The sequence below is a fragment of the Heteronotia binoei genome, chromosome 3, assembly GCF_032191835.1.
Source record: "Heteronotia binoei isolate CCM8104 ecotype False Entrance Well chromosome 3, APGP_CSIRO_Hbin_v1, whole genome shotgun sequence".
Classification (NCBI taxonomy): domain Eukaryota; kingdom Metazoa; phylum Chordata; class Lepidosauria; order Squamata; family Gekkonidae; genus Heteronotia; species Heteronotia binoei.
This window is the reverse complement of record NC_083225.1, coordinates 42,159,344-42,690,195: the sequence shown is the minus strand read 5'-3', so window position 1 is coordinate 42,690,195 and position 530,852 is coordinate 42,159,344. Positions and strand designations below refer to the sequence as shown.

The following is a 530,852-nucleotide window of genomic DNA, read 5'->3' as shown; positions in this document are numbered from 1 at the left end:
TAATTATATATATATAGGACACACAATTAAGAGACCCACCAATTCACAGGGAACATTAGAAGATGGATTAGTTTGGTTAATTTGTGAAATCACATAGTTTTATTTCATTGTTGAGAAAGCATTCGACAGAGTTGCTTGTGATTTTATGAACGAAATACTGAAGGCCTTTAAATTCGGGCCAAATTTTTGTTAATGGATGGAGGTTAAGTCCTTTCTTTTTGTGTTGGAAGGGTACTGGTTTTGGTGATCCAAATCCTTTAGTTAACAGAGGGCACTTGGCTTTAACGCAGCAGTGCTTGGCCTGGACCTACCATGTGCTTGCAAGACTACAAAGTTACACAGAGCCAGGTTTCAAGTTGAAACAAAGTAATAACTATTTTATTCTAGAAATTCATACTTGATAGTGCAGGGTAGAGAGTTAGAGACAGGTCCTATGCCGTCTAACTAGGAAATAGATGCGGATGATAAGTAGGGTTGCCAAGTCCAATTCAAGAAAAATCTGGGGACTTTGGGGGCGGAGCCAGGAGACTTTGGGGGTGGAGCCAGGAGACATTAGGGTGGAGCCAGGAACAAGGGTATGACAAGCATAATTGAACTCCAAGGGAGTTCTGGCCATCACATTTAAAGGGACAGCACACCTTTTTAAATGCCTTTCTTCCATAGAAAATAATGAAGGATAGGGGCACCATCTTTTGGGGCTCATAGAATTGGACCCTCTGGTCCAATCGTTTTGAAACTTCGGGGGTATTTTGGGGAGAGGCACTAGATGCTATACTAAAAATTTGGTGCCTCTACCTCAAAAAATAGCCCCCCCAGAGCCCCCAATACCCGCAGATCAATTCCCCATTATTCCCTATGGGAATCGTTCTCCATAGGGAATAATAGAGTGCCCAGTAGACATTTTGCTCCCCCCCCTTGCTTTCTAAAGCAAAACACTCCCTCTCTTCATGGGGGCTGGAATGACAATCACAGGTCTAGGCTGTCCCAGGAAGGCAGCTGAGGCAAGGAACATAGCAGTGGCAAGGGTCCTGAGAGCATCCTTATCCCCCCAGCTCCAAATGGAAGGTAAAGCCCAGGCATTTAACACACACACCAGCGTGGATGCAGATGGCTCCACTCTCACCCAATCAAGCTGCCTAGTGGCAGCAAACTGAGATCATCCTTCCCCCCTCCCTTCTCAAATGAGAGGCAAAAGGAAAGGAAAGGTCCCCTGTGCAAGCACCAGTCATTTCCGACTCTAGAGTGACGTTGCTTTAATGTCACGGCTGGGGCCGAGTCAGGCAAAGTCCAGAGGCAGTCCGAGGTCTGTAGCCAGTAAGCAGGAGGGTCCGAGGCGCCAAATCCGAATCACTGTAGAAGTATCGCAGGTCTGAGGTCCAGAAGCCGAGGTCAGGGAGTCCAGAAGTCCAAAGCCAAAGTCAGGGAGTCAGGGACCAAAGTCAAGCCGGAGTGGATGCTAGAATGTCAGGGAGATGACTAGTTGCTTCCACAAAGCTTCCTCCCAAAGCCCACAGCTATATAGCCCTCTGCTGGCTGTTGCCCGTTTGGGCTAATTGCTGGCTCAGGGAGGCAGCCAGGATCCTGTTACCACTCAAGCATCCTTGCTCTTAGAAGGGCCAGAATCCTCTCAGAACTCAGGGCTCAGGGAGCGTCTTGCTTGTGAGCGTGCCGCCCTCCTCCGATCCCTGAGGTCCTGCCGGAGGCGGTCACGCACACGAGCCACCCGAGAGGGCGAGGCAGGGGGGCTGGGATCTTCTCCAGCAGGAGGCAGGGGCACTGGTGCAGGTGGCAGGGGCACAGTTTCCTCATGAGACTCAACTTCCTCTGAAGGGTCCCCAGCACCCATGACACTATCCCCCCCCCCAGGGCCCCCCTCCGTCGAGGGACCTGGAAGGTCGGGGTGGTCGTTGTGGAACTGGTGCACCAAGTCCGGGGCATGAAGATTGTCCTCGGGCTCCCAAGACCGGTCTTCTGGGCCGTATCCCTCCCAGTCCACCAGGTACTGGAGGCCTCCACGATGGTACCGGGAGTCCAGGATCTGGCGCACCTCATATTCTTCCTCGTCATCCACCAACACTGGTGGTGGCGGCGGTGGGGAAGGAGTCCGAGCTGGGTCAGGGGGTGCAGCCGGAACAAGGAGGGAGCGATGAAACACGGGGTGAATGCGGAGGTGGGGTGGCAACTGGAGCCTGAAGGCGACGGGGTTTATTTGTTCAACGACGGGGTAGGGTCCAATGAACCGTGCATCCAGCTTGTGAGACCGACCAGGCCGGCGCAGGTAGCGAGTTGAGAGCCACACCTGATCCCCCGGCTGCACTGGAGGGCCTTCTTGCCTCTTTCGGTCCGCAGCCCGTTTATATGCCTCCTTGGCTTGCTGTAGCTGCTCTCGGAGCAAGTCTTGGCTGGCACGGAGTTCTTGCAGGTAGGCATCGACGGCGGGGACATTCGTGGGTGGTAGGATCGCTGGGAAGAACCGAGGGTGGTACCCGTAGGTTGCAGCAAACGGGGTCATTTGGGTGGATGAATGGACCGCGTTGTTGTATGCAAACTCCGCTAGGGGCAATAGAGTGGTCCAGTCATCCTGCTGGTAACAGGTGTAACAGCGGAGATATTGCTCTAGCGTGGCATTGGTGCGCTCTGTCTGGCCATCTGTCTGTGGGTGGTAGGCCGAGGACAGGTGCACTCGAGTACCCAGGCTGGAATGGAGGGCTTGCCAGAACCGAGAGGAGAACTGAGGGCCCCGATCGGAGATCAGATGGGCTGGGAGTCCATGCAGACGAAAGATGTGTTGCAGGTAAAGCTGGGCCGTCTCCTGAGCTGTGGGGAGTTTCGGGCACGGAACAAAGTGGGCCATCTTGGTAAATAGGTCGACGACCACCCAGATACAAGTCTGACCCTTGGAGCGTGGAAGTTCCGTGATGAAGTCCATCGAGATGGTATCCCAGGGTCCTGAAGATGTGGGCAAGGGCTGCAGCAACCCTGAGGGTTTGGCTGGGATGTCTTTGGCCCGTCGGCAGATGTCACAGGAGCTGACATAGCGGGCAACATCAGCGCGAACTCGTGGCCACCAGAATTCCCTTGTCAGCAAGTGGGTGGTCTTATGCTGTCCAAAGTGCCCGGCGGGTAACGAGTCGTGGGTCAGGCGTAGCACTTCTGCCCGCAAGGGCCCAGGCGGCACATAGAGGCGTTCGCGGTGTAGCAAGAGGCCGCCTCGAGTCGTGAACTCCCCTGTTGGGTCATCTTGGAGGGCCTGGAGGTGTTGCTGGACCCAGGGATCATTGGCCTGGCTAGCCCGAATGTCCTCCACGAGTGCTGGTGAAGTGGAGGTGGCTGCAAATACTGAGGGCGGCAGGATTGGAGCAGCGGGCGCGGTCTCAGTTGAGGCAGGGGCGTATTCCGGTTTCCGGGAGAGCGCGTCTGCTTTCCGGTTCTGGGTATGGGGGATGTAGGAGATCCGGAAGTCAAAGCGAGAGAAGAATAGGGACCACCGGATCTGGCGCTGGTTGAGACGGCGGGTGGTCTGGAGGTGTTCCAAGTTCCGGTGATCGGTGAGCACTTGAACAGGGTGGCGAGCCCCTTCGAGGTAATGTCGCCAAACCTCAAACGCCGCCTTGATCGCGAGCAACTCCCTCTCCCAGATGGTATAGTTCCTCTCTGCAGCAGTGAGCTGCCGCGAGTAATAGGCGCAGGGCTGTAGTGGCTGGGACGGCTCCTCGCGCTGGGACAGCACTGCTCCCAGGGCCACGTTGGAGGCATCAGCTTCCACCGTAAAGGGAAGCTGGGGGTCGGGGTATCTCAGGAGTGGCCCGGTGGCAAAGCGAGTCTTCAGGGTGGAGAAGGCGTTATCGGCCTCTGGGGACCAGTGGAAGGGTTCTTTGGGGCGGAGTAGTTGAGTCAGGGGTGCGGTCAGGGATGCGTAGGCTGGGATGAATTGCCGATAGTAGTTGGCAAAACCGAGGAACCGCTGCAGGTCTTTGCGATTCTGAGGAGCCTGCCAGGTCAGGACCGCTTCTACTTTTTTCGGGTCCATGAGGATCCCCTGCGGTGACACGATGTGCCCAAGGAACTCGACGGAGCGCAGGTCGAAGTCGCACTTCTCCAGCTTGGCGTAGAGACCATGGGCTCGTAGGCGCTGCAGGACCTGGCGGACGTGCTCGGCGTGCTGGGCAGGATTGCGGGAGTAAATTAGGATGTCATCCAGGTATATGATCGCAAAGCGGTCGAGCAGGTCCCGGAATATGTCATTCATGAACCTCTGGAAGACAGCGGGGGCATTGGTCAGTCCGAAGGGCATTACCAGGTGCTCGTACTGCCCGTATCGGGTCCCAAACGCGGTCTTCCATTCGTCTCCGGGCCGTATGCGCACCAAATTGTACGCTCCACGGAGGTCCAGCTTGGTGTAGATTTGGGCCCCCTTTAGGCGATCCAAGAGTTCAGGGATCAGTGGTAGAGGGTACCGGTCGCGGATGGTGATCTTGTTCAGGGCCCGGTAGTCATTGCACAGCCGGAGCTCCCCACTTTTCTTCTTCACGAAGAGCACTGGAGCAGATAGGGGAGAGGTTGAGGGTCGGATGAATCCGCGTTTCAGGTTCTTGTCCAGGAAGTCTCGCAGAGCTGCCAACTCCGGCTCCGACATTGGGTACAGACGCCCCACCGGGAGTGGTGCCCCAGGTACCAAATCAATGGCACAGTCGTAGGGCCGGTGAGGGGGAAGCTGATCAGCTCCTGTCTCTTCGAAGACATCAGCAAAGTCCACATACTTCTGAGGGAGCTGAGGACCACCACTCGGGATGCCAGCTGCTAGAGTGGTGGGAGGAGTCAGATGGGGGCATGGGTCTCGGAAGCGTAGTTCCTGCTGGGCCCAGTCCACGATGGGGTTGTGCAGCTTCAGCCAGGAAAGGCCTAGAATCAGCGGGAAGCGAGGCATGCGGGCGACATCAAACCGCAGCTGTTCTTGGTGCTGCTGGACGTGGAAGGTGATGGGACAGGTCTCCTGGGTGACGGGGCCAGAACGGAGGAGGCGCCCGTCAATAGCCTCCACCAGCGACGGAATCCCTTTTGTCTGCACAGGGATCTGGTGCTGCTTCACAAAGGCAGCATCTATAAAACAGTGGGCCGCTCCCGAGTCCAGCATGGCATACACGAACAGCCAGCGTTCGTCAGGCAGACGGAGTTTGACTGGTAGCAGGAATGGCCCTGGGGTATCAGCCCGCTGTTCGGAGGACCCAGCTAGTCGCCCCAGGCTGGGGGGTCTACTTACGCCTGGGGCTGCCCTTTTGGCGGCGGTGGCAGCGAAGGTCCAGGTATCCGATGCTTAGCAGGGCAGCCAGAGGCATAGTGGCCTGCCGTGCCGCAGTAGAGGCACAGATTCTGCGTGCGGCGTCTTGTCTTTTCCTCTGGGGTCAGGCGGGGTCGAGCAGCTCCAAGCTGCATAGGCTCATCCTTGGTGCTGGTACTAGCTGGGGACGGGCGAGGAGCCAGGTAGCACGGCGCAGGGAGCTGGCGCCCTCTGGTCTTGGCTTGGCGGCGACTTTCCAGGCGGCCATCGATGCGGAGGCAGAGGGTGATAAGTTCTTGGAGCGTGGGTGGCTGCTCCACCCTGGCCAGTTCATCCAGGACCTCCTCTGCCAACCCCTCAGTAAACTGGTCCATCTGGGCAGCCTCATTCCACGCCAAGTCCTGGGTCAGGAGCTTGAATTCAGTGGCATATTGAGCCACCGAGGAGTTGCCTTGTTTCAGTGCCCTGATCTTCCGGTTGGCTGTGGCTGCTTGGACTGGGTTTGAGAAAGCAGCAGACAGGTGGGCCTCAAACCCCTGATAATCAGTCAGTAGGGGAGAGGACGCGACCAGTAAGGGTGTGGCCCATTTGGCCGCCTGCCCCTTTAACAGACTGATGACGAAACACACCTTGGTTTTGTCATTGAGGAAGTCCTGTGCTCTCAGTTCAAAGTACAGCCGACACTGTGCTAGGAAGGCAGGAAATTCTTCCACGGCACCCCCAAATCTGTCAGGTGGGGGAACTGGGCACTTGGCTGGAGCACTGGCCGCAGGTTGTTGCTGCAAGTGCACTACTGCCTGTGTTAGCTGCTGTACCTGGGCTTGGAGCGCAGCCAGTAGTTCTGTGGTTTCACTTGCTTCAGCATCCATCCTGTGGAGTGGGTGTTTGTCGGTGGAAGCAATCTGTCACGGCTGGGGCCGAGTCAGGCAAAGTCCAGAGGCAGTCCGAGGTCTGTAGCCAGTAAGCAGGAGGGTCCGAGGCGCCAAATCCGAATCACTGTAGAAGTATCGCAGGTCTGAGGTCCAGAAGCCGAGGTCAGGGAGTCCAGAAGTCCAAAGCCAAAGTCAGGGAGTCAGGGACCAAAGTCAAGCCGGAGTGGATGCTAGAATGTCAGGGAGATGACTAGTTGCTTCCACAAAGCTTCCTCCCAAAGCCCACAGCTATATAGCCCTCTGCTGGCTGTTGCCCGTTTGGGCTAATTGCTGGCTCAGGGAGGCAGCCAGGATCCTGTTACCACTCAAGCATCCTTGCTCTTAGAAGGGCCAGAATCCTCTCAGAACTCAGGGCTCAGGGAGCGTCTTGCTTGTGAGCGTGCCGCCCTCCTCCGATCCCTGAGGTCCTGCCGGAGGCGGTCACGCACACGAGCCACCCGAGAGGGCGAGGCAGGGGGGCTGGGATCTTCTCCAGCAGGAGGCAGGGGCACTGGTGCAGGTGGCAGGGGCACAGTTTCCTCATGAGACTCAACTTCCTCTGAAGGGTCCCCAGCACCCATGACATTTAACAAGGTTTTTCTTTTTACGGGGTGGTTTGCCATTGCCTTCCCTAGAGAGGCGAAAGCCAGGACATTTGTCCCCCCTCCTCCACCCTGAGAGCGTGGATTAAGATGGCAAGGCAGCAGCCTGAGAGCATCCTTCCTCCCCCACCCCCAAACAGGTGAAGCCAGGGCATTTAGCGTGCCCCCGGCCCTCCCCCGCCGCCGATCATTGATCCGCCCCAGGAGGCAAAGCCAGTTAAAAAATTTTTTAAAGAGCCAGAGAGAGCTTGAATGCAGACGGCTCCACTTTCCCCCAAGTAAGCTGGTCGACTGCAGCAGCCTAAGAGCATTCCCCCCCAGTCCTGAATGGGAGGCAAAGTCAATTTAAAAAGAAAAAAAGAAAAGCCCGGAGAGCAAGCTGGCAGCCCCGACCAGAATGAAGCAAAGGCTGGCCCACACACACACACACACATACAACCAACACCCCTTCCAGAAAGCACATAGCTGTTGAACTACTGGGAGGGGGCCAGAGCCCACAGCCCTCACCCCCCAGAGTATTTTAATCCTTGCTGAGTGCAGGCTTCCCTCAACCCCCCCCCCTCCGCCTCCCCCCAAGCAAATGGACATTTAAACCCCGAATCGCCAAACCTGCCCAGCAGCCGTAAGAGCCTGCCGCCGCCCTCAACCCACACCCCCCGGGGAGGGTGGGAAAAGGGGGTTGCAAAGCTCGGCCCTGTTGCGAGGAGGAGGAGGCGCGTTTGGCTGAGAAATAAACTCGCCTGCTGTTCAGCACTTTTTTTATTTCAGGGGTCTCTCCCGCGGTGGGCTTTTGCGAATGCCCCTTTCGGTGTTCGCAAGGGAGAGGGGGAGGCTTTAAAGAGAGAAATTTTCCAGGAGTTCAGCTAAAGTTAAAATAAAAGTGAGTAACATGAAACTCGATCCCAGAGCAGAGTGGAAAGCCTGTGTTGGCTCTCGGCATGTGTGACCTGCCCCTAACACAGGGAAGGCCCCACAGCAAGAGCAGCCCATAAAACTCGGGGCTTCAGTGGGCTCCCCTCCCTTCACCGGCCAGCTGACTGGGGGCGGGAAGCAGCCTGAGAAAACGGAAGAGCTCTGGCTGCTGCGATCGGGGCTGGGTGGGAAGGGCTGCCGTTCTCCCCTCCCCTCCCCCCGCTTTCCCTTTTATGGCCAGCAGGGGGAGGAGGCTCCAAATCGGGGGTCTCCAGGCCTACCGAGGGATTTGGGACCCCTAATGATAAGAGGCATCCTGCACCTCCATCTTGTGTGCCTGGAAGAGAGAGAGGAGGGAAGGAGACAGAAGGAAGTTGCATTTGCCTGAAGAGTGTTGATCTATACTTCAAAGGGAGTCAGTGACAGTAGAGAATACAGGAAGATTCGTAGCCTCTGCATATCTACCTGCAACTCTGTGGTCATTTGCTTCTGGCGGCTGAGACACTGGGACATCGCATTTGGTACTTCCAACACTTTGTGCCTGGCACGCTAGGGAATTATGCAGCTCAAATACTGTGTTGTGCAAAATAGCACTGAATCTAGTTGTCAATCAGAGCCCCTTCAGCAACCACCAGTTTTTCAAGACCTTTAGCCTCAGGCTCTCTTCTTCTGCAGAGAATGTCATGAGCTGAACTCCAGCATAAAGCAAGCAGTGCTCCATCTAAGCTGTGGAGTCTTGGAGCCAAAATTCTATTTGTGAGCTATCGGCATTAAAGCTGTTAGTGAGCCATTTGGCTGCTGCATAAATTAGTTTGCTCTGGGGCCATCCTTCCTGAGCTAAGACAAAAACGTGCTTGAAAAACTGTGAGCTATCTCACACTACTTCAGTTTAGAGGAAACATTGAAAGTAAGTTAAGCTGTGTTTTGAAAGAATGCTTCTTGTTTTTATGTATGTAACACAAATGTCTGTGTTACATACTCATTTGCATATCAGGCCACACCTCCTGACATCATCCAGGGCTTTTTTTTTTTGAACAGGAATGTACAGAAATGCAGTTCTGGCTGGCTTGGTATCGGGGTGTGTGTGTGGCCTAATATGCAAATGAGTTCCTGCTGGCTTTTTCTACAGAAAAGCCCTATGTGAAACAATTGTGATGTCAAGGGGTGTGACCTGATATGCGAATGAGTTCCTGCTGGGCTTTTTCTAGAAAAAAGCCCTAGACCTCACCATTGTTCCTGCAGGAGCTTATTTGCCTATTAGGACACACCTTTGACACCAAGCCAGCTGAAACAGTGTTCCTGTGCATTCGTGCTCAAAAAAAGCCTTGGTCTCGCCCATCAGTTAGCAAGCCATTCTACTTGCTCTCCAGGTATGTCTGGTATTTTCAGTCCAGCACTGTCTCCTGAATTTTGCAGCATTTGTGCTCTCATCTTTGCCTGTTCTTTGAGTGGTGAGGTCACATAAATTTTGCCATGGGAAATCAGTAAAAGTGTAAATTGTGCATTTCAGTGTGACAATTGCAGTTAGGCTCATTGAGGCTGTTGTCCCACATCTGTCTTCACAGCAGTGGGAATCTGCCAGATACTTTCCCTTGTGCATGGAACATGTTCCTAAAGTCAGGACCTGTTTGCTCTCCTGTCCACATCTTGAAAAGAAAGTCCCAGCTGTTGACAACAGTATCCCAGCTAAAATCAATCCACTCAATGTCCATTTATTTAGAAACTGTTCTGATTGTCTCATGAAATGTAGCAGAGGTGACTGATCCTCTGCTTGCTATTACATCAATACTCAATATTGAGGATGGCTGAATTGTTGCTTGGGAGCCACATGTGGCTCTTGCACACATATTGTGTGACTCTCAAAATCTCCACCATCCTGTCGGCCAGCTTGGAGAAGACATTTGTCTCTTTAAATCACTTCTCCAAGCCAAGTCAACAAGTGGCTTGGAGAATGCATTTAAAGTTAAAGTAGCTTTCTTACTACCTCTCCCTCCTTCTTCCCCCATTTATTTTCCTTCCTTCCTTCCTTCCTTCCTTCCTTCCTTCCTTCCTTCCTTCCTTCCTTCCTTCCTTCCTTCCTTCCTTCCTTCCTTCCTTCCTTCCTTCCTTCCTTCCTTCCTTCCTTCCTCCCTCCCTCCCTCCCTCCCTCCCTCCCTCCCTCCCAAACATCTGACGTTCATGTCTTGCGACTGTCAAATATCTGACATTTATTCTATGTGGTTCTTACATTAAGCAAGTTTGGCCACCCTTTCTCAATACCATCATTCTGGCTAATCTGGTTTGTGCTCACTTGGCAGCCACTACTTGTACTCAGACAAAGAAGGGAGAGTTCAATGTGGAGACCTATGGGTCCAGCTAGAGCATTTCTGTTACTGATTTTGATGTTAAGGACAGTACCAAGGGCTCAAGGATGTAATGTTCCAGAGGGAGAAGCTGAGGGGATATTACTTTGAACTTGTCCACCAGAACTTTTGAGATGTTGCATCCATTGCCCCCATTGCTTTGCATTAAAAGGGAACTGCCCATTGCAGTTAGGGTCAAGGATATTTGCTAGTCCTGGTGCTTGGAATAAACTCCACAGTCAGGCTGTTGTTCCAGTCCAACGTGTCAAACATGCTGATGTTGGCTGAGCACAAGAGCTGATTGTGGTTACCGTCTGGCAGTATGGAATGGGGGCTGATGGACATCCACGTTGAAAAGATATTTGGAGCGCCAATTGCCTCAGAAGTGTCTGGATTACGTATAATCCTCTCCTGAGTCAATTTCAAAGTCAGTTTCTAACCTATTACTCCATGAATTTAAGGATGACCGCCCTGACCTAAGATGTAAACATTACGACTCCTTTGAATTGGAAGGAGGCATTCAAGATTACAGAATGAAAAGACTATAGCTCAGGCTATTGTGTATGTGTGGGTTGTTTTTTTTTTGGTGGGTGGGGGAGAGGATTGTAAATTGGCTTGTTGGAACCTGTGCTCACTTTCTTAGTGTTACAGTAACCATCCTAAAGAATCCTGTAGCAGGTTTGTTTCCCTGTTTCATTTGCAAGCTGTACAAATCTGGGATGCTGTTTGGAGCTAGCCAATGATGCTTTAAATCAGGGGTGTCAAACATGAGACCTGGGGGCCAAATCAGGCCCCTGGAAGGTTCCTATCAGGCCCCCAAGCAACTAGCTGTTGTCTGCTTTATTTTCCCGCTTGCTTCCTTCTGCATCACAGCTTGCTTTGCAAGGCTTGCTTAATTGCATAAGAGCTACAGAGCGAAACTTCTGTTTTCTCCATTGGCTGAGGCTTCTCCTTTGGGAAGGAAGGGAGGAGAAATAACTTGATTTGCCAGGCTCTCTCAATTGCACAGCAGAGCTACTGAGCCAAGCCTCTTTTCCTTCTATTGGTTGAGGCTCCTCCCCCTCCAGGTCCCCTGGGAAAGGAAGGAAAGAGCCCGAACTTCCTTTGCTCAGTTCCCTGGATCCCATGGGAGAGATACAAAGAAAGCACCTTTAAGACCAACAAGTCTTAATGTTTTAAGCATGTTTTAAGTTTTTTTAAAAAAAGAAAATCTTTAATTATGTTTGTCGGTGTTCTTTATAAAGTTTATATCTCTGATACTTAATCTTAAATAGGTACACACATGGCCTATTCCCTGGACCTTCTGCATGCCAAAGTTTGTTTAAATTTATGCAGTTGCCCTATCACAGCTACTCAGTAGAGTCCAACAAGTGCCTTCCATTTAAATCCTCATGGTCAGCCCCATAGCCAGAAATTTTTGGGTGTGGGGGCCCATGGGATAACATTTTGGGTGGGGAGGCTGTGGAGTTTGGCTGCTTCTTCCAGCACCAGCTGCTGGGCCCCAGCTCTCTCTAGTTCTCCCGCTTTCTCTCTCTCCCCTCCCCTGCTCTCTCTGTTGCTTTCACTGCCTCCTCTTGCTCTTGCGCTTTCTCTCTCTCTCTCTGTCACTGCCTTTCATTCTCCCAATTTTTTTCTCTCCCCCGCCAAGCTCCACGCCCCCCCCCCCCCAATTTTATCCCATTGGTAAAACTTAGGGAATGCTTGATTTTTTTCCTTGTTCCAGATCAAGAGCCCTGTGCCGCCCCGCCCTTCTGTCCTGACTTGTGTACCAAGCGAGCCGTGCGTTTCCCACAAGCTGGGGCTACCAGTATGGAAACTGACAAGGGTGGCTCGGCGCAGGCACGAGGGGTGGGTGGGAGGACCAGCTGGGCTGGGAGCAGCGCGCAGGAAGGGAGGAAGGACACACTCTTTACCATGGAGCCCCACGCTTGTTGGGGGGAGGAGGAATCCAACATATTCCCCTGGCCCCGACATGTATGGCACTGCTGCTGCTCCTCTCGGGTGGGCCTGGCAGTGGCAGCATGTGCGGGGTAGGAGGCGAACGAGCGAGAAGGAAGTAAGGAATCACCTTGCTCACCAGCACCCTCCGGCATGTTCCTTGGCCGCTATGCTTGATGGGCTCAGATTGGTGGAACTCTAAGGGTCGGGCAGGGCCCCCCCACCCCTCCATAGGTACGGGTCTGCTCATGATTCAGGTTTTGCACATGCATTTTAGCATTAGTTCATTGAATAGGGTTGCCAGGTCCCCCTGGCCACTGACAGGGGATGAGAGGGTAACATTGCCAGAACCAGGTAGAGAAACTCCTGGAGATTTGGGGATGGAGCCTGGGGAGGATTGGGATCTCAGTGGGGTACAGTGCCATAGAATCCACAGTTCAACACAACCAGTTTCTCCAGGGAAACTAATCTCTGTGGTCTGGAGATGAGCTGTAATTCCAGGGGATCCCCAGGTCCCACCTAGAGGCTGGCATCCCAAGCAGAACTCAGGGAAAGGGTGAAAACCTGATGTTGGAACTGACAAGACTATTTTTTGAAACTGGCAAGCAGCTGTGAAGCCCTGTTTTCCATATTGCCGAGCCCTAAGAGATTCTCTGCTGTGTTATACGCCACTGTGAAAATTGGGAGTCAAATGATATCATAATATGGGGAACACACTGAGTGTACAGAACGCACAGTAGAATCCAGTGACACTGGCATTGCAAGTTATGATCCTCGGCAAAATGTATCTTTGTGTGCGCGGGAGCCTGTGCAAAGTCTGCTGCAGCTCTGCCACATTTTGCATAGAACTAATGGTCTGTGCTGCTGATGAGCTGTCACAAAGCCTTGTACTCATCAGCTGGAGGCATGGGAGAAAGAGAATACAAGGACTAGAAAAATATTTCCTTGAACATAACATTCAGAGTAGGGAACCTGAGGGCATTTGGCCACACAAGCCGAAGACCTACACACATTTATAGGGATCTCCAGGGGCAACTAGGCCAACCCCCTGCACAATGCAAAAAAAATCCATAAATACCCACCCACCCCCCAGTGACCCGTGTTCCATGTCCAGAAGATGGCCTTTAGAACTTGATTCTTCACCCTTTTGTATAATTATAGCATATATGAGCTACACTTTAGGCTTGGTTGTATCTTCTTTAGATTAGCTTCTTAAGCTCTGTATTTTCTTAAGGTTAGGAGAAATCATGGAAATGTTATTTATTTAATGTTCTGCCTCCCCCCCCCCCCCAGTGAGGACTTAAAATAGGTGGGAGCTAGGATCAGGATGTACTTTTGACCTATAGGGATGCCAGCCTCTCGATGGGACTTGGGGATTCCTTAGAATTACAACGCATCTCCAGACTACAGAGATGAGTTCCCCTGGTGAAAATGGGATGCTTTGGAGGTGAACTCTATGGCATTGTGTCCCACTGAGGTCCCTGTCCTCCCCAGGCTTCATCCCCAAATCTCCAGGAGTTTCCCAACCTAGATCTGGCAACCTTACACCACCCCACCATCATCCACTGATGACCTGAGGGGACCTGGAAACCCTACTTCTAGAAGGAAGAAGGTGGGAATACTCACAGCTTCCAACTGCAAATATAAAAGCCAGTTGTTAACTTTCTAACCACAAGCAGAACACCATGGATAGCAGAAGAAAAAGGTGCTAGTTCTCATGTCTGCAGTAATGGAGATCCTTTTTTTTTTTAATCATCATCACTAGTGAGTCCTATGGTGGATCCAAGAAGTAAAGGATTAACAATTTCCAGTCATTTTAGATCCAGGCAAAAAAATCAGGAACACTATTGACACTGTCGATTCCACAGTGCTCCTTCTTGTCCCACATTCCTTTGAACTATGCATTTTGAGGCACAGGATCCTGAGAATCAAGGCTTTTTTGTAGAAGAAGCCCAGCAGGAACTCATTCACATATTAGGCCACATCCCTGACATCATCATTGATCCACACAGGGCTTTTTTGGGGAGAAAAAGACCAGCAGGAGCTCATTTGCAGCGTAGGCAACACCCCCTGACATCATCATTGTTCCACACAGGGCTTTTTTGATAGAAAAAGACCAACGTATTTGCATATTAGGTCACACCCTCTGATGCCCAGCCAGCTGGAACTGTGTTCCTGCTCAAAAAAAGCACTGCTGAGAATAAACCTCAAGTCAGGCTTTGGATACATTTCTGACCAAGAACTAAAAGTAGTAGTCTCCTGTATGGTCCCTGCCAGTGGGTTTCCTGGTGCCTGTTTGCTTCTCTGCCAAAACTTATGTTCCCCCAAGCAAAAAAAGCCAGGCCCAACTTTTCTTCCCCTTGTTGGAGTTGGAGATGCTTCAGAAGAATTTAGCATTCACCTTAGCACCTTTTCAGAAAGGCTGGGAAACTCCCAGTGTTCTATGAATGACCTTGGCACAAGAGTGGAGGCCTCTGAATTACAGATTACAAGAAGAAGCAGTTGTAGTCTTTGATTGTGCATCCTTCTTTCTAGATTCTGTATTCTGAGTCTCCAAGCAGGTGCCAGGCTCTGAATATCTATATTGTAGTACAATTGTGCCCTCTTGTGTTTATTGATAAAATAGCATCTTATAAAGTTTGGGGTTTTTTTTTGCTTGATTAAGGGCCATATTCTGAGTCATGTGCATGTATTTATGCATACATCTGGCCTGTTCAAATATAAATCAAGAGGTCAAGGCGTGTGTCTGTGAGTTGGATCTAAAGTACTCTGAGCGGTGAGAAGCTTGTGAAACAGAAGTGTCCTGGTTTCTGTCCCCTCCTGAGCCCCTCTATTCCTGAGGCTCATGGACCCGAATTATAACTGAAAAGGGAACAGGTGGTTAGGTGGAGGGAGTCTGAAGTGGGAGGCAAGATCAGCACAAAATTAGCCCAACTCTGCCAATGGCAGAGCATCTGCTTGGCATGCAGAAGGGCCTACACACATTCCCCAGGATCGCCAGTAAAAAAGCTGAAGTAGTGGTTGATGTAAAAGACCTCTATCTGTGACACCAATTGGGCCAGTGGTCTGATTCAGTATCAGACAGCTTCATGTGCCTTTCCACTGGCATTACTTTAATTGCCATTTTGCCTGTTGAAGAATATCTTTGGATCTGGCCTGATTTCCCCGCCCTCCCCCCACATGAAAAGGTATGTGCAAGTGAGAGAAGCAAAACCCTTTGAATCTGGTTTGGATCTGTGCTTTCAGGTTTGTGTTTTCCAGGCCAAACTCCTGCAACGATCGCCAAGAAATCTTCACCTCCACCCCACTCCCAAATCTAGAAATTAATTTGCTTCATATGGACAGCATTATTTTTCCTATATAAGGGCTTTATTTCCCCTTGTTGGAGAAATACTGCAGAATCTAAAAAGACCACCACTGCCCGTGTTAACAAATCCCTGGACTCTTTGTGTCAATTAACATGGGTTTTAGCTGGCTGGACTGTAGCTTGATGGCTTTATTGTTTAAGTGGAAACAACACTTTCTCATGCACACTTATTTTAACTGTTAGGAATGTGTCTTCCTGGACATCACCTTTGGGGCTTTTTGCATGCTATGTTCATCTTCTATTAAATCAGCGCAATACATGAATGCTTCAGGATATTCAAGGCAACCCCCTGCTTCCCCAGTTTTTTTTCTGCATTGATTACAGAAATAGTCTGAAAGTTCCCATGCTTTCTCTAAGGAGCCTGTGATTTTCTGTCCTCCATCACAACCCTGTGAGGTAGGGTAGATGTGAGAGAGAGAGATTGACCCCAAATCATCCAGCGATCCACATGGTGGCATTGGAGGGATCTGAGCCTGGGTATCCTGATTCCTAGTCCAATTATCACTATATCACGCAGGATCGCTGCGCAAATTTGAAATGATGGCATATGGGTTGAGGTGACTCATTCTGTTGAATCCTACTACTCTTGTCTCTTAAGGGTTTGCTCTGGTGGAAGGATAAAGGTGCCCTGCTAGGGTTGCCAACCTCCAGGTGGCAGCTGGAGATCTCCCGCTATTACATTTAATCTTCAAATGACCAACACCAATGGGGAGGGACGGTGGCTCAGTGGTAGAGCATCTGCTTGGGAAGCAGAAGGTCCCAGGTTCAATCCCTGGCATCTCCAAAAAAGGGTCCAGGCAAATAGGTGTGAAAAGCCTCAGCTTGAGACCCTGGAGAGCCGCTGCCAGTCTGAGAAGACAATACTGACTTTGATGGACCAAGGGTCTGATTCAGTATAAGGCAGCTTCATATGTTCAACATCAGTTCCCCTGGAGAAAATGGCTGCTTTGGAGGGTGGAGTCTATGGCATTATACCCTGTTGAGGTCCTGCCCCTTCCCAAACTTCACTCTCCCCAGGCTCCACCCCCAAAATCTCCAGGTGTTTCCCAATCTAGAGCTGGCAACCCTATGCCTTGAATGAGTGGGAAAAGTTAGCTTCACTAGACCTTTGTGGTAGGGAATTGTAGGTAGGGAACTGCCCCTCATCTCCAGGGGCAGTTTTGTAGAAAAATATGTGGTGGAACTTGTTAGCATAACTCATTAGCATATGTTGCCCCCTCACCAGACAAAAGCAACCCGATGCAAGAAAAGAGAGCCCCAAGCAAGTGAGGCCTGGGGCTGTCCTTGCCCCCCCCCCCATTCAAAAAGCCAGCAAGCCACCCACTGCCCAAAATCACATAAGAAGTGAAGAAAGGGTAGCGCAGGCTTCTCCAGGGGTTAATGAGGGCTGCTGGGGGTGTGGCAAAGCTCCTGGTGGCTGACTGGCTGCCTGCTCTCCTAATCCAGGGATTGTTATGCAGCTGCATCTACTATACAATAGACAAGGTAGGTGGGGAGGAAGAGGGGGGCATCATAAAGGTTCAGAAGCTGAGCTTCTGTGAGCTTCTGCTGAATTCAAGACCTGCTCATCTCCACAGAACAACAAAAAGAGCCCTCTGCAATTATTGAGAGAATCACAAAACTTGCCAGGTGCTCTATGAAAGAGAGTATCCTAAATAAAGCAGAACTAATACCAAAATAATCCAATCCCAGAGATGAGATCCTGAAGCTACTGCTAACAAATACCTGGGATGAACACATTTTCTGTTCAAGTTCTTGTTGAAGTGGCCAGTGTCTGGAGGATGGTGAACTTGGGCAATATATTATTTCAAAGAAATGTTCATGGTCTTGAATCTGGAATCACTGAAGTCTGGGAAGTAAATGTATTTACAAGGAAGAATGCAAGAATCAAACTAGATACCATGACAAAGGAAATGTGGATGCTCTCATCCAGAAGAGTTAAAGCCCTCTTCAACAATTCTGGTTCCTGCAGAGGAATAATATAACTGACTTTATTGTAAATAAGTAAAATCCAGAGTTGGATAGGGTTACCAACCCCCAGGTGAGGCCTGGAAATCTGGAATTGCAATAGATGTCCAGGTTACAGAGATCAGTTCCACTAAAGAAAATGGTTGCTTTGCAGGGTACATTATATGGCAATATACCCTTCTGCGGTCCCTTCCCTGGATTCACCCCCAAAGCTCCAGAAATGTCCTAACCTGGAGTTGGCAACCCTAGGGTGTGTGTGAAACTTAGCTCTCCCAAGAAGGAACTGGCTGAAACCAAACACATCAGAATTTTGGAATGATGGGACAATCATGTGATATTCTGAGGACATAGAAAAATTACATTTTATGATCACCATTGGGGGGTAATGCAAACAACTCAGGGGAGGATGAAAAGAGAGACAAGATTCCATATGTGACTTGTGTTCCTGTTGCCATAGCTGATCAGGCAACTGGAAGGTAGGTGTGTGCTGACAGCAAATGAAATAAAAATTGTTTGGTTCTTGATTTGTGTGTGTGTGTGTGTGTTTCTACTGCTGTGGGGGCATACAGAACTCAAGGGGTGTGTTGTTAGCCAACAATGATGGCAAAGGATGATTAGCCAGAAGGAACATAAATTTTATTTCAGTACAGACCAGAAAGGAAAAGGAGGAGAAAACAAATCAGAAAAGAATAGAGATGTTGCAAGAACAGCAAGGACACGTCCTTTAAGTGATTAACAATAGGTGATGCAATAGAAATCTTTTGCGTTAATGTAAATGGACAATATTGCACACAGTAATTAAAGAACAGTCCTTGAAGTTAGAACACCCACATTTAATTCTCTTCCAGTTCCAACAGAATAATTTAAATTCAAAACAGTATTCCAAAGGGCTTGAGAAGCAGACCCTCTCAGTAGAGGAGAAATAGAGTGTAAATAGTGAGATACCCATTTATCACATGTATTACTCCTGTCTCCCTTCCATCATAGAACTTGGCTCCAGGAACCCTGAAAAGTGTTGGAAGGTGGGGAAGAGCCCCCAAGTTGGGCAATCAGGGCAAGAGGAATGTTACCTACCTTGCACATACATTTTTCTATCTACTTATTAACAGTGCAGCGGTGCAAAACAGAATCACTCTCAATGGGTTCAATGGGTTTAGAAGGATATAACACAGGTTAGCGTTGCATTGACAATGTGCTAAATAAACACATCTGTTATTCAATGTGGTTAAGTGAGTTCATCACAAAAGTGAGTTTATCACAATCATACAAATACTTGCTCTGTGAAAGAGAGTATCCTAAATAAAGCAGAACCATTGCCAAAATAATCCAATCCCAGGATTGCTCGATATGTCTTCAGAGCTGAGATCCAGAGTTCAGTTGTGCTTGTCACACCCTTGATCCTGACTCCACCCCCAATCTAAGAATTAGCAATAGGTCAAAGCACAGATCATAGAATACTTCTGGATGTTGGAAGGAGGGGAGGTGGCATGGTACAGCCTGGTCTCCTCACATCTCAGTCAGATGCTAAGCAGGGTTAGGCCCAGTTAGTACTTGCATGGGAGACCCTCCAAGCAGGGGATCCCTGAGTTTGGAGGCCCTCCCGCACTTCAGGGTTATCAGAAAGGGGGTGGGGAAGAAGAGATGTCTACTGGGCACTTCACTACAATTCTCATAGGGTATAATGGAGAATTGATCTGTGGGTATTGGGGGTGGCTGTTTTTTCAGATAGAGGCACCAAATTTTCAGCAAAGCATCCAGTGCCTCTCCTCAACCCCCCCCCCGCCCCACCCTCAAAGTTTCAAAAATTTTGGACCAGGAGATCCAATTCTGTGAGCCCCCAAAAGGTGCCTTTGTCTTTCATTATTTCCAAATAGAGGGAAGGCATTTAAAAGGCATGTGGTCCCTTTAAATGTGATAGCCAGAACTCCCGTTGGAGTTCAATCGTACTTGTCACACCCTTGATCCTGGCTCCACCCTCAACATCCTCAGGTATTTATTGAGTGGGACCTGGTAACCCTACTCTCACCTGCTTTGGAAAGTCCCTTGCTGGAGTCACCAGTGACTTGACTGCATTTTGCATGCAAACGGATGTTGGTTGGAATGCCTCATTGTATCCTACAGTGAATCCATTTTATTTGCTCTTGATAAGAAAAAAGAAGGGTACAACTAAGGCCATTTGTAGGATTCTGTTTCTGAAACAAAAATCTTGAAGCTGTCATGTGCACAGGTTTCTCCAGTACCTTCCCATCAGGCACTGACCAGACCTAGACCAGTATTGCTTCAGCAAGGCTGCTGCATCATGTCCCCTAGAGCATCACACTGATGTGTCAGTTTCCAATTTGCACTGGAACTCACATCATGGCAGCACCATGACCCTTGTTAACATGTCCCCACCCCCTAAACCAAGAGTGGCCAAACTTGCTTAACATAAGCACCATATAGAATAAACATCAGATGTTTGTGAGCCACAAGACATGAACACCAGGCCTTTGAGAGCTGGAAGGAGGGAAGGAAAAGAAAATAGATGTGGAAGGGAGGAGGGAGAGGTGGAAAGAAAGCAATTTTAACTCTACATGCCTTCTCCAAGCTGGCTGCCAGTGCGGTGGGGGCTTCGAGAGCCACACAATATATGAGAAAGAGCCACATGTGGCTCCCAAGCCACAGTTTGGCCACCCCTTTCTCTAAACATTCTGCACATTCTCAGCACTCAGCTAGCAATCCTGGGTAAAACTAAGCTCCACCTTCCCCCCTTTTAGTCCTTTAATTCCCCCCCCCTTGTCCCCCAGCTGAGCCAGAGTGTGGTTTTACACCCTGACTCAGCTGGGAGAGGTGGAAATTGCCAGGCTATGATGGGAAGGTACATTTCTGTAGTATCTGTGCTTGTGCACTGAAGGCAAAATGCGGAGGTGGGTGGCAGCAACAGTGCAGGACAGGGTGTGCAGATACTGTTGCTGCCTGTGCCACCATTGGTTTCTTCTGATTCCACGGCTGGAGTGCACATCTATGCCCCTGTGAGGAAGCAATCTGCCCTCACCTGGATAGGCCAGGCTAGCTTGATCGCATCAGATCTCCGAAGCTAAGCAGGGTCGACTCTGGCTAGTATTTGGATTGGAAACTTTCAAGGAATAGCAATGCTCCCTCTAAGCTATGGAATTAAGCAAAAATTCTACTTTGCGAGTGACTGGCATTAAACTTGTGAGCAAGCAATTTGGCTACTGTATAAATTAGCTTGCTCTGGGGCCATCCTTCCTAATGTGTGAGCTGGAGGCTAAAAAACTGTGAGCTAGCTCACACTAACTCAGATTAGAGGGAACACTGATCCTGACATGGAGGCAGGCCATCGAAACCACCTCTGAATGCCTCTCGCCTTGAAAACCCCACCGGGGGTTTCCATAAGCCAGCTGTTACTTGGTAGCAAAAGAACAAAACAAAAACTGGAAGCAACCGATGATGTGATGTGAAATGATTCACAGGGGCATCAGGGAACTTTCAGACCTTCATGGAAAATACTTTGAGCCATTCTTATAGAAAGGCTCAATTTGCAATGCGAGCTTCCTGTTTTTGCTAGGACTTGCAACACTCTTTTGACGATTAGCTTTTGAAGGTGTATGTTTTTATCCTCCACAAGGTGGCTTTAGCCCAGAAGTCAAGTCTCAAAAGGATTCTGATGGCAGCCCTCTCTGTCCTTCTCCAACTGGTCTCTGGTGCCTCTACATTTAATTAATGATGCCAGAATGATTTCTGGCCACATTGCTGCCTGCAGTTCTCCAGGGATATAGCTTCTCCTCTGTTATGAGTGAGGAAAGCAATAAATTCCTCATCAATTATTCAGGTGAGTTTGGAAACCTTTTAATATCTAATTTTGAAAGAAGGAAGCACAGCACAGAGGCAGCATCAATCCTCAAACTCCAGACGCTGCATCTTTGACACAGCAACATTAATGCATTAAGCCACTGTGGAAGTAAACAAAGTTGACTAGGCCTTTGACACCCTGGGTGGTTGCAAGAGAAAGGCATAGTGTAAGATTTACCATTGTACTTGCTTATGTGAGGCTGAGATTTCTCATTCAGTAGTTATCTTCACTCATATACTTCGTTTTCGTGATAGATATAAATTGCAGAATCATGCAGTCCTGTCCTCTTGCTCACATTGCTTGGAATACTAGATTTGCACAGTCAAGAAAGAAGAGAAGAAGAATCCTTCTGGATCACATCTATGGTTCATCTCATCCAGTGACCAACCAGATGCTCACGGAATCAGGACTTTAAGTCAGTAGCCCTTCTCCTCCATTGTTGGCCCCCAGCAGTTCATATTCACTGGCATACGGTCTCAGACCATGGAAGCTCCTTTCAGCGTTCATGGCTAACAGCCACTGATAGGATTATCCTCTGTGAGTATCCTTGTAATATTATCTAAGGCTTGTAGCAATCACCTCCGAAGAAAGTATGGAATCTTTTGATGTAAGCCACCCTGAACCCTGTTCCCAGGGAAAGGCAGCCTAGCAAATTGAATGAATGAAATTTGCCAATTTACCTGGACTGAGATTTATAAATGAGATGGTTGCTGGAAATCAAATATTTTCAGATTGCTGGGGTGGAATTGTTTCTAACAAGTTCTGCCGCTCCCTTAAATATCCTCAGAGAGTTATGCATCTAATGATCCTTTCAATTCCTGCCAGATTTTAAAATTGAGTTGGGGTTCAGTTTGGTAATGCAAGAAGACAGACAAAAGGGCAGACAGACAGATAGATAATGGTGCACACACACACACACTCACACAGTACACAATGGGGTTAACAATCCAGAGAACTATACATGTCACAGCAATTTGTTTCGTAACTGCCATTATAATGCTGGAGTCTGGTTGTGTGACAACAGACTTTATTATCAAACTGCCATTAAAGCAAGTGAGGCTTGCCACTGACCATCAGTTGGACTAGATAAAAGTCTTGGTGGATAAATCACCCCAGTATTGTGTTGTGGAAGCTGAGAAGAAAGTGCCCCAAGCAGTCCCGGCATCAAAACAGGGCTTCCTCAGTCAGTTGCCAGTTGCAGATGCCACCAATGAGGGAGGGAGTCTCCCTGCCTCCTCCCACCTCCCTCCCTGGCTCTGCCAATGAGAGAAGGAGTCTGCCTTCCCGGTCTCGCCCCCTTCCCCTGCAGCTTTCTCTTTGCAATTTGCTTGGTGCACAGAGTTCCTGCAGGCTCTGTGGTCCAGTCCTTTTCATGCCTTACCCTGGTAGCTCGTGCCAGGCAGCTGTTGATTCCTTCAGCAGCAGCACATAAAGAAGTGTTTGGGGAGCTTTATTTGTGTCAGGGGTGTGTGTTCAAAGGTGGTCATAAAAAGAGAGGGTGGAAAGGTGGCTGGAAACAGCTTCTGCCAGTAGGGAAGGAGTCTCACTCCCTCCCCTCCCTCCCCAGCTTTCCCTTTGCAGTTTGCTTGGGGCACAACGTGATTGGTCCTGCAGGTTCTGAAGCTCTTGGCCCAGTCCTTTTGATGCCTTATCCCAGTGGCTCCCAACCTTTTTGGCACCAGGGACCGGTTTCATGGAAGACAATTTTTCCACGGACTGGTGGTGGTGGGGGCGGTGCTGGAGGTTTTGCTGTTCCAGGCTGCCACCCTGCCTGCGCCCTGTCTTGGCACCGCCCCATGGGGGACTTTAAATGGAGGGGAGACTAGGGCTGCCTTTGCCACCTCCCTGCTAGGTGGCAGAAGGCCAATCTGCCTCTCCCTCTCACTTAAAGACCCCTGCCCGGGGCTGTGCTGCCTCTTTCGTCTGCCCGGGTCCCGGGTGGGTGGGGGCAGTGCGATGCCTCTGCCTTGCTCCGTGGCCCGGTTGCTAGCAGGCCATGGACCAGTACTGATCCACAGACCAGTGGTTGAAGACCCCTGCCTTATCCCACCCACTTGTGCCAACCATCAAGTCCATTCATCATCAGCATATAAAGTAGGATAGCTACTTTTGCCATTGGGGTGGGAGTATTCAACAGTGAATGGCAGGGCTTTTTTTGTAGCAGGAACTGCTTTGCATACTAGGCCACACACCCTTGATGTAGCCAATCCTCCAAGAGCTTACAGAGCTCTTAGTAGAGGGACTACTGTAAGCTCCAGGACGATTGGCTACATCAGGGTGTGTGGCCTAATATGCAAAGGAGTTCCTGCTACAAAAAAAGCCCTGGTGGTTGGAAAGAAGAGGTGGGTGGGTGGTGGCAGCAGCCTCTGCATTCTGCCTTTCACAAGGTCCATTGTAATTCTGGGAAATCTTCAGGCCCCACCTCGAGGCTGGCAACCCTGTAATGTGTTCCAGCCTGAGTGCCTGTAGCTATCCTTGTGTCCTCCTGTTATACAAAGCCAAACCAGAGCAGGGCTTTGGGGGCTTTTTTTTGTAGGGGGGGAGGTTGAGTTCAGTGGAAGATGGTGTGAATCAAAGGGGACATCAATCCAAGAAAATACACTCTGTTCTGTGAGCAAAGCCTATTTCTTGCTCAGAGGAAGAAACACACTGATGCATTGGTAGGGTGGGGGGATTCCCTACCAATTTAGCAGGGGGGGGGGATTTCATTTGGCACACTGCAACCCACAAAAGTGGAAGTGAGGACAAATAATATGGTGGGGAGATATTCATGCTTTTACAAGACTCTGCTCATCATGTATAAAGAATGGAAGGGGATATTTAGTTTTTTTAAAAATAGATTGCTTAACCTTCTTTGTACAACTATCCCTTTCCCCCCTCTAGAGTCAATAATTATGTAAACTGCACTTCAAATGTTTGTACTGTAAAAACCATTAGAATCAAGTAGATGTTTCAAAAAAGTGTTGTGAAAAGGAATGCGAGCTGAAAATGTATATTTTCTTTTTAAGTTGTTTGTCAAGAGAATAAATTGCTTTTCACGGCATTTTGTGATCTTTAAAGCCTGTCCAACAATAAAGAAATGTCAGATAAAACAGGTACTAGAGTTGCCCCCTCCAGTGCTAATAATTGGCACTTTAAAACACCAGAGGAAAAACACATCATCCCTCTAAGATGTTGTGTATCCAAACATGGAGAAAGATTGATAAGCGGTGGCAGTAGAGGAGAAAAGGACTGCATCAAAGGGGAAAAGGGGTCCAGTTATAGTCTTTTGCCCAGGACCCACAAAAATCTGTAACCAGCACTGGCCCCGAGAATCAGTGGTGTAAATGGCAAAAGCATGGTAGACTGCAGTCCTAGAAAGACACGATTCCAAAAATCTCCAGCCCAATTCTGCTTTACTCTGCTGTATAGAAAAGAGTGTACAACAGCTTGATAGCATAGCATTTTCTATCTATTGATACCATCTCAATTCCAGGTGCACTCTGCTGGCCATGCTCAATTGTGGCTCAAGCGTTCACTTCACACTAGAACATCCAGTGAAGTTAAAGGGACTCCAAAGCAGCCAATGTACTTTACAGCTTGGGTCCAGCCAGGGGTCATTTTGTAGAAAAAGAGGTGCTGGAGCTCATTGGCAAAACTCATTTGCATATGCCACACACCCCTGTCATCACTGGAAAGTGTACTAAATTATTAGCTCAGCATCTACCTTAAAACTTCTTGAATTATAATTGTCACCATAAAACATTATTCCCATCATACTTTTAAAATTACTTTCTCCTATGTGACCACAGCGGCATGATGAAGATTTCCATCGGTCTGCTTGGTATATTTTGGTTATTTTCCCATTTTTTGTGGGGGAAAAATAATAGAAAGTTTGTCAAATCTTAGAGTTCAGCAATATTCTCACGGGGGTTTGAACAACGGAGCCCAGAAGCAAGTATTGGGGGGAGGGGGGGAGAGAGAGAGAGAGAAAGAAAGAGGTCAATAAAATTTAGAGGTTCCGGAGCTTCATTCCTGTGAGCTGCCTGAAATGAGGCCTGGGTCTAGCACAGTGCTTCATTGAGTGGAAGAATCCCCACCTATGATGTGCAGCTTTCTTGACTCCTTCTTCTGCCACAGCTCAAAATGTTCCATAATGTAGCAGAATGTGGCCCTCCATTGCTTTGGCTGCTTTACTGCCTGATCGAAGATATACTTTGTCAGCAAAGCCTTCTTAGGATGGGCATATTACTTGCACTGATTCACACTGTAATGATGCATGATAAGCGTGCCTTTTAAGAACACTGTAGTCGTCTAATACTGAATAGCTCATTATAGTTGGGCTTGTTATAACCAAACAAGATTGCAGTTGTCTAAAACTACAAAATAATTTCTCCTTCGGTTCTGTCTATGCTGCCTTTGGACAATGAAAGTGTGGAGAAATTATAGATGTCAAGCAATGGACATAGGGGTTGGATCTTTTACAGCCTTTTATGCTGGGGAAGTGTCACCTTTTGACAGAGGAACATGCTACTATTAGCAGAAAAAATTCACAGAAGTTTTCTCTATTACTTTGGAAAAGCACAGGAGAGGAATCCATCCCTGTAGTAGTAAATCAATACTTACAAATTAAAAGGTACTGCTGAAACTCTTTCTTCTAATATTTCAAATAGGCTTCCTATCTAGCTCCTCTTACTGTATTACAAGATTGCTTTTCTTATTCCAAGAATTCTTAAAATACTCTATACTTGCACAGCACTTCAATGTTGGAAATGCTTTACAAACATCTTCTAATCAACTTTAGAAGGGATTCTGGCAGCATCCCAGAATCGTAGAAACTTTGAAAGGGAAATATTCAGGGAGGGAGAAGGGTTTGCCCATTACATTTGGCTTAAGTGGGTACAATTCCACCACTTGCCCAAGGAACTAATATTTTTTCCCCTTGATAAATGGCATAGTGACATTTGCAGCCTGAATTCCAGCTGTTGACGTCAAGAGGTGGTAGCGTTGAGAGCCAAGGAACCCCAGTGTTGGCACTGAGTTCAGAGCATCCCTAAAATGACAGAGGAATGCTTTGTCCAAGATGAAATATTAATTGTTTCATTATGGTTCTACAATCCCTGTCTTGATATAATGAAACTAATCTGACTTTTTGGTGACTGAAAAATTCATAAGGATTTCAGGCAGCTAGTTAAACCTTTGCTAATATTCCTCCTCAGGAATATAATTTTGTGTTCAACTCCTACCTTTCTTTGCTTTCAGAATAGTTGAAAGGATAGCAAAACGATATAAAACCATAAACGCAGGGCTTTTTTTTTTCTTTGCAGTTCCTGCTGGCTTGTTGTCAGAGATGTGGCCTAATATGCAAATAAGTTCATAATGGATTTTTTTCTACAAAAAAAGCCCTGCGTAAATGTGTGTCCTTTACCTCGAAACCCAATGCTTATAAAAAGTTTACAAAAACACCATGGCAGATTTAGTCACCTGGAAGCATCTGAGCTTTCGTGCTGAAGGTGGGAGCTGCAAGCTATTTGTTACAGAGAAGGGTTCAGTTTATTTAAACAGGATCATCCCAGAGTAAGCATTCAAGGGATGCATTCTTAATATGCTACAGTGCTTTAACCATATCTTCAAAAGCCTGAATTTATGTCTGTACAGTCAAAAGTTCTGAGCCTCAGCAAATTTCTTAAGCTGCAAAAAAAAAAAAGTAGTATATAAGAGCAAAGTTTTGTTAATACACTAGCTGCACATACTGCTGTCTCAGGTGTTTTCATTTTTATATATTTCATTCCCATCGTTGTTCATTGTTAGCATGATGGGGAGTGTGTGCAAAAAGGTACTGAAGTCGCACATTCCACCACTGTAGAATTTAAATATTAGGCTAGATATCCTGGTGAGAGTAGGAGAGATCTTGACCTCCCCCCACTTCCTTTGAAATCATTGCTTTGTCTTTGTCTGACTGGCAGGCGACTTACAGTCTGAATGGACTAAGGTGGTACCAGGTGAATCTGGGGCTTGGAATCCTTCATGTAGGCCCTCCATTTTAAGAAATAAATGGTAATAAAAGAGCAATAGTTGTCCTGGTTAGGACTAAGGGGCAGGAATTAAGGCAGGAAACAAGTTAACTGAAGTCTTTCCAACCATACTGATTTTTGAAGGCTTTGCCAGTTTCAGAATCCATGCTTGGAATTATGGTTCTTATTAATGAATGAATGTGCAGATGTGAGGATTTATGAAGCAGTTCAGTCTTTGAAAAATGGTGATCCCTGAAACGGGTCTCAGGCTGGTTGCCTATCAGTCAGATCCTGCAAGTTTCACAGAACTCCCTTTGGTCTGGTCATAGGATCCTTGGTTTGGCTAGCTGACTGGGGGAGAGGCATTACAGTGGCAAAGTCTGAACTAAATTTCTAATAGTACCTGGCTAAACCATAGGATTGTTGCAATCTTCCTTTCTGTATTTGGTCTCACATTTCTGTTGTTTTCACATGGTGCCTACCTAATGTGGCTTTTGATAAATCGGTACCCTTAACCTATGTAGCTCAGTCAGAATGGCTTTGAACTCCACCTCTCTGAGTTGAATAGAAATCTTTGTGCTGCATATTTTTTTATGTTTGATTTATAAAGAGACAATTGAATATAGAAACAAATACCCCTAAATTAGAAAAGACAAAAGAAAAGCTGTAAAAATCCCCATGCTAACTGTGAACAGGAAAGGGGAATCAAGATGTTCTTACCCAGGAAAAATGCCTTTCATCAAATAAAGTCTTTCTCCATTAAAGAAAGGGATTTGTTGGATCCATCCAACTCATGAGTTCTTGAGATTTATAACTGTGTTATCTTCCTAAATTATACAGAAAATGTCTAAATTGACTTCTGTAAAGAATATACATGATATAGTGGGGAGGATTCAAAGGAGTACTGTCACTCAAACCTGTTTTCATAAGCTTTGTTGATAGATTCACAAACTTTTCTGTCACTCACCGTTTGACTATAACTGATTCTGACACGTGTCATCTGTTCCTAAACTGTGACTGACAGCTTGACTTTTTGTAAAATTAACATCCAATCCCTTTTCTAACCAGGATGATTATAAAGAGAAGTGTACAAAAGTAGTAAATGGAATTTCACTGGTGACCCTTTTTCAAAGCCCTTCCAGATCAAATTCTGTAACTGGCTGGTATAATTTGTGTCTTTAAAACAGTTTACATTTTATAGGAATTCCTCAACAGCTGCAGCAGGTAAAATGCTGTCAGGGACTTCTCTAACAAACAAAATTTCACTTGAGACATATAGTTGATACAGTTTTGTTTCTCTAGCCTACACCTGGCTGATGGTGTCTTTATTACATGAAGTTCCAGAATGGATAATCTTTTCCTTAGACCACTGGGGCTCAAATTGTGTGTTGAGCCCAGAGGAGGGTTCTGAAGTATGCGTGTTGGAGGAGTGTGTGCGTTGGAGGAGAAGCCTTTAGAACAGGATTTCCCAAACTTTTCTTTCCCGTGGCCTGATTATTTTTACACTTCTCCTTCATGACCCACTAAAATTTGGGGGTGGAGCCAGGAGACTTTGGGGGTGGAGCCAAGAGACAGGAATTATGTCATTTCCTGTGGTGTCAAGGGCCAAGTGATGTCACTTCTGGGACACACTGAACCAAAACTCCACCTTTTCCTGTGATGTCACTTGCAGAATGTTCACCAGTGAGGCCCGGGCACTAGAAGCCCTCCCACTGTTGCTTTCCCCCCTCCCAGCACCAAGAATACAGACAGAGCATCACTTGCAGGGGAAAAAAGAAGGGGGGGGGGCAAAGAAAAAAAAGCCTTCCTCACCATCAGATGACCTCAGCCAGCAATAATTCTGCCCAGGGGTCATTTGGTAAAAAAAAAAAAAATAGCTACTGGAATGCCCACTCCCTGCCCCTCCTGACTGAAAAAAAAAACACACCCTTCTTTGCTGCCCAGGCCTCCTGGGGAAATCTCCCCAAAAGAACATACTGCAAGGCACAGGAAAGCTCATACCTTGAAGAACACTTCATGGGTCTAAAGTGCCAGTGGACGCCAGCTTTTCTCTCAAACACTGGGAGGGTGGGAGAAGGAAGGAGAGGCAGCCCAGCTCCTATCTGCACAACAGAGAGCCGGGGAAAGGAAGGAAGCCAAATAGAGCTCAGACTTTGCAGCCTGTGTCAGTCTTTAAGGCTAGCTTTTCTCTGCACAACAAAGAGACGGGAGAAGGAAGGAAGCCAAATGGAGAGCAGGCTTTGCAGCTTGTGTCAGTCTTCAAGGCTAGCTTTTCTCTGCACAACAGAGAGATGGGGGGAGGAAGGACGCAGAGCAGAGGTTGTGCTTTGCTGGAAACGGAGCTAGCTTTGGCTTTTCTTGTGACCCGGTAGTGAGGCTTCCATGGCCCGGTACCAGGTCACAGTCCTGCAAATAGGAAACACTGCTTTAGAGAATTCATTGGCAAATCTGGATTTGGCTCTAGATAACATGTGAAATGGGCATGAACCACAGCCTATTGTTCAATAATGTTATTGTGATATCCCCCAAGGTGGGGGGGGGGACATCATTGCGCTGGTCTTGATTCCACAGGAGCAGAAGAAACCAAGGTGAAGTTGAATACCCTCGCTTTATTTGTTACTGAATACATCCAGGCTGCTCCCAGTTGACATCACTGGGGCCTTTTGAACATATGAAGCTGCCTTATACTGAATCAGACCCTCGGTCCATCAAAATCAGTATTGTCTTCTCAGACTGACAGCGGCTCTCCAGGGTCTCAAGCTGAGGTTTTCAAGTCTACCTACCTGGACCATTTTTAGTTGGAGATGCTGGGGATTGCACCTGGGACCTTCTGCTTACCAAGCAGATGCTCTACGACTGAGCCACCATCCCTCCACCATCTCTTTAGGGGATCAGTCCCTGTAATAGCCATGAAACTTGCCACAGTGGATACATCCTTCCCCCACAGATCATCCTGTGACCCCCTTTTCTCTTTCCCCTTCTACTTCTGCTCCCAGGATCTCTGTTCCTTTGTGCTCTCTCTCCTTGTCTTGCCCCTCCATAAGTGTTGTCTATTCCCAGCTGTTTGCTTATGCTTAAACAGGCAAGCTCATAAAACATGGGGGCAAGTTTGGGAAGAGGATGTCCCTGGAGACCATAGGGGGACAGTTCCAGTACCCAGGGTTGTTGCTACAGCATGGTAGAAGAGTAGGTATTAATACCCTGCTTTTCTCTGCCTTATGGAGTTTCAAAATCGCTGACAATTGATCTTCCCTTCTTCTCCCCAAAACACGTGCCTTGTGAGGAAGGTGGGGCTGAGAGAGTTCTGAGAGAACTGTGACTGGCCCAAAGTAACCTAGCAGGCTTCACTTGGAGGACTGGAGAATCAAACCTTGCTCTTAACCATGCCAACACACCCTCTCCTCTTGCTGAAATAAGACCTGCAATTGCAGTTGGTGGAGATGATCACAGCTATGTATCTATAAATACTAATGATACAGATGATCACAGCTATGTATCTATAAATACTAATGATAAGAAATAAACAACTTCAGTATTTACTTTTGTGATATTCCTACATTTTATGTTAGAGAGGGAAGAGATATTATTTTGCAATCAAGTCCTGGAAAATACACGAAATTTTAGAATCTCAATGCCTCAGCAGCTTCCTCCATATGTTGTCACATGAAGTTTTGATTCTGACCCCTCACCATTGAAAATGAGTTTTGGCAATTCTCTAACATTTGATTATTAATGGCTTCAGAAAAGCATTAATAAAGCAGGACAGAAATAATGTTAATAAATAAATATTGCAGTACCCAGGGCTTTTTTGGTAGAAAAAGTCCAGCAGGAACTCATTTGCATATCAGGCCACACCCTCTGACATAATCATTGTTTTACATATGGCTTTTTTGTAAAAAAAAAGCAGCCCAGTGGGAACATCTGCATATTAGGCCACACCCCCTGACACCAAGCCAGCTGGAACTGTGTTCCTGTGTGTTCCTGCTCAAAAAGAGCCCTGGCGGTACCTATTTGAACCCAAAGTGCTCATGCTTCTGTTTCTCCTGGACCCAGACCTGAAATTCTGTTTCATTGCCCAGGTTCTAGCCTTGGACCCAAAACTACTTTTGATATTTTAATCCCTTTATCATATGTCACCCCTACAATTCTGCAGGTGTACAAAAAACCCACAGAATGTGGTACAAGGTTTTAAAATACACCTTCCTGAAAAACTGTAGTTTCTTTATAAACAAAAAACCCTAAATCAATATTTCTAGTAATTATGGCTGCAACCATATTCTTGAATATATGTGCTCAAATATTAAAACCAAGGAAGCAGCAGAGAAGAATTTCAAAGCTTCAGTTCTCTTCCTACTTCTTTTGTTCTTCCAGTACACACCAGAATAAATTACATTAAAAAGTGGGAGGTAATAATTAAACAAGTATTCTGGGTGCAAGATCTAGCTTTTCATGGTGTAGAATTTGTACTGCCTTGGTACAGGATTTTATTTTTATTTAATATGTGCTAAAAATAGTTCTGCCCATCCCCTTTTGCCTAAACCAGTCTTAACAGATGCTGAAAACAACAGTTGATGATCAATGATAGTTTGATCAACACAGCAACAATTTTTTCCAAGGATATATTTGAATTTGGGGCTGCACACAGCATGGATCTGAAGACAGTTGACTTCAAACATTTATCTCTGTGTCAGATTTTGTACCCAACTGACATGAGATTAGCGATTTTCTTTGAAAAATGCCTGCCTTTAAAGAATCCATCTCTTCAGACAAGTTGAAGTATGGAAGACTCTTACTGTGGAAATGAAGATGGGCTGATAGATGAGCTGAGAAATCTTAGTCTCAATTTTTTTGCTAGTATTTGAGCTTCAAAAATAATGAAAGGGCTGCTATCTCCATATTATGGAAAAGATGGCAGGCTGGGAATCTAAAACTAAAACAAGAATTGAACTTTTTAATAATGTGGTTAGCGTAGCTCTTTTCCCGTCTCCTATGTACATGAAACAAAAGGTTCAGGCTCAAAGAATCTATGGGCACAGCGACCTCCATGTATGTCTAGGAACTACTGAGCTTTACAGACTTCTCTGACAAAGGCATCCTTCACTTAATATCCCTTCTGTGTGTTATGAGCCATAAAGTTGCTTCAGACTTATGGTGACCGTATGAATTAATAACCTCCAAAATGTATTATCATTAATGACCTCACTCAGGACTTGCAAAAATTGCTTGCTTTATTGTGTCAATCCATCTCATATTGCATCTTCCTCTTTTTTCTTCTGCCTTCACTTTTCCTAGGATTATTGTCTTTTCTAGTTAGGCTGGACTTCTCAAAATGCAACCAAAGTATGATAACCTCAGTTCAGTCATTTTAGCTTCTAAGAAGAATTCAGGCTTGATTTGAACTAGAAACAGGTTTGCCAGGTCTGGGTTAGGAAATAACTGGAGGTTTTGGATGGGGTTTGGGGAGGTGGAGGGACTTCAGTGGCACAGAGTCCACCTTCTCTAGATGAAATCATCTCTATTGCCTGGGGAAGGGTTTCCATGGTATCTGTGAAATTCTCCTCCAATAAAGTAAAGGTAGTCCCCTGTGCAAGCACCAGTAGTTTCTGACTCTGGGGTGACATCACATCATGATATTTTCACGGCAGACTTTTTATGGGGTGGCTAGCCATTGCCTTCCCCAGTCATCAACACTTTGCCCCCAGCAAGCTGGGTACTCATTTTAGATAGATAAATTTATTGTCATTGTTCTCAAAAAAGGAAAATGAGAGCAACGAAATGAGGTGCTCTTCCACCAACATACCAACACATCAACACTAAAGAAAAAACATATACATAAACCATTTAAATACATCCAAAACAAATAACCATTCATAACCCGACATTTAGCCTACATCTAAAACAAATAACCATTCATAGCCCTGCATTTAGCCTAACCACAGCACTTGGATAGAAGCTGCCCTTAAATCTATTTGTCTTAGCCTTCAACACTCTATATCGTCTGCCCGATGGTAAGATCTCAAATAGCAAGTGGCCCGGATGTGAAGGGTCCTTTAAGATCGTTTGTATCTTCCTTTTACATCCCATATTATACAGATCCACCAATGAGGGGAGAGAGCATCCACAAATCTTCTGTGCTCTTAACCATCACTTTTTACTGACCTTGGAAGGATGGAAGGCTGAATCAACCTGGAGCCAGCTACCTGAACCCAGCTTCTGCTGGGATTGAACTCAGGTCATGAGCAGAGCTCGGACTGCAGTACTGCAGCTTTACCACTCTGCACCACAGGGTTCCTTTCTCCTCCAATACCACATCCCAAATGAATCAACTTTCTTGCTATCGGCTTTCTTTATTGTACAATTTTTACACCCATACATGGTAATGGGGAATACTATGGTATGAATTATCTTGATCTTGGATGTCAGTGACACATTCTTATACTTAAGGATCTTTTCTAGCTCCTTCATGGCCACTCTTCCAAGATGCAGTCTCCTTCTATTAATTAATTACCTCCAAAACATCTCATTAACAGCCTCGCTCAGGTCTTGCAAACTGAAGGCCATGGCGTTCTTGGCTGAGTCAATTCGTCTTATGTTGGACCTCTTTTCTTGCTGCCCTCAACTTTTCCTAGCATTATTGGCTCTTCCATTGAATCTTGTTTTCTTATGATGTTACTAAAGTTCAATAGCTTCGGTTTAGTCATTGTAGCTTGTAGGGCATCTTTTAAGAAGGTGCACTATATTTCTGGTGCAAGGCAGTTTTTAGTGCAAAGTAGTTTTTTATGTGAGTGACCTTAAAAGTGTTATTCTCCACCTGCACACTGAAATAGCTATTTCTGTCTAAGTGTACTGGTTGTGTTGATCTCACGTTATGACAGAGCCACAGGGAACATTTTATATTTCTCTGCCTGTCCTGTCCCAGATTAGAATGAAGGATGGACATTTGAAATTGTAAAGCAAAGCAATTTCTCTTGTCCTTGTCCTACGGGGTTGTTCCTTGTCTGAATGGAGGCAGTTACAAGTTACCAAACTAACTTGTAACATGGTTCCTAACTTGCCTGACTTCTGCAATCATGTCAAGGAAACCATATCTGTTCAGAAATGTTGGGCAAAAAAAACACTTGTCTCTTTAAACAAAACGGAGAAAGAAGAACACGAGGGTGGCTTATGTAACAAATGATGATGCAAATACATTTTCAGAATGTAATTGTTGTCCGTCCTTGACTACCTACTTTACAAAACGTAACAGAACACTCTGGTAGAAAGAAATCAAGATTTAGCATTGACAGTAGGGTGGGAAGAGAAAGGAGTTATAAGAAGGATCTTGGTGATGAAAAAAAAACTGTGTTCAACTTAGCTCTGACATTTTCATCTTTTAGGCTTTAACACTTTTGACTATACTTACAGCGAGCAAAGGTCAGGGGAAAAAATACTACAGTAGTTATTGCCAGTATCACTGGCTGGTATGTGAAACTGACAGAATATAGTGTTCCCTTCTTCTCTGAGAAGGGAACTTCCTGAGGCAGTGGCTGCCTGATCTGCCCCCTTTGGAGGAAAGGCCTTTGGAGACTTAGGGTACTGTGTATTAGTTTGAGCTGTCTCTGTGCAAGTGGAAGGGAGGCTGCCTTAAAATAGAGGCCACGTGAGGCTTGTTGTTTTAAGAAAGGAAAGAATATTTTTCATTGGTATAGAAATCCACGCTGTGATGGGACAGGCATTCTTACTAGGAGAGGCAGTGAGTACATGTTGTTGCCCTCATGGAGGCTGGAGAGAGGCAGAAAGGAGGGGCAGTTGGGAGGAAGAAAGTCCCTCTCATTAGCAATCTGGGTAACAAAGTGACAGTAGCAACAGGAAAGCTGGCAGAAGGATTTGACCTGTCTATCCCTAGGGTTGTCAGGTGTGTCAGGCCAGCTGGTGAGGATGGGAATGGGGGTTAACTTACAGGGAGTGGGGAGGGAAGAAACTGGAAATAAGTGTGATGTGATGTGCCTACGTCACCCAGAAGTGATGTAGGCACATCAGGGACACTGGGGTGATGCTCTGGTTTGTGGGCAAAACCTCTATGGTAGAATTAGCTTCTACTAAATCCTGATGTGAAACTGCATTAAATAATTTACAGGTGAATGAATCTAGAGAACATAGAACATCTAGGGTGGCTTTCTGCCTTTAACACTTGCTAGGTGACTTTGGCCCAGTCACACACTCATCAGCCTAACCTACCTGTCAGCGCTGCTGTAAGGATAAAACGAAGGAGAGCAAGGAAATATGAGATTGTTTGGATACCCATTGGGGAGAAAAGTGGGGTAAAATGAAGTAAAAAAGAAAATAAAGACAGCTGCTTAGAAGTAGGAGCTGGGGTTCTTCTGAAGTAAGTTAAACAATGAGAAGGTGGAACATGGAAGAAAGCTGAGAGTGGCTCTGTGCTTTGTGGAAGAGGCAGTGTAATGCTTTCCTTTTCAAAAGAGAAGGTTTGTTTCTTAGGGATCAGCTAAACTTTAGGCATGACCTGGTTAGACTCTCAGTACATGTATCATGTGCAGTACATCCAGGAAGTAACATTACCAAGTACTGTGAAGCTGATTTCTGCATGGTGTGTGTCTGTGTGTGGGGGGGAGGTGAAGAGGAGGAGGAGAAGATTGGATTTATACCCTTCCCTTCACTTGGAGTCTCAGAGTGGTTTACAATCTCCTTTCCCTTCCCCTCCCCACAGTGGACACCCTGTGACGTAAGTGGAGCTGAGAGAGCTCTTTCAAGAACTGCTCTTGAGTAGAACAGCTTTTTCAAAAACTGTGACTAAAACAGGGCTGCCAAGCCCCTGGTTCGGGTGGGGAATCCCCCGCCCAGGAGGTAACCTCCCCCTACATCGCTGGCGTGATGACGTCACCTGGAAGTGATTTCATCTAAATGGCGGCACCAGTGCAGGGTCTCTCTAGGCGTTTCTGGGAAAACTCTATAGTTTTCCCGGATGCTCTAGCCATTTGGGAGGGAAAACTCTATGGTACAATAGGCACCATAGAGTTTTAACCTCCCAAATGGCTAGAGTGTCTGGGAAAACCATAGAAGTTGCCTGGAAATGCCTAGAGCGGCCCCGCACAGGTGCCACCATTTTGATGACATCACTTCCTGGTGACATCATAGCGAAGTGCACACACAAAACACACAGGAATGTCCCCCGCTATGGGAAGCTGGGGACTTGGCAACCCTAGACTAAAAAGAAAAAAAAAACTGTGACTGACTCAGGGTCACTCAGCAGGTGCACTAAAACAAAGAAGTGGCTTTCCTGTTGCATCACTTTCCTGAGATGAATGGGGCTGTTTGCCCAGAAACAGAGTACACGTGAAACTTCAGCGTGGGGCAAACAGCTCCTTCCACGGGCCTTTCAGCTTCGGGTAAATGATGCAAGAGGACAGACTGAAGCCCCTCCCCCCACACACCATGCTTTGGAGTGAAACCAACCCAGCATTCCTGAGCATTATGTGTACTAGGAGTCACATGTAACATTTAGTTGAGCCACAGGAACAAGTTTTCAAGCCCAGAATCATAAAAAACCATGTGCCTGTGGCCAAGTTAGCTTAGGTCAGGAGTCCTCACCATGGTGCCTATTGTCACGACTCGGACCTTCAGGTAGAGACGGACGGCTGCTGATGTCCTGGCAGTCGGCCAGAGCGTTTGCAGCCGGCTGGGGCTCTTTCAAGGAGCAGCACAAACGTTATCTTTCAGTCCTAATTAGTCAACACCATAAATCAGTCCAGCCGAAGGGAGAAACAGAGCGCGTCGTCACAGGAATGCAGAGGGTCAAAAGCCAGAGGAAGCAAGCCGAATATAGTCAAAGTACCTAAGTCAGTCCACAGAGCAAAATCAGAGTCCAGTTCCAAGTCCAAGGTTCAAGCCGGGTCAGGAGCACACGGGTTCTCTCATACGGCAAGAGGGTGCGGGGCGAGGTCACGTCCGAGTAGGATCGTTCGTTGCCAGCACAGTTTGCCCTAAGGCCAGGGTTACAGATATACTGTGCTTGGCTTGTTAACTCGTTAGTACTCCGGGCTTAGATCTCTCCTCCCACGCATGCGTGCTTCTCTCCGTCTATTTCTAAACTCCTGCCGTCTCTTTTCACGGAGCCGGCTCACAGGTGGTGGAGATTCAGGAGGGGATGAGCTAGGGCCCGGTGTGGCCTGATCAGTTTCAGGTGGCTCCTGCTCTGAGTTAGCAGGGTCTGGGTCTGGGGCAGGCATGACACCTATGGGCACCATGACACCCATCAACACTTTTTCTGGCAGCGGTACCCACCAAACTTTTAAAGAAAGTGTTTGGGGCCAGATGGGGCTTTTGTCTGGAAAGGCTTTTAATTGGCCATTGGCGGTTTGTTCGGATGTGCAGATTTTTAAAAAACAAACAAACATCGGTTTGGCAGTAGCTATCATCATAGCACAAGGATCTTCTATGTGTGACTGAAGGTAAGCTGTGGCAGTCATTTTAAGGTTAGCTCCATCTAGGCTTCCCAACCCCCCCGCCCTGCCGGGAGACCCCTGGATTAGCAGCCTCCTCCCCCACTCTCCAAAAATGTGGAAGCGGGGTGGGGGTGGGGAAATGGTGTGGTGTCTCTTTCCCTGCCTGCCTCCCTCCCTCGCAGGCTTTAGGCTTCTCCCTTCCTCCGGGTCACAAAGACCTGCTATTCTCTCCAGTCCGGCCTCCCTTCGCAAGGTGCATGCTGGGACTCGTAGTCCTTGCATCCTCTCCGGCTGCCACAGGCGTCTCCCCGGGGAGTCTGGCCGGCAGGGGGGCAGAGCTCCGCCCCCAGAGGACCATGTGCGTTTCTACCTCCGGAGGCTTCAGTCTCTGATTGAAAGGCTTCCTCTTGGGATGGGGTGTCTGTGTTACTTTGAAGAAGTTGGCAGCAACTCATGAGTAGAGAGGCCAATCCCCCTTCAGTGTTGCCAGAAATGGGGGGGGGGGAGAGAGTCTGCTGAGTACTTCATTATTCTCTATGTGGAGATCGATTCCCATAGGGTATAATGGGGAATTGGTCTGGAGGCTTCAGGGGCTCTGGGGGCGCTGGTTTTTGAGGTAGAGGCACCACATTTTCAGTATAGTATCTAGTGACTCTCCCCAAAGTATCCCCCAAGTTTCAAAATGATTGGACCATGGGGTCCAATTCTATGAGCCCCAAAAGAAGGTGCCCCTATCCTTCATTATTTCCTATGGAAGGAAGACATTTAAAAAGGTGTGCGTTCCCTTTAAATATGATGGCCAGAACTCCCTTGGAGTTCAATTATGCTTGTCACTCCGCCCCGATGTCTCCTGGCTCCACCCCAGTCTTCTGGCTCCACCCCCAAAGTCCCCAGATATTTCTTGAATTGGATTTGGCAACCCTAGCTCCGCCTGTGGCAGCCATTTTATGTCAACCATTTTGTGTCTGTATCCACTCTGCTATGTCAGAATTCCAAAGGTGCCTGCAGGCTCAAAAAGGTAGAGGACCCCTGGCTTCTTTGCTTTTAGGTCACTGAATATAAGCTGCTGCAGCTATTTTGTGACTGGCTCTGCCTCCTGCGGCAACCATTTTATGCGGCTATTATGTGACTGCATCCACCATGTTGTGTGTCAGAATTTCAAAGGTGCCTGTGGGCTCAGAAAGGTTAAGGACAGTATTCCCTCTAAGCTGAGTTAGTGTGAGCTAGCTCACTGTTTTTTAGCCTCCAACTCACATATTTTTGTTTTAGCTCAGGAAAAATGGCCCCAGAGCAAACTAATTTATGCAGTAGTTCACAACTTTAATGCCAGCAGCTCATGAAGCCTAATTTTGCTCACAAGATTCCACAGCTTAGAGGGAGTATTGGTTAAGGACCCTGGCATCTTTGGTTTTGGGACACATTGCTGAGCATATTTGAAACAAGAAAACAATCAGCATATTAGCTTCTTGTAGAAAGAAAGAAATGATGCTTCAGCAAAATACAGATAAGGAAGAAAAGAAAAAGAAAAAAAAGTGTTTCCAAACATATACAGACAAAACAGATTTGGAAATATATTACAGGGAGAAAAAATACAGAAAATATATAAGCTATGCATTTTTTCCTGTTTTTGTTAAATCCCTAGGAAGTAAATGAATGTTGCCCGGCTTCTTCTGCAGCAATGACAAATCAGCTTTTAAGCACAAAAAAGCAAAATGCATTGGCTGAGGAAAGCAGCCTCAGAACTGAATTATGGCGTTTCTGCCTCCTTATTTCCTTACAGAGAATAGTTAATAATACTAAGGAATACAGCTTGTACTTGAACAGTGATTTTCACAGTGTCGCAAGTAAAATAACACCCAAAGAACACACAAACACCAATTTGTTTCATTCAGTGAAAGCCAAGAATGACAAAGAAGATCTTGATCCAGATTTATAAGCAGAAATGGAATTAATAGCACAGATCTTGGCAAGAATTGAATTTGATACAAGAATTCCACTACCATAGCAAAACACATTGGTTCCCAACAAAACTTTCATTGTTTATGATTTTATTAAAAGAGCCCAATGAGATTCAAGGGCGAATTCAATGTGTGTGTGTGTGTGTGTGTGTGTGTGTCCATTTCAAAGTCTGAATGAATTATACAAAAGTAAAAATTTCTTTTTTTTTAAAAAAATGAACCATATAATACTTTTGTACATGAAAAAAGGGTCCTGCAAATCAAGGCAGTTTCTAAATAATTTCCCACAAAGCCACCAGTATGGCCACATCTTGTGCCATACCTAGGGTTGCCAAGTCCAATTCAAGAAATATCTGGGGACTTTGGGGGTGGAGCCAGGAGAATTTGGGGGTGGAGCCACGAGACATTGGGGTGGAGCCAGGAGCAAGGTTGTGACAAGCATAATTGAACTCCAAAGGAAGTTCTGTCCATCACATTGAAAAGGACCACACACCTTTTCAATGCCTTCCCTCCTTGGAATTAATAAAAGATAGGGGCACCTTATTTGGGGGCTCATAGCATTGGACTTCGCGGTCAGATCTTTTTGAATCTTGGAGGGTCTTTTGAGGAGAGGCATCGGATGCTATGCTGAAAATCTGGTGCCTCTACCTCAAAAAACAGCCCCCCCCCCAGAGTACCAGATACCCGCTGATCAATTCTCCATTATTCCCTTTGGGAATCAGTTTCCATAGGGAATAATGAATGCCCAGCAGTCAGTTTCCTCCCCAGTCTGGTAAGTCACATGCTCTCTCTCGCTAGGGAGGCAGTCTTGCCTGGCTGGTTGCGATGCCTTGCTGGCCTTTTTTTCCACCGCATAATGTGCTTTTAAAATTATTTACCCAGACCTTGCGTATTTGAGGTGTGCGTGCCGTGCACACGAAAGCTCATACCTTGAATAGCACTTTGCTGGTCTTAAAGGAGCCGCTGGACTCTCTAACTTTACCCGGACCTTGCAAGCGTTAAGAAAGTGGACGGCTTCCTTCTCACTCAGGAAGAAAGCAAAGAGTGCAGGCAGGCGCGGGCTTCCTCATGCCGGTTTTAGCTTTTCTTCGGGGTCGAGTTGGAAAACGGCCTGTAATTGGCAGCCTCAGACGGGGGGGGGGGGGCTTGCATGGGGTTGTTGTTTTTCTGTTTTACCTTTCCTCCCTTTGACTTTCCTGATCGCTCCTTCCCAGCTACAGCCGCTCCTCGGAAGGAAGGGCAATTGGTATTTATTGTAAAAAAAAATCTCGCAAGTCCCTCCCAGAAGGCAGGATCAAAGGGGGGGGGAGAGGAGACCCTCTGCCGCTCTCCTCAGGCACTGGCAGCCTGTAGCTCGGGCCGCAGCCGCGGTGATGGGCCTGGGCCAGCAGCGCTTGTGGTGGCGGCGCTGCGCTGGTGTTGCTGCGGCGGCCCGGCGCTGTGAGGGGGAAGCATCGTCCCCCCTCCCGCTTCCGAATATTTGCAGACCGGGGGAGGAGGCTCAAAATCCAGTGTTCTCCCGCCAGGGCGGGAGATTTGGGACGCCTAGCCATACCAGAGGCAGAGGCATGGCTTTGCAGCTTGCTTAGGATTGCAAAATCTGGGTCAGGAAATTTCTGGAAATTTGTGGGTGGAGCCTGGCAAGGGCAGAATTTGGGGAGGGGAAGATGCTCAGCAGGGATTTAACGCCATAGAGTCTACCCTTTGAAGCTGCCATTTTCTCCAGAGGAGCTGATCTCTGTAGTCTGAAGAACTCCAGCCCTCATCTGGAGGTAGGCAGCTCGAATTCGGTGTTACACCTAGTGGAAGTATACCAGTCTTTCATTATGATCTCATCCTTTTTTGCCCACTTCGTAGGGCATTGCTGCTTTATGTATATGCATTAGAAAGTTGCACCTTGGGAGTATAAGCAAAATTCTGTTATGAAGGAGAGGTGGCTCAATGGAAGGGAAATGGCCTCAAGTTAATTCTCCAGTATCTTCACTGAAAAAAAAATCAGGTATCAGGTTGTTGCTAGGAGTTTGGAGGGTGGGGACATGGGGGGCGCCAGCATTATGTGCTGTGACATCACCAGAAGTGACATCACATTGCTGATGGAGTGACATGACATCACATTTTTTCTCTTGCTGACACTCAGAACTATGACAGACAATGAGGGTCACCAATGAGACACAGTGGGGTGTGGCCAGGAAGCATCTATGCTGATGGATACATTCAGCCTCAAAGTGACCATGTGGTTTTAAGTTTCTTTTGTTTCCCCATTTGGTCAATTTACAGGGGGAGTGGGATTTTTGTTGTTGTAGTTTTTGGCTTATTGGAAGAAGAAAGGCACCCTTGTGGTATTCAGAGAAACCATCATGTTGAACAGACGTGCTTTTGCCTTCTGGGAGAATCAGCATTCCAGGGTAGATACGTTTTGGCATATGGTCTGAAGAGAGGTGACCAGACAGATGGAAAAGGTCACTGAAATGATCTTAGTCTGAGAAAGAAAGCCTGAAACCATTATTTCTGCCTATCCCTTTAGCACCATAGAGATGCATTCTGGACCTAAGGTCAGAGGAATGCAGAGGGAAAAGAACCCGAGGTGGGGGATCCCAGGCATGAGCCTGGACCTCTATATTCCCTTACAATTGCTGAAGCCAACTTATGTCCCATATAATGTCTAATTTGACATTCTCAAATTTGAATCACTACAGTTTGAAGATGAATGATACCCCAAATTGCTTGCATTAGCCATATTGTATACATGGTCGTTGAACTAATCTTAAATGTTGGGGTATCTTGGAGTGCTTTTCTTTCATAAGAATCCATTTAAGGTTTATCTCCGAACTATATCCAAATTAGACTGGTTGCAGGGTTGACAGCTTTTTTTTTTTTTTTGACTCTAAGTAAATTTGATGGTAACTTGAGCTTAATGCTAATTCTCCTGCTAGCAGGGTGAACAAATTGTTCTCTATTTTTGTCCAAATTAGCGTCAACTGTTCTGGGTCTTTATGCCAATATTGTGATTGCACCAGGAGATGACATTATTGATAAACCTGAGAGTTCTGTAATTGGAATTGTCCACTTTCTGCTGATGTTTGTATTTTATTTAATGCAGTTTGGTGGCAAATTACTTTTCCCCAGAGGAATTCACAAAAATTGTGTCTGGTGGGCAAAAATATTGTAGTATGGAAACAAAATTCCGCATATCTTATTTTGAAGAGCAATGTTCATTTTAAGAACATTAACTTTATCTCACAGATTTCACTGAAGAGACCTATCTTTAAAAAAAAATCTTGGTGAAACTTTTCCTGTATAGTCTCTAGATTTAACATAGCCAAATTTTTCGGTTGGAGGAGTACTTTAAAATGCCTAAATATTTTATATGGTGTTGCTGCCATTTAAATTCTCATTTCTTTAGCAAATGCCAAACCTAGCAGAAGTGCTTCCTATTTAGACCAATTTCTTGCTTCCACTGATAATTTGCTGGAATAGATCCAGTACTCTTTGGACTGATTTTACTCATCTGAATAATAATAGATGTACACTGTCTGGATATAGCCACATTTAAAGACTAGTCCTCTGTACCACTAACTCATGGATCCATTCATGTTGCTTTCTAGGGCAATGTAAAAAAGAAGAGGGGGACAAAGAATATTCCTATATTTCACAGTACAGGTATACAGTTTCTGAGTAGGTGCTTGAGGCAGAGCAGTCCTGGTCTGACCTGAAGGCCCTATTCCACTGTGCCCTCCAAGGTTTTCCTCACACTTGAAGGGGTCTCTCTCTCTCTCTAACCCCTGTCACCACTTGGCCTTTGTAGAAATTGGCCTCTGGGAGGACCAGGACTCCCACCTTCCTTTCTCTGTTCTGAGGCCTTGCCTCTGTGTCTCCTACTATCAAGCATCTGACTATCATAGGGAATGACTTACTGCCTTGTGCACCACTGGAAGAGAAGCCACTTGCCAACTGCCTGCCCCATTCTTCCTCCTGGTACTACTTTTCAAATAGTGTGTCCAAGACAGTGGAGGTCTATGTGGTACAGAGAACCACTACCAGCATCAAAAGTGATAAAAAAGAAAATGTATTAAAAAGAAAATATCCACAAGCATACCTTCAGCCAGGGCTTTTCCCCCCGTGGGGGAATGTGGTGGAATGGAGTGCTGGAAACTCTTAGCGGAAACAAAATTCACAAAGAATGTTTAAAAATTCATGAATGGCACCCTTGTGTTTCTCCTTCATTTCCTTCTTGAGAGTTAGGGTTGCCAAGTCCAATTCAAGAAATATCTGGGGACTTTGGGGGAGGAGCCAGGAGACTTTGGGGGTGGAGCCAGGAGACATTGGGGCGGAGCCAAGAACAAGGGTGTGACAAGCATAATTGAACTCCAAGAGAGTTCTGGCCATCACATTTAAAGGGACAGCACACTTTTTAAAATGTCTTCCTTCTATAGGAAATAACAAAGAATAGGGGCACCTTCTTTTGGGGCTCATAGAATTGGACCCCCTGGTCCAATCGTTTTGAAACTTGGAGGGTACTTTGGGGAGAGGCACTAGATACTATATTGAAAATTTGGTGCCTCTACCTCAAAAAACAGCTCCCCCAGAGCCCCCAAAACCTCCAGATTAATTCCCCATTATACCCTATGAGAATTGATCTCCACATAGGGAATAATGAAGACGTTTCCCTCTCCTCCTCCCTCCCCCCCCCCCCTTTCTGGCAACTGAAGCGAGGGACTGGCCTTTCTACTCACGAGTTGCTGCCAGCTTCTTTACAGCAGCAGTCACACCATCCCAAAGTGGAGCCTTGCAATCAAGCCTCCGGAGGTGCAAAGGCACATGGTCCTTTGCAGGCGGGGCTTCTCTCCTCCCCCCCCCCCCCCAGCCAGCTGACTGGGCGCGGGAAGCAGCTTGCGAAAAGGAAGAACGGCTGCTGCAACGGGGCTGGGTGGGAAGGGAAGGGAGGAGGAGAAGCATCGGGCATTGGAGTCCGTCAAGACCCGCCTGCGTTCGGCAGCCACCTCCACCCGCTCGCTGGCGAGCCAGCCTCCCTTCTCAAGATTTCCCTTGCCAGGCTCAGCACCTCCTCCCCGGACGACGCAAATGCTCCTTGGCGCCATTCCCCCCTCCTCCCCCCGCTTCCAGAGTTATGGAAAGCGGGAAAAGAGGCTGAAAATCCAGTATTCTCCCGCCAGGGCGGGAGGCTTGGGAAGGCTATTGAGAGTTCTGGCACCTCTATTTCTAGAAGGAAAAACTCTGCCTTCAGCACAGCACCAGGTTGAGCAAGGGATTCAAAAGAAAAGAGTAAAATGCAATTCCTGTGCCCCCCTTTATATGCGCTGTAGCAGCTGTTAAACATAAGTAGGGTTGCCAAGTCCAATTCAAGAAATATCTGGGGACTTTGGGGGCGGAGCCAGGAGACTTTGGGGGTGGGGCCAGGAGACATTGGGGGCAGATCCAGGAACAAGGGTATGACAAGCATAATTGAACTCCAAGGGAGTTCTGGCCATCACATTTAAAGGGACAGCACACCTTTTTAAATGTCTTCCTTCCATAGGAAATAATGAAGGATAGGGGCACCTACTTTTGGGGCTCATAGAATTGGACCCCCTAGTCCAATCGTTTTGAAACTTGGGGGGTACTTTGGGGAGAGTCACTAGATACTATACTGAAAATGTGGTGCCTCTACCTCAAAAAACAGCTCTCCCAGAGCCCCTGAAACCTCCAGATCAATCCCCCATTATACCCTATGAGAATCGATCTCCACAGAGGGAATAATGAAGTGCTCAGCAGACGTTTCCCTCCCCTGCCCCCCATTTCTGGCGACTCTGAAGCGAGGGATTGGCCTCTCTACTCACGAGTTGCTGCCAACTTCTTCAAAGTAACACAGACACACCATCCCAAGAGGAAGCCTTTCAGCCAGAGACTGAAGCCTCCGGAGGTGGAAAGGCACATGGTCCTCTGGGGGCGGGGCTTCCCCCCGCCGGCCAGCTGACTGGGGGTGGGAAGGAGCCTGGGAAAGTGGAAGAACTCCCACTGGGACCTGGAGATTGGCAAGCCTAAACATAAGACAGGCTCCTTAGCTTAGAAGGTTACAGATATTGTACACGGTTTCCATTACCCTGAATCCTTTGCTCAGTTGTGTGGGGCCAGCACATGGCAATGGCTGCCTCCCACAGATCTCAGGTAAGAGTTCTGTCTGTCTCAATGGAATTAGCAACAAAGGGGCCCTCCTCCTCAGGAATTTTATCATATTGCTTTTTCCTCCCACTGACCGGGTCAGGCTGGGCAAATGAAGCTTTTCCGAAATAGGAATGAGCATGAACCAGGAAAATATTGAGGTTGGTAAAATGAGTACCTAGCTTGCTGGGAGGAAAGTGTAGATGAATGGGGAAGGCAATGGCAAGGAAAGGAAAGGTCCCCTGTGCAAGTACCAGTCGTTTCCAACTCTGGGGTGATGTTGCTTTCACAATGGGTGTTTTCGCACTCACGTTTTACTGGCGCCACGACCCTCCTGACGCCGGCGAATCTGCATGGATTTCGCACCAGAAGCGCCGGCGCACCCAGAAGCGCCGGCTACTTCCGTCGCTAAGCCAGCGCAAACGTTTTCCTGCATCTTTGCGATTTGCGTTTGCGCTGGCTTAGCGACGGAAGTAGCCGGCGCTTCTGGGTGCGCCGGCGCTTCTGGTGCGAAATCCATGCAGATTCGCCGGCGTCAGGAGGGTCGTGGCGCCAGTAAAACGTGAGTGCGAAAACGGCCAATGTTTTCACGGCAGACTATTTACGGAGTGGTTTGCCATTGCCTTCCCCAGTCAGCTACACTTTCCCCCCCAGCAAACTGGGTACTCATTTTACCACCTCAGAAGGATGGAAGGCTGAGTCAACCTGGAGCCGGCTACCTGAAAACCCAGCTTTCACCGGGGATCGAACTCAGGTCATGAGCAGAGCTTAGGACTGCACTCATGAGGCTGTTCCTCAGGCAATGGCAAACCATCCCATAAAAAGTCTGCCTGAGGAAATGAAAACGTTGTAAAAGCAACATCACCCCAGAGTCAGAAATGACTGGTGCTTGCACAGGGGGACTACCTCTACTTTTTTAACTGCAGAAGTCATTTTGGGGAAAAAAAATAGGTGGTGGAGCTCGTTCAGGGATTGTTATGCAGCTGCACATACTATTCAATGGACAAGGAGGTGGAACTCTCAGAAGGAGAAGGTAGAACTCTCAGAAAGGTTCAGGAGCTGTGCTCCTGTGAGCTCCCACTGAATCTGAGGCCTGGGTAACTGTTAGGTTAGTAGGTCATGGCATGCCTGGTTCATGAACCATGAACTTTCATTAGCTTTTTGACAGTAAATAAATTGATTAAGTTTTTCAGTCTGTGATGTGGTAGAATGCCCCCACCCCCACATTCTAGAGAAACCAAGCTCACAGGGGATCTCTGTCTGACTCTCCTCTACCTGCTATCCAGGTTTGGTGAGAATTGTGTTTACCGGGTCCAAATTACAGCCACCAAAAGAAGGGAAATGACAAGAGCAGGTTCAAAAGGTTCAGTAGTGTATAGAATGGATCTTGTGCAAGCTAGAGACACCAAACTCACATGGGATCTCTGACTGACTCTTCTTTACCTGCTATCCAAGTCTGGTGAGGATTGGATTCACAAAGTTCAAGTTATGGCTACCCCCAAAGAAACATCTGCTATTGTTTCAAATGGAGGACAAAAAACAGTAAGAAAAGCAAGGACAACAGAAGCCCAGCAGAACAGAATCAAAATCCCCAAGAATCTCTACAGTAGAAACAGAAGGCAGAGGGCATTTTTGCAAGTCCAGCAGAACCAGTGCCACTGTGGCACTGCAAACCCAACAGGACTAAGATCAAGTCAAGAAAGTGCTTTTGGAGGAAGTGTCAGGCACAGATTGAAAACTGCAAACACGCAGGCAACCTCACCCTGCCAACCTCTCCAAGCTGGGGGCAGATTGTATTTCTGGGGACCCAGTTACAGACCTCCAAAAAAGGTCTCTACAGTGCTGTCTCTGGAAAAGACAGCTGCAGTGACAGGACACTGTAGACCAGCTCAGGAACAAGCCAGTGACACCAAACTTACAGGGAAACATTGGGTAGACTCCCATCCCCAGTTAGACACTGGAAGCAAGGCAAGCCTCCCCACTACACTTGCAGCCCCCCCCCCCCCCAAAAAAAAATCTCCAAAGGCAAGTTCTGAAGGTCAGAAAGGTAGACATCCCCCTGAGTTCTGACAGGGGCTCCCCAAAGTAACCCCATGACAGCTTGGTAGGCACCTTAGCCTCACCACATGAACAAGGGAAGCACAGGAGTGGCTTTTGAAGCAAGCAGAGGAGCGGCTTTTGGAGCAAGGTCTTAGGATTTCTCCCAGTGCTACAAATTATGGTTTATGCATTATGTGTTAAAAGTCAATCCACTGCTTCTTTCAGATTCTTGAACACCTATGTGTGCAGTGATAGTGCAAGTGCAAGAGGCTGGGTGGCTCAGAGCCCCTGAGTCCACCTAACACCCAAACCCCAGCAGGGGAGAGAAATTTACAATCAATAGGGATTAAATCAGGGCTGGCCAAACTTGCTTAACTTAAGAGCCACATAGAATAAACATCAGATGTTTGAGAGCTGCAAGACATGAACATCAGATGTTTGAGAGCCACCAAGATGGAAGGAAGGAAGGTGGAAAGCAAGCAAATAAATGGAGGAGGGAGAGGTGGAAAGAAAGCAATTTTAAATACACTTTTTCAAGCTGCCAGCCAATGAGGTGGTGGAAGTTTTGAGAGTCACACAATATATGTGAAAGAGTCACAGTTTGGCCACCCCTGGACTAAATTAATGTGTTCCACAAATCTCCTTTTGAGCCCTGTGCCACAGAGTGGTAAGCTGCAGTACTATAGACCAAGATCTGCTCACGACCTGAGTTAGATCCTGGTGGAAGCTGGGTTCAGGTAGCCAGCTCAAGGTTGATTCTGCCTTCCATCCTTCCAGGGTCGGTAAGTTGAGTACCCAGCTTGTTGGGGGTAACGTGTGGATGACTGGGGAAGGCAATGGCAAACTACCCTGTAAGAAGTCTACCAAGGAAATGTCCTGATGTGACATCACAGGGAGACTTGCCCAGGGAGACTACCTTTATCTTTTTAGTTTCCTTTTAACAAGTTTCCTGCCTCTCTGTCTAACTGCCATCAGCCAACGGATGAGAGAATGTGGAGCTGAACTGATATGTAGCTTTCTGATCCCAAAGAACAGAATGGAAACTGTTACTGGTAGACAGCAGTGCCTGTTAAGCTTTGGAGGCTTATTGTTAAGATTATTGCTGTTTCTAAGACTAGAGAATTCCGCCTCCTGTTGCTTTGGAGTTTTAAACCGTTTAATTGAGCGGAGACAACTTGTTTAGAAATGTACCCATTCAGGCACTACCACAAGCAGCTCCAAAGTTCATGGAATGTTTGTGCCAGTTGCCCTTCCATGAACACCACTTTGCAAACCACAAATTGACCAAACTTTGTGATGAACTTTAGTTCATAAGTTGGTTCATGCCCATCTAGGCTTGCCAGTCCCCAGGTCCAGGTGAGGGATCCTCCAGTTTTTCAGGTTCCTCCCCACTAGCAGCCAGTTGGCCATCAGAGAGAAGACCCCCCCCCCTCCCAACATGTGCCTTTAGATCACAGGCAGGTTCAGAAGCTTGCAGCTACTTCTGTTTTGGAGCGGGTGTGTGTGCCTTTAAATCTCAGCAAGACTGAAGCTAAGGTGGAAGGGGAGCAGAAAGAGTTGCCTGTGTGTGAAAGAGGAAGCAAGAAAGCTCAGTCCCTCCGTTTTGTATTCCTTTCAGAAGCTGTTTGTGTAGTAAAAGGGATAGTAAAGGATTAGCTAGAACCTGAGTATGGGATAGGGGAAAACTCCACCCTCTAGACCTCTCTCTTCATAAACTTGTAGGCTTCCCAATCCCCAGGTCCCAGCGGGGGATCCCCCGTTTTTACAGGCTTCTCCCCGCCCCCCACAGTCACCATGTAGTTTTAAAGCTCCTGCAGATCTGTTTTTAAAATATGTGCCTTTAAGGCTGAACAGGAAGCAGGAAACAGGAAGGGCTTTGGAGAATGGCCCCTCCCTTTGTTTTGCTTTCGTTTTCAGATCAAGTAAAGTTCTGCAGGAACAAGACCCAGTAAGTATTTGTGTGTGAGAGAGAGGGAGAGGGCAGGGGATTCCCTGGTTTGGAGGCCCTCCCCCTGCTTTAGAAAGCATGGGGGGGGAGGGAAATGGCTACTGGGCACTCTATTATTCCCTACGGAGAACGATTCCCATAGGGAATAATGGGGAATTGATCCGTGGGTATTGGGGGATCTGGGGGGGCTATGTTTTGAGGTAGAGGCACCAAATTTTTAGTATAGCATCTAGTGCCTCTCCCCAAAATACACCCCCATGTTTCAAAATGATTGGACTGGGGGGTCCAATTCTATGAGCCCCAAAAGATGGTGCCCCTATCCTTCATTATTTCCTATGGAAGAAAGGCATTTTAAAAGGTGTGCTGTCCCTTTAAATATGATGGCCAGAACTTCCTTGGAGTTCAATTATGCTTGCCACACTCTTGTTCCTAGCTCCACCCCCAATGTCTCCTGGCTCCACCACCAAAGTCCCCAGATATTTCTTGAACTGGACTTGGCAACCCTAACTGGTTGAAATACAGCAGATTGTTACTTTCAGCAACTCAAGGTGAATAAAGAATGAAAATTTTATTTTGGCTGCTTTGTGAGTATGTGTGTGTTCGCTTTCATTTCAGTGGAAATGCAGCTGCCGTGGTAGCATTTGAATGCAAAAAGAAGGAGGAAGTAATGAAGACTGTATTCAGGTGAACTGTACTGCTGTATTTTTGTTTATTTATTTATTTTTAGGAATGGGAAAGTCTCTCGGCTCCACCCCCCAAAGTCCCCAGATATTTCCGGAGTTGGACCTGGCAACCTTATGCCCATCCCTATTCCTGAAGTCTTTCTAGCCTGCTAAATATCACCTGTTTAGCTGGAGGGGTATGTGTTTTTTATTATTTTTTATTTTATTCGATTTATATCCCGCCCTACCCCACCGAGGTGGGCTCAGGGCGGCTTACAACATAAAAACCAACAGAATCCATTTAAATACATTCATGATAGATTAATAATTATAATTATACAATAAAATATATAAAATACATAAAACACATAAAACTTACTACAATATGTACTATGCTAACCTTCCTTAAATCAGTTCTTCAATATTCCAGTATTAAATAATCTGGTGTTATAGATTGGAGTGTTCAGGCATTCTGATAGCAATTAATTATATGCCAGCCGGAAGAGGACTGTTTTGCAGGCCCTGCGGAACTGTTCAAGGCTCCGCAGGGCCCTCACCTCTTCCGGGAGCTGATTCCACCAACAGGGAGCTGCAATCGAGAAGGCCCTGTCTCTGGTCACTTTCAGACGGGCCTCCTTTGGCCCAGGGATTGTAAGGAGGTTTTGGGACCCCGATCTCAGCACTCTCTGGGGAACATGTGGGGAGAGACGGTCCCTAAGGTAGGCAGGTCCCAGGCCATAAAGGCTTTAAAGGTCATAACCAGCACCTTGTTCCGAACTCGATATGTTATCAGCAGCCAGTGCAGTCCCCGAAGCCCCGGCTGAATGTGCTCCCATCTAGGGAGCCCTAATAACAGCCGGGCAGCGGCATTCTGCACTAGCTGCAACTTCCGGGTTCGGCACAGGGGCAGCCCCATGTAGAGGGCATTGCAGTAGTCTAACCTCAAGGTGACCGTTGCATGGATCACTGTTGCCAGGTCGTCGTCCTCCAGGAAAGGAGCCAACTGCCTTGCCCGCCTAAGATGAAAAAATGCGGACTTGGCAGTGGCCGCTATCTGGGCCTCCATAGTTAAGGTAGGCTCCAATAGCACCCCCAGGCTCCTAACCCTGTGCGCCGCTGACAGAGGCACACCATCAAGGGCCGGTAAGGGAATCTCCCTCCCCGGACCACGGCGACCCAGGCAGAGGACCTCTGTCTTCGATGGATTTAACTTCAGCCCGCTCAGCCTGAGCCATCTAGATACAGCCTGCAATGCCAGGTCCAGGTTTTCTGGGACACAGGCAGGCCGGCCGTCCATAAGTAGATAGAGCTGGGTGTCATCTGCATACTGGTGACAACCCAGCCCATATCTCCGGGCAATCTGGGCAAGAGGGCGCATGTAGATGTTAAACAACATCGGGGAGAGAACTGCCCCCTGAGGGACTCCGCAGTCCAGCGGGTACCTCTGGGACAGTTCACCCCCAATCGCCACTCTTTGTCCCCGACCCGTGAGGAAAGAGGTAAGCCATTGTAAAGCCAACCCCTGAATCCCCACGTCGGCGAGACGGCAAGTCAGCACCCGATGGTCGACCGTATCGAACGCTGCCGATAGGTCTAACAACATCAGTACTGCCGAGCCGCCTCGGTCCAGATGCCGCTGGAGATCATCCACTAGGGCAACCAGCCCTGTCTCCGTCCCATGACCCGGGCGGAAGCCCGACTGATGGGCATCAAGGACGGAAGCATCCTCCAGGAAGCTCTGTAATTGCAACGCCACTGCCCTTTCAATAAGTTTACCCAAAAAGGGTAAATTCGAGACCGGCCGATAGTGTGCCAATTCGGCCGGATCCAGTGTTGGTTTTTTTAAAAGGGGGTGGACCACTGCCTCCTTAAGAGGTGTTGGAAATTGCCCTTCCATGAGGGATCTATTTATGATATCCCGTATAGGATACCTGAGCTCCCTCTATGTGTGTGACTTGACCATCTTGTGCTAACTAGGCCTACCATTTACAAGGCTTGGTGGGTAAAGGTGACAAGCAATTGACTCCCTGCCCCCAGCCTGTATTCTGCCAAGAGACAGAAAGACTTGAGTCTTGTTCAGTTCACACCTCCCCCCCAAAAAATCAGTTTCTTCACAGTGCCATTTACTCAGAGTTTTAAATTTGAAAAGCTCTTTGGGCTAAACAAGTAAGGCAACGGATTTTATCCAAAGCTTTCTATTCAGTCAATGAGAAAGCTGCTGTAACGGATACTTTGCACACTGATATCTGTTTACAAAACCCACTTGATACTGATGTACCAATTCAGGCAAATCTTTTGAAGCCAGAATATTAAAATAATCTTATGCATTTCTGTCATATAGAACTGGTAATAGCTAAGGAATCAATTGTTTGTAATACAAGATGGTATGCCTATCAAGGCTAGGCAGCATTGTTTTTTTCTGCTGACATATTTTCCAGCATGCTATATTTCTGTGTGTGTGTTTCAAAACCAGACCTTATCAATAAATGGTTGAAGCTGTTGGGAGTTTAACTCCCATCTGGAAACCCTGAGTCCAACTAGAAATTGTGTCATGTAGAACTGGTAATACTTGTGACACCAACTGTTTGCACACCTTGAGAAGATGATTACATACGCTTTAGGGAGGCTCACTTCTTCCTGGGGCTCTCCAACACAACAGGCCATAACAGATGAACTGTATCCATTTGCTTTGCCATATGCCAAATGGAGAATTCACAGACCTCAGTGTTAACAGATAAGCAACCCTGTCAGACTTCCCTCCTCATTTCTTTTGCTTTTCAGCAAAGCTTTTCATACAGTGTCTTTTTAACAGGGGTTAAGGAGCAAGAAAACCCATTACAACCTGCCTCCATTTTATATGGAAAGCTTCAATAATTCATGCAGTGGCTTTAAAATACAGCAAAGTGTTATAAAATTTGCTTCCACTTTAGGCTTCAGTAGAATTCCCATTGAAGCAGAAGTCAGCTATATTTAGCCTATGGCATACAATGTTGTTCCAGACCTACATATCTAAATTGCAGTGGTAATTTTGGACCCACATTATGCAAATATGGTATACTCTCACTCCAGTGAAAACAGTTTTCTCCCAAACCCTGAAAATGCTATCAAAATACTTTATCATCTTCACAATTTAACACTAGCATTGTCTGTATAACCTCCTTAGCATGGACCTCAAGGTAAAACTCTTGCTGGAAGGTTCTCTTGGAAGTCTGTCTCTTTGATAGATGCTCCAATTCTGACAACACCACAGCTGGCCAGCAGCAACCTGGTACAGTTTAGGGAAAGGCAGGTGACATGAGTTGCCTTCCAGGGTGCTTTTAAAAGCAACTGGAAAAGGACCAATGAAAGCAGCACTAGCTACCCTCCACAGGTCATCACGAATAATAATTATCGAATGGCAGCAGGTGTAGTATAGCCAGGAGATCCAAAAACTGTCTGGCAGCCTGAAACTCTAGCTCTTTTTGTGGCAAGCTAGGTTTATTTTTTGGACTGAGTTTATGAGAGAAAGGGCCAAAAGGAAAAGGAACAAGCTGTCAGAAATTCACACTCTTCAATATTCTGAGGCCAGTGGCTAACTGTTGGGAGCAGTATCTAGAAGTGAGCTTCCTAAATGCCAGTATCAGAACATACACACACACACCCAATGAGATGAAATTATTTTCTGGGTTTGCTGATAAGATACAATTTCTGACTTGAAATTTCTGCTTTTCCATCTGTGACCATTGTGTTTTACTTTCTTAACTCCCATGCAGGTTTAATTTACCATTAGTATTAGATCTCCAGTCCCATCATTCAAATATCAGAAGCCTTCAGGGAGAACCTAATAAGAAACTAAATGTTCTTTTTTCCGCTTTTTCTGGAATTACCTCTAGAATTTAAACAGGCTTCTTTAAAGGGGATTACCTGGCCAGCACTTCTACAAAAGGAACACTTAAAAATGCCTCAGTCGCTTGTATTTTTCTGCTCAATGGACAACTTCTAAAGTCATAACTTGTTGTGAGTCTGTGGTTGTGTCACTGCATCTTATCTAAGAATAACTAACAATCTCATTGAAGGCTTTCTTGTGCTTTTCCCAAGAGAACTGAAATGGGATTAAAGTGTGAGCTCTGAGGTTGAGAACAGGTAGAGTCCAATGGAGGGAGTGATAGGGGAAGAAAAATACCATCTCATACTGCTGTGCCTCATGGCTTTGGAACCAATTTCTTATTGCATCACAGCCTCCCCATGCCCCATACACACAAATACTAGTGGCAGGATAGATTCATACAGCATGTCCAGGTAATGATCTATTACTATGTTAGCAAGCCACCAGTCTCTAAGCATCCCAGCATGTATGTGGGAAGATGAGTGTCAGCCTCTTCTCCCCCACCCTTGCTCCTTATTGCAGCAGTAAAATCCCACTTGCCTTGGAAGTGAGGGGAAATGGCTTAAGCAGACACTTTGTCTCATAGGTCGTTTTCGTACTTACCGTATTTTTCAGACCATAAGACGCACCCCCCCCCCCAAAAAAAAAGTGGTGGGGAAAGTGTGTGTGTCTTATGGTCCAAAGGTACGTACCTTCCGGGGGGGGGGGCGATCTGCTGCCTCTTCCTCCGATCTGGCGCTTCCTCCGTGCCTGCCTGCCTGGCTCCATCTTCTTCAGGCAAGCGCTGGGATTGCTCCACGTGGCCCCACCGCAAACCCAGCTGCGGAGGGGGCAAGCGCCGGCTGCGGAGGGGGCAGCGTGCTTCCTCCTTGCCTGTGTGCCTAGCTTCAGCTGTGATGTTTAAAGCAAGCACTGGGATCGCTCCCTCTGCCCTCTGATCCCAGCTTGCTTTAAACATCACAGCTGAAGCTAGGCACACAGGCAAGGAGAAAGCACGCTGCCCTCTCCACAGCCGGTGCTCGCAAAGCACTGGGTTTGTGGAGGGGGCGGGTGCTTTCTCCTTGCCTGTGTGCCTAGCTTCAGCTGTGATGTTTAAAGCAAGCGCTGGGATCGCTCCCTCCCCCCTCCGATCCCAGCGCTTGCTTTAAACATCACAGCTGAAGCTAGGCACACAGGCAAGGAGGAAGCACGCTGCCCCCTCCGCAGCCGGCGCTTGCGAAGCCCTGGGTTTGCGGTGGGGCCACGTGCAGCGATCCCAGCGCTTGCCTGAAGAAGATTGAGCCAGGCAGGCAGGCGCGGGGGAAGCGCCGGATCGGAGGCAGAGGTAGCGGATCACCCCCCAGGAGGAAGGTGCGTCCTATCCTCCGGCGCGCCTTATGGTGCGAAAAATACGGTACCTTATTCCGGAGCGACGTCCCTCTTCACCGCGCAGTGTCTGCGCGGATTTCGCACTCCTTGCTCCGCAGAACCCAGAAGTCCCGCGGCTTTTGCGTCGCAAATGTAAACTGGTTTTTGGCAATTTACATTTGCGAACCAAAAGCCGCGGGACTTCCGGGTTCTGCGGAGCAAGTAGTGCGAAATCCGCGCAGACGCTGCGCGGTGAAGAGGGACGTCGCTCCAGAATAAGGTAAGTGCGAAAACAACCTTAGACAAACACTTTTGTCTCTCTGGTTCTTCTCAGAAGTATTGTTTAGTGTGGCTTGAACCATGTGTAGCATGCATTTTTGAAGAAGCAACAAACTTTCAGATAATATCTCAAGTGAGATGAGTTTCTGATGAGTGCTGCCAGCTGAACTGTAATGGTTCTAAAACTCTAGCATGCCATGCCCTCACTGTTTGGCATGAACACAAGACAGAAGACATAAAGCACACTGCCTGACAGTAAACTGCTGACCCTTCAGGTTTCTGGAGTATAGGTAGGAGCCCAGGAATAGCATAGCAATGGGATAACTTCAGAACTTATGACTGAAAGAACACATCCCTCTTTTTAAAGCCCTGATCGATTTTGGCAGCATAATTCCCAATGGGGGAATGCCCTAGCTACATATCCTTACTCCTGGGACCTCCACAGAATTTTGAAGGGAGATGCTAGCATGAAGGCAGAGAGGCTGTGACAAAGTACTTCCTTTGAAGAACAGCAGCCTGTGTGTTCTGGGCTACCTGACAGACATCAACCAGAGGTGTGGTCTGAGAAGGTGCTTTGCATTGAAGAACACACCACTGCAAACATGGAGGACATCTACTGTGCTTACATTGCATATGATCCTGGTAAGTCTTGTTGCATTTTATAAGTTGGGTAGTATTCTGAAGAGATTTACACTTCACAGGAAGTGTTTGTTTTAGTTTTTTAATGTAAAAAACACCTCTTTGACATCTGGGTTTTAAAATCAAAGACACTACAGCAGTAGTATAGTTTCAGTAGCTATCATATCTGGTGTCAGTGGATGTTCCACAGACTGACAGGTTGTTGAAGGCACTCAGCATGCACATTGTACTTTGCACTATGTCTATTACTTACTTTACAGGATTGTTTTGTTTTTAAAATGAAACTTAGGGGATCACAGCTGAGTCATTGACAACACCAACATATATGTTGACCACACCAACAGATAATTCTGCATGTTCTGATTTACCTATGAAACAAAGAACATTGCAGGCTTTATTTGGTGGATGACAGGCTAGAATTGCAGTGTTGGATGGGAATCAAGACAGGCAGAATATCAAGGGTTGATTTTTTTTGTATGGTATGCTGGAATGAAAGCTATTTGTTTTCTGTGGACAAAGAGAATTTTATAATGTTTTGGTGGCTGTTTTTTTTTTTAAAGCAAACCTCTGCTGATTACAGGATCCTTATGGTTTAACAAATGTTTTCAACAATTCCCTAGTTTATCTAATCACTAGTGGGGTTTTTTGGTTTTTCTTTTACTTGCATAGATGACCATCAGGAAAACTGGGAAGAAAACAATGTTGCTGCTGAAACAATGGTGAAGGAACGTATGTGTCGTTGTGTTAGCTAAATGGGCTTGTTATTGGGCATTGGCATGCCAGGTAACAAGCCTATTTGGCTACCAAACTGACTCATCAACTGTGAGTGATGTCTTCATTGTATCCACCAAACCAAATTTGTTTTAAATAATATCTTATTCAGTTGCTGCAAGAGCAACCAACTGATATGGAGTAATTTGCCTTAGCTTCAAGCACTACACTGTTTATCGTAAATATAGCATACATCTCCAAACATTTCAAACAATTTGAAGCTTCTTATTTCCAGTTTCCCTCCCTTTGAAGATAATGTGCACAATGCAGACTGTATATTGCTGTTTTCCTAAACCACTAGCCTGCACATCCCTTGATAATTTGAATTATGATTCAAAACAGTAAGGTATTCACAGGGAACAGTTTACAGATCCTTCCTTCTCCTCCTCACGGACTTCTGGATCTGCCCTTTGTGGCACCTTCTATGCTGAGCTGCTGCAGGGATTACAATTTGGAAAGAGTAATTTAGTGAACACAATTTGCAACCCATGCAGGAGGGCCAATATTGTGAGTGACTCTGTATTGCAATGACCTTTGTAAAGGTCCCTTATGGACAGTGTGAATACATGAATTTAGGGGGAATGAATTTAGGGGGAGGTGCTTGTGAGTTTCCTGCATTATGCAGGGGGTTGGACTAGATGATCCTAGAGGTCTCTTCCAACTCTATGATTCTGTGCTTTTAACCAAGGAAGCTTTTGACCATGCAAGACTTGGGTGCAGTTTCTTGGGAACTTGGGTTCTGTCCAATCAGTGGTGGGAGTGGGCCTCTTAAAGTAGTCCAAGGACGGATGGGGAAAGGTGAACAATGTCTTTTAAAAAACCTTACTGTACTGTATGTAGATGGGTGGATAGGCTGAGTACTTCCATAACCAGAGAGCCTTCATAGTTTGACACACATTGGTATATAGGTGGGCAGATGAGTGGGGCATCATTAAAAGTGGAGGAGGGTGGAGCCTACTCAGCTGTTGATGGATGGGAACAGGGATGGTTCCATAGCAAGTAAATTATCTGACTGGGGCCAACTGAGATTAGGTGGAATGCTGGGAAATGGAGGTGGGGGAGATTCTCCAGTTGTAGTGTTAGGAGTTTGGTTGTTACCAGCATGCTGCCAATCTTCCCAGCTGGAATTGCTGCCCTGTTCCCATAGCCTCTATAGCATTTTAAGAAGGGTGGCTTTGAATGCATTGTGAGACCTGCTTATGCCTTCAGGGCTTAAAAAATAGGCTAGTTTTACTCTTTTAAACTTTGAACAGCATTGGTTCATTCCCAGTGTTCCAGATATATAGACACCCTTCTGAATATAGAAATGTTTCCAAAATGGGAGCTTCTCATCTCCTGTGCCCACTATCCCACCTCCAGAAGGATGTCCAGCATGGCCTTCATCTATCTGTCCCTCCCAAAAACTTCCCTGCTTCTGGTGGTCATGATTCAATGCCAGTGAGCCAGTGTATTACTAGGATGCTATAAAACTTCTGTGTCCCTGTTCCAGATGCCTTTTTGCTGGACTGTTACAGAGCAACTTCAGAAACCAACTAGCAGTGGCCAAGCTGAGCAGTGACAGGTGTATTTAAAAGTGTACAATTAGTGAATGCGGACCGTTACAGAACTGATCTGTGCATCATGTTAAAGCCACAGGGAGTTCCAAATGAAACAAACATCCAGTGGTGAAATATCAGGGAACAAAGTTACTTATTGTTCCTATCACATTGCCCAGGCAAGCTCATTTTCTCAGGAGTTCTTTTTCAACTGGCACACACCTCTCATACAAAAATAGAAGTGGCTGACAGTCCAACAGCAAACTGTTGACACAGTTCATGAAGGCACTTGTGACTGGCAAGAGACATGGTATAATGGCCACTCTTTTCCCCTACTGAAATTGGAGTATGTATGTGGCTATCCTTGCATTTCAACTAATCTTTCAAGGCCTCCACAATACAGTTGCAAGGGACATAACAAAAACTGGCTAACCATTGTTCATCATTCTGCACAGAGTATAACAGTGTTTCCCTATCAGTTGTTGCTACGCACTTGTGCCCACCAGGAACGAGGGAATAGTCATGAGGCAAGCACTGGCAACTATACCCTCAGAAGTGCCCTCTTGCAGTACCTTGAGGACATACTAATTGGAAAATACTGCCTGGGTTTCTACGCAGAATGTCATTAATGTCAAGTCGAAGTTGATACAAAGATTACCTTTATTGATAGACAGATACTTTGGTAACAGGTTCTTGAGAGTAATGCTAAACACACATTGATACAATACTTTTAAGGCCTACTTCAAAGGGATTTCAAGGGATGGGGTTGCATTCATACATAAACTACCATAAATATCTACATTCCCATAATGTTATCAGGACTATGTCCTTGCTTTCCCCAGATGTCTTTTACTCCCTTACAGGAATGTATGGGAAGGTGCTGATTACTTGGTTTCAGTTCTCACTACTTCTACTTATAAGCCATAAAGCAAGGCATGGGGAAGGGAAAGAATAACAAGCTAACAAAGTTGGATCCTCCATGATACTTCACATACCAGGTTAGGCAGGACCCTTAAACAATCAATTATCACAAGATTTTCACCATGCTTGACAATTACATCGCATTATGAAAAGCAAGTGTACTGCTAATGATCAGCTATACCACCTCCAACAGTATGCGAACCATAGTTGTAATACTGAACATATTGAACAACACTCATCTGCTTTCAACTCACAAAGAACATTTTGACATTGTGAGATGTATGGCTGATGTAAAGATTCTCTTGGTATCATGTAACTTACTGGCCAGTCACTGCTCTCAATTGTTAAATATCAGTTAATTGCTACAAACAAGCTCAGTAAGTAACTACTGTTAACACCAATCAGTGCTTGCAATGACTATTGCCCAATCAACTACTTGTTAGCCTTGTTTCTATGATACTTGACGCCTGAAATCATTTGAATGCTCTATATCAGGGTATCGGTGTATCAGTATATCACAAAAGTTACAACTATTTTAAAAATTGAATGCTGTGGAAATGGACAGGGGAGGACGTAGTGCGGGTTGAAATGGACATATCACTTCAGATACAGTCCATAAAGTGATATACATGCTGTTTGAAACCTTTGACACCACATCACTTTACATGGAATCAGGGCAGCAACAATAGTAACCAGGTTAACATGATAATGTGAAAGGGATCACAGTAACTGTGAACTTTGCCTATACCTCTGGAATCCAAATTTTTGACGTATTTGTTTGTAAGCTTCCAGATCTAGTGAGTTGCTGTTGGAAATAGGAGTGCTAAACTTGGTCTGATCTGACTTGGATATACTTATTCAAATATAAGCAGCCAGCCTTACGCTCAACTGTACTAGCTGCCTAGGCCAGGATTCTTGTTTCCCTTGACAGCCGCATGACCTTTCAGTTTGCATGACATTTATTCCTCTATGATCTATGTTATGGTAGAAATTGCTTTGGCCCAATTTAACTAAATCCTCTTAAATAGGTTGTACCTCTAAGAGGCTACTGCAGGAATTGACCTATGGAGGTCAGGGAAGCAAGCAGCATCTTTTATGAGGCCAAATGTGAAAGAAAAGATACTTGGCCTGCAGAAATTCTGTCATGAACCTGTGAGAAAGAAAAGCTACTTGTTCCTTCCTGTATTCAAACTAAGCATTGTTACAGTTTCTGGACTTTATATTGATTGAACATTTTATCTTTGGATTTCATAATAAAGATGGCATGGTCTATTTTTTTTTGTTTATCAGTTCCACATGCACACTTTATCCTTTGTAGTATTCTTCAACTGACAGAATGATTTATTAACTGTCTTTGAGAAGTTCCATTTTACTAAACAAATGATAAATATTAAAATATGCTGGCTGACCCAGTATCAACATAAAAGCAAGCTAGGAGACATACAAGAATGGTTTGCTGAGGGGAAACATAAACAAAAGTGAACAGGAGGAGGTTTAAGGGCCTAAATACATGTCAGGGCCTCCTTGAGTATGACAATCAAATCTGTACTGCAAGTTCCATGCTGCTTGGACATTTATTATTATGAGTTTGGCCTTCTGTTGGAGTTGGGATGTGGTATGAGGAGAAAAAGCCATAGGAGGGCTCTGAGGAAAAACAGATACTCCTGAGGAAAAAAGGGAGACAGAAGCTATCTGGGTCTTGGCGCAGAGGACAATGAAGCCTGAGAAGAAGTCTCAAGAGAGCTGACGCCTCTAGAGATCTGCATCAGTAAGGACCCCCACAAACAGCAGCTTCACCACTGAAAGCCAGCAAAGGCTCAATGAGAGTCTGAGAGACTTGTAGAAGGCCTCAGAGAGACAATAAAAAACTTGATCACCTCTTGGTGGCCACAGGTAAGTTGTGTTGTCTATAGAATTGTCAGGTCTTACCTGTCTCTAGGTGTGGGGAGGAATTCCTCACATGTGCAAAGCGTGTGGCACAATGACATTACCTAGAAGTCTGCATTTAATATCTTTGTATCCTGTTTGATTCCCCATCCTTCTTTGTTGAATTAAATCCTACTTGTATTTTTACATTCTTGTGTGAATGGCTATTGGTAGGGTTGTCAACCTCTGGGTGGAACCTGGTTTCCAGACTACAGAGATCAGCTCCCTTGGAGAAAATGGCTGCTTTGGAGTTTGAACTCTAGGGCATTATACTCTAAAGTCCCTCCCTTATCCAAATCCCACCCTCCACAGGCTTGACCTGAAAATATCCATGAATTTCCCAACCTGGAAGTGGAATTCATAGTTATAGGCAACTGGAGGATATGGGAGTTGTTTTTGAACTTTACTTTTTTTGGCCCCCCACTCCCCCCCTTAGGAAGGGGATGCCTGTGAGCTGGAGGCGCTGCTTTTTTCTTTTCTGCATCCCCTTTCCATTAACTACCACAAGTCCACAATTTCTTACCTCAGCTGGCATTGGTGGGAGAAACTGGGATTATATTTAGGGATGGGCATGAATTGAGAAAATGTGATATGTTTCAGTTTGTGCTTCATGGAGTGCCTTGTATATGAGCCTCAGACTGTTGTGAACTTTTAGTCCCCCAATGATCTGGTTTGGTTTGTGTGGTAGAAGGCCCCTCCAGCATGCTAGAAACATCAGACTTGCAGGGATCTCCAGCTGACTCTCTACCTGCCCTACTTGGTGAGGATTGGATTTATGGGGCCCAAGTTGGAGTCCCCCCATCCTTCATTGTTTCCAATGGTGGAAAAACAGCCCCCCCCAAAAAAGAGCAAGGGCAATAAAAGCCCAGCAGAACACAATCAAAGTTCCAGAGAATCCCTGCAGTAGAAACTGAAGGTGGTGCCGGGTAGGGACTTTCTTGCAAGTGGATTAGAGCCAGTGCAATGTACAATATCACATAGTGTCCAGCAAAACCCTGTGTCAATGCAGCAATTCCAGCTCAACAGGACTGATGTCAAGCACAGAATCACAATTCAGACAAGGGCAAGCATTTTTGCAAGCCCAGCAGAACCAGTACCAGAACAAAGTGTCCAGCAGTACCAGTGCAACCACAGAGCACCCAGCAGAACCTAGTGCTAAAGCCTTCTGGGATTGCAAGTTTAAAAGGACAGATCTAAAAGCAGAGTCACAAATCCAAGCAAGGGTTTTTAGGGGGATTTTGCTGGTTCTGTGCAAAAAATGGAAAGTGAACACAAAGGAGCACTGGTTAAGGGGCGGAAGCCTTCTTGAAACTGGCAAGAAATTTGGAAAACGTTTTTGAATGGAGACTGTCTGGAAATGTATCAATTCACAAAACAGCACAAACCTCCATGACCTGCTTGAAACTTCAGTTTGTGAACCCAAAGCGGCCAAAATTCACTGTGAACTTCAGTTTGTGAGCCAGTTCATGCTCATTCCTAATTATATTATTATATTTCATTTTAGATATTTGCAGGGCTTTTTTTGAGCAGGAATGGACAGGAACACAGTTCCAGCTGGCTTAGCATCAGGGTATATGGCAAATGAGTTCCTGCTGGGCTTTTTCACAAAAAGCCCTGTGTGAAACAATGGTGATATCAGGGCGTGTGGCCTAATATGCAAATGAGCCCCTGCTGGGCTTTTTGTACAAAAAAAGCCCTGGATATTTGCACCAATGTTTTGCCCCCAGTGGGGCCTCAAAGCAGCTTACAACATTATTCTTTCCTCATCCATTTTATGTTCACTACAATCCTATGAAGTATGTTAGGCTGCAGACTTGCTAATTCTGAGTTGGAAGATCCTGGCAGATTTGTGGGTGGAGCTTGGGAGGGCAGGGTTTGGGGAAGTGCCTCAGCAGAGTATAATACCATAGACTCTGCTCTCTAAGGCAGCCATTTTCTCTATAGACTGGGATCAGTTGTAATTTTGGGATATCTTCAAGCCTCTCCTGCAGACCGACTACTGATTGTGAGAGAGTAACTGTGCCCCTCAAGTTTGCAGTTTTAAAAAAAATGTTAATAGTATGTACCATGTGATGCTGAACTACACACTTATATCGGTATTCTAAAAGGGAAAAATCAAATATTGTCACAGGAACCACCCCACCCTGACCCTTGCTGACCAAAAGCTATCACCCCTTCCATTATATGTGGTTGGGTATTGTACTTAAAGCTGCCAATCCCCAGGTGGGGGCAGGGGATTCCTCAGCTTGGAGTCCTCCCCCCACTTCAGGGTCACCGGAAAGCATGGGGGGGAGAGGGAAATGTCTGCTGGGCACTCCATTATTCCTTCTGGAGGCCGATTTCCATAGGGTATAGTGGAGAATTGATCGGCTGTTATCTGGGGCTCTGGAGGGGGGGGAGAGTGTTTTTTGAGCACCAAATATTCAGCATAGCATCCAATGCCTCTCCTCAAAACACCCACCAAGTTTGAAAAGGATTGGACCAGTTGGTTCAATTCTGTGAGCCCCAAAAGAAGGTGCCCCTATCCTTTTCAATATTTTTTATTCAGTTTATAATGAAAAAAGTCAGGGGTGGGGGGTTACAGAAAAAAGAAGGGAGGAGAAAAGAAGGATAAAATTAGCTGTCATGTTTTCTGCATCATAAATCTACAAAATGTTATTCCATTATTTACATGGTCAAGATTAGAAACCGTAAATTAATTCTTAGTAATCTACTAATTTATACTTATACTATCAGGGATACAGGGATAGAATATAATAAGTGACTTTTAAAAGTACACAAATTACACCAATACATTGAACTAATAATAAAAAGGTTTCTAAATATGTTTTACATCTTTTATGGACTTGCCCTTCAAAAGAGATGAAAGTGTGTCCATCTCCGCTGTCTTCAGAATCTTATCAATTAAGTCCTGCTTCTTTAATGCATCCTGATGTTTCCATTGTTGTGCAACCATAATTATTGCTGCTGTTATGATATGTATCATCAAATATCTGGTCTCCTTTGAATGTTCTGTTGGCAAAATATTCAATAAAAACACTTCTGGTTTAAATAGGACTTGTATTTTCAATATTTTTTGTAGCAGTTCATGAACCATTATCCAGTATTTCTTAATAATATTACAAGTGCACCACATATGGTAAAACATACCCACCTGGGAAATACATTTCCAACATTTATTAGGAACAGTGTTATAGGGGAGGGATGGTGGCTCAGTGGCAGAGCATCTGCTTGGGAAGCAGAAGGTCCCAGGTTCAATCCCCGGCATCTCCAAAAAAGGGTCCAGGCAAATAGGTGTGAAAAACCTCAGCTTGAGACCCTGGAGAGCCGCTGCCAGTCTGAGAAGACAATACTGACTTTGATGGACCAAGGGTCTGATTCAGTATAAGGCAGCTTCATATGTTCATATTTTGAAAGCTTATCAGGAGTTATATACCATCTATAGAACATTTTATATACATTTTCCTTATAGGTAACCACTCTAGTAATAATAATAATAATAATAATAATAATAATAATAATAATAATAATAATAATAATAATAAACTTTAATTTGTATCCCGCCCTCCCTGCCGAAGCAGGCTCAGGGTGGCTAACAAGACATGGTTTCCCATGATTTACATAAGACAATTTTAAAATACAATTGATACATACATTTAAAACAGTTACATAAGGTTAAAACTACATAAAAGTTAAGACTACCATAAATTAAGGTGCTATTCAGTAGTAAATTTTATATTGAATTTCCATAAAGCCTCTCATGCCACCATTTCAATTTTATAACCTAAGTTCTGCGCCCATTTAATCATACAGTCTTTAACCACCTCATCTTCCATCTTCATTTGAAGGAGCAGTGAATAAATTACTTTGATTAGATGCTGCTGTGGTCTAAGATTATTTTATCAAATCCATATTGTTCAGTAGCAAAACCCTTGTTTTTTTGTTTTGGGTATCTCAGTTCAGGTTGTAATCTTGTCCACCGATCTAAAGTAATGTTGTAGGATTTTATTTCCTCTTGGGTATCCTTCATTATTTCCATTGGAGGGAAGGCATTTAAAAGGTGTGCGGTCCCTTTAAATGTGATGGCCAGAACTCCCTTTGGAGTTCAATTATGCTTGCCACGAACTTGCTCCTGGCTCCACCCCAAAGTATCTTGGCTCCACCCAAAAGTCCCCAGATATTTCTTAAATTGGACTTGACAACTCTAATTGTGCTATAGCTTTTGAATCTAAACTAGCAAGATCGCAAAACCTAAAGTATGATGTGAATCCATTTTGACTGGTCATAGGCTGAACCAGACCTTTGGAACTCTGCTACTGAGTTCTAGCCTCTCCCAAAGATGTAGCCCTCTTCCAGAGCCAAGTGGAGCACAAATAATCTCATTGGACTTTGCCAAACTTTCTGGTCTGATAACAGATGGTGCTCCTTCCGTGGCTTGAGCAAAGGCTGGCATGGCAACATTTTTTCATTGCTCATCTTTGTGATCGAAAGGGGGGAAAATGCAGTTTCACTGAAACACAGATCAGGAAAACCATCTGGTAAAGAATTAGCTCTGAATGCCGAACTGACAGTCCTTGTAATTAACCCTACCCAGGATTTTTCTTTGTATACAATGTCTTCAACAAGACTTTTGAGTTCATAGAATCATAAAATCATAGAGTTGGAAGGGACCTCCAGGGTCACCTAGGCTAACTGCCTGCACAGTGCAGGAATTTCACAAATATCTTCCCCCTTCACATCTCCAGCGACCCCTCTTTCATGCCCAGAAGATGGCAAAAACCTCCAGGATTCTTTGCCAGACTGGCCTGGAGAAAAATTGCTGACTGGCTCCCAAAGTGGCAATCAGTATTTCCCTGGGTGTTTAAGAAAGGGCCATGAGATCTAAGCACTGATGCAACTCTTCCTGCCCTCCTTCTCATGTTCTGCCTAATTCACAGATTCAGCACGGCCATCTAGCCTCTGCTTAAAAACCTCCAAAGAAGGAAGCCTGTTCTAATGAGGATCTCTTAACTGTCAAGAAGTTCTTCCTAATGTTTAGCTGGAAACTCTTTTGATTTAATTTCAACCCACTGGTTCTGTTCTGACCTTCAGGGGCAACAGAAAACAATTCTGCGCCATCCTCTAGATGACAGCCCTTCAAGTACTTGAAGATGGTGATCATATCACCTCTCAGTCATCTCCTCTCCAGGCTAAACATACCCAGCTCCTTCAACCTTTCCTCATAGGACTTGGCCTCTGGACCCCTCACCATCTTTGTTGCCAGTTCTTACCAGCTGCTTTAAAGAATAACATATCCCATTCCCAAGCCGGGCCATTTTTAATAGATAACAATGGATATGTTCATGCCACCAAAGTTTAGATTAGGAAGGGGTAATGGCTCAGTGGTAGAGCATCTGCTTGGCATACAGAAGATTCCAGGTTCAGTATCCAGCATCTCCAGTTAAAAGGATCAGGTAGCAGATGATATGAAACCTGAGACTTTGGAGAGCTGCTGCCAATGTGAGTAGTCAATACTGATCTGAATGGACCAAGGGTCTGATTCAGTATAGGGCAGCTTTATGTATTTATGTATTCAGATTGTTTACAGCCCCCCCACCTTAACCTGACATCTGATGCTCTGCTTCACAAAATATGACTAGTCACTGAATTCATTAAACCACATCCATTTGAGGACAAAAACAAATGTTTAGGTCAAGGAAACATGACTCGAGGAGTCACTGTGCATTTAATGTAAGGGCTTCTTTGCTTATATTTGGGTATTATGTTCTCTTTTTGGTCAAAAACATCCACATGGTCCTTCACTCATGACCTTCTAGCAGTCTTATTTTATTATGGGGGTGGGGTAAGTCCTCCCCATTTTTTCTGAATTGTTTATTTGTGGCTATGGGACTTTTTATATGATGTTTTATTGTGCTGCTGCTAATTGCTCTCAAGTTTTTAAAACTTATTGTAGTCACTTCCCTTGGATGTATTGACTTTTGTATAACTCTAGTGGTAGCAGTGAAAGTTGGGATATGAATATTGTTAGTAAGTAAACATTCTTGGAAAGGAGGTTGTGCCTCCTTCTCCAAAGTTTAGGGAGAGAGACTCTTCTCCTTTCAGACCTCTTCCCACTCATCATTCGGCAATGAGGTTGCCAACCTCCTGGTGGCACCTGGAGATCTGCTCATGGCCGGTGCGTGGGAGTAGGCCAAGTAGGCGGCCACCTAGGGCGCCACTTGGCCTATGGGGCACCACCAGACACCCTCTCTCTCCACATGTAGTGTGTGTATTCCTTGGATCCTGCCTTCCCCAATGGAAAGCAGACTCCATGGAGCACAGACACTGCCCGGCCAGTTTTGCATTCCAGGTTATTTGAAGAAAATGGCTATTTGAGAAAGTGGACTCTATGGCATTAGACTCCATTGAAATCCCTCCCAAATATAGGGGGTGCCATTTTTTACTTTTGCCTCCCCCTCAAAAATATTCAGATCCGGCCCTGTACCACCAAGCACTGCTATGGGCTTCTCTGCTGCCCTCCTCCAGCTCATTTCCTCCTCCAGACTCCCATTTCCTAAAAAATTGAAATTTTCAAGTTTGCTGCTGTTCATTTACCCTATATTTTCTAAAATGAAGCATGCTAGTGGGTGACTGGCCTATAGGCTTGCCAATCCCCGGGTCCCAGCGGGGGTTCTTCCACTTTCCCAGGCTCCTTCCCGCCCCCAGTCAGCTGGCCAGTGGGGTGAAGCCCCGCCCCAGAGGACCATGTGCCTTTGCACCTCAGTCTCCGATAGAAAGGCTTCCTCTTGGGATGGTGTGTCTGTGTGTACTTTGAAGAAGTTGGCAGCAACTCGTGCGTAGAGTGGCCAGTCCCTCGCTTCAGAGTTGCCAGAAATGGGGTGGGGGAAGGGAAACAACTGAGCACTTAATTATTCCCTATGTGGAGATCGATTCTCATAGGGTATAATGGGGAATTGATCTGGAGGTTTCATGGGCTCTGGGGGAGCTGTTTTTTGAGGTAGAGGCACCAAATTTTCAGTATAGTATCTAGTGCCTCTCCCCAAAGTACCCCCCCAAGTGTCAAAACAATTGGACCAGGGGGTCCAATTCTATGAGCCCCAAAAGAAAGTGCCCCTATCCTTCATTATTTCCTATGGAAGGAAGACATTTAAAAAGGTGTGCTGTCCCTTTAAATGTGATGGCCAGCACTCCCTTGGAGTTCAATTATGCTTGTCACACCCTTGTTCCTAGCTCCGCCCCCAATGTCTCCTGGCTCCACCCCCAATGTCTCCTGGCTCCACCCCCAAAGTCCCCAGATATTTCTTGAATTGGACTTGGCAACCTTACTTGCCTAGGGTGCCAGAAAGCCTAGCACCAGCCCTGCAGTCCTGCTATTACAATTGATCCCCAAATGCCCAAGATCAATCCCCCTGAGGGAAATGACTGCTTTGGAGGATGGATTCTATGGCATTATGTCCTGCTGAAGTCCCTCCCCCCCAAACCCTGCCCTCCCTAGGCTCTACCCCAAAAATCTCCAGGTATTTCCCAACCCCAAGCTGGAAACTCTACTCAGCAGCCTTAGGGGCACTAAATTATATGTGTTGCCATGAATTGGGTCAGCCAGACTCCGATTCTTTCACAATTAGGTGGCAGCTGCTGGGAACTAAGTTCCCAAGAGTGCCAGAACCCAGTTCATATCAAGACTGAGGCATGGGGTGGGACTGCCCCCCATACCATTCTCCTGACCAAAAACAGCTTCAGGAGAATGATTTGATTGAAAGCGGGACTGCATGTGCAATAGTCAATGCTCAGAGCACATGAATCCCCTTGGGTCAGTTTCATGTCAAGAAAATGCACACAGAGAGGGACTGAAGTTCACCCTCTTCCTGCACTGTGGTTCCAATACATACTGGGCCCCAGCACATTCAGGAACTTTAGTTCCCAGCAGCTGCCATCTGTCTGTGAGAAGTTCAGGGGTTCCTCTAGCTTATTTTATGCAAAATATGTTTAGTTTGGTCTTTACAAGTTGATGTTCGTGTGGGCATCTCAACATACACTTTGGCAGAAAAAAAAATGAGTCAAACTGGTTCATTTTTATGAACATTGATGTATGAAGGAGTTGCGGATCTGATCTGAGGATCTTTCAGTTGTGGCATTTTGACTTTTTGTTTTAGAATTTCCATGGTGTGTTGTGAGTTTTCATGACTGTAAGCCATTTCAAGTGCAGAGGGAGCAGAGGACAAAAATATATTGAGTATATATAAAATTATGGAGGTTCTGGCTTCAGCACTTCTAAGAGTGCATTTTTAGTGAATACAGTGACATATAACACAAGTTATCTGTTTCCAGGACAATAATATATAATCACTGAAAATGTAGCATGAGAAGTAGGCCTCAAGTCAGAACAAAACATTATGGAATACACATGGCTGCCACTGAAAATGGCACATTTCCTTCCCCTTAATAATACAAAATATGTGGTGGTGAAATCATTGTAGAGCAAATTTCCATAACCCTAGAAACAATAACCTTTGTGTGGGGGGGCTTTCAGTACGATGGGGTCACACTTCATGTTACATGTTATTAGGGCAGAAAGAGAGATGAAACACAGGGCTTTTATTTATGGTGGTAGCCATGTTGTCATCCATAATATCTAGTGATAGCCTACATCAATTAAAATTTCCTGCAAAGGAAACCATTTAATGTTGCCTTTGGAAATACAGTCTAGTTTTATAGTCCTTTGCAGTTATACTTAACCTGTCTTTACATAAAAATAAAACTAATTATAGCTTTTTATACAAACATTACTCTTTCAGAGGAAGGAACATAGCACAAGTGTTATCCCTCATCTGGGAGCTTATTAAAATATTGATTAGTTATCTGCAAGTTAGATTGCCTTCTTCCAGACTTACTACCTGTTCAGCATGGTGACTGCACAGTTATTGATCTTAACAACCATATAAAGGCTCTTATTACCATGGTATCCAGCATCTGAGGAAAAACTCCATTGCAAAGAGGAAGAGACATTTTTCTCTCTGTTCTTCCAGGATGACAGAATGTGGCTTTGGATTGTGTGGGCTACTTTCAATATCAATATATTATTTTTAGTGACAGATCTAGGTCTAACCAGTTTCATTGGCAGGGGATGCTTCATTCTTGGTATCTAAGCCTGTCTAGCTAAATGAATCATCTTGGTGAAATTGTGATGTTTTCAGGCAAGGGCGTTCCCTATGTACCTCCAAAGCAACTGGGGTCAGCTGACCTGAATGTGACTCAGACTGAAATCTGGTAACTGATGAAAGTGCCCACAAGGTTCAACCAAGAGATCAGATGACCTATAGAAGCATTTTATGGGTGGACTTTGCACATGGTCAGGGGACAGAAGTTCAAGGGGTTTTTGTTGTTGTTGTTGTTTTAACAAATCCTTTTCCCATGTAGAAGCCAGTTTGGTGTAGTGGTTAAGTGTGTGGACTCTTATCTGGAAGAACCGGGTTTGATTCCCCACTCTTCCACCTGCACCTGCTGGAATGGCCTTGGGTTAGCCATAGCTATCTCAGGAGTTGTCCTTGAAAGGGCAGCTGCTGTGAGAGCCATCTCAGCCCCATTCACCTCACAGGGTGTCTGTTGTGGGGGGGGGGAGATAGGAGATTGTAAGCCCTCTGAGTCTCTGATTCAGAGAGAAGGGCAGGTATAAATCTGCAATTCTTCTTCTTATTCTAACTCTGGCTGCCTTTGAAGAAGATAAAAATTGGGCTCTTGTTTCAAGGCCTTTTGATGCGCAGAAAAAAGATTTAGGTTTGGTTCCCACTTGGAATGTTGTTACTTAATGATTGTAAGATTTGAATTAATAGAATTTTCACCTCAATTCAGACTCAGTACCTTTCAGTGAAATCAGGTCACACATTCATCTATCGGTTATCAAGTGCTGGGACATCAAATTATTTGCATGCAAATGTGAACCAGAAAATGATGATCTCCAAGAAAAAAAAATCACATCCACATTTAGCCTGTAAAATGAATGCGTGTAGTGGAATGTGCCCAATAAGGGCAGGTTCCACCCAAATCACATCCAGGAAACTAGATCTCTTTGCACCTGTAAAGCGTAAGAGGGATAGAAATGACCGCAAATGATTGGGGTAATCCTCATTATAGGCCATATGACATCTGAACTAGGTAACTTTCTTCTTTAGTGTCTCAGTGTCACTCCCCAGGGTACCCCAAGTTCGAGTACAATTTGAAGTAACCTAGGCGTAGCCTCAAAGGAGCCTATAAATTAGCTCCTGAAATAGGGTTGCCAGCCTCCAGGTGGGGCCTAGAGATTTCCTGCTTTTACAACTGATCTCCAGCTGGTAATGATCAGCTCCCCTGGAGACAATAGCTGTTTTGAAGGGTGAATTCTATGGTACTATACCATGTGGAGGCCCCTCCCTTCTCCAAACCCTGCCCCTTCCTGGCCTGGCTCCACCCCCAAAATCTCCAAGTATTTTCCAACACAGACCTGCCAACCCTATCCTGAAAGGAGAGAAAATCAGGGCCTAACTTCAAGGGTTGCTATGGTATTGCAGGGGAATTGACTGCCAATCGGTGTGGCAGCTGGCAACTCCTCACAGCTTTCAAGGCAAGAGATGATCAGAGGTGGTTTGCCATTGCCTGCTTCTTTGTAGTGTTTGACTTCCTTGGTGATCTTCCATCCAGGCAGAGTCATCTCTACATAGCTTCTGAGATTTGATGAGATTGGGCTAGCCTGGGCTGACTATGTCAGAGGCTGTGTGCTGTGTGAAAACCTCACAGGTTATAAAAAGGCATGCTGGGGCAGAAAAGCAATAGCACTTTCCTCTTAGGTGAGTAACTGTTTTCTGCCTCTAGCACAACTTGAGCTGTTGTAAGGCAGAGAATAAGCAAAATAAACTGTATATATTGCTGCATGTTCTGAGTGCTTGTATGTAGGATGTAGTCACTTAATAAAGATGCTGAATCACTATGCTGACTGAACTCACTACTTAACAATTAACATATCAGTAAAGGCTGTTAACTCTGTTGTTCAGAGTTGCATTGCAAGTATCATGAAGACAGAGACTAATCTATAACTTGCATAACTACATTTTGTGGTATGTAGTGTGAAGGTTTGACAATCAATTAGATAAAGATGATGAAATAATTACTTGGAGCTGCCAAATGTTGGAAATATCTTAATTTGAAGCCCTGGGTTGGATCCCACAGAGAATTTCTGCTAATGGAAAGGGGGAGAGGTAATTTTTGCTAGTTCCCTGTTTTTGCTGTTGATCTTTGCCCCCTCATGTTGTTCCTTGCTGAAGTCCTCTGCCCCCACAGGAGCATCATTTTGGGCTGATGATGAGATGAGGAAGATCTTATCCATTGATAAAAATCCTTTATTTCTGGAGATTCTTTGTAGGATCGAAGCCCCTGGTTACAGTACTTGATTTTTTTAAAAAGTCAGAGACCCTGTTTTGCATTGCAGTTAGAGTGATTGACCATGTTTGGTAAAACATAGGTTCACATTCCCCTTCTGCTGTAAAAGATCACCAAGTAATCTTGGGCCAGCCATTTCCAGGGCGTTTTTTGAGCAGGAACGCACAGGAGTGCAGTTTCAGCTGGCTTGGCATCAGGGGGTGTGGCCTAATATGCAAAAGAGCTCCTGCTGGGCTTTTTCTACCCTGACCATTCTACTTACTCTGCACTTATAATAAAGAATAAATAAAACAGATAAAATAGATAAAATATACATTGCTTTGAGCTTCCTGGAGAAGGTTAGACTAAAACATTCTGCCACAGCAGGGGCAATGATAGGAGCTTTTTGCATATTTATGTACTAGTAAACATTATGAAGACTAATTCTGCATTCAGCACTTCCCTCCCTTCTGTGTGGGGCTCCTCAAGGTGGCTCTTTTTTCCGGATCCTGCATTGGCATTTCTGGAGTGGGGCTATGTGTTCCCTGCTTGCTCCCTGCCCCGTGCATACTCGAGAGCCGAGAATGAGACCAGGACAAAGGCTAGTGAAGAATAGGTTAAAAAATTGCAGCAAAACAAATTTAAAAAGCAGCAAAACAAATAAAAACAGTACTGGAAAAATGCATATACTTAGTCACTTAAAAGATGGAATCAGGCAAACATGCTTAGGAAAGATAACTGCATTAAATATCATAGGATGGAGCAGGTATACTTCCTAGAAACTGTGGAGGAGGGGAGACAGAACATTATGTGTAAGTCTAGATCTTGATTTTACCAGGAGATATGTGTTAAGTTTATAACCCCCCTACTTTGAAACTCCCGGATCTTTCTGGTCTTTCTGATTCTGAGTTTTCCAGGAAGTTTCTCACGGGTGTCAACCCGCAGATTACAGGTTGGTGTGCAAGGTTCTTTACAGCTGCTTGTAAAATTTGCAAAGATATTTTATGTATTGAAGCAAAATGTTAATTGTTATTTTAAATAGTATGTATTGTCATTTTAAGTGACACTTGAATACTTTTAAAGTCATTTTAACTTCTGTTAACTGTTTTTTGATTTGTGCTGGTCATTGACCATATTAAAATTGAATTGATCTAAAACAACTAAACATGTTTAAAAAATAACATTTTGTTATTTGCCAACAAGGTATTTAAATAGATAGTGAGATGACTGAGGCTGGTTTTAGAAAACACACTATCCCCAAAGGCATTAGAAATCAAACTGGGTAGAATAGCATAGAGGTGATGAAGGCCTGGATTTAATAGCTTCTAATGATCCATGTACTTAAACACTTTGTGGGATCGCAGTGAAGGCTCGGCATCACACCCACTAAATAATGTGGTAGGATTACAAATGGAAAATTAAGCTTCATTTCACTGTACTTATTACCAAGTCTGCATCATATGAACTTCCGGTGCTTATCCCTCATACAATGTCTGAACACAAGAATTATATTGTATTGTTTTTACACCTCAGGAGCTGGGAACTTGAACTCGCCAGTGCCTTGCTGCTGTGCACAGTGCAAACCTTGTGTTCCGATCTACTTTGCCAAGTGCTATTTTTATTTTTTTTCTGTGGCTTATTATTGGCTTTGGCTTTAATACAATATTTCTCTTTTGGTTCTTGTGGGAAACTGCCTTCAGAGCCCTACTAGGGAGGGAAGGAAGTATGTAGAAACAAAATTAATAAATGTTGATGGTCTTGCGGAAATTGATCATAATGCAAGAAAACCTATATATACCCTTTTCATATTGATGGTTTTGCCTGCCTTTTATACATGAACAACAAAGAAAATGGGCTTGTGTCCTATGGGTTGGATCCTTACTAAATTTTCTATCAGGAAAATGGAATTTCCTTGCCTTCCCCCCTCTTTTCCCACTATAGCCCACAGATCTCCATGTTCCCTGCTTATTCCCTGCCCCTGCTGCTCCTAGGAGAGAAGGAACCCTGAATTGTATCCTGAAGGGACCCTGAATTGGAGCCTGACACATCTGCAACAGTAAAGCAGAATCAGTGGAAATTTTCTTTATTTTCATTAGTGGATTTGTTCATTGTCTTTATTGTGTTGATTTGTTTCCAGAGCATTTCTTTTATATAGGCAATAACATTCTCACAGCACAGAGATAAGCAAATATTTGATGTACCTTTTTGATGTACCTTGTTCACTCACACAGAGTGCATGCCACCTTCCCACAGGTTCAGGGTTGCAGGCAGGTCAGGCAGTCACATGTCATTATTCTTCTTGCATCTTTTAAAATATAGAGAGAGCTATGACCATTTCACATCCCAGGTCCTCTCTCACACACAGAGAGACATTACCAAACAGGTTAGCCCAGCACTCTTTTATACCCGTCTCTTACTCATACATGACGCACAGTTATTGAGGTTGGGGACTTAAACACTGTTTCCTTCACATGCTGCCATCATTTAGTCATATCCTAAGATATATGTAGACCTAAATATTTGCTTGTCTGTGTATGTGTTTCTTTCCCTGAGATAACAAGCCCACAGGGTTAAACAAAACAGGAGTTAACTTAATTATCCATGGTTTGAATACACCACTGAAGAAAGTCAGGTAGTGGTTACAAAGTTTATTTTCAACTGAACATTTTAACTCTTTTCTTATTTCAGCATTTGGGATCCTTTGTTACAAACTGACTCTTAAATCAGCAGATCTTCAGCACAGTTTCACTCAGCCAGACATTCTCCAACTCCCTTAACTGCTGTTTTTCAGCTGTCCATCTCACTAACATTCTTGTCAACTCCCATTGGTCACTCTTAGGAAAAGGCAGAACCTAACCTGTTGTCACAACCAGTAACAAATCTGTCTACACATCTATTTCCCAAGTGTGCCAATTATCTGCAGATACCTAAACTTGTGGATCAGGGCCACACTTACACTGAAAACCTGAAATCTTTTTAAAAAAAATACATGAGAGATTGCTAATTCCCTCCAAAGAAAAATAGTGTCGTGTGCACAGACAACACATTTACCTCAGAGGCCCACCTGCGGCTGCTGCTGCTGAGAGAGAGAGACAGAGAGAGAAAGAAAAAGGTGGATTGCCTTGGGGTGGGGAGAGAGAAAGAGAAAGAAAAAGGAGGATTGTCTGAGGGAAGGGGAGAACATAGAAGAGGAGTGAGACTGGGGGAGAGAAAGAGATGGGCAGATTAAGAAGGCGAAAAAAAGGGGGACATTGACTGAGAAGGGCTGGGGTAAGAAAGGGGCAGATTGACATACAAAGGTGAGGGGAGCAAGGGAGGGTAAAAGAGGATTGCTAGAGAAGGTGGTGAGATAGAAAGAGAGGATAAAACTTACATAGAAGGGGTGAATGAAGATTGTTAGTTAAGGGGTGGGGGCATAAAGACTGAGGAGGGAACTTTGACAAAGAAGGAGGGACACAAAATGCAACAAATGCAGAGGAATGTCTCTTTCTGGCAGTTTCTTGCACTTCCCCTTGTTAATGTATAATAGGGGTATCCTTATATCCTTTCATTCCCATAAGGTATCCTGTGAGGTAGGTTTGACTAATGGGTGCAAATGGCCTAAGGTCACCCAGTGGGCTTCCATGCCAGAGGAGGGATTTAAATCTGGGTCCCCCAGATGGGGCTGCCACCTCTAGGTTTAGCTATTCCTGGGGATTTGGGGACAGAACCTGTAAAGGGTGGAGTTTGGCAGTGGATGGACCTCAGTAGGGTATATTGCCATAGAGTCCACCCTCCAAAGCAATCATTTTCTGCAGGGAAACTGATACCTGTAATGTAAAATCAGCTGTAATTCTGAGAGATCTCCAGGCCCCACGTGGTGATTGGCAACCCTACTCCCAGATCCTAATCTGCTATTCTAACCAGTATACCACAATGACTCACATATACATCAGTTAATCATTATCAGTTAATCATTATCAGTTATCATTATCAAATTGAATATCGTTATCAAATTGAATAACAAACATGACTAATATATCAGTTAATCATTATCAAACTGAATAACAAACATGACTAATTTTAATTCCAGTATAAACTATAAGACAACTGAACTGACTCAAAATATTATTGTTTAGTTATTTTTTACTTCTCCTACTGCATAAGGTTTTAAAGGTAATAACCAGCATCTTGGGTTTGGCCCAAAAGCCAGTTTGGGAGCAGATTGGAAAGCTAAAATGGCTTGGGACCAATCCAAGCTGAGAAGTCCCATTGGCTCTGCCACCAGCTGGGCTGAGCCAAGTGTCACTCGTTGCCCTGCCAGCGCTGCTGGGGGCTCAGACCAAGTAGCTGGTGGGCACCAGCAGCCCTTCATGGCAGCCTGTGAACTTTCCTGTTATGCTTAAAGGTCAATCTGCTCCTGGGAGTTGGATGCAGTGAGCAAGAACTGAAAGGCTCCTTAAAAACAAGACTAAGGTCTGCCTAATTCTGGAACATTACCAGTATACAGATGACAGTAGCACCATCCATGGCGTAAAGGAAGGATATTTGACATTTGGTGACATAGATATGTCTCAGATGTTTGTTGCTTTGTTAATGGAGCCAGCATGCCTTTGGATGACCTGGGTCCAAATCCCAATTTAGTGTTGAAGCTGACTGGAAAGACCTGGGCTGGCCACTGCTTCTCATCAACCTTGTGGCTGTGTGGAAGACGCTCTGAGTTCCTTGGAGGCAAGAAGGGATCATAGAAATGTTGGGGACAGATCCAGCCTAAATAATGATTTTACAAATATCACAACTCCATCAACAGGCACTTTAAGATTCTCCTGTTTCCAAGGGACATTGCTGGATCCATCAGAGTGACTGGATCTAATTTAGGCATAAATTAGTTATATTAATTTTAATGTCATTTCTCCTTTTTGTTGTTCTTATGTGCTGCCAATTCTGTCTGAAATATGACACAGATATAGTAATATGATATTATTATTATAGAGTCATGAAGAAATATAATAATAAAGACAGGCAAGAATCTTTCAGGTGAGAGTATAGGTCTGGATGCCAAGTCATGACCAAGAGGCAAGGATTCCCATGGTGAAAGGGGTAGCCAAGGAATCTGGTGAGTCAAGAGCTAGTCACCAGTTGCCCCCCCCTGGAATAGCCCAGTCAAGCCCAATCTTGTCAAATCTTTGAAGCTAAGCAGGGTTGACTCTGGCAGGTACTTGGATGGGAGACCTCCTTGGAATACCAGTAGTCAGAAGGAAAGGAAAGATCCCCTGTGCAAGCACCAGTCGTTTCTGACTCTGGGGTGACATTGCTTTCACAACATTTTCACGGCAGACTTTTCACGGGGTGGTTTGCCATTGCCTTCCCCAGTCATCTACACTTTCCCTCCAGCAAGCTGGGTACTCATTTTACAGACCTCGGAAGGATGGAAGGCTGAGTCAACCTCAAGCCGGCTACCTGAAAACCCAGCTTCCACTGGGGATGGAACTCAGGTCGTGAGCAAAGCTTAGGACTGCAGTACTGCAGCTTTAACGCTCTGTGCCATGGACAGGGAAATAATCACACCCTGAGAAATAATCTCAATTGATATGAAAAAACCTTTTTCCAATTTTTTTTTAACAAATACATTTTATGTTGGATTCATATTGAAAACTAATGGCAGCTTTCCTCTTTCCACAAATTCCACTAAAACAGAGCTAGCCACCCCTGACAACATGATTGGATTGCCTCATATCAATTTAGCTATTTTTAAAAAGCTGGCTGAAACGTACAACATTCACTTAATTAGATTTACAGTTTATTGATCCTTCAACTATCCCTGTTCTTAAATCGTAGAAGTTTTGCTTAAAGAGCTCCTTCCAGAGGAAGTTAGGTCACTTTAGCTCCATTAGAATCAATGGATTGTTAGTTGGTATGGGCACAGACTGGTAAAAAGGTGGTTCATGTTGTTTTGTTGTTTGTGTGATTGCACAAGCCGAAAGAACCATGAACTTACCTGAATCACCATTTTCCCAAACTAGTTAATGGTTCATTTGTTTCATTTGGTTTGGGAAGTGGAAGAAAAGCCCTCTCACAAGTTTGATATGCCAAACTCACAGGGAGTCTTCTGCAGGCTCTCCTCCACCCATCCTCTAAGTTTGGATTTGGGATGTCCAAGTTGTAGCTCCCTAGAGCAGGTGCCCCCAGGAAAGCTCAGCTTCAGCTCTAGCTTCAGGTTTGGTCCCTGAAATCACAGCAAGGAACATCTTCCCAGCCAGGAGAGGTGTTTAAAAAATTGTCCCACTGTGTGAAGAGGAAAGGGGTCCCTCAAAGCCAATCACAGAGCTCCCATTCTGCTCAAAGGGAGCAGATTATATACCAGTATAATACCACACCCTAATTTAGCTGTTTTCACTTTGCAGCATGAAGAGAGAAGAGTTAGTTGTCATGAGAGCAGAAGAAGAATTCAGCCATACAGCAAACAAATTGTAACTAAATTTATCTTCTTCATTTCAACTCAATGTAAATTGAACTAATTTTTCTCTGAATTGTGGCTGGGTGTTTGTTTTCTCTTAACTGTAATATACTGGCTTGTTAAATTTATTTCTGTCAAGACTTTGACAAACTTGTGTTCATTGTAAACAATGATCCGATACAGATATCCAGTAAGGTTATCTATTGATAGGAAGGACTTGACCTTACTTCTCCTATGTATTCTTGGTAAAGTGTGACTGTATGGGTTCACTTTTGCTCACACCCTGCTCTGGAAAAAGCCACATTTAATTTGTGGGATTTTAATCATTTTGTTGTCGACTGACCATAGTGCTAGTAATTGGCAACAATTAAATAAACATGCATTCAAATAATCATGAACAATCAAGCAGTAGTTAGCTTGCCTTCTGCTCAGTTCTTGTCTCTGTTTTGTTTAAAATCTAATAATAATAGTAATATCCATTAATATATAATACTATTAATAAATCCATTAACAATCAATCCATTATTATATATTTTGTATCCATTCTAATTTCATTCCTGAACATATGTTCATTTTGTTATTTTTTAAAATTTAAAACATTTATTTGCTCTTTTTCTAGCCAGCATGTAGTAGTTAAGAGCAGCAAACTTTAACCTGGAGAGCTGGGTTTGATTCCCCACTCCTGCAAATGAAGCCTTTTGGATGACCTTGGGCCAGTCACAGTTCTCTCAAAACTCTCTCAGCCACTCCTACCTCACAAGATGCATGTTGTTGGGAGAGGAGAATAAGATGATTGCAAGCTGCTTTGAGATTCCTTAAGGAAGAGAAAAGTAGAGTATAAAAACCAACTCCTCCTCCTACCAAGCAGCTATCTGCCCTGCTTAGAGACATACAGCCTCTATGTGTCCTGCCTTGGTCAGAATACTTCCATCCTTCCTTCCTGTGTCTTGCCATTGACCTTGTCCCAGACACTAAGGAAAGTATGCGAAATGGGCATCTTAAATAAATACTGATTCCAAAGCATCGGTGAGGAGGTGTCCAGAGGAATGCCGAGGATGGGATTTTAGCTGTTCTTGTTTCAAATGAAGGAAAGGGTGGGAGAAAACAATGACCACTCCTGTAAGCACAAAAAACCAACCAACCTCCAAACAAACTCTAAAGCACAGCTTCCTCTTAAACATTTAATTCACACTATGTACTAACTCTCTCCCCCTCCCTCCCCCATTTTTAGGGCTTTTAAAAAAATGAGCAGGATGCTTTGCAATGTTAATTTTATTTTGTCACAGTAACTCACTGAAACGAGGTCTCTCTTATTTCCATTTTACAGATCAAGAACTGAGACCAGTTCTGGGAGTTATCGTGATGGGACTAGAGCTTGGAAAGCAGTTCTAGCTATGCTCCCTTGTCTGCTGGGTAACCAAGGACTGCCAGACCAAACAACTGGGATCTTTCACTGACTTGCCCATAAAGCTCGTGTGCTTTTTGAGAAAGGAACAGGGAATGTGGCTGTGTTGTATATTCTATGCTTGAGACCAACTTCAGTTTGTGTGGGGTGATTCCTCTCCTGGCATTTCCTCTAAAGGATCCCTCACGAAGCCTGGATTGGGGTAAGTACATTTTATTCTGTCTTGTCCCAGGTGGGGGTGAAGTGGGGGGAGGGAGCCCATTCCATCTTTGAGCCTTCAAGTTTGGTCCGTGAAAGAATCCACCCCCCCCCCCCTTCATTCCTTTAATCATGATAGTCAGCAGATGGATTTCTCACAAAGAAACTAAACAGAGTTTACTCCTCCTCCTTTCTAAACCCATCAGTTTCAGTGGATTTAGAAGACTGTAAATAAGCTTCAGGAATGAAACTGTGGACACCTGCCCTGGGGGTTATTCCTTTTCCCTCTGGTTAGCATGCAGGGAGGCACTTTCCCCTGGAGTATACGAATGGCAGGCTATGTCCAGTATTTTAAGCTGCAGCACGCTAGGTGAGAGAAATGGAGGGGGAGAAAGGGGAGGGGGATAGGCAGAGACTGCAGTGACACTGCCTTCCCTGGGCTGGTTTGAAGCATCTCACTGGTGACAGGCCTGGGAGCACGTGGCTACGTCATGGAAAGCCAGTCTCTCAATGCAAATCTCAACTCCTCCTACTCCCGTTGAATGCCTGTAACTCATATCCAAGGCTCAGGAGCAAAATCCAGTGTGTGTGTGTGTGTGTGAGAGAGAGAGAGAAGGGGGAGGATATCTCTTTTTTTCTTTCTTTCTAATGCACGCCAGTGTTGGAAGGAGCAGGCAGAGAGAGAGAACGAGAGGGAGAGAGAAAAGGAGAAAAAGAAGAGATCTGCCTCTCTCGTGTGCATGTTTCCCTGCATGCTAAGGGCTAAGATTTGCATCAGGCTGACTGGGAACTGCAGGTGCCACACTGTTACATACATCAGTGAGATGATTTGATGGTAAAACCAGCACTTTCAGAGTGGAGCGTCTGCCTTCATCCATCAGACTTGAGCTGGGTGTTAGTCTTGGTGGCGGGTACGGGCTGTGTGTTCTCTTTTCCAGGGGGCTGCACCATGGCAGTCTTTTGGTAGGATGCATCCTGTCTTGGCTTTGTTCTGCAGATCCACCCATCTTCCTAACAATCAAGTAACAGGCTATGGTTTCCTCTTGGAGGATCTTTCGTGCTTTACTGTTGCCTCGGGTTAGTTTTTGGCCTTGGTTGGAATTCCTTCGCCTTACATTTTGGTTGGCTTCCTTTTGAAAGGGGAGGACATTTTTTTTTAAAACAAAGAAAGGATCTATGTCTGTTTTTTTTCTTCCACAGTTCTGGGTGATAATCCAGCATCGGTCTGGAGTGGGGGGATAACCGTTCACCCTGGCTGAAAAACGCATCCATTGAGAAGTCTGAAAGAAATTAACCACGTGAGGGAAAGGGGGGGAAACCCTGGGAGATCAGGATTTTACCTTTTTCTTTTCTTTTTGTTCTTTTTTTGGTCTATGATAAAACTGGTGCCCCTCTTGAGGAGAACTGATCTCAATTTATTATTATGCAACAACCACAAGGATCTCATCTTTCTCAGGGTGTATAAGCGCTGGATTGCTTTTCGCCCAAATCAATGTGGTTTCTTTGGAACATTTTCAGCAAAGGATCGCATATGCTGCAGTGTCTTTGTGGCAAGAGTCTTAAGAAAAACAAGAACCCAACTGGTAAGCAATACCTTGCATCACACAGTTTTCTTTTTGTGTTACTCTGTCTGTTGCTTTCTGGAGGTTGGTCTGCAGTCCTCTGGAGGGGGGAAAGGGGGAAAGGGAACCAGGCCATGCACAGACATGCATGCAGTGCTGTATACAAATAAGCAAGGATCCGTTCGGCAAAGATTTGGCAAGTCTGCTGTCAGTCTGTTGTTTCCAGAAAGAGAGTGAACTTAGCTCATTGTTGACATTTTGAACAGTGAAATGCAAACGTACCAGTGTATCTAACCCTGTTGCCCCCCCCCCATTGTCTCCTACTTCTCCCCTCCCCACCATCCCTCACAGATGCAGTTTGTCTCAGGGCCTTGTTGTGAGCCTGTGGTTGGCGGGTGAACCTAATGGCTTTTTCAGTGTCCTGCGTGATACTTTTGGTTCAACTTGCAAATGTGGGTGGTACTTCCAAAGTCTAAAGAAAACCCTCAAACAGATCCCATTACAAATCCCGTGGTGTGTGCTATTCAGCAGATTTTGAGTCAACTGCCTTACCCCATTCTCCCCCCTCACTTGGTGACAGGGGCAAGGGAGAGACTTTTGTGAAGCTTGTGCTTGGAAGGGAACTAAGGGAAAGCCCACCTGTCCCAACAGCAGCGGAGGCATGTGTCAGCATGTACAGGTTCATTTTTTTGTGCCTGGCGGCTGGGGTGCTCAGTTCCTCTGAGTGTGATTGTCTCTCTTTCTCTCTGTTGTTTTAGTGCAATGATCATGCGCCTCAATTCAAGCAGGCTCCGACGGGGAAACTTGCAGTACATTACATAAGGAAATGCAAATGTTGGGGCTTTGGGCTGCCCCAGCCCCCTAGGGATCACTTCCTCCTCCAACCTGCCTGTCCCCCACCCCCTTTCTCTTGTGTCAGTGCTTGCACTGGGGGCAGTCCTAACAAACGGAGAAGGCTGTGGAGAGGGGGGAGGCCAGAGAGAACCCTTGAAGGAAGCACCGGCACAGTCAACCAGACCCAAGAATGTAGAGTTTGATAGTTGGGACCATCTGTGGCAGCTGGGTCTCTGCAGTCACTTGCGTACTTTGTAGGTGGAGAGCTTGGGAAGGTGTGTGATGAGCCCAGGGGGGGGGGGGAGACTATGTGTGTATATTTATATGTGTGTGTGTCTGAGTGTATGTGTGTGATGTTGTCAGCCCTGCAGTGGCAGCTTCTAAGCAGGAGGCTCCTGACGCTGGCACTGCAGTGTAGTAGATCATAGACTTCCGCTGACACCCCAACATCAACAAGCTGCAGCAGGGTTGGCATCTGGTGATTCTCATCTCTTTGGCAGCCGTGCACCCCCCCCCCCCCCCGCTCTCTTGCTTCTTGGTTCAGCATCCCGAGACAGAGCGGTTTGTCTGTCCTCTTTGGGGTTTTGGCTCCCCCAGCTTCACTGCTGCAGCAGACTGTACCTCCTTCCCGGAATACCAAAGAGCCTAGAATGCCCCAGCCCCACTAGAGGAGTAAGCAGGCAGGCAGGCTTCAGAAAGCTTCCAGTGGAGGTGGGGATGGGTTTGCTAATGAGATTGTATTGGTGCTGATCCTTCCGGAAGGCATCCTTTACTTTCCCACTTCCATTCACTGCAGTGTGAGAGAGACCCCACTCTTGCAGCTGGGAGAAGGTGAAGCAGATTCATGCAAAAGATCCCCCCCACACACACGCACTTGAAAACAAAGGCATTTTTAGAAAACTTTCTTCCTTGGCTAGTTTAACCTAGTGTTTTGATGCCTAGAGGCTGAAGGGAGGATTCCAAAGGTTAAAAGCTGATTCAAAAAAACCCTCTTTTGTCTCCTGTGACATTTTAAAAAAGATGTTGCAGTTTTGAGGGCTCAGGAAAATAAAAGAGCCACCTCCTTCCCCATCCGTAAAGCGAAAGAAATGCACCAGTAACGTGAATATCTGAAATCCCTTAGACCTTTCCAGGTACAGCCTAGAAAGAGAGAGAGACCTTCTTGGGACAGTTGTCCAGAGGACTTTATGACTCTTTCCAAGGAAGCTGCCATCCATGTCAGTTTTGTTTCTAGATTTTTCGTGTGTGTGTGTGTGTGTGGAGATTGTTTATGTTCTTTGGTACCCCAAAATGCTGCAGATTTAGTTTGATGGTCTGGATAACAATCAATATATACTGTTAGAGGCTTCGAGAGAGTATGCAGCATAAAGCAGTGCTATCAAAAATAACTCTGTCCTCTTCTGCACGTCATTATCTTTAGTTTGTTTCAGTCAGTTTGGAAGACTTTGTTGGTGCCTTGTTCTGAGAACAAAGTAAATTCTGGGTCTGGTGAGGCAAAGCATAGTTCAGGAAATGTTCTATAGGAGTGCATGTAGTTGGATAAAGATGAAGTGTTCGATAGGAGTGGGGGAAGGGAACAAATTAAGTGTGGCCAAGAACATCAGGTGTTCTGTTATCTTTCAGCCTCGCCAGCATATTAGCCATGCAGTAGGTTGAACTGGGGGGGGGGGGGGTTCTGGTTTATACTTTCAAGCATTGTGCTTTTCAAAACTTGCTGAGTTTCACATACAAACCATGCACACACATTCCTTCAGCTTCCAGCCTTTGGCTGCGGTGCTAAGGTCTCTTCTTCAGCCCTTAGCTAAAGCATTTAATCTATGCCGCAAGTAGTCTGTGGTCCTGAGGTACACGGCATCTATGAAATTAATCGATCAATTAACGTGAAATATAGGCAAGCCCCTCTAAACCATAAAACACCCCAGAGGAATAGTTTGAACATGATCTATCGTGCTTTGTTTGTTATGACTCAGAACCAAGATAAATAGGTTATAATTTTAAGGCGGGAAAGACTTGGCAATGCACACAGAAGCTACATGAGTGGATTCCTTAGTCAGCGGCTCATGTACTGTAGAGGGTCAGCAGCTGGATCCGGCTCTAAAGTTTTTCCTTTGACAATGTTTGTATGTGATCTTGTGAGTGACTCTTGAAGATAATGAACAATGCAGCAGGCATAGGGGGTTGCCCTTTAGGAGAAAATATTGAAAATTTTCCCATGTGTTTCTGGATAGGTTTTGTGTTGAGAATATATTAATTATGTTTAGAATTAAGCACCAAGAACTATATTTCATTCAGATTTATTTACATATGTCGCAGTTCGTTGGTTGTAGTGCTTAAGACTTAAAGTGGCTTCCTTCTTTTACAAAAAGCAACGTAGAAAGTAAGTCCCACAGAACTTCAAGGGGATTCCTTCTAAGTAAACAGGATGAAGTGCTTCCTATACAAACTCCAATGCAGCATTAAACCGAATGGAAAGAATATGCCTTTGAAACAGTGTGATGAGACTAACTAATCTTTTTATGTGTGTGTGTGGTGGTGGTGGTGGGGGGAAAGAGCCTATTAAATTAAACCCTAATAATGTCAATTAGATTTGTTAACAGGTCTTCTGAAAGAAGACAGTGCCACAACGTGCCATGAAGGAATATTTCATTAAATCATATTTTGCCTTGGTTTCATTGTCCAGGTATCTGGTATTCAACACACTCCACTTACATATTATAAATGAACCTGTAATACAGGTAGCACTAATTTTATAATCAGCCAATCCATTCTTAGTTTTTAAGTTTATGGTACGTCATATTAAATATATAGTTTTGTTCTGTTTGACTACCTAGACAAATGAATAGTCCTTGGTAACAGCTGGAGTATTTATCATGCTCTGAATGATGTGCCAGTTTGAAATATGATTGAAAATGTGTACAAAAAAAAAAAAAGCAAAATTGAATGCTTCTTCTTGTAGGTGGTAACATCAATGTGGTGACACTATCGAAGCCATTTATATGCTGATGTTTTCCAACTTTTTCAAATGATATAATCTTCCAGTCTCTTATTTTTCCTTCCTTTGCCTTGGTTACTTTTTGGGACTCCCTAATTTTTCTTTCTTGTATTCATTTCCACAAAGAAACATTTTGAAATGGACTTGCTTTTTCTTGTAGATTTAAAAATGAGCAAAGTAAATTTTAGCTTAAAAGTTTGCACAGTATGTCTTCATTAAAGTTGCTTTTCCTTGCTGCCTTGATTTTTTTCCTCACTAAATCACTGTTCAGTGATTTGGACTTTTTGCAAACTTGAGGGGAGGAGGATCTCACTCCTTTGTGGATCAGACCAATCCCAAGATCCTTTCTAATAATACAGTGGACACTGGACCACAATTTATGGATTGTTTGTGGCTGCACACAGTTCAAGAGTTGTGTCCCAGCATCCCCTACGGCCCTGCAAGGGCTCCTGGTAGTTGTGGACTACTGCATTAGTACCCCTGTAATAATGCCATTCCAAATGTCCCCTTGGTTTGCTTCAGCTATGGAAGCAGCACTGGGTTGAATGCATGATTGAATCAGACCTATATGAAGTCTGAAATAAGGAAAAAGGAGGACTTGTATATTTCTCATCACTGATTAAACTCAAATATTCCATCTGCTGGCTTTGCCAGCCAGGGATGGAGACAGAGGGAAAGCCTGGATCTTTTTAAGAAAGAGGAACTAATAATAATGACAAATAAACAAATTTGAGGAGTGATTCCTCACTTGAATGTTTTTGTGAAGAGTGAAATCCATGACAAGAGGGAGGACAAAAATCACTTTTGGGGGGATAGGTGGAACGAAACAGTAAAAAGTTTATTTTAAAAGGGATTTCATTTGAAATGCAAAACTGGCTACAGCTTCATAGAATCTCTGCAGTATGCTAGAAGTGAGAAATGTTATCTTCCATGTTCTGTAGGCCCAAGGGCTAATCTGGAAGGGAAAGGGCACTCACTGAATTTGCTGAAATATTTCATTTGATGCATGGAAAGTAAGAGTTTTTTTAAGAACCAACCTCTAGACAGCAAGGAACCTAGAAAGAGATCTCTGAGATCGTTCCATTTCTCTAGGCCAAAATCCAACTCCCAAGCCTAGACTTTCTGTTCTGGAGGAGGGCTCGGGCCAGCAGCCACTGTGTGCAGAATGTGGCTTATGAACTCAAGCACAGTTTCTGTTTAAGTCCAGTAAAGAGCATAGAAAGGCACAGAGATGGGTAGAAGTTTGCAAAAATATACCCTTTGCAATTTGGTTTCAATTTTACCCTCATGGTAATGGGCTCCTGAGTCCCAGAAGCCCTGCCCCTGGCTCTCCTTGGCTCCTGAGCCATAGTCAAATCTACCCATTCTTTTCCAGCCCTGGCCTGTTCCAAGGCTTTTTCTCTCAGGCTGCTCTAGTTCTGGGCCTTCCTCCCCAAGCAGACTTTGAGAGAGGACTCCCAATCTGGGGGTGGGGGGGGGGTAGTGTGTGTGGAATTGTCCTAGAATTACAACTAGGGCTCCAAGCTCTCAGAGGTTGGAGGTCCCCTACTCCCAGGTCCTATTGTCCACCACTGCTTTCAGCTTCCGGGTAGCTCTAGGAATTGCAATGAACACTGTGGTAAAAACTTCCTGTAAGTAAAAGTCTCCATGATTTCCAGGCATTTATTCATGTGCATGTGCGCGCACACACACATAGAGTACAGAAAATACCCCCCCACACACACACAAGAACTTCCCCCAGTTTTTCTCCTCAGATGCTGCTTCCCCTCACCCCACAATCCTTCTGCTGGGTGCCAGGCATTCCCTGGCAACTCAGATTATAACTAATCTCCAGATAAATTAGTTTCTCTGCAGAAAATGGGAGCATCAGAGGGTGAACTCTGTGGCATTGCTGAGATCCTACCCCTCCTCAAATTCGGCCCTCCCCAGTCTCCCCAATCCTGAGTTTCATGAACTCCATGAATTTCTTAACTCAAGCTGGCAACTCTAGCTTGAAAGGAAGACCAGCACCACAGTTTGCCATTATAGCTCCTCTTTAGAACCTCCTCACCAGCATCAGGGAAGGACTGAGAGGGGTGCATAGAGTTGCCAACTCCAGATTGGGAAATTTCTGGAAATTTGGGGGTGGAACTTTGGGAGAGCAGCATTTGGGAACAGGAGGAATAATGCCATAGAGTCCACCTTCCAAACTGTCATCTTCTCCAAAGGAGCTGATCTCTTTATTCTGGAGATAAACTGAAATTCCAGGAGATCTCTAGGCCCCATAGCATTGCCAGGTCTTACCGGGCTTCTGGGTCCATTCCAGGATATTCTAGAATGACATCATTCTGGGTGCATTGCACATAGACATTCTAGCATTTTGGCAAAAACTCTATGGTAACCGTAGAGTTTTTGGCTGAAACGTTAGAGCACCTATGTGCAATGTGCCCCTGATGACATCACTGCTGGGTGATGTCATTGCACTGATGATGTCAATGGGGGAGTTGGCTTTTTGGGGAGTGGGGTTTCCCCACTGGCCAACTGGCCAGCAACAGATTGCAGCCCCCAAAATCAGGGAAACCCACTCCCAGACCAGGGGACTGACAACCCCAATGCCCCACCTGGAGGCTGGCAACTCAATGTGAGAAATAGCTGTTATGCTCAAGTTGGGATTGTGGAGATGGATGAGAAGAGTTCATATATGGGCATGGAGGACAGATGTTTTCCTATCCATTCAATACACATTAAGATATTTCTAATGGTAAATGAAAGACACATTGAATTTTTTATAATTTTTTCCCTTCAAACAAAAATGGGTCACCTGAATTAAAAAAAATATAGGCTATTAGGTTTGGTTGGGGTTTCATTAAATTGGGCAAATTCCTCAGATGAAATCTGCATACCTCTTTTAGCTGGGACATGTCCTGCAGGAACAATGAATCCAGATCTGTGGATGGATTTGTTCCCAGATCGAGGTCCAAACCTGTCACTTCATATCGACTTTACACATGAACTTTCTTCCTGTAGATTTCCAGTACGGCCAGATATCCTGGAAACTCAATTTATATGAGCACTCAACTATACTTATATGGGAACATGTAGAGCGCTTTGAGTGTTAATGAGATTATACATATGCACAATTTTTTACAGCCAACTGTAGATTTAATTATATACAGGATTTCATATGAGCATGAGCAACAGTGCTTCATCACAAACTAGTAAAAAGTTATGAGTTAGTTTGGCCAACTGGCAGTGAGACAATGGTCTACTCCTTGAGTCTTGATTCAGATCTAGTTCAAGATCATTAACAAGTTATAATTGGATTTATCCAGCCAGAAAGTGTGGCATAGCTTTGGATGTACATGTGTGGATGATCACTTAATGAGTGAGATATATGGGGCAAATACAGAAGTGATTCTAGCCCTTATTCAAACCATCAGGTGTCTGTATTACAAAACATTCAGCATCATCTTAAGGTAGCTTCCATGGCCTTCTGGTACTCCCATGACCTTCTGGTACTCCAAGTTAGTATAAAGGGTAAACTTGCAGAAAGATACTTTGTTGGAGAAAAGAAACAATTGTCCTGTGGATATTGCAACATTTCTCTGGCTGTACTTAGAAAGGAATCTTGGCCAAGGGCTTACCAACCAATGATACAGCAGCCTTACCAATGCCTGGATGGGAGACCACTTGGAAACTCTTGTATAGCAAGGGAAGCAATAAATATTAAAAACTTCACTGAAGCCTTCATTTGACTCATGTCATCACTCTTACAAGCAGGGATTTTTTTGACAGAAAAAGCCCAGCAGGAACTCATTTGCATATTAGGCCCCACCCCCTGATGCAACCATGGTTCTACACAGAGCTTTTTTGTAGAAAAAGCTCAGCAGGAACTCATTTGCATATTAAGCCCCACCCCTGACGTAACCACTGTTCTACACTGAGCTTTTTTGTAGAAAAAGCCCAGCAGGAACTCTTTTGCATATTAGGCCACACACCCCTGACACCAAGGCAGCCGGAACTGCGTTCCTGAGCATTCCTGCTCAAAAAAAGCCCTGTTTACAAGCCTCTGTTTTTAATAAATGAGAGCTCTGGATGAGGTGCAGTGTCCACTGTGACACAGCAATCTCATAACTTTGAGCATTGCATGAGTATTGCGAGCCAGCTTTCCATGTTGCGCTGGTGCTGCTGTTGGAGTCTATGCTGTTTAGCAGGTAGCAGTGCCAGGCAGAGCTGTTACTTATCTGCTGAAAATAGATGAAATGAAGAAATAATGGAACTGGCACTGAGGATGAGTCTCCCAGTGTGCACTCTGCAAACCTTGAGGCAAGCCTGGTTGACATAAAGCTTTGCGCGATATACCAATAAGCTTTTACAGCTGGCTTGAAATGGACGGCATTGTAGGACTGCATTGGCAAACACTGTATATTTATTTATTTAGGAAATTTATATTCCGCCCTACCTCAGAAATGGGCTCAGAGCGGATTACAACATAATCAAACAATAAAACAATAGGATTAAAACTAATACACTCAGTACATTAAAACAGATAACCTCTTCATTACAGAGCAGGAGACAGAGTACTTCACAGTAGCTAGAGAACTGAATCGTCTATTTGCCTGGTATGTAAGGCTGTGATTGAGTTTATGGCAGTTGTATGTATGTGTGTGTACGTACATACATACATATCCCTCCCCCCTCCCCGCTGCCCCACGGATCTGTTGTGCTGCCTTTAGGCATACGTTCTCTCTTTTTGCTGGGTTTATATTTAGGGCTTCAGGAATGTAAGCTGTTGGGTGGAACAATGCAAGTACTTAATTTGTATGTTGGGAGGAGCTAGTTAGCTCATTGTAACCTGGGAAAAGCTAATTAGCTCACTGTAACCTGGTGGGTCGTGGAGCACAAGGGCTAGTCAACCCTGACTTGAAAGAAAAAAAGGTAAGGCTTTTAGAAGCCTCCATGTTTGCTGTAAATGACTGCCTTATTGCTGAAAAGTTTTAGCTGAAGAACCAATAGGCAACCAGCCCCAGTGGGGAAGATTGGCTTTCAGAACTTATCTTTATATTTAAGGTTTGGTTTTAACTATACCTACTACCAAGCCAAATTTACTGCACAACACTGCTTTCAAAACCCATGCTATTACCTTATACCCACATGCTCACTCTTGCTTCACTCATCTTTGGACCCTGGACCTTTAGCTTGGGAAATTAAAAGGAATTTTGGAAGTGGCGAATATCACATCCAATGGTGCAAATTTCCCTCTCTTACAATGAGCTGAAAGGCAATCGAGATGGTGACCAGCGTGCAGCTGCACCCTCTCTCTGTGCTAGAGTTTTGGTGTTTATTTCGCCTCTCTTACAATGAATACAGTTAAATTCAGGTGAGTAGCTGTGTTGGTCTGAAGCAGCAGAATAAAGTTTGAGTCCAGTGGCACCTTTAAGACCACCAAAGTTTTATTCAAGGAATGAGCCGTCACGTGCCCACACACTTCTTCGGATACAGTTGTTTTGCTCAAATTGATATGTGTGTGTTGAAGGGGGTGCTTTAAGAAAGGAGATACTAGAATTTGCCATTCTTTTTAACAACTGGATTACTTTTTAAAGTGGCATAGAAGTGAGTGATTCCAGTAGGTGTGGTTCCATTCATGTCTGCAACTCTGGGAAAAAGTGGTGCCTGGCAATGTCTTTCTTCCATTCAAGGATACAAGAAACTTCTCAGGATCTGGGCCTAGTTGTTACATAGAGAAGATGCATTCCAATTAAAGTCCAATTGACTGTGATTTTATTTAACATGAGAATCTGTAACAGCCCTAAGACACCTATGCAGAAATTATATATTCATGGTTCTTTCAATGAACTGTAGCTCCCCAGTGCCGGCAGCACTCATGCAGCCCCAGACCATGACATTGCTACAGAGGTTGAAGGGGTGGAGGATCAGACTGTCAGTGCTCAGACCATACACCACACGCGGCATCAAATTGGTCTGCAGGGCTGTCATCCCAGAAGGAAACCTCTTCTAAAGATGATGCACAAGAAAACCCGCAAACGGTTTGCTGTAGACAAGCAGACGAAGGACATGGATTTCTGGAACCATGCCTGTGGTCCGATGAGACCAAGATAAACTTATTTGGTTCAGATGGTGTCAAGTGTGTGTGGCGGCAATCAGGTGAGGAGTACAAAGACAAGTGCGTCTTGCCTACAGTCAAACATGGTGGTGGGAATGTCATGGTCTTGGGCTGCATGAGTGCTGCCGGCACTGGGGAGCTACAGTTCATTTAGAGAACCGTGAATGCCAACATGTACTGTGACATACTGAAGCAAAGCATGATCCCCTCCCTTTGGAGACTGGGCTGCAGGGCACTATTCCAACATGATAACAACCTCAAACACACCTCCAAAATGACCACTGCCTTGCTAAAAAAGCTGAGGGTAAAGGTGATGGACTGGCCAAGTATGTCTCCAGACCTAAACCCTATTGATCATCTGTGGGGCATCCAGAAACGGAAGGTGGAGATGCACAAGGTCTCTAACATCCACCAGCTACGTGACGTCATCATGGAGGAGTGGAAGAGGACTCCAGTGGCAACCCGTGAAGCTCTGGTGCACTCTATGCCCAAGAGGGTTAAAGCAGTGCTGGAAAATAATGGTGGCCACACAAAATATTGACACTTTGAGCCCCGTTTGGACATTATCACTTAGGGGTGTACTCACTTTTGTTGCCAGCAGTTTAGACATTAATGGCTGTGTGTTGCGTAATTTTGAGGGGACAGCACATTTCTACTGTTATACAAGCTGTAGACTCACTACTTTACATTGTAGCCAAGTGTCATTTCTTCAGTGTCGTCACATGAAAAGATATACTTAAATATTTACAAAATGTGAGGGGGTGTACTCACTTCTGTGACATACTGTGTATAGATATAGATATATATAAAATTTGGCCTTCCTTCTGAAAGCCACCCTATTGCATCTGTCCATACAGAGTGCCGGTATTATTAACTTAGTTGTGACTCCTGTTTACCATCTATCCAGTCAGTAGGATTATAATGTAATGTATATTTCACTATCTTTTAATTGTTTTTAGTATCTATTGGCTTTAATGTTTAGCAAATTTTGATGTTACCCACTGTGAGGCCACTTGTGGGAAGTGGGGGATAAAAAATCAACAAATAAAATAACACACAATATGCCTATTACATAGCAAACATATGTCAGGTATTGGAACAGCCCTCAAAGAACTCCAATAAAAATTGGATCTCACCTACTGAAATACTTGTCCTCCATGGAATATATTTTCTGAATTTATACAAATTAGTTTTTCCCTCGATCTAATTAAAAAGCAACTTCCCCTTGCTAATAGAAGAAATGCTTTCTTGCTCATAACTTGTTCTGTTGGATACATGCTCTATGTGCCCATCTCAGTGTTAGCTGATTTTTAGTACACGTACAAGTGAATCAATACTTTTCAGAGAATGATGGGCATTGGTGGGGCATAAGTAACACGCATGTTTAATTGTGACATTTGAATTTGTTTTGTTTTTAAAATCAGCTATCTAGGAAAATATTTGTTTAAAGCAATAAATAATTATTCTGATGTCTGTAGAAAAATCAGAACATGAACCTAATTCCTGAAAACAGATAGAAATTGATTACATTTCTAAGTGTGTGACCTTGCAAAAAGGCATGCCCTCCCAAATAGAATAAACAAAAGAAGAAAAAATTCCTACACACTTATGTTGGTCTCATTTGTTTGTCGTGATTCTGTTTCAGCACAACAGATGCCTCATTCATACATGCATGGGCACCTGTTGATCTCTCTGTACTTCTTTTTGTGTGTTTGATGACTGTCATTTGAACGTAGGAACTGATTCCAGTGAAAAGCATTGTGTTTGAGGTGATCTGTAAGTTATCTATGCAGTGCTCTACCTGTATGATGTATTTATCTCTACAAATAATGCATCTGAGCCCATGCAGAATACTACTTTTTAATGCTGTGACATAAGGAGATTCTGTGCTATCACAACATTCCTGATTGCCCTGGATATTATAAAACAAATAGATCCTGTTGTAGTGCAGGCAAAATCTCCAAGTATGGATGTGTACTTTTGGTTAGTGGAGCGCAACAATAATGCTTACCTGTACAGTAATGCTTACCTGAGAAAGTTCCTAAAGCTGATATGTCCATAATTTTCCATGCATAATATGTCAACTAGCATGTAGCAATATTGCTGTGTTATTATGGCAGGACTGGATTGGTTGGGCTGATGTATTGAGATTGTGCCTTAACTAAAAAAATGCTGAGGGATAAGCTAACCCCTTCACTCTGAATTTCTGGGATGCAATTCAGTTTTATTTTATTTAGATTCTTATTCTCTGCTTTTTTCCCCAGTGGGGACCCAAAGTGGTTTATAACACCATTTTCACATTCTCCACTTTATTCTCACAACAACCCCCAGGGAAGTTTTAGACAGCTTTTTATAGTGTATTTCAAGTTTCAGTATTGCCAGATAGTTACGTATCAGTGGGAGGGGTCTACCAGCTTGCCTGTTGTCCTTATATTTGCGGGCTCATGGGAAGGATGTTGATTCATTGTGATACTAGTTGGGGTTGTATAGGTAGTTGCGGTGCCTAGGACCTCAGTGGCTGAACTTCTAACTGTAGAAGTGATTGGGAATTTTTATGTGTAATTTGGCATCTGTCATTAAGAAAACGTTTCTGACAGTTTTGCCACTGGTGTAGAATCTGCGTGAAATGTGGCTGTCTGAAGGGTATCCAAGATGTCATGGACTTTCCTTTCCTGCAAATTAAATAGCATGGGATCCTTCACATAAATTGGTTCCAGTAGAATTTGATTGCTTCATGATCTCAAAAGTCAGAGCAATATGCAGATAACTGAATACAGGAACTGGTCATTGAAAGAAGTGTATATGAATGACAGAGGGGGGGGAAAACTCAGGAGAATTCCTTTGTGCTTATTCTTGTGACTTAATGATGGAGTAGCAATATACATACTGTCAGCTCATAATAAAGTTAGTTCACACTTCCTCATTTCTTGAAATACTGTCCAAGAAATAAGGGAAACAGACCTACTCACTCACTGTCATACTGTAATATGCAATGCAAGGTATATGCTCAATTCCCACAAAGCTTATACCTCACAAAAGGATGGAAGGATTTGCAAGCGTATTTTGTTGATAATTTATCTACTCAATTTATACCCCACTTTTCTCCCCAGTTGGTACCTTAAGTGTCGTACAACATTCAGCATTCTCTCCAGCTCCATTTTATCCTCACAATAACACTGTGGGCGTTTTCGCACAGACCTTAATCAGTAGCAACGCCCCTCTTCACCGCGCAGGATTGGCGCGGATTTCGCACTAATTGCCGCGGAGCACCTGGAAGAGCCGGAAAGTCCCGCGGCTTTTGCAGCGCAAACGGAAACCGCCAAAAACCAGTTTCCATTTGCGCCGCAAAAGCTGCGGGACTTTCCGGCTCTTCCGGGTGCTCCGCGGCAATTAGTGCGAAATCCGCGCCGATCCTGCGCAGTGAAGAGGGGCGTCGCTACTGATTAAGGTCTGTGCGAAAACGCCCTGTGAGATAGGTTAGGCTGAGGGTGTGTGACTGGACCAAGGGTCACCCAGAAAGCTTGCATGGCAATGTGCACACCCATTTTCATATCATTCATTTTGTACCAGTGCAACACGCACATTTACCTATACTGCCCCCCACTCCATTCACCAGTTCCATCCACTGTCTTTACACATTACTTTTATACTGCTACTGGTGGGAGTCTTACCACTCATTAAAATACAAAACTTCTGAGTATATATGCAATGGAAACTCCTTGAGAGCACTTTAACCACATTGAAGCCATCTTGTAATTTATATTATAGTTGTATTATAGAGAAATTTATTGTATAATGTTTTGAAGTTTTTAAAAGTTATTATATTTATATGTTGTAACCAGCCTGAGCCCTGCTTGCGGGGAGGGCAGAATAAAAATTGAATAAATAAAAAAATATGGTATTTCTGAGATTAAACAAACACAAATATATTTGAGAATCTCTGATCGCAGCAAGGTACCAGGACTTGTTTGACTGCTAATGGGTGAGATCAGATGAACATTTTGATCCATTGTCATTGCTCCTCCTGAACAGATTGAAAGTCCTCAATCAGATAGCAACATCTGGCTCCCATTCTGCAGCAGTCAGCTTCCCATGCTCACCCCAACTTTCCCAACACAGCAGCAAGTCCAGTACTTAGGGGATCCTACTGGTTTCACAGCGCTTCTGCAGCTGTCTGATCACTCTCTTGTGGGGTAAAGCCTTTTGGGACATCCAATCTTTCTCTTCCTGTTTTCCCACCATTTCTTTTTAACCTTTTAGCAATGAGCTCATAAGTGGTTATCCCCCCAGTGCTTGTTTAAAACTGCATATGTGAGTCTAGGAGTGAGTGAGCAAGGCGGGCAGGACGGCAGCAGGGCTGAGGCCACACTCAATGATGATGTCACTAGAGGAGGGGAGAGTGCTGGGCCCAGTGGGGTCTGGTAGGTAAAGTGGTCAGTTCTGCTCAGGTCCAGTAGCAGGGAAGGTAGGATGGTGAAGAGAGTTGAGGAAGCACATAGGACTGGAGTGGGAAGCTGACAAGAAGGTGGCAGTGGTAGCGTGCTCAGTGCTGTGGAGGAGCTGCCAGTGGCCTTGGTGATCAGCACAATGACTGACATCTGATCACAACTTGCACGGTACAAAAAAACCCTGGACCGAATTAGAGGTGCGGCCAGACCATTCCAAGTCACCGTCTGAACCCAGCCAATGTGATGATTGGCAGACCAGTGATATGGCAGACCAGTGAAAGAAATTAATGATAAAGTTCTGAGCTATATCAGAAATATTGGCACCACCGGTGTTACTTGATCAAGGAGTATTAAGAATGATGTAAAAAGACAGAATAATTTTATACAAAAAGGTATCACTAGATCTACTAATGAACTAGTTGGCTCCTGTGTAGATCCCCTTGCCTTCCCTTGGTCACCTACTCTGTCTTTAATACCAGCTTTTCATCTGCTGTCATACACAAGGGATAGTTGTCCCTTGGACAAGGGATATCAACTAGGTGCCATCTTCTCAATATTAATAATATGCTGGACATTTTTAATAGCTAATTTAATTATTGTTATAATCACTGCTTTTATTGTTTTTAACATTGTTGTTGTTACCCACCCTGAGTCCTTCTGTGAGGAAAAGGTGGACTATAAATCTGATAAATAACTGCACATGGAAGCCACCCATAGATAAGGAAGGGGTTGATACCTGCTCAGGTAACTCCTCAGGTTTGCATACAAAAAAAAAGGTGACTGTAAATTAGCCAGAAGAAAACAAACATTAAAAGTTCATCTGGTGAGGGATAACAATATTTGAGAAGAAACTGAAGATTGAAAAGGGGTGGAGGAGAGAATCAACCAGTTCAAGTCCCAGAGATCTAGTGCATCCTGGAATTGGCGGTTTTGTATACCACGGGATTTCCAGATTGTTACTTCTATTTGATTTTTCTTGGACCTTATCATTTGTGATTAACTTTGGCTGTATTATACCCTTTTGTGAGCTGGGGAGGGAATGAATTCTAGGTGGCAGCTGAGTGCTCTGATTGGCCCAGCTGGATGTAAATGCAGCTGAGCTGCAAATGGTGCAACATCACCAATGGGTGGGTGGTTCATGTTCCCATCCAAAAGTAGGAGGCGAGAGGTGATGTCAGGAGCCTAGAGAAATTTTTACCAACAGGCCATCTGGGAAATACCACAGTGTCAGAAGTGCTTATCTTGTGGTAGTACATCTGTCTGGAGGAAGGTGTGATGGTTGAGAAGTCAACAGGTGGAATTGCAGCATTCATCACCAAACTTAAGAGAGAAAAGAGACAGATCTGTTAGTAAGAGCCAAGAACGAAACAAAGGGGACAGCCACAAAGTCTGCTGGGAGCCCAATAGCCCCTGGTCTGAGGCTTCATTAATCCTAGGAGGAAAATCTTTCTATTAAAAGTTTATTTCTCCCCCACTCTCTCTCTCTCTCAGCTTGACTTCGCGAACGAAGATTTAGGAAGGGTGCAGTAGTCCACATCTGCTGCAGGCTCGCTGGTGGCTGACAAGACCAATGCGGGATAGGCAGATCCGGCCACAGTGGCTGCAGGGAAAAGTCTGATTTGGGGTTGATGCTGTAGCAGTGCGATTCTTCCTCAATCTCCTTTTGTCCTCAAGACCAGCTATGCGTGCGTTCTCAAAGGAAGAGACAGCATGGTGGATGGTGTGCCTCCATGCTTTGCGATCTGAGGCTAGGTCAGACCACTGGTGATGGTTGATGTGACAGGTGCCAAGGGATTTCTTCAAGGAGTCCTTGTACCTCTTCTTTGGTGCCCTTCTATTTCGATGGCCGGTGGAAAGTTAGCTATACAGAGCAATCTTGGGAAGGCAGTGGTTTTCCATCCTAGAAATATGCCCTGCCCAGCGCAGCTGCGTCTTCAACAGCAGTGCTTCGATGCTTGTAACCTCCGCCGTCTTGAGGACTTCAGTGTTGGTCACAAAGTCACTCCAGTGGATGTTGAGGATGGTGCGAAGGCAGCGCTGATGAAAGCACTCAAGGAGTCGCAGGTGATGACGGTATAAAACCCACGATTCGGAGCCGTAGATGAGGGTTGTCATCACAACCGCTTTGTAAACATTGATCTTTGTGCCTTTTTTCAGATGCTTGTTGCTCCACACTCTTTTGTGCAGTCGGCCAAATGCACGATTTGCCTTTGCCAGTCTGTTGTCAATCTCCTTGTCGATCTTGGCATCTGAGGAGATGATGCACCCCAGGTAGCTGAACTGCTGGACTGTCTTCAGAACTGATTCACCCACAGTGATGCAGGGAGGGCGATAATCTTCCTGGGGTGCAGGCTGGTGGAGAACTTCTGTCTTCTTCAGACTAACTTCTAGGCCGAATAGCTTGGCAGCCTCTGCAAAGCAGGACGTCATATGCTGCAGAGCTGATACCGAGTGGGAGACGAGTGCAGCATCATCAGCAAATAGTAGCTCTCGGATGAGTTTTTCCATTGTCTTGGAGTGAGCCTTTAGTCGCCTCAGGTTGAACAGGCTGCCATCAGTGCGATAGCGGATGTAGACACCATCGTCATCATCTAGATCTACTGCGGCTCTTTGAAGCATCATGCTAAAGAAGATTGTAAAGAGAGTTGGCGCGAGAACGCAGCCTTGCTTTACACCTGTGCCTATTGGGAAGGGCTCCGAGAGGTCGTTGCAGTGTCTGACTTGGCCTCGCTGGTCTTCATGTAGCTGGATAATCATGCTGAGGAACCTTGGGGGACATCCTAAACGTTCCCAGATTTGCCATAGGCCGTTCCTGCTAACGGTATCGAAAGCTTTGGTAAGGTCGACAAAAGTCACATATAGACCCTTGTTCTGTTCCCTGCATTTCTCTTGGAGCTGCCTGAGAACAAATACCATGTCGGTGGTGCTCCTGTTAGCTCTGAAGCCGCACTGGCTCTCTGGGAGGAGTTCTTCTGCGATGGTGGGCACCAGTCTGTTCAGGAGTATTCTAGCAAGGATTTTGCCTGCGATGGAGAGCAGGGTTATTCCCCAGTAGTTGGAGCAGTCTGACTTTTCTCCTTTGTTCTTGTGTAGAGTGATGATGATTGCATCGTGAAAGTCCTGTGGTAGTTTGCCTTGTTCCCAGCAGGTGACAAGTACTTTGTGAAGTGTGCTATGTAGTACTGTGCCCCCCTGCTTCCAGATCTCTGGTGGGATTCCATCAACTCCCGCTGCCTTGCCACTTTTCAGCTGCTTGATGGCTTTAACAGTCTATTCTAGGGTGGGGATCTCATCCAACTCTGTTTTCACTGGTTGAAGTGGGGTGAGGTGCATTGCTGAATCTTGAACTACGCGGTTGGCACTGAAGAGAGCCTGAAAATACTCTGACCACCGGTTCAGTATGGATGCCTTGTCTGTGAGGAGCACTTGGCCGTCTGCACTACGCAAGGGACTCTGAGCCTGATATGATGGGCCATATACGGTCTTCAGGGCTTCGTAGAACCCTCTTAAATCACCAGTGTCTGCACACAGCTGGGTTCTCTCTGCAAGCTTGGTCCACCACTCGTTCTTAATGTCTCGAAGCTTGCACTGGAGGTTGCTACATGCAGCGCGAAAGATTGCTTTTTTCCCGGGACAGGAGGGCTGAGCAAGATGTGCTTGGTAGGCAGATCTCTTTTTCGCTAGTAATTCTTGGATCTCTTGATTGTTCTCGTCAAATTTTTCCTTGTTTTTCCTTGTGGAGAACCCGAGGACTTCTTCAGAGATAGACAGGATGGTAGTTTTTAGGTGTTCCCAGAGTGCTTCTGGAGAAGGGTATAATCTCCCCCACTAGACATCCCTTAATGTAGCCACTGATAACGATGTCTGTAGAATTCCAAGGCAGTATCGGGGCCAGATGATTCCCTTTAACGTTTTAATAAGGAAGAGATCTCAGTATATGAAGCCTTTCAGTTACTGTTGCTAAGGACCAGGGTTGTGTTCAGATTTATCTTTGAGTCTATTAAGCAGATGTGAAAATATAAAATCCCCTGGTTACCAAGTCCATTGTTAGAAATACTAGCTGCTTCCTACAGTAGGATCTGAGTCATGGTCCAGAATGTCAAGGACTCGTGCTACCTACATTCCTTTTTTCATATTGTTCCTTTCCATTTCTCTGTATAAAGAATAGTTTGACATGCTAACTACTGTGACCAGAACTGATTTAGTGCAATGTTTGTATGGGTGTTTAGCTTCATAGTGGTGGTCCTACTAAGTGTTGGAAATTGTGTATACAGTCATATGGTTTTTGCATTTTGTTGCAACTCTTATGGTTACTGAGCCTTTGCTATTTAGTGCAGAGAGAACTTGCTCATCACAAGATTTGCAATCTGATGGCTAAGTCGCAAGCAGGTGTGAGAAATGACAGTGAGAGGGAGGTAAATTATTTTTTTCTAAAATATGCAGTGCTGCAGTGCTGGGAAGATTATAAGCATTGGCCACAATCCAACACACAAAGTTAAACCCATTGAAAAAGACAGGATTAAGCATCATAAACTCTGTGTTTGGTTGTGTCCGTACAACATTTATTGAGTATTAATAGTTTATTGTGTGGTAGGATTGGCTTGTCCGGTGCACTTAGCAACTTACAGTGAATTTTTGAAATTCCATTGGACTCAGATAGGGTTGCCAATCCCCAGTCGGGGGCAGGGGATTCCCTGGTTTGGAGGCCCTCCCCCTGCTTCAGGTTCATCAGAAAGGTGGGGGGGGGGAGAAATGTCTGATGGGTGCTCCATTATACCCTATGGAGACCAATTCCCATAGGAATTATAATGGAGAATTGATTCGTGGATATTGAGGGCTCTGGTGGCTGTTTTTTGAGGTAGAGGCACCAACCCTAGACTCAGAAGTCCTTGTTCTTTGTACTACAAGCTTAACTAACTGTGAAAAGAAGTTACGTATCTCTTCACTGTTCATGTAGCAATACAAAGAAGAAAAAAGAATAGGATAAAAAGCGGCACAACCATTAATTTGAACTGGAACACTCTATCCATCTTATTAAAAGTGCTTTGAAATAATAACTTAGAAATAATGGACACAATCCTACCCAAGTTCAGCACTTCCAATTTCAATGGCGATGACAAAGATATGCTTAATGCTACTACTGAAATCAGTGGGACTTTAAAGTGTTTTCCTTGGGATCATGACCTATATTGAATGTTACATTTATCACTTTTCAAATGCTGATGGTCTAAACACCACATTTTAAAAAAAAAAACTGGTATTGTGGAGTCAAAATAGAAGCTTGATCTAATGCAGTATTCTTAAATGTCAAGGACAGGTTGTTACATATAATAGATTTAAAATAAATGGAATGAAACACTGCTTATGGGACCAAAAATTTAATGATAGAAACTGGAATTAAAAACTTTAACTACCTACACATATGTTTAAATTTATTCCCCCTTCCAAATATTTTAATTTTGGGGGGAAAGCTGTGAGGAATTTGCATTGCGCTAGTTTAACATTTGCATGTGAAAAGTAGTCTTTTGGAAATTATTTGACTTAATCAATTTGTGAAGTTAAAATTAAAGAGGTCCCTCTTGACGTTAAAGTAGGTCCAAGGTTAAACACTTCAATCTTGTTGAAATTGCCTTTGTTATTATTAGACAGGAGACACAGGTGAGATACTATGCTATAAGAAAGAGATTCTTTGAAAGATATTCCAGGAAGATGGAGTTCCAAGGTAGAAGTGTATCCTGTTACTAGTTGTGCGATTTCAACTGTACAATATGGGAAAGAGTGCTTAGGAACTAGCTCACCTTGACATGGAAACAATGATCATAATTCAGTGGGAAATGTCTTGCAAGACCTGCTGAAATGACTAGAAACTGATCAGGAGTGTATTGAGACTCAGAAATACAGTAGAAGCTCTTGCTCATTCATTTCAGGAGGTCTTGCTAAGGAAATTTTTTCAGTGGTTTGGAGTAGACACTAATCTCTGCCCCACTCTGCACTCTTATTGGCATGGCACCTTCTTTCTTTTTCATTCTGGCAAGACTCTTCATGTCTGTTGAGTTCGATTTTTTCAAACAACTGCAAAAACACATTTTTGTGTTACAAATTTCATATAACTTTATATTCATATAACTTGTATGACTTTCCCTAAAGAATTGTGAGAACTGTAGTTTGGTGAGATTGTTGAAATAATCAAGAGAGGAGGAGATTGTTAAAGATATGTTTAGTGATTCTCCAGGACTTGTTTCCAGGAATGGATGGAGAGAATGAACAATACACAAATTGGCACCAGTAGTGAAATATGGCTTCCCTACAGTCTTGGCTCAGTAGCTCTGCTGTGCAACTGAGAGAGCCTGGCAAAGCAAGCTCTTCCTCTCTCCCCTTCCTCCCCAAGGGAGGAGCATCAGCCAATGGAGAAAATAGAGGCTACATCAGGAGGTGTGTGGCCTAATATGCAAAGGAGTTCCTACTACAAAAAAAAGCCCTGTGTATACTTACCTGATGGACCTCTGTAGGTCCTGTGTGATTGTGCAAGCCTGGTAAAGCAAGCAGTGATGCAAAAGGAAGCAAGAGAGGGGGGGGGAAGGAAGCAGACAACAACCAATTGCTTGGGGACCTGATTTGGCCACCGGGCTGCATGTTTGACACACCTGCTTTACTCATAAATGAATAATTATTATACATTACCTCTCCCCCAGTAATTGAAAAGGATATTAAAAGCTTCTGTTCTTGCAACATACCATTACATTTTAGACAATTGACAAGTTTTTATTATGAAGCTGATGTTAGATTAATTTATGAGTGTTATTGACATTGACGTATATAGGAAAAGGGGAACTCCAGCTAAGCCATAGGAAACTGAAGTATGATCCATTTAGTGGTGCTTTGCTCCTAGATTACCAGTGTACTAAACACGTGGTTGAAATGTGGAATGTGTACTTGGGACCAGTGTTAATAGATGTCTGCAGCTATGGAAGACAGGCAGTCTCAAGAAACAGCATGGTTCTAAGCCAGATGGAGCCCAGCTCTTGCTTAAAAATAGGCTATGGAAAATGAGTTAGAAGTCTACTATTATCAAAGAAGTTTGCACAGCTTGTGACTAATGATGTCAGCAGAAGTGAACCTTCACATAATAAGTACATCTATATCAGGGTGGAATTCTAGAAAGAGCTCATTTGCATATCAGGCCACACCCCCTGATGTAGCCAATCCTCCAAGATCTTACAAGGCTCTTTTTTGTAAGCTCTTGGGAAGATTGGCTGCATCAGGGGTGTGTGGCATAATATGAAAAGGAGTTCCTGCCAGAATTCCACCCCTGATCTATATTTAACTCAGTGTCGGATGCAATAATAATAATAAAATAAATATACGTTCTCATGGGGTCCATTTTGTATTTGCAAGTCACAATGTTTAACGCCTTCCAAACATATGTAGTCACAGCAAATGGATGTTAAAACCTCATATGTGATAGGGTTCTGGGGCACTTTTTTTTAATACACAGGAAAAATATTTTGTTTACTTAGTCTTATAGGCTGGAACTGATACAAGTGAGCCCATTTAAAGTAAGCCTCAGGCAAGGCTTCAGTAATGATAGTGAGCAGGCTTTATAATGCGGATAGTATTCTAGGGGTATTCTTTGTCCATCTTTCATCTAGTCCACTTTTAAGGACTGCAATGAGGTTACTGGATGCAATTATGTTCACGGCTCCCTCTTGGATTTGTGTTTACCTTTTTGGATTCTCTTTGGTGATTTATATTGTCTGATTACAGTGCCTCCTTGCTTTGTTCAAAGAAAATACTAATCAGTTCCATTTTGTTCCTGAAAAATCGAGTGGGGTTTCCCCCCCCCCTTTCAATTTCTCCCATCTCAGTGGTACAAATGCCACAAGGAGCCTTTCTTGCTATGTTTTGCTGCTAATGAAATTTAGAAAAATTGTATCCAACACTGAGTTAAACTAAGCCTTTCCTAATACTGTAGAAGAGTTCTGTGCTTTCTACTGTGGCTCTAATGAATTCCCTCTTCTTTTGCTGTAAATTAAACACAGCAATATCTTCAAGCCTTTAGGAAAAAAGAAAAGAAGAGAAAAGGCAGTGTTCTTTATTAGAAGAACCCATGCAAATGTCTTCTCCAGTTCAGAGAAGAAAGGCTAACTTAATTATCCCATTCTGTACATTGTGCTATGCTTATATAGGACACATTCACAGAGATCTGCTCTCTTTTGCTTCCTGGTTCCCCTTGGCTTCTCTACTAAATCAGGACTGTTAGCTGAGATAGAAACATAAAGGTCAGCTATGTTAAAAAATTCTGAAAGACATTGATTCAAGTTTTGCAAAATCCCTGAACAGAATCTTATTTTGCAGTGGAGGTATGGTCTTTAATTAGTTGTTTAATAATGTAATGTATAAGAAAATGGAGAATTAATGGCAGAAAACAAAGGACTCAAAAAATAAATGAATAATGTGCCATACTAAACAGCTTTTCTATAGTCCCCTTACTTATATGAGTGCAGCTCCACATTGCATAGGATATCTCAAAAGACTTGTCTTGCTCAAAGATTTCCTACAGATGACTCTAATATTGGGAACTGCGAAAACTCTCTGTGTTCCTGCATCCCATTTTAACAGTGAGCATGACTATACTCCTTCCACTGAACTAATGGGCATATTAGATACATTAGTGTTCTATGTGTGCATTTTGAAGCACATGCAACCTTCTGCATCTGGTTCAGATGCCTCTTGCCTGTGGCCATCCCTGCTTCTCTACACACCTACAGGGACCAATGTAGATTGTGCCTTGAACTGCATATTAGATCGGACATGAATATTTGGCTTTGTTTAACAGTGCAAACTGGTGGAGGTCTTTTTGCATTGTTTGAAATGTAATTGAATCAAAGATAGAAACCAGAAAAGCGATTTGTCTGGTTTTTCATATAAGGATTTATAACAAGAAATCCCCAATTGAGCCACAGGCCCTGTGGGCTGCTTGCAACCTGCATTTATGCTGTTGTTCCTTATCTTGTGCAAAACCAGGCCGGTAGGGGGTAGGTGTTTAATTGAATAGCTGGCCAGTAACACTACTAAGCTGGATAACAGCCGATAGACCTTGAGTTTGACAGGCCAAATTAAGAAATGGGGGGAAGCTGTTGTATTGAACCTTCTTTCCCTTATATTTGAGGTATATATGCTTTGAAATTATGAAGCGCTAGACTAGAATATGCAATTTTAGCATTACGTTGTTTACCTTTTGTATTAAAGGACTATTAAAGGGTTTAAAATGGGAGGCTAGTTTATACTTGACACCTGATTCTTTCTAAGACTCTCCATATGTCTTTTTTGTAAAGAAGGTTCTTAAAATGGACAACTAATGGATATTATTATAGTTTGTAGTTTTTAATTGTTTTAACTTCTGTTGTTATCCACCCTGAGCGCATTCAGGGGAAAGGGCAGAATACAAGTTAACATGAACAAACAAATAAATGAAATAGGAGCCTAATATACTGGTTGCTGACCATAATCATAAATAATAATAATGATATAGGAGCCTATTAGAAAGAGTTGATATAGTTAAGGTGATGTCTATGTTGGTAATTGTTCAAGCCATGAAAAAACTGAGTCCTTTGAGCTTGAGAACTTAATACAGCATCTCAGCTCCCTAATGGAAAAGAGAACATATGAAGCTATCAATTATATCTCAACACTGAAAGGATTAGAGAACATTTCTTTTACTTCTGCTAGAAGTATTCTTTGGTTGCCCATTTAAGCTTTTATTTTCTGTTATGGAACTTTGATTCAGGACTGAAGAGAGTAATGCCTCACTGCTTTTAAAGGTTGAAAGGATTCAGGGTTCATTGGTTTGGGCTTGACAGAGTTTATGGCCTCTTGGCACATTTCTCCCTGAAAGTCCCATGCCCACCAGGGCTTTTTTTGAGCAGGAGCACAGTTCTAGATGGCTTGTGGCCAGGGAGTATGGCATAATATGCAAATGAGTTCTTGGTAGGCCTTTTCTACAAAAAGCCCTGTGTGAAACAATGGTGACATCAGGGAGTGTGGCCTCATATGCAAATTAGTTCCTGCTGGGCTTTTTCTACCAAAAAAGCCCTGCCCATAACATAGTCACCAATGTCTTTGATTTTGTACTTATGCCTTTTTATTTACAATACTTGCAGTTCTAAAGAGGGAGGAGTGGCAAATATCACAAAAAGATAGACGTCGGCAGAGGATATATGATAGCTGCCTACAGGCCCTGGTTTTGAAAGGCAAGGCTTTTTCCCTGGGGGAACACGGTGGCATGCAGTTCCAGAACCTTTGCGGAAACAAAATTCTCTAAAAATGTGTAAAAGTTTATGAGGGACACCTGTGTGTTTCTCCTTCATTTGCCTCTTGAGAGTTCTGGCACCTCTTTTCCCAGAAACAAAACCCTGTTGAAAGCAAGGATCCGGATTCACCCGGAGCCCATTTTGCGGTGCCGCAGGGAGGGGTAAGAGTGAGGGCAGCCTTTTCTTGGGGGGAAGGGTTGGGTCAGGACCAAGTGCGGGAAGCAGGGGCCTGCCCCAGTTCAATTCTGGCCCTATTAGCTTTCTCTGGGGGATGGTCAGAGGGCAGGGGTGGTCATCAGCTGCTTGAGGTGCAGCACTGTCACCGTCTGCACTCTTTGGCTGTTGGATGACCTTTGTGCTCATGTTTTATTTCAACTGAAATTGCAATTCAAATGAGAATGTGTTGGCAGGGAGGAGTTTTGCCTGGGGTGCCTGCCTCGGTCCCCTCCCCTTGCTGCTGGAACTGCAAGGCATATTTCAAGTTAGTCTTGGGCACAGGATTAAGATTTAGACCAGTTGGACTCTTCCTTAAAGGCAACTTAATGGCCTTAATAATTACAATTTTTATGTGGTTTCTGCTGGAGTTCCTGAAAAGTAAGAAATGTCAGCAATTGTTAACCAGAGCATATATGGTCTTGCTGAAATGTCAATATCTCAGAGCATTTCCATGTTTTCGTTTTTTAAAAAGGCCAATAGTACATAGGGTTTTTATTTGTATTTATTTAGGGATTGTATTTATTTATTGTATTTTCCAAGCAATTTTGCTTGGCAAAAATGTGTGTTCCATTTAAGACATTCATAGCCTTTCAATTGCATGGTGAATTGTGATTGTATGATATCACTAGTACTTTGTGGGTGGTGTTTGTCATGGAAAGTCAAACAACTCATCCAGCTTTCTGAACTTCAAACTTACCATTTTGTGTATACTTAAAGTTGCTGAAGGATCTGCATTTTCCTGTATTCCCAATCCGGTTTTACAAGTGCACCCTAAATGCCTGATACAAGATGGTATGCTTCTTAGCTTTGAGTTCAAACTTTCTAATAAAAACTTAATAATTTATTCAAGTCTGTGTGCTTGATTGCTTAAACAGGCATCACTTGGATGTGTTTAATTATTTATGGACCTAGTGTGAATTTTCACATGACCTTCCATCATATGCCCTTCTAACTCAATTTCTCCCAGTATATTTGAGTCTTGGGAAGACAAATCACTAAATGCCCCATCACCGCATCATTTGGACTGGCTACTGCAGATGTAGTATTACAGTCTCATCAGTCCAATCCTATATGTACAGATTTTTTTGAGCTACTTATAGCACACTGAAGTCTATGGGCTTAAAAGATAGCCAGTTTGGTTTAGTGGTTAAGTGTGCAGACTCTTATCTGAGAGAACTGGGTTTAATTTCCCACTCCTCTACTTGCACCTTCTGGAATGGCCTTGAGTCAGCCATAGCTCTGGCAGAGGTTGTCCTTAAAAGGACAGCTGCTGTGAGAGTCCTCTCAGCCCCACCCACCTCACAAGGTATGAGTTGTGTAGAAGAAGAAGAAGAAGATATTGGATTTATATCCCGCCCTTCACTCCGAAGAGTCTCAGAGCGGCTCACAATCTCCTTTACCTTCCTCCCCCACAATAGACACCCTGTGAGGTGGGTGGGGCTGGAGAGGGCTCTCACAGCAGCTGCCCTTTCGAGGACAACCTCTGCCAGAGCTATGGCTGACCCAAGGCCATGCCAGCAGGTGCAATTGGAGAAGTGGGGAATCAAACCCGGTTCTCCCAGATAAGAGTCCGCACACTTAACCACTACACCAAACTGGCTCTGGCTCTTGTGGGGGAGGAAGATGAAGGAGATTTTGAGGTGCTCTGAGACTCTGAGATTCGGAGTGGAGGGTAGGATTTAAATCCAATATCATCATCATCTTCTAATTCTGTTTTGGATGGCACTCTGTGGCTGTGATCACACATGCAGTTTCAATGCATTTTCAATGCACGTTCCTACTGGATTTTATTGTGTGAACTGGCAGAATCCAGTTGGAAAGTGCATTGAAAGCGAATTGAAACTACGTTATTCAGCATGTGTGATCGCAGTCAGTGTGTGTGTGGTATATTAACAGTATATAGGAAACATATAGTAAAGAAAATATCAGAAATGTGACTAATATTGCTTACTGGTAATTTTAAAATAGGGCAGTGAGAATGTTAAAAAATTTCTAATGTTTTATCAGCAAACTGGAAGCTCAACTAAGGGTCCTGGGTAAATCACCAAATTTCAGTTTTTATCATTAACTTGTAAATGATTAGAATTACTATTAATGTCTAAACCATAGTTTGTCTATTTTTCATTATCCCAGTTTTTAATATTTTTGGTGTAATACAATAGGGATGGGCACAAACCAGAAAATGTGGTTTGGTTCATGATGTGCCCCATTTGCAATCCACAGACATTTCCCCAGAAAACACTTTCCTGGTGGCATCTTCTTGGGTAGGGGTGTATCTTGGACCCCGTAAATCCAATCCTCACCAAACACAGAGGACAGATAAAAGAGAGTGTGATGGAGATCCCCAGCAAGTTTGGTGTCTCTAGCTTGCACAGGATGCATTGTATAAACTCCTGAACCTTTTAAACCTATCCCTATTAAAATGACAGGCCAGGTAGAACTTGGAGGCCAGGTAGAACAGAGACAGATGGAGGTTCCCTGTGAGTTTGGTGTCTCTAGCATGTACAGGTTCTGTTCTATACACTCCTGTGCAAGCTAGCTGTTAGAGACATCAGAGTCTCAGGGGATCTCCCCTGAATGCTCCTCAAGATGCTCTCCAGGTTGATGCTTTGAAGTTTTGTAAAAGTTTTGATTGAGCAGGGACAGTCTGTTTGGGAATGTATCCACTCATGAACCAGCATGAATCTCCATGAACAGCTTGAAAGTTTGGGGAAAGTTCATGTTGGGTGCCCTGCCATGAACTTGGCTTTGCAAACAATAAACAGGGCAAAATTCATGATGTGTTTTGCTTAGTGGTTTGGTTTGTGCCCATCCCTGTATCACAGTATCCTTAGATCCAAGTGGGCAGCCATGTTGGTCTGAAGCAATAGAACAAAGCAGTAAACAAATTACATCTTTAAGACCAACTAAGTTTTATTCAGAATGCAAGCTTTTGTATGCTCTAAGCAGACTTCATCAGACAAAATTGGAATCCTTGTTTATCACCATAAGGCTTTGTTGAAATTAATTTTGCAGACAATTTTACATTGTTGTTCTGGATTTCATTTCACATTTTAAGGTGTCTCAAATATATTGCACTTCAAATATCAAATAGTTTGAAATAATTTGGGGAAGTATCTTTTTATCTTCTCAGACTGCCTGTATTTCACCATATTTTGTGGATGTATGGCTTCCCTTTTTGTGATTGTGAATGTTTCCCTTCTTCCTCATGGTAGATAATTTAATTGGAAGGTACGGAACATGATTTACTGAGGAAATACAAGCTGGTGTGCATTCTGGAGAATAAGGAAATTTGGGGTAGGTGCTGGGTCCTGGAACAATATCAAAAATTAGGAGATTTGATTATGATTCGGGCTTGTTTACTTATGCTGTAGTTGTATGCTGTAGTTCTCCACTGTGGGACCCAAGATGGCTGGCAGCAGCAAAAGATCACACAATATAAATAAACCAGTAAAACAAAAACCGTATCTTTGACTGATGTGGAATTAAGGATCTGGCTGATCTAAAGGCACAAATATAAATATATACAGTGAAAGCACAAACATAGAAATGAATTTCCACACATTTATACTGCTGTTCACATGTGTCAAATCATAGGCTTCCAATGTCCATCAATTTGATTCATGCTTTTACATTTCTGCAAAATGGTAAGCCTGATTAAGTTATCCAATTTAATTACGTTATGAGTCCATTCCTTCTTTTGGGTAGTTGATTGTTATTTCCAATGTCTGGCAAAAATCAAATAAGCTGCGATAATAATACTCAGAACAAGAGCCTGAGAACAAATTGGAATTACTGGTTTTAAGAAGATATGCTTCTGGTAAATATATTTATGCCTAGACCTAGGCTTTAGAGCTGTGTGCCATCAGTCTCTTTTTCTGTATTTCTTTATTTATATATTTCTTTAAATAAGCCTTCAGAAGCTGCTGTCTGCATCCTGGGTTGATGCCTAGATATTATTATAATGAAGTGACTTAAGGAGAACAGCTAAAACAGAATCCAGATAAAATGGAGGTGATGTTGGCAGGTAACACTGATGTTCTGGAAGGGATTGTATTGCCTCTTTTGGATGAAGTGAGCCTGATGCTGGGAATTTAAGAGTATTTCTAGATTCAGTTTAGCAGAGTTCCTCTTTTCAATTATATCAGGGGTGGATATTTTACTGCCTTCTGAACTCAGCTGACTTGGGCACACTAATCCATGCTGCTGTCATTTTAAGGCTGTACTACTGTTATGTGCTTTCTGCACATTTGTTGTTGTTCAGTCACGCAGTTGAGTCCAACTCTTTGTGACCCCATGAACAAAGTCACACCAGTCCCTCCTGTCTTTCACCATCCTCCAAAGTCTACACATAGCTATTATTAAAGGACAACTCAGAAACTAAAGGTTTTTAAATGCAGCAGCTCAGTTTCTAACAGGAACTTACTGATTTGAACACAGGACCCTTATTTGGGAACACCATCATAGGCCCAAATCTGTTTCTCAGTTCAGCTGGTGTTTACCTTTACAGCCCTTAATGGCCTAAGTCCTATATTATTGATGTATCATTGTTCCCTACTCCTTTAATAGCTATGTTCTGCCTAATATCATTTTCTAGATGTATTCTCATGCAGTCTATGACTCAGTAGGGTTGCCAAGTCCATCACATTTAAAGGGATGGCACACCTTTTCAATTCCTTCCTTCTATAGGAAATAATGAAGGATAGGGGCACCTTCTTTTGGGACTCGTTGGGCGTTTTCGCACTGACCTTCAAGTGGCGCGACCACCCTCTTCACACCGGAGGATCTGCCCGGATTTCGCACAAGAAGCGCCGGCGCACCCAAAAGAGCCGGCGACTTCCGTCGCGAAACCCGCTCAAACGTTTTCCTGCTTCTTGGCGGTTTCCATTTGAGCGGGTTTCGTGACGGAAGTCGCCGGCTCTTTTGGGTGCGCCGGCGCTTCTTGTGCGAAATCCGGGCAGATCCTCCGGTGTGAAGAGGGTGGTCGCGCCACTTGAAGGTCAGTGCGAAAATGCCCATAGAATTGAACCCCTTGATCCAAGCTTTTTGAAACTTGGGAGGTATTTTGGGGAGAGGCACTAGATGCTATACTGAAAATTTGGTGCATCTACCTCAAAAAACAGCCCCCCCAGAGCCCCAGATACCCGCAGATCATTCTCCATGGGCGTTTTCGCACTGACCTTCTAGTGGCGCGACCACCCTCTTCACACCGGAGGATCTGCCCGGATTTCGCACAAGAAGCGCCGGCGCACCCAAAAGAGCCGGCGACTTCCGTCGTGAAACCCGCTCAAACGTTTTCCTGCTTCTTGGCGGTTTCCGTTTGAGCGGGTTTCGCGACGGAAGTCGCCGGCTCTTTTGGGTGCGCCGGCGCTTCTTGTGCGAAATCCGGGCAGATCCTCCGGTGTGAAGAGGGTGGTCGCGCCACTAGAAGGTCAGTGCGAAAACGCCCCATGATTTTCTATGAGAATAAATCTCCATAGGGAATAACAGAGTTCCCAGCAGACATTTCCCTCCTCCCCACTTTCTAACGACCCTGAAGCGGGGGGAGGGCCTCCAAACCGGGGGATCCCCTGCCCCCACCTGGGGATTGGCAACCCTGTGACTCCCTAGTAACTCTGTCAGGAAGCCTTCAGGTCTTGCTCCATGTTAATTTCCAGGAGGTTGTTTAAGGTGGAAAGTTTTTAGGTGGGGTTTTGAGTTGCAGGCAGGCAGTGACTTCATTGGGTTTCTATGATGAGCATAAGCGTTTTGTTTGTTTTTGATTTTTGCATATGTTACTGTTTTACTTTGTTGGACTATCTTGAGTTGTCTTGAGAACCCCCTGGAATCCCCTCCTGAGAGAAAGTTTGGGATATAGATTTGTAGAACAAAGACAAAAGAAAAATAATAACAGAAGGGAAGCTGAGCTCATATAGGTAGCAGAAATTCCTTTGGCCAAAAATAACACAACACCTGGGGAAATAGCCACCAGTACCCCTCTCCTGATCTATTTTAGCAATTGGAATAAGAATGTATTGTGTTTGTCATTCAATACTGCAGGTTACGGCTGTTTCTCCCTGTTGTTGTATCTCAAGAGTTTTAGATAACAGGCTATTTTTACTGTGTTTAACTGATCCCTGGTACAGAAGGTTCATGCTGAGTACTTTTAAAAAAGGTTTTCTGCAGCTGTTTCTCTGGCTCCCAAGCCAATTATTCTGCAGCTTTAAGCATATGCATCTTGATTCATTGGCTCTGATGCACACATGGGGACTTTATGCAAGAAGCTCTGTGTGAGGCAAAGGCTGGATATTTTTCCAATTCTTTGATAGCTGCTGCACACTTCCTTCTGTTGCATGGAAGTGTTGCTTCTGCTCAGGCCTTAACTACTGCTTAACCATACTTTTCATTTGTGGCCCTCAGAATTGTGCACTGTCAGCATAAATGTGCGCTTTAGCGATGGCATACAGAGCATGTGATCTATCATTGAGCCATTCCTCTCTCTGCCACTGCAGCAATACAGCAATACAGTACAATGATAGATTTATCACTTATTTGCCATGAAATGACTGGGCAATGTGGAAATACCCCCTAGGGATGCTAATACTTTAGGCTCTTAACTGTTTATGTAACTATCAGCCACAGGCAATGATCTTATTAATAACACAATTTTGGTGCCATGGAAAAAATGCAGTTAAAGCACAATAATATAGTGAATTGTGTAGTATTATACTATAATAAAAAGCTATAGGAAAGAGGCCACTAGAAACTTCTGCAAAAAGAAGCACAAAAAGTTGAGTTGCTTTTTGCTAGCAAGAAGGTACAGTTTCTCTTAGAGCTGCCAGCTTCTAGGCGTGGCCTGGGGGTGGGGCTGAAATAGGGATGCCAGTCCCCAGGTGGGGGGCAGGGAATCCCCTGATTTTTCTGGCTCCCCCTGACATTGGCCAGCTGGCTGTTGGGGAAGCCCCACACCAATAGTTATTTGCAGCCCTGCTTGAAAACAGTGGGCACCCTGTGCACATGCCCTATGCACCTGAAGCCAAATTCATGGCTTGTAGTTGCAGGGCAGGTGCACACGGCACCCCCCCCCCCCAGCAATTTAAAGGGAACATTCCCTATAAATGTTTGGGAAAAGCAGGGGGCATGCACATGGGCGCATCGCATCCCTGACATGATGTCACTCTGTGTGACAGCCCCCAAGAATAGCCCCCAAATCCCCCCATCGGGGAGACGATGGCACCTGGCAACCCAGATGACATCAGTTCCCCTGGAGAAAATAGCAACGTGGAGGGTGGACTCTCTGACATCCATAGCCCTCTCCCCAGAAATCTCTAGGAATTTCCAGACCCAGAGCAGGCAACCCTAGCTTTTGTGTAGTCTATGTTCTTTTAGGCCACACTCTCCAATAATTTTATTTACTCCTTGTTAAAGCAGAGTCTTGAGAATTCACACTGATTTGGATCCTAAGCACCCTATCTATCTATCTATCTATCTATCTATCTATCTATCTATCTATCTATCTATCTATCTATCTATCTATCTATCTATCTATCTATCTATCTATCTATCTATCCATCCATCCATCCATCTATCTATCTATCTATTCATTCTTTTAAAAGCATACACTGCCTTTCTTCTTGGTTCAAGACAGCTTACGAAGATAAATAAAACTTCCCCAGCCAAAACCAAAGATAAAACAACAAGCTCTATATTCCATTCCCCTCTCCCTTTAAAAAAAAAAATGCCTCCAGTTAAAAAAAAACAAAACAAAAAACCCACCCCAGATGCCCTGGTAAACAGGCAAGGAAGTTGGTGAATCAGATGCAGCTGACAGAAGGCACTCCTAGGCCACCATGTCAGGCTGCTTTGCAAACAGGAAGGCAGGGTCTATGAGCATTCTTAACATACTCTGAAAAAGCCAGCGTTACTCCATCTAGGACAAGTGCTCAGGGTGTTGAACTCATTTGTTATGAGGGCCAAATCTGACATGAATGGGACCTTGTCGAGCTGGGTCATGTGTATCATAAAATGTAATGCCAGGTACCGGAGATATAAACTTTATAAAGGACACAGGCAAACACAATTAAAGATTTTTTAAAAAAAACTTAAACCATCTTAAAACATTAGCACTTGTTGGTCTTAAAGGTGCTTTCTTTGCATCTCTCCCATGGGATCCAGGGAACTGGGCAAAGGAAGCTCTGGCTCTTTCCTTTCTTTCCCAGGGGACTAGGAGGGGAAGGAGCCTCAGCCAATAGAAGGAAGAGAGGCTTGGCTCAGTAGCTTTGCTGTGTGATAAGAGAGCCTGGCAAAGCAAACTATTTCTCCCCTCCTTCCTCCCCAAAAGAGGAGCCTCAGCCAATGGAGAAAATAGAGGCTTTGCTGTGTAGCTCCTGTGCGATTGAGCAAGCTTGGCAAAGCAAGCTGTGATACAGAAGGAAGCAGGAGAGGGAGAAGGAAGCAGACAACAGCCAGTTGCTCAGGGGCCTGATAGGAGCCGTCCGGGAGCCTGATTAGATCCCCTGGACCACATGTTTGACACCCATTTGTTGAAATGGTTTGCTGGCTGAGTTGGTGTTAATGGGAAGACAGGCAGGGTGTGGTTTTACAACCCAGTCCTTTTGGCCTGTCTGGATGCATTATAATCACCCCTTTAGTGAGGAAAGGTTGGATGGTTTGTAATGCAAATATATAGTTCCAAACAAACCCAGCCAACTTTTCTGATTTACCAGAATGTCTTCAGTTTTAATATTTATGCCTGCAAAAGATTTTTGTGCAAGTGTAATTTGCATTAGCATTTTGAACATTATTTGGCCTAATAAAGGCTATTGCCTCATTTGTTGTGGTGGTCCCCTCCCTACCGTTCAAGCATGCTTGCCAAGGCTCTGATACCAGTGGGGGCAAAAGAATGCCAGAGAGCATAACCTATTGTAAAGTTATCCTTCCCAAGTGCCATTAAAAATGAATTTTGTCTGCAAAATATTTGCCAACATCCACGTAGCACCTGGAGATCTCCTGCTATTACATTTGGTCTCCAGATGACCAAGATCAGCTCTCCTGGAGAAAGTGGCTGCTTCTGAGGCAGACTCTATGGCATTATACCCTGCTGAGGTCCCTCACTTCCCCAAACCTGCCCTCCCCAGGCTCTACCACCAAAATCTCCAGGTATTTTTCAACACAGAGCTGGCAACCCTAACTACAAAAGAGCACTGCCATCCCCTCGTCCCACACCTCTCATTCATTTCTTGGGGATTATACAAGAGACCTTTCTGATATTCTTGTTTCTGAAATACTTGCCCCAAAGATGAAAACATTTCGTTTTGTTTTACTGCCTAACAATGGGCGTGGTCGCACTCTAAATAACGCGCTTTGCAACTGGATTTTTTTTACTGTGTAAGAATAGCAAAACCTACTTGCAAACATCAGGGCTAAAACCTTTTCCCTTCCAAATTTTGGATTCAGGTGTTCAGAATAACAGATTAATGGAGGTATGGCTTACCTTTTTTACATATAATCCTGACTCATTGTTTACTGCCAATAGCCATGGCCCTGAGTAACTACCTACTCTTTGCATAGCTCCGATTGTTAGGCATCTGACATAATGTTCCAGAGAAACATAGGAAACTCTTCTTTGTGTTTGATCAGCACAGAGTGTTCCTTTTCATTAGATAAAGAGGTCACAGAAATGCTGAAGAAACTATGGAAGCAGTGACACTAAATTTTCCAGCAAACACAGCCTCACTTTTGTAACTAAACTGGACGTGGTCTCCCTAGATATTGCTTTTGCTCTTTTTTTTATGCCCCAAAATAATCTTTGGCATAATGTCATCACTCAATAGAAGAGTGAAATTAGGATCTCGAGTGGTTGTTACGTTCTGTCCCTAGAGCCCAGCAGCCAGCTGCTACTGACCTAAAGTCAACAGCACACACACTGGTAGCCAAGGGATAGCGCTGCATTTTACGCCTTCTCTGCAGTTCTTCTGAATTGCTTCCATAATTTCTCCATTTAAGATTCAAATACAGCACTACAAATACATGTGGATGGCCCTGGAGGCTTTTGATTAAACACTTCACAATTATCTGGTGTGCACTAATTTTAAAATTGGACTACTCACTGGCGCCATTGAAGAATAGATAATGCTGTGTTATATGAAAGGGTTCCCAGGGAAATACCTGGAGATTTTTGGAAGTGGAGCATGAGGAGGGTGGGGTTTGGGGAGAGGAGGGACTACAGTTTGGTATAATGCCATAGAGTCAACTCTCCAAATCAGCCTTTTTCTCCAAAGGAACTGATCTCTATTGCGTGAGATAAGTTGGAATAGTAGGAGATCTCCAGGTGGCACCTGAAGGTTGGCAACCCTACAGACGTGAGTCTCCTGCCTGCTGTCAGCCTCATGTTGGTAACCCTATTCCAGAGTCAGCACACTTCTAACAAGAAAGGTCTCTCTCTAGCATAATTCTTTGGGTGGTAGGAATACACAGAGATTAGGACTTTAGAAGTTCAGTCTTGTATTCAGATAAGAGAGAGGACAATCCTTAAAATAGGGTTGCCAGGTTCAACTCAGGAAATACCTGGGGACTTTGGGGGTGGACTTGGGGGTGGGGTGGAGCCAGAAGACTTTCCATTTCCCTAAAAAAGAAAAAAGAAAAGAAATACAGCAGTGTCATTCCCCTGAATAGTCTTCATGGCTTCATCCTTTTTCTTTTCTTTTCTTTAGCCTTCGAAGGCTTCCTCAGCAGCTGCGGTTCCACCTGTCTGGTGTTTGAGCCACCCATCAATGGGCCATCTGTTTAATGGAGTTGTTTGAAAGAGAAGCTAATACTTTTCTCCTCCCAGGAAAAATTCAAGCCACAGTTTTGGTTTCTTGCCTGCCCAGGTGACCAGATGAGCCCAAGTTTTGAGAAAGGGGTAGCGTGCTGAAAAATCTGTACACCTCTCTCTTCTAGACAATATGTAAGTTAGGGCTGCCAGCTCCAGGTTGGGAAATACCTGGAGATTTTGGGGGCTGAAGCCTGGGGAAGGCATTTTTGAGAGAGGAGGGCTTCAATGGGGTATAATGTAATAGAGTTCACCTTCCAAAGCAGCCATTTGCCTACCCTGAATGCAATCCTTTGATGAAAAACTTTTAGAACTCTACTAGTGGGGTTGTATGCCTCAGACTCACATGCTATCCTGCTTGCAGTGTCCCTGTGAAAGAACAAGTGGATGAGTAAATTGAAGACCTTTGACTTCTCTAGGTGTAATAGTGCTCAGTTCTTCCAAATTCCCAGAGGTGGGAGTAGTGATCTACAAAACCTCCGCCAATGCAGGGGTTAAATGGAACAGGCAGAAAGGAGATGGGCATGAGGAGGGACACTGGGCACTCTACTTCCTCACTCCATGTACCATTCTGAATCATAAAAACATGATCAGTGGTCCATTCAGTCCAAGATCATAAGAATAGACCAGTGGTCCCTTTAGTCCAGTAACCTATTTCTTGCAATGGGCAACCAGTTGGTTTGGCCAACAAACAGGACATGGAGGCCAAGGCCTTATCCTGATGTCTCTTAGCACTGGTTTTCAGAGTTTTGTTGTCTCTAAATATGGAGGTTCCCTTTAGTCACCATGATTAGTAGCCATTGAAGGGCTTATCCTGAATGAATTTGTCAAAAGGCCTTTTAAAGCCATCCATTCTTGAGGGATTAGATAGATTCATGGAGGATAGCTTCCTCAATGCTTATGTTTTTAATGGAGAATTATTTTCCCTCTTGTGGGGAGGTGTTAACCCAATTCCAATTCCAATAACATTTAATGGCATAACACTTCACAACAATTCTACTGAAGTTTTCTCACTACCACCATCCTAAGTAAAAATCCTGTCAGAATTGGGCCTCGCTAAGTAAAAATCTTCTCAGGATCAGGTCTTGCCAACTCTCAATGGGAAAATAAGTCCCAGTCCTGCTTCAAGGCAGACACTTTGCAGAAACCTGTTAAGCCTCCCCCATTCTTTCTTTGCCTGACTTTTAATCAGAATTTTCCATCATTTTTGAATTGCTTTCTTCCCTGCAAGCTAACAGACCTTTTACACCTTTTGCTTTTCTGTTGGGATGCACTCTTTTAGTAAAAGCTTTTAAAAACTGCCAGAATTTTACACATCTCAGACTCTCCCAGAAGCCAGTGCAGCTTGTCCTTGTAAAAAAAGGACATGCTGCTAAGGGAAACCAGAGGAAAGGAAAAAGACCTCTGGCATCTTCAAGTTTGTCTCCTAGCCCTAGGAAGCCAAAGGTTAGTGATTACATAAGCAGGGCTCTTTTTGAGCAGGAACGCACAGGACCGCAGTTCTGGCTAGCTTAGTGCCAGGGTGTGTGGCTTAATATGCAAATGAGTTCCAGCTGGGCTTTTTCTACAAAAAAGCCCTGTACATAAGTACATGTTTAAGGGGTTTGCTTACATTTATATACCACTTCCCAGCCAAAAATTGGTCTCCAAAGCAGTTTACAATCATAAACCACAAAGAGATTAAAAAACCAAAAGCTAAATAACAAAATTAATGCAAACAGCAACAAAGGACTAGAACTCCATAATGTTAATTTTACCAAGACTCAGAGTGAATGGAAGTAATAATTGCCAACCATTAATCTTTCTCAATAGGGAATTGGGAAAGCTGATATTTTGGCTTATTTGAGAACCTAGTGTTATTGTTTTTCCTTCTCAAGTGCAATTCCCCACCCCCCACAAAAAATGGGGAACCTGGAATTGAAGGGAAATATTTTTACAAAGACATTTCAAGTACACTGAAAACTAAAATGTCTTATTTTGTGTTTATGTTACCAATGTTAGAAGTTATCATCCATTCCTAAGAAATATTTACAATTGGTAACTGTAAGCTAACAATCAAAGTAAGAAAGAAATGCTGGAACTGACATTTTTTCTAAATTATGGCGGATATGTTTACAGCTGAAATAAAATGAGGGCAGCTTACTGCCAGTTCCCAGTTCCTTATCTCAATATTTTTTTCTCTTTGCTACTTTCCTTTTTTCCCATAGTATCAAGCTTACTCGACATTCCCTTCCCCACCAGATGTTGTGTTCTGCTATATGTAATGCACAGGCCTGTTCAAGTTACATTTGTCTCTTCATTGGCTGCATTTTCTCTAGCAAATCATAACAATTCTACTGAAGTCATCCTAGGCTCCTTAGCTGTTTAAACTTTACTAGAAATGTTCTCCGCATGCTATTAACTGAAAAGGTGAGATTTGTTGCTTGGTATATTATTCGCTTGGTGTGAAAGCTTTTACATATTGATTTTAACTGCAGCATCTCACTTCACGCTTTGTATCAAAAACCACCAGTTGGCTATAATCACAGGGTACCTTGAACATACACTCAGGACTACTCAAGAGCTTTGTATGTATTTTTGACCAATGCACCATTCATAAAGAGTTGTAATGATATTTTTTATTGAAATGAAGATACAGCAATTTTGTTATGGAGTATAGGTAACAAATCATAGTAATCCTCGTCAGAGCACTGCATCCTTTCCCATAAGATTTCTAGTGTCTTTATTAACCTTTTATGCATCAGAATATAAAAAATGATTGCTCCCAAAAGAATCACAGTTGATATGGAAGTTGTATTGTAAATCAGTCATGGAGGTCTTGCAAAGCATATACATCCCTTTTGATCATTAACAAGTTAGGTTCTGATATTCAAAGAGTGAAGATGTGGAACTGCCTTTCAAGAACAGGCACAAAGGGTACTGATGAAAGAAGGTAACAGATTTTAAAGCAGATTTAGATGTGTTTATAGAAGAGGCATTTGAAGATTGTAAAGCTTTCTGATTTTATGTTTTCAAATTGTATCGGGAGCTGCTGTAGTGATCAGATATGGTTGTAAAGGGTGTCAACCATTCCATTAAATAAAGAAACAAACCCCAATTTATAGTACTTTGTTAGGTAGGTACTTACTGAGGGGAGGAGGGAATTTGGTCTCCGAGATTTTAAGCTGAAGCATTTGTCTATGTGTCCTTAGATTGATAAGGGCTGGCTCATGCTCATTAATTAGTGGATCATTTTCTCCATGTGATCCCTACTCCTTGTTGACTGTAAAATCTTGACCTCAGAGCAGCTTTTCGTTTCTAGTTTCAACTGTGTGCCAGGATCTGTTCCAGTTTTTTGGGGGGTCTTGCTCCTCTGCCCACCACTAGGCACCCTTACCACCCTCCTATGTGTCCCCCCACCTGCTTGTATTTTCTTTCCCCTGCCCACCACAACTGCCCACACTGTCTGTGCAACCTTTTCCCAAAGTGCTGGGAAGTGTGTGTGGCTGGGAGTGCTGCCCCCATGGCTGCCAGTAGTACTGCCACCATGACCACCCACACATATTTTCCTGGTGGGGGGGGGCAGCATGTAGGCGTGGTGATGGAGTGCCTGCAAGCAAGCAGGTGAGGAAAGGCACACAGCAGTGGACATGCATAAGACAGGGGGTTAGCAGCAGTGGGCCATGTGAGATGTCTTGGGCCCTGGCATATGCCCCATCTCAGTGTACGGTAAACCTCGTCCTGATCTGTGCCCTCAATTGATTTTCCAAGGACATTATGGGCCAAAAACCAGACAACCATAATTGGATTAGAGTGGCATATTCTGATATTTTGCACTTCTCATCACAAGATCATCATAATGAGGAATATTAGGTTATTTCTTACAACAAAATATAAGTAACTGATGCTTATATAAGAACAGTTATAGTTTCACTATAGAATGAGAAAGGAGTTTATGTTTAAGTTTAAATTATATCTTGTCTGTGCTGTTCAGATTGGGCAGACTGTATGATAGGTCAGCAACCCAAAGAGTCCCCTCTTAGAACTGAAGAGGGTGGCAGAGCATCTGTTTGGCTTGCAGATGGTCCCAGTTTCAATCCATGGCAGCTCCAGTTAAAAGGATCAGATCATAAGTGATGCAAAAGTTCTCAGCCTGAGGCCTGGAGAGCTGCTACCAGTCTGAGTAGATAATACTGACTTTGATGGAGCAGTGGTCTGACTCAGTATAAGGCAGTTTCATTTGCACCTGGTTAGAGTTTTTATTCTTATAGGAAAAACACAGGTTTTTTTTTTTTACAATGGTTTTGGTCAAGGCACTTATATAGGGTTGCCAAGTCCAATTCATGAAATATCTTGGGACTTTGGGGGTGGAGCCTGGAGACTTTGGGGGTGGCGCCAGGAGGGTGTGACAAGTATAATTGAACTCCAAAAGGAGTTCAGGCCATCACATTTAAAGGAACCGCATACCTTTTAAATGCCTTCCCTCCATTGAAAATAATGAAGGATAGGGGCACCTTCTTTGGGGGCTCATAGACTTGGACCCCCTGGTCCAATCTTTTTGAAACTTGGAGAGTGTTTTGAGGAGAGGCATTGGATATTATGTTGCAAATTTTGTGCCTCTACCTCAAAACACAGCCCCCCCCAAGAGCTCCAGATGCTCACAGATCAATTCTCCATTATACTCTATGGGAATCGGTCTCCTTAGGGAATAATGGAGTGCCCAGCAGACATTTCTCTCCCCTCAATTTCTGATGACCCTGAAGTGGGGGGAGGGCCTCCAAACTGGGGGATCCCCTGCCCCCACCTGGGGATTGGCAACCCTAAACTTATAGTATCAAAAAGGGAAAAGTCCTCAACCATACCTAGGGCTTGAACCCCTTAATGATTCCATCAGAAATCATTAGTTTCCCACTAAATATTATTTTCCTCTCCTTTCAGGTGATTATGTACGATGCAGGTATGAGGCTGACTGACCTGTTAGCAAACTCTTGTGTGGGTGAAGTTTCTAACAGAAAGGGGAATTTTAAACTGCGAATAAAGATGATTAATCTTTTCAGTTCCTCACTGCCACATCAGCCTACATGGCTGTTTAATTTCATTCTCGGGTTAGGCCTTTACATTTTTCTTGAGGGCTTTAATGATCATAAAGCAGAAGTAGTTTGATACACTATAATGGCTAACCATTTGTCTGAGGTAGCATCTCCCCGGTAAGGGGATTGCACGGAGAAATTTCATAGAGAGTTAGACTGTACTTGGACAGTTTTTGATGAACAATGGTTAGTTCCATAAATTCACTACTTTGGAAAAATGCCACATGATCATAGAATTTGCTGGCCACTGTGGGCTGTTTACTGTGGTGAAAATACATAGCAGGCTTACATGGATCAGCCATCAGCCACACAGAGGGATACTCAGTCCAGGAGAGTGTATATTGTGCAAGTGTTGTAGGTCTTCATTTTACGATTGCAAATTCCTCTTCCCCCCTTCCCTCAGTTCAAGTGATAGCTTTTCAGCTTACATGATTAGTTATCTTTGGTGTTACAGTTTAAGGATTGGCTAGTAAATACCTAAAGTGCCCTAATATAGTAGGCCATTTATTGAAATTATAGACACAATATCAGTAGCTAATTAGTATCAACTAGAAGCAGTTGTTATAGTAAACATAGCTACTATATTTATTTATTAAAACATTTAGATCCTGCCTTTCCTCATGCCACCAGGCAGCGTACAATAATAGTTTAAAATATTTTCAATTGGCAACCTCCCAAACTCTCCCCTCCCCCTTTAAAAAATGCCTACCACTTAAATCCGTCAAAAGCCCTGGCAAACAGAGCCATAATGGAAAAGGCCCAGGCTCTGGCCGATGACAGACAGGCCATGGAAAGTGATGGGATAGCTGATGACTCAAGTTGGGCACAGGGGCATATGATAGAGACAATGATAAATCCAACATTTTGACTGGTACAATGAAGACCTGACTCTAGATTTACAGATTATATATTCTTAGACTATGAATTCAACTATCCTGCTGGGGCATGAAATTTATTAGCCAGAGAAATGGACTCCTGACCTGACCTTCTCTCACTCAATTCTTTTTAATGTGGGCAACATACTCCCTCCATCATAACGTATTGTTCCATTCTTATGAGATTTTAGTTTTCTTGGGATTTCAGACCTGTGTGGCCTTATTCTGAAGAAATTCAAGATGGGAGTTTATGTTACCTTTTCATCATTTTGTTGGCAAGCTTGCTTTGACACAAATTTGGAACTTTTGGTTCAAGGCATTTAGTTCTGTTTTACTCAATTTCTAGTGAGATAGCTAAAAACCCCAAGGCATTCTTGGACCAGGGGTTTACATGGGATATTGTCTAGGGTTGCCAATCCCCAGTTGGGAGCAGGGGATCCCCTGGTTTGGAGGCCCTCCCCATGCTTCAGGGTTATCAGAAAGTGAGGGGTGGGATTTGAATGTCTGTTGGGCACTCCATTATACCCTATGGTTCCTGTAGGGTATAATGAAGAATTGCTCCATAGATATCTGAGATTCTGGAGGAGGGGCTTTTTTGAGGCAGAAGCTCCACATTTTCAGCATAGCATCTGGTGCCCCTCCTCCCCTCTCCCCCCAAGGAAAAAAAAATTGGACCAGGGGATCCAGTTCTATGAACCCCAAAAGAAGCCCCATCCTCCATTATTTCCATTGAAGGGAAAGCATTTGAAAGAAGCTCAGTCCCTTTAAATGTAATGTTGGAGTTCAGTTGTGCTTGTCACAACTTTGCTTCTGGCTCCATCCCCAAAGTTCCCAGATATTTCATGAGTCGGACCTGGCAATCCTAACTTTGTCAAAAAGATTTAGTCTGGGGTATTCTGCAGTTCAATAACACACTTTTGTTCTTCAGAGAGTCCAGTGGCTTTAGCCTTTAGGTACTCTGCTTCAGTACAGTAGGGTGAGCTAAACAATTTAAAATATTTTCTGCCTTTCTGTTTCTCTTATGTAAAGAAGAAAGAAAGGAGAGAGAGAAAAGCTATTATGGGTTATAGTGAGGGTTTTATATGTGCTTATAAGATTTCTCTGGATTCCTCGAAGAATCTCTTAAATCCTTTGGCTCCAAGTATAAGGGGGTAGCATTTGGTGAAACTATAGGAGAAATATATATTCACAGTTTAAATGATATAAACTACACATTGTTTATGTGCTTTTCATGTTTTGATTTTAAAGAGATATTTGATCAAAGCCTATTTGCATTAGAAATGATGATGAGTTATGTTGATTCAGTCAAGTGATTTAAAAAAAACCATGATTCACGGGCCCCATCAAATTAGCTGAAATCGTGACTTGTGAATATTGAATACAAAAAGTAGTCTTGGCAGTGGTTGTATCATGAGTTATATATGGATTGCAATATGTTGCTTGGTCAGGATCAGAATAGCGAGTGTGTTAACAAATGAGGCATTACACAACCACAAAGTAGAAAAGAGATCCATTGCCAGGTTATTTGCAAAACAAACAAATGGAGAGTGAAGTAGTATTCTACTGCCTCAGCTCTGTTTGCATGCAATACAGATGAGGAGAAGCTAATGGATGAGGATGTGTATCCCATTTACAGTAACTAATTCAGCTATAAGAATGTAAGAAAAGCTCTGCAGAATCAGACCAAGATTCACCATCCAATCACACGCTTCGGAAGGCCTACAGCAGGAGTGTAAGGCCCACAGCCTCCAGAGCAACTGCTCTACCCCCTCAGCAACTGGCAGTCAGTTTAGTGTACTGGTTAAGTGCGTGGACTGTTATCTGGAAGAACCTTCACTTGCAGCTGGTGGAATCACCTTGGGTTAGCCATAGCTATTGCAGAGCTGTCCTTGAAAGGGTTTCTTTTTGTGGGGGGGGGGGGGGGGAAGGTAAAGGAAATTGTAAGCCGCTCTGAGACTCTGAGATTCAGAGTATAGGGCAGGGTATAAATCCAATATCTTCTTCTAGTTGTTGACTCTGGACCCGGAGGGTCCATTCAGTCATCATACCTAATAATATGAGTTTTGAAGGGACCAAATGGCCATCATTATCAGCATCCACAATAGGAACCTACCTTGCCTGATCTGAGAACAAAACAATCAACCACTGACAGCATGATCTGAAGCAAATTTACTCAGAAGAAAGTGTTATTGAGTTTAGTGGAGCACTCGGAAATAAATTTGCCAATGTTTGCTGTGCAGCTTTCCTTATGTAGAGATGGACTGCATCTGTCATTGGATTTACACATCCCAGTGGTGAGTTTCCAGGACTTTCATATGTTTTTACAGGCCTCATCTTATGATACAGGAGTTTCTCTGACTGTGTTGGCAGCTACCAACGATCATATAAAACATGCTGAAAGAGTTCAGTTGACGACAATAAAGCCAAATTGAGTGTGCTGCATGAGAGAAACACATTATGATCAGGGATTTTTTTTTATCAGGAACTCCTTTGCATATTAGGCCACACACACCCTGATGTAGTCAATCCTCCAAGAGCTTACAGGACTCTTAGTACAGGGCCTACTGTAAACTCCAGAAGGATTGGCTACATCATGGGTGTGTAACCTAATATGCAAAGGAGTTCCTGCTACAAAAAAAGCCCTAGTTATGATCATGAGGTGAGTTCACCTTAATAATAGGATAAGGCTGTGGGGAAACTCACCCAAAGGACACCAATTCTTGTGTCATAAGTAACATACACATTAGCTGTTAGATCTTCAAATCAAGGGAGTTTTCAGATTCTAATTTGAAACAGACAATAATTTTAAATTATTCCCATCTAATTTTCTTCATAACAATGTAACATTTATATTTGTGATGAACAGGAAGCTTTCCTGCCACGGAAAAAGAATAACAGTCACTCAGCTGTTTCATCCCTGAGCCAATGGAGTGCTGATCCAGTATTCTCATAGGCTCAGAGGCGAGGATGGAATGTCGAAGTGGAACACAGAGGCCCTGGGGTTCGAATCTGCCTCAGGGAGAGTGGAGTAATAGTTTTAGGTCTGCCTCAACAAATGAACAGACTGCTTGAACGGTAGCTCTGCCTCATAGCATGGCAGAGTGGTTTAACTCTACCTCTGGGAGAGAAAAGAGGATCCAGTTGTTAGGCCTGCCTCTGATGATGGGCAGACCTTGTGCCTTTTAGTTTGACTCTTGAGAAAGGGCAAGCAAGTGTGGATAGAATCCTGTGGGCAAGAGGCAATCCAACCTAGTGGCAAGTCAGTAAAAACCTATTTCTTCCCGAAAGCATTAAGAAAAAATTCCAGACCACACTCTGAAACCATAACTAATTTATATGTATGTATCTCAGCCAGCTTTCTCCTTTGTCTACTTGGAGACCTGTGCTGCTGATCTCTTCTCTGAAACCAACCTGTAAATAAATAAATCTTTGTTTTTGTACATAAAACTCCTGGGTTCTACTTGCTCAACACAAAGCTTACCAGTGATTTCTGGGTTCTACTTGCTCACCACAAAACTTACCTCAAGGTAGCAAACCAAAATTTGCCTGTACACTTGCTACCCTAAGAACATTAGGGAAGATGTGAAATGTTTGCCCGCTCCAGAACCACTAATTTTGGAAGGGGTGTTGAAAGACCTGAGTCAGATTGAGGTGACAAGAGAGGAGGTCCTACAACTGATAGACGAATTAAAAACTAATAAGTCACCAGGTCCTGATGGCATACATCCAAGAGTTCTGAAAGAACTCAAAGTTGAGCTTGTGGATCTTCTGACAAAAATCTGTAATCTTTCATTGAAATCTGCCTCCATTCCTGAGGACTGGAAGGTAGCAAATGTCACCCCCATCTTTAAAAAGGGTTCCAGAGGAGATCCGGGAAATTACAGGCCAGTCAGTCTGACTTCAATACTGGGAAAGTTGGTAGAAACCATTATCAAGGAAAGAATGAGTAGGCACATTGATGAACACGGGTTATTGAGAAAGACTCAGCATGGGTTCTGTAAGGGAATATCTTGCCTCACTAACCTGTTACATTTCTTTGAGGGGGTGAACAAGCATGTGGACAAAGGGGACCCAATAGATGTTGTTTACCTTGACTTCCAGAAAGCTTTTGATAAAGTTCCTCATCAAAGGCTCCTTAGAAAGCTCGAGAGTCATGGAGTAAAAGGGCAGGTCCTCTTGTGGATCAAAAACTGGCTGATTAATAGGAAGCAGAGAGTGAGTATAAATGGGCAGTCTGCGCAGTGGAGGACGGTAAGCAGTGGAGTGCTGCAGGGCTCAGTACTGGGTCCCATGCTCTTTAACTTGTTCATAAATGATTTGGAGTTGGGAGTGAGCAGTGAAGTGGCCAAGTTTGCAGTTGACACTAAATTGTTCAGGGTGGTGAGAACCAGAGAGGATTGTGAGGCACTCCAAAGGGATCTGTTGAGGCTGGGTGAGTGGGTGTCAGCGTGGCAGATGAGGTTCAATGTGGCCAAGCGCAAAGTAATGCACATTGGGGCCAAGAATCCCAGCTACAAATACAAGTTGATGGGGTGTGAACTGGCAGAGACTGACCAAGAGAGAGATCTTGGCGTCGTGGTAGATAACTCACTGAAAATGTCAAGATAGTTTGCGATTGCAATAAAAAAGGCCAACGCCATGCTGGGAATTATTAGGAAGGGAATTGATAACAAATCAGCCAGTATCATAATGTCCCTGTATAAATCGATGGTGCGGTCTCATTTGGAGTACTGTGTGCAGTTCTGATCACCGCACCTCAAAAAGGATATTATAGCATTGGAGAAAGTCCAGAAAAGGACAACTAGAATGATTAAAGGGTTGGAACACTTTCCCTATGAAGAAAGGTTGAAACGCTTGGGGCTCTTTAGCTTGGAGAAACGTCGACTGCGGGGTGACATGATAGAGGTTTACAAGATTATGCATGGGATGGAGAAAGTAGAGAAAGAAGTACTTTTCTCCCTTTCTCACAATACAAGAACTCATAGGCATTTGATGAAATTGCTGAGCAGTTGGGTTAAAACGGATAAAAGGAAGTACTTCTTCACCCAAAGGGTGATTAACATGTGGAATTCACTGCCACAGGAGGTGGTGGCGGCTACAAGCACAGCCAGCTTCAAGAGGGGATTGGATAAAAATATGAAGCAGAGGTCCATCAGTGGCTATTAGCCACAGTGTGTGTGTGTGTGTGTGTGTGTGTGTGTGTGTGTGTGTATATATATATATATATATATATATATATATATATATATATATATATATATAATTTTTTTTTTTGGCCATTGTGTGACACAGAGTGTTGGATTGGATGGGCCATTGGCCTGATCCAACATGGCTTCTCTTATGTTCTTAACATATTGTGAGGGAAGGCTTATAATGTAAAACATACCAGGTTCCCCCAAATCATGAGAGGTTATGTGGGCCCCATCACTTAGTAGTAAAGGCCTGTCACAATATTCCTTCCTTAAAAATATTCATTTCAGAATGCTGGAAACATGTTAATGTATGTTTCAATCATGAAGTGCACAAATCTTTTCAAGATAGGCAACAAAGCTGTTTCAACAGCTAAAAATTCCTGATTATTTAATAAACTGTTGAAGTAAAACAAAACAAACTGCTAATTCCAGAATAGTAGCTATCAACATATCTAAGTGTGGATATTTAAATCTAGAGACTGGAGCCATGAATAGACAAACCATATCTTTCTACAAACTTGAAAAAAAGCCCCAGGTTTACTGAAAAATAAGAAATCTAAAGATAATAAATTGGGAAATTAAAATCTCCCAAAATAATAGAAGTAGCTACTGTACCTATGACAAAACAAATGCCCTTTCAATGGCTGCTCAGAGGCTGCTGTGGCTGTTTCCAGTTAACCACAAAGGCATCACCAGATTTTAAGGCTTGATTTCTCTAAGTAAAAGGTAGGAGGTGGGCAAGACCCATTCCAAAACTATGTTGGCGTTTGAAGGAGAACTCATCAGGGCCAGGCCCACCAGCAGCCACTGGGCTACTTGCTTACCACATAACTTGCATGACTCAACCAGGCCTGGCTGCTTGCTACATTTCAACACGAAAACAAGTGTGCTTAGAGTTTCAGGTTAGGATCTGGAAGACTGGTGTTCAAATCCCCACTCAGTTGAGAAAGCCATTGTGTGACCATGCACCAGTCATACATTCTCAGTGTAACTTACCTCACAGGAATGCTGCTATGAGAATAAAAATGGAAGGGAGGAGAACTGGTTTTAGGTATTCATCGGGAAGAAAAGTGGAGTATAAATTAAGTATATTAAATAAAGAACACTTTGCATATTACAAAGAGTACCTCTTCTAATAATGTGTTAGGGAACCCCAAAATTAGAATCTAAAAACGAACTATAAAATCCTGAAGTAACAAAATCCAAGATGGCTTCTTCAGTTAGCTTTCTGAATTTAGTAGCTAATTTAGCACAGGTGGTTATTGGTTGCATTAGAAAAACAATTTCTAAAGAGAAGATAGGATATTTATCTAGATTGCTGTCTACTGCTTATTCTACCAGTTAATTGAAAAGTCACCACATTTTCAAGTCTGCATAACAATGATTTTGTCAATAAAATGAAGTGCACATGGAGGAATTCACAAGTGTGCAGTCAAATGACATGTTACACTGAAATGCTGATGATGGTAAAACACACAACTGGAACTTTGTATGGGTGTAGGAGTCTCTCAGTAGAGATGGTTAAGTATGAACTGTACTCTACATTGCAGCCTCCTGTGAGGTGCTTTTCATTTACAGGAAACGTGTTAGAGTTTCATTCATTTGTATGTGACATTGTCCCATTTTTCCACGCAAGAGACCTCCCATGCTAGTATGCCAAATTATATGGCTGTTTTCCCCCCTTTCTTTTGATTATACCTGGAAGAGATTGCCAAAATACAAAGGGAGGATATCTCCCTTTTGCATCCCAACTGACACTGTCAAATCTGACAGTTCTAACTACTGTACATGCGTTATCTGTTAAGTACCATATCTTGCTGCTGCACCTTATATTCTGTGTATCTCTTCTGTATCTACTTTAATGACCCTATACTTGCTCTCTTTCTACAAAAATGTCCTCACTTCCAGGATTTCAGAATTAATAGTACAGGCTGGTGGCCTTTGAGGAATTGAGGGAGTGGGAAACAGTTTCTTCCCCACATTGATAATATCCTCTTCCATTATTATATGAACTCTCAGGAGCTTTGATAGCCTAATTTAACAACCTCTCCCCCATACAGTTCCTGTAAGTCTGCTGATGGAAATCCCTTCCATCAATAGAGACTGATGGTCACTTCATATATTATAATTTCAGATATGCACCCAGATAGATAACATGTGAACGAGATCAACACAGGTAATATGTATTATACAGGTATACTCATCCAAGACCTAAAATTGACTGCAGCTCCCTATTTAGAGCACTCCTAGAGAGCCTTGTGCTGTGCTGATTAACACCTACTGGTTATCCCTGGCCCACTTAGCCTCAACCAGGGCCAGGGTGTTTTCTGTGCTGGCCCCCATCTGGTGGAACATGCTCCCACCTGAGACCAGGGACCTGTAGAGCTTATTGCGGTTTCTCAGGGCCTGTAAAATTGAGCTGTTCTGCCGGGCTTTTGGCTGAGATGGTGGACTCCCGAGCATTTGGCCTCCCTGCGTAGAAGCTGCCTTAACCATCCGCCCCATGCAGAGACCTGACATGACATGACTTGGTGTGACTCCCTTACCATCTGCCCAGCTTGGGGTGTGTGTGTGTGTGTTCTGAATTATTATATTTATTTTGCCATATTTTAGTAGTTTGTCTGCTCTGTTTGTTATCATTGTATATTAACGGGTTTTTAATGTCTATGCAACTTGATATTACCCATCCTGAGCCCACTTTGGGAAGGGCAGGATATAAATCAAATAAATAAATAAATAATGAAAGAAATACTTCAAAAATCGAGAGGAAAGCTCTTTAGATACTCTTAAGTTCTAAAGGAAGTATTACTCCAAATATACTTAATTATGTTGGCTATGTCAAGGAGTATGGTGAATAGGAAGGTTTTCAGATTTGCTATTTAAGGCTGGTTAGGTTGAAAAAGAACCGTGTAAGCTTCCTATTACATTTTATGTACCTGTACATTTTGTTGTTCAATCGCACAGTCGAGTCCGACTCTTTGCGACCCCATGGACAAAGTCACGCCAGGACCTCCTGGGCAGATGGTAAGGGAGTCACATCAAGTCATTTCATGTCAGGTCTCTGCACGGGGCGGATGTGTTTGTTACATCAGTAACACTGTCCAGCCATCTCATCTTTTGCCGTCCCCTTCTTCTTTTGCCTTCTGTCTTTTCTAGCATCAGGATCTTCTCCAGGGAGTGCTCCCTTCTCATTTGGTGGCCAAAATATTTGAGCTTCAGATTCAGCATCTGACCTTCCAGTGAACAGTCTGGGTTGATTTCCCTTAGGACTGACTGATTTGATCTTCTTGCAGTCCAAGGGATTCTCAAGGGTCTTCTCCAGCACCACATCTCAAAAGCATCTATTCTTCTGCACTTGGACTTCCTTATGGTCCAGCTCTCACAGCCATACATTACTACTGGGAATACCATCGATTTGACTATATGGACTTTTGTTGGCAGGGTGATGTCTCTACTTTTTATTATACTGCCCAGGTTCGCCATAGCTGTCCTCCCAAGGAGCAAACGTCTTTTAATTTAATGGCTACAGTCACTATCTGCAATGATCTTGGATTGCAGAAATGTGAAGTCTGTCACTACTTCCATGTCTTCCCCTTCTATTTGCCAAGGTGTGATGGGGCCAGATGCCATGATCTTAGTTTTTTTGATGTTGAGTTTCAAGCCTACTTTTGTGCTCTCTTCTTTCACCCTCAACAAGAGGTTCTTTAGATCCTCCTCACTTTCTGCCATTAGAGTAGTGTCATCTGCATATCTGAGGTTGTTGATGTTTTCCCCAGCAATCTTAATTCCAACTTGTGCTTCATCCAGTTCAGCATTCTGCATGATGTACTCTGCATATAAATTAAATAAGCAGGGTGACAATATACATCCTTTTCCTATTCTAAGCCAATCAGTTGTTCCATATCCTGTTCTGACAGTTGCTTCTTGACCCTTATATAAGTTTCTCAGGAGACATGTGAGGTGGTCTGGTACTCCCATCTCTTTAAGGACACCCTACATGCACACCTGCTATTTTAATAGAAGTGAACGTAGCTTTAAACTAAAAGCTCTTTCTGCAATAGGTTGCTGTTCACTGATATAGAAAACAGTGTTAAAGACTTTGTTGAACATCATGTATGTTTTCTTTTCAAAGGCTTGCTCCTATGGGCAGAGGGATTCTAAACTTTACCACTGTATACATTGTAATATTCTACTAACTGGTAGAGATAGTTCTTAAATCCTAGTTAAATGAATGTAGTTTCTTTTTATATCTTATGCCCATCTTTAAGCCTCCTGCTAGCATATTTCTAATCAATAAAAGGCCCTGAAAAACCACTAAACTGCAGACTCTGTCACCAATTAGCCATTGACCTATCAGATTTGTTCCATTTCTGCTATTGATCTACCAGGGCTCAGTGGTACAGATTGTACAGCCATAATAGGTGGTATAGTGGTACAGCCAAAATAGGTTGCGGCTTAGTGGTATAGCATTGGAGGCTCCAGGTGAAAGAGCTCCATCTGAGACCCTGGAGAGCTGCTGACAATAAGAATTGACCCTGATAGACCAATAGCCTGACTCAGTATAAGGCAGTTTTATGTGTATGTAAATGTGCAAGCTGGGTTCTTCTCTACTTTTTGCCCTGATGTTTGTGCATTTATTCTATCAACTGGATTAATGGGTAAAACTGGTATAACTGCTTCAACCAAGATGTGTACACAGGTTGAAATTACCACCAGCAGCCACATGCTGATGGTCTCTCTCGGCTTGACTTCACAAACGAAGATTTAAGAAAGGTGCAATAGTCCACGTTTGCTGCAGGCTCGCTGGTGGCTGACAAGACCAATGCGGGACAGGCAGGTCCGGCCACAGTGGCTGCAGGGAAAAGTCTGATTTGGGGTTGGTGCTGTAGCAGTGCGATTCTTCCTCAATCTCCTTTTGTCCTCAAGACCAGCTATGCGTGCGTTCTCAAAGGAAGAGACAGCCTGGTGGATGGTGTGCCTCCATGCTTTGCAATCTGAGGCTAGGTCAGACCACTGGTGATGGTTGATGCGACAGGTGCCAAGGGATTTCTTCAAGGAGTCCTTGTACCTCTTCTTTGGTGCCCCTCTATTTCGATGGCCGGTGGAAAGTTCGCCATACAGGGCAATCTTGGGAAGGCGGTGGTTTTCCATCCTGGAAATATGCCCTGCCCAGCGCAGCTGCGTCTTCAACAGCAGTGCCTCGATGCTTGTAACCTCCGCCCGCTTGAGGACTTCAGTGTTGGTCACAGTTACTCCAGTGGATGTTGAGGATGGTGTGAAGGCAACGCTGATGAAAGCGCTCAAGGAGTCGCAGGTGATGACGGTATAAAACCCACAATTCAGAGCCGTAGATGAGGGTTGTCATCACAACAGCTTTGTAAACATTGATCTTTGTGCCTTTTTCGGATGCTTGGTGCTCCACACTCTTTTACGCAGTCGGCCAAATGCACGGTTTGCCTTTGCCAGCCTATTATCAATCTCCTTGTCGATCTTGGCATCTGAGGAGATGATGCACCCCAGGTAGCTGAACTGCTGGACTGTCTTCAAAACTGATTCACCCACAGTGATGCAAGGAGGGTGATAATCTTCCTGGGGTGCAGGCTGGTGGAGAACTTCTGTCTTCTTCAGACTAACTTCTAGGCCGAATAGCTTGGCAGCCTCTGCAAAGCAGGACGTCATATGCTGCAGAGCTGATGCCGAGTTGGAGACGATAGTAGTGATACTACTATCACAATGAACCTTGATTCTAGACCAGTACTGAGTGCTCGTCTTAGTTGGATTTCTGGACTCCACTCACACAAGAGATAATGTGATTTTTTTAACTATGTGAAGCCGGCACTTTGAAGACTATAAAGATGGAAAATATCTACTTTTTATAAAAGACTGGGGATGCTCCCTTTTTAACAGAAACATTTATTTCATCTCTTTCTTTTGCATTCCACAGTGAAGTTTTTTTTTTTTTTTGCAATACTGTGAAGAAAGTTGTGGCCAGAAGCCATATTTGCTGCTTGAGAGGGAAGAACAATGCCACTGAGATTTCTGAGCATCGCTTCTGTGAAATCTGCTTCTGCAAATACTGATAAGATAAATTCCTGTGACTAAATGTACAAGGGGAAACATGACACGATGGAGGCGATATTGAAAACCTGCTGGCATTAAAAAAAACAACAACACCATCCTCTGTTGGCATCCACATGCCAAATCAAGATAGTGAATTATGGATCTCATTTTGAAATTAAATGTGCCCTCATGGCCCTTTTAGTGACCCTAATCTCATTTTTATGAGAGTAATTTATAAATGTCATGATCCCTGAAAGAATGAAATTGCCTTGTCTGTGACTTGTTTATAGAAGGCGGAAATTGCAGACTGAGAACTATATATATTATTATTTATTAATCTCTTTTTTGTGTTAGATCCTGAATCTTTACAAAATAATTAAAACATGAGGCTGAAATCTGGCACATAAATATGTAGGTATTGAAAAAGTATTCCAGCATGTACCCAAATGATTTTTTTTAAAATTTCATGTATAGTCCATACATGCTTCATAGATCATGAAGTTGGAGAGTGTCCAAGATTGCTTAGTCAAAGCTTCTGCTTGAAGAACATCTACCTACTTGTTCCCTACTCTACTACTTGTATGACTCAGATTCCATTGTAGGACAGTCAGAACAGAAACTAGGGATAAGTGCCTGTATATGCTTCAAGCAAACAAGCCACATTGTTCTTTAGACTTGATAACTGGTTTCTTTTCAGAGTTAAAATTTGGATAGATTTATGCACAAGCACAGCAAACTGCCTTTGGATATGACACATTGTTAATACTCTGTTAATACAGATAGTACTCTGACTAGGGTTGTCACCTCGAGGTTAGAAAATTCTTGAAGATTTGGGGGTGGAGCTTGGGAAGAGAAGAATCTGGAGAGGGGAGAAAGCTGGGCAGAGATGCGATACCATAAAGCTTGCCTTCTGAAGCTGCCATTTTCTCCATGGATACTGATCTCTATAGTCTGGAGATCAGATGTACTTCTGGGAGAACTCCAGACCCCAACTGGAGGATTCAATTACTAAACTGGAGGATGGCAACTCTGACTCTCCTGATACCTGATTCTGTTAAACTAGAGATATCAGATTGAACCCGGGCCCTTCTGCTAATGAGCCATAGTATCTCCCAGATTAACTGGCATGCTTCTCTGCATCAATTCGTTATGTTTCTTTGAATATATAAGGGTCACCACTATGCTATTTACACATATATCAATTCTGCTCATATAGTACTTCAGCTGTACTCTTTGCAGAAGTGGAACTCTATGCAACTATGGTCCATAGTCATGCATAGTATAGTCAAGGCCTTACGGTGGCAACATCTTTCAACTGTTTTGTTAAAGAGAAGACAGTCAAAGTTAGGATCTTTTCTTAAAGAGAAGACATCCAAGTTAGGATGCCATGGCAGCTGGACAAGATTAGACTGTAATCCTGTTTTATTTTGAGAGTTTATCTCAATTGTTTCCTTCATATATAACGTTCATTATTGAACTAGAGTGTTGCTAAACACTAGACACTTGAATGGACCTTGAATAATTTTTAGTTGATCTTAAAGCTGTCACTGGCCTCAAAATGTGTTCTATTAGACTCTTGTGACTAAGTAATACAAAACAAGTGTGTTAAGATAATTATATTTTATTAGTTTTACCTTAACTGAAAGCATGAAGACTATAGTATATTAATTTGTTAAAGCTCTGTAATATTTTCTTAAAGCTATAACAAAAGTGCAGTGGTATAAAAATGAATATAAGATAGCCCTCGTACTCATAGCTTTACCAAAACAAAATCATGTGAAATTAGGTTTACATATAAACAAACAATGACAAGAACTTTATGCACATTTAATTGTACGTCATGCAACAAAACATTCCAGTGGAAAATGATAAATTAGCTTTGGGATGGATCCTGCCAGCTTTTTTGCTCAACCTCTATCAATACCCCTTCTTATTATAGCCCATGTTCCACATGACAGATTCTGTTCCATTCAGATCTTATGATCCCAGACATGTTTGATGGTCCCTTCCTCCCTTTTTCTCCAGTGGAAAAACTGGTTGACTCCAATCTTTTATACTTCCAATGAGAATTGCTGAGAAATGCTTCAATACAATAATCAAAGATACTATGTGCCATAATTAAATTTCTCGACACCACAAAGCACCATTGAGCCCTGCCTAAATCAGCCCAGGAAGAATAATAAAGTAACTGGATCAGTCATCATTTAAGGCTGGATGGAAAATTTTGTGTTTTGTTAAGCACTTTTCAGACTCCTGGGTATGTGTTTTGACCTTAGCAGCTTACAAAACGTTCAAATTAGGACTATTAGTTACTTAGCAATGTGGACTTTTTTCTCCACTGCATTCTCAGATAGGGTTGACAACTTTTAATCAGGCCCCTCTAAGCTGTCCCTTTAATAACAGTTTGATCTGGTGTGGTTATCAGGTAGTGCTACTGAGTTCCACACCATGAAAAGCTACAACTGTCCATTTATGCATATCCGTGGTGGAAAGTGCCATCAAGCCACAGTTGACTGATGATAAGCAACCCCATATGTTTTTCAAGGCAAGAGACAAACAGAAGTGGTTTCACTTTGTCTGCCTCTGCATAGCAACCATGGACTTCTTGGTGGTCTTCCATCCAAATACTAACCAAAGTTGACCCTGTTTAGCTACTAAGATTGGACGAGATCAGGCTAGTCCAAGCCCTCCAGCTCAGGCCTCTAAATATGAATCTTCTTTGAATGGGACAGAGAGGGAAAGTGGCATAGCCCAGTCCCAGCAGACCTCAGAAGCTAAGCAAACCACCTCTGCTTCTCACTTTGCCTTGTATACCTAAGGAGCTGAGTTCTGAGCTTTGTGATAGCCAATATTGTTTAAAGTAATAACTTGAATTTCAGTGCAATACAAAATTCTAGGCATGTTTGGGAAAGAAATTGCCTTCATTTTGGGTGGGAAAAGGTCTTGCAACTTTTAGCCTGCTGTTGCTGTCTGTAGTTTTGTTTTGTTTTTTAATTGCTGGCATCATTTTATTTAAATCTCTTGCTGGGATTGCTGTAAGTCACTTGTGACTTGGAGTCACTCGCATACATACTAGGATGGGACTTTTCTCCATTTGAGAACTTTGAACTGCAGCAGTTGAAGTGGCTTCTCTTACAAGGCAATCGAAACAAAGATATTATGATGGCCAAAGAGCGAGCAGACTTGCATAGTGGTGCACTAAAACAAAAGGAGGTTATTTACTAAAATACGTTATTTACCTCTGTCCTATAAAAAGCTTCAACTGCCCATCTTCACACATCAAGTCTCTATGAAATCATCTGGACATTTTTTTCTCCAGGTTGTTGGCAATCCTACCTTGTATGTAATTTTAATAATTTCCCCCCACTTCCTTCCAGTCTTTAGAACCTATTTGGTACAATGGCCTTTAGTAAGTTTTAAAACGTTCCTTTCCCCAGTGCCCTTTTTATACCTAAGGAGCTGAGTTCTGAGCTTTGTGATAGCCAATATTGTTTAAAGTAATAACTTGAGCCTCAATGCAATACAAAGTTCTTGGCATGTTTGGGAAAGAAATTGCCTTCATTTTGACTTCTGAATTGAACTCATGCTAGGGAGACGGGTGGGAAAAGGTCTTGCAACTTTTAGCCTGCTGTTGCTGTTTGTACTTTTTTAAAAAAATTGCTGCCATCATTTTATTTAAATCTAAACTTTGCCCCAGGCTGTTCTGATTTGTGCTCACACCTGTACACTATAAATAGCTTTCCTGTCGATATTTAGTATTCATGCAGATTGCAACCTCCTTTTCCTTTTGCACATTCAAACTTTTCTGTCAATCTTTCAATCTTTTTTTTTTCCCCTATTAGAGTGCATGGGGGAAGGGGACCTGACTTTCTGGCTCACTGTGGTTCATGTGCCAATCAGAACATATTCAGCTGCATTATTGTGAATGAATCAGTGCTTGCTGTTGAGAAAATGACCAGCAATTAATCAGTTCCACAAACATTCCCATCAGGGAGACATGATGGGCTTGTAACTGAGAAGAGAGTTTGCTTCTAAGACCCTCCCACCCCCAAAAAAGACTAGGGTGCTATCCTAAATAGCTGAACCTATAGGAAACCCTCTATCCTATATGTGCCATATCTTTGGGAAACCCTCTAAGTGCCTGCACACTTCGTATACAGCAAAAGGCCAAGATGTGGCATTTGTAGCATCGTATCTCTCAGACTGCTAGCTGTGTTATTTGGGTATGGGTCCACTATAGTGCCAAATTGTATGTGGAAAATATGATTGTCAGATTACGTACTTCTAGGCTGACACAATTTTTTGATGTTCAGTTTTCCTCTCTTTGATCTCCTAGTTTATGCCACAGAGAAACCGGGAGTGCCAATAGTTAATCTCAAATATACTTAAAAAATAGGTTTACAACCAAGCAAGCTGACTGGAGCCCACCAGTCACGGATGATCTCAGGCTTTTGCAGCTTATTTAGGCCCTGCTAGGCCACAATCCATAGGATGGTAAATTGTCTTCTTGTTAAATTGTGACACCTAGGGTTGTCAGCTCTGGGTTGGGAAATACCTGGAGATTGTAGGGAAGGAGGTTGAGGAGACGGGGGCTTGGCGAGGGGAGGGGCTTCAGTGAGGTATAATGCCATAGAGTTCACCTTCCAGAGGGAGCCAGTTTGATGTGAGAGCCAGTTTGGTGTAGTGGTTAAGTGCGCTGACTAATCTGGGAGAACCAGGTTTGATTCCCTACTCCTCCATAGGGTCCCCGGCCTCCCACTGGGAGCAGGTTTTCCCCTGATTTCAGGGCCTCCAACCTGCCAGCACACAACTGGCCAGCAGGGGAGCCCCGCCCCTGAAGAGCTCCATTGGTGCTCAACATGCCCGGCATGATGATGTCACCCAGAAGTGATGCCATTGTGCTGAGCATGTCACATGGGGATGTTCTAATATTTGGGTAAAAATCTCCGTGGTGCTATTGTTATAATGGTGTGTAACACTGAAATTACTGAAAGAAAGTAATATTCACCCAGGTAGTCAGAAGAGGCCTGTCCAACTTTCCTTTTGATGGAAAGTCATGACTATGATTGAGAGAAAGCAAGAGAGAGTGCTTCCTCATAGCCTAGGCTTCCCAAATCCCCCGCCTGGGCGGAGGACCCCCGATTTGGAGGCTCCTCCCCCCGCTTGGCAAAAATCCAGAAAGCGGGAGGAATGGCGGCCCTTCCCACGCAGCCTAGAACCCAGCAGCTTCTCCTCTCCCCTTCCCACCGATCCCCGATGCTTCTCCTCCTCCCTTCCCTTCTCACCTCCAATCGCAGCAGCTTCTCCTTGCCCCTCCCAGCTCCATCGCAGCAGCCGGAGCTTTCCCAGGCTGCTTCCTGCCCCGCCCCAAAGGACTATGTGCCTTTGCACCTCCGGAGGTGGTGAAAGGCTTCAACTTTCTGTGTCTGTGTCTTTGTTACTGTGAAGAAGCTGGCTGGTGAGTACAGAGCCAATCCCCTGCATCAGATTTGCGAGAAGGGGTGTGTGTGTGGAGGAGAGGGAAACGTCGTCATTGTTCCCTATATGAAATATTTCTCATAGGGTATAATGGGGAATTGATCTGGAGGTTTCGGGGGCTCTGGGGGAGCTATTTTTTGAGGTAGAGGCACCAAATTTTCAGTATAGTATCTAGTGTCTCTCCCCAAAATACACTCCAAGTTTCAAAATGATTGGACCAGGGGGTCCAGTTTTTTGAGCCCCAAAAGAAGGTGCCCCCATCCTTCATTATTTCCTATGGAAGAAAGACATTTTAAAAGGTGTGCTGTCCCTTTAAATGTGATGACCAGAACTCCCTTGGAGTTCAATTATGCTTGTCACACCCTTGTTCCTGGCTCCGCCCCCAATGTCTCCTGGCTCCACCCCCAAAGTCCCCAGATATTTCTTGAATTGGACTTGGCAACCCTATCATAGCCACAAGTTGCTTCTTAAGAGCTTCTGTCAGCTGAAGGCCTGGTGCCATAATTGGTAGCTCTGTCTCACTTGGCGTGTTCTTGAGACAAGTCTATCAGTCTTTTTAAAGTTGGACAGGCCTTTAAACTTATTCTTTCATGAACTACCTCCAAAGCTATTCACTCCTTTGTGCATTCGATATCTGTACATGGAAAGAGCTATTAAAAATCAGTTCACTCTTTCCTCCCTTCCCCTCACTTCCATTACCAGCAGTTGTTTGGCTTAATTCCTTGCCCAAAGTTCCACCCTCCTGTTGCTACCAGTTGAGGATTTGTTGAGGATTAATACAACTGCGTTCCCTGCATGACTGCATCCCAGAGTTTTGAAAAGGCTTGGGATCGAAGTAATTTCCAAGTAAACATGCCTAGAATCTGGGTATCAATTAAGAGTAGCTGGCCCAATTCTGAAAAACTCAACTCAGTAGATCAGGCAGGACTATTAAACAGTTGTTCCAATGACCAGCTCATCCAAGAGTTTCATTAGTATAATGAACTCTTTCTCTCTCTTTCTGTAAGCATACATAAAATGGTTAAAATAGCACTTTGACAAAATAAATAGATCCAAACCTTGTAGGTCTAAAGGCCAAACTTGATCTTCATGTAGGCTTGCCAATGTCAGGTTTGGAAATTCCTGGAGATTTGGGGTGAAGCTTGGGGAGGGCAGGTTTGGGGGAAAAAGAAAGTCCACAGTGGGGTATAATGCCATAGAATTCACCTTCCAAAACAGCCATTTTCTCCAGTGGAAGTGATCTCCGTAGTTTGGAGATCAGTTGTAATTCTTTTTTGAGCAGGATCACACAGGAATGCAGTTCTGGCTGGCTTGGCACCAGGAGGTGTGGCCTAATATGCAAATGAGTTCCTGCTGGGTTTTTCCTACCCCCCCCCCCCGGGAGTAAGCCCCACTGAATGGTCCTGAGGAGGATTTTGAGTAGACATGTTTAGGATTGCTCCAACAACTGTAATATTAACCAAATACCCAAATAATCTGCAGCTGAATTTAGCATGTTCAAACTTCCCATTTATAACATGAGATAAACCTCTGCATCAGATAACCTCTCTGTTGTTATTCAGAGTTTGCTTCAAGCACTATACTAATCAGCTTTGCATCTGTGTGGTAACCACTTGTGCTCCAAGGACATGACTAGCTCATACCTTGGCAAATAAGCTACATAACCTATATTTTACAGCTTCGTTTTAAGATTCTTACACCAGAGCCTTTAGATACCTGTAGGCTACCAACAAAAATGTAGACCAGAACAACGGCAAACATTCAGATAGGACTTGATCTGTGTCATGGACATTGTTGAATACTGCAATCCTATGAAGATAGAGTTGCCAAACCCCAGGTCCCAACAGGGGTTCCCATGGGTTTTGGGGGTTCCAATCCATCACTGGCCAGCTGCCCAGAGGGGGAAGTCTTGCCCCCAAGCGCAACCACCAATGGCTACCCCTCTCCCTTTCCTCCTGCAAGATTTAAAGGGCCCTTCAGCTGATGAGTGGGAAGCACATGGCTCACCAATCAGCTGGAGGGCTCTTTAAATCTTGCAGGAGGGAGGAAGGGAGGAGTGGGCATTACCCCTCGCTTCTTCTCAGACGTATTTAAAGAATCCCTTCAAATCCTTTTGAGAACAAATTGGGGGGAGGGGGCTGTATGCATGTGCACTCCAAGCCATGAATTCATAGCTTGGAGGGCACACAAGCCCCCCTGCTTCTCCCCAAAATCATTTAAAGGAATCCTTTAAATGCTTTGGGGAAGAAGCAGGGGTTGTGTGTGCCTGCAATTCAAGCCACAAATTTGCACATTGTCACATCGGGGCTGCCCCCACCCCCTCCCAGAATGCTCCCTCAAAGTCCCCCACTGAAGACTTGGAAGGACCTAGTAACCCTAGTTAACTTCAGTCCAAACCGATGGAAATCTGTGTGCTTATAGTGGTCTAACTTTGCCTGTAAATCAGGGCTTTTTTTTTTTTTTAGCAGGAATTCCTTTGCATATTAAGTTATACCCCCCCCCCCCCCCCAATGTAGCCAATTCTCCAAGAGCTTACAGTAGGCCCTGTAAGAAGAGCCCTGTAAGCTCTTGGGGGATTGGCTACATCAGGGGTGTGTGGCCTAATACACAAAGGAGTCCCTGCTACAAAAAATGCTCTGTGTAAATCATTTAAATGAGGAGTCAGAACAAATAACCTATTGTTCAGCTTCATTCTATACACAGTCCTAGATATAGTATCAACCATTTAACCTGATTCCTAGGAGGTACCAGAGGACTGCTTGCTTTAATTTTCCTTTTTAAAATAATTTTTGTAATCATCTGCTTAAGGGCTATAGCTAAAGGAAATGGCTGTTCCAAAGAAACACAGAACAGAACACAATGGAATCACAGAATCACAGAGTTGGAAGGGACCTCCAGGGTCATCTAATCCAACCCTCTGCACAATGCAGGAAACTCACAAATACCTCTCTAGGGTTGCCAAGTCCAATTTAAGAAATATCTGGGGACTTTGGGGGTGGAGCAAGGGTGTGACAAGCATAATTGAACTCCAAGGGAGTTCTGGCCATCACATTTAAAGGGACAGCACACCTTTTTAAATGCCTTCCTTCCATAGAAAATAATTAAGGATAGGGCACCTTCTTTTGGGGCTCATAGAATTGGACCCCCTGGTTCAATCGTTTTGAAACTTGGGGAGAGGCACTAGATGCTATACTGAAAATTTGGTGCCTCTATTTCAAAAAACAGCCCCTGATTCCTCCAGATCAATTCCCCATTATACCCTATGAGAATCGATCTCCACATAGGGAATAATGAAGTGCCCAGCAAACATTTCCCTCCCCCGCCTCCCTGTTTCTGGCGACTCTGAAGTGAGGGATTGGCCTCTTTATTCATGAGTTGCTGCCATCTTCTTCAAAGTAACACAGACACACCATTCCAAGAGGAAGCCTTTCCAAACGGAGACTGAAGCCTCTGAAGATGGAAAGTCACATGGTGGTTGTGGGGGTGGGGTTTCCCCCCGCCTGACAGCTGACTGGGGGCAGGAAGGATCCTGGGAAAGTGGGAGAACCCCCGCTGGGACCTGGGGATTGGCAAGCCTATACCTCTCCCTGAATTCACAGGATCTTCATTGCTGTCAGATGGCCCTCTAGCCTCTGTTTAAAAATCTCCAAGGAAGGAGAACCTTCTGAGGAAGCCTGTTCCACTGAGGAACCGCTCTAATGGTCAGGAAGTTCTTCCTAATGTTGAGCCGGAAACTCTTTTGATTTAATTTCAACCTGTTGGTTCTGGTCCTACCTTCTGGGCCCACAGAAAACAATTCCACACCATCCTCAATATGACAGCCCTTCAAGCACTTGAAGATGGTGATCATATCACCTCTCAGCCATCTCCTCTCCAGGCTAAACATGCCCAGCTCCTTCAACCTTTCCTCATAGGACTTGGTCTCCAGGCCTCTCACCATCTTTGTCACCCTATTCTGGACCCATTCCAGCTTGTCTATATCCTTCTTAAAATGTGGTGCCCAAAACTGAACACAATACTCCAGGTGAGGTCTTACTAGAGAAGAAGAAGAAGAAGAGCAGAGTAAAGCGATACCATCACCTCCCTGGACACTGATCTGGACACTATACTTCTGTTGATATAGCCCCAAATTGCATACCCAGAAATGTGTTTGCATTGAAATGACTCTCGGGCTGGTACTCTGAGTCATTTTTATATTTTATAGTTTTATATAAACAGTTTATAGTTTTTTAAAATAAACAATTAGTTTTAATAAAGTTATATGAGCTACAAATAAATGCCTTATAACATGGGATTGACAAAACTCGCTTGTGTTAGAAACTCATGTGGTTTTACAGACAGCTCAAGAAATTACATAGAAATATGCAACAAGCCCTAGTGAGCACGTGTTACAATGAACCAAGAGAACCTTTTTGTTCCTCTCCTAATAGTTTCTTGAGAAAAAGACTAGGGAAGGGAAAGAGTGGATGTTCTGTACAATACTAAGTGCCCAAGGGGTCTCTGGACAGAAGAAGAAAAAGATATTGGATTTATATAGGGTTGCCAAGTCCAATTCAAGAAATATCTGGGGACTTTGGGGGTGGAGCCAGGAGACTTTGGGGGTGGAGCCAGAAGACATTGGGGCGGAGCCAAGAACAAGGGTGTGACAAGCATAATTGAACTCCAAGAGAGTTCTGGCCATCACATTTAAAGGGACAGCACACTTTTTAAAATGTCTTCCTTCTATAGGAAATAACAAAGAATAGGGGCACCTTCTTTTGGGGCTCATAGAATTGGACCCCCTGGTCCAATCGTTTTGAAACTTGGAGGGTACTTTGGGGAGAGGCACTAGATACTATATTGAAAATTTGGTGCCTCTACCTCAAAAAACAGCTCCCCCAGAGCCCCCAAAACCTCCAGATTAATTCCCCATTATACCCTATGAGAATTGATCTCCACATAGGGAATAATGAAGACGTTTCCCTCTCCTCCTCTCTCCCCCCCCCCCTTTCTGGCAACTGAAGCGAGGGACTGGCCTTTCTACTCACGAGTTGCTGCCAGCTTCTTTACAGCAGCAGTCACACCATCCCAAAGTGGAGCCTTGCAATCAAGCCTCCGGAGGTGCAAAGGCACATGGTCCTTTGCAGGCGGGGCTTCTCTCCTCCCCCCCCCCCAGCCAGCTGACTGGGCGCGGGAAGCAGCTTGCGAAAAGGAAGAACGGCTGCTGCAACGGGGCTGGGTGGGAAGGGAAGGGAGGAGGAGAAGCATCGGGCATTGGAGTCCGTCAAGACCCGCCTGCGTTCGGCAGCCACCTCCACCCGCTCGCTGGCGAGCCAGCCTCCCTTCTCAAGATTCCCTTGCCAGGCTCAGCACCTCCTCCCCGGACGACGCAAATGCTCCTTGGCGCCATTCCCCCCTCCTCCCCCCGCTTCCAGAGTTATGGAAAGCGGGAAAAGAGGCTGAAAATCCAGTATTCTCCCGCCAGGGCGGGAGGCTTGGGAAGGCTAGATTTATACCCTGCCCTTCACCCTGAATTTTAGTGTCAGCGCAGCTTACAATCTTATTTACCTTCTTCCCCTACAACAGACAACTTGTGAGATAGGCAGGGATGAGAGAGTTCTCACAGAAGCTGTCCTTTCAAGGACAACTCTTGGAAGAGCTATGATTGACCTAAGGCCATCCAGCAGCTGCAAGTGGAAGAGTGGGAAATCAAACCTGGTTTTCCCAGATAAGAGTCCACACACTTAACTACTACACCAAACTGGCTCTCTCTAGCTAAGATGAACATGTGCCTGGGGAGGAAGATGAGTATTAAGAGGAATGTTTGTGATGTTCGGGAACAGTCAGGGCTTTTTTTGAGCATTAACACACAGGAATGCAGTTCCAGCTGGTTTGGAATCAGGGGTGTGGTCTTATATGCAAGTGAGCTCCTGCTGGGCCTTTACTACAAAAAGCCCTGTGTGAAACAATGGTGACATCAGGGGGTGTGTCCTAATATGGAAATGAGTTTCTGCTGAGCTTTTTCTACAAAATCTGCAGTGAAATCTAAAAACTCACAGCTATATAAAGCTCTTAGACTTATCAACATTGGCAGCCTGTCCTGTACTCTATTGACAAGCACATCACAGAGACGTGGCATTTTCCAAATGCACTAAAACCTACTTGATATAACTTAAGCTGGCAGACTTTCACAGTAGAAATAGTCCAATAAGCTGGTACCTATTCAGCCTCGATTTCTTGAAGGGGATCTCTTGAGAAACACTTGTATCAGCTAATAATGAGACCTGATGTAATGGCCTACTTAGTAATTATAGAACTTTCAAAATACTGTAGAACAGATTGCACAAATGACAGGAGAACCTTTGCTTTATCCTCATACCAGGTTTGGTCTCTGTTCTGAATGCCAGTGAGAAGACAGAACACCAAATAATAAATGCCTTTTACCAGCAACTTTTTTTTTTAAGTGGAACTCATTTTTAAATTTACTGCACTTTTCACGACGCACTTGCATAGTAACTCCATTTCTATTCTCTCCTCCCCTAAACAAAATGTAGGAATCTCACATTATCGTACAATGAACAATTTATATGTTATTTTTTTGGTAGCAGGAACTTCTTTGCATATTAGGCCACACCCCTCTTATGTAGCCAATCCTCCAAGCACTTACAACACTCGTATTACAGGACCTACTGTAAGCTCTTGGAGGATTGGCTATATCGGGGTTATGGCCTAATATGCAAAGGAGTTCCTGCTACAACAAAAGTCCCGCTTTTCCTGTTTAGTGTTTAAAAACATATAAAACAACTCAGCAAGAGACTATTTAATGTCCACTAACTCATCCATAATGCAGAGGCAACGCCAAATTTGCCATTGACCCAGCTATGAGAGAGAAGTGGTTCATAGGGTGCTTTCACACGACAGTTGTTCTCAAGTGGATTTTGCCATTCCACAGTAAAAATCCAGTTGCAAAGCACATTATTTAGTGTGTGTGAATGCACCCATAGTTTGAGATCCACTGGCTGACATGACAAAATTACTATACCTTCTTTGCAATGCCTACAGTTTTACATCTGCATACAAATTATATTTATTATTTATTCGTTACAATGAATTTTTAAACTCCACCCCCTGTAAAGACGGGTGTTAGGTTGGTGTACAACTTGGGTTGCCAAGTCCCCTCTGCTCCCTGGTGGGGGACTTCGTGTGCGCACAAAGTGTGCTCACGACACGATGACATCACCTGGAAGTGATGTCATTGCGCCATCGCTCGCAGCCTCTCTAGGCGTTTCTGGGAAAACTCTATGGTTTTCCCGTATGCTCTAGCCATTTGGGAGGGGAAAACTCCATGGTACCTATTGTACCATAGAGTTTTCCCTCCCAAATGGCTAGAGTGTCCGGGAAAACCATAGAGTTTTCTTGGAAACACCTAGAGTGGCCGCTGCGTGATCTTGCCGCTACGATGACGCCACTTCTGGGTGATGTCATCATGCCAATGATTTCGGGTGAGGTTCCCCCCGCCGGCCTGATATGGGCCAGTGGATTGGGAACCTCCCAGGCGGGGGAATCCCTGCCTTGACTGGGGGCTTGGCAGCCCTATGTACAATAGTGGAATACAATTAAACAAATAATTAAAACAATAAGAATACAATAGAAATGCAACAATCTGCCTAAATAGATGACACTCATACTTCCAGTTATGCCACTTCCTCAGTGGTGGTGGGGAAGGCAGGGTGGGGAATTGCCAGACAGGTGGAATCGCCACTGTCCTCAACCAAATGCCTAGTGGAACATCTTTGCCTTACAGACCCTGTGGAACTGCATAAAGTCCTGTAGGGCAGGTGTGGCCAATGGTAGCTCTCCTAATTTTTTTTTGCCTACAACTCCCATCAGCCCCAGCTATTGGCCATGCTGGCTGGGGCTGATGGGAGTTGTAGGCAAAAAACATCTGGAGAGCTACCATTGGCCACCCCTGCTGTAGGGCATGGGTGTTGGTTGGCAGAGAGTTCCACCAGGTACATTCAATAGCTTTGAATCAAACAGGTAAAATTTTATGAACTGTGTACTTGAGAATGAATGATTACATCTATAGTTTTCAAATTAGTATATAGAATAGATACTTTTTAGGCTCCAGTGCATTCAAAAGGGCTGTTTACACTTTCAGATGGAGAGAGTTAGGGTTACCACTCTCCACCTCTTCCACGTCTCTTCGAAAGTGCTTATGTGTGCCTAATGCATGATACATACAAATTCATTTCCATGTGATGAGAACCTCAGCTGTGTGTACTCTTATGTACATGTAAATTGTTTTCAGGTCTTGAAGGCATGGTCTAGGAGGTTTATTCAGTGTTCACATGATTGCTACATGAACACATGGAAAGCAAACAAGAGGATAATGAATAAAACTTGTCTTTCTGAGTTGAAAATCTTTATTCCAGTCACTCAATTGAAAAAGATCTTTTTAAACTTATTTTTAAGCTTTCTTGCATGTGGGTTTGATAGGTGAAACAGTGTTAGAAATACTTTCATCTTAATATCATTTGAATGTATCATCCTTAAGCGACAGTTAATATAAAAGTGCATAAGAAATTAACAACAACAAAAAACCCCCTTTCAAGATGATCAAAACAGCCTATTGTCACCATGCAACAGAGTACTGGGTGCTGAGAGTCTTAAATAAAAGTTTCTGTAGATGGGAAGCTAGAGCTTGCCTCCCAGAGCCACCAGCCTCTCTATCATATACCCGATATTTCCTTTTATGGGCATGAGCCAGTCATTCTGCACCGTGCCCTGTTTATCTATCTGCCACATATTTATCCACTCCTCTTCTTTTGAAAAGGTCATGGTGGCCACATGTTTCTCCTCTGTGTATTTTATCTTTGTAACAGCTCTGACAGTTAGATTTGGCAGAGAGAGAATGACAGACTCAATGCAATCCAGTGAGCTTCTTGGCAGAGTGGGGTAGGTGGGGGATTGAATCCTGGTCTTTCCAGCTATAGACCACCACTTCAGCTACCAGATCAACCTGGTTCTCTCAACTGGGTATCAGTTTCTTCCTTTATGGAAGCGACTGAGTGACTTATCAGTAGATTCTGTTTCCATTTCCCTGCCATCTAAGCGAGCACTGCTGCTGCTTCAACAGCAACTCCAAGCTACCTGGTTTCTCAGCTAGGCTATTTCTCATCTCTTCCATTCTGTGATCTCACTGCTGACCTGACTTGATCCACAGTCCTCAGGAGACGCTGAAGCATGTGCACTGGGAATCAGTACTCCAAAACAGCACAACTAATAGAGATCTGTCTTTGAAACTAAACTGGGCATGTGCAATTCTCCATGGTTCATTGCTAAATTATTTTCAGCTGAATTGTCACCATTGGAATAAAATGACAAGGATTTGCTCACACATGAAAATCATCAAATGATATAGTTGAATTTGTGAACGGGCCCACAGTCAACAACTACTGAAACAAAACTTTAAGCCCAAATACAGTCTGTCCTAATATTTCTTCCCCATAACATTAAGTTTCTTCCCCATAACATTAAGCCCCATTCAACCTCATTACTTAAAAGAGAATTGCTTGGTCAACAGATTATTAGATCCCCAGAGTGTGCTAAGCTGTCCCTGCTGTAACTAATCAGAGTATACAGGAGATGCAGGCATAGGTAAAGCATGCAAACAACAGCATGGGCAGAGTGCATGGACAGACTGTTGGCCCTCTTAGTGGGAGAGACTCTAAATAACCTTTGGTGGCAGTATGTGAGAGTCTCCTCCCTCTCCAAGGACCTGATGCGAAACAGCACTCCTGGGTCATCAGGGCTGTTCTGCAACAGTTAAGAAGGTTTGATTCATGCTCACATAAGGATTCTAGTGCTATAAAGTGAACCAGAAAGCTGCAGCAAAAGTATAACCAGATAAGGCTGTGATCACACATACTAAATAATCAATCCACTTTCAGTGCTCTTTCCAACTGGATGTTGCCAGTTCACACAGTATAATCCAGTTGGAAAGTGCACTGAAAGTGGATTGAAACTGCATTATTATATTGTGATATTCTTCTCATTCTGTTCCTAAACGATAAGGTCATTGGATGAGGTCTTGTTCCATGTTGTCATTGGATGAGGGTCTTGTTCCATGTCACTGGATTATTGGATGAGGTCTTGTTCCATGTTGTGAACTATTCAGAGCACTGTCTATTTTATGATGACCCTCTCCACCTGAATTTCCCTCCCCTACAATATCCATGAAGATACTGCTACCTATAATTATTGCAGGTGAAGTGGTTTCAGACAAGCTTTTTGGAGACCTGGGTTCTTATCTCCATTTAGCTATGAAGCCCTTTTACTGTCCTTAGTCCCCCCCCCACCCTCTCTCTCCCTTTCCCTCTCCCTCTCTCTCTCCCCAAGCTACTGCCCATGGGTGCTGTGAGGGTACTTTGAGCTACTTGGACAAAAAGCCAATTTAAAATTCACCAGATAGGTTGAGTGCTTATGCTTATAGTTTAATTATTTTTACTGTACTTTAATTACTGTTGTTTGACTGTTGATATGCCAATAAAGGTCTATGATGATTAGGGTTGCCAATCCCCAGGTGCGGGCAAGGGATCCCCAGTTTGGAGACCCTCCCCCAGTTCAGGGTCGTCAGAAACCAGGGGGGGGGGGAGAAGGGAAATGTCTGCTGGGCACTCCATTATTCCCTATGGAGATCGATTCCCATAAGGTATAATGGAGAATTGATCTGTGGGTATCCAGGGCTTTGGGGGGGCGTTTTTTGAGGTAGAGGCACCAAATTTTCAGCATAGCATATGGTGCCTTTCTTCAAAACACCCTTCACGTTTCAAAAAGATTTGACCAGAGGTCCAATTTTGTGAGCCCCCAAAGAAGATGCCCTTATCTTTCATTATTTCCAATGAAGGGAAGGCATTTAAAAGGAGTGCCGTCCCTTTAAATGTGATAGCCAGAACTCCCTTTGAAGTTCAATTATGTTTATCACAACCTTTGCTCTTGGCTCCAACCCCAATGTCTCCTGCTTCCACCCCCGAAGTCCTCAGATATTTTTTTTAATTGGACCTGGCAACCTTAATGATGATGATGAATTACTGTTGTTAATTGTTTTATGTACTTCCTTATTCTGAAACTATGAGTCTCCATGTGACCAGAAAAGTGGGATAGAAATGACAAAGATAAGGATAAGGCTGTGTGGGAAAACTTCTATTTCATTCAGAGAAGCCAGTTTACACTACCCCAAACTGCAGAAAGATAATGGCTCTCAGAAATGTCTGTTCTGCATCATGGAACAACCTCTGCTGTTAACACACTGCCTTATTTCACACCATCAGTTCAGTTAGCACAATGTCCCTTCCTTTCGCCAATATGAATTACACTTCTACTTGTGCAGTGTTTACTGGAGATCATTTTTAGAACTTTCAGCAAAAGTTCCTTTACTAGCAGTCAAGAAGATGGGGACAAAAAAGAAAGCAGAAAATAGATGAACTCTTCCAGAAGTACTGAAAAACAGAACTTCTGTGGGCATCACAAAACCATTCTCATTTGTTCACCTCTGCAGCAGACCTCATTCCAACACACTAGTCTCTGGATAGGTTTAATATTACATTTTAAAGATCTTAATGGTATCTGAGATCTAGACAGTCACTTAGGCAGAAGTCTGCCATTCAACGTGTAACAGCCTCCCTTACGATTATTCAAAGTTAGAATTTTGATTACGGTGGAATAAATTGCATTGCACATCAAACTACATTAGGGTTGCCAGATCCAATTCAAGAAATACCTGGGGACTTTGGGGGTGGAGCCAGGAGACATTGGGGTGGAGCTAAAATCAAGGGTGTAACAGGCATAACTGAATTCAAAGGGAGTTCTGGCCATCAAATTTAAGGGACCACACACCTTTTAAATGCCTTCCCTCCATTAGAAATAATGAAGGATAGGGGCACCTTCTTTTGGGGGCTCATAGAATTGAACCCCCTGGTCCAATCTTTTTGAAATTTTTTTGGGGGGGTGTTTTGAGGAGAGGCCCTGGATGTTATGCTGAAACTTTGGTGCCTCTACCTCAAATAACAGCTCCCCTGGAGCCCCAGCTACCCACAGATCTATTCTCCATTATACCCTATGGCAGGGGTGGCCAACGGTAGCTCTCCAGATGTTTTTTGCCTACAACTCCCATCAGCCCCAGCCATTGGTCATGCTGGCTGGGGTTGATGGAAGTTGTAGGCAAAAAAAACATTTGGAGAGCTACCACTGGCCACCCCTGCTCTATGGGAATTGGTGTCCATAGAGAATAATGGAGTGCCCAGCAGACATTTCCCCCCCGCCCGCTTTCTGATGACCCTGAAGTGGGGGGAGGGCCTCCAAACCAGGGGATCTCCTGCCCCCACCTGGGGATTGGCAACCCTATGTTATATTGAGACAGATTAAGAGTCTGTCTAGGACAGTATTTTTTTGTTGTGACTGGCAGCCGCTCTCCAGGGTCTGAGGCACTTGCTGCCTGGTACTTTAAAATGGGGATGCCAGGAATGAACATGGGACTAGGATAGCCTGGGCCATCCAGGTCAGGGGCTATACAACCTCTTTAAAAAGAACTGTTAAGAGGCCAAGGAGGAAGACAAGCACAGTTCTAGGCTGTGTAAGATGCTGCTTGGGGGAGATGAAGGAACCAGGTTCTGCAACCTCCATCCCATTCTGAGGCCTAGGGAGAAGAAGAAGACATTGGATTTATATCCCGCTCTATACTCTGAATCTCAGAGTCTCAGAGCAGTCACAATCTCCTTTCACCTCTCCCCCACAACAGACACCCTGTGAGGTAGATGAGGCTGAGAAAGCTCTTACAGCAGCTGCCCTTTCAAGGACAACTTCTAAGATAGCTATGGCTGACCCAAGGCCATTCCAGCGGCTGAAAGTGGAGGAGTGGGGAATCAAACCCAGTTCTCCCAGATAAGAGTCCACATACTTAACCAATACACCAAACTGGCTCTACCAGCAACCTCTAGCAAGACAATTGAAGGACAGCTGGTAAACCTGGAAAATGGGATAGTCCCCAGTGGATCAGACCAGTGGTCCATCTAGTCCAGCATCCTGTCTCACAGAGTGCCCAGACCTGGGAACCACCTTGAATTGTATGGTAAAACTAGAAGTGATATTGCAGTGTCAGTGCAACAGTCTAGGAGCCATCTGAAACTGTGGTTTTTATCATAGTTTTGAGAAGATTTGAGAGCGTCAGAAGTGACGCTTCTTCAACATGATTCTTCAACGCACCACTCAATTTGGCTTCGGCTGTTCCACTGAGCAACAGTGGGAGCAACAGGACCTAGGGCAGGTGGTTGCCCATCCATTCAAACCACAGTCACAACATGCCAACTGACATGCAAAAAATATTTGTATGAAAGACTTAAAAGTATTTTTTTGGGGGGGGGGCAATCTGTTATCAGTCCTTCTTCCACCTACTAAGAGCCTGTTGTATGTTTCCTTTCAATGTCTTTGTAAAACTGGTCTACTTTGTGGCTGACTATATTTTCTACCATAACAAACTGTGCTTGTTATTTTGCTTGCCCACATATTCATGATACATTTATTGGTCACTTTTTTACCCTACTTTTCCCCCGATGAGCTCAAGGTAGCACACACAGTTGTCTCCGTCTCCATTTTATCTTTACAACAATCCAAAAAGGTTTATTAGAATAGAGCAACTGGCCAAAGGCCAGCAGGAATTAATTCGGATCCTTCTCCCCAGGGATAATCCAACACCCTAGTCCCACCCTTTGGCAATATAAGACAATATGGAGTTATTATCAGAGTCAGGTGACAATAGTGGCCATGGCTGACTACTGCATGTAGATGACAACAATGTCAATGGATGACTTCCAGGGCTTTTTTTTGTAGCAGGAACTCCTTTGCATATTAGGCCACACACCCCTGATGTAGCCAGTCCTCCAAGAGCTTTCAGGGCTCTTAGTACAGGGCCTACTGTAAGCTCTTGGAGGATTGGCTAAATCACAGGTGTGTGGCCTAATATGCAAAGGAGTTCCTGCTACAAAAAAAGCTCTGATGACTTCCAAATATCCACAAAGATGCCACCATGCAGCATGCAAACTAATAGTTACCTGCTTTTTATAAACTAAACTAGTATACTGAAGACTGAATATGTATTTTTTAAAATTCAACAGATACACATAATCACAGAAAGACATTTTGAAAGAGATCAAATTATTGTTAGATCAATAAAACATTGCATCTTGCAACTGTGACAAAAGTCAACTTTCCAACCATACTATTATTTATGTTTCTTTATATGAATGTTTATTTATATGCTGCCTCTCCAAAGACCTGCTTGAAAAGAGCCTCAAGAAAAACAATATATTAAAATGATTAAAAAATAGTAACATAAATTGTTAGTATTAAAAATAAGTCAGAGACATATAACAAGCATAACACAGACATAGAGGACTGTAAGAAATATGTACAAAATACCCCCTCAGGCTTTACCATTAAGAACTGAAAGAATGATCGATTCTCTTAGATAAAACCTTGAGTAAAAAGGAAATGTTTTGGCTGGTCACCTAAAAACAATAGCAATACAATCCTGTAAACACTTTATAGGATTATCAACCTCCAGGTGAGTCCTACAGATCAATTAATCTCCAAACTGCGGAGATGTTTCCCTTGAGAAAATGGCTGCTTTGGAGGGCGAATTCTATGAAATTACATCCTTGCTGAGCTAGGGTTGCCAGGTCTGTGTTGGAAAATATCTGGAGACTTTGGAGGAGGCTCTGGGAGAGGGCAGGGTTTGGGGAGGGGAGGGGCCTCAGCATGGTACAATGCCATAGTGTCCATCCTTTAAAGCATATTCTCCAGGGGATCTGATCTCTGCCAGCTGGAGGTCATAGAATCATAGAGTTGGAAGGCCCCTAAGACTGTAAATTCCCAAATCACATCGTCACTACCTCCCAGACTGCCCATAGTTTCCACCTCATCGACCAATTCTTCCTTGTTGGTGAGAATCGAGTCCAAAATAGCAGATCCCCTTGTTTCCTTTTCCATTTTCTGGAAAAGGAAGTTGTCAGCATGCAGTTCCTTCATTATTATTTTTTTTTGGCCATTCTTTAAAAAAAAAAAAAAGATTAAAAACATCATTGGAAGTTTTAAAAGTACCCAGTGCAAATAAGATAGGAGAAAAGGGAAAGGCAGAGATGATATTTAGCTAGTAAACACAAGCAAAAAAATTATATCTGTATTTTGAATTTAGGCTGGAGATTTCTTTGGTAGAGCCTGTGCACTAATCAATTTGTCCTTTGAGCTAGGGTTGCCAGATCCCTCCTGGCTACTGGCAGGGGATGGGGGGCAGGATTGCCAGCTCCAGGTTGGGAAACTCCTGGAGATTCGGGGATGGAGCCTGGGGAGGACAGGGACCTCTATGGGGTAAAATGTCTTAGAGTCCACTCTCCAAAGCATCTGTTTTCTCCAGGGGAACTGATTTTTATAGTCTGGAGTTCAGCTCTAATTCTAGGGTGGGGGGAGGTCCCCAGGTCCCACCTGGAGGTTAGCATCCTTACTATGAGCTAATAACTTTTTTTAACCGTCTCTGAATGTTTTAGATGGATTCTAACAGTAGAGGCAAACACAATACATCTCTATTCCCTTTTTTGTGCCTGAAGAGAGCTCTGAGACTTTGTTATGGTAGTTTATTAGGCTAAGGCCTACCTTCGGATCCTGACAAGTCCCTCTACAGTCTCTGAACAAATTTGCATGTCCTTCGACAAATCCCAGGAGAGAAAAACCACTGTTAACTTCTGCTTTCCCTCCTTTTTGGAATAGAACATCTTTTCATTCATGTCAAAGACCACTGTGGATCTTCAAATGCTGCAATCTCTTGCCAGCAGAAATTTGCCCAATAAACGGTGTCAGTGTTCTTGTCACAGAAATAAACACATGGCGCTGAACAGCTTTGACATATTTAAAACAGCTTGTTGCAATAACTGCCTCTCGTCAATTCTCTATTCTGACAGCTGTGTCTTTGATGCCATTTTGAATTAGTGGTCACAGTGTGGTAAGCGCCACACAATTGATTTGTTGCCACGTTTATTTACCCTAACACCGAAACTATTTCTAGGCATTAACTGGAATGCACAGTAGATATTACGTACAAGCAAAACTCTAGTTACCTGACAGGAGCTGCTTTGGGAATTATTCCAACATCTCTCAAACATCATTCCCTTTTGTAAATCTTAGGTAGAGGCATGGATGACTGGACATTTGTACAACTGTATCAGATTCAGAGGGAATCTGATTTCCCTCCCCACCCCCACGCTGAACTGTAGCAGTGAAACCACTTTAGTATTTAGCATTTTTTGTTCATTCTTGGGAAAGATTTATTTATTTGATTTGAATTATATCTCACCCTCCCCGCTGAAGCAGGCTCAGGGCAGATGGTCTAAGGGGCACTGAATTATTCTGCTGTGATACTTTCTTATTTTTCATCCCCTATAGTTTTACATAGAACAGCATCCTCCAAGGGTACAAAATGTTCTAAGTTTTAAGCCTGCGGGAGACTACAGTCTGGCTACAGATTTCCCAGAAAGCGTCGTTTCAGAAGGTCATAGCTAGCTAGTGTGGCACAGCGGTTAGAGTGTTGTACTAGGATCTTGTAAACCCAAGTCTGAATAGGGTTGCCAGCCTCCAGGTGGGGCCTGAAGATCTCCTCCTTTTACAACTGTTCTTCAGCTGGCAGAGATCAGCTCCCCTGGAGAAAATGACTGCTTTGGAGGGTGGACTCTTATGTACCATGCTGAGGCCCCTCCCCTCTTCAAGCCCCACCCTCTCCTGGCTCCACCCCCAAGGTCTCCAGATATTTTCCAACACAGACATGGCAACCCTAACCACGGAAGTCTGCGGGTTGATCTTGGGCCAGTCATACACTCTCAGCTGAACCTACCTCATAGGGTTGTTGTGAGGATAAAATGGAGGAGTGGAGAATGATGTAAGCTGCTTGTGGGGCCCCATGGTGGGGGGAAACTGGGTTACAAATTTAGTAAGTAAATAAATAAAACCAGGGCTTTTTTGTAGGAACCCCCCTCAGCAGGAACTCATTTTCATATTAGGCCACACTCCCTGACATCACCATTGTTTCACACAGGGCTTTTTAAATAGAAAAAGCCCAGCAAGATCTTATTTGCATACTAGACAACAACCCCTGACACCAAGCCAGCTGGAACTGCGTTCCTGTGCATTCCTGCTCAAAAAAAGTCCTGCTTCCAGGAAAGGGTTCTTAGGATCGCACTGAAAATTTGTTAATGTTCTCAGCATTTTTACTTTACATGTAATTTCCTGCCATGCAGGCATGCAAGGGTGTTCTGTGTAACCCTGAATATTAGACTCCAGTCTGTAGATAACATAACTGCTCATATGACATTCATGCAACAGGGGTCTTCGCACATTCAACTGAACATCTGCATGGAGCATGAATACAGCTTTTCCAGGTTTTCTGATCACAGGAATTTATGCTGGTCTAATTGTTAGTGCATATACTTTATGTATTCATTTATTTAGAAAATTCCTATGCTGCCTCTCCAGAAAACCTGCCCGAAACAGCTTACAAATTTTTAAAATCTAGATTCAATAAAAAGCAATTTATATATATGTAATATGTTTGTACAGCGGCGCTTACAATCTAAATTTAGAGAATGTGGAAGAGATCAGAGGGAATGCAGTGGAGCAAGGAGAGAGACAATGTGAGAGGGAATAAAGATGAGCACATTTCTATATACACTCCACTCCACTTTGGATGGTTTATCCAGGAAAATGATACTGGTACTCACTAGTGCTAGCAGTATTTGCTTGTGTATGTAAGCCCTTAGTACATACAATTCTGACTGCTTTAAACCAAATGCTTTTCATCATTCATCTAGCTGTCTCATTTCTTTCAAAAACAACACAGCAGGATTTAACATAACAGCCCTTTGCTCCAGCTACTTTCTAATTGATCCTGAAGATGAACTTAGATCATTTACAACGGTGCAATCTGATTGCTGTGACATTTTGCATGCATAATGCTAACCAAGATCAGCTTCCAGGAAACTGGCTCATCTGCGGAAAAACTATTCTTGCCCATTGCAATGTTATGATTACAGTAAATGATGCAAGGAATCATACATGATTTAGAGAGCAATCCTAAAGAGGTATATTCTGAATTCTACTACAGTTTATTCAATGGGGTATCCTCCCAGGAAAGTGTCCTTAGGATTGCACTGTTAGTCAGTGACTGAGAAACAGCCACCTTCCCCACAGAATTCCAGTGACCCCTTGCACATTTTATTTTGGCCCATGTTTCCATGGGGAATACAGATGGGAATATTAAGTAGGGTTGCTAGGGTATGGGGTCCACCTATAAATATTGTGCCCCTTGTACTTCTCTAGGATTCTAGATATTATTATAGGATACTAGATATTTTCAGGGGCCATTTCGTAGGAAAAGAGGTGCTGGAGCTCACTAGCGCAACTCATTTGCATGTGCCACACACCCCTGACATCACCAGAAGATGTGCTAAGTTATATCAGCTCAGCATCTACCTTAAAATGCTTCTTGAATTATAACTGTCAGAATAAAACCTTACTGCCATCATAATTTTAAAATTACTTTCTCCTATGTGGCCATAGCGGCATGATGAAGATTTCCATCTGTCTGCTTTATATGTTTTGGTTATTTCCCCTTTTTTGTGGGGAAAAAATATTAGAAAGTTTGTAAAATCTTAAAGTTCAGCAGAATTCTCACAGGGAGTTTGAACAATGAAGCCCAGAAACAAGTATTTTGGGGGGGAGGTTTAAGAAAGAAAGAGCACAATAAAATTTAGAGGTTTTGGAGATCTGCTGCTGTGAGCTCCTGCCCAAAATGAGTCCTGGATATTATATATATAATAATATATATTTAACATGTTCAAATATGACACACATTAGTGACACCAGGACCTGTTTCATTCTCATGTACAGGTTTTACAATTGTCACACCCTCCTTTAAAGTTGCTGGGTTTTTTTGAGCACGAACACACAGGAATGCAGTTCTCGGGGCTTGGCATCAGGGGGTGTGGCCTCATATACAAATGAGTTCCTGCTGTGTGGGACAATTGTGACATCAGGGGGTGTGGCCTCATATGCAAATGAGTTCCTGCTTTGCTTTTTCTACAAAAAAAGCCCTGGTTATGACCAACATTAAACTGCCTCTTGGAGTCAATATCACATGAAGATACACTGATTTGATTTGGTCTGATAATTTCTGTGGCAGCAATTTGCAGCCCAGTTTCACTGTGTCAGAAGGAAAGCACACTAACTCTGAAGCCCATGGGTTGTTTATTTGATAGGAATTTTAATTGCCGCAGCCTCACTAAAGCTCCTTGTACCTCAGCTTAAAGAGAGCTGACTCAGCACAAGGCAAAATTGTTTGACATTATTGCAGCAGAGGAAAAAGCTGCGACTTTTCGGATTACTTGGCTGGGTGTTTCTTTAATGAATGAAAAGGTTTCTAGAAGTGGCAGCATACAGCTGACTTGCTCTGCAGCACTTTGATAATCGTATATCACCACAAAACCACATCTTAAAAACCATATATTAAAGTCTTTAGACTTATTTAGGATTGTATCTCTAGTCATTCACAGGGATCTGGCTACAGTCCAGCATGCAGTTCTAATAAAACAGAGGCTAAGGAGTGGCAAATATTCTTTAAAAAAGAAAAAGAAAGCACTATCTAGGCATGTTTCTCAGGAGCAATTCACACCTTACATGGCAACATTCCTGGATTTGCCTCTGAGTACACATGCCACAAAATGTCATGGCAAGTCCTGGTCTTGGACTGTGCCTGTAACCTTTTGAAACAAGTAATTTTTAGTTTGTTGACCCATATACTACAATATTAGTCTTTCCCCCTTACATTACACATTTTTTTAAAAATAAACAATTTGAGGAATGTTTCAAAGGCTAGTCAGATTTTTGAAAAGCACAACCTGTAGAGTTTTTGGGCCAGAGCCGGTTTGGTGTAGTTAAGTGTTCAGACTCTCATCTGGGAGAAACGGGTTTGATTCCCCACTCCTCCACTTGAAGCTGCTGGAATGGCCTTGGGTCAGCCATAGCTCTTGTAGGAGTTATCCTTGAAAGGGCAGCTACTGTAAGAGCTTTCTCAGCCCCAACCATCTCACAGGGTGTCTGTTGTGTGTGTGTGGGTGGGGGAGAAGGTAAAGGAGATTGTGATCTCTCTGAGATTCAGAGTATAGAGCGGGATATAAATCCAATATCTTCTTCTCTTCAACCTGTGCCATTGTTCAGCTTGATACATTTGAATGGTATTGACTTCCTGTGAAAAGCAAACCTGGATTCATTGCACAAGGCAAGATCATGCTTCTTTTCATTGGGCATGATTTTAGCTGCAGGGGGAAAAGGGCTGTAGAAATCCCTGTATCTTTATGTTCTCTGGTTGCCTCCTGACAGTTCAGATCATTTTGCAACATACTGTTCATCCTAATGACTTGATGCATTTGGTGTGAATAGAGAAAAGAACATTTTGTAAGTTATAACCGCAGGATAATTTATTCATAAGGAGAAGACATTGTGTTTGCTAAGGGATGGATTTTGTCCCTATGTTTTGTTCTATGGCAAAATGAGAGAGCTAGGAGTGAGGGTACCACTTACTAGTTTAATAATATGATGACTAATGTTACCTCTAAGCTGCAGAGTCTTGTGAGCACAAATTCCACTTTGTGAGCTACTGGCATTAAAGTTGTGAGCTACTGCATAAATTAGTGTGCTCTGGGGTCATCCTTCCTGAGCTAAGACAAAAATGTGTGAGCTGAAGGCTAAAAATCTGTGAGCTAGCTCATTCTAACTCAGCTTAGAGGGAACACTGATGATGACTAATGTTGATCCTACAGCTTGGACTGAACTATCTAAGTTTGGATAGTGACAGTGGAATTCTATGCAGAGTTACTGCAGATTAAGCCACCTCTTTTTGGATGGAGACAAAACAGGGCTTTTTTGTAGCAGGAACTCCTTTGCATATTAGGCTACACCCCCCTGATGTAGCCAATCCTTCTTGAGCTTACAGTAGGCCCGGTAAGAAGGTTACATCAGGGGTGTGTGGCCTAATATACAAAGGAGTTCCTGCTACAAAAAAAGCCCAGGAGACTAGAATAATTTCGCATAGGATTGAACTGTGACTATAGCTGCAGCATCAGGGCAAAATCTCACTTCCTATGAGCAGAGAACGGCCATCACCATTAAGCTTCATAGGCTGGGATATGCATACAGAAATGGACAACTTCAATCCAAAATACAAATGTGTTTTTACTTAGGGTGGAATTGGGATTCATGCATTTTTCAGTACACTTACTTTGCAACACAAACAGGTGTGGTGTGGAAGACATGCAGCTAACTGGGATGATGTGTTTATCATGGTTTGTCTACTGATCTTCACTTCTAAATCTGACAACAGTGACCTGAATTTTAATTAATGGGAAAATGTACAACATGGATGCTTGTTCAACAATATAGTTAACAATGTGGCCATTTATTTTGTGCTTTGCTATGCATACTACAGTATAAAAACTAGTATAAGAAGAGGACCAAAACCTTCAGTTCTCTAACTTACCATTTATCTATTTAGAATCCTTTTGTAACCTGCTGTTTTTCAATATAAATTGCTATGTGTTGCTCACAAGAAATGATTAAGTGTATATCAGTAAAATATCAAGCATGTTATAATGGATGCTAATTTTTGTACTTTGCTATGCAAACTCAAGCACAAAATAAATCAGCACAGCATCAAGTATGTTTTATCTCTCCCTGCGCAAGAAAATAAATGGACACAAATCAGACATTAAAAAACGAAATGCTTAGAAATGGAAACACTCAGAAACTCGGAGGGGGGGGGAGTATTTCATTCTGCAGGCGTTCACAAATAGACTTAAAAGCTGAAGTACTTCATTTGAGGAGCCTCCAGTGAGAAGCTGAGTTGGAATTAATTTGCAGAGTTGATGCTGTCAGGCCAAGGCTGAATTCAGAACGAGAGGCTCAAACACAGCCTGATTGTCATACATGCATGCTCTCTTTGCTCCTCTGGGCCAAAGTAAACTGACGAGTTGGGTTGGGGTGCCAAACTCAATGCATATGAACTGGGCAACTTAATTTAGAAGTTCTTTATTGCTCTGTTGGGCTCTGGAGGACTGTGAGGAGGAGGAGGAGAAGGAGATTCCCTCCTATGCTACTCGTGGGGTGGTTTGTTGCTTTCTTCGGCTCCACTTGTCATTAGTCATATGATATGTTATTTTTGTTGGCATTTAGTTTTTTTTTTTATAGATATATTCTGAAATAATTTTGTCCTGACCAGAGACTTCTGCCAGGACTTCTTGTATCCAAACCCAGCATTCTTATCACCTATGCCTCTGTTGCTGTGCTAAACATCCACTACATTTAAGGAGTTGCTTTGCAAAATGGGAATTATACTATTCTAAATCTATGGATGTCAATGGGTATTCCTCTTTTTTGGACTGCACCATTCGAGGTCATTACCTATCATGTATGCCTGTGAAAGCGGACTCTAAGAATTTACAATAAATATTTCAGAAAAACTGTTCATCTTGGTTTCCAGAACCCAATTCCTACACAGTATTTTTACATCAGTGAATTCAGTTTTATGTATTCTTAAACAACTGACAAGTTCAGCACAGAATTTCTGAGTTCAAGCTCCTGATCAGATTCAGTGTGTATTGTACAGATTTTGAATTCTGTCTCTTTGTAGGAGTTGCAGTGGTCCCCACCAATGTTCGCTCAAAGCTGCAGAGTCTTGTGAGCAAAAATTCTACTTTGTGAACTACTGGTATTAAAGTTATGAGCTACTGGCATTAAATTTGTGAGCTACTGTATAAATTATTGTGCTTTGGGGCCATTTTTCCTGAGCTAAGACAAAAATGTGTGAGCTGGAGGCTAAAAATCTGTGCGCTAGCTCACACTAACTCAGCTTAGAGGGAACACTGGTCCCCACCCCCCTTAAATTAAACCCATTTAAGGGATTGTCCATGTTACATATTTACTATCATAGGAAAATATTCAGTGATTGTGTAATGGCTTTGATGGAACTTTCTGGATTCATTCTGAGTACTATTCACCTCATCTTCTCCTTTCAGAAGTTATTGATAGTGTATGTTTGGTGTTGGATTTTCAGATCCTAAAGCATTATCCCCATTCTGTGGTCTTCAAACTGAGCCTATCAAATGTGGGGGGCAAAATACCCTCAAAAAACTTCCTAATATTACCTCCATCTTGTCAGGTTTCAACTTCAGTTTGTCATCTTTGGTGATTTGACCACAACTATGAGATGCTTGCCCAGGACTGAGTTCGTAGTCTGTGATCCCTTTGATAATGAAATATACATCTGGGTAACATTAGTTACCATTCACTTGAGGAAAATGTAACATCCTAAATTTTCAAACTTCCTAGGTTTGACCTGCCTAGATTCCTATCAAACTTTTGTTTCTGACTCAAAGTCAGCTGTTGAATATGTCAATTTAAGGTTGTATCAGTGACAGGTTAGCTCTTACTGTAATCTATTTTTAACAGGCTGGCATTCAACATAGATCCACAGAAAACAATTATGCCCTAGTTTGCTTTCTTTGTGAACATGTTTTTCAGGAGGTAGGAAATGAGTGTTTCTTAGGCTTCCCAAATCCCCCACCTGGGCGGGGGACCCCCGATTTGGAGCCTCCTCCCCCCGCTCACCAAAAATCCAGAAAGCGGGGGGGAATGGTGGCCCTTCCCACGCAGCCTAGATCCCAGCAGCTATTCCTCTCCCCTTCCCACCGATCCCCGATGCTTCTCCTCCTCCCTTCCCACCTTGGATCGCAGCAGCTTCTCCTTGCCCCTCCCCTTCCCACCCAGCTCCATCGCAGCAGCCGGAACTTTCCCAGGCTGCTTCCTGCCCCGCCCCAAAGGACCATGTGCCTTTGCACCTCCGGAGGTGGTAAAAGGCTTCAACTTTCTGTGTCTGCGTTGCTGTGAAGAAGCTGGCTGGTGAGTAGAGAGGCCAATCCCCTACATCAGATTTGCGAGAAGGGAGGGGTGTGGAGGAGAGGGAAACGTCTTCATTATTCCCTATGTGGAGATCGTTTCTCATAGGGTATAATGGAGAATTGATCTGGAGGTCTCAAGGGCTCTGGGGGAGCTATTTTTTGAGGTAGAGGCACCAAATTTTCAGTATAGTATCTAGTGCTTCTCCCCAAAATACCCTCAAAGTTTCAAAATGATTGGACCAGGGGGTCCAGTTCTATGAGCCCCCAAAGAAGGTGCCCCTATCCTTCATTATTTCCTATGGAAGAAAGACATTTAAAAAGGTGTGCTGTCCCTTTAAATGTGATGACCAGAACTCCCTTGGAGTTCAATTATGCTTGTCACACCCTTGTTCCTGGCTCCGCCCCCAATGTCTCCTGGCTCCACCCCCAAAGTCCCCAGATATTTCTTGAATTGGACTTGGCAACCCTAGTGTTTCTCTTTCTTGACATGATTATTTATGAGATTCCAAAAACAGTAAGTGATAAGATGTCTTCCACTGAAGATTTAATCCATCCCATTTGGGGCAGTTCTTCTTCCAAGAGTACCCTTAGAATTTTAGTTCTTTGGATTAGAATCGCTAACAGTTTTCTCAGATAGATAGATAGACAGACAGACAGACAGACACAGCTTCTGACTTTGCTGGTATAACTAGTAAGGTATATAAAATTTTGACTGAAATAGTATTAGTTTAGAATCTCTATTCAGTTTTGTGTTCTTTCCTTAAGTGGTTGTGTGGTGTCTTTTTGCCAACATTGTAAAAAATGAGCTAACATTTTGGTTTAAAGCAGGGTCCCCCAAAATGGCATCCATGAGCACCGTGGCACATGTTATTACTTCTGTTGGCACCAGCCATGATTTTTAGAAAGTGGATGGGGCCATTGTAAGGCTAGGGTTCCCAAATCCCCCGCTAGGCCTGGAGACTCCAGATTTGGAGCCTCCTCCCCCCGCTGGCCATAAAAGGGAAAGCGGGGGGAGGGGAGGGAGGAGAACGGCAGCCAGAGCTCTTCCGTTTTCTCAGGCTGCTTCCCGCCCCCAGTCAGCTGGCCGGTGAAGGGAGGGGAGCCCAGCCACGCCCCCAAAGGACCATGTGCCTCTGCACCTCCGGAGGTGAGTGAGTTCTGTCTCCTGCATCAGATTTCCCAGAAACGGGGGGGGGGGGGGGAGGGGGTGGAGAGGGAAACGTCTTCTCATAGGGTATAATGGGGAATTGATCTGGAGGTTTCGGGGGCTCTGGGGGAGCTGTTTTTTGAGGTAGAGGCACCAAATTTTCAATATAGTATCTAGTGCCTCTCCCCAAAGTATCCCCCAAATTTCAAAACGATTGGACCAGGGGGTCCAATTCTATGAGCCCCAAAAGAAGGTGCCCTTATCCTTCATTATTTCCTATGGAAGGAAGACATTTAAAAAGGTGTGCTGTCCCTTTAAATGTGATGGCCAGAACTCTCTTGGAGTTCAGTTATGCTTGTCACACTCTTGTTCCTGGCTCCGCCCCAATGTCTCCTGGTCCACCCCCAAAGTCTCCTGGCTCCACCCCCAAAGTCCCCAGATATTTCTTGAATTGGACTTGGCAACCCTATGTAAGGCAGCGCTTGTTATTAGCTTCTCTTATCAAATGAAAGTTTTCTACCGGAGGGTAAGAACTGGTAAGCGACTGGGCTTTCCTTAGTTCTGGTGTGGTTCCATTCCATTTCAGGATTTCCTTCTGAGAAGGTGTGAGGAGGGTAGTATTCTGTTTGACTCTACTCCCAGAGGTAGCCATTTTGGATTTTCCACCTTCTGTGGTAGCCATTTTGGAGTGGCAGCACTCACCACACTCAAAATTCCAGAGATGCTTGCAGCCTTAAAAAGGTTGCAGGCCCCTGGCTTAAGGTAAATAAATAACAGAATGTGCATCTATATTAGTGCAGTAATTACTGCCATTATTCCTGCTTTAAAAAAATGTTGCTCAGATTTGTGAACGTAACTTTGAAGTCTCTGCATTGATGACTGCAGAGAGATATGTGGGTTTCAGAAGAATTCCACTGCTCTAGTGATTGTATTGTTTAAGGTGAGGAGAAAAACAGATCAAGAAAATCAGATCATTCACTAATCTGATCTTGCCTGTATATAATTTGATTTCATTCTGACTCTGAGGAAACATTGGAGAATAGCAGCCAGATCAGTCTCTGTTTGATTTTTGAAAAGAAAAAAAATTAAATCCACTTGAGGCAGCTTTCTCAGAGTTACAATTTAAAAAGACAGCAGCCAGTGGAAAGGCAAGTCAATAGTCTCTAAAGGATTATGGTGTCGGACCAAGGACTTCAGTGTTCTGGTATGGTAGAGCTTCCAAAGTATATAATGGGAAACACAAGAGCAGTTTCTTACAGGAGCAAATGCTAGTTGATTTTCAAGAGTGTTAAATGGTCAGGACCTGAATATAAAAGGTTGCGACCACAATTCCATGGGACCTTCAACTTGTTTTTCTATTTAAATGCTTTTCCGTTCCCCATTTAATAGTCTATACAAGTAGAAGTATTACAACTCTTACACTGTTGATAGAACAATACTTTTCTATTCCCTTACACTGTTGGTAGAACAATACTTCTCTATAGTAAGACTCTAAAGTCAACAGCCATTTACGACAGAAAGCATGACATTCTCACGGTCACCTAATGCTCTTCATAGATGGCTAAAGGTCTGAACCTCAGTTTCCCACGCCAAACCCAACATTAGCCCTTATGCCACTCCAACCCAATTGTTAGAAGATGGTTTTTCGCAATGCTGCCTGCCAAGGCTATATTCTAAAAGTATTATACTTTCAGACATGAAGTCTGTATCAACAGAAGTCTGTTCTTGCAGCCTTTCAAAGATTCAATACTTTGCATTATATTGTGTTTTTACAATCTCTGTGTGTGCGAAGTTACGTTTTCAAAATGTTGCTATTCAGTCTGACAATGCAATGCGATGGAAACTTTAACTTCAATGTCTGCTGAACAATGTTGCCTTTTTGATCAGTATATTATATACTGATGAAAAGACTTCCAAGCAAGTCGCAGAGCCCACACTAACAAACTAAACTCTAGGGAGTTTTGCAGTATTAGTGAAATGGGCAGTTTTTTCAACAGATTGTTAGTGAGTTTTCCCAAACAATGCTTCAGGTTTCCAGGTGTTCTTTGGGGACTAGTGGCTAATGTATCTTTAAAGGGTGTGGGATGACATGCAGCAATACACTGCAGTATTTCTTTACCCCCCCTGGGAATGTGCTGGATGCTAATGCCTTATCAGCTATAATCTTTAACAAATGACATCCCAGAAGCTTCTCGTTCCATCACAGAAATATCACTCTGGCAAATAAATGAGCATCACTCCCCACTCCCCATGCCAATAAGATTTATATGATCAAATAAAACTTGCCAGCCAGACAATTCTTTTTCTCCTACATTGACATTACAGGAGCCAAATATTAGGAGTGCTGGGAAATGCTCCATTATTAGACAGAAATAATTTTGTGAAAGCGTCTTCCCCTCCCCCAAGCAGTCCAATTCTCATTTGAAAGACCAGCATGCTGCTTGCTTAGGCACAGTCATATCAAAACTGTATGTCAAATGAAAGTATGAGAAACACTGAAGAAATGACTACAGACAAAGGAAAACTGAGAGGAGCAGGACAAATGACAAGATTTTGGAGAATGCATTTAAAAGTTAAAGTTGTTTTCTTTCCACCACTCTCTCCCTTCCACCATCTATTTGTCTGCCTGCCTGCCTGCCTTCCAGCTCTCGGACATCTGACGTTCATGTCTTGCGGCTCTTGAACATCCGACATTTATTCTATGTGGCTCTTATGTTAAACAAGTTTAGCCACCCCTGGTGTAGTTTGTCCCTCGGTAGGCAAGGATGCCAAGACAAAAACTAAGGATGCTCAGAATCAGGACAATGGTTTTATAAGGCATAAACCAACCGGCATTCTGTGAGAGGTCTGTAGGCAGAATCATAGAATTGGAAGGGACCTCCAGGGTCATCTAGTCCAATCCCCTGCACAATGCAAGGAATTCACAAATACCCCCCACCCCACGCACACCCTCCCCCAGTGACCCCTGCTCCAAGCTCAGAAATCTCCTTGGCGAAACTGGCCTGGAGAAAAATTGCAGCCTAATCCCAAAGTGGCGATCAGCATTTCCCTGGATAAGACAGAAAGGGCCATGAGAACTAAGCATTGATGCAGCCCTTCCTGCCCTTCTTCGTTTGATCTGCCTAAGTTCACAGGATCAGCATTGCTGTCAGATGGCCATCTAGCCTCTGTTTAAAAATTTCCAAAGAAGGAGAGCCCACCACCTCCTGAGGAAGCCTTTTCCCCTGAGGAAGCACTTTAACTGTCAGGAAGTTCTTCCTTATGTTTAGTTGAAAACTCTTTTGATTTAATTTCAACCTACTGGTTCTGGTCCGACCTTCTGGAGCAACAGAAAAGAACTCTGCACCATCCTCTATATGACATCCCTTTATGTACTTGAAGATGGTGATCATATTACCTTTGCTTGGCCAATTTTTCTGGCCAACATGATAACTGGTATTTCCTGGTAATTATTTAATATTTATTTACATGTATATATTTACATTTATTTCCTGCATGTCTGCCCAGTCAGGATCACCAAGGCAGCTCTTAAAACAACATATTAAAAATACATCATAAACCCAATTAAAACCCAGTGCTAAAATACATGCGTTTCAGCATATTAACACTAGGCAGGAAGGAGAACTCATTGAGGGAATGGCAGACAGAACAAAAAAGACTTCACCCACTGGTGGAAGACAGTGAAATAGAGTGAAAGAGGTGAATACCCCTGGGCAGAGAGTTCCGTAATTTTGGCACCACAACCAAGAAGTCCCTCTCTCAGGTTGCCACCTGAGCATACAAAGGATCCTGAGGCTGTAGTGAAGTGCACCATACTAATCATTTTAATTCAGGATGCCAGTGATACTGATGTCACAGAACTAACTTTCCAATAGGTATGCTTAAAATTACTTGTAACACATTGATTTTTTAAACAGATTTTTATTAACAGATTTTCAGTTTACAATAAAGAACACTGTAAACACATGTTGATAATGTGGCAGGTTACCATCGATATTATATTGAGACTGTTGCCATAGTTCAATGATAGCCAGACATCAGGTGTCCTGCAGTGGTATAGACCCTGCCATTGCAATTGCCAGAAGGATGATTTCAGTGCTAAATCAGGGGTGGCCAGACTTGCTTAACGTAAGAGCCACATGCAGTAAACATCAGATGTATGAGAGCCGCAAGGCAGGCAGGTAGGCAGGCAAATAAATGGGGGATGGGGGGGACATGGAAAGAAAGCAACTTTCACTTTAAATGCATTCTCCAAGCCACTGGCTGGCTTGGCTTGGAGAAGTGATTTAAAGAGAGAAATTCTTTCTCCTAGCCAGCTGATGGGGCAGTGGAGGCTTCAAGAGCCACACAATATGTGTGAAAAAGCCACATGTGGCTCCCGAGCCATAGTTTGGCCACATCTTTTGTTTTAAACTAGAGAAATACAAAATACAGTGAGGAGGCAATACAGCTACTTCTTTTATCTGTGTAATCTGGGAAAGTGCAGAAAATTCTGCAGAATATCCAAGTCATTTGAAATAAGGATGAACAGACTCCTTTTCTCTCTCTTTTGTTGTTGTGTTTGAACAGTCTGGAGACCCACATTCCATTTCTGTCCTTGGGGCAAGTTTCTGATTTTCTTCATTGGCTCTCCATAAATGATATTAGCAGTTTAGGTGAAAAGCCTTTTCCAGAAGAAACTTCTGATGCAGGACTTTGTTTTTTAATTATAAATGGGGAAACTCAATCAGCCAAAATGGAAAAGGATGAGATTTGTTCTATTGTTTCAATTCCAAAAAAGTAGTAGGGGGAGGGAGGAAATACAAAAGAACAAATATAATGAAATCCTGCCACATTTTCTCTCTGTCTTGACCTACTTCCTGTCTGAGAAAGGTATGTAAATATTTAAAGGCCTCTGTTAACAGACTGTCTACCATGAATTATGTGTGTGAGATTAAAGCAAAAATTCTAGGCACCAATAAGAACTCAGTGAGGCTGCAGTTATTGCGATGTGCAAGCACCTTCCTGCAGCTTTTGAACATCAGTGTCAACATCGTGGCTGAGTGGCCATGACTGCCCAATCTGGTTCAGTGAGCTTTGCAATGCTGTTAAATGCAAATCTGCTCCCAATTCACTAATTGTTTACTAACATTTCTGCTTTCTTAACTATTTTAACCACCTAAACTAAGCCAGCAGTCAGTTTTGCTAATTCATTGAATAGGTTCACTGCCTGGGGTGAAATATAGTCGCTATTGCTATTACAGTTGTGATGATTAGATTGAATCTATTAGAAGAGAAGGGGGTAATAATTCATTTTGATGCCAACCCACATGGGATACTACTCTGGAGGATCTCCAGCTTTGGCAGGGGACTTTTTATGGTGAGCGGCTGAGATGGTTGCTGCTTAGAATGAGGTACCTGAAAATCCTCCATGCTCGATCCAGTTAGTTGCTTGTACTAGTCTGTTGTGGTGATGATGGTGGTGATTATCAGGGGTGGAAATCTAGCAGGAGCTCCTTTGCATATTAGACCATACACCCCTGATGTAGCCAACCCTCTTGGAGCTTAGAAGGCTCTTTTTTGTAAACTCTTGGAGGATTGGCTACATTGGGGGATGTGGCCTAATATGCAAAGAAGCTCCTGCTAGAATTCCACCCCTAGTGATTATAGAGTTGCCAGATACCCCACTGGTGGAAATAACACAGAAGGACCACGATGTAGGAGACTATGAAAAATACTAAAGCATCAGTATAATCAATAATAAACAGTTTCCTGATATAAAGACTCTCACATTGTGTCAATTATTGTGCACGAAGCAGTGTGTATAATACATAGACTTATATGCAGTATTCAAGAGTTCACATCAAGTTTCTGTTTACAAAACTCATAATACAACAAAATATCTTTAAACAAGAACCTTGCAAGGCAACAAGATATCTATATCCTTCAATTTAGAGAAGCTACAAGACAACCGGGGGAGGGGGCGGTCAGAGAGGTCCCATTTCTAAGGCTTCATCAGGTCTTACAGCTTCAGCGAGTTTGTCTTGCTTTTCAGAAGTATAATATAAAGACTGAAAAAGTTTCATTCCATTCTCAATATATAACATTCATGTAGCCAGAGGGAATTAGGGTTGCCAGGTCCAACTCAGGAAATATCTGGGGACTTTGGGGTGGAGCTGGGAGACTTTCCCATTCCCTAAAAATAAATAAAAATACAGTAGTGCAGTTCCAGTGAATACCGTCTTCATTTCCTCCGCCTCTTTTTTGCATTCAAATGGTTCCACAGCAGCTGCACTTCCACTAAAATGAAAGTGAACTCTAGGGTTGCCAGGTCCAATTCAAGAAATATCTGGGGACTTGGGGTGGAGCCAGAATCAAGGGTGTGACAGGCATAATTGAACTCCAAAGGGAGTTCTGGCCATCAGATTTAAAGGGATTGCACACCTTTTAAATGCCTTCCTTCCATTGGAAATAATGAAGGATAGAGATACCAATTTTGCTAATTATCGGATTGCAGATTTGGAAATTGTAAGAAGGTTATGCTCCTCTTTTATATTATAAAATTGTGATTCTCCTTTGAATGTTTGATCAGTAGACCTTGAAAAATTCTGTATGCATCCTCTAATTGTTATAGCTGACTTTAGTCTTTAATGACACAGGCACTGGCACTGACTTATTATGAGAACAGAAGAAAACTCATTTTGAAACAGGAAGGATACTGGGCACTTGTTTTTAATTGATCAAGTCGAAGATATTGAATTTTGTACATTGGATTATTGTGTGGTGTAAATATTTATAGCTTTGAAATAACTTTTGTGTAATTTTGAAGCCACTTTTGGATCTTTGAATTAGTTGCAATTATTTTGCAAACTATTAAGTACTGCCACACACATTGGTCTTTGAATATAATAATTTTAGTATTTGAAAAGCACAATGTGCATAAGAATTGTCTTTATAGTATATGGTGACTTTTTCCTATCTTGTTGCAACCTCCTGATAGGGCCTGAAGTTCTCCAGAAATCACAGCTGATCTCCTGGCTCCAAGTTCAGTTCACCTGAAAAAAAATGGTGGCTTTGGAGGATGGACTTTATGGCATTAAACCCCACTGAGTTCCCTCCCCTCTCCAAATCCTGCCCTCGCTGGGCTCCACCTCCAAATCTTCAAGAACTTTCAAACCCAGAGTTAGCAACCGAAGTATTTGCACTCTGACCTATCTACCTGTCCTTCAAATTTACCACCATTGAGAGAAGATGTAGCCTGGACAAAATGCTGGATATCATGGGGAATGCATTGAGAAATATGGGATGATGTTTGGTACATAACAAGGTAGGCCAAAGGAGTTTTTAGAGATACTGAATGAGTGTCCTGACAGACATGTTGTGATTTTCAATAGACACAAAGCTGATTTTCAGAAGACACAAAGTTATGTAATTGGGAGTAATAGTGAATGTAAGTTCTATGATTGTTTATATGCTGCTGCCCCTTTAAGAGATAACAAAGTGGCATTCTGAGCCTCATGGAAGTACTTGTAAACTAGGCACCTGGTGAGGGAGTAGGGCTGCCAAGTCCAATTCAAGAAATATCTGGGGACTTTGGGGGTGGAGCCAGGAGACATTAGGGGTGGAGCCAGGAGCAAGGGTGTGACAAGCATAACTGAACTCCAAAGGGAGTTCTGGCCATCACATTTAAAGGGACCACACACCTTTTAAATGCCTTCCATAGGAAATAATGAAGGTTAGGGGCACCTTCTTTTGGGGCTCATAGAATTGGAACCCCTGGTCCAATCTTTTTGAAACTTGGGGAGTGTTTTGGGGAGAGGCACCGGATGCTATACTGAAAACAGCCTGCCCCCCCCCCCAGATAACTGTGGATCAATTCTCTATTATTTCCTATGGGAATAAGAAGAGGTACAAGGACTCCTTGAAGAAATCCCTTGTCACCTGTCGCATCAGCCATCACCAGTGGTCTGACCTAGCCTCAGATCGCAAAGCATGGAGGCACACCATCCACCAGGCTGTCTCTTCCTTTGAGAACGCACGCATAGCTGGTCTTGAGGACAAAAGGAGATTGAGGAAGAATCGCACTGCTACAGCACCAACCCCAAATCAGACTTTTCCCTGCAGCCACTGTGGCCGGATCTGCCTGTCCCGCATTGGTCTTGTCAGCCACCAGCGAGCCTGCAGCAGATGTGGACTACTGCACCCTTCTTAAATCTTCATTCGCGAAGTCAAGCCGAGAGAGAGAGAGAGAGAGAGAAAGTCTCCATAGGAAACAATAGATTTCCCAGAAGACATTTCTCTCCCCTCCCCCCGCTTTCTGATGACCCTGAAGCGGGGGAGGGTCTCCAAACCGGGAGATCCCCTGCCCCCACCTGGGGATTGGCAACCCTATGAGGGAGGCTACTGCCTGTAAATGCTCTTGTCAGAATTAGTATGACCACCTTTACCACAGACAAACACAGCTATTGTTCTTATATGTGAACACTGAGCAGTGTGTGTGTGTTTGTGTCTGAGGAAATGAGAACTGTGTGTGAGGAAAAGGACATATGGGCCCAGCGAGGAATACCACCAGAGTTCTTTTTAAGAACAAAAATGTCCATGTGCTAGAATTAGGTCATGCCCCTCACCCTATTTCCAGCAAACAATTATCTGACCATGGCTCATACACCAGTGCCCCTAAGGGGAAACGATCTGGTAAGGCATCTGCTGTGGCATTTGAGACTAAGGATGAAGAACTTTGTAGTTTGGAGAGGGATGAGTTATGACTTCTAGCAGCCACACAGGATCTTCACTGTCTATCTCAAGGCAATTTACAATTTCTGCTACATTTACAGTAAATATGAAGTTTTTTAAAAAATAAGAAAAGAAAAAGCAGCTTGTTCTGTGGTGTGGGAACGTGCATGATCTTTCCTTTTCCTTCATTCCTGTGTGAAAGGAGGGTATTGGGTAGAGGTGTTCCTGTAAAAAAAGCCAGGGCTCCTTTGCTACAACTGACTAGATGTATACATAAAGGAACTTTGGTGTGTACCAATGATGAGAAAAGCCCATCAACAAAAGCTGCTTCTCCACACAATTGTAGAAGACACAGAGGATCTCCTTTGAATCTGATCACTATAGTGAAATGACACAGAAAGTAAATAATATAGTGAGCTAAATGTTTCTGTGGATTTGTTTCAATTGGGATGCATTTGATCACCCACAAAGAGTCTTTCAGTCATAGCAGCAATCATAGCTACCCAATCAGGTGATCCCTTGGCAGTATCACTCAAAATGGATGGTTTATGTGCCTCAGCAGACCAGTGTGATTTTACCTGAGGCCATCAACAATGCATGAAATTCAATTGGCTCTATTAACTTAACCTTATTAAAAGTTTGTCTTCTTCTTTCGCTTATCCAGTGAAGCCTCAAGCTGATTTGAGAGCTCTTGATTGGGAATAATTCACATAACTGTCTTCTCTTTTTTTCCTGTTGCCGCAGTTTATGGTACTCACATTGTCAGTTCTTTTTGCCCCATTAATCTTCTGGTTCCATAGATTCAGATTAATTTTTTTATGTATCCTTTCTTAGACTATTTCAAGGAAGTAAAGAGGATGACACTACCTTTTCCCTCAGGATTTATCTTACACAGGGGGCTGAAATCCCATAAATTATTTATCATTCTTAGGGTTTATACACACCCTGGAAATACGCCTCATGTGTCAGTTATTTACTAACACAATAATGTGTTATGTCCTTTAAAAAGATAAGTGAACGACTGCATTTGTCTGTCAGCGAAGTAGCTTGAAGGTAGAAATAATTTCTAGGCTCTTTGTAATGTCAGGCTGTTTGTAACGGGGACGTGGCAGTGTTTTAAGTAGTGCAACTTTTGCTATGAGTTTGGTGCAGTGCAGCAGACTTGTATAACATTAGTGCTTCATTTGAGCTAGGTCTGGATCTTAGCACCACTTGGAGACATGGAAGGCATCCAGGATTTCACTGTGCTGATAAAAAAACTGTATTGAGTACCAAGTTTGTAAGACAAAGTTCTTGTTGGAAAAGTCTGTTGTTTCTTTCTCTGGGAAATGCTTTTAGCTAACTACTTGTAATCACATATGACTGAGGGTACAATTTCACTGATGGTAGGAACAACTCCGTAATTCAAGTAGGACATCGTGCAGAGGAGTGAACTCGGCAGAAAAAAATGTCCATGGAACAAAAGCACCAGGATGCTTCCCTAGTTGTTTCTGGTCAAGCCAAAGGATGGCATTTAGCAGGTCAAATGGTACAGAAATCTGGGCCAGGCATTTTGTCTCCTGTTTTCCATGGATATGTGCTTTTTAAATACTCCCCCTCACAAATGCTTGTTTGTTTTTTTACAAAAAATTTGCAAGTTTTCTTCATTTTACAGTGACCAAGAAGATAGGCAGGATTGGTCGGAAAGGGGTGGCACATATGGCTAACCTGCAAAAGGGTGATATGAGTTGGGTTGAAGAGTAAGCTTCTGCATCACAATCATAGCAGCGCAAGAGCATTCAGGAGCCAAACGTCATTTTTTGGGGGGGGGAGGGGTCAATATAAACTTTTAACACAAAACCTTCTGCTCACACAAAACAATCCACCCTATACATATAATCCCTTGATTTGTGAAACAGAACTTCTCTGTTGTGGTGGAGAAATGCCTTCAACCCTAGAATTCACCCCAGTGTTTCAGTTATTGTGACTGCAGCCTGTCCATGAGGAGAAAACTAGCTGCACACTTGTAGCTGGTAGAAATAGGGTTTCCAGGTCCCTCCTGGCAACCAGTGGGGGATGTGGAGGGATTTACTAGAAGTGGGAGAAGGGCCAAGGATGTGTTGCTGGCAATGCAGCAAAATCATGTCTGGTGTGTACCGGAAGTGATTTCATCATGCTGGGATGTCATGGTGATGTGCTGACATTTGAGCAAAAAACTGTGGTAAAAATGACTTCTACTTTAGAGTTTTCCCCCAATTACCAGAGCGTCTCCTGTATATTATTGATGCTATGATGCCACTCTGGTACACACCAGAAGTGACATCACCATGTTGCCAGCAATGTAGTCTGGGCCTCCGGGTAAGTTTCCCTGATGGCCAGCTGATTGGTGACAAGGGGGTGGGGCCCAGGGGCAGGGAATCTCCTACTTCCAGCAAGGGACTGGCAACCTTAGGTAGAATGGAGGGGGATGAAGGAAGGACCCAATTTCTTCCAAACACAGAACTCTCAAGCACTTGGTTGTGCTAATTACTCTGGCCGAATAAGGACCACTTTCTATTCCAATTATTCATTTATCATATGGCAGAGTTGCACACAGGAAGCATATAATAATATAAAATACTTAACCAAGTTGATGCAGTGCATATGCAGACCAATTGGGCAGTCCCCCTAAATACTAATATATGAATTTTCAATCCACTCAATCACAGCTGGGGAGAGTTCAGAGAGCTCTGTCATATCTCCCTGGAAAGCGCAACACTCACGTTCCTGTAACAGATGGAAAACAGTTGAGCGGGCTGTGTTGCAGTCGCATTCAGGTCCTGGTATTTTGCCCCATTTAAGCAACAGGTCTGTGCAACTGCTGAAGTCTGTTCATACAGACAAGAAGCATATAATAATATAAAATGCTTAACCAAGTTGATACAATGGGTATGCAGACCAACTGTACAATCTTCCTAAATACTAATATCTAAATTTTCAGTCCACTGAATCACAGCTGGGGAGAGTTCAAAGAGCTCTGTCTCATCTCCCTGGAAAGCATGATGCTCACATTCCTGTGACAGATGGAAAACAGTTTGGGTCCTGGTATTTTGCCCCATTTAAACAACAGGTCTGTACAACTGCCAAAGCCTATTCATATTCTATTTCTGGTAGCTGTCGTCTATATGGCAAGTCAAACCCTGTGAGCCTGTTGTTGGTATTTATCAGGTTATATGTATAGGGTGGAACTGATTGCATCCATGTTCACAACCATTTGTTCCCTAGATGGAAATTTTGTGATTGTGGATTTATGCAGATCTTATTGCTGAGTGTCAGGATCTTAGTCTTGATAGGCCCGCATCAGCCATGTCTTTGTGGATGAGCATGGATTTCAATAATCTTTCCATACTCACAACGAGGAGTCTTTGGAGATGTGGTGGAGTGATGTGGCGCAATGTAGGTAGCCAATTGGTTAGCGTGGGTTTAATATATCTGCTGATGGTTCTCATCATTGTGTTGAGTTGGAAATTGAGTTTGTGGACATGGGGGCTGTGGAGCCACACTGAAGCACTGTATTCTGCAGTACTATACATCAGCCCCAAAGCTGAGCGTCTTAAGTGTTGTAGCAGATGCACCCTAAGTTGTGCCACATAATTTTTGGTAAATGTTGTTTTGTATGCTTTTCTTTGCTGATGCGTTGGTAACATCAAGGTCCAGTCCAGGGTAATGCCAAGTTACTTAGGTATATGGTTGTGTGTAAGGCAGTGTAAGGTGGACATTCAGTTAACGGTTGGCAAGTTTGTTGTTGAGATAGAAACAGAAGCACTCTGTTTTTCCTGGACTTGGAATAAGCCAGAATTTACAGTAGCAGTCAGCCAAAATGTCAAGGTCCCTAGTCAATATGTATGCCTTACTGCAATCACCATATCATTGGCATAAGCAAAGTTCCTGGATATCATCTTGGAATCATCAGAGATGTATAGACTGAAAAAAAACTGGAGTGAGGACTGAGCCCTAAGGTAGACTGTTGTTCAGTTTCTTCTGCTTGCTGATTGACTGACTCATAATTACTCAGAAAGTTCTATCACCCAGCATGTTATTTAGCAGTTAAGATAATGTTCTGTAAGGGGAAATTTGTAAAAACGTGTACACCAGAACACTCCTCCAGTCTGCAGCCAGATTGACTCCATACTCTGCTGGAAGGTGACACTGGGGGAAAGAGAAGGAAGCAGTGAAATTTCTAGAATGTATTCTCAAGGAAGGGGGACTTTCACTTGGGTAGATTATAAATTCTCTGGACAAAGAGAAGAAGCTATTTTACTCTTGCATCTTGCTCTTGACTTGGAAACACAAGTCATGTTAGGGAGCGGGTCTGTGGCTCAGTGGCAGAACATCCCCTTGACATGCAGAAATGTCCAGGTTCAATTTCTGGAACTTTCAGTTTAAAGGAACAGGGAAAAGATAATGGGAAAGGTCTCAGCCTGAGATCCTAGCTGCTGCCAGTCCAAGTAGACAACATTGACTTTGATGGACCAAGGGTCTGATTCAGTATAAGACAGCTTTATGTGTTCATGTGTTTTCTCAAAGGACTAAGCTTTACCTAGAGAATCCATCTTGTCCGCATGGCTAGGGGTAATGGCAAGAAGACGCAATCCAGAGAACTACAATAATGTTGAACTTTACAGTACTGCAATCTCAACAAAAGCTAATCTGTAATAATGAAACATCAAATAAAATTTGAGACCAGTTGTACCTTTAAGACCCACTAAGTTTAATTCTGGGTATAAGCTTCCATGTGCATCTGATGAAGTGTGCATGCACAGGAAAGCTTATATCCAGAATTAAACTTAGTTGGTCTTAAAGGTGCCACTGGACTCAAAGTTTGTTCAGACCAATGCAGCTACCCACCTGAATCTAATGAAACAGTTTAGGACAAGTTCAGAGTGTAGGGGAAGTGGGGTGAGAAGAAAGGGTAGTATTGCCAAGGAGCACAGACTTAGATGTGGATGAAAATTGGGGGAGTAGATTCCCTCATTTTTGCTTAGCTCATAGCAGCATTTTGAAATCTTATTAGGTCATCTTTCTGTGTTGTGAGGGAGAAGCTCAGTCTCTTCCTGGCTTCCTGGACCAGTGTTTTCTGACAAAATTCATATGAGATATATTCCTCCTCATATTTTTGTCCGGGGTAAAAAACTGTGCCAGTCACAAAAATCAGCTGATGTTCTGAAGTTGTTTTTTATCCCAGATTTGTATGACAGTGTTCTATAAGGAAAAAATCATAGAGCTACTTCTATATGGATTTTGTCCTCCTCTGCTCTGGGTAGCCAGTGAGAAATTTCACCCTGGAAAGTTGATAAACTATTTCAAGTTATGGCTTATATGTGAGACATAATGGTTCTCCTGTGAACTTTGTATATTACTCAATGCCAACTCATACACAAACTTTTAAATGGAGATGGTTCACAGTTTTAACTGGTAATAACTAGTCTTTTTGTTCAGTCAGTCTTGTGCGCTGTGGATCTAGATTATCAGTGTTAACAGGGCTTTTTTTGTAGAAAAAGCCCAGCAGGAACTCATTTGCATATTAAGCCACACCCCTGATACCAGGACAGCCAGAACTGTGTTCCTGTGCATTCTTGCTAAAAAAAGCCCTGAGTGTTAGAATGTGTTAAGAAAATAGAAGAGATGGGGAAAGGGAAGTAAATGACACATAAGTGATAAACATCTGTATATCTGTGAGCCTTAGTTTGCTCTGATTTCAATTTTGTTTTTATGAATGACTGACTTTGTTAGGTCAATGTATTTCTGATCAGTTTTCATTGACTATGTTCTCTGTTAATTCCACACATTTGAGTTGCAATTGAGCCATACCCCTTGCAATCAGATAACAATCAGTTGTATGTTACAATGGGATATATTATCAAAATGAAGAATCATGATTCATACAGTGTGGGTTGTACCAGTCCTATTGATAACAATAGCTGCTTCTCTGCTTTAAATTCTATTGATTTCTATGAATAGGATTTATTGAACAAATGAATGACAATCCCAAGAAGTCATTATCCCATCATGGAACTTCAGTTTTCTATCTGAATCTGTAGGACTGAATAATAAAAAAACCACAGTATTCAAACAAGCTCAAAATGTTTCATCCACAAAGTTAGGTGAAAGAAAATATGCAGTTGCAAATGCAAGAAACATTTATTTCACTGATTGATTTATTCTTCCATCCCCTTTGCTTTCATAATCAGATGATAGATAGATAGATAGATAGATAGATAGATAGATAGATAGATAGATAGATAGATAGATAGATAGATAGATAGATAGATAGATAGATAGAGTTTTATTGCATAGGGCCAATGGCGGTTAAAAAAAGAAAGGTAAAGGTAGCCCCCTGTGCAAGCACCAGTCGTTTCCAACTCTAGGGAGACGTTGCATCGCATTTTCACAGCTGACTTTTTACAGGATGGTTTGCCATTGCCTTCCCCAGTCATCTACACTTTCCCCCCAGCAAGCTGGGTACTCATTTTACCGACCTCAGAAGGATAGAAGGCTGAGTCAACCTTGAGTCAGCTACCTGAACCCAGCTTCCACTGGGATCAAACTTAGGTTGTGAGTAGAGAGCTTGGACTGCCAATGGCTGCTACAAACAATTAAATAATGTGCAATAAAATACTGTGAAACTAGATTTAAAAACACTATGAAATGATATTTTTTGCATATTTAAAAAATCTGTTACATCTGCTCAAATATCTAAATGGTTAGTTTGCATATATTCCAGATGTTTATTCAATACTTTTGCTTTATGTGGTTTTTGTGCTAGTACACACAACCTCCTTGGAGTTCAACCAATTGTCAAGCTTGTTCCAAAGCAGCAAGAGCAAACAGTTGATGCTTGTGAGGGGCAAAAGTGGAGTGGCCCCTGGTCCACCTTGTGGTGCATGAAACTCACAGTGGTTGTTGCTCCTGGCCACTTGGTATGGGATTGCCCTGGGATGGGGGTGGCCCCTGTGGGAGGGGGCAGACCATTGGCCCATTGGGATTTTTCACAATATCCTTATTGGCCCAGCTGCCCTGGTTCTTGCCCACTAGCAAAAGCAAGAAAAATGAAACAAGCTAATATTGATCAAGACTCAATCTGAGCATGATATTCTTCTTCAGGGGAACAATGGAAAGACTGAAAATAAGGAGCCTGCTTTTTGAGCCATGTAGATCCTGATGAGAAAACTCCCTACTGTCAGTGCTCTTGCCAATTTCCTTAAGGTGAAGTCCAATATGGTTAGTTCTGTTCCAGCTGATTTCTTTGTTGTACCTGCCTTGCTTCCAAATATCCACTGTTTATGCATTTTGGAAGCCATCTAATTTTCAAAGACCCTTCTTCCTGAATGTACTTCTTCATTTTGTTAATTTTAGCTCTATTTTTAGAACTGTGCCATTTGTTTTCTCCTGGAATTGTAGGAAATAAAATAAAATAATGAGCAATATATCTTAGATACTAATCTTTGTACTGGCAATGTAGTGTTTTGCACTCACTTCTCTGAGCAGTATGATGTTTAGGGGAGTAGTTACTGGGTAAATTGATTCTGAAGAATAGAAGAAGAGTAAGTTTTTATATCCCACTTTTCTCTACCTTCAGGCATCTCAGATTGGCTGAGAGAGTTCTGAGAAAACTGTGACTGGCCCAAGATCACCCAGCAGGCTTTATGTGCAGGAGTGGGGAATTAAACCTGGATCTCCAGATTAGAATCCACCACTCTTAACCACTGTACCATGGTGGCTCTCAGATGAGACTTTTCCCATCATTTTATTCATTTATTCCCTGAATTGTTTCCTAATGGGGACTTGAAACAGCTTAAAACATTCTCCAGTTTAAACATTCATTCATTCATTCATTCATTCATTCATTCATTCATTCATCATTTTATTTATATCCCGCCCTCCCCGCCGAAGCAGGCTCAGGGCGGCTAACAACGCCAAATTAATACATTAAGTACAATAATATTCGAAGCAATAACTGATTTAACAAGTTAATTAAAATTTAAAAATTAATAAAATTAGTAAAACTAATAAAATTGACACCCTGGTGCTATTTAACAGATGGTAAGTTTTTATCTTTCCTTAGCAGTCTCTCTCTTTAATCAATGTAGGCCATCCAGAAAAGGATGGTCTTGCAGGCCCTGTGGAACTGTTCAAAGTCCCGCAGGGCCCGCGTTTCTTCCGGGAGCTAGTTCCATAGGTGTGGAGCCACTACAGAAAAAGGCTTAGTGCGGGTACTCTGTAGTTTTACCTCTTTCGGCCCAGAGATAGTCAGCAGGTTCTTCCCTGCAGCAGTCCTATGAAGTTCCTCAGCCTGTGGGTGGCTCAAGATCACCCAGCAAACTTCCATGGCAGAATGGAGATTCAAACTGGGGCCTTTCCGGATCTTAGTCCACCACTCTACACTACACTGGCTCTCAGAATCACTATCCTACGCTGCTTACAAAAAGTCCAGATTGATCAGGCATCATTAGAGATACAGGCAGAAATGCATAGGCAAGCATTGCCTCCTCATAAATTCTTGCTTGTGATTTTTGTGGAACTGCCACTGATCAGGGCTCATTAATGTCTTCACTCCATTAGCAGCTTTCAGGCCATGGCGAAACAGAGCCAGGTCTCCCTTTTGTTCAACATCACTAGGCTTCCCAATCCCCAGGTCCCAGAGGGGGATCCCCTGGTTTTACAGGCTTCCCCCCTCCCCCAGCCAGCTGGCCGGCGGGGGAAGCTCCGCCCCCAGAGCCATCATGCACCTCCATGAACGATTCCCATAGGGAAGGATGGGGAATTGATCCACGGGTATCAGGGGCTCTGGGGGGGCTGTTTTTTGAGATAGAGGCACCAAATTTTCAGTTTAGCATCTAGTGCCTCTCCCCAAAATACCTCCCAAGTTTCAAAAAGATTGGACCAGGGGGTCTAATTCTATGAGCCTCAAAAGAAGGGGCCCCTATCCTTCATTATTTCCTATGGAAGGAAGGCATTTAAAAATTTGTGCAGTCCCTTTAAATTTGATGGCCAGAACTCCCTTGAAGTTCAATTATGCTTGTCACACCCTTGCTCTCGGCTCCGCCCCCAATGTCTCCTGGCTCCACCCCCAAAGACTCCTGGCTCCACCCCCAAAGTCCCCAGATATTTCTTAAATTGGACTTGGCAACCCTAAACATCACAGCAACATTAAAGTAAGCATTTTAAAGGAAATGTCACCTTTTTAAACAAATACATTAAAGGAATGTCCAAGAGACCAGTGAATGTTAATTATTACCAGATCCAGAAGGGGTGGCCACATTAGTCTTTTCCAGCAAAACCAAAAAAGGACCAATTTCCCGCTCACCTTACGCCGGTCTCCCGTTCCTCTTCTCAGTGGGGCTTCCTTCCGATTTCACACTATCAGCCCCGGGGCTGCAGCTAGCTTAGACTTTTTTGCACAGCAAACAGAAACCTCTAAAAACCAGTTCTGCAACACTCTAAAGATTAACAGATTTACTATATTGTCAGTTTTCTCAGGCTAGATCATCCACATACTTCATGCATCTCATCAAGCTAGCCCTAACCCATAGAAGTCTACAGCAAATATGTTTTGTTTTAAGGTGTCACAAGACTCCTTTTTTGATTCTATGCTTTTGTGATAATTTCCAGTATGATTTTTGGGAGGGCTTAAGAAGGGGTATTATACTGAATTTACCTCTGGATCAGAGAGCACTTAAATGTTGAACATATTAAAAAGGTAAAGGCAGTCCCCTGTGCAAGCACCAGTCGTTTTCGACTCTGGGGTGATGCTGCTTTCACAACGTTTTCATGGCAGACTTTTTACGGGGTGGTTTGCCATTGCCTTCCCCAGTCATCTACATATTACACATATGCAAATCAGCTGGTACTTGAACATTAGTAATATAAGTTTAACATGTTAATATGACACTTTCAATTCATTCATGTAGGGAAAGGGGGATCAGAGTAAAGATTAATGGTTAATGTGCAAATAAAACTAAAGACCAGCTGTTCATTACACAGTAGGTAGTAAAGAAAGAACAATTCTCCGATTATTTTCCCACTCCAGAGGCATCTGGCTCCAACTCTGATCTCATCATGTACAAACGTATAAATATTTTTTAAAGTCCTTTTGATATTAGCAGTAGAAGAGATCCTCTCATCTTGATTCATTATTTACTCAATTTTTTTCTGGAGCTTTCTCTGAGAGTTCTCAGAAAAATCTTGAATTCTTTATGAGAGTTCTTTCCTGGTTCATAATGTTCACACACAGACACATCCCATTGCTTTGTTCTTGCTACTACATTACCCCATGGGAAATCTGGTGCCATTACTGACCTAGCACGGCACAGCCTGTCTGAGTACCCAGCAAATCCAAGAACAAGATACCTTTTCCAGTCCACTTTGTAATTGCTGCTTCACTGAGGATACTGTTGGCATATCTCAAAGATGCTCGCTGCAGTTGCTGCTATATGTTAGGTTACTTGGACTTTTCCATCCTATTTTTAAAATGTGCTGTTTCAGGAATATATCAGTCTAATCCCAACAGTTCTTAATCAAAAGTATTGTGTAGGCATAGTTGCAAATGCTGTGTGCAAATCATTATAATTATTTTCTCCATCCAGCTGTTACACGGGGTTTGCATTTGCTTTGTGAAGGAACATGATATAAGTTTATACACTGGCAAATTCCTTCACTAAATGTGCATCAAGATACTTTTGCTGAAAACCTAGATGATGATTACTCCTCAATAAGGGATTACTCCTGAGTCACAATTCACAATGGAGAAGTGAAATGTTGATTTAGATTTGGTGATTTGGGCTATGAACATATGCATAAAATTGTTTCCGTAGCGACAGCCCTTATCTTCCTCCTCAGTTTCAGGGAACATACTGAGCAAGAGTTGAAAGCTGGGGCTTGATCTAAGGTAGTGTATAGCCAATAAGCATCCCATCAGCATTATACATTTGCATTTATTTTGGTGTGTAAAGTGCTATCAAGTTACTGCTGGGTTATGACAAGCCTGTTGGGTTTTCAAAGCAAGAGATGTTTAGAGGTGGTTTTCTGTTGCCTGCCTCTGTGTAGCAACCCCTGGCATCCTCGCTAGTCTCCCATCCAAGTACTAACCAGGGCCAGTCCTCTGAGATCAGGCTAGGCTGGACCATCCAAGTTAGGATATTTATACCTCATTTTGAATTTTTACCTTCACTTTAAAAAAAGCAACAACCCTCATTCCATGGCATTCCCTTTAAAATACATTGCTATAGTGACAATGACAATGCTATAGTGTCATTATTTAATCATACAGCCTCCTCTAATCTTCCCAGTATCTATTCATACCTTCTTAATGCAAATTGTGGGTTGCCACAAGAAGCTTCATCCTAAACATATTAACTCTGGAGCCAGTCCTACTTTGCTCAGTGGGATCACTCCCCCCCCACCCCCAAAATTAACATTCAGAAAAAAAAATGTACATTGTGAAAAGTCCAATCAAGCAAAACTTTTCCGTTTCTGTTCCAGGCATAATTGGCAAACAACTAGGGTTCCCAGGTCTGTGATGGAAAAAAACCTGAAGACTTTGGGGGTGGATCAAAGAGAGGGTGGAGTTTGGGGAGGGGAGGGGCTTCAGAATGGTACAATGTCATAGACCCCACCCTTCAAAGCAGCCATTTTCTCCAGGGGAGCTGATCTCTGCCAGCTGGAGATTTAGGATTGCCAGGTCCTACCTAGCTGCTGTCGGGGGTGGGGGTGGGGGAAGAGGCTTTCATAGTTTTTTACCAAAATGCTCGAGCATCTCTGCATGACATGCCTGGCGCAATTATGCCACTACCAGGTGATGTCACCATGCCAGGCATGTCAGCTCTTTGGGGGTGGGTCTCCCCTGGCCAGCCAATCCTGCGCTGGTGGGTTGGATGCCCCGAAATCAGGGGAACCGCCACCCCCAGTGGGAGGTTGGGAACCCAATGGAGATCAGTTGTAAAAGTTGGAGATCTCCAGGCAGGGCTGGCAACCCTACAAACAACCATAATTTCCTTTGTCAATCTGCTTTCTCAATAAGAGGTCTGTGGAGCACTGAGATAGGATTGCAAAATTCTCCTTTCCAGAAATGAATTGATAGCTGCATTGTGAGATCACTAGTGCAATCCTAAATGAAGCCACAGCCTCCTAAGATAACAGAAGTCAATTCTGTTTACATTGCACAGTAGGAACAATATCCCACTGCAGTCTGTCAACTCCCAGATTATGCCCTTTTTGAAATATTCGTTCTAGAATGTGATGAAGTACCACAGTATCCTTGCTGTAAATGTTTTTATTGCACTGGAAATAACTCACACTTCCCTTCCCTTCTGCTTTCCTTCTGCATTGAAAGGCATTTCTGAAAGGAAGTATTACATTCTTTCTGGAGTGAAAAGAACTTCCTCTGGTTCTGATTATTGCTGCCAGTGGACTGAACATTCTTTATCATGCTTCTGAATTTGTGTTTGTTTGTTTGCAATAGCCAGCATGACACTTTGATAGCTGCTGTTCTGTTTCCCAGCAGACAAAATCTGCTCCAGTATCATCTTTGGGACTTAATTCTGCACTAGAAAGATTTTTGAGATGTGTACTTTTTGTGACCTATGCCAGAAAGACAGCCAGCTTCAGAACAAGTTCCCAGCTTAGTTGTTGCTTCCTTGGACAGAAAGGGACTCTATCAACTTCTAACTTACTATCTTGGTTTCTAAGCTTCTATTTATGTTGGCCAGAATGAATCATGCTCCTTTTAATCATTAAAATGGAGAAACTGTTATTTTAACACCTTGGAGCTTGATGCTAGAGAGCACAATGGGTTACATCCAGCCAACATTTTTACTCAGTCTGGCCTGGTTATCCTTCTTACTGCAGCCCAAATATATGGCTTTTGTCCATGCAGCTCCCATGATGTTCATCATAATCTTGATAAGATGGTCAAAGACGGCCCCTCCTCCCTTGTTTTCACTGGAGGAAAAGCTAACTGGATCTAACCCAATGAGAGCAAATGGCTACAGATACGGTTATAACAATGCCTTCTGAAGAAAGAATGCTTTATCTCAGATGGAAATTTAAATTTGAATTCAAAATAGTAAGGTTTTATTTCCACTGACACTTTTGCTGCATAGCCTTATTTATTTATTTTATTACATTGGTATTCTGCCCTCCCCTGATGGGCTCAGCGCAGCTTTTAAATCTGGTCCATTAAAAAAGACATGTTTGATGATTTATTTCTTCAACATCACAAATAAAATTGCATGTGTCAATTGTACATTGTTTATAAATAGCATATAAATAATTTTCTTCAAGCTGCTATTTTTAATTCCCTATGACAATATTTTTTTCTGAAAATATCTGATACAGACTATGGCACTCCCCCCCCGACCTAGAAAATGATGTGGTTTTTTTGAAAAGGAACATTTGTGTTCCAAAAAAGCAACATTATTTTACCTCACCCTTTTCTTTCATAACTTTTCAGTGCTGGAATGATAAACGTTAAAATGATTGCTAAATAAAGGATTTATTTTTACAATAATAGTAATATGAAAAAAATGAGGTTAGCTTTTTAAAAAGAAAAAAACCTCAAAATGACTTGCCTGATGCTCCTATTTAGAAGCAGAGTGGTGAATAAATAAACTATTGGTGATGAACGTGCACCAAAGAAGAAAGGGCAGCGACTTAGAAAGTGCCAGAAAAGATGAAATAATTTTGTTGCAATTGTATTATCCACAAGCTCTTTTATTTATTTATTTATTTAAATAAACCTTGGAAACAATGGAGAAAGAATGGCAAATGCTTTGCTTTGCTGTAAGGATAGGGGTTCATTGTCTGTGGGAGCTGTATCACACTTGCAACACCACCTGCAAAGCCACAAAAGGGTGGAGAAAACATAGTGGGCCATTTCCACAGTGGTTATTATCTGCCCTGAGTTCAGTGATTTCAGAAAGCATCCCTCCTTCCTGCTTCCCCACAGCATTGTGATGCAAGTGTGCACCTCCTGGAGTTTTCTCTGGCGTTTTACCCAGCCTTTCTCAAATCTGGTTTGCTCTGAAGTTTTGGGAAAGATTGCAGCAAAGCCTGCTGTGTAGGTGGCAGCAGGCTTTTCCCCCTGGGGGAACACAGTGGAATGGAGTTCTGACACCTCTTCATAGAAACAAAATTCTAAAAAAACATTTTTAAAAGTTCATGATGGGCACCTGTGTTTCTCTTTCATTTCCCTCTTGAGAGTTCCGGCACTTCTTTTTTCCATTAGAAAGCCCTGGGTGAGAGAATTTGGAGTTTCCTGCCCAAATGGCCACAATTTCCCTTAACCTGGCCCCTGTGGCAACCATATCCTCCCCCTGTCTTGGGGGCTTTTAAATAATTGACACTAGAATATGGTTTTATCAATGTAATGATATTTCAACACATATACAAGGTTCTCTGAATTTTCAGGTGATTTGAGGGGGGGAGTGTCTCTGGCTTCTTCTGTTGTAGAGATATAAGGGAGTTTATGGAATTTTCTTTACATAACTTCCCATGAAAATCATCACATTTCAACAGTTGTAATTCACAGAGGATAATATATGTTTTAAAATGTCCATGTGAGTTATGTTATATTGGGTCTAATACAAGAAGCATTAAAACAAGAATTTTGGAATACCAATCTAGAGTGCACAGTAAAATTCTTGAGCATCCTATCGTATCCTATTTTGCTGAGTTTAATCATGCCCAAGAAAATATAAGGTACGCAGTTTTATTTAAATTAAATTATCATCTGTAAAATATGGTGGGTGCACTAGATCACTGTTTCGTAAGGAGGTATATTTTATATTTAAATTTTAAACACTGATACCTAGGGGCTTAAACTCTTCATTAGATTTAACTTCATTCATGTAATGATCATGTATGTACTTACTTTACATCAGGCATGTTCTGAAAAAAAAGTGTTGTGTATTGTTTAGTCAACAAATGCTGTAGTCACAGGAACAATCCTTGTTAGAGGTAGAATGGTCTATTACCAGCATTTTGCTAGTTCTATATGAGAACCTTTTTGCCTAAGACAAGTAGAGATGGCTTGTTCCACTTAAGAAAATAAATTGCTGAGCATTAGGTAAGTGTTGGTTCTATTATTATTACAATATCATTTTTTTCCATGATTGTACCTTGCAAACTTTGAATATTTCTTTCATAACAATTTAGGGTTGCCAAATCCAATGCAAGAAATATCTGGGGACTTTGGGGGTGGATCCAGGAGTGAGGATGTGACAAGCATAATTGAACTCCAACAGGAGTTCTGGCCATCACATCTAAAGGGACAGCACACCCTTAAAATGCCTTCCTTCCATAGGAAATAATGAAGGATGGGGGCACCTTCTTCTGGGGCTCATAGAATTGGACCCCCTGGTTCAGTCTTTTTGAAACTTGTGAGGTATTTGGGGGGAGAGGCACTGGATGCTATACTGAAAATTTGGTGCCTCTACCTCAATAAACAGCCCCCCCCAAAATACCCGCGGATCAGTTCTCCATTATTTCCTATGGGAATAAGTCTCCATAGAGAATAATAGTTCCCAGCAGACATTTCCTTCCTCACCCCCCACTTGCTGATGACCCTGAAGCGGGGGGAGGGCCTCCAAAGTGGGGGATCCCCGGGCCCCACTTGGAGATTGGCAACCCTATAACAATTCCAGTTTAAATATATGTTTTCCCCACAACTGTGAAGACTGTAATTGAAATGTTTCAACCTAGGATGCATGGAGTCACTTCACTTTCCACCAGGTGCTATGAAATTGCAGACCAGTAAGAACCTTCATTCAGAGTAGAGGTGGTATAAGTCAGTTCAACTTTTAACAAGAAGGAACTGTGTGTAGAAGCCTTCCAAGCAGCTGGTTTTGAGCATCTAGTCCAATCTCCACCTGTGCATGCACAGAAACTCGTTAATCATTCTGACCTTTGGAGAATTTGACAGGGAGGGGGAGAGGAATGGTGGCCAATTAATTAATTGAATGAGCATTGCAAAGTGGACACATTTTTGCTTGAAATGCGTTGATTGTGCTATAGTTCCCAAATCCCAAGTCAAACAAGAAAAAAAGAGTTTGCTTTGAGTCTAGCTTAGTTTAAATATAATTTGTTTTTGTAATACAATGGGAAATTAATTTAAGCATATAAAATTAGAAAGCTTTGTATTAAGAACAAATATTTTGAACATCTACATCTAATGCCAGTACAAAGGCAATCAGTGCATGGAAATGAGATTTTAGATTTGATGCCTCTCTCTTTCTTGGAATGCATGCATAAAATATTGCTATGGGAGGAGGGGCACTGCATGCATCACAGAACTATCCACTTTCGGGGCCATGCAATTTTAGCAATGGGAGGAATTATGAGTGTGGGTGAAAAGGCTGATTGTAGGACATCTTCTTATAAAAAAAGCCTCCTATACAGTGTTTAGTTTTTTATTTATTTTATCTGTATCCTGCCTCTCTGCTATTATCGAACTCAAGCACTGAATGGAAAATTTCCATTCTGGCACTGACCAGGCTTAACCCTTGTTACTTCTAGAACCACTGTACTCCAGAGGTGTGTAGAGTCAAGAGTGCAGATAGACTTCACCTTGGATCAAATGGAGGAATCATAATAGAAATTAAATGCAAAATAAAATGACACCTCACTGTGAAATCCACAAGTAACTAGGGGAAACTGTCAGATCCTTCTATCTAGGGCTTGTCCATGAGATTACCCAAACCAAATGAATGCCTGATAATTGTAGGGCAATAGCCTGACATTTCAACCTACTCAGGGAACATCCAAATAGTACCTACCTATCACATAATGCACCTAAATGATTGATTAGTATGGATAAAGTCATCTGCTGTCACCAATTATCATCTCCCTTGGAGTAATTCCAGGAAAAATAATTGTGCTCCCACCACTAGCAGAAAAGTGTACAAATATTAGGGATACAAGAATCTGCTTTAGCCTGGTAATTTAGGTTCAGTTTTGTCTCAGGACTGCCCTCCCCCCACTGTGACCTTTGACATCACTTGCTCTTCAGGATCAGGCAGTCCTCTCTCTCCCTCTCTTTCTCAAGCCCACCCAGAACTCTTTCTTTTCTTACCAACACCCCCCTATAAATGTATACTTGGCTCTCTACTGCCTCTGTCCCTTGATCTGTCCCTTCCAGCAAATGCCATGACTCTGCTAGCTGCTCTCCATCTAGGGTTGCCAGGTCAGCAGGGGGAAGTTTCTCATGTGCACTTTGCCACAGAGTTTTATGGTGCTATAGAATTTTTACCCAAATTGCTAGAATGTTTCCTGCACAATGTGCCCAGTGTGATGATGTCACCGGAAGCTCCAAGATGGCGCTTTCTGGGGGCGGGGTCCCCCTGGTGGCCAGCTTCATGCTGGTGGGTCGGGGGGCCCAAAACCAGGGGAACCCTCACCCCCAGTGGGATGCTGGGAACCTTATCCCTTCAAGTCGTCCCTTTTTACATCTCACTCTTCTGCTCCAAGCCCAACCTTCTTCCCCCATCTCCCCACTTTTGTTTTTGTTTGGGGACACTGTGTACACACTCAGTCAGGCTCTGAATAGGCAAGCTGTGGGGGGAAACATCTAGATATTGTAACTGCTTTCATTAGGAACTCTAACTGCTCTGCACTGCATTTTTAGAATTGTCTAAAGCTCCTTTTTAGTTCTTTACACTGCATTTTGAAATGTGTCCCTTTTTCTTGGCTTTGCTGTCTACTGTTGAAGCTAGTAAAGATTGATTCAGTTAATTAGAAGACTCTTTCTCTCTCTCCTTTGTACTTCTTAAAATATCTCATCAATTATGCTGTTGTGTGTACACAGACTTAGAATATGAGAGATACGCATGGAGGGAGATGTGTAGCCACCATTTCCAGGTAACTCCCTTATTAGCATCTTCAAGGCTGCTGAACTGCCTGCCCTCCAACCAAATTTAGTTTGTTGCCCCTGCCATACTGTGGCAGGGCAGGGCACAAGAATTTCTGATTAGTGCCTGATCCTGTCTCTCTTTATTTTTATTGTTATTTAAAGAATTTTTAGGTTGCCGTTCAAGCATAGGTGCTCTCAAAACATGCTGCTAAAAAGAGTAAAAAAACCACATAGGGTTGGATCCTGTGGATCAATTGCATTTCCCCTGATGCAAAGATCATCTCTTGAGTTGGTTTGCAGAAGACTGTAACTGTTAATGGAACAAATCTATGAGATTGAACCTGATATACAAAACCAAGAAATCCCTCAATATAAATGGAAGGTGATGAGCCAAAAAAAAAAAAAGTGAAACAAAGATGCATTCACTTCCAGCAGGCCATGTAAATAGATAAATGTTTAAGGTCTTTTTAAAACAATCACAGTATGGTCAAACATTCGCTGAGCTCGCTCTGTAACTTTGGGACTGTTACTGATAATGTCTGTTCATCAATTGCTACCCAGTCACCTTGTTTTAAGATGGTAGGGACATTAGCATGATCTCAGTAACAAATCTCAAGGAGCTGTGAGCTGTATAGGGGAAGCTGATGCCCCATAGCAGCAATGGCTCTTGAATGTATCCTAGAATCACATTAGCAACCAAGGGATCTCAAACAAAATTAGCATTGTATCCTCCACCCACATTACCTCCCTATGGGCATTTAGCCCTTCACCAACACAGAGCCAAATGGCTCATATATCTGTAGGCTCTGTGCTGATATGTGACTCAGTAGGGGGTAAGTAGAGTGGGAGAAAGCAGGCATGATCCTGCCTCCCTCTACACATATTGCTGGTGCATGCATGTGCACATACACACATGCTTTTCTATTTTTTTGCATTAAATTGCCTTTTGACCCCAGTATTTGCAGTTTTGTTCTTCATGTCCATGTGTTTTATGGCATATCTGCCAGTTGTGGATATGCTCTATTGGCTAATCTGGAGAGCCAGTGAGGTGTAGTGGTTAAGGGTGTTGGAGTAGTATTTGGGATGCCTGAGTTCAAATCTCAACTTGTGCAATGGAAGCTCACTGGGTGACCTTGGGCCAGTCACATACTCTCTGCCTAATCTACCTCACAGGGTGGTTGTGAGGATAAAATGGAAGAGAGGAGAATGATGTAAACTGGAGAAAGATGGAGTATAAATAAATAAATCTAATTAAGTGGGCCATAGTGCATGGAGTTTTTTTTTTTTTTTTTGCTGACTGATGGCAACCCCATAGGGTTTTCAAGGCAAGAGACATTCAGAGGTGGTTTGCAGTTGCCTGGCTCCATGTCATAACTCTGGTATTCTGTGAAGGTCTCCTATCCAAGTACTAGCCAGAGCTGAATCTGCATAGCTTTCGAGATCTGATGAGATCAGGAGAGCCTGGGCTATCCAGGCAAGCAAAGTGTACTTTGGAAAAATGTGTTAAGTCTTTAATATGTCATAGAATCATAGAGTTGGAAGGGACTCCCAGGGTAATCTAGTCCAACCCCCTGCACAATGACAAGACACTTTTCTGTTTGCACAGTGGCAGTCTAATATAGCTTCTGCTTTGGAGTAAGCCTTAAAATGGTCAGTAGTCATCACTGCAAATAAGCAGAGCAATATTTTAGCCAGTGTGAGGTGTTTTGCATGAACATAAGAACATAAGAGAAGCCATGTTGGATCAGGCCAACGGCCCATCCAGTCCAACACTCTGTGTCACACAGTGGCAAAACATTTTATATATATATACACACACACTGTGGCTAATAGCCACTGATGGACCTCTGCTCCATATTTTTATCTAAACCCCTCTTGAAGGTGGCTATACTTGTGGCCACCACCACCTCCTGTGGCAGTGAATTCCACATGTTAATCACCCTTTGGGTGAAGAAGTACTTCCTTTTATCCGTTTTAACCTGTCTGCTCAGCAATTTCATCAAATGCCCACGAGTTCTTGTATTGTGAGAAAGGGAGAAAAGTACTTCTTTCTCTACTTTCTCCACCCCATGCATTATCTTGTAAACCTTTATCATGTCACCCCGGAGTCGACGTTTCTCCAAGCTAAAGAGCCCCAAGTGTTTCAACCTTTCTTCATAGGGAAAGTGCTCCAGCCCTTTAATCATTCTAGTTGCCCTTCTCTGGACTTTCTCCAATGCTATAATATCCTTTTTGAGGTGCGGCGACCAGAACTGCACCCAGTACTCCAAATGAGACCACACCATCGATTTATACAGGGGCATTATGATACTGGCTGATTTGTTTTCAATTCCCTTCCTAATAATTCCCAGCATGGCGTTGGCCTTTTTTATTGCAAACGCACACTGTCTTGACATTTTCAGTGAGTTATCTACCATGACCCCAAGATCTCTCTCTTGGTCAGTCTCTGCCAGTTCACACCCCATCAACTTGTATTTGTAGCTGGGATTCTTGGCCCCAATGTGCATTACTTTGCACTTAGCCACACTGAACCGCATCTGCCACGTTGACGCCCACTCACCCAGCCTCAACAGATCCCTTTGGAGTTCCTCACAATCCTCTCTGGTTCTCACCACCCTGAACAATTTAGTGTCATCCGCAAACTTGGCCACTTCACTGCGAAAGCATGGACTGCTTTCACTCTAATGAATAAAAAGTCAACAGATGTTGGAACTCAGTTTACTTTTTCTTCCCTAAAGGGTTGATACTCTCTTTTGGACTGTGCTATAGGATACATTCCACATATATTAAAATAAATGAATATTGCCTTTTCGCTCTGTTCTGCTGTTTAATACATGTATTCCTAAATCTACTCATATCATGGTTTCCATTCAATTCCCTCCCCCACTATCATTTTTTTTGTTAAGTTCAGTCTGTAATGTGAGACTGTCTGATTTTAATAATAGCCCAAATTAAAGCACAAACAGCACTATGGTGAATTATACACTAGATATTAATTGCAGAAAATTTCCCACTCAGATGCTTGGGAATGGAGAATGACAGAGCTCTTTAACTCTTCCCTGGCTTCTTATAATTTACTCTAGTAGCAGAGTGAACAATATTCTGTGGTAAAAGCATATGTATCTCAATGTAACATTAGATGCTGGTCTAACGTTGGTTATGTAAATCAGTCTGATTAGTGAATTTGGCTTAGGAAAGGTGTATAAAAGATCACAGAAATTAGTTTTATCATAATAATTCTATCATTGAATAGTATATTTAGCAGCATATCCTACCCTGTTTGCTTTTCTGTATGTGAATGAATATGCTTTCCTTGTTTAACCTCATCTCTACCTTTTTCTCTCCTTTGTTATCTTCCCTGTCTCAAATTTTAGATTATGAAATCCTAATTCCCCATTTTCCAGCCTTGCTGGTTTAACTCCCTTTTCCAAATTCCAATTTTATTCTTCTTGTACAAATCAAATCCACAACTTTTTAAATTTTGCTCCATTTGCTGTCTCTTCAGTGATTTTCCCTCTAAAAAATATGTTTTCAGCAACATCCATACATCAATATATAAGCATTATATACTTTTCACATAAATTATATACATTGTACATATAAATACTTATACATTCCATGTAGAAACTCTACAAAATGTATAAAGAATTTGAATAAATCTACAATTTTCTATTTTCTGAAAAAAAGAGAAAATAGAAACCATTGGCAAAAATGTAAACAAATATTCGGGGGGAGGGGGGGGGCTCAGTCCGAAATGGGAAATTTTAGTCATCCCTGATTTAAACACATTTGATGTAGACTCCATGATACATATGCAGAATACCTTCATACACTTTAATGAGTCAGGCTAAAGTTAATTGGGCAGCCTGTTTATCCTTGGGAGACCCATGTACTGGAGCCGGGGCAAGCTTCAGAGATATCATTAAGTTGATCTCTGACTCCCCACTGCAGCAAAAGCTGTTTGTGAACATGGCTATCTGTTTACATTCAGACTATTAGAAGTGGTTGGACTTTTCTCAGAGACAAGCAGAGAAAGCTGGAGGGGATTGTAGGCAAACACTTAAGGAAGCAAAACATGCTTTTCTCTGCCCACTGTGTATTTTTTGTCTATTGTTTCTTTTCTACGTGTCCTTCCTTCTTTCCAGCTCTATGTCTAAGAGCAAGTAAAACTGCTAAAGAAGAAAATGGATAAGCAGAGTTAAATAATAGATGGAGAAAGTTGGTCAGCAGTTCTTATGTCCCTTGGTGTCTTCCTGCAATTTTTCTAGCTCTCTCTGTTTCTGAGGATGTTTCAGAATTCCCAGCCTGCCATATGCATAGCTACATTTTACAGGAGGAGTATAACAGGCAGTCTGTGTATGACTGTGGAAAGAGTTAGGGCTTGTTCCAAGAGCTGATATCCTCAGGCTGCTGCTGAAGGGATCAGTGTCCCAAGAATGACAACTACTGACCCCCATGAAACCATCTCTGCTATTCCTGACCTGTCATTTGGTTTCAGGAGCAGTTGTTGCCTGTTGGATCACCTCTCCAATTTGAACTGTGGTAAGAATGGGGCTCTTTGGAAGATTGTCACCAGATTCTGCCCACACCAGATTCTTACAAAGTAAAAATCCAGTTATGAAGCCTATTAGTGTGTGTGAACATACTCTGAGCGTTGTGGGGCTCTAATGCATATGCTGAACTCATTTGCCTTTGTGTGTGGGGGTGGGGGTGGTGGTTATATTTGTGAGGAATATTTTATCTCATTCTTTAAGAAGGAACTCAGGATAGTATACATGGTGCCCATGCACTCATTTTATGCCCCAAACAACACCATGTGGTCAAGCAGCCAGTCTAGAGGGGTGACATAGAATTTTCCCCTCTAAATAAATATGTAAAGAAAGAAAGTTGAGAGACAGGGACTGGGGCAAGGTCAACTGCTGAATTTTGTGGTTAGGATCTGGAGTTGTCAGCTCTGGGTTGGGAAATACTTGGAGATTTTGTGGGTGGGAGGGCAGGGTTTGGGGGAGGGGAGGAATCTCTGCAGGGTTGCCAGGTCCTTCCTGACAATTGAGAGGAGATGGAGGGACTTACTTGGAGAAAGAGGCTCAGGCCTTATCAGTGATGTTACACAGGAAGTGATGTCATCACACCAGTGACATCCAGGACACACTCTGGTATTTGGACAAAAACTTTAGGGTAAAACCAGCTTCTACTGTGGAGTGTTTTGGAGGGTTTTTTTTGTTTTGTTTTTTACCAAATACTAGGCTGTTGCCTGGATGTCACTGGTGTGATGATGTCACTTATGTGATGCTGCAAAAATGCCTGGTCCTTTCTCTTCCTCCACAGAGGAACAAGTTTCTTTAGGAGGTGATGGGCTTTCCTTCCTTGGAGGAACAGGCTTCCTTGGGAGTTGGTGGGCTTTCCTTCCTTGGAGGTTTTTAAGCAGGGGATAGATAGCCATCTGACAGGAATGTTGATTCTGTGAATTAGGCAGATAATGAGAAGGAAGGTAGGAAGGGTTGGTTCACTGCTTAGTTCTTGTGGCCCTTTCTTACACGCCCAGGGAAATGCTGATTGATATTTTGGAGTCAGTCAGCAATTTTTCTCCAGGCCAGTTTGGCAAGGGACCCTGGATATTTTTGCCATCTTTTGGACATGGGGCAGGGGTCACCGGGGATATGTGTGGGTGTGTGTGGGGAGGTATTTGTGAATTTTCTGCATTATGCAGGGGGTTGGACTAGATAACTTAGAGGTCCCTTCCAACTCTGTGATTCTATGATTCCCCATAAGTCCTCCCACTGGTCAGCTGATTGGCGGCTGGGGGCATGGCTTGGCAGTGGGAGATCCCCACCTTCACTGGGGAGTCTAGCAATCCTATGCCTCAGTGGTGCATAATGCCATGCTCTCCACCTTCCAAAGCAGCCATTTCTCCAGATGAATGGATATCCATTGGATCCCTGTCTCTAGAGATCAGTTGTAATCCCAGGAGTTCTGCACCCACCACATGGAGGTTGACAACCCTAATCTAAACACAAATGCCTTTGGTGCAAGTCTATATTATTACAGCTGAGTATGGCTTTTACATAGACCCAGTGTGGTGTAGTAGTTAAGAGCTAGAGTTGCCAATCCTGTTAAGGGCTGGAGATCTCCTGATTTGGAGCCCCTCCCCCGGCTTCAGAGAGATCATAAAACAGGGGGGGGAATAGCTGCTGGGAACTCCATTATATCCTTTGGAGACCTGTCCATGGGTATCTAGGGCTCTGGGGACTGTTTTTTGAGGTAGAGGCACCATATATTCAGCATAGCTGCAGGTGCGTCTCCTCAAAAAAACTCCCAAGTTTTAAAACGATTGGATCAAGGGGTCCAATTCTATGAGCGTCAAAAAAAAGGTGCCCCCATCCTCCATTATTTCAAATAGAGGGGAAAGCATTTTAAAGTTCTTTCTCCTGGACCCTCCCTGCTGACTGCCAGGTAGGACTTGGGTAGCAACCCTGTTAAGAGGAGCTGCAGACTCTAATCTGGAGAACAGGGCTTGACTCTTCTCTCTTCCACATGAAGTCAGCTGGGTGACCTTGGGCCAGTCACAGTTCTCTCAGAACTCTCTCAGCCCCAACTACCTCACAGGGTGTGTGTTGTGGGAAGAGGAAGGGAAGGTGATTGTAAGCCATTTTGAGACTCCTTAGAGTAGAGAAAACCAGGGTATAAAAGCCTTCTGTACTTTGTCTTCTTCCTCTTCTTTTACAAGATTCCTGTCTCAGGTTGTTTGTAACTCTTCCTGACTAGATGCACAGCAGTTTCTCTGTCCCAGACCCCACAGCTTAATTTCAAAATGTAGAGTCATTTTGTTTAATTCCGCCCCTTCCCCTGTTTCTGCATTCAGACCTTGTACGTCTCTCCAGGGGGGAATAAGAAACATAAAGCAATTGCGCTTCCCGACTTCCGTCCTGGCTGTGCCTCTGTCACATCTAATGCCAGCCTGAGATGACATTTTCATACAGAGATATATTTCTGTTTATAGGTTGTTTTCTTTACTTTCTATTACTGTGTCAATGGATTAATGATTTCTTTATGCAATTTTCATCTTAAAGAGGCTTGCTGCTAATTTTCTTCCTGTAGCAGTAGTGTTTAATTAGGCAATCACCCATGTGTCTACATGCTGGTAGGAAGAAAAGCGACAGAAATAACACAATGCCTTCATTTGAAACTGTGAGAAAGATACTCTTTAACTAACAAATTAAACTAGGGAAGGGGAGGGGTAAATAAAACTCAGAAGAAGCTTTTTGTCAGAAGCGTCTTATTTAGAGGTAATGGGGAAATATATTGGTTAACTCATACCTGTTTTTAGAATTGTGCCTTCTGAGAAGTGCAACGTAGATTACACACAGCACTTTTTATAAGCTAATTGAATATACTGTACCGATTTGTTATCTTACTGTTCCTTCTCTTACTGCTGAGGAAGGGGCACAGCGTGCCGTACTTGTGCTATCATTCTATTTTTTCCCACATGCCCTATTTATATGTATTACTTTCTCAGTGTGATGAATTTATCAAATCATTATTTTCACCTCGCATTTTGACCTCACCACATGCTTTCATGTGGCTACAGATAGTTCCAATTAAAGAATCACTCCTGTACCTTTCTGAGCAGAACAGTATTTTTCTCAGATTTTACACTACTCCTAACCAGGGCTTTTATTGTGATGCTACTCACTACTGAATACCAGCACCTTTGGAGGCGGACTCTCCCAAGTTCTGAGGGGGTAATTGGTAGGAATGGGTGGAAATATGAATATTGACACTTTTTAAACAAATAAAATAAAATAAGACACTGCTTTCAACAATGGAAAAGCCACTGTACTTTTAAGATTGTTGCTGTCTTTCAGGTAATGAAATACATATAATATGCTTGTTCAAAGAACTTACCAAGGGTCTCTTCATTTCTAAGAATTTTGATGACCAGCAAAATATCTCAAAGTTTATTTTGTAAAGGAGGAGATATACTCCAGCCTTCCCCCACCTTCCTGGCTTCAAGGGAGTAAACCGTCAACAGGGGTGATCTTCTGCATCTAACCTGGGCCAGAATATTCTGATCCCCTTCACTTTTTGGCACTGCAACTCCCACGATCATCCTGTAGCTGGTGGACAGTTTCAGAAATCTTTATCTCCTGATGAATCATGCCTGCTACAAATAGACACATGGGCAGACACATTCTTTTATTGTTATAGATTTATATCCCACCCTGTTTCCTTAGGCTGAAGACAGCTGTTAACATATTAAGTCCTGAAGCAGAAAAATGGTGTGGACAAAGGAGAGACAGAAGAGTATTTGTGGTTAAGACAGTAATGCCATACATACTAAGGCTGCCAGCCTCCAGGTAGGGCTGGGCATTCTTCTGGAATTACAAATGATCTCCAGACCTCAGAGATCCATTCCCATGAAGAAAATGGCAGCTTCAGAGGGCAAACTGTCTGGCAAACCATGAATTATAGATGAAACCTCTCCCCTAACTCTTCCTCTCCACTGCACTGTCCCCAGCCTTCTGGAATTTTCCAGGCCAGAGTTGGCAGTCCTACTTAGAAGTAAGTCACATTGAATTTAGTGAGGTTTTCTTCTCCCTAAATAGGCATGAGGTCAGGCCTGGAAGTTCAACCTTTGCCTTGGCAATGACCTGAGTAGATACCAAAAGACTAACCATTCTTTTTGTCCCACCTGCAGTTGGGTGAGTAATTCCATTGCCCTGGATCATTTATTTATTTCAGGGCCTGTTTCTCTTGCTCATGAAAGTTCAGGGCAGCTAACTGCAGTTTTGTGGTGTGTATGGGTCCTCATCCAGATCACAATTAAAAACAGAATGTAAGTAGGAGAAAAGTAGGAGGAGAAAAAAAGGAGGAGGAATAGGAGGGAAAATGGAATTTGGAAATACTGAACTCAACAAAAAAAATCCTTCCCACGCTTAGAGAAGTGTGAACAATGAACACAAAGCAGACAGCAGAAGGGGCCAAAGTAATTCTGGAGAAGAAATGGAGTGGTGCCTTTGTTTCCCTCCTGCCCTCTCCAGGTTTTTAATTCTCAAGAGCAGTTAATGCTGTACTCCCTTGTAGAGGGAATCGAGTCAGTCCAGCTCATCCAGAAGCAGGCAGGTGATGAGGTACTAGCTGTCTCCTTCCTTTCTGGCCTCTCATGCAGAGCAGCTGTTTGGCCTCTGTGAAAGGTAAGGAGCCTGTTTTGGTGGCCCAGGAGCAAACATTTGTATGTTATTAAACTTTATTTTATTGTGTTATTATAAAGACTACTGCTGACATTCCTAAATTTCACAAATGTAAAATCATTTTCACACCAGCATTCCTTGCTCCCCCCACAATATTTGTATACGTTGGTCCCATTTGAATCAATCTATATGCTCTGCCTTCTCTCTTCATACAGCCAGAGCCAATCAGTGACTTCTGATTTAACACAAGCCATTGTTTGCTTTTACAATTTCTCCTCTAAATCAATTTGTTTGTTTGTTTTATTTCATTAGCAATTAAAAATTATATCCTCGGGGGGGGGGGAATTGCCATCTCCTACAAACCAAAAATAACCCCAAATATCCTATCATAAACATGATAATATTTCTCATTTTACATTTTTGTGAGCTTAAATCCCATTTTCATACAAACTAATCTTCAATTCTTTATAATGATAATTTAAGAATAACTTCTCCAGTTTAATATTTATATGTTATAAATAATTTATCCATCAGCACTGTAAACCAGCTTTTGTGTAATCATCTATTTATAATTTGTAGCTGCCCCCCCCCCTTCCAATACTGTGTAATCTCTATCCTAGTCATAATAATAAGCTTTGGGGGAATCTGAGCAAAATCTTCTGCTTCAGATCTTTTTATATGCATCTCAGTAAAGATAACCATGGATTACAAAAGACCTTAAGAATTGAGCCCTTCCACCAAACAAGAAGAAATTTTCCTAGCACTTTGTTACATCTCCAACATATGTTTTAGTTTGTGTACATTATCTTGATCAACCTACATGATATATAGGACCATCTATTATAAGATTTTTTAAAATCACATTTTCTTTTATCCAGACATTCCAAGATAATTCATATATATGGTGTGGGTAGATTGTATCCCTATCCTAACATTCTACTAATTTGTTTATTTATTTATCAAGCAGTTTATACCCCACCTATTCCTTTGGCTCAAGTCTGAAGCCTTCCTCCAAATTAAGTGGCCCTTCTGTTGAAGAAGAAGTCACTTAAGTTGGAGGATGGTTCCTTAGGCTGGAGCAGGACTTTTTTTGAGCAGGAACACAGTTCCAGCTGACTTGGCATCAGGGGGTGTGAAACAATGTGATGCCAGGGGGTGTGACCTAATATGCAAATGAGTTCCTGCTGGGCTTTTTCTACAAAAAAAGTGCCCTGGGCTGGTGGAAGGCTACTTGGAGGATGGCTGATATCTTTATTCAACCAGTATCCAATTTCAGCTTGAAGCTGGTTTGTAATCCTGGTTTTCACAGCAGGCACAAACTACTTTGTAGGTTCAGCTGTGACACTAAATTATGTTTTGTAGTTAAGCAGAAGACACTACTTGACTATGAACAAGTAAAAGGAGGAACCACAAGCACAGGGCTGCTTCACACAGCACTCACCCATGATCTGGCATTGCTTCTGACCCACACCATTGTGGAAAGTGGCAGTCTGTAGCTACAGTATGTTGTATTACTTTTCAATTTATTAGTTTGGTTTTTTTCCCTAATAAGGGCCACAAAGGGGGGCTAAGATAACAAATTAAAGTATACATAATAAAATATTTAAAAGCATTAAAACCAATAAAAACACATCATTAAAACAGTTAAAACCAGAGTGAACAGCATGACTTCTCCAATAAAATAGCATGGCTCCTCCAACAGGGTGTGCTAAGTAACCTAATTGTGACAGCTTCCTTAAAAATGTTTTTAAAACAAAATATTTACTCTCATGATGGAATAGCAACAACTCAAATTCATTCATCCATGTTTACCATGCCGATAGACATTTTTTGTGCATGACTGAAGGAAAACAGTGCAATGGCATTTGGTGCTCCTCTATGCACACTTACTTGCACTTGCATTTAAATGAAGAATTTGCTCCCCCTTTCCCAAGATTAAACTTTGGAAGATTTGGGGAAAGAAAGGGGGAGTTGATCATTCAAAATGGGAACTCTAGCAACTCATACTAAAACTATTTTTAAAGGGAATCTCCAAAATCTCTTCAAAAGGCAAGAATAGGGAGAGTGATTTCCCATAGATACTAGAATACAAGTAGCAGCTAGATTCAAGTCTCTGTGTCAGATACAAGTGGTAGACCCTCCACACTAAGAGTTTATTTAGTAATTTAAAAGCACTAGAGAGCATTTATATAGCACTTTTTGAATCCTCAAAGCACTTCATCCAAGTTTATTTGATTCTCAAGATTTGAGTCTTGAAAAATTTATACTTTGAAAATATTGTTGGTCGCTCTCCAAGGTGCTGCTTGACTCAAATCTGGTTCTTTTACTGCAGGTCAACATGGCTACTTTCCTGAAACTACTTTCCAAGGAATGACTGGTAGAAAGAGACAATGGGAGCATATGTTATTAGGGGAATGAAGTGATTGAAGCCTCAAAAATACTAAATATTGTTTTGTAAAGATTTTAATAACCTCTTAATGTAGAGCTTCTAAGTCCCCAACTCTCCGAACCTGGACACACATGGGAAGGGGCCTGTGATGACGTGCAGTGGGATCAAGTGAAGTTATGTTGAATAGCAAAAATGCTGCTCCTTACACCACCTGAATACATGTTTTCACTGTCATCTGGTTTTGAAGAGTGAATTTATTCCAACAAATGCAGAAATCTAAAAACAACAAAATGAAAACTACTGAGCATAAAATGCAACTAGTGCCAGATTGCCTCCCATATCCAGTTTACATATACAAAAGCTTCAAGAAGTCTTGAAGGAAGCCATCAAGTGTGAGGGTTAGCTGATGGCCCTGAAGTTCCAACTTTCTGTCTAGAGCCTTGAGAATGAACCCCCAATTCTCAGTATCAAAGCCTGAGATCCGGCAGCTCTAATATCAGTCTAATAGCTGTGAGTAACAGAAGAATTCACAAGAATGATTTAAAAAATAATCCCATTAGAATGTTAAAATTGCATTTGATTTCTGGTTTGACTTCTTTCATTCCAGAATGTTCTCCTTGTGATGTCTTTTTTTTTGGGGGGGGGGGGGTTGGGTTGTCATTCTGCTGGGTTGTCATTCTACTAGATGCTTGCCAATTTTGGTGGTTATTTCAAATCAATATGTGATCCATCATTTTTTGTGGTTACGCTTCTCATTCTTTAGCCTCCATTCCTCCATTCCATTCTTTAGCCTCCACTCCCTGTCCCAGTTCCCAATCCCAGCTGCCTTTATTACGATGACTGTTAACAAAACCTCAAAACCCATTTTTTTCTGCAGAGTCTGTGACAAAACTCTTATTGCTTCTAATGGCTCTGAGGCACCTACAGAGCATGGAGTATGTTACTGGAACAAACCTGTCATTCCAACTTCTTCCTTTATCTGACAGCCTTAGACAACTGTATTTGCTAAGGAGTCCGCAATTATCCCCGAAATAATAGCTTGCAGTATATAGGTACGGCAATTGTTTCGATCTGTTCCCTACCGCACGAGGGAATAAACTGCTGACTGGTCTGAACGGTAATGAACTCCCACAAGAACTTGAGTGCTAAAGAATGAAGCAGGCACATTAGGAGCTCATGTGGCAGTGAGAGAGTTCAAAGCAGAGTGATGTGGGAGGCACCAGAGAACAAGACAGAATGTGATGGGAGTCACACCATGCGCTTTTGTGTGGAGGGTGTTCTCTTAATCAGTGATGTTTCAATAGGGAAGCCATGTCATTGCAAAGGTGGTGTTAGGGGGAAAAAATAGGCAGGGTGTTCCCTTACCCTGCAACCATCTGATTGGATTCAAGAAACCAACCCACCTCAATCTGGTGTTGTTTATTATTTATTCAGTAGTACCACTGCACATGGTGCTTTAAGGCTCAAGCTTCTTCTGCCCTCACAACATTTACAATTCAATGCATGACAGAGGAAGTAAATCCAGGATGGTAGAACTCACGAATATATGAAGTTGCCTTATGCTGAATCAGACCATTGATCCATCAAGGTCAGTATTGCCAACTCAGACTGGTGGCGGCTGTCCAGTGTCTCAGGGCAGGTCTTTCACACTACCTCCTTCCCAGTCCTATTAACTGGAGATGCTGAGGTTTCAATCTGGTATCTCCTACTTGCTAGCCAGATGCTCTACCAGTGAGTCATAGCCCCTCCCCAAGTGGTGGTAGTCAGAGAGTAAGGACTTCAAGGAATGAAACTGAAGTAATGCAGGTACACCTATTAGATTCTTAAATTTGAGTTAGAAGATGTGGGAGATGGTTTAATGGGATTAATGGGGTAGGGGGAATAAGCAATCAGGAAGGACTTCTAATACAATAGGCAACTGTGGTACTCTATCCACTGGCAGATGGCACAACCTCAGAGCTTTTTTGTAGCAGGAATTCCTTTGCATATTAGGCCACACCCTCTAATGTAGCCAGTCCTCCAAGAGCTTATAGGGCTCTTCTTGGAGAATTGCAGGGCTCTTCTTGGAGTGCAGCCTGGGGATGGCAGAGTTTGGGGAAAGGGGGACCTCAGCAGGGTATAATGACCTCTGTTGTCTGGAGACAAGCTGTAATTCTGGAGGTCAGCAACCTAAGCATTTAGGAGAATTGTCCTGGCATCATTTGATTCACAGAATGATGTATTAGTTCTTGTTCCCCTGGTTTGAAGACTTGTGTTTTAATAATTCAGCAAAACACATTTACACTGGAAAGGGATTGGCAAATTGTTTGCCTCTCTTGGCTCACATAGAAGTAAACAAGCTAAGTCTCAGGTTATAGTTGGAGGGCCACCTGATAGAGCTACCTTGCAGAATCTGAGCAAGTCTAGTAAATGAAGGGTTCAAATGAAATAAAGTTATCTCTTTGACTACTCCAGCACTCAAAATGTCACCTCAGAAATGAGCCATCCTCTAGGAATTTAAAGGAAGTAAGGGCTAAACTAAGCATTTATTAGAGATGAAGTCAGCTGTTTAAACATATTGTGATGGCCTGGCTGTGGCGTGATGGGACCAAGAGACCTTGTTTCCCGCATACCTTTCCAAGTGCCAGAAGAGTCATGGAGCTTGCTTCAGAACTTGAAAGGGTGCACAGAGGGAGGGAAGCAAGATTGCCCTGTCCTGCAACATTGTGAACCCAATCAGGATCAGACCTTTGCATCATTGCATTCATCTCAAAAATGGATCTGTAGACACTGTAATGTCTAGTTTGGCTCTGAGTTGGTTGGTAGCTGTATGGAGCTTCTCACCAATCAGTGTTCTTAAAAAAAATTAAAAATGAGTTAAGCATTCATCTTATCTGACACTTAAGATTTGTTTTCTTTTCTGGAAAAAATTAGCAGTTCTGACAGCTTTTGTCTTCCCTGCTGAGTTTGGGCATCACATTGCATGGTATGTTGACTCAAGGGCTGTTTGTATTAAGCTGTTATTAACATCTGATGGGGAAAAATCCATTTAGTACTTCAAAGCATGCAAGTGGGCACTTCAAAAGCAGAAGACACAGAAGCTTTCTAGCAATTGTTTTCTCTTAAATATTCTACTGTTCCTTCAGTGGCCACCTCCAGCTGGTGAAACAAAAGGAGAGTATACAGGGAAATGATGTTTGGGTGTGTGAGGCACAATCACCATTGTTAATTTCATTATGTTAGAGATAAAATAAATTACTGCATTGCAGCTAATAATGCATAAAGGTTATCCTTTGAATCATCGCTCTTGTGTTCATTTTTGGTATTGTTTCCATGCTTTGAAGAAAAGCTGTGGACTTTATTTGTACACAGTGCAGTATGCTGGTCTCCCCAGGGCACTGTCCTGCCAAAAAAAAAAAAAATCCAACCAACCAAACAAATAGTAGTAACTAGCTAATACTGCAGTTTCTCTGCCTCTGCAAAAAACAAACAAACAACAACTCTTTTTTTCTGGTTAAATAGTTTCCTTAGCCTACAAACAAGCAAATTGGTAGAACTGAGAACCTTTTAAAGAGGTCATTGTAAGGAGATGTGTTTAACCAAAGCTTTATTAAATTATTCTATAATGCAAAAGCTCTTACTTTGTTTTTCCTTCTGGATACTGATTACTATTTTCATGCACTGCTTTATAGGATCCTGCAGAGGGTGAGGTAGCACAGACTGACCCAAATACTCAGCTTAAGTCCATATATCTTCTTAATTTCACTGTAAAGTAGGTCCAAGACACCAATGGTGGTCAACATGTGGTTTTAAAAATACATGGTCAGCGGGTGGGCCGGAAGCCAGTTTAGGCAGATGAGATGTGTCAAGAAGTAGGATTTAATGGTTCACTGGTAGTGGCTGAGGGACTTTGGCTGGTCCTTGAATAGGATCTTCAGTGCAACAGGGCATAAAGCCTTAGTGGATAAGGTGTCAACAGGGGAAAAAAAGGTTAACATTCCCTCCCAATTAAAAGACCTGATTTATTTAATAAAGTATCCAACACAAAACTAGAGGACAAAAACGATAACAGATAGGTTTGTACAATACCTGATTGTGGCAAATGATGGTCATCCAGCTAAATCTATCAATTCTTCTCCCAGATGGTCAGTCTCTATAAAAAAATCCAGGGCTTTTTTTTGTAGCAGGAACTCCTTTACATATTAGGCTGCACACCCCTGATGTAGCCAATCTTCCAAGAACTTACAATAGGCCCTGTCAGAAGAGCCCTGTAAGTTCTTAGAGTTTAGCTACATCAGGGAAGTGAGATGTGACTAAGCTCATACCCTGCCAAAAATTTGTTAGTCTTTAAGGTGCTACTGGACTCTTGCTTTCAGGTGTCACTAGATTCCTGCTTTTTTTCTATTTCCTCAGAGGGTTGTTCTGATAATAAAGGGGTGACCAAAGGCCCATACCTCACACTGTCTTGATCAACACTGTCTTGATGACCTCATGGGCCAGGTTTGCCCAGCATACTCAAAAGATCCTTGAGTTCAGTTTCAAAGAAAGGCAGGTTTAAGGTGCTCTAAATAAATTAATAAAAGAGCCAGGATCTGCTCCCAATAAGCCAAGAAAGGAGTGGCATCAAGATGCCCTCTGAAAATGCATGGAGTGGACTGTGCCCCATGAAACCATCTGGCAGTGGCTTAAATTACAGGGCCTAGTGGCCCAAAGGACAGGCTGGGTAAGGAAGGGGAGCCAGCAGTTGCCCAGTCAATGACCACACCCCAGTTTTAACTGAAACAGGTGTCAGGTGCAGCAGATGGTGGAGGGAATCACTGAGGTTAGGAGTTTGCCCTTGTCTCAAGACTGTACCATACACACTACTGTCGGCTCGTGGAAAGAAAGGTGATAAAAATTTTATCAGATAGATGACTAGGGACGATACTGAATATTGCTTGAAATAGAAACTGAATTGAATTTGAAAAATCCTGTTCAAGCAAAACATCTGAAGGAAATTAAAAAGTATCACAATAGAAGAATCCCAGGGATGGGAGTATCACAAGCCTCCTGTTGTCACTAAATGTTGTTTAAAATCCATAGCATTCAGCCACCGGGCCAGAAAATGATCCTCACTGGATCACCCCCATGGTCCATCTGTTCAGCATCTGGCTTTCAGCAGTCACAAGTCCATTACTTTTGGGAGGCTCACTAGGAAAGCATGCAAAAAGAAGAAGAGTAAGATTTTATATTCTGCTCTTTTCTACTTTGAGGAGTCTCCAAGTGTCTTACAATCGCCTTCCCTTCCTCTCTCCACAACAGGCACCTTGTGAGCAGTTTCCTCTAAGCTGTGAAGTCTTGTGAGCAAAAATTCTATTTTGAGGGCTACTGGCATTAAAGTTGTGAGCTTCTGCATAAATTAGTGTGCTCTGGGGTCATCCTTCCTGAGCAGCTGAGCTAAGGCAAAAATGTGTGAGCCAGAGTCTAAAAAACTGTGAACTAGCTCACATGAACTCAGCTTAGAGGGAACACTGCTTGTGAGGTAGGTGAGGCTGAGAGAGTTCTGAGAAGAACTGTGACTGACCCAAGGTCACCCATCAGGCTTCATGTGGAGGAAGAGTAGGGAATCAGACCCAGTTTTCCAGATTAGAGGCCATCACTCTTAACCAGGACACCATGACTCTGTTAGGTTTCAGCTTGGAAAGGGAAACAGTTTACAGTGCCTTCCCCTTTCCTTCTGCCCACTTTCCTCCTCATGTAAATATAGCAGCCATTGAATTGCTTATTCTCCATAAATTTGTCTAATCTTTTTTTAAAACCCACAGTGGTGGCCCTTCCCATTACCTGATGCTGTGAATTCTATAACTGTGTGCCATGTTAAAACAAACAAACAAGCTTATTTCTTCTGCCCTGAACTTCCAGCCATTCCATTCATTGAGGGACTTGTCCAAGCTGCAATATTATAAGAAAATGTTCCATGTTTCTCACACCATTCACAAAATGTTATGAACCAGAATCATGATTGGTAGGATGCTATTTAAACAAATTAGTATATTCAAGTTGTCTTGTTTCTTATCTATCTCTTAGCAATATTCTGTTTAGCTGGACATGACACACACATTTTTTTTTATATAGAGGGCTTAAAAATTACCTAGTAGCTCTCTCTGCATGCTCTTTTTGTCCTGTTTCACTCTGGCTATAGAGAGAGAGCTCTAGCACTGATAAAATAGCTGACCAAAAATAGCAGCTGCATGACTCATGTAAAACCAACAGTTTAAAGTATGGGCTAGACGCTGAGGGTCAAAGTGTGACCTAGAGAGGACAAATAGCAGAGTATCCCGTTTGCTGAGCAATAGCTGTATCCTCGGCAACCCAGCAGGTTCAGTTATCTCTGGGGATAGCCCTCATTCCACTGGACTTTGAATTCTCAGCCTGTTGGTCTTTTTAAGCTAAGTACAAACAGGCCCTTTATGAACTGCAAGCAGTTAAATAATAGCAGCTTCTGAAATTGGATTTCATATCAAAGCTGTATTAAAATCACAGAATGCCAGCTGACTGTTGTAGCAGATCTGTTCTGCTCAGGACAGTCTATGCTAAGCCTAAATATAATTTTATTTTTCATTGTGCAAAGTCATATTTCCAGCATGTTATCTGGAATGAATTCCTAGTGCTGACATCAGACACAGATTACCCTTTTGTGATTAAGTGTCACATCACTTTGACTATTTTTCCTAGTTCAGCTTCTGTGTCTCCTCCTAAATGGATTCAGTTTTTCTGTATGTGACCAGTTTTGGACAGGATTTCTGGAAGAATGGTTTAAGAGTCATTATATAGTTCATCAATTAGCCCAGATATGTGCTTAGAAGAGTCCAAAACAAAATTATACATTTTCATACAATCAGGGCAGGACCTAGAATGTTTGGCACCCTTGGCAATGCTAACTACTTGCCCCCTCCTTCTCTGGGATCGCTGAGGCCCCGTCTCTCCATTCTATTCTTGTGCCCCAGGGATGCAAAAGTGTCATGAGACCTGACGAGGAGGAGCTGGAAGGGTTAACAGACCTGGAAGAGTCGCCAGCCAGTTCCTCAGCTGAACAACCAGCAGCTGGCCCATCAATCACTCTCCAGGCACCAGTGTCAGCTGTTGACGATCAATCTCCTCCAAGCTCTCCTCCTCCCATCTCAAGAGTTTGAAGCAGGCTCCGGAAAGAACTTTCAGAGCGAAGACATGAGGCACGCCGATGCTTCAGATCTCTCAGCCCTGAGTTCCAGGGAGCAGGCTGATTGAGACTCCCATATAGCTCCCACCCAGGACCTGGTAACCTTGTGGAAGCAACAAGTCTATTCTCTGGCTTGCATCCACACTCCTTCCTGATTCCTGATCCTGACCTGCTTGATTTCCTTGGTACTCTGACCTTTTGGCTTTTGGACACTGACTTCTAATTCTGGTTTGTGATTCTGCATTGGTGACCTGGCTCCTGCTTGACTTCCTGGACTTTGACCCTGGACTGGCTTTGGACTCCTGCTTGCCTGCACCCTGAGAACGTGACAAAAAGCAGGGAAAAACTATGCTACCCGCACTTCTCAGGGACTCTGAAAGGTGTAGGGGGAGATATTTTCCCTGCTTTTTTACCCCAAGGGTGCAAAAGCAAGGAGAAAGCCCCATTGCCTGTGCCTCTTGGGTACTCCAAGAGGTATGGGGGGGAGATCCTTTTTTCTCTGGGGGGGAACTCAGAGAAATGCCCAGTTCTGTGGCCCTGAACTGCTGGCACCCTAGGCAATTGCCTAATTTGCCTAGTGGGCGATCTAGCCCTGATTGCAATATACTACTACTGACTTTTCCCCAGCAGTCATGAACACAATGTATTCCTGATTACTGAAGGGAAATTCATGTAGAATGATGCAAAGATTATGGGTTGTGCTAGACAAGAGGGGACCATTTCATCCTATCCTCTCCCGTTGTATATATAGAATGATAGACCTGGGGGCCCAGGTGACCCACAAGAAGTAAATAAGAGGGTGCTCTGTGGTGGGACAAGAAATCACCAGAAATCACTCTCCTCACTTCTGAAAGTAGAGAGGTCCCCAGCAAGCAGAAAAGAAGGTTATGATCCAAACCTTTATGATGACATTTGATAAACATTTAGATTAAAGTTAACTGCTGCTTGGGCAGAACATTGGCAGTTATAACAGTGGTATTTAGTGAGGCACATCTTTGCAAATGTTATTGGGAGCCATAGCTTCCCCCCAAAGCTAAAAATACTACAAGCATTCATTCCCTAAAAAGTAACTTGCAGGTAGGCAGCCACAATCCAAATCATGGCAACCTGGGAAGGGGAGTGGGTGTTTAACTCTTTGCTCAGTTTTGGTAATTGAATACATGAACACAAGAAGCCACCTTAGACCAAATCAGATCTTTAGTCCATTGAAGTCAGTGTTGTCTACTCAGACTGGCAGTGGCTTTTCACAATCTTTCACATCACTTAGTGCCTTTAGCTGGAAAACTTCTTGCTCTACCACTGAGCCATGGTTCTTCCACAGAAACCAAGCACATGACTCTGTGCAGACATTTGGCAGAACATATGGATGTTGGGTGGGGGTTGGGCCAGTGGGTGTGTTTCCACTCTCTTCTGTGCATACCCACTATATGGTCTTCTTTGACTACTCTATAATTTGTTCGAGCAACTGAATAATGATGGACCATTTCATGACATGTACCGTGTAAAGTATATATGTGCAAACTATCCGAGTATGTGCCTCACTCAGTCATTTTATTGGCTTTTTTCTCTATTATGAATGGCTCTGTCTAGTCCTCAGAACCCTGAATTCTTTGCATCATTTACAGTGGTGTCCTAAATGTCATGTTAGTAATGAAATACATCCATCATTGTATATGTTTGTTTGCATAAGGGTTTATTGAAACCAACAGTTTTTTTCTGTACGATATCAGCAGGCAATACGCATTTTCCAAGAGTGATCTTCCACACTACACAAAGACAATCACTGCTGTTTGCATTTCTTCTTTTAGCTCATGCTGGTTTTAAAATAGTTGTAAAACTATTTCAATACTTTGAAATGGATATAATACTGCTAAAAATGTAAAGGGCTTGTTGGAAGGTTGTTGAAAGAAATTGGATGTATGTTTTACTTTGGAAATTGGACCACTGAAATGGCCCAAGCTTAAACAATATAAAACGGTATAACAGTATAGTAAAAAAGTAAAAGGCCAAGGTCAGACGCACATAAACTGACGAGATGGGCATGGATGAAAACCAGATGCATGTCGGATTTTATGCGGTTGTCAAAACATCAGCATCTGGCAATGGTCGTTGGCTTGTTCGTGTCCTGAACTGCCACGACTGAAACATGGACTTTTTTGATAGTACATTAAATCCAGAATAAGAATGCTTCCGACGACTCCCGTGCGTACTTTCTATGTTTGCATGCTCCATTGTAGCCGACTCTTCACAAGCGCACATCCGCTTCCCTGTGAGAGCCCACTCCAAATGATATCATTGCGCCAGCAATTGTTGACTCAGCCTTCCAACCTTCCGAGGTCGGTAAAATATGTACCCAGCTTGCTGGGGGGGGGAAGTGTAATAACCGAGGAAGGCAATGGCAAACCACCCCGTAAAAGGTCTGCCGTGAAAACTTTGTGAAAGCAGCGTCACCCCAGAGTCGAAAATGTCTGGTGCTTGCACAGGGGACCTTTCCTAAATGAAGGGGGGGGGGCAGATCACCCACCTTTGCTGTCTCCCTGCCAGGGGAGGAAGATGACCCACCTTTGCTGTCTCCCCGCCAGGCGGAGAGACAGCAAAGAGAGTTGCCATGCTCCCCCCCCCCATTTAAACACCCCGGCAGAGTGTTTAAATTGGGGGGGAGGAAGATCCCCCATCTTTGCTGTCTCCCAGCCAGGCGGAGAGACAGCAAAGAGAACTCCTGGGCTTCCCCTTCCTTTCCGGGTGTTTAAATGGGGGGGGGGGCAGATCGCCCACCTTTTCTGGCACCTTTAAAAAAAAAGCCAAGCACGATATCCCATGGTACTGAGCTTGCGCGAGTGTGAAATGCCATCTCAAAAAATGAGGTCTGGTTGGGACCTCTGATCAACCAACGACGGGACCAACGCTGCTTAGAACTGAAGGATGGAGGGATGTCTGATCAGGAAATTCGTTGTAAAAAAGCTGTGGGGTATAATAGCGACGGGTTAGGGGTGGATTTAATGGTGAGTGTGACCGTGGCCAAAGTGTAGCTACTTCCAATAGGCTTTATTAGGAGTTACCTACTTCTATACTGCACAACCTAATCTGTGTCACGTAGTGGCCAAAAAAAACCCAGGCGCCATCAGGAGGTCCTGGTCCCACTGATGGACCTCCTGATGGCACTTGGGTTTTTTCACCATTGTGTGACACAGAGTGTTGGACTGGATGGGCCATTGGCAACATGGTTTCTCATGTTCTTATTCTCTTTAAATAGTGAGAAACCTTCTCCAGCTAAAAGTTGGCTTCTTTCTGTGGAGTTGTTTTTGGGTGTTCATTTGAGTGGGAATTCATGGAAAATGGTATCAGTGTTGTACCCAGGACTGGCCCTAGACTGTCTGGCACCTTAGGCAAGGCTAACTTACGGCTCCCCCTCTGCACTTATAACATCACTGAGTCATGTAAGGGATGCCCAGTTCTCTTTCTTTTGGCCTCTTTCTTTTGACACCCTCCATTGGCTGGCACCCTAGGCAATCACCTGGTTTGTCTAGTGGCAGGGCCAGCCCTGACCGTACCAACAGGTTCTAAGTTTTCAAGGATGTTCCCTGCCCAGAACCTGTGTACCTACCCCTGAATATATGCTCCTGTAAGTGCAATAGATAGGAGAAATTAAGGGTACAGATCATAGGACTGTAGTGGAAGAGAAAAGCAAGACCGGGGGATATAGCCCTGGTCCCTCTGCAAATGGTCCTTTATAACGATAGCACACAGAGAACTTCTGTAGCTTTTTTCCTAACTGTTTCTGAATCTTGAGCTTTGGAGGCCAGAACAGAAAATCTAAGTGAAGGCAGGCACTATAAACACACATTTACGCATTATCTTTTCATGGATATGTATAATCTGCAAGAAGTTTCAGAACCCAAGCCGAGCAGTCAGAGAATAAAACCTATTGGCTCTAGTTGGCCTGTAGTTTCGTACAATCTTGATTTCTTTGTTCTTTTAAATAATGAACCTAAACAGAGTTTTCTGATATTTATGTGGTTTGGGAGTAGTGCCTACAGAACATGTCCACACCTCCTGTACAGTGTGGGCTGAGTACTGCTGATTTACACATGAAGGGGAATAAAGTTCCTGAAATGGTAAACTGTATAGTTTGGGTTGCCAGCCTCCAGGTGATAGCTAGAGATCTGCTATTACAACTGATCTCTAGGTGACAGAGATCAATTCACCTGGAGAAAATGGCTGCTTTGCGGGGTGGACTCTGTGGCATTATGCCCCACTAAAATCCCTCCCTTCCACAAACCTCACCCTCCTCAGGCTCTACCCTCAAAATGTCCAGGTATATTCTAACCTGGAGCTAGCAACAGTAGTACCAGGCCAAAAGAAAGAGAATGAATGTTTCAGAGAGAAAGTAAATTACGGTTTTTTAAATGCTTTCCTATCACTAAAAAATAAAAATCAACGCTGATAGAAAACTACCACGGCAGGTAGAAGTAGAGCTAGTTCTGTTTGTATGGCGAGTTTCTATTTTTTTGTTTTTGTTTTAATAGTATTGCTCACCTACATTTTAAAGTGGTATAGTCCATTCTACCATTTCATTTCAGGACTCTACTGTTTTGTTCAGCCATGTGTGTAGATCACACCTTCAGTGCTATCCTTTGACATGGTAAAGGGAACAACAGTGCTAATCTGCAATATATATACTTTTGGACAAACTGGGAAATAATTTTACAAATGTTTTCCTTGCCATGCTGATAGTGGAAAGGGAATGCCTGAAGATATAATGGGAGAGAACAGCATTCATAATTGTATTCAGTTACATTTTCATTTATCAAATGATGTTTGTATTTGTAATTGGATCCAATTATGGTTTGCGTGGGCAAACAAACACATTTTCTCTCACATCCAGGTGTACACAGAGAATACCAGAGATGTGATCTGAGCTGCTGTCTTCTTCATTTCTGCCTTGTCTTAAAGCAAGGCCAAAAAGCATCAGGGAATCCTTCCATGTTTCATTATTGCCACCAACAGAATGTGAAAGGACAATCAACATACCAAGAGGAGTGGATAGCTGATACTCCCTGTGGACAGTTAATGTTAATAGATAAACACTCAGTGGTGGGGAAAAGTATTTGGCGTGTGGCCACTTAACACTATCACGTTGCTAAAATACTTGGTCGGTGATGTTTTGATACACTTGGCCTCCCTCAGTCAATTGAAACCTGGTATATTTATGAAGCCAGCTGCCTGAATGATTAAGAGGGGAATTAGATTTATGCCGCAGGCATGCCAGTTTGTATCTAGCAGATTATAGATATCTGTTGGAAAATGCTGCTCTAACATTAAGAGGGCTCTAACTACAGAAACAAATTTTTGCTTTACTTTGGTGCCAGTCAGTCTAGCACATCTTTCCCTTGTGTTCATCACCAATTGCTTTCCAGAGGTCTCTTGGGCCTCCCAGGCAAAGAGGTCGTGCTCACTTGGCTGCCTCCAGGGATCCCTGTAGCTAAGGAAATGACCTCCGGGAAGAGCCAAGGATGTAATAGTGGCTGGCTTGGCTTTGGGGGATGGTCATACTGCTGGGACCAAGAAGAGATGCGAGAATGAGAGAGAGAGAGCCTTCAAATGAGCAAAACTTTCTGGTGAAATCTGCTGCTAGAAGGAATGGGAGCGCCGGTAGCAGAGACTTGAGCATGTACGCGTTGATGCGTGATTGAATTCATTGTACTGTGGCTCCAGTTAAAACGGCATTGAGAGAAGACTGACAAAGGATAAAACCAAAAAAAACTGTAGGAAATATGGTCTTTTGATCTCTTTGTGAGAAGTTGTGCAGAACGACATCCCTGTCTCCACCCAGATTCCAAACTGCGAGAAGCGGCTGAAGGCGGTGCCTCTGAGATGTGACTTTTAGAAAACAGTCTGGGGGAGCGTTGTGTGGGTGTTCATTCTATTATTTTGCTGTATGGACTTATTATAAATTGTGCACTAAATGTTTGTTTACACACTTTTTGTGTGAGAGTGATAATTCAACCGGTGAGGTTTTGAAGGATGTAATAGTGGCTGGCTTGGCTTTGGGGGATGCTCATACTGCCGGGACCAAGAAGAGATGCGAGAATGAGAGAAAGACAGCCTTTAAGTGAGCAGAACTCTCTGGTGAAATCTGCTGCTAGAAGGAATGGGAGGAGTGGCATTATCTTTTCAGAAACTGTATGAGATCAGCCTCCAGCTGTAATCCTCACCATCCTTCAGCATCTCTTCAGATTGCATAGAAAAACCCTCTAGCTGATCCTAGCATACCTCCCTTTTCTGCCACCCTGCTCCTATCCTCGGCCCTTAGAAAATGACTAATATACTGCTAAGGGCGATATCTTCTACTTTGTGGAAATTATGGTTGCTAAACTCCAGGTAGGGCTGCCTGGAGATTTCCTGCTATTACAACTGATCTCCTGGTGGATAAAATAGCAGCTTTACAGGGTGGACTTCATGGCACTGTACCCTGCTGAGGCCTCTCACCAAGCTCCACCCCCCAAATCTCCAGGTATTTCCCCACCCAGAGCTGGCAACCCTAGTGCAAAACCACTTAGAATAATTGCTGTTTCTCCATAAGCACAGCCAAAGCCAAATATTGCATGGCTTCTGCTGTAGAAGAACTTGGAGGCTTAACAGAACTAGCTAGAGCAAATATTGGCTATCAGTTGGCCAAATCCCAGAAATCCTTTCCAGACTTGTTTTTGTGTTGCAACAACACCAATGTTTTCTACTGAGAATCTAGTGCATATTAATTCTGCATAAATTTAGCTCCAACCTTCAATAAGATACTAATTAGGGATGGGCACAAACTGGCACACAAACTAAAATTCATCACAAATTTTGGCAGGTTTGTGGTATGCAATGTGGTATTTGTATACTGAAGAGCTGCCACGAACTTTAATGAATTTTAAGGCAATTTGTCACTGTTCGTGGTGGTTTGCGAACAGCAGAAAGCAAGGGGCTAAATGGTTCTGGATATGCCCCCCCAATGAATTAGCCATTATGTTAAGACTTCTAGAATGTAAGCACTGTACGAAATTGGAAAAGCCATGACCACCCCTCAGAGTGCAGAAGGCCCCAAGTTTAACCTCCAGTATATCCACTTAAGCAAACCAAGTAATAGGTGATGTGAATGACCTCCACCTGCAGAACTGCTGCCAGTCTGAGTTGACAATACGGATCATGACAGACCAGTGGTCTGACTCAGTATCAGGCAGCTTCATGTGTTCATGCTATGTCAGATATTGGGACTCCAAACCACTCCCCCTCATTTTCTGCAGAGGAACTAATCTCTGTACTTTGGAGATAAACTGTAATCCTGTGGGATCCCCAGGTCCTGCCTGGAGGCTGGCATCCCTACCAGACTCAGCTGTCACACGTGCATGTTGGCTCTTACAGTCCAATGATGTTGCTCCATGGCATAATTCCACTCTCTGCAACAGAATTAAAATTTATCATGAATGTCTTCCACAAGGCATTAGTTTTAAAGTAGATTCTATCTTTCCCTGTTCCAGTTAACAATTTCCAAGTATAACCACCTCGGTATGGTTTTCGTGCTTGTGCAGTTTTGCAAAGGAGCACAGGGACTGTAGTTTCTCATAGAACAACAAATGGATCAAGACCAAGGGAATGGTCTGTGCTAGTAGAATGAGGCTGCAATCCATTTTCCTGGGAGTAAGCTCAATGAATAAAAGAGTACTTACATCTGAATAGACTTGGTTAGTGGTGGTCTAGGAGACCAAAAAAGCCCTGGAAAAAGTCCCTAATGGAGACTCAAAGTGGCTTACAACATTCTCCCCTTTATTGTTTAATCCTTGCAACAGCCCTGAGAGGTAGGTTAGGCTGTGAGCATGTCTGGCCTAAGGTCACCCAGAAAGTTTCTGTGACTGACTGGGGATTTGAACCTAGACTCTAGGGCTGTCATTGCTATCCTAAAGTAGTCATTTCAGTTCCAGGGGGGTTTCAGGGGCTGTCATTCCAGACCTCGGGGTCTCAGAGTGTGATCCTAAACTAGTCTATACAGGAGGAAGTCCAATGTTATTTGCTGAGTCTCATTCCTAGGAAATTGGATTACTGATCACTGTACTTTCAGCAACATTGATTGACCAATTCCTGTGGTTTACGTGATTTTATTTGCACCTTGGCAGTACTTCAGTGTATTTCAGTGGAACCCATTCAAGCCTGCAGCTACTGCTTGTTGGCAACAAATTTGGAAGCAGTTCAGGATGAACTAATCTGGGGATCAGCTCACCAGAATCGCTATAATTGATTAAGGTAATTCATTTTTGGTGATCATGGTGTTTAGGGACTGTATATTTTGCTTTGGGGAATACCAGAATAATATGGAAAAGAAAACAATGTAAGCTGCTACTGGTCTCTGTTGGGAAGGAAGGGAGGGTATAAATGAAATAAATAAATAAATCCAACTACTTTGAGTTCTCATACAATGGCCTGAAGAGGCTTGCATGTCCAGTTTCTATTGAACAGTGTCTGTAAACCAGCAAGCAGTTTAATTTCTTATCCTCTTTACTAGAAAACAATCCATACAACCCTTCTTACAAATCAGCTGACAGATGGTATCAGCCACCATAATAAATCTGAAACTATTAAAAGGAAAGCATAAGCAAAAAGTGTGGGTTACTGGTTTCAGAAGGCTGTGCATATTTGATCTTTGACCAATTCTTCAGGGTAGGATTAGGAGCTGGGAGTCAATTTAACCCATTTGGCCTCTCAGAACCACAAATGGCTTCCCACATCATTGTCCCCTCTTTCATTTATCCCCTCAACCAGAACTCTGTGACAAAACTCTGCTGCCTAGTCTACGGTCACCCAGTGAACTTCCAAGGCAGAGTGAAGATTTGCATCTGGGTCTCCCAGACATTCTAACCACTGCCTTGTGCTGCCTTCCCATCTGGCCTCTTTGTTATCCAGTTCTGTCATTGCTATCCACTTCTGTCTCCTCTACAACATAATACAAAGGGCTGTCTGTCTAGGAGCATCCATGCTCTTCCCTGTCCTGTCAGCTGTCACCAGCCTCTTGCTTACCTGTGTTGCCTCGAGTCAAAAGGAGGAATTTGCAACCACCTGACATCCTTTTTTTTAAATTGACACTCTTCCTGTGTTTCCTGGAGCAGGCATTTGGGTGCCTCCTCTTAGCCTCCATTCCAGCTCCTTTTAAAGTTGTGCATTTACTCTCGGGGCCTCTTGTGAGAATTCTCATCTTAATGAGAATCACTCTTTTTGCAGTACAGATGAGGCATCACCCCAGCTCTCTCTCCAACTGCTGTTCATCTGAAGAGGTAGGAGTGCCTCAGAAGTCTCCTTCATTCCTCTTCCTCCCATCTGGAGCAGCCACTCTCCACTTACTTCTTAAGTCCTATCCCAAGATTCCTTCCTGAGATGCTTTGCAGAGCCTTTACCTTACGACTCATCTCGTCCACTCACTTTAAGACACACACATATATCCAAGGAACTCAATGAGGGGGAGGGCTTTTGAAAAGCTCCCATTGCTGCTCACCAGTGAGCACACCCCTGATTGGCTAAACTGTGGTTCCATCTTAAGTGGAATTATACCGTTCTAAGCCTGACAACTTCAATAGACATAGAAGGGTGTAATTCTGCTTAAGATGCCACTGTTGGTGGACAGGGCCAAGAAAAACTGGCCGTTTATCCCTTGCAATCCCTCAGTACAGTTAAAAAGTAATTTCTGACCTACAGACTTGAGCTACTGCAACAAGGGAGGACACCCTGGAAGCAGGGGGAAGAGTCAATCACTTGGCCCTGCCATGATGGATAGGGGTAAACCTGTGGCCAAGGTGTGGCCCCAGAGCCATCAGCTGTAGAGTGGCTAGGTAACTGGATCAACAGCTGCCCTCAAAAAAGGGAAGGCACTCCTTTGGGCTGGAGAGTGTGCCTCCTCCTAGCCACCATTCCAGCTCCTTTTAAAGTTGGGGCTGCTCCCTCAATTTTCAGGCCAACAGCATGGAGCAGAGCTGGAAAGATGCTTGATGGCATGTGGAACCATAGGGAACCAGGTGGTTGAAACACAGAAGGGTGCAACTCTCCTTTGCGATTGCTTGCCAGTAAAGCATGTGTATTCAGAGTTGCTTTGAGTACTCATGTTTCTTGGAGGGTGGGGAATTAGGGTTGCCAAGTCCAATTCAAGAAATATCTGGGGACTTTGGGGGTGGAGTCAGGAGACTTTGGAGGTGGAGCCAGGAGCAAGGTTGTGACAAGCATAATTGAATTCCAAAGGGAGTTCTGGCCATCACAAATCTTTTAAATGCCTTCCTCCCTTGGAAATAATTAAGGATAGGGGCACCTTCTTTGGGGGCTCATAGAATTGGACCCTCTGGTTCAATCATTTTGAAACTTGGAGGGTATTTTGAAGAGAGTCACCAGATGCTTAGCTGAAAATATGGTGCCTCTGTCTCAAAAAACAGCCCTTTCAGAGCTCCAGATACCCACGGATCAATTCTCCATTATAGCCTATGGGAATCAGTCTCCACAGGGAATAATGGAGTGGCCAGCAGACATTTCCCTCCCCCCCCCCCGATTTATGATAACCATGAAGCAGGGGGAGGGCCTCCAAACCGGGAGATCCCCTGCCCCCACCTGGGGATTGGTAACCCTATGAGGAATTCATGGACAGTCAGCCACTTCCTGGCCTTCTGCACATACCCACTCTTCCTACTGCCCCTGGACAGGGCCAGAGAAGGACCCACACAGCTACGATCCTATGCACGTAGACCTGGGAGTAAGTCAAATTGTTATGCATGGGATTTACTAAAAGTTGAAGAACTTGGTTCTACATGAAATCAGGCTGAATTTTTGAGATTTCTGACAAATCTAAGGGCTCAGAGCCAATACAATTTGTGTTTTGGAGATTACAGAGGCACACTGCCAAAACCAGCTATGAACTCTTCTGTAAGCGACACTTTCTGGGAATGACAGTTCTTATCACTCCAGACAAGTGAGGCAGTCAGGATAAATCAGCCACTGACCATCGGGGCATTTGCCGTAAAAAAGCTGGGTAGAAATTTCTTCTATGTAGTTTCCATTAACAATGTTGCTAAAAGCTCTTGCTGCTTTGTAGGGGCTTGTTTGAAAGGATGTTATTTAAGTTAGTGCAAAGGTAAATGTTTTAAAGGACTAAACCTTTTAAGCGACAGAGTGATGAAATTAATATGTACTGAACACTTACTGCCCTCTTTGGGTTCTTGAAAGATCTGTCCAATTAAAAGGTCTATGGGGAAAAATACATTTTGTATTCATAGATCATGCTCATGATGTGTATAGCTCCTTAATAATACAATTACTGTAAAAAAAATTAAAAAATAAAACTTCACATTTTTTTCCCTTTTGTTTCAAATCTGATGCACTGGGAAGCATCAGCAAATAGCATTTAGAATACATGGGAAGAGCAATTTTGCAATGTGCTTGCACTGCGGCAGCAGGCTATGGCACAACAGTGGTGTTGGTAGTCACCTCCCTAAAGGGAAAATTATATGGTGGCTGAAGGGAGACACCTTTAAACCTCATTGACTATGACAAGAATGATTTCAGCACATGCTTAAAATGCTCCCATGGAAATGTTAAGAGACTTCAATGCTTTTTAATTTGTGCAAATGGTTTCCGTTGTTAAGAATATGCTTCGGCATAACTAAAATCAGTATATCTGGATGAGGGCAGTAATTATTTAATTTCATTTTGTTATCAAAATGCTTCCATTAGGATAAAAAGAGTAGCATCTGTTCTCCGGGCAGGAAACAAGGTTACATTCAGGAAATGTAGTTATGGGTGAACTCAAAGCATGGATAATATTCTGAAGCCTCATTGCTGTTGTTTTTAGTTCCTTTTTTTTGTGTGTGTGTGTCTGTTTATTGTCTAACAGATGTTCCCCAGCTTTTGTTAGAAAGTAAAGATTCTTCAAACACCACCACTGACACTAAGAGCCAGTTTGGTGTAGTGGTTAAGAGTGGCAGACTCTGTTCTGGAGAACCAGGTTTGAGTCCTCACTCCTGCACATAAAGCCAGCTGGGAGATCTTGGATCAATCATAGTTCTCTCAGGACTCCCTTAGCCCCACATACCTCACAAATTGTCTGTTGTGGGGAGAGGAAGGGAAGGTGATTGTAAGCCACTCCGAGACTCCTTCAAGTAGTGAAGGGTGGAGTATAAAACCAACTTGTCAACTCTTCTTCTCACTTTCATGAGCTGTTTTAGAGAAAAAGATCGTGGTCATCATCATTGTTGTCGTCGTCGTTATCATCATCATCACTGGTTTTATCCTCCCTTTCCTCCAAGAGACTCAGGGCAATGTGCATTTTATCACCTCCATTTTATGCCCTTCCATTAGGCTTCCAGTTGACCTGCTCAGGGCAGCAAATCACCTTACCCCATCTGTAATTTCCATCCTCAAGGAACTGAGGACCAGGAGGGGAAAAAATGGCTTCAACAGTTTCAATTTCTGACTGTAGCATTTCCCCCCTACAGTAGCCTGCACTACAAAGAGTGGAAGATTTTTCTCCGGCTGCTATTAACCACAACATGCAATAAACCACCAAGACAAAGTAATGTGATAATAAAAACAACTGCTGAGGTCAACGGATAAATAGCATTAGTATGCAAAGGCAATCTTGTCTTTGTCCAAAAAGCACTTCTGTACAAAGGCATCAGGAGGGCCATTAAGCTGTTTTTTTGGAAGAATAGCATTAAGGATCTGCTTCTGAAAGAGCTACATTGTGGGGCACCATTTTGCTTTGGGGTGGGAAGACAAAGTCTTCCACATACAGGAAGGTTGAGCACAAGCTTATTTGGAAAGAATTTTATCTTTACTGAATCTGTAGTCTTTCTGCTTCCTCTGTCGTCTGAGGAACTACTCTTTGCAGTGTCTGAAACATAATCATTGTAGCAATTGTATGATGTTTAATTAAAATAATAGAAGTGTACTTAGTTATTTTACATGTTTTAAGCTAAGTTGGACAAGTGTTTTAAGCAGAAAACTGCCGTAGCATAAGCTAGAGCACTGGCACTCATTTCCATATCATAATTTTGAGAAAATATTATGATTAAGAATTTGCATACAATTTGCATTTAGATGGCAGACACCAGGATCTGTTGCTGTTCTTTTGCTACCATTTGTGTAATTCTTAGTTTGATACTGACATATTTTGGAGCTGATCACAACATAATGAGATTTCTGTTGAAGCAAATACTTAGGGTTGCCAATCCCCAGGTGGGGGCGGGGGATCCCCTGGTTTGGAGGCCCTCCCCCCACTTCAGGGTCTTCAGAAAATGGGGGGAAGGGGAGGAAATGTCTGCTGGGCACTCCATTATTCCCTATGGAGAGCGATTCTCATAGGGTATAATGGTGAATTGATCTGCAGGTAACTGGGGCTCTGTGGGGGCTGTTTTTTTGAGGTAGAGGCACCAAATTTTCAGCATAGCATCCAGTGCCTCTCTTCAAAAAACCCTAAAGTTTCAAAAAGTTTGCACCAGGGGGTTCAATTCTATGAGCCCCAAAAGAAGGTGCCCCATCCTTCATTATTTCCAAGGGAGGGAAGGCATTTAAAAGGTGTGCAGTCCCTTTAAATGTGATGGCCAGAACTCCCTTTGGAGTTCAGTTATGCTTGTCACAACTTTGCTTCTGGCTCCACCCCCAAAGTCCCCAGATATTTCTTGTGGGGGGGGGACCCACCATGATCTGCATGCTGAAGGTGTCAGCCAAGGTATGAGAATAGAATATACCTCTCTGGCCAAGATCTAGAGCAAGGGCGTCAAACATGCAGCCCGAGGGTCGAATCAGGCCCCTGGAGGGCTCCTATCAGCCCCCCAAGCAACTGGCTGTCATCTGCTTCCTTCTCCCTGTCTCTTGCTTCCTTCTGCATAACAGCTTGCTTTGCGAGGCTTGCTCACACAGGAGCTACAGAGCAAAGCCTTTCTTCCATCTATTGGCTGAGGCTCCACCCCTTCTTGATCTCCTGGGGAAGGAAGGAATGAGCCAGAGCTTCCTTTGCCGAGTTCTCTGGATCCCATGGGAGAAATACAAAGAAAGCACCTTTAAGACCAACAAGTGTTTTAAGCATTTTTTTTTAAATCTTTAATTATGTTTCTTTGTGTCCTTTATAAAGTTTATATTTCTGCTACTTAAATAAGTATGCGCATGACCCAGCTCGACATGGCCTGGCCCAACAAGGTCTCATTTATGTCAGATCTGGCCCTCAGTTTGACACCCCTAATCTAGAGAGCTCCTTCTGGTCACACTAAACAGGCATGGAGAGCCTGTTATATCTCAGAGTATATGCTGTGTGTGTTTAATCTCAGGTTCGGTACTCCTCACAGCATACCCAGTTATAGGATTTCCCAAGTAGCTGGACTGGGAAGATCTTTGGCTGAAGTCTTGGACAACCATTGCCAATAAACAATACTGTGCTAGACCATTAATTAATTATATTGGTAATAACCGTTGGTTATAGCACATAATATAATACAATTTTTTCACACACACACACACATATATATATATAGACTCAGCTAGGGTTGCCAGGTCTGTGCTGGAAACAAGGGTCATTTTGTAGAAAAATAGGTGGTGGAGCTCATTAGCATATGCCACTCCCCCACCAGCCAAAAGCAACCTGATGCAAAAAAAAGAGAGCCCTGGGTGAACAAGGCCTGGGTGAACGAGGCCCAAGCAGGCCTTGCTCACGTGGGACTCTCCTTCGCCATCCCCACAGTCAAAAAGCCAGCAAACCACCAGCCACACAAAATCACATAAGCAGTGGCAAAAGGGTGGCCTGAGCTTCTCCAGGGGCTGCTGGAGGTGTGGCAAAGCCACTGTTGGCTGGCTGGCTTCCCACTCTCTTAGGGATTGTTATGCAGCTGCACCTACTTTTCAATGGACAAAGTAGGTGGGGAGGAAGAGGGGGAACCCTCAGAACGGTTCAGGAGCTGTGCTCCTGTGAGCTCCTGCTGAATCTGAGGCCTGGTTGGAAAAAAATTTGAATTTACATTACTGTTTTAAGAACATAAAATGCACCAGTCATAGCTTTTGTTAGCATATAAATTGTACTATTTGGGGTGTGGTGGAATAAGCCTTCTCCAGTCTGCAGGCCCTATTCCACTTGCCCTCCACCTGGAGAGGCTTTTCTTTCTCTCTTGGGTAACCTTTCACCACTACCTGACCTTTGTAAGGAATTGCCTGCTGGAAGGGTCAGGAGTCCCAGCTTCCCTTCCAAGTTCTGAGGCCCTGTCTCTGTGTCTCCCACTGCCCAGTGCCTGGTTACCATGAGAACAGTTTATTGCCTTTTGCACCCCTGGAGGAGTAGCCACTTGCCAAGTGAATGCCTTTCCCCTGGCACTGCTTTTAAAATAGTGTATCCAAGATGATGGAAGTCTACAGAACCACTACCAGTAAGAGAAAAACACCTATTTTAAAATGGCTGCAGTGTCTTCAGGTTGTCCCCAGGAATGCTGTATCATCTGGTCATGCCCTGAGAGATTTTAGAATGAGCAGGTCAGTTAAGCACAGACGAAGGCAGCAGTTTCCATTATTGTGTGGATGTGCTTACTGTGAAACATCTTTTTCTAAAATTCTTCCACGTATTTTCAAATGAGGATTCCATGAAGGCTGACAGTTCCAGACTCTTGGATCAAGCAGTGCCTCCAGGGCCCTTCTGATTATTACACAGGTCTGGGAGGTGATGGCCAGCATCTCCCTCATCGCCTTCTTTCATGCCACTGGAAGTATGTTGAGCTTACCTTGGTGGCTTGGACAGCCAGCCAGTCCTCTGTATGTAGAAAAATGTTATGGTGTGCACCTAGGGTTGCCAAGTCCAATTAAAGAAAAATCTGGGGACTTTGGGGGCGGAGCCAGGAGACTTTGGGGGTGAAGCCAGGAACAAGGGTGTGACAAGCATAATTGAACTCCAGAGGAGTTCTGGCCATCACATTTAAAGGGACAGCACACCTTTTTAAATGCCTTTCTTCCATAGGAAATAATTAAGGATAGGGGCACCATCGTTTGGGGCTCATAGAATTGGACCCTCTGGTCCAATCGTTTTGAAACTTGGGGGGGTATTTTGGGGAGAGGCACTAGATGCTATACTAAAAATCTGGTGCCTCTACCTCAAAAATAGCCCCCCCGAGCCCCCAATACCCATGGATCAATTCCGTATTATTCCCTATGGGAATCATTCTCCATAGGAAATAATAGAGTGCCCAGTAGACATTTCCCTCCCCCCCACGCTTTCTAAAGGGGGGGAGGGCCTCCAAACCAGGGAATCCCCTGCCCCCTTCCTTTCTCTCACACACAAATACTTACTAAATCTTCTTCCTGCAGAACTCTACTTGCTGTGAAAACGAAAGCAAAAGAAAGGGAGGGGCCGTTCTCCATGGAAACTATTACTGACCCTTTCCAATGAAGCCCTTCCTGTTTCCTGCGCAGCCTTAAAGGCATACATTTTACAAACGGATCAGGAGCTCTACAACTACATGATGCCTACACGCATGTTCTCTCCCCCACCCCGCTTCGGGATTTTTGGAGGTCGGGGGAGGAGGCTGCAAATTCGGGGGTCCCCCGCCAGGGCGGGGGGGGGGGGGTTGGGAAGCCTATGTGCGCCACTGTTTGGTGCACATGCCAGTGGTTACTGATACCTGATCCAGGCTGTGTACTTTGTCTATTTTCTTACAGCATTTAACAACTCATTTTCTCATTTGAAGATTTGGTTGCATGGGTCTACCTGATTTGATTGTTCAGGTTGATCATTTGGTAGAGCGGTGCAAACCTTTGGTATGAGACAATGGCCCTGCCATAGCGAATAATTCTACCTTCTCTATCTGTGCTTCTGCTCTAAGCAAAAATTTCAGTGCTGCCGTTGATTCTCAGCACAGTTTACCCTGCCTTGCTGGTATTCACAGAGGGCTTAAGAAATATCATCTAATTATGCTAGGAATTGACTCATAAATACGGAAGAAATATTATGATAATAAAAATTTAGTCTTCATAAATATTGATCTGGATTTGAACATTAGCCTTACTGGCATTTATTCACGTCTACCACTACTGTTTGTAAAGGGTGATGCTCTATTTCCCTAGGTAGTTTCTGTCATTAAATGGACACTGATATTTAAATTGCAAGGCAGGCTGGCTGAATGCAGAGTGGAAAATTGCTTGCTTAGCGGGATTTCTTTAGTGCCTTTCCCTACAAAACCACCAGCTTTGTCAATACTTCTTTCAAAGTCTTTAATAATTTAAGGAAAACTGGCATTGTGAACTGACAGCTTGCTGCAATAATCTGAAAAAATAGTGTCCTTCCTTTCTTTCTTGCAAACGCATGGATGTTTGCAATGCATGGAGAAAAACAATTTAAGAATCTTAAAGGACACATTTCAAACGGTGGGCATTCTCTCCGTAGTGCTATTAAAAAGAAATTCTAACCTAATGTGCCAAACTAAAAATAGAGTCTGGTTTTCTTGAATGTTGTCCACTTTCTGCCAGTATATTGCTATGTGCCACAGGCATAGCCAGCTTCAAGAGGGGATTGGATAAAAATATGGAGCAGAGGTCCATCAGTGGCTATTAGCTACAGTGTGTGTGTGTGTGTGTGTATGTGTATATATAAATAATATTTTGGCCACTGTGTGACAGTGTTGGACTGGATGGGCCATTGGCCTGATCCAACATGGCTTCTCTTATGTGGCCATTAAAGCAAACCAGAACTGCATAATTTGGGACTCATCAAGCTGTGGATGTTCCACAGATTACTTTCAGCCATTGTTCCCTGTCTGGGACTGTAAAGGGAGGGGAAAGTATCAACTGACAGGTCCTTGGTAGGCAGCATCTGATGGGTACCAAGTGATGTAGGTCAGAAGCATATTATGGCCTGCTTCAAATGTACAACTTCAAACTGGGCTTAGGATTGACCCATGGAATGGGGTGTGTTTTCCTTCTGCCTATTTCTGCTAACATATTCTAGGAATGCCAGCCTCCAGGTGGGACCTGTGGATGCCCCAGAATTACCACTAATCTCCAGATTGCAGCGATCAGTTCCCCTGGAGAAAAGGGATGCTTTGGAGGGTGGACTCTACTGCGATGTACCCCATTAACGTCCCTGTCCTCTCCAGGCTCCATCCCCAAATCTCCAAGAGTTTCCCAACTAGGATCTGGCAACCTTGCCTCTGCCATTGGCCAGGTGCCTGGCAACCCTATTACAACTCCAGACAATTCCCCACTTTGTGCAGTGAAATGGGTCTCTTCCAAACACACTTTGTTAATTTGACTTATTGTTTATTCTAAACCTGGCTGTGCTTGGTTTGCTTCAGATCTGCATTCTGTGGGTCTCTATAGAAAGGAAAGCAGTACCCTCTTATATTGTTTGGAAATGTTTATATGTTCCATTAATAAAACAGATTCTTCAAAGACGTTCCTGGTGAAATAGTGTTGAACAATACAAATATTGCTCTGAACACGCTCACAGTTTTAGTTCAAACCATCACCAACTCTAAGGAAGCAAATAGTGCAGAGTGATTAAACATTAAAAGATTAGCAGGTGCAGTCCTATGCAAAAATCACCCCATTCTAAGCCTATTGAAACCAGCAGGCTTAGATTAGAGTAATTCTGCATCAGACCGCACTGCATTCAGCAAATAATGGGGTAGTCTGAGAAATAGAAGTATCCGGCTATATTTTCTGGAATAATATAGAAGAGGAGGAGGAGAGTGACAATATTCCCAGGAATCAACATTAAGGCAGGTTTGAGATGTTCATTGTCCCCAGATGATCCCAGAACTCAGCTCTAGTGGAATGACAGGATAGTCTTGGTGTTCCTGTATCTGCAGAAGGTGCGGGAGTATTATGTATTTAATGTTTCCTAGATGAAAAGAAAGAGCAAATCAGGCCACGGACCCTATTCTGTCATCTCTTTTTAGCAAGAAACTGAGTTTTTCCACATTGATTAGGTCTAAAAAAAATCTACTGACATTTTTGTTTGATCTGTTTAACAAACTTTGACTTTAACGAATTCAGATCTATGGACTAATATGCTAAGGCTTCAACAATTGTTCAGTGGGGCCCAATTTCCTTTTTACAATGAGCAGCAGCTTTTATTTATTATCATTTATCTTATCTGAGCAATCCTACTCAGAATCCTACTCACATCTATTCAGTGGCCTTACTCCCAGGAAAGTATTCTTAGGATTATACTATATATGTCCTTCTGGCATTCAAGGATGAAGTGATTTGGAAGTTTTGGCAATTTAAAAACAAACAAACTCTAATATATTATGATTAATCAATTCAATATGCCTTATTCACATGATGACTCTTACTAAAACTTAAAAAAAAAAACCCTATCTCTGATGCACTGTATTGTTTAAAGGATGTGTGTGATGTTTACCATAGAATAATGACACTGCTATTTTCCAAGTCAACACCACCATGGTGTCTGTTCGGCCTTCTTAACTGGAGCTGTATCATTCAGATACATTGACACAGTGAGTCAACCTTCCAGTTTTTCCACTTGGTCTCACTCAAGTTTCCTTCTCACTGCTCTCCATAGCTTTTGCACATATAGAACCTGTGACCACTGGTTTAGCCTTTTCATCGGTCAGAAGGGCTCCTCCTCATTCGCCAATGGAAAAGCTGGTGAGATCCCAGTCATTACAATCTCTGGGACTGTGATTTCCTGCAGTTAGGATCACATATTCAAAATATGGGATTTTCCTTCCAATGAACTTGGAAATCTCCACTTATCTAGCCATTGGTAGTAACTCATACTAGCCTCCAAGCAACAAGAAACAGAAGCGATACAAGACTCGTATTGTTTCTTTTAGGCTGATACTGGAAAAGATGGGTATGTGTAGGGCCGGTGCATGGGAGTCGGTGAACTAGGCAATTGCCTAGGGTGCTAGCTCCCAGCAGGGGTGAAGGGTGGGTGCCCCCTCCCTGCTCATGCTGTCCCTGAGCCTCCCACTCATTTTTTCTTGGCTTTGAGGGATTGGAGGAGCTTCCCCGATCCCTCAGAGTCAAAAGAGTGGAGCTTTCCTTTTCCGGCATCCTCCAAGGGACGAATGATCTGGTCACACTCGGCCTTCCCACTCCATAGGAAGGTCAAGCAGGGGGGCCCTCCATGCAAATGGGGCCTGATTTGGGCTGGCATTGGGGGCCCTCCCCCACTGGAGGGTGGGGGGGTGGAGACTTGCCTGGGGCAGCAAAAACCCCAGCGCCAGCCCTGGGTATGTGAAACGGCAAGTAAGTGATTTCTGAAGGCTTATTTATAATTATTTTGCTCAACATAAAATAGATTCATTTAGCCTCTGTCTCAGCCCAATTTGTAGTTCATCGACTCAATTTGTAGTTCATGTGTGAAAACAGAGAAACATGCAAGCCAGAGTCCATCTCATTTTGAAAACTGAGAGAAACTTTACAACTTCGATGACACCTACACCGAACTAAAAACAGAAATGCGTATTTAATCTTAAGAAGTCTCTGCCATTAGCAAACACAGAGCTACTTAACGATGCTTGAGAAACTTCAATCTGTGATAACAAAATAATTGTGATATTAATACTGATCAAGCCCTTGTCTCCATGTGCAGTTCCATAGATTCATCATGGTGCTATTGTAACCTAATAATACCCACTTTTGCATTCCAACTTGAAGTTATAAATAGATTGGAGCGCGTAGGGGGAGAATGATGGTTCGGAACAGACACACTCCCAAACGCCTTCTTTCAAAAAGCTAAAAAGTATGGCTTGAGAACAAAGGTGCTTTAGGATTGCTGAAGTGGAAAATTTGTTATAGACATGATAGATTAGTTATCAAGGAGTGCAGGAAAATGCCATAGTGTTAAGCTATTTACTAGCTGTGTATATAAAAGGAATGTGGCACTGGTAGAGGAGAGATGCGTTTGAGAACATACATTTCTCCAAGTGGCCGAAAAATGTTTTTTGCAAACAAGACAAAGGACTCACCCTTGTCTATATAGGAACATCTGAGGATAGGGATGCCAAGTCCAATTCAAGAAATATTTGGGGACTTTGGGGTAGAGCCAGGAGACTTTGGGGGTGAAGCCAGGAGCAAGGGTATGACAAGCATGATTGAACTCCAATGGGAGTTCTGGCCATCACATTGAAAGGGACTGCACACCTCTTAAATGCCTTCCCTCCATTTGAAAATAATGAAGGATAGGGGCACTTGAAGGGTATTTTGGGTAGAGGCACTGGATAGTATGCTAAAATGATGGTGCCTCTACCTCAAAAAAAAAGCCCCACCCCTAGAGCCCCAGATACCCACAGATCAATTCTCCATTATACCTATTGGAATCAGTCTCCAAAGGGAATAATGGAGTGCCCAGCAGACATTTCCCTCCCGTCTACTTTCTGATGACCGTGAAGAGGGGGAGGGCCTCTAAACCAGGGGATCCCCTGCCCCCACCTGGGGATTGACAGCCCTATCTGAGGAGCTGGTTAACTTTCTCTGGGGGCTTTGTATGGTAAAGAGTTCCCACAAGCACCTCATTCTGGAATTTACACAGCTGTCCTGAGTCTCAAGCTGCTAGACCTCAATAAGGATATCTTTTTCCAATCTTTATATGCCATCGTATCCAGCAGATCAGGGATAATCTTTGCTGCCACCATCAGTTAGATATGAGCTATGCATTCCTTACTGGAAATTTGATTTCCGCTCATGCAGCGCCTGATTTGGATCAGGTCTGCAGTGAGAAGGAGACTATGCCTTTCCCTCTGGACCATTTTCCCTACCTAAAATTGCCTGGGGTGGGGAGCTGCTAGTTTCCTCATTTGGAGGTTCCATGTATATTGATGAGTGCGTGCAGGTTTCCTCAGTGAGGCAAACAGCTGTGAGTAGCGGGGGGGGGGGGGAATGGAGTGCGGGGGGGGGGGTTGAGATGTAGGTCCTGATCTAGATTAGCCCACTTTGTGCCTTGGAATTGGCATTCCTGTGAGGAAACAAGTTTTATTGGGGTAACTTTTAATAAGCAGATGGTTGCAGGTTCCCTTCCTTTTCAGACAGCATCTCTGCTACCTGCACTGGCAAAGGAAGACAAAATGAGCAGAGGAAAAGACAGATTCATAGAGGGGTGAGACATTATTGCCTAAGATAAATGAATCGTTTATTGTGGTGTTTAAATCTTTTTCTATCAAAGTTTTCAGCAGGACACAATCAATCAGAAATACTGCAGCCGTCTGCAAATGCAAATGGGAAAATGTGCTGCATTTTCCCTTCTGATGTGCAAAAATCTGAATTCATTTTGATTTTGGCTGTATTTATTCCTTTGGGCATAATAATTATGTCACTATAATCTACAGTGATCTATAAATTATATTTAGTCCATAATAGGTGTCCTTGTCTACCAGGTGAGGCATACTTCATTTCAAAATAATCTCAGTGATTTTGCCAGGAAGGCACAGAGTACCTACTGGGATCCAGACAAGAGGCCCTGGTGAGCTCGGCATGGTGTCAATGGCTGAATGGTTCAGAGTCTGCACACTTAACCTCTGCACTAAACATAACTCTTTTGAGTTGCTGTATGTATGATGGACCAGATTTAGGGTTGCCAGCTCCGTATTGGGAAATACCTGGATATTTTGGGACTGAAGCCTGTGGAGGGTAGGGATTGGGGAGGGGATGAGAGAGACTTCAGCAGGATAGAATGCCATCGAACCCATGCACCAAAGCAACCAGTTGCTCCAGGGCATTGATCTTCAAAGCAGCCCTTGATCTCTAATGGCCTGGAGATCAGCTTAATAGCAGGAGATCAGTAGGTGCTGTCTGGAGGTTGGGAACCCTACCCAGATCAGTGGTCTTCATTCCATGGGATGGGCCAACGGAAGAGTCACAGAGCCCTGACAGAACCACCACATTTGTTTTTACTGTTTTTGGAATGACCTGTTTCTCATGAGCATACATAGAGTGGAAGGATACCATGTCTCCTGCCTCTTTGCATAGGTGGTCAGAGGAACAGCAGGACGGTGAGATGACGCCGCTAAAAGGTGAAAAGCATTCCTCTGTGGTTCTGACCCTTGGCTTCTTTCTGGTGCTTGGTTTTTGTTTCCTGACCACAGTCCACTTAGTCTGTTGCCTGTGGTCTTGGCCTTGAAACTGGAGAGATCACAGCTATGCTTTCCCCTTATTCCTTGCTTACAGCTCAGTGAGACCACGGCTTCTGCCAGAGGGTTAAAGTGGGCCGTGGGTGCAGAAAAACTGAAGGCCATTGGATGAGATCGTATCCCATCAATCATCTTGAAAGTGTTGCATCTATCAGAGGCCCCTTTTCCCCCAAACAGGAGACTCAACAACAGAAGTGGGAACAAGATGAATAGGCGGATCTTTATTGTTTTTTCACATTATTGCGGGAAGGAAAACAGCCCTTTACATCCCCTTCCTTCATTCTCCTTCGTATTTCTTCTGGCATCTTCTCCATAGTCATAGATATTTATACCTTTCTGTAAACAAAGGCCAATTTACAGATTGACTACATCATTCCTCACTTCTGACACTCTGATTACATTCATTAGCCAAATAAAAATCTCATCTCCCAATTTAGAAGTGACAGATGAATTGATATCACCCGGGGGGGTTGGTAATCTGGACCTCCAAGTCTCACTTCCCCATACCTCCTATCTGTGGTTTCTCTCCCTTCCTGTTGGTCCCCAGTGTGGACCCCTGGCTCAACTCCAAAATGTGCAAGAGCAGAGCTTCTGCTTTAGCAGGGGGATCTGACCTTCTCCAAGAGATAGGCTCCCAGAGGTAGAAAAGATAAGTTACTTTCCACCGAAAGATGTTTACAGAACAAATGATGATAACAAACCTCTGCTAAAGAAGATTCTTTCATATCTGGTATGCTTAGCAAAAATCCTAATAGAAACCATTGTTCCCTGTTCCCCAGACCACTTCAGGCCTAGAATAGAGAGGAAAAGCCCCTTATACTTTAAGGCAAGTTATGCAAATGTAATACTTTGAATGTAATGATTTAGTTATAACTGTTAATATAATGTTAAGGCAGGTTAGTGCAAATGAGATCTATGACCAGGATTAGTGCAATTCTATTAGGCACTCTGTCCATGTTCTAGAGCAATTCTGAATCTACGTGATAAACTAGTAACAAGGGCAATGGGAAGCCACCAGCCTGCAGATTCTCGCATGATGACACAGCAGTTATCTGTGCACTGAATTGACATTTGGAGTGGTGATTGCGTGAAAATACAAGTCAGGCTGTGGGCTGTGTGTTTCCCTTTGTTTGAAATCTCTGTATGGGGGCTGAAAGCAAAGGGTGATTCACTTGTGATAACGATTCTGGGGCAGGGGTGGAGGCGAGGGAGCAGAAGCAGCCATAAAAGCAGTGACTCAGCAAACATTCCCAGCAGTGACCAAGGCAAGAGCTGCAAGGAAAGGATTCTGTGATGAGATGAGACAGAGTGTGGTCATAAAGCTGGACATTTACCACCTACAGACATACATTTGCATTGCTAATGAAGGTATTTCCCAATGTAGTCGTAGACAATTCTGCGATAGTGCAAATGAAAGCAAATAGGCAAATGCAATAAGCTGTTCTAAATAATAAATGGAAGGACATCCCCCCCCCCCACATACAGAGAAGACCTTCTATTTCAGCTATCTGTGAAATGTAGCAGATGCATCAATATTGCCACCATTTTGTTGTCCGGTCGCACAGTCGAGTTCGACTCTTTGTGACCCCATGGACAAAGTCACGCCAGGCCCTCCTGTCTTCCACCATCCTCTGAAGTCTGCTCAAAATTGCCACCATAGCATCCAGGTAATTATTTTGCTGCAGAAACCATGCCCACCAGTGTTCTGGTAGAGAGCCAGTTTGGTGTAGTGGTTAAGTGTGAGAACTCTTATCTGGGAGAACCGGGATTGATTCCCCACTCCTCCAGTTACAGCTGCTGGAATGGCCTTGGGTTAGCCATAGCTCTTGCAGGAGTTGTCCTTGAAACGGCAGCTGCTGTAAGAGTCCTCTCAGCCCCACCCACCTCACAGGATGTCTGTTATGGGGGAGAAGATATGGGGGATTGTAAGCCGCTCTGAGTCTCTGATTCAGAGAAAAGGATGGGGTATAAATCTGCAGTCTTCTTCTTCTGTAGACTGAACCCTAACAGGACAGCCTGAATAGATTCCAGTGAGTAGCTGTGTTGGTCTGAAGCAGCAGAGCAAAGTTGGGGACCAGTGGCACCTTTAAGACCAACAAAACGAAAGCTTATATGCAAAATAAAGCTTCGATGGTCTCAAAGGTGCCAGTGGCCCAAGGACTATCTGAGAACACACTTTACTTGAAAATATGTTCTGCTTAAATCAGTTAGATTTATTTCATACGGATCAGAATACTGGAATGCAGTTGTCCTTATTTCTTGGCTGACAACATCCTTTTAGGCTTCCTAGAGTTAGACTTTTGGAAGCTGACCAAATAGGACAGGAATCCAAAAGCTTAGGGGAACATAAGAGGAATATGAGCCCTAACCTGGATAGCCTAGGCTAGGCTAATCTCATCAGATCTTGGGAGCTAAGTAGGATTGGCCCCAGCAAGTATTTGGATGGGAGACCTCCAAGGAATACTAGATACATGACTCAGAAGCAGGCAATGGGAAACCACCTCTGAACATCTCTTGCCTTGAAAACCCCAAGGGGTCCCCATAAATCAGCTGTGACTTGATGAAACTCTTCACTATCATCTGTAATAAGGGATGAAGAGCAAAACAGAAACTGAAAAAAGATTCCCCTATGCGCCCGAGTCCTTGCACAAGCAGAAGTGTTAAAAATATTATTGTACTAAGTGTAGTGTACAATATCCCAACAAGCAGAGTTTCCCCCCTTGCACAAGCTATTATGCAAGCAGTCCCTGGGTACTATAATAGATAGGAAGGAAGGTGCTAAGTTCTGTAACGAGTTCTTGGGCAAGCAGGACGGCACAAAGGCAATTAAATTTCTGCTTGCATATCATTGGATTTAAGTCATAAAACTCACACTGGTGAGAGGAATATGTAATATTGCAAAACATTGCGGGGAACAGGTCATAGAAAATGTGGCAGCGTTATTAAGTTTTCTTGATAGATCACACCAGTTGCAGTCAATAACATCTCTCTTAGAGTCTGCATGTCCCTCTCATCCCCAAAGGAATATCTTTTTTATTTCATAACGGCTTGTTTCTCAGTTGACATGACAGGCGGTCTCTCCCCGTGTTCTGTCTTTACTTCGATACCTCTGGCTTGAAAAGTTGGTGCCAGACTCAGGCGGTTCATACTGCCTGCTATGTGGCTTTCCATTTACTGTGCTAAAATTAATAGTTCAATGAAGCCTAGAGATATTAGTAGTTTAAACAGGTGAGTCAATTAAAAGCCACTCAGGCTGACTTGAAGCCTTACGTAAGCACAGAGCGATAAAAGATCTTCTTAACAAGCGGAGGGAAGCTGAAATGTATTCACTGTCAAATGAATACAAGTCCCTACCATTTGACAGATGGGTGTAGGTTCTTTTGTCTTAGATTAATGGCGCATGTGACTCATAGCAGGCTGCTATCTAGTTGGGACTATGCCTGCTGAAAGGATCGCAGCTCTCATACAGGACGAACAACCCCTTGGTACTGGTCTAGCCCTGATGTTCAGTAATCTGCAGCGTTCTTCTTCTCGCATTTATTTTAGAATGGATGTTTTGGTCGGGGAGTCAACCCCAGTTGGCACTCTGCTGGATTTTTCATTTGTATGTACTAATTAGTTTAGCAACCGACTAATTTTAATTAAAAGAATTCTATCATGGCTAGCTCCAGAATAATGCCATGTCAACTATAAGGTTTTTAACCCACTGGCCAGTGAATAAGGCTTCTATTGTTCAATGTATAACATGTTATAACAGAAAAACAAGCTGTAGGTACATTGACTAGTACAATCATTGGTAGGGAAGGCCATAACCAGCCTCCCTCATGTGAAGTGGAGAGCAGAGAATAGGGTTGTCAGCTCTGTATTGGGAAATACCTGGAGATTTGGAGGGTGGAGACTGGGGAAGGTGGGGTTTGGGGAGGGGAGGGACCTCAACATGCTGTAATGCTATGGAGGATGCTATAACGTCAACCTCTGAGACAGCCATATTCTCCAGGGGAACTGATCTTGGTCCCCTGTGATCTGGATATCAACTGTAATAGCAGAAGATTTCCAGCTGCCAACTTGTGGGTGGCCACCCTGGTAGAGAGTGATGATCTGATGATTGAGAGGACCCAGCCTCTGAGATAAAGAGCAAGTTGGCTCTCCCAGCCTCGTTACCTCTACCCCCCTTTGAGCACACTTTGGGAGGCCAGAGGTCATTGAGGGATTAAATACTGCATCTCATCTTCAGGTGGTGGGTGGAGATCTTTTGCTATTACAATTCATTTCCAAGCGAAAGATATCAGTCCAGCTGGAGAAAACAGCTGTTGTGGAAGGTGGAGTCTATGGCATTATACCCCATTGAAGTCCCTCCCTTCGCCAATCCCTGCCCCCCTAAGGCTCCACCCCTCCAATCCACAGGTATTTTTCAGTCTGCTCAATGATGCCATATATTTATAAACAACAAACTTGGGGGGGGGGGGGGAATACAACATAAACCTGTTCACTGTTAACTGACATGGGATTGCTGCATTTTACATTCATGAGGGCAAAGATAGTGAGGGGTTATTTTGTGAGTGGGTGCCGAAAACGGCATTAAATTATGTTGGTCCATGAAAAGTATGTTACATTTAGAAAACTGCTGAGCAACAACAGTATATTTTTAACAATTTTTCTTCCAATTTTAAAAACAACTTGTTCTTTGAATGAAAGTTGCCACATCATATATTGAAAGCCTGATTTTTTTTGAGGGGGGGGAAGTACTGGGTGAGACAAAACAATACCATAGATGGGGCTCAGCTTTGTACTCAGGTGTGCTCTATCTGTCTGTTGTTCCATGCCTCATTTTACTCCCTGTCAGGGCTTTTTTGGTAGAAAAAGCTTAGGAGGAACTTATTTGCATATTAGGCCACACCCCATGATGTCACCATTGTTCCACACAGGGATTTTTGAAGAAGAAGCCCAGGAGGAACTCATTTGCATATTAGGCCAAACCCCCTTAAGCGAAGCCAGCCGGAACTGCGTTCCTGTGCATTACTGCTAAAAAAAAGCCCTGCTCCCTGTATGTCAAATGAGAAAACAACAGAGGTGACTTTCTCTCTAGTATTGTTGTCAGTGTCGTTCCTCCCATCTGCTGCGAGTTCCAAAGCACTAAGGAGAGGAAGAAACAGGCCTAGCCTAAAGAAGTGGGTGTATTCCAAAGGCTTCCAGATCCCCCCTTTCCAGGAGTTCTCCCTATCTGAAGTGGATTTGTTTTCCTTAAGACAAGACCTCTCCAGTTCCCAACCCTTTCATATCTTGCAAAGCAGTTTGACACTCTGCTTCCCACTGTACTCAGAAGTGCATCTCTGGTGGTGAACATTAATATCTTCAACTCCTTTACATTTCCACTCAGTGGCTCCTTGTCACATTGAGTCAGCTTCTCACATTATGTTCTTCACTTGAGAAACATGAAAACCATGAAGTTAAGGTGAGATGTCCTGAGATATCCATACTGTTGACTAGGGTTGCTGGGCACATAGCTGAAACCCCTGGGAGATTTTTTTTTTGGGGGGGGGGCATTTGGGATGTGGAGAAAAAAGATTTGTGTATGGGTTGACATCACCTCCAGGTAAAACCTGGCTAGAGACTGGAGATATCCTAGAGCAGGGGTGGCCAAACTTGCTTAGCATAAGAGCCACAAAGAATAAAAGCTAGACATCTGAGAGCCGCAAGACATGAACGTTAGATGTTTGAGAGCTGTAAGACAGGAAGGAAGGAAGGAAGATGGGGAGAGGGAGGTGGAAAGAAAGCAACTTTAACTTTTAATGCATTCTTCAAGCCACTGACTGTCTTGGCTTGGAGAAGTGATGTAAGAGACAAATTCCTTCTCCAAGGAAGCTGACAGGGCTGTGGGGGCTTTGAGAGCCACACAATATGTATGAAACAGCCACATGCAGCTCCCGAGCCGCAGTTTGGCCACTCCTGTCCTAGAGCATATACAAAATGTCTTTTTTTCTCCTACTTTACTGCCCCCCCATTTGAACAGCAGATGAGGCTGGGAGGGGGCAGCATGAGATCACCCACCATAGCAGGTGATTCAGCAAGCTTAGCTTTGACCCTGTTCTTAATGTAACCCCAGTTTCTGAGTGTGCTAAATGGAAAGGAACAGCATCATGAGCCTCACATATTATATGGCTCCTCTATCACCTTGGTGACAGGGGAAGCTACTCCACTCCATTTCTTCTTCTCACAAATGTCCTATGAGTTGGAGCTCAGAGTTGACTACATCTGTCTCCTAGCTTAAACACTGCTACTGATTGCATCATTATGCTATGGAACAAATAATGCTAATAATTCTTGGGAGATATCAGTGAAGAAGACTGAAGACTGCCGATTTATACCCCGCCCTTCTCTCTGAATCAGAGACTCAGAGCGGCTTACAATCCCCTATACCTTCTCCCCCCACAACAGACACCCTGAGAGGTGGGTGGGGCTGAGAGGGCTCTCACAGCAGCTGCCCTTTCAAGCACAACTCCTGGATGGCTCTGGCTAACCCAAGGCCATTCCAGCAGCTGTAAGTGGAGGAGTGGGGAATCAAAACTGGTTCTCCCAGATAAGAGTCCACACACTTAACCACTACACCAAACTGGCTCTCTGAGTGGAAGATGGAAGACAATCAGGCCTGCTGGCTTTGTGACCCCATACAGTGATAAGCATTTCTGCACTGAGTCTTTATGCATATAAGGTATACACAGATAGGCTTGGTCCAGATGATGTAAATGGTTTCAAAAATGAATGGCAATTTCAATAGAGAGCTATGTATGTCCAGCTTGTATTCTGTCTCTGCAGAAGCCCCAACGGCATGCAGAAGTCAAAAGGTGGGCCTGGTAACCTTAGTCTTGCTCTCTCTCTCTCTCTCTCTCTCTCTCTCTCTCTCTTATTAATTAGCTGCAGTTTGTCTTGTGATCTGTTTCACACAAAGAATTGTATGTCTTCCTCATTCTAGCAAATGGCATATTGACAGCAGTAATTTTTTTTTCTCTCCTACTCTTTTGGCTGTATCTATGGCCAAGTTAAGGTCTCTTAGTTCGTATGTTTGTCAACAATCAAGTGTGGCACAACTACAGTGAAGACAAATGGCATTTCATTAAGAAATAGTGTTTGGAGGATATTGTGCTTTGTGGATTGGGGGACACGACAAAATATCTTAATCCTCCATAGATTGGGAGGAGGGAGAAGCCTCAGAACATTGGCTTTTAAATATGTTTCATTAGGATTTGAGGATTTTGTACAATTTAAGGCCCACTGAGGACCACTTGGTCCAACATTAGTGGCCTAATAAGTGTTGGGACCTCCGGCCACCTAGTTTTAGTAAACTAGCTGTGTAATCCTGAATACAGTCATTGAATTTAGAAGGGTGTATCTGATTAGAGCCCCATGGTGCAGAGTGGTAAAGCTGAAGTAGTGCAGTCGAAGCTCTCTGCTCATGACCTGAGTTCAATCCTGGTGGAAGCTGGGTTCAAGCAGCTGGCTCAAGGTTGACTCAGCCTTCCATCCTTCCAAAGTCAGTAAAATGAGTACCCAGCTTGCTGGGGGGGGGGAGTGTAGATGATTGGGGAAGGCAATTGCAAACCACCCCGCAAAAAGTCTACTGTGAAAACATCATGATGTGACGTCACCCCAGAGTCAGAAACAACTGATGCTTGCACAGGGGACTACCTTTACCTTTTAAAAAAAAACTGTTCAGAATTGCATGGGTAAATGGACAGCAAAACTAGGAATTTCACTGATTCCCTGGCTGGTCATCAAGATGGCAGAGGGTTGTATTTAACTCAGTGAGCCTCAAGAGGTGCAGACCTTGATGTGGATGGTGCTCCATTCCAGTGGGGGTTTTCAAGTTGATCTACATCAGTCAAAACAACCAAGAGCATTGTGACCCTTTAAAGATTAATGTAAACCTTCAAGCATTGCAAGTCACTTTATCACATGAATGAAGCAGAAGTAGTCGATCATTCACAGAAGTTTTTGCCACAATATAGGTGCTTGTCTTTTTTTGTTGTTCAGTCGCACAGTCGAGTCCGACTCTTTGCAACCCCATGGACAAAGTCATGCCAGGCCCTCTTGTCTTCCACTATCCTCCGAAGTCTGCTCAAATTCATGTTTGTTACTTCACTAATACTGCCCAGCCATTTCATCTTTTGCCATCCCCGTCTTCTTTTGCCTTCTGTCTTTCCTAGCATCAGGATCTTCTCCAGGAAGTGCTCCCTTCTCATTTGGTGGTCTTTATGACACCACAGTGTTTTTCATTATTTTGGCTACATCTGAATGATGCCCAGCTTCTTATAAGGTTGTGTGTCTATTCATGTGTGTGTGGGCAACTGCATTTGTGATTTTTGTGGTGTGGCTCAAGCAGCCTTTTGCACAGCTTACATCTGGCTCTTAGTGTACGTAAAGATGTGGAATATGTATTTCTCAAGCCACACTGAAAAGTATAACATTTGTTATGCACAGGAGTGTGTGTGTGTGTGTGGGGGGGAATTCCTTGTAGAAACTGGAATGAGATGTTAACACATGTGTGAGAAGTGACTGGATGGTACCTTTGGTTGTTTTATGGAAATGAAATATGGTCTCATTAAGCTTGTTATGTCAATATGAAACCCCCCCCAAAAGTTTGCTTCATTGGCTAGTGACACGATTCAAATGTTTGTGTCACAGAGGGTGCATTCACACTACACTAAATGATGCATTTTGCAACTGGATTTTTACTGTGTAAGAATAGCAAAAATCCAGCTGCAAAACACATTATTTAGTGTAGTGTGAATGCACCTAGAGTCTTGAGGGGAGAATATTTTGTTGAAACACAAACAAAAATGTTCTCAGTATAAATACTGTAGGTGTGTGTGTGCACGAGTGTGTGTGTGTAGAGTGCCATCAGGTCACAGCTGATTTATGGCAATTCGAGCAAGGGGCTTTCAAGATAAATGAGAAGCAGAGGTGGCTTTCCATTGCCTTCCTCTGCAGAGCCTTTCTTGGTGGGCCCCCTTCCAAGTACTGATCCTGCTTAGCTTATGAGATCTTGACAAGAGCAGACTATACCATGCCATCTTCCCAATACAAATGGTATGTTTACTATATAACCACTGTTTTCTTTTGAGATCGATAAAAGACTCAGAACATTGAGGACAAATATCACATTATCACAGCAGATAAAGCCTCCCACCCATTTCTAACAGTGCAGTCCTATGCAGAATTACTCCAGCCTGAGATGATTGAAATCAGTGACATAACAGTGCAGTCCTAAACAGATTTACACTAAAGTCAGCGCTCTGCTCAGGATTGCACTGTGAGTCTTCTGTTTGTTCTAGGTTATCTTCTAAATTAACACTTGCAGGGTCGCCAGCCTTCAGGTGGAGCCTGGATATCTTTCGGTATTATAATTGATCTCCAGTCCACACAGATTGGTTCCCTTGGAGAAAATGGCTACTTTGGACTATATGGCATTGTACACTGTTGAGGTCCTTCCCCTCCCCAAACCCTGCCTTCCCTGGACTGCACTTCCAAAATTTCCAGGTATTTCCCAACTCACAGCTGGCAACCCTATGGGTTGGTAAAGTTTGGATCTGGCTATTTGAAAACTGGAAACTGCTCAGTCTATAAAATTATACATGGTGTGGAGAGGGTGGGCAGAGAGAAGCTTTTGTCTCTCTCTCATAATACTACAACCTGACCTCCTCCACTAAAGCTGAAGGGTAGAACATTCAGGACAGACAAAAAGAAATACAGCAAAGTTCAACAAGTCAGGTCAAGTTGAATGGGTTCCCCTTGAGGTTTTATGATTTTACATAGGATAGAGGCTTATGATGGACCCTTAAATGGTTTTAGCTTTCAACAATAAATACATGTATGTTGATTTATGATTTTTTTACACTTTGTTTTTAATGTTCGGCCCCTTAATTGCATATTAACCTTTTAGGTTTCTTACTCCAGTTTTTGGGTTAAGTTTCTTTCCCTTCTTTGTTTTTCTTTAGCCATAGCTATCACAGGAGTTTTCCTTGAAAGCGCAGCTGCTGTGAGAGCTCTCTCAGCCCCACCCACCTCACAGGGTGTCTGTTGTGGGGGGAGAAGATATAGGAGATTGTAGGCCGCTCTTAGTCTCTGTTTCAGAGAGAAGGGCGGGTAAAAATCTTCAGTCTTCTTCTTCCCTAGAGGCAGTTGATTGGGCACTGTGTGAACAGAAAGTTGGACTAGATGGACCTTGGGTCTCATCCAGCATGTCCCTTCTATAGTTCCTATAAAGACTGACCTGCACAGCTTTGACATCAGTGAAGCATGTTTGCTTTAAAGGAAACTGTAATGTACTGAGAGACGAGTCGTGGTGAAGGCATAAGTATTTAATAGCAAGCACACTACCGAACTGGTTAACACGCGGTCGGGTCCGCTAATATATACAAGCATCCCGGAACATCCCCTTTGCTGGCCAGCCCAATCCTGGCCAGTTGAACTTCCCGCCCTTGGAGCTGATTGGGGTGGCTTTCCCGCGCTGCGCAAGGCGACCCGCGGGCGGCTCGGGTTGCGCGGCGCTGTGCTGATTCCAATACTCTACACTCCTCCCCTCCTAGTTTAAACTACATAATCCTGTAGGTACGTTGGTGCCCTGCATTCCCGGGTTGATCTCCTCGGGGTTGCTATTGGTGTGGAGCCCGACCCAGCTGCGGGTGGCTCCGTTTCTGGCGGTGGATGGCCCGGGTCGGGTAGCGGCTCTGGTACTGGTTCCGCGGCCCCGGGGACCTCGTATATGGGCTGTTCTTGAGTCGGCGGGGCCCCTTCTGGGGACTCCGTTTCCGGCAGTTCCCTGATCCCGGCTGCCTCCGGCTCTTCGGGCAGGGTGCGGCGGCGCAGCTGATCGATGTGTCGCCGCAGTACTTGGCCCCCTGCTGTGGTCACTTCGTAGGATCGGGAGCCGGTTACTCTCAGGACCCTCCCGGCTACCCACTCCGGGCCGCTTGCGAAGTTTTTCGCGTACACCGGGTCGCCCGGAAAGAATCCCCTTACTGCCTCGCGAACCTCGGGGGACCCGCGGACCTCCGGCGCCCTGTCCGGGTGGAGCCTATCTAACCGGGTGGTCAGTTTCCTCCCCATGAGCAGCTCGGCGGGGCTGAAACCAGTTGTGGGGTTTGGGGTGATCCTGTTGTGGAACAGGAACGCGGAGAGGCGGTGGTCCCAATCCCCCTGGACAATGCGCCCTAGGGCTTCCTTGGTGGTCCGCACCATCCGCTCCGCCTGGCCGTTGGTGGCTGGATGGAAGGGAGCGGATCTTATGTGCCTTATCAGGTACCTCTCGGTGAACTCTCGGAATTCCCGGGAGGTGAAGGCCGTGCCGTTGTCCGTCACTAGGGTGTCAGGGATCCCGTGTGTGCAGAGAACCCTTCTGAGCGCCCGGACGGCTGCTGCGGTGGAGGTCGAGGTGACCGGGATCACCTCCAACCATTTTGTGTGAGCATCTACCAGTATAAAGAAGAGTTGCCCCTGATGCGGCCCCGCGAAGTCTAAATGGAGGCGGGACCACGGCCGCCCGTTTGACTCCCACCTGTGGACCGGGGCGGACGGCGGATTGGGCCTGGACTCCTGGCAGGGTTGGCACCTCCTAACCCACCCCTCTATTTCCTCGTCCATGCCTGGCCACCACACGTAACTCCGGGCCAGGGCTTTCATCCTCACGATGCCCGGGTGGGTCTCGTGGAGATCTTCCAACACCTGTCTGCGCAAGGGGGGGGGGACCACCACCCGGCTCCCCCAGAGTATGCACCCCTTGTGGGTCGATAGCTCGTCCTTCCTGGACGTGAATGGCCTGAATGCATCTTCCACCTTGCCCGCTGGCCACCCCCTTCCCACCCAGTCCCTGACCCGCGCTAGGATGCGGTCTCTGCCCGTAGCTCGAGCCACCTCTTCGGCGTGTAGTGGGCGCTCGGGGAGGGACTCTATGAGCATCACCCCGTGGGCCGGGGCGGGATCTGGGTCTGTGGCGGGCAGCGGCAGGCGGCTGAGGGCATCGGCGTGCCCCATTGCTTTCCCTGGGCGGTGGACCAACGTGTAGGTGTACGAGTTCAGGAACTGGTTCCACCGTAAAACCCTCTGTGAAAGGATTTGGGGGGTTTGCCGGTCGGGGGCTAGGAGGCCGAGGAGTGGCTTGTGGTCCGTGGCAATGGTGAAGCGCCTACCGTAGAGGTAGTCGTTGAACTTGTGGACTCCCGCCACGATCGCCAGGGCCTCTTTATCGATCTGGGCGTAGTTCCTCTCGGCAGGGGACAGAGTCCTGGAGTAATAGGCGACCGGCACTTCCCTCCCGTCCGGGAGTTGGTGCCCCAGGACCGCTCCCACCCCGTAGGGAGAGGCGTCGCAAGCCAGGATCAGGGGAAGGTTTTCATCGTAGTGATGAAGAACCGCGTTTGAGACTAAGAGGTCTTTGACCGCCTGGAACGCCGCGGCTTGGCGCTTTCCCCAGACCCATGGGGCTTGTTTATCGAGCAAACGGTGTAATGGTTCCGCCACCGCGGCTTTGTGCGGCAGGAATGAGTGGTAAAAATTCAACAATCCGAGAAAACTCTGTAGTTCTGCTTTGCATTTGGGGGCAGGGGCCTGGACAATGGCCTTGGTCTTGTCCGCGGTTGGGTGGATTCCCGCTGCGTCCACTGCGAAGCCCAGGAACTCCACTCGCGGAACACCCAACAAGCATTTTTCTTTTTTCACCTTCAGCCCCGCCGCCTGGAACCGTCTGAGGACCTCTCGCAGGCGGCGGCTGAACTCTCCTTCGGTGGGGGCGGCGATCAAAACGTCGTCGAAGAAGGGCTGGACTCCGGGGATCCCTTTAAGGAGAGAGTCCATTATGCTTTGGAAAATCCCCGGAGCCACGCTCACCCCGAACTGCAGCCGTTTAACCCTGAACGCCCCCCTGTGGGTCACGATTGTCTGTGCCTCTGCTGTCTTAGCGTCGACCGGCAGTTGCTGGTATGCCTGAGCTAAGTCCAGCTTCCCAAAAACCTTCGCCCCGGCTAGCGCTGCGAGGACATGGCTGACCACCGGGACTGGGTAGGGATTGTCCTGTAGAGCCTTGTTGATCGTGCACTTGTAATCAGCGCAGATCCTCACCTCCCCGTTGGGTTTTACGGGTGTCACTATAGGGGTCTCCCAGTCGGCGTATGTGACTGGCTCTAGGACGCCTTGGGCCGTGAGGCGGTCCAGTTCCGCCTCTATTTTCGGTTTTAGGGCGAACGGGACGCGTCTCGCCTTGAGCCTTATGGGCCGGACCGTTGGGTCGATCGGTAGGGTGATGGGCGGCCCCTTGTAGCTCCCCAGGGACCCGTCGAAGACCTCTGGGAACTCCCGGCAGACCCCGTCGAAATTGCTGGTCCGCATGTGGTCTACCCCCACTAGCTGGATTCCCAGAGGCTGGAACCAAGCCAGCCCTAGGAGTGTGGTCAGTTGGCGCTTGACCACCAGGATGTCTAGGGGTCCTCTAAAACTCCCTCGTTCCACATTCACCCGGGCCCACCCCACGATGTGTACCGGGTTTTTTTGAAAGTCCCTTAATACGAAGTCCGCTGGCCTCGTATGGAGGCGGCGGCGGGGGCATAGTCTCTTGAGGGTTTCCTCCGAAATGATCGAGATGGAGGAACCCGAGTCTACTTCCATGAGGCATGGGGCGCCCTCGATCAGGACCGACATTTTGACCTTGTCGGGGGCTGCAAGGGGCAGGTTCAGTACCTGTAGACTGGTGGAAGCCGTCGTGTAGGCATCCAAGGAGTCGTGATGCGCTGACGGTTGGCGGCGGCTGTTTTTGGCCCGGCAAGCCCGGGCGATGTGGCCCGTCTTCCCACAGCTGCGGCAGTCCAGGTGGCGGTACGGGCAGTCCCTTCGCTCGTGGGGGTCGCCGCAGCTGGCGCACCTGGAACCGGTGGTGGCGGTGGGCCTCTCCGTTGCTCGTGGCCTCGCGGGGGCTCGTGTGTCGGTTCTTTGCGGTCGTCGGAGCTGGAACGCGTCTCCCTCTGCTCGGACCTCTGGCTCTGCTTCACCCTGGTGTACTGCCTCCCCGCGTTGCTGGCCGTACGCCTTGGTGGCCCTCTCAAACGCCGTCGCCTCGTTGAAGGCTTGTTGTAGGGTGAGCTCTTCTTTTGCGAAGAGCTTCTGTTGCAGCCGTTCGTCTCGGAGGCCCCAGACGAAACGGTCCCTCAGGGCTTCGTCCCTCTTATCAAAACTGCAGTTCCCGGCGATTTGCCGAAGTGCCGCCAGGTAGACCGCCGCTGTCTCCCCCGACTTCTGGTCCCTCTTGTGGAAGAGGAATCGGCGGGCGACGATGGAGGGTTGGGGCGCAAAGTGGCCCGTGAGGAGTCTCACGATCTCCCCGTAGGATCTCTCGGTCAGCCTTTCTGGAGCGGAGAGGTTTCGTGCGATTTCGAAAGTCTCTTCCCCACAGACGCTCAGCAGGACGTCTCTCTTCCGGTCATCATCAGTGATCAAGTTCGCCCTCAGGTAGCACTCGACCCGTTCGGTGTAGGTCTCCCATCTCTCGGGGTGCTCTGGGTTGAATTCAGCAAGGTGGCCCGTCGTTACGCTAGAGTTCGCCATGGTGGCGGCGGGCTGCTCGGTCGTCGGTCTCTCGCCTTCCTCGTCTCCGGCCAGGGCTGGTTCCCCGCGGGGTGGCCTGGCCTAGCCAGATCCCATCCTCGTCGCCAGTGTAATGTACTGAGAGACGAGTCGTGGTGAAGGCATAAGTATTTAATAGCAAGCACACTACCGAACTGGTTAACACGCGGTCGGGTCCGCTAATATATACAAGCATCCCGGAACATCCCCTTTGCTGGCCAGCCCAATCCTGGCCAGTTGAACTTCCCGCCCTTGGAGCTGATTGGGGTGGCTTTCCCGCGCTGCGCAAGGCGACCCGCGGGCGGCTCGGGTTGCGCGGCGCTGTGCTGATTCCAATACTCTACAGAAACAAATAAATATTGTGAATGAATCTCAATAATTATAAATGTAACTATTTAGGCTGGCTGATTTATTTTAAAGGTGATCAAATCAACATCATATATTTCAGCATATGAAAGGCTACTACCCTTCTTTCTCTCCTTGTGTAATATTGCCAGGATGTGATCTAACCCAAGAGTGGCCAAGTTTGCTTAATGTAAGAGCCACATAGAATAAACATCAGATGTTTGAGAGCCACAAGGAAGGAAGGAAGGAAGGAAGGAAGGAAGGAAGGAAGGAAGGAAGGAAGGAAGGAAGGAAGGAAGGAAGGAAGGAAGGAAGGAAGGAAGGAAGGAAGGAAGGAAGGAAGATGGGGAGAGGGAGGTGGAAATAAAGCAACTTTAACTTTAAATGTATTTTCCAAGCTGCCGGCTGGCTTAGCTCGGAGAAGTGATTTAAAGGGACAAATGCCTTCTCCAAGCCAGCCAATGGGATGGTGGGGGCTTTGAGAGCCACACAACGTATGTGAAAGAGCCACATGTGGCTCCTGAGCTGCGGTTTGGTCACCTCTGATCTAACCAATCAGGCCAAACTCTTACAAGATCTTACGGAAAGGCAATACAGTAGGATGTTATATGCCAGGGGTGGCCAACAGTAGCTCTCCAGATGTTTTTTGCCTACAACTCCCATCAGCTCCAGCCATTGGCCATGCTGGTTGGGGCTGATGGGAGTTGTAGGCAAAAAACATCTGGAGAGCTACCATTGGTCACCCCTGTTATATGCTCTTTCCAGCTTGTTCATTGCCAGAGTGGTGTGGGAAGCTTTCATCTAAAAGCAGTAACAATATCATTAAAGTAAATGTAGGCGACAGCCCTTTGAAAAAGCAAACATGGAGATTCTATCTTAGGTTGGAAACTGACAATAGCTTCTTTTTCAAAGTACTGGAAGTGCTGTGATAGAAGAATATTTTACTGTGGTATACATACTCATTTCTTTTGTCATGCAATCATTTTTGGACAAATAGCTTATTCAAATTTTGAAAGCTCAATAAAAAAAAAAACCTGTAATGACAATAGAATAAGAGTGCATACCATAGTCAAGAAGACCTCTATTATCATCTGTATCCATGATTTAAGAGGGGAAATTCCTGTTTTCTGTCACCAGCAAGAGCTTGGAGGGACTAGGTTATTCTTTTAAATTCAACTCTGTGGTGCTTAGGGTCTTTGTATCACATTAAAAATGGGTAAAAACTGCTGGGGTTGCTTTAAGGGGACTGTATGAGACTATTCTTGTAGATAGTCTTTATCTATTTGTTTGTTTGTTCAGGAAGAGGGATGAAGGAAAGTAGCGAGCTGGGTTCACTGTATGGGTTTCTGTTGGTGCTTTTGAAAAAATCTCTTTGCTTCTGGTGATATCAGCCAGGAGTGAATGTAGTTCCATCCTTCTCTCTTGAGAAATTGGCCCATTATGCACTGCCATCTTACTCTGGAGAATCCAAGCAGTCAAACCTTTAAACTTAATTTTGGATTTGTTTTCCTGTTGTATGCACCATTCTTATTTTCTCCAGTGTATTACTGTGTATTTATTCTGCAGCTGCAACCAAAATCTGCAGTTTTTTTCTTCACTGTGGTGGGAATGTCACTTGTGACATGTGGGGGTGGCATCCAAATGGTTTTTATTGTCCTATCACAGCTGAATGCTGGTGTCCAGCAAGCACCTTCCATTTAAATCCTCATGGGTCAGGTTTAGTGCACGCCTTTTAGCATTAGTTTGCTGAATAAAAGGGAACCAAAAGAAAACCTGTCTCAGCTCCCTTGATTGTCGAATGGCTACCAAATGTGTCAGTCTTGCATGTGGGGTGCTGCACATAGACATCCCACTCTCTACAACTGGCGTGTCCTGCCTCCAGTAGCAAGCTCACCTTCCCTGGAGGTGGCTGCTGTTCTTGCAGCTGCTGCCACTGCTCCTGATCTCTTCTGTGCTCACCACCTTCAGATCAGCCTTTTCCTCTTTGTCTCTCTTCCAATGCCCCTTTCTTTGCAGATTGTTGCATCCTGTGGTTCCTCCAACTCCTGTCTGCAAACATTCACCTCAAAATTTTGTGCATTTTTTTTCTCACCACCACTCCCTTCTTGTTCTCCTCACTATTTTCCTAGTCTCTCTACCCCTCCTCCATCCTCACAGGCAGCTAGCCACACCAACCCACCGGTACTTCCATCCCTTCTTTTAAAATCTGAAAGACCCTTCATTTCAGTCACTCCTCTAATCTCCCCTGGTCAGTTTCACACCACACATAGAAACATACAACCCAGGTTCTCTCATCCTTTCTTTCTGGTGCCCCCTGCCCAGCTACACAGGAGAGGGTGGCTGGTTTTATTTTTGCAACACTCTCTCTCTCTTTCTTCTCTGTCCACCACTTCCAGGTCTTCTTCTTGAACTTCAGGAGAAGAGGATGGTTTCTCTCCCCTCCCACCCCACTAAGCACTGACACTTTTATTTGTCCAAAGTGCTTAGCAAAAAAGAGAGAGAGAGAAAGCAAAGTGCACTTCTTCCACCGGGTGGGTTCATTTCTAAAAAAATGGATTATAACACACAAGGGCTTGCTCAAAATTAAGGGAAAATATGAGATTTGCCCAAGAAGTGTTTATTTATTTATTTACTTTCAATTTATATCCCACCCATTCATAAACGGACTCAGGGCGGCTAACAGTCATAATAAAACCAACATCTCAGTTTCAGGTATAAAATGATAAAACATAAAGAATTTACAATTTAAAACAAAATATTGGTGCTATACAGAATCTTAAAGCATAGGCGGCTCAGATTTTATTAGATCTATTTATCTGTTGGTGGTCCTTCTGGTGGAATTGCCCAGCAGTATAGAAGCGGCAGCCTTCTCCCCCTAGTTGCTGTAGGCCTGTTTAAAAAGTTCGGTTTTACAAGCCCTGTGGAATTGGGAGAGATCCCCTAGGGCTCTTATGGCCTCAGGGAGAGCATTCCACAACATTTGTGCTGCCACTGAGAAGGCCCTGGCCCATGTAGAGCCTAGTCTGGCCTCCCTTGGTCTGGGGATGGGCAACAGATTTTGGGTTCCCGTGTTCAGTGCCCCATGCCCCATGCTCAGCATGAGAAACAGGCTGCTAAAGAATGGGAGGAATAACCTCATTGTGGGCAGAAGAGTGGCTTCTGACAGGCCAGAAAAGGGTGTGTGTGCTCACCCTGGCCCTGAGAGTCCTCCTCCACAGCCAAAACAACCCTGGAAAGGCTCCTGCTCCTTTCCCTGCCTTTTACTGAGAAATATCAAGGTTTGAAGGCTGGTAATTTGCCACAGAGGGCATTTGCTTCTTAAAGCTACATTCACTGCTTCTATTTGGGAGGAGTTAACCTCCCAGTGGTTTTCTTTTTTGGGGGGGAGGAGGGGTTAGAGTTCATATTTTCCCAGCAAACTTGGAGCTTTTTTCAGGTTTTGTAGAATGATCTGTCATGGCTCCAGTATCTGGATTTAAATATCCATAAATATGGCAACATTGAGTGTTATATATAGTCAATTGTATGTAAAAGAGAGTGATGAACAATACATGCAAAAATATAGGTACATCATTTTTAAAGAAGAGAAAACATCTGTTATACATAATTTGGTGTGACTAAATCAAATTTGCAAGGCACTTTGGTAATGTAACATATAGGGGGAAAGCAGATTCTTCAGACCTAGTTATTATACATATATTATAAAGAGTATAAATTTTCTTTGCTCTTCTCTTACTTCCAAAATAGCTAGCTAGAAGAAAACCCAGGACTATGCTGTTTAGTTCACTATATTATTTGTTAAAAATGCTGTTCTGCTATTCTTGCAAATTGCTTGCATCTACAACTTGTTTTAGCTTTGAGAGCCTCAATTAAAGCCTCAATGAAAGCCTCAGCTCAGCTCATATTGATGTTCAGATTAGTTCACTAGGCTTCAGTATTTCTTTTCTTGTTGTTTGGTACCCAGAAGGGATGCTAGCTCTGGTTTCTATTCTGAATGCCCAAATGATACTCTGATTTAACTCCCCCCCCCCCCTGCTCTCCACTACAAATGTGTGTATTGTCAATATATCTAATATATCTTATGCATTTAAATGATAACACTTGGCAGTGTCTGTCTTATTACTGGCAGGTAGAGGATTCTCATCATGCTTTGAAACAATTACATTGGTCTGTTACTTCATGTGTACAAACAGGAGACACACAAGGACTTTCTGGGAGCATCTCATTTTGTCCATCCCCATTATTTCCTCTTTTCCTTCCCTGAAAGCTCCCATAGCCTCTCACAGGGGTGGAATTCTAGCAGGAGTTCCTTTGCATATTAGGCCACACCCCCAAGTGTAGCCAGTCCTCAAAAAAGAGCCTTGTAAGCTCTTGGAGGATTGGCTACATTGGGGTGTGTGGCAAAGGAGCTCCTGCTAGAATTCCACCCCTGGCCTCTCCCATTTCCCTATTTCTTTCTCTCCTTTCCTACCCACCAACTAACCTTTTACCTGTCCCACCCCTCATTATCAGTCTTCACCTTTCCCTCCCCGACAGCCTATCCCTGGGAAAACTGTGTGGTTCCAGCGGCTGGGCCAGGCTGGGCCCAGCTGCATGGAGGGGAACCCACAAGGACTTGCAGTGGGCATCTCACTTTCCCCTCTATCCCTCTCCCTACATTATGTCCTCTTTTCTTCCTCTTGGCACCGCCCATATCCTTATATTTTTTCTTCTGTCCTTCCCTCCTACCCACCTTTTATCTGCCTCCCCATCTTCAGATATATTTATTTTTTAATTTCCTTCATTTATTCACCACCTTTCTCCACAATTGGAATCTAAAGCTGCTTACACCATTGTCTTCTCCTCCATTTCATCCTTACAACAGCCCTGTTGGGCTGAGAATGTGTGACTGTCCAAGGCCACCCAGTGAACTTCCATGGCAGAATGGGAATTTGAATCTGGATCTTCCTAGTCTGAAACTGTAACAGCTACGCCACATTGGCTTTCATGAGGTGGCTGCAGTTGAACCGTTGTGCTAGGCCTGGATGAGTCATGCAAGTCACATGGGAGCAAGCCACCCACTAGTTGCCATAGGCTTGCCAGCCCCAGGTCCCAGTGGGGGATCCCTGGGTTTTGCAGGCTCCTCCCTGCTGCCAACCAGTTGGCCAGCAGGGGGAAGCCCTGCCCCAACAGAATTTAAAGGATGTGCCTTTAAATCTGTGCAGGCTTAAAAGAAGATTGCAGACTACTTGTGTTTTGGACTGTGTGTGTGCCTTAAAATCTCCGCAGGACAAAAGCTGCATAGGTGTGGTGAACAAAAAGAGTCACGTGACTCTTCTCAGCACATGCCTCTGTTTGTTAGGAGGAAAACTCCAGCCCCTAGGCTGTTTTCCTTTTGTTTTTCTGTTAGTCTGAAGAAGTTGCTTGAAATACAGCAGATGGTTACATTCAGCAACTCCTTTGAGTAAATTGCACCAGTGAGATCACAAAAGTGTGTGCTTGCAAACTATTTATTTTGGCTGCTGCTGTGTGTGTGCGTATTCACTTTCATTTAGTGAGAATGGAAGTGCAGCTGCTGGGGAAATGAAGATTGTATTTGGGTGAACTGCACTGCTGTATTTTTATTTATTTTAGGGAATGGGAAAGTCTCCTGGCTCCATCCCCAATGTCCCCAGATTTTTCTGAGTTTGACCTGGCAACTCTAGGTTGTCACCAGGCCTAGCACCTCCTTTGAAGGCCAAAACAGCCATGAAAAGGGCCCTTCCCCCTAACCTGCACATTTTACTTACAGAAGGCAAGGCTGGGAGGCTGGTAATAATGTTTTGGTTGTCTAGCAAAGACTAGTGAGGGCATTTGTTTCTTAGAGCTATAGGTACTGTTTATATCACATTAGTTGGGTTTAACCACCATTTTTAAAAAAGATATCTGATTTTTCTGCAAACCTGGGATATTCCTCATGTTTGTAGAAAGATCTGTTTCGTATGTCCATGACTCAGATCTCCATATTTAAGTATGCAAAGATGGGGGTCATGTTGAGAATTAGATATATTGATATAGCTTTTAAAAGGCTGGCTTGGCCAGGAATATTACTGACTATGTACTCTAGTCTCACCAAAAGTACTTGCCAAAAGTAAAAATCAAGTCCAAACCATATTTTTAGAACTGTGTCTGACAGTGAAAATGCTCAGGTACACTTAACTTTTATGCTTTAGGTCAACAGATGGCCTTGGGCTGTTAGTTGGATGTCAGAATGATAGATTTACTTTATTTACATAAAAATACTGATATTGTACATTAAATCTTACAGCCAAAAGGTTTCTGAGGCAGCCTCCATGTACTAGCAAAACAACATATCATTAATAACAAGGAGCATCTTGCAGGCCCAAAACACATAAAATGCAGCCAATACCTGGGGAGCTACAACACAAATAATGAAAAAATCAAGCAAGTCATCCCAAAGTCTGAGAAAAAAAACATTTTTTAACCTTATGCTTAAAACTAAACGGTCTGGATGCTAGGTGAACAGCTGCAGGAATGCAGTTTCAGAGTTAAGATACTGCTGTGTTTCTAGTAACCACCCACTTTGTTTCTCAGATGTAGAACACACAAAACAGGGCCTCTGCAGACCTGCCTGGGTGGGCAGTTCTTGTGGGAACAAATGATTCTTTAAACATCCTGGTTCAGACAATTTAGGACTTTAAAGATAAATGAATAGCACTTTGGATTCTGCCTGGAAGAGAATTGGCAGCAAGTACAGTTCTTCCATGAATAATGAGATATTTTCCCACAAACTTGTACCAGTTTCTGAAAAGCTGCATCCAACACATCAACCAGAACTCTTCAAAGGCATACAGGAGGTCAGGGGCTTTGTCTGTAAATACAGAATTACTAGCTCAACTAAGATGCATGTGTGTTCTTTTAGGACGACTGCAGTACCAACCATAGCATATCAGCTACTAGATTGCTGATTGGTATACTGTCAACCCAAAGCAATTCTGTCTTATCTGGATTGAGATTCAGTTTATTGACTTTCAGCATAGCCTATTACCAAACATTGGTTCAGAATACCTGCTGATTATGATGGAAAGAGGAAATACAGTGGAGTATCATGCCACCCCTCACTGGTGGAACCAACTGCTTGAGGAGGTCAGAGCCTTGCGGGACCTTGCCCAGTTCCTCAAGGCCTGTAAGACGACACTGTTTCAGTTAGCATTTAACTGAGATGCTGACCTCCATTATCAAAATGTTAGATCTAGTGGATGCTTAAGATCATTGAAAGCCATCTTAATCTGTACTGAAACTAGCACCAAATTGTTCTAAAACTGTTTTTAATGCTTTTTAATGTAAACGTTTTATTGTATGCCACGTGTTGTGACTTGTGAGCCGCCCTGAGCCTGCTTCGGTGGGGAGGGCGGGATATAAATCCAATTAAATAAAAATAAATAAATGCATATTCATGAAACCCCATTCCAGATCTCCAAATGACCTCTTCCAGTTGTAAATATTAAATAGCAATAGTGAAAAGGTGGAACCCTACAGATCTTCACAACACTTGCCTGGCTCCAGCTCCTTCTAATACAGTTCTGCCAATCTGGACCAGTGTTGTGCTCTTGAGTTCCATCCCTATCAGCTTGGTCAGAAAGATAGTATGACTGAAAGCCACCAAGAGGTCTAGGAGTAGCACCTTCCCTGTCTCTCTCCTGGTTAAGCTTTCTGTCAAGAAGACTAGAACTAGGTCAGTAGCTGGATTGAAATGGGTCTGGATGGTCCATCTGATAATTGCACTTGGTTCTGAGAAACAGAAGTACCAAACTCAATTTTGGCGTGCAGCATGCCTCTGCTAAATGGTTCTGGGCAAATATTTTCTACAGTTTGGACTTCTCATCAATGGCTTAATGCTTTGAGTTCTTTCATTCCACTGGTACTGTGCCTTAGAAACCTTATTAGCCCAGAGCAAGAGACACATCATAGTTTTATACATTAAAACTCTTGCTTAGGATGTCTTAATAATGTCTTTGGGGGCTTGGCTACGTCTCCTATCTGCTAATGTACATATCCTTTTTCAATGGAAATGGCTTGTGCCTAACCAAGGCATGGCTTTGGTGCTTAATATTTAATGTGTCTTTGGTCTTTTATGTAGGTCGAGAGAAGAAATTAAATAATGATGCTGCACCACTTACACTGGCACCCTCCAGGTGCCTGCTGCTTGCCCTAAATCATTAATCAAAGGACAACCACTCTGTCCAGACCACAATATGGGTTCTGTAAAGACGCATATGCATCAATGATGGTGCACCCAGGAGAATGCTTAATTGTCCCAACAAGTCCCCCCCACTTTTTCACAGCTGATAAAAATTGTGCTTGTGACATCTAAAAATACTGTTAAGTGATGCAGCTTTTGGCTTCTTCTGTCTACTGTTTTTCTTTTTGAGTTCTTCTGCCTAGAGGAGACAGCTGTTTGCTATGAAAACAAATTCATCTCCTTTCCCTTTTCTTCCTTGCCTCCTATTTCAGAGATGCATGGGGATGCTCACAGTTGGTTGTCAATGTTCATTCACAGTTTTAACATTTCCTAGTTTTGTATGTGGAGAGCGGGGGGGGGGGGGGGTATTTTAAGGCTTCTCTGTTTTCATAAACCCTTTCCTTTCACTATCACTGCTCAGTTCACAGAAGTCTGATTTCCAAGTGCTTTACATTTCCCAAGTCTAAATCATGATAGTTTAGAATTGAGGGTATGTAGAACATTGCCTTGGAGAAAAAAGAAAGCGAATACAGGTCACTAGTTAATATACTCCAGTTTATTGTTAATATAAATAGAGCCTGTGGCTAGGATCATGGAAAATAGATAGCAAAATAAAGGAATGAGAGTCTCCACAGTCACTCAACGAAGTTCTGAAAAGAAGATAAACAGACATTTGGACATATGTATCTGGGAGGCAGAGAGAGATTCTCACCTTGGCTCTTTCCCTGTTGCCACTGTGGCACTCTGACCCCCTTGGAAACATCAGTAGGCCCCCAGAACATGTCTGCGGAGAGACAGTTGAAAGAGCCCTGGAGAGAGAGAGAGAGAGAGAGAGAGAGAGAGATGGAAAATGGCCAGTGAAGAAGTCCAGCTAGCAGTGACAAATGATCACAAAGCACTGGCTAGAGCCACAGTGCCAAGGCCAACTGGTAGAGGGTGGATTTAGGAACCAGGTGACTTCATAAGGTCATCAGTTGACAACTGGTTGGGCAGAACAAAGGCTGGGGTGTGTAGGGAGTGGTCTTGGAAGGAGACAGCAGTATAAAAGAAGGAGAGAGGGGGGAAAAATCAGGCATCTATAGTAAAAAAAATGGAATTCCATAATTCTAGAGTTATCTGATTAGTGCTGATAGTATTGTTTTTAGACACAAAGTTAATCAATCTATCTAGTGTTTTACCCTTTTCCCAAAGAGCCCAGGGCATGTATATGGTACTTTCACCATTTGATGTTCACAACAAACCTGAGATAGGTGAGGCTGAAATAGACAACCTCAGGTCACCCAATGAGCTTCATGGTAAAATGGGAATTTGAGCTCAAGTCTCCTCATGTTCCACTACACTAATCATTACAACAAACTAGCCTTCTGTTTTTATTCACCATTTGATTACTTATTTAGTTTTTACAGCTACTTCTGCAATGTTATTTATTTACATACATTTATGATACAATATACAGGCCTTAGGCACACATTTAGTGAGACTCTTGTGTCCAAAGGCCAACTCCTTTATATAAGATTCTTGATTGTTGTACACCACTTTTTAAAGTGGCTGATGGAGAATCTGATGGAGAGTTAAAAACTGCTGCTGGGTGATGAAATGACATTACTTGTAGGGAAAACTGGGAAGTTATGTCATTCCACTCTAGGAATCACCAGAAACTCTGTTTTACCATAGAGTATCTGGCAATTCCTAGAGAGGTGTGATGTCACTTCCATGTTTTCTTTTGGAATTATTTCATGCTACTACCCCCATGTCCCACTGATTTCTGATAGGCAGTCTATTGCCAGTAGGCTGACAACCCTACTATGGGCTTTTAGAAGCCATTGCAAATGGGGAGAAGGGACTGCTTAGCATCCTGAATGCCTCAAAAATTTGGAATGCCTCAAAAGTTTTATAGTTCACCTGGAGTGTGTGTGTGTGTGTGGGGGGGGTGTCATATGGACCTAGAATCACTGCCCATTCCTCTGGTCTACAAATGAATGTGGATACACACACAGACACACCGCACCCTGGCACACATTTATTTTTTCTAGTTGTTTTATTGTATTGTCGTGATTTTAACTTTTATGGATTGTTTTAAATTCAGATATTCTTGTAATTCAATGTGAACTGTGTTGGAGGCTTTCAGCCAAAGGCTGAGAAAATGAGCACACCCTGTGCTCTGTCCCTAATCCTTTGCAACACACACAAAAGTCAGTGACAGGCTGGGAGCTTCCTTCATGCTCATCCCCAGCAAGGTCAGAGAGGCAGAAGAGAAATTTGTGCTGGCTCGCTCTTTCACACAAAAGCAACATAATGGAAAACGTGGATGTCTTCTGTATCTCATACATTCCATATCCCTTTGACTCTGAGTAACTCCCCAACCAACTTCAGACACTAGCCACCATGAGGGAAATAAGATGATCCTTGTTTTCCCCTTTCAACATGAAGGAAGGGAGTGACATGAATTCTAGGAGAGAGAGAGAGAGATGCTGACAAAAATGCATTGGGAATGGTTGGTGTGCTTTGTATGGGTTTAAATTAGTGTTAGTGGTGGGAAGCTAGAACCGTAGGGGGTTGTTAGTCTGGACCGATGCTTGCAACTGCCAGGTTGTGCTCTTGAATTAGAGAGCCAGTTTGGCATAGTGGTTAAGAGCGCTTACACTTATCTGGGAGAACCAGGTTTGTTTTCCCACTCCTCCACATGCACCTGTTGAAGTGGCCTTGGGTCAGCCACAAGTTCTCTCAGAGCTGTTCTGCTCAAGAGCAGTTCTGGGAAAGCTTTCTCAGCCCCCACCTACCTCACAGGGTGTCTGTTGTGAGGAGGGGAAGGGAAAGGAGATTGTAAACCACTCTGAGATTCATTTGGGTAGTGAAAGGTGAGTTATAAATCCAATCTCTTCTCTTCTTCTTGAATTATATAATGTTAGGGATGGTTCAGTTACAGGGCAATTTTAACAACTTTTCTGAGAGTAAAATTTACTGAATACACCTGAGTTAGGATTCTGAGTAGAGCTGGTTAGGATTACTCTTTACATTTGATTATATTGATACCCCCAAAGAATGAGCACACATGGTAAATGCATAGGGTGTATTTTACTACTGCTCTATGAGTAGTGGTGGATTTAAAAATGCTATCTGTGTACATTGACTTAAATATCTGGAACAACAGAAAAAGAGGCTTGTATGTATCGAAGAATTCTGCAAGCCTGTGATTTTACTGAAAGGGCTGTTATTATTTCATAAACTGCAAGAATAAAACTCAAGCAGGGTTGTGAATAAAATCCAAAAGGTTAAATTACAGACTCTGCAGTACATTGGCATGGGACTTTATATATATATATTTTAAAAATACTGACAGTGGATAAAACTATCACATGGCTTTAGTTTTGCCTGTTCTGAATTTAAATACTGAGAATTTTTGTTACAATTTGAGGGGATTAAGGAATTTTCTATGCAAGCCTCTATACTGGCTAACAAAATAATTTATATTTCCAAACCAGCTCCTTCATAAAAGAGCTGGGCAAGTAATAGTAGCTGAGAAAACCATTAGACAAAAAGTCATATAGGTGGAGCTAGATTCCTATGCTCTAACTTTCTATATTTAGTAGGACTGTCCCTATTTTCTGGCCCCTGTTTCTATGACAATATTTCTGCCTCTTGGGGATATATCTTGTTAATCAAGTGATGAGAAGTTAGGCAATGGACATTGCAAGTATGAACCAACAGTAGAGGGACAGTAGAGGAAGTACATTATGCTTGGACATAAGACTTCTTTTAATCCATAGAAAAATTATCGCTCTTATTTGCAGATTCACTCTAGAAGGGAAACTTGAAAAGTAAAGTAGGAAAATTGATAGCTGTTGAATAATAATAATAATAATAATAATAATAATAATAATAATAATAATAATAATAATAATAATAATAACTTTTTATTTCTATCCCGCCCTCCCCGCCGGGGCAGGCTCAGGGCGGCTTACAACATAAAATACATTATACATCAGTTTACTTATAAAATCACAGTTAAAACAATTTACAATTATTAAAATTAACAATAGCAATATCAACATGGTACTAAGCGTTAGGTCTTCAGCTGAATTCAGTAATTAAAGGCATTTTCAATGGCACTTCCCGGTTTGTCATTGGTTGAAGGCTACTTTGAAGAGGTGGGTCTTACAGGCCCTACGGAATTGATCTAAGCATCGTAGGGCCCGCACCTCCTCCGGGAGTTGATTCCACAGCAGTGGAGCAGCAATAGAGAAGGCCCAGTCTCGGGTGGCCTTCAATCTGGTCTCCCTTGGCCCAGGGATATTCAGCTGGTTTTTCCCAGCTGACCTCAGCGCTCTCTGGGGCTCATATGGGGAAAGACGGTCCCCATATGCCACTTCAAATAGTCAATTATTTTTATGCCAGATTTCATGGCATGGTGTTTGGGGTGCTTTGTGGCTAGCTGTCTCCAGGTGCCTGGCTGCTCTAGACAGGGTGGGTTGGTTGGCGGCACTTCTGAACAACAACAACAACAAAAGAATGTGTGCACTAACCCTCTGCGGTTAGTGCACACATTCTTTTTTATTCTTGTTGTTCAGACTCTCAGTTGGCAATCCTAGAAGCAAAACATGAGCCTGATTTGTGCCCTTATCTGACATGGCAGGTGGGCAGTAGGTTCAGGATGGGCAAAAGGAAATACTGCTTTACACAGAGAGTAATTAAAATGCAAAATTCACTGCCAGAGGATGTAGTGATGGCCACAGAATAAAGCAGCTTTAAAGGGAATTAGATTCATGTTTCAATATTCTCCATCTGTAAGTGTTCTCTTCCAGTTAGAAGCACCAAAGTCTATCAACGGCTACTAGCCATGGTGCTGAAAGGAACCTCCATGTTCAGTGGCACTAAGCCTCTGAATCTCAGAGCCAGGAGGCAACATCAGGGGAAGGCCTTGGCTTCTATGCCCTGTAGTTGGCCCTCCAGAGGAACTGGTCAGCCAATGTGTGAGACAAGATGATGAACTAGATGGACCACAGTCTGATACAGCAGGGCTCTTATGTTCTTAGATGCCCTTGAAGGACACCACCCTAGACAACTGCACAGTCAAATTCCTGTAGGGTAGGAACCATAGTACCTTCTGAGGGTGGATGAACAGGGATACGCTTGCTTGATAACCAGAATACAGGAGATTCTGGGAGTTTCAGTTACTGGTCTCTTTGTTGCATTTAGGTGGGAGAGAACACTTACAGATGGAGAATACTGAAACACGCACTGCAACCAGCACAAACACAGAGAATAAGATCTTGAGGGAGAAAGCAGAAACTAGCTCTTGAGGGCTAACTTAGAGGTATATGCATACACAAACATCACAGAAATGATCCCATCTGAAAGTTGTCTTAACTTCTTCTTTATACTGAATAATTTCTAGTGATCGATTTGTTATTTTAAAGAAAAAATGTGTCCCTGCATCTGCTAGACATTGGTCTGCAGAACAGAATGTATTGCAACAATTAAAGTGGCCAGAGACACTGTCCTCTTTAAGCTGGTACATTGTCTTGTAAGCACAATTTTAGAAGACAGGTTATGGTGAATTCTCGCAGGATGACATCCTTAAAAGAATAAGCCCAGTTGCTAAAGGATGAATAGAGGAAGGAATCGTTGATTCTTGGGGAAGCTAAACTACTATTAATTACTAAATAAATAGAAGGATTCCTTTGTCTTTCTTCACAATAGCATATGTTGCTGTGTTTACATAAGTGCATATCGGGTTACCAACCTTCAGGTGGCACCTGGAGAACTCCTGCAATTTAAATTGATCTTCAGACAATCAAGTTCCAATCCCCTGGAGAAAATGGCTGCTTTGGAGGGTGGACTCAATTGCATTGTGCTCTGCTGAGGTCCTGCCTAAATCCCGCCCTTCCCAGGCTCCACCCACAATATCTCCAGGTATTTCCCAACCCAGACCTGGCAACTCTGGAATGCAGTTTATACAATAGTGGCTGTCAATCAGATGAGAGTTGAGGACTGAGCAGAAGAGTACCTTTTTTTAGTGTTTGAAAGGTACCAGCGTGCCCAGTTACTTCTTTCCTTGGTTTATTCTCTCCTCTCTCACTGTAAATCATCTCCAGAACAGGGTGTTTTGCACTAACTTTCTCCCTTTGGCATTTTCAGCTCACTGTCACTAAGACTTCAGTGTTTTCTAAAATATATGGCCCTGCAATTTAGTCTATTAGAACAGTTTTCATCTTAGTTCCAGATTTTGCTCAAGGATGCAGTTTTAAGAAAGTGACACTTAGGCTACTTACAGATGGGCAGTTTGGGGCACATGAGAGGTATCCCAAATCAGGCTGGCTTAAAAAGAAGTGTATCAACCTGTCCAAACGCTCCAACGCAAGGTGCCCCTATCCCACCCATGGGGAGCCTTGGTGCAGTCAGACAGCTGTAGCGCACCATTCCCTTGGCGCGGTTTGGGTTTCTTGTTTTCCATACATTTTAGTGGTCATGCACATTTGTGCTGTAGGCAGTTTATTTTTATTTATTTTTTTAAAAAAGAATACCGGTGAGGGCCTGAAGCAGATTGGCAGGTTCACATCACCAATCCGCCTCGCTTCCACATCCAGATGCCAAAGAGGCGACTGGCATGTGGCTGAGAAATTTTCTACCACTTTGAAAGTCACTTTTTGAGCCACTCTGAGGACAGCAAAGGTCTGGGTGAGTATGGGATGGGGACGGGCAGCAGATGTGCTCATTTGAACAGGTTTTTCTAGTCTGTTTCTAAGGTGTCTCTGGGACGCCTTAAACTGCCCGCCTGAAGCAGCCTTAATTTGCGTCATTGAGCAGGGCCATTGCTCTTTAAGCACCTATTTGCATCTGAAGACTTTTTTCCCTTCTAGTATGTGTTGCTGTGGAGTCACTTCCAGTTTATGGGGACCCGATGAATTAATGGTCTCCAAAACATTCTATTGTTATCAGCCTTGTTCAGGGCCCTGGCTTCCTTGCTTGAGTCAATCCATTCCCAGACTTGCCGTGAAAGCCTATCATGGGTATTATGGATTTTGCTCTTCAGAGTTAAGCTAAAGTTGGACAATTTGAATCTCAAAAGTATTTTCAGTTATTTAGCAATATTGCACTAGTTGGTAAGGACGGCAGGAACCTCAGAAAGCAGCATGATGGATTTTAGTTATTTACTTGTGACGTTTTAAATCCACCTTTCTTTAAAAAGGGCTCAAGGCAGATTACAAAGTTGCTTTAAACTGTAATAAAATTAGGATGGAAATTATTTGCTTTAAACTGTAATAAAATTAGGATGGAAATTATAACAATACCGATATCTGATTTTAAAATGTCAGAGAGCCTAAATTCACATAAATGCCCTTCTGAACAACTGAGTTTTGGATAGCCGTTGATACAGGGGCCTTCTGAGAAGTTTGTTCCACCACACAGGAGCCATTACTGAAAAGGCTCTGTAATGAGTACTTTTCTAACCTATGTGCAAGACAGAACCTGTAACAAACATCAATCCACAGAGTAGAGCTGTCACAGCAGAGCATATCAGGAGGGGCACTTCTGTGGATATGTGGGTCTGAGGACATAAAGAGCTTTATAGGTAATCATCAGCAACTTAAATTGAACTTAAGTACTTCAGGACCTTGAAGGGCTATCATATAGAGGATGGTGCAGAATTGTTTTCTGTTGCCCCAGAAGGTTGGACCAGAACCAACGGGTTGAAATTAAATCAAAAGAGTTTTTGGCTAAACATTAGGAAGAACTTCCTGATAGTTAAAGTGGTTCCTCAGTGGAACAGGCTTCCTTAGAAAGTGCTAGGCCTTCCTTCCTTGGAGGTTTTTAAACAGAGGCTAGATGGCCATCTGACAGCAATGCTGATTTTGCAAATTAGGCAGATCATGAGAAGGAGGGCAGGAAAGTTGCATTAGTGCTTAGTTCTTATGGCCTATTCTTACATGCCCAGGGAAATGCTGTTCACCACTTTGTAGTCAGACAGCAGTTTTTCTCCAGGCCAGATTGACAAGGGCTCTTGGAGGTTTTTGCCATCTTCTGGACATGGAGCAAGGATTACTGGGGATGTATGTGTGTGTGAGACGTATTTGTGAAGTCCTGCATTGTGCAGAGGGTTGGGCTAGATGATGGAGGTCTCTTCCAACTCTAAGATTCTATTATTACAGATCACCAGCGAAACATTTTCCAAAGAAGTATAATATGCACATTGTAGTTTGCACAGGGTAATTGATTTGCCACATTTTCTACCTTGCTGAAGTTTCTGAATTACCTTCAAGGTCAACCTCAGGTACATTGCATTACAGTAGTTTGGGCTTGAAGTTACTGTGGCATAGTTCAGTGTGTAGATGGATTAACTGAGTCAAGGAAGGGTGCCAACATCTGTGTAAGACTGTGATTGAAGGAGGTCTTCTTAGCAGCTAAATTCACCTGTTTTTCCAGTAATAGTGCTTGATCCAGTATAACATCCAGAATCCTTATGAGGCCAGGCAGTTGCCTGAACCCTATAGAATACTGGGAATGCAATACCCTCTAATACTTCAGCCCTTTACTAATGCAGTCATTTACCCCTGAAGGACAGTCTAAAAGGCAGACATTTTGAAAAAGAAATGATGGTTAAGCTGTGGTGTGGTACCATGGGTCCCACCCCTCCCCAAATTCCACCTTTCCTAGGCTCCACCCACAGGTATTTCCAAACACAGACCATAGTTTTGATAAATACAATAGTGCAAAACAATGTGCGAAACAATGGTGATATCAGGGGGTGTGGTCTAATATGCAAATGAGTTCCTACTGGGTTTTTAAACAAAAAAGCCCAGTAGGGACTCATTCGCATATTAGACCACACCCCCTGATATCACCATTGTTTCACACATTTTCTACACAAAAGCCCTGGGACTCATTTGCATATTAGGCCATACCTCTGATGCCAAGCCAGCCGGAATTGCGTTCCTGTGCGTTCCTGCTCAAAAAAAGTCCAGCATGGTAGCATGCTGATTTATATAAAAATGTCAAATTGTGGAGACTGGATTGTTTTTTTTAATCCCAGAGAACCGAAAGTGATCATTAGCAGAATTGTTATCTATAGAATCCACACTCATTCCACTAGTGTATCTGCTCAGAGGTTTTTGTAAAATGTGCCAAAACTGATTGATCAAAGGTGGCAACAGGACAAATGTGTTTGTCTACTGCAAAAAAAAAAAAAGTTTCCCTACTGTAGTACCTTTTTCTAAACCTGAATTTCGTCTGTAAAAGACCAAAGGAAAAATTAATCATTGCTAGAACTGATTTGTAAAAAAATAAAGTATCAGGGTCTGAAGAACGGGATTAAATCCCAAACTTTTTTGTATATGAGGAACTGTTTTCTATCCTAAAATCTAATTGACACCACAAATACAATTACCTACTGGCAGTAGCTTTAACTGAATAACATCAGTACAAGGCATGCTGAGAAATAAATGGGAGTTTCTTCAGTAAGAAATGAGTTTCTTCAGTAAGAAATGCTTAGAAGCCCGTTCCCAGCTTTGGGCACGAGTTTGCTTTTAATTTTCCACACACTGTGGGTTTTCAGGCAGCTTCTCTGAGGAAAATCCTTAGCCTATCAAGATTGATGATCTTTCCCCTTTTCTATTTTCCTTAATGAAGAGCAGCCAATAAGAAAAGACTAATTGTTGGCTATAGGATTAGTTCTTGAGAATGCATTCCACTGTGTTGATCTGATTCAGTTGCTCAGCAGGAATTTTTTTTTTGTTTGCATACACTCAGGGAGAGGTGAAGTATTTGATCTGACCTCAAACACTGAGCAGCAATGCAGGGAGGAGAGCAAGCAGTTATTAAGACTACTGCTGAATAGTGAAAGAAGAATCAGTTGGCTATGGCACCTCGGCATTAATTTAATTAATAATATCTGGTTACATAATGTTATAATATCTAATAATTATCCAAAGGTAAGAACATAAGAGAAGCCATGATGGATCAGCCCCATGGCCCATGCAGTCCAGCACTCTATCACACAGAAGCCAAAAACCCAGGTACCATCAGGAGATCCACTAGTGGGGCCAGGACACTAGAAGCCCTCCCACTGTTGCCCCCGCTCCCCAAGCATAAAGAAAAAGCCCACCAGGTAATGTGTGTTTCATATAAAACAGAAAAGAGCAAGAGTCCAGTAGCACCTTAAAGACTAACAAAACTGTGACTGACTTATTTCAGCCATATCATGCGGAAGAACTCACTAGAAAAAGCAATTATGCTTGGATGAATTAGCAGCAAAAGGAAACCAGGCCTCCAAAGAACTAGACACCATAAAAGTTTTTTTTTTACAATAATAGAGTTTATTTATCCTTTGCATTAAATAATTACAAAGTGTCAACAATTTAGCATATATCAAATCCGACATGAAAATCACAGTAAACAAGGATAAAACAAAAATTAAATATAGATCAAAAATAGATCAGCTTTTTGTAGAGTGAATTGTTAGGTACAATGTCATATTCAGTTAAATACTTTACTAGAGGAAGCTAGACACCAGACTGAGCATGGAACAACTCAAACGGTACAAAATTGGGAAACATGGAGAGAGCTGGTCCATAGAATTGCCAAGAGTTAGACACAAGTGAATGGTTAACAACAACAAAAATGAGTTTTCGTGAGTCACACATTCATTAGTTTAGAAAAGTGAACTGACAGCATGATCATGGCACAAGGACAGGTTCCTAAGATGGTGAGCCAGGCCAAGGTTTTCCTGAACAATAAACAAAACAGGGTTATCATCCTCCAGGTGTTGGAAAATACCTGGAGACTTGGGGGTGGATTCAGGAGAGGGTGGGGTTTGGGAAAGGGAGGGGCCTCAGCATGGTGCAATCAGCGGCGTCACTAGGGCGGGGCCAAGGGGGCCATCGGCCCTCCTCCAGAGCATTCTCATTGGCCCCAGGAAGGGGCTGGCCCTGGACAACGGAGCCTCCAGCAGCCCGCCGCATCGCGGCATGGCTGCCGGGGAGATTTCCCCCCCTCTGGAGGAGAGAGTGGGCAAACTAGCGTGCTTTTGGCAGGGGGCAGGGCTTCTGTGTGCCTTTGGAAGCCTCCGCTGGATATCCATCCTGAGGCCCGGCGCACCCCCACCAGCGCGGCCCGGCCTAGAGGTGTGAATGCTGGGAAGCCGGCCGTGCCTCTCGGGCCGCAGCTGCATTTCCGGTCGGTATATCCTCTGATTGTGTGCGGCGCGCTCCTGGGGCCTGCCGGGCCAAACAGGAACCCCGGGAGCCGAGAGGGGTTGTGTGCGGAGGGGGTGACGCAGCCCTCCAAAAGGGGTGATGCCCAATGGGGGGGGGGGTGACTTGAACCAGTTACACCCCAGGGTGCAACCCACCCTAGTGACGCCTCTGGGTGCAATGCCATGGAGTCCACACTTCAAAGCAGCTATTTTATCCAGGGGATGATCAAAACAACTGGAACCGGTGTAATCAGTGGAAATAACAGAAAAACCATCGGAAGCAATGAAATGTACACAGAAACATGTATAAATAGTTCTAGTGCAAGCTTAAATGAAACTTAAACATAACAAAACTAAGGAACACTGAGCTTTCAACATATGAATTTTCCCACACAGTCTTTCAGTAGCCCTGTAAATCGGCTTCCTTCGAGTAGGCCCAGTTGTGGGTGAACGCTTTTTTCCTCAGTGCCTGACTCCTAACGATGTGGAGAGAGTAAGGAAGGAACCACTTATGAAAGGACTCCTCAAGGTTTCGATCACTTTGTCAGCCTCCTCCCGACGTTACATGGAGCCTCAGCTCAATTTTTTCAACATGGGTCTACGCATGCTCTCATCAGTTGCTGTTGGCTCATGAGAAGTCCTTCCATAAGCGGTTCTTTCCTTACTCTCTCTGCATCGTTAGGAGTCGGGCACTGAGGAAAAAAGCATTCACCCACAACTGAGTCTACTCAAAGGAAGCCGATTTACAGGGCTACTGAAAGAGTGTGGAAAAATTCACATGTTGAAAGCTCAGTGTTCCTTAGTTTTGTTTTGTTTAAGTTTTATTTAAGCTTGCACTAAAACATATTTATACACGTTTCCCTGTAATAAAGTTCATTCATTCATTCATACACGTTTCCGTGTACATTTCGTTGCTTCCAGTGGTTTTTCTGTTATTTCCATTTTCTCCAGGGGAGCTGATCTCTGCCAACTGAGACTAGCTGTAAAAGGTGAGGCCTGGAGTTCTTCTGGAATTACAACCGATCTCCAGAGATCAGTTCCTGAGGAGAACCTGGCAGCTTCAGAGGGTGGACTCGACATCACATCCCTCCTGAACTCCCTCGCTCCCCCTAACTGTAACTTCACCAGGCTCTGTCCCCAAATCTCCTGGAATTTCAACAATGCCAGAGTTAGTAACTATAGAATAAAATAAAACCCCACTATATTTTGACATTTCTGGTGGGTTTCAATGTTATATAAAGTATAGCCAGTAACAACAGCCTCCAGTGGGAGGAAGGAAGCTCTTGTATCATAAACATTTTTGAATTTATGACTCATGGAAGAATGCTAAAAAGGTTTTTAATTTTTTAAAATGGGACTTACTGTCAGGAAAATATTAAGAGTGAGAGAGTACACTCCTTCTCATCCCTTGCGCATATATTTAGTGTTTAAAAATAAAGACCCAGAGAATTGCAAAATATCTCATGCTCTGTTATTAAAAGACCATCTAAATGAAAATTTGAGAAGGTGAGAGCAGCATTTCTACATTTTATACAAATGTCTTGGGAACAGACAATAAAGAGAAAAACATAAAGGTGACTGTTCTGTGTGTGCCAATTCACCACTCTGTGTGTGCCAGTTCATACATTACAGTTTACACAAGCTGTGTCTGCATTCTCCACTCTGTGTTTCAGTGAGGTGTCAATTGGCAGGTTCTCTTTAGTTCTTCATCTGCATTGCCTGATTTGGATTGCAGTTGTAGCATTTGGGGGGATGAGTTTCTGCCAAGGTTTCCTTGCCATCCATCCATTCCCAACTCAATGACATCACTTCCAGTTTGTGGAGGAAGTGACATCAGTATGCTACCAGTGATGTCACGACATTGGCAGTGAGAGCCTCCCCATAGTCAGTCTCTTACTGACTGCTGTCCTCAAGCTGGCAACCCTACCTACGCTCTATCTGTATATTTGTAGATCAAAGACATACTGTCCTTCAATATGCTTTGCTCCAAAGTGAACAAACCTAGGTGGGCTAGCGCTCCTTGCTGCTCATAGAAGTGGGGCACATGTAGCATGCATGGAGAACATTTCATGTAAATTGTGCTATTTCTGAGAAGGATTCAGAAATTCAATGAATTCTGTTGTTCTTAGACTCATGGTGTGAATAGTGCTGCTACTGACGAAGCCTAATGAGGTCTAGATGATAATGTATTTCTCTTATACTTAAGAGCAGAATGAAATGCCATAAGTTAAACAGATTTCTATAATTGATAAGCATTCTTAAGTGTTGCTTTCAGAGGCATTTCTTAGTACTGACTCACGTGCTTCTTGTTTCTTAATACATCTTTATACCATACTGGTAACTTTGGAGAAAATAATAACCATTTGATATTTATAAAGCTGCACATGAATTAAATAGGTTGTGGTTTGCATGCTCACAGTTTAAAAATCAATGGAACAGTTGCTTATTTTCCTTATGCCTAGAATTTCATTCCTTAAAGGGATTATCCTTGTTTCCAGGAAAACAACAACAACACAGATCTATGAGAAATGCTTGTTCATTTAACATCACACAAGGATGCCATTCTTTCCTTAAAGTCTTGAATCTCAAACCCATGCAAATAAGTCTTACTGTCAATGGGGTTTACCGCCAGGTGAAGTTGCTTGGAATTATAGCCCAAACCAGAGAAGCAGTTCAAAATATTGACATGTTTTAGCTATTGTGGGATAATCCTGCAAATCCTCAATTCAAATAGAGAAAATAATTGTATCCCATCCACATACAGTTGATAGAAAGAGGTGGCTTAGCAGCAGATGGGACAGTGAATAAAAATCAGAATGACTTCCGAATAGACATGCTTAAAGTCCCTCATCTGCAGTGAGAATTCTCTGGGTGACCTTGGGCAAGCAACATACTCTTGTCCTAACCTACCTTACAGAGTTGTTGTTTGGATAAAATGGAGGAGAGGAGAGGACAATGCTTTGGGTCACCACTGGGGTGAAAGATTGGGTAGGAAGTAAATGAATAAAATTCAGGCAGAATCAGACAGTCAATTCTTTAGGATTATAGACAGTGTGCTTCAAGCTAGGAGCAGTAATTACATTGTCTAACTAGGCTCTGGAAGACCTAAGTTCGAATTCCGTTGGCCCTGGAAGCTTGTTAGGTGACCTTGGGTTGGCTATTTATCCTCAGCCTAACCTGCCTCACATGGTGATTGTGAGGATAAAATGCATGAGAGGAGAAGGATGTAAGCCACTTTGGGCCCCTGCTTGGGAGAACGGTGGGTACTAAATAAATAAATAATATTTGTACTGAGTTGGGTATGAATTGTATTTTCTATCAACAAGTGATTTTCATTTGGTTTTTAGGATGCCTGTCCCAGAAATGCTCACAGTAGGCTTCCTAATCCTCAGGTCCCAGCGGGGGATCCCCTGGCTTTACAGGCTTCCCCCCACCCCAAGTTAGCTGGCCGGCGGGGGAAGCCCCGCCCCCACAGCCTCCATGCAGCTCTAGATCTCCGGCAGGTTTAGAAACCTGAAAACAGGTCCGTTTCAAAATGTGTGTGTGTCTGTGTGCCTTTAAAGTTGAGCAGGAAGTACTTCATGGGAGGGTCAGCAATAAAGTCCCTTGGTTTGTTTTGCTTTCCTTTCAGAGGAACTAAGTGTGTGTGTGTGTGAGAGAGAGAGAGAGAGCAGCGTTGCCCGTTCTTTTCAGATGTTGTTATGGAGGATCCAACTGGTAAGTGTGTGTGTGTGTGAGAGAGAGAGAGAGAGAGAGGTTGCCAATCCCCAGGTTTGGAGCCCCTCCCCCACTTTAGGGTCATCAGAAAGCGGCGGGGATGGGGGAGGGAAATGTCTACTGGGCAATTATTCCCTATGGAGAACGATTCCCATAGGGAATAATGGGGAATTGATCCGCGGGTATCAGGGGCTCTGAGGGGGCCCTGTGTTTTGAGGTAGAGGCACCAAATCTAGTGCTTCTCCCCAAAATAGCCACCAAGTTTCAAAATGATTGGACCAGGGGGTCCAATTTTATGAGCCTCAAAAGAAGGTGCCCCTATCCTTCATTGTTTCCTATGGAAGAAAGGCATTTAAAAAGGTGTGCTGTCCCTTTAAATGTGATGGCCAGAACTCCCTTGGAGTTCAATTATGGTTGTCACACCCTTGTTCCTGGCTCCGCCCCCAATGTCTCCTGGCTCCACTCCCAAAGTCCTCAGATATTTCTTGAATTGGACTTGGCAACCCTAGCTCACAGGCAGGAAGAAATTTGGTTTTAATTCTATAAATAAACGACATCAGTGTACTTGAGGTGTGATAAAACGATTGTCCAGAATGTCCCAAATCCAGACTGTTCCCTGGCACAGGCAATGATTTACTAAATATTCAGTGTAGATAGTTCCAAGTAGTCAGTCGTGTTGGTCTGAAGTAGTAGAACAAAATATGAGTCAAGTTGCACCTTTAAGACCAACTTAGTTTTATTCAGAACGTAAGCTTTCGTGTGCTTTCTAAGTACACTTCATCAGATGAGGAATCACACAGAGTCACACATAGCTGGTAGTCAGTGGCTCAGAATGCAAACTGGCACAAATTTAAGATCCAATGACAGTATAGTAAAATTATCTGTTAGGGAATGGTTTAGAATGCAAAATGGAACAAATTTAAAATTCAATGGAAAAAAGGAAAGGTTCCCTGTGTAAAATTAACAAATTGAGCAAACCTTTGATCTGAGTGGGTGAGAGTTATTTGGTGTAATCCCGGACTTCTCAAATTCATGGGAGTTTAGCCCTTGGTTTCAGTGAACTGAAAGTAGCGATGTTTGTTTGTGTTCGGTACACCTAATTTTGCATTTACTCTTTCAGTTTTGAGCTTCAGAGGGGAGATGAATATGTGAATTTAATTTAAGCTGACATGAAGATAGAAGTCAACAGGACTCAAAATCAGGAAATGGATTTGGTGATTCAACTTCTTTCTTTCTTTCCTACTATACCTGACTTGTCTATAAATCAATATGGATTTATTAAGCACACTATCAGAGTACATATCTTCTTTCTTTTGTTCTTTCAGAGACACATGGCTTATCAAGGGCCAAGCTGACAACTGCTGTGGATATGGCACATGGCAATGTCTGTTATGTTAAATTAAGTTTTATGACAGATACAAGAAAGTCTATTCATGAGAGGGAAGGAAGGAAATCTCATTGCAGCATATTTCTTGCTTATAACACAGAGTCTCCAAGCATCTGTTTTATGTAACATAACAATGGTAAAAATTTGCCATATGTGGATGTCTCAGGTCTTTGGAATTCCTTGCTTTTCTCAGAAATGCCGGTGAATTAGTCATATATTTTTTTCTTGCCAGGTGCAACGGGAGGGCTAGAGGCCACAGAGACAGTGCTTGAACTTCCAAGAAACTTAATCTACTCTAGATCTAACTCAGAGTCCAGTTTAATTTTGGAAGAGAGTCCTCTTTGGTCACAGTTCTTGGGCAGTGAGGTTGTTGACTTGTCAGAGGAGAACAGATTATCCTTCCTTCTTTGTTTGGTGCACTTGTTAAGAGCCAGTTTGGTGTAGTGCTTAAGAGTGACAGACTCTAATCTGGAAAACAGGGTTTGATTCTCCTCTCCTCCACATAAAGCCATCTGGGTGAACATGGGTAAATCACAGCTTTTCCAGAGCTTTCTCAGTCCCACCTGCTTCACAGGTGTGGAGAGGAAAGAAAGTTGATTGTAAGCTGCTCCAAGACTTCTTTGAGTAATGAAGGGAAGGGTATAAAACCAAATGTTCTTCTTCTAGCTTCTTTGTTGAACATAGCCTGTCACCTTTATGGAGCTAGTGAATCAATTCATTTATTGTATATTCCTTACTGATTATATTATAAGATCATCCCCAAAACCAACCTCTTTTATGCATCACCCCACAGCAATTTTGACTGCCTTATGCTAGAACTCAGACTGGTAGTTTTGTTTAGAATTCAGTCTAGAACATAGTTTAGAACTGAGTCTAGTAGTTTAGTCTAGATTACCTTCAAATCAGGATTGCCAGGTCTGTGTTGGAAAATACTTGGAGACTTTGGGGGTGGATTTGGGAGAGGGTGGAATTTGGGGAAGGGAAGGGCATCAGGGTAGCACAATGTCAGGACCTCTCAAATCCATGGGAATTTAACCCTTCAAAGCTGCCATTTTCTCCAGACTCTGCCACCTGGAGATCAGTTGTAAAACTGGGAGATCTCCAGGCCCCACCTGGAGGATGGCAACCCTACTTCAAATCCTTTTGCTTCTACAATAATGTAATTCTACTTCAAGAATGTAATTCTATAGGAATTCCATGTCATGAGCTGGATGGCCCAGGCAAACTCAATCTCATCAAACCTAATCAAATCTGGACTGCTAAGCAGGGTCAGTCCTGGTTAGTACTTGGATGGAAGACCACCAAGAAAGTCCAGGATTGCTACACAGAAGCAGGCAATGGCAAAACATCTCTGAATGTCTCTTGCCTTGGAAACCCTTGGCTTGAAAACCCTACATCAAGTCAACTGCCTGTAACTTGATGACACTCCTCTCTCACACACAAATATCATTTTTCAAAAGGTTACTAAATGATCAGGGGACTTTGACCAGGAAGTTGAAATTTGGTTCAAACATAATCTAGCATGGCTAGAAAAGTCTTAAAGTGGGTTTTTGTAATTTGCAGGGAAGAGGGGGCAGCAGCCTCTAGAATATATATGCTTCCTGAATATAAACAGTGCTTGTCGCATTGCATATGCTTTTCCTTTTATTATTTGCTGATTCTCAGAGCTGATCTTGCATTGTAATAAAGTTAAACTTGAACTAGAGAAAACACATAGAATAAAATACATTTTTAAAAACCTCACTGAGATAAGAAGGATTGATTAGAACATAAGAGAAGCCATCTTGAATCAGGCCAATGGCCCATCCAGTCCAACACTCTGTGTCACACAGTGGCAAAAAAATCCAGGTGCCATCAGGAGGTCCATCAGTGGGGCTAGGACAGTAGAAGTCCTCACACTGTTGACCCTCCCAAGTACCAAGAATACAGAGCATCACTTGCCCCAGACAGAGAGTTCCAACAATACACTGTGGCTAACAGCCACTGATGGACCTCTGCTCCATATGTTTATCCAATCCCCTCTTGAAGCTGGCTATGCTTGTAGCCACCGCCACCTCCTGTGGCAGTGAATTCCATGTGTTAATCACCCTTTGGTGCATAAGACAGTGCATAAGAAAATAGCCTTAATTGTACCTGCTGTTTTTAGATAATTACTAAACAATGTGAGAGCCTCTGATGTGATGGGGAACGTCCCCCCCTTTTTGGTAACATTCAAAATTATCCAGCTGTGTATTGCTCCAAAATTATCCAGCGGCTCCTCAATTAAAAAAGGGCCAATTTTTTCTGGTTAATTATTTAATATCACAGAGGAAAGTTGACTTTCGCCTGAGAAATAAAAATCTTGACCTTTGTTTACACCTATCTTTGGAAGTGCAGCTACCGTGCTGTGTGAGGGAAGGAGGGGTCCACAGGTGCACTCCTTCTAATGGGAACTAGCAAAGATAGAATGAAAGGAGAGACAGCTGGGAACAATTATGCCTTTCTTTCTAAAGAAAGCAGAAAAAGCACCTGGGTGGAGGGCTGCTCTCAATGGAGAGGTGAGCATATTCAACTCACAATGCAGCAAGCAATTGAATTGAGACCATAGGTGAAGGTACTGCTTGCTGGACTACTATTGTTGCAATGAAGCAGCTGCAGATGTATAAACACTACAACTATAGAATGGTTTTCCTGGCCCTTCCCCAAAGAATTCTGGGAATTACAGTCAAGTAAACATGAGGACCTCCTATAGTTTAGAGGCATATCCCACTTTACTTTCTCTGTATTTGACTGATTTCAGACACTCTCATTCCTTATCGGAGAGAGACAGGTGCATTGAATATGTTGATAACAGGAGGATGGTTTATGGTAGTTCACCTGGGATCCTGGACAACTGAGAAGCCACTAGCAGGGTGGATTCCCTGGTACATTTTATTTTTGACATGTACTTTTTAAGACCCAAGAAAATGTGTGTTTTGAACCAAAAAAGGCCATAGGATCAGGCTGTAAGAATGCTCCTCTCACACCATGAAATACAATGTGATTGGGTGTACTTACAGGCTGCTCAACTTACAGCTTACTCTAGTAGGCAAACTGGTACCAATATTTGGAAGCAGAATGTTGGCTTTCAAAGATCATCCATCACAAAGATGAGCTTAAGGTGTTCTTTTCAGCCTTGGACCAATGATCAGCTAAAGTGAATCTTTGTGATTCTATAATGGTTCCTGGCCTCAGAGTTTACATTCAAGGCACATACAGTGTAATCTTTATAAGTCTGCTCAGGAGTATGTCTCATTTAAGGGGCTTGATCCAGGGAAAGAATGCATATGATTGCAACCTTAGAATCCTAGAGCTTCAGCCAATCCAACACTCTTGTTAAAAAAAAGCACCATTCCATTTGCCAGAACAGTTCTTCCAGTGTCAGCCATGATGTGACTAAAACAGAAAGCAGGGGCATCATCAAACAAGTTGCTTGCCCAGCAAATTTGTCCCAGCTCACTCAAGCAGAAGAACCAAGCTACATGCTAACGCAGGTGGGGAGGGGCTGTGGCTCAGTGGAAGAGCTTCTGCTTTGCATGCAGAAGGTCCCAGCTTCAATCTCTGGCATCTCCAGTTAAAGGCTCTGGCAGTAGGTGACATGGAAGGCCCCTACTTGGAGACCTCAGAGAGCCACTGCCAGTCTGAGTAGACAATACTGAGTTCAATGGACCAGTGTCAGGCAGCTTCATGTGAGCCCATTTGACAGGGCTTTTTTTTTTTGGCAGCAGGAACTCCTTTGCATATTAGGCCACACTCCCCTGATGTGGCCAATCCTCCTGGAGCTTACAGAAGCCCTGCAAAGGAGTTCCTGCTTCAAAAAAAGCCCTGCCATTTGAGATACATGCAATCTAGAACTGAGTGGTGGAAATCTATGTTGTATTAAGTCAGACTGAAGGTTGGATTTCTTAGCCCTCCTTTTTAGGTAAGAAACGCCTTCCACACAGCATAACTGTCCCATGAGTCTGCTAGTGTACTAAGCCTTTGTGAATGAGTGCGCTACCTAAAATATGATGCAGTTTAGAATACTGTATAGAATGGCTAATCCAGATGCTTCTTTCAGGGCTTCAGTAGAATTGTCCTCAATGCAGCAGTCGTATGAGATTATTCTCAATAACTTATGTGGGATGTAGGCTGCATGTAAAAGCGACTTGCTTAACTTTTTATACTGGTGACATTGCTGGGCTTTACCCAGTCTTGCTGAATGTTTGTTTGTTTATCAGATTTATATCCCGCCCTCCCCTGACAGGCTCAGGGTGGCTAACAACAGTTTAAAAACATTAGCAAACATATTAAAATTAGATCTACAAAAACATTTCCATATATATTAAGAATCCGAGATGGCAAGCTTCTGTTTTCCATTATATTAATTCAGTGAGATTGTCGATGCTGAAGGTAATAGCCACCTCCACCTAACCATTAAAGGTGAGTTTGAAAAGTTCGGTCTTACAGGCCCTGCAGAACTGTGGCAGGTCCCGCAGGGCCCTGATGATTTTGGGGAAGGCATTCCACAAAGTGGGGGCTGTTACCGAGAACATTGGCTCTAGTGCTGGTCAGTTGAGCTTCTTTCGGTCCAGGGATCTTAAGGAGATTTTGAGACCATGAACGTAGTGCTCTCTGGGGTACGTATGGGGAAAGGCAGTCTCGAAGGTAGACAGGTCCCATATAGGGCTTTAAAGATTATAACCAGCACCTTGAAGCAAATCCGGAACACCACAGGCAACCAATGTAATGCTTTCAGCACAGGTTGAATGTGCTTCCGTACAGGTAGCTCCATTAACAACCTGGCCGCTGGCACCGGTTGCAGCCTCCGAAGTTGAGTCAAAGGCAGCCCCATCTAGAGGGCGTTATAGTAGTCTATTCTCGAGGTGACCGTTGCATGGATCACTGTTGCCTAGTCGTCACGCTCCAGGTATGGAACCAACTGCCTTATCCGACTAAGATGGTAGAATGCGGATTTGGCAGTGGCTGCTACCTGGGCCTCCATTGTCAGCGAAGGCTCCAGGAGCATCCCCAAGCTCTTGACCATCGACACTGGTGCTAATAGCGTCCCATCAAAGGCTGGCAAGGGGATTTCCCTACCCAGGCCACTGTGACTCAGGCACAGGACCTGCACAGGAGGGTGGAAAGTCACATGGTTACAGAGAGTGAGAGAAAGGATCCCCCCAGACAAAAGAATAATAAGCAATAAGGCCCATGCATTTTACTTCCTGCAGGATATGCGCTGCACCAGTCTCGTAAAATGAGGTGTTTTTTTGTTCGTTTTAAAGACAAGGTTTTGCTTTTACTCCCCTGAGTGACCTTAATTAAAGATGAATGCAACCTTCCAATATAATCTGCCTAACAGCTCTTTTAAAAGGAGTTCAGAGTGTTACACTCTACTGGCCTTGAAAGTAATTTTATACTTGCATTCTCCAATTTATAAAGACAATCTGCTCTTAAGAAATGTGACCAGTGCTTATTAGCTTGTTTTTCTGTATATGCAAAATTTGAGGCTGGCTCATCCAAAATGGACTAAGGGTTTTTCAAAGTTTCAAAAGCATTTTTGGCCAGAGCTTCCCAAAAGACTTGTTTTATTTCATTGGTTGAGTAGATCCCTGCCTTTAGTAAGTATATCTAAGCCTTTACATTGTCTTCAAGTCATCATTTTTCTCAAGTTGCGTTTCATCCAATAGATCTTGCATTTAAATACCTTGTCTTACACTAAAGCTTATTAGTTTGAGGGGCTACTGGGTTAGCACATGAGCGCTATGATACTGCAAAGTCTTAGATGTGAAATCATGAAAGTTCTAAGGCCAGCTTCTGTCTGAGGAACTGCTGGTATAATTTACTTATTTACTCACTTCTTTTGTAGTCCGTCTTTCTCAATGAGACTCAAGGTGGATTACACAAAAACAATGCAGTCAGAGAAGAATCACACATAAAATCAGCAGTGCAATATAATGGGGGAGCAAGCATGAAAACTGCATACTACATAATAATTGCAAAGAGTATAATACATGCAAACAATGAAACAAAACTGGACCACAAAATTACAGAAACAGTGCAGCAGTATAATGTGTCTGATTTCTAGTCAAGAGAATGGTGCAGACACTCCTGAGATTCTGGTCCTTCTAATCTGTTCTAATTTTAAAAAAATCTGTGTGTTAAATTTTCCTCCCCAAGAAGCAAGAGACAGAGTTTGGAAGACTGGAGGCTTCCTTAATGAGAACATTATAATTGGTTTGTAATATATCTGATAAACAAAGCAATGATCTACCATATACTGGTATTCGTTTCTCTCCTTGGCTGGATTCAGACAGCCAATATGAACTGACATAGGTACTTCCCCAGGCAGATTAAAAATTCAGGGTCAGGCAGGCATTACTGCCACCCATTCCGCTCTCACACTCACCCTGTCCTCCAACATCCCTGAGCCTGCTTTAGCGGGGAGGCCAGGATATAAATAAACTAAACTAAACTAACAGATCAAATAGCTACCAGTAGGGAAGTGATAGCAAAATCTTCTGCTGCACCCCTCCTGCATTTCCTGGCATCTGACTGTGGGAGTGCGCAAGCAAGGTGGATTGGCAGTGTGACGCCACCAATCTGCTCTAGGTGCTCACCAGTATTCTTTTTTTAAAAATTACTGCCATGGAGCATATGAGCACATGAGTGCATAAGTGCATGAGCGCATGGCTACTAAAAATGTAATGGGGAAAAAGAAATCCAAACTATGCTAAGGGGATGGTGTGCAACAAGCATGTGAATTCACCAAAGCACCCCCCACAAAATATACGAACACCTCATGTGAGAATATGTTGGAACTCAGTCCTAAAATGGCTGACTGACTCCATCTTAGTAATAGTAAATGTTGTTTCTGCAATGTCATGCTGAGTCATGCTGCATCATGGCCCAGCTGTTACCTGTTACTGAGGTAAGGTGGAATGACCACACCTGTAATTAGGCTTTGTGCTGACTCACAGAGCTGATGCAACCTCTGGTGAGCTCGCATGATTGTTCCGTGTATTTAGGGAGGCTCAGTGAGCTTGCTTTGTCTGCCTGTAAGGATTGTGGGTACTGTGAGGCTCACCGTCCAGGTGGCAGCGAACACTGCTGGTGTTGGATCCTATGCTACTGTGCTTGGATCGTGCTGTGTATACTTACTGGTGTATACTGTTATCTACTGAAGTGTGTACTGATTACTGTGTATGACCTTGGCCTGGCAACGACTCTGAATATTGGATACTATCCTGGTAAATATATTCTACCATTGAATACAGTTATCTCTCTTGTCTATTAATTCCTGTGTTTGCCTGTCCCTCTCCTTCAGCTCTTCTGCTGCGTGCAAAATTCTCTAACAGAATATAGATCCAAGTGGGCAGCCGGGTTGGTCTGAAGTAGTTGAACAAAGCAGGAGTCAAGTTGCACCTTTAAGACCAACCAAGTTTTATTTAGAATTTAAGCTTTCATGTGCTCTCTAAGCACACTTCATCGGATCAGGTATTGTGGGCTGAAATACAAGCAGTTTGTTGATTAAGTATGCAGACTGATCACATGGTAAACCAGTGTGGCTTGGCCATTTGGTCTGGATAGCCATAAAAGGTAATAAAGTCCTCTGCCAATTGGTGTTTCTGTAAATCTAGGTGAATCACAAAAGGACGTGTATTTCCTAGTTGTAGTCGACCTAATTTACTTATCATCATCAATCTATACATTATAAACATCATTCTAGTCTGCCATTAGAAAACATACAAGAATACATAAAATGAAAATGGGTTAAGTATATGTAATGAGATAAATAGCAAATATCCCTTATTTGAGTATGTCAATATAAAACATTATTCTGATTCACTATTATAAAAGAGAAATACATTGGAATACTGTGGATGTATAGCTATACTCACTGAGAGTGGGTTTAGCATATGTAATGAGATAAAAAAACCCAATATCCCTGTTCAGTCCTGGGGAGGTGTTTGTTTCAAATTTCATAATAATTTGTAATTCAGCAATTTCTCCATTCTTTTCTTGAAGTTCCTTTGCAGTAAAACAACTACCTTGAGGTCACCCACTGAATGCTTTGGAAGGTTAAAGTGTTCTACAGATTTCTCAGTTCTGTAATTCCTAATGTCAGATTTGTGTCCATTTATCCTTTGGCGTAGGGCTGGCATGTCCAACTTCGAACAGGTTGTGATCTATATTTTCCGGACAAAAGTGCTGGTGATCTACCACCATGAAAATTAAGTTTTAAATTAGTTTCAAATTAGATTTTAACCCACCAAAGTTGGGTTCCACCGCCTTCTCCCCCATTTACAATACACCTTCTGTCATTTACTGGTAAGCAAAATAAGCAAAACAAAACAGAGATGAAGATCCAGAAAGAACTGCAAACAGTTTTTCTTAATTTTTTATCGTTATAACTTTCTTTAACTGTCTTAATAACTTTCTTTAACTTTTATTGAGCAATTTGTGTTAAATGTAGGTCAAGTATTGATTCAGGCTGATCTTGAGCAATCTTTAAAACTTCGCTCTTGCTAATTAGTGAGACATTTGAGCCTGCATTTCATCCACCAGCTTTTTGAAGGGTGAATATTGCATGAGGGCCAGTCTCAGGGAATCCTGGAGATGTTCATCTGTCATGTTGGAATGCTGTGTACTCTTTGTAATTTTCAGATGGGAAAACGCAGATTCACACAAATAAGTTGAACCGAAACAGGAGTGTACAGCCTCACTGCATCTTCTCAAGTTGGGAAATTTGTCTCTAGGCACTAGCTTCCAAAACGATTCTTGCTCAGCACGGGTCATGAGAAAAATGTCATTTTTAAGGGTTACTATTTCGTTTTCAAGAGATGCCTTGTTAAGTTAGTAATTTTTACTGATAGCAGCTGCAGTTTCCTTAATGTCCATATCTGCTTTGAATGGGTATGACAAGTACTTCACAACTTTTTCAATTCTTTGGAAGTCACAGAATCTTTTTTCGAATTCCTGGATAACAGAGCAGATTTCTGTCATATACTTCTTGTGCTGAAAAACAAAATTTGGATATTGTCCCAGATGGTCCTGAGCATTAGAAAAATGATCAAAAGTGTTGCTTGCAAGGTCAGTCATCATTAGCTCAAATTTGCTCTTGTAGGATGAAACTGTACTCATCATCTCGCCCATGCATTTGTTTTTACCTTGTAGTTCAATGTTCATATCACTTCGTTCACCTGTAAAGTCAGTGAGAAATGCCAGATCACATAACCACTCCTCATCTTCCAACTCTGCTTTGTCATCTCCCCTCTCCTTCAAAAACCTTCTTATTTTATTCAGCAAATCATGAAATCTTTGCAGAAATTTGTGCCTAATTAGCAACCTTACATCTGTGTGCAAAATGATTTCCCACTGCCCCTTCATCAAGAGTAAGACTGAAAAGCTGTCTTTGAAGTGATCTTCCACGAACTGAATTTACAGTTTTGAAAGTGATGTCCATGACAGTCTTTGTATTGAGTCTCTTGCTTGCCAAAACATGCTGGTGAATAATGCAGTGGTAAGAAAGGAAATCTGGAAAGTCGTCATGCTGTCTACAGAGGCCTATGAAACCATTAACCTCACCTGTCAGTGCTCTTGCCCCATCAGTAGTGATGGAAACAAGTTTATGCAATGGAAGATTACACTTTGTCACAAAAGAATGGAAAGAGATGAATATTTCCTGACCGGTAGTTCTCCCTTTTAAAGAAATCATTCCAAGTAGTTCTTCTTTAACACTGAAGTCTTCAAAAACCATCCGAATAAAGACTAGTAACTGGGCTATGTCTCTTATGTCTGTAGATTCATCCAGTTGGAGTGAGAAAGCAACACAAACTGAAACATCCTCCAACAAATGTTCAGTTGTGTCTCCACACATCTTTTCTATTCGCCGCACAATGGTGTTTCTTGACAACTGTACATCTTGAACAGCAGCTATGATCTCTTTCTTATTCTTAAATCCTTCAAAAAGATTGTCTGCTGCTTCAAGAAAACAATCTTTTACAAATTCTCCTTCATTGAAAGGTTTGCATTTCTTTGCGACCAGGTTGCTGACCTTGAAGGATGCCATGGTTGCATTGACCGAATGTGACCTTGGCTTCGCCATCAACTGTTGCTGTGCAGCCAATTTAGATTTAAGTTCTTTGAGCTTCAGTTTATGAATTTCACTTTTGGGTGGAAAATCAGCATCAGACATTGCTATGCAGAGCCTTATAATGATGATCCTTTTTGGGCAAGGATACAGCGGCGTTACAAAGTAGACAACAACATTTGTCTTTCACCATGATGAAGTAGTCCATTTCCCATTCATCATGAAAGTGGTAGGTTTTGCTCTCCTTATACTGGGGTGGCTGGGGTGCTAAGTTAACACTGGCTGAATCTGGTCCAAAACTGTCACTGTCCCAAAGTATTAAAGATCAACAGGAACTGAAGACCCCTGGATGATGCCAAAACCACACATGCAGTTCTAAAAGTAAAAATAAGAATTCATCATACTGGCACCAATAATCAAATACCACCACACCAAACAATCATCAAAAAAACCCAAACACCTGTCTAGCAAACCATGAGACCAAGTGGAGCTGGTGATCTATCTCTGACCCCTTCACGATCTACTGATAGATCGCGATCTACCTGTCGGACATACCTGGCGTAAGGTTTGTCCTGTTTGCCCTATGTAGAGAACTGAAGGTGATTGTTGGCATTTAATGGCATATATAATGTTAGAAGATGAACAAGTGAGTTAGCCTGAGATGGTGTAGTTAATGTTGTTTGGCCCAGTGATTGTGTTGTCTGGGTGTATGTGGCACTTGGGTTTATTGCAAGTTCTGGTACCGGTGTCCATGCACAGATGAGATGCTGTATTGTTGTTGGTGAGGAGTTGTTTGAGGTTGTGGGGGCTGTCTGTGTGCAAGAAAAGGTTTACCCCCAGTGTTTTTGATGTGGGAGTGTGTGAATGGGATTTGTCCACTTCATTTTGGGGCAGCATGATTTGAAACGCTTTCCACACGCATGGAACTGCCCATCTGCACCCAGCCCTGTGTCCCTGCCACCTCCATAACCAAGTTACAGCATTTGTGTAATGTGTAAATGAATTGATTTTAAAACAAGCAAAAAATATTATTACGGCTTATACGAATAGGTCCCAGTTCAGCTAGACTCAGTCAAGCCTTATTGAAAAACAAGACTCATTGAAACCAATAGAACAATATACTCCATCTTTCTTCCCAATGGGAACACAAAATAGCTTTTGTCATTCTGCTCTTCTCCATTTTTCCTCACAACAACCCTGTAAGGGAGGCCAGGATGAGAGCATGTGGCTGGCCCAAGATCAGTAAGCTTCCAGGGCAGAATTGGGATTCAGTCTTGGAGGCTCTTGGATCCCAGTCCAATACTCTAACCACTACAAATACCATCTTTATGGGAGGTTATTTATCAGCTGCTGTTATTCACCTCCATGCCCTGAAGACCTTTAGCTGCTTCTTTCCATGCATTAATCCTCTATTAAAGGGATGAGATTTTTTCTTGAGGGCCTGATGGCAACTCTAGATGTAATTGGAATGTGTCTGTTGATGAAAGTAACTGCTTAGATGGAACTTACATTTGCTGCTTAAAATACTTTTCAGCCCCTCTTCTTCTGTTGGTGTGTGCAGATATGAAAAGCAAAACAAAATAGCAAGGTAGTTGTAACTAATGTTTATATCTCCTTTCTGAATCCTTTCTGAGAGGGGGAGAAGACAATTACAGTGTCATGATGCAGCAATGAGATTTTCTGGCTGGACTGAATACAGCCGTATTTATGTGTAACGGTTCATACTCCGGTAGATATGGTTCCTTGAGCATCTTTTATCTTATATATTTAGCTACGTTCTGCAAATGGACTGTGTAGTGAATCACACAGTGCTTCATAATGCTTTTAATGAAAAAAAAATCATGAATTGATTCACACAGGGTGAACAAAAAAAAAGAAAAGAAAAAAAAACTTGGAAGAAGCATGCTGTAAAATATCAGAGCAGCTATACTGCCCTCTAGAGTACTGTGGGTGTAATGCTCACAAATGCTTTTGTCACACTGCTGCAGCCCTCAGTATGTTTCTCGAGGGTCTTTTGCATTGCTGATTTTGCATCATTCGCAGTTCTACAAGGAGGTGAGGCTTGGTTGTGATGCAGCCTAAGTGAAAGCAGTTACAACCACGCTTTTAGTAATTTGCCAATAATATTAACATTCTGTAAATCACAGGTGTGGAAAACAGCAATTGCTCTCAGCAAGGAACATCCATTATGGGTAAGATGGAATTAATACATTGCACCGTGCCCCCCATTAAAAAAAAAAACACCAACAACCAGAAAATGATTCTATCTGCATTTCTTGAGCCAAAGGCTTATGAATGGATTTCACAGACAGGGTTTTGAAATTACTACTGTGGAGCACATTCAGTTATAAACTGGACTATATTTTGAGATTGCACTGACCTGAGTGTCCTGATCTCGTCAGATCATGAAGCTAACCAGGGTCAGCCCTGCCCCAGGCAAACTAGGCAGTTGCCTAGGGTGCTGGCCTTCTGGAGACGCTGATTTGGGCACCCTCCACATAACTCAGTGACCTGGGCTATCCAGATCAGGGAGCAATTTCAGGGTTTTTTGCTTTTCATTTCTCTCACAATTCATCTGTTTTAAAAAAATTGGTTATCAGTGCAGGAGGTGTGTGCTAGAAATTAGCATTGCCTTGGGTGCCAGAGAGTCTAAAGCTGGCCCCGCCTGCTTTAGTACTACGATGGAAGACTAGCAAAGGAAATCCAGAGTCATCATGCAAAGGCAGGCAAGGGTAACCCCACCTCTGAATGTGTCTTGCCTTGAAGACCCCATGTGGGGTTGCCATAAGTTAGCTGCGACCACCACATTTTGTCAGATTTGTGCCATACCGTATGTAGTTTACATTACCACAGAGCCTGGATAACGAAATGTCTTTTGATTTGGAAAATTTGAGCTAGGATTGTCATTCTTTGGATTAAGCTGTTGAGCATTTACCTCATTACTATTAAATCTGTGATGAAAAGGGTGCTGTGTTCAGTGACACCAGTGGTGTAGGCAGTCATGAGAAAAGAACACTGTTGTCTAGTACATCTTTACCTCAGCTCTTCTTCCAAGGCGCTCTGTGTGGTTCTCTCTTCTTCATTTTAGCTTCATGACCACCCGGAGAGGTAGGTGAGTTTGAACAACAGCAACAGACTCAAAGTCACCCAGTGGATTCCTCCCAGTCACCCAGTGGATTCCTCCAGCATTCTCACCACTATTCTACAGTGGCTCATTCGTACTCTACAAATGCTCATAGATGTTCTACTATTGTTTCACAAGTGGAGAATTGCAGCCTTTTGTTTTTGTTGGTAAATGGCATAGAATAAGAGCTTTCCACAGTGTCTGTGTTTTAATCTCACTTCTCTGCACCAGTTCTGCCTGTCTTTGATTCTATCCATGGAGGTAATTTCCACAGGAGTCCCAGCAAGGGAATTGCTGCCTGAGTTGGGCTTCATTAGATCAATGATATATCAGGGACCTGTGATAAATCATTGTGGGTGAAGGGGTCAAGGCAGAGGGACAGAATACCCTTCTGCTTTTTTCACTGTGATATAGTCATCCCTTGGGCCTGGCCAAGTCTGAGGTAAACTCTAGCATGCCCACCTGATCCATTCACCCAAGATAGTCCAGTTCCATTGTCTCTTTTGCTGTTGAGCTACTGTAGCACCAGAGTTCACTTTTTGCTAGGGATGACACTGAATTTCAAAAAACTGTCTGGGTTTGTCAAACATGTCTATTTCAGTTTTTCTTTTGTGATAAATGAACAGGCCTGTGAGTCTTTTATTTTCGCACCTGTTTCTCCCTCCTCACATGGATTTTTGTCCTGTGACAGTAACACATTTTCAGACTTTTTCAACTACCAGCTGTGTGCAAATGGTGTAAAAGAAACCAAAGAACCATCAATGGCAGCAAAGAGAATGAGATGAACTGAAACCATATGGTATTGAAAAGAATTTTAAACGGTCATATCAATTAATCCCTAATTTATGTCAGTCAGTCAGTTTATTTACAGTCACAGACCAAGTAAAAAACCAAGAATTTAAAAGCTTCAATAGAGAAGATAAAAAAATCTATGCTATAATGTATTAGGATAGACAATTGTCTTAATATGTTCAGTATAAGAGTTACATCAAAACACGTTAAAACAGAACATCTTAAAAATGAGAAGGAGTAAAACGAGTCTTTCAGATGCTGTAGCAGGCAGCACAGAAATTGGCAACAGCTTCGGAAATGAGCTGGTTTTCATCCAAAAGCATGAGATTAAGACATTCTGATTCCAGCAGCCCAGAATTTGCCCTTAATATAAGCTCTATATATTTCACACGGACCTCTTTATACCAAGAACACCTAAGAATTATGTGCATGGTGGATTCAACTTTCCCTAAGCCACAGTGGCAAACCCTAATTTATGTTAACATGAGACTCTGTTCCGGCATTGGGAGAGAGAAGAATTGCAAAGAGGAATGGAAGAAGAGGCCTAATAACAGCTCAAAGTGTCTGTCTGGAGAAGATATGCATGGTGTTCCAGACAATCTAGTTGGTGACTACAGCACCAAGGGTCACATGTCCTTTCATACTTGTATATCTGTGTGACAGTCTAGTCTGACAGAATGGTGTATGCAACTGGTACCCTTATAATCCTCATAATAGAACTATTATGGATATACTTGTAGTTCCAGTCTCATCTAGGAGATGGCCTCATGTAATACTTCACTGGTTAGCTATTTAAGTGAATGCGAGGACTTGCAAGCATCCAGTGGAATTTTAACTTGGCATACCATCTAATCAAAAAACAGTCCTTGTGCTCCTTCTATGTTCCATAAAGTGTGGCAACAGATACTCTGATGTGATGTCATCAAGGTATATACCTTTTTCTAACCCTCTTGGTGTCAGCCAATGATGGAAGCAAGAATGAAAAAGCAAAATGTGGTGACACTGCAATATGGATGTCTTCCTAATATTATTGGGGAGAAGGCATGGGAGTTGACATGGGAATTTAATTTGGGGCAGCATCCCTACAACATATAGTTCTGTTCTCATTTTTTTTTTTTTTTGCCTTATGGCATACAGAATGTCCATTCCAAAAACAGAGCTCCTAACACTTTTGTGTTTTGATCAATAGTTAACACTTTTATACATGCATACAGACGTGCGAATGATTCAGGGCAGTTACTGGGAAATGGACCTTGGAGGGAATCTGTACATTAGCAGTGCTATTCAAGAACAGCGTGTCTGAGCTCCTTCAGTTTGTGATAATGAAAAGATGCTTCTTTTAATCTGTTGAAAAGGATTTAAAAATGATCATCTTCCCAAATGTTAATTTGTGACCGATCTGATTACGATACAGAGGTACAAGGTGACAATTTTTTAGTCCCTGCAGTTATAATGAAACCATTTATAGAAAGGGCCAGCCAGACTTTGTTTTCATCCCTAACCAGTTGTTTAATTTAGGTGTACAGAATCATTAAAACAAATTGAGCGTGATGGTTTCAGAATAAATTTATGATCCCACACCGTGTCTGATTACATTAGCTGTGGGGTATCTTGTCACAAAGTATTGAGTTAATATCAGTGTCGCAGGCCAGGAAGAAATGAAAGAATTTGTCACACTCAGTCATGGTCCAGGGTTTTGGTAGAGGCTTGGGGAAAATGGTATCAGTGTTGAACTAACAGTTCATGGATCCTTCAAGTATGTCTAAAAAGTATTAGGAAGTATTATATCTGTATATACGTTGAATTGTTTGGACATTCTCACACCCAAAAGCAAATTAAAAGGAACCTATTATCATGCCACTCTTGTGTTTTATCACTGCAGCATGCTTTCTAAGCTCCTTCATTGGAACTGCCATATTTGTTTATATATGGCGGGGGGGGGGGGGGTAGAATTCTAGCAGGAGTTCCTTTGCATATTAAGCCACACCACCTGATGTAGCAAATCCTCCAAGACTTTTACAAGCTCTTGGAAGATTTGCCTAATATGAAAAGGAGCTCCTGTTAGAATTCCACCCCTGTACGGCAGCCATTTTAATGCTTACTTGTGTACAGTAAAACCAGAACATGGTAGAAACAGAAGATTTGAGGAACAAATTATTAGTATGAACCGGGTCAAAGTTAGCACTGGGGGCTGTGTATCACTTCAGCCAAAATGGGTCAGAAGGGTGGTGTAATGACACAGGCTGTTGCTTACCAGGCTACAGCAGAACTTGCCATCTGGAATGCAAGATTTCCCCCTTGTAAAATGAGGGCAACATTGTTTTGCCTGCAGGCCATATTCACAGATTCACACTGGAAAATTGATTATTGAATGTTATGAAGTTCATTTTACACTCAGGCTTTTTATATACTGAGTCTGGCTTTATTGTTATGCACTGCTGAGAACTGAATATTTGTGAGAGAACCAGAAATTTAAGTTAACAACAAAACTGGTGGTTATATTTGTTTGTTACTTGCTTAAATGTTTGCCTGCCAGATATGGTTGCTAAACCCCAGTTGAGGGCAGGGGATCTCCCCCTGCTTCAGTGTCATCTGAAAGTGGGAGGGGGGAATGTCTGCTGGGCACTTCATTATACCCTATGGAGACCAATTCCCATAGGGTATAATGGAGAATTGATCTGTGAGTATCTGGGGCTCTGGAAGGGCTGTCTTTTGAGGCAGAGGCACCATATTTTCAGCATAGCATCTGGTGCCTCTCCTCAAAAGACCTTCCAAGTTTCAAAAGGATTGGACTAGGGGGTCCAATTCTATGAGCCCCCAAAGAAGGTGCCCCTATCCTTCATTATTCCTAATGGAGGTTAAGGCATTTAAAAGGTGTGGAATCCCTTTAAATATGGTTGCCAGAACTTCCTTTGGAGTTGAATCATGTTTCTCACACTCTGGCTCTCAGCTCCACCCCCAAAGTCTCCTGACTTCACCCCCAAAGTCCTCAGATATTTCTTGAATCAGACCAGGCAACCCTAATGTCAGATCACATTGGTTAAGGCTGGATTGCATTCTAAAGCACCTTGTTCTTTAGACATCTTTCTCATCTTCTCCCACCATTCTCTAATCCTTTTTTTAGATCTACATGATTTATATTCAGTATATTTTTAATATGCTTGAGTTCTTGGTGCTAAATGGCACCTGGAAAATTAGACATAGTGGGTGTTTAAGAAACATGGTGGAATGGAGAAAATCAATGGGATATGGTCATCCCTGGGTATCAGCTCTACAAGCAATATAGGAAGGGATGTGTTGGGAGAAGTGTTGTGCTGTATAATGGCATAGAATCAAATAAGTTGGAGAATTAGGGGAATGAATTTCCCAACAGAAGCAATATGGGCAGGGGAGTGTCATTACTCACTTGATCAAACCATTGCAGCTGATCTCCAGATGGAGAAGGAAGTTAGGGAGGTGACTGGCTGACTTCAGCTACCCTCACATTGACTGAGTTTTTTACAGGGCCTCCCCTAGACTGCCTGGCACCCAAAGCAAGGTTAACTTCTGGTGCCTACCCCCACTCTGATAACATCACTGAGTTCCATGGGGTGCCCAATTGGGTGTTCCCAGAAGGCCAGCACTCTAGACAATTGGCTAGTTTGCCTAGTGGCAGGACTGGCTCTGGGTAAACGTGTACTTAAGTCATGCAGTAGAAATGAGATTCCTATACATCATAAATGGCTGTGCTGGCACTGGAATGGTTGGTCACAGAGCCAAGGTTCCCCACCATGGGTTCCCACCGCCAAGCCCCACTACTCTGCTGCTGATCAGCTGGCTGGCAGGGGACACTTACCCTGAAAAAGAGGGAGGTCCAGCCAATGTTCAGTGATGTGTCTATATCACTGCCCAAGTGACCTGGAAGTGATGTCATCACATAGGGAATGTTGGGACAGCACTCTGGTATTTGGGCAAAAAACTCTATGGTAGAGGCCAAATTTACCATAGATTTTTTGCCCAAATACCCTAGCGTTACCCAATGTGGCTGTGTCATGATGTCGCTTCTGGGTCACATGGGCTGCATGTCAGCTCTTATTCCCTCTTATTCCCCCTAGTTGCCTGGACAGACCTGGCAATCCTACATACAACTGAGAGTTCTCAGGGAACTGTTGCTGTGAGACTGTTGATCTTTTAACCGGTATATCTAATTTATGACTAAAATCAGACAGTGAGAAAGGCAATCTTTATGCTGGAGATTATTAGGAAAGAGATTGAAAATAAACCAACCAATATTATAATGTCCCAGTGCAGATCTCTGGATGTGACCTCATTTGGGATGGTGTGTGTACTTCTGGTCACTGTATCTCAAAAAGAACATTGCAGTGCTAGAAAAAGTACAGAACAGGGCATTCAAGATGATTAAGAGGTTGGAGCACTTTTCCTATTGGGAAAGGTTTAAGAGTCTGGGATTTTTCAGTTTAGAAGAGAAACGGTTAAGGGAAGGTCATGAGAGGTATATAAAATTGTGCATAGAATAGAGAGAACTTTTTGTCTCCCACACCGACAGTACTAGACATCGAAGGCATTCAGTGAAGTTTATGGGTAGTAGATTCAGAAGATATGAAAGGAAATACTTTATTGGATTAGTGATTACAATGTAGAATTCACTGCCAGGGGATGTACTGATGAACACAGGCTTTCAAGGAAGACTAGACAGATACATGGAGGATATGCCTTTCAGCAACTACAAGCCATGGCAACTAAAAAGGAGCTTCCACATTCAAAGGCAGTAAATTTCTGAATACCAGTGCCAGAAGATAACATTAAAGGAAGGTCTTGGCCTTTATCTCCTATTGTTAGCCCTCCAAAGTAACTGGGTGGTCATTGTATGAGAGAGGATGATGGACCACTAGGTGGACCACTGGTTTGACCCAACAAGGACTTTTCTTATGTTCTTAGCAGCAGTTCCTCTAATGGAACCAGTTTACCGTTTGTGAAGCAGGGTGTTTTTTTGTGGAATCTGCTCTCCGGCTGCAAATCCCTAATTTGCTGCCACCTACACTACAGTGTTCCACTAGAGTCACCCACCCAAGGGATCATGGTTTGGGGGCACAGCTGTGGGTGCAGGCAAGGAACTTTGCTTATGATGCTTACAATCCAAGCGACATAATCACACTCCTGTTCTTTTTTCTTACTGTATGTTGGACATAAGATGGCCATTTGATTACATATCAATGGCCAATTCCGCACTTAGCACTTGCTTCCCTTCTTTGCAGGGCTCCTCACTGCAGCTCTTTTACCTGGATCCTGCATTGGCATCTCTAGAGCAGAGCTGCATATTCCCTGCTTGCTCCCTGCCCTGCACAAACTCAAGAACCCAGAATGAGACCGGGACCGGGACAAAGGCTAGTGCAGAATTGGTCAATGGCTATCATTATGGCCCAAAACTTGCATTCGTTTGGCTATACCAGATAGCTGCTAGCACCTGTGACACTATAAAATAAATAATACATAAATACTATAGTAGCTGCTGAGAAGTTTTAGGGACAGGGAAGTTGTACAAAGCTAGGCCTTGGTAAAATTCTGCTTCAAGCAAATTGGGCCCCTTTCCAGCACCACGTGAGCATCATTGAACCACCTGGCAAAAGCTGAAGGTATAGAAAGGCCCACAGGGAGCTTCTCCCAGATGAAACCAGCAACCATAAGGGGAATGTGAGCTCTGTCAGATCTCTTTGCCTCTGCAAGGATTCCACCACTGAATTCCATATAGTTTTCCAAAATTGTGGGAATAACTCTGAAACTATTGAGGACATGCTAGAGCTGCCTAGTTAGCAGGATTGTCAACTTCCAGGTGGTGGCTGGAGGTCTCCCACTATTACCGTTGATCTCCAGGCAAAAGAGAACGATCCGTTCACCTGGAGAAAATGGCCACTTTGGAAGGTAGACTTTATGGTGTTATACCCCACTTAAGTCCCTCCCAAATTCCACCGTCCTCTAGCTCCACCCCTAAAATCTCCAGGGATTTCCCAATGAGAAGCTGGCAACCCTACTAGTCAACAGTGTCTTAAAGATGACAGACAATAAACAGGCTGGGCAGGTAGTCTCAGGAGTGAAATTCTAGCAGGAGCTCCTTTGCATATAAGGCCACACACCCCTGATGTAGGCAATCCTCCAAGAGTTTACAAGGTTCTTTTTTGTAAGCTCTTGGAGGATTGGCTACATCAGGGGTGTGTGGTCTAATATGCAAAGAAGCTCTGCTAGAATTCCACCCCAGGGTGGTCTCAATATATAAAGGGAAGCTGAAGACATAAATGCATCCTTGCTTGGTTGCAGAGCACAATGTGATGTATTTCTGTCTCTTCAGGTAGCAGGTGCAAAGTACTGTGTCTTTCTATTTTGCATTTAGTTTCATTCACAGGGATGCCTGCCGGGTTTCCTGACTGCTGCTTCCAAGTGATGCCAAGGAGAGAATTACTCGCAAGAGATCCATGTGCTGCAGTGTTTTGCCTGCACAGAGAACAATAGTGGCTCACGCAGGCATTACCCGATTGTGCGCCTGGTCCACACAGGTGCAGCACTGCAGTGCCCTTTCCTGCAGCGATCAAGGCCTTCTCCCCAGGCTCTGCTTGACAGTGGCTGCCAGAAGTTCAGAACAATTACATATTAATGCAAACAATTTAAAAATATCATTCCATTTGGGATTTTTCTAATGCCACTGGAAAGGTAGAAAGTTCTTTATTCAGAGGTTATACATTAATGGGGGGCAACTATTAATGAGAGCCAGTGTGGTGTAGTGGTTAAGTGCACATACTCTTATCTGGGAGAACCGGGTTTGATCCCCCACTCTTCCACCTGCAGCTTTAAATATTTGGGCATAACCTTTAATTACAATCTCAAATGGGCAGTTCACCATGGCAGAATAATAAATATAGCTAGTTGTTCTTCATCTCAAATTAAGCAGTTTTATTATTTAAAAGGCAAGCAATGTTTGCCTGCTGCAATCAGAGCTTTTAATGCTAAAACACTATCACAAATTTTGTATGGAATCCCTCTGTGATTAATGCTCTGAACCAAAAAAAATAGAAAATATCCAGGCTGCATTTCTGCGACAACTTTTAGGAATCCTCAGCTGTGTTCCTTATTTTGTAATCTGTTCAGAAAGAGGCCACTCTCTGATTGAAACAAAAGCTCGGACTCTAACTTTTAAATATTGGCTCCAGATATTTTATAGAGCTGAACCAGCTAGCTTGCGCAGCTACCTGAAAAGAGACCCTGCTTGGCAAGAGGGAATCATGTCAAAGCTCAAGCACATGGGAATTGCAATTGACAATCTATTTTTATCTGATGAATCTTATAATTTTAGATTTATCAAACAGATAATCTTAGATCTAGAATCTCATAAACTGTGTTCTGTCCAATTTTATACCTGCTCTCCTGCCTCACTTGGACTTGATCAGATGGCCAGGAAAATGGCCAAATATTTATCTGAACTAGATAATTTGCAACATAGGAGAGCTTTTATGCTGGCTAGGATGAATGCATTTCCCTCCAATATTCTCTATGGGAGATTTCTTCAAGTCCCCTTTAGCGAGAGACGTTGTCTATGTGGGTCAAGCTCTCCAAATTCCATTCAGCATATTTTATTGAACTGCCAACTGTATACTAATCTCCGGAAGGTTCTGTTAGATAGTCTTTCCTTACCGTCCTACATTCAAGAAAATAGGATTGATTGCCATTTCCTATTAAATGACAACATAATCGATATCACAAAAGCTGTTGCCAAATTCTTTGCTGAAATTGTTAAAAATTATTCTAAGCAGGTTTTATTGTGATCTTAATCTTAGTTTAGCCTTTTATGCTTTGAACAGACATATCTGATTGTTGTTTGGTTGGCAAGTCTCTGTATATCTCTTTTCGTTATGCCAATAAAGGTGTGATTGGATTGGATTGGCCTTGGGTCAGCCATAGGTCTGGCAGAGGTTGTCTTTGAAGCAGCAGCTGCTGTGAGAGCTCTCTCAGCCCCACCCACCTCATAGGGTGTCTGTTGTGAGGGAGGAAGATAATGGAGATTGTGAGCTGCTCTGAGACTCCGAAATTCGTAGTGGAGGGCAGGATATAAATCCAGTATCTTCTTCAATTGTAGAAATTAGATGGATTTAAAGTTCATAGATGCTGGAACACTATTTAGAGGCTATCATGTTTCAAACCACACATGATCATTCCTCAGGAGTACCTATATTTCTGGCTTTATGTACATGGTGTGAATCCTAGGGTTGCCAGGCACTGACTAGAAACCAGTCCAATTCAGGGGTGGGGGCATGGGTGGATGCTATTGACACTGATGTGACATCACTTCTGGAAATAACATGGAAGTGATGTCATACCTCTCTAGGCTTATATCACTTCCTGGTTTTCCCCCGAAGTGACACAATCACACCATTACCAATAGTGTTTCCTCCCTATTATTTTTCTTCCACCAGCTGTAAGAGCAGAAGCAGGAAACAGGACCTGGCAAGAAATAAGAAATATTTGTGATTACTGGCAAAACAATTACATGCTTTTATGTTGAGGATCTCCAACAGATAGCTTGTACTTACAAGTAGATTGCTGGTTGCTGCAGAGTTGCTTGTGCATCCCTAACAGGGGTGCCAAACTCAATTGTTATGATGACTGGATCTGACATAAATGATACCTTGTTGGGCTGGGCCATGTGGGGTTGGGTGGTAGCAGAGGTTAGAGATATAAACTTTGTAAAAGACACAGACAAACACAAAGATTTTTTTTTTTAAAACCCTTAAAACATTAGCACTTATTGGTCAAAGGTGCTTTCTTCGTACCTCTCCCATGGGATCCAGAGAGCTGGGCAAAGGAAGCTCTGGCTCTTTCCTTCCTTCCCCAAGGGACCAGGAAGGGAGGAGCCTCAGCCAATAGAAGGAAGAGAGGCTTGGCTCAGTAGCTCTGCTGTGTGGTTGAGAGAGCCTGGAATAGCAAGCTCTGCCTCCTCCCTTCCTCCCCAAGGGAGGAGCCTCAGTCAATGAATAAAATAGAGACTTTGCTCTGTAGCTCCTGTGCGATTGAGCAAGCCTTGCAAAAGCAAGCTGTGATATGGAAGGAAGCAAGAGAGAGGGAGAAGGATACTGTGGGAGGAACTGTGGCTCAGTGGTTGAGCATCTGCTTGGGAAGCAGAAGGTCCCAGGTTCAATCCCTGGCATCTCCAAAAAAGGGTCCAGGCAAATAGGTGTGAAAATCCTCAGCTTGAGACCCTGGAGAGCCGCTGCCAGTCTGAGAAGACAATACTGACTTTGATGGACCAAGGGTCTGATTCAGTATAAGGCAGCTTCATATGTTCATGTTCATATGATACAGATGACAGCCAGTTGCTCAGGGGCCTGATAGGAGTCCTCTGGGGGCCGATTTGGCTGCTGGGCTGCATGTTTGACACCCCTGCTCTAGAAGACCCAGAAAAGGATCACAAAGAGTGCGGTCACACGTCACATTAAAAGCGGGTGTGTAGCGATCAAATTTGAACCACCTAATATTGATTCGATGCAGGGTCGTTCAGACGAGCATCCAAGAATGCTACTCATTCTGTTGTTGAGTGTTCTAACATCCAATACTATCACGCTCTTTTCTTGGAGCATGCGTGATCAGATGGTGATTTCTGGGAGGGGGGGGGGGTCCATTGAACATGCGCCCAACTGTTTGGAGGTGGGAAATCAAACATTGCTTCAGAGGCAGGGGGAAGGGGGAAAGTTTACGGAATTAACGTTGCCGATTCAAACCAAGGAACTGCCAGGAATTACTTTCCTAGAAATTGGCAGTGACAATGATATCTGGAAATCCTCCACGTTGAAAAAAACAATTTTTTTCCTATTTTGAATAGTGGGATAACGTCCCCCCCCCCCCCCGATCCTGTGTTGATTGGAGAAGCAGAAGCGTCACCTCAGATTCCTGGATGATCTGGCAATGCATATGTCTGCTGGGGCTTTTTTTTTTTTTTTTTATAAAGGTAAACATTTCAAGGGGCAGTATCGTGCGTGAGCTGTCCAAACAGGAAAAAGCCAATCTTGTGCTGCTTTTTTGAAAAAGGGCCGGACTTTCTGTGCTGTCAAATTAATGCGGCACTGATCCGCGGCAAGTCGGAATGACCCTGGATGACACTCGATTGCCAGATGTTGATGTGTGGACAAACACATTTAATCTGTCAGCGAGACGGAGCTGTGTCGCCACTAATGGTACGTGTGACTGCACCCAAAAAGATCAGCTCTAGGATTCTCTCTATCCCCCCTCCCCTAGTTTGAAAAGCCTTTATTTCATAGGATTTTTCCCTGTGATGCTTAGCTGATAGCTTCATTTCTGGTTCTCTTCCTCATCCAAGTTTTGTTTCTAGGACAGAAAAGAAAACTTGGTAATGTGTAGGTGGGGAGTAACCTGAGATTTTTTTCATTACTCAGAAGCAGCTGTCATTAAAGAAAATGTTGGTGACCCCTGTTCGGTGTATAAGATGTGTACATATTCCTTTGCTTAAAAACAGATGCCTATCTAACCAGCACTGATAACATTGCAGTGCTTCTTTATTTAGTAGTTTCTTCTCCACCTTTCGTTCTTTTTCAAGCCCACGGTGCCTTATAATGATCTGCCCAAAGGCATTTAATTTAAGGAACAACCACAGCTGCATAATATAAACAACTAAAATAGAATTCTAATCACAAATCAAATCCACAAAAGGCCCCAAAGTCACTTCCCAAAAAAGATTCACCCAAATGCCCTTTGAAAGAGAGTTGCCTTACACTTCTTTTTTTTAAAAAACTGGCAAAGTCAAAGCCATTCTTTTTTTCCAGAGTGACCATTCCACAAAATGGAATCAGAAGAAGAAAAAGAAGAGCAGACAATCACAAACAGCCCTGAGAGTAGGAACAGCAAGGAGAGTTAGACATGCTGATTCATATAAGGGTTGTTTATTCTTGTCTCCACATATACAAAGTAATCACAAGTGTGTGTGTGGGGGGGTGGTTTCCAATTCAATCTTGATATGTCTCAGTAAGCGTGTTGTAGATAGGCTGATAGACAGTGCTGGGGAGGAGCCAGTGGTCGTGGTGCATGTTGGCACCAACGATGTGGGGAAATGCAATCGTGAGATCCTGGAGGAAAAATTTAAGCTGCTAGGCAGGAGACTTAAGGCCAGGACCTCCAAGGTAGCCTTCTCAGAAGTGCTACCTGTTCCACGTGCAGGGCTGGAGAGACAGGCACAAATTAGAAGTCTCAATGTGTGGATGAGACAATGGTGTAGGGAGGAAGGGTTTAAGTTTGTTAGGCACTGGGATGCTTTCTGGAGCAAGCAGGAGCTGTACAAAAGAGGCAGATGGAACCAAGCTGTTGGCCTCAGATGGAACCAAGCTGCTGGCGCTTAAAATCAAAAAGGTGGCAGAGCAGTTTTTAAACTAAATCTTGGGGGAAAGCTGACAGGAGATGAAATGTCTCTGGAGGACTCATCTCAAGGAGATGAAGGGTTAGCTGTTACTCTTCTACCAGGTAATGGATCAGAGTTGTCCACTGAGATGGTGACAAACAGTATGGAGTCTCTGCCAAAGTCTCAAGGCAGCAGGAGGAAGGTTGCGGGCCTAACTTGCCTGGGAAATTAAAGATGTTTGTATACAAATGCTAGAAGCGTTCAAAATAAAATTGGTGAGTTGGAATGTTTAGTGTTGGGGGAAAACATAGACATTATGGGAATTTCAGAAACTTGGTGGAATGAGGAGAATCAGTGGGACAAGGTGATTCCTGGATATAAGTTATATCAGAAGGATAGGGAGGGAAGGGTTGAAGGTGGGGTGGCTCTGTATCTCAGAGAGGGTATACAGTCCAGTAAGACTGAGGTCAAAGAATTAGATTCCCTTCTAGAAATGCTTTGGGTCGAAATAGAGGGCCCAAAAGGAAATTTAACTGTGGGAGTTTGTTATCGCCCACCTAATCAAAAGATAGAGGATGATTATAATATGATGGAAGGATTAAAGATAGCGGCTAAATGTAAAAACTGTGTCGTAATAGGTGATTTCGACTATCCGCAGATTGATTGGGTCAATATGTGTTCAGGTCGAGAGAAAGAGATTGAGTTTCTAGATGCTCTCAATGACTGTGCTATGAAGCAGATGGTCACAGAACCTACCAGGGGTGGGGCGATCCTGGATTTGGTCCTAAGTAATGCCCAAGACTTGGTGAGAGATGTAAAAGTGATCGCACCGCTTGGGAGCAGCGACCATAACGTTATTGATTTCACCATTTGTATAAATAGGGAGTTGGCCCAAAAGACCAGCACAACCACGTTTAACTTTAAAAGGGGTAAATTCTCTGAAATGAGGAGGCATGTGAAGAGGAAACTGAAAGGAAAGGTAAATGCAGTCAAAACCCTTGGGGAAGCTTGGAGGCTATTTAAAACTACAATCCTAGAAGCTCAGGTAAAATATATACCACAAGTTAGGAAAGGCACAAACAGGTATAAGAAAAGGCCTGCATGGTTAACAAATAAAGTAATGGAAGCTGTAAAAGGTAAGAAGGACTCCTTTATGCAGTGGAAAGCTACTCCAAGTGAGATTAATAAAAGGGAACACAGGCTGTGGCAAATCAAATGCAAGACTGTGATCAGGTAGGCAAAAAGGGACTATGAGGAGCATATTGCAAAAAACATAAAGAGCAACAATAAAAATTCCTTCAAATATATTAGAAGCAGGAAACCAGCCAGGGAGGCAGTGGGGCCCTTGGATGACCAAGGGGTAAAAGGAGGATAGGGAAATGTCTGAGAAGCTGAGTGCATTTTTTGCCTCAGTCTTCACTGTGGAAGATGAGAAGTGTTTGCCCGCTCCCGAACCACTAATTTGGAAGGGGTGTTGAAAGACCTGAGTCACATTGAGGTGACAAGAGAGGGGGTCCTACAACTGATTGACGAATTAAAAACTAATAAGTCACCAGGTCGGGATGGCATACATCCAAGAGTTCTGAAAGAACTCAAAGTTGAACTTGTGGCTCTCCTGACAAAAAGATGTAATCTTTCATTGAAATCTGCCTGCATTCCTGAGGACTGGAAGGTAGCAAATGTCACCCCATCTTTAAAAAGGGTTCCAGAGGAGATCCAGGAAATTACAGGCCAGTCAGTCTGACTTCAATACCGGGAAAGTTGGTAGAAAGCATTATCAAGGACAGAATGAGTAGGCACATTGATGAACACAAGTTATTGAGGAATACTCAGCATGGGTTCTGTAAGGGAAGATCTTGCCTCACTAACCTGTTACAATTCTTTGAGGGGGTGAACAAACATGTGGACAAAGGGGACCCAATATATGTTGTTTACCTTGACTTCCAGAAAGCTTTTGATAAAGTTCCTCATCAAAGGCTCCTTAGAAAGCTTGAGAATCATGGAGTAAAAGGACAGGTCCTCTTGTGGATCAAAAACTGGATAATTAATAGGAAGCAGAGAGTGAATATAAATGGGCAGTCTTCACAGTGGAGGACGGTAAGCAGTGGGGTGCCGCAGGGCTCAGTACTGGGTCCCGTGCTCTTTAACTTGTTCATTAATGATCTGGAATTGGGAGTAAGCAGTGAAGTGGCCAAGTTTGCAGATGACACTAAATTGTTCAGGATGGTGAGAACCAGAGAGGATTGTGAGGCACTCCAAAGGGATCTGTTGAGGCTGGGTGAGTGGGCGTCAACGTGGCAGATGAGGTTCAGTGTGGCCAAGCACAAAGTAATGCACACTGGGGCCAAGAATCCCAGCTACAAATCCAAGTTGATGGGTTGTGAACTGGCAGAGACTGACCAAGAGAGAGATCTTGGGTAGATAACTCACTGAAAATGTCAAGACAGTGTGCGATTGCAATAAAAAAGGCCAACGCTATGCTGGGTATTATTAGGAAGGGAATTGAAAACAAATCAGCCAGTATCATAATGCCCCTGTATAAATCGATGGTGCGTTCTCGTTTGGAATACTGTGTACAATTCTGGTCACCGCACCTCAAAAACGATACTGTAGCATCGGAAAAAGTTCAGAAAAGGGCAACTAGAATGATTAAAGGTTTGGAACACTTTCCCTATAAAGAAAGGTTAAAACACTTGGGGCTCTTTAGCTTGGAGAAACGTCGACTACGGGGTGACATGATAGAGGTTTACAAGATTATGCATGGGATGGAGAAAGTAGAGAAAGAAGTCCTTTTCTCCCTTTCTCACAATACAAGAACTCATGGGCATTCAATGAAATTGCTGAGCAGTCAGGTTAAAACGGATAAAAGGAAGTACTTCTTCACCCAAAGGGCGATTAACATGCGGAATTCACTGCCAAAGGAGGTGGTGGCAGCTACAAGCATAGCCAGCTTTAAGAGGGGATTGGATAAAAATATGGAGCAGAGGTCCATCAGTGACTATTAGCCATGGTATATATATATATATATGTGTGTGTGTGTGTATACACACACACAAACATATATTGGCCACTGTGTGACAGAATGTTGGTCTGGATGGGCCATTGGCCTGATCCAACATGGCTTCTCTTATGTTCTTATGCCTTTGAAGCATGCCAAGAAACCTTATTCTGCACTGAAATATTTCCCTTACATACGTAGAGAGCCAGTTTGGTGTAGTGTTTAAGTGCACGGATTCTTATCTGAGAGAACCAGGTTTGATTCCCCACTCCTCCACCTGAACCTGTTGGAATGTCCTTGGGTTAGCCATAGCTTTCATAGGAGTTGTCCTTGAAAGGGCAGCTGCTGTGAGAGCCCTCTCAGCCTCACTCACCTCACAGGGTGTCTGTTGTGGGGGAGGAAGATAAAGGGATTATGAGCCACTCTGAGTTTCTGAGTGGAGAAATCCAATATTTTCTTCTTCTACACACACAAAGAGAAAGAGAGAGAGGGAGAGAGAGAGAGTCTAACTATATGCACACACACACACACACACACAAAAGAGTTTCTCCTATGTATTTACTGTAGAGATACTAAACCACTCCTGGCATCCTCAGGAGGATTTGGGAGTTGGGAACAGGCCTGCTGGTGTTGTTGCACTGACTTTCAGTGTCACTTCCAGTGAAAAACTGGAAGTGACATCAGGACATCAGTGGGTCACTCTTGGCATTGCCAAAACTGTATAGATAAACCATAAAGTTGTTGGCAAATCCTACAGCATTGGTTCCAACATCAGGATATCACTTCCAGTTTTTTTCTTGGAAGCGATGTTGTGTGTCAGCACCACACAGTGCACCCACCTCTTCCCCCCATTTCCCACCTGCTAGCATTTGAGGTGCCAGCAGGATGTTGTGGGTTGCTGGGAGGTCTTCCACCATAGCAGGACACTTGGCATCCCTAATTCACTTTACAAATCAAGCCTGCATTTAGCCTTTAGATGTTGCTGAAATTCACGCTAACCTTTCTATCAAAAGTCAACCTTGGCATAAAAATCTGGCTTAGGAAATGAACCCTGTAGTTAAATCCAATTTTCCTCTTCTTTTCACTGAAGCAGCTGAGAGCTGCTCTGTTTAAATACCGTCACTATTGGAGTTCAACACTATTAACAAGAGAGGCTGATTCCTCATTGTCTTTGCCGCTTATACAGGCACTGAAGAGAGTGCTGATGAGCTGTACACTGGCAAATGTATCACTGAAACATTGCCAGCGAAATTTTCTCGAGACGTTAGCTGGAGAAACATAAAATGTGGGTTATGGTGGCATGAAAACAGACCTTCCTAAGCCCTTCTATCTGCATGTCAGGGTCCTGATGCCTGCCTGAGCACAGAGGTTCAAGCACCAGTTTGGTGTAGTGGTGAAGCGTGTGGACTCTTATCTGGGGGAACCGGGTTTGATTCTCCACTCCTCCACTTGCACCTGCTGGAATGGCCTTGGGTCAGCCATAGATCTTGCAGAGCTTGAAAGGGCAGCTGCTGTGAGAGCCTTCTCAGCCCATTGTGAGCCGCTCTGAGACTCTGAAATTCAGAGGGGAGGGCAGGATATAAATCCAGTATCTCCTTCTTCTCTGACCACCAGGACTTGGAGGATGGAGGGAGAACACAGCATGAGATTAGGCCCTGCCTGAAAGGCCCAGAAACAGTAACGTAGAAGTGGAAATATGCAGTCCTTCACAAATAAAGTTTCTGAGAAGAATCCAGGTTTTCACCCAATGGGTGGCAGGAAGGAGGATGGCAGGGCAAGAAACAAAGGTGGTACTAAAGGTGGTAAAATAGTATATGCTTAGTTGGGGGCCTTTATTTCATACATCACTCACAGGGTTGCCAGCTCTGAGAGAGGAAATATCTGGAGACCTTGGGGATGGAGCCTGGGGAGGGTGGGGTTGGGGAGGGGAGGGACCTAGTAGGGTATAATGCCATAGAGTCCACCTTCCAAAGCGGCCATTTTCTCCAGGGGAACTGATCTCAGTTGCCTGGTGATCAGTTGTAATCCCGGCAGATCTCCAGCTACTACTTGGAGGTTGGCAATCCTATTTGCTAGTGGTTTCTTATTTTTTTTTTTAATTCTTAGACACAGTTTAGAGGAGCTAATGTGCTGCTATGAAGTCACAAAGAATGCAAACATAAAATAAAATGTAAAAACAAGGTGTTTGGGGGATTTGTTAAGGTAATATCTGTCGTATGGCAGACCACCAACTATCCAGGGAGAGATGATTTACTTATAATCATACTAGGCACCCTTTGTTGATTTAGCCTGCATTCTTCTGCCAATGGATGGTTCAGGATTTAAGGCTTTGGGGAAGATTAAAAAAATGTATTGGGGAGAGGGAGATGGCTATTCATTTCTTTTAACAAAATGGATGATTTCAAGGATTATGCCTGTCTGAAAATCACATCCTCCTGCCTAGAAATGTATCTCTGTGTAGATAGGTGCATTTACAGTGAACAGTTGTGAGATTCCTGGAGATTGGGGGGGGGGGGGAGTAGAGCCTGACAAGGGTGCAGTTTGGGGAGGGGAGAGCAGGGCATAATGCTATACAGCCCAAAGCAGTCTCTCTGTTATCTGAAGATCAGTTGTAACTCTGGGAGTTCTCCAGCCTGCATCATTTCTCTACCCTAAGGAGTCTTAAAATGACTTATAATCGCTTTCCCTTCCACTCCCTGTGACAGGTGCCTTGTGAGGCAGATGGGGCTGACAGAGTTGTGAGTAAACTGTGACTGGCCCAAGGTCAACCAGCTGGCTTCATGTGGAAGAGTGAGGAATTGATCCCAGTTCTCCAGATCAGAGTCCTCTGCTTGTATCCACTACATCCCACTGGCTCTTCCCTACTTTTCAGTGACCTGCATGAGGCAATTTACAATTAAAACTACTTCACAATATTAAAAACACTCCCTCTTTCTCTCTGTCTCTTGTCTTCAAGGGAAGAAGAGACAGCAAGGACGCCTTCTTTTGCCGTTCTTTAAACATAGGATGCAGCTCCCAAATAATTAGCATCTCATTCCTTTTGGTTTCTACCATCCTGAATAGCATATTTGCAAGTCTGGCCACTGCATTGCTTGTCCCTGATTACTTCCTAGGTCACTTACTAACAGCTTTAATAATTATGGAGTGTTGCCCATGGGGAATAGTGGTTTGAGTGTACTAGGGTTAGGGTTGCTAGCTCAAGGCTGGCAGCAAGTGAAACACTTAACCAGCCTAGGGGGGCACCTTTCCATGACACTGAGATGTTGCCAGCAGCGTGATGATATCACTTCCAGCATGTCATCATGTAGGGACAATGCTCAAGCATTCACCCCATAGATTTTTGGGCAAATACTAAACCCCTATGCAGTGACATCATTTCCAGGTTGTGCCACTGAATCACTGGCAGTTCTCCTTCCCATAGCCTCCACCAGCCCACCTGGCATTGGTGGGAGAGAACTGCCAGTGGGAGATCGTCTGCTAATCCAGGAGACTGGAAGCTCTAACTGGAGTGTGGAAGACCTGGGTTCATATCCCCACCAAACCTTTTTGAGAGGGCTGTAGCTCAGAGGTAGAGTATCTGCTTTGTTTGCAGAAGGCCTCTGATTCAATGCCTATCTTCTCTAGTTAAAAGAAGTTGGCAGCCTTAACCCACATGCTGCACTCCACCTTCCTGACCAACCTTCAGCAAACGTCATAGATATGGCTCCAATTTTTTAAGTATAGACATTTTCATTTACAGCATTAGTGAACGAGTGTAGTCAGTTATATCCCGAATGAGCATCTAGTATCAATAGTTTTAAGATGCATCCTTCCCCTGTTAACTCAGAGAAAAACAGTTATCGTTCTGAATGGACTCCACTGTTTCTTTAAAAAGGTGATTAATCACCTGTGTTTCTGCCAGAGAAAAGTTGAGGATTTCAGGTAGAAATATGATTATTAAATGGAATACGGCATGCCAGATTATGCCACAAGATGTCTGCCTGCAATTAAAAATATGTCTCTATCCCTGCTTTTTCTCATCCCATCCATTCTGTACCTCTGAGAGAAGGTTTCGGAGCGGCAAAAATGATTTTAAACACGAGACAGATGCTGTGCCAAAAGCTGTGTTGCAATCCCTGTAAACAGATAATTGACCAGCCCCAGGCTTCGGCCTCCCTGCGCAGTATCTTGCTTGGCTGAACATGATGCAGGGCGGCTTCAGCAGTGCTAGGCAGCCTCTTGCTCATACTTCCTGCTCTATAGCTACATCACATTGTGAGTGTGGGTGGGGTTGTGTACATCAAGAGGTCCCAGTACTCTTGTGCCATCATTGTGTTGCCATTCACACCTGTTGCGCCACTATATTGCCATTCATACTCCACTGGTTTCTGACACGTAGAGGATTGGTTGGCAGACCACAGAGGGGGGAAAGAAGCTTCCACCGTGCTAATTAGATTTGTGTGTTTTTTAAAATCCACAGTCTGCTTTATTTGTGAGGTACAGCATGCACAAACTATTGAGTGACCGATCTTATTAACTGACAAGTGCATAGTTATTCTTTCTGTCCACAAAGCTCAGGTGGTGATTGAAAGTCAAAGCAGTGGTCAATGGCTTTATTTTCCTCATTTTAGCCCCACAATTGGCTTGTGAGGTAGATTAGGCCAAGATTCAGTGTGGTGTGGTGGTCAGAAATTCAGATGAGGATCTTGGAGACAGGTTAAAATGCCTTCTGTACCATGGAAGCTTTACACTAATCAAGCACTCTCACCTCATTGGGGAGAAAAACAGGTATAGATGAAGAAAAATAAATAAATAAATAGATGAGTGAGGATCTGAACACAGATCTTAGTCCCACCACAACACTAGGTCTCATATTAATAACCAGATGATTAATTTATTGTCCATTTAAAAGAAAGTTTTATACTTTTAAAATGTCATAATACTTATTTTCATTTTAACAGCCTATTTAATGGAAGGGGGGGGAGAGAGTACCATTTTATTCCTTGAATCTCAAACAAACAAACAAAAACAAATATGTAGAAATTTCCTCCTTTCTCTGTGGTTGGGGACAAAGGGTGGCGAACGGCGAGCAGCCCTCCCTGCATCATCCACTATAGTGTGGTGTGCCGCAGGGAGCTATTCTCTCGCCGATGATGTTTAACATCTATATGCACCCCCTTGCCCCAGATTGCCAGAGGTTTTGGGCTGGGTTTTCACCAATATGCAGATGACACCCAGCTCTACCTGTTGATGGACAGCCACCCAATCTCCACCCCAGACCATCTAACCAGGGCATTGGAAGCAGTGGCTGGTTGGTTGCAGTGGAGCCGGCTGAAGTTCAATCCAGCCAAGATGGAGGTCCTGTACATGAGCCGTGGGGGGCTAAGATTGGGCATTTTGGTGTAGTGGTTAAGTGTGCGGACTCTTATCTGGAAGAACCGCGTTTGATTCCCCACTCCTCCATTTGCACCTGCTGGAATGGCCTGGGGTTAGTCATTAGCTGTGGCAAAGGTTGTCCTTGAAAGGGCAGCTGCTGTGAGAGCCCTCTCAGCCCCACCCACCTCACAGGCTGTCTGTTGTGGGGGGAGAAGATATAGGAGATTGTAAGCCCTCTGAGTCTCTGATTCAGAGAGAAGAGCAGGGTATAAATCTGCAATTCTTCTTCTCTTGTGCCAGCTCAGAAGGTGAGAAATCTGGGTGTGATACTGGATGCCTCTCTCTATGGAAGCCCAGATCACAACTGTTGCACGATCTGCCTTTTACCATCTTCGGCAGGCCAAGCAACTAACACCCTATCTGGCCCCTCGGGACTTAGCTTAAATTTTAATCTGTTTTAATTGTTTGATACTGTTTTATCGTTGGCTTGATTGTTTTATTGTGTTGGAACCCGCCCTGAGCCCATCACGGGATAGGGTGGGCTATAAATCAACAGAAATAAATAAATAAATAAATAAATAAATAAATAAATACCACTAATGCATAATTCTGAATGAAGTCAATCCATAAATTTCAAATGGTGTCATAAGGCTGCCAACCTCCAGGGGGAGCCTGGAGATCTCCCAAACTTACAACTGATCTTCAGACTACAGAGACTACAGGCTGTGATGGAAGGTGGAATATATGACAATACACCTTTAGTCTCCAAAACCTGCCCTCCTCAGGCTTCATCCATATAATCTCCAAGTATTTCCCTTTCAACCTGGAGTTGGCCATCCTATGTCTTCATGTGTCTGTATGACATCATCTAACAATAAGCTCTGGTTTATTTATTTATTTAAGAGCTGCTGCAGGCCCATTTTCCAAGACTATAATAGAAAAAATGTCAGGGTGAAACTATACTATCAAAACATATATATGTAATAGGGAAAACCCTTTTGGCCTCTACTTCTGAGTAGACTCTGCTCCTAAATACTCTAAGATGAACAATATAAATGTGCACAAAAGGCACTTTAATATTCCAAAGCTTCTACCTTAAACAGACTGCAATATGAAACACAAGAGTGCATGCAGGCATTTTCTACACAGCTCTAGGGATGGGCAGGAACCAGAAAAATGCAGTTTAGTTTGTGGCGTGCCTGGTTTGCACACCACAAACTGTCACAAACTTTTAGCTGCCAAGCTACTTGATCAGTTTATGTAGTAGAACAACTCCCTGGTGATGTGGTGTGCTAGAAACACCAAACTTTCAAGAGATCTCCGGCTGACTGTCCTCTACCTGCCCACCATGTTTGGTGAGGAATGAATTTATGGGGTCTGAATTATGCCTCCTGCAAAGATGCTCCCAGGAAAGCGCTTTCTGGGGAAGTGACAGGCAAAGGTTCAGGAGGTTAAGGAGTGTATAGAATAGATCCTGTTCAAGCCAGAGACATCAAAGTCACAGGGGACCTCCCCCAGATGCTTCTGTGTAGCCCTCCAAGTTCTGCTTCGTTGCTTTGAAGTTTGGTAAACATTTAGATTGCGTGGAGACGATCTCTCTGGAAATGTATTCATTCATAAACCGCTATGACCCAGTATTTGTGGAAAGTTTGTGCTGGTTGACCTGCCATGAACTTCACTTTGCAGACTATGAACCGGCCAAAATTTATAATGAACTTTAGTTCATGAGCCAGTTCTTGCGCATCCCTATGCAGCTCCATTTTCTTTCTCTTAAATGATCATGGCAGTCTAGGCTTATTTTTCCTAGGCAGTCACAATCCATTTGTGAATCATAAAGTTGGCTCATCAGCTGGAGAACAAATTAGGTAAGCAATAGCCGAACAGTCTCCTATAGTGGGTGAAGAAAAAAATCAGTGGCCTGTGTATGATTCAAATTACCAATCAAGTTGTGTTCCTGGAGTACTCTGATTTATATAAGTTAATAACCCTACGATAACTGTCTTTGAATCCCAGTACTAGGGCATTGCAACTTCATGAATAATGCTTGGCTAAGCTAAAGCTAAAGCACTAAACCAATTTGGAGAGATCAATAGTGATATTTTGTACATTGTTGTGTGGAGGATCAAATGCCTTTTGGATCATGCATAAACCCCTGATACTTGCTATGGTTGCTTTAAATTCCACATCATGCCAAGTCTGAGTGCCAGAAGACTCCTTAGGAGTTAGTGCCAGAAGAAAACTTGTTCCCTCTGAGGCTTTCTTTTGGTTAATCAAGGAAAGTAGTAGATGTGATTCCATGCAATGGTCAGTTGAATTCCTGATGAGCCATTTTGCTAATTTTATTACCTGTTATATTCAGGCATCCTGTACATTTGTCTTGCAAGTCCAATATGTGGACACTCCTGAAACATCTCTCTCCTCCCCAGAATTTCTCAGATACTATACTCAAGCAGTGCATCTTGATTTATCTCCAAATGTTAGGCAGCATTCAATGGCAATTATAGCAGCAGGTGTAGTAGTTAAGAGTGACAGATTCTAATCTGGAGAACTGAGTTTGATTCCCCACTCCTCCACCACCTGAAGCCTGCTGGGTGACATTGAATCATTCAGAATGATCTCAGAGCCGTTCTCTCAAGAGCAGTCCTCTCAGACCTCTCTCAGCCCCACCTACCTCACAGAGGGTGTGTGTTGTGAGGAGAGGAAGGGAAGGAGATTGTAAGCTGCTCTAAGACTCTTTTGGGTAGTGAAGGGCAGGGTATAAATCTAACTCTTCTTCATTACATTAAGAGCATAATGTGTGAACTGCAGTGATGTTCCCATGGATGATTCACCTCTCTTTCTCTTACACTAACACCATTTGAATTCTTCACCTTCTCACTCTACCCCATCATGTGAATTGTCTACCACAACTGGCATACTTCCTTAATAAACACTGAGGCCCAGTTTGAATGTAATGTTGATGAGGAGGAAGTACTTCCCTCTGCCAATAGTGTACATTCTCAACACCTTATTTAAATTGGGCTCTCACGTACGGATGCCAGGCCTGTGCCTGCACTCCCTGAGGGCTGTTTGGAGGCAGGCCTTGGGAGGGGAAACCTTGCTGATGATTTGATATCATGTCTAGGTGATGACCTGGAAGTGAGGTCATTTCACCCTCCACTTAAGTAATGGTAGCACACCAATGACCTGGAGCCTGGATGAGTACTGTACTGGTGTTGCAAATTGTGTTGCAAATACAGTAGCATTGCATTCATATATACCCATCTTAAATAGGATTCTGGGTGTGTACAATGCCACATGGATATACACTCCCCTCCCCCTCATGTTTAAATCAGATCTGCCACCAGAGTGGGAAAGCATTATTGGGCAGATTGGTATAGAAAACAATTCCCTTTGTCATATTATAATAATTTTTACTGGCATGCACACACTACTGCAGCTACCTCTGAATTGATTTATATTTTATATCCCCCAAATTCACTTTTCAATAACTGTCTTCTAATGATATTTACTTAATTGGCATGGATGCCTGTATTAACTGGGTTACCATGGTAACGAACACATTTTTACCGAGGATTCTTATAAATGCCCCGAGGAGCAGAAAAACTAACATGTGGTGTTGCCAGATAACTTTCTTTCATCCTTTTCAGCATCTCCTGTGCCCTGCCTAATTTCCAGCTCCTCTCACATATAACTGGCTTTCTCCTATTTTAGTTTCAAACTTTGGTTTGCTAGACTCAGGAAGCCTTTAACAGTCTCTGTTTTCAAATGATCAAAATATCATTATCGTGGACAAAATACATTAAACCAATTTAAATGCTTTTAAGAAAGCTGGGCAAGGTGTTTATTGCTTTCTGAACTGAATTTCAGCATTCTCATTTGAATCTCAGTAATAGAATACTAAAATTGCTAGGATTTTTCATTCTTCCAGGGGTGACAGGCTTAAAATTACAGTAGAGGTTTAAAATTACAGTAGAACTGGCAAAAAGAACTAGTTTTGTTATTGTAATTTTGCCCTGTGCCTGATCAGAATTGATACTCTGCCCTTGTTCAGCTTCTGAAGTGATAAAATGTTATGGACCTCTAAGGACGCACTCTTAAGCAGTTATACCCAGGGCTCCCCCCCAGAAAAAGCCCAGCAGGATCTCATTTGCATATTAGGCCACACCCCTGATGCCAAGCCAGCTGGAACTGCATTCCTGTACATTCCTGCTCAAAAAAATGCCCTGGTTATACCCTTTTAAGTCTATTGAAGTCAATGGGCTTAGAAGGGTATAACTCTGTTTAGGATTGCACAATACGTTTGCTCTGTAACAGTTCAGTTGAAAAAGATATTATATTTTCTGGGGAACTGGCTGAGAAGAGGATATCTGTAAGGGTTTTGTCATAATGCACACGTAACGATACACTTGGTCCACAGTTTCTTAAGCATCTGTCTGTGTATGCATTTGTGCAGAAAGAAGTAGCTGTAGCAATAATAGTGGCATTTGCCAGCTATTTTTTTTAAATATCTCTAAAATACTTTCCAATTTCCCCCTAAGTAGAAGTGTTTGCAAAATTAGAGCGCTATTAAGAGACAAAATAAAACAGCATATTTAATTGAAAACGGTATCCAGCCATGAATATTAAATTGTATAAACACTGTAAAATGTTGATGCTTTGCATTTCCCAAAGAACAACATATTATGAAAAAAAACAAAAGATTTTGGTTCCTGTTTTGCAGGAACTTGATTGCCTTCACAGCCACATGCCAGAAAGCCTAGGGCTCAATTCTTAATTTTGCTAAACTAATGAGATGAGTTCTGCTCACAGAATGTCCTTGGTGATGGTCATGCTGCTTATACTAAGATGATGACAGTTTCATCAAACAAAGTATCTGCGCAGCTCCGAGACTCTATGTGGAAGGGATTGTGCATTTTTGCACATAGTATTTTATAAATAGAAAACCCATGTATTCTGTGTTATCTTCTCTAATTTGGACTCACTGCACAAAATGGCTTGGTGTGGACTTTGGCATTGGCTTGGAAAACCTATCAGCAGGATTGCAAAACTGCAAGATTTATTTCGGAAGATCATAATGATTGTGTAATGGACAGGAGGACCTTTCCTGGCTGATAGCACTGCTCATCCACCTGTTGCAGCTTGCAGGATTTCATCTTCCACTACAAGAAGGAAGGTTCAAGTACAAAGCCAGGTCACACAATATTTGAAAAATGGAACCAGCCAGTTGATATGATCTTTATGCTATAAAATTCCTAAGCCCTATTAAAGAATTTAGGACAAGTCTAACCCTACCCCATATATCCCATCCAAGGCAGTGAGAAACAATTTAGATGTTTTTTACAGCCAGTGTCAATCTTTGTTGCTTAATAATAGCTGCAATTGTGTGACCACTGTTGGAACAAGAAAGGAGGAATTATTGGAATGCTGCAGCTGTGTTTCTGTTTTCTTCCTGGGTGTGGTTGTGAGGGCACCTGGAGAGCTTCTGCTATTACAATTGATCTCCAGATGACCAAGATCAGCTTTGCTGGAGAAAATGGATGCTTTGGATGGTGGACTTTATGGCACTATAACTGCTGAAGTCCCCCCCCCACCCGCCAACCCTGCTCTCCCTCTATTCTACCCTCACCTCGATCTCTAGGTATTTCCCAACCAGAGACATCCTGAACAGGGAAGAGAAACTGTTGAGGAAACATCTTGCCAGGTGCTTCTGGCTCACAGTCTGAGGGTCAATGACTGGTTTCACACTGCGAAACTGACACGATCTTATCCTGTTGCTAAAAAATCAGCTGCAGTTTGAACCATTTCTGGGCTATCAGACAGCCCCTGCCGAAGTGGCAGGATCCCGGCAGCGGTGGGTGGTTGCCCATTCACACTGCTATCCCGGTTCAAGCACAGACCCAATGCAGAAAGAGTTGTCTCTTTTAAAAAGGCCCCTGTGTATGCACGCCATCGGAGAAGCGGACAAGCGCACCTCGAAGAGGGGTGAGGGGAAAAAAAACCCAGCCTTGCCGGAAACGGCTCAGCAAGCTCACACAGCTCTTCCGCTTATGAGTCTCCCTGGGGCATTCAGACAGTAGCTGATTATGCGACCTACATTTGATTCAGGGGGATGATACCGGGAAAATCCAGGTAGCTTTTTGATGTGGATAGGAGGTGTCTGGAGACTGAGTGAGAGCAGGTGCAGCTTGGAGGGCAGATGTGCTTGTGTGATCATGTGTTTTTAATCTGAATGGGAGTCAGGGCTAGGTCGGGGCAAATCTCCTGTGTGAAATCACCCTATGACAGCCAGCCTAGTCAAGCAGGATGAATTTGGTTTTGGTTTGTTTGTGTTGATCTTTTTGATTTATATTGTTTAAATTTGGTTGGAAATCCCTGCATGCTCTGTTGGATACCTCAGGAGAAGAATGGCATACAAAGGCTCAAGTAAAGAAAGGAAAATTAACAACTGTATGTCAGAGAGAAGTGCACAGAGCCAGCACACCTGCTAGCTGACTCTAGGCGGTCATCAAGGCACAGCCCTGGGGGGCCAAATTCGGTGCCCCCATGGAGGGTGGGGGCCACCCCTCCCTCCTGGGCTATTTAAATCATACAGGAAGGCGCACAAGAGCAGCTGCTGCCCTCCATGTGCCAGTGAAAGGTCCTGCCAATCAGCTGATCAGCAGGGCCTTTAAATCACCTGGGAGGCCAATCATGTGGGAGTCCCAACAGAAGCAGCCAGTCTGGCCTCCTCCTCCATTTAAAGAGCCCACCATCACTTGGTCAGTGGAGTCTTTAAATCATGTGGGAAGGGAAGCAGCTTCTCTTGCTGCTCTTCCCAAGCCATTTGAATTGCCAGCGGGGGCAGCCTTCAAGTCATGGCAGAGGTGCTTGAATCCTTAAAGAATCATTAAAGGCCTTTAGTTATTTTGTAAATTGTACAATCAGGCTGTGAATGCAAGAGCAGGTGGATTAGGGTTGTCAGCCCCCCCCCCCCAGTGGAGGTGGGGGTTCCCTGCTGTCTACTTCGCTGCCCACATGACCTGGAAGTGGCATCATCACATTCAGGATGTCAGGGTGACTCTCTGGTATTTGGGCAAAAACTCTATGGGCGTTTTCGCACTCACCTTCAGCTGGCGTGACCCCCCTCTTCACCGCGCAGGATCTGCGCGGATTTCGCACTAAACGCCGCGGAGCAGCCGGAAGAGCCGGAAAGTCCCGGCGCTTTTGCGGCGCAAACGGAAACCGCCAAAAAGCAGTTTCCGTTTGTGCGGCAAAAGTGCCGGGACTTTCCGGCTCTTCCGGCTGCTCCGCAGCGTTTAGTGCGAAATCCGCGCAGATCCTGCGCGGTGAAGAGGGGGGTCGCGCCGGCTGAAGGTGAGTGCGAAAACGCCCTGTGGCAGAAGCCAAATCTTCCATAGAGTTTTTGCTCAAATACCAGAATGTTGCCCTGACATCCCAGATATGATGATGTCACTTCCAGGTCACATGGATAATGATGTAGACACATTGCTGCATGTCAGATGGGCCTCTCTGCTGCTTCTAGTAAGTCCCCCCTTTCTCACCAGTTGCCAGGAGTGACATGGCAACCCTAAAAAGGATGCATAACATTTTGCGGGTACCAAATGGTTTGAGGAGCAGAGAGAGATTTTTTTAGAAAACTAGTTTCATTTCATTTTCATTTTAGTTCATTTTCATTTTATTTTCATTTTAGTTCAATCACAGCCATTGAGCACAAAATAATTTTTTATTTCTTTTCATTTTTATTAGATTTCTTTAACCCTGCCCATCTTCATAGGGCTGCCAGCCTCCAGTTCTCCCGCTTTTACAACTGATCTCCAGCTGGCAGAGATCAGCTCCCCTGGAGAAAATGGCTGATTTAAAGTGTGGAGTCTATAGCACTGTACCATGCTGAGGCCCCTCCCCTTCCCAAACCCCACCCTCTTCCAGATCCATCCCCAAAGTCTCCAGGTATTTTCCAACACAGAACTGGCAATCCTATCCATGGAGCTCAGAACAGCATACATCAGGGGTGGCCAATGGTAGCTCTCCAGATGTTTTTTGCCTACAGCTCTCATCAGCCCCAGCCATTGGCCATGCTGGCTGGGGCTGATGGGAGTTGTAGGCAAAAAACATCTGGAGAGCTACCGTTGGCCGCCCCTGGCATACATGGTCCCCTTGCTTCCATTTGATCTTTACAACAACCTTATGAAGTAGTTTGAAAAGAGAGAGAGCCTGGCCTTGAGGTCACCAAGAGAGTTTCTTTGTAGAGTTTATGGTAGATGTCACCATACTTGCTCAGAAGAAGAAAGCAACCGATCAATGGTAGTGGAATCACAGGGCTATGTAGTTAAATGCATTGACTGAACATATAGATTATACACAACTTGCATAGAGGCTGCAGTGATAGCTTACATGCTGCTCTGAAATAAATATGGCTGGCACAGCAGCTGTGCTTTGACAAATTTCCCTGTGTTTTTCTTTGCCAAGGTCAACTCTCCTTTGATCTAACCTGAGTTTTCTCTTTACCTAATGCTAGAGGGCTGCCTGTCAGTGAAGGAGGGGGGGAAAGGGGAACAGCTACTGAAATAATGATAAAAACTAAGCTATAATCTCTCCTTGATTTATTAGCACCACAGTCAATGGTTCCCTTGGGATGTGAAATACTGTATTCTTCTTAATGTTCTCTGGCAGATGTTTGGTGAGCACACATGGAAGCACTCCAATTTACATTTGTTTTATCACTGAGCCCAATTTATCAAATGTGTTGCTATTGCAAGTTTGAGGGAGGGGAAATTAACAGAGATAAATGTGCACATGAATATTCATTGCAGGATGAATAAGCCTGGTGTTTACTACTGCAACCTCAGTATTTCTCTGTATCTTTATTTGATGCCTGGCAGTATTGTTATTTGTCTGAATATGTGCATGCCAACAAGTGTACCGAACATCAAGAACATTCCATAGTTGTCTCTGGATTGCAACCAATGAAGAAATTCATAATGCAATAATACACCCATAAACTCACAATATCATAGATGGCGTCGTTCCTGTTAGGGTTGCCTCTTTAGTCCAGTGGGGAAACAAGTGGGTGGGTGGCGTTACACTGTGACACCACTTCCAGTTATACCCAAAAACGATCTCACAGTGCTGTTCTACAATAAAAACGTAGAAATGTGGGACATTCCAAAATGCTGTGATATCAATGCTTCCCACCCTCCATTTTTGCTCCTACTAAGGCAAGGGGAGATGGTGGAAATCTAGTTCCTATGAACAGAATGGTAATCTGAGCCTCCTACAAACTGGCTGGGAGAATATAGGCTTTCCTAGCCTCTTAGATGATTCTACAGCTGCAGCACCTATCAATGTTGTACAGGCAAAGCTCATGTTGACCTGTATCCTACCATCCACAAAGCCAAGTTGGAAACCTTTCTCTAGTGTAAGGAGATTTTGTTCTTCGTCCAACTTTAGTAATTGTCACGTTCTCAGGGCACAGGCAGGCAGGAGTCCAAAGCCAGTCCAAGGTCAAAGTCCAGGAAGTCATGCAGGAGCCAAGTCACCAATGCAAAATCACAAACCGGAATCAGAAGTCAGTGTCCAAAAGCCAAAGGGTCAGAGTGCCAAGGAATTAAAGCAGGTCAGGATCAGGGATCAGGAAGGATCGTGGATGCAAGCCAGAGAATAGATTTGTTGATTTCACAAGGTTCCCAGGTCCTGGGGGGGAATTATATGGGAGCCTCAATCAGCCTGCTCCCTGGGTAGCAGCGACTCTGCTAGAACTCAGGGCTGATAGATCTGAAGCATTGGTGTGACTCATGTCTTTGCTCTGAAAATTCTTTCCAGAGCCTGCTTCAAACTTTTGAGATGGGAGGGGGAGAGCTTGAAGGAGATTGATTGTCAACACCTGACACTGGTGCCTGGAATGTGGAGAGAGTGATTGATGGGCCAGCTGCTGGTTGTTCAGCTGAGGAACAGGCTGGCAACTCTTCCAGGTCTGTTAACCCTTCCAACTCCCCCTCGTCAGGGCTCATGACAGTAATGCCGATATTGTGATCATCTAGCCATCCAATTTGAATTGGAGGAAGGCTCCTTTGGCTAGAAGAAGTTCCTCAGGACCGTAGTAGGATATTGCCCTATATCTTTAAACCACAGCTTATGGTAAGAATCAATTCTGAATCAAAATGGCAATGGCAACATAATTTTCTGAGTTCCTCCCAAATTTCAGAGTGGGTTCATCTCAGCCGCCCGCCCCCCCCCCCCCGGCAACAACTATTGTATCCCAGTTTTCCCCCAACTCTACACATAATAAGTAAAATGGCATCAGCAGAGATGAGACATGGTGAAATAGCATATGAAAGACATTCTGGGAAGTGTAGCCATTGTAGCAGGATCAGGACATTCCATTGACCTCACATGCCTCTTTGCACTTTTGCTACCCCGGCCATTAAAAAGCTTTCATGTTGTCCATTCAATTACATATTTGTAGAACAGTAGTACAATATTTAATTTCTGAAGCATAATGCATATAACTTTTGTTTCTGGATCTTTCTTGGCATCTCTTTATTGTCTGTTTCTCATATAACATGAAAAGTGAAGTCAAAACAAAGATGGAAACTGTCTACCCCCCCCACCCCAGTGAGACTTACAGATGGTACAAAGTGTAAATAGCAGCTAAGAATGAGTTTTCTTTAATTTTAAACAAGTCACTATCCAGAGGAGGTTTTGTGTGTGTGTGTGTGAGAGAGATTTTATTAGTTATAAATGACAAAACAAGGTACAAACAAATAGTGGGCATTGCTTTCCTGTATTTTAACATGTCTGTAGCCACTAGTAGCATCCCTGCATTGTTAACAATATGGGAATATTAGTTCTTCTAGCAATGATTAATTTATATCTATTGTTGAAGACATACTCATTAATTTCTTTTGCAGTTGCTTATGTGGCAGCCTGTTTGGTGCAACTGTTTTGTCCAGTCTCTCAGTGTACAGTGAATTGACGTCATTATATGCCAAGGCAAGCTACGTAGTAATGCTGATATTGTGATCTAGCCCTTATTCAGTTTGTTTGGTCTCCTGCTCATATAAATAACCTGGTGTTTGATGTTTAATCTCTTGAAATGTACATAGAAACAAACCTTAACTGGTAAAGCGTTGTGGAATTTTGGTATATCTGATGCAAAGATGCTGTGGAGGACAGGATGTTCAAGAGACTGATAAAAGGATACAGAAGCATTTTATTTTTGTTTTGGTCTCCCAGATCTGCTGACTAAAATTAGAGTAATTCAGGAAAAAGAGCCATGTGGGCTGTTTGGAATCAAAGGGACAATCTATGGCTCAGTGATCACATCTCTGCTTTGCAGGCAGAAGGTCTCAGGTCCAATCCCCGCCATCTCCAATTTTTTAAAAATGAGGTAATAGGTGTCCTTTACCTGAGATTCTGGAGAGCCATTGCCAGTCTGAATACACAATACTGACCTTGATGAAACAAGGCTCTGATTCAGAATAACACAGCATTGGGAGGGTTTATATATGTTCAATATTTATAATACGCTAAAGATTTTTGTTTTGTACTATGATGTGAAATTCATAATAGAGAAATCAAGGTCCTTGATGCAGGGATAACTCTAAAATGAAACTATCTGAGGTGTTTGACTCAGGTGGTAATATTGGTGCCAGCAACCTCTTCCCACTTGTTGCCTGCTGTCTTCCTATCACCCATTGGGCCACTTTCCCCAACTGGGAACCACAGAAGATCATTGTCTTTCATTCTTCAGTTCCTCAAAACCTCTTTAAAACCAACACAGCAAGCCTTGCATGTCATTTCCAGAAATCTTGCGAGATTCCTTCTTGTGAGAATTCAGCCACCATTTCTGGCCGCCTGTTGCTTGGGTAACCCAATGGTAGCCAGACTTCTACAAAAGGCAATAATCTGGTGAAAATTTGGGAAGCTTGTTTTTTAATACAAGAGGAACAGCAAATAGCTAAAGAGCATGATCTACTCTACCCTGGTTTTTGAACAGGGACAGTGGCAGCTGCAATGAGGCATGGGAAGCAGAGAGAGGCAGTGCCCACACCACTACTGAAGCCAAGTTCTTCCTGCAAAGTCTGTGCTCTACACCTGTTTTCCAGATAACATAATAATATAGACTCACTGTTGGTTCTCTGAAAATCTTAGGAAGACCAATAACTGACAGTGAATGTTTCACACTTTAATTAATCTTTCCATAATGTTTCACCTCTCTCTGAAACGCTCTACTAAATCTGCTTGTTTTATCTGCTAAGAACCATGCCATGTTCTTCTTCCCTTCTTACAAAGCAGCATTCCATGCAGCAAGCCTTCTGAATGCAACCTGCAGGGTTGAATTGCCCTCTAAGAAACTATACTGCTAGTTTGTTCCCTGTCTGTTCTCTTGATTAAGGGTCTGTTTATTTGTGATCCTGCTGGCTTACTGACCTTATGCAAAAATATTTGGGGAAACTACCATCCCAAAGGGAGGAATAATCTTATTTGATACCTCAGCTGATTCTGTCATTTTTTAGTTTTCAATGAGGTCTTATGTCTAAGGACTCTGGTTTTTAAATGTTTAATATTTGAGATATAAAACCATAGACAGTTATTAAAGTCATCAAGGTAGACAGTATGTTCTATAAGCATAGGATTGTCAATCCCCAGTTTGGAGGCCCTCTCCCCCACTTCAGGGTTATCAGAAAGCAGGGAGGGAAGAGAAATGTCTGCCAGGCATGCTATTATAACCTACAGAGACCAATTCCCATAGGGTATAGTGAAGAATTGCTCCATGGATATCTGTAGCCCTGGGAGGGAGCTGCTTTTTTGAGAAAGAGGTATCCGGTGCCTCTCCTCAAAACACCATCCAGGTTTCAAAAAGATTGGACCAGGAGGTCCAATTCTATGAACCCCAAAAGAAGGTGCCCCTATCCTTCATTATTCCAAATGGAGGGAAGGCATTTAAAAGGCATGTGGTCCCTTTAAATGTGATTGCCAGAACTCTTCAGAGTTCTCCTGACTCCACCTCCAAAGTCTCCTGGCTCCACCCCTGAGGTCCCCAGATATTTCTTGAGTCAGACCTGGCAACCCTTTATAACAGTGGTGGCGAACCTATGGCACACGTGCCAGAGGGGGCACTCAAAGCCCTCTCTGGGGGTATGTGCACCGTCGCCCCAACACAGAGTTTGCCAGAGTTCATTACAAGAAAGCCAGAGGGATGTAGGGCTGGGCTGCTCTTCTCCATGTGCACCTTAGGACACTTCTCACATCACCCGCCCCTCTGCCCAGGAGGCCAATGGGAGCGCTTCCTCCCTCCCCTGTCTGGGGTAAAGCGAGAGGCTCACATGCGGTGTGAGGGTGTGGCGCAGACGGCAGCCTGTTGAGTCTGTGGCAAAGGTGATTCCTGTGGTGGGAATGGAGAGGAACTAGGTTGGATGGGAACATAGCTCACAGCATGGCATAGCTGGAGGGGAGCACAGCTGGAGGGGAGCAAAGTGCTCAGGCCACAGCGTGGACTTTGCGGTGCCAGCCCTGCACATGCTGCTAGCCCTGCCTTGTTGCCCACTGGAGGCTTATCTGTAAGGACATCACACAAAACTAATTTTTCTATGATCTTAAAGATAAACCAATGAATTGCTTCTCCAATCCTATTGGAAAAGAAGTGCATGAAGAATTTCACATAGTTGTGAGTGTTCATGAAATACATGATGCAGCCATCCAACTAGGAGGGGAAGGTTCCCCCTATTGGCAGAAGAGAGAAATAGCTACTCTTTAGTTGAGGTTGCATCCAGTCTTGCAACTCCATTCACTTTGTCAGAATCCTGTGGTGCACAAAGTGGTTGCTGGCACAAAGACTGAGTTGCTCACAGGTGATCAGAAGCAAGATAGCACATCTCAAAGTCTGCAGTAAGTTCAGTGCTCAGATCATTTGCCCTGAAATGCAAGCCTGTCCATCGCTCTGGGCTCTTTGTGAGACAGTAACTGAAACAGCAAAAACCCTGATTGCAGTCAATTGGCCCATCTCATACAGGAGGAGGAGAGAAGAAGGAGAAGGAATCTTTGAGCCTTTGCTGAGCTGTTTTCAAGCTGATAGAAAAGCTCTGTTCACATGTTACACATGTGCAATCTGTGTCCAGTATACATATGATTTTTTTAAAAAATGAGCATTGAGTAATTCCCATGTTATATGTACAGCTGCATGCATGATAAACCCCCCACAGTTATCCTGGTAATGGCCTCTAATTTTAGTTGCAAAGTGAGTATACATTGGCTCTTTCTTGTGCATGCACATACAGTCCATGAAACATGAATGTGACCAAGGTTAAAGGCACCAATGGGATGCTTCGATTTCTGTTTGTCCCAGATGAAAGGAGTCCTTATGTACATGTGGGACTTTTTTCTCTTGAAAAAGAGGTGCCAGAACTCTCAAGAGGGAAATGAATGAGAAACACATGGGTGCCTCCCCCATGAACTTTTAAACATTTTTGGGGAGTCTTGTTTGCACAGAGGTTCCGGAACTCTGTTCTGCCATGTTCCCCCAGAAAAAAAGCCCTGTGTACATGGCAGGAGACTATTTTGCTTGATTATTTGTCAGCTGTATCTGGAAAAATGTTGCCCTACCCTAAGTAGTCACTGAAAGGTCTTTAGAAAACTGGCTGCCTTCTTTATTTTCAGCCCGTCCACTGATTTGCTGTATGGTCTCTGATTTGTGAGAAAAACACGTACACAAACGCAATACTGAAAATGGTGGTTTAGTATAGTTTAGGCTTCCCAATCCCCAGGTCCCAGTGGGAGATCCCCCGTTTTTACAGGCTTCTCCCCGCCCACAGCCAGCTGGCTGGCAGGGGAAGCCCCGGCCCCCCACAATCACCATGTAGTTTTAGAGATCCTGCAGGTCCGTTTTTAAAATATGTGCCTTTAAAGCTGAGCAGGAAACAGGAAGGGCTTCGAAGAATGGCCCCTTCCTTTGTTTTGCTTTTGTTTTAGATCAAGTAAAGTTCTGCAGGAACAAGACCCAGTAAGTATTTGTGTGTGAGAGAGGGGGGGGCAGGGGATTCCCTGGTTTGGAGGCCCTCCCCTGCTTTAGAAAGTGTGGGGGGAGGGGAATGTCTACTGGGCACTCTATTATTCCCTATGGAGAATGATTCCCATAGGGAATAATAGGAAATTGATCTACAGGTATTGGGAGCTCTGGGGGGGCTGTTTTGAGGTAGAGGCACCAAATTTTTAGTATAGCATCTAGTGCCTCTCCCCAAAATACCTCCCAATTTTCAAAACAATTGGACCAGGGGGTCCAATTCTATGAGCCCCAAAAGATGGTGCCCCTATCCTTCATTATTTCCTATGGAAGAAAGGCATTTAAAAAGGTGTGCTGTCCCTTTAAATGTGATGGCCAGAACTCCCTTGGAGTTCAATTATGCTTGTCACACCCTTGTTCCTGGCTCCATCCCCAATGTCTCCTGGCTCCACCCCAAAGTCTCCTGGCTCCGCCCCCAAAGTCCCCAGATATTTCTTGAATTGGACTTGGCAACCCTAGTGTAGTTCTAAAGAGCCAATGTGCTATCATGGTTAAGGGTGGTAGCCTCTAATCTGGAGAACCAAGTTTGATTCCCCACTCTTCCACATAAAGCCCCCTGGGTGACCTTGGCCCAGTCACCATTCTCTCAGAATTCTCTCAGCCCACCTACCTCACAGGGTGTCTGTTGTGGGGAGAGGAAGGGAAGGAGATTATAAGCCACTCTAAAACTCCTTCAGGTAGTGAAGAGTGGGTTATAAAAACCACCTCTTCTTCTTCTTCATGCCATTCTTTGACTTTCCCCATGTTGCTCAAAACCAAAACCCATTAGACTTCTTCCATGTAATCATCACTTTTAAGTCAATAATTATAATTATTTATGTGTATAATTATAATTATCACCTGCAATTGATAGAAATCAATGCTCCATTTCCCAGTGACTGAGAAAAGAGGAAGAGTTGCTACAAAGATATAGAATACTCCTTTAAACTAGATTTTTAACCACTTACTTCCTAGTAGGTAGAGGTATAATGCTTGCTGTATGGAATCTTGTTTTCTAGGATGGAAGAAGGAGAAGGACCCCAACAAACACAAATAGTGATATGTAATTCCCCCTCCCCATTTTATTGATCTTTCTCTTCATTCATATTTTAATCCCTTTTTTTCTTTAGCCTCATGACAATGTGTTGAATACTTTTCACTATCTAATTTCTTTTGAGTTCTGTTTTCTGTAATTGATATCGTCTGTTGTGCAGTAACCACAAAACAATAATTCAGTAAAGCATTGGTGGAAAATTTGTGACTGAAACATGCCAGCCAACCAAAAATTGGTTGATTGTGACCATTGCTAATTGTTATGCTGGGATTAATTTGAGCTAAAGGACTAAAGTAGAGTTTATGTATCCTATTATCAGTGACATGAGCCATCTAGTCCTTTGTCAAAGCTTTGCAGTCTCTCCCATTATATTTGTGAATTACCCCTTAAACGTTTTTACATGCACTGATATTATTCTAGTCCAGCAGTGTTAAAGAGCAGTGGCAAAACTTTCCCATACTTTAAATGCACGTTTATGGATGAACAGAGAAATTTTGCTTATGGTTATGTCATGAGGATCTAGCATTTATTCTGGATCAGCTGATGTGTGCTTCAGTGGTCTAGTACAAGAATAAAACCAGGTTCTGGACTAATTAGTGAAGAGCACCAATATCTTCTGAACACACCATTAGAAGGATATTCAATATGGTTTTCATCCAGTGATGTCCATGAAGAGTGATGTCCATTCCCAGAGTGTTTTTCTTACATAGTCCCGTAGCTGACATTTTCATTCAAACACTGTAATGCACAAAGTTTAAAAAGGGGGCAGAGTATTTAATGTTATTTTTGGGATAAGTAAAGCTCATTGAACTTGTGCTTCATTTTGGTATTGTATCAAGACTTGGGATATCAAAATGCTGAATTATAAAAATTTATATATTTTGAAGAGCCATAATTGCTTGGTGTATCTGAAGCTTATAGTTTTGCAGTGTTCTGAAGAAATAAAAACACATCATGTATAATCAAAACTATCTTTGGAGTCTGACATGCTCCATGATTTTGAGTTCCATCCCATCCTGTTGTGATGCACTGTGAGACAAATTCCTTGACTGGTGCTGTGTTAGCAGACGAGGCTGTGCCTTTTTGTGTTAAATTATTTTTCTCCCCTTCCATCCTAAAAATGAAATGTTAGAGAAGAGACAAGCTGTGTTTTTACCCGTTTGAAATGAAATGCCCTGATCAGAACCAGTGGTTCTGAATAGATTATCCATTGCATGAAAATACCAGAAGAGGAGTAGATTTTCATATCCCACTTTTCTCTATCCTAAGAAATCTCAAAGCAGTTTACAATCCTCCTTCCCTTCCTCTCTCCACACCTGGGAAGGCAGGTGGGGCTGAAAGAGTTCTGAGAGAGCTGTGAAAGGTTAAAGGTCACCCAGCTGGCTTCCTGTGCAGGAATGGGGAGTCCAGCCTGGTTCTCCAGATTAGAGTCCTCTGCTGTTAACCACTATGCTACCCTTGCTCTCAGGTTTGGGTCAGAGATCTGGCCTTGGATCCTATAACACTCTTCCTTCCTCACTCTTTTCAGCCACCATGGAGACTCCACTCTGCTTGCTTCTTGTGCCTCTAGCATTTTCACAAGACCAGTGTTTTCCTATGAGCCCTCACACATGCAGAAGTGCTAGTGGCAGAGGAAGGGCGCGTCACAGTAGAGGAAGCCTGTAAAGAAACACAAGGGGAGCCTTTTGAAATCTTGCACACTGGGAGATCATGAGCCTGTCCCAACTGCTTAGTTTAGCCTCCTACATAGTCATTGCTAATATAAAATAAAGGTGGACATCCAAATACACCATTCTTGGAGGACAGGTGGAGGTCAAATTTAATTACAGTTATTCATGACGGTGATGAGTATCTGAAATCTAGCACTGCCGCTGCAGTAACCACGTTCTGCCCCTGACCTGCTTTATTAAAAGCAAAGATAAACAAATGTATGCTAGGCTAACAGAGGGGAAAAGTAGATTCGCATCTATATTTCCTACATGTGGCATTCAGAAAAGCCTGGAAACATATCCAGCATGTGATTCTTTTTTTTTGTATGGTGAACATGTCCTCGCAAATGTGATCTGTGGGCTAGCATAAATTACAGAACTGCAGTATGCGCTAAGCCGGAAAGGATTCAGTCTCTGTGCTTTGTGCAAGGGAAGGGGGCCAGTGAACTAAATATTACCTGGCTTATTCCCATCATGAGCAATTGCTGTCTGAGGCAGTGATGCTCTGTATTCTTGGTGCCTGGGGGGTGGGGTGGGGCACAGTGGGAGGGCTTCTAGTGTCCTGGCCCCACTGATGAACCTTCTAATGGCACTTGGGTTTTTTGGCCACTGTGTGACACAGAGTGTTGGACTGGATGGGCCATTGGCCTGATCCAACATGGCTTCTCTTATGTTCTTATGGGTCATGATGACATGTAAAATCCACCATATGACTTCATATTAACTCTTTTCAAATGATACAACCATGCATACGATGCCTGTGTTCTACCTGCAGTGTTCCTGATGTGGTTGTTGTGTATCATGTATATTGTAGCATCCTTGGCACTTTGCATCCCCCCCTCCCCCGGTGACATTAGAAAAAAGATGGGGAAATGAATTGCTTAATAAGGTAGGTGATTTGGAATTTCAAACAATAGAAATGAAGCAAATTGGGATGCCTACAGATATTCATTTATTTTGAGAAGTCACCCTGGCACAATTTCAGCCTTTCAGCCATTGTCTCCTTCCCATTTCGAGGAATAACCCATCTTCTTCCTCCATGTATACCCTGAGATCAAGTACTGGAATAACATGCTTCTTCCACCCCAAAGAGGCAGTTCCTAATTGATAGTGAAACCATCAGGTGTCATTTTGTTAAAAAAATAAGTGGTGGAGCTCATTAGCATAACTCATTAGCATATGCCACCCCCCCACCAGCCAAAAGCAATCCAATGCAAGAAAGGAGAGTTCCAGGTGAGCGAGGCCTGCTTGGGCTAGCTAGAGATCCAGCCAGCCCAAGCAGGCTTCACTCACTTGGGGCTCTCCTTGGCCCTCTCACACACACAGTCAAAAGGCCAGCAAGCCACCCACCACCCAAAATCACATAAGAAGTGGAGAAAGGGTAGTGCAGGCTTCTCCAGGGGTTAATGAGGGCTGCTGGGGGTGTGGCAAAGCTCCTGGTGGCTGGCTGGCTGCCCGCTCTCCTAATCTAGGGATTGTTATGCAGCTGCACCTATTGTTCAATAGACAAGGTAGGTGGGGAGCAACATTCCCTCTAAACTGTGGAGTCTTGTGAGCAAAAATTCTACTTTGTGAGCTACTGGCATTAAAACTGTGAGCCAGTGCATAAATTAGTTTGCTATGGGGCCATTTTTCCTGAGCTGAAACAAAAATGCGCGAGCCAGAGGCTAAAAGATTGTGAGCTAGCTCACACTAACTCAGCTTAGAGGGAACACTGGTGGGGAGGAGGAGGGGAGACTGTCAGAAGGTTCAGGAGCTGTGCTCCTGTGAGCTCCTGCTGAATTCAAGGCCTGGAAACCATGATAATTCTTGAGAGGTGTTTCTTGCTGTTTCTGCCACATATGATTCTTCAGAGAGGGTGGCTCTTCCCCTTTTGAATTCTGATGGGATGCATGTTCACCCATTTAATCACTCACAATTTATACTTCTACCCTCCTTTGTGTCTTGTGACTAACAGCAGTGCTACACATCTTCACTGTGAAAATGCATATGTTCTAATTCTAGCTTGCAAACTCATTTCACAGTATTGTCCATCTGTCTGTGAACATTTGTGACTGTTTAACTCACGGGTATCAACTGTAGAAAGATTCTCAATTCATGCAATGCCACTGTGTTTAGTCACAACCCTGATCAGGCTTTCCAGCAGGCCGCAGAACTTGGATTTGCCTAGCCTTGAGATTTCCTTTCACAGCAGGATGGTGTGTGGCAAGCAATCTACCCACTTTTATCCCGCTCAGGGCAACATCTGGGGCTCTCTTTCCCCCCATTTTAGCTCCACAACAACCCTGTAAGGTGGGTCAAACTGAGAAAGAATGATGGGCTCAAGGAAACCAAGTGGGCTTCTTGCCTGAGAAGGGATTTGAACTTGGGTCTCCCAGGTCCTAGACCATCACTCTTAAATAAAACAACACAGGAATATTTCAGGGCCTCTGCTTCAGTTCACTCTGAATTTGCTCATCACCTCATATGTTGATGAGATCTAGGATCTCATTGTGCTTCTAAGGCACGTGCGTGCGCACACACACACACACACACACACACTACCCAATGGTCATTTTAAATGAGGTAGAAACTAGCGGAGAGGGGGAGGGATCCAAGGAGCAGGCCAAACAGCTAATAGGACATTGTCAACAACTGCCTGAAAAAGTGGATCGAAGTCCAGAAATGGACCCAATTGCACAGACAGAGCCCCAAGATTTCTACTGACTCCAAATCTGGCAGTCAAGTCTTGGCAGAGAAGCGAGACTTTATCTGCAAAGACCATCACAAATGTTTCACAGCTAATAGACAAATACGTATCTGCTTTTGGAGCCATTGAAAGGATGGTCAGTTGCCTAATAACTCTAAACAGTTGAGCTGGTAGATGCAGTGTCTTCACTGCCACTTCATAGGCTTTCAAGTGGGCTCTATAAAGTGTTCTCATGGCTTCATCATGATTTTTGCCAGCACTGCTGTAGCCATCTACGCCCCCTTAGTTCATCCATATGCTAGGGAGCCAAGATAGTATGGGAGCAAAGAGGGCACTAGGTCAATGACCTCCTGAAGGCCCAGATTCCAGGCATCAGTGAGCATTCTGGAATGTAATTGGATCTATGGGTGAGTGTAAATAAGCTTGCCACCCCTGCAGAGGGAGGAGGCAAATCTCCAACTGACCTTCACAAAGTAATGGTCAGTCCATGGCACTGGTTCATAAAGCACCACTGAATCCAGATCAATTCCTGCATAAAAGATCAGAGCCAGCATGTGGCTTTCTAGGTGTATGGGAGCCAGTATAACCTGGGGGAGTCCTAAGGATGCCTTGACAGCCATAAAGCCTAAGAAGGCGCCAGACAAGGCAACAGTGGTGTGGACACTGAAATCCCCCAATACTATCAGTTTGGGGAAACACAAGGCTCACTCCATCACTGCCTTAGCCAACCTCAGCAGGGTGTTCAGTTGGTAAGCTAGGTGGATGGTAAACCAGCAAGACCACCACCATCTCCTTGGCATCCCAGACAGGGCTTACACATTCAGTGCTGGTTCAGGAAGCTGCTTGAAAGAGAAGGAATCTCGGATGAGAATTGTCAACCCCCACACTCTGTCTTCCTGTTTGTGGTTGATGAAGGACTGAGTATCCTGAAGGAGTCAACCCAGTGAGAGCCACAACTTTATCCTTGTCCGCCCAGATCTCAGTCAAGCGTGCCAGATCAAAATTGCCTTTCCTAATAAATTCTTAAAGGGAGGCAGTCTTATTCATAACCAATCTGACATTGCACTACATCAAGCTAGAAGAAGATGACGACAAGGAAATCTGAGTTTTTGCACAGCAACATTACTTGGGATGAGAAGGAGATTAGATGGGAACTGAGCCCATCCATATCTTGGTGTCCTTCTAAACCTAATTTTCTGCCTCCATCATATTTCCCATCTTCCTTCTTACAGGGATTCCCTGGCCACCAAGTCATGTCTCACAGCTTACTCTGGTTTCCCTTTCCACCTGTGGGAGGATCTAACCAACTGTGCAGCTGATTTTATAGTGTACCAACACCCCCTCCCCATTGACCAAATCCAAAACAGTCCATGTCAAGTAATGGACCTCCACCCTACCCAAATATATGGAATACTTACCTGTGAGAAATAGGAAAGTTATGAGGATTGGAAAGTTATGAGGATTGGAATGTGAAGGAAGAAGCAGAGTTGAGAAATGGACCTTGGAGATGCAGTCTGGAGGGAGGTAATAAGGGGAAGAGGTGGAAACTGCATCTTGTAGACATGCTCTGAGTGGAGAGGTAATTTGCCACGCATGGTGAAACTGTGACAAACTCATGTTCATTCTTTAATGTGAGTGGCAAGCATGGATGCGCTGCATATCTGCTGCTCATAACATAGTACATCTGAAGCTTTGGGAACACAATCTTGTGGTTTTGATGAGTTTCCCCCCTCCCCCCCCCCCATATTTCTTCTGCTGTAGTTGTCTGGTTGGGGGAACTGTAACCAACTATGTCACTGAACCTGCTTGTCTCTTATTGCTATGAAATGTAAATCACTATTCAAAGAAGGAGATTAAAAAAAAACAAAACAACATATTAATTTCATAAATACTCAGCTGGTATATATTACGTTACTCCCGGGCTACTAAATTAGTTGAAAAATAACTCTGATCATCAGACGTAATGCGTGCAATTGCACTTCAGAGTGTCTTTTCTATATATAGTCCTAGGTTCTGCCTGTACATCGTATTTCTCTCTCGTTGTAATTGAGGCGGAAAGGCAGGGAAGGATGGGAAATGATTCTTAATTTAGTATAATCCAAGTAGACTGAAGTTCATCTCTTTTTTTAAACACTGGGTGTGCATGTGGGTTGATGGGTGTGAAGTGCTGTCAAGTTGCAGCTGACTTATGGTGACCCCATAGGATTTTGAAGGCAAAATACTAACAAGAGGTGTTTATCATGGCCTGTATTTGAGTTTCCATGTAAACTGATTTTGCCAGTGGTGTTGAACCCATGAAGCTGCCATTGGTCTATCCTTGTCTACTCTGGTTGGCAGTCATTGTCTGTGGTCTGGGCTTTCACACCACTTGGTTACTACCTTCTCCTTTTAACTGGAGATATTGGGGATACAACCTGAGACTTTGTTCATGCAAAGCAGATGTGCTCTATCATTGAACGTTGTCCTCACCCTGGCCACCTTGACTGTGTGTTGGCTTAAACAGAATCGCCAACATGCTTTCCCTTGAAAAATAAGGCTGTTTCAACTGTTTGTATTCCTCAGCAGCGTTTCTACTGATGCAACAAAATGTCTAGTGCCAGATGGTGGTTGGAAGCTTGCATACACTGAAATGCGTATTGAACTGGGATATGAACTGGGTTGCTATGGCAATGGGGGGGCTAAATGTTTAAATGTGTATTGTGTTGAAGTTTACTATAAATATGGGCTGTGTTCATTTTTTAATACAAAAATCTGCTCTATGATCTCATAACATTTTCCAGTCCCAGCAGGCATGTCTTACACCCTCTGCACTTGTCAGAAAGCACATCACTATCTTTTCTTCTGTGTATTTAGGTAGCCCAGGGGTGTTTGCTGGGTTTAGCCATAGACAGAGATTAAAGTTGCCATTCAGGTGCTAGAAGTGGTACCTTGCAGCAGAGGAAAGGTGCCGTTCCCTGACATACACAAACTCCTTGAAGGAGCTCTCTCTGTTAAGGGTGCTGCAAATGTCCGTGATTTTCCAGCTCTGTCCACAGATCTGCTGTGGCAGATAAATATCCTAATCAGGCAACATATTTAAGAACATATAGTCATATGTATAGGGGAAAGCAGCAACTAGAGGGCTAAGCCAACGAGTCATACCTGCAAAATGCTGTTAGCTTTGCTTTCAGATTAAAAATATGACACATAAATAAGTTAAAATGTACGTAGTGTCCTGCATTGATTTGATTCTGCATTTGCAGGGTGGGGGGATGCATATCTGCTTTTGCATATGAGTGTTCACCACATACATTGCCACAGCCCACATTGTGGGAAAGTAGAAACATCTACGGAAACAAGGGGATGGTTATATGTTTCTGCTCAGTACCACAATGCTTATGAAATAGAGAGGAAATGGAATGGACCCCTGTTGAATGTCAGATCAAATATGAACATTCTGTACAGTTTTGCAATTGTACACAGCTTTCTCTTCTATTCACGGGCTGCGCTCATTTGAGTTTGTTCAGGTATGCATGTAAATCATTTTGATCTTTGATGAGCTACTCAGCTCACATGTCATTTGCTTCTCTTTGTTACACAGTGTTAGTGAATTTGGCTACGTATAATTCTAATAATATGAAAGTTCACTGAAAGCCAACAAAAAGCCCTTTGTGATATAAAATAATCACTGTGAGCTGAAGCTATCACCTGTCTTTTACATCAAATAGCTCAGTTCCTCAAGCTGGATCTGAGTTTGGCATTTATAGATACAGGTAATAAGCACATTTCTTTGGGTGTCCAGTGGTCTGGAGACCGTTGTGTATGCTTATTTATTTGTTCAATTTATATCCCGCCCTACCCCACCAAGGCGGGCTCAGGGCGGGTGTGGGGAGGTGGTTTGTAGAAAAAGCCTAGCATGAATTCATTTGCATGTTAGGTCACACCCCTTGATGTCTCCAGGAATGACATCACCCATTCAGTAGGTTACTTTCCACATGTGGACACAGAACAGTACAGTGCCATCACCTACATTTCATGGGTGTGTCTTCTCACACAGCCCAATGAGAGACCTTGTTTTGTCCCCTCCAAAAAAAAACATGGCCGGAGAGAGAGAGCCATGTGCAGCAGAGTGGGCAGTGGTAGGCCCAGCTTCTCCTGGAAGGGGGTGCTCATGGGAAGCTCCGTGTCTCTTGCTGTCTTTACAAGCCTGTTGGAGGCTGGAGGCAGCAGAAAGGATGGAGTGTGCCGTCTGGAAGAGTGGCTGCCTAGTGCTTTCCCTCTGCTGGAGACCTTTTCTTGAGCTGGAGCCCTGGCCAAGACAGCCAGAACTGCATTCCTGGGTTCAACCCCCTCCCCCAGGCCAGGGTCCAAATTCTAGAGCCCTATGCCATGGCATTCTGGAGACATCCCTAGTGCTAGCTGGGGCTGCAAACTGCACTTAGGGAAATCCTGGAAATTTGGAGGTAGCAGCAGGGGATGGTGGAATTTACAGAGGGCGGGAGTTTGGCAGGACTGTGATGCTGCAAAATTCACAGAGCTGCAATTTCTTCCAGGGGAGCTGATCTTTGTAGTCTGGAGATCAACTGTAATTCCAGGAGAACTCCAGGTCACACCTAGAGGTTGGCAACTCTCATAAGCTAGAAAAGGGAAGGAGAAAGTGGGGAGGGCTGCAGGGTGGCATGAGAAAAATCAGTTTCCTTGGCAATCAGCCTAGACTTCAGAGGGGTCTTGGCCTCATCAGAAATGACCTGATATGGTTTTTGTTTGCTCATTTAGTTGTAATATTCAGGAAACTGTTTCAGTATTTTTCTCTGACCTACTTTGGATCTAAGTTAGAGTCTAACGGCGCCTTTAAGACAAACAAAGTTTTATTCAGGGTGTGAGCTTTTGCGCACACACCCTGAATAAAAGCGTGGAAGTGTGCATGCACATGAAAGCTCACGCCCTGAATAAAACTTCGTTCATCTTAAAGGTGCCATTGGACTCCAATGTTGTTCTGTTGCTTCAGGCCACCTGAATCTACTTCAGATCTGTTCAGAGAGAAAAGCTGCATACAAATCCCATATATAAATGAATTAGTGATCCTCAGTTGATTTATTATGGGATGGATACTCCCCAAGTTCAAACTTTGTCCCATGACTTAAAAAAAAAATTATACTGACAATGCGGTGGTAAACCATCCTGCTCTCTGTTCTGGTACACTGTAGTTTGGTATCTGCAAGTTACCCAAAATGGTTTGTGGGGAGCACATTTTGTCATGTTGGGGGAGCTGCAGTATGTAGGTTGAGAAAGTATTGAGTTCTGAACTGGGCCCAGTGGTGCCAGGGCTGGATCTAGGGGGGGGGGGCAGAGGGGGGCACCAAATTGTTTATGGAGTCCATTGTATTCTGTGATACTATGATAGAATGGGCCCATAAGGGGGTGTCATTTTTTAATTTTGCCCCCCCCCTCAAAAAACATGTAGATCTAGTCCTGAGTGGTACTTGAGGAAATAAATTCCTCCTCACAGCTGACATCTAGCAGTTGGTAATACAAGTAGGGCTGAGAGAGCCCTGACTTGATTTGTGGATGAATGTATCATGTTGTTTGGGCCTTAGAAGGACTGGGTATTAATAGGTTACATCGATGTGGGTGGATGTATGTAGGAGGCTTCCTACACTTCAGTAGTTGCTTGGGCATATCTGCATAACCTGTAAAGTTCACAGAGACCACCATAAACTTTCTTCTTTCCCTTCTAACCTGGAACTGCAAATAAACAACCCCTCTTGTGTTTTATCAACCACCTGTCAGCCTGCGGAAGTCTGTAGTCAGCTTGGTAGCCTGCTGTGTAGCATGCTAAATGGTCTTCAGGCCTATTCCTGAATCCTGTTATTCTCTATTTAGTATTGGGGTAGCCATTGCTCTAAGCAAGGATTTGAGGATCACACTCTAATACTGGAGATGAATCATTCTGTGACGTGTCCTTTTTCCTTTTTAATCCTTTTCACAGAGAACCTTAAAGTGAATTCACCTTTTGTTGTTGCATCCACACCACTGGTTCCATCAGTTTCCATTCTGAAAATGCTGTTGTGTTTTATGTAAAGATTTATGCCATAAAAGGATGCATGTTAAAAGGGGGGAGAGAGATATTGAATACTGTCATTTCATTGAGAGGGGAAAGGAATGAGACAGTTTTTGGACAGTTTTTGTTTTGACTAAATAAATACCAACCAGAAAATGCCTATGTGACTTAAATAAACATAAGCTTTGTGCATGACAAATTGGAACATATGCATATTTCATGAACACAAACATATATTTATATATAGCAAACTGTATTTTGTTATCCTTTGAAAACTTGGTTTCCTAAACACATCTCTGAAGGAAGCAATATGGATTGTTTTGCATCTTAAGCTGAATTAGTGAATATTAAAATATTTAATGTTTGTTCTGTTCGAAAATGTTCTTGAAGAAACTAAAACTATGAGTAGCAGGAAAATAACCTACCAGAAATAATAGCAAAACGTAGCATTAAGCTGTAGGTTATTCTCTGTTAAGTCTACATAGGTAATCTTTCAGTAATTTTTTTTTTTAAATTAGCTCTTTTTCTGACTATTCAAACAAATCATATCATGTTTAAGGCATTTTAGCATATAGCACTTGCCGAGAAATATATTGACGCTCAGTTTAAAGTTATTGTATAGTAATGACATTTTTAATCCATATAACATTATGCATTATTAAAGGAGGGTGTTGGAGATTTAAGCTACAGCATTGTTACAGCTGCTCCTCTGCATTAATTTTTAACCTGCACAACTGATTGCGCTCCGCTGTGTCTTGCTGTGAAAAGATCCATAAGCTTCTTAATGCGTTCTATATAACCTACTGTAACAGAGAGAATGGGTAGCATGCCTTTCCATCGCAACTGTGTATTCAAACCCACTCCAAGCCATTAAGGAAAAAGACTTCCAAGGAAGATAATATGCTTCTCAGGCACACATTGATCCAAGGGAGTTTCTGATTTTGGAAATTAAAGGCGATGGGTTGAATTCAGATCCAGAATGCACTGGCAATTTCTGCCAATTCTCCCTTCTCACTGCACACTCCTCATGTCATTTTTCAAGGTTTCTTGCACCCTCCCCGCCCCCCGAAAAGTATTTCATGGAGCTCAGTAGACTGCAGGGGGAGGCAAGAGGCAGAAAAGTTCCATACTGCCACTGGAAAATATATAATACAATCCTAAACATAGTTATGCTATACTATTTATTTGTTTACTTCATTAAAATATTTTTGTACTGCCTTTTCGCCTGATCAGGGTTCACAAGGTAGCAAGTATTAAAACATAAATATTTCCATAATTAAAAACAATTTAATTAAAACACATAAACAACACTAGAAGGAGGGTCAGCAACTGTTATTGAGGTATGCCATTTGAAGGGTGGGGGGAAACTTTACCTGCTGGTAAAAGATACCAACAGAGGGAGACATACGATTCTCTGTGGGGAAGGAGTTCCAAAGTTTTGGTGCCACGTCTGAGAAGGCCCTTACTTGGGTCACCACCCATCTAGTTTGGTAACAGCCAGTTTGATGTAGTGGTTAAGAGCACAGATTCTTATCTGGGAGAACTGGGTTTGATTCCCCACTCCTCCACATGTAACTGCTGATGTGACCTTGAGTCAGTCACAAATTTTCACAGAGCTGTTCTGCTCAAGAGCAGTTCTAGGAGAGCTCTCTCAGCTGCACTTTTCTCATCACAGGGTCTCTGTTGTGGGGAGGGGAAGAGAAAGGAGATTGTAAGCTGCTCTGAGACTCCTTCAGGTAGTGAAGGGGGGCATAAATCCAATCTCCTCCTCCTCCCCCTTCCTGCCAAAGTGTCTTTCGAACTATATATCTTTGCTTAGGATTGAACTATTAGACTGGATCCAACACTAAATTTGTCTCTTAGAATTGGTCATTAGCATGTTTAGTGGTAATCATGGCATGCATCCAACCATGCAATTCTGAAGACTTACACTGCCATCCTAAGCAGTTACATCCTTGCAGTCAGTGGATTTAGAAGGGTAAAAACACTTCGTTATTTGAAAAAGGAGATGATCATTTTTGTCAGTTCTCCCTTCTCATTGCAGACTCTATTATTGAGTTGTGCTCAACAAACCACAAACAGAAGTGCTGCTGGTGGCAGATCTTTCCTCAGATCCTTCCCTTTCTTCCAACAGCCCATTAGGATTCCTGAAAAGTCTGTGCTGTGTGTCAGGGGAACCAAATGGGGCAAAATGTCACAGGCATGTGAGGAGATTGCAGTGAGGAGGAAAAATCACCCCTACCTTGCGATGATGCCAAATGGAAACTAGTTTGCACAATTCTTCCACTAGCAGAATATGAAGATATTTCCCCCCTCTCATGCAGTGCCGGGGGTGGGGGTGAAATGCTGAAGGTGGGTGTGGGTTGATGCTTGTGAAAATCTTCAAAAAAATTAATTCCAGTCTCTCATTTTTAACACTACTCTCTCAGAGGTCTGAATAAGGGAACGTTGTTGAAGGAGATGTACCTCTTAACAGTTTTGCACACACACTGGATTGCTATACTGCTGTGATCTGTACAACAAAATATGTTTCCTCTCTCTTATTGAGATCAGAGCAACCTAAGATACCATATCCCTCTGGGTATCATTCTGGCAGCAGGGGAATAGTTAAACGTGCTCCAACTGACATGTTGTTTGTTGTTTTGCCAATAGCTGGTTCTGAGTATGTTCTGTGGAGCTCGCTTTAAGGTCAGATTTCAATGCATGTCATTCTCATAGGGAGTTTGAAAACAGAAATAATGTAGGCTGTTCACATTTCACGTCAAATAGGCTTTCCTTATTAATTCTGGAAGAAAATAAAATGAAAATCAGATTAATGTCTGATGGAGACGAGAAAATTAGATTAACTCTGGCTGAGAATTGATTTCTTTTATTCTCCTTTATCTTTTGCGCATATATACACAAGTGCAGACGTTCAGGGTCCCGTCCCCCCACCCCCCACGCCAGCAACCTCTTCCTCCCTTGTTGATAGGTCTGGGAACTTAAGTCAGCTCTTCAAGTTTGAAGCACAAATTTCATTATTTCTTTTGGCTCAACAAATTAATTTTTTAAAAATGATATTACAAGAGTAGCCAAGCTCCAAGTAATTGTGCATAGTTTTAGTAGTGTGCTTAGGGAATTCAATGCGATCATTACTTATCTCTTTTTATTGTCTAAGCTATTATAACCTTGCTTTAAATGTATAAACAATTGTGATTATTGTTGAAGGAAGAATAATCTTAAAAGTACCAATGTTAGCTGGTTCGGTTGCATCAGATGAAGTAGGTGCCAGTCCACCTGATCATTCGTGGCTCAATAAATTCATTTCATCTTTAAGAAGCTGTAAGACTTCTCATTGTTTTCAGCTCAGAAAAGATGGTGTATACCAAATAGCTCAGAACATTGTGGATCCAAATAGCTTTCAGTCAATAGTCTTTATTTATTTTAATATATACTGAGCATAGGAAGCCGCTATATACTGGGCCAACCATCAGTCCTGGTCCAGCGCTGTGTAATCTGATGGGCAGTGTCCTTTGAAGGCCTTGCTTCTGAGATCTTTTTAGAATAGATTCAGTTTGAGCTGCTTCATCCAGCCACCTGCACAGAAGTCTTCTATACGTAAGGCCACTTCATGAAACACTGAACTTCAGCTCCAATGCTGGCTTCATGACAGGGTCTGAGCCCAAGCTCAGAACTGGCACCGGCATGAATACAGCACCAGTGCTTCTGTGTAGGCAAGTTCTATTGCAGGACCATGATGAATGGCTTTTTTTCAATTATTTTGGTTTCTAGAGATGAGGAAGAGGAGGAAGAAGAGATTGGATGTATACCCCACCCTTCACTCAGAGTCTCAGAGTGACTTACAATCTCCTTCCCTTCCTTTCTCCACAATAGGCACCCTGTGAGGTAAGTGGGGCTGAGAGAGCTCTTTCGAGAATTGCTCTTGAGAGAACAGTTGGTAGCCCAAGGTCACTTAGCAGCTGCATGTGGAGGAGTAGGGAATCAAACTTGGTTCTCCCTGATTAGAGTCCATCCCCTTAACTATTACACCAAACTGGTTGTAGATGGTACAACCTTCCACATGGCTTGAACTGTGCAAGATTTCAATCATGACTTCATAAAACTGAGGAGGAGCAGTGGTTCAGTGGTAGAACACCTGCTTTGTAGGCAGAAGATTCCAGGTTTGATTTCTTGCATCTCCAATTAAAAGGATCAATAATAAGTGCTATGAATAACCTCCAAGACTCTGCAGTGCTACCGCCAGTTCTGACCTTGAGAGACCAATGACCTTACTCAATCTAAGGCAGTTTCATGTATCCAAGTTTAGCTTGAAAAATCTGGATTGTTGTTCCTATGTTTGGAAGTGGAGACAGATTTGCAGGGGAAACAAATGGCATTCCCTGTTCCACTTCCTCCTCCTGTGGGACTGAGCTGGTCCAATATTCAGTCTCCAAAGTATGTGAAATGGTAATCTATTTAAGTGGCTAAAGGGTGGTCTGAAGATGGAGAGAAGCTTGATAATGGCTGTCTGTTTAAATTAACCTGTAGACCTCAATTATCTAATGCAGCAGATAATAGACTGTTGATGCATATGGCATACCATCTTGTCAATGGCTCATTAATACTGGCATATTTTAAATAAAGTGTTTTTTTAAAAAAAAAAATCTACAGTGTGAATTGCCTGCCTGTTGTACATTGTTTACTAAAGAACTGGCTCTTGAAATCTTGTGTTCCTTCATTTTGACATGTCAGAAATGTGGACTAGACATGACAGGAAAAGAAACAAAATAGACAGGAAGAGACATTACAGGGGTCTTTTCATAACTCACACAAGATAAATGACTGTGGTTGCTACTTGTGAAATTAAATTATACCCACTGAAAATTTAAGCAGCATTTCAGCATCAGTGATGTTTGAATATTCATAGCGTTCTAGGATCAGCAGATTGCAACTACTCTGCATAATCTTTTAATTAGCACTCCTTTTACCTACAAAAAGGCATGTAATAAAGGCTAACAGTGCAATCCTAAACAGAGTTAACACCTTTCTAAGTCCATTAAAGTGAAATGTTTAGGATTGCACTGTTAATGTCTTCCAGTGGAAGTGAAGCATGACTTCAGATCCAACTGGAGCTTAGGGTTTGCTCCCATGGAAGACTGCATGTCAGAGAGGCTTTGTTTCAAGCTTGTATGAAGTGCATGTATGTCCTTTTATGTATACTTTATGTACACTTTAGCAGTCTTTTTTAGTAATAGTCCCTGACTTTTTTAAAAAAATCAGCTTTCAGCTTGCTGCATTTTTACTGCAGTTCAGTGAATATTGCAATTCTGCACATGTTTACATTTAAAGCATAAATTTAAAAGCTATACAATACCTGTCATAAACCCTCCCTTTTGTCTCTCCAGATGATGGCATCTGCTACCCTCAGCATACCAGGAGAGTCCAGTTTATGCTCTTTATGAGGCACCTATCCCTGGGGAACCCCATTCCCCATAGGACCCAATCTTTCCAATAGCCACTACCACCACCTGGGAATCCAGTTTTCCTTCCCCTGCCTTTGGCCATTTAGAAGTTCCTGGTCCCCCAGAGAATTAGTGCGTGTGTGTGTGTGCATGTGTGTGTGTGTGTAAGAGAGAGAGAGAGAGAGATGTGATGCTGGGTGGGTCCTCTTGATTCTTGTTCTAGCTCTCTTACTCCCTTTGAGAAATTTGGTGCTGTCCTTTCAGGACCACCTCTACTTTTATGTGTCCTTAAGCAGGTGAGCCGCTAAAACAGTCACACAGCTGAGCCTGCCCATCAGGGATTTTTTTTTTTGTAGCAGGAACTCCTTTGCATATTAGGTCACACACCCCTGATGTGGCCAATCCTCCAAGAGCTTACAGTAGGCTTAGTACTAAGAGCTCTGTAAGCTCTTGGAGGATTGGCTACATCAGGAGTGTGTGGCCTAATATGCAAAGGAGTTCCTGCTACAAAAAAGCCCTGCTGCCCATTAATGAAAAAGGATTTTAATATCTAAGCATATATTGTAAGGAAACTACTCACAGGTGTGTAAGGTCTGACTACTAAGAAAATAGCATTGTAGTACTGTGACCAAGCAATCAATGACTGTTAACTAAAACTACTTGGAAAAGGTTCATTCAATACCTATTTACACTGGTGTAGTGTCACTGAGCCCTGATCTGGATAGCTTGATCTCATCAGATCTTGGAAGCTAAGCAGGGTTGGCCCTAGCTAGTATGTGGATGGGAGATCACCAAAGAATACCAGGGTTGTGACATGGAGGCAGGCAGTGGCAATCTGAATGTCTCTTGCTTTGAAAACCCTATGGGATTTGCTATAAGTCAGCTGTGACATGATGGCAAAAAAAAAGTGTCACTGATTTCAGGACTCTTGAACTGAGAAAGGCAGAAATTAAACCATGTTCTGCTATGGTATTTCCATGTTGCTGGATACCATGTTGCTGGAACCCTACCATCGGTGAATTTGGAGCAATATGGCCAGTGTGTAGGAGACAGGAATGTTTGGGTTCCAAAAACAAAGCCATTTGATCTGAAATGCAGAGAAATAACTGGAAACACATATCAGCATCAGCTTATGATTTCTTCTACCTCATCCAAACCCACTAATGTAATTGTGATGGACTTTTAATGGATTGAATCTAGAATGTTTAGGGTCTAGGACTTGGTAGTTATGAAGGAACCTCTGCTGTCACATACTGTTCTTTATGGTCTGTTACTGACCTAGATATTTAAATTCTTGTGGCTGTGTAAATTGTCCAAGATGCCTGCATGGTTTTCAGAGCTCTAACTGCTCCCGGTTGCCGGAGCTGTAACCACCAGCTCCATGTAGTAATTGCTAAATGTGCTTTCAATTAAAAGGATTAATTTCTAATAATATACATTTACTATTAGTTGAAATTTTTGATGGTTATCCGTAGTGGAATATTTATTACATGTAGCCAATGAAATTGTGCATTCCATGGCATCTGAATAGCTCACAGCGCCCTCAGTAATTTTCAGGATTCTAGTAGGGCCAAGTGTGAGGATGAAGCCCTCAACACTCAGGGGCTTTCAGCCTACATCTCTTACAGATTGACTGCTGGGGACCACATGAGGGTCTTTGAGGGTGTCAGCACTGATGGGTTTTGGCATTACCTGTCCCACTATTCCTCCTTTGATTTGTTGCTTGTCATTCCTTTACAGTATCCTCATTCCTCTTCCCATTTCTCTTCCGTGCTCCTTTTGAGGGCAGTGCAGCAGGTTTCTTGAAAAGAAAGAACTGTTATGAACAGGTTCCAGCTAATCCCTTAGTCTCACTGTACCTCTTGTAGACACTCAGGGCCATCATCAATCTGCTGTTAAGGCAGTGGCAAACCTGTATTGGAATATGGATTTAAAGTGGACCCCTGCTAAGTCCGAAGACTCCCCAGCTCCTGGACACACACATTACTGGTTAGAGTTATAAAGCAATACTGGTTTACTGATTAGTCTATTAATAGTTCTTCAAACTTCCAGAATCCCATGGGGCATGAGACCCTCATGGCCATCTTGGCTGGTCTGATTGCAAATATCCTAACTTGTCTCTTGTTTTAGGAGAGCCAGTTTGGTGTAGTGGTTAAGTGCGTGGACTCTTATCTGGGAGAACAGGGTTTGATTCCCCACTCCTCCACTTGCACCTGCTGGCATGGCCTTGGGTCAGCCATAGCTCTGGCAGAGGTTGTCCTTGAAAGGGCAGCTGCTGTGAGAGCCCTCTCCAGCCCCACCCACCTCACAGGGTGTCTGTTGTGGGGGAGGAAGGTAAAGGAGATTGTGAGCCGCTCTGAGACTCTTCGGAGTGGAGGGCGGGATATAAATCCAATATCTTCTTCTTCATCATCCTTACCCAGAATATCTTCAAGTAACTGGCTATCTCCAGTTTACCACAACTTAGCAAATCTTCTTTTTAGACTTTGGTCTCTTTTACAGACTGAAACTTCTCATTGCAGTGGTAAACTCCGATCCCTTAATTCCTTAACCAAATTTCTGGTTGATTCTGGAATGGGCATCCTTGGACTCCTAAATTCTGAGTTTCTCAGATAACAAGTGACAGAACTTTCTCCTTTGAGTAATGGCTTCTTCATACAAGACCAAACTGAAGCAGAAATAAAATTACCGCAGTGAAATAAAATGAAAAAAAAGGAAGCAAAAAGGTTTTTGTCAAAATGAAAACAAATTGCAATAATGCCAGAATATACACTGCAGCAACTCCTCTGCTATAAAGCCTAAAGCCACCAGACAGCTACTGTTTCACTCCTGAGGAATGGTAAATAGCCATTCACTAAGCTGTAGTGGGTCATGAGAACTCATGTCATCACACGCAGGGTAGAGATGGACAGAAGATCCAGTTGTACAATATTGTCAGTGGTCCCTGCACAACAGCACCACTTGCTGCTTCATTCAAGTCATCCGATCTTTTTTATTGATCTTTCTGCTTTCAATTTGTTTGGCCTCTCTTTCAATATGGAGTGGTGGTGAAAAGTGCTGTCAAGTCACAGTTAACTCATGGCAACCGTTCATGCGGTTTTCAAGGTAAGAGACCTCAGAAGTGGTTTGCCATTGCCTGTCTCTGTGTAGTGACCATGGATGTTCTCGGTGGTCTCCCACCCAAGTACTAACCAGAACCAACCCTGTTTAGCTGCCAAGATCTGAACAGAACAGGCTAGTCAGGGCCATTCAGGACAGGGTCTCTGTCAGTATATCTGCAAAGAAATACATTTATCATTTGATCTCATCAGCATTCAGTGTAGAAGTGCTAGCTTTCCACAAAGCAGTCTCTCCACTATGATTTGGCTATGTGCTCTTGAATTCAGCTCCAGATTTTCCAAGAAAAGTACTTCTTTAATGCTTGCTTTCACCCAGACTTGGATTGAGAGACTTCATAATAGAAGATTTATTCTGCATCTCTAGAAAACTTTCAACGGAAGCACTTGATGTACCACATAAGCATCTGCAGCCTTCCAGGACTTGGATGTCGTGCATAGTTGGCTGTGCTGTGTGTACAAAATATTAAGCCATAAATACACTAAAACTTGGTCTCAAATGCTGAATGTGGGTTTTGTTATATACTGTTTTGCTTTCTCAGCTTTAGGAAGTTCAGCCTTTGGGGGAATCAGTTAATACAAAGAAAAGCAGTTTCCTGCAAAGAAATGAAGAGATAGTGGCTCAGAACCAGTGTGGTGCAGTTAGAGATGTGAAAAACAAACAAAAGACTAATCCTAATAAAGCAAGCAGACAAAAAAAAAACCTACCCTGAAGTGTAAAGAAAAGAGTAAGATATAGTTTATTGTTGTAGTTTATTGTATAAAATAATCCTTAGAGGTTAATTTTGGTTAATGAAACTGAGGAAATAGACAGAGCCAATGGGGAGGTGTCCAGAAGGTCATTCAGCCTGGGTCTCATGCTTGAAGAAGGCCTCAAAGTAAGATATTTGTTATTTTTTGTGGTGTTTAATAAGTTTCACAACTCAGTTTTATGTGTACTATATATTATCATTTTTAAAATTATGAGTAGGGAACCTCAAAAACTGACAAGGGCCTGGAAGGACAATTTAAATACTTCCTCTCTGATCTGTATGAGACCCAGGTGGCTGATACTGCTCTGTGAAAATTGAAGGAAAGATCCGCTCATGGATCTTCAGCATTATTTATCTCATCAGCTGTATTTATCACTTTTCAGTTTTAACCAGCTACTTGAAGCAGACTTTAAAAGAATTTTAAAATAACATTTAAAATTACTAAGCAACCCAACAACACTGAATCATGACGCCACCATTAAAAACACTTCTGAAGGTGGGAGTGCACAGGTAGAACTTGAGTTAAAGGCCTTAACTTGGGCGGGGGGGTGCGTGGCATGATAGAAGTTGGTTTTCCAGGTTCCATGGCTCAAAGCTATTTGACTTTAAAACTAAAGAGCAGCACTTTGAACTGTACCAGAACCAAATAGGCAGCTAGTGTAGCTCTTGTTTTCTAAAACCAACTCCAAGCCTTTTTTGCATAAATTGGAGCATCTCAGCAGCCTTCAGATAATGTAATACAGTGTTGTGAATGGGATCATATCAAGGATCACAATGGCCAAATCTTATTTTTTTAAAGAATAACTGCAAAGCTGTTAAAAAGTGATGTGCCATACAGGAAGTCTGACCTTCCAATCATAGCCTTGGTTTGAGTTGCACCCTCATGCTGTGAATCTGCTCTTTCAGGGGCAGTGCAGCCCAATAAGGCTGGCTCCTTATTCCCTCATTAACTATATAATTAACAATAGCACTTTCTTCTCGTCTGGGTTGAGTTTGTATTTAATTGGCCCTCATCCAGCACATTCTGCAGATGCTTAGCCAGGGCTTCAGCTGGTTATCCTGATCCCTCTGTTAAGGAGAACTAGAGATGGACACTTATCAGTGTATTGTTGATACCTTACTTCAGTCTCTCCCAATGGTTTCATGCTGATAAACAACACTAAGGATGGACAAGAACCTGTGGGATGCCATAGCATCAATACCAAGGCTTCAAGCAGTTGCCCCCTCACACCATATTCTGGAATCAATAAGTTAAGTATGAACAAAAACACCAGAGCCTCCCACCCACCCACACACAGCCAGTCTATGCACTTGGTTGATGGCACTGAAAACTACTGAAAGATCCTGCTTAAGTTCAACAGGGTCCAACTCCCCCATCACTCCCCTGGTGAAACCAAGACCATTTTGTACTCAGGCAGCTCTGACTCTGGATCAGGCCCATAGCCAGGATTTTAAAAGTTGGGGGGAATGTTAAAAAGTCAGGAGGCACTTAGCATCTCCCTATCCACTGCTGCAGTAACTTAGGGCATCTGATTCAGGGTGCCTGACCTTCCTTCCTTCCCACCCCTACCACTGCTTGAGCAACACTGTTGTGAACCAAAAGATTTCTGGTCCCAGCCCAATCTTTACCTTAAGTGCCTCTTTTTGTCCACAGACAGGTTGCAGTGATGGTCAAAAGACTCTGATGGTCAAAAGACTCTGATGGTCAAAAGACTCTAGCTGTATTTTGTATGCACAAAATTTGATGATGAGTCATATATCAGGAAAATGATTACACTGTTGCACTAATGTTTCCTGTTGTTTAATTTTGTACCTTTAGATAAGCATTCCAGAGTAAACTTCACTAATATTGTTCCTCTAGTACTCCTGATTTTTTTTTAGTTAGAATCCACTTAAAATTATATTCAAATAAAATGAAAATGTAATTCAGATAACTTAAAAACCATTTCATTTTTAGGTAGTTTTTCTTTTCTGTAGGGTTTGGAAAGAACTTAAATTAGCTGTTAGAAAATAATTGCAGTGGCAGCAAAGGGAGAAGATAAAATGCTTTGATTTTACAAAGCAACTTTTATTATTTTAAATTGCCTGGTTTCTCGCCTTTGGTCCCTCAAGGATTTTCAGTGGCAGAAGGCACATCCTTTATCTGGAATCTTCCAAATCCCAAAGACAGAAGAAGTGAGTCTTTGTACACAAGGATATTTTTCAAGGATGGCTATAAAGAACTTTTCTTCACTCCTGCCTTCCACACTGGTTGAAGTCTTCGCTCGATTTACATAATTAGATTATAAAATAAATGAGTTAGGGCTAACTTGTGTGACAAATTGCTCAGCCAGCCTGCCTTCAATATAAGATTCTTTTTTTATTAAGCAAGGACCGGATGTTTCTTGAACTATTTTTGGCACAGAGCTTTCGTTTTGTGGTAATATTTTTTTTAAATTGTGAATGTGAAGCTTTTTTTTTTTTTTTTTTAAAGTCTGGTATTATAAAAGTGGATGACATTAAACAGCGTGGCTAATCCTTTCAAAGCTTGTTGACACAGCTAGTTCTTCAGGAAACCAGGTCTGCTCTTAGACGGCTGAAAAGGTTCAGAAAGGGCAAGAGGACAGAGCTGCTAAGTCACGGAGAATGAAACAGTCACAACATCATCTTTAAATGGTTTAGCAGTTCTCTGTGGGCTGAATTAGACGTACTAGGGCAGTTACATTTCATATTCCCATGTTGCTTTGCTGTGTATAACAGAGGCGGAAGATGCACACAAAAAATATGTGTGCAAATGGGGGAAGTTGAACTCTACCCCGCCCCCCCTTTACCTCACCACATTCTGTTTCTTCAGTCACATTTTTCCTTGTCTAGTTCTAAAACCAGGAATTAATTGTGAAGAAAATTCCTGAAGCAATGGTGTCAGAGTTCAGTTCCCCTCTGCTGCATGAGAACCAGCTTGGTGTAGTGGTTAAGTGTGCGGACTCTTATCTGGGAGAACCAGGTTTGATTCCCCACTCCTCCACTTGAGCCTGCTGGAATGGCCTTGGGTCAGCTCTGGCAGAAGTTGTCCTTGAAAGGGCAGCTGCTGTGAGAGCCCTCTCAGCCCCACCCACCTTACAGGGTGGTTATTGTTGGGGAGGAAGATAAAGGAGATTGTGAGCCGCTCTGTGACTCTGAAATTCAGAGTAGAGGGCGGGATATAAGTTCAATATCTTCTTCTTAATAATAATAAACTTTTATTTATATCCCGCCCTCCCCGCCAAGGCAGGCTCAGGGCGGCTTCTTCATGTAACCTTTGTATTTAAACCCTTACCTACTAAAAAACAACAACAACAACAACCCACACACATACTTTTTGTGTGAAAAAGACAGTCACAAGTGTAAACAAACATGTCTGCCCTCATTATGTTTAGTTTGTCCCCACTGGGTCAGAAATCAGTAAAGAGGAATTCAGTCAGAGAAATCTGCTGTTAGATGGTAATCACAATCAAAATGTGTGTTGATAAGCTCGTCCGTGGATGGCGATAGGTTTCACATGATAATGGCACATGGTGGATGATCCTCACGCACTTAAGTAACATAGGGCATGGACGCAAGTCCTTGTGTTACGTACCCTCAGCAGTGGCTGGTGAGGCACTGTTGGGAATTGCCTGCTACCATTTGTAGGTGATTGAAGGAGCAAGGGGAAGCAAATTCTTGCTGGCCACCCTTGGGAAATGACCACTGTATACTCCAGTAGTGCCAACTGAGGAAATCTGAAATCATTCTCAGAAGACATTTTTAAATTATTGTAAGGTTTATTAAGTTCAGTTATTACATTTTGCAAAAGGATGTGTGTGATGATGGCGAGGAGGCTGTTTTATATCAGTGCAGTTTTGTCTCATGCAAAAACTCTTTTGCATGCTTCTGCTAACCTCAAATACAAGCTAAGCAGAGTCATACCCTTTGAACCCATTGACTTCAGTGGACTTTAAAGGTATGACTTTGCATTAAGCTGAATGTTTCCACATCTAAATGTGACAGACAAAATAACACTAAAAATAGTCCCTACAAAACTCTTAAAGGGGCTTGTTCAATTACTTCCTTTATTCTGAATTGGAGAAGATCTCTTCTAAATAGTGTGCATCCATTGGACAAGTATGCCTGGATGAAAAAGGGAATACTTCCACAAACTGATTAGCATGTGCTTCCACAGACTGATTTACAAAACAGCAGGATGCACCCCTCTGGACTGAACGAGGTTTCATTAATGACTTCTTCAGCTCACTTCCAACAGCGAGTATACTTTCAGCAATTCGTGTTTGGAACCCAATATGAATGAGCAAAACTTCAATTTTGCAGACCCAGCCTGCTGCTATTAAAAAACATTCTCACAAAAGTTCTTGAATTTCCAGTTCTGCTAAGATAAATGCTATTCACTTTTTAAAAAAAACCCCAAAACCTGCTTCTGATCTGTGCTTCACAAAGGATTATTGTGCTCTGATTAGCACATTTGGGCAAATTCTTGTTTCTGTATCTCCAAAAGTGGGATGCTAGTGCTAATGGATCCAACCACTCTCCAAAGAGTCTTTCTGCAGCATAAAATGCCTCCTTCCAAGCTAAGCTGCTCTTCTGTTGGAGAAAGAGATACTTAAGTTGAAGAAAGACTCCTTGGAGGATTCCTCGGTTGGTGGAAGAACCATTTAAACTGAAAAACACCTCCTTAACTGGAAGAAAGCTTCTATCTTTCAGTAGGAGGACAGGAGTGGGATTCAAGCCACTATATCTCAGGTGTTTTGTTTTGTTTTTTTAACACAAGGTAAATTTTTACCGCTTTATGACTGAAACTGTCTGCAGGCTGTGTCTGATACAAACCTCTGTACCATGCCCAATATTTGCTAAAGATTTCTGTATAATTCAGAAAGTCTTTACAGCATATTGTGAAACTTTGTTGTTTCCAAGGAAAAGCCTTGTTTGCTGTTGTGGTTAGATTTATTCAGCATCTTTTCTGGGAAGAGAAGCAAAACCTGAGTTGACTTAATTAATGTGGCAAGTGAAGTGTTAGGATCATTTACTGACATTTTTTTGAGCACAGTTTCTTACCCAACACCACTGTAAGCAGCAAATACAAGAAATTAGCTGCACACTTGCAGACAGACTTCCAGTTTTTGAAATGATAACTAGGGTAACAGTGTCCACTGCTGGCTGATCAGGTAATTGCACTGCACGTAATAGAACAAGGCTGTCGGCCTGTTTTGCTGAAGGAACAAATTAGCTGCTTTCTAAATTAGGCGTGCTGGATTGTGGTGTAAATCTTCTAGAAGCATTCCAGTTACACTTTCTGCTAATAATATAGGAAGAAAATCAAATTAGTTACCTGAAGAGATCCAATAACTCTAGATTTGCACTGTCTGGTTCATGATTCCTGGAGGGTTTTTGTTTTTTAAGAGCATGGAATCATTTATTATTGTCCAGGATTATTAGTTTTCCTTGTAGCTCTCTTTAAAGGCCCCGCACAGAGAGGATCTTACCTATCCTGTCCAAAGTGCAAAGCAAGTAGAATTTCACATTCAGCTTTTTAATTACATTTTTAATGTGTGCCATTTAAACTTTCCATGTAGCAAAAATGTCAAAAGCCTCCTGTATCATGTGTAGGAATTCAAGCAAGAATTGCCTTGTCGTTCAAGCCCAACAACCATCTGGTCCAAAAACTGTCTCCATCAAATTAGTTTCCTCTGGGGAACTCACAAATAAACCATGATGGCAATGGCTTCTTTCTTGTTCTTTGCCCCTCTTAACACAGAGTTTAAATTTTGTCATCATAGCTAATATGTACTGATGTACCTATCCTCCATGAATGTATCTAATACTTTTAAGAAATGCTTTCTAAGCTATTACCGCATCACCATATCTTAAACAAATAATGAATTTCATAGGCCAGTTACATATTGTTTGCAATACTTTGTTTTGTCTCTCCTAAGTCTGCGTCCAGTCAGTTTTGTTGGGTGATCCAGAACTACCTTATTTTAAGGGGGAGAGGGAATCTTCCCATTAACAAAGGCTTCGATCCAGTGGTGATTCCATGGGGTACAAATATTGCTCCTGGGGAACACGGGACCTCCAGGAACAGCAGCATAAGAGAGGGAGTTGGAAGAGTGCAACAGGAAGAGTGCTGTGACTCAGTGGTAGAGCATCTGCTTAGCACGCAAATGGTCCCAGGTTCAGTCCCTGGCATCTCCAGTTAAAAAGGAGCAAGCAGTAGATTATGTGAAATACCTCTGCCCAAGACCCCGGAGAACTGTTGCCAGTTTGAGTAGACAATATTGACCTTGATGGACCAATGGTCTGGTTCAGTATAAGGCAGCTTCATGTTCATGCATGGAAGAAAAAGTCAAAATTTGTCCATCTATCATTTATATACTTCTATTATTCCTTCTTTCAACCTTTCCTCAACTGAAAAGCCTCAGAACTTCTGCACTTTTTTCATATGGCGGATGCTTCAATGCCCTTATTATTTTAACTGCTCCTTCCTGTAGCCTTCTTCAAACTGCACGTTGAAATCAACACATGTAGAAGGGGAGCCAAAATGAACGTGCTGACTCTGCCTTCTTCATGTGCAGGATCACTGGACCTGACCATCAACACATCGACAAAGTATTTGGGTCTAAGCTCCATCCCGTGATTAGGGACTCTGCTTTTTAATGTTCCCAGTCACTAGGATTTTGTCAACAGATGTACATCCTGTGCTAACAGTTTGGCAGTCATACATAGGCAGGGATGGGGCCAGCATGCTCATTTTTATTTCCCTTCTGTGTGCATGGATTTCAGCACACAGATGTCATCTGGATAGTGCTATTGCCTTTTCCAGTTGCTCTATATCCTTTTTGGTAGGGGAAGCCAAAACTGGCTGTGGTGAACAATTATAATGTGCATAGTGTGTAAGTGGGGATGCGCAAGGGAACTTGAGATGAGAGAGAAATCCCACTCCCCTGCTAGTCCCTGCTTCCTCCTACAGCTTTCTGACCCCGCCACACCCTCTTTCAGGCCTAAGCAGAGTTACAGTCTTCTGAGCTTCTCAAGTTAGAAGAGTGTGAATGAGTTTAGGGTCTTCCTACTTATCACTGTGACCCCAAGATCTTACTCCTAAGTGATGATAAACAATTCATACCCCATTACCATAAATAAAACAAGGAATAAAGCAGAGGATAATGTTAATAATTGTATGACACATTATATTCAGATTCAGGTGGGGTAGCTACAGGGCTCTTTTTTAGCAGGAACGCACAGGAATGCAGTTCTGGCTGGCTTGGCATCAGGAGTGTGCCTAATATGCAAAATGAGTTCCTGCCGGGCTTTTTCTACAAAAAAAAAAGTCCTTTGTGAAACAATGATGATGTCAGGGGGTATGGCCCTACTATGCAAATGTGTTTCTGCTGGGCTTTTTCTACCAAAAAAAAAAAAAAGCCCTGAGTAGCCATGTTGGTCTGAAGCAGCAGAGCAAAGTTTGAATCCAGTGGCAACTTTAAGATCAACGAAGTTTTGTGTGCATGAATTCTTCTTCAGATAAATTATATGTAGAACAGTGCCAGGTCCACAAGACAGGTAGCTGGGTGGGGCCAGGGTCAGGGTGAAGCCTGGGAAAAGTCAGTGGCAGGATCATATGGCAAAAAACCATATAGCGACTGCTTTCCAAACAGGCCTCAGATTCAGTGGGAGCTCACAGGAGCACAGCTCCTGAACCTTTCTGAGAGTTCCACCTCCTCCTTCTGAGAATTCCACCTCCTTGTCCATTGAATAGTATGTGCAGCTGCATAACAAACCCTGGATAAGCCCAACCACCTATTTTTCTACAAAATGACCCCTGTTTCCATATAATCATGTTGCTCTGCGACCATGAACCCAGCATTCTTTTGATTCAACAGAGCTTCTCTGTGAGTGAGTGTGTGCACACACATGCACTAGGGTTGCCAGTTCTGGGTTGGGAAATACCTGAAGATTTTAAGGGAGGAGCCTGAGGGATGGTGGAGTTTGAAGAAGGGAGGGGCCTCAGCAGGATACAATGCCATAGAGGCCGCCCTCCAAAGGAGCCATTTTCTCCGGGGAACTGATTTTGCTTATCTGGAGATCACTTGTAACAGCAGGAGATCTCCAGGTGCCACCTGGAGGTTGGTAACTGTAGCATGCATGCAAACAAACGCACACTCTTATATGTTCCGGTATGTGTGAAAGAATGGATTGGAGTTTAACTCAGCAAGCCGACACCATTGTGTGCTTCTACTGGATCCATAGTTTAAGAATGCGTACTAAACAAAATATGATGGGCCCTGTGGCACAGAGTAGTAAGCTGCAGTACAAGCTCTGCTCACGACCTGAGTTCGATCCAGCCTTCCATCCTTCCGAGGCTGGTAAAATGAGTACCCAGGTTGCTGGGGGTAAAGCGTAGATGACTGGGGAAGGCAACGGCAAACCACCCTGTAAAAAGTCTGCCGTGGAAATGTCATGATGTGACGTCATCCCAGAGTTGGAAACAACTGGTGCTTGCTTAGGGGATTACCTTTACCTTTACTAAATAAAATGCTGTTAATGAAAACAATTTGGGCCCAGGAGAAAAATGCTTCAGCTGACAAACCAATTACATTAGTGTTTGGGGAAAAGATAGGAACAGAAGCATAAGAATTCACATGCATAATATTTTAATCCATTTTCAAACATTTTTTTTTTAAAAAAACTGAACATTTTTTGTTGTTGATAGCTTTGCAGGTCTGCGTTGCCGTTCCCAAACAAACGGCAACCCCAGCAGAGCAGTAATACCTCATCCCTGCTTAAGACCTGGATTTAGATCTCTCTAACTGAAAATGGGTCTTGCATGCAATTAACATTGGCCGGATCATTTCCACAGTTAGTTATGTTGGAAACACAGGGGAGATGACAAGATGTGTTGTTGGTTATAATCCTTCCCCTATCCCTGAATAAACCTTGAATGACAGCCAGATCTTAGCTTAGGAATGGAAGTGTGAAACTATTTCAGCATCTTGGTGGTGGAGCTTAAAAAAAAAAAAAGCTTTCAAGGGAATAAAACAACAGCTTTCTTAGAAAACTCATTTAAAGGCCATTTCAGACACTGACTTTCCCTTTCTGCACAACTCTGTGGGCTGTATATTATAAATGACTTTCCCCCTCTCATTCTAGCTAGGAAATTGGATATTTCCCAGGGTTGGGAGTAGTCGTTGAGCAGAACTGACTGGCTAACACTTCCCCATGATGGAGTTAATTAACATGTGTGTCCTGAGCTGTTAGAAAAGGCAACAGTTTTTGTTCTGTGTGACCTGGATTCATGAAACAGCCTCAAAAGGATGCAGCTTTATGTTGTGAGATGAGGAAATTGTATTCAGTCACAGCCCTTTCAATGCAAACGTATGGAGAGCCCAACGTGTGCTGACAGCTTCCTCTTTAATTCTGTTTATCAGGAATAATTTTCACATTAGATAACAATTCAATGACAATAAAAACCTCCATTATATACAGAAGGCATAAGACTGAGGCCATTTAGATGCTAAAAAAAGCAGCAGAATATAAGAATGAGAAATGCCTCCTCTGCATGGCCTGCACAGGAGCTCTAACTGCATCAAGGAGGCAGTGGCTGGTCCCACAAACCCTTTGTTAACCAGGCTCTATCATTAAGAAATAAATGTTTTTTTGGAAAACATGTCATGCTTATGTATATCAACACCTACTAACAACATTGTTAGGATGAACAGGTTTGTTATACTGTGTGCAATACCCATTTCTTATTTTGGTGTTGTTTTCCATTTATTAAAAGTCTGCCGTGAAAACGCTGTGAAAGCAATGTCAGCGGCCCCGTGGCGCAGAGTGGTAAAGCAGCAGTACTGCAGTACTGTGGTCTGAACTCTCTGCTTACGACCTGAGTTCGATTCCAGTGGAAGCTGGATTCAGGTAGCCGACCCAAGGTTGACTCAGCCTTTCATCCTTCCGAGGTCGGTAAAATGAGTACCCAGCTTGCTGGGGGGAAAGTGTAAAAGACTGGGGAAGACAATGGCAAACCACCTCGTAAAAAAAAAAAAAAGTCTGCCATGAAAACCTTGTGAAAGCAACATCACCCCAGAGTCGGAAACTATTGGTGCTTGCACAGAGGACCTTTTCTTTTCTTTCCATTTATTTCTAGAAACTTAATTTTTAAAATTTGCATTCAGTATCACGTGCTCATTTTCATCCTTACTTTGGTTTTCATTTTTCTTTCAATAGCAAATACTTTCCCATTCCAGCTGTATTTTTGTATGTTTCCAAGCAGTTCAGGTGAAATTTTGAGAGAATGTACCCCTAAAAAGGTAAAGGTAGTTTCCTGGGCAAGCACCAGTCATTTCCGACTCTGGAGTGACATTGCTTTCACAACGTTTTCACGGCAGACTTTTTTTTTTACGGGGTGGTTTGCCATTGCCTTCCCCAGTCATCTAGACTTTTCCCCCAGCAAGCTGGGTACTCATTTTACTGACCTCGGAAAGATGGAAGGCTGTGGAATTCACTGCCACAGGAGGTGGTGGCAGCCACAAGCATAGCCACCTTCAAGAGGGGTTTAGATAAAAATATGGAGCAGAGGTCCATCAGTGGCTATTAGCCACAGTGTGTGTGTGTGTGTGTGTGTGTGTATAAAAATTTTTTGCCACTGTGTGACACAGAGTGTTGGACTGGATGGGCCATTGGCCTGATCTAACATGGCTTCTCTTATGTTCTTATCATTCATCCAAATTTCAGGCAGATAAGTTGCAGGGTCGGCCTTGGATCCTTTGGCACCCTAGGCATGGCTAGCTACTTAGGGACCCCCTTCTCTGGGGTTGGTGTGGCCTGATCTCTCCATTCTATTCTATGGGCCCATGAGATAGAATGAAGAGATCGGGCCGCCACTGTGGTATGACCCCAGGAGTGCAAAAGCAGGAAGAAAGCCCTGCCGCCTGCACCTGTGGGGACTCCAAGAGGCCCACATAGGAAGAACTCAGAGAGGCAGCCAGGCTGGCCACGCCACTGAGTCACATGGGGGCATCCAAGATGGCATTCCCAGAAGGCTGGTGCCCTAGGCAATCACAAAGTTTGCCTAGTGGCAGAGCCAGCTCTGCCCAGTTGTATAGGCAATTAGAGACAAAAAACTATTTCTGGCTGTGGGGAGGGCGGGGTTTCTCCCATGTAACTGGGAGTTTTGAAGAATTGTACCTCTCTCTTCCAAGGGAACATACGTACCAAATGTTAGGCAGATGGAAAAATACATCCCTGTTGGATAGGCAGGAGGTGACTTTGGCTACCCAATACAACAGGTAAGGTTGCACAGTGAGCAGAGAGACTGGACTTTGTTTACATAAGAAAGTAGGGGACCTGATAAAAGATCACAATATTATTGGAACATGTTTAGCAAGACTGATGTTCCTTGCCTATTCTGGGCATGCAAGGATTGGATGGCAGTGCAGCTAGATACACTACCACCTCTGAGTACTCCAGGCATCGGAGTGTGGATTTTTCTTCCTTTCCCTTAGCGATCAGCTTGATGAGATGGTGGAAATCATATTTCCAGGTCTTTTTTAAAAGTAGCCATGGCCAATGGAGGTGGTTGGAAAGGCAAAGGTGAGAAGACAAATGGTACAAAGGAATAATCTTTTCTCCATGCAGCTTTGTCAGGGAAACATCTGGAAGATTCTCCCTGATGCAGCTCCATGTGAAATACATAGAGGTTATCCAATCATTAAAGTTTCTTCCTTTGTACCTTTTGTCTTCTTACCTTTGTTCTGCCTTGGAGCATCCCCTTTTTTTCTGAGGCAGTTGGTCAGCACAAAACTACATATTCTGTGATCTTTTAAACCAATGTTTTGTTTTGCTTTTACTGAATACAGGCACTGGGGCTAGAATGTTGAGAGGGAAATTCATGCAGAGGAAAGGAAAGGAACCTCTTAGCCATTTTCCTCCCAAGTAACTTTTGCCCCTGCAAGGGAAATTTTCTTACAGATTTGTTGTGTGCTTTTGTGTGTGTGTGAGAGAGAGAGATACTGCACATACATTATTGAAAGAAATGCTGACTTGCTTCTGAAGGTGGACGAGTGTAGCATTTTTCTGTATTCCCCATTCCCCAGCAGCGTACAACACCACTTGCAGTCCAGTGGTTGCAAGCAAAACATTTGCCTATGTCTAGCAAACCTTATTGGAGAACACAATAGCTGGAGGAAACAAAAATCAAAGATGTTTCAAAACCAGTGAGTCACAAATGTGACTGTTGTGGGAAAATGCAGGAAGAGCTATCAATATAATCCTCTTCAGTGGCAAGATCTGTGCTACTGTAGATTAGAAAGCACACCTGACAATTACATTACTGGCAGACTTACGGTTCCCCCTCTTTTCCCCTGATCTCTGTGAATTCTAAGGCAGGAAACTGGGTTGCAGAATAATAGCAAGATCCAAAAATTTTACATGCTATAACAATGCTAGTTAAAAAAAAAAGTTTCATTTAAATATTGTATTAGTTAGTACCCAAATGTACGTGCCTGATATATGTTTTACAGCCTGCTGTGAGTTCAGATGTGCTGGATGGCTTCAAGAACACATATTAAGCTACAACCTAGATATTCCAGCATAAGCTACAAGCTACACAGCTGTAAAGCTACTTAGTTTTCTGTTGTCCATTTTCTTTGTTTGTTGTTTTGTTAAGGTTTATATCTGTTTTGTTATATTCTTCCAGAGGGTTCCCCCCATCAAAGAGTAATGATGTGTGCTTTTGCCATTGCGTTATCTGCACTGAGGTTTTGTTTTGTTTTAATTGGGTGAATGTAATGCTCTGTATGAGGTTATGGAAGTTTTTGTAGTACCACAGCTTGTTTGCTATGCTGGTTTTCTTCTGTAGACAGTTAAGTTGCAAATATACATGCAGTGCTATGTCTCAACAGCCCGTGGTGTAAAATTCATTGAGAAGGCATCATTTGCACTGCACTGCACTGCACTCCCGGATCATAGCTGTCACTGACTTAAAGCAGATCATTACCAAAACGTTAACAGCATATTTTACAAAGTTTCTGAAACTTTGGATTATCAATAGGTAAAGGGTAAGAAGCTGTGGAGCAGTGATAAGTTGGACAAGGCAGGAAGGAACTAAGAGAGCAAGTTTGGTGTGGCGGTTAAGTGTGTGGACTCTTATCAGGGAGAACCGGGTTTGATACCCCACTCCTCCACTTGCACCTGCTGGCATGGCCTTGGGTCAGCCATGGCTCTCACAGAGGTTGTCCTTGAAAGGGCAGCTGCTGTGAGAGTCCTCTCAGCCCCACCCACCTCACAGGGTGTCTGTTGTGGGGGAAGAAGATAAATGAGAGTGTAAGCTGCTTTGGGACTCTGATTCAGAATGAAGGGCAGGATATAAATCTGCGGTCTTCTTCTTCTTCTTCTTCTTCTTCTTCTTCTACTCTGTTCCCACCTCAAGCAGATGTAGTAGTTCTAGGTGCTGTGCATTAACCCCGCAATTGTTCTTCAGGGATCCTTGAAAGACATACAGTGTCAGCCAACATTGCTTTGTCCTAAGGGAGAAGTAGAACAAAGTTCAAGCTCAGCAGCACCTTTAAGACCAACCTTTAAGTTTTATTCAAGGACCAGGTATAAGCTTTCATGTGCATGCACACTTCTTCAGATACAATGAAATGGAAATTACCAGTTCATACAAAAGGGTGAGCAGTGAATTCGCATACAGCATAATAAAGATGTTCAGCAGAGTCAGGAACCAAACAGAAATAACAAGCTTAGTTTATATGGTTACCATTTGTTTGGGTTTAATTCTGGGAGGGGGAAAATATAGTGAGGGAAATTGATGGCAGACAGATGTATCCTTAATAGTGGAATGCTGAGAGTAATTAACTGAGACCCTGCTATTAAGCTCCATCCATCTCCACTCAATCATAGAGGTGACCTTACAGCATCTTCTTCTTTGAAGGGGGGAATTGGCTGTGTAGAGTTATCTCTCCTGTTCCCAGACCAGAGAAATATATTTCAAATTACATTCTACTATTAGCATCTACTATTCGAATCTATTCTTCCAACTAAGAAATAAAATAAAAAGGTCCTTCTGAGGGATGGTTAGAATACAGATATGAGAGCTGAATGAGGTTAGCATATCTTGTGAGATAAGAAACCAATATCCCTGTTAAGTCCTGGGGATTCAATTGTTCTGAATGTTGTAATAACTTGCAACTCAGAAGTTTCTCTTTCTAGTCTGTTCCTGAAGTTTCTTTGCAATAAAACAGCTACTTTGAGATCACCATTTGACTTTTCTGGAAGGTTGAAACGTTCTCCTACAGGTTTCTCAGTCTTGAGATTCTTGATGTCAGATTTGTGTCCCTTTATCCTTTGGCATAAAGTTTGACCTGCTTACCCTATGTAGAGAACTGAAGGGCATTATTGGCATTTAATGGGCATACACAATGTTAGAAGTTGAGCATGTGGATAAGCCTGAGATGGTGTAGTTGATGTTGTTAGGTCATTGCGTTGTCCAGGTATATGTGGCAGCAAAGTTGGCATCTGGGTTTTTATTGCAAGCTCTAGTACCAACAATTAATATGGCTTTAAACATAAACATTCTTATGATCAGATTCCAAGGCCGCCTTCCTGCTTTTTGCCTTCAAGAGAGTCATTGTGCTTAAGAGGCTTGGGCTAGTATCTGGAAGACCCAGGTTTGACCACGTGCTCTGAAAGCATGCTGGATGGCCTTGGGCCAACTATACTCTTAGCCTAACCTACTTCACAGGGTTATTGTGAGGATAAAATGGAGGAGACGAGAATGAGAGAAGTTGCTTTGAGTCCCCACTGTGAAGAAAGGCAGGGTATAAATGAATCAGATAAATAACAGTTGATTTCAGACTCTCAAAAAGTTTCAGAAGACTTGCACCGTTAAGAAGACCACATACTGATTAAAGACAGGTTATATCTTCGGTATACCACTGATAGTGTATCAAGTGAGATTTTTTAAAAAATAGGTAAGCAATGTAGTTTCTCTTGTAGGGCAAAAAGGAGAGACAGAGAGAGACACCATTTTATAAACCAGATTTAATTTCTGGATCTATCTATCTCATCTGGTCTACCTGGTTTTTTAAATTTATATAATACCTTATGCTCATTCTACAAAATGTATTTTGGGCTCACCGTCTGTCTATGCTTCTTTTGATATCTCCCCGCATAAAGTTATGACCCATAGTCTACATTTATTGACCTCCTTATCCTGATCTTATTGTTGATTACCATTATTTATTTATTAAAAAAATACTTAATAATTGTCATGTCCATAAATTAGGATTTTAAGATCGATGTTGTGTTCCTTTCCTGAAGTCTCTTTTATGCATTTGCATTGGTAATGCCTGAGTAAAAGAAAATATTTTTTGTCTTCAATATATTTAGCCCGTAGCAAAATTCATAATTACACTGTTCAATCTAAGATGACAACTTTTGATAGTTTAACAATAACTTAGCAGGAGGCTTTCCCCCAGGTTTACAGCCTTGCACATCAGCAGCTAAAAGTAATTTCAAGTGTATTCAACCATTATTGAACAATTCAGGTTCCAGTATTATTCTGACCCACATAATGCTCAAATGCATGTGCTGAGGGATCTTCACTTCAAACAGATGCAGACTGGTTTATTTCTGTTCTAAAATGATTGATAACAGATTCTCCTGACTCTGTATAATACTTTATCAAGAGTAAACAATGGCCACATTCTTAAAGCTCTACAAGCAGGTTAATCAATAATATGTACAGTGCCATCCTGTGCAGAGTTACATCCTTCTAAGTCCACTAAAGTCAATGAGATTAGCAGGTGGTAACTCTACTTGGGATGGCACTGGTAGTGATTGTCTGAGCCACAGGAAATACTGTGATGAGTCTGGTCTCAGTTACAAAGAATGGACCTCTTTATGGGCAATTGATGTGCAATAAGATACTTCTTTTTAAAAAAACTTGATGGCTGTAAATCATTATCCCTTGCCTTTGGAAGGTGACCCTTTGGGGGCAGTGGGAGGAGCGGAAAACATTTTGCAGCAAGATTGAATTTGGACAGGGACTTTGTTAGCAAAAGGAATTAATACCTCTGCAATAAATCAGAAATATGATCCATAAATCAGACAGCATTATTTTGGCAGAGCCAGGGTAGTGGGACTGGGGGATTTCAGTTTTATGTAGACAGAAGGAAGGAGAGTTCTGGGAATCTATAGAGAAGGAAACAAAGAAGTAGGAGAGATAAGGAATGGTGTGTGGGGGGGAAAGAGATGGGTGCCTAGTTTTTCTCACTGATGTGGTGAATCCATACCTCGGTTCTACCTTCTTAGATTGGTCACATAATACCGACTGTTCCTCTGCACAAAAAATTCTCCACACTGTAAGCTGGGTGACAGATGAAAGCATTATGGTCTATATTGGGGGCCTTTTTGTGCCTGTGGGCACTAGTGGAATTCTGATAAAGAGCAGTGGGTAGAGTCAGAAAATGGCTGCCACCAGAGTCAGAGCCAGTTACAAAATGGCTACCACAGGAGGTGGGGCCAACAAAAAATGTTAGGGATTGAGATTACTTTAATAGTAACCCTTCAACATTTCAGGCAGAAGCTCTATTTAGATTTATATCCTGCCCTCCCCGCCGAAGGAGGCTCAGGGCAGCTCATAGCTAATAAAATCACAATGAAGCAATTCAACCACATTAGTTACATATTTTAACAAGATATCATAGTTTAACAAGATAACTTGAATCTGCACAAACAGAAGCCTGTTTGGAAAATGCCCCACCTAACCCTGTCCACTTTCTAAAAACCCTTGACTGGCACCAATAAAGGTGTTGGCAGGCACCTTTATTGGGAACCCCTGATCTAGTTTTTCCTTAGTGTTTAAGTGCAGAGTATTTTTTAAAAAAAGAGCATTAGGTCTCAGGAGCTCCTGCGAAGCACAGGTTTTATCAAAGTAAGAAAATGATGGCAGAACTACCAAAGGAAAGTTACTGAATGGGCAGGAAGATGGTAAGTTGGAACCTGAGGGAAAGAAGAGTTGGAAGAATGAGAGAAAGAGGGCTAGTAAGAAAGTAAGAAATGACTCAGATAGGCCTCAAGATAGGTGAGACTTGGGTGGGAAGAGGACCAGGCAAATATCTGTATCTAACAGGCCAAGTTGGCAGTTGAGCAGAAATGCCAAGGGAAGAGGAGGGGGTACATGCACATGCAACTGAATATTAATCTGCAGTAATATCCAGATTTTTGGCAGTGGGTTGCTAGTGTAATAATTAATGTGAAATGTTACTAATTAGCATTTTGAGTAATGAGCACAGTTAATTATTACGGTTTACTTACTGGGCATGATTCAGCATAATAGATGCTTTAGTTAACAGATAGCCTCAAAACACATTTTAATTGATGGTGAATAATCTCTTCAAAAGTTAGAATTGCGCATTCAGATACTAAGAAGGGCTACTCCTCTGCATTTTCAGGTTACAAGAATATTCTTGCAAGTCACAGTGCTGTGAAAGTCCTGAGTCTATATTTACTCATGTAATAATGTAAATCCATTGAAGCCAATGGGTTTAGATGGGTATAACTCTGCATAAGACTGCACTGTAAATGTGGTCTCCTGCAAATCCCAAACTTCATGAAAATGTTCCAAAATCCAAATACCAACCAATTCCATTGATAAAATAGCAATGAAAAACTGGCAGTTCCATCCATAAAGAAATATCCCCAAAGTCTCAGAACAGCCTATCCACCAAAGAGCCCAAGAAGATTAGTGCCACAATTAATTCTGTGAAAATCTAGGTACTCTCAAGTCATGCCTGAATTCTACTCATTCTTGCATCTTATCTAGTGGTAGTCCCATCAGATTTTTTTTTAGATATTAGAGAGATTTCCATGTTGACAGCGAATGTGAATATTCATACCAACGGCAACTAATATTTCTTAGGTTTCTTTGCTGATTATAATATGTCAGCTTTCTTGAGTAGCTGTTTAATTTTATAGCACTTTGCAGAAAACATGAAAAATTGCTGTACAGTGCCAGTATTCATTCAACAAGACATTTTGATGATTGCAACAACTGTACATTTTTGAGATTCTCCTGATATAATCCCTAGGAATGAACTGATGAGAAGTTATGCAAACATTGCCGAGGATCTGAAAGAGCATTTTCCTCTCTGGAGGTTTCCTGTTTCATCCAGATTGTCTTAAATCAGAAATTAGTGAGCCTTTTAATGCAGGGTGTTTGCACTTGGACTAAATCTGTAATCATAGCTTGTTACTTGTCATATAGACAGTCACTCCCGCCACTTTTGGAAAACCCATCTGCTTTCAAAACCCTTGCTCTGGCTGGGAGTGCATATATTTCATCCCAGATTTAAGACAGCAGATGGCTCTCTTGAGTTTCCCTGCAGCACCCAACACTGTAAACAACTATCCTGCATTTCCAGATTGCAAGTAGGGAGAGTTTGTTTTTGTTCTCCAGGCTATTTAAAAAAAAACACATCTCCTTAACCATATTCTGGTGTTGCCTTTTATTTCCTTCTGCCCCATGACATTCTTCCTCCCCATTCACTGCATCCTAGTCAGAAAGGAAGATACACACACACACGTACATGCACATAAGTATTGGGATGAGACTGCATGAATTACCATTTGGAATAAAGGTGAAAATTCATATCAGGGGCAACTACAGAAATATGTATATATTGAAAATAATATTTGTCGGTGACTTTGCTGACTAAAATATGTAACCTTCTAGAGTTGTTTAAGTAACTTTACACCACTCTGCAAAGCAAAACCCAATCTGTTTACATAACAATAACGGCTGCTTAAAAGAACATTAGGAATCCTTGGGATTTGCTCTTATTTTTTGTCTTGTACATCAGATTTTTTTTAATAAAGTTGATACTGGTAGATGAATGGTGTTATGAAAAGGTTGTCTTTTCACTTAATATAGGTAAACAAACTGCACAAATGTCATGGCTTACAAATATCTATAACATTGGAGGGGCAAAATAATTGGGCAAAGCCTAAAAAAATAGAGGATTTTTAAAATTCTCTCCCTTTAAAATCAATGAGATCTAAGTGTGTGATTAACAGTGTGATCCTGAATACAGATACAGACTTCCAAATCCACTGACATCAATGGACTTAGAAAAGTGTAACTCTGTTTAGGATTGAACTGTAAATTTGGCTTCGTCATGTCTGTTAAAATCCTGTGTATGAACGTATAGCTTTTTTTGGTGAACAAATTACAGCTCAGTTATTCAGATTATTCACAAATATCAGTTAAGTTATTCATTTTTACTTTAATTGAAGAAGAACTGATAAATTATTCAAAGGTCTACAGAGAGTCCTTGTTTGGGGTGGAATTTTTTTGTAAAATGTGGGACACTTAGGTATAAGATCATTGGCAATATCTTTATTTTCTATTGAATAGCATCTTTAGACTCTGGCTCTCTTTCCTAACTTGAAGAAACCAGAATTCTTCCTTTGTAGAGTTTTTCATTTCATTTTGGTGTCTCATACTGTGAGTGGGTATTTCAGAGCTTTGTTTTGTACTGTCCATGGTCCTGGACAGAGAATAGATTTTGCAGAGCAGTGTAAGAGAAACTTTTTCTGCAGAACAAGGCTGTTTCTAAAAAAGCTACTCCTTGAATAAAGCTCATCCATGCAGAAAACATAAAGCCTTAATAAGGAATGCACTGTGGTATGCACTGAAGAGGATCTTTAAATTAGTAAGATACAGATTAAACAACTACCGCTTAATGCCATTAGATTGTATTGTGAATCATAGCAAATGTGAAGAATTCCTTGTCCTGTGATAATGCCCAGTATTAACAATTCCCCCTTAACTTATTTAGGATCACTTAAAAACCCTATCATAAATATACCTGCCAGTTCTAACTGAAAATGTACTTCCCATCTCAGTCTTATTTTTAAAAGAACAAAATAGAGCATGGAATGGAAACTGAAACATCTCCCATATAAATGTTATACTTCATGAATTAAAGAACTTCACAGGGTACTGACTGCTATTTTTAGAACCACAAAAAAGCCAGCTAAACAATGTAATGTGTTGAAGTTTGTATTTAGAAAATTCTAGTAGATGTGCTTTAACTTCAGAAAACAATGCTGTGCTGTTTTTTCCCCAACTAAAGTCAAATGCAACAAGCATACAAGTGTGTATACAAACACACACACATTTATAAACAGCTCACAGGTTCCACATTTTTCAAATGCACTGAATAAACCCTCACAACCTGGACACATTGAGCTTTAGCTCTGTGAATATTTCATTGGCCTTTTCTGTACATGAGGCTTAAAGGAAGTTTTTTGGGGGAAGGGGGTTAACTGTGGCAGAGCTAGTTTGCATGGCTGATTGGGAAACCTTGGCATAGCCCGGATAGGAAGTTCCAGTAAGGGATTTACTTTCCACATCTATGGTCTGTGTTTGCTAAGGTGGGAAAAAAGAAGAGCTATACTACATATATTAAGTGGCAAATGGGTAGCAACTTTTGCCCTGTATGAGCTGCCATTTTTTTTCTGTAATAAACAGGCAGAGTGTAACTAGAGTGTGCACTAATCATAATTACCACTTGAACGCTTGGCAGACAAGTTAATCACAGACAACTTGGAATCTCCCCGCAAAGCTCAAGAATCACTAGCTAGAGCCAAGCTCCAGTCAGACAGTGTGATGTGAAACCTGTTTATGCTGCCACCACTCCAAAAACCAACGACTTCACTCTTCCCCCACTCCTGTGGCGGAATCTACAACCCTGTGTAGGTTGTTTACTCTTTGTTCAGTTTTGAACTGCACAGACCCAGCCCTATTTTTTCCTTCCCAATATACTATGGTTTTTTCTTTTGTTTTTCTTGAGTCCCTGGGGCTTTGTTGTGTCTGTACCTGTGCAGTTGTGCCTCAAACGTAAAAGTGCATGTCAGCTGGTGATTTTGTTTGGTTCCAACTCCATCCACACTTATTTGTTAGGCGATAATTTTTACAACACACCTCTTTATATATATATATATATATATATATATATATATATATATATATATATATGAGGTGTGTTGTAAAAATTATCGTTCAAGTGGTAATTATGGTTAGTGCACACTCTAGGATATATATATATCCTATGGAAGCGTTGTTCCTTTCTCCTCCCTCCTCCCCACCCGCCTGGAGTATATGTGCTCTTTCCACCCTCACATCCCTCCTGGTTTCCTTTTCCAGGGAGACACAGACAAGCTTGCAGAGATCACGAGCCAAGGTTGCCCTGGGCGGTCTTCGGGGCAGACCCAAGAAGCCACCGAAAGCCGCGAAAGCTTGGGAAGACCCCCAAGGCGTCCCTCTCCCGTCCCTTCCCGGCTCGGGCATTCTCTCATTCAGCCGCGGGAGCGGCGTGTCTAATTGAGACTTGCAGACGGAGTCCGGGGAGGTGAGGGCGAGGCTGCCGCCGCCGAGATGGAGCGGCGGCGAGTTGGGTTGGGGGCTTCCTTTCCTCTCCGCGTCCAGGTGATCTGGCGAGATGGCACCTGGCCCACTCGCGTGTTTGAGTGCTTCTCCGAGCACCTTAAGAAGCCGTGCATCAGCATGGGGCATCAGCATGGCTGTTGGGTTCCAGAAAGGTCACTCTGCTGTCCTGCCCCCCCCCCCCGCCCATTTCTTTCGAGTCCATTTCTTTCTTCCCCTCCCTGCCCGCAAGTTCAGAGCAGCCCTTTCTTCTCCCTTGTATCTTCGCCACCACAACCTTGGGAGAGAAGGGGCGTCACGGGTCCCGAAGTGGCCCCGCTAGGTTCCTGGCGGTGTGTGTTGAGGGGGCTCTGGAAGGCAGCGTCTAGAGCCGCGCTGGCCCCAAAGGAAACCATCCCAGGGGTTGAGCGACTGCCACGGAGGGGAAGCCCGAGTTCCGGGCGTGTGTGACGAGCTGAGCTTCGGGTCGGCGCGCCAAAAGAAAGTCTGTCCCCTTTAATGGGCGACGACAAGACGCCTCCGTTCGAGGCTTTTCCTTCTTCCCGGCGCGGAAGGTGAACTTGGCAGCTTCTTCCACCGCCGCGCGCCGAGTCTTCTCGGCTGGGGCAGGGCAGCTTGTGGCGGGAAGGCGAGAGACGGGGGGAGGAGGAAGGGAGAACCCAAACAAAACCAGCCGTCTGCGGCTTTCCTGCCAGCAGCCGGAAAAGGCAGCCCGACTGCCCTCTTTCTCCCCCATCCTGCCCCGCGCTGAGACTTTCCAGGGCGGAGAGAGGCACATTCAGATGACAGCTTCTTTCTCTTTCTCAGGCACACGCGTGCAGCGACTCTCACTTTCTGGCTCTTCGTTTCCTTCGCTCTCGCCGCCGCCCGTGCCCTCTGCGCGCTCTCTCGTGTACAGGGCTTTGCCTCCCTCGCGCACTCCGGCTTTCTCCCTCCCCTCCCCCCCCCCACAAAAAAAAAAAAAAACCACGCACCCCACGCGCACGCCGCGCACACAAAAGCCCCATCGGAAGCCGAGGAGTGGTAGCTCGTGGCTCGCTCTCTCTCCCAGCGACAGGCAATTTCCTCCAGCAAATTGCAGGGCGCTTTTTTTTCTCGCGCGCTCGCTCTGTTCCTCCCCCCCCCCCAGCCCACCTCTCTCTTTGCCTTGCCCCCTCCTCTCCCCTCCCCTTTCCCTCGGATTCTTATTATTTTGTCTCTCCTTCCTTCCTCCCCCTCCCCAGCCCCACCCCAAGGACAAATCCCCTCCCTCAGTTGTCTGGGGAAGGGAGGCTGGGGTGTCGTGTGTGTGCGAGAGAGAGAGAGAGAGAGAGAGGAGCGCGCGGAGGGGAAGGTGGGGGGTGTCGGCTAGGGTGGGACTGGAGGGCCGGGATTAAGGCTCCTTCTCCGGAGCCGAAGCGCGCGCTCTCCAGATGCGGCTTTCCGAGCCCCTTGGCGGCAGCCCTGACGAGGAGGACGCGGCGGCCGGAGCGAGAGCGGCGGCAACAGCCATGGCATGAGCCGGTGAGGGGGGTGGGGTGGGGGCGCGGGGCGCGAAGAGGAGAGAAGAGAAGCCGCAGCCGCCGTGGGGCTGCTTGTTGCTGCTGCGCGCTGGGCGGCCCGAAGCCCGAGGAGCTCCATGTGGTGGTGACCGGTCGGCCGCGAAGACTTCTTCTCTCTTTTGCGGCGTGGCCCTTCGGCCATGGGTTCCCGCCTAGGCTGAGCTTCGTCCCGCGCCCGCCCGCCTCTCCGCTCGCGCTTGGCCGGAGCGCACGCCAGAGCCGGCCATGGCTGCGGCCATCGCCAGCGGGTTGATCCGGCAGAAGCGCCAGGCGCGCGAGCAGCACTGGGACCGGCCCTCGGCCAGCAGGAGGCGCAGCAGCCCCAGCAAGAACCGTGGGCTTTGCAATGGCAACCTGGTGGATATCTTCTCCAAGGTCCGCATCTTTGGCCTCAAGAAGAGGAGGTTGCGGCGCCAAGGTGTGTGTGTGTGTCTGGGCTCGGGGTGTGTGTGTGTGTGGGGGGGCGGCCCGAGGGACAAGCTAGAGGCAGCAAACTTGACCTGCGGTTTTAAAAAAATCCAAAGCCACCATGTTTTAAAAAGAGCGCTGGCAATGGGAGAGAGAGTCCTGTACTCGCTGTGACTGGTAGGTCATTGTGATGCCCATTTTGCAGACGGAACTGGGACAGCCAAAAAGGGCTTGATTTATCTGAAATACCCACACCCCAAATCACTAAGGTGAATCTGCTCACACAGCTATTAAATGACTTCTTAGGGAACTCAATGCCCCCAGATGTGATGATGACAAGTCGATTTAAAAGGGGAGTTGTACAGGTTGATGGGGAGCTTGGTCAGCAGTAATAGCCGAATGGGAACTCTGTTTCCAGAGGTAGAATGCCTCTGCCAGTTGCTGAGGAATCAGACAGAAGGTGAAAGGCTGTTGTCTAGGGGCCCAGCTTCCTATATTTCATGCGGCACCAGAATTCTCATTGTTGAAAGCAGAAGAATCCATGGTCATTTTCAGCACAGGTTGTTCTTACATTTCCCCCCTATACATAAATATATGCTGACTTGGTAGAAGAAGCCCCACTTTGTTTTGTGAACAAAGTAGACTTTTATATGGTGGGGCAACTAATCACATTAAATGAAACTGGGCAGGTAGGGTTGGTGTGCAAAATCTCCCTGTAAGTCTTTCTTATGCTCATTTCACAAAAGGGAGACAGTTTTGCCCAGCACCCCTCACTGTGCTGGTTGCACTGACAAGCATTTTAAAACTTGACCCACAGTCCCTGTGCACATGGCTAAGATAACAGGACAAGCAGTTATCCTTTCATCCTTCCCCCCCCCCCCCCTATACAGACAACCACACTAGTGATTGCAAGTGTTAACGAGTGGCTGGGAAAATGGTCAAAGTCCTTCCTCACCCCCATTTTGGAGTTGAAATTCCCTTCCAATTTCCTGATTTGTTAGCAGATTTGTTAGCAGGTTATTTCAGATTAATCAGTTTTGGGTAATGTAACTGCATATGTGGCATCATTCTTGCAACTTTTTTTTCATTCATACTGAAGTGTCTTACAGTGCAGCCTTAAGAAGAGTTACACCCTTCTCAGTCCATTGAAATAAGTGGATTTAGAAGGGTGTAACTCCGTTTAGGATGACCCTGTTAGAATCATTGAATCATAGAGTTGGAAGGGACCTCTAGGGTCATCTAGTCCAACCCCCTGTACAATGAGGAAACTCACAAACACCTCCCCCTAAATTCACAGGATCTTCATTGCTGTCAGATGGCCATCTAGCCTCTGTTTAAAAACCTCCAAGGAAGGAGAGCCCACCACCTCCCGGGAAAGCCTGTTCCACTGAGGAATCACTCTAACGGTCAGGAAGTTCTTCCTAATGTTGAGCCGGAAATCAGTGTTCCTATAAATACTTGGGTTGAACTGTGTGGGTTGTGAAAGGTCTGCGAGTACAACAAAATCTGTTGCCCTTCTAATTTGATAACAAGATTCTTCCTTCTCTCCCGTCCAAGTCTCTGAAACTAAGGAGCCCCAGATTTAGATCCTTTCATCTTGTTCTCTAGAGCACAGGATTGTAGATGCTAATAGGCAAGAACAGCCCTAGAAGAAAAATATGCTGTAACCATACTCTGTGAATCCCTTGGCATGCTCTTTGTCATTCACTGTTTCTTCTCCCTTTCAATATTGCCGTTTAATAAAAAAGGCTTTCTCAGAAACTACAATATGTTATCAGTGCAGCTCCTAGGGACTCTGTTCTTATTTGCAGTAATCAGTGGCTGTTGAGAGCCACTGAAGAACAGTAAAGCTAAATTTATGAAGTGTGAAAGATAATTTACCAAAGTACATCGAGCAAATGCTATAATTCTTGCTAGTGTCTATAATTTAAATGGAGAAGTTGTATTTGCAAGAAAGGAGCCCAGAAAGCTATCACCACAGGACAAATTGAGAAACATTGGTCAACTTCCATGTAAGGTTTAATGAAGATATACGGTACATAGACAGTTTCCTATGAATGAATGTTAAAATTATATCCATGTTTTGAAGACAGCAATAACTGCACCATGCATGAGCTTCATCTTTTATAATCCAGTTTGTTGTTTCAGGTTTAGAAAATGTATAAATAAGATAATGGGCATTTCAAGTGCTCTGCTCCTTTAAGAATTTACATCTGTAGAGGTGGAGAATCCCAGGGGTTATGAGTGTGGGGGAACCCCATTCCCCTTTCCTCCATTACACCCTTTTATTTCCAACAGGCTCATTCATTTTACACTGATAGTCGTCTTCCTTTTTTCTCATCCACCCTTTGGAAACCCCCTCAATGCTTTCCTTAACACCACCTTTTCAGTCTTAGCAGCAATTGTGCCCTATTTCTTCCTGCATCTGGACAATCAAGCTTCATGTGCTTTCTTCAGTTTGTCTTTTTAGACAGCTCTCTATGACCATCAGTAGTGTGTGACCCTCGCTAAGCAAAGGCAGTTTACGTAACAGCCATCTAAGGATTCTCTGTATTTGAACAAGTTAATACACCAGATGTACCATGCATTTGTGCATTTACATTTCTGTTATTCCCCCCTCTCCCTCTTTTTCTGTATGCATAGTGTAATGTATACTCGTGGAGAAAAAATGGTGGTTCTTTCTGCTCCAGGTGGATTTGATGAAAGCAAAACGGACCATAAAATCAGAGTCATAGGAAAGGTGCTCCATCTTTTGCCTCTGAGAATATCCTTCATCTAATGATATTTTGAATGTTCGTTTGGTGTGGCAGAGTTATTATCATCTCTGCTTTAACAGTGACTAGTATCTCTTCAAAACCTGCATCCCCCCCCCCTTTCCCCTTAAAGGTTTAATTTGTTCTATCCTTCATGCTTACAAGGTCCTTTCATTAACAAAATACATCAGGGAGCAATACAGAAATGGTTGTTTTGGCCAAGAAAGCTGTGGCCTTCTTTCTGGGAGGTAACTAGAAACAACACCTGTAAAGTTAGCAATGACTTATGAAAAAAAAAGGATAGCTTTAGGATCTATTGTGCTGAATATGCAACGTGTGAAGATTCTTTTTAAATGAAGCAATGCCATAGCTAAACAAATTACCTGACAACATCAACTTATGACTCTAATAATGGTACTAATGATATTGGTTGCCACAGACTATTAATCTTTTTTCTTTCTCTTTGGAAGTGCAGACAGTACAGTGATGTTTATGGCTGCTGAATGCTGTGACTGACCAACAGCAGACTCAGCTAGGCAATATTAATGACTCCATTTGTTATCCTGATTCCTTAGCCTTATATAGCCTTTGGAACTCTGTTGTTTTTCTATCCAGTGCTAAGATAACAGTAATTTCTGATTTTCTCTTTTTAAAGAGTTTCTTGGATTATTTTTCTATCAAATATGGTAGTTGCTTAAATTTGCTTTTTGCTATATATTTGCTTTTTGAAGAGCTTGTTGGGCTAGCATATCTAATAAAAATGACAAGGAGTTCTGTTCTCAAGTAATTTCTTCCCCCACCCTTGGCGGATTACATTGTTGTAAATATGGACAAACAACCACAAAGTACTACTAATATCATATTTCCCCCAGTTCTTTGACATATCTGGAAAGAAGGATAAAGTATTTCTAAAGTCCACACAATTTTGCTTGCTGTTATGTGGAGGGAAAATTATTCAGATAGCTAGCGAATCACTTAAATTAGTGATCCTCTTATACCTTGTTAAAATATAAGGATCTGATCTGAAGTTAAAATACAAGGATTGGTATATGACAAAAGGTAGTTTTCAAACAGTTATTTAAAGACTTTGAAGATTCCATGAAGAGGGTGGAATCCAGTAAATACAAGCATGCTTAGATTGATTGTTCATTAGGAAAATGTTCCTTCGGGCTTATGTTATCTTTTCATTATATGGAAAAGATGCCCATATCTAGTCCTGATACGAATAAGAGATAATTACATTTTATAATTCTTTGCTTTTATAAAACACTATTCAGAATTTTTTTTCTTTTTTGAACCTCATATTGAAAACATTGTCACTTATACTACAAGTCTGTAGAGTTTTTCTTTCTTTTTTAGAAGAATTATTATCCTTAACTCTTCTGTTTTCAGGTAAGGGAAAAATACCTCCAGCAATTAGTAAGTCTAGCTGATGGGAGTTTACTGTTGAATATAAAAACAATTGTTGTTATCATATTAATACAGTAAAGTGTCATGGAATTTACCAGTCTTTTAAAAAATACCCCCCCCCCCCCAATATGTTTTTAAAAGAATAGTGCAGGGAAAAACCAAAAAGTTTTTGAATTTTGTCTTTGAATATGCTTTGCATATTGTATTTAAATACATATGCGTAGGTATAATTTTCAAATTGTGCAATTCTCTGTGTTTAAATTTTTAAATCTGTAAATATTTGTTTATTGTTGCTAGTAACTCTCCACTAGTATCACTAAATTATCGTTATAGGCTAGTTGTTCAAGTTGGTAAGCTCTGAGAGAAATTTTATTGGCCTGCTAGAATCAGGAAGTAGTTCTGGGAAAGTTATGAATGAAGGGGGGGCAAACTAAATTAAATTCTAGTCAGTGGTTTTAGTGGATCTTAATATGTGGATCTTTAATATTTGTAGTTGAAGTGTAGTCAACTAGAGGATTGTTTGCAATTTTATTATTTTTAGTCATTCTTTTCATCAAATGCAGGTGTGTTCATAATGATTGTAATCTTTCATTAATATGTATAAAACATTATCAGTTTTCACCATATTTGTGTTTAGAAATATTTAGGATGCAATCCCAAAATGCATTCACTTCTAAGATAGATCTACCGATATCAGTCGACTTTACTGCTGAGAAAACATATTCCCACTTGGGTTGTAAAATTATTTTGAAGAGGGTTTTCATTTTTTTTTAATTTATATCCTGCGTTTCTCCATAACTGATACTCAAAGTGGTTTATCACATTGTCACCTTCTCCACGTTATCTTCATGATAACAACCTTGTGAAGTAGGTTAGGTTGGAATATTGTGATGGGCCCAAGGTCACCCAGTAAGCTACTTCAAACCTAGTTGTCCAGTGGTTTCTATGCCATGCAGGTCTCAGGTGCCTATTCCTTCCATCTGTTGATTAATTAATATGTGAATGTTAGTACATGCTTATTTTCAAAGTTAGGCTATAGTGTAGTAGCTGGAAAGGAGTAAGCATAAATTTGCATTACCATCCTAAACAGAGTTACACCCTTTTAAGTCTATTGAAGTCAGTAGGCTTGGAAGGTATAATTCTGCTTAAGATGGTACTGCTAATCACTTGAATATTTTAAAGTCTAAATAAGATGTACACTAAATAGGCAGCATAGTAATGAGGTAGAAATATTTTAGTAAATGTATTCTGTTAATGCATTAGAGCAGGGGTGGTCAACGGTAGCTCTCCAGATGTTTTTTGCCTACAACTCCCATCAGCCCCAGCTAGCATGGCCAACGGCTGGGGCTGATGGGAGTTGTAGGCAAAAACATCTGGAGAGCTACCATTGGCCACCCCTGCATTAGAGTATTAAGAAAGTTTCACTAGTTTCAGTGTGATATTTCTCTAAACTGAGCAATTGATCTTTAGTTGGGAATTCTGAAAAAAACGACCTTTTTGTGAAACGAAATTAAGATTTCTGTGGCGGGATTTGTTATATGATTATTTTTTTTTTTGGATACTAGATATAAGCTATATAATCTTTATTGTGCCATAAGCCAGCAAAAAGATAGGGGGGGGGGGTTGTTACTCATTTTGAGAGCTTTTAAGGTGAAACAAAATGTATAAATCTTTTAAAAGTAATTTTAAAAAATTCTTACATGCAGAAGTAAATGGTACAGGCATTGTGGCATGGAAGAATTTTCCCTGATTTATTTATTTATTTATTTATTTATTCGGGATTTATATCCCGCCCTTCCCACAAGTGGCTCAGGGCGGCTTCCAACAATTGATCAAGCATAAAATTTAAACAATTTTAAGTATAAAACAATTAGATACTTAAACATTTAAAACCTTAAAAACCAGTAACATTTCAATTTCATAAAAACAATTAAACCTTAAAAACCAGTAACATTTTAATATGCACATGGCAATAGTTTTTGACTCTGTGATTTGAATTTATTAAAATGAAGGGACTTCACTGCAACCAGGCTGCAGTATTTTCCACTAGCCATGGTGATCAAATGCCAGATGCTAAAGCTGAGATTGTTTGTTGTAGATATGGGACCCCCTGGGGCCTCCTCTTGTTGCTGCCTGTTGGGCAGTATGCACATAGTGCAGTCCCATGGACATCCTCTAGGCAGTTCTTTTTTACTGGTCTACCCAAGTGCACACACCTATGTAAAGTCATTGGTGGTCTAAGATAAACAAAAGACCCTTGTAAAGCTTCCTACCCAGATCACTTGGAGGCAGTTATTTCTCACCATTGGAAAATGGGTTATTTACAAACCTGTTATTACCTATGTGGGCAGCCCCGTGGTGCAGAGTAATAAAGCAGCAGTACTGAACTCTCTGCTCAGGACCTGAGTTCGATTCCAGCGGAAGCTGGATTCAGTTAGCCGGCCCAAGGTTGACTCAGCCTTCCATCCTTCCGAGGTTGGTAAAATGAGTACCCAGCTTGCTGGGGGGGAAAGTGTAAAAGACTGGGGAAGGCAATGGCAAACCACCCCGTAAAAAAGTCTGCCATGAAAATGTTGTGAAAGCAACGTCACCCCAGAGTTGGAAACAACTGGTGCTTGCACAGGGGACCTTTTTCCTATTACCTATGTAAATTGTATAGTTAAGCTTTCATGTCAATATTGAACCAGTGTATTTAGCTGTATGCATTTTCCAATTTTATGTTTACATATAATTTTTGTGAAGAGACGCAGACTTGCTGTAAAAATGTCTTGTAGGGAAGTATGTGTTCTTCAATAATTGCTTTCTGTAGTGTACACTATGTATTTCATGCATTGCAATTTTATTTATTTAGCATCCTACTGTTTGCAATGAGGTTTTTGTTTTGCCTGAAACCTTTGCATATTATAAAAATCATAGCCATCAGTTACATTCATTTTACATGTTTTATAACATCCTCATGGCAGTGCGCCAGAGTAAAACTAGTACTAATAGTCATACAGAAATAACAGTGCAATACACTCAGGAGAAGTCTACTATAACCAGTGGGCTTAGAAAGGTGAGATTGTTTCAGATTGCATTGTAAGTGTTCAAATTTTGGGGGTGGGGTGGAAATTCAATGAATTGGATCCAGCCATCTTTCCCTCCCTCAATCTGACCCAGTTCTCATCCTCAATGCAGCCATCCTTATATGTGGCTTTTTGTCTATGCCAGACTTGTGATCCCCAGCATTGCCTTTTTGATTCATCAGAGTGGACTGCTCCTCCCTTCTTCACCATCAGAAAATCTGGTTAGAGCTAACTTAGTGGTTTTCTGATTTTGGTCCAGTGTATCATCGTGGGATCTCTCAAATGTTTTCAAGGGTTTCTCAATGAGGAGCTCTGTAGTGGTGAGCAAGGTTCCCCTGAAAGAGACTTTGCCACTGTTATTGCCGACAGGTGTTGCATTCGTCCAATTGCATATACTCTTATTAGAAGCAAAGCAACATTGAGTCTCGTATGCCTCACCATTCACATAGACACTTGAAGCTTCCTTATACTGAATCAGACCATTGGTCCATTAAACTCAGTATTGTCTATTCAGACTGATGGTAGTTTTCCATGGTCTCAGACAAAGGTCTTTCACTTCACCTACTACCTGATCCTTTTCACTGGAAATGCAGGGAATTCAACCTGGGACCTTCTGCATGTGAAGGAGATGCTCTACCGCTGAGCCCTGACCCACCCCTACATGTACATTCTAATAATGCCCCAGATGCCATTGAAGTAATTGATACATAGTACTAGTCATTGTTTGTGTGCATGTGTATGTGTTTGTAGCCATTAGTTCAGAAGCCAACTGTCATACACAATGCCTTGACATCTCTGATTATAGAAGGATTATGTCTGTGTGCCTAAATCTTATAGAGAAACCTATGTAGTATTTACAATACTGAGTAAAGTCTTTTAAAATATTTTTGATTCTAACTTCTGCTTAAGGCAAGTCATACAAGCAGTACTAGATAGATAAATACTGTACAGAGATTAAGTGTGGATTTAAGCACCGGTAGTAGTAGTAGTAGTATTAGCAGCAGTTCATGTAGTGGTGGTGGTAATGAAAATAAAAATAAATTCTTATTATATATACAATTGTAATACTATTTTATTTACTCATCATGTGTATTCCATTTTTCCAATGATCATATTTATGACACTGGAAGCTTGCGCTTCATCAAAGCAGCTCAGGGACTAGGTCTTTATATTCAGGTGGAGTTGACTATGAATTCATACATGCGAGCATCTAAGGTCATAGCAGAGATATTAAGAGAATTTGCTTCTCAAAGCAGATGGAAGGGGAGGTATTTGCAATACTTTTGAATAATAGCCATGTCATGAATCTGATGGAATAACACTTCTAAATATAGACTTTAGAATATGAAGAAAATTATTGCTTGGTTTTCAGATTGCATACCTTAGTGTCTCTTTTTACCACCTATGGTTGTTATGAAGCCGATAGTTCTGCATAATTTAAGCCTGATCTGAAATTAACTGGGGTTTAAACCCACAAGAATGTGGGCAGTTAATCTCTGTACAACGTTGTAAATACTACATAGGTTTCTCTATAGGATTTAGGCACACAGACTTAATCCTGAAATAATCAGACATATCAAGGCGTTGTGTATGACAGTTGGCTTCTGGACTAGTGGATACAGATATCTATCTGTCTGCCCATCCATCCATCCATCCGCCCACCCACCTGATTTAGTATATTTGCCCTGGCAGTTAAAGAAGTGAACAATGCCTTCCCACTTTGACCTTTTGACGATAGTCGCTTGACAGTGGGTTGGTTCTAGCATTTCAAACCCTTTGGAGTTCCACTAATGGTAGCCCCTTCCTCCAGTGAAAGGTGCCTTCCCTTGATGTAGGAGACTCTTTTGAGAGTGGAAGAGTCTCTTCTATTGAGGACAGAAGTATGAGCCTAAGGAAACTACCATTAACAGCACATATTCATAGGATGCATCCCCTAGATTCTTCCAGCTTTATGACATTATTGCAGAAGTCTTGTTCTTTGTAAGGATTTTATTGTCAATGGAATGTTTGTTATTTTTGTACCAAATTGTTGACAGCTATGACTGATTCACATACAGCTATTTTTTTCCCTGCACATGACCGGCCTGAGTAATTTTTTGGCTCATCCACCTAAAGCAACATCAGTGGGAACTAGACCTTACACAGGTGCATCTTACAGTAACCAACAGTTACTGGGAAAATTGGGGAAAATACTGCCACAGTTACAGCAAAAGCAGCTTACTAGTGTTGAAAGTGTTTTTATGTGCAATCACTATGGGTGATTGATGGTCAGCATGAATTTAGCCAAGAATGGCTTGTGCTGCTAGTGTAGCAGATGCATAAGTCCTTTGTAAAAATATAGAAACATCACATTTCTAAATATTGTACATTAACTTTTAAATTGGTTGGAAAAGCTGGGAGCCTGTGAGGACTGGTGAGCTAGGTGAACAACTTGGAAATCTGTAACAGGTTAAAAAAAATACCATCCAGGATTCTTTAAGTTCACAGGTGCTTTTCTCTCCATCCTTTCCACTTCAGTTAACTCTCAGTATTCCAGCATTCTGTGCCTCCTGGAGCTTATCCAGTCTTTTTTTGCTGTGTTCCCCTTTTCTTGTGGTTAATTTACAAAGTCATAATTTTCTGCATTCTGAAAAGTACTTTGAGTATGTAGAAATTTGTTTTGTCTCTCAGTGGCCTGATTTAGCTGATTTTGTAATTGGCACAAGTCACTCACTTTACTATTCATTATGGTGATGATTTCTCTTGAGCTCACAGGATTGCTTTAAAAGTACCAAAATTTACATCCAAATTGACCCACCTGACTTTCAAGGGAGTTAAGAATACTTTGAGAGCTCTGAATTAGTCTGTTAGCTCAGTCTGATTGTCATCTTGAGACATCCTAATGAGGCAACATTTCACCAATAGTTTTGGTGTAGATCAATGATCTTCAGCCTATGCAGATCTAAGACATACTTTTAATGCCCAGGTGGCAGCATAGGACTTACTGAATTCAATCATGTTATGGGATAACAGGTAGTTATGGAATATCAGAGTCATATGACACATCCCCAGCCCAAAAGACATCTGGACGTCCGCAGCCAGGGCCAGGACTTTCTTTGCTCTGGCCCCAACCTGGTGGAACTCTCTGCCAAATAACATCCATGCCCTGCAGGACCTTATGCAGTTCCACAGGGCTTGCAAGGCAGAGATGTTCCGCCAGGCCTGTGACTAAGGATAGCAATGGATACCACCTTGGCAGACACTGCCTTCTTCCCCCTCTATGACTACATTAGCTCCTTATCCCCTCTGAGGTGAGGACATAGTTGGAACTAGATGTATCAATGCTATCTGGATACTGTTATCTGTGAAAATGTTTTAATTAGTGTCTTTAATTGCTGGAACTGTTTGGGTATTACCGGTATATGTTTTTATTGTTGTTGTTCATCACTCAGAGGCCTGAATACTCAGTAATTGAAGGGTTTATAAATCTAAATTGTAAACAAATAAATATATGAGGAGGGTCAGAAAAGAGACTACACTGGTGAAGAAGAAGGCTGGGTGGTGGAGGGACTTACCAGGAAAGAGAGTGAGGCTTCACTGCTGGCAATGTGGCAACATCACTTCTGGCATGCACCAAAAGTGATGTCATCACATTAGAGACATCTAAGCAACACTCTGGCCTTTGGGCAAAAACTCTATGGTAGAAGCAGTTTTTCCATAAAGTTTTTGCCCAAATACCAAAATTTGCCCCAATGCTGTGATGATGTCACTTCCTATATATGCAGGAAGTGAAATAGATATGTCACTGGCAATGTCACCTGGGCCTCCCTCCTCTCCTGGTAAGTTCCCCCCTTCCCTGGGACCTGGCAACCATATCTGGAAATGACCTTGTTCCCATCCTGCTGTTCCTTTACATATGCATGCAAAGAGAGGCAGAAGGTGCTTCTTTTGCATACTAGCCATTTTTTAAAAAATGTAACGATGTAGATCATAATTCAGAAGTTGGGTTCTGTGACCCACTGGAGGTTCCATCCCACAGGCTGAAGATCACTGATCTAGATTAAACATGCATTGTAGTACAGAAGGGAGAAAAGAAATCAAGGAAAGGGGCTTTGGAATGATCCTTGCATTTAAACTGAAGAAAAGGTAGGTGTCAAAGCAATCAGTCAGTACCTGAGAAGGGATAGCTGGACAAAGTAATTTGCTTTTGGCATAATTGTCAGGCGGGTCATGAAATGCTATTTTTGCACCTTGCACATTGTTTTGCTGATGCCCTCAGGTCTTCATTGGAATTGTTGGTATTTCTTCTTTATGAATTTATGTCTAGACATCCCTGTTTCTTGCTTTTAAAGGTGGCTCCATCAGTACATATTCTGAGTTCCAGAAATGGTTTATATGTGATGGCAGAGGGGAAAATTAGCTGAATGTTCACCTTTCCATTTGCCCTTCTTTCTCTATAATACATCTAAGGTTAAAAATATGTATAGCTATCAAGTGGTTTATCATATACTCACTACCAGATATAGAGGGGAAACATCACCAGTCATCCCAAATAAAATTTTAATGGCTTGGATTCAGTGAATGTTAGTGGAAGGACTTCAGAAAATAGATTTCTTCCCCGTCCCTTTTCTTCCTCATGCACTTCCTGGAAAGTGGTTCATGAAAGTAGGGGGACTTTCAGGAACTTAGTGGGATGCTGTTTGGAAGGTAGTTAGCACCTCTAATTCTGTGTAAATGCTTTGCTCATTTGCAAAAGAGAAGGGGATGGTGATTTCACCTGATATTCTCTCAAACGGCATCCTCTTATACTTCATTCCACTCTCCTCAATCCACAGGAGCAAATGAGGGGTGAGGCATAGCATGGAGAAGGAAGACAAGGGAAAAGTTTGTTCCATGGCCACTTTCTGTCTACAACTCATGGAATCAAAGCCAGTGGGTGGGATCCAAGCAGCTTTTTCTTTCACTTTCCTTGAATTCTCTTCCACACTACAGCCTGCCATCTCATTCAATTTCTGTCCATGCAAGTCCCATGATCTTATCTTTAGGGGTCGAAGGGGATCCCCCCATCCCTTTTTCCCTAGCAGAAAAGCTAACTGGATCAAACCCAGTATACGTTGTTGCAAGTTGTGTTGGTGAATATGGTGAATGGGGAAAAAAAGTTATTCTCCCTTGAATTCACTCATTATTCTGTTTATTGAATTTAAAACAAAAACACACACATTATATTCTCTGTGACATTGTTAAATTTCAAAAATGCAGCAAAATGCAATTTACACATTGCATAATATGCTTCTATTGTAACAACAGTTCAGTACAGAATCAGTCTCTTTTCTATCCACTGCCATGACAACAGTGAAGAAAAGAATGGACTTATTTAGACTAAACTTAGACATGCATTAAGTCAAGGGGCCTTAAATTAGCTTCTTTCTAATTTGTTTTGAATGGGACCTATTACTATACCATTCACAGAATATACAAACCCTGATCCAGTAACATCTACTTGCTCTAAAGCAAATTTTACTACGTCAGGGTCTGTATATTCTGTGAATGGTACAAGAGCACGAATGAGAGTTGTATAACAATTAGCTGACGCAGGTCTAAACCTGTTCACCTAAAAACCCTGTTAATTTTGTCTTCCAATTCCCATCAGGCAGCTGTCCTTCTTGGTTGCATCACAATCTGATTTTCAAGTTTCCAGTGCCAATTCTTATATGGCACCTTTCTTAAATCTTCGTTCGCGAAGTCAAGCCGAGAGAGAGAGAGACTGCATCAAACTATCAGTGCATCTGTTAGTATGTGGATGCATAGATGGAATCCCCAAAATTCCAGCCGCCCTGAGCCATTTTATGGGAAGGGCGGGGTATAAGTTATAGAATAAATAAATAAATAAATAAATTTTAAAAAGATTATAATAAAGTCAAGTTGCAATTTTAGAAGGATGGAACAAAGTCAAAGTTCATTAATAATAATAATAATAATAATGAAGATAGGGCATTGAGGAATGAAAGTGACATGAGATGGAATGTGGCAATTCTCAGTGAAGCTATGGAGTCATCTGATAAAACTTTAGATTTATAGGTTTTAGTGAGTTGAAGTATGGTTGCCAGCTCTGGGTCAGAAAATAACTGGAGATTTGGTGGGGGGGAGCAGAGCTTGAGCCAGGGCTTGGAGAGGGGAGGGGCCTCAACAGGGTATAATGCCATAGAATCCTCCCTTCATAGCAGCCATTTTATCCAGGGGAACAAGAATAATATAGAGTTGGAAGGTACCTACAGGGTCATTTTGTCCAACCCCATGCATAATACAGGAAACTCACAAATATCTCCCCCCCCCCCACAGAGCTGGCCCTAGACTGTCTGGCACCCTAGACAAAACTAACTTCTGGTGCTGCTCCCCCCCCCCCCGCACTGATAATGTCACTGAGTCACATGTGGGGCACCCAATTCATCACCCCTAGAAGGCCAGCGCCCTAGGCAGTTGCCTAGTTTGCCTAGAGCCAGGGCTGGCCCTGCCCCCACACCCCCAGTGACACCTGCTGTATGCCCAGAAGACAGCAAAAAAAACCCTCCAGGATCCCTGGCAAAACTGACCTGGATAAAAATTGCTGCCTGACCCCAGAGTGATGAACAGCATTTCCCAGAGCCTGTAAGAAAGGACCATGAGAACTAAGCACTGATGCAACTCCTTCCTGCCCTTCTTTTCATGATCTTCCTAATTCACAGACTCAGCATTAGTGTCAGATGGCCATCTAGCCCACCACCTCTCGAGGAAGGCTGTTCCACTGAGGAACTGCTCTAACTGTCAGGAGGTTCTTCCTAATGTTTAGCCGAAAACTCTTGATTTAATTTCAACCCATTGGATCTGGTCTGGCATTCTGGGGAAACAGAAAAAAACTCCACACCATCCTCTATATGACAGCCTTCAAGTACTTGAAGATGGCGATCATATCACCTCTCAGTCGTCTTGTCTCCAAGTTAAATATACCCAGGTCTTCATACCCCTCACCAATTTCATTGCCCTCCTCTGGAGACATTCTAGATTATCATCCTTCTTAAATTGTGGTGCCCAAAACTGAACACAATACTCTAGGGCCGATTTCGCACTAGAGCTTTAATCCTGGTTTAACTCTATCCCCAAACTGACTTTCTACACTAGAATCATAGAGTCAGAGAAACCAACTTTATGACTCTATGATTCTATGGTTTTAGTGTAGAAAGTCAGTTTGGGGACAAAGTTAAATCAGGATTAAAGCTCTAGTGCGAAATCGGCTATCTAACCAGAGCAAAGTGATACCATCACTTCACATGATTTGGATACTATACGTCTTCTGTTGATACAACCCAAAATCACATTTGCCTTTTTAGCATCACACTGCTGATTCATGTTCAGTGTATGGTCCATGAAGACACCTAGATTTTTTTGCGATAATATTGCAAAATTTAAGAAATTCATCTTGGATTAATGGCAAGACACCTTAACTACCAGGGAGTACCAGAGCAGTCCAGCCACAACATAGGGATTGTCAAGTGGGAAAGAAATGACTAGGTACAAAAATTATCAACAATGTGTATCTTTTTTTTTTTTAAGTCCATTTTTATCATCCTGATGTTTAAAACTTAAGGCAGAACTGCATATTATGAAAGAAATGGTGATGCTGCTGAAGATGACCACCCCATGATTAGTTCTGTCTTTCCCCTTTTAACAGAACACATTTACCCTGTGTCAAAGTGTCAGCGCATTGTGTGTTTTTCTTCCATCATTGGCTGCCATCTGTGAGGGCAGAAAATGAAAGAATGGGATGGCGTCATGACAAGTCATTGGTTTGTTGTTTTTAGTGGCAGCCCTCTGTCTAGCATAATATAGTTTTCACACAGCTTTTGCTAAGTGATCTTTCTTATATGCTAAGAAAGCAACGAAGGATAGAAGGGGAAGCCGGTGGAAAGAGGTTTTTCTTTTTCTTTTCCAAGACTTGACAATTAGCGCAATTTTCCTAAAATGACTAATGCTGGGAGGAAAAGATGAATCTCCAATTCATGGCATCCCTTTGACAGTTGAAACTGCAGTTTCAGATGGTGAATGGCTAATGCTTTATTATAGCTGTCTTTTCTTTTGACATATACTTACTTTTAATATATAATTTTCATTCCTCCTACCCAACTTTCTTTTGATCACAGTGCAGAAAATTCTGTATGTTATTGACAAACTCTAGAATCCCATTGGAATGTGTAGAACTCAGGGCAGTTCATGAATTTTACATTTAAATAGCAACAAAGGTCTACAGCTGTAATTCTGTTCTTTTACTTAACCTAATTTTTTTAAAAAATGATTTACTACAAAATCACTTATTCTGTGATAACCCCTCAACTCACTTCAGTGTTTAATTTACTCACACATTGAAGAGATCATTCTAGAGCAGTGTTTCCCATTTGCAGGGTTGTGACCCGGTACCGGGCCAAAGAAGCCTCACTACTGGGTCACAAGAAAAGCTAAAGCTAGCCCCATCCCCAGCAAAGCTAGCCCCGCCCCATCTCTGTGTTGTGAAGAGAGGAGCTGGGCTGCCTCTCCTTCCTTCTTCCCTGCTCCCAGTGTTTGAGAGAAAAGCTAGCATCCACTGGCACTTTAGACCCATGAAGTGTTCTTCAAGGTATGAGCTTTCATGTGTCTTGCAGTATGTTCTTTTGGGAGATTTCTCCAGGAGGCCTGGGTGGCAAAGAAGGATGTGTGTGTTTTTTTCAGCCAGAAGGAGCAGGGAGTGGGCATTCCTGTAGCTATTTTTTTTTTACCAAACGATCCCTGGGCAGAATTTTTGCTGGCTGGGGTCATCTGATGGTGAAGCTTGCTTTCTTTCTTTCTTTCTTTCTTTCTTTCTTTCTTTCTTTCTTTCTTTCTTTCTTTCTTTCTTTCTTTCTTTCTTTCTTTCTTTCTTTCTTTCTTTCTTTCTTTCCCTGCAAGTGATGCTCTGTCTGTATTCTTGGTGCTGGGAGGGGGGAGCAACAGTGGGAGGCAGGTTTAGGGGAGTGCCCTTTAAGTGACATCACAGAAAAAGGTGGAGTTTTGGTTCAGTGTGCCCCGGGAGTGACATCATTTGGTCCTTGACAACACAGGAAATGACATAATTCCTGTCTCCCGGCTCCACCCCCAAAGTCTCCTAGCTTCACGCCCAAATTTTAAGGGGGCCACGAAGGAGAAGTGTAAAAATAACTGGGCCACGGGAAAGAAAAGTTTGGGAAACCCTGTTCTAGAGTGTTTGCCCTTTTGGTCAGTTGCAGCAAAAAGAGCAAAACACAACAGCAATCTCATGCCTAGCTAACAAAATTTTATTCCAGCATAAGGTGTTGTGGACCTGAGCCTACCTCTTCAGATGCAGTAACTATATCCTCACCATGCTGCCATTTTAAGTGGAAGGTATGAGAAGAAAAGGCAGTGCCAAGGGGCCATGAGATTCAAAAAGTACAGGGTGGTTTGCAACTATGCCAAATTAAAAATAGTAAAGAAAACTATAGCCCTGACCTGGATAGATCAGGCCAGCCTAGTCAAATCTCAGAAGCTAAGCAGGGGCAGCCCTGGGCATTACTTGGATTGGAAACCACTTCCAATCCATTATTACACAGAGGTAGGCAATGGCAAAACACCTCTTTTGTCTCTTCCCTTGAAGGCCACCGTCTGTCAGCTGCGATTTGACAGCACTTTCCACCACCACCAAAGAAAACTGTAATGAAGAGATGAATCAGAGGTTGGAGTAAATTGAAAGAAAGGCCACAATACCTGAAAAAAACTCAGTCTATCAGCTTCCCATTCTGTTACCATTAGTATGATTGTTGCTGTCATTATTGCTTTCATTAAAACACCTTGACACTTTTACTAAACACAAAGACAGATGGCTTCTGACTCTTTATGGTGAAGAGACTCAAGTGTAAATTGAAAGAAGGTGAATAAATATAACAGATTGTTGCAGTGGGGTGTTGAAGAAGAGGTTTTGTCACAAAGTGAGATTTGAAAAGAGGGTTTTAAAGGTGAGAGAGAAAGCACCATGTCAAGTAGAATTGATAAGTTCTGTAAATCTCATATAAACAATAGCAAGATTATATCTGATGGATGAACTTTTCAAAAAATTCCAAAGTGATTTGTGGAGCTGTTTGATTGAAGTGTCCGGCAATTCAACATCAATGTTAAGAGAAAAAATCACGACAGCAGTCCTGAATTAACCCTCTTCATAGGTTTGTACTCTTTGGTATCTCACTCATCTTGCCAGTCCCTCCCTTTATATCCCATCAGCTTGTGTGCTATTATTATTATTTAACAAATTTGTATCCCACTGCCGGGCTCCACCTCCCTACTGTTAATCAGCTGGCTGGCAGAGGGAACTTTGGGGAGGGACGTTGGCTCAGTGCTGCTCCCGTTATTTTCCCTCCTTAACTGGCAACCCTAATCCCACTCCCGCTCAAGAAGCTGTCTCAGAAGAGCCAGTTTGGTGTAGTGGTTAAGAGTGCAGACTCTAATCTGGGAGAACTGGGTTTGATTCCCCACTCCTCCACATGCAGCTGCTGGTGGCCTTGGATCAGCCACAGTTCTCACAGTGCTGTTCTCTCAAGTGCAATTATCTGAGAGCTTTCTCAATGCCACTTACTTCTCAGAGTGTTTGTTGTGGGAGGGAGGGAAGGAAGGAGATTGTAAACTTCTCTGAGACCTGGAATGATGAAGGGTGGGATATAAATCCAATTCTTCTTCTTTTTCTCCTCCTCCTCCTCTCCCCTGAAAGGGACTCAGGGCAGCTAACAGCATATAAGATATACCCGATAAAAATAAAAAAACTACAATAAATAAACTTTAAAATATATGAGTATGAATCTGCCCCCATTAAAATCTATCCACTATCAAGCAGGGTAGGATGTGTGGATGATGAAGACACAGCTGAAGCATACCAACTGCCTGGTGCAGCATAGAAAGATCACCTGACTGATCTATTTAGCTTGGAGAAACGTCGCCTGCGGGGTGACATGATAGAGGTTTACAAGATTATGCACGGGATGGAGAAAGTAGAGAGAGAAGTCCTTTTCTCCCTTTCTCACAATACAAGAACTCGTGGGCATTCGATGAAATTGCTGAGCAGTCAGGTTAAAACGAATAAAAGGAAGTACTTCTTCACCCAAAGGGTGATTAACTTGTGGAATTCACTGCCACAGGGGGTGGTGGCGGCTACAAGCATAGACAGTTTCAAGAGGGGCTTAGATAAAAATATGGCGCAGAGGTCCATCAGTGGCTGTTAGCCACAGTGTGTGTGTGTGTGTGTATTGGCCACTGTGTGACACAGAGTGTTGGACTGGATGTGCCATTGGCCTGATCCAATATGGCTTCTCTTATGTTCTTATTCAAGTTCTTTCTCAAGTCACAATCCAAACTTGAAAACAAATATTCCATTGCTTTAACTCTCTCTAAAGAAAAACAAAACAAACAACAAGATGTAGTATATTTCTGACCTTTCTTTTAAGCAAGTACTCCCCCCCCAGTGGACTTTTATGTTTAAAATTAATATAATACAAAATTTGTGTACCCTTATCTTTGACCTCTATCCCATGCAGTTTGATTCCCCCCCACAGAGCATAACACAATGGACTAATGTAAAAATCTATAATTTAGCCTCTTCCCATTTCTAAACTGCGGTTCTGTGCCTCTAGCTGAATCTTTCCTTCTAATCTTACATCTCAAATGTTGCTTTCTTTTTTTTTTTTAAAGAAAACTTATTGATTTTCTTTCTCATCCCATAGAAATAGTTAGTACTGAATTGTTCTATTATTAACTAATACATCCTCAGGGATACTCATAATTCAGAAAACTTCCTTTGGGTGCGCCAGAATGTGACTCTCTTAATGGGAGGTTGCATCTTTGAGTGGCATATGGGAGCTTGCAGCTTTGTGTCTGTTATGCACCTTCAGGACTGTTTCACATTTATTTCCCACTATAAATACTCTTCATTTGTGCTTGTGATCATAGAGAATCATTATGTGGCTAAACAGGCCACACAAGGAAAAAGACACAGCAGCTCCTGTGATCACTGCTGGGAAATGTATGTTTGCTGGATAGTCCATTTATTAAAGGGTATTTTTATGCTGCCTCTTAACAGAAAGACATAAGACTGGATCAAAAATACAATTTAAGCATTCAATGAATCTACCATAGAAAATGAATAAAAGAAATAATTTTAAAAATGACACAACCCAGCAATGTTCCCTGTAAGCTGTGGAGTCTTGTTAGCAGAAATTCTACTTTGTAAACTACTGGCATTAAAGTTGTGAGCTACTGCATAAATTAGTTTGCTCTGGGACCATTTTTCCTGAGCTAAGATAAAAATGTGTGATTTGCCGGCTAAAAGACTGTGAGCTAGCTCACACTAACACATCTTAAAGGGAACACTGCAACCTAGTAAAATAGAAGTCAATTACAATAAAAGATGTGAAGGGGCAATCTCTTTGCTTTCTCTCCAAAACCTTCAGGAAGATTTAAAACATCTTCATCTGTAGGTTAAAACTCAAAAAGAGTTGGCAGTACATGTAAAAGATGAGAAGTAAGGTCCATAGATACAATGTCAAAACAGAAAAGGACCTTGTTTCTAGTAGTAATACACCACATATAGTCAGGGCAACTGAGGATGCACAGAGCAGGGTTTCCACTGACACTCTTAATTAACTGAGCAGGTGTATATAGGGTTGCCAAACCCCAGGTCGGGGCAGGGGATCCCCCGGTTTGGAGGCCCTCCTCCCGCTTCAGGGTCATCAGAAAGTAGGGGGAGGGGAGGGAAATGTCTGCTGGTCACCTCATTATTCCCTATGGAGATTTATTCCCATCGAAAATAATGGAGAATTGATCTGTGGGTATCTGGGGCTCTGCAGGAGCTGTTTTTTGAGATAGAGGTACCAGATTTTCAGTTTAGCATCTAGTGCCCCTCCCCAAAGTACCCTTCAAGTTTCAAAAAGATTGGACCAGGGGGTCCAATTCTATGAGCCCCCAAAGAAGGTGCCCCTATCCGTCATGATTTCCTATGGAAAGAAGGCATTTCAAAGGTGCGCAGTCCCTTTAAATGTGATGGCCAGAACTCCCTTTGGAGGTCAATTGTGCTTGTCTCAACCTTGCTCCTGGCTCCACCCCCAAAGTCTCCTGGCTCCACCCCCAAAGTCCCCAGATATTTCTTGAATTGGACTTGGCAACCCTAGGTATATATGAGAATAGGTAGGCCTTCATTTCGCACTAGACCTTTAATCCTGGTTTAACCCTGCCCCCAAACTTTCTACACCAGAATCAGGGATTCAGAAAAACCAACTCTATGACTCTATAATTCTATGATTTTAGCGTAGAATGTCAGCTTGGGGACAGGGCTAAACCAGAATTAAAGGTCTTGTGCAAAATTGGTCCCAGTCTCAGATCATTTAACTGTCCTGGAAACAAAATGGAAACCCATGAAGTTTACTTGTGATTGTGAACTGGTGAGATGCATTCCCAATAAAGTTCTCCATTCATCAGACTTATTGACTTGTTCTTCTGAACCAACTAAAATTTCTAAATAATCTGTAAAAGCAGTAGTCTGTTCTGGATATGAGGAGGGAAGGCAGCATGGTATAGCCAAATCTCATTAGATCTTGGGAACTAAACAAGGTCAGTACTTGGATGGAAGACCACCAAGGAAAACTCTGCAGAGGAAGGCAATGGCAAACCACCTCTGCTTCTCTCTTGACTTGAAAGCCCCTCACTGGAGTTGCCCCTGGTTGTTTGGAACTTGGCAGCACTTATGTATGTAATCTGGATATGATCACAACATAGACAGCCAGGGCCAGATCTTACTTTTCCAAGAGGTTATGCAACTGGTTACATGCCCCAAATGACAATTGACTATTTAGCCACAGATATGGATCTCATTTTTTTGTTGTTCAGTCGCACAGTCGAGTCCGACTCTTTGCGATCCCATGGACAAAGTCACGCCAGGATCTCATAGCACCCTCAAAAAGTGAAACAGAAAGTGTCTAAAATAAGAAACACCTCAATCCCTGGTTAACTACATTAGAACATAAGAACATAAGAGAAGCCATGTTGGATCAGGCCAATGGACCATCCAGTCCAACACTCTGTGTCACACAGTGGCAAAAAAATTTATATATACACACACACTGTGGCTAATAGCCACTGATGGACCTCTGCTCCATATTTTTATCTAAACCCCTCTTGAAGGTGGCTATGCTTGTGGCCGCCACCACCTTCTGTGGCAGTGGATTCCACATGTTAATCACCCTTTGGGTGAAGAAGTACTTCCTTTTATCCGTTTTAACCTGTCTGCTCAGCAATTTCATCGAATGCCCACGAGTTCTTGTATTGTGAGAAAGGGAGAAAAGTACTTCTTTCTCTACTTTCTCCATACCATGCATTATCTTGTAAACCTCTATCATGTCACCCCGCAGTCGACGTTTCTACATTAAGATGCATTTACATTAATAGTACCTCAGATTTATTTTGATTGCAAGCAAAGCAGCTTTGGGAAGGATGAGGTGCAGAGGAAAGAGTAAGCTCCCTTCTCTTTCCCATGTGTTTCCCTTGCAACACACTTGGTTATGGTTTGCAGTGGAGAAGCAATGGCTGGAAAGACACAAGATGAGAAATACATAGTTCCATTCTTAATTTCTTTGGGTTCCAAAGAAAATGGAGGACTTTAGCCATATAATTTTGGGAAAATATTTCTTTTTAAAAATATTTCTATTATTTAAGGTTGTTTTAAAATAGTAATTAAAATATAAGAATCTGAGTATGGATGAGTTATGCATTTATTACATGTTAATGTATTTATAATTCAAAAACTGATGCCATGTAATACATTTTATGACAATCAAAATAATACAACACAGTATGCAAGCACTGTAGAACTTGTTATCAGGCTGGATGTTAAGAAATTAAAAAAAATGGGTGGGGGGGAGAGACATTTCAGGCCTTGATGTTATAGCCACTTTTCTGCATCTTGTGGAGAAAACCAGCCATTTTAAAATAGATTGTGGTACTGTATAGAATTGGTATGAGAGATCATGAGATCTTGAAATACTGTAGATGTTTTACAAATTTTATTGGTGATTTTGGGGCCAAGGGCAAAAGTTCAGGTTGGGGTCTCAGAGCTAGTTTGGTGTAGTGGTTAAGTGTGCAGACTCTTATCTGGGAGAAACGGGTTTGATTCTCCACTCCTCCACTTGCACCTGCTGGCATGGCCTTGGGTCAGCCAAAGCTCTGGCAGAGGTTGTCCTTGAAAGGGCAGCTGCTGTGAGAGCCCTCTCCAGCCCCACCCACCTCACAGGGTGTCTGTTGTGGGGGAGGAAGGTAAAGGAGATTGTGAGCCGCTCTGAGACTCTTTGGAGTGGAGGGCGGGATATAAATCCAATATCATCATCATCATCATCTTCTTCTTCTTCTTCTTCTTCTTCTTCTTCTTCTTCTTCTTCTTCTTCTTCTTCTTCTTCTTCTTCTTCTTCTTCTATCACTGCCCCACAGCACCATCATCTCCCACAGCCAAACAAGAAGTGGCCCTCTTTGTGTGTTGGGCAGGAGACAATGCTACCATCAGAAGCCAGAGTCCCAGTCACAGCAGGTATGAGCAGTGACAGGAGTCTGCACTTCTCCCCCTCTCCTTTGGGGGGGGGGGCTGTAGGCAGTCAAGCCCTCCCCCCCTCAGCATGGTTCCTGATGCAGTTGGCCCTGTTCCCCATTGTTCTAGACCATCCCTGGTTGTAGTACTTGTTTGTGGATATTCAGACTAAATGATTGATTATAAATCTTTCTCAGTACAACAATACAATAAGATAACAGGATTCTCAAAAAACAACAGAATTAAAACAACCAGCAGGAAAAAAAATTAAAAACAAAGCATCTATCAGCTTTCCACAATTACTTATAATCTCTGTCATTTATAATGAATCACCTAGGTTTATCACCTAGAATGACAAACGTACTTTAAATTATTACTTCATTTTAGAACAGTGTCTTTCTGGGTTTAAACATGAAAGTTGCATATTTAAAATAGTTGAATAAACCTGATTGAGAAACATTTGTCTCTGTGATATCATTGACCTGGAGTCCTTATGAGAGAGTATGCTAATTCATTAAACTACGGAAGCATGTTGCAGATGACTGCTGATAGCAATTCAGACCTTTGTTGGTATCTATTAGTGCTCTAATTACATATCATTTCTTCTCAGGGGGCGTGAATGCACTTGATTATAATACAATATAAATTGTTCCCAATGGGAGTTTGCCTCTTGAGTTGATGACATAAAGGCAGAATCCAAGCCTTGTCTTATTGACATGTTGAGGTTGTCAGTCACTAACCTCGCTTTTAACCTCCCCCACCCCCCAAATAAATAAATAAATAAAGTGTGGTGACTGACAAAAAAAATAGCAGGTAAGGTTTAACAGTCATGTGGTTGAACTGAAAACACAAAGGTGATCAGAATGGGACTAATGTTTTTAGACACTGCAAAATGTCAAAAATCCCAGTTTATGCAGAACAAGGAATATTTTTCCTTATTTTGCAATGTGAGGGTAATTGTTAAAAATTTCATTTGCTGCACCATGATTAAACAAACTTTATCTCTTAAGCTTGTGATGAAATGAAATATCAGAGGGGATTTCACAACTTTTTGTATTGCATATTTTAATACGGGAAATTGTGTGTAGATACTTCAGTGGCACATATTCTAATGTACAAAACTGTCCATAGAGAGTTATGTTTTATTATGAGTTTGACTGTCTTGATTATTTTGAGTGAGCTTATTGCTATGGTTTTGCATGACTTGGTACTTGACAGAAGAACATAATGATCTTTAATGGCAGGAGACCTCTCTACAGCCTTTAGAATACCACACTCTTCAAATGTGATGGTAGGGACAAGGAAATGCTGGGAGGGGAATGGATTTAGGCAGACACAGAAAGCGTGCTTATGTGGGTCCAGCAACAGAATCAGGGGTTGTAGAAAAATAGGTGGCAGAGCTCATTAGCGGAACTCATTAGCATATGCTGCCCCACCCCCAGTCAAAAGCAATCTGATGCAAGAAAGGAGAGCCCTGGGTGAGTGTGGCCTGCTTGGGCTGGCTAAACATCCAGCCAGCCCAAGCAGGCCTCACTTTTCTGGGGCTCTCCTGGGCTGCCCCCCCGCCTCAGTCAAGCCACCGACCACCCAAATCACATAAGAAGTAGAGAAAGGATGGCATAGGCTTCTCCAAGGGTTAATGAGGGTTGCTGGGAGCATGGCAAAGTCCCTGGTGGCTGGCTGGCTGCCCACTCTCCTAGGGATTGTTATGCAGCTGCACCTACTATTCAATGGAAAAGGTGGGTGGGGAGGAAGAGAGGAAACCCTCCAAAAGGTTCAGGAGCTGTGCTCCTGTGAGCTCCTGCTGAATCTGAGGCCTGAATAGAATGTATATATTTCAAAAGCAGTAGAGTAAACTCATATCCTCATGTCTCAACCTGAAAGGTCATATGTCCCCTAGGGTTGCCAACCTCCAAATGGTGGCTGGAAATCTCCTTGGATTACAGCTGATCTCCAGGCAATACAGATAGGTTCACCTGGAGAAAATGGCTGCTTTGAAGATGAACTCTGCGGCATTATACCCCATTGAAGTCCTTCCTCTCCTCAAACCCCACTTTCCTTAGGCTCCACCCACAGAATCTCCGGCTGTTTCTCAACCTGGAACTGACAATACTACCCCTAATACAATACATTTCTTTTCTATCTAATGTAAGTTGTAAGCCTGTCTGGCCAAGAACACCCTCACCTCTATATTCTGTACAATACCTAGCACAATAAAGTGCTGAGCTGTAGTATTAATAGTGGTAATACTTAACAGCAGAACTTCACATTTTTCTGGTTTGGTGAGGCTGAAAATAACATGGTTATGAAGAAGTCTTTATGCTGTGCCAGTCATCTATTTGCAGTTCAATAGTAGCATGAATGCTAGTGGCATCTATAGATAAATTCTGTACAATAGTCAACTGTGTGGGAAACATTCTAAGGAAGGACTATACATGCATATGGTAGAAAATCAGATGAAGGCCGGGCAGTGATTTTTTGTACACTAAACTGAGTCAGCCATATTCAGGTATACATGTCAGTGTAAACGAAATAAATAAATAAAATAAAGTGTGTTAATGTATGGATAGTTCAGTGCAGGGCTTTTTTTGTAGAAAAAAAACCCAGCAGGAGCTCATTTGCATATTAGGTCACACCCCTTGATGTCACCATTGTTTTGCACAGGCTTTTTTGTAGGAAAAAACCCAGCAGGGTTTTTGCAAATTGGGCTACACCCCTGATGCCAAGCCAGTCAGAGCTGCGTTCCTGCTAAAAAAAAGCCCTGGTTTAGTGGTAACTACAAATGCCAATCGTCCTGCAGATTTAGCCTACCAAGAGACTATTAGCCATCTGTGACTAAGAATACAGTGCCTAAAATCTGAGTCATGAAGTTTTACAAAACAGACTTCTGTCTTGCCCCTGCAGTGAATGCAGTCAATAAAATTATACCTCTGCAGGTAGTTTTTAAATCTCTCTTCCTACTTGCCACAATTCAATATTGTCATATAGATCCCCACTACCACCAAATAGTGGGAGTCCTCCACAGAACCCTCCAGCCATGTACAACAACAGCACGGATGGTGTCCATGGTTCTCACTCTTGACATCTATGTGACAGTTTGGTCCATGCAAGCTCTATGAGCACAGACATAGCCAATGCATGGAAGTTTGGAACAAGGACCCTAGTGTGGTCTATCTTCCCTTTCATTTGTTTATTTATAGCCAGACTTTCTTACCAAGACCCAGGGCAGATTGCAAAGTACAGAAAGAAAAAAATTGTAATCATACAGTACAGGACCTTCAGTGAATAATGCAATAGAAGAAGATGATGATGATATTGGATTTATATCCCACCCTATACTCTGAATCTTAGAGCGGTCACAATCTCCTTTATCTCCCACCACCACCACACCAACAGACACCCTGTGAAGTAGGTGGGGCTAAGAGAGCTCTTACAGCAGCTGCCCTTTCAAGGACAATTCTTGAGACAGCTATAGCTGACCCAAGGCCATTCCAGCAGGTGCAAGTGGAGGAGTGGGGAATAAAACCTGGTTCTTCCAGATAAGAGTCCACGCACTTAACTACTACACCAAACTGGTGGAGGAATAGGAATACAAAATTAAACAATATGAACAGTGAAGTGCCCAGTCTGACATATTGTGAACAGTGCAGAAGGCAGGATTACAAAGGTAAAAGGTATTGCAGTATCCATTCCCCACTACCATATGGAGGTACCCTTTTGAATCGTTCTATCTCACTATGGTTCTAGTTCCATTACAAGAATGTCTTCCTGAATGTTTCTGCTTTGCACATTTTGTGGAATGATAATATTGTGAGAAGCCTTCCTGACTTCCTCTAACAGGCCTTTCCATTAGGTAGAAGCCATCCCAGACAACGTGTGAGTACTAATCTTACCAGTTTGCAAGGAGGACTCTCAGACAGTGTTCTCTGTCCTTGTTGGGGAGTGGCTGTGTGAAAATTGCTTAGATCAACACGCACGATGACATACCATTCATTTTCAGTGCTCACAGTGAATAATAGTTTCATTTATTTCATCTAAGAAATGATTTTTGTAATGGGCTAGGATAAAAAGTTCACTGGAAATGACTAACCACACAAGTCAAATGAGAGGTCATATGAAAAGAGGCAATGGGTGATATCAAGGTAAAGAAGGAAATGTAGCACGCCACCACTGTTATGAGTCATATTAAATTACGGTGCCAGAGAAGCAATGCATCTGAATGCTAACATGTGATATCATTTTTCTTTCTGAAGTTATCATTTCCAAAAGAAGTTGGAAAGACAGTGCATAACTTTACAGCTAATACCTCTCATTCTCTTGTCAATTTTTTTACTAGTTTGCTACCCTTCCACTTGGTATGTGACATTTGTCATAACTTATCTCCCTGAAGGTGATCCTCTTAGTTATTCTGATATGCATCACCCTCATTTGCACTAGCAGGACAGATGGATAGGGTTTTGACCTATGAATAAAGAAAATGTGCCATGGTAAGAAGAGATTTGTAATTAAATCCTGGAATGGAAGAAAAGCTAGGAGTCTGGCTCCTACATACGCTTCCCTCTTTGGTTTCACACATCCCCACTATAGTAACACATCTATGCATACCTGACCTGCATACTTCACATAATCAGTGGTTCCAAATTTATCTGCATTCAAGGGTTAATTCAACATCAACTTGTCTGTCAAGGAAACCCTTTCATGCATCAAAGAGGATTCTAGGCCAGATTCATCAGCATGATGAGTCTCACCACTGTCTTACGTGAGTGGAGAGTGTCATCCAGAACCCACCCACCACTCCACTGCTGTGGTTCTATTCAGGGAAGAACAGTAGCATGGGCTAGAGTATTTTTTTCAGGTAATTTCCCCACTGCCCTTAGGTATGTGACATGAAGAACCCTGAAAAACCTCTGAGAAATGCTATATAACACAGCTTTAAAAAAATCATCTCTTCCAACACTTTGTCCTGCTTACACCCTAACCCATGTTACCAGTATGTATTTTACACACATAAGCAAACCCATATTCATGCACATAGTTATCTAACAAGATTTAAAGTGCCTTTTTTGTCCTGCGTTCTTGGAATGAAGCAGGTTTCAGCAAAATACAAGGGATCTAAAGGATTCTGTAGTAGATGATGGTCGGAGTTGAGACATGGAGGAGATTATAGGATCCATCTGTTCTCTCAGGCCTCTCATCCAGGAAAACAGTATGCATTTGTGATGACCTCTACCCAGGGCTTTTTTGTAGGAAACACCCAGCAGGAACTCATTTACATATTAGGCCATGCCCCCAACACCAAGACAGCAGGAACTGTGTTCCTGGGTGTTCTTGCTCCGAAAAAAAAGCATTGCCTCTACCACCAGTGATGAGTATTTCCCCCTCTACACCTTTTCAATTTCCCTCTTCCTCCATTTTAAAAGTAGTATTTTTTTCTTCTCCTGCTTTCCTGTCTTTAAGACTGTAGATTTTTCTTCCTTTGTATTTAGGATGGCAGATAATGTTGCATCAGACAGAAATATTAAAATAGTTTTCATTCATAATACCTTTGGCCTGTACAGACCTGATATTCTCTTTGTGTTCAGCCTTTTCATTTGAAAAGGTCAACCTATTCTTATTTTATTGTGCAATTTTTTTTTCATAAAAGGACACAAACAGTAAAAAGGTTTTATATTGGAACAATGTATGATTATAAAATCATAGAACTGTAGGTTTTGTTAGGACATGGCAGTCATCTGACTCAGCGTCCATACATTAATACTGGAATTCTAAATAAGATATCCAAATCCCCAAGGGATTAGCCTATATTATTGTTGTTAAAAGCAGCCTTATCCATCTTCCATGGCACAGCTTCCAGAAATGCAAGGGAGTCCCTTTTTTGCATGTGAAGCAATCTACTGACTTCAGTGGGTTTTGAAGGGTGCAACTGGGTTTAGGATTGCACTCTATTTCATTTAATCAATGCTACTGAAAACAATTTTCATATTTTGAGCACTGATTTGTATAACCTATTCTTACTGTGCAACATCACTTAAAGTTTCCCTTGCCATAGAGTTTCTGGCAGACATTCTAAGCTGATTGTAAACGGGTTGCCATGTTAGTTTGCAGTACCAATTAAACAAAAATCTAGTTTTTGTGTGTTTTTTTCTAAATTGAGTCTCAGATGTTCGGTAATATACATCATACTAAGGCTTTTCAGATATCTTAAAAGGAAATGTGGTTTTATCAGAAAGGTGGCTTTTAGGTTTCTAGTAGGGGTGTGCAAAAAAAAAAATAATTCGGAATTAATTGGATTTGGAAATATACGGGGCCAAAATATTCAGAATATCGTATATTTCTGAATACTGGTATTCGGAATAGCCGTATATACTGGAGATATACGACTATTTCCGAATATATGACTCCATTATACCCTATGGGCCATTGAAATCAATGGCAAAATAGGGTATATTGGAAGCCATCTGAAGGGGAGGGGGTTTGAGGGAGAGCCCCCAAATTTGCAGGGGACTCTCCCCTATGAACCCCCCAAGTCCCAAAAAGATTGGGCCAGGGGTTCCCACCATTATACCCTATGGGCCATTGAACTCAATGGCAACATAGGGCATAATCAGAGGCTACTGGGGGGCAGGGCGTTTGAGGGAGAGCCCCCAAAACTGCATGGAACCCACAGGTGACTCTCCTCTACAAAACCCCCAAGTCCTAAAAAGATTGGGCCAGGGGGTTTCTGTCTTTGGACTCCCCAAAAGGCCCATTGCCCCCAATGCTGGGGAAAGCCCAATTAGCCACTTCCTCCACTATAATTGCTGTGGGAAAAGTGGCACTGGCCAGAGGGGGGTTTGAGGGAGAGGCCGCAAAACTGCAGGGCAGCTTCAGGGGACTCCCCCACATGCAACCCCCCTGGCCCAAAAAGACTGCACCCATCTGTGGGCACCCCAAAAGGAACACTGTTCCCAATGGTGAGAAAAAAACAATTAGAGCCACTTCCCCCACTGTAATTATCGTGGGAAAAGTGGCTATGGGGAGCAGGGGGTTTTGAGGAGCCCCCCCCCCCCAAAAAAAGTGCTGTGCAGCTTCAGGGCACTTCTCTCCCTGACTGGACATTGGTGGCAACCCAGTGAGCTGCAGGTGGCAGTAGCAGCAGGCAGAGTCAGGGCCGCCAGGCCAGCTATCGCTGGGCCTTGCTGCACACAAAACCCACAAGGCAAAAAAAAAAAAAACTGGACCAGGGGGTCCAATTCCTGGGGCACCCAAAGCCAAACCTAACTTCACATCAGAGAATCTCTATAGGACCGAAATGTACTACATCCATCTATCTATTCTATGAACCCTGCTGGTTTGGAACCAATATAAACCCAGTTGCCAATGTCACTGCCACACAAAACACAATCTGCTCAAGGTCTTCTCTGCAGACCTGGCTGCAGCAAACCTAGATGTCAGCTCTCCAGTCCTGCCCCAAACAACAAGCATGCCAGTTCTGGGTCTCTCACCTAGATGCCAGCTTCCCTGCCATAGAACACGCAATCTACAGATGCCAGCTCTCCAGACCTGCCCCAAACAACACAACTTTCAAACAAGAGAAGTGGTGGAACATACCTAGCTCCACATCATTCTGTATCTGACACAAAGCAAGAAGCATTTAGACTTACCTTCAGTGATGGATGGTTGGCTGGTTCAGGCTCTTTTGCGTTAACCAGGGTGCACCACGAAGAGGCGAGCCAGAATTGCACCCCAAATGAGGAAGATCACTGGGAGGGCCACAGATTGTGTGAGAGGAAGGCAACCATTTTTTCTCTCTCAGCTCAGCAGCAACACACCAGCTATCACTGTCTCATTAGAGGGACCTCAGCATTGGTATGGCTGCTGGCTGCCTGTCATCATCACTGGCACCTCCCTCTTTCTTCCTCCTGCCCCTGAAAAAAAAAACTGGGTTATCCTGGCTGGGCCTGTGGGTGCTGTCGGTTACAGTTGGGGGCTGCAATGGCCTTTTCAGTATTATTAGGCATGTGTGGATGGGGACTGGGCAAATTTGGATTGCTTTGCAGATTTTAAATCAGCATTCACTTTTGGTTTGGGATGGATGGGGGGGGGGTGCACTGCCAATCAATTTGTGAGTGAATTTTTGGACTGTCTTTGGACTCTAGTCTATGTTTAGTGGGAGAGCGTTTTACAACCACCTTCCAAGTGCAGACCAAGAGAGGATGCAGGCACAAGTAGGTGCTCACTTCATTCACTCTCAAAGTCTACGTTCGGGGATCCGAACAGAGGCAAGTTGACCTTCAGGAAGACCAACTGCTCAACTGTCCAGGGTTGCAGGCGATTGCGATGTGGGCAGACAGTGTCACCCATATGTGAAAAGACGCGCTCGTTCTATACGCTTGTTGGTAGGCATGAGAGGAACGCCTTGGCCACGGAGGAGAGGGCTGGCCAGACTCTCTACTTTGCGACCCAGTAGTCAAAAGGAGATTTTTCTGTGACTCGTTGGGCTCTGAAAGATAGTCCCTCACCATCGCAGCACCCATCTCCGCTCTCGGGCCTACCGCTCCCAGAGGGGCCAACAAGCCTCCTGATGAGTGTCATCTTGGCATTCTTCTTGGCATGAGTCTGGTGGGATACACTGCCTAGCTGGGGAGGTTGGGGATGAACAGCAGTGGAAGTGGCAGATGAGCTGCTTCCACCCCCCCTCCTCCTCAGCTACCGGCACTGGGCCCGCCCTGACACTGCAGTGCTTGACCTTCTGGAAGAGCTCGTCTCGCCAGTGATCGAGTTCGTTGGCCCACTTAGCAATCATGCCCTTAAGGCACATGTCCAATATGGTTGCCATCATGTAGACCTTATCCTGGGAGAAAGTCTGAAAGCAGGCCTCAAGCCCTTCCTGCAGCCTAACAACCAGGGCACACGCTGCTGGAAGAATGTCTGCGCGGCCTTGAGCTGGCTCTAGAAACGAGGTCAGGTGGACCATGGGAACGACCTGTGTGATGCTCGCTGTATCAGACAAGAGCATTTCTGTGTGGGTCTTGAAGGACCCAAGAACCTCCACAGTTTGAGAAATTACCACCCAATCCTCTTGGGTAAGACAGTTCTCATCCCAAAAGATGCTCGTCTCAGAGACAAAGGCATCCAGGGCTGCTCTCTGCTCCACCATGCGCTCCAGCATGGCACAGGTGGAGTTCCTGCGTGTGCTGACGTCACCGATCAAACGGTGCCCTGGCATGCCTGTCAGTGTCTGTTTCTCATGCAGCAGATACGAGTTTGTATTGCTGCATGAGAAGTGACCCATGATGTGCTGACAATTCTGGAGCAGAAGTTGGTACTCATAGGTCGTGGCTAGATACCGACTATCCTGGCTTTTTGTCTAGCCCAATGCGTCCTTAACCACAAGGTGGAAAAGGTGGGCCATGCAAGGAAGGCATTTTAGGCCCTGACACTGGGCAGCCGCCTTGATGTTGGAGCCACCGTCAGTCACCACGAAGCCCGTAGCGATGTCCCTGCCTACCCAGCCCTCTAACTGTTGTGAGAGGATGGCTCTGAGAGTGTCTGCTGTGTGCGGCGCGTCGACTGCTTCGGCATGCTGCAAGGCCCAGCAATAGCCGGCCTAGCGGCCCTGACCCTACCTGCTGCTACTGCCACCCTCACCCTGCAGTTCACTGGGTTGCCACCAAAGTCAGGGAGAGATACCCCTTGAACACATGTTGGAAGCTCCAGATATCTGAGGTGAAATGAACAGTCCCCCCGGCAGCATGGGACAAATGTCCTTCACCACAGATCTGGTCGCCCTGAAAACAGATGGCACAATGGTCCTGCTAATGGTGGTTCTAGTAGAAACTTTGTACCAGGGCGCCAGGTACTCAAGCGACCCTAGCACCCCAGGATTCTCAACCACTGAAAATGGAAGCCCATGGGTGACCGACCTGGCAAGGTTCCAGGTGATTACCCTCCTGCCATACCTGATTCCCCCTCTTGGAGCACAGGTGTCACCCCCACCAAACATCTCAGGCAGAGATGCCTGGCATCCCTGCCCTGTCGCGGAACTCTCCTGGAGAGCTCTGGAGGTAGTTGCAGTGGGACGGACCTTCTGGCTGGGTGGTGTTGACCACTTGGGCACCTCAGCACCAGCCTGCTTCTCCCCCTTAAGAAGTACCACCTGGTGGTACTTCCACAGGTGGTTCCGCATCCCCCCCCGGAGTCAGGTGGGCAGGGTCCCGCCCACGACTGTTCCGGGCCCAGCACAGCTGACACTGCGCATAGTGTGGATCCTCCGTAAGTCGGAAATGCTTCCAGACTTCAGAGGTGTATGGATGCCCAAGCTGACCAGCAGCTTGGGTGTCTGGAGCCACCTCCTGTGAGGTGCTCACGGCAGACATATCATGTCTTGGGGTGGCAGGAGGGGCTGGCCACCGGGGGGAAGTGGGTGAAGATGGAGGCACCTCGTGTGTCTCCATTTCTTCCCCCTTCACCCCATGTGGCCTCCCCTCCTGGCCATCCCCTGAAGGACTGCTGGTGCCTGAAGGAACCAAAGAAGGGGGCTGATCCTCCTCAACCAGCTTCTCCTCCAGCTTCTGCACAGCACTCTGCACCATCCTTGGGATGATCATTTTGGACAGAAAACTGTCCCCAAAGCTCATCTCCAAGGAGGGCTGCTCTTGCTGCCCCTCCTTCGGCTGCTGAGGAGGGGAGACTGGAGGAGAGACTGCCCGAGCAGCAAACCCCTCAGTGCCAGCACCTAATGGCACCTCTGCTGGGGACACCCCAGCAGCAGCCTCAATGAAGGGCCCAAGGTGGGCCTTCTTCATCACACTCCGGGCAGAGGTCGGAGTGCTGGAAGGCAGCTGTGGAGTGGCCCTACGCACAGGTGGTGGTGGGGAAACTGGGTCCTCCCCCTCCCCTCCACTCCTCTAGTCTTCTCCTTGGCCTTGGCCCCAGGGCCCCTCTTCTGCTGCCTGTCACTCATGTCACCCTTGGCCAGTCTCACACAACCTGAACTGAGAGTGGGGTTTTTTACAGACCTAACTCACTACACTGTACCCTGAACCAACAGGTGTCCTGACTTCTTTTTAAACCCCCACCCACCACCAAAACTTGTTTTTTTCATCCCTAACCTGTCCTTCTTTGGGTTGGGTTAGTGGTAGTCTGGTAAAGTTTAGGAGACTAGGTGATCCTGCCTCTACCTGGCTACAGTTTTTAAAAGGCTACCTTGAGATGAAGGCAATCCTTGTTATATCCTTCTAGTTAAACTTCTTCTAACTAGATCCTGGGAAAAACCGGATTTCCTTGCAAACTAGAAATCAGGTGACCCCAATAACTAGAGAGAAGCTGTGGTTTACCCTATGGAAATCTAAGGACACCGGTTTTCAGTGGCTGAAAGCATGATGCTCTGCAACCCTAGTCTCTTTAAAAGGGAGCCTGATGTGGCCTAATAGTCATGCTGCCTTTTATGAGAAACCTAAAATCTTTTTAAATTGCCCCTATCTGATAACTAGCTGAATTTTGAAAGAAAATAAAGCCCTAAACTGGATTAATTTTTTTTAAAATTTCAAAAAACAAAATCCCTAAAAACACTCTTATTAGCAGGGCAGCCTATTTAGTGGCCCTAGCCAAACTGAAAGCACCCTCAGACTCCAAAAATAACTCTATAAAAACACGAAAGTGACCCAACCCACACAGTCCACACACCAACCCTTTCACACCAACGAGAGGTAATTAAAAAACCCCAAAACGTGATTAAAAGAAACTTAACTTTTAGCCCCCACCCCCCCAAAAAAAACAGAACCAGAAAAGGGGTCAACAGGACAGGATGCAAAACAAACAACAACAGACCCAAACAAATCCAACTGAGAAAAGGCCAACAAACTTAACTGTTAAAAAACTGAACTTTTAAACAATAAAAATTAGGTCAAACAGCCCCCCCCCCAAGAGCCAGAAGAGAAAAGAAACAACAGCAGCACAACACAGCAGCAACAAATCAAACTCAGAATCCTTTTAAAACAGTAAAAAACCTTGACTTTTAACAATACAGAACCAACCCCTCCCCCCCCCAAAAAAACCCCTTCACCCTAACCCCAAGAAATCCAAGCCACCCAAATCAGGAAAAGTAAAAGGACACTGCACTTTAAAAATCCTCTCACTAAAGTAAGATATAGGCAAATTGGCCTACCCCAGGCTCCCACCCTCAGCAGATCCCCCTAACCCCAAATAAGCTACCCACGCAAATCTGGATAAGTAAAGGGACTCTGAGTCTTAAAAAGTCCCTATACTTTTATCCTAACTAAAATAAAAACAAGAACCCCAAGACTGCCTTACCTTAGATGTCTTCTCCAGGCAGGTCAGGCAAGGCTGAGAGAGAGCAGCTGAGGCCAAGGGCCAGCGCAGCACAATCTCTCTCACACATCAACACAGCAGCAATGGAATGGAGTCCAGCCAGGCAGACTCTTTAAAAAGGTTCTTTGGCCCTACACAGAGCAGTTTCAAAAAATACCACTGCTCTGTGAATGGCCAGAGAACAGTGTTTACTTGGATACCCAAGTAAACAAAAGAACAACAATGTTGCTGATGACTGGGGGATTAGTCCAGCCATCAGCTACGCAACAGCCCTGCAAAGCATGCATTTGCAATGCATTTTGCAAATGCATGCTTTGGATTGGCTGCTGGGGCTCCTCTCCCCCTCCCTCCCTGATCCCAGGGAGGCTATGGGAGAGGCGGGAAAAGGCTTCCAAAGGCAGGTAAGGAGGCAAGCAGCTTCCATGAGGCTGCAGAAGCTCCTTTCCCGCCTTTTACTTTGAGTTTTGTATACTTCCGAATATTGATTTGGAAGTATATGGGGAGCTGTATACAGCTCCCGTATAATGGCTTCTAATTGGATTCGGAAATATACAGCACCGTACACTTCCAAATCAAAAGGTATTCAGCGGTCTATTTGGTTAGGCCGATTCAAATGCACAACCCTAGTTTCTAGCAGTAGCTTTAAATATGGTTTGGGAGGGGGTAGGGAAGATGCATTGCCAAAGATCAATTGATTCCTTAGCTGCAGCAATGTATTAAATCTTAGTTTGCCTTCAATATCTTTCTCCAGTTGGAGATTCCTCTTGATTCACTTCTATCTTATTGATCCACTCCTGTAATGAGCCAAAGAGTCATCTGTGTGAACAGATATAGAACAAATATAAACTATCCCTGGGCCGAAGGAAGCCCGTTTGAAATCCACCAGAGAAAGGGCTTTCTCTGTTATGGCCCCTACATGGTGGAATCAGCTGCCGGAAGAGGTGAGGGCCCTGCGGGACCTTGTACAGTTCCGCAGGGCCTGTAAGACGACCCTCTTCCGGCTAGCCTATACCTAGCTTGAGAATTTTAATGTAACTTGCCGGATTTCTTTTATATACAGTTGAAATATTTATTAATATTTATTGATAACCATGGTTTTATCTGTTTTTATCTGTTTTAAATGCTGATCCCTTTATATGTTTAAATACTCTAATTTTGTTGGATCTATCACTGGAAGCCGCCCTGAGCCACTTGTGGGAAGGGCGGGATATAAATCCCAAATAAATAAATAAGTAAATAAAATAAAAATAAACCAAAATTGAATTTGGTTGATTTTCCAATTTCACATTTCACTGAAGTGATGGTAAAATAGCAACGTTTGGATCCTCTTCAGGATTAATCCACAGTAGCTGGATCAGTTCCCCAGATATCCTATGGATGTCTAGAAAATATGGGCTGGATCCAAATTGAATTCCTTTTGTTCTGTTTCACTCTCCTCTCGATTACCCGTTCAGTCCATTGCAGGAATAGATCTTCTCTGTTGCCCCTTGATCATCACTTTCTCACTATGGGTAGGTGATTGGTATGGTTCAGTTTCCTATAATGAATGTTATACTGGAGCCTGAAGCTTTGTGTGATGCATTCATGATTGCAGGGACCAATGTCAACCACCTTTCCATGATTCTCAGCATCTTTGGTGATACCAGACATGCAAATATGACATCCAGATTGAGGAATAGTATCTCCACTAGTACTCTTTCTGTTTTTGTTGACCAGCCATTGATGCACAGCACAAAGTGAAGAGGAAGGGCATGGTGGAAGGTCTCCCCCACCAGTGACACATACAAGGAGTAGCAGGGACTTTCACTCCCAGATTATGGCTGATGCTAAAGTAATTATAGCATGCCAGAGCCTGGAACCTTCAAACACATTTGAAAACCATTCTGGATAGACTGAAGCCTCATCCAAATCTGATCAATGGAAGATTGACTCCTCCCCCCCAAATCTGTTGTCCAAAGACTGCATTATGGATTTTTCTCTTTCCTTGAGACATCCATAAAAACTGCCCTTACTTGCATACAAATAGTTTCAACTGGGATTTGCAGAAAAGATTTCATTTCTGTTCCATTTAGCATTTTGTTTCTGGACTTGCCTCTTCTGCCAGCATTATTGCCAGAATTTTAGGCATAGTGTTTTAAAATCACTCAATAACACAACGATGGCACTAAGGTAATTTTTAAAACATTATTAAATCTACTCAGAATCTGATTAATAGCTAGAGATGAAATTTATAAGAAAAAATAGCTGGCTATCAACAATTGGAATATGTTACAGTGATAAAAAAGAAATGATTATCAGTTTAAAACATGTAGTCTTCATTTACAGATCTCTCAGAATCAAAGCTGATGACTAACTGAGCAGCTAGCCACATGCTTCTTTATTTTATTATTTATTTGAGTGAAAATAAATTCCATTGCTAATTTGACCATCATGGTGAGAGAGGTGCATGTCTTTCCCCCTGTTTTTTGTTTCTGCTGATACGCACCCTATGCCCACTTACTATAATATGAGTAAGCTCAATTGGATTCAATGAGACCTATTTCTGAACAAACATACATAGGATTGAGTAGCATGTTCCTTTTACAATATATAAGTGAAAACATGGCACAGGCCTTTTGTTTGTGCTTGGCAAGGTTTTATAATTTGTTTTTAATTGATTGCTTTACACATAGTGCTAGCAGCAGGAAAAGAAGAAGGGTAGGTGTGCATTGCCAAAATATGCTGTAAAACAGACTGGGAAAGCCTTGCATTTTGGCAGAGTCCACAAATTAAAATAAAATGCTGACCCTATTTGCCCTGTAATGCCTCTGTGTGGCATATATTGCAGATTCCTGGCTAAATCAGTTTGTGAGCAAGTAGAATTTCCTGCTTTGTCAGATCATTCACAGTGCAATCCCCTCTTCCCCCGGCACTGCATGCAGGTGCGTTTTGCCCCCTGTCAATATGAGCAAATATAAAATTCTAAACAAGTAATGTGAGTGGTTCCTTTCCGTATTTCATGCAATTGACATATTAACAAGAAATAGGACCACATACAGTGTATTACATTCTGTGAATATGCCAGCATCATTTTGGAATGATGCTTTTGCATATCTAAATAGAAAGAATATACCACTTCATTTCATATGCTTTTATGCATTCTGGCAAGGAGTAAATGAAGTTAATAACAAGTTAAGGAACCCTGCCACTCTGTATTATAGAAGAAGCTTCCTGTACATAACAATAGAGAATTGGCTATGGTTCAAATTTTATACTTAGCATTGCAAATTCGGCTACTGTCCTTTCCCTACTGTGCTGCTCATCGCTAACCTGGAATACTTTATTTTTCTGCTGAATTTTTCCAGGTGCTTTGCAAATTAAAATTCTGAAGGGACTTCTGAAAGGCTATAACCAAAATGATTTACATGGGTCTCTGAGACAGGTAGAATTGCCAAGCACAAAAACCTTTGCCAAGGTTCTGTATGCTACAGATTTTTCCTACTCACAAACAGCCCACACCTGAAGGTTTGGGATAAAACCATGATTTATGTAAAGCTTAGGTCAAGCTGGCAAGGAGAATGAATGACATATAAAAAAAGGCGACAATTACTATATTATATAAAAGAGTGAACCAACTGAATTACCTTTACTTAGCCAGATTTTAATGTTCTTGCGTATGGAGATCTCTTTTCTTATTTGACTATTGTTTTTATTTTCAGCCTCTTTGCTTGAGGAAGATTTGTAACCTACAAAAGTTCACTGATTCATAGATCCTTCTAAGTGTAGTAATCACACTGATGTAGATGAGCTAAATTCTGTGCATGATGCAAGTAGGTTGACAAATGGGTCTGTCACTTTGTTATGTCTCTGTACTTTCTGGATGTGGCTAAATTAAAATGGATTACATGATTTAATGTTCATGGAGGGTTTGTTCATGCATGACAGTTTTGGAATTACAGCATTCCATGACTGATGAAGGTGTTCAGCTACTTGTTGATTATGCCCTTGGTAGAAAACTATAGAATATTAGATCCTCCAGTGGCATATATTGTGTGTGTGTGGCAGGGGGGGGGGGAGAGTCACCCAAACTGTTCCTTAAAGGTTGAGAGTGTGAAGTTTGTATTTTACAAGCTTAATGTGCAGAGGTGCGAGTTATAGCAACAAGGGAGATGAGCAGTAGCAGTAAGTTATTCATTCTGAAAGGTTTGCACATGGATTGAGAATATGCAGTTTACCATGCAAAATATGCCTTTTAAAAAATTGCTTGAAAATTAAGAATCACCACAAGGCCTTCTGCTTGGGCTTAGCCAGTCTATATAAATATAAAAGCAAACTTTTTAAAAAGGTTCTGTTGGTTTTACATTCCACAGTTGCAAATGTTTCTTAGTATATTGTCTTGAGTCTGTAAGTGGAGAAAGGTGGGTTAAAATGCAATAGGTAGGGCATTCTAGGGATGTGGCTAGGTAGGGCATTCTAGGGATGCCAGCCTCAGTGGGATCTGGGGATCCCCCAGAATTACAGCTCGTCTCCAAACTACAAAGATCAGTTCCCCTGGAGAAAATGGCTGCTTTGGAGGGTGGACTCCATGGCATTGCACCCCACTGAAGTCCATGTCCTCCCCAGCCTCCATGTTCAAATCTCCATGAGTTTTCAAATCTGGAACTGGCAACCCGGCCCCACCATCCCCCCACCGATGTTTGGGGGGATCTGACAATCCCTTGGCGTTGAGTGGCATCAGCCAAGCTCCTAGTTGCTAGTGTGGCTTATGGAAGGAGAGATCTGAGGCTTAGCACCTCTTGACATATTCTGATACTCAGGATAAACTAAGATGTCAGTACTGGTACCTATTACAGGTTGCCTGTTAGCAGCAGCCTGAACACACGAAACCTTATGCAGTTCTGCAGGGCATGTAAGGCAAAGATGTGCTGCCAGGCTTTTGGTTGAGGATAGCAATGGGTACCACCTTATCTGGCATTCCCCCACTTTTCTTTCTCCCACTCGTGAGACAGCAGTGTGTACTGTATTTATTTGGTGCCATCTAATGCTTTTTAATCTAATATTTTAAAATTTCAATTTGATAGTTTTAAATCTACTTTTATATTGCATTTTTGTTGTTGTTAACCATCCTGAGACCTGTGAATTCAGAGAAGAGCAGTATATAAATTGAAATTATAAATGAATAAAATACATTTTTAAAATTGCAATGGTGTTCAGTGATACTTGTCAGCCATAGATAAATCATAGTTTAAGCCATGGTGACCATTGTCTTTATTCAGGGACATGGGTGTGGTACCAGCTTTAGACATTTCCACTCTGATGCTTTTTTAAAAAGGAAAATTATACTCTTCTATTCTTTTTTGTTTGTTTTGGAGAAACTGGACGTTTTTCTTTACAGTGACACAGAAAGTTGGAAATTTATTTTTCACGTTAAATCTTTAAAAAGTAGCAGGATAGTCTGTTTCTCTGGGGAGGATTCCCTTCCATCAGAATAATTTTCTGAAGTACATATATCTTACTTTTCACTTGATATGATGTGTCCCTTGGTTCTTGGGAAAGGGGAGGGTGGAAATCTCTTTGACCTTTACCTGCATTTAACAAGAGGCAGAAAGCTGGTGAGCATGTGAAGGAAATTAGCATAATCAGAAAAATGGCACCAGCAGCTCAATAATATAATTGTCCTTAATTTACTGTGTTCAGTGTGGTCGAGATGGGGAGAGCCAGCCAGACCATGCACATGCTGATAATTTCACAAAGACTGTAAATCAAATGGCAATGTGGCTGGAGCCAAAAAATAATACCAGCAGTTCTCCATTTATATGCATTTCAATTTTTGTAAAGCAACCAGGAATGTATTAACCAGCTCTTCTGCTACAAGCTGATCCCTGTGCGACCTCCTTTCATTCCTCTCCATTTAGGGTTGCCAGTTCCTGCCTCAACACTGGTGGGGGACTTTGGGGGCATTCTAGGGTTGCCAAGTCCAATTCAAGAAATATCTTGAATTTGTGGATCTTCTAACAAAAATCTGTAATCTTTCATTGAAATCTGCCTCTGTTCCTGAGGACTGGAAGGTAGCAAATGTCACCCCCATCTTTAAAAAGGGTTCCAGAGGAGATCCAGGAAATTACAGGCCAGTCAGTCTGACTTCAATACCGGGAAAGTTGGTAGAAACCATTATCAAGGACAGAATGAGTAGGCACATTGATGAACACGGGTAATTGAGGAAGACTCAGCATGGGTTCTGTAGGGGAAGATCTTGCCTCACTAACCTGTTACATTTCTTTGAGGGGGTGAACAAACATGTGGACAAAGGAGACCCGATAGATGTTGTTTACCTTGACTTCCAGAAAGCTTTTGATAAAGTTCCTCATCAAAGGCTCCTTAGAAAGCTTGAGAGTCATGGAGTAAAAGGACAGGTCCTCTTGTGGATCAAAAACTGGCTGAGTAATAGGAAGCAGAGAGTGAGTATAAATGGGCAGTCTTCGCAGTGGAGGACGGTAAGCAGTGGGGTGCCGCAGGGCTCGGTACTGGGTCCCATGCTCTTTAACTTGTTCATAAATGATTTAGAGTTGGGAGTGAGCAGTGAAGTGGCCAAATTTGCGGATGACACTAAATTGTTCAGGGTGGTGAGAACCAGAGAGGATTGTGAGGAACTCCAAAGGGATCTGTTGAGGCTGGGTGAGTGGGCGTCAGCGTGGCAGATGCGGTTCAGTGTGGCCAAGTGCAAAGTAATGCACATTGGGGCCAAGAATCCCAGCTACAAATACAAGTTGATGGGGTGTGAACTGGCAGAGACTGACCGTGAGAGAGATCTTGGGGTCATGGTAGATAACTCACTGAAAATGTCAGGACAGTGTGCGTTTGCAATAAAAAAGGCCAACGCCATGCTGGGAATTATTAGCAAGGAATTGAAAACAAATCAGCCAGTATCATAATGCCCCTGTATAAATCGATGGTGCGGTCTCATTTGGAGTACTGTGTGCAGTTCTGGTCGCCGCACCTCAAAAAGGATATTATAGCATTGGAGAAAGTTCAGAAAAGGGCAACTAGAATGATTAAAGGACTGGAATACCTTCCCTATGAAGAAAGGTTGAAACGCTTAGGGCTCTTTAGCTTGGAGAAACGTCGACTGAGGGGTGACATGATAGAGGTTTACAAGATAATGCATGGGATGGAGAAAGTAGAGAAAGAAGTACTTTTCTCCCTTTCTCACAATACAAGAACTCGTGGGCATTCAATGAAATTGCTGAGCAGACAGGTTAAAACGGATAAAAGGAAGTACTTCTTCACCCAAAGGGTGATTAACATGTGGAATTCACTGCCACAGGAGGTGGTGGCGGCCACAAGCATAGCCACCTTCAAGAGGGGTTTAGATAAAAATATGGAACACAGGTCCATCAGTGGCTATTAGCCACAGTGTGTGTGTGTGTGTGTGTGTGTGTGTATATATATTTGGCCGCTGTGTGACACAGAATGTTGGACTGGATGGGCCATTGGCCTGATCTAACATGGCTTCTCTTATGTTCTTATCTGGGGACTTTGGGGGTGGAGCCAGGAGACATTGGGGGCGGAGCCAGGAGCAAGGGTGTGATAAGCAGAATTGAACTCCGAGGGAGTTCTGGCCATCACATTTAAAGGGACAGCACACCTTTTAAAATGCCTTCCTTCCATAGAAAATAATGAAAGATAGGGGCACCTTCTTTTGGGGCTCATAGAATTGGACCCCCTGGTCCAATCCTTTTGAAACTTGGAGGGTATTTTGGGGAGAGGCACTAGATGCTATACTGAAAATTTGGCGCCTCTACCTCAAAAAACAGCCCCCCCCCAGAGCCCCGGATCTCCGCAGATCAATTTCCCCATCATTCCCTATGGGAATTGTTCATGGAGGTGCATAATGGCTGTGGGGGAGGGGCTTCCCCCGCCGGCCAGCTGGCTGGGGGAGGGGGGAAGCCTGTAAAACCGGGGGATCCCCCGCTGGGACCTGGGGATTGGGAAGCCTAGGGCATTCCTGGAGGGTGCAGGGACATCCCCAATGTGATGATATCATGCAGAAGTGCTAGGGACACAGCCCCATAGAAGACAACATCAGTGCTGGCTTGCAGGAACCATTAAAAAATTATTATTATTATTTAAATAGGAACCTTCGCTTTAAATTGTTTTTGCAAGCAGGCACCCAGGTGCCCCACACGCCTGAACTTCAAGTAGCAAACTTTTCTGCTTGGAATTCAGGTGCAGGCAACCCCCGCTTGCATTTAAAGGGATCTTTAAATGCTTTTTGTAAGTGGGTGCCCCAGTGTCCCACATGTCTGAACTCCAAGCAGTGAATTTTCCACTTGCAATTCAGGCATGTGTGGTCCCTGCTTGCAAAAAAAATGTAAAAGAACCCTTTAAATGCTTTTTACAAATGGGCACCTTGGCACCCCACATGCCTGAACTCCAAGTAGTAAATTCACCACTTGGAATTCATGCACATGCAACCCCTGCTTGCAAAAAAATGCATATAAAGGGACCCTTCCTGCAAGTGGGGGCACACCAATCAGCTGGAGAGCCCTTTAAATCTCTCAGGAGGGGAGGGAGGGGTAGCTGTCAGTAGTTGGTCTTGGGACAGGGATTCTCCCAACCCACCAAATGGCTGTTGATCAACAGGAGCCCATGAAATTGGGGGACACCCCCCTGCTCCCATAGTGTTATGATACATATGAATAATGAGTAGTAATTTTTGATACAATTTGGAGAATGAGAGTGCTTCTTTAAAAGTAAGCATATACACAGTGTTTCCTTGTGTTTCTCAACCCACCTGGGGACTGGCATCCCTATCCCCGCCGCCACCCCAATTTATATTTACAAATGATCTTCTGAATAAAATGCATAGATTGGGCTCTCAGACTAAATACATTAGGCTAGTAAATTTATTTGAAATTGTAGGCCAATGAAACCCAGAATTATCTGGGTAAACAAGAATAGGCCAAAGGATTGAGAATTATCCTTCATGCAAAGAAAATTTCTGTTTTGGTATGGTTTGGAATTTTCTTAGAGTGCCAGTTTGGTGTAGTGGTTAAGTGTGCGGACTCTTATCTGGGAGAACCGGGTTTGATTCCCCACTCCTCCACTTGCAGCTGCTGGAATGGCCTTGGGTTATCCATAGCTATTGCAAGAGTTGTCCTTAAAAGGGCAGCTTCTGTGAGAGCTCTCTCATCATCATTTCATCATCATTTTATTTATATCCCACCCTCCCCGCCGAAGCAGGCTGTTAAGTTGGTTTTTGGCGGTTTACATTTGCGATGCAAAAGCCGTGGCACTACGCGGCTCTTCCGGGTTCTGCGGAGCAGTTGGTGCGAAATCCGCGCAGACCCTGCGCAGTGAAGAGGGACGTCGCTCCGGGGTAAGCCCTGTGCGAAAACGCCCGGTTTCCTCAAACTGGGGGGAAACTCAGACTTTGCTCAGAGGAGTGGTAGGATGTATGCCAGTGTGCATCCTTGTGGCAATCATCTTCAGAAGACCAAATTCAAAACAACTATGTGACCTTTTGCAGTTTTACGCATAAACATATTTCTGTTTTTTTAAAATATACCTCACTTTCTTCTTCAGTGAGGGCAACTAAATGGCTGATATTTACCCATGTGGGGATGAGCAAAATAGATAAGAACTGACATTTTTTTTGTCCTAAATAAAAATGTGCATAAAAACAAGCTAAGCATATAATTGACTGCCCCCCAATCATTGTGATATTAACCACAAATGTCAGAGAAGAGTAGGATAGTTGAAGCCTTATCTGTTGAAAATCATATGGACCTGATTTATTTTTGCTTGTGAGTTTGTTTAGGGCAGCATTAGAAAGTTGGTCACCAGTAAACCCCTTCTGAGCTCAATATTGGGTTATTGGGTTGCTCTTTCTAATTGTATGGGAATGACATACGCTAGAATAACAATGAGAACTCCATTAGGAATTTGTTTACTCTCTGTAGTAATTTGGAGACAGACGCTAAGGGTAGCTATTATGACTGCCACAATAATTTCGTTCTCAAATGAGAGATGTTGGAGATATCTCATGAAATGGCTTTGAGGCTAGTGACAAAATATGTTTGTCTTTCAGATCCCCAGCTCAAGGGTATAGTGACCAGGTTATATTGCAGGCAAGGATACTACTTGCAAATGCACCCCGATGGAAGTCTCGATGGAACCAAGGATGACAGCAGTAATTCTAGTAAGTGATTGCTTTAGAAAACGGTGTTCACCTCACACACACATTATGGATTTAACCATTCCAAGCTGTATGTGCAAACATGGTTTTCTAATAGCTTGTTGATTTCTAATGTATCTTTTGGTAAAAGGGATTTTTTGTGTGGATGGATATTTTTACAACATAAAACACCAATATATATTTCAAATAGCTAACTCTTTCACATTCATGGATGAGAGGAAGAATAGAAGTACTCTAGGGAAGTCTCTGGTCCCTGTTTCATGTTGAATGGAACCAATTTCCAAATATACCCAGCATAATTGCTAGTTTAGCAAAAACTGTATTTCTGCTACCTGGTTTCAGCAGCTGTATCAGGTAAAAGACTGCTCTGCTGAACTGTTAAGCATAGCCACTTTTAATTTTTATGGTAATCATAGGAAATGCTTATAAAATTGCAATATTACAAAGGGTTATTTTAATAATAATATGTATACTGCTGAATATAGTTAGCCAGACTTTGGAAGCAGATTTGTGGATTTGTACATTTGGAAATATAATGTGCAGTTCTGGTCACTGTATCTCAGAAAGGACATTGAAGAGCTGGGAAAAGTACAGAAGAGGGCACCAAGGGGGTGGGTGGGGTGGAACACCATTCCTATGAGGAAAAGCTGGAGAGTCTGGGACTCTTCAGTCTAGAAATGAGAAGACTAAAGGGAAGACATGAGTATATAAAATTATGCACAGGATGGAGAGAGTCACTAGTCATAGTAACTAAAGGTGACATCCACATTCAGAGGTAGTAAACCTCTGAATACCAGTGCCAGGAGACAACGTCAGGGGAAGGCTTCAGCCTCTATGCCCAGTTGTTGATCCCCCCCCCCCGGAGGAACTGATTGGCCACTGTGTGAGACGGGATGCTGGACTAGATAGACTACTGGTCTCTCTCATTATTGTGTTCTTACACATGGAACTGACAACATAATACTGACAGCAATTAACCGAAATCTTCTGCTTTTCTGGAGAATTTGGGTATTGGGATGGTCTTAGCCTTGGAATAGCTTTACAGCCCTGTAGCTTAATTTATACTTGAGGAAGGTTCCTGGCCTAGAGTAACAGAGAACTGAGCCAACTGAGCAAGAACTGAGCCAGCCTCTTTGAATAGTTATAAGCTCCTTTTCTGTAACCACTGTTGCTTTCGTACACTGCTTGTGAGTTTTCAAGAGGCACTTGGATGGCCACTGTTTTACAAAGAAGTATTCTTGCACTTTCCTCCATTCCAGCCAGGCTGTTCTTCTGTTGTTATGTGGGTGGTGCTAATGGGTCATCGTCAGTCCAGATCCATGTCTCCAAAGGCCAGAGACCTTCTCTAAGGCTAACTTCACGGTCTTGGCTGCAAAACACTATAGACCCCACCCCCATGCCTGAGGAGATTTCCTCATTTGGGTGCTTCAGGCAAGCCTCAAAAACAGGTCCTCCTGAGTTTTAAATGCTTTTGCAGCTCCAGTTGAAATTTGCCTTACCAATGAGGCTTTGCCTCAGACGCCTTGAATATATTGATGATATACTTTTGCAAAAAGCATAAGAATGGCCAGTAACCTCAGATGGAATCTAATGCCCTAGATGTTTGCAATATATGTGTGTGGTTGTTTTGGGGGGGTTGTAGGGGTTTCTAGGGTTTTGCTGTTATTTCTTCATGAGTAATCCTTCTTTAGCTTTATTCTTCCGCTCTAATTTTGATATCCACTTCAGAATCAATCAATCAATTTTTATTGCATTAGCAACAAAATGCCATAGCAACTAACAAGTAGACTTCACAATAGGAAAAAAACTCAATAAAACATTCAATACAACAATAAAATTATATGAATCACAATCAAATTTAGGCTGAATTATCAATATTATAAGGATTTAAAATTTATCTGATAATATCCTAAGTAAATAACCCAAAGTGGTAAAAAGAGAGTAGTCAATATATCTAACTATCAGTTTTTGGTTGAAGATTATTTTTCATATGGCTTCTGAATTACTAGCTTTGTGTCACGGGCTGGGGCTGGGTCAGGCAAAATCCAGGGGCAGTCCAAGGTCTGTAGCTGGTGAGCAAAGAGGGTCCAAGGCGCCAAAACCGAATCACAGTCCAGGTATCACAGGTCAGAGGTTCAGAAGCCGACGTGGATGCTAGAACATCAGGTAAGTGACTAGTTGCTTCCACAAAGCCTCCTCCCAAAGCCCACAGCTATATAGCCCTCTGCTGTCTGTTGCCCATTTGGGCTAATTGCTGGCTCAGCTAGGATCCTGCTGAGACTCAAGCATCCTCACTCCTAGAAGGGCCAGAATCCTTTCAAAACTCAGGGCTCAGGGAGCGTCTTGCTCGTGAGCGTGCCACCCTCCTCCGATCCCTGAGGTCCTGACGAAGGCGGTCATGCACACGAGCCACCCGAGAGGGCGAGGCAGGGGGGCTTGGATCTTCTCCAGCAGGAGGCGGGGGCACTGGTGCAGGTGGCAGGGGCGCAGTTTCTTCTGCAGGCTCAGCTTCTTCTGCAGGGTCCCCAGCACCCATGACACTTTGGCACTTCAGAATCAGTACATTTGATGCAGCTTAAGAAATTGCCAAAAAAATTCTCCTTGCCAAACATTTGCATTATTTTGATGCTATATGGTTCACCTTCTTTACCATCACTCCATATAGCTGTTTAATCCAATTGACTGTAATCCAAACAATGTGATTTAATTTATGAGCATTTTGAAATTGCCACAGTATCATGAAGAAAACCATGTGGGTCACCACAGCCAATCAGATAAAATGGTAGATAAAATATGGGGGGGGAGAACAAAAATTGAACAAACCCACTTAAAAAATATTAAAAAAAGATTTGAAGCAGATGTCATAAAGTCCTGAAAATAAGAGGTGCTCTGAAAATGAACTTGAAATGAGGTAAGTGGTTTCAGGTCAGTCTGGAAAGATGGATCCTAGAATCCTTTAACTGCAATTATAATCACAGGCATTTGCCACCTTACTCCTCCCCCATCAGCTCTGTTTGAAAAGCTGAAGAGATCGATGAGAAAGAAGATGGGAGTTCACCCAATTTTGCCTACTTTTTCCACCTCAGTGCAAACCCTATACCATATAGCATTATGTCCACAAGGCTTGCCTGACCCTCATAGGATTATCAGTCTCTGAGTGGGAATTGGAGATCTCTCAGAATTACAAAATCGGTTTCCCTGGAGAAAATGACTATTTTGGAGAGTGGACTTTATGGCGTTGTACCTTGCTGAGGTCCCTCCTCTCATCTAATCCCACTTTCTCCAAGCTCCACCCCCAAATCTCCAGAAATTTCCCAACCCCGAGCTGGCAACACTACCCCAGCAACCAGGCTTTTGGGAAAGCGGGAAGAAAGATAGACATCTGCTGCTCATGTTTCATAGGATCCATCCCCAGAATGCTTCAACATAAAGAACATTTCATAAAATAACACATGCTGGGGGAACAGTAATTCCTATAGTTTTTATAGTTCCTCCAATTTTTCATTCTTCTGTCCATTAAAATATTTGCTCCCATAATAAGACAAGCACCTTAGTTTTCTATAAGGAAATGACCCACTGGAAATACAATGTACAGTTTGTTAGCGGAGTATGTTGTGTTATTTTGGTTGATAGTAATAAATAATTTAATGAATTATTGTATATGTTTTTATGTGGTAACCAGGGCTTTTTTTTGCAGAGAAAGCCCAGCAGGAACTCATTTGCATATTAGGCCACACCCCTGGCACCAAGCCAGCTGGAACTGCATTCCTGCTAAAAAAAAAGCCCTGCTTGTAACCCATCCTGAGCCTGCCTTGGTGGGATGGACAAGACAGAAATCCCAATAATAAAATAATAAATAACTACTGAGGGGCATCTGCCTTATGAAGCATCCTGTTTCAGGAAAACAGTGCATAGTTATATAACTGTGTCTCATTTGCCACAACATATAATGAATTGCAACTCTTTCTTGGTGCTTCATTGCAGCTCCTTCTTGATGCAAGGTTGCTCCAGCATTAAAAGCTAGAGACTGGTTGGTCTCCCCTTAGGAGAGATAGGGGAACCCTGCTCATGTTCCATCAAAGCACTTTGAATGGTGTTCTGTGTGGCAAAAGATGTTTCCCCAATTCCAGCCAACAATTGTTAATGCTTCCACATGTGTCCTCTGGAAAGACTGCCTTGCCTGTACTGGCCTTGGGCTCTCTCAGTCTGGGATGTGAATACGTATGAAGGAGAACAATCCGTTAGCTTGGTAAATGGACAGGATAAAAGTGTACTCAAGGTCGCCTTTACTGGGATGATGCTTCTCTTCTGTATTGCCACTGCTAACATGCAGCATTGCTCTGTTGCCTGGCAACCAGAAGGGAGCAAGGGAGGGACAGTCCTTGCTTCTAGTGGCACAGATCAGCAGATGCATGGGGCTCTTGCCACAGAGCTATGCCAGGGCGCATACACAGATGAATCGTAACAGTTCATGAGTGTGTAGGAGTCACTGCCAAGCTTGAGCAGTGTAATAATTTTAAAAGCTGACAGTGTTTGCTAGTGGTGCTTGTGTGACTGTTCTCTGGATTTATTTCGTTCTTCTCAGTTTGTTCATACATCTAGCTCTTGGTACAGACACAAGGTTGACTAATCCCCAAAATGAAAGCCAAGTAATACTAAAAATAATATTAATATCAACCAAAGTAACAAAGTAAAATTTTGCACAATGCACAGTATGTTGGCAGAGTATGTTGTGTTCTTTTGGTTGATAGCAATAAAATATATACTTTTTAAAGTTTGGATTTTCTATAGACAGATACAGCTGTCTACTTTTTAAGCCTTATTAATGTTTAATAATTTATTTGTTGAGGTTCATGAACATATGAAGCTGCCTTATATTGAATCAGACCTTTGGTCCATCAAAGTCAGTATTGTCTTCTCAGACTGGCAGCGGCTCTCCAGGGTCTCAAGCTGAGGTTTTTCACACCTATTTGCCTGGACCCTTTTTTGGAGATGCCAGGGATTGAACCTGCACCTTCTGCTTCCCAAGCTGATGCTCTACCACTGAGCCACCGTCCCTCCCCTAATGTAGGGCTGCCAATCCCCAGTGGGGCAGGGGATCCCCTGGTTTGCAGGCCCTCCTCCTGCTTCAGGGTTATCAGAAAGTGGGGGGTGAGGGAAATGTCTGCTGAGCACTCCATTATACCTTATGAGACCAATTTCATAAGGTATAATGGAGAATTGGTCTGTTGGTATCTAGAGTTCTGGGGGAGCTGTTTTTTGAAGTAGAGGCACCAAGATCTTCTTCGTGGTCTCTGTGCATTCACACATATGGGTAATCCGCAGGATAGGCCCTGACCTCGGAGAGTTCAAAGCAATCTTGATCGTAGATCTGGCGCGCCTCCCACTCGTCCTGGGGAGGAGGCACCTACTGCGCATGCCTGGACGAGAGGGAGGTGCTTAGCCACTCAGTTTCTTCCTTACCGCCGACCGGATCGCACCTCCCTCGTTGATCTCCAACTTCTTCACTGCAATCTTCACAATCCACCTTCTCTTCACCTCAATCCTTCGTCTTCTACACTTCTCCTGGTATCGTATATAAAAAAACAACAACAACAAAACCTCTCTTTACTATTTTTCCGAACTTTCCCCCTCCCCCCCCCCGGGCGGATGGAAGGAAGGGACAAAATAACTTTCAAACGCTGCACCCGCTGCTCCTCCAAAATCCCCTCGTCCGACGGCCACTCTCTCTGCCTATTCTGTCTCGGGGAGGCCCATCGTACAGACTCCTGCGTGCACTGCAGTCAATTTGGCAAACAGGCCCGCAAAAACCGCGCCGCGAGGCTCAGGAGCCATCTTATGGAAACCTCCCTCCGACCGACCACGCCGCATGGCGGACAACAACAACTCGCGCCATCTTCCCCACTTCTCGCGGGAGAGACGCAGTCGGCAGCTTCCGTGGCTCAAGGTCCCTGCAAGCCTAAGTCCGGCAAGCACACCAAGAAGTCGGATGACTCAAAAAAGCTCCACCGATCCGATTCCGCCCACGCGGACCCGATGGGCACTGCCAGCTCAAAGAAGTCTAAGACCGGACATCGACCCTCAGAACAAATAGGACAACACTCGAGTTCGAACCCGACCACGGGCTCGACCACAACCAAACCGAAGGCATCGAACCCGACCACAAGCGGCTCCGGCTCGATCCCGAAAACTCCGGCATCGAAGTCGACCACAACACCGCCGATTACACCACTAGAAATCGTGCGCATCTCATCCAGGTCTCCGTCGATTCCGAACTCTCCACCGGACCAGATACTGGAGACCCACTCTCCTATCTCTGCTAAGAGCCACCGCCCTCTCGACCCTCGTCAATTTGTGGATCTCTCGCAACCTCTGGATGCCCACTCTCTGGCCAGAGAACCCTCGACCCCGAGAGTTCTCCCAACCAGACCAAGGTCCCGCAGTCACCGACGGTCCCACAGCCGCCGCAGGGGGAGATACTACTACTACTCCCCATCGAGGTCCAGGTCTCCGTCTCCACGGGACCGAAGAAGATACCGACGATCGCCCTCCTCCGACGCCTACCACGCGGACCCAAGGGACCGCCACTATCGCAGCTACCGCGAATCTCCTCGGTACCGAGATCGCAGCGACAGACCTGACCGGAGTCGATACCGTGACATCTCTCCGCGCAGACACCACCCTGATCTAGAGAGACCTCTCCGACTCCGTGACGACCCCGTGCGTCCCACCACCGAACCGGAACTTCCTTCACCATTCGAACCCGGACACGTTGCTCCCAACAAACAGCCAGCACTCCAACCCCAGCCTGAACCGCACCAAGGAACCGATGACGACTCCGAGGCGGAACTCTCCGACTCCGACCACTCTTCGGGTTCGGACCTACAATCTCCAGACTCCGATATAGCCAAACCAGCAGACCTATCACCGTCAGAGGGTCCGAAGTCCTACCTCGACCTCGTTTCGAATATGGCAAACTCTCTGAACCTCAAACTTAACACGGACGCACCCAGAGTCTCCGACGTCGTATTCGACCTAGTGCATGCGGACCTTCCATCGAGTTCCTCCCTTCCCATGCTCCCCGTCCTCCTCGAAACGCTTAAAGAAGCATGGGACAAGCCGGCATCGGTACCACCAACATCCAAGAGGGTTGAAGCCCTGTACAAAATACACGCACCAGACTCCAAGTTTCTATTCACCCACCCGGCTCCGAACTCGATCATCGTCCACTCCTCCTCGAAGTCGAAGCAAACGAGACACCCAGTGCCCCCAGAATGAGAAGGCAAGAAGCTCGACACTATCAGGAGGAAGATATATTCCCTCACCACGGCCACGACTAAGATACACAATTACATGGCGTGCTTCTCAGCATACGCCTATAACTTGACTACCTCCCTCAGCGCATTGATCCCCTCGCTGCCTGAGACATCCCAGAAGTCAGCGACCACTGCTCTACAGGAGTTGGCCAGAGTGAGCAAGCAGCAGATCAATACAGCTCGTCACGCTGCACAGTGTTCCTCCAAAATCCTGGCCTCAGCCATAGCCCTACGCAGACACGCATGGCTTAGATCCTCATCCCTCCAACCTGACATCAAGTACAAGGTTGAGGATCTACCTTTCGATGGTCTTGGTTTATTCAACACAACCACAGATGACATCCTCACATCAGTAGACGATGGCAGGAAGAGGGCAAAACGACTGAGAGTCTCGCAACACCAAGCCCAATTCAATCGACAGAGGGGTTGGAGACCCAGCCACTACAAAGGAACCAGGTCTCCGAGACAACAGGAACCATGGAGACGTAAACCACAGTCCAAACCCTCCTTCCAACACAGGTCACGCCCTCAAACAACTAAGAAACCCGCAGCTACCTCCAAGCCATCTCTTTGACCACCCTGCCCCGAGTCGTCCAGTTTCCCCCCATCAGCCAAACCCTCGCACACACACTCGACTGCAACCATTCTACCTTGCCTGGAGGGCCATAACATCGGACTCCTGGGTCCTCACCGTCATACAAAGGGGCTACCTAATAGAGTTTACATCCACTCCGAAACACCACAGATTCCTCACCACACCTCCGTCCACACCCCTGCAGGCGGAAATCGCATCTCTGCTAGACAAGGGCACGATAGAACCAGTTCCACCTCAATACCATCGCACCGGATTTTACTCCCGCTACTTCCTGGTGCCGAAAAAGGACGGAGGACTCCGCCCCATCCTCGACCTCCGCAAACTCAACCTGCACATAACCTACAAGAAATTCCGTATGATCACGCTCCAGGCAATCCTTCCGCTCATCCCAGAACAATCATGGATGGCGTCCATAGGCCTTCAGGATGCCTATTTCCACATTACAATCAATCATCACCACAGAAGGTTCCTCAGGTTCGCCATCGGGGAACAGCACTTCCAGTTCTGTTCCCTCCCATTTGGCCTCTCCACAGCCCCAAGGGTCTTCACCAAGTGTATGGCAGTGGTAGCCGCCACACTACGTCAGCAACACGTATCAATTTACCCATACATAGACGACTGGCTGATCGTCGCCCATTCAAAAGAACAACTGCAACTGGACGTCTCCACTACCCTCTCTCTCCTGGCCACCCTAAGCCTCCAAGTCAACCTATCAAAGTCCAAACTGGTTCCCACCCAGAGAATACAGTTCATAGGAGCAGACATCTCCACGGTCTCTCAAACAGCTTCCCTACCTCAGGACAGAGTACGCAGCATACAGTCTCTGGCCAACACCATCATCGCCCAGCGCTCCCAAACAGCTCTCACATTTCAGAGAATGCTAGGCCTCATGGCAGCAACCACCGCAGTCCTACGTTTCGCAAAGCTGCACATGCGACCCCTGCAAATGTGGTTCGTCAGGACCTTCCGTCCTCACACACAGCACCAGTCCACACTACTCACCCTTCCGCTCCACATCGTGACATCCCTCAAATGGTGGACAATGGAACATCACCTTCACAGGGGCATGCCGTTCAAACAGCTACCCCCCTCGGTGATTGTCACCACAGATGCCTCCAAGTGGGGATGGGGAGCCCACTTGGGAACCCTCACGGTGCAGGGCCAATGGTCAGACTACGAACGCTCTCTCCACATAAACTGCCTAGAGCTCCTCGCAGTGCACAAGGCTCTACGCTCCTTCCTCCCATCGCTGAGGCACCAACATGTTCAGGTCACCTCCGACAACATCGCCACGGTCTTCTACATCAACAGGCAGGGAGGCACCGCCTCCATCAGACTCTGCAAGAGGGCTCTGGCATTGTGGCACTGGAGCATAAGCCAGGGCATCTTCCTCACGGCTGTTCACCTACCAGGAGCCGAGAACACCCAGGCAGACGCCCTGAGTCGCCACTCGACCAACAACCACGAGTGGTCCATCAACAGCCGCTACATCCGACAGATCTTCAACATCTTCGGAACCCCGAAAATAGATGTATTTGCTTCACCATCAAATGCCCAATGCACCCACTTCTACATGAGAGGTCCTCCATCCCAACGCTCCAAGGGGGACGCTTTCCTCCAAACTTGGAAGGGGGCACTCCACTACCTCTTTCCCCCCATTCCACTCATCACCAGAGTTCTACAGAAGATTCAGCTGGACCGCACGGACTGCATCCTAATAACCCCGTGGTGGCCGCGCCAACCATGGTTCACAACCTTGCTGCTTCTGTCCAACAATACATTCCTCCAACTTCCTCAAGCACAGGATCTCCTCTCCCAGCAGGACGGCAGGGTCCTTCATCACAACCCAGCATCATTCAAACTGACAGCCTGGAGGATCAGTTCCTAGAGTTTCCCCCTGATGTCCGCCAGGTCTTAGTAAACTCCAGAAAGCCATCCACTAGAAAATCCTATCTGCTTAAGTGGAAACGCTTCTCTCACTATGCCTCCCAACACAACTTCGACCCTGGCTGCGCCACCATACCCCAGGTGCTAGCTTACACCCTAACACTCTCTAGGGCGGGACTCTCATATTCTTCGCTAAAGGTGCACCTGGCAGCCATCTCTGCCTTCCACCCCCGTATCGGGGGCACGACAGTTTTTTCTCACCATGCTACAAGAGCCTTCCTAAAGGGCATCATCCGCCTACACCCACCAATCAAACAAATCCTTCCCACCTGGAGTCTTTCTCTCGTCCTCAGCCAGCTCATGAAGCCACCCTTTGAGCCCATGGCTTCTATTCTGTCATGCCTGCCCCTGCTGACTCAGAGCAGGTGCCTGCTTCTGACCCCGCCCCTGCTGTGCAGATGCCTTCAGCAACAGAGGACGTAAGTCCTGAAGGAGCCAGCCAGCAGCAGGGGCCACCTGAAACCAATCTGGCCACACCAGGTACTAGCTCATCTCCCCCAGACTCACCAACACCTGGGGCCCGCCTGCGCGAGAGGAGACGCCTGGAATTCAGGAACAGGCGTAGAGAGGCGCGCATGCGGGCTAGAAGAGATCTGAGCCCGGAGTTCTAACGAGCCAATTAGCCAGCAGTATATCTGGGATCCTGGCCTCAGGCCAAACTGTGCTGGCAACAAGCGAACACCCTTGGATGTGTCTGCGTCTCGCACCCCTTGCTTCGGAAAGAACCTGTGCATTCCTGACCCGGCCTGACCCATAGACTGGTATTCTGGACTCTGGCTTTGCTTATCGGACTGGCTTAGGTATCGTTTGATCTCGGCTTTGCTTCCCGGCTTCTGACTCTCGGCTCTGTTTCCCGGCTTCTGACTTTCGGCTCGGCTCCCCGGCTTCTGACTCTCGGCTTCCCTGACCAAGCTTCCGTCTCACCCTCCAGCCTGCCTGTTTACGTTATCAATCAACTGGACTGTTTTACGACCACTCCCTGTGCTTCGCCTGGGCTGTCTGCGAGAGGTCCTGGCTCGTTGCCAGGACGATAGCAGCCGCAGCTTCGTGTCAGAGACTCGGGCTCTGACAGCTTGCCAGCACCCAAAACTCACCAGGCACGCTCATGACGGACCAAGCGGCAGGAGGCATGGACCCCTTGCCGGGGCTCCTAGACCAGGTGCAGCAATTAACCCAAGCGGTGATTACTCTGCAGCAGCAGACTGCGTCCAATGCCGTGGCCTTGGCTGCCGCCGCTGCTCCCCGCTCTCGCTGCCCGGTGAGCATTCCTGAGAAATTCGCAGGAAACTTGGAAGAGTTCCCTGCCTTCCTCGCCCAGTGTGAACTATACATGGAGATAAGGCAGGGCGACTTCCCTACAGACAAAACAAAAGTCTGTTTTATCCTGAGCCTGCTTAAAGGGCCAGCGGCCAAGTGGGCCACTCCTCTGCTGCTAGAGCCCTCGCCGCTGCTAGCAGACTACACACGGTTCAAGGCACACTTCCAGGCCGCCTATGCCAACCCTGTGCGTGCTGAGACAGCTAATCGCAAGATACGGGCTCTGCACCAAGGCCAGAACTCTGTGTCTCAGTATACCACAGAGTTCCAGCTGCTGGCTCAAGACCTGGCCTGGAATGAAGCTGCCTTGGTGGACCAGTACACTGAAGGCCTCTCCGATGCCGTCCTGGACGAACTGGCACGCACCGACCGCCCAGCCGCCCTCCAGGACCTGATCCTGCTGTGTCTACGCATTGATGGGCGACTGCAAGGTCGGCGCCAGAGGCAGAAGAGGGGCACTACTCCAACAAGGCCCCCCCCGGCGGCTCCCGTTCCAGGTACCCCAGCTTTACCGCCGGCTGTAGAACCCATGCAGCTGGGCGGCGCCCGCCCTCGCCTGACCCCTGAGGAGAAGGACCGACGGCGCACCCACAACCTGTGCCTGTATTGTGGAGGGGACGGGCATTTTGCAAGCTCCTGCCCGGCCAAATCAAAGCGCACCCCGAGCTCCGCTGCCTCGGTAAAAGGCCAGCCCCAGGTCTAGCCGGATCTCCTGGCCTGGGGCACTCCTTGAGGTCCTCTAGCTCCGTCCATCCACCACCCACCCCGTTCCTGGTCCCGATCCGCCTGCAGCTTCCCGACGACCGGTGGATCTTCGTCCATGCCATGTTGGACTCAGGGGCTGCCTGCTGCTACATGGACAGCCACTTTGCCAAGGAGCATGGCGTCCCCGTTCGGGAAAAGGGAACTCCTACACTGGTCGAGGCAGTGGATGGTCGTCTGCTGCGCTCGGGGCCGGTCCGCCACGAAACTCTACCACTCGTTTTGTGGGTCCAACAGCGCCAAGGGAAGCAGACCTTCGATTTGGCCCGCATGCCACGCTTCCCTGTTATCTTGGGCCTGTCCTGGCTGCAAGCCCACAACCCCCATGTGGACTGGGTGCAACGTGAACTGAGCTTTTCGAGTACCCTCGCACCCTGTTCCCCGCTACCACCCGACCCGACTCAGGTGCCGCCTGTCAACCAACCCGGTTCCCCACGCACCACCAGCCTCCTGGGGGCCGCCACCACACTCCCAACTCCCTACCAGGAGTTCGCGGACGTCTTCAATGAGAAGGAAGCAGACCAGCTTCCCCCACATCGGCCCTACGATTGCGCCATCGACCTGGTGCCCGGCGCTCCGCTACCCGCAGGCCGCCTGTACCCCATGGCAGACCCGGAACTGGCTGCCCTCCGGGAGTACTTGGACAAGAACTTGGCCCGAGGGTTCATTAGACCCTCCACCTCGCCCCTGTCTTCACCTGTCCTGTTCGTTAAGAAGAAGACCGGGGACCTGCGACTCTGCAACGACTACCGGGCCCTCAATAAGATTACCATTCGGAACCGCTACCCGCTCCCACTGATCCCTGAGCTCCTCGACCGCGTCAAAGGGGCCACGATCTACACCAAGCTCGACCTTCGCGGGGCCTACAACTTGGTTCGTATCAAAGCCGGGGATGAGTGGAAGACCGCTTTTGGCACCAGGTATGGCCAATACGAACATCTGGTCATGCCCTTTGGGCTCACCAATGCCCCCGCCGTCTTCCAACATTTTATGAATGACGTTTTCCGTGACCTGCTAGACCGGTTCCTGATCATTTATTTAGATGACATTTTGGTCTACTCTGCATCCGAACAGGAGCACATCCACCACGTCCGCCAGGTGCTACAGCGACTCCGAGCCAATCGCCTGTATGCCAAGCTGGAGAAATGTGCTTTCCACCTCCAGTCCGTTGAGTTCCTGGGGCACATCATTTCCCCCCAGGGAACCCAGATGGATCCGCGGAAGGTCGACGCCATCCTTCAATGGCAGGCCCCTCGAAGTCGGAAGGACATCCAGCGCCTCCTGGGCTTCGCCAATTATTACAGGCAATTCATCGCGGGCTACGCCGACCTCACCAAGCCCTTGACCAGACTCCTCCGACCGAAGGAGCCCTTTCAGTGGACCCCCGAAGCCGACCGGGCCTTCCGCCAGCTCAAGCAGAGTTTTTCCTCCAGTCCCCTTCTGCGGTACCCTGACCCGAGCTTGCCCTTCATGGTGGAAGCGGACGCCTCCAATGTGGCCCTCGGAGCCGTGCTCTCCCAGCGGGACGAGCCTAGCCAGCCATGGCAGCCCTGCGCCTACTACTCCCGGCAGCTCTCGGCTGCCGAACGCAATTACACCATTTGGGAGAGAGAGCTCCTGGCTATCAAGGTGGCCTTTGAGGTCTGGCGCCACCACCTTGAGGGGGCCAGGCATCCGGTCCAAGTCTTCACCGACCATCGTAACCTGGAACATTTGCAGACCACCCGCCGGCTGAACCAGCGGCAGATCCGGTGGTCCCTGTTCTTCTCACGATTTGACTTTACCATCACCTACGTCCCGCACTCCCAGAACCAGAGAGCCGACGCTCTGTCCCGCCGGCCGGACTATAACACCTCTAGTGCCACCGAAGCCCCCAGGGCTAGTATTCTGCCACCCTCGGTCTTTGCCGCCACTCTGACCGCACCCGCCCTGGTGGCCGAGATACAGGCCAGCCAAGACACCGACCCGTGGGCGCAGAAACACCTGCAGGAACCGCAGCAAGACCCTGCCGGAGAACTATCCACCCAGGATGGGCTGCTCTACCATCGGGAGCAGTTGTACGTCCCTCCCGGGCCTCTCCGATCCCGCATCCTCCGGCTGGCCCACGATGCCCCCCCGGCTGGGCACTTCGGGCAGCACAAGACCGCCCATCTGTTGACCCGGGACTTCTGGTGGCCTCGCGTCCGAGCGGACGTTAGTCGCTACGTGGCTTCTTGCGAGGTCTGCCGCCGAGCCAAGAACGTACCGGCCAAGCCCTCCGGTCTCCTGCAACCCCTGCCGACTCCCGCCGGTCCCTGGGACGTGGTGTCCATGGACTTTATCGTAGACCTGCCACGATCCCAGGGCCACACCTGCATTTTCGTTGTGGTGGACCTGTTCACCAAAATGGCCCACTTCGTCCCCTGTGCCAGAGTACCATCCGGGCCGGAGACTGCCCAGCTGTACCTAAACCACGTCTTCCGCCTGCACGGGTTACCCACGCAGGTCATCTCGGATCGGGGCCCACAATTCACATCCCGCTTTTGGCAGGCCTTCCAGCACGGTTTGGGGACAGAACTACACCTGTCTTCCGCCTACCATCCCCAGACCGACGGGCAGACCGAGCGGACCAACGCCACCTTGGAGCAGTACTTGCGCTGCTATACCAGCTATCAGCAAGACAACTGGGCCACTCTGCTACCCCTGGCAGAGTTCGCGTATAACAACGCAGTCCACAGCTCTACGCGGACCACGCCGTTTGCCGCCAACTATGGACTGCACCCCCGATTCTTCCCTCCGCTCGGCCCCTCCGCCAACGTTCCCGCAGCCACCGACCGACTTGAGGAACTCCACGCGCTCCACGCCCTCCTGCGCACTCAGCTCCAGCGCGCCAAGGACGCTTACAAACTGGCCGCGGACCGACATCGCCAGGACGGAGCCCCCCTCAAGGTCGGAGATTCTGTCTGGCTCTCGACCCGGTACCTCCGGACTCCTGGCCGGTCCTCCAAGCTAACCGATCGGTTCATCGGGCCCTTCCCCATAGAGGCGCAAGTCAACCCCGTGGCATTCCGCCTACGCCTTCCGGCCCACCTCCGGATACACCCCGTATTCCACCGCTCCCTCCTCCAACCAGCGGCAGCGCCGGACCCAAACCGGGACGTTCCACCACCGCCTCCGCCACCGGTGCTGGTGGACGATGAGGAAGAGTTTGAAGTCCACCAGATCCTAGACTCCCGGCTGCACCGAGGTCAACTCCAGTACCTGGTGGACTGGGAAGGCTACCCTCCCGAGGATCGCTCCTGGGAACCGGCTGCCCACCTGCATACCCCTGACCTGCTCCGGCAGTTTCATGAGGCCTACCCAGATAAGCCAGGCGGCTTGGATGAGGGGGGGCCTGAGGGGGGGGATAGTGTCATGCCTGCCCCTGCTGACTCAGAGCAGGTGCCTGCTTCTGACCCCGCCCCTGCTGTGCAGATGCCTTCAGCAACAGAGGACGTAAGTCCTGAAGGAGCCAGCCAGCAGCAGGGGCCACCTGAAACCAATCTGGCCACACCAGGTACTAGCTCATCTCCCCCAGACTCACCAACACCTGGGGCCCGCCTGCGCGAGAGGAGACGCCTGGAATTCAGGAACAGGCGTAGAGAGGCGCGCATGCGGGCTAGAAGAGATCTGAGCCCGGAGTTCTAACGAGCCAATTAGCCAGCAGTATATCTGGGATCCTGGCCTCAGGCCAAACTGTGCTGGCAACAAGCGAACACCCTTGGATGTGTCTGCGTCTCGCACCCCTTGCTTCGGAAAGAACCTGTGCATTCCTGACCCGGCCTGACCCATAGACTGGTATTCTGGACTCTGGCTTTGCTTATCGGACTGGCTTAGGTATCGTTTGATCTCGGCTTTGCTTCCCGGCTTCTGACTCTCGGCTCTGTTTCCCGGCTTCTGACTTTCGGCTCGGCTCCCCGGCTTCTGACTCTCGGCTTCCCTGACCAAGCTTCCGTCTCACCCTCCAGCCTGCCTGTTTACGTTATCAATCAACTGGACTGTTTTACGACCACTCCCTGTGCTTCGCCTGGGCTGTCTGCGAGAGGTCCTGGCTCGTTGCCAGGACGATAGCAGCCGCAGCTTCGTGTCAGAGACTCGGGCCGTGACATATTCCACTACACCTGCTATCATGGAAAACAGCGCTGCTCACGGCTCTCACCACAGGTAAAAGGGCCAGCGACATCTGTGCACTCAGGGCGGACCCACCATACACGATCTTTCATAACAGCACGGTGGTACTCCGACCCGACTCGACCTTCCTGCCAAAGGTCGTATCTCCCTTTCACCTGGGAAGACAATCAACCATGCCGGCCTTCTTCCAGCACCCCGCGGATGCAGGACAGAGGGCGCTCCACAACTTGGACGCACGTAGGGCCCTAGCTTTCTACATAGACAGGACCCGACAGTTCCGTAAGGACCCGAGACTCTTTGTCACCTACGCCGCCCACAATAAGGGCAGCAAAATATCTACTCAGAGACTTTCCAAGTGGCTTGTTGCCGCCATCGAACTCTGCTACCAACTGGCAAAACAGCCAGTCCCTCAACACATACGAGCTCACTCGACCAGAGCCGTCGCTACCTCGTCGGCCTTCATGAAAGGCATCCCTATAGAGGACATCTGCGCTGCCGCCGTCTGGTCCTCTACATCTACCTTCGCCTCGCACTATGCTCTTGACGTCCGTGCCCGGCGTGATGCCTCCTTCGGACAAGCAGTGCTGCGCTCCATCTTCGATTAACTACTGTGAGTACTATGCTCATTACGTTTTTTGGTTCTAACCATGCATATTCTTATAGATCCAGCACCCACCTCCGAAAGAATAGCTCGCTAATCACCCATATGTGTGAATGCACAGAGACCACGAAGAAGATGGACAGGTTTCTTACCTGTAACTGGTGATCTTCGAGTGGTCATCTGTGCAATCACACAGACCCACCCAGCCTTCCCCGCTGCTGGACGCTCATCTAGCTCATTTGTTTCCACCTGTCCGGCGGCGGGAAGAAACTGAGTGGCTAAGCACCTCCCTCTCGTCCAGGCATGCGCAGTAGGTGCCTCCTCCCCAGGACGAGTGGGAGGCGCGCCAGATCTACGATCAAGATTGCTTTGAACTCTCCGAGGTCAGGGCCTATCCTGCGGATTACCCATATGTGTGATTGCACAGATGACCACTCGAAGATCACCAGTTACAGGTAAGAAACCTGTCCTTTTCAGCATAGCATCCAGTACCTCTTCTCAAAACATTCCCCATTTCAAAAAGATTGGACCAGGGGGTCCAATTCTATGTGCCCCAAAAGAAGGTGCCCCTGTCCTCCATTATTTCCAAATGGAATTTAAAAGGCATATGGTACCTTTAAATGTGCAATTGTGCTTGTCACACCCTGGCTCCCAGCTCCACCACCAAAGTCCCCAGATATTTCTTGAGTCAGACCTTGCGACCCTAAGCTGATGGTGATTACAAGATTTTCTCCACTTCACTACGAACCCATGAGGAAAGCCAGAGGAATAGTTGTGACATGGAGAAAATCCACTGTCTGCATGGAAGTCTGATTGGCAACATAAATTTGGTTTGCAGCATGAATTCGGCTGCCATGGGGAACAATTACAAGCAGCTATTTCAATGCATTGAAGGCAATATAGATGGATGATCCATTTTGTTTCTGTGTTGTTTCTAAGTTGTAGGTTTAGGAAGGTTTGAAGAACAGTATTAACCAGGTTTTGATTCTGCTAGTGTGCTGTATTATATTTGGGTATTTTTACTTATGACGAAATAGGCCTTGGATTTTGCTGAAAAGGGCACCGATTGTTTGGGGTGGGTGCCAGAGCAAAACTAATTTTTGTACTTTTCTGAGATAATGGAAACTGTTGCTACTACTGCTGTTGTCATTTTTAGTGCAGTGGTTGAACTTCAATACATTCAGTCTGCACAGTTTAAAATATATCCACTATGTGAAACTATGTACAACATTTCATCCTCTAATATATATATTTAGTTGAAAGATCATTCTATGAGCTATATTTTAAACATCAAACAGAATACATATGTAAATACTATAAGCTGTATTTTTGTGCCACCCAAAAGGGTTTGTGTATCACAATTTTTTCTTTGCTTGTCTGTGACAGATCTTTTTTATTTTTACAGCATTGTTCAACCTTATACCAGTTGGACTTCGAGTTGTTGCCATCCAGGGTGTAAAAACAGGATTGTATATAGCCCTAAATGGAGAAGGGTTCCTTTATACATCAGTAAGTAACATGCCACAACTGGTGGCTAAAACTCTTCTGTAATAAAGTAGAAGGAACATACTTCTAACAAACTGTTGGTTGAACAAACTCTAAATACTGAATTTAATAGGTGAGACTTTCCTATGCAAGTTTTGAGGCTGCTGTTATGAAACCAATCCAAGCTGCGAGTAGGCCTTCTTTCCATGTTATATTCCTAACTTGAGAACCGCTGCAGTTCATCTTCTTCCTGCAGTATAACAGTAATGTTGGAAACTCTAGGGCTGAATGGGAGGACTCCATGCCATAATCCTTTCAGCACCAGCATTGCTCTTCCTAGAAACTGGGGCAGTGCTGGTATAGGAAGCAGTCACATCATGGGCTACTTCCTTGTGGCCTCTGCCCCTGGGGCATGCAAAAGAGCTGTGATTCACTGGCTCCGATCTCATCAACATAACATGAAAGGGAGCTATCTAGAGGCTTAGGCTGGTATAAACTTTCATAGGATAGAACAGATAGAACAGATAACTTTTCATAGAATAGAACAGTACCTCAGTAGAGGTAATAAGACTACAGCTATTTAGTCTGAGAAGCAAACATTGCTGATATTCTGCTTTTATGTGCTATATTACAATGTATTTCATTCAGATAATCTGCAGGATGTTCAAAGCATTCAAGTAATTAGCAATGTAGATAAATATGAATGTTGTTTAGATAGAGTTAACCTGGGTTCCAAAGAGGATGTAAGGTAAATTTAGATAATGATGCATTTGATGGGAAATGCTGAGTGTACGTTATTCTACATTATTTTAAATATATAGTAACATGATGGGTTTTCCCTGTGGATGTCATTATCATGATTAAAGGCAAGAAGACCTTTAAAAAATGGGCAAAAGCATCCACCCAAGCAGAAGCCCATTAAAGGCCCATTGATTTGAATAGGAAGGATTTAATTACACATGTTGCTCTTCCACTGAAATTCATGAGAATGAAAAATGCTGGATCATTAGTAATTTTTAAGTGTAGAGGAATCACTAAAATCACTAAATAGGAAATTTATAGAGTACAATAATAAGGTTCAGAAATAAATGTGGGGAAAAATTAAGATGAGATCTGGTTTGGACCACATAACAGTGCTGGCAGATTAAAAAAACAGGAACTGTTGTGTATGTTTGTTATATGAATTTTCATCTGAATATTTTTGTATTGTTATTTTTTATTTGTATTGAATATTTTCTTATTCTTGAGAACGAAAGTGGTAATAAAGATTTATATTGAATCTTTCATTCGTCTTGAGAAAGAAAATGGTGATAGATCTATGGCAAATATTCAGATGCCAGTTAATGTCTTAAAAGGTCAAAGAAGTCACATGGCAGCCAACAGTGCTTCCAGCAAGTTCTTATCTGGGGCCATGAGCCAAGAGAGGATGAGCTCATTTAATTCTCACTGTCTTTAGTGCAAGGGACTTGAATATGTACTTAAATCTTCCACTGTAGTCAGTGTTGTATCAATAATAGTACAATCAAGGTGAAGGTCATGTAGGAGTCTTCTGTTGGATGGGGCCAGACATATTGTATGTGGTGCTTTTTAAAGTTTGCATTCCTTATCTAGCTAGGGATACTTGCACAGAAGGCTCTTTCTGGCTACACAAGCTGTTGGAAGGTAGCACATGTCTTTAAGATTTTTCTCTTCTCAAGGAAGTGCTTGATATTTCATTATGATGCTTTTACACATGTCTTATCCGAAAGCTACCTTGACTTTACCAATGTATTAATTTATTCCATTTGAAGAAACGTTAGTCATATTATTAAGCTCTTTACCCTGAAGGAGGGGAAGGGAGAGAAGAATCTTCTGTTTGTTTTAAATAGATGGCAGTGCTTTGAAAGTTAATTAGAAGGAAATGTTCTAATAACTGAAATGTCATCAAGATAAAAATGAGTATCACAGCACCTCTTTCTCATACATTGAAGCATGGCATATGGAAGATATGCATTCTCTAGAAAAACACTGGAGGCTGGTAATAGAAACATTGCACTATGGGGATGCAAGGCTAAAGAAGACCTGATCTGTTGCATCATCATCATTATTTCTATACCACCAGTAGCCAAAGCTCTCAGGGTGATTTACAACAAATATAAATCAATTAATACAATAAACTGAAGCATGAAACATTAAAAATTATTTTAAGATTTAAAAAAACCACTAAAGAACAATAGACCTGGTCCAAAAAGATCTGACCCATTGACTTTTCTGAGGGTTTTTATATTGTGTATATTGTTCATAGGCATATGTGTTTGTATAATTAAATAATTCATTTGAACAGTGTGGCAGCAACGTACAGGGTAGACTATGTCCACTTTTTTCCTCCATTAACATCACAGCTTTCTACCATTTGCAGAGTAAGTACAAAATACTGAATGTTATATCTGTTTATATACATAGACTGAATGGGCAAATGCAGAGACTGGAAATACATATGAAAAGTTTCTATAATCTCTGTATTATTCATAACATTTTGTTGCAGTTAGTCTTTCTGAGATTTCCACTACTGGTACAATGGGTTAACAGTGGAACAGTCAATCTGAGTTTGTATGCACATGCTTTGTGCCTTAAGAGTTGTTAGCATGCTGAGCTAGCCCTCCTCAGGGAGAATGGTTCACTCTGTCATCTTGCTTCAGTTACTTAAGGAAAAATGCATGCGATTATAGGAAAGAACAGTGCACTATAGCTGCAGTTATAAAAACTAGACACCATGACTGAGCCTTCAGGTAAAACGAAGGTAGGTCAAAACCTACCTTTCTGTAAGGCTGACCATTCAACAGAGGGCTTAAAATGGGATTGCTTAATCAGGTTGTTGTTAAGGATTTATGTACAGAAAGCATGTGTGGATTTACCCAATCATTAGCTGCTGGATTGTACCCCCCAGTAAAGTGAAAGCAATGAAATGCAGAACTTATATGCAAAAAGCTCGTAGTGGTCTCTTTAAATCTTCCAATCAGGAGTTACATACATAAGATACATTATACAAACTATCTTCCATTCAGATTCATAAAGTAAGCTAAGGAATACCATCCAGAATGACAAACACTATACACTGCTAGCTATTCCCTGACTGGAATTCAAATTCAGCAATTCAGGCTCGTTTCAAAGTTCATGGGAGGCTAGCAACAAAAAACAGTCCCTGTCACTTCTTTGTGTTTTGATGCTGGCTCAGCCCAGGAGCTTGAGGGAAGAGATTAAATCACCTCTTTAATTTCAATTTTTGAAAATGGCATACAAGAGGCTTTTTAAAGTTCAACAATTAACAAAAAAAATTATTCAATATAGAGGGGGAAAGGTAAGGTGAAATCAGGGGTAAAATGTCTGAGGTGAATCAAATAAAACTCTGAGGTATAATTTAGAAATTTCACAAATTCTAGTTCATAAGTTTCCATCTAGTGAGAGTTTTAAGCTTTTCACAGTCTTAGAATCTTTGAGTAGATAGGCTTTAGTTTCAGTGTCTGTTAGATACTACAGGGGTGCGGTCACACCTACCATTAAAAGCGGGTGTATAGCGTTCAAATCTGAACTGCTGAATATTGAATCGATGCAGGGCAGTTCAGATGAGCATCCAAGAATGCGATTCATTCTGTTGTGCGCGATCAGACATCCAATACTATCACGCTCCTTTCTTGGAGCATGCATAATCAGATGGTGATTTCTGGGAGGGGAGGGGGTCTATTGAACATGCGCCCAACTGTTTGGAGCTGGGAAATCAAAACTTTCTTCAAAGGCAGGGGGGGAAGGGTGAAAGTTTCCAGAATTAACATTGCTGATCCAAACCACGGAACTGCCAGGAATTATTTTCCTAGAAATTGGCAGTGACAATGATATCTTGAAATCCTCCACATTGAAAAAAAAGGATTTTTTCCTGTTCTGAATAGTGGGATAACGTTCCTCCCCCCCTCCGATCCTGTGTTGATTAGAGAAGCAGAAGCGTCACCTCAGATTCCCGGATGATCTGGCAATGCGCATGTCTGCTGGGGCTTTCTTTTAAAAAGAAAAGGTGAGAGGCAGTATCGCGAGTGAGCTGTCCAAACAACAAAAAGCCGATCTTGTGCCACTGTTTTGAAAAAGGGCCGGACTTTATGTACTGTCAAATTAATGCGCCATTCATGCATAGCAAGCCTGGATGAGCCCGGATGACGATCGATTGCCAGGTGTGGCTGTCTGAACGAACACATTTAATCCGTCAGCCAGACGGAGCTGTATCGTCACTAATGGTACGTGTGACCGCACCCCAGTATAAGTTCTTGAGTTTAACTAACCTCAGGTTTCAGAAGGCAGGGATACACTACCAAGTACCCAAATTCCTTCTCTGAACACACCAGTCTATCTCTCTTAGAGCTATCTCCCTTTTCAACTGGGCAGGGAATTTCTTCTCTCTAACTAGAAGGTCTATCCCTTTGCCTGGCCCAAATAGGGTTTTCACTGATCCTCCCACTCTTCCTGGCCAACATTCCCAGTCCACAGTCAATGTTAAACTACTCAGTTCCCCAGTCTTTCTGCTGAACTGAAGCTAACCAATCAAATCCCTTTGAGCAGCCTGTCAGTCAAGACTCTCTGGCTCTGTGAGGCATTAACCATTCACAGTCCTTCACACATTTACACAGCACTTATGAGCTTTTAAAGTGCAGTCCAGCACAGTAATCTTCTCAGAGAATCCTGAGAAATGTAGTCATTTAAGGGCAGACAGATCTCACAGTTCACACAATTTCCATTTTTTTGGATAAAACTGTGAGTGTTGCTGTCATAAAAATAATAGGTTTGCAGGGGCAGACTGATCATTTAATTTACTGAGAAAGCTCTCAGTGAGCCACTGCACTGAAAAGCCACTGGCAGCCTGGAAAAAGCAAAGCTGTTGGCCATGTTTGAGCCCTTCACAATACCGACTGGCCATGCCAGAAGGGGAGTTCAATTTGGCTTACTCCAGGGCAATTCCAGCTTCCCTGCTCAGTCTTGCTTGTTTATACTGTAAATCAGAAAGATAGCTGTGGTGTAAATGAGTAGTACATTACCACTCAGATTTGCCAGATGCATTCTTTGGGAGGCATGGTTCTTTTATTTTTGTTTTCCTTTTCCCCATTTTCTTCTTTCAATGGCAAGGGTGGTCTTGGAACAGCACAAGGCCTTGCATGATCACAGTTTGTTCTGGTAGCTAGAATTCTAAAAATATGAGGTATTTTTTTAACAAGAAGAGGCACAAGAAATAACATCCCTTTGTTATGCATGCTAAAATAATGGTAATCTAATCTCATGCTTCAGAAGTAAGCTGATTGCCAAAGGCATTTAGAGGCAATGCTTTCCCTGTTAAATAGCGTTTCATATTTCAAAAGGTGCATTATAGGTTTTCTTTTTCTTCTTCTGAAGCCCTGAGCAAGAAGCTGCATATACCTTGATGGATCAGTGGCTTGATGTGGTCTGGCAAATTTTTTATTCTTGACTCTTCTTCCTTGGTATTTCTTGCAACCTATTTTGAACTTTTGGCCTTTTAGGGGCCAGTTACATAAGCACAGCCATGCATACTTCACAAATATAATTTATTTTCCTCTATTGCATTGTGGTTTCAGTTGAATAAACATCTGACATTTGGATAGCATTCTTGGTGGCACTTTGGCAACAGTCCCTTGCCCAAAAATGGAATTTTGGTGGCTCTGTGGAAATAGATGATATGTGTATAATTGTAAGCTTCTGTTTTGAAACAGAATATTTAATATGCATATATGAAGATCTTTTTTCATGCAAAGAGGGGGTTTTTTTTGTATTTTGAAAGACTGTGGCACATTCCTGGCAGTAAACCCCATTGAATAACATAGAATTTACTTCTGCATAGGCTTGTTTAGGATTACTTCCTTGAGGTTTTATTAGACAGACAGGAAATGGCTGGTTTAGCACATTACCCAAATGGAAAAGCTGGGAACGGGAAGAGAAGGGCAAGAAAGTTGTAGTTCCTTTTCAAACTTTACACCTACTGTACAAAAAGAGAGGTGTTCATGCCACTTCTACTTTAGAAGGATGTTAACATCCTTTAGAAGGATGTTAACATCCTTCTAAATCTAAAGAAGGATGTTAACATCCTTCTAAAGGATGTTTACATTCTTTCTAAATCCTCCTGATTTTAGAAGGATGTTAACATCATTGGAGAGGTGTTCATGCCACTTCTACTTCTGGAGGATGTACATCGTCTCCATATTTTTCAAAAGTTAGCATTAACTGCAAAACTCAGGAAAGTGAAATTTACATCCTCTCTTGTCTACATTCCAGTTGTATGTGAAACTGCTGTAAAGAGAGGTCCCCGTTCTCAGATTACCACAGTTTTCTTAAATGTTGGTTTCTGAACCAGAATCAACTTTCTTCCTAAATCAAATATTCCATTTTAAACCATGTAGAGTGTCTAGGCGCAGTTAATGGGCTTCTGAGACTCTTGATTTAGAAGGATGTTAACATTATTTAGGATTGCACTGTAATTTAATTTATAAATAATTTTCAGATTAGGCATCAGCTCTTCAACCTGTGTGTCTCCCCATCACCACCCAGCATTTTTAGAAGAAAGACCCATGGTTTTGCAAGTTATCTAATTAGCAGTAGACCGATAATATACAAATTCTCTTCCCATTGGAATTTCAGTAGCTGTAGTGATTTTTAGCAATCAGCCGGTTGGGACTCCCTTCTAAGCAAAGCTATCTATCAGCTTTCCCCAGGTCCCCATCAACTACATGGTATCCAGCCACTTGTGATTCAGTAACTGCTGATCAGCTGAAGATGACTGAAGCCATATTTTCTAGGTCATTGCTGTGTAACAAGTTTCATCCTTCCTGCATGTCTTTGCTCAAACTGTGTATATCTCCTGTAATCTGCTCTCTATGTTCCAGTTTAGCGAGCCACTTTGGACCTAATCCTGCAAGCACTGCTATCTGGGCTTCATTCTTTTCACATCCTGGTTCCTGACATTAAATACTTATGCAAGCAATCAGAGTGCACATTTAGGAGTCTTTTCTTAAAAATTAAACTTTAGGATGACACTGTAACTGTAAAGCTCCAGTACCTAAACAAAGTTATACCTTTTTCAGTCCACTGAAATTAATAGGTTCAGAAGGACATAACTGTGTTTAGGATTGTAGGATTATGTATGATTGTAGGAACAATGATCAAATCCAGGAAGTAGCAGCAGATGAAATAAGAAATGGACATAGCAAAAATACAATATTGGCATGATATATATAGTGATGAAGTTCTCAAGCTGTTTGCAAATAATTCCATTTACATTGTAAATATCTACCCTACCAAAACAATATTACTCAAAAGTATTTTCAAGAAGCACACGAGTCATTATCTTCAGTATTTATCTATAACATGGGGCAGTTTCACAATAAACAGACATTAATAAACTAAAGTAGGAAAACTTCTTCAAAGCTTTTAAGATTTCCTAGTGAATAACAATCATACTGCAGGTGAATAGATGCAATACAGAAAATAAGAAAAATAAGGTGGATGCAATGACTAATCAGCTTTGCATAACAGCTTATTGCCGATTGTGACTAGTCAAGGACAAAATTGCAGTGTTAAAAAGGAAATATCTTCATCCAAGGGCCAAAGCAGTTTGCATAATGGAACTGTCATTCATGATGGAGCTGTCATTCATGAGTTCCCTATTCATGCTAGTCACACACAGAGTGAACTACCCTTTGGAAGTGATCCTTACCCCCTTCCCATGCTAATCCCCTCAGTCTGTGGCTGTGGCTCCATTTCTCTATTTCTGGCTCACTTCCAGTAACAAAACATGAGAAGTGGCCAGAGCAAAAGACTGAAGACTGTAAAGCTCCTGAGAAAGATATTATTCACAGGGCTTTTTTTGTAGCAGGAACTCCTTTGCATATTAGGCCACACCTCCTGATGTAGCCAGTCCTCCAAGAGCTACAGGGCTCTTCGTACAGGGCCTACTGTAAGCTCTTGGAGGACTGGCTACATCAGGGATGAGTGGCCTAATATGCAAAGGAGCTCCTGCTACCAAAAAAAAAGCATTTCTTGTTTTAAAATGTATCATAGAAGCATAATAACTTGAGTTACGACCAGCAGGTATTGTCTGTATATCTGAGAGGGATAAATATTAATAAGAAAGATTAAAATCCAAGCACGGTGTGGTTTTGGTTTTTGTTGGTTGGTTTGTAAAGGGAGGATTTAAGAATAAACAGGTATGACATGGCGCAAATTCATGTAGACGTAAAAAGGGACTAATGAGTAAATTGTATGTTCTTCAGCAATGGAACAAGGTGCCTTCAGGCCCAGAATTCAAAGAGAAGAGCCATTTAATTTGGAGAAAGGCACCATAGGCTTCACTAGGGCTTCGTAGTAGATGGTTGGATCTGCCACAGCAACAGCTAGACAGGACTGAGAGAGCAATTCCTACCAGCTGCACTATGTTCTCAAGAGACAGCAGAGAAGACCAGGGTGGGTGGGGCAGGGAGCCATTTCATCAATGGGAAAGAGGGTTCCTAAAGGTAAGAGATTTTCGGCTGAAGCAGAATAAATTTATTAAAAATAGATGTTTTATTTAATTTGCAAATAGAGCACAAAAATATATAGCCTTCCCTTTACTGGAACAACACAACAGAAATATTTTGAGTCAAGCATTTGGTTATGGTGTGTAATCTTCATTTCATTAGATGCTAATTCAGTAAATATGCTAAGATATGCTGAAGGCAACAGAAGGTGGAATAGTTCTAGAAAAATCTTAAACATGATTATCATCTTCTTTTCATGACCTATTATTTTGCTGAAATGGGCCTTGGAAGCTTATTCTGGGCATTTAAAATTACAAGATGCTGCAGTTTTAACGGGATTGCAAAGAAAAGCAGAATATAGAATTTACTTGTTATGTGTGGACTGATACATTTTTCAACTAACCTGCTTACACAATAAGATTGATATTCACAGAGCAACCATAAGCAGGTTTATTCAGAATTGTACTAAACTCTATTCAGTCTTACTCCCAGAAAAGCTGTTGTTTTTGTTGCACTGTTAATTGTAAGATTTAACAATTAACAATTGTTTATTAATTGTTTATTAGGGTTGCCAGCTCTAGGTTGGGAAATGCTTAGAGAAGTGATATCATGTCCCACCAATGCCCCCCCCCTTGAAATTTGCTGGCTAGGGGGGCAGTGGGAACCTTCTTGACCTCCTAAGGCAGGCTCATAAGGTGAGGTTCACAAAGGAGAAGGCAAGTTTTGATTTTGCCCATTCACAGATTGGCACCTGCAGAAGGACCTGCTCTGGAAAGTGAAGGTTTCATGGTAGTCTGTAGAAGAAGAAGTAGTCTCACAGATGTGAGATTCCAAGGCCATGAAGGGCTTTGTACATGATAGCCGATATCTTCAATTGAGCCTGGCAACTGATCGGCAGCCAGTGGAGTCATTACAGAAAAGGAGTAATATGCATGCACTGTCTAGCTCTCAATAATAGCTGAGCCATGGCATTCTGCAGCAACTGGAGTTTCCAGTTTGATTTTAAGAAAAGGTCAACATGTGGTACCGTAGTCTAGTCTCAATGTTCATGTGGCATGCATCCAGGTGGCCAGATCAGCCATATTAAGGTAAGGGGCCATCTTATAGGCTAGGCTATGTTGGGGGAAAGCCTTTTTTACTACTTCATTAACTGGCTTCCCTAGCAATAATGTTGGCTCTTAACTGAGTCAGCAAGGGTCAGCTGAACTCCATCAAAAGTGGAAAAATCAATGTCCTTCAAAATCTCTGCCTTCCCAGCCAGCCTGACATCTGTCTTTTTAGGGTTCACTCTTAGCCAGTTTACCACAGCAGCCAGGCAGTTGTTCAGGACCTCTACCACATCGCCAGAAGATTTAGATAAGAATATATGGGTATCATCTGCATATTGATGAGAACTGTCCCCAAAGTAATGAATGATTTGACCTAAGTTTGATCTTTATATAAAGACTGAAGAGCATGGGGGATAGAATTGTACCCTCTGCAGGATAGGTCCCACACTGAGGGTAACTGGTTTCCAATAGCAACCCTTTGAGTCTGATCTGTGAGGTATGATTTGAACCAGTTTGGTGTGCACTCCCTGATACCTAATTCTGCCTCCAACTAAACTTAATGAGACAGTATGATCTACTGTGTCAAAGGCTACAGATAAGTCCAATAAGAGCAACAAAGAGGCATACCCTTTGTCTACACTTAGATGTAGGTAACTAAATAAAGCTAGCAAAACCATCTCTGTTCCATATTTTGGCCTGAAACCAGACTAAAATGGGACCAGAGTAGATGAGTTATTGAAGAAAACCTTGAGTTGATTTGCTATTGCTCTCTTAATCACTTTGCCAAGAAAGGGCAACTTAAAGACCAAGTGATAATAGGCCACATCATTTTTCTATATGGGTTTTTTAAATTAGCAGATGGATAACTACGTCTTTGAGTGGTCATGGGAAATGCTGTGAATTAGTGATTGGTTTATAATAGATAATATTTATTTATTTATTTTATTTGTTCGATTTATATCCCGCCTTACCCCACCAAGGCGGGCTCAGGGCGGCTTACAATACAAAAAGCTAACAAAGATCAGTTTAAAATACATTAATAATTATACAATAAAATACATGAAATACATAAAAATACATAAAACTCACATCAATATGCACTATGCTACCTTTCCCTTAAATCAGTTCTTCAAGTATTCCAGTGTTCAATATTCTGATGTTCAAGTTTAAATATTCAGGCTTCCCGATATCAATTAATTGTATGCCAACCGGAAGAGGGCTGTTTTACAGGCCCTGCGGAACTGTTCAAGATTCCGCAGGGCCCTCACCTCCTCCGGGAGCTGGTTTCACCAACAGGGGGCTGCAATCGAAAAAGCCCTGTCTCTGGTCGCTTTCAGGCGGGCCTCCTTTGGCCCAGGGATTATAAGGAGGTTCTGAGACCCCAATCTCAGCACTCTCTGGGGAACATGTGGGGAGAGACGGTCCCTAAGGTAGGTAGGTCCCATAATAAGGGTTGGTAGGCGTGGTTCTTACATTATTTTAACAGCCAGGATCCAGGGTACAAGTAATGGCCTTCACCAATCTCAGGATCTTGTTGACATCCATGGAAACTGGATCAAAATGGTCCATAAATAAAGTGAGTAGTATGTTAGGTGTTTCTTCTTGTGTGTTACAACTGACATCCAGATCAATATTTTATTCACAAAAAACTTGGCAAAAGCTGTAACTTCTTCTATCTTCTTTCTCTTGTGCTACCTTCTTGCCTGTTTTTTCTTAATCATTTTTCATTTGGCAACTCATAAATTGCTTCAGGAAATGAAAATCTAGGGTGGGATTCAGATGAGCGATTATAGCTGCAGGCCTGTTAAAGAAACAGAGGTTGTAAATGCTAATGGAAAAGTAAGCAAACGCACAAGTTTTCAACAAACCTGTGTTATGCTCCTGTGCAGGTGCAGAACTATTAAAGAAGCAGGAAAGCCTTCCCCAGGTTGTACCTTGGCACACCCGTTTGCCATGGAATTGCTTCCTTTTTAAAACCTATCTAATAGGTGGCTTTTGTTTTCAATTAAAAGAAGGTGGGAGGGGTTGACATCACTTGTGCATATTGAATGCAGTCAGCATGCAAGAATAATCCAATGTGAGGTCTGTTTGTTTTCCTCTGTCCGTTTTTGGCCAGCATCTGGTTTTAACATGACTGAAGTCCTCTAAGCTAGTTATGCACTGTCACATCAAGATTCAGGCCGCTGGCCAAAATCAGAACTCTGGAAGAAGAAAAAAAAGAGAGCCAAGAGAGACACAGGCTTGTTTCTGAAAAAATTGGAAGTGATGCCCAGATTGTAAATTTGTTTATGCTTTGTCCTCCCTGGTGGCATTAAATAATGACCCATATTATTCCTGTCAACACATATGCCTTGTGGGAAGCACTGCAGGCCACATGGGAACCTAAACTTTATTTGCTGAAGTGTGTGTGGTTTGGTCCTACACCAACTTCTTAGATGGCATAGACCTCGATGTAGGATATGAAGCTTTTAGACATTACTGCTTCTTTGTGGAGCTTGCCATTGGAAAGACCTTTGCAGTGCTGATATATAGACAGAAATGTTTGGACTTGCCTCATTAATTTTCCTCACAGCAACTTTGTAAGGTTGTTATAATCCTCATATTGCTGATCGGAAGAGTGGGGGAGAGAAGCTGAACGTAAGAGATAGTCTTGTGTAAGATCCCCTCCCAGTGAGTTCATTACTGAGCTGAGAGATTTGGACTTCAAGTTAAAATTGCTAATGGTTATCCTCTGTGAAGGCAGGAGTTCTATCTGTGTAGATATTTTTATCTAGAAAACCTTCACACTTCAGAGAATAGCGAAACACATCTTTCTCTGCCTATGTAAGGAATGAAGCACACAGTATTCTGAATGAAGCAGAGTTAAAGAAAGATCTTCTTTATTCTTTTAAAACAGGACAAATATCAATTTAATGTCTTTTTTTAAAAAAAAAAAAATTGAGAGTAAGCTATATATTTTAAGGTAATTTGCTTCTCGGTTTATTTAAAACAATTACAGCCCAACTTTATTTGCTGACGTTTCTGTGATTTGCCCCTACACACTAGTTGGTGTGCAGACAAGGCCTGTACTATGGTGAAAAAACATAGTAAGATATGAAGCTTTCAGATCTTGCTTCTTCCTTTTGGAACTTGCCATTGAAAAGACCTTTACAGTAGGAGTGCTGATGTAGACAGCTCAGTTTCTACTTCAGTTTTACAAAATAATATTGAAGCTAAAGTCTAATCCTACATGTTACTTGCTCAACATTACATATCAAATACTGTCACATCTTCAGCTCTTTTGCCCACAGGGGCTCAGAAGGGAGACTCCATTTTCATCCCTAACCATCTTTGCACTCACTTTGCCATACAACTCTCGTTGGCTGGTGTATAGATTGTTTGTGGGTAAGGTTCTGGGATTGGGTCTTAGCACCCAATTCCACAAGCTTCTTGGCTTGTCACATCCTTGGCTGTTATTAGGAATTAGCACACACCGAACCATGAAGCAAAATACATCATGAATTCTGCCCCATTAATGGTTAGTGAACAGAAGTTAGTGATGGGTCTACTGTTAAAGCTGTTTGTGATAGTTTGTGCATGGAGCAGAAAGCTCTTGATCCCTTTAAACTCCTGATTTCTGTTCCTTGAGAAAGCCACAAAAACAACTTCCCACTACTCATTTAAAGAGAGTACAGAAGACAGCCTGAAAAACAGCTGAATGATGGGAAGCCACTATTCACTGCTCAACTGTTTTGGATTGTCTTTAAACTTAAAAGGGATTGCAGAAGGCAGCCTCCCCCAAAAAGCTATTCTCCCCCACCCATTTGACTACTCAGATGTGTTAATATGCCAATCACCCTCTTGTGATTTGGACTTATGTGCCCTCATCATTTTATATAATCAGTCAATATGTCTAATTCTCAACATGGCCCCATAAGTGGATACGTAAACCCAAAGACTGGAGCCATGAACAGATGAGACAGATCTCTCTACCAACCTGAGAAAAGCTCCAGGTTTGCAGAAAATCTTATATATTTTTTAAAAAAATTACATGGGGGGTTAATTTCCCCCCAAAATAATAGAAGCAGCACCTGTAGCTTTAAGAAACAAATGTCCCCTGTGGCCATTGGTAGGCAACCACAACACTATTGCCCATTAAAGCCTTGGTTTCTATCAATAAAAGGCAGGAGAAGGGGGCAGGGCTTTTTTGTTCTTTGAGAGAGGACTCAAGGGACTGGGCCTGGCAGCAACTATCAGGCAACTTGCTATTGTATGATTTGTTTGATTCACCCATGGCCAACTGCTTGTTATTATTCCACAATGGAAAAACAGGGACAGGGAGAAGGACTAAACAACCAGAGAACACCAGATATCTCCCCTATACAATTAAAACACTGTACTTAACTACACAAACACATGAAAAATACTCAAAACACCAGTAATGCTTGTGGGGAAAAGTCAAAATGTTATAACACACGAACTGTTGCCAATAATTACATTAACCTGAATAGCAAAAAACAAACCACCAAGTTCCAATACAATTCCAGGCTTCCAAGGGAGTATGTAAAGAATGTTCAATACTCAAGAGCAGTATGAATGTAAATTCTCCAAATGTGTATAGAGTAGGTTCTCAATGGAATTTTGGTAGTTATACTTCCCGTTTCAATAAATATCTATCAAGAGATGCGCATATAAACAACTTAAGCCTTTACACTGAGGCTCTCAAAGCTGTATCAAATTCACAATATTTATTTTAATGTTTCTTATCTCTGGAGCCTTACAGACTCTGTAACATTCATGACTCAGTGGTACATACTTCCTGCTGGGCTAATAGATCAATATAGTGTTTTCATTGTATAAAGGAGATATCTGGTGTTCTCTGGTTGTTATTATTCAACAGCAGCCATCCATAAAAACCAATGTTGTATAATGGTTAGAGCTGCAGACTAGGATCTGGATAGAGCTGTCAACCCCCCCAGTCTGAGTGGCAATTCTCCCTCCCAGGAGGTTCCCAACCCACCGCCCCACATTGGGCTGGCGGGGGGAACCTTTCTCTACATCACCAGAACAATAGGTACCATAGAGTTTTCCCCTCCCAAATGACTAGAGTGTCTGGGAAAACTATAGAGTTTTCCCAGAAACACCTAGAGCAGGCGCGTGCGATGTCACCGGTGCGATTATGTCACTACCAGGTGATGTCATTGCGTTGTGCGCGTGCTTTGCGCGTGCATGAAAGTCCCCTGCTGGGGATCGCAGGGAACTTGGCAATCCTAGATCTGGGAGACCTAGATTTGAATTGCCACTTTGCCATGGAAGCTCACCTGGTGACATTGGACCTAAGGTTGCCATATTCCTGCTGGAGTTGGGAGATCTCCTACTCCCAATGGGCCCTGCCAGCACTACTAATCTAGGTGGCAGCAGAGAAATGGCTGTGAAATGAAGGGGGCAATTGCTAGTGATCATACATTCTGACAGCACTTCCTCTGCAGCCAGAACTTACATCACTGCATTGATGGTGATGCTGTAACATTTGCTCAAAACTCTGATTAAACACTAGATGGTAGAGTGTTGCTCTGACATCACTTTCAGTCACACATAAAGTGATGTCAGCATGTTGTGGGTGATGTAGCATTCAGTCAAAATTCTGAATGCTTTGGGTTTCCATTGTGGAGAAAGGTGGGGTATAAATAAAGGGGGAGGGACAGATAAAAATAGGTTGGATGATGGAAGGCAATAAGAAAAGGCAGCAGGGAAACATGAGGATATGGGGGTGCCAAGAGGGTAGGAAGAAGAAATAGTGTGGAGAAAGGATACAAGGGAAATGAGATGTCCCCTATATGTCTTTGCAGGTTCTCCACCATGTAACTGTTCCTGGTTCATCAATTAGGCCACAGTTTTCCCAGGAAGAGGTTACCATGAGGGAGGGAGGGGGAGAACTGAAAGGTGAGTGGGATGGAAAGAAACACAAAAAGGCCATGAGGCAAAGCAAGAGGGAAAAAATGAGGGAGTGGAAAATCAGATGTCCTCCACATGTAATTGCTGGGCTCCAGCTTGTAATGTATGTAATAATGTAAATACTAACTCATGGCCATAAAGAAAGGATGGAGGGGGGGAAAGCAGGTAATCAGTTGTTTTGAGTGAAAAGGAACATTTTACCTGATATTTTTCTCGTGCTGCTATTGTTTGTCCACCCTTTCCCTTACTCGGTCTATATTTTTCTTAGTTAATTAGAAAAACAGACTTCCCATAAAAACACACACGCACATACACATACACACCCATATGCTACATTGACCTTCTTGTTAGCTCCTTTAGTTGGCAGGAAACATTTAGGAACATTAAAGGAGATTTTAAAAAGAATATTTTCCTTTAGATTTAAGTATCTCAATTCAGGGCAGTGAGGAAACTTTCAAGCAATCAAAAAGGATTAGTTTTCATGGATGAAGAGATTCGTCTTAATCAAAAGGGCACAATATTTCTCCATTTTTCTTTTGATGAATTGGGATTAGGAGTTCTGTTTTGCCTGAGGCAAAATATTGTCACATTTGTGGCTGAATCCAAATGGTTCCATATTAATGATCCTCATCTTTTAATACTGGAATAATAAGGTATTATCATTTTGAAGGATGAGGCACTGAATAAATATGATGCTTAAACAATGACTGTATCTTGACTCTCAGCCTTTGGACCTTGAAACCAGGGGCAACCCTTTTCATGGTCTGGGACTCTGCCATTTCAAACTGGGGACATGATGAGCAACATTAGAACTTATTTATAAAATAGCCACAACAAAGAATTAGGTACTGTAATCTACCACTGAGCTTGAACCAGAATCTGAATAGACCAGTCACTTGCTCCTTGATTCTACCAAGGCTGCTGTTCAGAAGTGGAAAAATATTAAGTCATCCAACCAGACCCATAATCCTTTCTGCCCTGCAAAATCGGGACTCCAGAAAGCCAATCCAAGACCACTGGCAATTTAAGTCCCTTATAGCTATGGGACACCTCTGGATTCTTCCTTCAATCTACTTTTAGCCTGCCCATTTCCAAGATACTCACCTTTCATGATCTCAGATGCCCTCCAGAGAGAACTACCAGCCCCCTGCCCTTCCCCCATCTATCCTGGCCTTGCCACTGATCAACTATCTAGCAAGGGGAAAATAGCACAAAAAATGGGGGAATGTTGGCAGCATACTGGTGTGCTGACATCACTCCCTGTGCTCCCAGTAGTGACACCAGCACACCACTAGTAATGCTGAGGATGCTCTGGTATTTTGGCAAAACTCTATGGTTTTATCCAGAATCCCTGGCAACAGCTGACCTAGGCCTCTCCCATCACTGGTGAGTCCATCTCACTGTCAGATTGTCCAGGCTCTTCTGAGGGTTGTCTCCTAAGTGGAAACAATGCTGAACAGCACAGAAGGCCACTTGATGAAGAATGGTTACAGGCAAGTGCATTTTTCTCCAGAAGGAGATTGCCATGTTCCAGCAAGAGACTCGGACCAGTTCCTCATTAGCAGTCGCTTCACCCTTGGGCTTCTGTTTTCCTTGGGTCAAGCAATCAATTCCCTACCAGTTGCTGCGTGAGTGCATTTTGATTCATGGCTCCCTCCCAATTTCCCTCGCAGCTTCCTGCTCTGTTTTGTTGTTGTTGTTGAGATTTGGAAGCTGTGAGGGAAATTGGAAGGAGCCATGAGTCAAAATGCAGCCACACAGCAACTAGTGGGAATTTGATTGCTTGATCTGAAGGAAGCAGAAGCCCGGGGGTAGAGCAACTACTAGTCAGTCTCAATAAATTCAGACCTGGTTAGTGCAGATATAGTTAGCATATGGACAAAAATTGGCTTTATGGTTTATCAAAAGTAGAATAGCTCTGCTGTCTCCCCACCCCCTCCATTCTGTAGATTATGTGCTTCCATACTGAGTGGTTTCATAGTGTTTGGTGTACATTTTGAGGCTTAATAATGCAGCGGGAGATCCTGTTCATGCCTTAGGAATGTATATATAAATGATAAATGACAGTGCATTCATTTCTCAGCCTGCTCAGCAATAGAGCTTTGGCAAGTCACTCTTTTTAGTGGAGTGTACTTTACTGATTGCCTTCAGCAAGCTGTTGGGTTACCCCCTATGTTCTGCAGGGACTGCTCTTTGTAAATAGTTATGTTCTGGGATCAGTGTTTACATATGTGACTTGCTTCAAACATTTGGCAATAGATATCATATGGAATGGTATATAATTCACATTTATGTACTAGATTTGTCTCCAGTTCCGTCAGAACAGAAAAAAAGGAACCTGCTTGTTTTGAGACATTTAGTGATCTTGAATGATTTTATGTATTGCTGAATTTAATTAACTCTTTAAACAGGGCCTGGAATGAAACTTGGCTTGTGGTTTTCACCTGCAGACTGTCCTTTCTACCTAAATCTATCCCCACAACAAGCTTAGTGCAAAGCAACCTTGTTTATCACCTACAGGGACAGACTGGAGCTGTCAGGAGAACTTGCATATAATCTTATTCATTTTATTTATTTACAAAATTTGTATGCCACATTTCAGCTCAATCAGAGCTACCGGTAGCTTTTAAAATATTATAAAAACAATCAAAATCAAAACTAAAATATATATTTAAAGCACACAAAATAGCAATTAAAGCTATTTACAAGGACACGAAAGAGGAATCAGTGAGGGTACACCAGACAAAACAAGTCTCCACTCACAGGTGGAAGATGGCGACAGAAGGGGACAAAAAATATTCTGAGGGAGAGAGTTCCATGGTTTTGGTGCCACATTTGAGAAGGCCTGTTCTTGACTTGCTGCTACCTAGTCTCAGAAGGTGGGGACACCTGAAACAGGTTGGAAGATGACCTTAGCAGTTGGGTATGACTGGAGTAAGGGTTGCCAGCCTCCAGGTGGGACCTGGGGATCTCCCGTTTTTACAACTGATCTCCAGCTGGCAGAGATCAGCTCCCCTGATGAAAATAGCTGCCTTGGAGGGTGGAGAGCCGGTTTGGTGTAGTGGTTAAGTGTGCGGACTCTTATCTGGGAGACCCGGGTTTGATTCCCCAATCCTCCACTTGCACCTGCTAGCATGGCCTTGGGTCAGCCATAGCTCTGGCAGAGGTTGTCCTTGAAAGGGCAGCTGCTGTGAGAGCCCTCTCCAGCCCCAACCACCTCACAGGGTGACTGTTGTGGGGGAGGAAGGTAAAGGAGATTGTGAGCCGCTCTGAGACTCTTCGGAGTGGAGGGCGGGATATAAATCCAATATCATCATCATCTATGGCATTGTACCATGCTGTGGCCCCTCTCCTCCCCAAGCCCCACCCTCTCCCAGATCCACCCCCAAAGTGTCCAGGTATTTTCCAACACAGGCCTGGCAACCCTAAATTAGCACTTTCCAAAGCCAGCTCCAAATATTACCACTGTGCCATGCACCACATTAGCCAGATTTTTCTATCCAGGAAAAGCTGCAGCTGGCTAATGCATAGAAGCTACGGTTGCCAGGTTCAGATCATCCACTAGAGTAACCAGGGCTATTTTAGTCCCATAACCAGGCCTGAAACTAGACCAGTTAATGACAACTTTACCTCCAACTGCTTGCTAATATCCACTACTGTATGAACAGAAAAGAGGCTCCTTGCCTCAGCATAACCACTGAAACCACACTAGGAACTTCCAGGTTGCCCTCCAACTAGGGCCGGCCCTCCCGCTAGGCAAACTAGGTGGTTGCCTAGGGCACCGAGGGGGGTGGCAAATTGGGCTCTCACCCTCCCACTGGTGCCCCAGGCAAGCGCTTGGCTTCCCCCTCCCCCCCACCACTGCCACTAGCTCCCTCCGGGCCGCCGCCTGCCTCTCCCCCCATGTTCTGCTTGCCTGCCTGCCACTGCATTTTCCCTTTCCTTCCTGCCCACCCCCCCATCACCGCCAGCGCACTTTTCCTTCCCTTCCCTCCCTTTCTTCTCGACTTCCCCCATTGCCACCACCACCACACTTTTGCTTCCCTTCCCTTCCCTCCCTGCCTGCCCCCTAATTGCCGCTGCTCTTTTCCTTCCCTTCTCTCCCTGCCCGCCCCCCATTGCTGCTGCTCTTTTCCTTCCCTTCCCTTCCCTCCCTTCCCTTCCCACCCCCCTGATCACCACCACCGCACTTTTCCTTCCCGCCTGCCCCCCATCGCTGCCACACTTTTCCTTCCCATCCCTTCCTTTCTTCTTAACTTCCCCATTGCCACCGCTTCCACACTTTTCCTTCCCTCAGGGCTGGCCCTAGCCCTTCTAACATATCCCCACGACTGCATCTACTCACGAGTAGGCGGCAGCCGCGGGGCTACTTGTGAGTAGGCAGCAGGCCCGATGACTAGGGCGGGGGCAGAGCTCTGCTGCCTAGGGCGCCAGAAGGGCTAGGGCCGGCCCTGCCTCCAGCAATGCCACTACACAAGATTTAGCAAGAGTTGCTTGACCAGTAGTAGAAGAAGAAGATGATATTGGATTTATATCCCGCCCTCCACTCCGAAGAGTCTCAGAGCGGCTCACAATCTCCTTTACCTTCCTCCCCCACAACAGACACCCCGTGAGGTGGGTGGGGCTGGAGAGGGCTCTCACAGCAGCTGCCCTTTCAAGGACAAACTCTGCCAGAGCTATGGCAGACCCAAGGCCATGCTAGCAGGTGCAAGTGGAGGAGTGAGGAATCAAACCCGGTTCTCCCAGATAAGAGTCTGCACACTTAACCACTACACCAAACTGGCTCTCCAGTCAGTAGTCTCTGACTGATTCAGGGTCTGGAAACAATTTCACAAAACTCCAGAGCATTCCTGAACCTGAGAATACCAGGTCAGGTTCATTCCTGATACCAATAAAACCATGGGTGACTCTTTACGTGTGTTCAGTCATGTCAGCCAAGAAACCCTGCCACTAAAGTTCATATTGGAAAGCACTGATAACTACTCTGAGGCCGGGGTCAGACGTGCAGAAAATCCCGACATGGGTATGAATGCATGTCGGATTTTATGTGGGCATCCAAACATCAGCATCTGGGAATGGTGGGTGACTCGTTTGGGTCCCGCATTGCCTCGACTTGGACCCAGAGTTTTTTGATAGTGCTTTAAATCCAGACCAAAAGCACTCCTGATGACTCAAGAGTGAACTTTGCATGTTTGAATGCTCCTCCGTTACTGGGTCATTGTAAACACAGAACCAGTTCCCACCCAAACCTCAACCAGAAGTAATATCAATGCACAAGTGGACATGAAATTGAAAACTCTGTCAACTGCCTGGTAAACCAGGCACCTGAGTGGTCTTTTAATCCAGTCCCAAAACTGAGAATAATAGCATGTAATTTGACGAGTTATTTCTGCACACGTTGCGATCGTGTAGGAAAAGTAGTTCCGTGGTAGAGAAAAGTAGAGCCGCGGGGGATGTACTAAAACGAATGACAAGATTGCCCATAGAAAACAATAGGAGAGGCTGGATTGCTCATTGGATATAATGGGAGACGAGATTGCCAATTGACTTGCATGGACTCCATTGAAACACATTGAAGCACAAAAACGGCTGTAATAAAAATCTGGAATGGATTTTCCAGGAAAGTCAACACAACCTACAAGTGGCCAGGAATGGGATTGCTGGGGGAAGGGCAGATTACCAGCCCCTGGGACTGGCACAGGTGTTCTGGGTTGTTTTGGATAATCCAGTCCCAGAGCCTGGCAATCTAACGTTTTCCTTGGCAATCCAGTCCCAGAGGGTAGTAATCGAGTCAACCACCCTGCAATCCAGTCCCAGAGGGTGGCAACCCACCCTCCCCCTTGACAATTCAAACCCAGAACACTTGTGTCAGTCCCAGGGACTGGCAATCTGCCCTCCCCCCTCCCGGGAATCCTATTCCTGGACACTTGTAGGTTGTGTTAACTTTACTGGAGATCCATGCCAGATTTTTATTGCATCCGTTTTTGTGCTTCAATGTGTTTCAATGGAGCCCATGCAAGTCAATTGGCAATCTTGTCTCCCATTATATCCAATGGGCAATCCAGCCTCTCCCATTGTTTCCTATGGGCAATCTTGTCATTCTTTTTAGTATGTTCTGTAAGTCCTTGGGAATGCGCCTGCGCAAGTCCAGAGTGCTACTGTCAGGAAACGAGGTCCAGCAGGGATATCTGATCGACCAATCACAGAAACAACGTGGGATATAACGGATGGCTGTAGGGATATCTGATCCAGGAAATGTATTGATAATACACCCGGACTATAATAGCAACGCGTTCATGACAGCTTTATTGGTGAGTGTGACTGGGGCCTAAGTCAGGTGACCAGTGAGGGTGAAGAAAAGGATTAGTGTTTTCTGCTATGTATGGCTTATGGTGGTGGTGGTAGATTGAAGCTTAACTCTTTAAACAGGTCCATAAGTCACAGCCAATTTATGGAGATCCTGTAGGGCAGGGATGTCGAACTCAGTCTCTGATAACTGAAGGAAGCAAGAGAGAGGGAGAAGAAAGCAGACTCGCTCATGGGCCTGATAGGTGCTCTCTGGGGGCCTGATTTGGCCCCCAGGCTGCATGTTTGACACCCCTGCTAGAGTTTTCAAGGCAAGAAATGTTCACTGGTGGTTTGTCATTGCTTGTCTTTGCGTAGCAACTCTGGACTTCTTTGGTAGTCTCCCATCCAAATACTAACCAGGGCCATCCCTTCTTAGCTTTTGAGGTCTGACAGGATCCAGCTAACCTTGGCCATCCAAGTCAGGGCTGCTTGGGTGATAGAGAACATTAAAAATATCACAATTCAAAATTGTTAATCTTTGCATCTAAGCCAAGAACAACTGGACAGACTACTCTGTAGATATTTTCTTGAAGCTGAATTTCCTGGAAACGTACAATGTGTGTTCCAGGAGACAACTGGAAGATGGCACTCCACATCAAATATGAACACTTTGAGTAGTGTTAGTCATACTTCTGAGTCCAAACAAATCACTGGACTTCTTCCAACACTTCATGTCCTTTACAATCTCCCTAGTCGATATGTCATTGTTTATTAGGATGACAGACTGGTATTTTGTCACAACCAACCCATGCACAGTGTCTACATCCGAGAAGTGCTATTCCAATTATAGCAACATGCAGAGTTTCCACTGCTGAAATCCAAAACATCATCCTATTATCATAAATACTCAGGATGGACAAGGAGGCAAGGAGGCAGCAGCGGTTAAAGCAAAAGGCCATTGAGGATGTACAGTGGTCATGGAATTTAGCAAGTTAACTCCTTTCTGAAAAAAGAAATAAGTCACACTATACATTTCTTAATAAATAAAATGACACATTTTTACGCTAGCTGTAGGTTTGATCTAGGGTTCCAACCCTCACCAAGTAGCATCCATGCATCGGTAGTGTTGTAGACTTAGTGTTGGTTTATGATGCATAAATACTCCTGCATGACCTGACATCAGAACTGAACAGGATATCTGTGACCAAGGCACAAATTGCTTCTAGACAGACAGACAGTGAAACCCCATCAATAGAAGCTAAATCTGTGGATAGGGGCCACACTTAGCCCAAACAGATTTTTCTGCAAACTTGGTTTGCAGAAAAATCTGAGAAGTTAAAATATCATGGGAGGGGGTTAAATTCCACCAAATCAAATAAAGTATTGCCTTCACATGCGCAGACAATGCACTCACTATTGAGCAGCTGGAGAGTGGCTCAATACTTGCTGCTATAGTGGCTGTATAGAGCTTGGAATCTGCTGGTGGACCTGGCCATGGTGGCAGAGCTTGGAATCTGCTAGAAGGCCTAGCCATGACTGCAGTGGAGCCTGGGAGCCACTCAGAGTCTGGCTGTAGCAGTTTCGCCTGGAAGCTGCTCCAGCCTGGCCATGAAGGTATCACGGGCTAAGAGCTGCCAGCAGGCCTGGCCATGGCCACAGTGGAACCCAGGAGCATCTCTGAACCCAACTGTGGCAATGGAGTCTGGAAGACATTCCATGTCCAGCCACAGCAGCAGCAGAGCTTAAGAGCCACTCCCAGCCCTGCCATGGTGGCAATAGAGCCCGGGAGTCATTCCAGGCCTAGCCATGGCAGCAGTAGAGCTGAAGAGCCTCTGTGGGCTTGGAGCATCTTGATTCTTGAAATAGAAAGTAACAGCTCTGTCTCTTATTATTATTCATGGTGCTGCCATTTCCTTGATTTTACTCTGTGTTTGAGCACTTCAAACTGCCCATCCCATCTTAGAGGTAAAAATAGCATGCTAATATTGAAAGTCATTTCATTCCCTACTGTTAATTTATTAAATAAGCTGACTTTGATTTTCATAGCATTGTCCCTGTGGCTTTGTTTTGGGAGGCAATAACTTCTGTAGGGTTTCTAGAACGGATGTTATCACTTCAGTCACAGATCTGGATGATGGTTTAGCTGGTTTGCATAATAAATAAATTATTAACTGTTTTTCACATGTTCATTATATAAAGAGACCACATTCCTCTATAACAGTGTAATAATATTTATATCCCCATGAACAATTTTGGCAACATGGCAGCGAACCTTTAAAATCGGTGAACTTGTCCCTGGAGTAGGATCTTAGTGCTATCAAAAGACATTTTCCTTTCCATAGAAAACTGATCTTGCCTCTCTCAAAATAAATGGGGGTTGACTTGGAGAAGTACTATGTGATTTGCAGTGCTATCCTAAACAGTTTCATTCTTTTGACTGCATTGATTTCAGCAAACTTAAAAGGGTGTATCTTACTATCTATCCCATGTAGAGTGACTCCAGTTTAAACTGATTGGAATAACTTTTGTATAGGATCTCACTGATAGAGCTCAACTCATCCTTGTGTGCAAGAACTCCCTTTTAGAATGTCAGCATCTTCAGAGCAATACTGGTTCATATATTTTTAAAAATCAGTATCTTATATAATAGCACCGTCCTTGGGACTGTGAAATCTTCCCTAATCACAATACTTTGCTTTTTCCTATAATTTGGAACATGCTTACTTGCTTTAAAAAAACCTAGTAGCTGTATCAAGACTATTAGCGTTACAGTGTCACTGGACTTATATTTTATTTTCCTACAAGACATCAGCATGGTCTCTAGGATGTCAACCTCCAGTTGGTAGCTGGAGATCTCCTGGTATTATAACTGCTCTCCAGATGACACAGATCAGTTTGCCAGGAGAAAATGGCTGCTTTGGAAGGTGCACTCTATGGCATTATGCCCCACTGAAATCCTTCCCCTCCCCAAACCCAGCCCTCCTGAAGCTCCACTCGCACCCCCACCCTCCAAATCTCCAGGTATTTCCCAATCCAAAGTCAGCAACCTCTCTGGAATTAGTTGCATAAAACCTGTATTGTTTCTGTAAAAAATAACCCCCTGAAAACTCCAAACTGAATACATTATAGTTGTTTTATAATAGTGACTGTGTTTTGAACTGAGCTTAGTTTCAGCTGAAGGTTCTGCACATTGAATTTCTTCTGCATGGTAGGCAAAAGTCTCTGTGCAAGTACTAAGAAGAGTTATATCCTTCTGTGTCCATTGAAGCTAGTGGTCTTATTTATTTATTTAATTAAATCAGTTCAATTTCTAGGTCACCCTCCCCTGTAAAACAGGACTCAGGGTGTGTACAACAGTGAGGCTGAATTCAGATGGGCAATTTGGGCTGACACAGGAATGGTCCACACACAGATTTAAATGGTCTACCTTGCTCCCGCCCTTACCTCGTCCTCTGCTGTTGCTCAGCCATGTCAAAAAGCTACCAGGTAGTAAGTGGTAGTAAACCGCAGATGCACTATGGAACACCTTTCCCAGTTCTCTGAACTGCCAGGGAGTGCCAGGAAAGCATCACTCATGCGCTTGAGCAGTGTAACTGCTCCTCCATGACATTTGCACCCTGTCCCTGTTCCAGCAGCGGGCCGTGCACTGTCTGACACTAGGGTTCCCAAATCCCCCGCTAGGCCTGGAGACCCCCGATTTGGAGCCTCCTCCCCCCGCTGGCCATAAAAGGGAAAGCGGGGGGAGGGGAGGGGGAGAACGGCAGCCCTTCCCACCCAGCCCCGATCGCAGCAGCCAGAGCTCTTCCGTTTTCTCAGGCTGCTTCCCGCCCCCAGTCAGCTGGCCAGTGAAGGGAGGGGAGCCCAGCCCCGCCTCCAAAGGACCATGTGCCTTTGCACCTCCGGAGGTGAGTGAGTTCTCCCGGCTTCATATTCCATGCCATAAAGTGCCCAGCTGGTGTGCCTGTGTTGCTGTGAGAAGCTGGCAGCAACTTGTGAGTACAGAGGCCAGTCCCCTGCATCAGATTTGCCAGGAACGGGGTGGGGGGGGGGGGTGGGAGGAGGGTGGAGAGGGGGGTGGAGAGGGAAGCGTCTTCTCATAGGGTATAATGGGGAATTGATCTGGAGGTTTCGGGGGCTCTGGGGGAGCTGTTTTTTGAGGTAGAGGCACCAAATTTTCAATATAGTATCTAGTGCCTCTCCCCAAAGTATCCCCCAAATTTCAAAACGATTGGACCAGGGGGTCCAATTCTATAAGCCCCAAAAGAAGGTGCCCTTATCCTTCATTATTTCCTATGGAAGGAAGACATTTAAAAAGGTGTGCTGTCCCTTTAAATGTGATGGCCAGAACTCTCTTGGAGTTCAATTATGCTTGTCACACTCTTGTTCCTGGCTCCGCCCCAATGTCTCCTGGCTCCACCCCCAAAGTCTCCTGGCTCCACCCCCAAAGTCCCCAGATATTTCTTGAATTGGACTTGGCAACCCTATCTGACACCCCAGGGCACTTTCTACTAAAACAGCTTCTGCCCCAAGCTGCCCATCTGTACTCAGTCTAAGGGTGTAACACAGTACTGTCACTGTCTTCCACTTCAACATGAACATAAGGGAAGGATTTGGTAAAACCAGCATTTACTTACTTCAGTTGACTGATACACTAGGGCAGGGGTGGGGAACCTCTGTCCCGAGGGCCGTATACGGCCCTCAAAGGTCACATGGTGTGGTCCTTGGGGATTGCTGGACCAAACCGAGCCATGTGGCAGCCTCCTTGGGGCCTAGCTGGCCAGCGAGGATCGTGGGGCCCAGCTGTGCTGTGCAGCAGCCTTCCCAGGGCCAGGCAGGGATCACAGGGCCCAGATGTACTGTGTGGCAGCCTCCCTGGGGCCTGGCTGGCTGGCCAGAATTGCTGCAGGGCCTGGAAAAGTTACTGTCACAATTCAATTTGCACTTGATTATCCCAGATGGTGTGACCTAACATGCTAATATTAGGGGATGTGGTCTAATATGCTACTGAGTTCTTGCTGGGCTTTTTCTACAAAAAAAGCCTTGGACCTATGCATTTGCTAGGGCGGCGGGCCATGTGTGTGTGTGTGTGTGCGTGCCAGATTAGGCTCTCCCCACATGACTTCAAATAGAAAAACAATTATTTGCATTAATTTTGCTGGCCTGAATCATTCTCCCTCAGCGGAGCACTGTTTTTTAGGTTGATAATTTTTTTATGAAAAAGAATTGCAGATTTATACCCCGCCCTTCTCTCTGAATCCAGAGACTCAGAGTGGCTTACAATCTCCTATATCTTCTCCCCCCACAACAGACACCCTCTGAGGTGGGTGGGGCCGAGAGGGCTCTCACAGCAGCTGGCCTTTCAAGGACAACCTCTGCCAGAGCTATGGCTAACCAAAGGCCATTCCAGCAGGTGCAAGTGGAGGAGTGGGGAATCAAACCCGGTTCTCCCAGATAAGGGTCCATGCACTTAACCACTACACCAAACTGTCCCGCGAATGATGTTCTAAATATCCATATGGCCCTTGGCAGAAAAAAGGTTCCCCAGGTTCCCCACACAATATGTTTTTTGGTGAGTCAAGTCTAGCGTACTCCCTTGCCCCACAGCAGCTCTGTGGCAATGCGAGGGTGAAACTTTTCTATATAGCACGGTGCAGAGTGGTAAAGCTGCACTACTGCAGTCTAAGCTCTCTGCTTATGATCTGAGTTCAATCCCAGTGGAAGCTGGGTTCAGGTAGCCGGCTCAAGGTTGACTCATCCTTCCAAGTTTGCTGAGGGGAAAGTGTAGATGACTGGAAGGCAATGGCAAATCACCCTGTAAAAGGTCTGCTGTGAAAACATCGTGATGCGACATCACCCCAGAGTCGAAAACGACTGGTGCTTGCATCTTTACCTTTTTTTTTGTAATTCAAATCACAGTGCTCAGCCTGCTTCACAACTGTTTTTAATAGATCTCCCATGGATCTTGTGATTTCAGGCTCATTCAGCCTTCCTTAGTGGCGGGTGGCATTTTTAACCTTTCAATTTTTACTTGGTTTTGCTTTTAAACTCAGTTTCCTGCTTTTTAATAGAATTTTAAAAGGGGCATCTCCTTTTCCCTTTAAGATCTTATTAGTGGAGTGGGAGAGTTGGTTTTGAATTTTGAAAATGAGCAAAGGTTGAAAGATTACACCCACCCTTCCCTGTATATCCCTGAGTCAATTTTAGGCTGCATGAATCAGCAGTTTACATTTTATGGATGGAGAGAGAGCCGTGATCTTTACCAAATCCAGGGCTTCTTTTGAGCAGAAACACACAGAAAGGGTGTCTAATATGCAAATGAGACTGCTGGGCTTCTTCTACAAAAAAAGTCCTGTGTGAAACAATGTTGATGTGAGTGGGTGTTGCCTAATATGCAGATGAGTTCCTGCTGGGCTTTTTCTACAGTAAAAGCCCTGACCCCATCTGTTTGATCCCTAAAAGTCCTTCCTGTTGCAATATTTCAACTTTGAACTTGAATGAAATTCTAATCTAGTTAGTGATAGCACCCTGTCTCAAGGGGTAGTATTTAGCCCAGGCTAAGTTTCAGCATAACTTTGCTATTAAAGTGACTACTTTTTAAAAAAAATGAAAATAATGCCTTGGTAAATCTTTACTGTTTGTTGTGCTATTCTTATCTGTTTTCCATGTGCAATAAGAAACAAGAAAGGATAACAAAATATGAATTCATCTGAGAGCAAAAAACCTGACCTGACTGTAGCCCTGAGTCATGTTTACAAGACTTCCTCTCATTAATTAACCTCTCTTTTTTAGGTCATCATATTCAGGTAATTGCTCCCAAGGAAACAGCTAAACTCCTGCTTTATTTTTTTCTCCTTCCTGTAATTAATTCCATGGGCCTCTCCTTATATGTGTTGTTTTGAGCGTGTTGCCTATATAGAGACATTTCATGGAGACCTTGGGTCCCAAGTGAACTTTTACTGCCCTCTAGATTTATGATTAAATAGTTTAAGGAAGGATTCTGGAAACAGGTGAAAAGTTGGCATCACTGTTGCAGCATTATTTCATGGGATTAAGGAATGAGGATTGCACATCCTTTCTGTGATTGAATTTGGACATCAGGATCAGAAGCTTCAAGTAGGAGCCATATAGACTGAGTTATCCTATGTTTGTAGCATGATATCCACCTATTGATTTGTCTGTGTAGTGGAACAGAGTGCTTGGAATTTTGTATGGATTGCTTTGGTCATATTTATTACAGTGAAGTTTGTTGTAACTTCTAATCTAGTTGTTTACAAATTATAGTAGTTGTGATCACAAGATTTGTCTGTTGCGTATTAACCTTTTATGATGGCTCTCATATTACAGTACCACCTGGAGGTTGGCAACCATAATGTTTAATAGTTGGATAGGCGACCACCAAGGAAGTCCATAGTTACTATGCAGAGAAGGGTAATGGCAAAGTACTGGAGCTCTTCTCTTGCCTGCAGTTTCTCCACGGATGATGTCACCATGAATCAGTTGCAACTTGATGGCACATCCTTATTGTGTGCCTGAAGACAGTCTCTCTCTCCCCCACCTTCTCTTTCCCCCTTTCCCCAGAATCTTTATGGTTTTTTAGATGGTGCTCTGGGCATTCGTCTTAGAAGTCATTTCTAATTATGAGAAAAGCAAACAGGAATGGCAGAGAGAAATCCTTGATGTCTAGATGATAGTTCAGAAGAAGAACCTTTAGTGTTGTTCATGGTACATTTCAGAGCTTTTGGGTAAAAAAAAAAAGGTTGAATAATATACTGTCTTCCAGTTGACTGAACGCTGGCTAGAAATGCCAGTGTTTAAAAAGCAAGGTCATGCACAAGTTTAAAAGAAAAATCTTTTCAGTGAACTGAACTGTACTCAACCAGATTATAACTTAATTCAATCACAGTTAACAAAAAAAGATCCACAAAACCATTTCTGAACATCATTCTGATGATTATCCTCTTCCATATGGTTATGAATGTGTCATTATTTAGTTTCAGAATGTTTTCCCCCCTTTGGCACTATTGACTTGCTGAAAAAAAGTATTATCCTGACAGAGAAGGAGAGAGATAGAGACTCAGAAAGACAGAGAAGATGAAGCTTTACCCTCTGTTGGTACTCCTTTTTATTTAGCCCTCAAGCCACCTCAACATTATGCTGAAGATATTTATGGGATTAAAATTTAGTATTGTGATCCTACTGTTAGTAGTCAAACCCTTCTTATCACAGAAGGAGTAGTTTTGCACATAGAGAGAAAGAGCTAAGTGCCCTTCATACAGAATATCACCTCAAAAATCATAACTATGAGCACTGTTTGACCTAAAAAGCACACAAAAATGGATGCCAGTCAGAGACAAGCCAGAAGCCAAGCCTGGGAAAATGTTTGAAGGTGAAGCCAAAAGGCAGCTGGCTGACTAGCAACCCTCTTCACGCCATACGAAGGTACATTATTAAAGACAATAGGTTTCCCATAACTAATTCTGTTAACTCCAGCCTCACTTCCCCTGATTTAGAAATTCTTAACCATATTCTTTACACCTGGTGGGTTCCTGTCCATCAATCACCGGGCCATCAAAAGATATGCACAGCATTTGGTACACCTCAGGAACTCCCATAAAACTTCTCTCACCATATTGTTTACTCCTTGGAAAGCACATCAGAGCATTGGTTTGGGAGTGGCACACATGTCAACATAGTCCCTGGGAACATTTTTTTCCTCTGACAAGCACACAGAGACACCAGTCCTCTGTGTGTGTGTGTGTTCTTGACATCAGCCTCACACTCCCACTTGTGTGTGGGCTTCCTCCTTCACTCCATGAAACGCTGACAATTTCACAACTATCTCCGTGGACCTAGCTCTTCAAAACTAGTAATTGTATACCCTTCCCTCTCTCCTCCATTTAATTTTCTCTTAGTTAGCTTGTATGTTTTTAAGTGTGTTTGTGTGTGATTTGCCTTTTCTTTTTTCAATAAAAAAACCCCATACTGGTTAAACATGGACCTGGTTTATTTTCGAGAGTTCTCTGAGGGAATAATCCCTGTAAACATTGGTGGAGATCCCAGTCACCACCTCTTGTCCCCTTTAAGCTAATTTCCCCCAATTAATTAAGAGATTTGCTCTTTGGGTAACAATACAGTTCCACTATGACTAGATGATGCCCGGATTCTACTGTCAGAACCTGAGGTATTCAATCCATCCCTTTCCTGGTACATCTTTATAAAAGCATTTTGGCTGCCAGGTTAACCACAGCAAACATAAGATTGCATAACAGAGAAGCACCTGTATGTTTAGAAGAAGAAGAAGGGTAGATTTTCATACCCCACTTTTCTCTACCTTAAGAATTCTTAAAGCAGTTTGCAATCACATTCCCTTCCTTTCCCCACAACAAGCATCTTATGAGGTAGAAGGTGCTGAGAGAGTTCTGAGAGAACTGTGACTGACTCAAAGTCACCCAACAGACTTCATGTGGAGGAGTGGGGAATCAAAGCTGGTTCTCCAGATTAGAGTCCACTACTCTTAACCACTACACCATGCTACCTCTCAAATCATGTCAAGTACATAGGCATACTAATTCAGACAGAAACAAGAAATTATCCAGATTGCTCTGGTTGCGGTACCTAACTGGACATGTGCTGGGGATAGGGGAGTGTGGAATTAGTACACTGAAAGCAAATCTGATCACTTGCACATTGTAAGGTTTTGAAGGGTTACCATTTACAGTAATACAGCATGGTTTCATGAAAATTGATGTGGTATCCATATCCATATTGTATGGATAGACATCAGTACAGCATAAAGTACAGAATATTACCCTTCTTCCTGAGAGATGAAGGAAGGTTTGATTTCTAACAAGCTCTACAGAGGTTTTGTATTTCTTTTTTATGTTGATGGGACCTAAAAGTTTTACCATCTAGTTTTTTACAGTATAACGCAGATGCTCTGATATTGAATATCATGAGATATTTCAATATCATCACCAAAATTTGAGAATGTTCTTTCCAATCAATTTGGCCTGGTATAATCCCTATACTACTAGAAGTATAGCAAAAGGTATGTGTTTCCATTAAAATTAAATTATTCTTCCAATGACATTTATATTTTATCTATATAACCAGAAATAACCCCGATTTTCAAGGTAATTTTCCTTGCTAGCAGTTTAGGTAGCATTGATTATATTTTACAGTAAAACCACATGTTCACCTATTTAGTTTATTGGATGTCAAACTAGTACTGTGAGGGTTCAGAATATCTCTGTGCCCCAAATAATGTAAATGTATATATTTTCTGCTCTTTCACAACACTTGTTTTCCCTCTGTTTGTTGCATCAGTGATATTTTTTAAACTGGGTCTCATTTTGCTGGGGAACAGTTTATGAGGAATCATAAGGGGAACAGAACAAACCCGAACACATAATTAGATATGGTTGGGTGCATGTGTGCTCTTCAATCTTGGTATAAAACTCTCCTTTTTTCATACAATGCACAAACAATTTAAAAGCAGTAGTGGGGTTTTCCAAAATGTTTGTGAAAATCACCCCCTCCCTTCCTCTGATTCATTACTATATGAAAATGTATGGACACTGACTAATTGCATGCAGTGATTAGGGATGCCAGGCTACCACCTGGTACTCCAGAATCTTTGGGAATAGGGCGAGGGGTGGGCATGAAATGGCACAACATTTCAACATCACATCCAAGTGAAAAACCAAACATGATGGCAGTCAGTCAGCCAATACTCTGGAATCAGCTGACATTCCCACCTTCCATTGTTTCTTTCACTCACCAGAAATCAAAGACAGGTGACAGGAAAATGCCCACCTGAACTAGGTAAATGGTATCCCTGTGTAGTAATCATGTCAGTATATACAAAGTAAAGATGTGTGGGAAGTATGATTATGCTGTACATGTTGAAAATTTGAATGTATACTCGCTGAGCTAGCAACATACCATAGCAATATGATAAAACAATATAACACAAGAATAGACTTTGTCAGGAATCAGTTTTGTAAATAGAGTTGTCGCACAAGTGACAAATTGCATAGAGGCTGAATCTGTCTGCAGGCAGTTCAAATTACAAACTCTACTGTCCCATTTAGTTCTCCCATCTGACAAACAATATCTGAAAACATTTCAAACTCAATAGTAACATGTCTATAGACATAAGTATTTTCTTGTCAAATTTGCAAAATCCCCAACCAAGTATTTCAAAAAGTGCTTCTTTTCACTGAAAATATTTGCAACAGTTACTAAACAAATACAGTCATTTAAATTACACTGACAAAACCAGACTGGCTGTGTTATTAATTTATTTACTTCATTTATATCCCACCTTTTCCTCATGGCAACCCTAAGGAGTTTATATAATTCTCCTCTCTTCCATTTTATCCTCACAGGAAGAGAGCCCAGTCCTTTTGTTTATTTTGCATTCATTTCAGAAGTTGTTTGCATAGTAAAAGGGACAGTAAAGACTTAACAAGAACCTGACTACAGGATGGAGTAAAACTAAACCCCTGAGACTGCTCTGCTCAGTACTTTGATTTTTCTGTTAGTCTGAAGAAGCTGGTTGAGATACAACAGATTGCTACATCCAGCAACTCATGTGAGTAAATTGCCCTAGAGAGATCACAAAAGTGTGGGCTTGCAGACTATTTATTTTGGCTGCTTTGTGAGTGTGTATGTGTTCACTTTAATTTAGTAGAAGTGCAACAGCCGGAGAACTCTTTGAAGGCAAAAAAAGAGGCGGTGGAAATGAAAATTGTATTCAGGGGAACTGCACTGCTGTATTTTTATTATTTATTTGGAATGAGAAAGTCTCCAGGCTCCATCCCCAAAGTCCCTGGATATTTCCTGAGTTGGACCTGACAAACCTATGTGGGGCCCTGGACAGAAAGTGCCCATGGCCTCACTCCTCTGCCTACCACCAGCCCCCCAGCCTCCCTTTCTGCCTGCTGACCCATGCATCCTTCTCCCAGTCCCTCATGCGTTTCTCACCACCTGCCTTCATAGATGCCTTCACCATCCACATGCCTGTTCGCTTATGATGTTGGACATTGCATATGACTGGGAGTATGCATGGCAGATGGCTTGCAAGCAAGTAGCTGGGCAGCAGGAAAGGCAGTAGCAGTGGGCTCTGGCGGCAAGGGATGGGCCTGAACTGGGAAAATGCAGTTCGGTTCATGATATGTCCAGTTCATGAACCACGAACCATTACAAACTTGTAGCTGCCAAATGAACTGGTTCAATATGTGAGGTTTGTGATGTGGTAGAACACACACACAAGCATGCTAGAGACACCAAACTCTCAGGGTTTCTTTGGCTGACTCTCCTCTACATGCCTCCAAGTTTGATGAGGATTGGATTTACAGAGTCCAAGTTACAGCCTCCCAAAGAAGGTGTCCCCAGGAAACTGCTTTCTAGGGAAATGTGGTCATTTTGACAAGTGCAGGTTCAGGAGTGTATAGAATGGAACCTGTGCAAGATAGATAAATCAAACTCACAGGACACCTCCTCCTAATGTTCCTCTACATGCCCTCCAAATTATGTGCAGATTGGACTTCAGTGTTTTTGTGGAAAATGTCACACCCAGGTTAAGAAGTGCAAGCTATACATATCAAATGCACAGGGAACCTATTGGTGTTTTCAAGGCTGGAGAATTCCACCCCACCCCATTGCTCTGAAGTTGCTTTGTTGCATACATTTTGTTTGAAGGAAGACTTTCTGGAAATGTATCCATTCATGAACAGCCATGAACTTCTTCAAAGTTCACACCAGTTGACCTGCCACAAACTTCACTCCGCAAACCATGAACCAGCCAGAGGTCATCATGAACTTTAGTTCATAAGCTGGTTCATGCCCATCCCTACTGGCAGTATGCTGAAGTTGTGTGTTTGTATATATTATACATGCCATAGTATAACCCAGGGATTTTTTTGAGTCGGAACGCACTGGAAAACCGTTTCGGCTGGCCCGGGCAGCATTCTGGCTGGTCCAGGCAGCGTTCCAGCTCGGCCTTATCGACTTTCCCCGCTGCGTGGCAGGGCTCAGGGAGGCTGGCCACGCAGCTGGCCTCCCAATGTCTGGGTGTCTGGTGGGGCTCAAGGAGGCCAGCCGCGCTTGTGCGGGGGCCTCCTGATGTCCGAGTGTCTGGCAGGGCTCGGGGAGGCCTGCCGCACTTGCACGGGGGCCTCCCGATGTCACACTATCCAGCGAGGCTCGGGGAAGCCTGCTGTGCTTGTGTGGGGCCTCCCGATGTCGCACTGTCCGGCAGGGCTTGGAGAGGCCTGCCGTGCTTGCTCTGGGGCCTCCTGATGTCCAAGTGTCCAACAGGGCTTGGGGGAGGCCTTCTGCGCTGGGGCGAGGCCTCCCGACATCCAGCTGGCCGGCGGGGCTCGAAGGGCCAAGCTGCAGAGCCGGGCTTTGTGGGACTCAGCACTTTTACAGGTGAGTTGCTTGCATCCCCTTTCTTTTAGTCTCTTTATTTTTCCCTTTCTTTTCTCTTTCTTTCTTGCTTTTTTCCCTCCTTTCTTTCACTCCTTCCCTCTCTTTTCCTTTCTTCCTATTTCATTTCTCTTGCTTTCTTTTTTTCTCTATTTGTTTCCAACTGTCTCCCCTCCCTCCCTCCCTTTCTCTTTCTTTCTTTCTTTCTTTCTTTCTTTCTTTCTTTCTTTCTTTCTTTCTTTCTTTCTTTCTTTCTTTCTTTCTTTCTTTCTTTCCTTCCTTCCTTCCTTCCTTCCTTCCTTCCTTCCTTCCTTCCTTCCTTCCTTCCTTCCCTCTCTCCCCTTTCATTCATTCATTTTTTTTCTTTTTGTCAGTTTCTTCCTTCCTTCCTTCCAACTCTCTCCTCCCTTTCATTCATTCATTTTTTCTTTGTCAGTCCCTTTCATTCATTCATTCATTATTTCTTTCTTTTTGGCAGTGTTCTTTCTTTCTCCCCCCTTTCAGGCATTCATTTTTTCTTTCTGTCAGTCTTTCTTTTTCTCTGTCTATTTGCTTTATTTTCCACTCCCTCACTCTCTCTTTCTGTCAATATTTCTTTTTTCCTGTTTTCCTTATTTCCCACTACCCCTCCCTCTTTCTCTCTCCTTCTGTCTTTTCAACTCTGCCCCCCCCCTTTCATTCATTCATTCAGTCTTTTCTCCTGTCTGTTATTTCACTTTCTTTCTTTAAGCACTACACCATGCTGGCTCTGTAGTAGTATGTTGGAATTTGATTTTTTCTCCTGGGATTGCTATATATTTATGGCTTTGTGTGTGTGTGTGTGTATGTGTGTGTGTGTGTGTGTGTGTGTGTGGGGCTATATATTTCTGGACTTTTTCCAATGCTAGAATATCTTTTTTGAGGTGTGATGACCAGAATTGTTACCACACCCCCAAAAAGACATTATACACTTTTGGTGATGTCAGAGGTGTGGCCTAGTATGCAAATGATGGTGATGTCAGAGGTGTGGCCTAGTATGCAAATGATGGTGATGTCAGAGGTGTTGTCTAGTATGTTAATTCTGGTGATGTCAGAGGTGTGGCCTCGCATACTAATGAGTTCCTGCTGGGCTTTTTCTACAAAAAAAGCCCTGGTGTAACCAAACAGTAAAACTACACTAGGTGTAGGGCTCTGTTCAGTGCAGCATTTCTAAGGGAAAGAAGTAGAAGATCAAGGCTATAGCTGTTCTTATGTACCATGATAGGATGAAATGTTCAGTTCTTTTATCACTTTGTCCTGTCCTTGTGCTTGTTTCCTTAATCTGTTCTTCCCTGTTTTAAAAAGCTAATTTGTTTCCTGCCAGTGTCAGAAAGGCTTTTCCTTGCACATTAATTGGAACAGAAGCTGTGTTTCACTGACATCTTGGCAATACATAGATAAACACAATGATTTCTAATGGAACACTGCTTTCATATATGGATATGCACAAAAAAAGACCAATCCATTTTTGAGTTGATATAATTTTAAAAAATATTTCAAACCTTAATTTTATTATAGTAATTATTCTTATTTTCTTTAATATATTAGCCTTTCATATAGTATTATCTACAGTCCAGTCTGGGGACTTGGTTGCTTGATACTTGAAATTATCCAGTCATGGAATCTATTCTATACAATATATTAAAAGCCCTTTCATCTTGGCAAAATGGAGCAATCTGATTGGGTGGGACTGTGATGCATCAACCTTTGGCTTGTGAAACCATCAGTCTACTGCTCTTGCATTGCATTGGCTGACTCTGCTTTCCTCACCCACTGCTGGCCCCAGGACAGACAACAATTGGCCATCTGGAGAAACTGCTAAGCAGTGGCTACTGCTAAGCAACTAACCTTGTTTCTCTCAGTAAAAAGCAACAAGCTTGGTACTCTCAGTAAAAGGCAGTGGGGGAAGCCCTTTCAAGTCCTATTTTGGCCTTTGAAGGAGAACTCATTGGTTGACTCCACTCCTCTCTTCTGCCCGAGTGACTGTTTCTAGCCAACCAAGCTGATTCTGTCAGCCAAAGGCAACCAACCTTGGTTCTGGCAGTCTATGGCTCTCCCTACTCTCACATTGGCTAAGCTGCCTGTTGCTCTGCTTTGCAGAGGAGAGAAAGAAAGCCTTCCCATGACTGGCTTGGGGACAAAGGAGGAGGGAAACAGCCATAGAGAGAGTCTTCTCACGATTGGCTAAGGGAGGGAGGGAGGAGGAAAGAATTTCTCTCAGTTAGTTGAAGACTCCCTTAATTGGCTGATTCCTCCCTATCCTCCTCTGGAAGGGAAACAGATAAAAGACAGGAGAGGGAATGGTGTCCTGTAGCACTAGGCCAGAAATAGAGAGAGATAGGGAGGGAAAATGAGAGAGAGAGAGATTGAAATCCTGTGCTTTCGACCAACAACATTATCACAGAGAGAGTGTTTCTCTGAAAGGTGCCACTAAAGGGAGAACTCATTAGGGCCAGTCCTGACTACGACTGCCAGTTCCAGGTTGGTGGGAAATTCGCGCAGATTTTGTGGTGGAGTTTGAGGAGGAAATAGGAGCTAGGCTTTCAGAGCGGGGTGTGCCAGACCCAGGTTCTTGCTGTGGAAGCTGACTAAGTGATTTCAGACCACTCACATACTTTCACCCTAACCTGCCTCACAGGGTTGTTGTGCAGATCAAATGAGGGTGGGGAGAGGAGAATGACGTAAGCCACTTTGGTTCCTACCGCTGCGGACTGTCCTTTCCCTAGGTGGAAGCTGCAGGGAGGGTGGGAGGCGATGGAAAGCTGAAGTCAGAGAGGCAGATACAGGGAGGGATATATGGTTGCCAACTCCAGGTTAGAAAATTCCTGGAGATTTGAGGGGTGAAACCTGGAGAGGGTGGGGTTTGAGGAGGGGAGGGATCTCAGATACATACAGTACCATACACTGTGCCCCCCAAACCAGCCATTTCCTCCTGGGGAACCATTGTGGCCAATCTCCAGGTGAGGGCTGGAGATCACTCAGAATTACAGCTGCTCTCCAGATGGCAGAGATCAGCTTCCCTTGAAGTGGGGGGGGGAGTGAATGCCTTCACTTGGATGAGTGGAGAGACAGCAAGGGTGGAGAAGCACTTGCTCAAAGCCTCTTTCTAGAACCCGTTGTATTTTTCTCTTAAATGGGCTTTATTCCTAGAGTGACTTATAAGATAAGTATTTTAAGTCACATTCCATGGCTGGATAGTCACTAAGAGAGCAATCCTAAGCAGGTATACTCTGAATTCTACTGCAGTTTATTCAATGGAGTTTACTCCCAGGAAAGTGTCCTTAGGAGTGCACATCCAAAGTTTTACACAGATGAGGTTAGGAAGATTCCCACCTTCCTAGCTTTGTACAATCAATGCAAAATCTCCTGAATTATTTTGGAGGGTTCATTTACACATGAAAATGGGCTGTACTATAAGGAAATGACTGAGAAAGATGCTCTGGAAAATGGATATAGATTATAGATACACTGCTGTGTACCTCTAGGTAGTACTAGGTATACTACTGTGTCCTGCTAGGTAATTTCTGCATTGTTTAATAAGTCATGCTTATGCTTTGTTTCGGCTCTATATCAGATTTCTGCTTGTTTTCAAATTTCTGCAATCCAAGCCTATTGCTATGCTTATCGAATGTCCTAGCCATTGGTCACATTGGTATAATATGCCTTGATTCTCAGTGAGAAAGGTGGACTATAAATAACATAAATTCCTATATGTTTCAATGAGAATTGTATTTCTACCTGCAACTCCCGTCTACCATCCAACTGGAATAAAATTTAGGGGGTATAACCCCCCTCCTACCTACCAGAGTTCACACAGGTGACAACTCCACCATCTCTATCTGTGGTTAGTTGACTTAATCCATTGTTCTCTAAACTTGTTGACTTCAGGAGGTAGACCAGGAGAAAAATACTGAAATCAGTAAACCAAGTGCAATGATGTAAAATCTCAGTGAACAACAAGGATTAACTTCTTTGCCTAGTGCACAGACTATGTTTTCATTTGCCTGCCCTCCCCTTGAATGAAACATGACACATTATAGGTTAAGCTGGGAATTTTATTTAAATATAAGATGATCTGCACCATCTCATTAACACATTAAAACACGGGTTGCATTGTGCACCCCAGCTCAGAGCCAGGTCTGGAATCCCTCCGGACTTTACTACAGCCTGCACACCAGTGCATAGAGGGGAGGGAGTGCACATTCCAGCCCATGACTGCCAAGCCTTAAGACTGATAGTATGCAATTCTAAATACACTTAGAAATTACTTCTGTGAAGCACTTATTAAAAATGCCAGAAAACAAGTATCTGAAAACACAGAGAAATATAGTATTCTGAATGAGACCCCTGTTATCTGCACTTGCAGTGTTTACTACTTAAATGATGTACAATTCTGTTTCTGGCTTTTTGGAGGAAGCCAAGCAACCTGTTATGCAGGGCATTCAATGGGGTTCATGTACTCCTGTTTGAATTATGTCTTTTGTCCAAGGAACTTAAACTAGGTAGGATTTCCAGGTACTGTCCCATCTAGCTGTTAGTTGTGTTCAGCTTCAGACCTACTAACCTTCAGAGATGGAGGTGGATTAGGTGCTCTCAAACAAAGCTGCTTGAACAGCTCTCATGGATCAGCACTGGTTTCGTCACCCTATCACTGGTTTTAGATTGATTGTTAGTAAGAGATCAGCATTCTAACCATATACTCATTAAGTGTTGTGAGTTCTCATGGAGGAATCAATTGGCAGGTTCTGCAAAAATAGAGTTGCGAGCCAACAGGTGGGAACTGGAGATCTCCCAGAATTTCAACTGATCTCCAGACAAAAAATTTCAGCTCCTCTGGAGAAAATGGAAATAACAGAAAAACCACCGAAAGCAATGAAATTTACACAGAAATATGTATAAATAGTTTTAGTGCAAGCTTAAATGAAACTTAACAAAACTAAGGAACACTGAGCTTTCAACATATGAATTTTTCTAGACATTCTTTCAGTAGCCCTGTAAATCAGCTTCCTTCAAGTAGACTCAGTTGTGGGTGAACACTTTTTTCCTCAGTACCCGACTCCTAACGATGTGGAGAGAGTAAGGAAGGAACCGCTTATGAAAGGACTCCTCATGGTTTCGATCACTTCATCAGCCTCCTTCTCCAGTAGCAACATGGCGTAGACCCATGTTGAAAAAATTGAGCAGAGGCCCCATGTAACATTGGGAGAAGGAGGCTGATGAAGTGATCGAAACCATGAGGAGTCCTTTCATAAGCAGTTCCTCCCTTACTCTCTCCACATCGTTAGGAGTCGGGCACTAAGGAAAAAAGCATTCACCCACAACTGAGTCTACTCGAAGGAAGCCGATTTACAGGGCTGCTGAAAGACTGTGGGAAAATTCATATGTTGAAAGCTCAGTGTTCCTTAGTTTTGTTTTGTTTAAGTTTCATTTAAGCTTACACTGGAACTATTTATACACGTTTCCGTGTAAATTTCATTGCTTCTGGTGGTTTTTCTGTTATTTCCACTGATTACACTGGTTCCAGTTGTTTGATCATCCTTTGGAGAGAATGGCTGCTTTGGAGGGTGGGCACTATGGTCAAGGCCTCTCCTACTACTTTCTGTAGGATCTACCTAGGGATGCCACATCCAATTGTCACACTGGCGGGGTAGGAGAGGGACTTTCAGAGAGTGGGTAGGAGTGTCATGATGTGTGTATGTAAACTGAACATGATATAAGGACATCAGGGGGGTCAGGGTCATGACACTCTGGTTTGGGGGCAAAACTGTATAGTAGATTTTGCTTCAGATCAGAGTTTTGCCCCAAAGCTAGAGCATTGCTTCCTGACGTCCCCAACATGCCTACATCGCTTCCAGTTTTGAAGGCATATTGCAATGGTTTCCAGTTCCTGCTGGTAAAAGGGGATGATTTGGGGGGAAGAGGAGTGCCTGAAATCAGGAGGCCCCTGCCCACACTGGCAACCCTAGGCTTACCCCCAAATCTCTAGGGAGTTCCCAACCCAGAGCTGATAACCCTATGCAGAAACTTTTGGTTTCCATTCTTTCATCCATTTTTTGACTTTATTTCTCCAGTAATGTGTTTTTAAGGGCCTGTTGACTGGGTGATCCCAGACAGTCAGGGCCATGTACTGAGCGTGATAATGTCAAAATGCTATGTAGCAAATCAGATTTGACTATATTGTGACCTCAGTGAGGAAAAACAAAGATCTCCTATAGCTGTAACTCTGAATTAGGGAGGGGGAAGGATTACATTTGTAGGCAACTGGCCTGATGCTTACTATGCTGCAATTGCACTTCCATTACCTGGTGCAGATGTTTTCCAGTCAAAATGCATTACCATGAAATTAATGTGTATTTGCCCCAGAGTTATAGGTAACTGGATCAGGGTGAGGGAGCTTTGGCCCTGGTCCCTCATCTAAAGGGTTGTATTCTTGACAAACCCCTGCTAGCAATTAGTTCTCTGTGTTTTTGAAGAGTGCTGTGAAATCACAATATTGGGTTACGTATTGTTAGGCTACATCATCAGAAAAATTACTTCCCTTTATCAGCTCAAAGCAAAGTATAAACAGTAAACTTTTAATATGAGATGTAATTTAAAATATGAATTTTGTTCAACTTTATATCATACATAAAAGTGCTAAGCAGGGTGTGTTTTTTCCTCTGTGGGAACAAGAACTCTGTGGAATAGAGTTCCGGAACCTCTTTGTGGAAACAAAATTCTCAAAAAATGTTTAAAAGTTCATGAAGGGCACCTGGGTGCTTTATCTTCATTTCCCTCTTGAGAGTTCTGGCACCTCTTTTTTCAGAAAAAAGAAAAACCACTGTTGCTAACTAAGGGGGTTTCAAAATACTAAGCATACTTGCACAAGAGAGAGCTTAATTCATTGGGCATATAATCCATGTTGGCAACCTTCTGTGGTATCACAAGCCCTTACAGAGCCACAATTTTTGCTGCTTTTTGACAAGAGTTGCTGCTTGTGTGCACAAGCAGAGAGCAAGAGCATCATGCCTGTGGTCTCTCTTTGCATACACAATAAGAAGAAAGGTTAAAACGCTTGTGGGTCTTTAGCTTGGAGAAACGTCGCCTGCGGGGTGACATGATAGAGGTTTACAAGATTATGCATGGGATGGAGAAAGTAGAGAGAGAAGTATTTTTCTCCCTTTCTCACAATAAAAGAACTCGTGGGCATTCGATGAAATTGCTGAGCAGTCTGGTTAAAACGGATAAAAGGAAGTACTTCTTCACCCCAAGGGTGATTAACATGTGGAATTCACTGCCACAGGAGGTGGTGGCGGCTACAAGCACAGCCAGCTTCAAGAAGGGGTTAGATAAAAATATGGAGCAGAGGTCCATCAGCGGCTATTAGCCACAGTGTGTGTGTATATATATATATTGGCCACTATGTGACACAGAGTGTTGGACTGGATGGGCCATTGGCCTGATCCAACATGGCTTCTCTTATGTTCTTATCTTCCTGAGGAGAGAATTCCATAATCTTAGTACCATAATTTGAAAGGCCCTTTCTCAGGTTAGAAGAAGAAGAGATTGGATTTATACCCTGCCCTTCACTCGGGAGTCTCAGAGCAGTCTACAATATCCTTTTCTTCCTCTCCCCACAATAGACACCTTATGAGGTAGGTGGGACTGAGAGAGCTGATCTTGAGAGAACAGATCTGTGAGAACAGCGGCTGACCCAAGGTCATCCAGCAGCTGCATGTGGAGGAGAAGGAAATCAAACCCAGTTTTCCCAAATTAGAGACTGCACACTTTGCCACTACATCAAACTGGCTCTGGTTACCATTCATCTAGCCTCAGACAGCAGTAGCACCCAAAACAAGGCCTCCGCAGATGACTGTAGTTGTTGTGTAGTTTCATATGGGACCAGTCTGTTTTGCTTATATAAAATTTCATTATATAAGATATATATAAAACCTTACTTAAGGAAGAAATCCTGAGCATTCTTTTTTAATCTGTTAAAAGGAATATTATGACATGCAAAACTTTTTTTAAAAAATCCTACCAAGTGTGTAAACTACAAATGAACTGAATTATGAAGATGTTGATTTAGTTTTTTGGTCAATAGCTCTTATTCACTCATTCTGACACAGTAAAGATTTTCTGCTACAAATACAAAAACAAAATAAAAGTGCAGTGGAATATTGGCTACTGTATCTGTCACTCTCATTCCATTTAGGAATAAACAGAAGAAACAAACACAGAAATGTATATTCATCTCAGTCATACCCCAAATGTATTTCCTCTGTCTAGGATAGGCCTTTTTATCTCCAGATTGCCAGCACAATAGAATAGTAAACAGGATGTGGGAAAAGATGGTTTAATCTAGAAATTCAGGTTACAGAAGTGGCAGTGTAAGAGTTATTATGGAGTAAATCTAAAAATCAATGTTAGTTTTGTGTACATATGGAAATCGCTGTGCTGCAAATAGCAGTTTGTGTAAGGAAAAGCCCTTTTGATCTAGAATCTTCATTACATTCATTATTAAGCAAATTTAGAAGCACTGAGTGCGCTCAGGAAATCCTTTCTCTGTCACCCTTTTAACTGCAGATGTATTAAATTGTTCGAAACAGTTGCTGGAATTGCTCAGTGCTTAATAAGTGCGATGAGGTGTGAGGACTGTGAAAACCCATCTATTACCTGTTGTGGGCAAGCTTATTTCAAAGAGCTGAAGGCAAAATCCAATGCCTAACTCAGGGAGCAGAATCTGCAAACTAGATGTAAAAATGAATCCTCCCTCCTCTTCATAGTTTTTTTATCCAGACAATTGATCGGTTTCCTATGGAGCAGCTCAACTGATGAGTATAGATGAGGAATGGTAATTTGTACTTAGGTATTCTGTGTACACATATGTATACACAGGGCCTTTTTGTAGAAAAAGCTCAGCAGGAACTCATTTTCATACTAGGCCACACCCCTTAACATCACCATTGTTTAGCATAGGGCTTTTTTGTAGGAAAAGCCCAGCAGAAGCTCATTTGCATATAAGGTCACACCCCCTGGTGCCAAGCCATCTGGAACTGCATTCCTGTGTGTTCCTGCTCAAAAAAAGCCTGGGAAAAGGCTATACTGGGGGATCATGGGACCTTCATGGACAAAGCGATGCAGGGTGGGGTATGAAGTAAAGAGAAGCTAAAAAAACTTGGCTGGATCCAACCCATTGTAAGATGACATATACTTGAGTATAACATTAAAATTAGCTGGATTTGGGTCCAGTCAAAGCTCCCATTGGCAGATGCCTTGGCGTATCTGATGATGAAAGATTTGACTCTCAAAAGCTTGCACACACACAACTTCATTGGTCTTTAAGGTGCTACTGGACTTGAATCTAGTTGTTATACCTCAGGCCTCAGATTCAGTGGGAGTTCTTTCTGAGAGTTCCACCTCCTCCTTCTGAGTGTTCCACCTCCTTGTCCATTAAATAGCAGGTGCAGCTGCATAACAATCCCTGAATGAGGTCCACCACCTATTTTTCTACAAAACGACCCCTGCTGCAGATCAACATGGCTGCCTTCTGAAACAATGTTAAAATGAGTATACTTTAACAACTTACATTCTGTGCATTTTATGTGTGGCTTTAGACAGCGTTCCTATTCCCACACTTGGAGTAAGGTTCACTCAGCTCAGTAAGAGTATCTTCCAAGCAGTCATGCACAGAATCAGCTGTAATGCCTTTTTCCTTATTCCTCATCTTTGTGGAACTTGGCTGATCCTTCGTGTTCATTGATCCTCTTTAATGTGCAGCACTTTTCTCTGTGCAGCAATGAGCACTAACATTTCCAGCTAGACAGATGTGCCGATTGTATGATTCCACCCAATATGTTAGTGCTGGAAGGAATGAGATATAGTCCTATATCTCCAGCTACAAAGCATCTTTTAAAATGTATGCTTCCTTGAAGTAATTCTTATGTTCTCTCATAATGTATTAAAGTCTTTTTTAAAATGAAAGGTATCTCCATCCAAACCTTCTGTACATTCTGCCAGTATATCAATAATGTCCTGCAAGGGTGTGTTACCTGCCTCACTATGAGCAACTGCCCTAAGTCACAGTGGAGCAACTGCCCTAAGTAACCGTTTTCTTGAGCATGGATGCTAAGTCAGTGAAATATGTATAGGATGTAAAGATGAGAACCAGTTCGGTGTAGTGGTTAAGTGTATGGACTCATATCTGGAAGAACCAGATTCTTATCCAGGAGCCAGGCTAAATGGGGGCGGGGTGAGCTGGCAGAACAACATGGCTGTTCCCAGGCTGTGAAGCTGTAAAAAAGGAAGGAAGGGAGCCCAGACCCTCCATTTATTTTACAGTCCTTCAGAAGTCGTTTGCATTGTAAAGGATAAACTAAAACCTTTGGTTTCTCTGTGCTAGTCTGAAGAACTTGGAACATTAGTAACTCGTGAGTATATTGCCCCAGTGAGACCACACAAGTGTGGGATTGCAAACTGTTTATTTTGGCTGCTTTGTGTGTGTGTGTGTGTGTGTGTGTGAGAGAGAGAGAGAGAGAGAGAGAGAGAGAGAGTGTGAGTGAGTGAGTGAGTGTACTCTGGACGTGCAGCTGCTTGGGAATGAGAAAATGAAGACTGTATTCAGGGGAACTGTTCTGCTGGGGTTTTTTTACTTATTTATTTTAGGGAATCCATCTCCAAAGTCCCCAGATATTTTCTGAGTTAGACTTGGCAACTCTATGTGGCTAGGTTAGGGCAAGACAGAAAAGGGGCCAGTTTCCTTGCCTGGCACAGTTGGAAGAACATCAGCTTGGCAACATTCATGATCAGGAAGTGTCCAAGACCACACCCAAATTCTTGATAGCTTATGCCAAGAGTGGGAAGTTGAGACCCCAATCCTGAGTCCCACCCACCCAGTCACAGAACCTCCATCTTAGCTGGATTCTGTTTCAACCAGCTTTTCCTCAACCATCCCACCACAGCCTCCAGCCCTTTAGCCAGAATTTGTGGGGTGTTATCTGGGAGTCATCCATCAACAGATACAGCTGGGTGTCATCGGCATACTGGTGACATCCCAGCCTGAAACTGCATGCCAACTGGGTGAGAGGCACATATAGATGTTAAACACAGCTCATTTGTACTTTCTGAAGGACAGCAGAAGCACCGGTCACTTGCACTTTCTTTTCTTGTGCTACTCATCCAAATTCATTGAGAATCAGTTTGGTGTAATGTGTGGACTCTTATCTGGGAGAACCGAGTTTGATTTCCCACTTCTCCACTTGCAGCCGCTGGAATGGCCTTGGGTCAGCCATAGCTCTTGCAGAGCTGTCCTTGAAAGGGCAGCTTCTGTGAGAGCTCTCTCAGCCCCATCTACCTCTCAGGATGACTGTTGTGGGGGAAGAAGGTAAAGGAGATTGTAAGCCACTCTGAAATTCAGAGTGAAAGGTGAGGTATAAATCCAATATCTTCTTTTCAGTTTTAAATACACACACACGGCTTTTTTTTTAATAGCAGGAATGCACAGGAACGCAGTTCCGGCTGGCTTGGCACAAGGGGTGTGGCTTTATAGGCAAATGAGCTACTGCTGGGCTTTTCTTACAAAAAAAGCCCTATGCTAAACAATGGTGATGTCAGGGTGTGTGGCCTAATATGAAAATTAGTTCCCGCTGCGTTTTCTACAAAAAAACCCTGTATGTATGTAGGGGTGTGTGTATATGTGTGTGTGTGTGTGTGTGTATATATATATATATATATATATATATATATATATATATATATATATATATATATATATCTCAGAGTTATAGAGGTATGCCTAAAGAATTGAAAATGTGTGGTGATGACTAGCTGAACCTCAGAAACTGTGTAGGGAAGAAGAAGGCAGCACCATGTTCAGTACTGGTTAGGTATAGAACTTTCTTCCTAGCCTAGTACTTTAACCATCCCCTAGAACCACCAGGAGAAAGGGAAGCAAATCCTGCACATCATTCACATAATAACCAGCGGATTTATCTACTTTGAAAAGAGGGTGGTATGCTATAGTTCAGTCTCCTGCGATCTCAGAAGCTAAGGAAGGTCAGTACTTGGATAGAAGACCACCAAGGAAGAATTTTTGCTCACAGAGGCAGGCAATGGCTAACCACCTCTGCTTCTCGCTTGCCTTGGAAGCCCCTTGCTGGGGTCACCATAAGGTTGTTGTGACTTGACATCATTTTTATGCATACATGTTGGAAGCCAACATTTGGCCCCAGCTTGACCCTACCCTGGCTGCCCAAGCTGAGGACAATTAAGGGCTTGACTCACCCATTCAGGGAAGGCCAGGAGAGGGAGGCAGCCAGGAGCCAGGGAGCAGTGGACAGGGGTGTCAACAGAAGGCAAGGCGGAGCCCTGACTTTGGGAAGCTCAGAATGGGAGAAGCTGAGAGGCAGCCATGAGCAGCCAGGAGAAGTAGGGCAGGAAAGCAGGCAGCAGAGCAAAAAACAGGGAAGGCTTCCCCTTCCTTTTATAGCCTTCCAGGTGGAGCAAGTGGAAGAGGATTGGATACAGGCCAGGTGTGAGTAGTGCCAGGAATCTCATAAAAGGGAAGGCACCACCACCCCCCCCCCCAGCCAAGGAGGAAGGAAGGTATTGAGCTCCTAGAAGGAGGGAAGGTCAGAGTGACTTGACCCAGTCCAGGGAAAGTGGGGGTGGCCACTGGCAGGTGATTGAGGATAGGATTGGCAAATCCATATTTGAAAACTTTTGGAGATCTGGTGGTGGAGCCTGAGTAGGACAGGAACCTACTTGGGGTACAATGCCATAGAGTCCAGCCTCTGTAGTCTGGAGATGTGCTGCAATTCCAGGGATCCCTATGTCCAACCTGGAAGCTGGCATCCACAGAGAGGGCCAGGGTGCCAGAACCCTTCTCAATTCTGAAGCCAGCTAGCTCACAGATTTTTAGCCTCCAACTCACACATTTTTGTCTTAGTACAGGAAGGATGACCACAGAACACATTAATTTATGCAGTAGCTCACAACTTTAATGCCAGTAGCTCACAAAGTAGAATTTTTGCTCACAAGACTCTGCAGCTTAGAGGAAACATTGGTGAAGAGCCCACCCTGGGAATGGAGAGACTCACAGTATATAGAAGTAATAGTAGCAGATTTAAAACCAAAATCCTGTGCCTATTTAGTTGGAAGTAAACCTTATTGAATGCCATGGGACTTAGTTCTGAGTAAACATGCATAGGACTGTGCTGCAAACATCTGAAAATTCACTCATTGAAGAATTCAGCTTTTGTAGCCCAGAATTTGCATAACTTTTTAGCCAGATTCTGACTTCTTAATCACAAAGTGTGTACAGCACTGGATGCAATGTAAAATGCAAATGAATACTTGGTGGTCAACTATGGTGTTAAATATTTTGTAACCATGACAGCATCCCACTCTTAACATCTACACCTCCATGTTCCTGAGGCTATCAAAATGTGCCTGTAAAAAAATTAAAAGGCAAGACAACAAAACAATTTCTCTTTTTAAAAGTAGCTCTACAACACTGAAAATGTTTTTGGATTGTTTTCATAACTCTGGAGCTACAAAATAGTAATGTTGTAGCTGTGAGTGTGTGAAAGCACTCCAGGAAAGTGTACTGCATTTTGGAGCTGTCTGAAGAATGTAAGACCAATCTCATCTTTTTGCCTTTGTTTCCTCAGTAAAACTGCAGGGAATTGGTCTTACAGAGGCTTTAAGACAGCTTGACTGAGGAAGCCATCATGAGAAATCCTGTGAAAAGACATCTGTATGGAGACTCAAATTTAAAATGTGCTGGCTTGTACCTAGACAGGGCAGCCAAAAAGCAAGGAGAGGGAGAGTAAGGGGAGAAACTTCCAGGGCTTCTGAGTTAGAGTTTTGTACAGCAACATTCCTTGTTCATTTTTGACACTCTATGAACCACTTTTGTAAGCTATTTGTAAACTATATTGGTTATTGCCATGCCAAGTGGATGCATACTTAAGAAATTCATATGGATTAAGTGTTTAAAATATTGCCTATACCCAAGAATCTCCTCATTGTACTCCATGATGCCCAAGAGATGGGTAGGGCTATGCATACAAGAATAAAGCTATGAAAATAGCCAGGGTTAGCCGTTAGTTCAGGTTTGGGTGTCCATAGTGTTGTCCTTCTCATACCAGTGGGAGTCACTTTTTTGGGAAAACGTTTGCATTGTTTGAGAAGCAGAAGAGAGGAGAGGCTTACTTTAGGTAGGGCATGATGGTCTTGCTTTGCTTTCCTCCCCATAGATCTTGTATTAAGTTCCCACATTTGAAACAGACACTGTGTTAACCTTTGTCCCTGTCTCATTGTTGGCTCTCAAGTTTGTGTGGGGCAGGGAGCAAGCAGGGAACACATGGCCCCACTCCAGAGATGCCAATGTAGAATCCGGGGAAAAGAACCCCCACAGAACGGAGGCAAGCTCTAAGTGCAGAATCAGTGATGTCTGATATTTTAGTGATACTTTCTTTCCATTTGTTTGGTAATATGGACACAAAGATCTGCCACTGTATCACACAATGTAAGTACAGGAAACCTGCCCTATATAATGACTGTCAGATTTACAAGGTGCAGTTATTTAGTGCTGTGTAAAATTTTACCCTGCCTCTAACCACTGGTATTTTTAGTGTATGGTGTTTTGAGTTCAAATGTCCCATTTCCTCCTCAAATTCCAATTCCTTGAGCAAATCAGGATTCCTGAGTATATGCCGTGCAGATCAAACTTGCGCGGAGTCTGGTGATATCAAAAGCAGAAACCGAGGACCACCCTTTAAAATATAATTAAAACAGAACGAAGAAATAGGTTGCCCATCAAGATTCATAATCTTTTGTCAGTCTCTAGATATCAGTTGAGCTGGGTCAATAGCATGCATGACAGCAGATTTGTTATTGTTGCCACAACAAAAGAGCTAGAAGTGCAGTATGACACACCTCATGTTCAGTTTCTTTCATTATGTCATTTGTACCTAAGTGGCAACATAGCAGGGTGGGCTCACCCGGCTTAGAGACTGCACCAGATCTAGCTGTGCTTAGTGTTCTGGTGCAAGGAACTGTGTGCTTTTCTTTTGGGGCAACCGTACATATCCATAGAATGCCCACCTCAGACTTTAGATTCCAGGCATGAATGTTGTCATTCAATTAACGAAGCACAAAGTTTTCCTCAAGGCTAAAGAGCCCTTCTCCACCTGAAATGGTTCTTCCATTGGAGGATGAGCCACTTAGACTTCTACTTTTATTGAAGCTGATAAAATAAAATCAGTCACAGTTGTGTTCATGGTTTGCAATCTTATATTTAAAATCTTATATTTATATACACAAACACACTTATACACCTTTAGCATGTGTAGTCCTGCTACAGAAGCAAGATAGTTTTGTTTCCCGTTTGTGTTCCTTGTACTGAATGCAACATTTTTATTGGTGTAATGTGCTGTGCCAAGCTTTGGAAGCACTAGGTTTACTGATATATTGCGCCTGCTGTTTTTCTGACATACTATCCCATGGGGCAAATGAGCAACTCACACAGGCATGTCCCTTGATAGCTTTGTATCAGTGCAATTAATTCTCATCTTAAATCCCTTCACATACTGTCAACACAGAAAATAGTGGGGGGCGGGGGGGGGGGGGAGAGAACCATCCCAGCCATGCCAAAGGTTTACAGTGAGCTTAGATAACATTTTTCAATCATTGTTTTGCTAAATTAAAACCAGCATCTTCACTTCTGAGTGTAATAAGCTAAAAACATCATTACCTGGACCAAAATGTGCCCTGCGATCAACCATTGTTCACATTAAATGATGAGATCCTAAAGTAAGTCAGTATATTATGAATCGCAAATGAGAAAGAAACAGTTCTAACATTATCTAAAAGATTACATGAATAGAAGAGCTAACAAAGGATCACTGATGAGGTGATTGTCTATGTTTTCCTGTTATATGTAAACCTCCTACCCATTTATTCAAAGGTAACTGAAAAAAGCCCTGACCTGGAAAGCGTAGTTTAGCCTAGTCTTGTTAGATCTTGGAAGCTAAGCAGGGTTAACCATGGTCAGTATTTGGATGGGAGACCACCAAGGAAGCCCAGGGTTGCTAAGCAGAGGCAGGCAATCGCAAACCACCTTTGTCTATTGCCGTGAAAGGGGTCGCCATAAGTCAGCTGCTCCTTGAGGGCATTTTCCATCCCCAGTTGAAAAGTATGTTACCTTTAATGAGCGTTTCTTGGGAGGACACCAGGAAAATAACCCACCATATATAGCAAGGGTGGCCGAACTGGGGCTCGGGAGCCACATGTGGCTCTTTCAAGAATATTGTGTGGCTCTTGAAGCCCCTCACCCTACCCCATTGGCTGGCTTGGAAAATGCATTTAAAGTTACAGTTGCTTTCTTTCCACCTCTCCCTTCCCCTGTCTATTTGCTTTCCTTCCTTCTCAAATATCTGATGTTTGTGTCTTGTGGATCTCAAACATCTGACATTTTTTCTATGCGACTCTTTCATTAAGCAAGTTTGGCCAGCCCTGATATATAGCATCCCTCACTTTTAACCCCCTTTTCAAAAGAAATAACACAATTGAGCCAAATCTTTAATAATAATAATAACTTTTTATTTGTATCCCGCCCTCCCCGCAAGCAGGCTCAGGGCGGCTCACAACATGTGAATACAGTATACAATAAAACCATGTGCAATCTATTATAAATTCATATACAATTTCAATATAAAATCATCCTTAAAATCATTAAAATTACATTAAACTTACATTTCTTGAACAAGGTGCTTGCACACACTCTGAATAACACTTTCAATCCACTTCACAACTGGATTTTACTGTCCGAAGTGGCTAAATAATGGCTACCAACTACTATTCTCTCATCTCAACTTCTCTTGATGATTTTTTAAAATTATGCAGATATTTCTTTCTGAGGAATATTTGAGCACTGTGGTACTATTAAGAGAACCAGTATGATACAACACTGGAATTTTGCCAGAGATAACTAGATTTAAATTCCCACACAGCTATAATGCTTACTGGGTGCCCCTAGGCCAATCACTCCTTCTCACTCTAATCTATTACACACAGTTGTTATGAAGAAAAAATGGAAGAGGGGTGAACAATGCACATCACTCTGAGCTCTTTGGAAGAACAGTAGAATAAATGTGAGCCAGATAGGCAAAGAAAAGCATAACTCTTCCTTAGTAACTACCGCTATGTATCATGTCCCTCGTTCTGATGGTTAGGTTTCAAAGCCTACAACAGGACCACTCTCAAGACTCACCATAGAGGTATAAAATATGCTCGAGAGTGTCTGGTATTTATAGAAAAAGGAGGGCTTTCACTCAATTTTTCCTGTTTCAATGAGGACATTACAACGGCCAATACTCAATGCAAATGTCTCCCTTGCAGGGTAATCTATTCTCTGGTGGCAAAGCTATTGATATGTGTTGCTTGATTTATATTTACATATTTATTTTTATACTACATGATGGAATCTGGATCTGCTTTGTTTTTTGGGGTTCTTTTAAAAATAAGAGTTAAATGAAAAGAAAGAAACTGAAGTACAATTCCATATAAATATACAATAACAGAAGATTATTTCAAAGATGGACAAAATGATATTATGGAAATTCTCTGTTCTACCAAATAACCGAATAGCAGTTAGAAATTCAAAGTGGTTTGCATTTCTAATTCTTGCATTCTGATTTAAACCTACATCCAACAGTTTTTCAATACGATACTTTGGACTGGGTGTGTACCTAAAGCAGGACAGCATCACAGTCTATATTAGTTCCTTCCTGAGGACAGCTTTGTGCAGAGTATATTTGTGAACTCATGTCATGATGACATCTGTCAAAATGTTTACTGATTATGATTTCTTGATGATGGTGATTATGTAGGACCATCAATGGTACATGGATTGAAGAATGCATACTTAAACAATAACATGAGGAATTCTTGCCCTGATGAATGTTATTTATTTTGATGATAAGTAATGCTAATGATTACAGCAGTGTAAATTTTGCCTGGTCTTTCAGGTTTGTTTGTTTTGTAAACAAATAGTTCCTAGTAAAACAAAAAGTTCTCTCAGATTACGCATATTGTTTCCCCAGTACAATGTATTTTTTGCTTTGAATTTCATCATGAAAGGTTCTTGGAACAAACTTGTAGAAAGTCTCCCCCTACTTTCTTTCTAATATTGTCTAATTGCACTTACTATTGGTAACATACTTTTGCGAGGGTGGGGGGGAAGCACCACTTGATTTTTGTTTAATAAATGAGCAATTGATGATTTGGTTCTCTCCTGCATGTTTTCAGTTGCCCCCTTGCATTATCTTCAGGGCTTTTTTTTTGTAGGAAAAAGCCCAGCATGAATTCATTTGCATATGAGGCCACACCCTCTGATGCCAAGCCAGCCGGAACTGCATTCCTCTGCATTCCTGCTCCAAAAAAGCCCTGGTTATCTTTATATGCATGCTTATTTTGACTTTACAAAGAATGGTCTCTGATATCTAGGTTCTGTTTGTCTGTTGAACAATCTGTTCTTCCCACCTCTAATATTGCTGTAAAGCAGCTAGGGCTTTTTTGGTACAAAAAGCCCAGCAGAAATTCATTTGCATATTAGGCCACACCCCTGATTGCACCATTGTTTCACACAGGGCTTTTTTGTTGAAAAAGTGCAGCAGGAACTCATTTGCATATTAGGCCGCACATCTAAGCCAGCTGGAACTGTGTTCCTGTGCGTTCCTGCTCTAAAAAAGCCCTGGAGGTAGCGCTTTCCATATTGCATGAACTTCATATAAATCCTGCAGAGGGAGATACATCTGTAAGGCCTTCCAACACTTTTCATTAGCAGTGAGTTCATTATAAATGTAAAGAAGATGCTGAATGACATGATAAGAGAAGTCGATGTAGTAGTATCATTAACAGTTAAACAGAACCTCTGGATTTAAAAGTAATGTATCTCATGACCTCTCGTTGTTGTGATGAGCAATTGACACGGTGAAGTACTATTGTCTTCAAGCTTTGTCAGTTTCTTGACAAGATCTGGATAGCTACTGTTGTAAAGTGGCTGTTGAACTAGATGTACTCTCAGTCTGATCCACCCAGAGCTCTTTTAATGATCTTATGTTAGAACTGCCTGTTATCTAAAGGATATTTTCAGTGAAATCCTAAACAGAGTTGCACCCTTCTAAGCTCATTAACTTCAATGGACTCAGAAGGGTGTTTCTCTGTTCTGGAATGCAGTGGTTCCGCGGCAGTTTTCAGATAGCTCTGTTTCCTAAATTAGTGTGGAGTAACAGTGACATCCAGTGGCTGGTTACTTTAAACACTGTAAAAATCAGTCCATTAACAGTGATAGCCTGAGTGTGTGTTCTAAAAAGGATCTGTCAATTATAGGGGGGGTGGGGAGTTGGTTGGCCACACACACCCAGCAGTTATTGCACCATAGGAAATTAGAAGAGATATCATTTTCTTTATGACTTTATTTTAGGAATTCACACATTCATGTCAAAACTAAATGTGAAATGACTATATAAACTGGTGGTTTTGTAGCTGATCTGGCTGAAGTCAGCGAAAGGAAACTCCAAGGAAAAATGTTTTTCAAACCAATAATTAGCAAAGATAGAATCAGAACCATATGCATAGTAAACAAATTCATTCTTCCCTACTGTTTTCTTATTACTAGTTGAGAACACTATGTGTGTGTGTATAAGCAACCTTCATTCCTTATATCATGTCAAGAGAGATTCCTATTATAGAACAAAACATTATGCTTAGTGTTAAGGTTGTTCGTCACATTCTATAAAGTCTAGAGTTTGGGCCTTATTTTATGAGTGAACAGTAAAGGTGTACCACGTATTAATCCAGTCTTCCAAACCAAAAGTAAAAAACAAGATGTGACCAGTTTTCAAATTGATAAATTATGATGTGGCTTTCCATATTTAATTTCTTATGTAAAGTCTGGAGTCTGGACATTATTCCATAAATGGGTTCGCTATTACTTTCTTGCAAGCAAATGAGAAATTCAGCAGATAGGGGTGCAACTGTGTACTCCCTGCACTCTTCCTCAGAGCTTGTGAATAATGATGCAGTTCTTTGGCTTCAGCAGCTACAGGCGCTTTGGAGGCTGAGCTGATGGAGATTTTTGATCAAATTCCCACACTAGATCTGGCCACACTGTGCACTTCTTCTGCAGTTAACCATTCAGATTAGTTCTGTGCGTTAGCCAGGGAGTGCGTGGTCTGGTCTTATTGTTTTGTTTTTAAAAATCTACTTTGATCTTTTTTTGGAAAACATTTATTGGGTGTGTATGTGCTCCCATGCACATATGCTCTACCATTTAAAAAAACAGAATGGACTGAAGCTAAAGGTTCACACTTCCAAACCAGTTTGAGCACTGGGGGAGTTCAGACATCCAGAAACGTGGGATGAATGTGCAGGGATCTGTTAGCACTGGAATTCAATTCCTGTCCATTTACTCCATCTCCAACTCATCTTACAATGGGGTAAATGCAACTACCAGATGTGGCTACCAGATGTGGCTGTGTGATCAAGCCCATTTAATCCATAAGGGGAAAGCAACTATATCAATCCAAGCTTCCCGTCTGATCGCAGCTTGTGTCTTCTGTTCTCATATGCAGGGAAGGGGATGTATTAAAGCACGATTGGAAAACTGACAACGCTGGAAATATGTAATTTTCTGCACAAATTCTGATTGAGTTCTGAGACCGTAAGAGGCCTTATGTGAAAGCTAGTCATTCTGTCTGCTCTTTCCTTGTGTTTTTTGTATACAGAGGTTAACTGTATACAGATGTGCCCATGCAGGAACGGTTAACATTTGAAATCCATAACATATCATATCCATAACATATCCATAACATAACAATTTGCTCGTAATCTTTTATATTAATTATGCTCTTTGTAATTGCATTTTTTTCTATCTTTTTCTTAGATTATTGCTTATGTAGACATTGATACAACTTGTTCTAATATATAGTTTACTCCAGGAATTCTAGCCGTTCTATTCCCATTGCCTTGTTTTTATATTTAGTAAAAAGAAGAAGAATAAGAATTGCAGATTTACACCCCGCCCTTCTCCCTGAATCAGAGACTCAGAGTGGCTTACAATCTCTTATGTCTTCTCCCTCCACAACCCTAACCCCACAACAAACATCCTGTGAGGTGGGTGGGTCTGAGAGGGCTCTCACAGAAGCTGCCCTTTTAAGGACAACTCTGTGAGCACTATGGCTGACCCAAGGCCATTCCTGCAGGTGCAAGTGGAGGAGTGGAGAATCAAACCCGGTTCTCCCAGCTAAGAGTCCACACACTTAACCACTACACCTAACTGGCTCTCCAAACTGGAAGAGGTGATGGTGATAGTAATTTTAATATTATAAATGGTTTGGGTAGTTTTGCCCATCCTTAGTCATTACTGTGACTTCATGTGTCATCCTTAGACACATTCTTAAGAGCTACAGTATCAGCAATGGATATTTTTTTAATTCTTGCGGAACAGTTCTCCCTAAGAGGCGGAGGACATCTTGAGAGGGAGGATCGGGAGGAGGGCGAGTTTATTTCAGATGAAGAGATAAAATGCAGTTCAGAACCAGAGCCTTCCTTAAGATTTTTTAAAGCAGAGGAGTACCAACCACTCCTAGCTAAAGTACTGGCAGCTTTAGACCTCTACGAATCACCTGAAGAACAGGAGGCTAGTTGCCCCCTAGCTAATCCTAAGAACAAGCCTAAGGGGAACACGGAGTTCTTCCCTCGGTACCGATCCACGGACAAGGTTTTTCCTTTCCCTGAGTTTTTCGAACGCCAGTTGAAGGTGGAGTGGGCAAAGCCCAGTTCTAATCGCCAGATGCCAGGCTTCATTAAGAAATTGTATGCATTGCCTTCTTTTGCCAATGACATGCTGCAGGTGCCTTTGGTTGATGCGCCAGTGTCAGCCCTACAGTCACACGGACTCCTGTCTGAGGACGGGCACGGATCGGTTCGAGACAGCTGGGACAGAAAGATCGACCTAGCTCTGAAAAGGAACCACGAGGCCATGGCCTTAGCAATTAAGGCAGCGGCTACAAACTCTATCGTGTCTCATGCAGCAATCATTTGGGTTCAATGTCTAACCCAACTACTTCCCAATGCAGACAGGAGAATTCTCGAGGGTACCAACAGGCTTCTGAGAGCGGCCGAGTTTTCTGCGGATGCTTCTTTGGATACACTTACCTTCGCCGCCAGAGCAATGGCGTCATCGGCAGTAGCGAGAAGGGGGCTGTGGCTTTGGGCCTGGCCGGAAGACATTCATTCTAAGTCAATAGTGTCTTCCTATCCCTTCCAGGGTGAGAAGCTGTTTGGAGACGCTCTAGACAAGATCAGTTTTCCGCAGAAATAACCAGGGTTCCTCCCCTGAATTGATTATTTAAACATTTTATTAGTGTGGGATGAGGTGATATGTTGGCCATTTGTTATTACATTAGCTGCACCTGTTTTGAGTTGTTTTTCTTTTAGTTGCTTTCCAACTAGACTCCAAACTGAGTCTCTTTGTCAGTAAACCTTACAGTAGAAACATAATTTTCTCAAGATTATGGGAGTCTCAAGCTTTGTGCTGAGAGCCATTTGCTTCATGTTGGGCTTGTCACGTACAACCATGTGGTGTCATGTCTGGGAAGGCTCTAGTTTATCATTCATTCCAATATGGACCTAACAGTGGAAGCTTTGTGCTGGTATGTATCTGATACAAGCAGTTGCCATAATGCCGTAACTCCTTCAGATTCTTCTAAACGACTCAACATGTGTTATTATTTGCTGTATCTAACCAGGATGAACAATCTGTTCATTTTTGCATTGTGTTCATCATTATCCATCTTCACCTTTATTATTTTTATATCTCCTAAAAACAAGACTTTGCTCAGCAATTATGATTAAGAACAACTTTATTTAGAGGCTTACAAATTAGTTCATGGATGATTTTGATCCCAGTGTACCCAACTGGAAATATTAATCCATAAGTGACCAAATCTTGCCCAGTCTTTACATCACAATGGTTTAAAATTCTGAGAGGATACATCCATATAAACCTTTTTGGTTTTCAATGCTTTTTTTGAGTGGGTTGCCTCAATTGCAAGTAGATGTAAACAGTGAGTTTGATTCCATCTAAAATTTGTGTGGCTTTTCACTGATCACATCCTCCAGCAATAGGTCTCTGATTTCCCCCTAAGCTATTCCTGGGGGCCTATTATCTTCCAGGATGTCTCCCCCTAATCTAGAAGACATTCCAGACTGTAGTGAGAAGGGAGCCTGGGAAGGCACAATCTCATGGACAGAAGTTTTTTTGTCCAGAGAAATGTTAAGACTTAGGATCTAAGCCTAGGGTTACCAGCATTGGGTTGGGAGATACCTGGATATTTTGAGGGTGAAGCCACATGAGTGTGGGATTTGGAAAGAGAGGGACCTCAGCGGGGTAAAAATGCCATAGAGTCCACCCTCCAAAGCAGCCATTTTCTCCAGGGATCTTGGTCATCTGGAGATCAATTGTAATAGAAGGAGATTTCCAGATGCCACCTAGAGGATGACAACCCTACCCAAGCCATAAATGTATGAGTGATTTAACACAGGTTTTAAGTGTTAGTTTTAAAATCCTCTCCTCTATAAAGTTGGCAAAGACAGAATATGCAATGCAGCATTAACTGCAAAATGTTAAGAGATTTCTCCAAAGTCTAAGAAATTTTGCAGCATGGTTTTTAGAACTTCCATTCTTGGCCATCTCTGGATTGTTGAAATGTTGGGGGGGGGAGTATATACTCCTGCTTTCCATCATGGGTAGGCTTCCCAAATCCCCTGCTTGGGCAGGGGACCCCCGATTTGGAGCCTCCTCCCCCCGCTGGCCAAAAATTCAGAAAGCGGGGGGAATGGCAGCCCTTCCCACCCAGCCCCGATCCCAGCAGCTTCTCCTCTCCCATTCCCACCGATCCCCAATGCTTCTCCTCCTCCCTTCCCTTCCCTTCTCACCTCGATTGCACCAGCTTCTCTTTGCCCCTCCCCTTCCCACCCAGCTCTATCGCAGCAGCCGGAGCTTTCCCAGGCTGCTTCCTGCCCCGCCCCTGGAGGTGGTGAAAGGCTTCAACTTTCCATGTCTGTGTCTGTTGCTGAAATAAGCTGGCTGGTGAGTAGAGAGGGCAATCCCCTACATCAGATTTGCGAGAAGGTGTGTGTGTGTGTGTGGAGAGGGAAACGTCTTCATTATTCCCTATGGAAATCGTTTCTCATAGGGTATAATGGGGAATTGATCTGGAGGTTTCAGGGGCTCTGGGGGAGCTATTTTTTTGAGGTAGAGGCACCAAATTTTCAGTATAGTATCTAGTGCCTCTCCCCAAAGTACCCCCCAAGTTTCAAAATGATTGGACCAGGGGGTCCAATTCTATGAGCCCCAAAAGAAGGTGCCCCTATCCTTTATTATTTCCTATGGAAGGAAGACATTTTAAAAAGTGTGCTGTCCCTTTAAATGTGATGGCCAGAACTCCCTTGGAGTTCAGTTATGCTTGTCACACCCTTGTTCCTGGCTCCGCCCCAATGTCTCCTGGCTCCACCCCCAAAGTCTCCAGATATTTCTTGAATTGGACTTGGCAACCCTAATCATGGGTGAGCTTGGTCTGCTGCTGCTGGAGTCCACTTGTGCTGTTGCATGGTAGGAAATTAAGGAGAATTGTCCTAGTTTCAGACTCTCTCTGTTTAAAAGTGCACCCTAAAAGGAAGTATGTTTTTATCAGCTGGAGGAATCATGATACCAATATTGATAGCCCCGAGAATCAAGGAAGACCCAATAACTCTCTCTCTTTCTGAAATATGTACATACTCAGTGAAAAACCTCTACTGTTTCCTACGTTCTTCTAGTTTAATGAAGATAATTAAAAGTCCTTGAGGTAAATAAACTTCTGTGGAGACACACCTGAAAGCATACTTTAATTTATTTTCCAGGACAAAAGTAGAAAATAGATGCTGGCTCATTTGCTTCAGTATCTTAACCATTGATGGAGACATCTGGTAAATGAAATGGCTCACCATAAAGACTACTTGAAGATTTCTTTTAAAAATACTTCACAACCTATGAGGCTTTGCAATTGTATGCATGCACAGAGTTGCTAAAATACTTCGTAGCCTATGAAGCTTAGCAGCTACATGCACAAAGCTGTTAAGTTCAACTCTCATTTAAGTATTATTTGTTACTCAGTTTTCCAGTTGAGTTAACTGTTTGCTCAGCTTTCCAACTTCTGTTATCCACACCTTAGATGATAAACCATTCCTGAATTCTTGCAACTGCTAGCATAATACACATGAACAAAATTATCTAAGACTTTTCACTGAAGCAAATGACTGGAAAAAAGAATAGACATTTTCATATGAACCCTATTGCATGGTCCCTGGTTGAGAAGGAATTCAGCCTGTAAATTTTACACATGCAAGTCTGACCAAGTGCCATGTTTCATTATGGTTAGGAAGGAATTTTCACTCTATCCGAGTGATTAATGGCCAGCAATGGTTTGGAATTTATTTGCCTTCCTCTGTAGAGTAGAGCTTAGTTTGCTTATTTGAGTTATCTGGAGCTATTTCAGCTATTTCAGCTACATTTAGCTTCCTAGAAGAAGACAACAAACTTAGACCTGGATTGTATAATGCTGATTAATGGGTTGAATGGATGGGGTTCAGTGTAAGCCAAAATGCCCTCAAAACGAGGTTGGGGAATTGTCAGGTGGGCACCTGGCTTAATCAGGATCTTTTTACCTATGTATACAGGATCCATGTCCAGAAATTAATGCTTAAATTGATCAAGGACTCTAATTAAGTAAAACAATTAAAATTTATTCCAGAAAAATATAGGCATACATACAAGGCAATGTGCTCATGAAACATACATACAGTCCTAAGAAAAATAGATAGAGATATAGAGATAACACATGGATAGACAAACAGGGTGATAATTACCAATCGTAGTCTTCAATGAAGGCTACAATGGCAACAAAAGAGGACGGGGGAAATGGGACCCTCAACTGCGGCCAGAATCAGGGATGGATCTAGACAGCTGAACTGGGATACTGCTAAATGCACACATGTGGGGAGTTGGGTCACAGGTTATATAGACTACCTTAGACCCTCGGGGGATGGGAGGTACAGGGGTGGAAAAAGGGGAATGACCATAAGGGCTGGACTTCTGCAGTAGCCAATAGCAAGTTAATTGGTGGCACCTAATTGGGTTCCCATAACTGACCAATAAACAAGCTTGGGCCCTGGTTACCTGATTGGATCTCCAGGTACCAATGGACCAAGGTGGGGATGCTCCAAGATGACCGTTGGGGAGAAGAATGGGGGAAATCACTGGGTGGAGGGGTGCTTAGGACTATTAAACTTATCTAAAAAGCTGACAATAGATGGCCAAATTACTACCTAAGGTAAAACCCAGTTTACACAAAGGAACTTGGTTCTGGCTGAAGATGGTCTTCCTCTTCTTCAGTGTTCTTCTTGACACCAGTCTTTGTCTTTAGTTCCGTTGGACAAAGGCTTAAGTGCTCTGGCAGGGTCCACGCCTAAGCTTGATGGCCTCATGGATGGGTGACATCGGTTGAGTACATGAGCCTCCCACTTCGCTGAAATGGAGTCTTGGCACTGCTGGAAGATAGCTGGTGTTAGCCTCCCAAAGTGGATTCTGTGGTCAAGGCTGAAAAACCGCATGGCCTGGATAGCTCCTAACGGCGCACTTTCTTCCGCTCCAATTATAGAGATGGTGTTCGCCCAAAGCGACTGGAAACCATCCGTTCTTCTTGCTGGTGCTCCTCCAGGGACACGGAGCGTTGCTTTAGCGTTATGGCTGCTAGTACTCATAAGTCCTTTCCAGCCTGGCAGCCAAACCCACGTTCTCCTAGCAGATGTGTGTGAGTTCAGTCTCCAGGACCCTGGCAACCGGGTGGGTGACTACGATGTTCTGAATTTTAGGGGTATTTTCTTACATCAGTGTGATGAATTTTTCTTTCTATCCTACTCTATTGTCTATTCATACATTACATACAAGGTTGGCAATTATTCAGAGATCCCACTAGTGAACTGTTCCTACTTCGTGTTGAGTGATAGCCTTGGCAATCATGAAAACTTGAAACATAAGCTCTGCAAAAGCCATCAACTTATCTTCATTTAACAGCCAATTTAAATTATCCTTCAGGGATTCATATTTTTCAACATTAATATTAACATTATGGATCAGTAGGAGGGAGTTTGCAATTGTTCTTAATATCTGAATTTAAAGAGAAAGTGGCATAGAGCCTGATGCAATTGTTAGTCTAACATTTTCATGGAGCCGCCAGAATTAGCAGAACAGAGTCCATTTTGCAGACTGACTTGGCTACACTGCTAGAACTAAAAAGAGGATTTTCTGCAAAGCTGATAACATTACATTAAAATTAAAATTCTGCAGAAAGTGCTCTGAGATTTTATTTTTCTTTTATTACAGGAAGATTATCAAATATCCATTCTTTCTTTAATTTTAACCTTGAGATTTGATCTTTAGTGGCAGTTCTGATTCAAAATACCATACAAGATGAGAGTAACTGAAGGGGGGTTAGAATTCAAGCTGTTTACTCACTTATCTGTCAAAAAGTTTTCCTTTGAGGGAATCATTTCAATTAGCTTCATTCAAACCAGAATGACAGTACAGACCAGCCTTGAGCTTTTATACATGAGTGTCAGTTAAATTCAAATGTCAGACATGTTGTTGTTTTTAATTGTATCCCATCCATGTGCCATGGATTAGTTGCTTGAAAAGATCACCAGTCTCAGAAATCCCATGCTGAAAGTCAGGGGTAGAAACACGATCTTTCATGAAAATACAAAGCATGTAAAAGTAAGAACATTGCTCTAAAACCATCAAGTGTAAACACAAATGTTCTATTATTATATATTAGGGTGAGGAATATTAGCTAGAGATAAGGACTGAGTTCCAAAGAACCACACAACTAGTTTTACATATGAAGTGGGAGTTTGGGCTTATATTTTGGGAACACCAGTTACCCCATTCCTCGTGGAACCCTTTAGGGACTTCGAAAAGATGCTAGGGAAATGCCATGCAGTTCATCATCCAAAGCAGCCATTTTTCTCCAGGGGAACTGATTAGGGGCGTGCAAAAGAAAAAAAATAAAAACAATTCAGATTTGGGGCTATTCAGGGCTAAAAATTTGGTGGCATATATCACTGAATAACAGATTTGGTAGCCAGATCTGATTCAGAAGATATTCAGCTATTCCCGAATATATAGCCCCATTATACCCCATGGGCCATTGAAGTCAATGACAAAATCGGGTATATTAAATTGGGGTTGGTGATTTGAGGTAGAGGCTCCAAATTTACAGGGCAGCTACAGGAGCCTCTCCCCCAGTGAACCCCCAGCTATTCCCAGCTGCTGTATATGCCCAGAATACAGCTGAATCAGCTGTTTTTTGGGATTGTATTCTGTTCAGCTGAACTGAACCCACACTCCTAGAACTGATCTCTCTTGTCTGGAGTTCTAGAAGCTCTCCTGGCCCCACCTTGAGGTTGGCAACCCTACCAAAATTGGTATGTGAAAATTGAAAGATCAGAGTTTGCTTTATAAACCAAATATTTTTAGTCTAAAGCTTGGATCTAGCAGTACATAAACAGAAATATAGATGAGCTTAGTTTTAGAGAGTAACTGTGTTGGTCTACAGTGGAACAGTTAGATCAGAGTCCAGGAGCACCAACAAGAGTTTCAGGGTATAAGCTTCTGAGAATCAGAGTTCCTTTCACTGGCATCATCACATTGCCAGAGATGTAGCCTGGACCTCCCTCCTGTTCCTGGTAAGTCCCCCACTGGGCTAGCTAATCAGTGGCCAGAGGTGGGGCCTGGCAACAGGTGATTCCCTGTCTCCAACCAGGGGGGCTGGCAGCCCTTTCTCCAGGACCCAACTGAAGGTTGCCAACTCTATATTCCACAGATACAGAAGTATCCTGCAATAATAATTTCTTCAAGATTATTCCTTCCCCACACACACACCAAATTTCCCCTGCTATCAGGTTGCTGCTTTCCTCCTCCCCCATAGGTCTTGTACCATCTGTCTCCCACCTCACAGTGTGAATATTTGCTGATGAAATACAGACACATAATTAGGTATGTAATTCTCTCTCTCTCTGAACTAGCATAATAAGGATATACAGAATTCTGCACATTTTGCAATCAATACCTTCATGGTTTGCAAGCCAGTTATTCAGACTTTTCACTTCCAGAATAATATTTATTTCAAGCTGACATTTGGAGGAAAAACAGTTGATAAAAAAGGGAATTTCAGAAGCATTTTCTCAGATTTACAAAAGGGTATTTGTTTAGTAACATTGTTGCTTGCTTGCCTGCTGGTTTGTTATTGCTCACATTCACCGCATGTACTCTGGAATATAATTGTGGTAAGAATTTATGAAAATGTAGGTGATAAGTGTTATGTCCTAGGATTCTGGGGAATACTGCAGTCACATCACAGCAGGCAAATGTGAGTTGTTATGGTAATTTGGCTGTACAGAGTGATACTCTCCAGTCAGCTTGCATGTGTTGTAGAGTTTGCATGCAGGAAAAGCAGCCCTTAAGAACCAATAGTACAGTTCCCCCCCCCCCCTCTTATTCCTGAATATAGCAGAACTAATTGAATGTGCACAAACACATGAAACTGCCTTATACTGTTGGTCCATAAAGATCAGTATTGTCTACTCAGACTGATAGTCTTTCCCATAATTTATCACCTGATCATTTTAGCTGGAGATGCTGGGGATTGAAACTGGGACTTTTTGCATGCAGAATTTGACCACAATTGCACTGCAGCATCTTTGGAATGACCCTTCTGAAAATAAAACCCCAATCTCCTCTGCTATTTGGGATTCTAGCATCACATTGGCTGCTCATTCTTTAAGTTTGAGTCCAGTGGTACTTTGAATCATTCTTTAAGTTGATGTTGATGATTCATGCCACTAACATCTATTTTTGTTTTAATCTGTGACAGATTTCAAACCAATGCAAAGTTAAATACCATTGATACAAAACTTCTGGAAAATTCTCTATCAGATGTGCAGACAATAGCTTTTCTGAACAAATAATTCCAAATCTAGTTCCATACTGGCTCAGAAACAATTTTACCTACATTCTTTCCTCATTTAAAATGTCTTGTCCCATTTAATTCCCAAAGGATAACAGTATTACTCTGTTGCAGTAGGAAGCAATCCTAAACAGGTTTATTCAAAAGTAAGTCCCATGTTATTCAATAGGATTTATTCCCAGGAAAGTGTCTTTAGGATTTTAGCATTAGTGCCACAAGACTTCTGTTATTTTTGTTATTTCAGTAATATTTGATACATGTTTGTAATTAAATCTTTTTCTCTGGTGTTAATGATCATTAGTAAATACCAGATTTTTCTTTGTAGTATGTGCCTCTGGACTGTAATTACCATATCTTGATACATTCACTAATTACTAATTTAATCTAATTTTGATCAAGAATTTATTGCTGTTTAAATTTTCGGTATTGTCATTCCTGTAGTCATCGACATGTTGCAAGCCTTCACAAACATTCAACTACTTCAGACCAAAATGACTGCCCACTTAAATGTATCACTGAAATGTTATGCTTTTTTCCAGTTTGGTGGTTGGTCAGTTTTAGAAATGACCACCCAACAAGTTAGAGATCCCTATATCTAATAGTCAGGAGTGACTGCTGTCCAAATCAAAAAGGCTACACAATAGGGCATGCCAAAGCTAGGAACCCCAAAACTTCAAAACCAATGGAACCCCAAACTGTGCAAGAAAATATATATTGTTTTGAGAACAAAATTTTTTGGACCTCTCCCCCAAGGTTAAAGTTGATTGTACATGCACAGAAATTGCAAATATATATACACACACATACATACAATTCATATGACATATTAGGTTACCATAGCAAACCAAAATGTGATGCAAAGCCATAGTCACCTCAAGCAGGACAAGCAGTGACGCTAGAGCCAGAGCTGGCTTGCCTCTCCCATCTGCCTGCTTCTATCTTAGCAACAGCTGCCTCTTCTTAAGGAAAGGAGAGAGAGAGGGAAGAGAAAGAGAAAGATACGGTAAGTGAAACAGGATCATAGTTTTGAGTGAGAACTACAGTCAGGAACAGGTCTGTGGTGCTGGAAAAACACCAGTGGGGGGATCAAAGAAGAAAAAAATCGAAGTCCTGCTGTCAGGATGAAGCTCAATGCAGAGATTTTCTTTATTGACTGTGTTCAGATTGGGTCCCTCAAATCCAGGTTATGAAATTCCTAAAGATTCAGAGCCAGAACATGCAAAGGGCAGAGTTAAGGCAAGATGTGAATTCAGTGGGCATCTGATGACATAGATTCTGCACTTTGAAACTGCCATGCTGGCTGAGGCTGATGGGAGTTGTAGGCAAAAAACATCTGGAGAGCCAACGTTCCATACCCCTAAGATCAGTTGTAATTTTGGGTGAATTCCAGACCCAGTTTGAAGTTGGAAACCCTAGTTGGGAAAGCTATGGGAACTTGGAAAGAAGTGCCTGCAACCAGTGCATTCCTACTTTTTACTCACAAGCATAAAAGGCCTAGTTAAAGTCTTGGTCCTGGGAACCCAGTTATTAGTTCCTGTCCCATCTCAGTTAAAGCTTTCCTGTTTACTTAATTAAAGTTCTTTTTGTTAACTACAGTTGTTGGAACCCACCCCCTTCAGGGTTGATAATAGAAGTACCAGCCCTGAAGTGCCTTTAGCACTTGCTTCAAAATTACTAGTTTATATTGATATTACAAGGGCTATAAAGGTCATAACTAGTGCCTTAAATTGGACTCAGAGAGCCAATATAGCTTTTTTGTTCTCATCAGCTAGTTCCTTTCATATTTTGAACCAGTGGTAGTTGTCATATTCAAGGCGATCCCAACATAGAGCTCATTACAGTATAGGGTTGCCAAGTCTGTGAGAGGAAATACCTGGAAACATTGGGGGTGGATCCAGGAGAAGGTGGGGTTTGGGGAGGGGAGGGGCCTCAGCATGGTACAATGCCATGAAGTTCACCATTCAAAGCAGCCATTTTCTGGAGGGAAACTGGTATGTGCTAGCTGGAAATCAGTTGTAAAAGCAGATCTCCAGGCCCCTCCTGGAGGCTGACAACCGTATTACAGTAATCCAACTATGAGGTAGACCTGCCAACTCCAGATTAGGAAATTCTTGGAGATTTGGGGGTTGAACCTATGGAGGTTAGTAGAAAGGGCCTCAGGAGGGTATAATGGCATTGGGTGTACCCTCCAGAGCAGCCATTTTTTCCAAGGGAAGTGATCTTAAAATCATGGGGAGATCACTTGCAATACCAGGAGATCTTGAGGATCCACCTGGAGGTTGGCAACCCTGCTATGATGTTACAAGAGCCTGGATCAGCATGGCCACTTCAGCAGAATCTAAGAAAGAAGAGCACTGGTGAATCAAATGCAGCTGATGAAGGGCATTCTTGGCCAGTGTGCTAACCTGATTCTCAGACAGCAAGCTTAAGAGAATGGAAGGACTTGAATATATACCATGAAGCCCCAAATGTTGCTTTAAAAAATGTTTTCACACCACACATGTTAAATAATGTAGTGGACCTAATCTTGTTGAACCTGTGGGCAATTTTGAGAATGGGAAGTGGGCAGCATCACAAAAGGCTGCTACAGGGCTAAAGTACATATCTGACATCCTCTACCACTTAGGCAAGTAGCTTTGAGTAGAATGTAAATGATGGCTTTATCACAAAAAAAAGGAGGAACATTATACATGTATTTCAACTATTTTTAATGAACAAAAGGAATTGCCTCCGGTCCTAAGTACCTTGGACTTGGTTCCTTTTTTAAAACCAGACTTGAGGGTTCCAAAGCCCATCTCTTGAAAAGTCAACAGCCAGGGACTGGTGGTTCAATATATGTCTGACAGTTAACACTACCTTGAAAGATACTCCCCGCAGCTGTGGTAGCAAGCCTGCTATAATGTAGGTCATTCTCGAAAGAAACTGCTCCTCAGGGTGTCTGAGAGGAAAATGACAGGGAGGGGGGAGAGAAAATTGGCTGCTGCCGAGGTGCTTTGAGAAAATCTGACATTTGCAATTAACTGTAGTTGAATTAAAGTGGGACCATTTGGGAACTCCCAACTTGTGTGCTGTACTGATTTCGAAACAAAAGACCTACAACAGAAAAGCAACCACTTATAGTTTTGAATTTTCTTGTGCAAGGTTGTAAGATAACCTAGTGAGTTTAGATCCACTCTTCTGATATTTCTAAAACAATTTATCATTCTGGTACAGGGCAATCCTAAAAAAGATTACAAGCCCTTTGACTTCAATGAACTTAGAATGGTGTAACTCTGGTTTTGATTGCACTGTTAGTAGTGGTGAATTCTTTATCCATTTTGTTAGCTTTTGTGTGGGGAAGAAAAGGCTGCAGAGTAGGCATATTACACTGACATACTTTTTTGTTAATGTTCCTGGGAATCACAAAGCTTCTCATAACATACCAACAAATATCTTGTTTCTTGTACTGTTTACAAAACAAATATGAAATTAGTTTTACAATCAAATTATAGCTTTATTGGGTGCACTCACCATTCCCCCCAGTCCCCTATACAAAAGGATATTTAATTTCATGGAAATCAATAAGCGTTTTGCTATACATTTGAGTCAAATAACCCTGAAGGGATTTTATGTTTTGAATAGAGAGGGAAATGATAAAAAGATGAATAGAAAACTAGTGTAGCATAATAGCTAGTGGTCTAAACAATGAGGCCAGAAATCTGTGTTTAAATTCTCATCTCACCTATACTAGTTAGTCTCAAGAAGCAAACCACTGTTTTCCTCAGCCTGAACTTTCATCTGTTTTGTGAAGTTTATAATACTGGTCTACCTAATACGTTTGGGGCAGGATTATTGTGGTGATGTATATGAAATCATTTTAAACACTTAAACTTTGCAGTAGAATATGCAAAGTTGTAATAAAGAATGGTATTCTTGTCTTATCCACTATGTATTTTTATATGTCCAGTTTAGAGAAAGAAATTTTGAATTGATGGGGAAAATGTGTAAAAGCTGAATGGTTAGAAAAATAAAATCACACACTGTTTCTGTTTATTAGCTTATACTAAGAAGGCAGTACAGTACAGCAGTTTGAAATCAGGACATTTGTCAGATCAATACTGGTGACTGTGAAACTCCATATACCAGTATCTGTATTGAGAATACACACACACTTTATTTTAAGGAATATAGAAAAACATTATTTGAAGGACATCTTTCATTCTTCTACCCATATAGACTATTTTGCTCTTGAAGAATATAAATGTGTGGTGGACTCAGGTAAAAAAATGAAATGGGTGACTGGATTGTGCTGATTTCACCAGCTGTTACTTTGACTGCTCCCATATGTCATAGACAAGTGTTATTATTTATTTGATTTCTAGCCCTTCCCTTCCCTCAGACGGGCTCAGGGTGGGTTACAACATTGGTCAGACACAATACACAATTAAAAAAAAAAACATTTAAACTAACTACATCTAAGCAGAATGATGGCATCAGAACTACCGTATATCACAAATATCCATGGGATCCAGTAAATTATAGACTTCTCCAGCAGGCTGACCCTAGTCCTTGAGAGACTGAAGTTGTAATAATGAGTATCCGCAATTTTCATTAATGGCACAAAGCAATGGCGAGTAGAACTGCTTATAGCTGTTTTCTTTCTACAAGAGATGAACTGTAATTCTACCTCTGGTCTACACTCAAACGAATAGTCATGATCCCCCAAAATAGAACTCTACAGTCATTATCATGGATCTTTCTGTGTTTGTTCATTATTGATGTTGTTTCACCCATTTCTCACATGATGCTGCTGCTCTGAGAGTTTATGCAGCTCAGTTTCTTCCCTTCCCCTTGAGATAACACGAAAAGCTCCAAGCTGCGTAGGAGGAACCCATATTACAGCTTTCTCTCTGCCAGCATCGCCCTGAATTCATAGGGGGGGGGGGGACCATGCTGTGAAGACAGAACCACAGCAAGGACTTCTCCCATGCAACCTAGGGATTTTTGGATAACCTTGGTGGCATGAGAAGAAGCTATCCAGTAAGCACTCCTATGGAACCATTTAAAGAACCTGTCCTTATTGGGTGTGCCACAAATACAGATATTTCTGACATCTGATGAGGTTTTTTTCCAGAAGCAGTGAAAGTCTTCTTTATCCTTGTTATGGATGAGGTACTTCAGTTTATTCCACATATAGAGGTTTTCTTTAAAAAAATTAATAGCTATTTCAGTGTGTCTGTTTTATCTAGTTTAATTTTATGTGATTGGTTAAGGCATGCTGCTTTGTCTTGGACAGAATTTCCCAACAAGGGCTTTCCAGTTTTTCTTTAAAAGGTCAAGAGGGGGAAGGACAATGTGGTGGGAGAGATCAATTAGGTTGAGGACAATCTGGAGAAGAGTATACCCCATTGTTATGAGCCCCATGGTGCAGAGTGGTAAGCTGCAGTAATGCAGTGCAAGATCTGCTCGTAACCTGAGTTCAGTCCCAGTGGAAGCTAGATTCAGGTAGCCGGCTCAAGATTGACTCAGCCTTACATCCTTCCAAGGTCGTTAAAATTAGTACCCAGCTTGCTGGGGGTAAAGTGTAGATGACTGGGGAAGGCAATGGCAAGCCACCCCGTCAAAAGTCTGCCAAGAAAATGTCATGATGTGACATCAACCCATGGGTCAATAATGACTCTGGGCTTGCACAGGGGACTAATTTTACCTTTTTATACCCTGTTGTTATGCTACATCCACTGTGTACTGTGGCACTAAGACAAGGACCTAATTTTCAATCCTGACTTTTTAATAAAATCAAACTTCAGAGTGGGAAGTACCAACATCTTACAGACATTTCAACATTCAGTGCTGAGTCTTAGAGGATTTGTACCAATTTTGATACTGAATGAATTGTCAGGATGGATTCCTGAAGTTTCTTTCTCTGTTACCTACAACTTGAACAATAATGCCTTTTCAGTAGACTCAAGAGTGGAGGGAAAAGGAAGGAGAAAATCTTGTTGCCTCCTCTGCTGTTCAACTTACAGTAAACAGACTGAGCATCCAGGACAGGAAGTTAATAGCTGATACTAAAAAACGTCTTTGCATTGGACACCCTTCAGCAAAGCAGTCTAACCAAAAGAAGGCATCAAAACACACAACTGTCTCTCAATAACACTTTCTGTGTAAGAATGAAGGTCTTCTAGTACCAGCATCATACGCGAATTGGGGTGATTGTAACTTAATTGGCACGATGCAATTAAATGGGTTGCAAGAGGATCATGGGAGATTTTTTTCCTATCTTGGCTCAAAATTATGTACAGAATACTCCCCTGATACCAATTATAAAAAAAGAAAGTCTAGAATTTAATTAGCATTTGATGATGCCACTCAGAATTTATTCAAATTATAAGCTCATCACATGAATAATCTTTTATCATCTGATTAGATGGAGCAATTCATGCGCCTAATGATACCTGCTAATCAATCAGGAAGGCTGGGGGAACCTTCAAAACTAATCTGTAAGTGAGCATTTTGGCTCTGAGGAGTGTCAGCTTCAGTTTAGCAGAAATCCATGATGATTTCATAGTTTATATTTGGTATATTTGTGATGCACACACACACTCCATTCACAAAGGCACATCACTGTGCCCAGCCTTTTGGTTGTGGTAGTTTCGCTATAGCACAGCATAGTCTGTAAATGTAATCACATAAGCATTTTTACAGCCAATGCCTCCAGTTCTGGTGATACAGAAGGACCCTGCGCTGTCATTGGTCATGCACAGGCGGAAAGTAGTAGATCCTTGGATGAGGTAGTGAATGTTAGAAGACATACATCTTGGATGAGGTACTAAATGTAAGGAGACATAGGCTGGTTATGGCTGAGGATATGTGACACCAGCAAAATCCCCTTTGATCAGGTGTTCCCCCCTCCCCCCCCCAAAAAAGAGGTGCCAGAATTCTCAAGAAGGAAATGAAGGACAAACACATGGGTGCCCCTCATGAATTGTTAAACATTCTTTGAGAATTCTGTTTCCACAAAGAGGTTCCAGAACTCCATTCTGCCAAGTTCCCCCATTTTAAAAAGCCCAGCCTTTAATCAATGAAATTGTTTGCTTTGTCTAATATGGAGGATTGGAGTGTTGTTCCCTCTAAATAAGTCTAGTCCATATTAACTTATTTGAGGAAGCAAATCAGTTTCCGCTCATGCTTCCAAAATTTATTTTCAAGGATATCAGATTTAGGATAATTTGTCTGATGTAGGCTCATTTCATACACTGACAGCTATTACTTCTTGACTACTAGTATGGCTTTTTTGATCTCAACCTGCAACTTTAACTTTCATGGGTTTTTAATTATATTTTTAACAGTAATAAATAAACAATTAACAGTTCAATCTGCAGTATTTCCCTCCAAGTCCTTCCAAGTTGACATCTAATTCAGAGACGCTCTAACACCTGCTTGTTCAGCTCATGTTCTGTGAGCAGAGAGCTAAAATTTTGTTGAGCAGTTTAGCTGTTCATAGTTACTTTCCACATATTCAAAAGTACAGTGCAATCAGCAGCATTTCATGCATGTATGATGGGAGTCCTAGTTTCCCTTTTACTTGTTTAACACAACTCCATAGTTTAAATAAAGCATGAGTGAACAAGTCATTTTTTTTAAAAAAAAGATAAACACTGTCTTACAGTTTGGTGTTTGTTCAGATGGGTAGCTATGTTGGTCTGAAGCAATAGAACAAAGTTTGAGTCCAGTGACACCTTCAGGATCAACAAAGTTTAATTCTGGATTATATATAAATTTGTGTGCATGCCCATTTCTTTCATTTGCATTTTCACACAGCCTTACAGAAGTCATAGTCCCTCCTCTTATGTCATTTAATTACTTGACCATGACCAGAGGAGGTATTAATTTAATCAGTTGTATAGATGTCAAAGCAGCCAGAAGTCAGAAGGAAAGGAAATACTTACTGCACAATCCCAAAGTAGCTCAGCCGCTACTCAAGTTGGACAGTGATGAGATGAGAACTGAGGATTCTCCTACTCCCCAGCTCCCACCCATTAACACCCAGTAACCCTGCTTCAAGCCCAGAAGATGGCAACAAAACAAAACTCCCCAGGATCCCTGGCCAAAGTGGCCAGGAGAAAATTGCTTCTCGACCTCAAAGTGGCAATCTGCATTTCCCAGGGTGTGTAAGAAAGGGCCACGAGAACTAAGCACTGATGCAGCCCTTCCTGCCTCCTTCTCATGATCTGCCTAAATTCACAGAATAAACATTGCTTTCAGTTAGCCATCTAGACTCTGTTTAAAAACCTCTGAAGAAGGAGAGACCATCACCTCCCAAGGAAGCCTGTTCCACTGTGGAACTGCTATGTTCTTCCTACTGTTTAGGCTGAAAATTCTTTTGATTTAATTTCAACCCATTGGTTCTAATCCAACCTTCTGAGGCAACAGAAAACAACTCCACGCCATCCTCTATATGGCACCCCTTCAAGTACTTGAAGATGGTGATCATATCACCTCTCAGTCATCTCCTCTCCAGCTAAACATATCCAGCTCCTTCAACCTATTTTCCTAAATTACTTATTTCCAAAATGGGAATCAAAATGATTTTGCCAGTCAAAAATTTTATTGCGTATAGACATTGGATGTTACAAAACAGAACACAAACATTAAAGTTCCCAGATAACATCTTAAATAATTTGTGTGTAGTCGCAAAAGAACCCCAGCCCTGAATGATGTAATATATAACCAAAATATGGTTAAGTAATTTCACTGTTTGCATCAAAGAGTAATTGGCTGCATATATTTAGAAAAGGGCATGTATAATTTCTGTGCTAAGAAAAGGGAATCTTTGTATTTTTGTGTATATTTGTGCTATATCTATATAGAGATAGATATAGGTATCGTTACATTCTCAAAATACAAAGTCAGTAGAATTTTACTTTGTTGAATGAAATTCACAGTTTCTGAAGAAAGCATATTTTCAAAACTGCCTAACTACTAGGCTAGTAAAGTGATGCAGAGAAAAAACATTAACAATTATACATAGCTGTGATGGCTCACCAAGCTGTAAAGGTTGAAGTCTTCTAACAAGTCTTTCATTTATTGAACTAGCTGCTGTCTCTGGCACAGATATCATTTAGTGGGTAATTTGTTCCTGTAGTGTAGATGTTCTGTGAATTAAGAAGTCTGTGGGCATAACATCTCAAGCAGGGAAAAAGATAGAAGACATACTGCTGTCGTTTGTTAAGCAAAAAATGCAAAATGTTCATGTCCACACTGGGTACATGTTCGGACTTCTGGGTGGTCAAGCTACAGTATTGTAGCCTGGCTCACTGCCATTTAAAATCCCTCATTTTAGAAACCTCCTCCATTTCAACCATCCTGTGCAGCCTTTGTAAATATATGCTTGGGCACAGGAGTGAGGAGGTACTTCCTTTTCCTGTATTTTCCATAATATAGCATATCAGAAGGTTCAGTGTGAGCTTTACTGAAATGAGAGGGCTTTTCTTTCCTCGTTTGAAGTTCAGCCAACAGCTTGGTGCTAAGTTCATTTTGGTAGAAGTCACTTAGGGTGGAACTAATATTTGGTGGCTAACAAGGGATTTCCAAAAACAATAGGAGTGTAATACCTTTTATTAGGTCTGACCAAAATATCATAAAATAGAGGTGAAGTCTTCAGTGTTCTCTAGAACTTTCATCAAGTAAGGAAGTGATGGGGGAGAGAGAAAAGCTATTTCAGGGAATGTTGTAAGATCCCAGAAGTCTGCAGTTCACAGACTCAGGTGCTAGGTACAAAGATGCTCTAGAGACTTCTGGGATGAAAAAGCAAAAATATAGGAGTCAGTCTCTGAGACTACAAAAACCACCAGTTTAATCAAGAACTTGTGTGTTCTGGATAGTGCTGAAGGGCAGATTTTGATGAAATTCTGTTTTTTATATTTTCAAAGGAAGAGATTACATTTTTGTTTCTTCATCTCAGGAGTCTCTCTGAGACAATCTACCAGGTCTGCACCACCTCCTGGTCTCCATTTTTTAAAAGCTACAAATTGCAGACTTTGGAGATCTTCCAACATGCTGTGAAATACCTTCTTAAGTCTCTCCCTCTCTTTTTCTTTGGGTTGCTAACTTCCACGTAGGGTCTGGCAATCTCCTGAAATTTCAGTTGATTTTAGGATTCCCAAGTCCCCTTACCTTTCCAGTGAGGGCTTTTGGGGGGGGGGCATTCCAGCAAGTGGTCGGGGACGCAAATATTTTGGACCACTTCCACTAAAACCGAAAGTAGCCTACAACAGGAAATGGCAGGCAGCTTCTTCCCCCTCTTTACTTCTTATCAGGAGGAGAGAAGCAAAACTGATCCTTGAAAAGGCTTGAACTAGCTAAAAGCCTCCTCAGCGATCAGGATTACTAAAGCCTTGCAGCCATTTGAGTGGTCCTTTTTGCTTCCCCACTCAAATGGCTGCTCTGGGGCAGCACTTCCAGGCTTTCAGGCCACTTCTGATTTTACCAAAAATGCCCCCCAAAAAACCTCATTTTGGGGCAGGAAGCCCTCCCCAAATTGGAAAATCCCCCACTTGAACTGGGGGATTGGGATCCCTAATTGATTTGCAGTCTACCGAGGCCAGTCTCCTTAGAAAAAATGGCAGCTTTGGAGGGTGGACTCTTGTACCTTGCAGCCTGCCCTCTCCAAGCTCCACATCCAAAATCTCCAGGAAGTTCCCAACCCAGAGGTGGCAACTCTACTTTTTGTGTTTTATCTTCCTGCTGAAGAGATGTGAGGGTTCACAAAACCTTGCACCCTCCTTGCCTCATCAGCCCTTTCTCTGCCTTTGACTGCTATTTGAGGGTCGGATTGGGTCTGTGTTCTCCATCCACCTTTGTAAGGAGAATATTTTACTTCAGGGGTTCCATTTTCTACTTCACTCTACATTCCTGTCTTGTATTGTTCAGCATTATAGAGACAGTCAGGCCCAGCAACCCCTCCTCTCCCACATTGTGATTCAAGAGCTGTGAGGCACAAAAGCCATGTGCTACCTTTTCAAGTATTATCTCAAGGAACATGCCCTGCATCCATGTACTTTATCATCACTGGTGAAAATCTGGGCTAAGGAACTGCTTTCCCTCTTTTCTGCGGGGCAAGGGTTACATATGAACATATGAATCAGACCCTCGGTCCATCAGAGTCAGTATTTACTCAGACTGGCAGCAGCTCTCCAGGGTCCCAAGCTGAGGCTTTTCACACCTATTTGCCTGGACCCTTTTTAGTTGGAGATGCCAGGGATTGAACCTGGGACCAAGAAGATGCTCTACAACTGAGCCACTCCAGCATATCAGGTGGTGCAGCCACTGAGCCTGTCAAATTGGACTTGCCCATTCAGTGGTGTAATATGTCTGGCCTGTCAAATTCAGAATTTACAAGCATGACATCATCATCATTTAAATTTATGGATCACCCAGTATTTACAACATTTTTAAAATAATCACAATAAAAATACTTAAAATAGATTTCAGAATACAGCCAAGCAGCTTCTAATTCATGGGTGGATAAGGCAAGGACAAGTGAATAGCTCTTCCTTTGTGTCTCTCCACCTGTAAGAACAAGGACTAGTAACTGGAAATTGGAAGGGCTTAAAGCAGGGGTGTCAAACTCATGAGGGCCAGATCTGGCATACCTTGTCAGGCTGGGCCATGTGTGTCATAAAATGTAATGCCAGGTAGCAGAGACATTAACTTTATAAAGGACACAAACAAAAAAATTCTTAAAAAACTTTAAATAATGCATGCTTAAAAGATTAGCACTCTTGTAATATTTTATTTAGCAGTCTCTGGTAACTGAAAGAAGCAATAGAGGGAGAAGGAAGCAGACTTGCTCTCAGGCCTGATAGGAGCCCTCTTGTTTGACACCCATGGCTTAAAGGCTCAGTGCAGTACCTCTTAGACTTCCACCAGTGCAAAAATATCAACTGGCTATTACAACAGCCCACATTTCTTGGCTGCCAAATCCAGAAGAGACTCTATCCCCATATCTCTTCCAGCAAGGAGGAAGCACAGGTTCTTCTAGTGGAACAGGGAAGAAAGGAAAGGGGGAAAATATTTCTCAGCTTAAGCTCTTGGAGGATTGGCTACATCAGGGGTGTGTGGCCTAATATGCAAAGGACCTCCTGCTAGAATTCCACCCCTGACGACTAGCATTCTCAGCTTTGGGGTTGCTGCACTTCTGATGTGTCTTCCACATATGCAGCAATGAGGTGAAATTACTGTACACAGAGAGACAATGTGAGAGCTGTTATTAATGTTGTGGAATACTATGAGAAGCATCCAGAAAAGGAAGCGGCCTTATTTTTTGTTGACGCAGAGAAAGCCTTTGACAACTTGAACTGGGACTTTATGTTTGCGGTAATGGAAAAAATTAATTTAGGGGAACAATTTATAAAAATGACAAGAGCAATATATACAGATCAATATGCAAAATTGTGTATAAATGCAGATCTTACTAAAGAACTGAAAGTGAGTAAAGGAACAAGGCAAGGATGTCCGTTATCACCACTGTTGTTTATAATGACCTTGGAAATATTGCTACAACAAATTCAAAAAGATGAAGAAATAGAAGGTTTAAAAATTAGAAGATTCTCTTATAAATACAAAGCTTTTGCAGACGATATAGTGTTTATACTGGAGAATCCGACTCAAGTGTCACCATTGTTGTTAGCCAAGATAAAAGAGTATGGAGAACTAGCAGGATTGTATATAAACAAAGAGAAATCAAAATTCTTATGTAAAAATATGCAACCAAATAAAATAAAAGAACTACAAGAGGTGACAGGTTGTGAAGTCACAACCAAAGTTAAATACCTTGGAATAGAGATAACAATGAAGAATATTGATCTATTCAAAAATAATTATGAAAAACTGTGGTGCAAAATGGACAAAGATTTGATGAAATGGAATAGGCTTAATTTGTCCTTATTGGGTAGGATAGCTGCAATCAAAATGAATATTTTGCCAAGAATAATGTATTTATTTCAAACCATCCTGATTGTAAAAGATGCAAAACAATTTAACAAATGGCAAAGGAAAATCTCCGACTTTATATGGGCCGGAAAGAAACCAAGAATAAAGATGAAGATCTTAACAGATGCTAAAGAGAGAGGAGGTTTTCAACTCCCTGATCTAAGATTGTATTATGATGCAGTTTGTTTGACATGGATTAAAGATTGGATAATGCTGTTAGATAAAAAAACCTTTATGGTTAGAAGCTCACGGAAATAAATTCAGCTGGCACGCGTATATGTATTATGGGAAGAATAAAATGGATGGTTTTTTCTCTCACCATTATGTTAAAAATACTTTACTAAGTACTTGGATAAAATATAAGAAATATGGGGACGAGAGAAAACCGCTGTGGATAGTGCCAGCAGAAGTAATAAAAATAACAGCTGAATCCGACGATAAAAGAGAAATGTCATATAACCAACTGCTCAAGATTCGAGGAGATAAAATTGAATTAAAATCTTCGGAAGAGCTAGACAATAAATATGATTGGTTTCAAATGCAACAAATTAAAAGCCTGTTGGAAAATGATATAAAATTGGAAGGAATTAGACGAGAACAAACAGAATTGGAAAGGGTCCTGCTTGGTGATAATGAAAAATTGATATCAAAAGTATATAAGTTATTATTGAAATGGTCTACAGAAGAAGAAGTAGTAAAATCTCAAATGGTCAAATGGGCAATCAATGTGAATAGAGAAATACAAATGGATGCATGGGAATACCTTTGGAAGAACTCAATGAAGATATCAACTTGTCAGAGCATAAAAGAAAATTGTTTTAAGAGGATGTACAGGTGGTATATGACCCCGAAAAAATTGGCCAAGATGAGCAAGAAAATGTCGGATAGATGTTGGAAGTGTAAAAAAACATGAAGGTTCTTTCTTCCATATGTGGTGGACATGTGAAAAAGCGAAAGAGTATTGGAAGATGATACAACAAGAAATCTCCAAAATATTGGGTTACGACTTTAAGAAAATTGCAGAGACATTTTTGCTTGGATTACAATTAGAAAAATATCCAAAGGAAGATAGGACTCTAATTTGGTACCTGCTATCAGCTGCTAGGACATTGTATGCGCAGTTTTGGAAGCAAGAAAAAATACCGGATAAATGGGATTGGACTATGAAAGTTCTATCGTGGAGTGAAATGGATAAATTAACTAGAACATTAAGAGACTATGATTTGGAGATATTTTAAAAAGAGTGGAGGAAGTTTAAAGAATACATAGAGAAAGAGTCGAATGTAAGAAGACATTGGACAATTTTTTAGTAATAATGGGGGGGGGGAAAAACGAAGAAGCAAGAACGGGGGGAAAATATATATATAACGAATTTTGATTAGTCAGATGTATCTTTAGTATTGAATTAGAATCTATAACCTCGGGGAAGTCTATATTGGAGGGAGGGGGGATTGAAAAGTCATATGGGTTAGTATTGAAGCAACGAAGGGAAATTAAGTTCTGTAACCATATGCTATCAATAAATTGGTAAAACACAACAGTACCATGCCAACCTGTGGGTGGGGAAAGTTGCAATTTTGCATGCTTCCTACATTGGAAGGTTCCTGTTTGTTGAAAGCTGTGCAACAGAGGTAGACTAAAGTCTTTCCTGTTGGGGGAACAAGGTGGCTTTTACAGAGTTAATGTTTTTTTGTTTTAAACATGGTGGCTTTCTAAAAATGGAATCTCTCCTATGAAGTTTAACGTTAAGAATTCTGCAACCTCAGTTTATCATGTAATTCTCATGCATATTTAAACTAAGCATAATTCCACTTTAGGATCTAATACTTTGGAGACAGCATCTTTATGTCTCACATAGGGATGCTGCAGACATTTAAAAGCCTAAAACTAGAGGTGCCCCTCACACCCATTTCAGTTCTTGAAAAGGCATTGGAGGGGGGAGGGGACAAGAGTGCCTCATCTTGATCCACTGCAGGCCCGATCAGAATCAGACCCTCACAGCATTTTGAATAGCCCATTTTAGTCTCTAAAATGGCAGAGTATCTGTATGTCAGACACAGGGATCCAGTCACTTCTAGTTTGGCCCTTAGAGGAGCTAGAAAGAGAATAAAAACTAGACACTTTCTTCTCTATGTATCTTTCAGTGCCATCCTAAGCAGGTCGGCTCAGTATCAAACCCTGAGCACTCTTCCAAATTTTGTAAAAAAAAAAAAAGTTCTCCAAATGAGCTACTGTTCTCAAATGGCCACTTCTGTTCTGAAAAAACGTTCTTTGCTACCTAGCCCAAGCACATTAAACTGTGTTGACTGGATAAAATCTGTACAGTTTCCAGAGTGTGCAGGGTGAAGGAGCAGCAATAGTTTACAGCACAGCAAGGAACACTAATACTTCACTGACTGCTTAGTGAAATGCTGATTTAGAGCATGCAGCCAGCAGAGCGTGTGCAGTTGGATTCTCAGGTGTGCTCATGATACATGTGAACAATCAAGCAGAAGAAAGAATCATAGCTCAAAGCAGACCTACATAAGATGGCAAAAAAGTATAATGCCAGGGTGATGAAACTACCCTAATATGTCTTGACCATATTTGTTGTCCATTAGGGGAATCCATTTAGTGCAGACAAGTGCTGTTTATCACTCAGTACATTCTAGTTGTTCTCCTATGCTTAAAAAACATTACAATTAGAACACATTAGAATTGTACCTTTTGTATTTTAAATGTGTTTTTATGTCCCATGTATGTACATGGATGTGTAAGCCACCCTGAGCCTGCTTTTGCGGGGAGGGCAAAATACAAATTGAATAAAATAAATAAATGAATAAGAATAAATACTTTTGCATCTTTTGGTGCTTTCTAACCACATGAATATACATGGATAGGTGAAATTACTGTACACAGAGTCAGACCAGTGGTCAGCCTCTGACAATATTGTCTGCTGTGAGTGGTGGCGGCTCTCCAGGGTCTCAAGCAGGGGCCTTTCTCAGCATTAATACCTAGAATCATGGAATCATAGAGTTGGAAGGGATCTTTAGGGTCATCTAGTCCAACCCCCTGCACAATGCAGGAAATTCACAAACACTTCCCCCTAAATTCACAGGATCTTCATTGCTGTCAGATGGCCATCTAGCTTCTGCTTAAAAACCTCCAAGGAAGGAGAGCCCACCACCTCCCGAGGAAGCCTGTTCCACTGAGGAATCGCTCTAACGGTCAGGAAGTTCTTCCTAATGTTGAGCCGAAACTCTTTTAATTTAATTTCAACCCATTGGTTCTGGTCCTACCTTCCGGGGCCACAGAAAACAATTCCACACTATCCTTTATATGACAGCCCTTCAAGTACTTGAAGGTGGTGATCATATCACCTCTCAGCCGCCTCATCTCCAGGATAAACATCCCCAGCTCCTTCAACCTTTCCTCATAGGACTTGGTCTCCAGACCCCTCACCATCTTCATCGCCCTCCTCTGGACCCATTCCAGCTTGTCTATATCCTTCTTAAAATGTGCTGCCCAAAACTGAACACAATACTCCAGGTGAGGTCTTACCAGAGCAGAGTAAAGCGATACCATCACATCATGTGATCTGGACACTATACTTCTGTTGATACAGCCCAAAATTTCATTTGCCTTTTTAGCCACCACATCACACTGTTGACTCATGTTCAGCGTATGATCCACTAAGACCCCTAGATCCTTTTCACACATACTACTGCTAAGACAAGTCTTCCCCATCCTATAACCATGCATTGGATTTTTCATACCTAAATGCAGAACTTTACATTTATCCCTGTTAAAATTCATTGTATTGATTTTAGCCCAGTTTCCCAGCCTGTCAAGGTCATCCTGTATCCTGTTTCTGTCTTCTGTGTTTGCAACATCTCCCAATTCAATATCATCTGCAAAAAAATAAATAAATAAAATAAAATAAATTTAATTTAAAACCTGAGATACTTTAATTGGAGCGTCTGAGGACTGAGTATGTGACTGGTATGAAGGCCTCTGTAGCCAGGATTTCTAAGGTCAAGGGTCATGAAGAATGGTTGAGAGGCACTTAACAACTAGCCAAAGTCAGCCAGGACTTCCAGACAGGCACTGGCCAGGCCTGCACACACAATGCAAATTAAAAAAACCAAAAAAACCCTGCCTGTCAATAAGGGGCTTCCCACCTAGCCCTCCAGGGACCTGCTGTTCCTGACAGACAGCCTTCTGGGGGTGGGAACAGCAGCTATGGGAGGCTCTTGTCTGGCTGAAGGTGGGCAGGGGAGTGCCTGGGAAGTAGGAACTTCACAGAAGAGCTGTGGAGGATGATGCCATTGAGTCCCCTCCCTCCCTTCCTGAATAGTCCACTCTGGTCACCCCCTCCCTAGCACTGGCTGGGAACTCCCCCCCCCCCTTCTGGCTCCAGATGCACCCAACTCTCTCCCAGGGGCCTCACTGGGCAGCAGTGGTGGCAGCAGCAGGCAGAGCAGATTTTCCCGAGCACTGCCACCACTGTGGAAGTGCCAGGAAAGCACTCTGTGGCCACGGATGTCCCCCCGCCCCACCGTTTGCTTCAGCCAGCCCTGGATGGCACTGTTGCTGCTGCAGGGGTAACCTGGCTTGGTCAACAGAAGAAGCCCTACAGCATTCCTTAAGAATGGCCAGGGATCTCCCTACACATGTTTAAATTGTGCATGAGGGGTAGGCACTGGCCTTCCATGTGATTTAAAGGCCCTGCAATCAGCTGATTGGCGGGCCTCTGAAATCACATGGCAGTGGTAGTGACTTTTCTTGCAAACCTCTCCAGCATGATTTTTGCCCTTGCAGTCACTCAAGCCATGGCAGGGGGGGAGGAGGGAAGGTTGGGGCCTTGACTAGGGGCACCCTGACAGGAAGTCGGAGGCAAGGCCTCCAGAGGTTCCCCTGGTGGCCTGATAGTATATGTGCTCAGAGGTTTGAAGTTGTACATATTTGATCCTAAACCAGTTCCAAGCAACAATAGTTTCAGACTTTACAGTATTGTATATTGGGGAGGGAGAATACAAATAATTGTTGCAGAACTTCTTGTGTAACATTTAAAATAGGAACGTGAAAGTCTTGTGTTTTCTTCAGGATAGATGTAAGAGCCCTCACTTGGCCATTACTGTAAGTATAACTTCTCAGTAGGTATTAATTTTGGGTATAGATTTCAGTGAAGACATTATTCTCATTATCCCAAAGTTTGGGGAATCTTCAGGTAGGTTTGACAGGTCTGTGTTGGAAAATACGTGAAGACTTTGGGGGTGGAGCTGGGAGATGGTGGGGTTTGGGGAGGGGAGGGGAGAGGTCTCAGCATGGTACAGTGCTTTTCCACCCTTCAAAGTAGTAATTTTCTCCAGTGAAGCTGATCTCTGCCAGCTGGAGATCAGTTGTAAAAGTGAGAGATCTCCAGTCCCCACCTGGAGGCTGGCAACCCTAAAAGGGTCCTGAAAATTTGGGACCACTTTAGCAATTGCCATGTTAAACTTATTTTCTAGCATTTACTGTAATGTTAATAGAAACTTGGTCCCTTGCCTAGTCAAGCTAAATTGCTAAAGTATAAGCTGGTTTAGCCCAGTAGATCTGAATGGGACTAAATCAGCTTAAGGCAAAATATTACAGTATAACTGCATTGTATATTAGACTGCAAATCGGATTACAGCCAAACATTCTGATTTAACTAATCTGTAGTCAGTATATGGAGATCAGTGCTTTCGGTGTATGTAAACTGTAGTTTTATCAAGTGATTCGTCTTGATCGTAAACCACTATTGGCCTTAAACCAGTAAATATAGAGACATCAATTCGTCTGATACCTCTTCACTGAACATATGAAAAAGATAAGTTGACTAATTTCCAAGCTGCGTATTGTGGTAATCACACCGAAGTCTGTTGACTTATTTGTATTTTTGGTAATCACAGAAGAGACCTGCCTGGCTATGATCAAATGCATGTTAATTTATCCATTGAAGTAGTTTGTTTTCATGTTAATAAAACTGTATGCTTTGTCATACTTTTGTAATGAGATAGCTGCAACACCTGGAACCACCCTTACTCACGGTGTGGATGTGGGCAGTCAATTGTAACACCTCAGAAAGTTTTCCACACATTAGAAAGGTCTGCACAGTGCACTGCAGCAACTTGCAAGCTCACAGCCACAAGCAGTGTTTTGTTCTGCTGATTTTCTAAGTTGTATTGAGTAGAAACCTACATTGTGAACTTAGAGAACTTTTATGTGAGAGGGAAAGAGACTGTGGGTGTTTCTAAAAACTCCATGAGTCAACAAAGTGGTACAAACAGACAATGTGTGGGCTGCTAATGTTTCCTTAACATTTGCACTTCATTGTTATTATTGACAGGAGCAGAAGATGAAACTCCTTGCTTCAGGATTTCTGATGTTATATTCAATTGTAGAGAATTTCCAGCTGAAAGAGGGAAAAGCCCTCTCCCAAAAGCCCATTACCACTAAAAAGCAAGCGGTATCTATTTGCTATACTTTTGTCCAAATTGCTCAGGCTGTCACATGTTTTTTCCCTTACATTTTCCCCTCACAACAATCCTGAGATGTGGGTGAGGCTGAGAGAGACTGGCTGACCCAAGGACACTTTGCTTCATGGCACAGTAGGCATTTGAACTCTTGTCTCCGACATCCTAGTCCTATACTATAACTGCCATACCAAACTAACTCACTAAACTACAGCTAGACCAATATGGATTAGTAGCACAATAACTTGTCCACACATGACCGGTGGAGATTTTAGTAACTTTGCTAAAGGAGGGAAGAGCAGTGTTGCAGGGAGATCACCTGTTTCGTGTCTCTCTGCATGCGTGTTTTAAACAGGACGTGCATACTGCAGAGGAACCAATTGTCTAGACAGGCAGGAAGAGTTAATGATGGGTTAAGAATAATTGATTTATAAAATCTACTTCTAATCCATGACAGCCAACAAAGTATGAATTCATTTTTCTTCATATTGTAACATTTGTCTTATGAGGTGATCAAGAAATGACAGCTAATGAGACACCTGGTATTATTTTTTTACAATGTAATCTTAAAATCAACTTGTCACTTAACACTGTTAAGATACACTCTTACAATTTACACCCATGCATTGAGAACCAGAGACACATTTTTCAAAACCTTACATGTGTCTGTTTCAGAAAAATCTCAGAACCAGGGCTTTTTTTTAGCAGGAACTCCTTTGCATATTAGGCCACATATCCCTGATGTAGCCAATTTTCCAAGAGCTTACAGGGCTTTTCTTATAGGACCTACTGTAAGCTCTTGGAGGATTGGCTGCATCAGGGGTGTGTGGCCTAATAAGCAAAGGAGTTCCTGCTATAAAAAAAACCCTGCCCAGAACTATTTCTTAATTCTTTCCTTACATGTTGTCTTGTTTCTTAAAAATAATTTTGAGCCTTCTCACATGAGAAATGGACCATCTGCTACAGAAATAAAGTGCAAGCCACATCTAGACTTGATGCATTTCTGCCATCGAAGAAGTGCCTATATGTGGATGGATGACCATACGGTATAACACATTTTTGTCACCCTGTGTACATAAAGAACATAAGAGAAGCCATTTTGGATCAGGCCAATGACCCATCCAGTCCAACACTCTGTGTCACACAGTGGCCAATATATATACACACACACACACACTGTGGCCAATAGCCACTGATGGATCTCTGCTCCATATTTTTATCCAATCCCCTCTTAAAGCTGGCTATGCTTGCAGCCGCCACCACCTCCTGTGGCAGTGAATTCCACATGTTAATCACCCTTAGGTGAATTCCACATGTTAATCACCCTTAGGGTGAAGAAGTACTTCCTTTTATCTGTTTTAACCTGACTGCTCAGCAATTTCATTGAATGCCCACGAGTTCTTGTATTGTGAGAAAGGGAGAAAAGTACTTCTTTCTCTACTTTCTCCATCACATGCATAATCTTGTAAACCTCTATCATGTCACCCCGCAGTCGACGTTTCTCCAAGCTAAAGAGCCCCAAGCATTTAACCTTTCTTCATAGGGAAAGTGTTCCAAACCTTTAATCATTCTAGTTGCCCTTTTCTGGACTTTTTCCAATGCTATAATATCCTTTTTGAAGTGCGGTGACCAGAATTGTACACAGTATTCCAAATGAGACTGCACCATCAATTTATACAGTGGCATTATGATACTGGCTGATTTGTTTTCAGTTCCCTTCCTAATAATTCTCAGCATGGCGTTTGCCTTTTTTATTGCAATCGCACACTGTCTTGACATTTTCACAACCCCAACCCCACAACCACAACCCCAACCACAACCCCAAGATCTCTCTCTTGGTCAGTCTCTGCCAGTTCACACCCCATCAACTTGTATTTGTAGCTGGGATTCTTGGCCCCAATGTGCATTACTTTGCACTTGGCCACATTGAACCGCATCTGCCATGTTGACGCCCACTCACCCAGCCTCAACAGATCCCTTTGGAGTGCCTCACAATCCTCTCTGGTTCTCACTACCCTGAACAATTTAGTGTCATCTGCAAACTTGGCCACTTCACTGTTTACTTCCAACTCCAAATCATTAATGAACAAGTTAAAGAGCATGGGACCCAGTACTGAGCCGCTGAGTTCTGAACAGTATAGAAAGAGACAACAGGCCGTAGATTTACAAAAATCAAGAACTAATTGTTGAATCCTTTGTAACTTTTACAAGAACAAACAGCACAAGCTTTCATTTTATTTGTTCTAAGGCACCACTGAATTAAATGATGATTGGACTGGGGCATGTGTGCATTCATGTTACAATCCATCTGAAATTAAGAACAATGAAGTCTCATTGATTTCGGTTGCAGAGTTAAGCAAACTCTTAAAACGTTGCCACTGAAATCAATGAAATCTGAGCTGCTTAACTTTGGTTAGACTACATCCATATTGTTTAATGTGAATATTAAATGAAAAATTACAATTCAGTGGACTGCATCAGCATACTGAAAATGACTAATAAGGTATAAAACTGTAAAAACTGACCCCAGTGACTTAGTGGTTTGTTAATTCTAATTCACTTATTTTCATGATTGCTTTGCAAATAAATAGACTAGCAGGTTTTATATCTGCTTTCCCTTTACCTGACTAATATTTATGTCACAACTTTCAATGAACCAGACTTCTTTATTTGTATTTGTGATATCTAAAATGTGTAGCATTACAGAATATTGTATTAATTAATTTGGCCCATGCCCACATGAACATGCTTTTGTTTTCAGAAATGGCACATAATTAGATCCCCTCCCACGGGGAAAGCTACTTTTGATTTATTGACATTTATTGCAAGGCAACCCAGGCTCTCTCAATCACACAGCAGGGCTACAGAGCCAAGTTCCTCCATTGGCTGGGACTTCTCCTTTGGGGAGAGGGAGGGGGAAGAGGAAAAGAGTGAAAGCCTGCTTTGCTTGGTTGCCTTATCACAGGGGAGAAATTAAAAAAAAATGGTGCCCAAAGAAAGCAGGCGAGGAAGAAGGAAGCAGATGATGACCAGATGATGAGCTGAATCAGGCTCATGGGCTAGATGCTTGACACCCCTGAATTAGACTTTCATCTTAAAATGCATTTAATTGTATGTCCCTTGTTAAGCCAATTGCCCTAAAAATAGGATTTGGGGGAATTTAGAGTGGAGGGCAATCTGCCTTTTAGTGAGATCAAAAACCTATTTATACAGAAGGTGTCTGCTTTGGAAGTTACCCAATAATGAGACAATATAATATAAAATAATGGGTTTTATTATGAAATAAAGGCAAACATTCAAGGGTATAAAGTCACACAACACAAATACAGTCCTAATAAAAATAGGGTAGAAATAGACAGGGGTATATACAAGGATTGACAAACAGGATAATAATTACCTATTGTAGTCTTCGAGGAAGGTTCCAATGGTGACGAAGAAAGGAGATGGGGGATGGACCCTCAACTGATCAGGTATCGGGGGCATATCTAACAGTGGGGTATGTGGTACTGTCAGATGCACACGTGTGGAGAGTTGGGTCAGAGGTTATAAGGACTACCTTGAACCCTTAGGGGGTAGGAGGTGCAGGGGCGGATGACAGATGGTCAGCTGGTACATAACCTCAGAAAAAGGGGAGGCTCCTAAGTGACCATAGGGGCTTGACTTGTGTGGTGGGCAGTGGCCAGTCTATTCGGGGCACCTGATTGGATGCCTATATCTGGCCAATGAGCAGACCTGGCTCGGGATATCTGATTGGGTTCCTAGGTAACAATGGGCAAGGGGGAGGCTCCAGGGTGACAATTAGGGCAAGGCATGGATGGAGGTATTGGGGTGGAAGTGATTAACACGCTATCCAAACTTATCTAAAGGTGACAACAGAGGGCCAAATTGTTACCTAAGGTGACACCCGATCTATACAAAAAACTCTGGCTCTAGGTGAAGCTGTTCTTCCTCTTCTTTACTTCTTTACTGACACCATCTTTTGTCTTGGGTTCTGTTGGACAAAAGCTTAGGCAGTCTAGCAGAATCCACGCTTAAGATAAGCTTGATTGCCTTATGCAAAAGTAACATCGCTTTGCAGTCATGAGGTCTGGCACTGTAGGAAGATGGTCACTGATGGTGTTAGCCTACCAACATGGCTTTTGTGGTCAAGGCTGGAAACCACTTGCCCGGACAGTTTCTGGCACAACTTCTTCCACTGCAATGGCTGAGATGGTGCATGCACGGAGTGGCTGGAAACCCATCTGTACTTCTGGCTATCACTCTTCTGGAGATATAAAGTGCTGTTGTAACGCTGAGGCTGTTAGTACTCACATAAGTCTCTTATAAACCGGTAGATAAAACCCACGTTTCACAGCAGATGTGTGTAAGTTGAATCTCCAGGCACCCTGCCAACCAAACGGGTGTTTACGATGTCCATATATAACTGAAATTAGGGGGTCTCTTGCTCACACCCTTGAGAATACTCAGAGACGTTTTAGCTTTTGGTGCTTGTGTTGGTGGCTTTACAGAAGGTTCTACTTTGGACACGGTACGTTTCTTCTACCACCTGGTTGCTGAGCAGCCAAATACAATTAAACAAGACAACAAATTCTGGTTGTAAAGCTTTCCTTTTAGCCACAGAAACTATTTGACCAAGTTCACTGTAACCTTTCAGAAGTGTACAATCATGTATGCAAGTCTGTATCTGTACAATCATGTATGCAAGTCTCTCTATCTATGTAATTATCTATATCTATCTATTTATAACCAACATTATACACATCTATGCAGCATTTAAATATTTAAATTGCAAATTACTTATAGTGATCAGTTACCTGGAAGGCCATGCTTATTCTTTTGTAACTTCCAAGAATGAGAAAAGTACACTGATTACAAAGGACTGAGTTCTTTTTTCTTCCAACATTTCTGTATATGTGGTTCAAACCTTTATCTTGTATAAACTCCTCTTGACAAATGTCCTGGTTAGCCTACTACAGCCATCATTAAAGAATTTTATCTTCTGTATTTTGCATTTTAAAACTAAGGTTTGGATCATATGAATGAGTTCTGAGCATGTGATATACTCTGTAGCATACTTCCTCTTGTCCTGAAACTGCCATTTGCACAAATGGCACAGGCCTTTGCACAAATTGAGGTTTTAGCAGAAGAGGAAGTGTGCTTTGCAGCAGACATTATCTGGTACACACAGAATTTGCTCATAGGATACACGACTGAGTGTTTTCTTTACAGATGTGCCAAATACATAATAGTCAGACAAAGGCAAGGGTGCCCAGTCACAAAACTGGAAATTTGAATTGAATTTAAAAAAAAAAAATCTCTCAGACTTCAGTGGTACCTGGATTCAAAAGTAGATATAACAACAATTCCTCCTTTCCAAAAATTACTTGGTATTATTTTCTAACATTTTTTTTCTTTCTCTTTCAGGAACTTTTTACACCAGAATGCAAATTTAAGGAGTCTGTTTTTGAAAACTATTATGTAATTTACTCGTCGATGCTCTATAGACAACAAGAGTCAGGTAGGGCCTGGTTCCTGGGACTCAATAAAGAAGGGCAAGTCATGAAAGGAAACAGAGTGAAGAAGACAAAACCAGCAGCTCATTTTCTACCGAAGCCATTGGAAGGTAAGATTTAGAATGAAGGCCCAGAGCATACTTTATATCAGGAGATCCACGAGAGATTAGGGAGGTGCCATGGTTCAGTGATGCAGCATCTTCTGAGATGGCAGAAAATATTGGGTTGAATCCCCAGCACCTCTATTTTAAAAAGATCAGGTAGTAGGTGATGTGAAAGAGCTCTATCTGAGTCCCTGAAGAGCTGCTGCCAATCAAAGTTGACAATTCTGATCTTGGCAGACCAACAGTCTGACTCAGTGTAAAGAAGTTTCATTTGTTCCGTGTTATCTCCTATCTTGGAGCATTTAACTCCTGCTTGTATGCTGATGTCCCAATCTAAATTACCATAGCCCAAGCTACTAGTTGGTTTGCAGGAGAGCGTGTGAGTTACAGCAGATGTGCTTGTGTTTTAAAATGAATTATGACTGATAAACATGAAGTCTAGATATTCCCCTTGAGAAGGCAAAAGGTCAAAGTTAAATCAAGAGTTTATTGGCAGAGCTGCTGATGTTTGACACTCATTAATCTCAAGATGACTCTGTAAAAAAAAAAGAAAAAAAAACCAATTCAGAATCCAGCACAGCTAAACTTTTAAATAAAATATCCAAGAGGCAATCTCACAACATGAAATCCAAATGTCAGTTTCCGTAATTGAATCCTGTTCCTCAGTTTCAATATTTGGTCAGATTATTCTGTTGTACATGCCTTTTCCTGGAGATGTCTTACATAATTGATCATATTAACAGTTTCGTAGGGCAGGTTTTATTAGGTTCTTTTTGTTAAAATTCAGTGTACATATTTGCAATATCATCAAAACCACGTTGTTGGACACAGGTCATATTTGCCTGTTACAAGGCTTTGCTGATGCCAAGATAAATGTTTACAAGAGCACAGTGGGCAAGAGAGGTGTGGCAAGGAATGTGAGAGCCACAGGAGGAAACCTTACCCTTACCTCAGCACAAGATAAGTCAGATTTCAGCAGCAAGCCCTTGGCTTCACCTTCTGATAGCCCCTTGGGTGTCACTATTAATTCACACCAAACATTTAAGCCAATTTGACACTTGTCATGGTTCCCTCCCTAGGAGGGAGAGTGCTGAGTGTTTTCTTATGCAAACCTCCAACCCCTTCACAGGACTGCAACTTCCAATGTTCCTTCCTTGGGAACTGTGATCTTTAACTTAAAAATGATTTGAGCTGAACTCCATCTGCCACACTGTGATAGACTGGCCTCATGAATGCCCCTCACCAGCTACTAAGGAGCGTTCAGCTGCTGAAGAAATAAACCAATATCTGATGCTGGGTGCCATCCAGATCTATTAAAAGTAGACATTGCATTGTTTGATTTCAGTGAGGGTGTATGTTATTATCTTGTTATATTTTTGTCCAGTTTTTTCTTCAAGCCATTCTCAAACAATGAGTTCTATTATAGATGCACACATACATGGGAGGGACTCAAATGGATGTTCACAGGGCATCTCATTTGCCCCTCCCCCACTATTTCCTGTTTTCTCTTTCTGTTTCCTGAAAGCCCTGATAATCTCTCCCCTTTTCCTGCTTCTTTCTCTCCTCTCACCCACCAGCTAGCCTCCCATTTATCTGTGTCCCTGTCTTTAGCCTTCCCTCTTTCCTTACCCCTGCAACAAGGAATAAACTGCTTCAGCCCAGCCTCCCAATTTTTTTTTTTGCTGTTGTTTGTTTTTTTTACAATCTGATTTTACTGAAAATCTTGGGCTTTTCTCAGATTTGTAGAAAGTTATGTCTTATCTGTTCATGGCCCCAGTCTCTGGATTTAAGTGCTCACAGATGGGACCACTTTGAAAATTAGCCATATTGTTATGTATTTATGTACTGAAAAATCATAGAGGTGAAGCTTCAGCAAACCGGGCAATTCAGAATAGTAATAGGGGGGAGGACTTCTGATTTCTCTATTTTGACTCTTGGTGGTATTGGTGTTAGTTTTGCTAAGAGCCAGTGCTCAATACTTAGAGGGTTCCTGAAGTCTACATTAAACTATACTAGGAATTCTAAGTATACTTATATCTATATACAATGAAATTGCTGAGCAGTCAGGTTAGAACGGATAAAAGGAAGTTCTTTTTCACTGAAAAGGTGATTAAAACATGGCATTCACAGCCACAGGAGGTGGCTGCGGCTACAAGCATGGACAGCTTCAAGAGGGGATTGGATTAACAAATGGAGCAGAGGTTCATCAGTGGCTATTAGCCACAGCTTATTGTTGGAACTCTCTGTTGGGGCGTTGATGCTCTGTATTCTTGGTGCTTGGGGCAGGGGGGGGCACAGTGGGAGGGCTTCTAGTGTTCTGGCCCCACTGGCAGACCTCCTGATGGCACTTGGGGTTTTTTGGCAACTGTGTGACACAGAGTGTTGGACTGGATGGGCCACTGACCTGATCCAACATAGCTTCTCTTATGTTCTTTTGTATAGAAAATATGGACAGCAATTCCACATGACAGGTCAGAGTGAGACCAACTCTCCATAAACAAAAAGCCTCTTTTCAAAGATCACTGTTTGTTGACAGATTGTTCATTTGGAACCTTTCACCAGTTAGGCTTGAAGGCAAATTTGGATCTTGCCAATAGGGAATTTAGCTTTACAGCTGATCTCCCAGTGTGGTTGTTAATTGTTACCTCCTATCAAGGTGTTCTTGCTCAGTGTGTGCTATTTAACTCTGGTGCAGATTTATCAGGTTAAATACAAGACTATTCTAACCTGATAAATCTGCACTAGAGTTAAATGTTGTGGGGGGAAGCGGTGTATAGAAATCCTGCTAGTCTTAAATGTGCCATGTTTATTTTTTGTTGCAACAGACTATTTCAATAACTCCTCTGGATATAATCCTGTTTTCACTTGGCAGGACATGAATTAGCTTTGGGCAAATAATAAGGGTATGATAAGTCCCTGGGGCTGATTCCTGATATGGGATATGTCTGCTCTCAGGGCATTTAAGGATCACTTTTATAGACAACTCATGTGTAAGGTTTCTGGTTCCCAGTTCCTTATTCAACAAACAGTTAAATAAGCAGCCTGAATAAGAAACTAAAGTTTATAAAACTTGACACTCAACACCGGTTCACAGGGCCTCCAGCCCCTGGCTGCCCCTTCCCTCGCCTTCTCCCGCATTGCGCCTCCCTCCCTCGGGTCGCACGCCTCTGCGCCTCCTTCTCCTACCCTTCCCACCTCAGGCCACAGGTCAGTTTCATGCTGCACAAAGCCCTTCCACCCCCCCCCCCAACCGATCGCTCAGAAATTGGCACAGAGCTCATTCCATGCCGGGCCAAGCTGACAGCAGCTCAAACAGACCGCAGCCCAAAAGGGTGCGTGGCTCCTCCCTCCTGGAATGAGCTCTGCGCCAATTTCCAAGCGATCGGGCCGTCACGCGGGGTGGGGGGGCACAACATGAAACTGACAACATGAAACAAGTCCAACACTCTGTGTCACACAGTGGCAAAAAATGTATATAACATTTTTTGCCACTGTGTGACACAGAGTGTTGGACTTGATGGGCCGCTGGCCTGATCCAACATGGCTTCTCTTATGTTCTTATGTTCTTATGACCTGCCTGAGGCGAAGGGAGGGAGAAGGAGGTGCAGAGGAACCTCCCGGCTCCACCCCCAAATTTTAGTGGGCCATGAAGGAGAAGTGTAAAAATAACTGGGCTGGGGGGAAGTTTGGGAAACCGTACTCTAGAATAATTTTGGACCACCCCAGTCATCAGCAGACTGTCCCTTTTGAGATTATCCCAAATGCGTTTCTCCATCTCAGTGGCCCAAATCAGATTTTCCATACAATGTCACTATGGTTTCAAATCCATATATTCTAAAATTCCAATTAAAAGTAGGTGTGATTTTATAAATCAAAGACAGAAATAATACTAAGTATAATATTTTTAAAAAATTATTGGACATTTTGAGTTCCATTAAGTGATTTGGATCCAATCACCTTTTCCCCCTCAGTCTTCCCAGTTCTGCTCCTTACTACATGGGTTTTGTCCATGCAGGTCTCATGAACCACAGCATAGTAGTTTCAGATGGTCAAAGGAGTTGGGCTTCATACAGAGGAACCTAGCATTGTGTCCCATTGTAATTAACACAACTAACTGGATTAGACTGTTTTGTACATGACCCCCAGTAGTTGTTTTAAAAGGCCTTGGCAACATCTGCTTGGGATTTTTGGTTTACACCTCTAGATGTTATAGATTTTTTTCTCACTCAGCCTCAACATGGATTGTCTACACCAGACTATGCAGGAGATTAGGTTAGGGGTGAGCTCATTAATTCTCTTGACTCACAGGTGATAGACTGCAGCACACCCTTGTTATTTCTGCTGCCATGGGTCAAACAAATTTACAGCCAAACATAAAACAGGTCTCTTAGTACTCCCACTGATTTCAGCTGGGCTTAGTTATAAGTAAGTTTGCTTTGAATTGCAGGTTCAGGCTGCAGTTTCATATATCTCAGGGGGGAAATGGGCAAAGAATCATAAGGTTGTGGCTAAGACATAAATACTATTCAAAAATTATTTCATTACAACCAGCAGCCACAACTTATAGCATGACCATTTGCTAGTATTCTTACTTACCCAGTCTTTTCTCTTTCTCATACAATTTTCTGCCTCTCTTCCTGTTTAGTTGCCATGTATCGAGAACCATCTTTGCATGATGTTGGAGAAACAGTGCCAAAGGCTGGGGTGACTCCAAGTAAAAGCACAAGTGCATCGGCAATAATGAATGGCGGCAAACCAGTTAACAAGAGTAAGACAACATAGCCAGATCTGCATGGGTATCGTGACTTATTGAGCTCTCTAAGTTTGGCTGAGCACTTTATCCTTGCAAGACTGTCTCACTCTGGCATCTGCGGATCAGCTGGAGACAAGCAAATGCTTGCTCTCTGCTCACTCCAAACTAGGTTGTTGCAAGTGGATAAATCTCAACCCGTAAGTCCTCCCACAGCAAAGAAGACACCTGGATAAACCAGCTGGACTCAGACCATGGAATGCCCTACCAGATATGGAATGCCTTTTTAATCTCTTTTCTGTGACTGTGACACCTCATGTGAATGACATACTTCACAAGTACACTTGATATCCTGCCTGCTGACAGTTACCCATAATCCCCCTTTCGAGTCCAGGAAACCCATGTGTTTTAAGTTCAATTTTGTAGCACACAAAATAATATCAAGTAATTTCTAGATAGATGCTGTAAACCTGTGCTATTATGGATTTTCTCTTCTCCCCCCTTTTTTACGAGGCTGCTCGCTCCGCTGTCTGTGTGACTCCTTTGCAGGGATTGTGTTTCTCTCAGATTTAAATGTTATTGGTGGCTTAGTTTTGAAAAAAAAAAGCAATCAGGGAATCAGGGGAGCCTTCAGAACCCTATTAGGAATTATACCTGTCAAAGAATAGATCATTGTCTCAGAGTTACCAATGAGGATTCAATGTGACTTTAGTGCGCTCCTGAGGATGGCATTACTGTGGAGGGAAAAAGCATCAAACAAGGCCGGACAACAATCTCTCAAGGCCAATGTTTGACATTCCCTGGTAGTTTCTTTTGTGTGTGTGTGTTTTATACATATCACAGGCTTACTGGTAATGGTAACATTTGCCTTGCCCAGCGAGCAAGACCCACATGTTTTTGGGAAAGTGGGTCCAAAGAACTCTGTAGGCCTTGTAGGCCTGAATTAAGGCTCATTTTTTTTCATCCACTAGTCCTCATTATTTGGAAGTCAAAACAATAACTAAGATGAATGAGAACTGTGCTACCTAAATCCATTCCCCTCCAACCCCCAACTCCCCTCCCCAAAGTATCTGTTTCTTTTTTTTTAATGAAAGGAGCGTAATCCCATTCTTATTTTTTTGGCTGTAAACCATCCTCTTATTCAGTAAAGCATGGGCAAGGAAATTGTTGCATTCTTTTTTGCAGCACCAATGCAAAGGGTAGTTACAAAATATACTTTAATATTTTCAGTGTTTAAAAAAAGGAGGGAAGTTTTTAAACATGGTGTATTTAAAGAATTCCTTTGTGTTTATTTTTTAAAAAGCTCAGCATGCAGAATTCAATGCTCTACGTATTATTTCACCAGTACCCCAGTACCACATCCTTCCAGGCCAGCTTCTTAGGATAATATATGCCCACCAAATTGCTAGGTTTACGGTGCCTTGCCTTGATCTCAGTATTGTTTCCATTGTACTACAACATAAACCTAGGAAATTCTAACAGGATCACATGGCCAAGATCTTTTATTATTCATCTGGGGATCTTTTTTTTCCTTTTAAAAAAAACAATCTAAACCCTACTGTGGATATTTCCTGGTTATCAGTTTAGAATGACGCAGCCAATTTAGAATTCCAAGGAAAGTGGTCACAAGTCTTAGAAGACATGGGAAAATGCTGCAGGACATTGAATAAACAGTTAGTGGGTTTGAAAGTATTAATGAGTAGGCTTCACAAAAACAGAAAGCTTGATATGGACCAAAATGTACCTCAATTCTGGAAAACCATGTATGAGACTAGTAAGGGGTCATGTTTAATGGTTACTTCCATCCTGCTTAGGTGGCTACAGGTTGACCATTGATTAAACTCTTGATGCATATATGATTTTCGTATTGGCTTCTGTTTTGATATGATTTGTGTCCCAAGTAGGTTATGTATTAGGAATATATTAATTTTATCATTTGATTGTATATTTTCAGTTTTGTTTCCATCTAAGACAAGAGACTGTTTAAAGTTGGTTCTTATTTACAAGACGAGTAAAGCACATTAAAAGACATTCAGTTTCCAAGCACTCCAAATGACAAGGAGAGGGTATATTAGAGGTATATTAAAGTAAAGGAAATCATCTGCACAACAGTAAATTCTGGCCATTCTTTCATCTGGTGATTTCTAGAGAAGATATTTCCATGAAGAATCCCCTTTTATTTTGTTGAGATTCCTCTGCACCACAATGAAAAAGGGGACAATACTGTCTCATCTTATTGTGTGTTCAAGGATCAGTAAGTGATCCGGCCTATTCAAAGAGGCACTCTTTTTGCAGAATAAGTTGTGCAGTAATGCTGAAACTGAAGGTCTTTGGCCAGGTCTGTCAACTTTCCTTATTTTACTCTCAATTGTGAATTGTTTTGTGTTTCACCTGTAACACCCCAATTCATACAGCCTGCTTACATACTTTTGAATTATGTTTCTGTACTGTGCAACTGGAAACCAATGATTCTGGACAGTTCTGAAATGGGAAAGCAAAATAAAGAGATCTGAAGTGCATCTTTTTCAAAATTTTGAAACCAATTTCATACTGTTGTTTTGGAGAGGGAGAGGAGCTGTCCTAGGGCTTATAAACTTGTTATCAAGATGGGAGCTGTGGAGAATGGTGGTAATATCGACTCATGTGATGACTTTTGTAAGACCAGCAAAGAAAATGTTTATTGCTCTTCAGCATCTAGTCCAAATGACACTTGCTTGGGCATAGCCCTCTGGTCTCCATCTCACAAGGTACATGATTTCAAGGCAAGTATTCCATGATGGTGGTTACTTCTTTCATTTCTATACACAGAGGAGTTTTACGGGCACAGTTGGGCTCTGAATGGGGGCTGATGACCTTCATTCCATATATACTTAATTTTCTCACACTCTGAGGCTTTTATTGCCATGCCCACATGGTGACTGGTTAATATATTAAGGCTGACTTTTATTTTTGTACATGATTGGTACTCTATTGTAAATAGTATACACATACTTTTGGGTCATTCATGTCGATTGCCTATATGGGTGTTTCTTTGTTTGACTGGGTGGGTCTGAAGCTAGTTTCTTTGATAATTATGTCACCATGAGGAGAGGGTTCCATGTGCTTTGGTCACTCCTTTAAGTTTGTCTCTTGTCTCATATGTTGCATGGGAAGAGGATGATAATGATGAACTGCATGTAGTAGGCTATATGTATCAGACCTGATGGTATGTACTAAAAAACTGACATACATATAAGTGACAAGTTTGTCTGCATTGTACAGTTTGTGTTTATTATCATTTTGTTGTATACACACAGATGCAACATATTGAATAAAATATTTATATGAAGGCATATTGGACAAAAAAACCATTTATATTAAAAAAAGAGAGAGAGAGATTGTGCAAAGTAACATTGCATTGGCTGCAGAATAACAAAAACACCATGTAAATACTTTGGTGAAACTCTGTTTTCTCTCACCTTGAACATGCCAAAGAATTTCTTCGCTCCTCAATATATTACCTCTCTTGCTGTTTTCCAGGACAACATCATTTTGTTCCCTCTCAAATTAATTTTGCTGTCAAGTAAAATCTTGTATTTATGGATTGTGTGTGTTGCACTTCCACGTAGACCTTATGTTTGAGTCTCAGCCATCTTCATAGGTTGCATGTTCTGTTGTCTTTGTTCTGTTGGCTACAGCTTAATCTTCAGGTAGTCACTGTGTGTGTGTCAAGGAAAACAGTTTTGTCAGCAATGTGCAAATATGCTTGTGAGGAAGGGCGTTCGTTTCATGAAGTTGCCTTCAACTCCAGTAGGGAATCAGATATATATTCACCCTGATGACAAGGTCTGTGTGAATTTATGAATTCTGTTTAAATGTTGGGTTCCATGTTCATATCAAGAGGGAGCACTTTCCACTGAGAAAACTAGGAAGCTAGATTAAGAAGCTCCATGAATTCATTAGAACTGACATACTTCACTGGGTGATGATGTTGCTGTGGAATAAGACTGCATCCAAGTCCTTTGAGCAATTAAAATGAAAAGTTTACTTATACTTTGGCTACCATTTATTAGGTGATATTTTGTCAAAAGGCATGAAAACCACATCCTTTATTAACAATACTGAACTTTGGTTTTTGTTCATTCTAGAAAACATCCCCTGGAGCACAGAAATTCTTATCAGTCGACCAATACTTACAGGGACCTAATGACATAATACATGAAAGCTTTCTGTCCTTACAGTTGTTTTCCAATTGACAAATGATTCACATTAAATTATTTTCCCTTCAACCATGTGTTCCATTAGAATTTTAGAATTTTTCCTTCAGCCATATGTTCCATCAGAACTATATATCTCCCCTTCTTTTTATGCATACAATTTTCATTACCTTAATCATTGCCTAGCAAGACAGTAATTTTTAAAAGTACATATACTTGTGCTGCTTTTCAGAATACGTGTATTTTATCCTGGGATGCTTAATGCCAACAGTCAGAGCCAATAAATGCATTCACCAAAAAGAGCACACAGCTTAGTCTTTTAGCGTGCTGGTTAGATATTGCCAGTGGAATCTTAAGCAGAGTTACACGCTTCTCGGTCAGTGGTCTTAGAAAAGCATAACTCTGCTTAGGATTGCACTGAAAATGTTGAAGTGGACAACTGCCATCAATTTTGGCCAAAACTAATGTGGACATAAGCAAGTTATTTTGCTACTGTACGGCCAGGAATACTTCAGAGAGCTCTCATGATTTCCAGACTTAGAACCCATTTGGCCTCTGGAGATTGACAAATTTCTGCAACAGCCTGCTTGGGTGGTGTTATGAGGCTAAAGAGGTGAGGCAGAGGTTCTGTACCCTTTCAGGATCATGTCCCCTGGACTGAGCACCAGATTCCTTTTAAACTGGATTTGGCAGAATTCCTGAATGCCTGTTTGAATGAGCTTCCCATATTCTTTTCTAAATGGTTTTTATCATGCAAAGTTGCAGAGTCAGGAAACAAGGGTGGTTCATCAGATCTCAGAAGCTAAGCAGGGTCAGCCACAGTTAGTAATTTGATGGGAGGCTATCAAGGAAGTCTAAGGTTGCTATGCAGAGGCAGGCAAT

General features: G+C 43.3%; 1 protein-coding gene and 1 non-coding gene across 3 annotated transcripts; both read left to right on the top strand.

The window, feature by feature from the left end:
- The first annotated feature begins 81,629 nt into the window (after window positions 1-81,629).
- On the top strand, window positions 81,630-528,305 carry FGF14 (fibroblast growth factor 14). Of its 2 annotated transcripts, none has more exons than XM_060233675.1 (5): window positions 81,630-82,666; window positions 412,304-412,414; window positions 430,504-430,607; window positions 520,832-521,030; window positions 525,670-528,305. In XM_060233675.1, exons 1-5 carry the CDS (start codon window positions 82,576-82,578, stop codon window positions 525,804-525,806), a joined length of 642 nt encoding a protein of 213 aa, XP_060089658.1. In that variant the 5' UTR covers window positions 81,630-82,575; the 3' UTR covers window positions 525,807-528,305. The 2 variants fall into 2 exon arrangements, with proteins under 2 accessions (XP_060089658.1, XP_060089657.1); XM_060233674.1 differs by lacking the exon at window positions 81,630-82,666 and adding an exon at window positions 366,811-367,115.
- TRNAA-UGC (transfer RNA alanine (anticodon UGC)) lies at window positions 277,636-277,707 on the top strand. Its single transcript has one exon. It is a non-coding gene; the product is annotated as a tRNA-Ala (tRNA).
- Window positions 528,306-530,852: the final 2,547 nt, after the last annotated feature.

Bases quoted from the DNA above. Each gene is read 5' to 3' on its own strand.
- FGF14 (XM_060233674.1), top strand. From the start codon at position 366,923: ATGGCTGCGGCCATCGCCAGCGGGTTGATCCGGCAGAAGCGCCAGGCG. The intron at 412,415-430,503 runs GTAAGTGATTGC...TTATTTTTACAG, and splicing joins GGATGACAGCAGTAATTCTA to CATTGTTCAACCTTATACCA. The intron at 430,608-520,831 runs GTAAGTAACATG...TTTCTCTTTCAG, and splicing joins AAGGGTTCCTTTATACATCA to GAACTTTTTACACCAGAATG.